The following is a 576,716-nucleotide window of genomic DNA, read 5'->3' as shown; positions in this document are numbered from 1 at the left end:
AAGAAAAGCAAGAGTGGATATCAGACCACCGGAAATTTTAAGCTGTAGAGGTAGTAATGGGGACAAAGAAATGGCAGAAATGGGAAGCTGAAAGATATGAAGGTAGGTATGTCACCTGGAGCAGATGGACTACACCCACTGTTCTGAAAGAGGTAACTGAAGAGATTGAAAGGGCATTGGCAATGATCTTTCAAGAATCACTAGATTCTGGAATGGTTCCCAAGGAATGCAAAAATGCAAATGTCACTCCAATCTTTAAGAAGGTTTTCTGTTTCTAAGGAGGCAGAAGAAAGGAAATTATAGGCCAGTTAGCCTGATCGCAGTGGTTAGGAAGATGCTGAAGTCCATTATTAAGGATGAGGTTTCAGGGTAGTTGGATTTCTTTGAGGAAATAGCAAGCAGGATAGACAAAGAGTCAGTGGATGTAGTATACCTTGACTTCAGCCACATATGAGGCAATTGAACAAGATAAGAACCCATGGCATTTCAGGAAAGATACCAGCATGGATAGAAGATTGCCTGATTGGCAGGTGGGAATAAAGAGAGCCTTTTCTGATTGGCTGCTGTGGCTAGTCATGTTCCACAGGGATCGGTGTTGGGACCACTTCTTCTCACGCTTTATTTCAGTGATTTGGATGATGGAATTATGATCAAATTTGTGGACAATGCAAAAATAGGTGCAGTGGCAGGTAGTGTTGAAGAAGCAGGAAGTTTGACAGATTGGGAGAAGGATTTCAACAGATTGGGAGAAGGGACAACAAAGAATCTCAGATGGAATATAGTGTACAGAAGTGTATGATCATGCAGTTTGGTGGAAGGAATAACCATATAACAATTACAGCATGGAAACAGGCCATCTCGGCCCTTCTAGTCCGTGCCGAACTCTTACTCTCTCCTAGTCCCACGAAGACGAAGAATATTTTCTAAATGGCCCATTGAAAAGTTAGAGGTGCAGAGGGATTTAGGAATCCTTGTGCAGGATTCCCTAGTTTAACTTGCAAGTTGAGTCAGGGGTAAGGAAGGCAAGTGCAATGTTAGCATTCATTTTGAGAAGACTAGAATATAAGAGCAAGGATGTAACACTGAAGCTTTATAAGGCACTGGTGATGCCTTTCTTGGACTATTGTGAGCAGTTTTATCTAAGAAAAGATGTGCTGCCACTGGATAGGGTCCAGAGAACAATTCCAGGAATGAAAAGGTTAATGTATGAGGGGCTTTTGATGTCTCCTGGCCTGTTCTTGCTGGAGTTCAGAAGAGGGAGATCTCATTAAATTCTATTGAATATTGAACAACCTTGATGGAATCGATGTGAAGATGTTTCCTGTAGTGGGAGAGTCTAGGACTAGAGGACACAGCCTCAGAATAGAGGAATGAACATTTCAAGCAGAGATCAGGAGGAACTTCGTTAACTGCTGGGTAGTAAATCTGTGGAATTCATTGCCACAGATGACTGTGGAGACAAAGTCATTGAGTAAGTTAAAATAGATTCATGACTACTCAGGGTGTTAAAGGTTACGATGAGAAGGCTGGAGAATGTTGTTTAGAGGGATAATTATAAGCCGTGATGGAATGGCAGAGCAGCCTTGATGGTCTGAATGGCCTAATTCTGCTCCTGTGTCTTATGGAATAGTAAATGGAGTTTAATTTGTTGCAATTTAGGAAGACAAATTGGGGTCCTGGGACGTGCTGTAGAACAAAGGGATCTAATAGTACAAGTACATTGTTCCCTGAAAGTTGAGTCACAGGTACAACAGGGTGGTGAAGATGGCTCTTGGCATGCTGACCTTCATCAGTCAGGACACTGAGTCCTGAAGTTGGGATGTTGCGTTGCAATTTTTATGAGGTGTTTATGAGGTTGCATTTGAAATATTATAGAACATAGAATAGTACAGCACAGTACAGGCCCTTCGGCCCACAATGTTGTGCCGACCCTCAAACCCTGCCTCCCATATAAGCCCCCATCTTAGATTCCCCCGTATACCTGTCTAGTAGTCTCTTAAACTTCACTAGTGTATCTGCCTCCACCACTGACTCAGGCAGTGCATTCCACGCACCAACCACCCTCTGAGTAAAAAACCTTCCTCTAATATCCCCCTGGAACTTCCCACCCCTTACCTTAAAGCCATGTCCTCTTGTATTGAGCAGTGGTGCCCTGGGGAAGAGGCGCTGGCTATCCACTTTATCTATTCCTCTTATTATCTTGTACACCTCTATTATGTCTCCTCTCATCCTCCTTCTCTCCAAAGAGTAAAGCCCTAGCTCCCTTAATCTCTGATCATAATGCACACTTTCTAAACCAGGCAGCATCCTGGTAAATCTCCTCTGTACCCTTTCCAATGCTTGCACATCCTTCCTATAGTGAGGTGACCAGAACTGGACACAGTACTCCAAGTGTGGCCTAACCAGAGTTTTATAGAGCTGCATCATTACATCGCGACTCTTAAACTCTATCCCTCGACTTATGAAAGCTAACACCCGATAAGCTTTCTTAACTACCCTATCCACCTGTGAGGCAATTTTCAGGAATCTGTGGACATGTACCCTGAGATCCCTCTGCTCCTCCACACTACCAAGTATCCTGCCATTTACTTTGTACTCTGCCTTGGAGTTTGTCCTTCCAAAGTGTACCACCTCACACTTCTCCGGGTTGAACTCCATCTGCCACTTCTCAGCCCACTTCTGCATCCTATCAATGTCTCTCTGCAATCTTTGACAATCCTCTACACTAACTATAACACTACCAACCTTTGTGTCGTCTGCAAACTTGCCAACCCACCCTTCTACCCCTACATCCAGGTCGTTAATAAAAATCACAAAAAGTAGAGGTCCCAAAACAGATCCTTGTGGGACACCACTAGTTACAATCCTCCAATCTGAATGTACTCCCTCCACCACCACCCTCTGCCTTCTGCAGGCAAGCCAATTCTGAATCCACCTGGCCAAACTTCCCTGGATCCCATGCCTTCTAACTTTCTGAATAAGCCTACTGTGTGGAACCTTATCAAATGCCTTACTAAAATCCATATAGATCACATCCACTGCACTACTCTCATCTATATGCCTGGTCACCTCCTCAAAGAACTCTATCAGGCTTGTTAGACATGATCTGCCCTTCACAAAGCCATGCTGACTGTCCCTGATCAGACCATGATTCTCTAAGCGCCCATAGATCCTATCTCTATGAATCTTTTCCAACAGCTTTCCCACCACAGACGTAAGGCTCACTGGTCTATAATTACCCGAACTATCCCTACTACCTTTTTTGAACAAGGGAACAACATTCGCCTCCCTCCAATCTTCCAGTACCATTCCCGTGGACAACGAGGACATAAAGATCCTAGCCAGAGGCTCAGCAATCTCTTCTCTCGCCTCGTGGAGCAGCCTGGGGAATATTCCGTGAGGCCCTGGGGACTTATCTGTCCTAATGTATTTTAACAACTCCAACACCTCCTCTCCCTTAATATCAACATGCTCCAGAACATCAACCTCACTCATATTGTCCTCACCATCATCAAGTTCCCTCTCATTGGTGAATACCGAAGAGAGGTATTCATTGAGGACCTCGCTCACTTCCACAGCCTCCAGGCACATCTTCCCACCTTTATCTCTAATCGGTCCTACCTTCACTCCTGTCATCCTTTTTTTCTTCACATAATTGAAGAATGCCTTGGGGTTTTCCTTTACCCTACTCGCCAAGGCCTTCTCATGCACCAATCTTGCTCTTCTCAGCCCCTTCTTAAGCTCCTTTCTTGCATCCCTATATTCCTCAATAGACCCATCTGATCCCTGATTCCTAAACCTCATGTATGCTGCCTTCTTCCACCTGACTAGATTTTCCACCTCACTTGTCACCCATGATTCCTTCACCCTACCATTCTTTATCTTCCTCACCAGGACAAATTTATCCCTTACATCCCGCTAGAGATCTCTAAATATCGACCACATGTCCATGGTACATTTCCCTGCAAAAACATCATCCCAATTCACACCCGCAAGTTCTAGCCTTATAGCCTCATAATTTGCCTTTCCCCAATTAAAAATTTTCCTGTCCTCTTTGATTCTATCCTTTTCCATGATAATTATAAAGGCCAGGGAGCGGTGGTCACTGTCCCCCACATGCTCACCCACTGAGAGATCTGTGACCTGACCCGGTTCATTACCTAGTACTAGATCTAGTATGGCATTCCCCCTGGTCGGCCTGTCCACATACTGTGACAGGAATCCATCCTGGACACACTTAACAAATTCTGCCCCATCTAAACCCTTGGAACTAATCAGGTGCCAATCAATATTATTGCATTCAGTTTTGGTCACCCTGCTATATGAAAGATACCATTAACCTGGGAATGATGTAGAGGAAATTTTAAGAGGATATTGCTGAGGCTTAAAGAGCCAAGTTATGGAGAGAAGTTGAGCAGGTTGGGACTACCTTCACTAGAACATAGGGGAATGAGGAATGATTTGATAGAGGTCTATAAAATCATGAAGGACATAAGTAGCATCAAGCCACATAATGTTTTTCCCATGGTTGTGGAAATTGTGACCTAGAGAACAGGTTTAAGATGAGAAGACCAATTCTTGTTCCCCACCTAGATCGTAGTCAGTGTTTGGAATTCCAGAGGAAATGGCTGTGGCAATTACGTCAATAACATTTAAGAAACTGTCATTGGTCTGAAATAACTTCAGACAGAGAAGGCACAGTCCATCACAGGTAAAGCCTTCTCCATCATTGAGCACATCTACACAGAGCACTGTTGCAGGAAAGCAGCGTCCATCATCAAGGACCCTCTACAATCCAGGCCATGCCCTCTTCTTGCTGCTGCCATCAAGAAAAAGGTGCAGGAGCCTTAGGACTTATACCATCAGGTTCAGGAACAGTTATTACCCTTCAACCTCCAGGCTCTTGAACCAAAGGGGATAACTTCACTCAAAAGGTGCAAAGGTTAATTTTATTGTCAAAGTATGTATGTGCAATACAACTCTGATATTTGTCTTCTCCAGATAGCCATGAATTACAGAAAGATCATGGGAGTTGATGGGGAAAGAAAAGACATTAAGTCCCCCGCAACCACAGCATGAAAAAGAAAAGAAACAAAACTCTCAGATCCCAAAATCCCACATCCCCTTGTCCCATCACTGAACTGTTTCCACAATCTACGGACTCACTTTCAAGCACTCTTATCTCATACTCTTGATATATATTGCTTTTTAAAAATTATTTATTATACCTCTTTTGTATTTGCAATTTGATGCCTTTTGCACATTGATTGTTAGTCTTGGTGTTATGGTTTTTCATTGATTCTATTGTGCTTTTTGGATTTACTCTGTATGCTGACAAGAAAATGAATCTCAGGGTTGTATATGGTGACATATGTACTTTTGATAATAGATTTACTTTGTATTTCATATATGGGCCAAGCACAGGTGAAAGGGATTAACTTGGATAGGAATCGTGGTTGGCATTCACTAGTTGGGCAGAAGGGTCTGGTTTTGTGCTGTATGACTCAGTACTCCAAGTCCCAAGTTTCAGATTGGCTTCCAAATGATCATAAATTAATGCTTGAAATTTAAATATTGTAAGTAATGGAACCTGTTAAAATTATGAAGATTATGGTCATCTTAACAGAACATCACTGTGGATATTGAACATAATCATACTTGTTATTCATATAATTTACACAAAATGCTGGAGGAACTCAGCAAGTCAGGCAACTGCTATGAAAATGAATAAACAGTTGATATATTAGGCTGAGACCTTTGTTCAGGAGGCCTCCATCTTGAGTTCTGAAAAAAAGGTTCTTGGCCCGAAACATGGACTTCTTATGCATTTCCATAGATGTTGCCTGACCTGCTGAGTTCCTCCAGCATTTTGTGTATGGTGCTTTGGATGTCCAACACCTGCAGACTTTCTCGTGTTAACATAATTTAACTTATATTTTACTTTAATTGTTTTGATAGTATTGTTCCAGGCCCCCTTTCTTAATAGATTAAAATAATAACTGTCTCATGGTCTATTTCCAATCCACAATCAATGATCCCCTGTGCCGAGAGATTCCAGCTACCACCAAACCGTGAGTCTCCAATTTCCCTTGTGCTCCGAGATACCACAAGTTTTGCTCAGTAAACATTGCTCTCTCCATATATCAACTAGAAAGGGAAAAAGAAGGTGTGGTAAAATTTGACAAGAAAATTAACTTAAAAGTACAGGATCAGCCGTTATCTTAGGAATAGAGAAAAAGGTCCAAAAGTCTTCTTATCATTTTTATACAAGACTTATTGTCACTCATTTGTAATGTGCCATGTTACATGACATGGGCAATCATGGTCTTTCCATGACCATGTTTGTTTTTGGCAAATTTTTGTACAGAATTAGTTTGTCATTGCCTTCTTCAGGGTAGTGTCTTTACCAGATGGGTGACTCCAGCCATTATCAATACTCTTCAGAGACTGTCCACCTGGTGTCCCTGGTCACATAACCAGGGTCTGTGATATGCATCAGCTGCTCGTATGACCACAGTCCCACATCTTCACATGACCTTGATCAGCGTCTTAGCAGGCTAGCGGAGGGAAGGAGCACCTTACACCTCCATCCCACCACACAAACAAGAACACAATAGGTACAAAACAGAGATCAAGTCAAATCAAGAGCAGTTTATTGTCACTTAACTACATACATGTATATAAAAATGAGACATTTCTCCAAACCAGGGTATAAAGTACGTAACACACGATAACTTATGAAGGCAAGGATAAAAGCTAAAAAATAAATTCTCCAGATGAATCACACATAGATGAATAACAAACCGAAGTGCATTAATATTAAATATTGTAGGGTACGGAACAGATTACGCAGTGACGCTTCGAATACAAAGCGGTGGGGAGTTCAGAAGCCTGGGGTAAGAAACTATTTCTCATTCTGACTGTTTTTGTTTTTATGCTTGTAGTCTTCTGCCTGATGGAAGAAAGTCAAAGAGGATGCTGAATGGATGGATGGGATCCTTAATAATACCAAGGGCCCTGTGTACGCAGCACTCCTGATATATGTCCATGATGGATGGTAGGGAGACCTTTACAATCCTCTCAGCTGTTCTCACAGTCTTTTGTAGGAACTTCTGGTCCGATCTCAACTGCTCCCATATCAGGTGGAGATGCAACTTGTCAGGAAGCTCTCAATGCTGCTCCTCTCAAATACAGTTAAGATGGGGTGGTGGTGGGGTGGGGAAGACTTGCCTGCCTCAATTTCCTTAGGAAGTTGGGGCACTGCTGTGCCTTCTTGTTCAGGGAGATGATATTAAGTGACCGGGGAGGTCATCCGTGATGTGAACTCTCAGGAACCTGATACACAAATTCTCTCTACAGAGGAGCCATGTATTTGCAGAGGGGGGTGGTTCATCTGTATCTTCCTGAAGTCCACAATGACTTGCTTTGTCTTCTCCATATTCAGGTTTAGGCTGTTTTTCCTCACACAAGTCCAAGTAGCTGCTCCACTTCCTCTCTATACTCCATCTCATCATCATTCTTGGTCAGGCCAAACACTGTTGTGTCATCTGCTAACTTGATGAAACGGTTTGAGCTGGATCCTGTGACACAGTCGTGCACCAGCAGTGGGCCAAGCACATAGCCTTTGGGAGCATCAGTGCTTAGCGTAAAGGGGCGAGAGACTGGCTGTGGCCTCATTGGTAAGAAGTCCAGTATCCAATTGCAGAAGGAAGTGTTGAGACCCAGGGAGGACAGTTTTCCCACCAGTTTCTGATGCTGTTGAATGCGGAAATGAAGTGATAAATAGCCATCTGGGATACAAGACCCCGTTTTCCAAGTGGAACAGGACAGAGAAGAGGGCAGAGACTATTGCATTGTCAGTGGATTGATTTTGAGTGATAAGCAAACTGGAAAGGGTCCAATGTAACTTGGAGAAAGACTTTAATGTGCTCCATGACCAGCCGTTGAAAGCATTTCATAACAGTTGATGTTAATGCCACCAGACAATAGTAATTTAGCCAATTTACTGTCGTCGTCTTTGCATAAAAATCAAACTTCAGCAATGAAAATTTTGAAAATATCCAGATTATTCTAATGCTGTTGGAAGAACTGGAGGCTTGTTAAATATCTCTCCATATTGTAAATATGCCTCTTACCAAAACAAAAATGACTTTGGATGCATTGAATAAAATGGGTTAATTATGTAAAAAAAAATCAAAATCTTTTTCTTATCATTGTAGTGTGGGCACGTGGCCAAGTGGTTAAGGCATTGGACTAGCGACCTGAAGGTTGTGAGTTCGAGCCCCTGCCGAGGGAACGTGTTGTGTCCTTGAGCAAGGCACACATTGCTCTGCGATGACACTGGTGCCAAGCTGTATGGGTTCTAATGCCCTTCCCTTGGACAACATTGGTGTCGTGGAGAGGGGAGATTTGCAGCATGGGCATCTGCCGGTCTTCCATACAACCTTGCCCAGGCCTGCGCCCTGGAGAGTGAAGACTTTCCAGACGCAGATCCATGGTCTCGCAAGACTAACGGATGCCTTTACTTTTTACATTGTTGTAAAAAGTTCACATGCTATTAGTATTTCATGGTACAGTGTAGCTCAGTCCAGTTACCTTTTAAAGAAACTCAGCTTCTTGTGCACTATTTAGTCTTTATGTCAATTTATTCATTAAATGAACACAATGCCTCCATCGGTCGGAGTCACCATGGATGTTGTGTCCTAGCTGTCTAGATACGCAAGCCTGGGCAGTACAATATGGAGAGAAAGCTGTTGCCCATGTAGCAAGCTCCCCACCTCAATGCATCTGATGAACCCAAAAGAAAATCAGGGTCAAATACAGCTTGGTACCAGCAGCGTCGCAGGATTTGCCAGTTAGTGTTGAACTCAATGAGGAACTGCCTTAGGGACCCCAGCTCTGGATTTTTCCCTCATAGTTTACTCCAGAATCCTTCCCCATGAGTGCATATAGCTGCAATGCAGCAGAGGTTTGAGATCGGAGCAGTCCTTTTCCTAGATCTCCTTCCTGCTGCTGCCGGTAAGGAGTTTGTATGCTCTCCCCGTGACCATGTGGGTTTGCTCCGAGTGCTCCAGCTTTCCTCCCACAATCCAAAGACATACTAGTTAATTGGTCATTGTAAATTGTTCCATGATTAGGCTCAAATTAAATCGGGGGATTGCTGGATGGCGTGGTTCGAAGGGCCAGTCCATGCTGCATTGCAATAAGTCAATAAGTAAATAAGTGAGCTGCCAGCCACAGCCGACTAGTCCCATCTGCCCTAAGTGACTTGTATTAAGACGACAGTAACCCACATTCGCCCCTTCTCCAGTCTACAGAAGCAGTTCTGCTGGGCATATTAGCTAAGCCACACATGAAGGCCAGAAGCTGGACCTGGTTGAAAGACACTATTAAAGATACCCGCCATTGGGAACATTTAATAGCTTATCTCCATTGCCACCACCGGCTATAACAACCAATAAGGAACCCAATGTATGCATTATCTACATATTATTGGACTATATTTCTTATGTTTCCACACTATTTATTCATTTATTATATTTATATTTTTTACTGAAATATAAATTGTTGGGCGAGGCTGCAACTAGAGTTTGTGGGTTAAGTGTGAAAGGTGAAAAGTTTAAGGGGAACATGAGGGGAAACTTCTTCTCTCAGAGGGTCCTGAGAGTGTGGAACAAGCTGCCCGTGCAAGTGGTGCGTGTGAGCTCGATTTCAACATTTAAGAGAGGTTTGGATAGGTACAAACTTCTACACAGGTGTTTAGAGGGCTATAGTCCTGGTGCAGGTCGATGGGACTAGGCAGTTTAAATGGTTCAGCATGGGCTAGAGTAGAGTACAGAGGAGGTTTACTAAAATGTTGCCTGGGTTTCATCTCTTAAGTTACAGAGAAAGGTTGAACAAGTTAGGTCTTTATTCTTTGGAGCATAGAAGGTTGAGGGGGGACTTGATAGAGGTGTTTAAAATTATGAGGGGGATTAGACAGTAGGTGCAGGAGTAGGCCATTCGGCCCTTCGAGCCAGCACCGCCATTCACTGTGATCATGGCTGATCATCCACGATCAGTATCCAGTTCCTGCCTTATCCCCATAACCTTTGATTCCGTTATCTTTAAGAGCTCTATCCATCTCTTTCTTGAAGGCATCCAGAGACTTGGCCTCCACAGCCTTCTGGGGCAGAGCATTCCATATATCCAACACTCTCTGGGTGAAAAGGTTTTTCCTCAACTCCGTTCTAAATGGCCTACCCCTTATTCTTAAACTGTAATTGATTAGAGTTGACATGGATAGGCTTTTTCCATTGAGAGTGGGGAAGAGTCAAACAAGAGGACATGCGTTAAAGGGCAAAAGTTTAGGGGTAATGTGAGGGGGAACTTCTTTACTCAGAGAGTGGTAGCTGTGTGGAACGAGCTTCCAAAAGAAGTGGTTGAGGCAGGATTGATGTTGTCGTTTAAAGTTAAATTGGATAGATATATGGACAGGAAAGGATTGGAGGGTTATGGGCCGAGTGCAGGTCGGTGGGACTCGGTGAGAGTAAGAGTTCGGCACGGACTAGAAGGGCCGTGATGGCCTGTTTCCGTGCTGTAATTGTTATATGGTTGAAGTGCATGTTTCTGTGCTATATTTCTTTATGACCATCATCCCCTCAAAACTAATCAATTAGCTTAAGACCCTGGCCTCAATACCTCCTTGTGCAATTGGATCCTCAATTTCCTCAGTTGCAGACCCCAGTCAGTTTGGATTGGCAGCAGCTTCTGCTCCATGGTCTCTATCAGCACACGTGCACCACGAGGCTGTGTGCTCATCCCCGTTCTACTCGCTTTATGGTCTGGGTGCAGGTTAATGGGACAAGGCAGTTTTAATGTTTCAGTACAGTCTGGACGGGCCGAAGGGCCTGTTTCTGCGCTGTAGTTTTCTATGACTCTATTCTAACTTGTAGTAATATTTCAGGCCTTGCATTCTACTACAAAGCCACAAATTTCACATCTATCAGTGATAATAATCCTGATTCCGATCCTTCACCTGATTCCATGATCATCTACACTTTACATACAAAGTATAAAAAGAGCTAGAGCCCATTTTTAGCAACAAAGTCATGTGATTGGGCTCTAAGCTATCTACAATGCCGAATAGCTGGGAGCAGAATCAAGACGGATTAAGTGAAAGCTAACCCAAGAACCTTCCACAGAAGAAGAGCAAGTAATCACAAGACATCTTTTTTCTCTCTATGGTATACTCTCAATTTCCTCGCCTGTGATAACATTAACTGATAGGATTAAGCATCACTGTCAAATCCTGGGCTTTTGGAACTCTGCAGAATGCCGCAGAAAATACTCTGTCGTGCTCAGTGATAAATGAAATCATTCCGTTCTCCCAGCTAGCACAAGCATTACTGTGATGTAACGAAAAAATCCAACTTGCTCAAACTACACCCTCTTTTACCTTATTGTTTCTATACAATATGTAACAGAAGCAGATCACAAAGACTGATAAAAATAAAAACAACAGTGATACAATGATTAAAACTCCTTTGAACAGAAAGATTCTAAATATAAAATTATGCACATTTCTCCAGGATTCCAATTGATTTACCGATAAGCTAGAGAATCTACTCAATAATATTTTCTTAAATGTGAAAATATTGTAGTTATATTAAAATAATTGCCTCTCAATATGAATATTAGAATTGAAAAGAATTATCTTTAAACACAAAGTGAGTTCTTGCTTAAAGGATTTATTTGGTCATTCCAAATACAAAGATTGAAGTATGGTCTCTAATCAATCATCTTTAAAGGATGTAGAAAGTGTGATCAACAAGAAAACCAAACTAAAACATACAAAACTAAAAATTTTGAATTTACAACAAAGTAGCAGCAAACCAAATCTACTATATGATCATATGCTGTTTATCCAGAAGAGGGAGTCCACAAGTTCCTATTTTATATGCTGAAGTATATAATTGTTGCACACAAATAAGACACATTTCTACAAGCTAAACATAATTGCAATACATTAACTGTGCTGTTCACACTCCACTGTATAGTACTGAGTAAGCTAGATAATCCTCTTCTGTTTATTGCCCAAATTAAACCTGTGGCATTCTTAATTCTAGTGATTTAAGATGATTAATCTCAAATAAAGACTGATGATAATTAAATCTTCATGTGCAGTTAAAAGCGTTCCTTTTTATGCTTCTCAAAATGAGCACCGCAGCAGTAAAAGTAAATTTACCATTGACCCGCACTATTAGTTCTTCCTGACTTCCAGATTAGCTTGAGGAAGCTTGGTACATCACCAAAGACACACAAATGTCTACAGATGTAGTGTGGAGAGGCTTTCTAACTGGCTGCATCACAGTCTGGTATTGGGGGGGGGGTTGGGGGAAAGAGGGAGGGCACTGCACAGGATTGAAAAAAGTTGCAGACAGTTGTAAACTTAGCCATCTCCATCATGAGCACTATCCTCCCCAGCATCCAATGCACTTTCAATAGGCAGGGCCTCAAATAGACAGCAAGCCTCACTAAGGACCCCCGTCACCCAGGACATGTGCTCTTTGCATTGCTACCATCTAGAAACCCGTACAGGAGCCTGAACACACACATTCAACATTTCAGGAACAGCTTTTTCTCCTCTGGCACAGACTTCTGAACAGACAGTGAAACAATGAACACAACCTCACTATATTTTTCTGTCTTTTCGTACTATTTCAGAATCAGAACTAGAACCAGCTTTAACATCACTGGCATATGTAATGAAATTTGTTGTTATGCGGCAGCAGTACAATGCAAATCATGATAAAAAACTGCAAATTACAGTTAAGTACTTTTTTTTTAAAAGTTAAATTAAATAAGTAGTACAAAAAGAGAGAAAAAGAAAGTAGGAGGTAGTGTTCATGGGATCAATGTCCATTCAGGAATGTACCGGCAGAGGGGCAGAAGCTATGCCTGAATCATTGTATTCAATTTAAATGCAACTGAATTTAATTACAATTTAATTTAAACAATACATGTAATAGTATTTAATTTTTCAAATACACTTATTGTAATTTATAGTTTAAAAATATGTATTGCAACGTACTGCAGCTGCAAAGCAGGAAATTTCACAACATATGCAAATGATATTAAACCTAATTCTGATGCTGTAGGGACAAGGAAGGCAACTGCAAAATCAAGTAATAAAATCAAATGACAGATGAAGAGCATGAATTCTTTTTCTTCAATATAGGGGAATGTATTGACAAAACACAAACTGGCAATTGAGTGTTTGGAGTTCACTAACGGTTTGAAACCTTTATAGTCAATGAAATGTGTAAAACAGAACAAAGGAAAGCATGCTGGAGTTAACACTTGCCCAATCTGCCAGAAGTTCAAAGTCATTTTTGAAAGATATATAAAACTAACCATTAGCAATAAATGAATAGAAACATGACTTTTTGTTAACTTCATTGAAAATAGGAATGCTCACTCAATGTGTTGGTCTTGCTAGATGAAAGAACAACACTTTTCATTCATCAGGGTAACAGAAATACACACCTGAGTTTTTTTCTAAGTATATCTGAGAATCTGAAAGTAACAGTTTACCTGGGACTCCAGTGCTCACGTTGATGTGTCTGTCAGGCCTTCGTTCTCTCTACTCAGTAAAAACAGGCGTGCATGCAGCTTGATTAACATTTCTTAAAGCAACCACAGCAGGCTGCCAAGTCAAAATATACTTCAAAATATGGAGCCAGGAGATGCAAGAGTGACCCCTGCACGGGCGATCCCTGCACCACCGCTCCAGTCATGGTGCTGTACAGCTTTGGGACAGGCCTTTTGGCCCACTGAGTCCTTACTAGCATTCAAATAGATGTGTGGTGGAGAGTATATTGACTGGCTGCATCACAGCCTGGAATGGAAACACCAATGTCCTTGAATGGAAAAGTAGTTGATACAGTCCAGTTCATCATGGATAAAGCCTTCCCCACCATTGAGCACATCTACCTAGAGCGCTGTCACGGGAAAACAGCATCTATTATCGAGGACCTCACCACCTAGGCCATGCTCTCTTCATACTGCCGTCATCAGAAAGGTGGTATTGGAGTTCTCAGGGCTCACACCACTAAGTTCAAAAACAGTTATTACCCCTCAACGATCAGGCCAGGCCCTTGAACCAGCGGGGACAACTTCACTCGACTGCACCCGCCCCATCTTTGAAATGTTCCCACAACTTATGGATTCATTCTCAAGCAATCTTCATCTCATGTTCTCAATAGTTATTCCTTACTTATTTATTATTATTACTTCTTTTTTTCCTCTTTTGTACTTCCGTATTTTGTTGTCCTTAGCACATCGCTTGTTTTTCCACCCTGTCAGTGTGGTCTTCCACTGAGGTCGGGTGGGACTACAACTAGAAGTCATGGGTAAAGGGTGAAAGGTGAAATGGTTCAGGGAAACATGAGAGGAAACTTCTGCACTCAGTGGGCCATGAGAGAGTGGAACGAACTGACAGCACAAGTGGTGCATGTGAGTTTGATTTCAATGCTTCTGTGAAGTTTGCATAGGTGCATGGATGGCAGGGGTTTAGAGGGCTATGAAGTCTATGGGAGTAGGCAGTTTAATCATTCGGAATGCACTAGATGGGCTGAAGGGCCTGTTTCTGTGCTGACTCTATGACTAAGTTGGAAATGATTCTTGAGGATGAAGAACTGGAGGACTTCAGCTATAAAGAGAGGCTAGACAGACTGAAACTGTTTTTCTCTGGAGTGCAGGAGGCTGAAGGCTGACCTTATAGAGGTTTATAAATTCATGAGGACATTGATAAGGTGACGATTACAGTCTTTTTCCCAGAGTAAGGGTGCCTAAAGCTAGAAGGCATAGGTTAAAGGTTAGAGGGAAAGGATTTTAAAGGATTCTGAGCAGCAATCTTTTCACAAAAGGATGTTAGGTGTGTGGAATGAGCTGCCAGAGGAAATGGTAATGGTGGGTAGGCACACAGAAGACAGAGGGTATTGTTTGAAGGGATTTAATCAAGCTGGAGGCCTGTAATTAGTGGAGTTCTGCAGAGGTCTGTTGTTTGTAATGGATATATATAAATGACCAGGAAGAAAATGTAGATGGGTGGGTTAGTAAGTTTGCAGATGATCCCAAGATTGGTGGAGTTGTGGATAGTGTAGAAGACCGGCGAAGAATACAGCACGATATAGATTAGATACAGGTATGGGCAGAGAAATGGCAGATATTTAACCTAGATAAATGTGAGGTGCTGCACCTCAGTAGGCAAAATACAAGGAGACTGTAGACTGTTAAGGGCAAGGTCATTGACAGTGTAGTGTCTGCTTAACAGTGCTGCTGAGCAGAGGGATCCTAGGATCCATGTTCATAGCTCCTTGAAAGTCACTACACAGGTCACCAATATGATTATGAAGGCTTCTGAAATGCTCGCTTTTATTAGTTGAGGCATTGAAGTCAAAAATCAAGAGTTTAAGTTGCAACTTTATAAAATTCTGGTTAGGGTACATCTGGAATATAGCATACAGTTCTGGTCACCCCCACTATAGGAAGGATGTTGAGACTGTGAAGAGATTGCAGAAGAGGTTTACCAGGATGCTGCCTGGTTTAAAGAGCATATGCTATCAAGAGAGTTTGGATAAACTTGGACACGCGAGGAATTCTGCAGATGCTGGAATTTCAAGCAATACACATAAAAATTGCTGGTGAACGCAGCAGGCCAGGCAGCATCTCTAGGAAGGGGTACAGTCAACGTTTCGGGCCAAGACTCTTCATCAGGACTAACTGAAAGAAGAGCTAGTAAGAGATTTGAAAGTGGGAGGGGGAGGAGGAGATCCGAAATGATAGGAGAAGACAGGAGGAGGAGGGATGGAGTCAAGAGCTGGACAGTTGATTGGCAAAAGGGATGTGAGAGGATCATGGGAAGGGAGGCCTAGGGAGAAATAAAGGGGGAGGGGGGAAGCCCAGAGGATGGGCAAGGAGTATAGTGAAAGGGACAGAGGGAGAAAAAGGAGAAAGAGAAATAAATAAATAAATAAATAAATAAATAACAGATAGGGTACGAGGGGGAGGTGGGGCATTAACAGAAGTTAGAGAAGTCAATGTTCATGCCATCAGGTTGGAGGCTACCCAGACGGAATATAAGATGTTGTTCCTCCAACCTGAGTGTGGCTTCATCTTGACAGTAGAGGAGGCAGTGGATAGACATATCAGAATGGGAATGGGATTTGGAATTAAAATGTGTGGCCACTGGGAGATCCTGCTTTCTCTGGTGGACAGAGCGTAGGTGTTCAGGGATAAACCTGGGTTGTTTTCACTGGAGCATCAGTGGGTGAGAGGAGATCTGATAGAGGTTTACAAGATTATGAGAGGCATAGATAGAGTGGACAGAGGGTATCTGTTTCCCAAGGTTGAAATGTCTATACCAGAGGGCATGCCTTGAAAGTGAGAGGGGACAGGTTCAAAGGTGGATGTAAGGGGTAAGTCTTTTACTCAGAGACTAGTGGATGCCTGGAATGTGCTGCCTGGTATGGTGGTAGAGGCAAATACATTGGAGGCTTTTAAGAAATGTTTGGATAGGCACATGGATGTAAGGATGATGGAGGAATATGGACATGATGCAGGTAGGACGAATTTTTGATTCGATTTTTAGCTTCTTAGCACAACATTGTAGGCTGAATGGCCCGTTTCTGTGCTGTACTCTTCAATGTTCTTTGTTCTAAAAGATGCATGGAAGAGAGCAGGATGACGTCTTTGAAATAGAGGTCAGTCATGATCATACTGATGTTGCCTGGATTGGGGAGCATGCCTTATGAAGACAGGTTGAGTGAACTCGGCCTTTTCTCCTTGGAGTGACGGAGGATGAGAGGTGACCTGCTAGAGGTGTATAAGATGATGAGAGGCATTGATCGTGTGGATAGTCAAAGGCTTTTTCCCAGGGCTGAAATGGCTGCCACAAGAGGACACAGGTTTAAGGTGCTTGGGAGTAGGTACGGAGGAGATGTCAGAGGTAAGTTTTTTACGCAGAGAGTGGTGAGTGCGTGGAATGGGCTGCTGGCAACGGTGGTGGAGGCGGATACGATAGGGTCTTTTAACAGACTTTTGGATAGGTACATGGAGCTTAGAAAAACAGAGGGCTATGGGTAACCCTAGTAATTTCTAAGTTAGGGACATGTTCAGCACAACTTTGTGGGCCAAAGGGCTTGTATTGTGCTGTAGGTTTTCTACGTTTCTATACTGAATTCTAGAGTAGGCTATTTTCTAAACTTGTATCACTAACACGAAACTTGATTGGTTTCTACCAACAAATTGTCCAGCCAACCAAGAAATGTCTCTAGTTTTCCAGTCAAAACCCTAGGATTGGATTGTTTATTCGTTATGTGCCATGTCGTATGACGTGGCCGATCATGGTTTTTCCATGAACCTGATTGTTCTTGGCAAATTTTTCTGCAGAAGTCGTTTGCCATTGCCTTCTTCTGGGCAGTGTCTTTAAAAGAAGGGTGACCCCAGCCATTATCACCACTCTTTAGAGATTGTCTGCCTGCTGTCAGTGGTCACATAACTGGGACATGATATACACCAGCTACGACCATCCACCACTACTCCCATGGCTTCATGTGACCCTGAGCAGGGGGCTAAGCAGGTGCTACACCTGCCCAAGGGTGACCTGCAAGCTAGTAGAGGGAAGGAGCACTTTACCTCACCTTTGGTAGAGACATATCTCCACCCACCACCCAATATTGGATAGACCCCGGTTTAGCCACTTTAATGAAGACACCACTAAATGAACGTGTGAACTGACTTCTGGCTCACTGATATTTCAACAGAAACAGCAAAACATTCCAGCATTTCCTGTGATATTACTCATTTCTTGTCATGTCTGTAGCTCGGTTACTATAATAACTTGCCCCGGTGATTGGGAATTGGAGGTTAGCAGAGGGTGGGTGAATAAATTCTGGGAGAGGTTTGAGGGATGGAAGGCTGCGAGAGGGGACTACAGAACAGTCACTGATCATGAGTGGTAGATCAGGGGGTGGGTAATTCGAAGAGAGCAGAGAATGGGAGATGACAGAAGATGAGATGCTGGGGAGAGTAGAGTAGAGATCAGAGGCATGGAAGGTACATAGGGATCAGAGGCTGGTGGAGGGTGGAAATCAGAGTCTTAGATGGATGTGAATACATGGGAGAGAAGTGAACTGGACATTGAAGGCTTACAGTGAAGGGGAAATTGGGAAGTTATGCATGACTTCCATTGGTGCATCAGACTGCTTCATTGTATCATGATGATCAGTCATTGTGCTCTAATGTCTGAAAATAGAATTAAGTCTTTGCAATATCCTCTGAGGATTAAAAAAAAATTAATTAATGCCTTTCAGAATTAGATTTGAAACTGGAGAGGATTTATTATAATCAGCATCTGTAGAAATGCAATTTTTTGTATGAATATTACTTCTCGTACATAAGCTGTTTTTATGTTGTGTTGGGGTCCTGAATTATTCCTATGAACTGTGCTTTTGAAAACAGAGAGAGAGAGAGAGTTATTTAACAATGATATCTTGTTTTGAAAAAAGAGAGAGAAAGAAAGAGAGAGAGAGAGACAAAGACTAACTGTTGGACTGTCACTTTAAGGCACGAGTAACTTTTGGATTTCTGCTGAGTTGGAGGGAGAGCACCGAGCAGCTCGTAAGTTGCTATGGTGACCAAGGGTGGTATTATTTGATGGACAATCGATGTTACGATTTTTCGGCAGCGAGTTTATACTTTCTCTAAGGACATTTGCCTGCTTGTACATTTCTTACACAGAGAAGGGAAGGAGGAGTTATTTGAATGACAGTTGGTACTCAGTATGGTGAGATAAATAGGAGGTCATATGATAGACACATGTTTAGGGACACTGAATGAGCTTTGTTATGCCCTCTGAAAAAGTGGGTTTTTTGGAGGATTGATCAGTGGCTCTTGCAGTGAGAAAAAGGATTGACCGGTGGGGAGTTATCCGTGTGTCCACCCTTGCCTGGGTTGATGATTCCACCACAGAAAAACGGTCCCCTTTGTTGTGGTCACAGTCAGTGACTTCTAAAGGATTTCGGAGGACAACGGGAAGATCGACGGCATCAGCTCAACTGAAGACTCAAATCTCTCCCCCTCTCTGTCTCCATCACTACTCAACTCAACACCATGAACTGAACTGAACTTTACTCATTTGTCGTAAGACTATCTATTTACCCCTAGACTTGAAGAAGCTTGGCTTTTCATATATATTTCCACACTTACTGATATACTTACTTATATATAATCATTGCTAACCTGTTTGATTTACCTGCATTTATATTACTGTATAGTGTAGTTACTAATAAATATTATTAGCTTATAGCAATACTGGACTCCAAAGTGGTTTCCATCTCTGCTGGTTCTTTAACCCATCACGGGGTACGTGACAATATCATTTCCTGTGGGTTAGCTGATTCAATTTGAAGCACACGGCGATAAGACACACATTTCCATCCTCTCTTTATTGTTCTTGAAACAGCAATACCTGTGAGTCTTAAGAGTTTGTTTATATTGCTAAACATTTAGTGGATATACTTTGAAGGAAGCATTGTGTTTATCATCTATCATTATTAATTACATCTGTTTAATTATTTATTGAGATACAGTGTAGAATCGGCCCTTCCGGCACTTTGAGCCACTCTGCCCAGCTGATTCAACAGTAGCCTAATCACGGGACAATTTATAATGACTAATTAAGCTAGCAATTCCTATCAATAACCAATCATGGTTTTGGATGGTGGGAGAAAACTGGAGCACCCAGAGGAAAAACGAACAAACTCCTTACAGGCAACGGTGGGAATTGAACCTGCATCACTGCTACTGTAAAGGGTTGTACTAACCACTACACTATTGTTGTGCCATGAGTTTACTCTTGTTTACATGCCATAATTATGGGGCATTGCATTTGTGTAGTGCTTTAGTTAACACTGATTTTGAGAATAATCGACAGTATTGGTATATTCAAGTGTGCGACGATGCTGTATTGAATTTGATAATATGTTTTGTTTAATAAAATGGATGAGTTGCCGGCGCTAGCCGGGAGTCAGAGAACATTTCAGGAGAGTAATGTTATGTGTTTTACTGAAACGTGGCTGCACGAGGACATACCCAACCAAAACGTTTCCATGGAGGGCTTCCAGACCGTTCGGGCTGACCAGAAGTGCACTGAGAGCGGTAAGCGTAAAGAAGGGGGGCTTGCTGTTCTGGTTAACAACAGATGGTTCAATCCTGGTCATATTATGATCAAGGAACGTGTTTGTAGCCCGGATATTGAACTTTTTGCTGTTGGACTCCAGCCATATTCCACCGAGATACAACACTGGGCGGCATGGGAGGTCGTTCCTGCCTGTGGCCATCGAACTTTGCAGCTCCTCCCGTGGAGGGTCAGACACCCTGAGCCAATAGGCTGGTCCTGGACTTACTTCCATCTGGAATAGTTTGCATATTGTTGTTTGATCATTTGTGGTTTTGTATTGCTAGATTTATGCTCTATTCTTGGTTGGTGCAGCTGTAACAGAACCCATTTTCCCTCAGGATCAATAAAGTATCTCTATCTATCTATCTTCATACTGTTTCACAAGTAAGAGTTTTCATTAAAGACCCCAAAGTTCCATTTTGGGTGAATTTTGAAATCCGTGTAACTCGCTGCATAACAGTGTAGATATGACTACAAGGGCTGTAGAATCAGTGAAAGTGTTAATGCAATCACTATGTGCGATCAGATCATTTTATAGTAACTGAATCATCATAAAAGAAAATAATAATTTATAAACCACTCTAAATTATTATAATGATGCAAAATCATGAATGATCATACTTACTGAAGTTAAGTGCAAGGTTGTAGCTGCAGCACAACTCAACTAGCTGATTTAACCCGCTCTTGTATGCCTCCTTATCACCATTTGTAGGGATAGCAATGTGGGAAGAATAAAATGGGATTAATGTAGATAGGTAATTCTTATGATGTATCACCCCATGAAATAAATTGTTACATCAAAATCCATGTGGTAGAGAGAAAATATGAATGAAAAGATCAAACAAGTGGCCCAAAAGCAACTCATTGAATTTTGCGCTACTTTAAATCAAGTCAAGACCAATTTTCAAGGTAAATTGTTTGAGTATCAATATAAATGATTATCTCACATTCACCAGTTATTTAATTACTTTCAGAACCTTATTTCATAATGTACATCATGAAGAATATAGACAGATATCTGGCTTCATATACCACGGTCCAGGCTGAGGGTAGCAGACACCAACAGAATCAACAAACTCATTCGTAAGGCCAGTGATGTTGTGGGGATGGAACTGGACTCTCTGACGGTGGTGTCTGAAAAGAGGATGCTGTCCAAGTTGCATGCCATCTTGGACAATGTCTCCCATCCACTACATATTGTACTGGGTGGGCACAGGAGTACATTCAGCCAGAGACTCATTCCACCGAGATGCAACACAGAGCGTCATAGGAAGTCATTTCTGCCTGTGGCCATCAAACTTTACAACTCCTCCCTTGGAGGGTCAGACACCCTGAGCCAATAGGCTGGTCCTGGACTTATTTCCTGGCATAATTTACATATTACTATTTAACTATTTATGGTTTTATTGCTATTTATTATTTATAGAGCAACTGTAACGAAAATCCAGTTTCCCCCAGGATCAATAAAGTATGACTATGACTATGACTATTTTTCCAATCAGTTACCCTGTGTTAATTTTGGTCTTATGGCAGTTTGTTGTAATTATATTTTCAGGACAGATACTATTCTTTCCAATCAAATGGTTTCTTACAAGAAGAACAGTTGAAGAGACTCTGCAAGGAGATCAGCAGTGAATGGTTGTTCAATGCTGAGTTATTGGGTTTTGACCTGGTGGTAATGGGGTGTCTTCAATACTCCTGAATCAGGAAAGAGAAAATTGACTAACAATCTCCAACCTGATCAACACTCAATGATCTCAGTTAGAAGAGAGTGATTATGAAAATCCCCAAAGTTCAAAGCAGAGGGACCTGAAAGCCAGGATCAGGGAGGTTAAAGACAGGTACAGGAGGAAGCTTGAGTGGAAACTCCAGCAGAACAACATGAGAGAGGACTGGAGGGGGATGAGGACCATCACTGGGTTCCGGCAAACTAGCAACAGAGGAGCTGAAGGCAGTGTGGACAGGGCCAATGAACTTAACCTGTTCTTTAACAGATTTGACATTGTGGCCCCTGCCCATCCCCCACATGAGCCATCTGTTGTCAGCTCCCAACCAACACATATTCCACTCTCCCCTCCTACCCCTCCTCACAGTCCCCCACCCTGCTCTCATGACTATACCCCTTCCCCACACGAAACCACCACGGTGGGCTTCACAGCTGAACAGGTGAGAAGACAGCTGAAATGTCTCAACCCAAGAAAGGCTGCAGGACCAGATGGTGTCAGTACCAGGGTGCTCAAATCCTGTGCCCCTCAGCTATGTGGAATACTTCACCATGTATTCAACCTGAGCCTGAGGCTCCGGAGGGTTGCTGTGCTGTGGAAGACGTCCTGCCTCGTCCCTGTGCCGAAGACGCCGCGCCCCAGCAGGCCAATGACTACAGACAGGTGGCATTGACCTCCCACATCATGAAGACCCTGGAGAGACTTGTTCTGGAGCTGCTCTGGCCTATGGTCAGACCACACTTAGATCCCCTCCAGTTCGCCTACCGACCCTGACTAGGAATTGAGGATGCCATCGTCTACCTGCTGAACCGTGTCTACACCCACCTGGACAAGCCAGCGAGCACTGTGAGGGTCATGTTTTTTGACATCTCCAGTGCATTCAACACCATCTGCCCTGCTTTGCTGGGGGAGAAGCTGACAGCGATGCAGGTGGATGCTTCCCTGGTATCATGGATTCTTGATTACTTGACTAGCAGACCACAGTACGTGTGCTTGCAACACTGTGTGTCCGACAGAGTGATCAGCAGCACTGGGACTCCACAGGGGACTGTCTTGTCTCCCTTTCTCTTCACCATTTACACCTCGGACTTCAACTACTGCACAGAGTCTTGTCATCTTCAGAAGTTTTCAGATGACTCTGCCATAGTTGGATGCATCAGCAAGGGAGATGAGGCTGAGTACAGGGCTACGGTAGGAAACTTTGTCATATGGTGTGAGCAGAATTATCTGCAGCTTAATGTGAAAAAGACTAAGGAGCTGGTGGTAGACCTGAGGAGAGCTAACGTACCGGTGACCCCTGTTTCCATCCAGGGGGTTAGTGTGGACATGGTGGAAGATTACAAATACCTGGGGATACAAATTGACAATAAACTGGACTGGTCAAAGAACACTGAGGCTGTCTACAAGAAGGGTCAGAGCCGTCTCTATTTCCTGAGGACACTGAGGTCCTTTAACATCTGTCGGACGATGCTGAGGATGTTCTACAAGTCTGAAAAGAGGATGCTGTCCAAGTTGCATGCCATCTTAGTCAAAGTCTCCCATCCATTACATAACGTACTGGGTGGGCACAGGAGTACATTCAGCCAGAGACTCATTCCACCGAGATGCAACACAGAGCGTCATAGGAAGTCATTCCTGCCTGTGGCAATCAAACTTTACAACTCCTCCCTTGGAGGGTCAGACACCCTGAGCCAATAGGCTGGTCCTGGACTTATTTCATAATTTCCTGGCATAAATTACATATTACTTTTTAACTACTTATGGTTCTATTACTATTTATTATTTATGGTGCAACTGTAACAAAAACCAGTTTCCCCCGGGATCAATAAAGTATGACTATGATAATTCATTACAAAGTACATATGTGTCACCATATACAACCCTGAAATTCATTTTTTTCTTGTGCGCATATTCAATAAATCTACATAATAATAGCCATAACAGAATCAATGAAAGACCGCACCAACTTGGGTGTTCAACCAGTGTAGAAAAGACAACACACTGTGCAAATATGAGGAGAAAGAAATAATAATAATAATAAAGAAGGAATAAACATTGAAAACATGAGATGAAGGTTAGGCATTTGACAAGGTTTCACACAGTAGGCTTATTCAGAAAGTTAGAAGGCATGGGATCCAGGGAAGTTTGGCCAGGTGGATTCAGAATTGGCTTGCCTGCAGAAGGCAGAGGGTGGTGGTAGAGGGAGAACATTCAGATTGGAGGATTGTGACTAGTGGTGTCCCACAAGGATCTGTTCTGGGACCTCTACTTTTCGTGATTTTCATTAACGACCTGGATGTGGGGGTAGAAGGGTGGGTTGGCAAGTTTGCAGACGACACAAAGGTTGGCGGTGTTGTAAATAGTGTAGAGGATTGTCAAAGATTGCAGAGACATTGATAGGATGCAGAACTGGGCTGAGAAGTGGCAGATGGAGTTCAAACCGGAGAAGTGTGAGGTGGTACACTTTGGAAGGACAAACTCCAAGGCAGAGTACAAAGTAAATGGCAGGATACTTGGTAGTGTGGAGGAGCAGAGGGATCTGGGGGTATATGTCCACAGATCCCTGAAAGTTGCCTCACAGGTGGATAGGATAGTTAAGAAAGCTTATGGGGTATTAGCTTTCATAAGTCGAGGGATAGAGTTTAAGAGTCGCGAGGTAATGATGCAGCTCTATAAAACTCTGGTTAGGCTACACTTGGAGTATTGTGTCCAGTTCTGGTCACCTCACTATAGGAAGGATGTGGAAGCATTGGAAAGGGTACAGAGGAGATTTACCAGGATGCTGCCTGGTTTAGAGAGTATAGATTATGATCTGAGATTAAGGGAGCTAGGGCTTTACTCTTTGGAAAGAAGGAGAGGAGACATGATAGAGGTGTACAAGATATTAAGAGGAATAGATAGAGTGGATAGCCAGCGCCTTTTCCCCAGGACACCACTGCTCAATACAAGAGGACATGGCTTTAAGGTAAGGGGTGGGAAGTTCAAGGTGGATATTAGAGGAAGGCGTTTTACTCAGAGAGTGTTTGGTGCGTGGAATGCACTGCCTGAGTCAGTGGTGGAGGCAGATACACTAGTGAAGTTTAAGAGACTACTAGACACGTATATGGAGGAAATTAAGGTAGGGGGTTATATGGGAGGCAGGGTTTGAGGCTTGGCACTACATTGTGGGCCGAAGGGCCTGTAATGTGCTGTACTATTCTGTGTTCTATGTTCTATGTTCTAAGAGTCCTTGAAAGTGAATCCATTGGTTGTAGGAACATTTCAGCGAAGGGGCAGGTGAGGTTGAGTGAAGTTATCCACTTTGGTTCAAGAGCCTGATGGTTGAGGGGTTGTCACCATTCCTGAACCTGGTGGGGTGAGTCCTGGACCTCCTGTCCCTTCTTCCTGATGGCAGCAGTGAGAAGAGAGCGTTAAATCAAAGACACTAAAGGTACTGCAGATGCTGGAAATCTAGAGCAATACACACAACGAGCTGTTTATTTGGGACAGCTGATAAGGAACAAAAACTAATCGAGAAGATAGCCAGGATTCCCTTCAATTATTTGGGATTTAATTGCCAAACAGTTTCTAAGTCGTGTCAGTGGTGTGCACTTGCGTGGCTGTTAGACACCACACCATGCTTAGAGTGATCAGTTTTAAAATAGTATCAGCTGCGTATGTTTGTGTTCAAAAAGTGGTGATTTTTGTCACTGATAGTTGGTGAGAAATAAGCAGTGAGAGAATTTGGAGCCCTTTTACCGATCATGGTTTCAAGCATTCAGGCTTTGAGATGCCAGTAATGGCCAGGAGTGAAAATAAAACGTTTCACTACTCCAATGGGTCAGGAATTATGAAGTATCAACAATAATCTTGAATGCTACAAAGAAAATGAAAATTTGGAGGATGCAATAATCTATGAAGACAGTCCATCATCTTCACTAGGTGCCTGTGCTGATTTTGTTCATTTACAGTCAAGCTAAAGAATGAATTTCCACATTGATAATATTTATAATTATTGGAACTAATGCAAAGTTTTATAGTCTGTAGGGGTATTTGTAGTATTCTAATTTGTTCTGTATTTCATTTAAATACATAAATTGTTAAATGGTAATTTGTATTTTTTTATACCTTTTAACGATTTAACTTCAGCTAAATGGGGCTGCCGCTTAGTTGGGCCAAAATGTACTGGTCTCAATGTGTCCCAATTAACATAATCCACAGTATGTTTAAGTTCTTTTTTCAGTTTCGTGTCCAAAGATTTTCCCTCAATCAAGTCTGTATCTTTCCTCATTAAATCTGAGTGATTTTACCATCTGTGATACATGAGGGAGAAGCTGACTTGGATGCCGCATAAATTTCAGCAAAAGCTGGATCACTGCCATATTTGTGCGGTGTAGGCCTCTCTAGACTGCTAGATCTGCACCAACTCCCTTCAGTAGTCTTCCTAATGAAAGCAAGTTCCTGCTTCTGAAGTTTCACAGTATCCTTATTTCAACTGAACCAAAGTTTGTTTTCCCTTTGAAGAAGTTCATCTAAAAGTTTGCCATGATCTTGAGTTAGTTTTCCCAGCTCTAAAATTTGAATACTCAAAATCACCAGAACTGACCTCCTTATGTCATTTCATCTATTCATCCATTTTCCTTTGGAAAACTTTTGTGCAGATGTGATCCCAAATGGCATTCACTTCAAACTGGTGTAGGGAACATAGTTATATAAGACTGGTCATCCAAGCTCATGTACCAAATCCAGTTTAAACATCTGGGATATAGAAACCTTAGCACTATGTAGCCACGTAGCTAAATTTTCTGTAGTATACAGAGGATAACATACTAAGTTATTTAAATTGCTAGGATCTAAACATGAACTCAATAATCAATCATCTCATATTGTTACCATTGGTGATCCAAGCAGGTGGTGTTTGTGTTTGTCAGATCTTGTAGCTTTTCTTTTTGAGTATTGATTAAAGATTCAAAGGTTCAAAGCACAGTTATTATCAGAGTATGTATGCAGTGTACAACCCTGAGATTTGTCTTCACACAGACAGCCATGAAACAAAGAAGTACCTTGGAACCCAGTCAAAGAAAACGTCAAGCACCAAACCTGCAAGAAAATAAGGACTCATGCAAGTGACAAAAAACATATAGAACATAAAACATCAAAACACACAGTCCTTGAAACAGTCTAGGAATGTTCAGTGTGGTTCAGTTCGGTTCAATTTAGAGCCCTGTCATTCATTGTAGGCCGCAGAGCCTGTCCATCCCGATCAAAATCACACTAAATAGCAATTTTAAAAAAGAGTAATCAGAAACCAAAAACAAATGTAACATGAACTGTGGAGTCCAATCGACAAACCGTGTCGGTTAAACTCAATCCGGGACTCTGGCACCACCCTCCGGCAGTACTGAGTGAGAGGGAGAAAGGGAACGGACTGAAGTGGACAGATGGCATTATGTATCTAATAAGGAGTATTCGATTATGGGAACACTCAGTCCTCTTTTTATTGTCATTTAGAAATGCATACATGCATTAAGAAATGATACAATGTTTCTCTAGACTGATATCACAGAAAACAGGACAAACCAAAGACTAACACTGACAGAACCACATAATTATAACATATAGTTACAGCAGTGCAAAGCAATACCATAATTTGATGAAGAACAAACCATGGGCATGGTAAATAAAGTCTCAAAGTCCCCGAGTCGATCAACTCCCGAGTCCCCGATAACAGGTGGCAAAAGGGAGAAATTCTCTGCCATAAACCTCCAGGCACCGTCAACTTGCCGATGCCTTGGAAGCAGCCGACCACAGCCGACACTGAGTCCATACGTCCGAAAACTTCGAGCTTCCGACCAGCCTCTCCAATACAGCCTCCCGAGCGCCATCCTCTGCCGAGCGCCTTCGACCTCTCCCTGGCCGCTGAAACACACAAAGCCGAGGATTTTGGGGCCTTCAGCTCTGCAGATTCCAGTTACCACACAGTAGCAGCGGCAGCGAAGCTGGCATTTCAGAAGTTTTTCAGATATTCCTCCGTGTTCTCATGTCTGTCCCTATTGCTGTATCTACTGTTTCATCAAGCCTAATTCTGAACTGTATGTCACCCAGTTTCATCATTAAATATATGAATGCCATTTTACATTAAACATTTCTTAATTATCATTTTATCATTATTTGTCATATTTATCATGACTTCAGAAGATAATCAAAGTTCAAATTTCAAAGTAAATTTATTATTGAAGTACGTATATGTTATTGTATACTACCTTCAGGTTCATTTACTTGCAGGCATTTACAGGTAAAAAAAGAAATACAAAAGAATATTACAAAGATCTATACATGAACAGAAAAAGGTTGACAAACAACCTGCCAAAACATTCTGATAGTGTCCAAATACGGAAAGAGAGAGAGATGATTGATTTCTGGAAGAGCTGATTGGAGGCATTAGTAATGATCTTTCAAGATTCACTGGATTCTATAATAGTTCTGGAAGACTGGAAAACTGGAGATGTTACCCCATTCTTCCAGAAGGGAGATAGGCAGAAGAAAGGAAACTATAGGCCAGTAAGTTTCACCTCAGAGGTTAGGAAGGCGTTGGAGTTGATTAATAAGGATGAGGTCTCAGGGTACTTGGAGGCAATGTTAGCATTCATTTCAAGAGGACTAGAATATAGAAGTGAGGATGTAACGCTGAGACGTTACAGAGCACTGGTGAGGCCTCACTTGGAGTATTGCGAGCAGGTTTGGGCCCCTTTGGGCCCCGTGCTGAAACTGGATGTTCTTCAAATGATGTTCACAAAAATGATCCAAGGGTTGAATGGCTTGTCATAAGAAGAGCGTTTGATGGTTCTGTCTCACGACCACAGACTCGGCTATGCAGTATATTCAGCAATTGCGCTCGTGAATTCGCATGTGTGAGCTAATTATTTCCTTATGGTGGTCTTTTTGACGTAGCACAAGTCGAGATTTCAGCAAAGCACAGCAACGTTATGCTGCCCGCTTGCATTTGGCCTAGCCTGTAAAAGTGGACTGTCGCTGAAGACTAGCAGTATTTGTTTTACATTTAGATATTCATTTCAGCCACAATGTTGTCATCAAGTTTTCCTTTTGAAAGTTTTAGTTAACAGCTCCGTTTGGCCTAGAATTTATTGTTTTCTTTTTGCTTAAAATACTGTTCACATTAAAGTCTGCGAACTACCAACCTGCTTCAGTGTCTCTCTCGCTCTGCACGTGGGCCATATTCAAACGTACTGACAGCAAGTCTTGACCATGAAAAGATAGACCCATCAGAGTGAGAGCAGCTGACCTTGGCCCTGAGATTCATTGGTCAGGTAGGAGACAAGCTATAGGCAGTTGAATCTGTTCACTGCAGACAACCGGAGTCAGGAAGCTGCAATTACCGCTCAGGGCTCTGTTCACAAACTCACTGTGGGCAGCCTGCGTCAGCTGACCGCAATTAGCGTTCTTGCCAATGCAATTCAGCAGCCTCAGTCCCACGCCCAGCATCTTGCCAGTCCTCCTTTCCTGTTGCCCTGACAACCTCTGCCACTACTGCTCCCACTCCCGTGCCCAGTCCAGAACTCACTCCCACTTTCGGACCATCGCAGACTCCCATGCTCATACAAGAACCGAGTGTTCCACCACTGGGCAGATACTCTGGTGATCCCGAAGGCTGCAGAAAATTTATTACCCAAAGCAAGCTGGTCGTTTCGGTGATGATCTGTGAAAAATGGTGTACATGGTCAATCTTTTAGATGGACCTCCACTCAGTCCGTTCAATGCCTTACGGGAGCAAGGATACCCCACAACCCAGTCATTCTGGCAATTCATTGCAGCATTAAGGAGTGTTTTTGACTTTCTAGTACGCGTCAGGAGGCTGCCCACTGACTCCTGGATCTGCGCCAAGTCCGAGGGATGGTAAAGGCCTATGCAGTTAAATTCCGCAGGCTTGCAGAAGACGGGATGGAATGAGAGATCTCTCATCACAGTGTGGACTGAACGCAGGGGTACGGCATGACTTCACTGTCCGTGACGAGCGGGATAGTCTGGGTGATCTGACTAATCTGGCTATTCGAGTTTACAGCCCAGTAACTGAGTGGCACAGGGAAAGAATGTCTCAAGTTTCCATCACACCATCTAATCACAGTCTAATCACCTCACCCTCTCCCTCACCAACCCAGCACCCAGTCCACAGAGGAGCCTATGCAAGCGGGGCGCATACGCCTGTCTCAGGACGAACAAGAGCAGCACAAGAGAACAGGTTCCTGTCTCTATTGTGACGACCCAGCACATATCCGGGTGGCATGTCCCAAGCATCCAGTAAAAGAAGATACCCATCAGCAGAGAGGGGAGTCCTGATGGGTCGGTTCTCTCTGTAGTCAGCTCCCCTAATTGTGTTAAGGTCGCAGCTTCCTTGTCGTGGGGGTCTTGAACCCATGAACTTAAAGCATTTATTGACTCTGGTGCAGCCGGGAATCTCATGGACATCTCTCTAGCTCAAAGATGGTGAGTTCTGACTCTGGAATTAAAAGCCCTGTATGGTCGATCTCTGGGCCAGATCCACTTTTCCACTGAACCCCTCAAGCGTGTGCTCAAAGGCAACCATAATGAAGGACTCTTCTTCTATCTGGTTGATTTGCCTAAACTGCCCTTAGATGCTTCTTCAAAAATAACCTGTATGCCAAGTCTTAGAAATGTGAATAAAGACTAGGTGTCATTTTTTGGGCTATTTACTTACCCATCCAGTGTTGAAATGGACCCTAGTAAAGTTCAGGCAGTTACGGTACTGGGAAAGTCTACACTGTTCTGCAATTTATTCAGAAATGTTTTCATCTTTTGATTAGTATCTTTCATAAAATCTAAGTCTTTCAGCTATTGCCAGCACTTTAGAGCTCACGTGATCTTGTAACATTCTAACAATTTCATCGAACTTTTTTCTTGCTGGCTTTGCAGGGGTTAGCCAGTTGTGTAAGAGACTGTACGTTCTTGGGCCCGTTAAGCTAAGAAGTGTAAGGTCTTTCATTTGCTCTTCCACATTGTTCACATTACAATACAATTCAACCCCCTCAATATACGACACCCAGCCTTCATTAGCACTATCAAATTTATTGACTTTTCCTACTAACCCGTCGCCACGTTGTTTTCACTTTAAATTCAGCGCGATTTTCACTGTTACTCATGGCTCCTTCGGTTTTCTCGTGCTGTTCAACCCTCTCTGCTTTGTCCCGTAACTGTCAGTGCAGTTCATATTTTCTGACATTCAGATTGAACCTCGTCGCTAATTTGTTGCGTCTGTGCACAACTATATATCAATTAAATAAAAACACTCAAGCAGGAGACGGCTTAAACGGTGTATTCACATCGCAACGAGAGAAAGAAAGAGAGAGAAAACAATGCACATGCTTCGACAGCAGTGCATGCGCAGACAACAGATCAATATGTAGTGCTAAGGGGCGGCAGCCATTGCTCTAAGAGAAACAGATCCATTCATTGACCAGAGGACACAGCCTCAGAATAGAGGGGCATCGTTTTGGAACAGATGTGTTTAGCTGGAGAGCGGTGAATCTGTGGAATACTTTGCCACAGGCAGCTGTTGAGGCCGAGTCTTTATGCATGTTTAGGGCAGAAGTTGATAGATTTTTCAGATTGGTCAGGGCATGAGGGGATACAAGGTGCAACCTGAAACGGCTGTGAATCTTACACCATTGAACTATCACAGAAGGTTTCGGATTGTAGTGGTTCCCCACGAGCTTGACCAGTTCGTCATATGGAATTTCCCCCGGGTTCTGCGGTGCGGCTAAATTCCTTATTAGCTTGTAAATCTTCCCCCCACATGCACTCAGGAAAACAGAGTGCTTCTTAGCCTCCTCAGTAATTCCATTAGCACAGAAAAAGTGTCCCAACCTTTCCTCATACTCCGGCCAGTCCTCCATTCGCTCCACAAATTCAACGATAGTCCCGAACATAGCCATCTGACTGTCAGGCCCCTTATAGGCACTGCTGCTCCTCCTCGAAACGTGCCAACACGTCCACAAAACCAGTTTACCTCGTCACCAAAAATATGTAGTAACTTCTACTTTGAAAAAGGCACACTCAACAACTTCATGCCCAAAGAAACAACCTTATCTCGAAAGTAAAATCAATATGTATATACAGGGGCTTTCACAACCCGTACGGCATGGCAGGAACACTATATACAAAAAGCACCAGAAGTAAAAAGAACAGAAGTAAACACCCCACCCCCACCATTATCCTAATTAGTATTAACTTACTTTTAATAATGCTCACATTACAACAGTGGCTGTGACACAAGCAATATGCAGAAGACAAACTGTGCAAGCAAAAATTATACTGAGATCATGAGTTGTAAAAAGTCCTTGAAAGGAAGTTAGTAAGTCATAGAATCAGTTCAGAGTAGAGGTGATTGAAGTTATCCACACTGGTTCAGGGGTGTTCCTGTACTCTAGAGGTGTGGGACATAAGGCTTCTTTATCTCCTGCCCGATGGTAGAAGCAAGACGAGGGCATGGGCTGGATCATAGTTGTCTAATGATGGATCCCGATACCATTCTACTATTTCTAACATCGTTAACATTATCCAACAATATCCATGGTCAAACCATGCTTTTTATATTCACTTATGTTTAGCTTCTAACTGAATCAAACACCATTCCCACTGTTTGTCTGAAGGATCTGCCTTGAGATAGAATTTCTGCCTTATGGTTCTACCTTAAAAAGTATGACATTTTTAACTGATTTCTTGTATACTTGAAGCAGAATTAATTTACATTGGGATTCCATATCTTACCGAAATCTCAAACAACTGCCATCTCCAGCATTGAATATTCTTTTCACTGTTGCCATCAGGAAATAGTACAGGAGCCTCAGGACTCACACCACCAGGTTGAGGAAAAGTTACTACACCTCAATCATCAGGCTCTTGAAATAACTTCACTCAACTTCACTTGCTCCCCATCATTGAAATATTCCCACAAACAATGGGCATCTCATATTCTCAATATTTATTACTTATTTACATATGGTATTACCATTATTTCTTTCATTTCCTATTTGTACAGTTTGTTACCTTTGGCACAATGGTTGAACACCCGTTGGTTGAAATTTCATTGATTCTATTATGGTTATTATTTTGTAGATTTATTCAGTATGTCTGCAAGAAAATGAATCCCAGGGTTGAATACTGTGACGTACATGTACTTCTTCAGATACCCGCTTCAGAGTACTGAAATGTTACATTTATCCAGTTATGTTACATGGTTCAGAATGTTGGACAATATCTAGTAACATGAGGAAACAAATTGTAGCAGCAGAGCTGTGGTTTTTGAGGAGGATGCAAAGAATATCATGGACGAAATGAATATCTAACGAGGATGTCATGTACAGAGCAAACACAAAAAGAGAAATAATGTATGAGATCTTTGAAAAGGCAATGTAACTTCATTGGACATGTGATTAGGAAAGAGGAGTTAGAATGCATGGTAATTATGGGAAAGATTGAAGGGAAGAAAGCAAGAGGAAGACAAAGACAAATGATAATGGAGACAGCAACAAGAGAACTGGAAATGAATACCGATGAACTAATCCACTTGACCCGAAACAGGAGTGTGTGGGCCATGGCAGTCAAAGCTCAAACTGGGCATCGCACCTGATGATGATGATGATATGCACTTCAATAATAAATATACTTTGAAACTTTGAAGTTACTAACAATAAAATTGTTGTCACTGGTTCCTCTCACAGTTCTAATACCTGGGGTACCTTTATCCTTCGCTTGCCACTTTTGACTGTGACTCCCAGGCATTTATTTGTATTTACACAGTGCACATACGTACTGTCCTGTTGGCTCACTAAAGACTAATGCGCTTTTATGTTTTCTGCAATATTAAAATTTGCATTGTTTTCTCTAAATTCAGGTGCATTTCTGAAAACTATCATTTGCACAACCTTGAATTGCAAGCACAATTCTGTCTCCAAGTATCTCCTCCAGCACAATTGTGTGAAACGCAGAGCCTTCTGTGAGCTTTCACAACACTGTTCTATATTCAACCTCCAATTCACCAGCCTCTTGTCTTCTCTTGTTAAAATTGTATCTCTCAAATGGAATGCTTCTCAACCGTTGGCAGTATTTTGAAAACTTTCCAAATCCAGATACTCAACTTATTTTAATTTTTCTGTTTTCCCCAGTCTACTCCTGTCACTGTAAGAAGTGATGCTACCTGGAGCTATTCCATATTCAGCTCCTTTGAGAGCTTGTGATGGTGATTAGAGCACAACCTGAACTCATCATATGCACAGTTAAATTTTTTGACTAAGGTACAAACAACATCACCAACTCCAAGATTTCCATCAGAACAAGTTGCTTTAGACAACCACGTCCATCACGATCACAATCATATTTTGCTTATTCTATAATTGGCGTTGTGGAGATTTGTTACAAAGAAAAATTACTTCTATTTAAAGTAAAAGAACTTCCTGAAAGTCAAGGAATGAAATAGTTTACAAACTATTGTTTTTGCTCATTTCAGACAATGCTGAGGAACTGCTGGTGGGCAGCTATGGGGTACTGTCTCAAGCTCCATTGACCCAGGTTCAACCTTGACCTTGGGTGCTGTCCATGTGGAACTTGCTTGTTTTCTCTTCAACTGCATGGGCTTCCCCCATTACTCTAGTTTGCTTCTACTTATTTGGAAAAACTTGAGCTGTTTCACTGGAGCAATGGAGGTTGAGGGGAGACATAGTAGCCAGTCTGAAACGTTGATCCCTCTAAGTTGTGTGGGTACACGGCCCTGCAGTAACAGAAATGCTTCCAACCAAATAGCCTTCATTGTCACGCAGGTGGAATAAAGACAGACAAGAAAAAGTTTATGAAATCTGAATGATTTCCTTTGTTGAAGTGTATTTGATTATCCCTTTCAAATAATAAATAAAATCAATTTTCATTCTAAACATTCATAGTATGCATATTACACAAAAAGACATTTAAAGTGCCATGCAGTGTTCAGGCCATGGAAAAACTTCCTGCTTAGAGTAATGGTTGGTCTGAGCAGCTGTAAAAAAAGATTAAAGGGAATGTTGGTCTGAAATGAGGAAAGCCTTTGACTGAGTTTCTCACTTAAAGTCTGCTTTACCACTCCCATAAAGAGACAATAAAACCACCTGACATTGGAGCAGAATTAGGCCATTCGGCCCATTGATTTTGCTCCATCATTCCACCATGGCTGACTTATTATTGCTTTCACCCCATTCATCCCATTCTCCTGTAGCATCTAACACCCTTACTAATCAGATTCCTATCAACCTCTGCTTTAAACATACCCAATGACTTGACCTCCACAGCTACCTGTGGCACCAAATTCCACAGATTCCACATCTCTCCTCTAAAGGGATGTCCTTTGTTTTCTGAGGCTGTGCCCTCTAGTGCTGTGCTCTCCCACTATAAAATGCATCCCGTTCATCTCCACTCTATCTAGGCCTTTCAATATTTGAAAAATCTCAATGAAACCTATGTTCTAAAGCTATCTTCTCATTCTTCTAATTTCCAGTAGGCTCAGGCCCAGAGCCATCGAACGCTCTTGAAACGTTAATGATGAGAGTTCTGCATGCAATAGAGTACTGCAGTTTGAGGCCATTCACACAGCAATGGTTTGACCAAGCTATTTGTATCTATTGCCATTTCTAACATTGGACAGTACATCAATTCCTCAGTGCTGGCCTGAAATGTCAGCCTCGACTTTGCATTCAAACCTGGAGAGGGATTTTAAATGAACAACCTTCCATGTCAAAGACAAGAAGCCTACAAATGAGCCGTGCAAATATGGAAAACTGAGGAGAAATGCTTGAAGAAGCTTCGGGTGTGCATTGTGGGTAAAGTTGACAAGTAGATGGCTAGATCACTGAAATTGGACATAATGTTCACTGGCGAAATAAGAATCGTGAAAAAAAGTATTCCCCCAACAACAGTATGCAAACCAAAATAGAGGAGCAGAGAGATCTGGAGTAGATGTTTCTCTTTGCAGTCTGATTGTAAAAAGAAGGAGTAAAGAGAATATTTCTTCACAAAATTTATATCAGATGTTCATTTCATCACAGTAATTTTTTACCTTTGTATTTTCAATAAAGGAGTATTTTACTTCCAGATGGAAAAAAGCTAAAAGCAAAATCTATCCTGTGGATTATTGGCTGCAAGAGCAGGCAGATCTTTCATCTAGAAAGGCTAATGGGTTTTTGTATCTTAGAAAGACACGCAATGAATACAAAAAAGGGGAAAGGCAAAAACTTGAATTTATGTACTGCAGTGTACATTCTGAAAGCACTCAGAGATGCTTCATAATGAATAACTCCTAAAGACCATAAGACTATAAGATCATAAGACATAGGAGCAGAATTAGGCCATTCAGCCCATTGAGTCTTCTCCATCATTCCATCATTGCTGATCCTGGATCCCACTCAACCCCACACACCATATCCTTCGATGCTCTGCCCAACCAGGAAACTATCAACTTCCACTTTAAATTACCCACGGCTTTGGCCTCCACCACAGTCTGTGGCATGTATATGTGTGTGTGTGTGTGTGTGTGTGTGTGTGTGTGTGTGTGTGTGTGTGTGTGTGTGTCCACAGGCTTAACTCCTGTTGGAGTCGTCGGGGCACTGTCATGACAAGCTTATTTGGTATGCTCATCGTACAGTGTGGCTTGGGCATCTGAAACCCATCCCTCTCCAGGTTTTTTTTTTAACGAGGTCGAGTTGTTAGCTCAACACTCAACCCAGGCACAGATGGAGACCGTGTAAGGGAGTCAGCCGGATTCGAACTCAAGACCTCTCGCCCCAAAGTCCAGCGCTGATGCCACTACGCCAGCAGCCTAGTCTGTGGCATAGCATTCCACAAATTCACTACTCTCTGATAAAAAAAATTCCTCCTTACTTCTGTTCTAAAGGATCACCCCTCAATTTTGAGGTTGTGCCCTCTAGCTCTGGATACCCCCACCATAGGAAACATCCTCTCCACATCCACCTTATCTAGTCCTTGCAACATTCAGTGGGTTTCAATGAGATCCCCCCGCATTCTTCTAAATTTCAGTGGTTACAGGCCCAAAGCTGCCAAATGGTCTTCATATGTTAACCCCTTCATTCCAGGAATGATCCTTGTTAACCTCTTCTGGGCTCTCTCCAATGACAACACATCCTTTCCAAGATATGGGGCCCAAAACTGTTGACAATACTCCAAGTGCAGCCTGGCTAGTGTCTTATAAAGGCTCAACATTATCTCTTTGGTTTTATAAGGGACTGAGGAGAGCAAGAAGGGGGTATGAGAAGGCCTTAGCGAGTTGGATAAAGGAAAAACCTCAAGGCATTCTTCAATTATGTGAAAAACAAAAGGATGACAGGAGTGAAGGTAGGACCGATTAGAGATAAAGGTGTGAAGATGTGCCTGGTGGCTGTGGAAGTGAGTGAGGTCCTCAAGGAATACTTCGCTTTGGTATTCACCAATGAGAGGGAACTTGATGACGGTGAGGACAATATGAGTAAGTTTGATATTCTGGAGCATGTTGATATTAAGGGAGAGGAGGTGTTGGAGTTGTTAAAATACATTAGGACGGATAAGTCCCCGGGACCTTACAGAATATTCCCCAGGCTGCTCCACGAGGCAAGGGAAGAGATTGCTGAGCCTCTGACTAGGATCTTTATGTCCTCGTTGTCCATGGGAATGGTACCGGAAGATTGGAGGGAGGCAAACGTTGTCCGCTTGTTCAAAAAAGGTAGTAGGGATAGTCCGGGTAATTATAGACCAGTGAGCCTTACCTCTGTGGTGGGAAAGCTGTTGGAAAAGATTCTTAGAGATAGGATCTATGGGCACTTAGAGAATCATGGTCTGAACAGGAACAGTCAGCATGGCTTTGTGAAGGGTAGATCATGTCTAACAAGCCTGATAGAGTTCTTTGAGGAGCTGACCAGGGATATAGATGAGGGTAGTGCAGTGGATGTGATCTACATAGACTTTAGTAAGGCATTTGACAAGGTTCCACACTGTAGGCTTATTCAGAAAGTCAGAAGGTATGGGATCCAGGGAAGTTTGGCCAGGTGGATTGAAAATTGGCTTGCCTGCAGAAGGCAGAGGGTCATGGTGGAGGGAGTACATTTGGATTGGAGGGTTGTGACTAGTGGTGTCCCACAAGGATCTGTTCTGGGACCTCTACTTTTCGTGATTTTTATTAACGACCTGGATATGGGGGTAGAAGGGTGGGTTGGCAAGTTTACAGACAACACAAAGGTTGGTGGTGTTGTAGATAGTGTAGAGGATTGTCGAAGATTGCAGAGAGACATTGATAGGATGCAGATCTGGGCTGAGAAGTGGCAGATGGAGTTCAACCCAGAGAAGTGTGAGGTGGTACACTTTGGAAGGGCAAACTCCAAGGCAGAGTACAAAGTAAATGGCAGGATACTTGGAAGTGTGGAGGAGCAGAGGGATCTGGGGGTACATGTCCACAGATCCCTGAAAGTTGCAGCACAAGTAGATAAGTTAGTTAAGAAAGCTTATGGGGTGTGAGCTTTCGTAAGTCGAGGGACAGAGTTTAAGAGTCGTGATGTAATGATGCAGCTCTATAAAACTCTGGTTGGAGTATTCTGTCCATTTCTGGTCGCCTCACTATAGGAAGGATGTGGAAGCATTGGAAAGGGTACAGAGGAGATTTACCAAGATGCTGCCTGGTTTAGAAAGTATGCATTATGATCAGAGATTAAGGGAGCCAGGGCTTTACTCTTTGCAAAGAAGGAGGATGAGAGGAGACATGATAGAGGTGTACAAGATAATAAGAGGAATAGATAGAGTGGATAGCCAGCGCCCCTTCCGCAGGGCACCACTGCTCAATACAAGAGGACATGGCTTTAAAGTAAGGGCTGGGAAGTTCAATGGGGATATTAGAGGAAGGTTTTTTACTCAGAGAGTGGTTGGTGCGTGGACTGCACTGCCTGAGTCAGTGGTGGAGGCAGATACACTAGTGAAATTTAAGAAACTACTAGACAGGTATATGGAGGAATTTAAGGTTATATGGGAGGCAGTGTTTGAGGGTCAGCACAACATTGTGGGCCGAAGGGCCTGTACTGTGCTGTACTATTCTATGTTCTATATTCTATATTCTATTGCCCTTGAAATAAATGGCAACATTGCATTTGCCCTCTTTACCAGAGACTCAACTTGTAAATTAACCTTCTGGGAGTCTTGCACAAGTACTCCTAGTCCCTCTGCACCTCTGATGGTTGAACCTTCTCTTCATTCAGATAATAGTGCACACTATTGTTCCTTTTACCAAAATGCATCATCATGTATTCCATCTGCTACTTTTTCCGTTTTTCCAATTTGTCGAAGTCTTGCTGCAATCACATTGCTTCTTCAGCACTACCTACTCCTCCACCTATCTTCATATTATCTGCAACTTTGCCACAACACCATTGACATTGACAAACAATGTGAAAAGTAACGGTTCCAATACTGACCCCTGAGGAACACCACTCGTCACTGGCAGCCAATCAGAAAAGGCCTCCTTTATTCCCACTCTCTGCTTGCTGCCTGTCAGTCATTCCTCCATTCATGTCAGTATCTTTCCAGTAACATATAAAATTTTATCTTGTTAAGCAGCCTCACATGTGGCACCTTATCACATGACAATCCAAGTAAATGACATCCACTGCGTCTAATTGTGATACACTGAGGAATTTAGCAGAGAAGGGCCAAGGTGATTGACCTCATTGAAATCTATTGAATGGTGAAAGGCCATGATAGAGTGGATGTGGCGAAGACGTTCCCTGTAGTGGGAGAGTCTAAGACCAGAGGGCTCAGCCTCAAAATAGAGAGGTGTCCTTTTAGAATGGAGGTGAGGAGGAATTTCTTTAGCCAGAGAGTGATGAATCCGTGGAATTTGTTTATGTATATTTAAGACAGAGGCTGATAGATTGTTGATTGGTAGGGGCATGAAGGGATATGGGAAGAAGGCAGAAAATTGAGTCCGAGAGGAAAAATAGATCAACCACGATGAAATGGTGGAGCAGACTCGATTGGCCAAATGGTCTAATTCCGTTCCTATAGCTTATGGTACATATGACAAATAAAGGTAATCTTTAAGATATTTATCTTTTGCCCTTCCTCTCCTAGCAGCTTGCCCTGTGTCATAGAATGTCTGCTTAAATTCCAGTTACACTGCACCTACCAATACAACACCAAAGAAACTTCACTCAGTGACTACTTTACAGAATTTGGTACCGACAACTGCAGGTTGCCCCCAGCACATCCTTGTGTGTGTTGGTCATTGAAGCAAATGATGCATTTCACTGTATGCTTTGATGTACAGGTGATAAAAAAATCTGAATCTGAATCTATTGTGTGAGTATTCATATAATTTCAGGTCAAATCAGATTTTACTAAATCCATCCAAACCACTTTGAATTTATTTTACTGGATTAAGGATTGTTTTTGTGAAATGTAATCTATTGTCATTGAAGTATTAAGTCTTTTGCCTGGCATGTTTGGGTTCAGGAGTCATGATACTTTATTCCCAAAATAACTTGTGCTTTTGTCAACATTCTTCCGTTCTAATTGTGACACACTGAGGAATTTAGCAGAGAAGGGCCAAGGTGTTGTGGGGAGGGGAGTGGCCACTATATTCATTATCTCCTGTACTTAATAAAGTGGCCACTGAGTGTATGTCTGTGGTCTTCTGTAGCCTATCCACTTCAAGGTTCGATGTGTTGTGCATTCAGAGATGCTCTTCTGCACACCACTTTTGTAACGTGTGATTGTCTCCTCCCTGTCTGCTTGAACCAGTCTGCACTTTCTCCTCTGACCTCTGTCATTAAAAAGGCATTTTCACCCACAGGTCTGCCACTCACTGGATTTTTTTTTTTTTTGTTTTTAGTACCATTCTCTGTAAAATCTAGAGACTACTCTGCATGAAAATCCCAGGAGATCAGCAGTTTCTCAGATACTCAAACCACCCCATCTGGCACCAACATCATTCCATGGTCAAAGTCACCTAGATCATAGATCTTCCCAATTCTGACATTTGTTCCAAACAACAACCGAACCTCTTTCACAGGTATACATATTTTTATGCATTGAGTTGCTGCCCCTTGATTGGATGGTTAAGATATTTGCATTAACAAACAGGTGTACCTCATAAAGTGGTTACTGAGTGTAATTTGTGCAGAAAGCTTAAAATGTAGGCAGAATACTTTGGCAACTACAGTACCACTCCCTGTAGACTTAATGAAACTCATGATCTGCAAAAAATCACCAACTGTATGGAAAAAGCAACAGCAACACCCAGTGTTAATCCATAAAACAGTAACTTGAGAAGATCCTTCCTGGTGCTGGAAGTTTTATTCAGCTGTACAAGGATCATTCATTCATGATGTTCTATGTCGTATGACATAGGCTATCACAGTCTTTCCATGACCATGATTATTTTTGGCAATTTTTTCTACAGAAGCGTTTGCTTTTGCCATCTTCTGGGCAGTGTCTTTACTATCGGGTGATCCCAGCCATTATCAGTACCGTTCAGAGATTGTCTGCCTGCCATCAGCGGTCATATAACCAGGACCTGTGATATGCACAAGCTGCTCATACCACCATCTTCCTCCTGCTCCCATGGCTTCACGTGACCCTGATCAGGGGCTAAGCAGGTGCTACGTTTTGTCCAAGGGTGATCTGCAGGCTAGCAGAGGGAAGGAGCGCCTTACTCCTCCCTTGGTAGAGACGTATCTGCACTCCCCCCTCCCCACCTAGTGGGAATGCCTCAAGAAGGTGGTCTCCATCTTGAAGGACCATCACCATCAGGGACACCTACAAGGATAAAGGGAAGGAATTAACATTACACATTGAAAGGAACAGGGATCTACCAACTGCATAATGCTGACATGTATTCATAATGAAAATTACTCTCTATTGAACACCAAACATAAATGTAACAGAACCTAGCTTTATTCCCTGATTTCTTTAATATTACAGAAAAGCAAACCGATAATTATTTGACAAAGAAAATATAAACTGTATAAAAAGAATGGACAAGGAATATGCTTGAAAGTGAAGAGCTCTGCATGAACTCTCCATGCCTATAGTTTATATAATGATCAGTGATTTAGTCATTAATATTCCAATACACATTTACCAAGGCATTTTCTTCCTACCAACAGTCTAATCTGAATCTTTAAGGACTCTGACCTTTTTCAGCTTCAGCTTTGACTTATTTTCACATAACCTGATTTCTTAACAACTCATAGCACAGAACTTGACTCTACTGCCTTCATAGTTTTCAGACAGCCTACTCTCGATTTCAAAGGTTCATACAGGGCGGTCAGTACTGGGCCACCATTGCTCACTGTAACCTGAGATATGCATTTACCTATCTTACAGCTCTTGATGCTAACATGCTGCACCCAGCCAGCGACCCCTCAAAGTAGAATACCTTGTGTGACAGCAAGGCATTCTACTCATAACGTTTGATAGTGATATTGGTGAAAACACATTGATGTAATTATGAAGAAGGCACACCAGCAGTTACACTTCATTAGGAGTCTGGGGAGATTTAGTGTGTCACATTTAGTATGCAGAAGTATTGAGGCCATGATCACCCAGTGTCAGCTGCAGTGGCTGGGGCACGTGATAAGGATGCCCCCATGTCGGCTACCCCGCAGAGTGTTATATGGCCAGCTCCATCATGGTCGACGCTCAGCTGGAAGGCTGAAGAAGCGCTATAAGGATCAGATGAAGAATGCTTTAAGAAAGTGCAAGATCAGACCCGAGGATCTGGAGGAGTTTGCTGCTGACCATACCACTTGGCGACAGCTGTGTAGGGATGGGATTCGTATTCTGGAGATGGAAAGAACAACCAGAAGACATCAGAAGAGAGCCAGGAGAAATGCAGCCATGGTTGCGACCACTACCACATATACATGTCCCACCTGCAACAGAGCTTGTGGGTCCAGGATAGGACTGTATAGTCATCAAAGATCTCACCGTTAAAGGAGTGGACATCGTCATCGGATTTCAATGGACAACCGAAGAGAGGAGAAGAAGAAGAGAGTATGTCACCAAATGCTCTAGTGAATTTCTACAGCTGTACAATGGAGAGCATTCTGGCTGGCTGCATCACCATCTGGTATGGAAGTGGGATGAACAGGATCGAAAAAAGTTACAAAGGGTTGTAGGCTCAGCCAGCTCCATTATGGACACAAGTCTGTTTCCTTACTTTTATTGTTTGCACAAATAGTTTTTTTTTCTCTCTGCATATTGGTGTTTGGCTGTCTTCTTTTTTTTTTATTTGGGTTCTTTGCTTTGTGGCTGCCTGTAAGGAGATGAATCTCAAGGTTGAAGAATATATGCATACTTTGATAATAAATGTACTTCGAACTTTGAACTTTGAAGTCTGCCCACCATCAAGGGCATGGCAGTGCTTTCAGAGGTAGCATCCATCTTGAAGGACTTTCACCATCCAGGACATGCCCCTATATATATTTTTATAGTTACAAAACTTCATCTGGGATTGTTTCGTAAAATATAAGATTACCTTTTCTTCCAAATGGAAATTAGAAACATAGAAAACTTACAGCACAGTACAGGCCCTTTGGCCCATGATGCTGTGCTGAACATGTACTTATTTTAGAAATTACATAGGGTTACCCACAGCCCTCTATTTTTCTAAGCTCCATGTACCTATCCAGGAGTCGCTTAAAAGACCCTATCGTATCTGCCTCCACCACCATCGCCGGCAGCCCATTCCACACACTCACCACTCTCTGTGTAAGAAACTTACCCCTGACATCTCCTCTGTATCTCTTCCAAGCACCTTAAAACTGTGCCCCCTCGTGTTAGCCATTACAGCCCTGGGAAAAAGCCCCTGACCATCCACATGATCAAAGCCTCAAATTGTGCAAGTACAGCTTTAAGATAATTTCTATTGGCATGACACATTAATAAAAAGAATATAAGACATTATGTTTTAATGAGACTGCTAATTCTGTGTCTACATATGAGTAAATTTGCATTCTGAATATTGATACTCTATCTTGGACTTTGATAAGACAATCAAAAGAGATGGAATTTCTGTGTTAGTCAAATAAAAGATCAACATCAAGATTTGTGTGAACAGGGTATTCTAAACACTTGTTATTTCTTTATTCAAATGGAGATAGTTGCATCCAGTCCCAAAGTAGATAAATCGGTGAATTTTATTAAATAATCCATTTTAATTGGAAGTTATATTTCATTTGGTTTGTTAATTGTTTGATGTTTCTGGGAAACTCATCTTTTAAACTCACAAGCAGTGTTTGAAACCTTCTTGTCAGAGTAGCCTAACTTTGAAATGTAGAGAGAAAGAATCCATGTATAAATTCTATCACTATCCTGCTCGTGCTAAGCATTACCTTACGCTCTATCTAGTCAAATGCCATAGTAAGAAGCCACACATCAAATAAATGGAAAATATTGACAGCAGTTACAAATTATCCCATCATCTTTTTGTGACATCTATATCAATCTTAAATTACTTATGGATAGCTTAACATAATTTAATTAACACACCGGCAGTACGGAGGCATATTGGTTTGTGTAAAGTTAATACAGCACCAGCGGTGCAGGTTCAATTCCCGCGGCTGTCTGTATGCAGTTTGTATGTTCTCTCCGTGACCTTGTGGGTTTCCTCCTTTTGTTAGCTTCTACTTTCCAAAGACGCACTGAGTAGTGGGTTAATTGGTCACATGGGCATAACTGTGTGCCAGGGGATCATTGGGCTGGAAGGACCTGTTACTGCGCTGTACCTCTAAATAAAATAAAATAAGTAGTTCAAACCTTCATTTACCATTTATGAACAGCTTGGGAATGATTTTGAAGGTATCAAAATACTTGGACTAGGCTTTCTAATATTAACCACTCCTGAACATAAATATATATCACACGGAAGACGGTGAAGTGATATGAAAAGGCAATGAAGAATATGCCAGATAGCAACTCTGTTCTGCTGCACCACCAGTAAGGTTCTGAGTGGGGAGGCATAATTGCATTAATTACATTACTATAGCAAGAAGTAGAGCTTTACACATGTCTGTTTAATCTATGCACTAATCTTTACCAGTTATGAACTAGCAAGACCATTCCTTCCAGTTAGTTAAGATCAAATGAGATAAAGGAATTTTTCTCATTTTAGACATGAGATTCTGCAGATGCTGGGAATCTTGACTGACCCACACAAAATGCTGGAGCAACTCAGCAGGCCAGGCAGCATCAATGGAACAGAGTACAGTCTGGGTAGCCTCAAACCTGATGGCATGAACTTCCAGTAATGCCCCCGCCTTTCTCAAACTTCCAGTAATGCCCCCCCTCATCATTCCCCACTCCCTTTTCCCTCTCCCAGCTTATCTTCTTGCCTGCCTATCACCTCCATCTGGTGCTCCTCCACCCTCTTCTTACTTCCATGGCCTTCTGTCCTCTTCTAACAGACTCTCCCTTCTCCAGCCCTGTATTTCTTTCACCAATCAACCTCCTAGCTCTTTACTTCATCCGTCCCCCTTCAGGTGTCACCTATCACCTCGTGGTTCTCTCCCCCCTCGCCCACTTCTTAAATCTACTCCTCAGCCTTTTTTCTCCAGTCCTGCTGAAGAGTCTCGGCCTGGAACGTCGACTGTACTTTTTTCCTTAGGTGCTGCCTGGCCTTGCTGAGTTCCACCGGCATTTTCTGTGCGTTGCTCGGATTTCCAGCATCAGCAGATTTTCTCTTGTTTGTGACTGGAAAGAAAAGCAACAGGTTAGAATAAGAGGGTGGGGGAAGAGGAAAGGTGTACACTCTGACAAGTGATAGGTGAGACTCGGAGAAGGGAAAGGTGGCGGGTGGGTGATGGTGCATGAAGTGAGAAGCAGAGAACTGATAAGTCGAACTGCTAAAGGGCTGAAGAAGAGGGAATGTAATAGAAGAAGACAATGATGTAAAATGTATTTTATTGTATGTTTCAATGTTTTGATGTACATGTGACTGTAATTAAATAAAACTCAGTTTTAGCTCAGCTTTATTTAGGTATAGTCAGGAAATGTGAAAACATAATTGACAAAGAATGGACTTTAGGCAAATGGTCTGAAAGATTCATGCCTTTGTTTCCTATAAAACTAAATATGGTAATTCATCCCTAATTACAATCAAATGCCATTCACCAATTCTTTTTGTGTACTTAGCTTCTGACCTGACAATGATTCCAGCTTAAAGTTCTATCCCTTGCTTTCAAGTTCCTGTTTGCTCTTTTCCCTCCATATTTCAATAATGTTAACCAGTCTGATAATGTTTCAAAGGTACTAGCTGTGCAGTACGTATATATGTTCCTCAACCTTTGGCATAGAACTGTATTTGCTCACCTAGTCATAGTCATAGTCATACTTTATTGATCCCGGGGGAAATTGGTTTTCGTTACAGTTGCACTATAAATAATTAAATAGTAATAAAACCATAAATAGTTAAATAGTAATATGTGAATTATGCCAGGAAATAAGTCCAGGACCAGCCTATTGGCTCAGGGTGTCTGATCCTCCAAGGGAGGAGTTGTAAAGTTTGATGGCCACAGGCAGGAATGACTTCCTATGACGCTCTGTGCTGCATCTCGGTGGAATGAGTCTCAGGCTGAATGTACTCCTGTGCCCAACCAGTACATTATGTAGTGGATGGGAGACATTGTCCAAAATGGCATGCAACTTGGACAGCATCATCTTTTCAGACACCACCGTCAGAGAGTCCAGTTCCATCCCCACAACATCACTAGCCTTACGAATGAGTTTATTGATTCTGTTGGTATCTGCTACCCTCAGCCTGCTGCCCCAGCACACAACAGCAAACATGATTGCACTGGCCACCACAGACTCGTAGAACATCCTCAGCATCGTCTGGCACACGTTAAAGGACCTCAGTCTCCTCAGGAAATAGAGACGGTTCTGACCCTTCTTGTAGACAGCCTCAGTGTTCTTTGACCAGTCCAGTTTATTGTCAATTCGTATCCCCAGGTATTTGTAATCCTCCACCATGTCCACACTGACCCCCTGGATGGAAACAGGGGTCACCGGTGCCTTAGCTCTCCTCAGGTCTACCACCAGCTCCTTAGTCTTTTTCACATTAAGCTACAGATAATTCTGCTCACACCATGTGACAAAGTTTCCTCATCTCCCTTGCTGATGCATCCAACTATGGCAAAGTCATCAGAAAACTTCTCGGTACCATATTACTCCATTATTGACAGCAGCACCAAGATCCTAAGCTCTTCATTTCAATCTTGATACTGTACCCGCTATCTCTCTTTCATCCTTTAAGATATTCCTTAAAATCTGTTTCACTCCAAGACATGGTTCTATATAAAATTGTGTTTATTAATATTCCTGTGGAGCAATGTGAGCATTTTGTAATGTCAGAAATGTTATGTTGTTCAGTAACACTGATCGCTTTCTTTCTCTCAATGTTTAAATTAACAACATAATTATTAATTTAAAATCAAAAGTTATATTTTGATATTGAACCACACAACCGTGTATCTGTAAATTTAGTTTTTGACTTCTTTGATATGCATTGCTGAAAGTTTTGCTTAAATTGAGCTAAATATGCTTAATTTTACAGATTTAATATCCTTTATACAATGTGCAATTGAATTTAACGCTGCTATAATTACACGAATTACACTAATTAATTATTAACATTACACTAATACAGTTAACTCTCAATCAACATTACATTAGCATTAATTGGTTCTGCCAGTTCTCTAAAAGTTCAGCTCACAACGTCCAATGCCCCAAACCCTGCAACACATTTCCAAAATCCTAGAAACCAGTTTACCTTTGACCTTTCTTCAATTTCCCTTTGAAACATTTTATACCTGCTTCTTTCAATCCATCCTCATTGATCTTGTTGGCCACCAAGTTGCTTGATATTGTGACTTCTCATATATTGATCTCCCTTCCCTTTAAGTTAGGTGGCCTATCACTAGTTCAAGAAAAAAGGCAAACGCACAAACGCTGTTAACTCCTGCTCCATTTCCAACTTCTCTTTTCTCTCCATTGTCCTGGAATATTTTGAAGTGTCTCAAATTCATGTCTATCTCATGCTGAACCCCTTGTTTAAATTACTTTAATTGAGTTTATGCTGCTGGTTCAGTGCTGAATTGTCTCTAAGAGGCCTCAGCTGCTCAACCATAGATGTTGTGTTTTTAGCTCTCTAGGTACACAAGCCTGGGCAGTACAATATGGAGAGCAAGCTGTTACCCATGTGGCAAGCTCCCGCCCTCCATGCCTCTGGTGAACCCAAAGGAATGGCAGGGACCCATACAGTTTGGCACTGGTAGTATCACAGGAGTTGCCAGCCAACGTTGAACTCAACTTAAGGACTCCAGCTCCAGAGTTTTCACTCAGGATTTACTCTAGAAGCCTCCCCTATGAGTGGGTGCAGCTGCAAGGCAGCAGAGGTTTGAGATCAGTTTTCCTTCTCCTTGATGAGTTGTCAACCACGGCTAGTGAGCCACCTCTGACCAAAGCAACTGGCTTTAAGGTGCCAATAACCATAAGACCATAAGACATAGGAGCAGAATTAGGTCATTTGGCCCATTGACTCTGCTCCACCTTTCAATCATGGCTGATCCTCTTTTGCCCTCCTCAGCCCCACTCCTCAGCTATCTCCACATAACCTTTGATGCCATGTCCAATCAAGAACCAATCAAGCTCTGCTTTAAGTGTACCCAACAACCTGGCCTCCACAGCTGCCTGTGGTAACAAATTCCACAAATTCACCACCATCTGGCTAAAAAAATTGATCCACATCTCTATTTTAAATGGACATCACTTTATCCTGAGGCTGTGCCCTCTTGTCCTAGATTCCCCCACCATGGGAAACATCCTTTCCACATCTACCCTGTCAAAGCTTTTCAACATTCAAAAGGTTTCAATGAGATTCCACCCCCCCCCACCATCCTTCTAAATTCCAGTGAGTACAGACTCAGAGCCATCAAACGTTCTTCGTATGATAACCCTTTCATTCCTGGAATCATCCTTGTGAAGCAGCTCTGGACCCTCTCCAATGCCAGCACATCTTTTCTTAGATGAGGAGCCCAAAACTGTTCACAATACTCAAGGTGAGGCCTCACCAGTGCCTTATGAAGCCTCAGCATCACAACCCTGCTCTTGCACTCTAGACCTCTTAAAATGAATGCTAACATTGCATTTGCCTTCTTTACCATTGACTCAACCTGCAAGTTAACCTTTAGGGTGTTCTGCAGAAGGCCTCTCAAGTCCCTTTGCATCTCAGATTATTGGATTTTCTCTCCATTTAGAAAACAGTCTGAACATCTTCTGCAGCTTATCTATTTCCTCAACACTACCTCCCCCTCCACCAATCTTCATATCATCTGCAGACTTGGCAACAAAGCCATCTATTCTATCATCTAAATAATTGATGTACAGCATTAACAGGAGTGGTCCCAACACCATCCCCTGTGGAACACCACTAGTCATGAACAGCCAACCAGAAAAGGATCCTTTTATTCCCACTCACTGCCTCCTTCTAATCAGCCAATGCTCTAATCATGCCAGTAACTTTTTTGTAATGCCATGGGCTCTTAACTTGGTAGGCAGCCCCATGTGTGGCACCTTGTCAAAGGCCTTCTGAAAGTCCAAATGTACAACATCCAGAATAACCCGTCTTTGCCTCTTCTCCTGTCAGCAGAAACGGTTCTGCCAGATTTAGTAGCTAAGCCACACATGAAGGCCAGAAGTTGGATTTCATTGTTACAGGCTATGTGAGGTACAAGCCATTGGGAGATGTAATCGGCATTGGGAGTTTAACCCCATTACCAACCACTGACTATATCTACCTTCAGGAACTTCCCAAGAATATGCAGAAATTGATCTAGCCCTCATAGTTCTCTTCAAGCTGACCGTAGATTCTGATACAAGGAATGTTTTATTCTCCTGTAATGTCTCTCTAACTTATCTGTGGACTACACTAGCCTGGTTCTCTTTTTGACTATACAGTCATACGCAGGGATATGATAGCAATAGGCTTCTTTTCCCATGTGTGCACTATTAATACTGGGGAATACAAGAGATTCTGCAGTACTGGAAATCTGGTGTAACACACACAAAATGATGGAGGAACTCAGCAGGTCAGGCAGAGTATATGGAGGGGAATAAAAAGTCAACATTTTGGGCCGAGTGAATGGTCTCAGCCCGAAATATCAAGTGATTATTACCTTCCATTAATGCTGCCTAACCTGTTGAATACCTCCACTACTTTATGTGCGTTGCCATTAATATTGGTGTCCCATTCTTGACCTCCTGCCTATCATCTTAACGTTGCCCCTCAGCTGCATTTTCTGCAAATACAGCACCATTTTCCACTTGTACGCTGATGACACCCACTTTTACCTCACCACCACCTCTCTCATGCCTTTAACTATCTCTGAGATTTAAGGCTGTCGGACAAGCAGAAATGTCATGGAACTAATAGCTGGGAAGAAAAGCCATCCAGAAATCCAATCCCTGGCCACTGATTCCATGTTGGTTCCTGTCAACTGCCTGAAGCTGAAAATTACTCTTCCAATCATGGTGTCATACTTGTATGATCTATGCATGACAGTACTACAACTACCAGTCTGCACCACCAACCAACTCTGACGCTGACTCAGCTCATCTATTGCTAAAACCAACACCCCTGTTTCAATTAGGCCTGAGCTTGACTATTCCAATGTATTCCTAGTTTGCCTGCCTTTTATAATTTAAGATAGAAGCCATACTTCCAGATGTTAATTCATACTAACCTCCTCTGCAATTGTGTCAAAGCTGCATGGCTGATATTTGACTGGACAAGTAAGAATCAATGGGTCTGGAATCACCTGCAAATTTCTTTTCAACTAATGAGCACACATTTAAAAAATATCTTCATCTGCTGTAGTATAACATGACCTTTCATTTCTGGACTAGTGGTCCATTATGAGCGTAATAATTAGCCTTTCTGCTACCTTGAAGTACTGCAGCATAAAGAATGGAGGATAGTTCAGTTTGAGCAGTAGGCCATATTCTCCTCTGGTAAAGGTCTGGAAGCCTTTGGTACATTACTGTGCAAAAGTCTTAGGTACATGTATATAGCTAGGGTGCCTAATACTTTTCCACTGTAATACTGTAATAATTCTACTTCTGCCACAGAAAAAAAACAGATTCCATGACATATGTAAGTGATGATAACCCTGATTCTGACATGAACTGAATTGACTTTATTATTTCAAGCAACACACATCAAAGTTGCTGGTGAACACAGCAGGCCAGGCAGCATCTCTAGGAAGAGGTACAGTTGACATTTCAGGCTGAGACCCTTCGTCAGGACTAACTGAAGGAAGTTAGTAAGAGATTTGAAAGTGGGAGGGGGAGGGGGAGATCCAAAATGATAGGAGAAGACAGGAGGGGGAGGGATGGAGCCAAGAGCTGGACAGGTGATTGGCAAAGGGGATATGAGAGGATCATGGGACAGGAGGCCCAGGGGAGAAAGACAAGGGGGAGGGGGGAACCCAGAGGATGGGCAAGGGGTATAGTCAGAGGGACAGAGGGAGAAAAAGGAGAGAGAGAGAAAGAATGTGTGTATAAAAATAAATAAATAACAGATGGGGTACGAGGGGGAGGTGGGGCATTAGCAGGTTAGAGAAGTCAATGTTCATGCCATCAGGTTGTTGTTTGTTGTTTGACTTTAGTACTTACATTCCTTACATACATGAAGAGTAAAAATCTTTACGTTACATCTTCATGTGAATATGCAATGTGCAATTTATAGTAATTTGTAATAAATAGTATCAAGGATACGGCCCACCCAGCCAACACACTTTTCGTCCCTCTTACCTCCGGGGGAAGGCTCAGGAGCTTGACCATTGTGGCCGACCACGTAACACTACAGTACCATTTCATGGATGGGAGCAGCTGGAAAAGTTTGCGGTTGGGGTGACTCGGGTCCCCAGTGATGCCTCGGGCCCTTTTTACACACCTGTCTTTGTAAATGTCCTGAATTGTGAGAAGTTCCCATATGCAGCCAGTCAGGATGCGCTCAATTGTGCCCCTGTAGAAAGTCCCTAGGATTTGAGGACCCATACCAAACCTCTTCAGCTGTCTGAGGTGAAAGAGGTGTTGTTGTGCTTTTTTCACCACACAGCCAGTATGTATAGACCATTTGAGATCCTCGGTGATGCATATGCTGTTCATCCTCTCAACCATTGATGGCAATAGGGGCTAGCCTATCTCCATTTCTCCTGGAGTTCACATGTTGGGAAAAGAGGAAGGAAGAAGGACATGAGTGGGAAGCACCAGAGAGACATTCTATAATGATCAATAAACCAATTATTTGGAATCAAATTACCTTGCCTGGTGTCTCAACATTCCCAACATCCTTTGCCCCCACTAGATCTACGATCTCGCTGTCTGCTCCACATTGACAAATGCAGCACTGTGCAAAAGTCTTAGGCACCCTAGCTATATATATGTGCTTAAGACTTTTGCACAGTTTTGTATATATCATTGGAACATGGGAGGAAACAAAAGCACCTGGAGAAAACCCAAAAGGTCACAGAGAGAACTTAAAAACTCCTTACGGACAGCTGTGGAATTAAACCTGGGTCACTGGCACTGAAACTGAATTATGCTAAGATCTATGCACACATTACATTGACATTTTACAAGTTGTGCTCCAGCATTTCCACACCTCACTTCAGATGCCACACGAAGAAAAGACCTTTGAAAAATCAAAATAAAAATTAACATTCAGACTAATAATTACCAGAGATTTAGAACTTAGAATGATTTAAAACACATTTGATTTTCATCAATAAACATGCAATTGACACACAAAGAATAATAACTCCTAATTTCTTAGTGAGAGAACTACAAACATCTCATTCTCATGAAAGAAATGTTGGTTTCTATCCAATTACATATATTGCAATTAACCAAAATAATTAATTTCGCATCAGGCATCAAATCAGAACTAATGCGACAAATGTAACACACAAACATTGGGAAACAAACTGCTGAATATATCTGAAATTTGCGCAGCAAATGGGAACCCTGGAAGATTTAAGATACAAGTTCAAGATTGTTTCATGTTATTCCCAGTACACAAGTTGGTTCCTTAAGGTTCTTATAGCCAAGGGGTGGTAATGGGGACAAGCTCCCACAACCTATTAAATATTCCCAATGGCGTATGACTCAAATAGCCTCTGACAACCAAGTCCAGCTCCTGCCCTTTGCGTGTGGCTTAGCAGAACTATTTCTACTGACAGAAGAAGGGGCAAAGACTTAAAACTTTTAAGGTTACTGGCACCTTAAAACCTGTCGTTTGGACAGATGGGGCTTGTCAGCCATGGTTGGAAGCTCATCTAGGAGAAGGAAAACTCTGATCTCAAACCTCTGCCACCTTGTGACTATACTCACTCGTGGGAAGGCTTCGTAAGTAAACCCAGAGGGGAAACTCCGGAGCTGGAGTCCCGAAGGCAGTCCTACGTTGAGGGCAACACTGATTGGCAACTCCTGCGATGCTGCTCGTGCCAAATCGTATCAGTCTCCACCGATCATTTGAGTTCATCAGATGCGTGGAGAGGAGGAGCTTACTACATGGGCAACAGCTTGCTCTCCATATTGTAATGCCCAGGCTTGCATATTTAGACAGCTAAGACGTAACATCCATGATCACCCCTGACCAACAGAGGCCTCATCAGCACGTAAGTGTAATGGAGATCAAAGTATTTGTTACTCCAGACCCAATGCAGCACGAAAAAACACCGAGATAAAGAACACAATACTAAAAAGCACAATAATTATAAGTACATAAATTAATTCTATGTCCATAAAGTGACACTAGGCAGAGGAACGTCTGTGCATAAAGTATTTCTGACAGGATACAACAAAGCAGTGAAGGTTGGGGGTGTGTGGAGGTGTTAATCAGCCTTATTGCTTGGGGGAAGTAACTGATTGTGAGTCTGGTGGTCCTGGTGTGGAAGCCGCGTAACCTCACACCTGATGCGAATGGGACAAGCAGTCCATGAGGTGGGTGGATGGGATCCTTCATGTTGTTGCTGGGCTTTTTCCAGTACATTTCTCTATTTATCATCTTGGTGTGTAGGCTGGTACTGGTGATGCATTAGGCAGTTTTGTCTACCTGTTGTAGAGCCCTCCTGTCTGCCACAGTGTCGTTTCTGTTAAAAGATATGCTGTTGCTGCAAAAGCGTTAATAAATGTCAGTGGAATAGCAATGTTACAGCTATAAAACGTATTAATAAAGTATACATTCCTCAATCAAAAAGCAATTCAGTTTTAATAACTGAGCAGCAAGAACCAAGTATGAATTATTCTCAGGTTCATGTTTGGAAATTCATGTCATTAATATTGACAACATGGTCTCAAGAGATTCTGCAGGTGCTGGAAATCCAGGGTATCAAACACAAAATGCTGAAAAAACTCAGCAGGTCAGGCAGCATCTATGGAGAAAAATGAACAGTTGACGTTTTGGGCTGAGACCCTTCTTCAGGACTGATTACTCTGAGTCATAGAGCATGGCAGCACAGAAAGGGGCCCTGCAGCCTACCTAATCCTTGCCCGCCTATGTTTCTGCCTCTTTGCATTGGCCTGCACCTAGACCATAGCTCTCTGTATCCCTCCCACCATGTACTTACCCAAACTTTTCTGAAATTTTGAAATCAAACCCACATCCACCACTTCCACTCGCAAATCATTCCACACTCTGCCAACTCTGTGAATGAAGAAGTTCCTGAAGTGTATACAACATTTCAGAAATATTGGAGTCCTATTGCAAATATATTGTTTGATTAAGCATTCTTTGTTACATACTGGCATACATTATTACACCACCATGTCATATATGAGCACCTCACCAAAAAAAACTAAATAGATAAGTGTCCCAGTTCCTTTGTTTTTCTTTCAATCATTTTTTGAAGTTATAAGGCATAAAGTTTCTCTCATATTCCCCTTAAATATTTCACCTTTCACCCTTAGGCTATGACCTATGATTGCATGACCAGCACGAGCAAATTTCTTCCCTAGACCAGCAATATAATATCAAATTGTACCAGTCTCCTTACAGCCTTTTCAGAGTTATTTAGAATTTGATTTTTTGTATTGTTATAAAAAAAAATCACATCATTACACAGCTGTATTACTGATTTTTCTTACGGCAGCTCAAGCATTTAATAAGTCTGCTATTAAAAAATGAAGGTATTTTAGACTTTCTAAAGGTATTTTAGAACTCCTGCAGCATTGTGTGGGTGTTACTCTGGACTTCCAGCATCTGCAGAATCTCTTGTATTTAGAAAAAACCCTTCACTATTCAGTCTCAGTGCATTACTCCCGTACAGTGAAGCTGCACAGTGAGGATCTGGAAATGGACACTGTACCACTTGTGGCTCATCACTAGCTGTCTTTCCTTAATTAAAACTTAGAACAGTACAGCAAGAGAGACTGTAGAAGACCTTTAAGGAGACTGTACTCCATGAGATGCATGGATTTTCTCTAGGTGCTTTGGTTTCCTCCTACAGTCCAAAGATATACTGGTCGGTAGGTTAATTGGTCATTGTAAATTGGCTAGGCTTTAATTGGGGATTGCTGAGCAGTGTAGTTCCAAGGGCCAGAAAGCCTATTCTATGTTGTATCTCCAAATAAAAATAAATAAATAAAAACATTTGCCTCACCCTGAGCTTATGTCATGAATTGACGAGTGAGGTCTGACTTCTGATTTTTTAACAATTTATGAAATTATTTGCTGGGGGCACAAATTCATAACTTCTATCCATGTAACTTAATGTCTGCCAATCTTTTCCTGTGCAGAAAATAAATCAGCAGCATCCTACTACAGCAAAGCAACTGTACAGCTCAAATTCCTCCTTACTGCTTTGAATATCCAAATATATTTGCTAAGAGGTAATTTTCAACATCATTGCTTCAATGGAAACTTGCAGATAAGTTAGCTCAGCCATTACAGAAGGGAAAACCAGACGGATTCTGCCTTACAAAGGTATTGGTCAAGTAGCCAAGTTCAACATTTTGACTAATGTACTGTGCACGCAGCCCTCCGGTGAAAATGATATCGTATCTGTTAAATAGGGGCCGTGGACAATTCTGATTTGATGGAGACAGACATGAAAGCACAGAGGAACATCTGGAGAAATTTCTGAAATGCCAGTTCGCTGCTGTTGTTACTGCGCAATCGAGAAATCTTCCAGAGGGAAGGCCCCAAAATCCCTGGCTTTGCCTGCTACTGGCAACCGAGATTAAGGTTGAATCGTTCGGACAGAGATGGTGCTCGGTACTCGGAGTCGGAGGGCTGATCGGAGGCTCAAAGTTTTCGGACGAATCGAGAGTCGGACTGTGGTCGGGCATGGCAGGGAGAGTTTTCTTCCTTCTCCTGTTTGCGTGAGATGTGGGACATTTGAGAGACTTTGAACTTTTTACTGTGCCATGGACTGTTCTTCATCAAGTTATGGTATTGTTGCACTGTTGTAACTATACGTTATAATTATGTGGTTTTGTTAGTTTTTTCAGTCTTGGTTTGTCCTGTGTTTTGTGATATCACACCGGAGGAAATATTGTATCATTTCTTAATGTATGCATTACTAAATGACAATAAAAGAGGACTGTGTCTCTTCATAATCTAAAAGAAATGGCACTTGAATCCTGATAAATGTGAGGTGATGCATTTAGGGAGTAATAATGAGGCTAAGAGTGGTGGGTTGGAGATACGTTTCTACCAAAGTAGATGTAAAGTGCTCCTTTCCTCCGGTAGCCTACAGATCACCCTTGGGCAAAGTGTAGCACCTGCTTAGACCCCCCGATCAGAGTTATGTGAAGCCATGGGAGCAGGTGGTTGATGGTCATATGCCCAGCTGGTGCATATCACAAGTCCTGGTTATATGAACATTAACCAGTATTGATAATAACTGGGGTCACTCGTCTTGTAAAGACACTGCTCAGAGGAAGGCGATGGCAAACCACTTTTGCAGAAAAAAATCTTGCCAAGACCAATCATGGTCATGGAAAGACCATGATCACCTACAAATGAATGAGACTGGGATATGCACCTTGAGTGTGATAGGATTGAAGGGATAATTGTGCAATTCCAAAGATCCTGTAAAGTGGATAACGTGAGTACATAACACAAGAAAATCTGCAGATGCTGGAAATCTAAGCAACACACACAAAATGCTGGAGGAACTCAGCAGCCCAGGCAGCATCTATAGAAAAGGACTGCCAAAGGGTTTCAGCCCAAAATGTCGACTGTTCACTCTTTTCCATCGATGCTGTCTGGCGTATTGAGTTCCTCCAGCACTTTGTGTGTGTTATTCAGTTCATAACATGGTTAAGATGGAATACTGGCCTTCCTTTGTTTAGACATGGGGTATATTACAGGGAGGAAATGGTTCAACTTCATTAGCCAAACCTCAGCTGAAGGACGAAAGCAAAATTGTGACAAATTGCTGGAGAGGGTATAGAGGTTGATACCTGGAATGAAACATTTCAGTTATGAGGAGAGGCGATGCCTGTTTTCTCTGGAGCAGTGGTTAAGACGGGATATAAAATTATGAGTTGTATAGGCAGGACCAATCAAAAAGCTTTCCCCCTTATGAAACGTGAGTAAAACTAGAAGGCATGGATTTCAGGGAAGGGATAAGAGACTGTGAGCGAACCTGAGGGAGACATTTTTTAACAAGAGAGTGGATGGTGAGAAATGGTGGTGGGCACAGATTCACCGATAGCATTTATTGGTCTGGTATGACAATTTGCAGAAACATAAGAAACACATCCCTCTCTTACCACCAGATGCATCAACAGCAGGTACTCCCTCAAGAAGGAACTATCCATCTTCAAAGAAGCCCACCAAATGGGCCAGACCATCTTCTTACAAATACCATTGGGGAGGGTATACTGAAGCCTAAAACTCCACACTATCAGATTCAAGAACTGCTACTACCCTTCAGATACTTGGTTCTTGAGCCAAGCAACACTACCCAAATCACCAGAGTTTAGCAACACAATGACAACTTTTCAGAATCAGGATCTGGTTTAATATCACTGGCATGTGTTGTGAAATTTGTTTTATGCGGCAGAGGTACATTGCAATACATAATAATAAAAAGCTGTAATTTACAGTAAGTATATACAGTATTATGATAGGATCCAGGAGTGCCCCTATTAACTGTTTGAAGAGAGACAGAGAGAGTCATTTATCATTAATGGTTTGTTTGGAAAAGAAAGAAAGATGAAGATTGACGGTTGGACTGTCACAGGAGTTAACTTTGGAGTTTTACTTTGGAGATAAAAACTGAGCAGCTCTAAGGTTGCTATGGTGACCAACAGGACGTTATTGATGTTATTTCTAAGGACTTGTAGCCTGCTTGCATTCCTTTACAGACAAAGGAAGGAGGGACTCTTTGAATGACAGGTGATGCTCAGCCTGGTGAAATAAATAGGAGGTCAGATGGTACAGACCACAGACACATGATCTGGACACTGAGTGAGCATTGTGCCCGCAGAGAAAGGGGGTTTTGGAGGATAGATCAGGTGGATTGATCCAAGTGCTCTGCCAGTGAAAATTCAAAGGCAAGAGCGGTGGGGAGTTGTCCATGTGTCTGACCCTGGCCTGAGTAGACAGCTCAACCACACTAAAGTATGGTCCCCTTTGCTGTTAAAGTCACAGTCGGTGACTTGTGAAGGATTTCGGAGGACGACGAGGAAAGCTACGGCAACAGCTCACCTGAGGATTCAACTCACTCTCTCTCTCTATCTCTCTCTCTCTCTCTCTCTCCATCACTATTCAACTAAATTCCACAAACTGAACTGAACTGAACTTTGCTCAACATCGTAAGACTGTATCTTTTTACCCCTGGACTTAAAGAAGCTTGGTTTTTCATACATATTTCTCCACACTTACTGATTTACTTATTTATATACATAAGGCTTGCTAACCTGTTTGATTTATCTTCACCTAGTTTACTGTATTGTGTAGTCATTAATAAATATTAGTAGTTATTAGCAATACTAGACTCCAAAGTGGTTTCTATTTCTGCTGGTTTCTTTGTTCCCATCACAGGGTACGTGACAGTATATAGTAAAACAAAGTTAAATTAAATAAATAGCACACAACAAGAGAAAAAAATTAGTGAGGTAGTGTTCATGGATTCAATGTCCATTTAGAAATATGGGGGCAGAGGGGAAGAAGCTGTTCCTGAGTCATTGAGTGTGTGTCTTCAGGCTCCCTGGTGGTAGCAATGAGAAGAGGGCATGGCTTTGGTGATGGGGATCCTTAATGATGCATGCCATCTTTTTGAGGCTCCTTGAAGATGGGGAGGCTAGTGCCCATGATGGAGCTGACTGAGTTCACAACTTTCTGCAGCATATTTCGATCCTGTGCAGTAGCCCCCACAAATAGTGTCTAACTTTTATTTAATTTATTTTTTCTTGTGAATGCTGTTAAGGTGTTACTATGGCCTGTATGAGGGCATACAGGAGTGAGACTGAATTGACTTTATTTCTTACATCCTTCACATACCTGAAGAGTAAAAATCTTGATGTTACATCTCCATCTAAATATGTCATGTGCGATCATAGTAACTTATAATAATTTATAATAAATAGGACAGTCAATGTAATATAGAGTACACTCAAATCAGTGTGAGTTCATCAGTCTGATAGCCTGGTGGAAGAAGTTGTTGGTTCTGGCTTTTCTGCTGTGGTTCCACTTCCCAGATTGTAGCAGCTGGAATAGATTGTAGGTGGGATGGCTTGGGTCCCCAGTGATCCTACGGGCCCTTTTTACATACCTATCCTTGTAAATGTCCTAAATTATGGGAAGTTCACAACTACAGATGCGCTGGGCTGTCCGAACCACCCTCTGCAGAGTCTTGCGATTAAGGGAGGACAGTTCCCATACCAGGCAGTGATGCAGCCAGAGAGGATGCTCTCAATTGTGCCCTTGTAGAAAGTTCTTAGGATTTGGGGGCCCATACCAAACTTCCTCAACTATCTGAGGTGAAGGAGGCACTGTTGTGCCTTTTTCACCACACAGCTGGTGTGCACAGACCTTGTGAGGTTCTTGGTGATGTAGATGCCGAGGAACTTGAAGCTGTTTACCCTCTCAACCCCAGATCCATTGATGTCAAGAGAGGTTAGTGTGGTAAACCATGTATACCTGTCTGGACATGCCTGGACACGCCCCTCTGCTGACTGCTGTGGCTCCTCCCACAGACCCCTGAATAAAGGCAATTGTGTCACTGCTCCTCCCTCAGTCCAGGACAGATACTCAGCATGGACGTTGGTCCATTTACTGTTAATAAAAGCCTTTCAGTATTTACTCTACTTCCAGTCTTTTGGAGTAATTGATAGTGCATCAATTAGCCCATCTCCATTCCAACATTCCACAACTAGCTCCTTTGTTTTTGCAACATTGAGGGAGAGGTTGTTTTCTTGACACCACTGTGTCAGAGATGACTTCTTCCCTGTAGGCCAGCTTGTTACTGTTTGAGATAAAGCCAATCAATGTAGTGTCGTCAGCAAATTTAATTAGCAAATTGGAGCTGTGGGTGGCGATACAGTCGTGGGGATGCAGGGAGTAAAGGAGGGGACTCAGTACTCAGTACGCTGTATTGAGAGTCAGAGGATTGGAGGTGAGGAAGTCCACTCTTACAACCTACTGGCAATCTGAAAAGAATTCCAGGATCCAGCTGCACAAGGCAGGGTCAAGGCCGAGGTCTCTGAGCTTCTTGTCGAGCCTGGATGGAACTACGGTGTTGAATGCTGAACTGTAGTCCAAGAACAGCATTCTCACGTCAACACCCTTCTTCTCCAGATGCATAAGGATGGTATGTAGAGCAGTGGCTATTGCGTCATCTGTTAATTGGTTGTGTCGGTAGGCAAATTGTATGGGGTCCAGTTTGGGTGGTAGCAAGCTGCAGATGTAATCCTCGACCAGCCTCTCAAAGCATTTGCTTGTTACTGAGGTGAGTGCAACAGGACACCAGTCGTTCAGGCATGTTACCTTGGTCTTTTTTAGTACAGGGACCATGGTGGATAATTTGAAGCAGGAGGGCACTCTACACTGGCAGAGGGAGAGATTAAAAATATCAGTAAACACACCTGCCAGTTGTGTTGCCAACTAGTGGAGTGGTGCCGCAGCAACAAACTGGCACTCAACATCAGTAAAACGAAGGAGCCAACTGTGGACTTCAGGAAGGGTAAGACGAAGAAACACATCCCAATCTTCATAGAGGGATCAGAAGTGGAGAGAGTGAGCAGCTTCAAGTTCCTGGGTGTCAAGATCTCTGAGGACCTAACCTGGTCCCAACATATCGATGTAGTTATAAAGAAGGCAAGACAGTGGCTATACTTTATTAGGAGTTTGAAGAGATTTCGCATGTCAACAAATACACTCAAAAACTTCTATAGTTGTACCGTGGAGAGCATTCTGACAGGCTGCATCACTGTCTGGTATGGAGGGGCTACTGCACAGGACCGAAAGAAGCTGCAGAAGGCTGTAAATCTAGTCAGCTCCATCTTGCCTACAAAGTACACAGGACATCTTCAGGGAGCAGTGTCTCAAAAAGGCAACATCCATTATTAAGGACCTCCAGCACCCAGGGCATGCCCTTTTCTCACTGTTACCATCAGGCAGGAGATACAGAAGCCTGAAGACAGACACTCAGTGATTCAGGAACAGCTTCTTCCCCTCTGCCATCCGATTCCTAAATAGACATTGAATCTTTGGACACTACCTCACTTCTTTATAATATGCAGTATTTCTGTTTCTGCACGTTTTGAAAAATCTATTCAATATACGTATACCATAATTGATTTACTTATTAATTATTATTTTTTATATTTATTAATATTGTTTTCTCTGCTAGATTATGTATTGCATTGAACTAAGTTAACAAATTTCACATCACATGCTGGTGATAATAAACCTGATTCAGATGTATCTGTGATGCTGTTTCATCATGACACTTGTGCCTATAACAATCAACTTGACTCACTTTGTCTTGAGAAGTATCTATGTTTTACACAGTGCTGAGCCCTTATTTTTGAAGTAAAGGTCTCTGTTGGATATCATGCGATTTAACAGTCTGATCATAGCAACTGTAAACTCTGCAGAGCTTTTGGATTTTATCACACGCATTCTTCTGATCTGAAGTCCCGAGATTCATGGCAATCATGACTTGCTGTAATGATTGCATTATATATCTTCCAGGATATAGTAGAGTCTTCACAGATCTTAAACACATCTCCTGAATCATGCTGTGACCAACCAGAGTGAAAATCACCAATGTTATAAAAGAAAAAATGCGCTTTGATTTCATTTTCTTTGAAGATTTCTGCTTAAAACTTACCAAAAAAACCCATTAAGGTTGTGAATGAAAGGGTAGAAACTGAGCACTCTCCATTCAGCTAATAAAGACATGGTTTTTCATCTGGAGTGTTCTCTGAGGATGGGCACGTGGACGATCAATTGTGAGAGTGTTGGGTATTGGGGGTGTGCGGATGGTTCTGTGGACAGTAATGGGGCAAGAGGTATTTGTACGTGAAACCTCCTAGAACATAATGTATAAAGCACTCTAGCATGTGGTGAAAACTGCCCAGCAGATTATCGGCACCCAGTTGCCAACCATTGACAGCATCTACCATAAACGCTGCCTAGGCAGGGCGAAAAGCATTATCAAGGATTCATCTCATTCTAACCATGGACTTTTTACTCTCCTCCCATCTGGTAGGCGCTACAGGAGCCTCTGCTCCCGCGCCAGCCGGCACAGGAAGAGCTTCTTCCCTGAGGCTGTGACCCTGCTGATCCTCTCATCACAGCGCTAAGCAGTATTGCATCCATATTGTACTGTCTCAGTACTTTTATATTTGTGTACTGTAGCACTTACTTTTTATTTGCAGTTATTTTGTAAATAACACTATTCTTTGCATTTCTGTTCAGATGCCAACTGCATTTCATTGGCTTTGTATCTGTACTTGGCACAATGACGATGAAGTTGATTCTAATGTAATACACAAGGAGAAATTTTAACAAAATTTTCACAGCCTTCTGATGCCTCAGGATGAAAGCAAGCAAGTTCAATTTTCAGTCATGTCATAGACAGAGCAGAAAGGGGATTTGTGCTGTACCTCCAAAGGATAGTAGTGGCTCTAACATCCCTGTCAATGTTATCTGCACCATTTGTAATGTTATATGTCAAATTTTATTTTTGAGGAAGCTGCTCTGTACCTATATGATTTTCTTCTCTACAAAGATTCTCATTTAGGACTATCCAGTGGTATTCATTTTAAAATAAAAAAGCAATGCCATAAATTTAAATAATTTTAAGTGATATTTGTTACAATTCCCATTTACTTTATATCTCAGTGCCCTCTGCATTCAACATGATCTATTGTAGCACCTCCATTTCGGCTTGCCAATTTTAACAGTTCATTGGAGAGGCAAACTAGAGATTAGTTAGAAATAAATATTCACATTTTATATTGTATGTAGAATGGTAAATTACCTCACCATGAAGAAGTTTGCATCAACTTCATTATTTTGTGTAATTCAAGTTTAATGCCACCTTTTAATCATCCAAAAAATGCATGATATTATCGACCATATTTTTATTGTAATTGATTTTTCTTGAATGACAGAATTTAAATCTCTTCCTTGCCCATGAAATATTTAACTGAACATTCCCACAAGAATCTCACTATACAAATCAACAAGAAGTTCTGGAACTACCAGCATTTAAATTGCTACATTGCACTTGAAACCACTTCGTGAATAATGTGAACTGGAAATCAATGAACTCTGCCTAGTTGCCAAAGTTCACATTCAATAGTGAGCACAGAACGAGAGAAGCGAAACTCACCCAGAGTAGTGCACGGCAAGTGACACGCCTCCACAAAGCAGACATACCTGGCTCAAGATTATCAGCTGTTGGGAATGCTCAGTTTTAACCCGCTATTGATTGCCAACGTGGTGATGTTGAGATGCAAGTGAAAATATTTAGCAAAGGTTTTGTGAAATTGTATAAAGACAGTCATGGTTTAAATTGTGCATGTTATGGGAAGCTACAATAGTATACATTTCACAACTAGTACCTGAGTGGGTTCTCCAGTTTCCTCTCAAGTTCCAAAGACATGCTGGTTAATAAATTAATTAGCCATTTGTCAATTGTCCTGTGATTAGGCTAGTGTTAAGCTGCTGGGCTGCTGGGTGGTGTGCCTCGTTGGACTGGGAAGGTCTGTTCTGTGCTGTATCTCCAAATAAATAAAAATTTATGGGGTCGACCATGGATGTTGTGTCCCAGCTTATGATATGCAAACCAGAGTGGTACGATATGGAGAGCAAGCTGTTGCCTGTCTGCTGACTTCCCCTCTCCATGCAGCTGATGAATCCAAAAGAACGGCAGAGATCGACGCTGTTTGACACGAGAGGCACCACAGGAGTTTTTAGTTTGTGTAGAACTCAATGTAGGACTGCCTTAGGGACCTCAGCTCTGGATTTTTTCCCTCAGAATTTACTCCCAAAGCCTTCCCCATGAGTGGGTACAGCTGCCAGGTGGAGGAGATTTGAGATCAGAGTTTTCCTTCTCTTAGACAAGCTGCCAACCACGGCTGACAACCCCATCTGCCCAAGGTGACTGGTTTTAAAGCCCCAGTAACTCACATTTGCCCCTTCTACTGTCATTAGAAATAGTTCCAGCAACACACATCAAAGTTGCTGGTGAACGCAGCAGGCCAGGCAGCATCTGTAGGAAGAGGTGCAGTCGACATTTCAGGCCGAGACCCTTCGTCAGGACTAACTGAAGGAAGAGCGAGTAAGGGATTTGAAAGTTGGAGGGGGAGGGGGAGATGCAAAATGATAGGAGAAGACAGGAGGGGGAGGGATGGAGCCAAGAGCTGGACAGGTGATAGGCAAAAGGGGATACGAGAGGATCATGGGACAGGAGGTCCGGGAAGAAAGACAAGTTGGGGGGGGGACCCAGAGGATGGGCAAGAGGTATATTCAGAGGGACAGAGGGAGAAAAAGGAGAGTGAGAGAAAGAATGTGTGCATAAAAATAAGTAACAGATGGGGTACGAGGGGGAGGTGGGGCCTTAGCGGAAGTTAGAGAAGTCGATGTTCATGCCATCAGGTTGGAGGCTACCCAGACGGAATATAAGGTGTTGTTCCTCCGACCTGAGTGTGGCTTCATCTTTACAGTAGAGGAGGCCGTGGATAGACATGTCAGAATGGGAATGGGATGTGGAATTAAAATGTGTGGCCACTGGGAGATCCTGCTTTCTCTGGCGGACAGAGCGTAGATGTTCAGCAAAGTGGTCTCCCAGTCTGCGTCAGGTCTCGCCAATATATAAAAGGCCACATCGGGAGCACCGGACGCAGTATATCACCCCAGTCGACTCACAGGTGAAGTGTTGCCTCACCTGGAAGGACTGTTTGGGGCCCTGAATGGTGGTAAGGGAGGAAGTGTAAGGGCATGTGTAGCACTTGTTCCGCTTACACGGATAAGTGCCAGGAGGGAGATCAGTGGGGAGGGATGGGGGGGACGAATGGACAAGGGAGTTGCGTAGGGAGCGATCCCTGCGGAATGCAGAGAGAGGGGGAGAGGGAAAGATGTGCTTAGTGGTGGGATCCCATTGGAGGTGGCGGAAGTTACGGAGAATAATATGTTGGACCCGGAGGCTGGTGGGGTGGTAGGTGAGGACCAGGGGAACCCTATTCCTAGTGGGGTGGCGGGAGGATGGAGTGAGAGCAGATGTACGTGAAATGGGGGAGATGCGTTTAAGAGCAGAGTTGATAGTGGAGGAAGGGAAGCCCCTTTCTTTAAAAAAGGAAGACATCTCCCTCGTCCTAGAATGAAAAGCCTCATCCTGAGAGCAGATGCAGCGGAGACGGAGGAATTGCGAGAAGGGGATGGCGTTTTTGCAAGAGACAGGGTGAGAAGAGGAATAGTCCAGATAGCTGTGAGAGTCAGTAGGCTTATAGTAGACATTAGTGGATAAGCTGTCTCCAGAGACAGAGACAGAAAGATCTAGAAAGGGGAGGGAGGTGTCAGAAATGGACCAGGTAAACTTGAGGGCAGGGTGAAAGTTGGAGGCAAAGTTAATAAAGTCAATGAGTTCTGCATGCGTGCAGGAAGCAGCGCCAATGCAGTCGTCGATGTAGCGAAGGAAAAGTGGGGGACAGATACCAGAATTGGCACGGAACATAGATTGTTCCACAAACCCAACAAAAAGGCAGGCATAGCTAGGACCCATACGGGTGCCCATAGCTACACCTTTCGTTTGGAGGAAGTGGGAGGAGCCAAAGGAGAAAGTATTAAGAGTAAGGACTAATTCCGCTAGACGGAGCAGAGTGGTGGTAGAGGGGAACTGATTGGGTCTGGAATCCAAAAAGAAGCGTAGAGCTTTGAGACCTTCCTGATGGGGGATGGAAGTATATAAGGACTGGACATCCATGGTGAAAATAAAGCGGTGGGGGCCAGGGAACTTAAAATCATCGAAAAGTTTAAGAGCGTGAGAAGTGTCATGAACAGAGGTCGGAAGGGATTGAACAAGGGGTGATAAAACCGTGTCGAGGTATGCAGAAATGAGTTCGGTGGGGCAGGAGCAAGCTGAGACAATAGGTCGGCCAGGACAGGCAGGTTTGTGGATCTTGGGTAGGAGGTAGAAACGGGAAGTGCGGGGTGTGGGAACTATATGGTTGGTAGCAGTGGATGGGAGATCCCCTGAGCGGATAAAGTCGGTGATGGTGTGGGAGACAATGGCCTGGTGCTCCTTAGTGGGGTCACGATCGAGGGGTAAATAAGAGGAGGTATCCGCGAGTTGTCGCTGTGCCTCGGCAAGGTAGAGGTCAGTACGCCAGACTACAACAGCACCCCCCGTTTCGGCGGGTTTAATAATAAGGTTAGGATTAGTGCGGAGGGAGTGGAGAGCAGAGCGTTCCGAAGGAGTGAGGTTGGAATGGGGACAAGGTGCGGTGAAGTCGAGACAGTTGATGTCCCGTCGGCAATTAGCGATAAAGAGATCCAGAGCAGGCAGAAGACCAGAGCGGGGTGTCCATGAAGAAGAGGAGGGTTGAAGACGGGAGAAGGGGTCATCGGTGGGGGTGGAAGAGTCCTTGCCGAAGAAGTAGGCTCAGAGACGGAGACGGCGGAAGAAAAGTTCCGCATCATGGCGAACACAGAACTCGCTGAGGTGTGGGCGAAGGGGGACAAATGTGAGGCCCTTACTGAGAACAGAGCGTTCTGCCTCCGACAGTTGAAGGTCGGAGGGGATGGTGAAGACCCGGCACGGATGAGAGCTGGGATCAGAGGGGGAGGGGGGAGGCTGGGGGTGTCAATGGAGAGGGGAGGGTTGGGGTGAGAGGAAGATGGAGCCTCCGAGGGCCCAGGAAATAGTTCCATCTGCTTCAGTAGCTAAGCCGCACGTGAAGGCCAGGAGCTGGACTTTGTTGTCAGAGACTATTTGAGACACACTCTATTGGGAACATTTAATAGGTAGTGGGAGCTTGTCCCCGTTACCACCCACGGCTAACAACCTTAAGGAATCTAAATAAAAGTAAATAAGTAAATAATACTTCACAGGTCAAGAAGTCTTTAGAAGTACAGATGGGTAGAAAGAAGTTCTTTCCCATATGAAGCAGGTCGGAGCTTCACTATTCATTAATAGTCAAAATAAACACATTACAAAAGAATGAAAATGAAATGGAATAAAAGCTAATTTAATGAAGTATAGATATCTATAGTGTTGCATATCAATGAAAAGCATTGCATAGTTCATGACAGAGCTGGAAACAGCTCTCTATGGGATTCTCCTGTAAACCATAGATATGTATGCACTAATTCATTGAAAAGTGATTAGAATTTTATTAAATATTTAAAATAATATATAATATTGCAATCTGATATTGGTAGATGCTGAAATTTAATGCACAACACTTGTTTTCAGGTAAAATCCAAATGAAATGTTGTAGATATTACTTGAAAATTATGTTAATATTTTTAATATTTTTTTCGACAGTATCTTCATTCAAACTCAGCTATTCCTTTCATTATTGTTCTGCTTTACCTGCGTCGACTCCTTCAGTATTATCATTTCAGAATACCTGTCCTGGGCACAGCACTTGAGTGCGATTACAGAGAAAGCATGGCAGCACCTTAACTTCTTTAGGAGTTTGCAAAGATTAGGGCATGACATCTAAAACTTTGACAAACGTCTGTAGTTATGTGGTGGAGAGCATCACTGGTTGCATCACGGTCTGGTATGGAAACGCCAATGCCCTTGAACAGAAAATTCTACAAAAAGTAGTGGATACAGCCCAGTCCATCCGGGGTAAGGCCCTCCCCACCATTGAGCACATCTACACAGAGCGTTGTCACAGGAAAGCAGCATCCATCATTGGTGACCTCCACCGTCCAGGATAAGCTCTCTTCTCACTGTCGTCATCAGGAAGAAGGTAGAGGGGCCTCAGGACTCACTCCATCAGGTACAGAAACAGTTACTATCCCTCAGCCATCAGGCTGTTGAACCTGAGGGGATAATATCACTCAGCTTTGCTTGAACTGTCCCCACAACCAATGGACTCACTTTAATCTCATGTTCTCAATATTTATTGCTTATTTATTTATTATTATTATTTCTTCTTTTCTTCTGCATGTGCACAGTTTGTTTGCCCTCTGAAGTGCAGCCTTTCATTGATTATTAGATTTAACCATTACGGTTATTGAATTTACTGAATATGCTTGTAGGAAAATGAATCTCAGGGTTGTATAAGGTGACATATATCTACTTTGATAATAAATTTACTTTGAACTTCATATCTTAAGGCTTTCGTGCAAAGCATGTGCAGATAAAATATCTGTACAGAAATTCCAGAGCTATTTACATAACATAATGAGGCTGCATACCTCAGATTACTTTTCCAGTAAATGGCCTCAGCGGTTTAAGGAAGAAAGAAGGCCACAAGATCCAATCTATTTTGAAGATTGCGTGTGGGCCAGGTTTGCAGCTGCGCTTCCCCTCAGGCAAACATGCTTATCTTCCTCTGATCGGACCTCAATGTTTTCATCCCACCATGTTGAACTATAGTTCCCGTTCAAGACGCAATATCCACTCCAAACTGGTCTTTGCTGCCACTCCTTACGAATCCCGCATCTGGTCTCCCACCCTGCCCCTCAAACCGCCCCTCCCCTGCTGATTTCAGATCTCCTTCACACCAGCCTCATCTCTCACATCCCCCCATATCCCTTTCCCTGGGCCTGCTCATTAGATCCCTTACTTTCTCCCTTTCTCCTTCTCCTGTGTTTCTCACTGTGGCAAAGCCACCTCCCTCCAGCCCCCCAGCCGGTAGCCCACCTTTTGATCCGGTTTGTCACAGTTGAAAGATGTAAGTGGTGGACATGGAGTAAATGTCAACATTGAAGAGAAATTTGGATTGATAGATGGATGAGGGGAATGGAGCGCTGTGTCTGGCTGCAGGTCAACAGGACCAGGCGAATTAATGGAATGTCACAAACTAGATGGGCCGAAAGGGCATCTTTCTGTGCTGTAATGCACCATGACTCTATGTCAGGGGTTCCCAATCTGAGTCCACAGACCCTTTAGTTAATCGAAGGGGTCTATGGCATGAAAAGGGTTTGGAACCCCTGCTCTATGTCAGTCCAGTCCTGTGGTTTAATTCAGAATGATGTGCATGACCTGTTGAAAACTTGGGATTCATGAATGAGAAACAATATCCACACCCCACTCCCCTCATCTCCACAATCATTTGCTCAATATCAGGGCTCTAACATTTAGAATTTGTTATTCAGTTATGAAGTAATCCAACACTGCCAAAGCAATATTACAAAGTCTTCTTCTATTTCCTCATTTTTTCCATAATTTAACCAAAATCTACCACCTCCCATATCCGAGCGGGTGCTCCAGTTTCTTCTCAAGTTCTAAAGACAAGATGTTCCTGAATCCCTGAGGGTGGGCCTTTACATTTCTGTACCTCCTTCCTGATGGTATCAATGAGAAGAGGGGCACGTCCTGGGTGGATGGCATCCTTCATGATGGGTGCTGCCTTTTTGAGCCATTGCTCCTTGAAGATGCCCTGGATAATAAGGAGGCTAGAGCCCATGATGGAACTGACTACTTTTACAACTCTCGGCAGCTTGCTTCGATCCTATGCAGTAGCGACCCCCACCCTCCCTCCCCAAACCAGACAATGGTGCAGACAGTTAGAATGCTATCTATAGTACTTCTGTAGAAACAGCTTGCATTTTACAGAACAGTGGAGTGGTGATTGGGAAAGGTAGATGGGGGCACAATCGGATAGGTAGATAGTCAGGGGAAGGTTGATCTGGTGTTGCAGAGCTGTCCTGCAATGTGATAAGATCTTCTTGCAATATATAAAATGTAAACAAAATGCGAGAGTAGATATCGGACCACTGGAAAACAATGCTGGAGAGGTAGCAATGGGGAAAAGCTGTGGAAGGCACAATCAGTATGGTGGAATTTCTAGGTGTCAGGGGTTGTGAAGTGTGTGAAGTTTCCATAACTAGAGAGAAGTCTCTTAGGTGGCTGAAAGGTCTGAAGGTAGACAAGTCATATGGACCAGATGGGCTACGCGTCAGAGTTCTGAAAAAGGTGGCTGAAGAGATCTTAGAGGCATTAGTAATGATCTTTCAAGAATCATGGAATGGTTCTGGAAGACTGGAAAATTTCAAATGTCACTCCACTCTTCAAAAAGGGAGAAGGCAGAAGAAAAAAAAACTATAGGCCAGTGAGTCTGACCTCAATGGTTGGGAAGATGTTGGAATCGATTATTAAGAATGAGGTCCCGGGGTACGTGGAGGCACATGATGAAATAGGCCATAGTCAGCATGGTTTCCTCAAGGGAAAATCTTGCCTGACAAATCTGTTAGAATCCTTTAAAGAAATAACAAGCAGGATAGACGAAGGAGAATCGGCTGATGTTGTATACTTGGATTTTCAGAGGACTTTTGACAAGGTGCCACAGATGAGGCTGCTTAAAAACCTACAAACCCATTGTATTACAGGAAAGATTCTGCCATGGATAAAGCAGCAGCTGATTGGCAGGAGGCAAAGAGAGGTAATAAAAGGAGCCTTTTCTACTTTGCTGCTGGTGACTAGTGGTGTTCTACAGAGGTCTATGTTGGGAATGATTCTTTTTACATTATATGTCAATGATTTGGGTGATGGAACCAATGGCTTTGTTGAAAAGTTTGCAGACAATATGACGATAGAATAGGAGGGGCAAGTAGAGTTGACAATGTACAGAGACTACAGAAGGACTTAGACATTAGGAGAATGGGCAAAGAAATGGCAGATGAAATACAGTATTAGGAATTGTATGGTCATGCACTTTTGTAGAAGAAATGAAAGGGTTGACTATTTTTTAAATGGAGAGAAAATACAAAAAAACTGAGATGCAAAGGAACTTGGGGGTTCCTGTGCAGGATTCCCTAAAGGTTAACTTACAGTTTGAGTCTGTAGTGAGGAAGACAAATGCAATGTTAGCATTCATTTCAAGAGGACTAGAATATTAAAACAAGGATGTAATGTTAAAACTTTATGAAACATTGGTGAGGTCTCACTTGGAGTATTGTGAGCTGGTTTGAGAAAGGTTCTGCTGAAACTGAAGAGGGTTCAAAGGTAGTTCACAAAAATGATTCCAGGATTGAATGGTTTGTCATATAAAGAATGTTCGATGGTTCTGGGCCTGTATTCACTAGAATTCAGAAGAATGAGAGGTAACCTCATATAAACCTATCAAATGGTGAAAAGCCTTAATAGAGTGGATGTGGAGAGGATGTTTTCTGTGGTCTAAGACCAAAGGAGAACCCTCAGAATAGAAGGACATCCTTTTAGAATGGAGATGAGCAGGAATTTCTTTAACAGAAAGTGATGAATCTGTGGAATTCTTTGCCACAGGCAGGTGTAGAGGTAAAGTCTTTTATGCATATTTAAAAATGAGGTTAATAGATTCTTGACTGTTCAGGGCATGAAGGGATACAGGGAGAAGGCAGGAGACTGGGGCTGAGAGGAAAATTAGATCAGCCATGATGAAATGTTGGAGCAGACGTGATGGGCCAAATGGCCTAATTCTGCTCCTATATCTTATGGAGTCTTAAGAGTTTATACTGATGCAAAATTATGAAATATCAAAGTTTTAAACATTTATCCTTTCCCACAATTATACTTCGACTTGCATGAGTTGTCAGTTGCCTAAATCTATTATTTAAATAAAGTGGCCAATCTCTTGAAATGGTCATCTACCAGCATTCTAATCTATAATTAGATCAAAGGAGCTGATGAGATACTTTAAATATAATTGTCACTCTTACGTCAATTCATTGCAACTGTGAAACAAATGTTCAATGAATTATTTTTGGATGGCTGTCATGGTTTAAATTTAGATTTGCACAAATGCTGTTAATTACAATGGCTTCTGAAAAAAACTTGTCTTCTATTCTTTGTGCGTACTTTCAGGAACCATATAAAACTACACTCATTGGCCACGTTATTAGCTACTTCCTGTGATTAATAATGTGGCCACTGAGCATATGTTCATGGTCTTTTGCTCCTGTAGCCTATCCACGTCAAGGTTCGACGTGTTGCACATTCAGATGTACTCTTCTGCAAACCACTGTTCTAATGCATGGTTATTTGAGATACAGTCGCCTTCCTGTCAGCTTGAACCACTTTCGCCATTCTCCTCTAAACTGCCTCATTAACAAGGCATTTGTGCCCACTGAACTACTAATCACTGTACGTTTGTTTGTTTTTGGGGTTTTTTGTACCGTTCTCTGTAAACTCTAGTGACTGTTGTACGTGAAAATCCCAGAAGATCAGCAGTTTCTGAGATATTCACACTACCTTGTCTAGTACCAACAATTATTCCATGATCAAAGTCACTTAGATCACATTTCTTCCCCATTCTGATGTTTGGTCTGAAAAGCAACTGAACCTCTTGACCATGTCTGCATGCTTTTATGCATTGAGTTGCTGCCACATGATTGGCTGATTAGATATTAGTATTAAGAAGCAGATGTACAGGTGTACCTCAAAAAGTTCCTTCTGAATTTATGCAATGAGAGAATTTAACATTGACAATATTTTTTTTATTCCTTAGGATGTGGGCATTCCAAACGAAGCCAACAATTATATTCCAGAGGAAGGTTCATGTACAAGATAATTAGATAGATAGATATTTTATTGATCGCAAAGGAAATTACAGTGTCACAGTAGCATTACAAGTGCATTCATATACAAATATACAAATATTAGAAGAGAAACAAGAAAGAATGAAAACAAGTTATCTCAAGCAGACTAACAAGAGGGGGTCATCACTTCCCTGGCTATAGGTTGACTCATTATGGAGCCTAATGGCCAAGGGTAAGAATGTCCTCATATAGTGCTCTTTGGAGCAGCGGAATTGTCTTTGTCTATTACTAAAAGTGCTCCTCTGTTCAGCCAAGGTGGCATGCAGAGGGTAAGAAACATTGCCCAGAATTGCCAGGATTTTCCGTAGGGTCCTTTGTTCTACTACAGCCTGCAGTGAGTCCAGTTTGACTTCTATAACAGAGCCAGCCTTTCTAATTAGTTTATTGAGCCTTTTGGCATCACCCGTGTTGATGCCATTGCCCCAGCACACCACTGCACAGAAGATTGCACTGATGATAACAGACTGGTAGAACATGTGAAGGAGAGGCCTGCATACTCCAAAGGACCTCAGTCTCCTCAGGAAGTAAAGGCGACTCTGGCCCTTCTTATATACAGCCTCTGTGTAGGTTTTACTCTCAAGTCTGTCATCTAGGTGCATCCACAGATACAGGTAGGTCCTTCTGAGCAACACATTTCAATCTCTTACCATTTATAAAGTATTCCAGGTTTCCATGTTTTTCTACAAGAACATCTTGCCCATTCACTTCACTTATGGAAGCCCTGATACCTCTCTGCATTCTCCTTTGAGCATACACTACCATTTAATTTTGTCATCAGCGAATTTAGATAAATTGCACACCATCCCCTTCTCTGCATCGTGCCCCCACCCTCCCATCCATTTCAAGAGCACCAAATGAAGTAGAAAGAGTAACTCACTGATGGGACAGACATGCAGTACCTATTCTTAATGTTTATCAGGGTCTTGTGATCATGAAAAGGACTTTTAAAAAGGACAATAACATTCTTGGCTGACCCCGTGGAAGCTGCTGTGACTGAAAGCGCTGCCATCTTGATCTATGTTAACATCTTTTCTGAAATGCCATAGGCCCTTGTTTAGCAGCCTCATCTGCGGCACCTTATGAAAGGCCTTCTGAAAAGCAAGGTACACAAGATCCACCAATTCTCCTTTGTCTATCCTGCTTGTTATTTCCTCAAAGAATTCCAACAGATATGTCCAGCAAGATTTCCCTTTGATGAAACCATGCTGACTTTGAGCAATTTTACTATGTGCCTCCAAGTACCCTGAGACTTAATTCTTAACAATCGACTCCAACACCTTCACAACCACTGAGGTCAGACAAACTGGCCTATAATTTCCTTTCTTCTGCCGCTCTCCCTTCCTGGAATGACATTGCAGTTTTCCAACCTTCCGGATACATGCCAAAGTCTAGAGCTTTTTGAAAAACCCTGACCAATGCCTCCACAATTTCCTCAGCCACCACTTTCAGAACCCTGGGGTGTTCTGAACCAGGTCCAGATGATTTATCCACTTTCAGATATTTCAGCTTCCCAAGCACCTTCTCCCTAGTAGTAGCAACTGCACTCACTTCTGCCCCTGACACTGTAGGACTTCTGCAATGCTACTAGTGTCTTTCACAGTAAAGACGAGTACAAAATACTTAGTCAGTCATCTGCCATTTCCTTGTCCCCCATTACTACCTGTCCAGTGTCATTTTCCAGCAGTCTGATATCTACTCTTGCCTCTCTTTTACTCTTTGTATATCTGAAAAATCTTTTGGTATCCTCTTTGAAATCATTGGCTAACTTACTTTCATATTTCATCATTTTCCACCTTGTCGCTTTTTTCTTTGCCTTCTGTTGGTGTTTAAAACCTTCCCAATTCTCTACCTTCCCTCCAATTTTTGCTCTATTATATGCTCTCTCTTTTGTTTTTATTCTGCTTTTGTCTTCCATTGTCAGCCATGTTGCATCATCCTGCCTGTAGAATACTTCAGAATCACAATCAGAATCAGGTTTATTATCACCAGCATGTGACGTGAAATTTGTTAACTTAGCAGCAGCAGTTCAATGTAATACATAATCTAGCAGCAATTTTTTTTAAAATAATAATAATAAACAAGCAAATCAATTACATAAGTTGAATAGATTTTTTAAAAATGTGCAAAAACAGAAATACTATATATTAAAAAAATGGGGGTAGTGTCCAAAGATTCAATATCTATTTAGGAATCGGATGGCAGAGGGGAAGAAGCTGTTCCTGAATTACTGAGTGTGTGTCTTCAGGCTTCTGTATCTCCTACCTGATGGTAACAGTGAGAAAAGGGCATGCCCTGGGTGCTGGAGGTCCTTAATAATGGACGCTGCCTTTCTGAGACACTGCTCCTTGAAGATATCCTGGGTACTTTTGTAGGCTGATACCCAAGATGGAACTGATTAGATTTATAACCTTCTGCAGCCTGTGAGGTAGCCCCTCCATACCAGACAGTGATGCAGCCTGTCAGAATGCTCTCCACGGTACAATGATAGAAGTTTTTGAGTGTATTTGTTGATATGTCAAATTTCTTCAAATTCCTAATGAAGTATAGTCACTGTCTTGCCTTCTTTATGACTATATTGATATGTTGGGACCAGGTTAGATCTCAGAGATCTTGACACTGAGGAACTCGAAGCTGCTCACTCACTCCACTTCTGATCCCTCTATGAAGATTGGTATGTGTTCCTTCGTCTTACCCTTCCTGAAGTCCACAATCAGCTCTTTCGTCTTACTGATGTTGAGTGCCAGGTTGTTGCTGTGGCACCACTCCACTAGTTGGCATATCTCACTCCTGTACCATCTCTGGTCACCACCTGAGATTCTACCAACAATAGTTGTATCGTCAGCAGATTTATAGATGGTATTTGAGCTATGCCTAGCCACACAGTCATGTGTATACAGAGAGTAAAGCAGTGGGCTAAGCACACACTCCTGAGGTGCACCAGTGTTGATCGTCAGCGAGGAGGATATGTTGTCACCAATCTACACAGATTGTGGTCTTCAACTTAGGAAGTCGAGGATCCAATTGCAGAGGGAGGTACAGAGGCTCGGGTTCTGCAACTTCTCAATCAAGATTGTGGGAATGATGGTGTTAAATGATGAGCTGTGGTTGATGAACAGCATCCCGACGTAGGCGTTTGTGTTGTCCAGGTAGTCTAAAGCCGTGTGGAGAGCCATTGAGATTGTGTCTGCCATTGACCTATTGTGGCGATAGGCAAATTGCGATGGGTCCAGGTTCTTGCTGAGGCAGGAGTTCAGTCTAGTCATGACCACCTTCTCAAAGCATTTCATCGCTGTTGATTTGAGTACTACCAGGCGATGGTCATTAAGGCAGCCCACATTATTCTTCTTAGGAACTGGTATAATTGTTGCCTTTTTGAATTAAGTGGGAACTTATGCCCGTGGTAGTGAGAGTTTGAAAATATCCTTGAATATTCCTACTAGTTGGTTGGCACAGGTTTTCAGAGCCTTACCAGGTACTCCATCGTGATCTTCCACCTTGCAAGGGTTCACTCTCTTTATAGACATCTTGAGCTCGGCCTCTGAGACAGAGATCACAGGGTCATCAAGTGCAGCAGGGATCTTCACAGCTGTAGTTGTGTTCTCCTTTTCAAAGCGTGCATAGAAGGCATTGAGTTATTCTGGTCGTGAAGCATCACTGCCATTCTGCTATTGTGTTTCGCTTCGTCTTAGTAGAGCATGTGATGTATTTATACTGCACCCTCCGAATTTTTCCTAAAAATTCCAGCCATTGCTGTCTCCTGTCATCCCAGCTCGTGTCCTCTTCCAATCAACCTTGGCCAGTTCCTTTCTCATGTCTCTATAATTTTCTTTACTCCACTGTAACATTGGCATATCTGACTCGACCTTGTCTCTCTCAAACTGTAGAGTGACGTCTATCATATTTTGATCACTGTTTCTGAAGGATTCCTTTACCTTAATCTCCATAATCAAATCTGGTCCATTACACAATACCCAATCCAGAATAGCTATCCCCCAGTGAGCGCAACAGGAGGCATCTCATAGCTATTCTACTAATTCTCTCTCTTGGGATCCAGCACCAACCGAATTTCTCAATCTACCTGCATCTTGAAATCCCCAGCACTATCGTAACATTGCCCATTTTGACATGCGTTTTCAACCTCGTAGATCACATCTTTACTACTGCTCAGAAGCCTGTATATAACTCCCATCGAAGTTTTTTTTTACCCTTGTAGTTCTTTGGCTCTATCCACAATGATTCAACATCTTCTGATCCTATGCCACCTCCTCCTAATGATTTGATTTCATTTTTTTAGCAATAAAAGCACCCCAGCCCCTCTGCCTACCTGCCTGTCCTTTCAATACAATATGTATCTTTGGATGTTAAGCTCCCGACTATGATCTTCTTTCAGCCATGACTCAGTGATGCCCACAATGTCATATCTGCCAATCTCTAACTGCACTACAAGATCATTTACTGTGTGTATTCAAATATAACACCTTCAGTCCTGTATTCATCGCCCTGTTCAATTTTGACCCTCTTTAAAACTGTAACTCATGCCACAGACTGAAATTTTGCCCTATCATCTTCCTGTATCTCCTGACAGTTTCACTGCAGTTGCATCGATTTGTATACCGACTGCCCTATCCTCAGACTGATCAATCGGAATCCCATACCCCTCCCAAATTTGTTTAAACCCTCCCCAACAACTCTAGCCAACCTGGCCACAAGAATATTGGGCCCCTCAAGTTCAGGTGTAATCTATCCCTTTTGTACACATCACACCTTCCCCAGAAGAGATTCCAATGATCCAGAAATCTGAAGCCCTGCCCCCTACACCAGTTCCTCAGTCACACATTCATCTGCCAAATCATTCTATTCTTACCCTCTCTGGTATGTGCCAAAGGCAGCAATCAAGAAATTACTACCTGGAGTTCCTGCTCGCCAGCTTTCTCCCTAACTCCATAAGTTCTCTCTTCAGATCCTCCTCCCTTTTCCTACCTATGCCATTGATGCCAAAATGTACCAAGACTTCTGGCTACTTAACCTTCCCTCTAGAGTGCCATAGACCCAATCCGAGACATCCCTGAGGCTGGCACCTAAGAGGCAACATACCATCAGGGTGTCTCCTTCAGGTCCACAGAATCTCATGTCTACTCCTCTAACTATGGAATCCCCCATCAATACTGTGAGCCTCTTCTCCCTCCTTCCCTTCTGAGCCACAGCGTCGGACTCAGTGCCAGAGACCTGGTTGCTGTAGCACCTCCCGATAGGTCATACCCCCCAATAGTAACCAAAGTGGTATACTTTGCTGTGTTCAAGAGGAACAGCCACAAGGGTATTCTGCACTGGCTGCCCATTTCTTATCCCTCTCCTGACGGTCACCCACTTACCTGCCTCCTGCAACTCAGGGGTTACTACCTCCCTCTACCTCCTATCTATCACTTCCTCAGTCTCCTGTATGAGATCCTTAACACATTTTTTGCTCGGTGCTCCTGGTGTAGATGTGGTTATCTAGGAGGCTGGAATTCTCCCAGAATTCCCACATCTAACACAAAGAACACAACACAGCCCCTGAAGCCATTTTCACTGCACTAACTATGTTCTAACAGATGATAACCGAAGAAGAAGAAACTTACCTTGCTCAAGCTTGCTGAGCCAAAGCCTTCCCTCTCTAACACTGGTGCACTCCAACAATGGCCTCTCTGCTTGTCCCTTCCTTAGTTATGTTTGCCCTTGCTTATATATCACAATTTTCTTGGGCTGCTGGGAGAAAAAACTTGGATGCCTCTGATGGATCTGAGATATAAAATGTTCCATAGACCTCTGTCCAACACATTAGGCACCAGTGTGGTGATGTGGAGACTGTCTTTTTTGATAAGCCAGGAAACCAAGGCATTATCTCTCTATAAATGGGCAGGCTCAAAGTACTTCAGGGCTTCATTTGAAGAAGTACAGGACTCAAAGGTCGAAGCCTGAGTTTGGTGAGTCCAGGGGAGCCCCTAGGTTGGCAAGTCTGGAGGATGAACACCCGATGACTATGTTTGGAGAGTGGGAGAGGGTTTTCTTTTCCCCTGTCAGTGTTTTGTTGCTGTTGTTTGTTGTATGTTGTCCTGCTGAAAATTGTGGACATGCTCAGTTGTGGCAGAATGTGTGGTGACAATTGTGGGCTGCCCCCCCGCAGCATACCCATAGGTCACAAACAATGCATTTCACTGTATCTTTCAATGTACGTGACAAATAAATCTAATCTAAACTACCATGCCTCCAGTGCTTTGACTAACAACTACTGCTGAAATACTCACTGGAAAATAAACAGCTTGCCTGGTCATTATCAAATTACTGCTTGTGGGAGCCTGTATTATTCTATGTTCCATTCAATGACTACAGCATAAAATGTTCCACTGAATATAAACTATTTACAAATGGCATAAAGTACAGCAAATATATGCAAATCAATTTCTCATTCACCCACAAAGAGGAACAAATCCCAGGCAATTAGCGCATCTCCATACACGGGTGTCCAACAGCCACCTCATAAACAAAAGTTATTTCAGGTGTCAAATAGTTAATCCTGAATCTGTTCTCCTAGTTATTTATTGCCTATATTTTTCTCCTCTTAAATGTGTACTGTATTTCTTGCCCAGGAGAGTTTATCTTTATTAGGAAGTAAATCTGTTCCCTGGGGAGCAATTAGGATTCCATTTTTTTTATATATATACACACACAAGTTGATTAGGAGCTGTGATTTGTTTCTATTGTAAGCAGGAGTTAGGACAGGTGGGCTTCTGAGGCTACAAATGGAGTAACCTAGAGGGAATATTCCCATAAATAACTGCATGGAACAAGGCCTTGCTGAAAAGAGTCCAAATTACTAAGACATCTGCTTTGCTCTTTAACTCAGATTGTGTGTGCTATGAATGTTCCCACAAGCTAAAAATATTGATAAACCAAAAGATACCAGTGATTAAACACATGACTTGCAGACATAAAATCCACTATTATTTACCTCTGGGTGGAGGGATATTTGCAGAGCCTGAAGGGTCATTGGAAACTATTACCATGATGATTAAAGTATTATTCTAAGTATATCAACAATCTTTAAGTGCTTTAGATTGGTATTGTGATTGTTCACATTCAATCTGTTCAGTTTGGCCTTGATGATATGAAACCTGAAATTCCACTGAACTGAAAAATAGACTCTGTTCAACTATATTTCTTCAGTAATTAGAGCAATGAAGCAGATCGACCAGAGTCATTTATTAGTTCAAAGAAGTCAAAATTGTAAAAGACTATACAACATTGAAGGAGCTGAAGAAAGTCCCAGGCCTGATGTTTGCCTTTTGTTCCACCATGGTGGTTACAAATAAAAGGTAGCAAATATTTTGTATAATCAAACTGTTTTCTTAATATCAAGGCCCAGCTGGTTATCTATTCCCAAGTACATTTACTTCTTACTTTCCCCTCAGATGTAGGGAAGGCTCTGCCAATAGGGATAATGTCAACTCTGGGCAGGTTAGGGCCCCTTAACTAAGAAAGGATGTGCAGGCTTTGGAGAGGGTCCAGACGAGGTTTACAAGATTGATCCCAGGAATATTAGAGTTAACTATGAGGTGTGTTTGATGGGTCTGGCCCTGTAATCACTGGAGTTCAGAAGAATAAGAATGGGGGGGGTGGGGGTGATCCTCATTGAAACCTATCAAATATTGAAAGGCCTAGCGAGAGCAGACATGGTGAGGATGTTTCCTGTAGTAGGGGAGTCTAAGAGGGCACGGCCTCTGACCCTTTCAGAACAGAGATGAGGAGAAATTACTTCAGCCAGAGTGGTGAATCTGTGGAATTCACTGTCACAGATGGCTGTGGAGAGGAAGTCATCAGATATACAGTATTCAAAGGGAAGACTGAAAGGTTCATGACTAGTAAGGGCATCAAAGGTTAGGGAGAAAAGGCAGGAGAATGGTAGGTTGAGAGGGATAATAAATCAGCCATGATAGAATGATGACTCGATAGGCTGAATGGCCTAATTCTACTCCTATGTTTTATGGTCTCATAGTCTCCTGAGAAATGAAAGACATAGAGACGAGTTATTTGCTAATCTTATCAGGCAGTGGATTATTTTTTCTTGTTATCTATATTTACCAAAGTGAGATCTATCCGAATTAAAAAATATATATCCTTTATGATCCTGCAAACTGCAAAAAGATGAATATACTGGGAATGGAAACTGTGACAGAGACCTAGGCGAGGATGGTTAGGACCCCAGTGCGAGAGTATCCGAGACTAGAATTGAGACTCAAGACTGAAATGAGGACAGGATTCTAAACTAGACGCTAGATGAGAATCCAAAGTTGACCTGATGATTGAGCACTGAACCTCAGCTCAGGTGCTCTATAAATATTAAAATCCTGGTGCCCAAACATGGCCGCCAATTAGCAGGCTGGGCCTGAATCGTTAAAGCAGCCGTGCCAGTTACCCATTTCCCAAAGGTTCAGAGCATCTAGGCCCCTGAAGGCTGTCGTAACATGATGTAGTGACGATTCTACACCTTGTAGTTCAATTATAATGATCATTGATACATATTAATCAATCTTCCATTGCTCTTCACTGGATCTCTTCACACAAAGTGCTGGACATATGGTTGAGGAACATAGGCACTATGATTCATTGACAGAGCAGATGAAAGCTCAGGGTAATGACAGAGGGACTACCTCCCATACTTGTGTATACAGCTCAGGAGCTGCCTCACGTACACATTATTGATTATTCGCCACAGAAACTGCTGATGTTCTCATATTATGTCATGAAGGATGCAAAATGGAGTATAACAGCAACCCTTCTGAATAGCAGATGCAGACTGTAGAGTCCATCTAGTTCAAGTACATCACATTAATAAATAATTAATTCAGATTCCTTCAATATTATTTCCTGATATTTTTGAGTCTTTGATGAAAGTTCTCGGCCTGAAAAATCGGCTCTTTATTCCTTGCCAAAGATGCGGCCTAGCATGCTGGGTTCCTCCAGCATTTTAGCGTCATAGTGGCAAAGAAAAGTACAGCACAGAAACAGACCCTTCAGCCCATCGAGACCATGCCAAAACAACTTAAACCTCAACAGATCCCCAGCCACCTTGAAAGGATAAAAAGAGACATTAAAGAGAGGAATTAAAGCTGTTTCTGCAGATGACCTCTGTATGCCCACAAGAAAATGAATCTCAGGTTTGTATATGGTGACATATACATACTTTGATAATAACATTTACTTCGAATGTTGAAAATTGAAATTAGTTGTCCCTGCGTCTTAGAATTGATTGTGTAAAGCATTCACAGAAATAAAGAACTATAAATCTATTAAGAGTCATAGAGTCATAGAAAAATACAGCTCTTGTACTTTGGCCCATCGAGTCCATGCCAAAACAATCTAAGCTGCCTACTCCTATCAATGTGCACTGGGACCATAACCCTCTATACCCTTACCATCCACGTACCTATCCAAGCTTCTCTTAAACATTGAAATCAAGTTTATTTGCACCTCTCGTGCTAATGGCTCATTCCATGCTCTCACAAAGCTCCAAGTGAAGAAGTATCTCCTTGTGTTCCCCTTAAACTTTTCATCTTTTAGCATTAACCCATGACCTCTGGTTGTGATCTTACCCAACCTCAGTGGAAAAAGCCTGCTTGCATTTACCCTATCTATACTCCTCATAATCTTATGTATCAAATCTCCGCTCAATCTTTTACATTCAAAGGAATAAAGTCCAAACGTATTCAATCATTCCTTATAACTCGGGCCCTCCAGACCCAGCAACATCCTTGTAAATTTTCTCTGTACTCTCCCAACCTTATTTACATGTTTCCTGTAGGTAGGTGACCAAAACTGCAGACAATACTCTAAATTAGGTCTTACTAACATCTTATACAATTTCAACATAGCATCCCATCTCCTGTACTCAATACTTGGAATTATGGTGACCAATATACCAAAAGTTTTCTTTATGACCCTGTCAACCTGTGACACCACTTTCAATGTATTATGTACCTGTAATCCTAGTTCCCTTTGTTCTACCACACTTCTCAGTGCCCTACCGTTCACTGTGCAAGACCTACCCTGGATGGTCCTACCGATGTGCAACACCTCACACTGTCTGCACTAAATTCCATCTGCCATTTTTCAGCCCATTTTTCCAGCAGGTTCAGATTCCACTACAAGATCTAGTAGTCCTTATCACTGTCCAATCTTGGTGACATTTGAAAATTTGCTGATCCAGTTAACCACATTATCAGCACCAATTCCTGTGGCATTCCACTCAGAGAGGTAACTCCAATCAGAGAGGTAACCATCTACTACCACTCTTTGGCTTCTCCAACAAAACCAATATCTAGTCCAGTTTACTATCTCATCCTGAATGCTGAGCAACTGAAACTTCTTGACTATCTCCCATGAGGGACTTTGACAAGTGTCTTACTAAAATTCATCTCGACAACATCCACTGCCTTGCCTTCATCAACCTTCCAAGTAACTTCCTTGAAAAAATCTATAAGATTGGTTAGACATTACCTATCATGCACAAAGCCATGCAAACTATTCCTAATCCTTCCATTTCTATCAAATACTCATATATCCATTACATAGAATACCTTCCAATAACTTTCCCAGACAACACTTTCCTGATTTATTTTTAGAGGCTTTCTAAAACAGTGGAACAACATTAGCTATCTTCCAATCTTCCAGTACCTCACCTGTCACTAAGGATGATATACAGTAAGTATTGAAGCTAGGGCCCCTGCAATTTCTGAACTTACTTCCCACTGGGTCCCAGGGAAAACCTTGTCAGGCTCTGGGGATTTATCCACCCCGACTTGCCTCAAGACAGCAAACACCTCCTCCTCTGTAGTCTGTATATGGTCCATGAAGTTGATGCTGCTTTGCATCACTTCTATTGACTCTTGTCCATCTATTAAGTAAATACAGATACAAAGAATCCTTTTAAGATCTTCCCCATCTCTTTTAGCTCCATACATGGATTAGCATTCCGACCTTTAAGAGGATGAATTTTGTCCCTTGCAATCTTTTTGCTCTTAACATATCTGTAGAATCCCTTAGGACTCTCCTTAACCTTGTCTGCTAGGCAACCTCAAGCCTTCTCTTAGCCCTCCTGTTTCTGTCTCAAGTGTTCTCTTGCATCTCTTATGCTCCATAAGCACCTCATTTGCTCCTACTTGCCTATACTTGTTATGCATCTCCTTTTCTTTCTTAACCAGGGCCTCAATATTTTTTGGACACAAACGTTTCCTCAAACTGTTATCATTAACTTTTATTCCGACAGGCTTTGTACTCTCAAATTTCACTTTTGAAGGCCTCCCACTTACTAAGTACACCTATGCCAGTAAACAGCCTGCCCCAATACACACTTGCTAGGTCCTTTCTGATTGACCTTTCTCCAATTTAGAATCTCAACCCATGGACCAGATCTATCTTACTTTGAAACTAATGGCGGGAGGAGAAGATGGCAGCGCGACGCGCGTGCGCAGCTCTCTGGTGAAAAATGATATCGTATCTGTTAAATAGGGGCCGTGGACAATCCTGATTTGATGGAGAATGGACGTGAAAGCACAAAGGGACATCTGGAGAAATTTCTGAAATGCCCATTCGCTGCTGTCATTACTATGTGGTCGTGAATCTTTCGGAGGGTAGGCCTCAAAATCCCCGGTCTTGCCTGCTTTTGGCGACTGAGAAGGAGGTCGAATTGTTCGGTCAGAGATGGCACTCAGTACTCGGTGTCGGAGAGCTGATCAGAGCTCGAAGTTTTCGGATGACTCAAAGTCGGATTGTGGTCAGCATGGCAGGGAAAGTTTTCTCCCCTTGCCTCAGTGGAAAAAGCCTGCTTGCATTCACTCTATCTATACCCATCATAATTTTATATACCTCTATCAAATCTCCCCTCATTCTTCTACGCTCCAGGGAATAAAGTCCTAACTTATTCAACCTTTCTCTGTAACTGAGTTTCTCAAGTCCCGGCAACATCCTTGTAAACCTTCTCTGCACTCTTTCAATCTTATTTATATCCTTCCTGTAATTTGGTGACCAAAACTGAACACAATACTCCAGATTCGGCCTCACCAATGCCTTATACAACCTCATCATAATATTCCAGCTCTTATACGCAATACTTCGATTAATAAAGGCCAATGTACCAAAAGCTCTCTTTACGACCCTATCTACCTGTGACGACACTTTTAGAGAATTTTGTATCTGTATTCCCAGATCCCTCTGTTCTACTGCACTCCTCAGTGCCTTACCATTAACCCTGTCTGTTCTACCTTGGTTTGTCCTTCCAACGTGCAATACCTCACACTTGTCAGTATTAAACTCCATCTGCCATTTTTCAGCCCATTTTTCCAGCTGGTCCAAGTCCCTCTGAAGGCTCTGAAAACCTTCCTCACTGTCTACTACAACTCCAATCTTTGTATCATCAGCAAACTTGCTGATCCAATTTACCACATTATCATCCAGATCATTGATATAGATGACAAATAACAATGGACCCAGCACTGATCCCTGTGGCACACCGCTAGTCACAGGCCTCCACTCAGAGAAGCAATTTTCTACCACCACTCTCTGGCTTCTTCCATCGAGCCAATGTCCAATCCAATTTCCCACCTCTCCATGTATACCTAGAGACTGAATTTTCCTAACTAACCTCCCATGCGGGACCTTGTCATGCCAGCTTCCTTAGTAAATACAGACGCAAAAAACCTATTTAAGATCTCCCCCATTTCCTTTGGTTCCGCACAAAGCTGACCACTCTGATCTTCAAGAGGACCAATTTTATCCCTTACAATCCTCTTGCTCTTAATATACTTGTAAAAGCTCTTTGGATTATCCTTCACTTTGACTGCCAAGGCAACCTCATGTCTTCTTTTAGCCCTCCTGATTTCTTCCTTAAGTATTTTCTTGCACTTCTTATACTCCTCAAGCACCTGATTTACCCCCTGTTTCCTATACATTTCATAGAACTCCCTCTTCTTCTTTATCAGAGCTGCAATATCCCTTGAGAACCAAGGTTCCTTATTCCTATTCAATTTGCCTTTAATCCTGACAGGAACATACAAACTCTGCACTCTCAAAATTTCCCCTTTGAAGGCTTCCCACCTACCAATCACATCTTTGCCAGAGAACAACCTGTCCCAATCCACGCTTTTTAGATCCTTTCTCATTTCTTCAAATTTGGCCTTCTTCCAGTTCAGAACCTCAACCCTAAGACCAGATCTATCCTTGTCCATGATCAAATTGAAACTAATGGTGTTATGATCACTGGAACCAAAGTGCTCCCCTACACAGACTTCTGTCACTTGCCCTAATTTGTTACCTAACAGGAGATCCAATATTGCATCCCCTCTAGTTGGTCCCTCTATATATTGATTTAGAAAACTTTCCTGAACACATTTTACAAACTCTAAACCATCTAGACCCCTAACAGTACGGGAGTTCCAATCAATGTATGGAAAAATAAAATCCCCTACCACCACAACTTTATGTTTCCTGCAGTTGCCTGCTATCTCTCTGCAGATTTGCTCTTCCAATTCTCGTTGACTATTGGGTGGTCTGTAATACAATCCCACTAATGTGGCCATACCTTTCCTGTTTCTCAGCTCCACCCATAAGGACTCAGTAGACAAGCCCTCTAATCTGTCCTGCCTGAGCACAGCTGTAATATTTTCCCTAACAAGCAATGCTACTCCCCCACCTTTCATTCCTCTGCCTCGATCACATCTGAAACATCGGATATGGGGAGAAGGCAGGAGATTGGAGCTGAGAGGAAAATTTGATCAGCTATGATGAAATGGTGGAACAGGCTCAATGGGGCAAATGGCCTAATTCTTTCTCTAGTCCTGTCAAAGGGTTTTGGCACAAAACGTCGACTGTACTTTTTTCCATAGATGCTGCCTGGCCTGCTGACTTCCTCCAGCATTTTTTGTGTGTTCCTCGGATTTCCAGCATCTGCAGATTTTCTCTTCTTTGTGGCCAAATTTTATATCTTATGTTCTTCCCACTCTCACCCCACAATAGAGACCCATAGCAGAGTCAGGTTTATTATCACTTACGTATGTCATGAGATTTGTTCTGTTTTTCTTTTGCAACAGCATTACAGTTCAATACATAATATCACTACAGTACTCCCCACCTATGCATAACCCTAAGACTTTTGCACAGAACTGTACTTGTGGATTTCAGCAGAAGATCAATCCTTTTTATCTCCCACCTTGTTTATAAGAGCAGCTAACATCCAGATCAAATGTGAACCAAAGGTGTGGGGAAGAGTCACCCCTATTTATTTAAGATAGAGAAAGAGGTTTGTTTTGAAATATTTAAACAAGGTGAGAGATAAAATGGATCACTCACATTATTTCTAAATGTCCCTTTACTCCAAGTGCTTTGCAAACCCTGGTCTCTGTTGAAAAAAGAAAACCAAAGTTAGCACCGATGAACTGGTACAATAAAACAGCAGATGCTGCAAACATTCAGTAAATCAGGCAGCATCTGTGGAGAGACAAACAGACTTTGCGCTTTAGGTCTGAGACCCTTTGTCACGTAAAGGAACTAGAATCCCTTTCAATTATTGCATGCAGGGAGTTGATATGCAATCTTACAACAAATGCACAAGCAACCAATGGCATTTCTAACCAGACCACAGGGAAGTCAGCAACATTCACCCTGCTTACATTGCCTGTAGCTCTCTGGCAAAAGGAACGGAAATCTAATCAACTCTCTCTGAACTGATTTCTCCCTGTCATACTGAATTCCAAGAGGAATTTGTATCAGTATGCTCTAGCTTGGCAGCAATGAGTTTGTGCACAGACTGACCATCTTGCTGTGGAAATTCCTTTAGTGCCTGCTACAACATCCCTCTAGATTTGTACAGGTAATAATGCTCTTGTTGATATTGCAACAGTTGTGGTTAACATTCCAAGTGCTCATTCAAACATTATTTTTGAAATGAAAAGGCACCCAATATATCTAAATGTTCTATCTTATCTGCTTACATTGAGCACACCATTAAATTTACAACTTCACTCTTTTATCAAGAATGCAAATTTTAATTATCAGCCTTTATCAGACACCAACAGAATCAACAAACACATTCGTAAGGCCAGTGATGCTGTGGGGATGGAAATGGACTCTCTGACGGTGGTGTCTGAAAAGAGGATGCTGTCCAAGTTGCATGCCATCTTGGACAATGTCTCCCATCCACTACATAATGTACTGGTTGGGCACAGGAGTACATTCAGCCAGAGACTCATTCCACCGAGATGCAACACACAGCGTTATAGGAAGTCATTCCTGCCTGTGACCATCAAACTTTACAACTCCTCCCTTGGAGGGTCAGACACCCTGAGCCAATAGGCTGGTCCTGGACTTATTTCCTGGCATACTTTACATATCACTATTTAACTATTTATGGTTTTATTACTATTGAATTATTTATGGTGCAACTGTAACGAAAATCAATTTCCCCGGGATCAAGAAAGTATGACTCTACTCTCAGTGGCCAACGAGTGTATGTTCATGGTCTTCTGCTTTTGTAGCTCCTCCACTTCAAGGTACAACGTTCTGTAATTTCAGAGATGCTCTTCTGCACACCACTGTTGTCATGTGTGGTTATTTGAGTTACAGTCACTTTTCTGTCAAGTTGTAACAATCTGTCCATTCTCTGATCTATTTTCATTAACAAAGCATTTTCACCCACAGAACTGTTGCTCATTGGATTTTTTTTTTGATTTCTAGAGTTTAGCATTCTTTGTAAACTCTAGAAATTGCAATGCATGAGATCAACAGTTTCTCAGACAATCAAAATATATTTATTATCAAAGTATGTATGCAATATACAATCATGAGATCTTTGAATGTTTGAGATACTCAAACCACCCCATCTGGCACCAATAATCTTTCCATGGTCAAAGTCATTTAGATCACATTTCTTCCTCATTTTGATGTTTGATCTGAGCAACAGCTAAACCACTTGACCATGCCTGCATGGTTTTATGTATTGATTTGCTGCCACATGATGGGCTAATTAGATACTTGCCTTATTGAGCAGGTGTACCTAACAGGGTGGCCACCAAGTCTATTCTGCAGCTTTTAACAGCATTGAAAAATGTAGTATTTTATCTACAGCTTAAAAGTAAATGAAAATGCAAAGTTTGGGAGATGTAAAGGCATCCATTAGTCTCGCAAGATCATAGATCTGCGCCTGGAAAGTCTTCACTCTCCAGGGCGCATGCCTGGGCAAGGTTGTATGGAAGGCTGGCAGTTGCCCATGCTGCAAGTCTAGTGACAACAAGTCCAGAGGAGGTTCACGAGGATGATTCCAGGAATGAAAGGGTTAACATTTAGGAGCGTTTGGCAGCTTTGGGCCTGTACTCACTGGAATTTAGAAGAGTGCATGGGGATCTCATTGAAACCTACCAAATGTTGAAAGGACTGGATAGGGTGGATGTGGAGAGGATGTTTCCTATGGTGGGGGTATCCAGAACTAGAGGGCACAACCTCAAAATTGAGGGGTGACTTTTTGGAACAGAGGTAAGGAGAAATTTTTCTAGCCAAAGAGTAGTGAATCTGTGGAATGCACTGCCTCAAACCGTGGTGGAGGCCAAATCTGTGGGTATTTTTAAGGCGGAAGTTGATAGTTTCTTGATCGGTCAGTGCAACAAAGGATATGGCGAGAAGGCAGGTGTATGGGTTTGAATGGGATCTGGGATCAGTCATGATAGAATGGTGGAGCAGACTTGATGGGATGAATGGCCTAAATCTGCTCCTATGTCTTATGGTCTTATGGTCATATAAAGCCTCATCATTACATCATAGCTTGTATATTTTAGTCCTCTTGAATTGAACGCCAACATTGCAGGTATTCCAACTGCAACATGCTACCACGTCTTTAGAAATACAATAGTTTGATGAACGAGTTGCCTGCTTTGTCAGCAGGGCTAAATACCTCCTCCAGTTAATGGGTTATGGCAAGCCAAGGTGTGAACAAATAAAAATATATAAAATCTTAAGATCGTCCAAGAGGAACACAAACTTGTCACAGTTTGGAGGCTTTCATGCCTCAATGACCCCAGAGAGCTATGTTGGCTGGAGTCAGAACTTTATGCTTCGGCTCTTGGTAGGGTCACCCATCCCAAACAGATCAATGTATGGAGGCCAGACGAAGAGTTGTCCACCAGTCCTCCTGGTTCGGGGTGTTCAGCTCAGGGCTAACAACCCTGACTGGTCAAACAAAATTGTTACAGAAACAACAATGAAGAATCGTTCTATATCTGAGTGTGATGGTATTCCTGAGTCTCCACCTGGGACTTGCATAACGGACAGTAGTGAAAACTTAGAGGAAGCTGCTGACGTGATGAAGGAAGCCCTGAACACCACCAGTGATGGAGGACCTTCATTGCTGCCCTAAACACCAGTGGCATAACGGGCAACAAGTAAATTATAAGATGCATGGACAGGGTAGATAAAGATTCTTTTTTCCTTAGGGTGCAGATGTCAAATACTAGAGGGCCTGGTTTAAGGAAAAAGGGGAAAGATTAAAAGAGATTTACAAGGCAAGATTTGTCGCTTCACATAGAGCGTGGAGTATGCCTGGAACATGCTGCCAGGAAAGTGGTATTGGCAGATATGATAGCAATGTTTGAGAGACATTGAAACAGATGCATGAACACGCAGGAATGGAGGGATATTTACTATGTAAGGCCAAGTGTGCAGTTCATATCGGCATCGTGCTTGGCACAGATACTGCAGTCGAAGGGCATGTGCCTTTGCTGCACTGTCCTATATTCCTGTGTTTGAACTCTCTGTCTCTGCCTTAAACTTACCAATGTTCAAAGTCACTCAGCACACAGCTAGGTTACTGTCCCAGATCTTGTTTGGTGTAAAGCTTGAATCTGTCACTTCCGGGTTTAACTTAGAAATTGAATAAAAATGCAAAATAGGCTACAGCAAATTCATTGCCACAGGCGGATGTGGAGGCCAGGTCATTGAGTTTACTTAGGGCAGAGGTTGATAGGTTCTTGATTAGCCAGGGCATAAAGGGATACGGGGTGAAGGCAGGAGACTGGGGCTGAGAGGGATCAGTCATGATGAAACATCGGAGCAGCCTCAATGGGTTAAATGGCCAAATTCTCCTCCTATATCTTATGGTCTTAAAACATAGTGCACTTTACATCTCCCAAACTCTGCACTTTCATAAAACATTTCTAATGCAGTTAGTAGCTGCAGAATACACTCAATGGCCACTTTATTAGGTACACCTGCTTATATTGAAAATATCTAATCAGCCAATCATGCGGCAGCAACTCAGTGTCTAAAAGCATGCAGGCAAGGTCAAGAGGTTCAGTTGTTGATCAGACTAAATATCAGAATGGAGAAGAAATGTGATCTAAGTGGCTTTGACTGCGAAAAGATTGTTGGTGGTCAGATGGGGTGGTTTGATCATTTCAGAATCTGCTGATCTCCTTGGATTTTCATGCACAACAGTCTCTGGAGTTTACAGAGAATTGTGTGATAAACAAAAGAAAGTCAGCGAGCAGCAGTTCTGTGGGCAGAATTGCCTGGTTAATGAGAAAGGTCAGAGGAGAATGTCCAGGCTGATTTAAGCTGACAGGAAGGCGACAGTAACGTAAATATCCACGTGTTACAACAGTGACGTGCAGAAGAACTTCTCTGAATGCACAACATGTTGAATTTTGAAGTGGATGGGCTTCAGTCACAGAAGGCCACAAACTTATACTCAGTGACCACTTTGTTAGGGACAGGAGGTAACTAATCAAGTGGTCACTAAGTGTATATAAAGTTATTGGGCTTCCATTTTATAATGCATCCATGAGGAACTACTCAACCGTTACTGGAGGTGACGACAACCTTAGACATGTCTTAAATTCAATGGAATCGTATTGAGAGGAAAGGAAAAGGAAGCAATGAATATTTGGCAACGATGTGAATGAAAACTGACCTGTTGTATTGGGGTTGTTTTGAATTACACATTCTTACAACATACTTAGTGTTGATTGATTTAACTCTATATCTCAGTCCTTGAAGCACTGTCTGGTTTACAATCTGTTCATCGACAGAGCAGAAAAATAGAAAGTTGTTCACATAATTTGCCTTGTGTGACCATATAGTTTTACTAATAAAATTAGTAGTGAATTAACTTTTAAAACAATTATAATTCAAGCAGCATGTTAAAAATTCAATAATCTATAACAAATCTTGTTTTACCAAGCATTCTAGTTCTATACTCAGAATAAATCACTTACCCGATCATTTCATTCTGAAGATGTTATTAGTTTCTATAGCTATCCATTATTTTGCTCCAGTTTTTCTTCCTAAATTATTAAATTATGATGATTTTTCATGCCTAATTGAACACTAACTGCTTGAGTATGCTACTCTATGTTACGCTACAGGAAAATTAAATTCATTCCAAAATGTTATACATCGGAAAATGGATATTATTGCAATTGTTAGTGGAAATAATATGCTTGAAGTAACTCCAAATTACTAAATTTTGGATTGGTGTTCAGTCAGAATAGTACATGCTCAATAAAGATAAAATTGGTATTAATATGGCTGACCGATATTACGTTATATGCGTAAATCATCTGGAGATTTTATCCTTACTCTCCTAAGTTATTGTGTGTTATATGTACTACTGTGCTTTACACCCTGGCCTGGAGAAATGCTGTCTCATTTGACAGTATAAGTGCATATAACAGTAAAGTTGACGACTTGAGCTATCAAAAGTAAAACCTTATGAGAATTAAAGAGCCATTTTTGCTCTCAATTTAAAGTGTCGTGGGTTTAAAGTCTACTGAGGAATTTGAGCCAACAACCTATTCATAACCTCTGTGTAGGAGAGATGAAATGCTGCGCTATTGGTGATGTCATCTGTCAAATGAAGTCTGAAGACTTGTACTTGTCTTCTCTGAATGATGCATCTAACCTCCTGACACTACTTAAGGAAAAACAGGGGAGTATGTATGGAATATTGGTTAACATTTATCTCTCAGTAGGCATCAACAAAATATAGCAGATATGTCAGGTCATTATCTTACTATTATGCTTAAAATGAAGGCCATGTTTACTCCTACATTATAACACTAATAATGCTTCTGAAGTATTTCATTAGGCACTACATAATTTGGGATATTTTGAGATTGTACATATTGCTATATAAATGCTAATTCATTCCTCGTTTCAGGAACAGAATTGTTGAAAAATTTGTGTGATATGCTAGACAAATAATTCATTAACCTTTTATAAATGTTTCTGTTAGTAACACACCAACTGTGCAAGAAGATAGGAATAAATGTAAAGTCATATTTTTTAAAATATTGCAGGGGATTTAAAATAAAGGCACTGTTTAAAATGGAAAGCAAAACGATTAAAATATGTGCATCAATTCTTAAGCCAAAATTCATTTGACTTTCCAACTAACCTGCAGTTTAATCTGATTTACATCAAATCTTGGCTGATTAATTCTGCTTGTAAGTTTGACTGGGATATTTTTAGTAACTATAATTTTCCTTCATCTCTTTTTCTCCTGAATTGCTCTCGCTTAGCTCAGAATGAATAGGGAATGCTATTATGAATTTTGGCTCTGCTAATACTGATTACATCTAAAATGGAATAGTGAATGCTTACAATTCTATCCTGGACCGATTGAACAGCTGCTCGAAAGGCTGGGCATAAAACTGGAACCCTTTTTATTGTGAATTTCAGATAGAAAATCTATGTTACTTTTGACACTATGAGAAATGAAATTCGGTGTTCAACTGGCATTATAGATAAGTAATTATATTCCACACAATAACATTAATAAATTAAGATATTCCTAGTTAACAGCAATGCCCTCTCAGTGGTTACTTCAATAGGTACAGGCGAGAAACCCGGTGTAGTCTTTTGCTGCTGTAGCCTATCCACTTCGATTCGATATCGGAGGTGCTCTTCTGCAGACCGCTGTTGTAGCATGTGGTTATTTGAGGTACTGTTGCCTTCCTATCAGCTTGAACTGGTTTCTCTCGCCATTCTTTGTAAACTCCAGAGCAGGGGTTCCAAACCTTTTTATGCCATTGACCAATATCATTAAGCAAGAGGTCCATAGACCCCAGGTTGGGAAACCCTACTCTCGAGGCTGCTGTGCATGAAAATTCCATGAGATCAGCAGTTTCTGACCTATCTGGCACCGACAGTCATTCCACTGTCAAAGTCACTTAGATCACATTTCATCCCCATTCTGATTTTTGATCTGAGCAACAACTGAACCTCTAATATAAGATAATAAGATATAGAAGCAGCATTAGGCCATTTGGCCCATCGAGTCTGCTCCATCATTTCATGATGGGTGATCCGATTTTCCTCTCAGCCCCAATCTCCTGCCTTCTCCCCGTATTCCTTCATGCCCTGACCAATCAAGAATTTATCAACCCCTGTCTTAAATATAAGTAAAGACTTGGCCTCCACAGCTGCCTGTGGTAAAAAATTCCATAGATTCACCACTCTCTGGCTAAAAAAAAATTATCATCACCTCTGTTCTAAAAGGACGCCCCTCTATTCTGAGGCTGTGCCATCTGGTCTTAGAGTCTCCCATCATAGGAAACATCCTCTCCACAGCCACACTATCAAGGCCTTTCACCATTTGATAGGTTTCAATGAAGCCTCCTGAATTCTAGTGAGTACAAGCCCAGAGCCATCAAATGCCCTTCATATCACAAGCCATTCAATCCTGGAATCATTCTCGTCAACCTCCTTTGAACCCTCTCCAGTTTCAGCACATCCTTTCTAAGATAAGGCTCACAATGCTCCAAGTGAGACCTCATTAGTGCTTTATAAAGTTTCAACATTACATCCTTGCTTTTATATTCTAATCCTCTTTAAGTGAATTTTAATATTGTATTTACATTCTTCACCACAGACTCAAATTTGGTCGGGTGCTTCCAGGATGCTGCATCGGCAAGTTTGCGGCACTGGAAGCTCATGGCAGGGAGAGTTAATCCCTTCCACTGTCTGCGTGAGATGTTGGGGCTATCGGGACTTTGAGACTTTTTTTTACCGTGCCCATGGTCTGCTCTTATCAAGTTACGGTATTGCTTTCCACTGTTGTAGCTATATGTTATAATTATGTGGTTTTTGTCAGTTTTAGTCTTGGTATGTCTTGTGTTTCTGTGATATCACACTGGAAGAACATTGTATCATTTTTTAATGCATGCATTTCTAAATGACAATAAACGAGGACTGAATGTCCTCATAATCTAAAATTTCAAATTAACCTTTATGGAATCCTGCACAAGGACTCCCAAGTGTCTTTGCACCTCAATTTTTTTTGTATTTTCTCTCCATTTAGAAAATATTCAACCCTTTCACTTCTTCTACCACAGTGCATGACCATGCACTTCCCGACACTGTATACCATCTGCCATTTCTTTGCCCATTCTCCTAATCTGCCCAAGTCCTTCAGTAGTCTCTCTACTTCCTCAAAACTACCTTCCCCTCCGCCTACCTTCATATTGTCTGCAAACTTTGCAACAAAGCCATCAATTCCATCATTAAATCATTGACATATAACATTGAAAGAATTGGTCCCAATTCAGACCCATGTGGAACACTACCAGTCACCGGCAGCCAGCAGAAAATGTTCCCCTTATTCCCATTTTTGTCTCCTGCCAATCAGCCACTGTTTTCTCCCTGCTAGAATCTTTACTGTAATACCATGGGCTTGTAGTTTGTTAAGCAGCCTCATGTGTGGCACCTTGTCAAAAGCCTTCTGAAAATCCAAGTACGTTATATCAAAGATTCTCCTTTGTCTACCCTGTTTGTTACTGCTTCAAAAAATTCCAGACTTGTTGGCAAGAATTTCCGTTGAGGAAACAATGCACATTATAGCCTATTTTAATAATGTGCCTCTAAGTACCCCAAGACCTCAACCTTAATAATCAAATCCAACATTTTCCCAACCACTGTGGGCAGACTAACGGGCCTATAGTTTCCTTTCTTCTGCCTCTCTCTCTTCTTGAAGAGTGGAGAGACATTTGTAATTTTCCAGTCTTCCAGAACCATTCCAGAATCTATTGATTCTTGCAAGATCATTACTAATGCCTCCACAATCTCTTCATCCACCTATTTCTGAACGTTGGGATGTACGCCATCTGGTCCAGGTGACTTATCTGTCTTCAGACCTTTCCGTTTCTCGAGAACCTTCTTTCTAGTATCGTAACTTCACACCCTTCATGCCCCCTGACACCTGGAACTTCCACCATCCTGCTAGTGTCTTCCAGACTGAAGGCTAATGCAAAATACTTATTCAGTTCATCTGACACTTCGTTGTCCCCCATTACTACCTCTCCAGTATTGATTTCCAGTGGTCCAATATCCACTCTCACTTCTCTTATACACTTCATGTATCTGAAGAAACTGTTGGTATCCTCTTGGATATTATCACAGGATCACAAGATCACAAGACAAAGGAGCAGAAGTAGGCTATTCAGCCCATCGAGTCTGCTCTGCAGCTCCCCCATGAGCTAAACTATTCACCCATCTAGTTCCAATTTCCGGCTTATTCCCCATATCCCTTGATACCCTGACTAATTAGATACCTGTCAATCTCCTCCTTAAACACCCTCAATGATTGCACCTCCACAACTGTATGTGGCAACAAATTCCACAAATCCACGACCCTCTGGCTAAAAAAAAATTCTCCTCATCTCTGTTTTAACTGGGTACCCTCTAATTCTAAGACTATGGCCTCTTGTCCTGGACTCACCCACCAAGGGAAACAACCTTTCCACATCTACTCTGTCCAACCCCTTCAACATTCAAAATGTTTCGATGAGATCCCCTCTCATTCTTCTATACTCTAATGAATACAATCCAAGAGCCGACAAACGCTCCTCATATGTTAGCCCCTGCATTCCAGGAATCATCCTCGTAAATCTTCTCTGAACTCCCTCCAACATCAGTATATCCTTTCTAAGATAGGGGGCCCGCCCAAAACTGCACACAGTATTCCAAATGTAGTCTCACTAATGCTCCATAGAGCCTCATCAACACCTCCTTACTCTTATACACTATTCCTCTTGAAATGAATGCCAACATAGCATTCGCTTTCCTTACCGCCAATCCAACTTGGTGGTTAACCTTTAGGGCATCCTGCACGAGGACCCCCAAGTCCCTTTGCACTTCCGATTTTTGAATTTTCTCCCCATCTAAATAATAATCTGCTCGATTATTTCTTCTTCTGAAATGTACAACCGTACATTTCTCAACATTGTATCTCATCTGCCATTTCTTTGCCCACTCTCCTAAACTGACTAAGTCTCTCTGCAACCTTTCCGTTCCTTCAACACTTCCTGCTCCTCCACCTATCTTGGTGTCATCTGCAAACTTAGCCACAAAACCATTTAATCCATAATCCAAATCATCGGTATACATCGTAAAAAGAAGCGGCCCCAACACCGACCCCTGCGGAACACCACTAGTAACCGGCAACCAATCAGAATAGGATCCCTTTATTCCCACCCTTTGCTTTCTGCCTATCAGCCAATGCTCCACCCATTTCAATATCTTTCCTGTAATTCCATGGGCTCTCATCTTATTAAGCAGCCTCATATGCCACACCTTATCGAAGGCCTTTTGAAAATCCAAATACACAACATCCACAGCCTCTCCCTTGTCAATCTTATTCAAGATTACCTCAAAAAATTCCAATAGGATGGTGAGACAGGATCTTCCCTTCATGAAACCGTGCTGGCTTCGGCCTATCTTGTCATGCACCTCCAGGTATTTCATAACCTCGTCCTTGAAGATTGACTCCAATATCTTTCCAACTACCGATGTCAGACTAATAGGTCTGTAATTTTCTTTTTGCTGCCTCCTTCCTTTCTTAAATAACGGAACTACATTTGCGACCTTCCAGTCCTCCGGAACCATGCCAGAGTCTATTGATTCCTGGAAGATCATTTCCAATGCTTCCACAATCTCCAAAGCCACCTCCTTCAGAACCCTTGGGTGCACCTCATCCGGACCGGGAGACTTATCTATTCTTAGTCCACTTAGCTTCCCAAGCATTTTCTCTCTAGTAATCTTGACTGTACCTAATTCTATTCCCTGATACCTCTGGCTATCAGGTATATTGCTCATGTCTTCCACTGTGAAGACTGATGCAAAATACTCATTCAGTTCCTCTGTCATCTCTTTGTTATCCATTATAATTTCTCCAGCATCATTTTCAACCGGTCCCGTATCTACCCTTGTCACTCTTTTACTCTTCATATATTTAAAAAAAACTCTTAGTATCCTTTTTTATGTTAATCTCCAACTTCCTTTCATAATTCATCTTTTCTTTCCTAATGACTTTCTTAGTTTCTTTCTGTAAGTTTTTAAAAGTCTTCCAGTCCTCATTTTTCCCACTAATTTTTTGCTTCCTTGTACGCCGTTTCTTCTGCTTTTATTTTTATCTTAACCTCTCTCGATAGCCACATTTGTGCCATTTTTCCATTCATGATTTTCTTTTTTCTTGGAATATATTTTTCCTGTATTTTCCTTATTTCTTGTAGGAATTTCATCCAATTCTGCTCTGCCGTCCTTCCATTTAGTTTACTTTTCCAATCGACTTGGGCCAGTTCCTCTCTCATACCACTGTAATTTCCCCTGTTCCACTGAATTATCGATACACCTGATACCAGCTTCTCTGTTTCAAATTTGAAACTGAACTCAATCATATTATGATCACTACTTCCAAGGGGTTCCATTACCTCCAGCTCCCTAATCGCCTCAGGTTTGTTACACAGCACCCAATCCAAAACAGCCGGTCCCCTGGTGGGCTTCTGGACAAGCTGCTCCAAAAAGCCATCGTGTAGGCATTCTACAAACTCCCTCTCCTGAGATCCATTACCTTCCTGACTTTCTCAATCCACTTTCATATTAAAATCCCCCATAATTATCTTGACATTTTCCTTCTGACATGCTTTTTCTATTTCTAGCTGCAACTTGTAGTCCACATCCCGGCTGCTGTTTGGAGGCCAGTATATAACTGCTATTAGTGTCTTTTTACCCTTGCCATTTCTTAATTCTACCCATAAGGATTCTACCTCTTCAGATCCTATGTCCCTTCTTTCTTGTGATTTGATATCATTACTTATCATCAGGGCCACGCCACCCCCTTTACCTACCTTCCTATCTTTCCTATACACTGTGTATCCTTGGATATTCAGCTCCCAATCACATCCATCATTTAGCCATGACTCGGTGATGGCCACAATGTCATACCTTTTAACCTGCAGCTGTGCAGCAAGGTCATCCACTTTATTTCTAATGCTGTGTGCATTTAAGTACAGTACATTTAGATCAGTATCTGTCGTCGATTTTGCTATATTTTTATCTTGCAGCTAATTATCCTGTATATTCACCGGCCTGTCCTTCTTGTCATCTTTGCTGCACAGTATTTTTGACTTATTTCTATTTTCCTCTTCCTCGACCCTAACACCTTGGTTTCTTTCCCCTTGCCAACTTAGTTTAAACCCTCCCTAACAGCTATATTAAACAATCCTGCCCGCCCCCCCCAGCTTTCATATCCCCTACTCACTCTTCCTTCAGTTAGTCCTGACGAAGGGTCTTGGCCTGAAACGTCGACTGCACCTCTTCCTATAGATGCTGCTTGGCCTGCTGCGTTCACCAGCAACTTTGATGTGTGTTGCTTGAATTTCCAGCATCTGCAGAATTCCTGTTGTCTGCCAGGATATTAGTACCTTTTGGGATCAGGTGTAATCCATCTTTTTTTTATAAGTCATACCTTCCCCAAAATAGATCCCAATGATTCAAGAATTTGAAGCCCTGCCCCCTGCACCAGTTACTTAGCCACACATTCATTATTGGCTAGCTTACTTTTGTATTCCATTTTTACCTTCTTAATGACTTTTTTATTGCCTTCTGTTGGTTTTTAAAAGCTTCCCAATCCTCTAACTTCCCACTAATTTTTGCTATATTATATGCCCTCTCTTTGGTTTTTATGTTAGCTTTGACTTCTCTTGTTAGCCGTCATTGTGTCATCTTTCCTTTTGAATACTTCTTCCCCTTTTGGATGGATATATACTGTGTCTTCCAAATTCCTTCCAGACATTCCAGCCATTGCTGCTTTTGTCACCCCGCCAGCGTTCTTTTCCAATAAATTCTGTCCTACTCCTCTCTCATGTGTCTGTAATTCCCTCTACTTCACTGTAATACTGATACATCTGACTTTAGCTTCTCCTTTTCAAATTTCAGGGTGACTTCAATCATATTATGTTCATTTTCCCCTAAGGGTTCTTTTACTTTAAGCTCTCTAATCAATTTGGTTCATTGCACAACACCCAATCCAGACTAGCTAAATCCCTAGTGGACTCAACCACCAGCTGCTCTAAAAAGCCATCTCATAGGTACTCCAGAAATTCCACTTGCAGAAATCCAGCACTAACCTAATTTTCTCAATCGACCTGTATATTGAAATTCCCCATGACTATTCGAACATTGCCTTTTTGGCACGCAGTTTCTAACTCCCGTTGTAATTTGTAGGATACATCCTTACTACTATTTGGGGGTCTGTATATAACTCTGAATAAGATCTGTTTACCTTTGCAGTTCCTTAGTGCTATACATAATGATTCAACACCTTTTTTGACCCTATTTCACCTCTTTCTAATGACTTGATTTCATTTTTTACCAACAGAGCAACGCCACCCTCTCTGCCTTAGTGCCTATCCTTTCAATATAATGCGTATCCTTAGACATTAAGCTCCCAGCTATAATCTTTTAGCCCCGATTCAGTGATGCTTACAACATCATACCTGCCAATCTGCAACTGGGCTGCAAGTACATCTACCTTATTCCGTATACTGCACGTATTCCACTACAACACCTTCAGTCCTGCATTCACCCTTTTCAATTTTGTCCACCTTTTACATTGCAATTTATCCTGTTGTAATTTTACCCAATCAACCGTCTCTCCGCACTACACATTGCCTTCGTTTGTAAACCAGCTACCTCATCTTCAGCACTATGATCTGCCTTTCCTATGATTCTTCTTGCATTGAAATAGAGGCAGCTCAGGACACTAGTTGCACCATGTTTAAGCTTTTGACTCCTAACTTTGTCTGAAGTCTTACCAACATCTGCCTCCACAATCTCTCCACTAAATGTTCTGGAACTTTGGTTCTTATCCCCTTGCAACTCTAGTTTAAACCCCACCATGCAACGTTTACAAACCTTCCCACTAGGATATTAGTCCCCCCTCCAGTTCTGGTACAAACAGTCCCTTCTTTACAGGCCCACCTTCCCTGGAAGAAAGCCCAATGATCCAAAAATCGTATGCCCTCCCTCCTACATCAACTCCTCAGCCGTGTATTAAACTGTATAATCTTCCTCGTTCTGGCCTCAGCATGTGGCATGGGTAGGAGTCCTGAGATTACAACCCTGGAGGTCTTGCCCTTTAATTTAGCACCTAACTCCCAGAAATCCCCTTGCACCACGACCATGACCTCTGGCTGTCCCCCCCCCCCACTTAAAAATGCCAAGGACTCGACCTGAGATATCCTGGACCCTAGCATCTGGGAGGCAGCACACCATCTGTGAACCTCGTTCTCACCCACAGAGCCTACTGTCCATACCCCTAACCAACGAATCCCCTATCACCACAGTGTGCCTCTTCTCCTCCCTTTCTCTCTGAGTCACAGAGGCAGACTCAGTGTTAGAGACCCCACCACTGTCACTTTCCTCTGTAGGTCATCTTCCTGACAGTAGAGTGATATACCTGTGATTGAGGTGGATGGCCACAGGGGTGTTTTGTACTGGCTCCTTCACCCCTTTCCCCTTCCTGTCACCCAGTTTCCTGTGTCCTGCATCTTGGGTGTAACCACCTCTCCATATGTCCTATCTATCTTGCCCTCAGCCTCCCAAATGATCTGGAGTTCATCCAGTTCCAGCTCCAACTCCTTAAAGCAGAAGGTTTGAAACTGCAGATGGATGGATTTCTGGCAGTTGTAGCCATCAGGGACACTGGAGGTCTCCCTGCCTTCCCGCATCCTGCAAGAGGAGCAATTCACTATCCCGCCTGTCATCCCTGCTGGCCTAGCTGAGCAGATGTAAAGAAGAGAAGGAAGCCTCCCTTGGCTGAAGCCTTGAAGAGCTAAAGTCTTAAAATCACCTCTCTGACTGTCCACACAGATGATGGCCACTGCACTTGCCCCTGGCTTCCTTTAATTTGCTTTTACTAATCAATCCCAAAAGCTGTTATCTTGACCATGTCTGCAGGCTTTTCTGCATTGAGTTGCTGCCACAGGATTGGGTGATTAGTCATTGGCATTAATAAGCAGGTGTACAGGGGTCCCTAATAAAGTGGCCACTGAGTGTACAGTATATCCCTTTGGAGATGGCGGTGGTAACGGAGGATGATGAACGCTACCACTAAACATACCCTTAGTCACCCCCTCTGCTTTCCATAGGGATCGCTCCCTCCACAATTCCCCTGTCCAACCATCCCTCTCCACTAACCTCCCTCCCACCATTTATCCCTGCATGCGGCTGAAGCTGCCCATACACCTCTTCCCTCATCTCCAATCAGTCCTTCCACGTGAAGCAACACCTCGCCTGTGAATCTGCTAGGGTCGCCTACTGAGTCCGGTGCTCCCGATGTGACCTCTGTAAATCGGGGGACCACTTCATCAAGCACCTCCCACAAGTGGCACTTCCCAGTGGCCAAACATTTTGATTCCGATTCCGATGTGTCGGTCCATGGCCTCCTTTTCTGCCAACATGACGCCACCCTCAGGGTAGAGGAGCAAAACCTTATATTCCATCTGGGTAGCCTCCAATCTGATGGCATGAATATCGGTTTCTCCTTCCAGTAAAAAATTCCCACCCCCCACTCCTTCTTCTGTTCCCCACTCTGACCTTTTACCCCTTCTCATCTCCCTATCACTTTCCCTTCACTCTCCTTTTCCTTCCCTTTCTCCTATGGTCCACTCCTATCAGATTCCTTCTTCTCCAGCCCTTGACCTTTCCCACCCACCCAGCTTCACCTATCACCTTCTAGCTAGTTTCTTTCCCCTCCCCCTCCACTTTTTTATTATGGTATCTTGCCCTTTCCTTCTCAGTCCTGAAGAAGGGTCTCAACTCAAAATGTTGTCTGTTTATTCACTTCCACAGATGCTGCCTGATCTGCTGAGTTTCTCCAGTGCTTTGTGTGTGCAGCAATGTATGAAACCTAATTGCTGAATCATGATCATATCTACTTATTAATTGCTGGAAATTACAGACAACTGCAAGATAATGTGAAAGATAATGATAGTACTATATTTTTTCATTGTTGACTGATTAATTACAAGACAAGAAGCTATGTTGTAATATTATCTTTCATAAAGCATTTATTTGAAAACATCATACAGGCATTACATTGCCACAGCCAGTCCATAAAGAGCATGCAGATATCAAAAAGATAAAGGGCATCTTTCAGTTGAACTGTGCAGTTTTTGGTTTGTTTTCTTGTAGTGGTGCTAAGTTTAACTGTCTCATGTTACTTTTGTATTTAACAGTTGATTTCTACCCATGGGGTACAGTCCATACTTACTGTAACCTAATTATGAAGACTACTATTATTAAAGCAACACAAAGGTACTACACAACGTGTCAAAATGTTAACAGCACAAGTTAGCAAATTCTAAACTATACAATAACCCATTCTAGAATTACACAGGTTCAGAGGTCATATAATGGCGCTTTGAATAGAAAGATAACATCACCCTATAAATGACTTCGTAGATGGCCTTAGCATGAAATCATTCATGTGCAAAAAGATGGGAATGACTTGAAATGAGAAAAAATACAGTGCATATTTAAACTCAGTTAAAATCCCCTTTATTCCCTTACAGTGGTAATGATATATAGACTATATTATAAAAATGCTTTCGATGGCACTTTATAAACCATCAGTTGATTGCAATCCACTTAAAAACTCTTAGTCAGTGAACTGACACATTAAACCCAATTATCTCAAATAACATTTCACTAAATTCTATGATTAGTAAAAAACAAATCTAGAGATTTGGCTTGGTAAAATAAATATTACGATGCAATAAACAAAGACTGGGGAAATGAGGTGATGTAAACAAACAAAAAGAATCTGGAATGCAGAACAAAATCCATCGGAATGCCGGGGAGCAAGCGTTGTGCCTCTTCAAGGAACTCTGACATGAGCCTCCTCTTCAGTCTCCTGTCCCAGGCTGGAATATGTTACTGATGGCTCCAGCTGTCCGCTGGCTGGTATCTCCACTGCGGGACCTGCCGGGTTGCGGAACTGCTTGTATACACGTGGATCTTGGGCCACATACGTGGAAGTGGAAGAGTACAAGATTAATCCAAGAATGATTGTGAAAAATGACAGAAGGTAGAGTCCTGAAAACTGCAAAGAGAAAAAAAAGTTTTTAAAAAAAAATGATTAATGCAAATCCCCTATGAACATCGCAAAAATTCATTTTATAATTTTCTCATCCATAAAATTTAAAATGAATTCCATACTTCCGCACAGAATGAGTTTACTTACTCACATACTTACTTCCTGATAATCTTAAAACTTATTCTATAAAACAGATAATGGAATTTTGAGTGTAGCGGTACAGGCAGTGTCATAATTTGTACCAGCCCATTTTCAGGCTTGATTTCAGATCTATCATTTTGACTTTATTGAATATTAAATTCACTTTTGCTTCCTTTTGAGCGTTTCATCAAGAAGACTGTCAATTTGCCTACCATCATAGCAGCAAGTGCCATTTCATTGGCTCTTCACTCAACCCTGAAACATCTGGACAGTGAAGATTCATACATCAGGATGTTCATCAGTGACTCCAGCTTGGCATTCAGTATTATCATCTCCTCAAAACTAACAAAAAATTCCACAACCCAGGTCTTAATCTTTTGTGACACTGGATTTCCTCATTTGCAGATCTCAGTCAGTTCAGATTGGTAACAGCAACTCCTCCACAATCCCCATCAGCAAACGTGCACCACAGGAATGTGAGCTTAGTCCCCTGCGCGACTCCCTTTATTCATATGACTGTGCGGTTGCCATATTTGAGTTTCCTATTGACACTACTGTGTTGGCCGGATGAAGGGATGCTGAAAATCTGGTTGAGTGGCGCCACAACAACAACCTCCCGATGGCAGCAAGACAAAAGAGCTGATTATTGATTACAGGAGGAGGAAGCTGAAGATCCATGAACCAGTCCACGTCAGGGAAATCAGAAGTGCAGAGTATCAGTAACTTTAAATTCCTCTGTATTATCATCTCAAAGGATCTGCCCTGGGTCCAGCATGCAAGTGTGATTAAAAAGAATGCACAACAGTGCCTCTATTTTCTTAGAAGTTTGCTTTGATTTGGGACGTCATCGAAAACTTTGACAAATTTCTGTAGATGTGCAGTGGAGAGTATATTGACTGGTTGCATCACAGACTGGTATGGAAACACCAATGCCCTTGACCCGAAAAACCTACAAAAAGTCATGGATACAGCCCACTCCATCATGGGTAAACCCCTCCCCACTATTGAGCACATCTACATGGGGCGTTGTTGCACACCGTCCAAGCCATGTTCTCTTCTGTCTGCTGCCATCAGGAAGGAGGTACAGGAGCTTCAGGACTGACAGCACCATATTCAAGAACAGTTATTACCCCTCAACCATCAGTTTCTTGAACCAAAGGGGATAACTTCAATCAATTTCACTCACCCCATCACTGAACTGAAACTAACCTATGGATTCACTATCGAGGACGCTTCATCTCATGTTCTCAATCTTTATTGATTATTATTACTATTTCTCTTTGTACTTGCACAGTTTGTTGTCTTTTGCACATTGCCTTTTTTGTCCGTCTTGCGTGTGGTCTTTCATTGATTCTATTGTGTTTCTTTATACTTGCTGTGTATGTCCACAAGAATATGAATCTCAGCATTGTCCGTGGTGACATATATGTACTGAGATAATAAATTTGCTTTGTATTTTTTGTATGAATTACGTACAGTCTAACAAAACGTAAAGCAAAATATTGCCAAAGCTGAAAATCTAAAATAAAAGCACAGCATTCTGCGGTGTCTAATTAAATTAACAGTGTATAGTGGGGCAACACAATTTTTAATAAAAACATTAAAAGTGCAGTGCTAATAATAAAATATTTGCATGTTTTTTTTTTCTGAATTTAGGATGAATATTGAGAAAGCAATAAATTGCTTTGCTGTTCCAGCCACTCAACTTTGAGCATTTCAAATGCTTTAGATATTTGGATAATGGTTCAAGAACAAATGAAAAACATTACATGGTGTTTTATATTTGCATAATGAATCTGTTCAAATGGTATGCAGCATGTCCTGCAAGTATGCAGGCTCTCCACTCCCACAGAGTACACTTCTCTGATAATTCATCCGCATAATTGAACCTGAATCACTCTGTAGTTAATCTCAATGAACCACAGGCTTCATTATACCTTCAGTTATTCTTTGTACCAAATTGGAATACATTGAACAATATGTGAAATGCAAAATATTACCCTTGGGCCATTTGGAACTGAAATCTGCTTAATCAATCATTATATTGTCACTTTATTTCAATACACTTTCTTACTTTTTCACAAGCACTCATCTGAAAAGGGTCTTCTTCTAATTAGTCCCTGTGCATCACTTTGACCTCTGATTTTTTTTTGGTTTTGTTAAATATCCTGAGAGTAATTCGTTATTTTGCCGAAATGCCTATTCCTTATGTGGGTTTTGAGAAATCAGAGTGTTATTTGTCTAGAGGGAACGCGCAAATTTAATTGGCTTGAGCATAGGCAGAGCCAGCTGGTGCTGCTTCTTCCATTGATCCCACTTCCTACTCATTGCGTCCACACTATAACCTGCTCTGTCAAGCAGGTGGACCGAGGGGCAACAGCAGTAAAAAGGATCACATTTACAGCTTCAGGCAGCACTTGAATTGGGGACCATGGTGACTACAAATCATGCAAAACCAATGGAGGCACGTCTCGTTGTTTAGAAGGCATTCTTGTGAATGAAAATCTCAGACATCACCTCACCTTTTGCTGGTGGGGGAGGGGGGATTGTTGCTCACTGCCGTTTATGCGTGGGAGGGGGGAGTCTTTGGGGTTCTCACGTTTAACTGTCATTCATTCTTTGGAGCACTTCTCTGTTTTCGTGGATGTTTGCAAAGAAAAAGCATTTCAGGATGTATATTATACACATTTCTCTGACATTAAATTTGACCTTTGAACCTTTGAACACTGGCCCTGTTCGTGCGATAGTTATTTTAGATAGCTGCTCTTGTCCTGTCGTCCTCCGGGCAGATGACACCAATGGCCCCAGTTCCAAATAGACAAGAGAAACCAGCATCCACCCGCCCCTCCCAAACCAAGCATTCTCCTGTTCAGTCACCTCACTGCCAACATCTCCTCCCAGCCCCAATGTGGAGAAATCCATTGCATTGCCAGCCCCACGCTTGCACCCCATTCAAAGGCTCCTTGTTCCAATTCCCAAACCTCTCATTAATCACAGCTCCCAGCCATCGACTCGTACTTTTAGCCAGTGGTAGGACTGTCTGCAATAGCAAGGGTTTCAGTCTCTGACAGCTTAAAACTCAGCAGTTCATTCCTGGGCTTAACAGCTTTCATCGTGGCCTCAGAGTCTTTAAGTGCTCTGGATTTCCAGCCTGTGCAGAATCTCTCTGGCATTTTGTAACTCTGTCGCTTTGGATTCCCAACGTCTCTTACAGTATGGCTGTGGCTCTGAACTTCAGAAGTGCTCCAGGACAAAGCATCGGGAGACCTGGTACATTCTCAGATGCATGAACCTTTCAGTTCTTCCACTGAATGCTTGGAATTTAAGACCAAATAACATGAAAAATGGATGGTGATGTTGAGAATGTAGCTCTGCCACATGAGACCTGCCATTCTTATCTTGAAAGGGTTACAAAACACACTGTATATAAGCAATGAGTGTTTCATTTATTAAAGTGCTACAGAAGTTACAGAATCAATTCAATTCTAAGATTAAGTAGATCTACAACTGCGGAACAAAGAATCAGAAGTCAGGATAAATTGTCTCCTTGAGAATCTAGTTCCACATTGCAAAACTGCTGTTCGCTTCCAGGGTTCCCAACTTGGGGTCCACAGACCACTTGCTTAATAGTATTGGTCCATGGCATAAAAAAGGTTGGAACCCCTGGCTTAGACTGGGTATGGCACAACAAGTTTGTGCTTTAGTTGAGGAGCAAATTCATTCAGTTATTAAACAAAGAAAATCTAGCACTAGGTCTGTAAAATTATATTGGCCCTGGTGATAGTGTTCAGAAGTACTAATGTAATGCAAGATATAAACATGAAGATAATTTTAGAAGGTTAGTGATGGTTATAGTTGAAAAGATGGGTTCTCACTCTCAGAACTCAATAAGCAAACCTGGTGTTTCAGGATCTACAGATACGGCCTGGAAGACGTGCACATTTGGCACGCGGCCCCGTAGACAACCGGAGTATTTCTGTTGGTGGTGCCTGGGAGATTGAAACAGCTGGTGGTGTACACAATTGTCAGAAGCCCCTGCACTCAAGCAATCTCTCTCTCTTGATGGTGAGTGAGAGTCTGTAGGTCTTCGAGTCAGGTGGCTCGGACTAGCAACGTGGCAGGCTGGACCATCGGAACAGCGACAGGTTGGTCTCCTCTTTCACTGGGACAGGAGTGAGACAGAGCTTGTCTGAGATGTTGAAGTGTTGGGACGGACAGTTTTTGATGGACTCTGGATCATGGTCTCCGGGGGCTCTTCTATTGTTTGCCTGGTGGGTGGGGGCATGTTTATGCCTTTGCCGCTGCTTGTGCGTGGGAGGGGGAGAGAGGCTTTGGGGTAGTAAAGTTTTCGCTTACTTTCTCTGTTTCGTGGATGTCTGCAAAGAGTAAGAATTTCAGGTTGTATACTGTATGCATTCTCCAATATTAAATGGACCCATTGAAGATTCCAAAACATGCAAATGAGCCTGGGCCAGTTTGTCACTGTGGGCAGAATGGGAATCATTTGCCATACATATGCCAAATTAAAACAACAAAGATTTTAATTCTTACAGTAAAGGGCAGATATCCTCAGTGAGTCTGAAGGAAATGGGGCAAATAAAAGCTATTGTAGTTATGGTTTATTCTCAGAGGAGAAATTTTCACAGCAAAGAGTCACAGTCAGAATATATCCTAAATTGCTATTGCCTGAATTTTCTGTTTTTACTTTAGCTTCCCATCTTCTGTAGATTTTTGGTTTTCATGTTGTACTAAACACATACTTGTTTCACCTCATTATCTGACACCAAATAGTGTGGCTGGAAGTCAGGGTTGTTAAAGAAGCATCAAACATTATAGAGCACTGAAAATTAAAAATGTGACATTGACTATCAAAATTATTGTCAGACTACAAAATGGCACTGAAATAGACTGGCTGAGTTTTTAGTGTGTAGAATATTCAGAATATAATGAGTCCTAATAAATAGTCTTGACCGGCAATGTCGACTCTTTATTCCTACCAAAGATGTTGCCTGAGCTGTTGAGTTCCTCCAGCATTTTGAAGGTGTCATTCTGGATTTCCAGCATCTGCAGAATCTCTTGTGTTTATCAGAATATAATTGTGTTCAGGGCAGCTGTAACTTCACAGGAGTGTGGAAAGGAGCAATTGAGACAAAATGAAATGATTCAATCCAAGAAGAGAATCAACGTAAGCAACAAAGAGTCTGTGTGTTAACACCACCCAGCAAACCTTGTCACTGGGAAACAGGATGTTGGAGTGATAGCTCAAACACGTGGCGCTGTGAGTTATCATGTGAAGATAGGAGATAAAATTAGAACTGTGCACATATAACACCTGATTCTTGCAAAAATACACGAGAATATTGAAAAAATATGTGACCATGAGTGTATTTCAACAGTTGAAAATGTGGAATTGTAGAAGGCGTGACATAAAATTGTATTGAACTGAATTGTGGTGGATGCCTTTCTCATGTACGTTCGAATGCTGTTCATAGATTTCAGTTCAGCATTCAACACAATCATTCCTCAGCACTTGATTGGAAAGCTGAGCCTACTGGGCCTGAACACCTCCCTCTGCAACTGGATTCTAGACTTCCTGACTGGGAGACCTCAGTCAGTCCAGACATCTCCAACACCATCACACTGAGCACGGCAGTCCACTGCTGTTCACTTCGCTGACCCACGACTGTGCTGCAACACACAGCTCGAATTACGTCATCAAAGTCGCCGATGACACGACCGTGGTGGGTCTCATCAGCAAGAACGACGAGTCAGCATACAGAGAGGAGGTGCAGCAGTTAACGGACTGGTGCAGAGCCAACAACCTGTATCTGAATGTGAACAAAACAAAAGAGATGGTTGTTGACTTCGGGAGGACATGGAGCGACCACTCTCCACTGAACATCGATGGTTCCTCCGTAGAGATCATTAAGAGCACCAAATTTCTTGGTGTTCACCTGGTGGAGAATCTCACCTGGTCCCTCAACACCAGCTCCACAGCAAAGAAAGCCCAGCAGCATCTCTACTTTCTGTGAAGGCTGAAAAAAGTCCAATTTCCACCCCTCCCACCCCCATCCTCACCACATTCTACAGAGGATGCATTGAGAGTATCCTGAGCGGCTGCATTACTGCCTGGTTCAGAAATTGCACCGTCTCGGAGGAACTGTAACGAAAACCAATTTCCCCCGGGATCAATAAAGTATGACTATGACTATGGATCGCAAGACCCTGCAGCGGATAGTGAGATCAGCTGAAGGGAGCATCAGGGTCTCTCTTCCCACCATCTCACAAGTGGATAGGGTAGGTAAGAAAGCTTATGGGGGTGTTAGCTTTCATAAGTCGAGGGATAGAGTTTAAGAGTCGCGATGTAATGATGCAGATCTATAAAACTCTGGTTAGACCACACTTGGAGTACTGTGTCCAGTTCTGGTCACCTCCCTATAGGAAGGATGTGGAAGCATTGGAAAGGGTACAGAGGAGATTTACCAGGATGCTGCCTGGTTTAGAGAGTATGCATTATGATCAGAGATTAAAGGAGCTAGGACTTTACTCTTTGGAGAGAAGGAGGATGAGAGGAGACATGATAGAGGTGTACAAGATATTAAGAGGAATAGATAGAGTGGATAGCCAGCGCCTCTTCCCCAGGGCACCACTGCTCAATACAAGAGGACATGGCTTTAAGGTAAGGGGTGGGGAAGTTCCAGGGGGATATTAGAGGAAGGTTTTTTACTCTGTGACGAAAAACCAAGTTATCAGAAGATTGATGCTAATGAGAAAGAGATAAGGGAGACAATGGAGGAACATTCAAAATGTTAATGAGAGAGAAGAGAGAGATAACGGAAAAGAAACACAGTTCAGAATATTGACAGACCGGTTGCTTTGAACCTGAACTGTTTGAAGTTTGATGGACAGGCAATACCCCAGCAGGGGGATAAAAAGAACAGGTTCGCTAAGGCACGACACACACCACGAGATTACGAGATAACGAGACCCTGGAAGAGCGGTGTGCCCCACAAGGTGGTGGGAGTTGGAGGTCTGGTTCGAGGGAACCGACCATAGACTGACAGGGTGAAAAGGGACCATCGACAGGAACCTGGTGTGTGTGTCCGTCCTTGCCTGGGTGCCGGGTTCACCGCGGAAGAACGGTCGTATCCGATACGGAGGGGTCACAGTCGGTGACCACAGAAGACATAAAAGGGTTCGCCCGAAAGCTAACTGCGAAGAACATCAAAGGTCGGTTTGAATCAAAATTTGCATTCTCTCTCTCTCTCTCCAACGGCACAACTGGCAGCGATTACTGCGAACTGTACTAAGCTGAACTGAACTCTGCGTCACTTGAGACTGATCACTTTACCCCTAGACTGCGATGGAGCTTGGTTGATTCCTATTACCTTAGTTCTGAATACATGTGTGTTTTATCATTGCTAACCTGTTGCATTTATATCCTTACGATTAGAGTACTGTGTTACTTATTTCTTTAATAAAACTTTATTAGTTTCTGTTAAACCAGACTCCAACACGTGGACTATTTCTGCTGGTTTGGCAACCCAGTTATGGGGTATGTAACACTCAGAGAGTGGTTGGTGCGTGGAATGCACTGCCTGAGTCAGTGGTGGAGGCAGATACACTAGTGAAGTTTAAGAGACTACTAGACAGGTATATGGAGGAATTTCAGGTGGGGGCTTATATGGGAGGGAGGGTTTGAGGGTCAGCACAACATTGTGGGCCGAAGGGCCTGTACTGTGCTGTACTATTCTATGTAAAAATCACAGACATTTACACCACACACTGCATCCGTAAAGCAAACAGCATTATGAAGGACCCCACACACCCCTCATACAAACTCTTCTCCCTCCTGCCATCTGGCAAAAGGTACCGAAGCATTCGGGCTCTCACGACCAGACTGTGTAACAGTTTCTTCCCCCAAGCCATCAGACTCCTCAATACCCAGAGTCCAGGTCTAGTCTGACACGAACCTACATACACACACACACACAAACACACCCACTCTCAACTGAACACCACTCCACTCCCTTTGCAATTTTTGCTCATTTCTTTCTCAATTCCTGCTGAAACATTGTTTACATTTACATTTACATAATTTATTATTATATTGTAATTTGTCCTTTATTGTGCCTATTGTCTTGTTTATAAATTATTGTACTGTCTTGCACTGTTTTGTGCACTTTATGTAGTCCCATGCAGGTCTGAAGTCTAATGTAGTTTTGTGTTGTTTCAGGTAGTCTGGTGTAGTTTTGCGTTGTTTCATGTAGCACCATGGTCCTGGAGAATTGTTGTTTTGTTTTTACTGTGTACTGTACCAGCAGTTATGGTTGAAATGACAATAAAAGCGATTTGACTTGAATGCAGGACTGAAAGTGCTGTATTTAAATGTATGTAGCCTTCAGAATAACGTGGATGAACTTGTGGCGCAATTAGAGATTGGTCGGTATGACTTTGTGGGCATCACTGAGTCGTGGTTGAAACACGGTCATAGTTGGGAGGTTAACATCAAAGCATATACTTTGTATCAAAAGGACAGGCAGGTGGCATAGGCAGTAGTGTGGCTCTGTTGGTAAGAGATGGAATTACATCTTTAGAAAGAGGTGACATAGGTCCAGATAATGCTAAATTTTTGTGAGTGGAGTTAAGAAACTGCAAGGGTTAAAAAAACAGTATATACAGGCCACCAAATAGAAGCCAAGATGCAGAATTAAGATTGCAAAGGGAGCTGGAAAAGGCATGTAATAAGGTTAAAGCCACAATTGTAATGGGGGACTTCATGCATATGCAAAGGGATTGGGAAAGTCAGGTTGGTGTTGGATCACGAGAGAGGGAGCTTGTTGAATGCCCACGAGATGGCTTTTTAGAGCAGTTTGTGCTTGAGCCTACTCGGGGAAAGGCTATCTTAGAGTAGGTGTTGTGTAATAACCAAGATCGTATTAGGGAAATCAATGTAAAGGAATCCTGAGGAGACAGTGATCATAATATGATTGAATTCATACTGCAATTTGAGAGGGAGAAGCATAAGTCACATGTATCAGTATCACAATGGAATAATGGGAATTACAGCTGCATGAGAGAGGCGCTTGCCCTGGTGGATTGGAGGGAGATTCAAGCGGGGATGGCTGAAGTTTCTGGAAATAGTTTGCAAAGCTCAGGATAGATATGTCCCACAGAAGTTGTTCTCAAACAGCAGGGCTAGGCAACCGTGCCTGACAAAGCAAATTAAGACTGCATAAAAGCCAAGGAAAAGGCATATAAGGTAGCAAACTAACCAATAACATAAAGCAGGATATGGAAAATCTTTTTCAGTTATATAAAGAATAAAAATGAAGTGAGAGCGGATATTAGACCACTGGAAAATAATGCTGGTGAGGTAGTAATGTGGAACAAATAAATAGCAGATGAACATAATAAGTGCTTTGCTTCAGTCTTTACTGTGGAAGACACAAGCAGTGTGCCAGAGGTCCGTGAGTGTCAGGGAGCAGGAGTAAGTACCATTGCTATCACAAAGGAAAACGTGCTGGGCAAGCTCAAAGGTATGAAAGAGGATAAATCACCTGGACCAGATGGACTACATCCCAGAGTCCTGAGAGAGGTTGCTGAAGAGATAATGAATGCATTGGTCATGATCTTTCAAGAATCACTCGATTCTGGCAGTGATAAAGACAAAAAAGAGGAAATTATAGGCCAGTTAGCCTAACTCAGTGGGTGGGAAAGTGTTGGAGTCCATTATTAAGGAAGAGCTTTTGGGGTACTTGGAGTCAAAGTCAGCATGGTTTCTGTAAAGGGAAATCTAGAATTCTTCGAGGAAGTAACAAGCGGGGTGGAGAGGCAATGCATGTCATTTACTTGGATTTTTAGAGAGCATTTGATAAGGTGCCTTACATGAGGCTGCTTAACAAGATAAAATCCTAAGGTGTTACAGGAAAGATAGTGGCATGGACAGAGGAATGGCTGACAGGCAGGAGGCAGTGAGTGGGAATAAAAGGGGCTTTTCTGGTTGGCTGCTGATGACAGTATTGGGACTGCTGCTTTTCACATTGTTTGTCAATGATTTGGATCATGGAACTTATGGCTTTGTGGAAAAGTTTGCGAATGAAATGAAGATAGGTGTTGGGGTAGGTGGTGCTGAGGAAGCAATGTGACTGCAACAGGACTTACACAAATTGGAAGAATGGGCAAGAAAGTGGCAGACGGAATACAGTGTTGGGAAATCTATGATAATGCATTTTGGTAAAAGGAACAATAGTGCGGACTATTATCTAAATGGGAGAAAATTCAAATATCAGGGGTGCAAAGAGACATAGGAGTCCTTGTGCAAAACCTCCAGAAGGTTAATTCACAGGTTGAGTCTGAGGTAAAGAAGAAGAATGCAACATTAGCATTTATTTCAAAGGGAATAGAATACAAAAGCAAGGAGATAACACTGAAGCTTCATAAGACACTAGTCAGGCCGTACATGGAGTATCGTCAAAAGTTTTGCGCCCCTTATCTCAGAAAGGATGTAGAGTCATTGGAGAGAGTCCAAAGGAGGTTTACGAGGATGATTCCAGGAAGGAAGGGGTTAACATGTGAGGAGCATTTTGGCAGCTTTGGGCCTGTACTCATTAGAATTTAGAAGAATGTGTGGGGATCTCATTGAAACTTACCGAATGTTGAAACGACTAGTTAGGATGGATGTGGAGAGGATGTTTCCTATGGTGGGGCTATCCAGAACTAGAGGCACAGCCTCAAAATCGAGGGGTGACCTTTTAAAACAGAAGTAACAAGTAATTTTTTTAGCCAAAGAGTGGTGAATCTGTGGAATGCTCTGCCATAGACCGCAGTGGAATTCAAGTGTCCAAGTCCGTGGGTATATTTAGAGTGGAAGTTGATAGATTTGTGATTGGGGGTTGAAGCATCAAGGGATACAGTGAGAGGGCAGGTGCATGGGGTTGAATGGGATCCAGGATCAGCGATGATTAAATGGCAGAGCAGATGCGATGGGCTGAATGGCCTAATTCTGCCATGTCTTACTTTTTACGTGTTACACTGTAATGCTGCCACAAAACAACAGATTTCATGATGTATGTCAGTGATATTAAACCTGATTCTGATTCTGAGGTTCCAAGCATTCAGTGGAAGAGCTGGAGGGTTGATGCATCTGAGGATGTACCAAGTCTCCCAATGCTTTGTCCTTAAGCACGTTTGAGTATAGCAGCTACTCGAACAAACGACCATACTGTTACAGACCAAGCACCTGCAGATCCAATAATAATTATGTTCAACGTTGAAGAAATGTGTTCAATCCTTTATTAAACAATGAGCAAAGCGAACAATCTTGAAGGGATAAAACTAATGGAACTAAAACTAGCGCTATTAAATGTAAATAAGTGAAATTAAGCAGTTAACAAAAAGATATTGTATCAGTCTCTCTCTAACTCTAACCGAGTTCAACCCCAAAACACTAAAGACAAAGCATGAATACGTAATAAAACTCTTCGGTCCTACCACACCCATACCCACGTGACTAGCTATCATCCTAAACATAGTAAACACACAACACAAAATACAATGCAGATAGAAAATAGATCCATGAAGTTTACAGCCACAAGCACATCCACACAAAACGCTGGAGGAACTCAGTAAGTCAGGCAGCATCTACGGAGAGGAATAAGCTGTTGATATTTCAGGATGAGATCCTTCATCAGGACTGGAAAGGAAGGGTGAAGTAGCCAGAAAATCTTTGAAGGGTTTAAATCTGTATACTCTACATAATTACTTTTCAAAAGAGTGAAAGAAGTGTAAATGTAAGATGTAAATATCTGATGCATGTGCACAAGTACCACAAAACTGGGGAGCAGAAAGAACCAATTGCATTTTTTCAGCAGTTGTCTGTCTCCTTTCTCACTATATATTCTGCACAGCCCAAGTCAGAAGTAAGAGCCATATGTGTGGTATATTTTATTTAAATATGTAAATCTCATTGTTGCATGTGACATAATACATGTTTATTTGCGATGCAACCACAAGTGGTCTTTATAAAGAACGAATCCATGTTCTGAAGCCCCTGATCTCTCCTAGAGTTTATTGAAAGCAGTGGTCATGAAACACATGGAAACAGACAGTGAAATGCATCATTTGCATCAGCAACCAACACATCTAGGGATGTGCTGGGGCAGACTATAAATGTTGTCACATTTTCCAGTGCCAACATAGCGTGCCCACAGAACAGCACAGAAGACAGCAACAGCAAAGCACGTCCTACAAAGAGGTGATCTCACGCAGCAAAACAAGCCCCTTTCCTCCCTCTCACCTACACACACACACAGACACATATGGACAGTCCCCCCTCACTGAGACTGCCAGTGCATTTTACATCAGTGTTGCTGAGATCGCATGAGTTGAAAGCTTCACATTCCTAGGAGTGAACAGCATTAATAGCCTGCCCTGCTCCAACCACATCATGGTCAAGAAAGCTCACCACTATCTTAGCTTTCTCAGCAGGCTGAAGAAATCTGGCATGTCCCCTTTGACCCTCACCAATTTTTATAGATGAACCCTCTATAAAGTGCATCCTGTCTTGAACATCACAGCTTGATATGGCAAACATATGGCCCACAACCACAAAAAAACTGCAGTTCTGAACACTGCCCAACACATTACACAACCCAACCTCCCCTCCATAAACACTTCTTGCTGCCTCAGTAAAGCCCCATCCACTCAGGATATTCTCTCTTCGTCCCTCTCCCATGGGGCAGAAGATAGAAAAGCCTGAAAGCACATACAACCGGGCTCAAGGACAGCTTCTATCGCACATAAGACTATTTGAAAACAGTTCCATCATTTGCTAAAATAAACCCTTGACCTCAATTGCCTTATTATGGGCTTGTCTACCTGCACCTCACTTCATCAAATGCAACATTTTATTCTGTTATTATTTTACCTCAACGACCTGCTGCAGTGAATTGGATTTGTATGAATGGTATGCTTGACAAGTTTTTCCGACTCTATCTCAGTACAACTGAAAATAGTAAACCGGTTTACTAATTTAATTTACCACCTGACTCACTGGGGCTCTCTTTACAGTGTGCCCTTATAAACACAATGGTCAATTTCTGGATCGCTTTGTAACAGCATTGGGACCCTGTTTCTGGAGGTCCTTTCAAGCACAATGGGGCCGGAGTCGTATATTTAATATTTCAATAATATTTGTGTAATCTTGTACATATATTGTTTGATTAGGCACTCTTGTTTGTGTAAATAATTCATTATGGGTTATATGTATAAACATGTGAATTGCATACGGATCACATGACTGAATGATACGTGCACTCCTCGCTTGAAGTAGACACAAAGTTAGATCTGTATTTCCAGACTCCCGTGTCTTCCTTTGAATTAGTTTAATGTTTTGAAGTTACGAAACAACCATTGTCTGTAGCTTCCTTTATACACTCCAGAGCTCGATTTCCCATGCTGTCTTAAGACTCACTGAGGTCCCATTCCCTATGCCTCATTTAAACCTACCATCAACCCACTACTCACATAATTTGCACAGATATATTGTTCTCCTCCACTCACCTCCTCACCACACGTTGCCCCTCCTCTGCCAATTCGTTAGTGTATCATTATTACAATGCAAGAACTGTGACACAAGCACATCATTTTGGGAGTAGAATATTATGGCATCTAAACCCAAATATGTCATGTGGAGGGGTCTCAGCCCAAAACGTCGACTGTACCTCTTCCTATAGATGCTGCCTGGTCTGCTGCGTTCACCAGCAATTTTTGTGTGTGTTGCATGGCATGCGGAAGTCTTCATATCTAAAGTACAATAGATCAAGAGAAAAGCAATCCCTAATCCAGTAAAAGCAATCACCAATACATTCAAAGTGGTTTGAATGGATTTAGTAAAGTCTGATTTGACCTGAAATTATATGAACACTCACACAATAGATTTAGATTCAGATCTATTTATCACATGCACACCAAAATAAACAGTGAAATGCATCACTGTGTTAACAACCGCCAAACCCAAGGATGTGATGGGGTCAGTCTGCAAGTGTCACCCCACATTCCAGCACCAAAATTACATGCCCACCATGGTCGATAGAACAACACAGAACACAACAGATCAGAACATATCACGTGACAAAGCAACAACTGCAAAGCAAGTCGCATTTCCTCCCCCCGCCCCTGTATCAGTGTGGCACAGTGACGGAGTGGTTAGTATGACGCTTTCCAGTACAGACGAGCTGGGTTCATTTCCCGCAGCTGCCCGTAAGGAGTTTGTACATTCTCCCTGTCACTGCATGGGTTTCCTCCGGGTGCTCCGGTTTCCTCCCACAGTCCAAAGATGTACCAGTTGGTCATTGTAAATTGCCCCGTGATTAGGCTGGGGTTAAATAGGAGTTGTTTGAAGGACCAGAAGGGCCCATTCCACGCTGTATCTCAATAACTAAATAAATAAATATAAATAAGCACAGGTACAGTCCTCTAACCCCAGGATAGACCATCTTCGACCTCCAACAGGCCCCTGAATTTGCAGATATTCAGCCTTTGGCATCCCCAGCAGACTTGCAGAGATTCACAGGCTCTTACCATTTCTGCCAAACCTTTCAGACTCTTCTTGCAGTGGTTCAACTATACGGACAGTGCTCTGATATCTTAACGACTACATGCCAAGCAACAAGCTCTGCTTCTCAATATAAAACTGGGTTTAGAACTCAGCTTTGAGTGCAGTGGGAAATAGTGCCTGAGTCAGCTTGATAAACAGGGGTAATTTACTCAGCTGACTTTGATTTGAGATTGTTTTAACAGCACTCATTCAGGATCCCATGACTGAAGTCATCATTTTGTGGCAAATTATTAAAGAGTGAAAGCAACATTGTGTGCTAATCCATTGATTACTACTTGACAGCTTGAATGTGCGAGAGAGTAAAAGGCACATACAGCTTTGACCAGCGACCAGTCCAGACATCGGAAGTTTGGAGAGGAGGGGACTTCAATCAGGTTAACCGCCCGAGGATAAAAGGCAGGAGCTGCTCACGGCAGCGTAATAAAGCTTTGACCAAGCATTGTTTAGGATTAACTCAGAGCGAATTAAAGGAAGGCGGGGCAAGCACTGTGCCCACTATGAGTGGACACAGTCAGAGTGGTGACCTTAAGGCTGTACCTCTTCGTGGCTTCACTCACAGAAAGCAGAAGTAAGAAAAGGTCAGGTTTTTATCCGTTCTCTTCTTTACCTCTGTTCAGCAAGGACAGTAGAGACGTCAGGCAGGATAGTGAAATGCTCCACGTGCGGGATGTGGGAAGGCAGGGAGACCTCCGGTGCCCCAGACGACTACAACTGCAGAAGTGCATCCAGCTGCAGTTTCTAACAAGTCACGTTAAGGAATTAGAGCTGGAACTGGATGAACTCCGAATCATTCAGGAGGCTGAGGGGGTGATAGACAGGACACGTAGAGAGGTAGTTACACCAAAGGTGCAGGACACAGGAAACTGGGTGACAGTCAGGAAGGGGAAAAGGCTTAAGGAGCCAGTGTAGAGTAGCTCTGTGGCCAACCCCCCTCAACAACACGTATATCACTTTGAGTACTGTCGGGGTGGGGGTGGGGAATGTCCTAACATAGGAAAGTCACAGATGTCGGGTCTCTGGCACAGAGTCTGGCTCTGTGACTCAGAGAGAAGGGAGAAGAAGAGGCACGCTGTAGTGATTGGGGAGTCATTAGTTAGAGGAACGGATAGGAGGATCCGTGGGCAAGAACGAAATTCCCGGATGGTATGTTGCCTCCCGGGTGCCGGGGTCCAGGATATCTCGGATTGAGTCCTCAGCATTCTTAAGTGGGAGGGTGAACAGCCAGAAACTGTGGTCCATGTAGGGAACAATGACATAGATAGGATGAGTGATGAGGTTCTGCAAAGGGAGTTCAGTGAGTTAGGTGCTAAATTAAAGGGCAGGAACTCCAGGTTATGTTCTCAGGATTGCTATTCATGCAACGTGCTAGTGAGGTTAGAACCAGGAAGATTATACAGTTTACTATGTGGCTAAGGAGTTGGTGTAGGAGGCAGGGCATAAGAATTTTGGATCATTGGGCTCTCTTCCAGGAAAGGTAGGACCTGTACAGAGGGAACGGTTTGCACCTGAACTGGAGGGGGAACTAATATCCGCACAGGAAGGTTTGTTAATGCTGCACAGTGGGGTTTAAATTAGAGTTGCAGGGGGTTGGGAACCAGAGTGCCTGAACAGTTTGTGTAGAAGTTGTGGAGGCGGATGTTGGTAAGACCTCTGATAAAGTGAGGAATCAAAAGGTTGAATACGGTGCGACAAAATTGAAAAGGGGAATACAGGACTGAAGGTGTTGTATCTAAACGCGCATAGTATACGGAATAAGGTAGATGAACTTGCAGCACAGTTGCAGATTAGCAGGTGTGATGTTGCAAGCATTATGGAATGCTGTAAGACTATAGGTGGGAGCTTAATATCCAGGGATACACATTGTATCGAACGGGTAGGCAAGAAGACAGAGGGGACAGTGTTGCTCTGTTGGTAAAAAATGAAATCAAATCATTACAAAGAGGTGACATAAGGTGTTGAATTATTGTGAATTGAGCTAAGGAAGTGGAAGGGTAAAAAGACCCTGATGAGAGTTGTATACCGACCCCCACACAGTAGTAAGGATGTGGCCTACAAATTATAACAGGAGATAGAAAATGCATGCCAAAAGGACAATGTTACAATAGTGATGGGGATTTCAATATACAGGTGTACAGGAAGATTGCGAATGTCATGTTGGTACTGGATTAGAGGAGGGGGAATTTTGAGAGTGCAGCTTTTTAGAACATCTGATGATTGAACCCACGAGAGGATCAGCTATTCTGGACTGGGTGTTGTGCAATGAACCAGAATTGATTAGAGAGCTTAAGGTAAAAGAACCCTTAGGGGCAAGTGATCTTAATATGGTTGAATTCATCCTGAAATTTGAGAAGGAGAAGCTAAAGTCAGGTGTATCAGTATTACAGTGGAGTAAAGTGAATTACAGGGGCATGAGAGATGAGCTGGCTAGAACTGATTGGAAAAGAACACTGGCAGGGATGATGGCACAGCAGCAATGGCTGGAATTTCTGGAAGCAATTCAAGAGGCACAGGATATATACATCTCAAAGAGGAAGAAATCAGCATGGATTCTTCAAGGAAATATCTTGTCTGACAAATCTATTGGAATTCTTTGAAGAAGTGACAAGCAGGATAGACAAAGGAGAATCGGTCGATGTTGGGTACTTTGATTTTTCAGAAGGCATTTGTCAAGATGCCACACATGAGGCTGCTGAACAAGCTACAAGCCCGTGGTATTACAGGAAAGATTCGAGCATGGATAAAGCAAAGTCTGAATGGTAGGAGGAAAAGTGTGGGAATTTATCATGTCTCTCAACCCCATTCTCCTACCTTCTCCCTATAACCACTGATGCACAGTTTTACTGCAAATAGGTGATTTACTTATATGAAGTACTTACTGTTTAGCTGTTTATTGAGATATAGTGCAGGATAGGCTCTTCGAGCCACACCACCCAGCAATCCTCCGATTCAATCCTAGCCTGATCATGGGACAATTTACAATGACCAATTAACCCACCAACTGGACTGAGGGAGAAAATCAGAGCATCTGGAGGAAAACCATGTGGAGATGGGGAGAAAGTACAAACTGCTTTCAAGCAGTGGTAGGAATTAAATCGTGGTCATCTGTACTGTAAGCCATGTCACCCTTCAGTTGACAAAGAACCAATTTTGGCAAATCATTGTACTGCATAGATTAGATTCTTGCAATTGACAGGTCCTAGGGTTTACATAATGTCACCCTTACAAGATTAACAAGATTAAAGCAGAGTGGCACAGGAGTATAGCGGTTAGCGCAATGTTTTACCAGTGACCTGGGTTCAATTCCCATTGTTGCCGGTAAGGAGTTTGTACGTTCTCCCCATGACTGTGTGGGTTTCCTCCGGGTGCTCCAGATTTCTCCCACAGTCCAAAGACGTACCAGTTGGTAGGTTAATTGGTCATTATGAGTTGCCCCATCATTAGGCTCAGATTAAAATTGGGGGTTCACACATAAGAGAAAATCTGCAGATTCTGGAAATTCAAAGCAACACACAACAAATGTTGGGGGAACTTAGCAGGTCAGGAAGTATCTATGGAAAAGAGTAAACAGTTGCTGTTTCAGGCCGAGACCCTTCCAGACCCCATGAATCCTGATGAAGGGTCTTGGCCCGAAACGTCGACTGTACTCTTTTCCATAAATGCTGCCTGGCCTGCTGAGTTCCTCCAGCATTTTGTTTGTGTTAAATTATGGGTTGCTAAGCAACACGGCTTGAAGATCTGGATGGGCTGCAAGGGCCTATTCCATGCTGCATCTCAGTAAATTAATAGCTTTGTTTGTCACATGCACATCGAAACATGTGGTGAAGTGTATTGTTTGTGTCAAATCATATTAGTGAGTATTATGCTGGGCTGCTCGGAAGTGTCGCCACGCTTCTTGTCCCAACATAATATGCCAAAAACCGCAGTTTCCTCCCCCACTCCATTCACCTTTGGGCTATGGGAGGAAAATCAGAGCACCTGGAGAAAACTCACATTGTCACGAGGAGAACGCAAAATCCTTACAAATGCCTCAAATCGAAACCTGATTTTACCGCTGTAAAGCATGGCACTAACTGCTACATCGCCATGCCACGGTAAGGTATCAGAAGTTACCTAATAAGAACAATCTAATTTTTATCTGTATTTTCAAAATTAGCTTCTAGTGTGCTGAACTGATGAACACTTTGATGGGGAAGTTATCTGTTTTGGATGGATCATCCTCTTGGCAGATCACAACTTTAATTCTTTGTTCAGAATCAGAATTGGAATCAGGTTTAATATCACCGGCAAATGTGCAATTTGTTGTCTTTGTCGCAGCGGTACATAATAATAGAAAATAAACTGAATTATAGTAAGTGTGTGTATTTGTATATATAGTTAAATTAAATAAGTACTGCAAAAATAGAAAAGTGGTGAAGTAGTGTTCATGGGTTCAATGTCCATTGTGAAATCAGATGGCAGAGGGGAAGAAGCCATTCCCGAATCATTAACGTACAACCTGATATCCATCTAGGTGGTCATCAATGATTTCAAAAGTATAATCAAGTTTTGATACTGTAATAACTAATAGCAGCTGGGCATGGCTGAAGTTGCCAGATGTTTCTCAAGAGGTTGACTCATTGATAGAAGATATTGAAGGATGTGACTTTGTGATGTAGGTGTTCACACACTTAATTATTTAGAGACTAATTTCTATTTATCCTTTATAAAAGCTAATATTAGGTTGGATAACTGAGGCATATTCATCATTTGTTTGCCTTCAAAGAACATTGGCTGGCTCTAAACATTAAAAAAAAATCACTTTGCCACAAAAATTGTTTAATCACATGAATAGTACCATAAAACACTTTGTGCAAATGTAACAAGATTATGAGGTTCTTGCAAAGTAAGGGCTTGATATACAAAGTAATTAACGTTATTTGGCCCCGTCCTTACCAGTTCTAATAGGTGAGCGTACAGAAGCTTATAAGATTATGAGGGGCACAGTTGGAGTAGGTAGTCACAGTCTTTGTTCAAAGGTAGAGGTAACAAAACTAGAATGCACAGGTTTAAGAAGAGAATAGAAATATTTAAAGGAAATCAAAGAAGGAAGATTTTCCACACAGAGGATGCTGGGTATATCAGAGATCAAATAAATTGTATTATCAACGTATGCAATCTATACTGCCTTGAAGAGGTGTATTGGTGCCAGGGAGGGGTAGCAACTCTGGTGAAAGGGCTTGTTGTGTCCATCCCGGGGCAGCTCACTCACCTTTGGTCCACACCAGAAACTCAGCTCTCACCTGTGGCTCCAAGTAGCTGTTTGCATGTGACAGCGGCCACACCCCAGTACACTGCTTTGACAGGCGAACTAAACCAGGTGAGGGTAGCCAGTGGCCTCGTACCCCAGTGAGATGGGAACATGCCTGTCCTAGCGTGTGAAGTCAGCTCTGGCCGAATGGGCGGATGAGATCTACAGTGAGATCCAACGGTTAGGAAGGTGGTACTGCAACGCTCCGTGGAGAACGAAGGGCGTTTCAAAGCTCAGAAGACATCATGGTCATCCACTGCAACCAAGGAAGACCGCAGTGCAATGGGTTCTCCGCTTTAAAAACTCTCTCGCACAGGTTTCCTGTCATTGTCAGACACAATGGACAACCACCAGTACTTGCAATTAATTACCTTGCAGGCATTCATGGTAAAAATACAAGAGAATCAGTGAAGAACTACACACACAAAGACTGACAAACAACCAATGAGCAAAAGACAATCTGTGCAAATAAAATGCATGAATAACACATACATAAATAAATAATATTGAGCCAATGAGTTGTCAAATCCTTGACAGTGAGTCCATCGATTGTGGAATCAGTTCACTGCTGAGGTGAGTGAAGTTATCCTCGCTGGTTCAGGTGCCTGATGGTTGCACAGTAATAACTCTTCCTGAACTCGATGGTGTAGGACGGTTTCTGTATCTGAAACAAATCATCAGGTGGTAGAGGCAGACACAATCATAGCACTTAAGAAATATTTGGACAGGTGCAGTGATGGGGGAAAGATTGGGTGACACGAGCCAAATGCAAGAAAATGGGAGTTGCATAAAAGGCATCCTGGCTGTCAAAGTCCAACCCTACATCCCCATTGTGAGAGATGGCCAAAGGTGAAGCTGTACAGGACAATCCCCTGACAGTGGGTGCAATGGGTTGCAGAAGCACTGATGAACTCCAGCCGTACCACTGCATTTAGAGAACGATGGAGACGGGAGGTCATTGATGGCCTACGCTTCACTGGGAGCTAAGGGCCCAAAGTAGGTAAAGACAAAAAGCATCTTGATCAACAGGGCCACGTCAGCTTAAGGACCTGTTTCCATGCTGTATGATCCTATAATCATACAACCTGGTGACCCCATGAATTCTTCCTGCATTATCTGTTTTTGTTTCAGTTTTCCATCACCTGCAGTTTTCTTTTTAAATTTCTGTTCCTGCTAATTTCTCCCCTTCGTTTCCTAACTATGGAACAGTGGTCAGAAGTGAACACAATAACTTGTCCTCCTGAGCAAAGAATGGTGATACCACTGACATCTCCCCACAATATGTGGATTACTGCACATGTGTTGGTATATCTGGATGTCTCAAAGATGCACTCAATGGACTGTGAGGTTGCCCGCTGAAGCCGGTATACAGCTCAAAATGGGCGTCCTTGTGCAGGATTTTCCAAGAGGTTAACTTGTGGGTTGAGTTTGTGGTGAGCATTCATTTCAAGAGGATTAGAATATAAAAGTAAAGATGTAATCTTGATGCCTTATAAAGCACTGGTGAGGCCTCACTTGGAGTATTGTGAGCAGATTTGTGTCCCTTATCTTAGAATGGATGTGCTGAAACTGGAGAGGGGTCAAAGCAGGTTCACAAAAGTGGATTGCCATACGAATAGCATTTGATGGCTGTGGGCCTGAATTCACAAGAATTCGGAAGAATAAAGGATAACCTCATTGAAACCTATCAAATGGTGAAAGGGCTTGATTGAGTGGATGTGGAGTGAATATTTCCTATGGTGGGAGAGACCAGACCAGAGGACATAGCCTCAGAATAGCAGGGAGTCCTTTTAGAATGGCGATGAGGAGGAATTTCTTCAGCTAGAGGGTGATGAATCTGTGGAATTTTTTGCCACAGGCAACTGTGGAGCCTAAGTCTTTATGTATATTTAAGGCAGAGGTTGATAGATTCTTGATTGGTCAGGGCATGAAGGGATATGGGCAGAAGGCAGGAGATTGGGGTCAGCCAAAATGAAATGGCAGAGCAGATTTGATGGGACAAATGGCCTAATTCTGCTCCTATATCTTGTCTTATCTTGATATGAGGACATAATGAGGTGAAGGTTGCTTCTGAGTTTTATGTTCTGCACTTGATTGACAATAAAGTTAGTTGCCACTGTTTCCTTTAAACTTAAAATGCCTCTGCTGTTTTATTTACGAAAACCTACAAAGGTACTAAATAGTACCTTATCATGGGGAAGTACTGAGGTAAGAGTTGTGTTAAACTTTGGAAGGGTATAAAAAGTGGTAATTTCTTTGTGGAAGAGGAGAATCTTCTCATTGGCTGTCATGGCTGGTGCTTGTGCCAGGAGTTGGATAAGGACAGGGAGGTTGAAAGGGTTATGGAAGAGAGAAAAGTTGGTGTGAAAGGTCGTCGGATCTGTGGTTTCCTTTGACATTCTATAGGTCAGATCATTTAGTGGATGATAGTGCCTCAAACAAGAGAAAATCTGCAGATGCTGGAAATCCAAGCAACACACACACACACAAAACGCTGGAGGAACTCAGCAGGCCAGGCAGCATCTATGGAAAAAAGTATGGTCGACGTTTCGGGCCGAGACCCTTCAGCAGGGCTTTTGTTCACCAAAGGATCTCGGCCCAAAACATCAACTGTACTCTTTTCCATGGATGCTGCCTGGCCTGCTGAGTTCCTCCAGTATCTTATGTGTTGCTTGGATGATATTGCCTTCTGTATTATCTCCTCACTAACCAATTGATTTTCTTTCTGCATTGCATGTTTCAGGTAGCTCTAAGAAAGTGAATATATTTGCGAACGCCAGTTTGACGATCAGAAAACAGCACAGAATGAATTTTAAAATAATTTTTGTTACACCCCTGTAATATAACAGCAAAATAAACAACTTGACTATAATGAGGTGAATGACAATGCATGAAAGAATTTGATTTAAGCAACTAGAATTTGGAATTTAAAACAGGAGAAAGTCTGCAGATGCTGGCAATCCAGAGCAACGCACACAAAATGCTCAAAATGAACTCAGCAGGTCAGGCAGCATCTGTGGAAATGAATAAACAGTCGACGTTTTGGGCCAAAACCCGTCTTCAGGACTGGAATATAAATTTACTTTGCTGTAAACTGCAGCATATTCTCCTCAGAGAGCTCTTTAAAACACAGATTATTTCAAAATTGGCAATGAAAAATCTCAGGAGAATTACTTGCCAGTCAGTGTTCTCATCTCCATAGTTTCCTACCTTGCTAAGAATTCGGGGAATGTTATTGACACTGGTTGACATCCAGTGCTGTACTTGGATGAATAATTAGCCAATTAATATGGAGACTAATGAGAATGGGAGTACAGTTTGACATCAAAACCCAGACTGGAGAATACCCTTTGTAATTTGTGAATGCAGTTCTCAATTAAAATAAAGAGTGAGATATTTATTCACATCGTCTATTTATCTGTGCTATATGAGCATTGGACCGGCTGGTGGGGGGTAGTAGCATCAGCACTGGACTTCAAGGCAGATGGTTCTGAGTTCAATCTCAGCCGGGTCCCAACCTGGGCAGCAGCAGTATCTGTGCGGAAGAAAGGCCTGGCGATCTACTTCCAGACTCGACTAAACGACTGAACAAACACAACAATATAAGCATTACAGGTCCTACCACCATAAACAGTGATTTGGCCCATTAATGGCGGTGCTGGCTTGAAGGGCCGAATGGCCTACTCCTGCACCTATTGTCTATTGTAAAGCAAAACCGCTAGACTAACTGGAACATCCACCTGCATATTTATGCATAATTTGCAAATAAAAATAAATGCTAACAGATTCAATTTCTGAAGTTCTATTCTGATATAAACATTTTACTCATACCATTCACTTCATAATTGGCATTCATATTTATTTACCTAAACATTTGCACTTTTTTTTTTACTTTTTTCTGTTTTCTTTAAGGTTATCTTTGTATTGCCCCAGTTATTCGTCACCCTTCCCAATCTGTCAATGTCACTTGCCTGATTCGATTTACCTGAATAACTTTGCAGGGTTGAGTGTTTACATTTGATGTTCTAGTTGGGTGGGACAACTAGAGGTCATGGATTAAGGGTGAAAAGTTTAAGGGGAATATGAGGGGAAACTTCTTCACTCAGACAGCTATGAGAGTATGGAATACTCTCACAAGTGCTGCATGCGAGCTCAGTTTCAATGTTTAAGAGAAGTTTGAATAGATACATGGATGGTAGTGATATGGAGGACAATGGTCCCAGTGCAGGTTGATGGGAGCAAACAGTTTAAATGGTTTTGGCATGGACTAGATGGGCTGAATAGCCTGCTTCTGTACTGAACTTATCTATGACTCTATGATATCTATAACAATAATATCACCATTCGAAGATCGAAGAGATTATCACTACTATCAGCAGTAAAACCAAACAGACATCTTTCAAGTGGAAAACAGTTAATGAGATATTAGAGTATGTTTTATTTCATTCATTGTGTTAAAAGAAAATATAGATGTGAATATAATTATGCCAAAAAGTTCAAAGTAAATTTATTATCAAAATACAAGCAGTACAGTGCAAAAGTCTCAGAAAAATGGCAGATGGAATTTAATACAGACAGGTACGAGGTGTTGCACTTTGGGAGGACGGAGAGCGGTAGAGCACTGAGGAGTGCGGTAGAACATAGCGATCTAGGAATACCGAAACTGGTGTCACAGGTAGATAGGGTTGTAAAGAAGGTTCAGGGTGTGGAACAAACTGCCAGCACTAGTGGTGGACATGGGTTCGATTTCAACATTTAAGAGAAATTTAGATAGGTACTGCATGGGTACTCTGCGGGAATATTAAAGGCGGAAGTTGATAGTTTCCTGATCAGTCAGGGCATCAAAGCATATGGTGAGAAGGCAGGTGTATGGGGTTGAGTGGGATTCAGGATCACCCATGATGGAACGGCAGAGCAGATTTGATGGGCTGAATGGCCTGATTCTGCTCCTATGTCTTATGGACATGGTATATGGCTGGGAGGGTTATGGAGGTCTATGGACTGGGTGCAGGTTGATGGCACTCAGCAGACTAATGGTTGTGATTGCAAGATGATGCAAGTCCATTTCATTGGTTTACTGGCGAACGGCGGAGGGAGCTACGTGGGCCTCGGTTGTAGCAAGGACTAGGCCTCAGGCCTGTTTGCAGCTGCCCAAAGGCAAGCTTTGAAGTACAGTGCTCCACTGGAGTGCCAGAGATGGTGTGGCATGGCATCCAATCCGAACTGGAGTTGCCACTCCCCCCCCCCCCCCCCGTGCTGTGTATGACTGTTAGTACCGCTGTTAATAGTGTATGGCTGTTTCATTTGGCTGTGTTCATGTATGGTTCAATGAAAATTAAACTTCAGAAGGCTCAAAAGTTGAATACCCTTTGTTTGGTCTCATTCACCCAGTGAATTAACATAGCCCTCACTATTGCAGCATTCCAGTCATTTGTGCCCATGGATAACTTTTTTTTTTAATTGGAAGAAATTAGTTAAATAATGTGAATATGAATAATTAAACAATAATAGGAAATTGATATGTACTAATTCAAAGGGGAATCAGATCATGTTGTATATTCCCCACTGCCTGGAATCTCCACCTCTCGTTGCCACTTATCTACTCTTATGTAAGCCCTTCAAAGAATCTAAAAGGTGACTCGACCTCAAGTCATATATCAGAGATGTCACAAAGCTACAAAGCATTTGGCAGGCACTGACAGATGGCAAACCAGATTTTGACAGACGGCAAAACAGATTTTACCAGCAGTCAAAGGCTTTAACGCTTTGTAAATATCATAATAAATGGCAGATTTAAACATGCAGCAATGTGAACTAAAAATGAATACAATCACCTTAGAATAAATAAATTTATCAAAGTAAAGCAAAAAAATTAAAAACACCTAATTATTAGGCCTAGAATCCCCCCAAGAATACTGTTCCAAATCACTCTGATTCCTCAAAGTAACGTCACAGGAGGCCTTCGGGGCTGCATTGCACGACTGAACTGCACGAGGAGTCCAGCCGCAGAACAAACTGACAGATCCAAGCCCCCCTCCCAGTATGCCAGCATAAATCCAGGGCATTCTTCTGTTTGAATGGCAGAAAGTCAGCAGGATTCAGACCTACTTTTACTTCATTCCAAGTGAAGTTGTATTTTATAAGCTGGTTATGGATGGCAAAACCCCAGCAGCGACTGGGAAAACTAAACTGTATGCCATTAATTTCTTAGCTAATAAGATATGCTGGTAATTATTAACCAGCATCTATTTACTTAGATTATTTAGATTATGAGGACACGCAGTCCTCTTTTATTGTCATTTAGTAATGCATGCATTAAGAAATGATACAATGTTCCTCCGGTGTGATATCACAGAAACACAGGACAGACCAAGACTGAAAAACTAACAAAACCACATAATTATAACATATAGTTACAACAGTGCAACAATACCATAACTTGACAAAGAACAGGCCATGGGAACAGTAAAAAAGTTCAAGGTCTCTCGAATGTCCCACATCTCACGCAAACGGGAGAAGGAAGAAAACTCTCCCTGCCATGCCCAACCACAGTCTGACTCTGAGTCGTCCGAAAACTTCGAGCTCTGATCAGCCCTCCGACACCGAGTACCGAGCACCAACTCTGCCGAACGCTTCGACCTCAGCCTTGGTCGGCAGCAGCAGGCACAGCCGGGGATTTTGGGGCCTTCCCTCCGGAGATTCTCAATCGCACAGTAGCAGCGACAGTGACCCGGCATTTCAGAAATTTCTCCAGATGTTCCTCTGTGCCTTCTCACGCCTGTCTCCATCAAATCAGAATTGTGCATGGTACAAATACAATATCATTTCACCGGAGAGCTGTGCACGCTGCGTCGCGCCGCCATCTTCTCCTCCCACCTTATCATAAAAAGCAGCAGATAGTAAAGCTTCTGACTCACAGCTCTTATTCCAATCCTGGTTCTCCAGAGCTGTCTGTGTTACGTTTTTACATTCTCCTCCATTTGTTTGGGTTTCCCACAAGTGTCCTCACATCATCCACATCACAGATAGGTGACTATAAATTGCTCCTAATGTAGGTGATGGCAGAAGCTTGGGAGGTGGGAGGGTTTGAAAGGAGTGTGGGGAGAACAAGACTGGTGGGAGATCAGTGCAAATGGGCAGTTCATGCTCAGCTTGGACACAGTGGGGCCAAAAGGCAGATTACAGTGCTGACTGTAAAAGATAAAGGAACTGAAAGGGCAAGAAAATCACTGATCGCAGTTCAATTCCATAAAGTGACTTCTATTGTGTGAAATAGTGTTTATGTGGCCATTGACAAGGCACACCAAGAGTTTGAAGGAGTATTCTCCATTGCCTAGATGTGTATTGCTCCACTGTCAGTCAAGACAGTCAAATCACCAGCTTAGCCATTAACTTCCCCTGCTTTAGAGTTATAGAGCACTCTAGCACAGACACAGGACCTTCAGCCCATCTAGTCTGTGCCGAACTTCTATTTTGCCTGGTCTCACCAACCTGCAGCTGGACTATAGCCTTCCAAATCCCCCCCATCCATGTAATTATGCAAACTGCTCTTAAATGTTGCAATTAAACCTGCATCCACCACTTGCACTGGCAACTCATTCCACAGATACACCATCTACTCTGAATGAAGAAGCTCCCCCTCAGGTTTCACCTTTAGAATCAGAGTCACAATCAGAATCAGGTTTAATATCATCGGCATATGTCGTGAAATTTTTTAACTTTGTGGCAACAGGTACAAAGTAATACATGATAAATATAGAAAATAGATAAACACATTATATACAGTAAGTATATATATCCATGTTAAATAGTTAAATTAAAAATAGTGCAAAAACAGAAATAATAAAAAAAATGGGGTAGTGTTCATGGGTTCAGCGTCCATTCAGAAATTAGACGGCAGAGTGGAAGAAACTGTTCCTGAACTGTTCCTTCAGGCTTTTGTACCACCTTCCTGACAGTACAATGAGAAGGGGGCATGTCCAGGGCGATGGAGGTCCCTAATGATAGATGCTGCCTTTCTGAGGCACTGTTCCTTGAAGATATCTTTAGTTCTCGTCTCATCCAACCTCAACAAAAAAACACATTGGTCTTTATGCTATCCATATCTCTCATAACGTTGTATACTTCTATCAAATTTTCCCTCATTCTCCTATGCTCCAATCAAATCAACCCTCATTCTCCTATACTCCAATCAAATCAACTCTCATTCTCCTATGCTCCAATCAAATCAGCTCTCATTCTCCTATGCTCCAATCAAATCAACCCTCATTCTACTATACTCCAATCAAATCAACTCTCATTCTCCTATGCTTCAATCCAACCTCTCCTCAGTGGCCTGTACTCTAATCAAATTTCCGCTCACTCTCCTACGATCCAATGCAATCTCTCTTCATTCTGTAACACTCCAATCAAATCTCCCTTCAACCTCTTACACTCCAATTAAATCTCCTCTCACTCTCCAACGCTCCAATCAAATCTCCCCTCACTCTCCCATTCTTCATTCAAATCTCCCATCACTCTCCTATGCTCCAATGAAACCTTCCCCATTCTTCTACGTATTCTAGCGTTATGTCCCTGATTTTTTAACCATCTTGAAAATGCAACACAGTACTTGTCTAGGCTAATCTGAGAGCAACTCCAAAGCCCGACCTTAATCACCAAGAAGGTGTATTGGAATACCACTAGTTAGTGCTTAACATGCCGACACAGGCATACACTCAATGGCCACTTTATTTCGTACCTTCTCTACTCAATAAAGACGCCACTGCGGCTTTTCCTGCAGTAGACCATCCACTTCAAGGTTCAACATGTTGCGGGTTCTGAGATGCTCTTCTGCACACCATTGTTGTAATGCATGGTTATTTGAGTTACTGTCACCTTCCTGTCAGCTTGAACCAGTCTGGCCATTCTCCTCGGACCTCTCTCATTAACAAGGTATTTTCACCTACAGAACTGCTGCCAGGAGATCAGCAGTTTCTGAGATACTCAAACCATCCCACCAGACATCAACAACCATTCCATGGTCAAAGTCACCGAGATCACATTTCTTCTCCATTCTGATGTTTATTTTGAAAAACAACTGAACCCTTGACCATGTCTGCATGCTTTTATGTGTTGCTTTGCTGCCATATGATTGGCTGATTAGATATTTGCATGCACGAGGTTACAGGTGTATCTAATAAAGTGGCCACTGAGTGTGGATTCCATTGGCACTCAGACTCTGACAGTCAGGGCTCAATAATAAATTAACAGATCACTATAATCTACTTTTCATTCGTACATGTATACATGGTGGCATGTTAAATTAGGGTTAGTTAGAGAAGCCTTGTTGGGCATATCATCAAATAGATTTTTGTACTTAATCAACCCTTAACTTCTATATGACAGATGCCACTTAATGTGTAAGCAACAATTTGGAAACTGATTATTTCCGTAATAATCAGATAGCCCTATTTTGAAGTAAATTTCAAACTTCCCCACTGTTCCAATTATACGGTGGATTTGTTATGTTCAGTATTTGATTTTTTATTACTTCTTCTGAAAAGTAAAGATTTAAACATTTCTTAAAGTTCAAAATTCAAAGTAAATTTATTATCAAAATACTTATATATCACATAGAACATACAATTTCTGTTGCGCACAAGCCAATAGCAACGTTGAGGAGAGTAGTTTGCAGACCAAAAGAATGAACCGAGCTATTAGACAAGACCAATACGGTCTGGCCATCAGTGAAAGACATGGTGCAAGTGAACATACAGCAGGCAAGAAAATTCCTGGAAGCATGGTTTTCCATGAACAATTCCGTAAACAAACATGTAGACCTTGATCCCTTTATAAACTGACGCAGGCAAAATTCCAGACCACAGCGCACAAAGTTTGCCACACAGACAATAAGTAATGAGCCTTCCTCTCCAGATCACAACTGAGTTTCCGAAATGACGTCCAATCAGCTGATTGAAAAGTATATAAAGGCCAAGCATTTGAAAGACGGACCACAATCAACAGTGCAGTGATGATGTCTCCTCCTACGGTGACGAAATGTTTGCCGGTAAATTGCCAGGATCAGAGAACAACTCAACCCTGCCACTCTGCGCTGATTAAAGTGTTGAACAAGATTAAAATTGATGAGTACGAGAGTGGAGAATGAACAAGTGGTCAGTGCTCTCTGTCTGTGTTTGACTGGTCTCCCTCTCCCTGCTGCCGGCTGAAGAAGCAGGAGACTTGGGCCTCAAGCTTCCCACCCCTTACCTTAAAGCCACTTCTGCATCCTATCAATGTCTCTCTGCAATCATTGAGTTTAATAGATGCTTTCATTCTTCAGACATTTCAAAGATAATTGCTTCGTTTATCTTGATGCATTTGCTGTAGCAGATACCATTTCCGGATTACAGGTTCAGTAAGAACTTCCAGGCACCAGGACCGCATTCAACAATCAGTGGAATGGGAATGAGAATGCTTGGATCTTTCATACACAACAGAATCTTGTCAGTTCAAATAAGCTTGACTTTCCCAGGAATAAAATTCAAAGTAATTGTTATTATCAAAGTATGCATATGTCACCATATACAACCCTAAGATTTATTTTCTTGTGGGCAAACTCAACAAATCTATAGAATAATAACCATAACAGAATATAATTTAGACTGGTAATAATACTCTCAAGGATCATTATACTAATGATACTCCTGAGGATGGTTCACAATCGGAATGCTGTTATTTGGGAATTCACGTTTATAGACCTCTTGGGCAATAAGTGGACTCTTGACTTCATGATCTACCGCAATATGAATTTGCACGTTACTGTTTACTGCACTGTACTTGTTCCGTAGCTGTAGAATTTATCCTGCACTGTTATTGTCTTACTTTGGCTACCTCAATGCACTGTGTAATGATTTGTTCAGTATAAACAGTACACAAGACAAGCTTTTTACGGTATCTTGGAACATGTAACCAAAAAAAAGCCAATACCAATACCAATTCCACTGATACTCTGCCCTGTCATTGCAAAGCAAAAAGCTACTTATTTGTCAGTACCACAAACAAGAGAAAATCTGCAGATGCTGGAAATCCAAAGCAACACACACAAAATGCTGGAGGAACTCAGCAGGCCAGGCAGCATCTATGGAAAAGAGTAAACAGTTGACGTTTTGGGTTAAGACCTTTCCAAAGGGCTGAATTGCAGGCCTGATGAAGGGTCTCAGCCTAAAACGTCGACTCTTTAATCTTCTCCATGCATGCTGCCTTGCCTGCTGTGTTCCTTCTGCATTTTGTGTGTGTTCATTGTCAGTAGTTGCTTTAAAATCATCCTGCTATTTTTTCTAATTTTCACCAATGGATTCATTTTACTTGAATTTGAGAAAGTGCTTTTTCCAACCAACGTGAATGAATTATTATTTTGGATTTATGACTTAATATGCAGAAACAATAACAATGATCTTGCTTGCAACTTTATATACCTGTTCAGAAAACTTTAATCAATACAATTGGCATTCATGAAAAATCATGGCAATTTTATACAAAATTATGAGAGGTGTAGATCGGGATAATGCCGGCAGGCTTTTTCCACTGTGGTTGGTTGGTACTACATCTAGAGGTCACAGGTTAAGGGTGAAAGGTGAAAAGTCTAAGGTGACCATGAGAGGAAACTTCCTCACCCAATGGGTTGTGAGAGAGTGGAAAGAGCAGCCAGCACAAGTGGTGCATGCGAGCTTGAATTCAATGTTTAAGAGAAATTTGGATAAGTACATATGATGATAGTCGATGGGAACAGGCAGTTTAAATGGTTTGGCGCAGACTAGATGGGCTGAAAGGCCTGTTTCTGTGTTTTGTATGATTAAATTAAAAATGCATTCTAAATACAGGTTCATATTCTGTTCATAAGAATAGTTTTTGGTTCATTTTTGCAAAATAATTCAATTTTCAACAACAGCTAAATAAATTTTTATATAATAGGAGTGGCAGTAACCCATGAATGTTACTGAATTTTGGCTTCAGAATGATGAGGAGATGACAAGTCTCTCATTTATTGAGATAACAAGCAGAGCCCAAAGAAAGTTGCTACCTGTGACAGATTGGAAACAAGCAGAGCACTATGTCAGTTTGCTCCTAAAATTCTATTCCCAGTGGGATTCTTCCAAGAGCTACTTCATTGCCAATAAAATGGAGCAGAATTTTACTCCATTTATAATGGAGTAATGGAAAAGTAATGACTTTTGCTCAGAAAATTACTCTTCAACATTTCACTATAGCAATTCACCTGCAGAAGCTCAAGAGACAGATATTAACTTGCATCCAGCATTTCATTGCAATGTTGGAATTGTGATAGGTCAGGATTTCCACAAACATGGTTGCAACTTGATCAGTCATTTTAATTATTATGCTCTGCAGTTGGTTCTTTGTTTCGTAGCTCTCTTGGGTAGAGATTGGAGAATTATTTATGACTTAAATCTGTACCTGCTCCACCCACAGTAAAAATGTGCACCCACATCAAGATCTCAGCAGTGCTCCCTGCCCACAGCAATGCAGAATGTATCTGTAAGATATACGACGACCATGGGATTATGTGAACCAGAAACTGAAGGATGAGGAGATTTTCTATTCTCAGCAATGTCAATACAAACACATAAAAATATTAAGTATTTTTCAAAGCATCATCTCCCTTTGAAATGAGAGACAGGGGGATGAGAAAAAGGGGGGGGTCAGAGAGGGAGGAATGTGAGGGGGGAGAGAGAGACAGAAGAGAGAGAGAGGATTGAGAGAGAGAGTTTAAGAGGGGGACGTGAGAGAGAGAGTTTAAGAGGGGGGACGTGAGAGAGAGGGATGAGAAAGAGAGAGAGGATGAGAGAGAGGAGGATGAAAGAGAAGGGATGAGAGAGAGGGGAGAGAGGGGATGAGAGAGATGAGAGAAAGAGAGGGGGATGAGAGAGAGAGGGAAGGAAAGAGGGGATAAGAGAGAGAGGGAATGAGAGAGAGAGATGGGGATGAGAGGGGGTTTGAGAGAGAGAGGAAAGAAGAGGGGGGATAAGAAAAAGGGTATGAGAGAGAGGGAAGGAGAGGGGATGAGAGAGAGAAGGGATGAGAGGGGGATGAGAGAGGGGGGAATGAGAGAAAGAGGGGGATGAGAGAGAGAGGATGAGAGGGAAATGAGAGAGAGAAGGGATGAGAGAGAGAGGGATGAGAGAGAGAGGGATGAGAGAGAGATGAGAGAAAGAGAGGGAAGGAGAGAGGGATGAGAGAGAGAGAAGGGATGAGAGGGAGAGGGATGAGAGAGAGATGAGAGAAAGAGAGGGAATGAGAGAGGGGATGAGAGAGAAGGGGATAAGAAAAAGACAGAGATGAGAGAGAGGAGTTGAGAGAGAGAGATGAAAGGAGAGAGGGGATGAGAGAGGAAGGAGAGGGGATGAGAGAGAGGACGGAGAGGGGATGAGAGAGAGGGAGGGGGAGTATGAGAAAGCGAGTGGTGATGAGATAGGGAAAATGAGAGAGAGGGAGTATGAGAGAGTGGAGTTTGAGAAATAGAGGATGTGAGAGATGGAGGAGTTGAGAGATAGAAGGAGGTGAGAGGGAAATGGGGTGATATAGGGGTGGTAAGAGAGGGGTGAGAATAAGGAGGTGGAGAAAGAGAGGTGTGAGAGAATGGGGTATGAAAATGAGGTGTGAGGGTGGAGATGGAGAGGAAAGAGAAATAGGGAGAAAGAGAGAAGAAGAAGAATGTAACAAAGTCATACTACATCCATTGGATCCATTGAGAGAATATTGTGTTAATTGTATTTGCAGTGGGTTAGGTGTATAATAGAGCTGCTGGTTAAACATAGCAATTGATCATTATTCACAATAGGGCCAAAGAAGTGAAGAAATGTGCACATCCTGACACCTACTGCCTATCCTGTTCGAATGTGGCCGTCAGGGTGCTTCTGATGTGGAAACAGAAGGCCATCACTATCGATCCAATCTGCATTGCTGAGGTCCTCACAAATGAGGTATTTCAAATTCCAGAGATAGTGGGAACTTCAGGGATTTTGTTTTGAAAAAGGCAAGTCTTTTTGACTGAGGTGTAACTGATAGATTAATGTATATTTACCCATCCTCAGTTATGCGTAAATAGCCCCACTGCCTCGTGGGCAGCCTTGGGAGAGACAAAGGCTGTGACACTAAACCCAGACAGAAAATCCGGAGAGGAGACCCTAAGGCAGCTTGACCGCATTGAACATCCTTCCGGCAGCTCCTGCAGCCAAGCTGGTGCCAAACATATTGCTCTGCTTTCCTTTGGACTACACCGGTGAGGCAGAGAGAGGAATCTTGATGACTGGGCATCCCAAGATCTCCATACCTTCTGCCCAGGTGTGTGCCCTAGAGAGGTCACTCCCGTGCAGATATCCATTGTCCTTCGAGTTAGATGGCTGATATCACCACCATCAATCCCTGCTGCTGCTGAGCAACCATTTTGACTCTTCTTGGCTTTACAATGTTTCACTTAAATTATTGTTCGCATGCTATGTAACAAATGACTAGATGCCTTTGAGAACTTTTTCCAGTGTTTAACTCAGTAACATGAAGAGAACAGAGATAGAAAACTCAGCAAATCAAGAAGCAGACATGCAGGCAAAAAATATCAGTCAACATGCTGGGTCCAGATCATGCAACAGGACAGAAAGCGAACAGGAAAGGTTTCCAGTATACAGGTGTCCCCACTTTTCCAACGTTCGCTTTACGAAACCTCACTGTTACGAAAGATCTACATTAGTTCCCTGTTTTCACTAACAGAAGGTGTTTTCACTGTTACGAAAAAAGCAGCGCGCACCCCGAGCAGCCGCTCTCCCCCGGATTCAGAACTGCATTCTCACCGGCACTGCTTAAACACCTGCCTGTGAGCAGCCGTTAGCAAGATGAGTTCTAAGGTATCGGAAAAGCCTAAAAGAGCTCGTAAGGGTGTTACACTTAGCATAAAACTAGACATAATTAAGCTTTTCGATCGTGGTGAATGAAGTAAGGACAAAGTGAGTTTGGTTTGTGGAAGTTGACGAAGATGATGTTGAAGAGGTTTTGGCATCCCATGACCAAGATCTGATAGATGAAGAGCTGATGCAATTGGAAGAAAAAAGGATAACAATCGAAACTGAATGAGTAATGATAAAGTACGACTTTAATTTTGAAAGGGAACATCAATTTAGGGCATATTTGCAAGATGGTTTGAGTCCCTACAAAGAACTGTATAATAGAAAAATGCACGAGGCTCAGCAGTCAAGCATACTGTACTGTCGTTTTTCAAGCCTTCTACATCAGCCAGAGCAGACGACAAACCTCAACCTTCGACATTGAGGAAGGCAGAGATAGAAGAAGATGACCTGCCTGCCCTAATGGAAACAGACGACGAGGAGATGACACCCCAGTGTCCCACCACCCCAACCCACAGGCCGCGGCCAGATACCAATTCGCGGAGAATGCAGCGGTAGCCAGGAGGCACACAGCACATCTTTAAGAAAAAAGCCGAAATAAACATGTTAATTAATTAGGTGCCGCCTGGCACGTAATTGTCGGCCCAGATCAGAGGCGACACAATCGGTAATCGCCTCTAATCTAGGCCAACATTTACGTGCCAGGCGGCACCTAATTAATTAGCATGTTTATTTCGGCTTTTTTCTTAAAGATGTGCTGGGTGCCTCCCAGCTACTGCCGTACCCCTGCATGCTTCGCCGATCGGTATCGGGTCGCTGCCTGGAGGGTGGGGGGCCACTGCACCACCTCAACCTTCGACGACTCAGCCTAACACACCATCATCAGTGTGCTCGATGCCTTCCTGATTCTGGTAAGTGATACTACACTGTACATACATTATTTCTACTTTATATAGGCTGTGTATTTTTACGAGTTATTTGGTATGATTTGGCAGCTTCTAGCTTAAAGGTTACCGGAGTGCGCTTGCGCCTTGTTTTTGCTGATGGCACTTGCATGAGATTTTCACTACTGAGAACAGTTCAGGCAATGATTGTGGAAAAGTATTTCTACTTTATATAGGCTGTGTATTTATCATATCATTCCTGCTTTTACTACATGTTACTGTTATTTTAGGTTTTATGTGTTATTTGGCATGATTTGGTAGGTTATTTTTGGGTCTGCGAACGCTCACAAAGTTTTCCCATACAAATAAATGGTAATTGCTTCTTCGCTTTACGACATTCCGGCTTACGAACCGTTTCATAGGAACGCTCTAACTTCCTGTAGAGTAGTATGAAGGGGTGTGGTGGTGGGGGGAGGAGGACAAAGGCTGGTAAGTGATAGGTGGAACCAAATGTACACAAAACAATGGGCAGATAGAGCCAGATGGGGTAGAGTGGCTGTAAGTGCTCTATGACTCTATATTGTTCAGTGCCTATTGAAGTTAGTTTATATGTGGCAGAAAATGGGTGGTGGAGAGGGGAGTAATCATTTATTTAATTGTCCTCATTTTATTAAATGCTTAGATACAAAATGGCCACATGTTTCACATTGCTCTGCATTGAAAGAACTGAAAATACATTTCAGAGTGTGAATGTTTAGAATTACATGCTCCTCAGCTACACCTCATATTCTGCATGGTCGGCTTGTATCACAATGGTGTGAACACTGAATGGTCCAATTTCAGATAACCCACGCTCCTGGTGCTCTCCTCTCACGCAAATGCTCACCAGTCCACCTAGCTTTCCTCTCCTTTTGCTCATCTGTCCCAACCACAAAAGCAAGCCATAGCCCTCCGTACCCCTCCCATCCAAGTATGCATCAATGCTGGCAGCTCGTTCCACACTCTCACCACCCTATGAGTGAAGAAACTCACCTTCGTGCTCCCCTTAACTATTTCACCTTAATGCCCAATTGCTTCGAATGGCAGATTTCACACTGAAATTATTTTGCTTCAATTCTTTTACAATTTTATGGGCTCTGGTGTCACTAATTCTGGCTTGCACAATGCATGAGTAAAGGAGGCACCTTTCCCCTTTGGTTATTAGATTTACATTAATCCGGGCAAGGTCTTTGGCAAAAGCAAATGTTTAAGTGTGAGTAGAGCTGGCAGAAGATACTCCAGAGAACAAACAACATGAACAACCAAAACAAAGTTCTCTTAAAAAGCTCAGCAGACTGTCCTCATCCGTCACCCACATGTAGGTGATTTTCAGCGGATGTCTTAGGAGAGCATTTTGAAGCAGAAGTGTAGTTGATCATGTTAGGCCTCCTTAAACCAAGAATGGTGAGACTAATTGCATTGTTCCTTAGCTAAGCTTGGCTCCTGCAGCATAAATTTGTCACTTGACTCTGAGCAATTCAAATATATAGAGCCAATTACTAAACTCAAGAATGCTGAGCCAAACAGGAATGGCAAGGTATTAATTTAGATTATTACATTTTGTCAACAGCAAAGCAAATTAACTCTCAGACAATGGAATCGTTTGCAATTTCTGGTGACACAGACTTGGCAGAGTACCAACATTTAATTTTGAGCTTTTCATTGTGTTTTCGACTGAGCCATCAGGCAACTCTTCACACTAAGAGTCCAGGTTAACCTGTATGATGTCCCAAAATGTCATTGCTCTACGGCACAATAAAGTTAATTAACTCACCTTGTAGTGGAAAAGGAATAACCCACAAAACAGACTGTAAATGTCTGCTGTTAGTAGGGAGAGGTTGACAGCTGTGGCACTGCTTCGCTTAATGACGACAGGCATGAAGCTGTACAGACCAAACATACAGGCACTGAACCCAACATAGAGCAGTCCTGGAAAAGAGAACAAGAGAGACATCGAGTTACACACAGCTTCTAGTTTCTGCTCCTTTCTTTTCCAGTCCTGATGAAGGGTCTCGGCCCAAAACCTTGGACTGCTTATTCCCTTCGATTTCCAGCAGCTGCATAATCTCATGTTTAACATAGAATACTCTTTATTTATTTATTGGCATACGGTGCAGAATAGATCCTTCGGGCCCTTCGAGCCACCATGACCTGCAATCCCTCAGTTTGATCCTAGCCTATCAAGGGCCAATTTACAATGAGCAATTAGCCTTCCAAATGGTACGTCTTTAGACTGTGGAAGGAAACTGGAGCACCCGCAGAAAACCCACGCAATTACAGGAAGAACTAACAAACTTCTTACAGGTAATGGCAGGAAATGAATCCGGGTCACTGGTACTGTAAAGCGTTGTGCTGACCAAGTCTTTCAGCCATAGAAGTCATAAAGAAGTGCTGCACAGAAACAGGCCCTTTGGCCTATCTAGTCCATGCAAAACCATTTAAACTGCCTACTTCCAACGACCTGCGACGGGACCATAGCCCTCCATTTTCTGACTATCCATGTATCTATCCAAACTTCTCTTAAATGTTGAAATTGAGCTCGCATGGATCACTTCTGCTGGCAGCTTGTTCCACACTCACAACCCTCTGAGTGAAGTTTTCACCCTTAACCCATGATCTCTGTCTCACTCAACCTCAGTGGAAAAAGCCTTGTGTACTTACCTTATCTATACCCCTCATAACATTGTGATGTTGTGCCAACCTTTTAAAGATCTTACTCCACGATCAATCTAACCCTGCTTTTCTACATAGCCATCTGCTTTTCTATCATCCTTGTGTCCACCTAGGAGTTTCTTAGATGTCCCTAATGTATCTACCTTCTCCACAGCCCTCGGCAGAGTGTTCTAACACACCTATCACTCTGTATTTTAAAAACTGCCTCTGACATCCCTCCTTATACTTTCCTCCAATCACCTTAAAATGACGTCCCCTATTATTAGCCATTTCCACCCTGGGAAAAGTCTCTGGCTATCCACTCAATCTATGCCTCTTATCACCTTGTACACCTCATCATGTCACCTCTCATCCTCCTTTGCTCCAGAGAGAAAAGCCCTAGCTCATTCAACCTCTCTATATGAGACATACTTTAAGAAACATATTGAGATTTCTTTTCCCATAATGAAAAAGGAAATACAACTTGTCTGGCATCAAACAAGAACACCCAAGTTGGTGTGGTACTTCATTGACTCTATTGTGGTTATTATTCAATTATGGCTTTATTGAGTATGCCCACAAGAAAATGAATCTCAGGGTTGTTTATGGTGACATAGGTACTTTGATAATAAATTCACTTTGCACTTAGAAAGACAGGATATTAATGTACACTGTATTGTATCACTGCATCCTGATCCCTTGGGTTCATCCATCAGCTCTGATGTTAAGTGTCTAAACTACACATATTTGACAACAGTCAGAGAAGGCAAAGTATTTCATACGTTTTTGCACAAAATAATAAATTCAGTGTCAAACTGAGATGTACTCACATCAATGTGACTCGTAGAATTGATGAAAGCAGCTGTTATGTAAGGATGGCTACTGAGAATTATTTTCTATTAGCTATGGTGTCACTTTGATGATGTGGCAGTCTGGTAGAATCCATTATTCTGCCAACACTAATCATGACCTTATCTTACTGATTTTGCTCAAGGGCACTGATAACACACCAGTTATATGTCATTTCCATATAAGTATAGGAAGAAGGAATTGAAAGTCCTTTTTTCTCTCTCACTACCATTTCAGCATTTTTTTAAAATTACACTACACAGACAACCATCAACATGACTTTGCACAAAGTTAACAATAGGAACTATGCTGGAAGAACATGTCTTATGAAGTTACAGTGTTCAAGCAAGCTAGGGCTTTTCTCTTTGGAGCGAAGGAGGATGAGAGGTGATTTGATAGAGGTGTACAAGATGATAAGAGGTATATTTCAAGAGGATAGTTGGAGATTTTTTTCCCAGGGCTGAAATGGCCGGGGACATCACTGCAAGGTGATTGGAGGAAAGTGCAGGAATGATGTCAGCAGTAATTTCGTTTTTACGCAGAGTTGTGAGTGTGTGGAACATCCTCTCAGGAGTGGTGGTAAAAACAGATTCGTTAGACTCAGTTGGGGGGTGGGGGTGTTCTCGCAGATCACCCAATTTATTTTTCTGCGTGGGGTGGGGCGGGAGGGGGTTGATGCTCCTGTTGCTATTAAACAATTTAATTTGGGAAGACTTGTGGGGGAGTGGTGTTTTTCATTGAATGATTTCCATAGTTTTCTTTGTTTCATGGTTATCTGGAGAAGACAAATCTCGGACTTGTATACTGCATACATACTTTGATAATAAATGAACCTTTGAACATGGATGACAGCAAAATGGAGGGCTATATAGGAGGGAAAGGTTAGATTGATCTAACAGTAGGTTAAAAGGTCGACATGACGTTATGGGCTGAGAGGCCTGTACTGTGCTGTAGTGTTCTACGTTCTATGACATAATGTTTTTGTTGTTTTGGCCAAAGATGATTGCTTATAAATTAGTAATGGAACATCATTTTAGTGAAAGAAAACAGACTTTAAACATACCACAGTTGCAAATGATAAAAATGGAATATGACAGCAGATGTAGTTTTCAAAATTTGCTTCCAAGCACGGGCTTCAGTGACTATATTGTGTGTCTATTGCAAATGACCAAAGGCGGCTGACAAAACATTGCCACTTTTGCAAAGTTAGCAGTTTGAGAGCCAAGTCATCAGTCACGATACAGTGAATTAATTCAACTCTAAACTGATTAAGAATAACTAAATATAAGAAGACATTTAATCTTATTTATTCATAGTTAGACCTTCACTGGGTTTTCAGAATTAGCAATCAGTTAGATTAATTACAAACAGAAGAAGATTCGTCTTACTGACGTTGAGTGCCAGGTTGTTGCTGTGGCACCACTCCACTAGTTGGCATATCTCGCTCCTGTACGCCCTCTCGTCACCACCTGAGATTCTACCAAAATTGGTTGCATCGTCAGCAAATTTATAGATGGTATTTGAGCTATGCCTAGCCACACATTCATGTGTATATTGAGAGTAGAGCAGTGGGCTAAGCACACACTCCTGAGGTGCACCAGTGTTGATCGTCAGCGAGGAGGATATGTTATCACCAATCCGCAGAGATTGTGGTCTTCAATTTAGGAAGTCGAGGATCCAATTGCAGAAGGAGGTACAAAGACCCAGGTTCTGCAACTTCTCAGTCAGGATTGTGGGAATGACTGTATTAATTGCTGAGCTACCTTCGATGAACAGCATCCTGACGTAGGTGTTTGTGTTGTCTAGGTGGCCTAAAGCCATGTGGAGAGCCATTGAGATTGTGTCTGCCATTGATCTATTGTGGCGATAGGCAAATTGCAATGGGTCCAGGTCCTTGCTGAGGCAGGAGATCAGTCTAGTCATGACCAACCTCTCAAAGCATTTCATCACTGTCGATGTGAGTGCTACTGGGTGATATGTCATTAAGGCAGCCCACATTATTCTCCTTAAGCATTGGTATAATTTTTGCCTTTTAGAAGCAAGTGGGAACTTCTGCCTGTAGCAATCAGAGGTTGAAAATGTCCTTGAATACTCCCGCTAGTTGGTTGGCACAGGTTTTCAGAGCCTTACCAGGTACTCCATCGGGACCTTCTGCCTTGCGAAGGTTCACTCTCTTTAAAGACAGCTTAACATCAACCTCTGAAATGGAGATCACAGGGTCATCAGGTGCAGCAGGGATCTTCACAACATAGTTATGTTCTCCCTTTCAAAGCGTGCATAGAGGCGTTGAGCTCATCTGGTAGTGAAGCATCACTACCATTCATAACATTGGGTTTTGATTTGTAGGAAGTAATGTCTTGCAGACCCTGCCAGAGTTGCCGTGCATCCGATGTCACCTCCAACCTCGTTCAAAATTGTCTCTTCGCCCTTGAGATAGCCTTCCACAAACCATACCTGGTTTTCTGGAACAGGCCTGGGTCGCCAGACTTGAATACCACAGATCTAGCCTTCAGCAGACGAGGTACCTCCTCGTTCATCCGTGGCTCTTGGTTTGGGAATGTACAGTAAGTCTTTGTGGGCACACACTAATCCACACAGGTTTTAATGAAGTCGGTTACAACTGCAGCATACTCATCCAGGTTCGAAGATGAATCCCCAAATACAGTCCAGTCCACCGATTCAAAGCAGTCCTGTAGGCGCTCCTGTGTTTTCCTTGTCCATACCTTCTTGGTCCTCACTGCTGGTTCAGCAGTCTTCAGTCTCTGTCTATACTCGGGGAGTAGAAGTACAGCCAGGTGATCAGACTTCCCATAGTGAGGACATGGAATGGCATGGTAGGCATTCTTGATGGTGGTGTAGCAATGGTCTAGTGTGTTGTTTCCTCTGATATTGCAAGTGATCGGTAGATGGTAGTGCTTAGTGATTTTTTTTCAGACTGGCCTGGTTAAAATCTCCCAAAACGATGGTGGATGCGTTAGGGTGCGCTGTTTCATGCTTGTTGATCCCATTGCTCAGATCATCTAAGGCCTGCTTGATATTGGCCTGAGGTGGAATATATACTGCTACCAAAATGACCCCAGAGAACTCCCGGGGTAGGTAAAAAGAACAGCACTTTACTGCTAGATATTCCAGGTCTGGCGAGCAGAATTGGGACAGCACTGATATATTTGTGCACCAAGAAGAGTCGATCATGAGGCATACTCCTCCACCTCTGCTTTTGAGAGACTCTGTAGATCTATCCTGACGGTGTATAGTAAACCCGTTGACCTGGATCGCTGCATCCGGTATGGAAGGGGTTAACCAGGATTCCGTGAAACAAAGGACACACATGGTCCTAATGTCCCTCTGATTCAGCACCCTAGCTCTGAGATCATCAATTTTATTCATCAGATTCTGCAAGTTCGCTGGCAAGATAGTCGGTATAGGGAGTTCAAAACCCTGTTTCTTTAAACAAACTTTTAACCCCGATCTACACTCGCACTTCCTCCGAGGTTGTCCTTCGTGGGCGCTTCTGACTACAATTGGTGTTGTTTCTGTCTGTTTTAAGCAGCGATAGTTCATTTAAACGCATTAAGACATCTTCGTTGACTGTTCTGACCTTGGAAGCAGTTGTGTTTTTTAGCTGTATCAGGCTGAAACAGGAATATATAATCATATCCATTGAGAGTACTGCTGCTACTCGAGTCGTGCCTAGGCGCCCTGGAAGTATGGAATATTGAATTCAGTTTGTGGTTTTGTAAGTGACCACTGTTTCATTTCCATCTTTAATGCCATTATCTTTAATAAAACCTTTACTCATTACAATTGTTCCTTCAGGTAGGAGCGTGATCTTTATTCTCCGATATCTAGAAGGTGCAAATGTGGTAATTTACCTGAGACCCTTCCGCTCAGCTCAATCATTCAGGATTATTGCTCATGTTCCACCACAGCTCCATTCTTTGGTACTATCCCCATTTTCTATGATTCCCTCAAAACCCAAAACTCTACTGATCTCTGTTTAGTAACAGATCAGCGACTGTCTCTCTACAAGTGTATGGTATACAGAATTCCAAGATTTACCTCCAATCTGAGAAGAAATTTCTCTTCTCTGTCTAAGAGGCCTGCTCCTTGCTCTGAGATGACTCTAGGTCAGGGGCTCCCAACCTTTTTTTCTGCCACGGACCAATTCCATGAAGCAAGGGTCTGTGGACCCCAGATTGGGAGCCCCTGCTCTAGGTTCTTCAACCAGCAGAGACTCCTTCCTTGCACCAAGCCTGTTCACCATGTTTAAGACCTTAGCCAGAATGCACGACAACTGAGATCACCTCAAGATAAAATCACATTAAGCTAAGTTGAAAATCAGACTCCCGTGTGCTATTCAAACTGTTCTACTTGACATTTGCCCAGCATTAGGCATGTTATTATTTGCATAATTTTCATCCATTCTGCTATAAACTGGAGTCGAGACCACCATGGGTAAAGCCCTCCCCACCACTGAGCGCATCTGCACGAAGCGTTGTTGCAGGAATGCACCATCCATCATCAGGGGATGCTCTCTTATCACTGCTGTCATCAGGAAGAATGTACGGGAGCCTCAGGACTCACACCACCAGGTTCAGGAACAGCTACTACCCCTCAGCCATCAGGCCCTTTTACCTAAGGGGAAACTTCACTCAACTTCACTTGCCCCATCATTGAAACGTTCCCACAACCTATGGACTCACTTTCAAGGACTCTTGTTCTCGATACTCATTGCTTATTTATTTTTTATTATTATTTCTTTGTGCATTTGCACTATTTGTTGCCTTTTGCACAATAGTTGAACCCCCAAATTGGTGTGGCCTCTCATTGAATCTATGCAGGGGTTCCCAATCTGGGGTTCACGGATCCCTCAGTTAATGGTAGGGATCTTGGCATAAAAAGGGTTGGGAACCCCTGTATTTTGTTGCTATTCTATTATGGATTTATTGAGTATGTCCACAAGACAATGAATCAATGAACCTCAGGTTGATTATGATGACGTATATGTACTTTGATGATAAATTTATTTTGAATATTAAACTTTGAAGTCATGCAACTTTGTGATTATCATGGAACAGCCACAGAGGAACTAGGAGCAGAGTACCTGAATGATTTTCTTTTCCAACTGGACTATGTTGGTACTGGGAGACCTGAACGAGTAGCTTACAAAGTGACCACAGGGTGTTCAAACAGTTTGCAAGAATCAGAATGTGCACATAAAGTAGCAGAGAGCTTTATGAATCATTTAAGAGCTCAGACAAAAGGTCAATAAGAGACTCACCGCTGGTTGTTTTCCATTGCTTTTGCTGATCTTATGTTAACAATAGCTCAGTGTCGAAAAGAGCGAGAGAGCTAGGGGAAGGGACATAATCACCCACAAGGAACTTCTTCACTGGAGGACTTCAGAGATCCTACGTCCAACTTAAATTTCCTCCAATAAGCAATATTTTCCAAGACCATCATCACTGAGAAATGAGTTGATAAAGATCTTCATCCAAGTTTCTGTGCCTGGACTGCCTTTTCCATGGAGAGAAAGAGCATGATGACACTGAACCTTCTTGCCCCAGGAAGCCAAACAGACCTCTGTCATGCCTTCCAATGCACTGCTCACCACAGCACCACAGGGCTTATCCTTGCACTCTACACACAGAGAGATGATTTTTTAGATTTTGGATTTAGATTATGGGGACACTCAGTCCTCGTTTATTGTCATTTAGAAATGCATGCATTAAAAAATGATATGATGTTCCTCCAGAAAGATATCTCAGAAACATAGGACAAACCAAGACTAAAACTGACAAAACCACATAATTATAACATATAGTTACAACAGTGCAAAGCAATACCGTAATTTGATAAAGAGCAGACCATGGGCACGGTAAAAAAAAGTCTCAAGTCCCGATAGCCCCATCATCTCACGCAGACGGAAACGCCGCAAACTTGCCGATGCATTGGAAGCACTCGACCGCAGCCGACTCGGAGTCCGTCCAAAAACTTCGAGCCTCCGACCAGCCCTCCAACACCGAGCACCGAGCACCATCTTTGCCGAGCGCTTCGACCCCGCCCTGGCCACCGAGCAACAAGCAAAGCCAAGGACTCAGGGTCTTCCCCTCTGGAGATTCTGGATCACACAGTAGCAGCAGCAGTGAAACAGGCATTTCAGGAGTTTCACCAGATGTTCCTCCATGCTCTCACGTCTGTCTCCATCAAATCAGGATTGTGCACGGCACCCTACTTGACAGATAACAGGTATCATTCACCGGAGTGGCAGCTGCGAGCTGCATCGTGCCGCCATCTTCTCCTCCCTCCTTCAATGATGAACTACTGACAAATTCTAACGAATGTTACTATTGATGGAACTCAAGGGATTCTGTAGAATTTGGAAATCCAGAGTAGAACATCAGAATAACAAATCCTAAGTAACAGAAAGTTAAACACCTTCACTCCTTCTGCAATAGGCAGGATTTACCAGTGGCCAACCATTTTAATTCCACACCCCATTCCCATTCTGACATCCAATGGCCTCTTCTACTGCCGTGATGAGGTCACTCTCAGATTAGAAGAGCAGCATTTCACACTCCGTCTGGATAGACTCCAACCTGAAGGCATGACCATGAATTTCTCCAGCTTCCAGAACTTTCTCCCCCCTCCTCCCTTCTCTCATTTTCCATTCCACAATCTGGCTCCCCTCTTAATCCTTCTCTTCTCCTCACCTACCTGTCACCTCTGCTGATACCCCTCCTTCTTCCCTTTCTTCCGAAGTCCTCTCTCCTCTCCTGCTCTCCTATTAGATTCCTTTTTCTCCAGCCCTTTACATCTCAGCCCAAAACATCGACTGTTTACTCCTCTCCATAGATGCCGCCTGACCTCCTGAGTTCCTCCAGCATTCTGTGTGTGTGTGTTGATGAAGCTCATGTACCTATAAGCAACCCCCCCCACCCCCGACTTAGAAACCCAGACAATTTTATAAACAGGAGATGTCTCCAATCCCACAATGATCAAATTGTTGTGAATCACAAGAACAATTTCCTGGTGGTGATGGACATGTTTGAGGGAAGCACAATAGACTTGTTAATCCTGAGGAGGATTTGCACTACTGGACATTTATAGAGGTAGCAATGTTCCAAAAGGTAGGCAAGGGCTATCCTTGGTTCGTGTGGCTCCTCACAGCAGTGAGCTCTCAATCACTGCGTCTGAGCACAGATACAATGGCAACAGGCCTGAGGTGAGATTCTCAAGGGGAATCAGTCTGGGAGGGCATTCCAAGTAATAATGGGAAGACCAGGGCCATGAGCTGCATGGTTCACAATTGACAATGAAGACAGCAGCAATTATTAGGCAAAGAACACAGAGCCCCAAAACCTAAGATCCAGGGGCCACCCCCTGGAGGAGCATATGAATACAGTAGCTTGGTCATGTCCTGTTTAGTATCAATAGCTCTGTTCCCTGGTAATGGGGGAGGGAAGCATTGCTTTCTCAGGATGTAATAAAGTCCTAATAGAAAGGCGTTTTTCACAAAATAAAATTTCCAATGCATACTCCGATCCTTATCTCCAACATTGACCACCGATATTCGGCCAGGAGAGACCTCATGTGGCATCAAATCCCCTCACACTCTGCTGTGCAGGGCCTTCTGCACTGAACGTATCTTTGAGTAATTGAATTACTCCTCCAGTCGTGGTCTGCTTCAGTTTAACAGCTTGCTAGAACACAGCTGTATCTCCTAATGGATGACATTTTGGAGAAATATCTCAAGCCACTGTATAAATAAAACATATTCTGTGTGGGACTATGCTCATCAAGTGTGAACAGTAATCTTTAGTTTGACATAGTTTGTGAAATCAATGAACTCTTTTCAATTTGCTTCATTGTATGAAGATTCTCACTCCCAAAAGCACAAACTCCATACAGCAGCGGCAGGAATTGGGTCACTGGTATTCCAATAGCATTTTGTTAGCTGCTACAGTACCATGTCACCCATCTTCTTGGTTTCTCAAACATGATCGTACTGCTCTTTGACTGCACACCTTTTTACATACTGTCTCCATCTCTCGTCCACATTCCATCACTTCAAGGGCAGCTGAGGTAGGGGTTGCCACTACTGTGGATTATGTCTTTAGGAGCTGAGTCCTACACTTAGTGCTGCCCAGCAATGTTTCAGGACAGGCACAAGAGAAGTCACAAGCTATACCTGAAATTGCACCCATCTCTGATTAAAAATGAATTTTGACTTTTCTCCTCTTGTGCCAAGATGGGGCCTCCCTCAGGGTGGAGCAGTAACACCTGGTATTCCATCTGGGTAGCCTCCAACTTGATGAGATAAATATCAATTTCTCCTTCTAGTGAACAAATCTGCCCCCCTTTATTTCCCACGCTGACCTTTAACCTCTTCTCACCTGCCTATTTAAAACCATAAGACATAGGAGCAGAATTGGGCCATTTGGCCCATCGAGTCTGCTCAACCATTCAATTGTGGCTGATCCTTTTGTCCCCAGCTCAGCCCCACTCCCCGGCCTTCTCCCTGTAACCTCTGATTTGTCCAATCAAGAACCTGTCAATCTCTGCCTTAAATACACCCAATGACCTGGCCTCTACAGCTGCCTGTAATAATAACTTCCATAAATTCATCACCCTCTTCCCCCTGGGTCCCCACCTCCTCCTCCCTTTTCTCCTTTGATTGACTCTCTCTCCTATCAGATTTCTTCCTCTCCAGCCCTTGACCTTTAACATCCACCTGGCTTCACCTATCACCTTCCAGCTGGCCACTTTCCCCTCCCCCACCTTATTATCCTGGGATCTTCCCACTTCCTTCTCAGTCCTGAAGTGAGGTCTCAGCTGGAAACGTCAACTGTTTATTCACTTCCATAGATGCTGCCTGACCTGCTGAGTTCCTCCGGCATCTTGTGTGTGTTGTTTTGGCCTATTTTTGTTATAAATCTTTATAAGGATCTGATTGAACATTGGGGCTAAATGCAGCCATTTATAAAATTCAAAAGTAGACTAATTGAATATCCAGACAATTACATTCTTTATTTATTGAGATTCAGTGTGGAATTGGCCTTCATGGCCCATTAAGCCGCAACAATCAGCAGTTACCAGATTTAATTCCAGCCTAATCAAAGGACAATTTACAATGAGCGATTAACTTACCAATCAGTATGTCTTTGGACTGTGGGAGGAAACCGGAGCACCCGGAGGAAATCCACACAGTCATGGGGAAAATGTACAACTCGCTTACAGGCAGCAGTGGGAATTGATCCAAGGTCACCTGTACTATAAAGTGTTGTGCTAACCACTACACAACTGTGCCAATCTAATTGTATCAAAGCCATATTGTGCTATACTGTATCCTGTTAAAAGCTTCTATATATCCATAAGACCATAATAAGACCATAAGATATAGGAGCAGAATTAGGCCATTTGGCCCATCGAGTCTGCTCCTTTTTTGCTCCTCCTCAACCCCACTTACCGGGCTTCTCCCCGTAACCTTTGATGCCATGTCCAATCAAGAACCTATCAGTCTCTGCCTTAAATACACCCAACAACCTGGCCTCCACAGCTGCACGTGGCAACAAAAACCACAAAGTCACTACCCTCTGGCTAAAGAAATTTCTCCGCATCTCTGTTTTGAATGGACACCCCTCTATCCTGAGGCGGTGCCCTCTTGTCCTAGACTCTCCCACCATGGGAAACATCCTTTCCACATCTACTCTGTCTAGCCTTTCAACATTCAAAAGGTTTCAATGAGACTCCCCCCTCATCCTTCTAAATTCCAGCGAGTACGGACCCAGAGGCTTTAAACGTTCCTCGAATGATAACCCTTTCATTCCTGGAATCATCCTTGTGAACCTCCTCTGGACACTCTCCAATGCCAGGCCATCTCTTCTAAGATGAGGAGCCCAAAACTGTTCACAATACTCACCAGTGCCTTATAAAGCCTCAACATCACATCCTTGCTCTTGTATTCTAGACCTCTTGAAATGAATGCTAACATGGCATTTGCCTTCCTCACCACTGAGTCAACCTGCAAGTTAACCTTTAGGGTGTTCTGTACAAGGACTCCCAAGTCCCTCTGCATCTCAGGTTTTTGGATTTTCTTCCCATTTAGAAAATAGAAAGCACATTTATTTCTACTACCAAAATGCATGACCATGCATTTTCCAACATTGTATTTCATTTGCCACGTTCTTGCCTATACTCCTAATCTGTCTAAGTACTTTTGCATCCTACCTGTTACTCCAACGCTACCTGCCCCTCCACCAATCTTGGTATCATCTGCAAACTTGGCAACAAATCCATCTATTCCATCATCTAAATCATTTATATGCAGCATAAAAAGAAGCAGCCCCAACACTGACCCCTGCAGAACACCACAGCAGCCAACCAGAAAAGGAACCTTTTATTCCCACTTGCTGCCTCCTACCAATCAGTCAATACTCTAACCATGTTAGTAACTTTCCTGTAATACTATGGGCTCTTAACTTGGTAAGCAGCCTCATGTGTGGCACCTTGTTAAAGGTTACTTTCTGTCATATAAATTGAGAAGGGGAGAACAGAGACCGATGGTACAGTAATCATATCCTCTGACCTATAAATCATTCTCGACATTTAGCTTTCATGTTTTAAAAGCCTGGTCATCAAAATTGAATGAAAAGAGTATAAAAATAAATTCTCACCTATCTGCCAATCCCATGGTACCTTTAACAGTTCCTTATGTTCTATTATAGCCCTGCAATGAAAATAAAGTTAAAATGATTCATTTCTTTCACACTTCAGTCAACATGATAATTGCCTCATACCTGCCCCTGCAAGTGCAATTCAGATCCATAAACACCCAACAAATAGTTCTGTAAGTGGTACTTAGTTAATTATATTTAAGCATCAATCCACTCGGGCGCTTGTATTAATTAAATACACTTGACATGTTTTTCAACATTTAATAGATGTAGGATTCAAGTGTGTAAATGCAGTAAACAGTAGTTGCATCAGCAAACTTTCTAAAATTAACTTTCTTATATTTGTCTGATATTCTGCCTACCATTTTCTTATAAATTGGACTATAATAAAAGTAATGACCACAAAAAATTGAAGTCACAAAGTATAGTGTATGAAATAATATAAACAGAATAACAGGTTCCTCCAATAGGAACACAACCTTGTCGTGGTTTGGAGGCTTGCGTGCCTTAATGATCCAGAGAGCTATGTTGGCTGGAGTCAGGGATTTATGCTTTGACTCTTGGTAGGGTACCCATGCCAAACAGATCAAAGGGTACAGGCCAGACTAGTTCTCCAGGTTCGGGGGTTCAGCTCAGGGCTAACAACTGACTAGTAAACAAAGTTATTTTGGAAACAGCAATGAAGAATCCTCCTACATCTGAGTGTGATGGTATTCCTGAGTCTCTGCCTGGGACCTCTATGACTGAAACATTGTGAAAACATGATGAAGGAAGCCCTGAACCTTTCCAGAGATGGAGGACCTTCACTGCTGCCCTAAGCGCCAGTGGTGTAACGGGCAGTGACTAAAAACAAATCATAGGTTGTAAATAAAAATACATTTTAACAATTATGGATAACTTCAGTGATTTGGTGGACTGGATTTTGTAGGGAAGTATTGACATTTAGTTGTAGCAATTCTTTGGGCTTATGGTGAGCTACCTAAATTGAAAGTCCTTTTTTAGGTTAGACCTTACATAGAGGCAGCTAATCTACTACTTTCAATGGTGGGACATAAATAACTAGTGCTCATTTAGATTTTTTATTGTTTGAAGGTACTTCAATAAATGCATATTTTGTTAAATTAAAATAATTCACTTTTTAATAGTCTTCATTGGTTTTAATGTGTCCACAGTGCCAACTTGCTGCTTTCAATGCCCACCCACTTGCAGTGACATGGGACTTTCCCTATGCAGGAATCTGCGTCTGATGTGGGGATGGCCACTAACAGTGTCTGGGGTTCAAGTGGTGGGTTTTGAGGCCTTGCCCGAACTTGCTGCTCTCAAAGGCCTTTGTACTGCCTTTGATATTCATGGGAATATTATAATAGTTCAAATAATTAAATAATAGTCATAAAACAAACTATAAAAATAAAAAAAAATTAAATGTATCTTAAGTGTCCAGAAATTATATATAGCTGACATGAAGCTAAGGACTAGTTGTGAGGTGCATCGTGACCCCCAGTTTAGCGTGACAGTCTTCTGCAGTTACACTTTTTCTATGTTTCTGAGTGAATGTTTCTGTATGTTTTAGACAAAGACTTCACATTATCCATGGCTGGCACCATTGGGAAAGTGTAGCTTAGCTGATATCTGCTTTCCTGTTCAGGGATTATTCTGCTTCCCCACCAAACCCATGGAATGCCTGTGACAAGTAACAAACCGTCGCTGAACTACAGGCTCCCATTTGGAGAAAATGACTCCAGACTTTGACTTTTGGGTCAGTGCTAAATGTGGCTAACTTTACCCCTCATTACAAGTTTTGGGCTAATCTGATATCGCAGTATTAAAAATATTGTAAAGTCAATTCCAGATTAAAGCCAACTCTACAATAAGATATTAAAATATTTTATCCATTTTTAATCTCTGTTGTTGAACGCTATTGCATGAGATATTGTTGAACATGTTAATGTGTAAAGTATCTAGCCTTAGTGAAGAAACAAATTTAGCAGAAAATTCTTTACTTAACCATCTGTAAAATTACTATTGACTTTATGCATCGTACATATTGTACAAGAAACTGACACTTGATTAAGATACTTCCTAATACTGAAAAGCAACAATGGATTTATTAAGACAAATCCAAATGGTGTCCACATTTCTTTGGCATTTTTAAGCCCATCACATCATTTTGATTATAATTCACCCTGGAGTAGCTTAACAGACTTACAAAAAAGCATTTTATGTTGATATTTTTGATCTATACACCTTGATATAATCACATACTTAAAAATTTTTATATTAATAAAATGATTGCTTTATACACGCAACTGTTGAACAATATTATAATACTCTAAGGATCAAGGATCAATTTGATTAGGGATTTGCTATGGTGTGTTGGCATGACATACTACAGAAAACACCACCAATCATTAATTATAAAGACTAAAGCATTATATAAAAATAAGTTAGAGGTTAAGAAACAATTAGTTATATTTCTAACGTTGCTTAAAATGGAAGTGACTCTTAGTGCAATCTGATGCTATTCATCCATGACATGAATATCTATATGGAGGTCAGATAAATGGGCCAACAGGATGCAAATGATGAAGATTACACTGTTCATAAGAACATAAGAACATAAGAAATAGAAGCAGGAGTCGGCCATCTGGCCTGTTGAGCCTGCTCCGCCATTCAATAAGATCATGGCTGACCTGACCATGGACTCATCTCGACCTACCTGCCTTTTTCCCATAACCCTTAATTCCCCTACTATGCAAAAATCTATCCAAAACTTGTCTTCATATATTTACTGAGGTAGCCTCCACTGCTCCGCATTGTAAGGGATGGGCATTCCTTCCACAAGTTCCAAAACACATGTAGCAAATAACTAACACAGAAAAAGGTGGAATACAGAGAAATTGTAACGCTATTTTCTGAATTGAATTGTGCTCCGTTTTCTCAATTTTCATTGCAATAATTTTGCACACTGGTTGAAAGCCCAAGGTGATGCAGTCTTTGATTGATTCTATTCTGGTTATTATTCTACTATGGATTTATTGATTATGCCTGGAAGAAAATGAATCTCAGGGTTGGAAATGTACTTTGATAATAATTTATTGTGAACTTTGATGGCAGATGGACATTCCTTTGAGCTTAATGTTAATCAGGGGTTTCAAACCTGAAGTCCACAGACCCCTTTGCTTACTGGTTTTGGTGCAAAGCATAACAAAGGTTGTGGACCCCTAATAGAGCTGAAGGAGGTTAATTGGCTTGATGTTTTCCTGATCTTCTGCTGGAGATCATCTGTTACTTTGTACCAGAAATAATATTTCCAGTTCATTTTAACAGAGGCTACAAAGATCTTAACAGAATGTATGGTTCACAGGCATCGTGTGAACAGCCCATGTTAAGAGGCAAGAGGACCTCACGGCCAACAAATTACACTGAGCTCAAAACTAAATAACAGAAGCAGGACATTTTGCAGGCCTCCCAACTATCGAGGACATCTTCAAACAGTGATACCTCAAAAAGGCAGTCTCCATCATGAAGGATTCCCATCACCCAGGACGTGACTTTTCTCATTAATAACATCAGAGAGAGGTACAGGAGCCTGACTATACACACTCAATGTTTTAAGAACAGCCTCTTCCCCTCTGCCATCAGATTTCTGCACAGACAATGAACATATGAACAGTAACTCATCATTTTTGCTCTCTTTTTGCACTATTTTTAAAGTACATTTCTTATTTTAATTTATAGTAAATTTTATGTATTGCTCTGTACTATTGCCACAAAACAACATATTTCATTACGTATGGCAGTGATAATAAAGCTGATTCAGAAACTGTGCACAAACTGTACGTCCGTTACGTGCCATGACGTAGGATCTGGGTGACAAGGATCCTTCCATAACCATGATAATTCTTGGCAAATTTTTCTAAAGAAGTGGTTTGCCATTGCCCTCTTCTGGGAAGTGTCTTTGCACGATGGGTGACCCCAACCGTTATCAATACTCTTCAGAGGTTGTCCGCCTGGTGTCAGAGGTCACATAACTAGAACATGTGATATGCACCAGCTGCTCATGCGACCATCCATCACCTGCTGCCATGGCCTCACGTGACCCTGATCGGGTGGCTAAGCAGGTACTATAGCTTGCTCAAGGGTGACCTGCAGGCTAGCGGAGCACCTTACACCTCCTTTGGTAGAGATGTATCTCCACCCTGCTACCCCACGTACATATCATGTATGTATAAATCTATTCTCAAAGCATAATTACTTTCTGTTTTAGGTTAATAAAAAACTAATATAAATTTCCTAGTTAAAGAAATAATGGGAAAATGCATCTGCTGCTCCTGAATTCCCTTTGTTCATTGAATGATTGCATAAAGAATGCATTGAAAACGTAATGTTCTTTGAATACACTTTGCAAGGGATTGGTTATCAAAGTCTCAGGAAAAGAGTCATGCAGGTAATTTTCTACAGACTGGCATGAAGGAAAAAAAGACTTGTCAGACTGAGAGCTGCACCAAGCCATTTTGAAATTGTAATTGCAGTCACAAGTTAATCTGATGTCTGTTTGGAAGAAACTAAGCTGTTGTATTTCTCAGCAGTAACCTGAACAGCTTGATTAAGCAGTTAGTTTACTATAGAGGTCATGCTCAGCCTAACTACACATTAATGTGCAAACAGAGATGCAAGCATCAGTACTCTGTTTCTCTATGTTAAAAAGTACATACAGCTCTTTTTGTACAATAGGAAACTTTTGGTATTGGTGAGGAAAGCTTCTGGTATGGTGGCCTTTATAAATCAGAGCATTGAGTATAGGAGTTGGGATGTAATGTTGAAATTGTATAAGGCATTGGTAAGGCCAAATTTGGAGTATTGTGTACAGTTCTGGTCACCGAATTATAGGAAAGATGTCAATAAAATTGAGAGAGTACAGAGAAGGTTTACTAAAATATTGCCTGGGTTTCATCTCCTAAGTTACAGAGAAAAGTTGAACAAGTTAGGTCTTTATTCTTCGGAGCGTAGAAGGTTGACAGGGGACTTGATAGAGGTGTTTAAAATTATGAGGGGGATTGATAGAGTTGACGTGGATAGGCTTTTTCCATTGAGAGTGGGGAAGATTCAAACAAGAGGACATCAGCTGAGAGTTAAAGGGCAAAAGTTTAGGGGTAACATGAGGGGGAACTTCTTTACTCAGAGAGTGGTGGCTGTGTGGAACGAGCTTCCAGCAGAAGTGGTTGAGGCAGGTTCGATGTTGTCATTTAAAGTTAAATTGGATAGATATACGGACAGGAAGGGAATGGAGGGTTATGGATCGAGTGCAGGTCGGTGGGATTAGGTGAGAGTAGGAGTTCGGCACGGACTAGAAGGGCTGAGATGGCCTGTTTCTGTGCTGTAATTGTTATATGGTTATATGGTTACAATACTGCGCAAAAATCTTAAACAAAGGAAAAAAAAATCTGTAAAGCAAAGATACTTTCAAAATAATAAAATGAAAAGCTTCTAAATATCAAAAAGTTTACTATAAAAAGTAGTAATCCGAATAAACATAAATTAAATCAATATTTGCTGTGACTATCCTTTGCATTTAAAACAGCATCAATTCTTTCAGGTACATTTGTCGTGCAATTTTATAAGAAAATCAGCTAGAAGGTTGTTCCTAGCATCTTGGAGAACTTGAGCTCATTAGACCATAAGATATAGGAGCAGAATTAGGTAATTTGGCCCATCGAGTCTGCTCCACCATTTCATTATGGCTGATCCATTTTTTATCTCAGCCCCAATCTCCTGCCTTCTCCCCATATCCCTTCATGCCCTGACCAATCAAGAATATATCAAACTCTGTCTTAAATATACATAAAGACCTGGCCTCCACAGCTGCCTGTGGCAATGAATTCCACAGATTCACCACACCCTGGCTAAAAATATTCCTCTTCATCTCCTTTCTAAAAGGAGGCTGTGCCTCTGGTCCTAGACTCTCCCATCAAAGGAAACATCCTCTCCACATCCACTCTGTCAAGGATTTTCACCATTTGATAGGTTTCAATTAGGTCATTCCTCATTCTTCTGAATTCTAGTGAATACAGGCCCAGAGCCATCAAATGTCCTTCATATGGCAAGCCAGTCAATCCTGGGATCATTTTTGTGAACCCCCTTGGAACCCTCTCCAATGTCAGCACAATCTTTCTAAGAATAGGGGCCACAAACTGCTCACAATACTCCAAGTGAGGCCTCACCAGTGCTTTATAAAGCCTCAACATTACATCCTTGCTTTTATATTCTAGTCCTCTTGAAACAAATGCTAACATTGCATTTGTCTTCCTCACCACAGACTCAACCTGCAAATTAACCATTAGAGAAGCCTACACAAGAACTCCCAAAACCCTTTGCTCCTCAGATTTTTAAAAATTATCTCTCTATTTATTAAAAAAGTCTGGTCTTATATTTGTTCTACAAAAATGCATAACTGTGTTCCAACAGCCACATATTTGCCCATTCTCCAAAACTGACCAAGTCCTTCTGTAGCCTCTGTACTTCCTCAAAACTACCTATATCTCCACCTTTTTGTACTGTCTGCAAGCTTTGCAACAAAGCCATCAATTCCGCCATCCATGTCATTGACATATATTCTAGTAATTCTTGGCAGATCATTGCCGTTGCCTCCACAATCTCTTCAGCCACCTCTTTCAGGCCCTGCGATGCACACCATCTGGTCCAGGTGACATATCTACCTTCAGACCTTTCAGTTTCCCAAGAACTTTCACACATCCGACCCCTGATACTTCCACCATATTGCTAGTGTCTTCTACAGTGAAGACTGATTCCAGTTCATCTGCCATTTTCTTGTCTCCCATTACTACCTCTCCAGCATCGTTTTTCAGCATCCGATATCCACTCTTCCCTTTCTTTTATATTTTATGTATCTGAAGAAAGTTTTGGTATCTTCTTTAATATTATTGGCTAATTTACTTTCGTATTCCATTTTTATCTTCTTAGTGACCTTTTTAGTTGCTTTCTGTTAGTTTGTAAAAGCTTCCCAACCCTCACTAATTTTTTCTCTATTATATGCACTCTCTTTGGCTTTTATGTTGGCTTTGACTTCTCTTGTTAGCCACGATTGTGTCATCTTTCCTTTAAAATACTCTGGCACTGAGACTGGACCCTCAGCTCAGAAAGGAAGGAGGGAAAAGAGGAGAACAGAAGTGACAGGGGATTCGATAGTTAGGGGGACAGATAAGAGGTTCTGTGGGAGAGATCAAGAATCCCGGATGGTCTGTTGTCTCCCTGGTGCCAGGGTCCGCGATATCTCGGATAGAGTTCTCGGTATTCTCAAGAGGGAGGGTGAGCAGCCAGATGTCGAGGTCCATATAGGGACCAATGACGTGGATAGGAAGAAGGAGGACATCCTACAAAGAGAATTTAGGGAGTTAGGTGCAAAGTTGAAGGACAGGACCTCCAGGGTTGCAATCTCAGGATTGCTACCAGTGCCACGTGCTAGTGAGGCTAGAAATAGGAAGATAATGCAGCTAAATACATGGCTAAGGAGTTGGTGCAGGAGGGAGGGCTTCATGTTTCTGGACAATTGGGCCTTGTTCCAGGGAAGATGGGACCTGTTCAAACAGGACGGGTTGGACCTGAACTGGAGGGGGACTAACATCCTTGCGGGAAGGTTTGCTAGTGCTACTCCGGGGGGTTTAAACTAGATTTGCAGGGAGAGGGGAACCAGACTGTTAGAGGAGATAGTGAGGTGGAGGAGGATAAAGGTCATGCAAGAACTGCAAGTATAATGCATGAAGTAAAGCCAGATCTAACGTATAAAGAGGCTTTGAGGAAAGAGAAACAGAATAAAGGGTGTAAAAGTAGTAAGGTAGAAGGGCTAAAGTGCGTGTACTTCAATGCAAGAAGCATCAGGAACAAAGGTGATGAACTGAGAGCTTAGATACATACATGGAATTATGATGTAGTGGCCATTACAGAGACTTGGCTGGCACCAGGGCAGGAATGGATTCTCAATATTCCTGGATTTCAGTGCTTTAAAAGGGATAGCGGGGGGGGGGGGGAGAAGGGGAAGAGGGGTGGCATTACTGGTCAGGGATACTATTATAGCTACAGAAAGGGTGGGTAATGTAGCAGGTTCCTCTTTTGAGTCAGAATGGGTGGAAGAGAGGAACAGGAAGGGAGCAGTTACTCTACTGGGGGTAATCTATAGGCCCCCTGGTAGCAGCAGAGATACAGAGGAGCAGATTGGGAGGCAGATTTTGGAAAGGTGCAAAGGGTTGTTATCATGGGTGACTTTAACTTCCCTAATATTGATTGGCACCTGATTATTTCCAATGGTTTAGACAGGGCAGAGTTTGTTAAGTGTGTCCAGGACGGATTCCTGTCACAGTATGTTGACAGGCCGACTAGGGAGAATGCCATATTAGATCTAGTATAAGGTAACGAACTGGGTCAGGTCACAGATCTGTCAGTGGGTGAGCATCTGGGGGACAGTGACCACTACTCCTTGGCCTTTAACATTATCATGGAAAAGGATAGAATCAGAGAGGACAGGAAAATTTTTAATTGGGGAAGGGCAAATTATGAGGCTATAAGGCTAGAACTTGCGGGTGTGAATTGGGATGATGTTTTTGCAGGGAAATGTACTGTGGACATGTGGTCGATGTTTAGGGATCTCCTGCAGGATGTTAGGAATAAATTTGCCTCATTGAGGAAGATAAAGAACGGTAGGGTGAAGGAACCATGGGTGACAAGTGAGGAGGAAAATCTAGTCAGCTGGAAGAAGGCAAGCATACATGAGGTTTAGGAAGCAAGGATCAGATGGGTCTATTGAGGAATATAGGGAAGCAAGAAAGGTGCTTAAGAAGGGGCTGAGGAGAGCAAGAAGGGGACATGAGAAGGGCTTGGTGAGTAGGGTAAAGGAAGACCCCAAAGCATTCTTCAGTTATGTGAAGAACAAAAGGATGACAGGAGTGAAGATAGGACTGATTAGAGAAAAAGGTGGGAAGGAGTGCCTGGAGGCTGTGGAAGTGAGCGAGGTCCTCAATGGATACTTCTCTTTGGTATTCACCAATGAGAGGGAACTTGATGATGGTGAGGACAATATGAGTGAGGTTGATGCTCTGGAGCATGTTGATACTAAGGGAGAGGAGGTGTTGGAGTTGTTAAAATACATTAGGACAGATAAGTCCCCGGGGCCTGACAGAATATTCCCCAGGCTGCTCCACGAGGCGAGGGAAGAGATTGCTGAGCCTCTGGCTAGGATCTTTATGTCCTCATTGTCTACAGGAATGGTACCAGAGGATTGAAGGGAGGCAAATGTTGTCCCCTTGTTCAAAAAAGGTAGTAGGGATAGTCCGGCTAATTATACACCAGTGAGCCTTATGTCTGTGGTGGGAAAGCTGTTGGTAAAGATTCTTAGAGATAGGATCTATGGGTATTTAGAGAATCATGGTCTGATCAGGGACGGTCAGCATGGCTTTGTGAAGGGCAGATCATGTCTAACAAGCCTGATAGAGTTCTTTGAGGAGGTGACCAGGCATACAGACGAGGGTAGTGCAGTGGATGTGACCTATATAGATTTTAGTAAGGCATTTGACAAGGTTCCACATGGTAGGCTTATTCAGAATTGGCTTGCCTGCAGAAAGCAGAGGGTTGTGGTGGAGGGAGTACATTTGGATTGGAGGGTTGTGACTAGTGGTGTTCCACAAGGATCGGTTCTGGGACCTCTACTTTTCGTGACTTTTATTAACCACCTGCATGTGGGGGTAGAAGGGTGGGTTGGCAAGTTTGCAGACGACACAAAGGTTGCCGGTGTCATAGATAGTGTAGAGGATTGTCGAAGAATGCAGAGAGACATTAATAGGATGCAGAAGTGGGCTGAGAAGTGGCAGATGGAGTTCAACCCGGAGAAGTGTGAGGTGGTACACTTTGGAAGGACAAACTCCAAGGCAGAGTACAAAGTAAATGGCAGGATACTTGGAAGTGTGGAGGAGCAGAGGGATCTGGGGGTACATGTCCACAGATCCCTGAAAGTTGCAGCACAAGTAGATAAGTTAGTTAAGAAAGCTTATGGAGTGTTAGCTTTCATAAGTCAAGGGATAGAGCTTAAGAGTCGCGGGGTAATGATGCAGCTCTATAAAACTCTGGTTAGGCCACACTTGGAGTACTGTGTCCAGTTCTGGTTGCCTCACTACAGGAAGGATGTGGAAGCATTGGAAAGGGTACGGAGGAGGTTTACCAGGATGCTGCCTGGTTTAGAAAGTATGCATTATGATCAGAGAATAAGGGAGCTAGGGCTTTACTCTCTGGAGAGGAGGAGGATGAGAGGAGACATGATAGAGGTGTACAAGATATTAAGAGGAATAAATAAGAGTGGACAGCCAGCGCCTCTTCCCCAGGGCACCACTGCTCAATACAAGAGGGCATGGCTTTAAGGTAAGGGGTGGGAAGTTCAAGGGAGATATTAGAGGAAGGTTTTTTACTCAGAGAGTGGTTGGTGCGTGGATTGCACTGCCTGAGTCAGTGGTGGAGTCAGATACACTAGTGAAATTTTAGAGACTACTAGACAGGTATATGGAGGAATTTAATGTGGGGGATTATATGAGAGGCAGGGTTTAAGGGTCGGCACAATGTTGTGGGCTGAAGGGCCTGTACTGTGCTGTACTGTTCTATCTTCTATGTACTTCTTCTTCTTTGGGATGTATACATCCTGTACCTTCTGAATTGCTTCCAAAAACTCCAGCCATTGCTGCTCTGTTTTTTCCCAATCAATTTTGGCCAGCTCCTCTCATATGCCTCTGTAGCTCCTTTTGCTACACTCTAATACTGATACATCTTACTTTAGCTTCTCCTTCTCAAAATTCAGGGGTGAATTTGATCATATTATGATCACTTCCCCCGAAAGATTCTTTTACCTTAAGCTCTCTGATGAATTCCGATTCATTGCACAACACCTAATCCAGAATTACCAGTCCCCTTGTAGACTCGACCACAAGCTGCTCTAAAAATCCATCTCATCGACATTCTAGAAATTCCTCCTCTTGGGATCCAGCACCAATATGATTTTCTCCAATCTATCTGCATATTGAAATCTCCCATGACTACTGTAACATTGCCCTTTTGGCATGCATTTTCTATCTCAAGTTGTAACTTGTACACCACATCCTTACCACTGTCTGGGGCGGTGGGGGGGGGGGGGTGGTGGTGTATATAACTCCTTTGCAGTTCCTTAGCTCTACCCATAATGATTAAACACCTTATGACCCTATGTCACCTCTTTCTAATGATTGTCGCAGTTCTTCTGCAGACTTTGGCTGTCTTGCTTGCTTCTGTCTCTCCAGGAAATCCCAGACAGCCTCGATGACACTGATATCATGTCACTATGTAGGCCGTACCATCTAGCTCATAAAAAATCTAGGGTGCCCAAGATAATTGCACTATACTGAACATATTCCATCAGCAATCAAATTAATTTTCTTTTTAAAGGTGCTTTGATTTAGCTGGATTTAGATAGAGGTATCAGGATTTTGCCATCCAACACGAGCCATGGTACCTCTGTAGAAGCGTGTTAAAGTATTTAGTGACATACCAAATCTCCTCAAACTCCTAATGAAGCATAGCCACTGATGTGCACTCATTATGATTGATCAATATGTGGCCCCGAGATGTTGGCACTTCGGACCTTGAAAGTGTTCAACCTTTTCACCATTCTCCATTCTCCAATCAATGAAGACTGGAGTGAAGGAACTGAAGCGAGTGGGCACCAAGAGGAAAGCCATTGAATATTTGGAGCCATTCTTGGAGAATGGAAGACAGATGTGATTGTAGTCTGAAAATGTCTTTGACACATATATATAGCTAGGAAGCCTAAGACTTTTGCACAATACTGTAGTAATTTTATGCATTGCACTGTACTGCTGCCACAACCAAAAAAAAGAACAGATTTCATGACATATGTGAGTGATGATAAACCTGATCCTGGCATAAGTCTCTGCTGTGGACTGAGAGTGGGAAGGGGGCAGGGAGAGCAGAATCACTGTTTGGAAAAGGGGAAGGGAGAGGGGAGGGAGCAGGAAGCACCGGAGAGACATTCTGTAATGATCAATAAACCAATTGTTCGGAATCAAATGTCCTTGTCTGGCATCTCAGGGCTGGGTGTGTCTTCACCCACACAAACATCCACCCCGGCACTCCTTCTCTGCCACCTGTCCCACACCCTTCCCACAATGCTCTACCCTCGTCATTCACAAAATCCTTTGTTCCTGCCAATATATATCTGTGCCTTAAGACTTTTGCACAGTACTGTAATTTCAGGTGTGCCTCAGTTCATGTCCTAGGCCCAATCAGTGGACCACAATATATCATTAATAAGTGATGCTCTTTAATGATGTGTTCAGTTCCGTTCTCAGCTCCTCAGTAACTGAAGCCTCACATGGCCACGTGCATCAAGGTCTAACCTATACTGAGCCATACGCTGATATAGCAAGTTACCTCAAATCCACAAAAGCTCCCGGTAGTCTCTCATCACCTACATCCCGGAGATCGGCACTGACCAGAAACACAGTTGGCCCACACACATAGTTTTTTAAAAATGTTTTCAGAAATCAGAGAATCAGAGGAAAATTTGGCATTTATTGCAACACACAGAAAATGCTGGGGAGTACTCAGCGGGTCAGGCAACATAAATGGAAAAGAGTACAGTCGGCATTTCGGGGCATTTATTGCCCACTCCTAATATTATTAATTTAGAGACGCATCACAGAAACAAGCCTTTCCAGCCCAATGAGCCCACTTCGCCCAGTTCCATGTATGTGAACAATTAACCCACTAATCTGTACGTCTTTGAAATGTGGGAGGAAACCGGAGCATCTGGAAGAAACCTACGTGGTCACAGGGAGAACGTACAAACTCCTTACAGACAGTGGCGGCATTGAACCCAGCTGGTGCTGTAATAGCGGTACACGAACTGTTGACACTACTGTGCTGTAACAGTCCTTGAGTGTCCTGCTGGGCTATTTCACAGTGCAGTTGTGTCACTTAACATGGTGTGGGAAAGGCACAAGCCAACCGGACCAAGTGATTTCATCCACTTGTGAAAATTAATTAATCTGCAAAATGAAATATTATTACAATCTGGTGGAGTCTTTTTCATTGTCATCCTTATTATGACTAATTATTTTGTTTTTCCAAACTTCAGATGATTAATTGAATTTGAACTCCACAGCTGTACCAGTGGGACTTGAATTCATGCCTCTGGATAGTTAATCCAGGCCTCTGTGTTTCTGTTTTGGTAATTTGCCTCTCTTAATAAACTGGTGTGGGTTCCATCATGCCCTGGGGACATCCACTTTAATGTTCTTCAAAAGACCCAACACCTTCTCCTACTTGATATCAAAATATCCCAGAGTATCAGCACTTCCCTCCCTGAACTCATTATCTTCCACATCCTTCTCCTTGGTGAATACCAATGTGAAAAACTCATTTAGACCCTCATCCATTTGCTTTTGCTCCAGGCACGAATTCTCTCCTTTGTCATTGACAGATCCTACCCCTTCCCTGGTGACTTGTTTCTAACATACATACATAAAGTGCCTTGGAATTCTCTTTAATCCCACTCACCAAAGGCATTCGTGGCCCCTTTTAGCCCTCTTGATTTCCTCCCCTGCTACCTTTATATTCCTCAGTCTGAATGCAGCTTTTAAAAATCATACATAAGCTTCGCTTTCATTTTTCACCGAGGAGTCCCGGAGTCATTGGCACACGGCTTGAAATTTGTTGTTATGCGGCAACAGTACAATGCAGTACATGTAACAAAAACAGGAATGAGAAGAGGACATGCCCTGGCTGACCGGGTTCATAACCAAAATATCTTTCTCCAGTGTTGGCAGAATGAATCAGAATCAGGTTTACTATCACTGACGTATGTTGTGAAATTTGTTGTTTTACAGCAGCAGTACAGTGCAATACATCATAATAAAAACTATGAATTAAATGTATATAATAAAGAAAATTAACTAAGAAATGCAAAAGGAGAGAGGATAACTACTGAGATAGTGTTCATAGGTTCATTGTCCTTTCAGAAATCAGATGGCAGAGGGGAAGAAGCTGTTCCTGAATCATTGAGTGCATGCCTTCAGGCTCTTGTACCTGAAGGAGAAGAGGGCATGTCCTGGGTGATGGGGGTCCTTAATGATGGATGCCACCTTTTTGAGGCATTGCTCCTGTACAATAATAGAAGTCTGCAGAAATTGTGTCTTATTTTCCTCAACAGCAACAGTGCTCAACAGTGGACTATAAAGTCAAGTATAAAGGTTTAGTCAAGCTAAAAATGTTAACTTGGTGTTTATTTATATGTTGTTGGTCTTGCATTGGGCATCACAAGGAAATCATTATCCACAATCCTCTTCACTGTTTACTGAGACATGAATATCAATAGGTTCCCAAAGGAATCAAGCTACCACCTGATTTATGTAGTGAGTAACTTCCCTAATTCTAAATGTTTTGTCACCTATGGTGTAGGAGACTGAGCACCGGAATTTGAACACCAAGGCATCAACATGAGGGTGGCAAAGTAGCGTGGGGGGATGGCATGTTAGCACAGCTGTTAGCATAATGCTATTACAGCACCAGTTGACACAGGTTCAATTCCAGCATTGTCTTTAAGCATTTTGCACTTTCTCCTCAGAACAGCATGTACTTCCTCCAGCGGTCCAGTTTCTCCTCGCATCCCAAAGACATACGGGTTCAAAGCTCAAAGTAAATTAACTTCATAGGACACATATGTCACCATATATAGCCTGAGATTCATTTTTTTGTGGGCATACACAGTGTATCCAAGTGAAACACTTCTGGTTCCGTCGGCTGCGTGAGTCTAGGGAAGACCATCTCTTCCCCGCCAAACGTGTAAGTCTGAGGGGCGAGCCCACCCCAAAACCCCGTGTGTGTGGATGCTGTGTGATTCATTCCCGTTACAGATCAGTACCACGAAATAACAGCCAGTACACCACATACAATTAAAAGATTTAGCATTATAATTCTTAATTTCACTAAAGGGTGAGTAAACAAAAAACAACAAAAAAAGAAAAGGGCCCATTATAATGAAACAGTCTAATCTGCACAAGTTGGAGCTCACGGTTTCCCCTTCGCCGATCCTCCTTCGATCTCACCCCAGCTTCATCGAATCACGGCCCCGCTCCGGGTCAAACCCTACGACCTCTTCACTCTTCATGTCCTCTCAAACAAAAACCCCAAGCCCAGCCTTAGTATCCCTCACCAGAGAAACCTCCCCTTAATCCAGCCACCCTAATTGGATGGCACACAATTCTCCTATCTCTTATCTTCAACAGGAACCCAAACAAGCAGGGAACACAAGAAACGCAATGAAAGCCACATACAAATGGGCAAAAGACAACAAATTGTGAAAATATAAAAGAAAAAATAATAATGAAAAATAAATAAATAAGCAATAAATATTGAGAACTTGAAATGAAGAGTCCTTGAAAGGGAGCCCATAGGTTGTGGGAACATTTCAGTGATGGGGCAAGTGAAGTTGAGTGAAGTTAGCTTCTCTGGTTCAAGAGTCTGATGGTTGAGGAGTAATAATTGGCTGTGTCAATGCTATTGAGCAGAGTGAACTCATTGGGCCGGAAGGGCCCGGAAACAAGCTGTCATCATCATTACATGTCATGTCATATGATGAGGGTGATCATAGTCTTTGACCATGATTGTTCTTGGCAAACCATATTGTAACTCTACATAAAAAAATAAAGTAACGAAGAGGGCCTTATTCTCTTGAGAGCAGGGAAAGTGTTAATGTTAGTGCAGAATTTTTGCTGGATACAAACTGGGAAATAAATCCAGACTTTTCTATCATTTTTGCAGCCAGTATGACCTGTCTATCAAACATCTACTTAACCTCTATCTACCTGAAGGCACACACTCAGTCATTCAAAAACAGCTTCTTCCCCTCTGCCGTCCGACTCATAAATGGACATTGAACCTTTGGACGCTACCTCACTTTTTAAAAAATATGCAGTATTTCTGTTTTTGCCCGTTTTAAAAAATCTATTCAATATACGTAATTGATTTACTTGTTTATTTATTTTTTAAATTCTATTTATTATTTTTTTCTCTGCTAGATTATGTATTGCATTGAACTGCTGCCGCTAACAAATTTCATGTCACATGCCAGTGATAATAAACCTGATTCTGATTCTGATATTCTATTGCTCTTTCTTTGTACTTTCGTCTAAACTTAGGTAAAACTAATTCATTTTAGAGGGTTAGCTGCTGCTCAATACTGCATATAATTTCTGAAGCAGCTCTCATCCAACTAGCAAAGTACTGGGAGAAGAAATTTAATAGCTTTCAGCCCAAGTTTTCAAGGGATGGCCTAAACATTGTTAAAATATATCCAGCCATTTCAAAGAAATTGATTAAAAATACAATCTGCTCTACCTTTCTGTTTGGTGCAATGTATTAAAAATTAATGAAAATCCATTTTATATGATGTGTTATTACAGAACTTCAACTTAAAGATATCATTCAATCTGTGAAGTCTCTCATCCATCAAAGTCTTGCACAGGGATTTTAAAAAGGAAGGAAAATTGTTTAAAAAATGCTTTGTGAACATAAATTAATTAAAATATTCTTTTGGGGGGCCACATTCCAAATTATCTTGTTCAAAGTATATTTTATTGCTACACTGGAGGTTATTGGACCCTCGGCCACTTCTCTCAGGCCTCACCCAGAGTATTAGTTGTACCACTCCAGGGGAATGCCAAGATCTGCCCGGTTCTGATCACTGCTCCGCGATGCTTACTCATCTCTCCGCTGAACTGAGGCTGTGGCCTGCTTCAGCTGTCTTGTGTCTTTCATTAAACTTCAGTTCTGAATGCTATTTGTTTACTCCTGCTGGTTGTGCGATTTGTTATTTTCTCCCTCTCTTCACGTTTGGTGTTTGACAGTTTTTCTTTTTTCTAAATGGGTTCTTTTGGGTTTATTTGCTTGGTGGCTGCCTGTAAGGAGGCGATAATGTATACATACTTGTGATAATAAATGTGCTTCAAACTTTGAACTTTTGGAGTGCAGCAATCATACGAATCTATCTCCGCCATGGATAGTCCCAACCCCAGCTGAGAAAGCAGGAAGATTGGGCATAGGACTAGCAACCCCATCCCATAAAAAAACAGTGCTACTGAAATGCCAAGAGAAGCTCTAGAGACCTCATCCCTAGGAGAGGAAATATCAAGAGATGGGCTACACCTGGGGACAGTTTGAAAGACTGGCCCAAGACAGAGCACTTTTAGAGTTGCTGTCGGCGACCTATTACCCAGTAGGGGTGATGGGCTTAAGAAGAAGAATCACAGGAATCTACAGAACAAGTAGCGACACTGGGCAGTTTTCCTTTAATACTTTCCTGTTATTCCATTATAGCAAAAGAAAAGAAGAATAATGTAAAATCCCAGCCCAGTCAATGCCCGACAAACAAGAAGTTATAATTTTACAGATCAGAGATGCTCAACAGAAAGTCTTGCAAGTAAACAGGGATAGAAGTTTAGTACTGGTAAACGGTCAGGAATATCACAATTCTATTCTGTTTTAGGTATAGGACAGCATGTTGAAGGCACGCCTGCAGTTAGATTTCATTTGGAGTTTGAGGCAATCTGGTATGTCGCCAAAGACTCACACAAGTTTCTACTGATATACCATGGAGAGTGTTCTGACTTGTGGCATCACTGCCTGGTAGAGTGGGGCCATGGCATCGTCATCATCAGGTGCCATGCCCAGTTTGAGCTTTGACTACCATGGCCCACTCACTACTGTTTCGGGTCAAGTGGATCAATCATTGGTATTCATTTCGTTCTCTGGCTGCTGTCTCCATTATCATTTGTCTTTGCCTTCCTCTTGCTTTCTTCCCTTCAATCTTTCTCATAATTACCGTGCATTCTGACTCCTCTTTCTTAATCACATGTCCAATAAGGTCACGTTGCCTTTTCATGATCTCATACATTATTTCTCTTCTTGTGCTTGCTCTGTTCGTGGCATCCTCATTAGATATTAGTTTTGTCCATGATATTCTTTGCATCCTCCTCATAAACCACATCTCTGTGTGCTTCAATTCGTTTCCTCATGTTACTAGATATTGTCCAACATTCTGAGCCACATAACATAACTGGATAAACGTAACATTTCAGTACTCTGAGGCAGGTTGTCATGCCTAGTTTCGTGTTGGTCAGCATACTCTTCATTCTCATAAAGGTGTCTTTTGCCATCCCTATTCTTCTTTTGATGTCCATGTCGCACCTGCCATCTGATGCCAGCTTCCTAAGTAGCAAAAGTTCTGTACTTGTTTTATGTCTTCCCCATTTATTCTCAGCCTGCAGATAGGATTCTTCTTTTTGGATATCACCATACATTCTGTCTTTTTGCAATTGATAGATAGAACCATTTTTGCACTTTCTTTAACAATTATATCAATTAAGTTTTGTAGTTCTTCCTCCGTACTTGCAATTAACACAGGGTCATCTGTATATCTGAAATCATTGATGTTTTCACTGCCAACTTTGATTCCCAAGATGTCTCTTATTTTTTGTAATATTGTTTTACTGTACACATTAAATAAGTCAGGGGAGAAAACACACCCTTGTCTAACGCCTCTCTTGATTTTCGTAAACTGACTCACTTCTCCATCTATTCTTACAGCGGCAGTTTGTTCCCAGTACAGATTTCTGATTAGGCGGAGGTCTTTTGAATCTAGATCTAGAGTTTTCTGTAATATTTCAAATAACTTATTGTGCTTCACTTTATCAAATGCTTTTGTGTAGTCGATAAAACAAACAAATCATTTTGCACTTGAATAGCTCATTCTGATAGTATCCTTAACATCAATATTGCGTTTCTTGTACCTTTGTCTTTCACAAAACCACATTGTTCTTTGCCTATTTCAGCTTGTATCTTACTTTTAGCTCTTGTCATCAAAATTCTTAGAAGTATCTTGGTGATATGACTCATTAAACTTATGATCCTATGTAATTCACATTCTATTGCTCCAGGTTTCTTAGGAAGAGTGATAAATATTGATTTTTTTCATCTCTTCTGGTATTATTCTGGTAGCACTCTTTCTGATATTACCCAATGTCCAAAAACACTTTTTGCCATGTTTTCATCCATAAGAATTCCTACTCCATTAGTATGGGATGTCCCTCAAGAATAAATTAGTGCTTTATTTCTATTCTGACATGTTCCAGGACCTGTCCAACAAACTTTGCTAATTCCCATGATGTTAATCTTAATCTTTCCATTTCATTTATCACATTATCCAATCTTTCTGCTTGATATAGGGTTCTTACATTCCAAGTGGCAATAATTTTCTTTTGTGTTACTTGAATTTTATGAGCAGTAGCTTGATGATGGTCAGGGATCCCCGGCAGCCCAGAATCAACCATACCAAGCGAAGCATCTTCAGTATTGTCTTGAAGATCCTCTTGACACTGTTGTTGTGTGATACATTTTGTGAGTTTGACCATGGTTTTCTTAGCAAATAGATTCTGGGAAACCTAGTATCTAGCAACGGTAGTTTGCTATTGCCTACCATTGGGCGAACTAAAGAAATTGCCATTTCCCTTCCCAAATGTTCATCCACCATTGACATTTGAGGCCCTAGCTCATCCGCCTTCTCTGTCATAAGTTCAGTTACTGAACCTGCCGGATCTGCCGTTGACTTTCGCTCGTATCCTGAGCAGGAACCCTTGCAGGTGCTACCGTTCCGGGTCAGAGCAGCCTTGGGAGCAATGAATGACTGAGGGGTAACTGCACTTTCCCCAAAGCTCTGGAAGTCCCCAGTCATCACCAGTTGCAGTTTAGAGTCATACCCAGGACAGGGGGCCATGGTATGGGATCAGAAAAAGCTACAGGGGGCTGCAAACACAGCCAGCTCCACTATTGGCACTATCCCCCACACCACTGAGGACATCTTCAAAAGGTGGTGCCTCAGGAGGGCAGCATCCATCACGAAGGACCCTCACCATACAGGATATGCCAGTCAAGGATCAGGTACAGGACTCAAAGATTCAAAGTACATTTATAATCAAAGTATGTATGCAGTATACAACCCTGAGATTCATCTTCCCACAGACAGCCACGAAACAAAGATAGCAACCTATGGAACCCATTCAAAAAAAAAACACCAAACCCCAACTAGAAACAAAAAGAACAAATTTCGCAAATGGGGAAAAAACAATAAGTGAAAAGCACAGAATATAAAACACCAAACCACAAATCATTCAAACAGTCCAGGCATATTCACAAACAACAGGAATTCTGCAGATGCTGGAAATTCAAGCAACATACATCAAAGTTGCTGGTGAACGCAGCAGGCCAGGCAGCATCTATAGGAAGAGGCGCAGTCGACGTTTCAGGCCGAGACCCTTCGTCAGGACTAACTGAAGGAAGAGTGAGTAAGGGATTTGAAAGCTGGAGGGGGAGGGGGAGATGCAAAATGATAGGAGAAGACAGGAGGGGGAGGGATGGAGCCGAGAGCTGGACAGGTGATAGGCAGAAGGGGATACGAGAGGATCATGGGACAGGAGGTCCGGGAAGAAAGACGGGGGGGGGTGACCCAGAGGATGGGCAAGAGGTATATTCAGAGGGACAGAGGGAGAAAAAGGAGAGTGAGAGAAAGAATGTGTGCATTAAAAAGAGTAACAGATGGGGTACGAGGGGGAGGTGGGGCCTAGCGGAAGTTAGAGAAGTCAATGTTCATGCCATCAGGTTGGAGGCTACCCAGACGGAATATAAGGTGTTGTTCCTCCAACCTGAGTGTGGCTTCATCTTTACAGTAGAGGAGGCCGTGGATAGACATGTCAGAATGTGAATGGGATGTGGAATTAAAATGTGTGGCCACTGGGAGATCCTGCTTTCTCTGGCGGACAGAGCGTAGATGTTCAGCAAAGCGGTCTCCCAGTCTGCGTCGGGTCTCACCAATATATAAAAGGCCACATCGGAAGCACCGGACGCAGTATATCACCCCAGTCGACTCACAGGTGAAGTGATGCCTCACCTGGAAGGACTGTTTGGGGCCCTGAATGGTGGTAAGGGAGGAAGTGTAAGGGCATGTGTAGCACTTGTTCCGCTTACACGGATAAGTGCCAGCAGGGAGATCAGTGGGGAGGGATGGGGGGGACGAATGGACAAGGGAGTTGTGTAGGGAGCGATCCCTGCGGAATGCAGAGAGAGGCGGGGAGGGAAAGATATGCTTAGTGGTGGGATCCCGTTGGAGGTGGCGGAAGTTACGGAGAATAATATGTTGGACCCGGAGGCTGGTGGGGTGGTAGGTGAGGACCAGGGGAACCCTATTCCTAGTGGGGTGGTGGGAGGATGGAGTGAGAGCAGATGTACGTGAAATGGGGGAGATGCGTTTAAGAGCAGAGTTGATAGTGGAGGAAGGGTAGCCCCTTTCTTTAAAAAATGAAGACATCTCCCTCGTTCTAGAATGAAAAGCCTCATCCGGAGAGCAGATGCGGCGGAGACGGAGGAATTGCGAGAAGGGGATGGCGTTTTTGCAAGAGACAGGGTGAGAAGAGGAATAGTCCAGATAGTTGTGAGAGTCAGTAGGCTTATAGTAGACATCAGTGGATAAGCTGTCTCCAGAGACAGAGACAGAAAGATCTAGAAAGGGGAGGGAGGTGTCAGAAATGGACCAGGTAAACTTGAGGGCAGGGTGAAAGTTGGAGGCAAAGTTAATAAAGACAACGAGTTCTGCATGCATGCAGGAAGCAGCGCCAATGCAGTCGTCGATGTAGCGAAGGAAAAGTGGGGGACAGATACCAGAATAGGCACGGAACATAGATTGTTCCACAAACCCAACAAAAAGGCAGGCATAGCTAGGACCCATACGGGTGCCCATAGCTACACCTTTAGTTTGGAGGAAATGGGAGGAGCAAAAGGAGAAATTATTAAGAGTAAGGACTAATTCTGCTAGACGGAGCAGAGTGGTGGTAGAGGGGAACTGATTAGGTCTGGAATCCAAAAAGAAGCGTAGAGCTTTGAGACCTTCCTGATGGGGGATGGAAGTATATAGGGACTGGACATCCAAGGTGAAAATAAAGCGGTGGGGGCCAGGGAACTTAAAATCATCGAAAAGTTTAAGAGCGTGAGAAGTGTCACGAACATAGGTCGGAAGGGATTGAACAGGGGGTGATAAAACAGTGTCGAGGTATGCAGAAACGAGTTCGGTGGGGCAGGAGCAAGCTGAGACAATAGGTCGGCCAGGACAGGCAGGTTTGTGGATCTTGGGTAGGAGGTAGAAACGGGAAGTGCAGGGTGTGGGAACTATAAGGTTGGTAGCAGTGGATGGGAGATCCCCTGAGCGGATAAAGTCGTTGATAGTGTGGGAGACAATGGCCTGGTGCTCCTTAGTGGGGTCACGATCGAGGGGTAAATAAGAGGAGGTATCCGCGAGTTGTCGCTGTGCCTCGGCAAGGTAGAGGTCAGTACGCCAGACTACAACAGCACCCCCCTTATCAGCGGGTTTAATAATAATGTTAGGATTAGTGCGGAGGGAGTGGAGAGCAGAGCGTTCCGAAGGAGTGAGGTTGGAATGGGGACAAGGTGCGGTGAAGTCGAGACGGTTGATGTCCCGTCGGCAGTTGGCAATAAAGAGATCCAGAGCAGGCAGAAGACCAGAGCGGGGTGTCCATGAAGAAGAGGAGGGATGAAGACGGGAGAAGGGGTCATCGGTGGGGGTGGAAGAGTCCTTGCCGAAGAAGTAGGCTCGGAGACGGAGACGGCGGAAGAAAAGTTCCGCATCGTGGCGAACACGGAACTCGCTGAGGTGTGGGCGAAGGGGGACAAACGTGAGGCCCTTACTGAGAACAGAGCGTTCTGCCTCCGACAGTTGAAGGTCGGGGGGGATGGTAAAGATCCGGTACGGATGAGAGCTGGGATCAGAGGGGGGAGGGGGGAGGCTGGGGGTGTCAATGGAGAGGGGAGGGTTGGGGTGAGAGGAAGATGGAGCCTCTGAGGGCCCAGGAGCTGACGGTGGGATCTGAGGAAGACGGGGCTGCGGAGTGGTGGTGGGGGAAGGGGAGACGGGAGTCACAACAGCAGCACATAAAGACCCGGCCTGGAGTTCAAGGCTGGAGTCGCAGTTGGTGGTTGTGCGATCGCTTTGTATGTCTCCATGGTCGTTGCTGGAGTCCGGGTTTTGAATATGTCCTGAGGTGTTGGAGCCGCCGAGACCAACGGCAGGGGCCGCAACCGAAAGTCCATGCCTGCTAGCGTCGGGGCCAGCAGGCTCTGGAGTCCGTAGATGTAAGATCTTGCGATCTTTGCCTAACATGACAAAGTCAAAGAAACGGCGATTGCAGGCGTGGATCCAACGGAGGATGAAATAGCGGGTAGGACCATTACAGACGGCGAAGAAAGTGTCCCGAAGGTGTGGAAGGGTCTGGGATAGGGACACCAAGTACCTCCTCATGGCGGAGAGCGTCGCCTTCAGAGCTTGACGGGAGAAGCGGCGAGAGGCAGAGTCAATGAAATGTGAGTACCTGGGATCCTCAGAAGGTCCAAATTGAGAGGCTTGGAAACGAATCCTAAAGCCAACTGGAGTAAGTTGGCGACGGAGGCACGTTCCAAGAAAGGATACATGGCAGTGATAGCGAGTTTGAGTCAAAGTCTGGTCGAAAAGTTGAAGAGCCGAAGAAATCACAGATGGGGAGCAGTGAGAGATGGTTTCACTGAACTCCCGTCGAAGAGAGGATCTAAACTTCTTCGGTGTAGGCATCACCGGAAGAGGCTTCGCAGTAGTGAATTTAAACGCAAACAACAGGAATTCTGCAGATGCTGGAAATTCAAGCAACATACATCAAAGTTGCTGGTGAACGCAGCAGGCCAGGCAGCATCTATAGGAAGAGGCGCAGTCGACGTTTCAGGCCGAGACCCTTCGTCAGGACTAACTGAAGGAAGAGTGAGTAAGGGATTTGAAAGCTGGAGGGGGAGGGGGAGATGCAAAATGATAGGAGAAGACAGGAGGGGGAGGGATGGAGCCGAGAGCTGGACAGGTGATAGGCAGAAGGGGATACGAGAGGATCATGGGACAGGAGGTCCGGGAAGAACGATGGGGGGGGGGGGTGACCCAGAGGATGGGCAAGAGGTATATTCAGAGGGACAGAGGGAGAAAAAGGAGAGTGAGAGAAAGAATGTGTGCATTAAAAAGAGTAACAGATGGGGTACGAGGGGGAGGTGGGGCCTAGCGGAAGTTAGAGAAGTCAATGTTCATGCCATCAGGTTGGAGGCTACCCAGACGGAATATAAGGTGTTGTTCCTCCAACCTGAGTGTGGCTTCATCTTTACAGTAGAGGAGGCCGTGGATAGACATGTCAGAATGGGAATGGGATGTGGAATTAAAATGTGTGGCCACTGGGAGATCCTACTTTCTCTGGCGGACAGAGCGTAGATGTTCAGCAAAGCGGTCTCCCAGTCTGCGTCGGGTCTCACCAATATATAAAAGGCCACATCGGGAGCACCGGACGCAGTATATCACCCCAGTCGACTCACAGGTGAAGTGATGCCTCACCTGGAAGGACTGTTTGGGGCCCTGAATGGTGGTAAGGGAGGAAGTGTAAGGGCATGTGTAGCACTTGTTCCACTTACACGGATAAGTGCCAGCAGGGAGATCAGTGGGGAGGGATGGGGGGGACGAATGGACAAGGGAGTTGTGTAGGGAGCGATCCCTGCGGAATGCAGAGAGAGGCGGGGAGGGAAAGATATGCTTAGTGGTGGGATCCCGTTGGAGGTGGCGGAAGTTACGGAGAATAATATGTTAGACCCGGAGGCTGGTGGGGTGGTAGGTGAGGACCAGGGGAACCCTATTCCTAGTGGGGTGGTGGGAGGATGGAGTGAGAGCAGAGGTACGTGAAATGGGGGAGATGCGTTTAAGAGCAGAGTTGATAGTGGAGGAAGGGAAGCCCCTTTCTTTAAAAAATGAAGACATCTCCCTCGTTCTAGAATGAAAAGCCTCATCCTGAGAGCAGATGCGGCGGAGACGGAGGAATTGCGAGAAGGGGATGGCGTTTTTGCAAGAGACAGGGTGAGAAGAGGAATAGTCCAGATAGTTGTGAGAGTCAGTAGGCTTATAGTAGACATCAGTGGATAAGCTGTCTCCAGAGACAGAGACAGAAAGATCTAGAAAGGGGAGGGAGGTGTCAGAAATGGACCAGGTAAACTTGAGGGCAGGGTGAAAGTTGGAGGCAAAGTTAATAAAGTCAACGAGTTCTGCATGCGTGCAGGAAGCAGCGCCAATGCAGTCGTCGATGTAGCGAAGGAAAAGTGGGGGACAGATACCAGAATAGGCACGGAACATAGATTGTTCCACAAACCCAACAAAAAGGCAGGCATAGCTAGGACCCATACGGGTGCCCATAGCTACACCTTTAGTTTGGAGGAAATGGGAGGAGCAAAAGGAGAAATTATTAAGAGTAAGGACTAATTCTGCTAGACGGAGCAGAGTGGTGGTAGAGGGGAACTGATTAGGTCTGGAATCCAAAAAGAAGCGTAGAGCTTTGAGACCTTCCTGATGGGGGATGGAAGTATATAGGGACTGGACATCCAAGGTGAAAATAAAGCGGTGGGGGCCAGGGAACTTAAAATCATCGAAAAGTTTAAGAGCGTGAGAAGTGTCACGAACATAGGTCGGAAGGGATTGAACAGGGGGTGATAAAACAGTGTCGAGGTATGCAGAAACGAGTTCGGTGGGGCAGGAGCAAGCTGAGACAATAGGTCGGCCAGGACAGGCAGGTTTGTGGATCTTGGGTAGGAGGTAGAAACGGGAAGTGCGGGGTGTGGGAACTATAAGGTTGGTAGCAGTGGATGGGAGATCCCCTGAGCGGATAACATGCCCTTACACTTCCTCCCGTACCACCATTCAGGGCCCCAAACAGTCCTTCCAGGTGAGGCATCACTTCACCTGTGAGTCGACTGGGGTGATATACTGCGTCCGGTGCTCCCGATGTGGCCTTTTATATATTGGTGAGACCCGACGCAGACTGGGAGACCGCTTTGCTGAACATCTACGCTCTGTCCGCCAGAGAAAGCAGGATCTCCCAGTGGCCACACAATTTAATTCCACAAAGATGAAGCCACACTCAGGTTGGAGGAACAACACCTTATATTCCGTCTGGGTAGCCTCCAACCTGATGGCATGAACATTGACTTCTCCAACTTCCGCTAGGCCCCACCTCCCCCTCGTACCCCATCTGTTACTCTTTTTAATGCACACATTCTTTCTCTCACTCTCCTTTTTCTCCCTCTGTCCCTCTGAATATACCTCTTGCCCATCCTCTGGGTCACCCCCCCCCGTCTTTCTTCCCGGACCTCCTGTCCCATGATCCTCTCGTATCCCCTTCTGCCTATCACCTGTCCAGCTCTCGGCTCCATCCCTCCCCCTCCTGTCTTCTCCTATCATTTTGCATCTCCCCCTCCCCCTCCAGCTTTCAAATCCCTTACTCACTCTTCCTTCAGTTAGTCCTGACGAAGGGTCTCGGCCTGAAACGTCGACTGCGCCTCTTCCTATAGATGCTGCCTGGCCTGCTGCGTTCACCAGCAACTTTGATGTATGTTCCAGGCATATTCAGTTCAGTTCAGTTCCATTCAATTGCGTTGTTTGTTAACTTCCGGTCACAGAGCCAGTCTGCCCTGATCAAAGTTGCACAAAAATAGCACAAAAAAAGGAGCGACCAGAAACCGGAAAAGACATCATAGCGTGAACTACAGAGTCCAAACCTCAAACAGTGTTGATTAAAACTTGCCCAAGACTCCGTACTCCTGCCTGAAAACTATTTGCACTACATGTCTATTTTTTATTATAACCTTTAGTAATTTTTTATGTATTGCACTGTAGTGCTGCCACAAACCAGCAAATTATATGACACATATCAGTGATTCTAAATCAAGAATATAAATCTTTAGCATCACTGACTGGTTAAATGCCAGCTCTGAAAAGAATGGTTGATTCTCAGCTGCTTCCTCAGTCCAGAGGCAAATAATGGGATGGGCAATAAATGCTGGAATTGCTGGCAATGTTCATGCCTTCTGAATGAATACTTACAAGTAAATCTTTGTTTTAGATATAGGTTGGCACTGTAGCATAGCAGTCAGCACAATCGCTTTACAGCAGCAGTGATCGCCGATCAGAGTTTGATTCCCTGTGCTGTCTGTGAGGAGTTTGCAAACCTCCCCGTGACCACATGAGTTTCCTCTGGCTGCTCCAATTTCTCCTCACACAGTGAGGGAAAGTGAGTTGTTGTGGGCTTGCTATTTTGCAAAGCAAAATCCACATCCCCACCACAATACTCCGATGGTGTTGGACATTGACACAAAATGATGCATGTTTCAAAGTACATGTGACAAATAAAGTTAATCTTAACTTTTTAAATCTTTAAACAACAATGAATGTTCCAGCAGGTTAAGTTATGGAGGAAAGAGGCAGACCAGTTCGGCTTGCTGCTCTGCAGGGTTTACTCATCTCTGTGCTGGACTGAATGCTGTCACCTGCAACTAGTGGACTTCTGGCTTGGCATCAGTGAATTTCAGTTCTGAACGCTGTTTGCCTAATTTTATTGTTTGCATGATTTGGTTTTCTCTCTCCCTTTCAGCACATTGAGTGTCTGACAGTATTCTTTTGTTTTTAATGGGTTCCTTTGGGTTTCTTTGTTTCAGGGCTGCCTGTAAGGAGATGAATCTCAAGACCGTATAAAGTAAACATACTTTGATAGTAAAATGGACTTTCAACTTGAAGGTTAAATGGCAACAGCACACCTTAAGAGTAGGCTTGTTGAAAAAAGGTGCTTTTTAACTTCATCACATTTTTTTATTTCTTTGCTGTTTGATTTGTAAAGTGTTCTGGCAACACTACCAAGTGACAACTGCTATATCCAACACAATAGAAACTGTGGGCCATCAATTCAATCAGGTGATTTTCAGATTTCTCCATTCCTCAAAGAAACAATAGCACTTTTTCATCGTTTGAAAATAGGCTTGCAAGTATTGAATGCTGCACAGGGTCCCCTAAGTAATTTAGACCGCGAAGAACGTTCAGTTTAGTTATTCCAAATCTTTCCCTGGAGGGTAGTGTAGGAGATTAATATGGCATTCATCACTAGGTACTTCTATTAGAACAAGCTTTAAATTGCCACCAACAACTAAATTAGCATTTGGATTTTTCAAATATATCAAAGCATAGTATGCTTGTGATGACATTTAACCTATCTCAAGATCACTTTAGCCCTTCCCTTCTACATAGCCCTCCATTTTTCTATCAACCGTGTGCCTATCTAAGAGTTTCTTAAATATTCCTAATGTATCTGCCTCTACCACCAACCCTGTGGTTCCATGCACGCATCACTCACTGTATAGAAAACCTATCTCTGATATCCCCTTTCCTCCGATCACCTTAAAATTATGCCTCCTTTGTAAATAGCCATTTCTGCCCTGGGAAAAAATCTCTGGCTGTCCACTTAATCTATGCTTCGTATCCTCTTGTACACTTCTATCAAGTCACTTCTCATCTTCCTTCACTCCAAAGAGAAAAGGCCCAGCTTGCTCACCCTATCCTCATAAAACATGCTGCCTAATCCACCAGGCATCATCCTGGTAAATCTTCTCTGCAGCCTTTCTAAAGCTTCCACATCCATCCTATTGAAACCCCCGGTTTCCTTGGTTGCCTAAGTCTAGGGAAGAAACACTCTGGTCTCGTCAAACCATAAGATTGAGACAGCGCTCCCATTCCAAATTCCAGTTTATGTGGGTGCTGTGTAATTTGCTACCCTGTTACAAATTAGTGCCTTGAAATAACAGACAGTACACTGCATACGATTAAAGGAATTATATTTATGAATCTTAACTAAAGGGTTAGTAAAGAAAAACAAAAAGAAAAGGACTCATTTTAATTAAACAATCAAATGTGCACAAATTGAAGCTCAACACCACTGACATTCACCGATCCTCAGTTGAGCTTGGCACCTAACTCCATCGACTCACGGTCCCGCACCAGATCAAATTCTACGACCTGTTCTCTCCAGCATCTTCTCTCTTCATCTCCCGTCGATCAAAAACCCCAAGAGCAACCTTAGTGTCCCTCACCAAAAACCAGTTCCATCATCCTAATCGGATGGCACACATTCCTCATCATCCCTTATCTTCGAATAGGCTGAAAGCAGCACAAACAGCTCTTACAGAACTGCTAAATGAAATACCTACAGCATAACAGTAAAAATGTGAACCAGGACATTACACTATAATGAGGCAAGCAGAGCTGAACACAATATTTCTCCATGTCTTATACAAGTGCTCAGCTTAATAAACTATACTGCTTAAGTGGTGATTCGTGACTTCAGAGTGCCACATTTACAGCATCCCCCATGTTTCTGCAGCCAAGTAGAAAAGGGACCTGTTACCCTAATATTCTCCCTCTCTTTCCAAGTCCCAAAGATACATTTACTTTACCTTACACTGTATTGTCAGTGATACAAACTATATGTCTAGTTCCATTAGCTGTCACAAATCCTCTGCTCTTCCAGGAGTATTAATGAAAATGATGAACAGAGCATTGAGTGTACAGACCCAATAATTTGAATCCAAAAATGAGTTGCTGAGTAGTTAAAGAACTAAAACACAGAAATATGCCTCTAACTCTGATATCCTTGGTTTAAATGATTAGTGGAGATTAGGGGCGAGGCCCTTCAGTGTTGTGCTTGTATAGGTGGCAGGGTGGAGATACGTCTCTACTAAAGGAGGTCTAAGGCACTCCTGCCCTCCACTAGCCTGCAGGTCACCCTTGGGAAAGGTGTAGCCATTGCTTAGCCCCTGATCAGGGTCACATGAAGCCATGGGAGCAGGTGGTGGATGGTCGTATGAACAACTGAGACATATCACAACTCCTGGTTACGTGACCACTGATGCCAGGCAGACAATCTCTGACGAGTATTGATAATGGCTGGGATCACCCGTCTTGTAAAGACACTGCCCAGAAGAAGGAAATGACACAAACACAAGGAAATCTGCAGATGCTGGAATTTCAAGCAACACATGTGAAAGTTGCTGGTGAACGCAGCAGGCCAGGCAGCATCTCGAGGAAGAGGTACAGTCGACATTTCGGGCCGAGACCCTTCGTCAGGACTAACTGAAAGAAGAGCTAGGAAGAGATTTGAAAGTGGGAGGGGGAGGGGGAGGGGGAGATCGAAATGATAGGAGAAGACAGGAGGGGGAGGGATGGAGCCAAGAGCTGGACAGTTGATTGGCAAAAGGGATATGAGAGGATCATGGGACAGGAGGCCCAGGGAGAAAGAAAGAGGGAGAGGGGAAGCCCAGAGGATGGGCAAGGGGTATATTGAGAGGGACAGAGGGAGAAAAAGGAGAGAGAGAAAAAGAACATGTGTATATAAATAAATAAATAACGGATGGAGTACGAGGGGGAGGTGGGGCATTAGCGGAAGTTTGAGAAGTCAATGTTCATGTCATCAGGTTGGAGGCTACCCAGACGGAATATAAGGAATGCCAGAGAAAGCAGGATCTCCCAGTGGCCACACATTTTAATTCCACGTCCCATTCCCATTCTGATATGTCTATCCACGGCTCTACTGTCAAGATGAAGCCACATTCAGGTTGGAGGAACAACACCTTATATTCGGTGAGGACTGCTATACAGTCACTTCCTACCAGCCATGTTTCAGTACTTCTTAATAGGGTCTCTTGGCAACCCGAATACTAATGAATCCTAACTGCTCCCACCCCCCCACCTCTCCCCTCCATTTCATCCCCATCCTTCTCATCTTCATTCTACTCTGTATCCATAACCAAAGCAAACTCCTTGCCCTGAGCAGTAATTATTGCATCCATTTTAATAGAAAGAGCAACACACACACACACACACACTCACTCACTCACTCACACTGAAAGTACTGCAGCAATGTCCTGCCTTGAATATGTGAGGCTTTAAAAGATTCAGAATTGTTTATTTCATGTACATCAAACATACGGTGAAATGGATCATTTGTGTTAACAAACTATACACCCAAGGATGCACTGGGGGCAGCCTGCAAGGGCTGCCACACATTCCGGCCATCCATGCCTGGCAGAACAACACCAAACACACAAAGAAGCAGAATATACCAAGTGACAAAGCAACATCGGCAAAAAAAAGCCCTGTTCCTCCCTACGTACATACACCATCATCTAACCCCAGGACATGCTAACTTTTGCCTCCAGTGGACTTGTGGATTTGCAGACATTGGGCCTTCGACTTTCCCAGTGGACTCACAGAGATTTGTAGACTCAGGGCTCCAGCCATTGGTCCATGACTTCTGGACTTCTGATTGACCTTCAACCTTCTACCTCATAGTCATAGTCATACTTCATTGATCCCGGGGGAAATTGGAAACTGGACTTCCAATCGACTTGTGAGCTTCAACCTTCGGTATCAAGCCAGGACAGGCCAATGACAACGAATGAGGACCCCTGGATGAGCACCCGAACTGCAGGCCTCAAGCTCCGGACAACCCACGACAGAGCTAGAACTCTAGGACTCTATCTCCGATCTTGCACATCTGTATACCCGCTGACCTGGTGGGGCAGATTAAAGCACCAGCTCTCATCCTTGCTGGTCTACCAGCCCAACCACACCCATGTTGCTGGCCTTCAAACACGGAGCGGAAGCTTAGACTCTGGCCTGTCCACTAATTCCCCCAACATCCCTGCCCCTAAACCCTAACCTGACCCCTAACTCTGTTCCCAAAATCATCCTTGTGAGCCTAAGAAAACCTAAAAACCAACTAAGTCTGAGCCATAATCTTCATGGAGATCGCAGTTTGAGCTTCCCTCCCACAGAGAGAAGGACTAGAAACCTGATGTCTATTATTGAAGGAATGGGTCAGCTGGTATATAGTATTCAACTACTATTCATTGCAAACAGCAATAAAGGAGGGAGGAGAAGATGGCGGAGCGACGCAGCGCGCGCGGCCGTTCCGAATGAATATCGATATGTGTAACTGGGGTGCCGTGCACAATCCGGATTTGATGGGGACAACCGTGAAGAAGCGCAGAGGAACATCTGGAGTAACTTCTGAAATGTCTGCTTCACTGCCGCTGCTACTGCGCGATCGAGAATCTCCAGAGATGAAGGCCCCAAATCCTCAGCTTTGCGTATCGCCTGTTGCCAGGGCCGGGGTCGAAACACTAGGCAGAGACGGTGCTGGGTGCTCGGTGTCGAATAGGTGGTCGGAGGCTCGGAGTTTCTCGGATGGACTCGGAGTTGGACTGTGGTCGGATTTTTCCAGGATACTGCATCGGCAAGTTGGCGGCGCTGGAGGTTTACCGTCTGCGTGAGATGATGGGACTTTCGACAGACTCTGAGACTCTTACTGTGCCATGGTCTGTTCTTATCAAATTATGGTATTGCTTTGAACTGTTGTAACTATATGTTATAATTATGTGTTTTTTGTTAGTTTTTAAGACCGTTTGTCATGTGTTTTCGTGATATCATTCTGGAAAAACATTTTTATCATTAATTAATGCATGCATTACTAAATGACAATAAAAGGGGACTGCGTGTCCTCATAATCATCATAATCATAATTAACAAGACTGATTAAAACTGTTTATATATTTTTGAAAAGCTCTCAATTGAACATCATGGCCAAGCTGCAGGGGCATCACCTCACACAGGTTAGCACCTCTATCTAAAAAGGATCTAATACCCAAGCAGGGATTCTCTGATGTTGTCTTTGAAATAGGTAACAACCACAGTAACACAAATGGTAATTTAGCACCACCTGAGCAGTCAGTTGGTTTAACTTGTCATCTGAAAGACAGCACCTGACAAATGTGACACCGTCGCAGTATTTCACTGCAATAACAGCCTTGATTAGTAGGCAGTGGAGCAGAGCTTAAAGTCGTAATCTTTTGATTCAGAAACACAGGCAGTGAATCAAATACACAGAAGCTGATTTATCCAGTATTAATTCTACCATTTAAAACCGAAAGAACTCAGGTCTGTTTGAGAAATAGATTCAGAATCAAAGTCAGATTTAATATCACCGGCATGTGTTGTGAAATTTGTTAACTTTGCGGCAGCAGTACAATGCAATAAAAACATAGAAACATAGAAAACAGGTGCAGGAGTAGGCCATTCGGCACTTCGAGCCTGCACCACCATTTATTATGATCATGGCTGATCATCCAACTCAGAACCCTGCACCTGCCTTCCCTCCATACCCCCTGACCCCCGTAGCCACAAGGGCCATATCTAACTCCCTCTTAAATACAGCCAATGAACTGGCCTCAACTGTTTCCTGTGGCAGAGAATTCCACAGATTCACCACTCTCTGTGTGAAGAAGTTTCTCCTAATCTCGGTCCTAAAAGGCTTCCCCTTTATTCTCAAACTGTGACCCCTCGTTCTGGACTTCCCCAACATCGGGAACAATCTTCCTGCATCTAGCCTGTCCAATCCCTTTAGGATTTTATACGTTTCAATCAGATCCCCCCTCAATCTTCTAAATTCCAACGAGTATAAGCCTAGTCGATCCAGTCTTTCATCATATGAAAGTCCTGCCATCCCAGGAATCAATCTGGTGAATCTTCTTTGTACTCCCTCTATGGCAAGAATGTCTTTCCTCAGATTAGGGGACCAAAACTGCACACACTACTCCTGGTGTGGTCTCACCAAGGCCGAGTACAACTGCAGTAGTACTTCCCTGCTCCTGTACTCGAATCCTCTTGCTATGAATGCCAGAAAGATAATAATAATGTCAGATACATAACAATAGGGAAAAAAACTGTGACCCCTATTAAATGGTTTAAATATTCAACTATTTTAACTAATTTATCTATTAAATGGTTAAATTAAATAAGTAATGCAAAAAATATAAGTATAAAATGTAGTGAGGCAGTGTTCAATGTCCATTCAGACATCAGATGGCAGAGGGGTAGAAGCTGTTCCTGAATTTTTGAGTGTGTGTCTTCAGGCTTCTGTAGCTCCTTCCTGATGGAAGCAATGAGAAAAAGTCATGAACTGGGTGATGGGGGTCCTTAATGATGGACGCTGCCTTTTTGAGGCATCGCTCCTTGGAGATATCCCGGACACCATGGAGGCTAGTGCCCATGTTGGAGCTGACTGTGTTTCCAACTCTCTGCAGCTTACTTTGAACCTGTGCAGTACCCCGCCCTCCCCCATATCAGATCGTGATGCGGCCAGTTAGACTGCTCTCCATGGTACATCTGCAGAGATTTTTGAATGTCTTTGGAGACACACCAAATCTTCTCAAACTCCTAATGAAATATAGCAGCTGTCATGCACTGTTTGCAGCTGTTGGGTCCAGGTTAGATCCTCAGAGATAAAGCAGTCAGATTGAAAATCACATCAGATGCCAATAGCAGGAATTATGTGGTGCTTGAGAGAACATTGGACGGTAGGCAATCAAAGTTCAAATTATAATAAAATCCATCAACTAGAGTACAAAATTATTGTTAAACTAAAAAGATAACAATTTCTCAATGTCTTGTACAAGAAACATTCATTGCTAGGAGTACACATCAGAAATCCAAGTCTATGGGACACCATGTAGGAAGAAAATTGTTTACTAATATGAATAAAAGCAAACTTTCTGATATGTTTTTCAAACAATGACCTGAATTTATCTAAAATCTCATCACATCCCTAAGCAGCATTTTATTGTAGTTCATACTGTGAATTGCTTTGAAGTGCTTGACAAGTTAATAGGCAAAAAATCTGCAATTACATTTTCATAAATCAATCACATCATGTTGAGAGTTAAATTGATAAACCCATTTTTATGGAATAAGAAAAAGAACTCACAGTTGTATGCCACTGAAGAAAGACCCAAAGAGCCCAATCATTCCTAGAAACTCCACCCGGCTTAAGTTCTTCACAATAAATTCCTCACAAACATTGGAAATTCCATATAATGTGGCTCCTGCCAAAACTAGCAAGTCTCCAAGCAGCTTATTATCACCTGGCCAAAGAAGACAAAAGAGAATCAATTGCAGAGTTAGTTTTGGACATATGATAGAACACTTTCGGAGAAAAAAATCAATCTCTATTTCTTTGACAGGCATAGAAATACATTGGAATATTATTAATATTATAAAAGGAATCATAATGTCCCAGCATATTAATATTTGGTGAAGGAAGTACCTTAACATCATAAACTTTAAAACCAAGTGAAAATGGTTAGAAAGGCACTTTATTCTAGTGGACATTGGTTTGTATACGGAAGTAGCTTGTGATTCTTTCTTCTCAGTCCTTTAATGAAAGCTAACCAACACTAAAACCAAGAAGAGCCGTTGCACCACACCTCTGGAATTCAGCATGCATCCATGCTGAGCAACAGTGAGCATGTCATTGTTGAGTAAGTCCACTTGAAAGCACCCTCAATGACACTATCACTATGCCGATTGGAGGAAGTCTACCAGAGCAGATAGGGTTGGACTTCCCTCCTTTTCCATGGATGGAACATTCTGGTTTACTTGCCAGACTATAAACATGAGGATGGCGTTGCATTGATGCAGAGAAAACCAAACTTGTGGAGAAACATTTCGTTCACAAGTAAAAGAACATTTTCAAAGATGATAGCCCTCAGGGCAACTTCCCTCACACAGGAGCTCGGAAGAGTTTTTTTTTCGGGTTTAACATGGGCACATGGAGAAACATGACAATTGAATGCATCACCTAAGGTAATGCCAGATAAGCAGTTTCAGTGGAGTTTTCAAAAGGGAATTAAAAACATTTGAAAAAGAAGTACTTTACAGAAAATGGGAAATGAGCTGCCTGGCTCTGGGCTGAACTAGGGACTTCTCTCTGTGTATTTCAGTTCAGAACGCTAATTGCTTGCGTTTATTGTTTGCATGATTTGCTTTTTTTCTCTGACGGTCTTTTTTTAATCAGTTCTTTTGGGTTTCTTTGTTTTGTGGCTGCTTATTAGATGAATCGCAAGGATGTATTATATATACATTTTATAATAAATGTACTTTGAACTTTGAAATGCACCTCATAGAAGTTTTATGATGATTATCAGGTGGGACCCCCAGCCAAAAGATATGGGCATTCCATCACTAATGTAGGTGTAGCTGTCTTTGCGATCTGCACAATATTATCAACCACTTTGTACAGTGGCAATTAGACATGATACTGTATGTTGTGAATTCCATGCTGTTTTAATGAAATGAAAATAATTGTGCTGGAAAATATTTTAAAAGAAATAAAACTACAAGGTCATAAGAAAAGAACAGAGAAGAGGGACTAATAGGCAATCCCTTTAAAAGATCTGCCCTTGATATAACAGCTTCTTTCTGTGCTCTGTGATGTACTTACAAACCATCTGGGGGTAGACCTAATTAGCTTCAATCATGTAGCGTGGTAACTTCCTGAGGACAGCCTTGAGTTTAGAGTATTGAAGAAACAAAATAATAAACTGCTTTTATAACAAGTCTTTTTGCAATAGATTTACTTTTTGAATGGATGGCATTGGTTGGGCCAAAGACCCCAGGGTGCATTTGGTGTGTTAATGGAAGTACTGTATAGAATTATACTTTAGTTGCTACTGCAGAAATATACCAACTCCTTGGTTCCCTAATGATTCAAAAATTCAAAGTACATTTAGACAATAGGTGCAGGAGTAGGCCATTCGGCCCTACGAGCCAGCACCGCCATTCACTGTGATCACGGCTGATTTATTATCGAAGTACGTATGCAGTATACATACGCTGAGATTCGTCTCAGTTTGTTTATCTTTAAACTGCACTGGTCAAAGAACACTGAAGCTGTCTACAAGAAGGGTCAGAGCCGTCTCTATTTCCTGAGGAGACTGAGGTCCTTTAACATCTGCCGGACGATGCTGAGGATGTTCTATGAGTCTGTGGTGGCCAGTGCTATCGTGTTTGCTGTTGTGTGCTGGGGCAGCAGGCTGAGGGTAGCAGACACCAACAGAATCAACAAACTCATTCGTAAGGCCAGTGATGTTGTGGGGATGGAACTGGACTCTCTGACGGTGGTGTCTGAAAAGAGGATGCTGTCTAAGTTGCATGCCATCTTGGACAATGTCTCCCATCTACTACATAATGTACTGGTTGAGCACAGGAGTACATTCAGCCAGAGACTCATTCCACCGAGATGCAACACAGAGCGTCATAGGAAGTCATTCCTGTCTGTGGCCATCAAACTTTACAACTCTTCCCTTGGAGGGTCAGACACCCTGAGCCAATAGGCTGGTCCTGGACTTATTTCATAATTTACTGGCATAATTTACATATTACTATTTAACTATTTATGGTTTTATTACTATTTATTATTTATGGTGCAACTATAACGAAAGCCAGTTTCCCCCGGGATCAATAAAGTATGATTATGACTATCACTATATGCTTTCGGATTTTTAGCTCCCCCTATTCACCTACCTAGAGGAAAGAGAGCAGCGAAAATTTACCGGATACTGCTGGGACTTGAGGATCTGAGTTTCTGGAAAAGGTGGAATAGGTTAGGGCTTCATTTCCTGGAGCGCAGGAGAATAAGGGGAGATCTTATAGAGGTACACAAAATTTTGAGGGGTGTAGATAGCATGAGTTTTATACACGCTTTGTTCCCCTCAGGTTGATTGAGACGAGAGCTAGAGGTTTAGGATGAAAGGTAAAATCTTTAAGGGAACACACACAAAATGCTGGAGGAACTCAGCAGGACAGACAGCATCTATGGAAAAGAGTACAGTCGACGTTTCAGGCCATGACTGAGAAGGAAGGGGGAAGATGCTGGAATAAAAGAAGTGGGGCTGGGGGGGGGAGTGGGGAAGAGGCTAGCTAGAAGGTGATAGGTGAAGCCAGGTGGGTGGGAAGAATCAAGGGCTGGAATGGAAGGAATCTGATAGGAGAGGAAAGTGGAAATAGGAGGAGCAGGGATACCGGAAGTAATAGGCAGGTAAGAAAAAATGAAAGGTTAAAGTGGGAATGGGGGGGGGGGCAAGATCTGTTCACTGGAAGGAGAAATCAATATTCATGTCATCCAGTTTCTGAAAGAGAACTTCACTCAGAGGAATGAGCTAACAGTGGAAGTGGTAGATGCGAGTTCAATGCGAGATGTTAGAGCACAAGACCATAAGTCACGGAAGCAGAATTAGGCCATTCATCCCACTGAGTCTGTTCCACCATCCCATCATGGCTGATCCTGGATCCCACTTAATTCCATACACCTGCCTTCTCGCCATATCATTTGTTGCCCTGACCGATCAGGAAACGATAAACTTCCGCCTTAAATATACGCATGGACTTGGCCTCCACCACAATCTGTGGCACAGCATTCCACAGATTTACTACTCTCTGGCTAAAGGAATTCCTCCTTACCTCTGTTCTAAAGGATCACCCCTCAATCTTGAGGCTGTGCCCTTGAGTTCTGCATAATCCCACCATAGGACATTTCCTCTCCACATCCACCCTCCCTGGTCCCTTCAACATTCAGTAAACTTCACTGAGCTCCAACCCCAGCATTCCTCTCAATTCCAGCGAGTACAGGCCCAAAGCTGCCAAAACGCTCCTCGCATGTTAACCCCTTCACTCCCAGAATCATCCTTGTGAACTTCCTCTGGGCTCTCTCTAATGACAACACATCCTTTCAGAGATATGGGACCCAAAACTGTTGTCAATACTCCAAGTGCGGCCTGACTAGTGGCTCAGCATTATCTCCTTGCTTTTATATTCTACTCGCCCTTGAAATAATGACAACTTTGCATTTGCCTTCTTTACCACGGACTCAACCTGTAAATTAACCTTCTGAGAGTCTTGCATGAGGACTCCTAGGTCCCTCTGCACCTCTGATGTTTGAACCTTCTCCCCATTTAGAAAATAGTCTGCACTATTGTTCATTTTACCAAAATGCACCATCATACATTTCCCAACACTGTATTTCATCTGCCACGTTTTTGCCCATTCTTCCATTCTTTGTTTTTGCATTGCTTCCTCAGGCCCTACTTACCCCTCCACCTATCTATGCACCATCCGCAAACTTTGCCACAAAGCTATCAATTCCATTATCTAAATCACTGGCAAACAATGTGAAAAGTTGCAGTCCCAACACTGACCCCTGTGGAACACCACTAGTCACCGGCAGTCAATCAGAAAGGGTTTCTTTTATTTCCACTCACTGCCTCCTGCCTGTCAGCCATTCTACTATCCATGCCAGTAACTTTTCTGTAACACCATAGTATTTTATCTTGTTAAGCAGCCTCATGTGTGGCATCTTATCAAACGCCTTCTGAAAATCCTAGTAAAAGACATCTACTGCCTCTCCTTTGTCCACCTTGCTTGTTACTTCCTCGATGAACTCTAATACATTTGTCAGGCAAGATTCCCCTTCACAGAAACCGTGCTGACTTTGACTTATTTTATCATTAGTCTCCAAGTAACTTGGAACCTCGTCCTTAATAATAGACTCCAACACTTTCCCAACCACTGAGGTTAGACTAACTGACCAATAATTTCCTTCCTTTTGCCTTCCTCCCTTTTTAAAGAGTGAAGTGACATTTGCAATTTTCCAGTTCTCCAGGACCAAGCAGAATCAAGTGATTCTTGAAAGAATCCCTTATCTCCTCAGCAACCTCTCTCACAACGCTGGGCTATAGTCCATCTGGACCAGATGAGTTATCCACCTTATCACCTGTAAGTTTCCCTTGCACTTTTTCCTTTGTAATAACAATGGCACTCACTCCTGCTCTCTGACACCCACAGACCTCTGGCACACCTCTAGTGTCTTCCACAGTGAAAACTGATGCAAAGTACCCATTGGGTTCATCTGCCCTTTCTTTGTCCCACATTACTACCCCACCACCATCATTTTCCAGTGGTCTAATATCAACTCTTACCTCTTTCTACTCTTTATATAACTTTAAAAAGTTTTTGGTATCTTGCTTTTTATTATTGGCTAGTCTGTCCTCACATTTCATCTTTTCCCTTCTTACAGCTTTCTTAGTTGCCTTTTGTTGGATTTTAAAAGCTTCTCAATCATCCAACTTCCTACCCAGTGTTGTTACCTTAGATGCCCTTTCCTTGGTTTTTATGCAGTCCTTAACTTCTTTTGTCGGTCACAGTTGCCTATCCCTGCCGCTTGAGAACTTCCTCCTCTGAGGGACATATCTATCCTGAGCCTTGTGAACTATTCCCGGAAACTTCATCCGTCTCTGCTCTGCTGTCATCCCGCCAGTATCCTCCTCCAATCCACCTAGGCAAGCTCCTCTCTCGTGCCTCTGTAATTCCCTTTATTCCATTGCGATACTGATACATGTGAGTAATGCTTTTCCTTGTTGGGATAGGTACATTGATGAGAGGGGTATGCAGGCCTAGTTGCATCTACCTATGGGTGAAGGTAGGTGGTATTAGGTTGAAAACCATACCAGCATGGACTAGATGTGTTGAAAGACCTGTTTTTCTACTGTAATGCTCTAACCTTATACACCAAATCTTACTTGTGCCTAGAAAAACTATGTAAATCAAACCTTACTAATGGCCCAAAAGTGTTTGGAATAACGCACTTTCTCAATTGTGAAAAGCACCTAAAAGCTTGAAGTTAATAAAGAAAACATGCTTTGTGGTTTGTACATAATGTTACAAGATGGTTCATTACATCTTCAGCTGGCAGAAGTAATGAGTAACTCACCAGCTCCTTGATGCCTTCCGACAAGAACATCCGCTCCCACCATGCATCCCATCCCTAGCAGACACACACCGACTCCAATGAAGTGAAGAGCCTTGTATCTCACCAGCAGGAAGAACCAGGACAACAGGAGGACCACTGGAATAACAAAACAATCTAAGAGCTGCAACACAAAGAAAAGGGCAAAGTCAAACATTGTTGGCATAGAAAAGTTTGACAACAAATGAGCAATGGCTTTGATTCCATATGGCTGTAGACACACAGAGTTCACAATTCCTTTCCTGGATGTCTCAGATATTCATCCGTTCATTATGTGCCATGCCATATAATGTGAGTGATCATGATCTACCGATCACCATGATTGTTTTTGGCAATTTTTTTTTCTATAGAAGCGATCTGTCATTGTCTTCTTCTGGGCAGTGTCTTTACAAGATGGGTGATCTCAACCATTATCAATACTGCTCAGAGTTTGTCTGCCTGACGTCAGTGATTGCATAACCAGGACCTGTGATATGCACCAGCTGCTCATATGACCATCCACCACCTGCCCTCATGGCTTCACATGACCCTGATCAGGGGCTAAGCAGGTACTGCACCTCGCCCAAGGGTGACCTGCAGGCTAGCGGAGGGAAGAAGTACCCTTCACCTCCTTGGTACAGCCGCATCTCCACCCTGCCATCCTAATGACCTTTGAAATATACATTATTCCATCCAATTATTTTTATATCCTGATGTGTGACTTTTAAGCCCACTTGAAGATAAACGGATGTTCCAGGGCTACTGAAAGTAATCATACCAAAACATACCGTAGTTCTGGAAATCAGGTAACAAATGATTTTCCATGTTAGTATGTCCTTGCTATGATAGGAAATCACTCTGCGTCCCAAGAAAATTACAATATACTCAAGAATGCAAGTAGAAAAATTAAAAATACTCAGTAAGTTCTACAATTAAGTGGCGAGAAGACGATCCATCCAATGTGGAGGCTAGTGAGCTGCAACAAGATGGCAGGAGGAATCCTGTGCTTTGGGAGTGGGGTGGTGATGGGGGAGAGGGGGTGAAAATAGATGGTGTGGCAAGCAAAACAAATACAAGTGGGAGCTCTGTCAACTGGCAAACCACAATACAAGCCTTTCCGCTTGTTGGCCTTTGCATATTGTGTGTTGATTGCCTTTTGCAACGTGCTACCAAATCAGCTTCATTTACCTGTTCAGGCAGCGATCATGACAAATTGGTGTGTAGAAAAGTTGACCATAAATCCACCAGCCGCTGGTTCAAGTTAGCAAGTTGAATTGTTATACAGCTCTACTCATGTATACAGCCAAATGAGACAGTGTTCCTCCAAAGTTCAAAGTAAATTTACTATCAAAGTACATATATGTCACCATATACAGCCCTGAGATTTGTTTTCTTGTGGGAAAACACAGTAGTTCCATGAAATACAATAGAATCTATGAAAAACTGCACTCAAAAGAAAGGACAAGCAACCAATATGCAAAAGATAACATACTGTGCAAATACAAAAGAGTAAGAAGTAATCATAAATAACTAAGCAACAAACACTGAGAACATGAGATGAAGAATATTTGAAAGTGAGTCCATTGGTTGTGGGAACAGTTCAGTGATGGGCCGAGTGAAGTTATCTGCTCTGGTTGAAGAGCCTGATGGTTGAGGGATAATAACTGTTCCTAACAGTTATTGATATCGTGCATTACTAAATTACAATAAAAGAGGTCTGTATTTCTTCATAATCTAACCCTGATGGTGTGAGTCCTGAGGCCCCTGTACCTACTGCCTGGGTGGAGGTCCCTGATGATGGATGCTGCTTTCCTGCAATGGCATTCCATGTGGATATCCTCAGTGGTAGGCAGGACTAAAGTGCGATACACAGTATGTACAGTCACACACAGTACACAGCATCTATAGTTACAGTAGCACATACAATCACAAAATAGTATTAGCACATGTTGTTGAGTGCTATGGCCTGAGCACTGATGAGGTATGGGGTGTTATCCTGGAGCCACGTTTCTGCAAGGACAAGTACACAGCAGTTCCTCATCTCGTGCTGGGTCAGCCACAGGTGAAGGCAATCCAGCTCGTCTTCTAGGGAGCGAATACTGGACAGCAGCACCAATGGAAGAGCTGGCCTGCAGTGACCACCTCCCAACCCAGCACAGCTTCCAATGTGCTTCTGTTTTCTCCCACACCACCCCCGGCACCTCCTCCCCTGGATAGCCTGTAACAGGTGACGCTGCAGCATGAGGGTCTGGACTGTGCAACGTTTGTAGCCACACAGCTCCCCTGCTATCGGTCTCGCCAATGAACCAGACTTGCAGTACTTTGTATTATCAATGTCCAATATTGTTTGTCTTGTTGAGATGGTTATAAGGGTTTGTCCTGTCTCCTTTGATATACGAGACCAGGGGTCCCCAACCTTTTTTGCACTGCGGACCAGTTTAATATTGACAATATTCTTGTGGACCGGCCGACTGAGGGGGGTGGGGGGAGGAGTGTTCAAGTAGGGTTAAACTCACCTCAACATGTCTTTTAAGTTAGGGTTGCCAACTTTCTCACTCCCACATAAGGGACAAAAGTAGCAGTCAAATCCCGGGACACTTTACCCCAGGAAAGACTACCATGACCATGAAGCCTTGCACGGGCACCTGTGTGCGCATGTGTGACGTGCGCATCCGTGATGTGCGCATGCGCGTACGTGCAGATTTTTTCCCCCACAAATCGGTTTTGCCTTCATCTTCCCAACTAGACTGTACATACATTATTTCTACTTTATATAGGCTGTATATTTATTATATCATTCCTGCTTTTACTATATGTTAGTGTTATTTATTTTCGGTTTTATGTGTTATTTGGTATGATTTGTTAGGTTATTTTTCGGGTCTGGGAACGCTCAAAAATTTTTCCCATATAAATTAGTGGTAATTGCTTCTTCCCTTAATGCCATTTCGGCACAAACAGTTTCATAGGAATGCTCTACCTTAGCGGGGGAAATACGGAACAATGGCGGTCCCGTATGGAACAAAGCAATTTAGCCCAATATACGGGATGTCCCGGCAAATACGGGACAGTTGGAAACCCTATGTTCAAGTTCAACAGTGCGTGACAGGGAATGAGGAAAGGTGCAGCTGACTCATATCGTTTCCTCACGGCCCAGTAGCACATGCTTTGTGGCCCGGTGGTTGGGGACCACTGTACTAGACAGTACTAATAGCAGTCCAGGTAAACATGAAGTAGACCAGGGGAAAAGGTGAAGTTAAGTCTTACATCTTTGGATCAACCTTTCTTGAACCTAGGTGAACTTTCATGAACTGACTGCACAATTACCACCTGAATTTCGAAACAATTGCCCCAGAACCCAGCATTTACCAGCTAAAGTCATCCCGGTGCATGAGAAGGAGGGATCTTTGTCCAATGAATCAACATTGGATCATCATCCGGGTTAGTGGGCTAGTAAGACAACTTGTATTTTGATGCTCTTCCTGCATTATACAATACAAATAAAAAACACCTTAAATTATTCTGACTCTGAAGTAACTCAGTAAAGATTCAAGAATAATTACATCAGGAATTTATATGAATTGAGTGACAGATAAGATAATTGATTCTTACCATAAAATTCTCACAACACTTTTGATCTTTCAAATAACCTTTACCCTTTCTTTTAAAGATTTTGAAAGCCATGAGTTTTCCTTAAGTAAATAATATATGTATATGCTGAATTCTGAAGTATTGATGTTTCCCCAGATGTCAGAGGAAAACTCGAATCAAACTGAAAAGATCAAATAGGGTTCCACTTCGACAATATCAAGGGACCTTGCTGGTCTCAACCACTAAACCTATGAAGGTATAAATAATTTATCCCACCACATCCATAACCTGCAATCCAGAGATGAATCACATATTGATCTTGTACTGTGGCTGGAATTTAACTTTTGTTGCAGAAGTAATATCTTTGGAGTAATTTACTTATTTTTTAAAAAATTATTCGGACACGGCACGGTCTAGGTCCTTGCAGTCCTTTGAGCTGCACTGTTCAGCAACCTCAACTTAATCCTAGACTAATCACGGGACAATTTATAATGACCAATTAACCTACCAATCGTTATATCTTTGGACTGGCATTTTGAATAATTGACTTTGGAAGGCAGAGTAAAGGGAATAATATTAATACTCTGCTAGTCATAAATCATCGCACTCAATTTTAATTTTTATTGACGTCAAAATTATTCCCCCTCATTGTAGGATTTTGCCTGAAGGCAGACTTGCTCTTTATTTCATCATGTGGTTAAGCCATGATGTAAACGAGAAAGTGCCTTAATGAATTTCATTCCAGTTAAGTAAGATAGAGTTTATTCATCTTGTACAGCAAAATTTCATCCCAATTATGAGAATGCGAACTTAGCCTTTTTACTAAAATGCAAGTCTAACTTCCATAAATGCTGGTACTTCATATGAGTGAAAACAATGCATTTATTTATTCAGATACAGCACAGAATATGTCCTTCCGGCTCTTTTGAGCTGCACCGTCCAGCAATGCCCTGATTTAATCCTAGCCTAATCACAAGACAATTTACAAAGACAAATTAACCTACCAACTGCAGCACCGAGGAAACCCACACAGTCAGGGGAAAACGTACAAACTCCTTACAGATAGCGCAGGAATTGAACCTGGGTCGCCTGTACTGTAAAGTGTTGTACTAACCACTACGCTACCGTACAATTAAAGATCTAAGCCTATTGATGTCTACATTAAAAGGCTTTCTAAAGTTTATCATGATGAATAAAAATTAAAAATTTATTCAAATTAAATGCAGTTCACTGCTAATTGGTAAAATTTCTATCACAATTTTGCCAGAACAATGCAACTTGATGTCACTTTTATTTGATAATGTTTAGCACTTATTTTCTTTATGGTGTACAGAAAGTGGTGACATAGGTAGACAGAACGATGAAGTAGGCATTTGGGATGCTTGCCTTCACAGCTGAGGCATGAGGCGGGGGGGGGTTGACATTCTCGTTGGCTTTTGCACAATTTGTTATTGTGCGCATGGGGCGTGTTAATGTTCTTGTTACTGTTTATGTGATCTGTATCGTTTTTGTGAGTGGAGAGGTGTGTTTGATGTTTTTCTTTCAACGGCCTCCATGGTTTTTTTTGTTTCTTGGCTGTCTGGAGAAGACCAGTCTCCGAGCTGCATATTGCATACATAGTTTGATAACAATTGCATCCCTTGACCCTTGCACCTTGAATATAGGAATTGGAATTCATGTTGCAGTTATGTTTGGAATATCAGGTATCATTCTGTTTCTCTCACTACAGGAAGGATGTGATTAAGCTAGAGAAGGTGCAGAGAAGAGTCACAGCAATGTTGTTTGGACTGGAAGGCATGAAACCGTAAGAAGTTGGAGCACAATTGGGCCATTCAGCCCATCGAGTCTGCTCCACCATTTTATCATGGCTGATTTATTATCCACTTCAACATTCTTCTGCCTTCTCCCTATAATCTTTAACTCCCTTGCTAATCAAAAATCTATCAACCTCCACTTGAAACATACCTAATGACTTGGTAGACAGCTGTGGATTCCACAGATTCACGTTCCTCTAGGTAAAGAAGTTCCTCCTCAGCTTTAAAAGGGTGGCCTTGTATTCTGAGGCATTACTTCTCTTCTATATATATTCCATTATCTCAAAATGAATACGAACATTGTATTTGCATCTAACTACCAAGTCAATCACTGAATTTTCTTCCCATTGAGAAAAGTATCTATTCTTTACTCCTTCTACCAAAGTGCATGACCATACGCTTCCCTAAACTGTACACCATCTGCCAGAGATTGGATAGGCTGGAACTATTTTCCCTGGAGCAAAGCAGGGCGGGGGGGGGGGAGGGGGAATCTTGTGGAGGTTTATAAAATAATGAGTGGCCTAGATAGGGCAAATAGTCACAGTGTTTTCTTTTCTAGGGTAGGGGAGTCTAAAGCATATCCCTTGCTTCCAGTAAGATGCTAGCATATTTGGAAGCAGCGGCTTGTCGGGGGCCAACCAAAAGTGCTTTTGTCTTTTTTATGATTGTAAGACAATGTTGGATGATAAGAAAAAGCATGGTAGATCTACCCCATCAGTGAGCTGCTCACTGGCGGAGGAGCCAGAGGACCATGTAACTGCCTGCTACAGAATGGCATCAGAGTTGGTGTGTGGTCTGCAGTCTAACAGCAAGTGACTGTCTTGGATGCTTCTCTTACAAGTGCAAGACACTGTCAGACATTGGTAATGTAAAATGCTGCAAGCCCATTTCCCTTGTTTATGGGGAGCCAGACAGTGGGGGAGCTGCATGGCCTTGGCTGTAGTGAGGACGAGGACTCAAGCCGCGGGCTTGCCTGTTGCAGCAGTCCGGGACAGGAGACGCCGCAGGCAGTGTAGCGTGGTGGCAATGCTGAGTTGGAGGCTGCCCTCTCCCACTGGTGCTGCCATCCAGTGTTTGATCCATGGAAGAACAAGCTGGGCTGTGTGCATATCTGTGTACGTTCGTCTGCTGGCTGCTAAGATCTGTTTGTCCTTGCACCAGCAGTTTACTGGACACGTCACTCAAGGACGTGGGCATATATTTTTTAGAGTGACTGTATACTTTACTGTTATTATATATGTGCTATATGTTCCTTGTGATGTGTATGACTTTTAGTGCTGTGTTTTGCACCTTGGCCACTGAGGAACACTGTTTCATTTGGCTGAATTCATGGGTATTCAGGTATGCTTGAATGATAATTAAAATTGAAGATGATTTATTTCAGGAATGAAGAAAGATAATGATTATTGCTTGGTTCAAAGGCATTGACTTGAAATCTTACTCGCTTCTTTTCCTATGTGACCTGCTGAATTTTTCCCCATATTCCCGATTCCATAACGCAACACAGGGCAGCAACCTGATAATAAACCTGATTCTGATATGGGTCTCTAATGTGGACTAGAAGTGGGAAGGGGGCAGGGCAGGGAATGGGAAATCAAGGTCGGGAAAAGGGGAAGGGAAAGAGGAGGGAGCATAAAGCACCAGAGAGACATTCATGACTATTGCAGATTTCCTCATGTTCATGACTATTCATGTTTGGTAAAATGATAATTACACTGCTTCGAATATAAGGTGAAAGGTGACCTGAGGGGCACTTTATTCGTCTTTTGCGCATTGATTTTGAAACATGGCAATTTTTTGCCCTGGTGCTACAAAACAACAAATTTTATGACATATGGCAGTGATAATAAACCTCATTCTGATTTCTTTCCACAGAGAGGGCCATAGATACAGATAACATGCTGCCAGAGGTGGTGGTAAAGTCAGGTACAATTACAACATTTAAAGAACATTTGGACAGGTGCATGGATCGGAACAGTTTAGAGAGATACAGAATACGCAGGTAAATGCTTTCAGAACAAACAGACATCCAGGTCAACTTAGACAAGTTGAGAAGAAGGACCTGTGTCTATCCCATCTATGAGTATGAATCTATCAAGATAATTCCTCTTGAACTAACAAAAGGATAAAATAAATTATTTACAATAGCTGCCAAAAAATGATGAGCCAAATATCACTCCCACTGTCCATTTTTATGCAGGTAAACACAAGACTGTACATAAAGTTTACAAAATGCCACAAAATTGAAGAAATGCCTAAATGTTGGAGATACATTAACATGATGGAGGTGAAATTAGTGTGAACACTGGCAGCAAATGGGCTCATAGTAAATTGTAAATACACACAGAATGCTGGAGGAACTCAGCAGGTCAGGTAGCATCTATGGAAGAATATAATGAGTCAAACTGACAGCCTTTTTTGCCTACAGGGTTCTTTTGCTTTTCAATGGAAAAGAACAACTTCGTTGTGCGATATTTCTCCACCTGAGATATGGAGTATGACAAAAAAGGAGTGACAATATATTTTAAACCTATTTCATGACACACCTAATGGATTCTAAACAAATGGGTGTTGCTACAGAAAATAAATAATATCTAATCAGTAATCGAAACAGAGTTAAATAACAAACACAAAATGCTGGAGGAACTTCAGCTCCTAGAGAAGGTGTCAGCCCAGAACATTGAGTGTTCATTCATCTCCACAAACATTGCCTGAACTGCTGAGTTCTCCTGGGTTTAGAGTCCTAGAGTCATACAAAAATGCAGTGCAAAAAAAGGCCCTTTGGTCCATTTTGTGTGTGCGGAACCATTTAAACTGCCTACTCCCATCAACCTGCACTAGGTCCATAGCCCTCCATACCTCTACCATCCATGTACCCACCAAACTTCTCTTAAACGTTGAAATCCAGTTCACATGCACCACTTGCACTGGCAACTCTCTCCACATTCTTACAATCCTCTGAGTGAAGAAGTTTCCCCTCATGATCCACTTAATCTTTTCACCTTTCACCCTTAACCGATGACCTCTAGTTGTAGTTGTGGTAAACCATATATATACATGTGTTGTAACTGGGTTACCTGTCTGGACACGCCCCTCTGCTGACTGCTCCTGTGGCTCCTTCACAGACCCCTGAATAAAGGCGATTGCACCATTGCTCCTCCTCCTTAGTCCAGGGGCTGATACTCAGCATGGTCGAGGTCACTTTTACTGCTAATAAAAGCCTTTCAGTATTTACTCTACTTCCAGTCTTTGGGAGTAATTGATAGTGCATCAGTAGTCCCGCCCAAACTCAGTGGAAAAAGTCTGCTTGAAAGAACCCTGTCTATACCCCTTCATAATTTTGTATACCTCTGTCAAATCTCCCATCAATCTTCTACATTCCAAGGAATAAAGTCCTAACCCGGGGGTCCCCAACCTTTTTTGCACTGCGGACCGGTTTAATATTGACAATAGTCTTGCGCACCGGCTGACCGGGGTGGGGGTGAAGGGTTGCCAACGGACAAGAGTAGCAGTCAAATACGTTGTGTTTACCCCGAGAAAGACTACAATGACCATGAAGCCTTGCGCGGGCACCAGTGCGCATGCGTGCGCCTGCCGATTTTTCTCCCATTGCAAATCGATTTTGGCGATTCTGTTCCAGGGTGGGGTATTAATCGCGACCGGAATATCGGTGATAAGTGGCTAATACACTCAGTTTCATTTCTAAAAGAGTTTATCTAACGAATTTAATATGAAACACACAGCGCACATTTTCCTTGCATGAGTACAGTGATAAGTCAATTATCAGGGGAGGACAGGGGAGCATGAAGTAAGTGTTGAATGAACTTCCAGTAAAAGTGGCAGAAACAGGTTCGATATTATTATTTAAAGAAAAATTGAATAGGTATATGGAAAGGAATGGAGGGTTGTGGGCTGAGTGCAGGTCGGTGGGATTAGGTGAGAGAAGCGTTTGGCACGGACTAGAAGGGCAGAGATCGCCTGTTTCTGTTTGTTATATGGTTATATAAGTAAGTCAATAGCATCATAACATTTTAAGTAACGTTTGGATATTAAACACACAGCGCATATTTTCCCCGTATGAACATATAAAATCATTGCAACACACCAATATCGCTGCATCAGTGGGATACCTGGGCCTGTTTCCCTGCAACAAGACAGTCCTATCGAGGGGTGATGGGAGACAGTGATACTCGAAGGGGATTCCTTAAGTCCAGTCTATTCCGCAATTTAGTTTTCGTTGCATTCATTGCAGAAAACTCCGCTTCACAGAAATATGTTGGAAGCAACGTTTTCAGTGCTTTTGTGGCTATCTCAGGATACTTAGCCTTGACTTTGACCCAGAATGCCGGCAGAGATGTTATGTCAAACATACTTTTCAGCCCGCCGTCATTTGCAAGCTCGAGGAGTTGATCTCCTTCCCGCGCTGACATGGATGACGCGCGGATAATAACCTCGCGTGCGTAATGGCTCTACAGTGGGCGTGACAGGGAATGAGGAAAGGTGCAGCTGACTCATATGGCCAAATCATATCATTTCCTCACGGCCTGGTAGCGCACGCTTTGCGGGCCGGTACTGGTCCACGGCCCAGTGGTTGGGGACCGCTGTCCTAACCTATTCATTCTTTCCTTATAACTCAATGCTCTCCAGTCCCAGCAACATCCTTGTAAATTTTATCTGCACTCTTTCAACATTTACAGCTTTCCTGTAGGTAGGTGAGCAAAACTGTACATTTTGTGGGATTTACTCAGGATTTCCAGCACCTGCAGATTCTCTTTTGTTTTTGTCGTGTTGAATGACCAAAATCTGGAAAAAAATTGAACTTAATGCATGTTCTTCCATTGGCTATGAACAAGACATGAAATTCAAAAAATGTATGCTTCTTTTCACTCCCACCTTATATTGACTGATTATTTTACTATCCTTATATAGTAACCCAACATTTAAAAAAGGATAAACCATAGTAGCAAGGCATGGGAAGGTAAAGCAAGCTATTACTAATAATTCACAAGGGATTACATATCTTCACTTTCTATAATACTCACATTTGAAACCAAATGCAGCAGTGAAGATTTTTCTAGCTCCCATTGTAATTTGTAGCCCCAGATGTGGCTACAAATAGAAATTGCTTGTCAAAAGGGCAATGTTGCAACAGTCGTGGGGGATTTCAATATGCAGAAAATTAGGTTGGTGCAGATTTTGGATCCCAAGAGAGATCATTTGTAGAATACCTATGAGATGTTTTTTTAGAACAGCTTGTGGTTGAGCCCACTAGGGGACCAGCTATTCTAGATCAGGTTTTACGCAATGAAATGGATTTGATTAGGGAGCTTAAGGTAAAGGAACCTTTAGGAAGCAGTGGTCATAATATGATAGAATTCACCCTGCCATTTGAGAGGGAGAAGCTAAAGTTAAAAGTATCAAAAAGGATCTTGTGCTTTCCCAGCATACATGATGAATAAACTCTTCCTGGGCTTCATGAACATGGTGGAGTTTGTCAATTATAATCGATACCTGTACCCAACTGGAAGCCCAAGCAGAGTTTATTCATTAAATGTTTCAATATTTCAGTGGAGTAAAGGGAGTTACAAAGGCATAAGAGCTGGCCAAAGTTGATTGGAAGGGCATACTAGCAGAGATGGCAGCAGGGCAGCAATGGTTGGCTTTCTGGGAGTAATTTGGAAGGCACAGGATAGATACATCCCAAGGATGAAGAAGTATTCTAAATGGAGGATGACACAACTGTGGATGGCATGGAAGGTCAAAGACAGTATAACAGCAAAAGTGAGGGCATATAATAGAGCAAAAATTTGTGGGAAGTTAAAGAATTGGAAACCATTTAAAATCTAACAGAATGTAACTAAAAAACCATAAGGAGGGAAAAGATGAAATATGCCAGGGTCCGGGATATTTCTGATCGTGTCCAAGATATCCTGAAGTGGGAGGGTGAAGAGCCAGAGGTCCTGGTACATATAGGTACCAATGACATAGGTAGGAAAAGGGATGAGGTCCTGAAAGAAGAATATAGGGAGCTAGGAAGGGAGTTGAGAAAAAGGACCGCAAAGGTAGTAATCTCGGGATTACTGCCTGTGCCACGCGACAGTGAGAGTAGGAATGCGATGAGGTGGAGGATAAATGCGTGGCTGAGGGATTGGAGCAGGGGGCAGGGATTCAAGTTTTTGGATCATTGGGACCTCTTTTGGCGCAGGTGTGACCTGTACAAAAAGGACGGGTTACACTTAAATCCTAGGGGGACCAATATCCTGGCAGGGAGATTAGCGGGGGCTACTGAGGTGACTTTAAACTAGAATGGTTGGGGGGTGGGAATCAAATTAAAGCGGCTAGGTGTGAGGAGGTTAGTTCACAACAGAGGGATGGGAACCAGTGCAGAGAGACAGAGGGGTGTAAAGTGAGCGTAGATGCAAAAAGTACAAAGGGGAAAAGTAAAAGTGGCAGGCCGACAAATCCAGGGCAAGCATTAAAAAGGGCTAAGAGAGTTGTAAAAGAGCGCCTGAAGGCTTTATGTGTCAATGCAAGGAGCATTCGTAATAAGGTGGATGAATTGAAAGTGCAGATTGTTATTAATGATTATGATATAGTTGGGATCACAGAGACATGGCTCCAGGGTGACCAGGGATGGGAGCTCAACGTTCAGGGATATTCAATATTCAGGAGGGATAGACACGAAGGAAGGGGAGGTGGGGTGGCGTTGCTGGTTAAAAAAGAGATTAACGCAATAGAAAGGAAGGACATAAGCCGGGAAGATGTGGAATCGATATGGGTAGAGCTGCGTAACACTAAGGGGCAGAAGACGCTGGTGGGAGTTGTGTACAGGCCACCTAACAGTAGTAGTGAGGTCGGAGATGGTATTAAACAGGAAATTAGAAATGTGTGCAATAAAGGAACAGCAGTTATAATGGGTGACTTCAATCTACATGTAGACTGGGTGAACCAAATTGGTAAAGGTGCTGAGGAAGAGGATTTCTTGGAATGTATGCGGGATGGTTTTTTGAACCAACATGTCGAGGAACCAACTAGAGAGCAGGCTATTCTGGACTGGGTTTTGAGCAATGAGGAAGGGTTAATTAGCGATCTTGTCGTGAGAGGCCCCTTGGGTAAGAGTGACCATAATATGGTGGAATTCTTCATTAACATGGAGAGTGACGTAGTTAATTCAGAAACAAAGGTTCTGAACTTAAAGAGGGGTAACTTTGAAGGTATGAGACATGAATTAGCTAAGATAGACTGGCAAATGACACTTCAAGGATTGACGGTGGATATGCAATGGCAGGCATTTAAAGGTTGCATGGATGAACTACAACAATTGTTCATCCCACTTTGGCAAAAGAATAAATCAAGGAAGGTAGTGCACCCGTGGCTGACAAGAGAAATTAGGGATAGTATCAATTCCAAAGAAGAAACATACAAATTAGCCAGAGAAAGTGGCTCACCTGAGGACTGGGAGAAATTCAGAGTTCAGCAGAGGAGGACAAAGGGCTTAATTAGGAAGGGGAGAAAAGATTATGAGAGAAAACTGGCAGAGAACATAAAAACGGACTGTAAAAGCTTTTATAGATATGTAAAAAGGAAAAGACTGATAAAGACAAATGTAGGTCCCCTGCAAACAGAAACAGGTGAATTGATTATGGGGAGCAAGGACATGGCAGACCAATTGAATAATTACTTTGGTTCTGTCTTCACTAAGGAGGACATAAATAATCTTCCAGAAATAGTAAGGGACAGAGGGTCCAGTGAGATGGAGGAACTGAGCGAAATACATGTTAGTAGGGAAGTGGTGTTAGGTAAATTGAAGGGATTGAAGGCAGATAAATCCCCAGGGCCAGATGGTCTGCATCCTAGAGTGCTTAAGGAAGTAGCCCAAGAAATAGTGGATGCATTAGTGATAATTTTTCAAAACTCGTTAGATTCTGGACTATTTCCTGAGGATTGGAGGGTGGCTAATGTAACCCCACTTTTTAAAAAAGGAGGGAGAGAGAAACCGGGGAATTATAGGCCGGTTAGCCTAACGTCGGTGGTGGGGAAACTGCTGGAGTCAGTTATCAAGGATGTGATAACAGCACATTTGGAAAGCGGTGAAATGATCGGACAAAGTCAGCATGGATTTGTGAAAGGAAAATCATGTCTGACGAATCTCATAGAATTTTTTGAGGATGTAACTAGTAGAGTGGATAGGGGTGAACCAGTGGATGTGGTATATTTGGATTTTCAAAAGGCTTTTGACAAGGTCCCACACAGGAGATTAGTGTGCAAACTTAAAGCACACGGTATTGGGGGTAAGGTATTGGTGTGGGTGGAGAATTGGTTAGCAGACAGGAAGCAAAGAGTGGGAATAAACGGGACCTTTTCAGAATGGCAGGCGGTGACTAGTGGGGTACCGCAAGGCTCAGTGCTGGGACCCCAGTTGTTTACAATATATATTAATGACTTGGATGAGGGAATTAAATGCAGCATCTCCAAGTTTGCGGATGACACAAAGCTGGGTGGCAGTGTTAGCAGTGAGGAGGATGCTAAGAGGATGCAGGGTGACTTGGATAGGTTGGGTGAGTGGGCAAACTCATGGCAGATGCAATTTAATGTGGATAAATGTGAAGTTATCCACTTTGGTGGCAAAAATAGGAAAACAGATTATTATCTGAATGGTGGCCGATTAGGAAAAGGGGAGGTGCAACGAGACCTGGGTGTCATTATACACCAGTCATTGAAAGTGGGCATGCAGGTACAGCAGGCGGTGAAAAAGGCGAACGGTATGCTGGCATTTATAGCGAGAGGATTCGAGTACAGGAGCAGGGAGGTACTACTGCAGTTGTACAAGGCCTTGGTGAGACCACACCTGGAGTATTGTGTGCAGTTTTGGTCCCCTAATCTGAGGAAAGACATCTTTGCCATAGAGGGAGTACAAAGAAGGTTCACCAGATTGATTCCTGGGATGGCAGGTCTTTCATATGAAGAAAGACTGGATGAACTGGGCTTGTACTCGTTGGAATTTAGAAGATTGAGGGGGGATCTGATTGAAACGTATAAGATCCTAAAGGGATTGGACAGGCTAGATGCGGGAAGATTGTTCCCGATGTTGGGGAGGTCTAGAACGAGGGGTCACAGTTTGAGGATAGAGGGGAAGCCTTTTAGGACCGAGGTTAGGAAAAACTTCTTCACACAGAGAGTGGTGAATCTGTGGAATTCTCTGCCACAGCAAACTGTTGAGGCCAGTTCATTAGCTATGTTTAAAAGGAAGTTAGATATGGCCCTTGTGGCTACAGGGGTCAGGGGGTATGGAGGGAAGGCTGGGTTCTGAGTTGGATGATCAGCCATGATCATAATAAATGGCGGTGCAGGCTCGAAGGGCCGAATGGCCTACTCCTGCACCTATTTTCTATGTTTCTATGAAGGTAAGCTAGCCAATAATATCAAAGAGCATACCAAAAGATTTTTCAGATATATAAGGAGTAAAAGAGAGGCAAGGGTAGATATCGGACTGCTGGAAAATGGCACTGGAGAGGTAGTAATGGGGGACAAGGAAATGGCGGACGAACTGAATAAGTATTTTGCATCAGCCTTCACTACAGAAGACAGTAGCAGTATGCCAGATGTTCGAGAGCACCAGGGGGCAGAAGTGAGCGCAGTTGCTATTACTAGGTAAAGGTTACTTGGGAAGCTGAAAGATATGAAGGTAAATAAGTTACCTGGACCAGATGGACTACAGCCCAGGGTTCTGAAAGAGGTGGCTGAGGAAATTGTGGAGGCATTAGTAATGATCTTTTATGAATCAGTAGGTTTCTGTTATGGTTCCAGAGGACTGGGAAATTGCAAATCTTCAAGAAGGGAGGGGGACAGAAGAAAGGAAATTATAGGCCAGTTAGCCTGACCTCAGTGGTTGAGAATATGTTGGAGTCAATTGCTAAGGATGACATTTCGGTTTCCTGGAGGTACATGATAAAATAGGCCAAAGTCAGCATGGTCTCCTTCATGGAAAATCGTGCCTGACAAATTTGATGGAATTCTTTGAGGAAATATCAAGCAGGATAGACAAGAGAGAATTGGTGGTTGTTGTATACTTGGATTTTCAGAAGGCCTTTGATAAGGGGTCGCTCATGAGGCTGGTTAGCAAGATAAGAGCCCATAATATTATATGAGATATACTACCGTGGATAAAGCAGTGGCTGATTAGCAGGAAGCTTCTTTTTATGTTGTATGTCAATGATTTGGATAACGGTATTAATGGCTTTGTGGTCAAGTTTGTGGATGATACAAAGATAGGTGGAGGGGCAAGTAGTGCTGAGGATGCAGGGTGGCTGCAGAAGGTCTTAGACAGATTAGAAGAATGGGCAAAAATGCGGCAGATTTTGAATACAGTGTCGGGAAGTGTATGTTTGTGTACTTTGGTAGAAGGAATAAAAACGTAAACTATTTTCTGAACAGGGAGAAAATTTAAAAATCCAAGGTGTAAAGGACTTGACAGTCCTTGTGCAGGATTCCCGAAAGGTTAACTTGTAGGTTGAGTTGATGGTAAGGAAGGTAAATGCAATGTTAGCTCTCATTTTGAGAATATAAAAACAGGGATGTAATGCTGAGGCTTTATAAGGCACTTGTGAGGCCTCACTTGAAGTATTGTGAGCAGTGTTGGGCCAATTATCTAAGAAAGGATGTGCTGACATTGGAGAGGGTTCAAAGGGGGCTCACAGAAATGATTTCTGGAATGAAAGGCTTCTCATATGAGGAGCATTTGACGGCTCTGGGCCTGTACTCACTGGAATTTAGAAGAATTGGGGGGATCTCATTGAAACCTATCAAAAGTTGAAAGGCTTAGATAGAGTGGATATGGAGAGGATGTTTCCTATGACTGGGGTGTCTAAGACCAGATGACAGCCTCAAAATAGGGGGGCATCCATATAGGGTGGAGATGAAGACAAATTTCTTCAGCTAGAGGCTATGCGGCTGTGGAGGCCAAGTCAGTGGGTGTATTTAAGCTGGAGGTTCATAGATTCTTGATAAGTCAGGGCACAAAAAGTTACTGGGAGAAGGCAAGAGAAGGGGGTTGAGAGGGAAATGAATCAGCCATGATCAACTGGTGGAGGGGACTTGATGGGCCGAGTGGCCTAACTCTGCTCCTCTGTCCTATGGTCTTATGAAGTAAAAAAACCTCACAGCTTCCGTATTCATTCTTTAGAAACTACTGTACCTTTGCTCCATATTCAAAAAATAATAAAAAGTATAATTTTGACTAAGTATGCCAATCCTGCATAAAAAGAAAATATCCAAGAATCTCTGTTCTCAACAGGATTCCGAATATATACAAGATTACACTGTAAGTTTATGATTGGTTTCTTCACACTTTTCACATTACTGATATTTCACTTATTTCTGATATTCATGCCCAGTGTATTAATAATTTAATACTAAATTGTTCAAAGCGTAGGATCTGTTTAACAGCTGAGAGGTGAAAAGCTCTTTGCTTTATTAAGAAAAATGTTTTTGTCCTACCAGCTTCTTATTGTGCTGCAAAATATCCGATTCCACTTGTTTTAATTTTGCACTTGGTAGGGAGCTAACCTGCAACAGCTTCTTCTAACAAACTTCATGATTGTGATTATCTGCAAGGCTGCGCGTCCAAACGCTGAAATAATGTGAAGACTTCTGCCTACTGGGAGCACAAAGCCAGTCTCCATCTCTCCATGCTGTTCTGTCAATAATAAATGGAATATCATGGAGTGAGTACAGTGATGTGAGCTCGGCAGGTGAGAGCAAGTATTTGGGAATTGATCCACTGAGAAAATACATGTGAATTCCTATTTCTTGACTTAAAACTGTGGAAAATTGAAGGGGGAAACTAGGGGAAAGCTGCAATTTCCCCACATGATCAAGTGTGGCCTCACCGGTACTCTGCACAATTGCAGTAACACTTCCTTATTTCCAAAGCCCAACCTCTTGCAACAATGACAAATAAGCTATTTGCCTTCCATACCTGTCAGATTATGATGTGCACAAGAAAAAAAAGATCCCTCTGTATTTAAAAATGCAAACATGAGGAAATCTGCAGATGCTGGAAGTTCAAGCAACACACACAAAATGCTGGTGGAACGCAGCAGGCCAGGCAGTATCTATAGGAAGAGGTACAGTCGACGTTTCGGGCCGAGACCCTTCATCAGGACTGACAAAAGGTCTCGGCCCGAAACGTCGATTGTACCTCTTCCTATAGATGCTGCCTGACCTGCTGCGTTCCACCAGCATTTTGTGTGTGTCCCTCTGTATTTCCCATCTTTCTCCACTTTAATAAAAGTGCAGAGGAACTCAGTGAGTCAAGCTTTCTCGAGCTGTTTGCTTTAGGTTCCAGCACCTGTATTCTCTTGTGTTTCTAGACCAGGGGATAGAAACATAGAAAATAGGTGCAGGAGTAGGCCATTCGGCCCTTCGAGCCTGCACCGCCATTTATTATGATCATGGCTGATCATCCAACTCAGAACCCCGCCCCAGCCTTCCCTCCATACCCCCTGATCGCCGTAGCCACAAGGGCCATATCTAACTCCCTCTTAAATATAGCCAATGAACTGGCCTCAACTGTTTCCTGTGGCAGAGAATTCCACAGATTCACCACTCTCTGTGTGAAGAAGTTTTTCCTAATCTCGGTCCTAAAAGGCTTCCCCTTTATCCTCAAACTGTGACCCCTTGTTCTGGACTTCCCCAACATTGGGAACAATCTTCCTGCATCTAGCCTGTCCAATCCCTTTAGGATCTTATACGTTTCAATCAGATCCCCCCTCAATCTTCTAAATTCCAACGAGTACAAGCCCAGTTCATCCAGTCTTTCTTCATATGAAAGTCCTGCCATCCCAGGAATCAATCTGGTGAACCTTCTTTGTACTCCCTCTATGGCAAGGATGTCTTTCCTCAGATTAGGGGACCAAAACTGCACACAATACTCCAGGTGTGGTCTCACCAAGGCCTTGTACAACTGCAGTAGTACCTCCCTGCTCCTGTACTCGAATCCTCTCGCTATAAATGCCAGCATACCATTTGCCTTTTTCACCACCTGCTGTACCTGCATGCCCACTTTCAATGACTGGTGTATAATGACACCCAGGTCTCGTTGCACCTCCCCTTTTCCTAATCGGCCACCATTCAGATAATAATCTGTTTTCCTATTTTTGCCACCAAAGTGGATAACTTCACATTTATCCACATTAAATTGCATCTGCCATGAATTTGCCCACTCACCCAACCTATCCAAGTCACTCTGCATCCTCTTAGCATCCTCCTCACAGCTAACACTGCCACCCAGCTTCGTGTCATCCGCAAACTTGGAGATGCTGCATTTAATTCCCTCATCCAAGTCATTAATATATATTGTAAACAACTGGGGTCCCAGCACTGAGCCTTGCGGTACCCCACTAGTCACCGCCTGCCATTCTGAAAAGGTCCCGTTTATTCCCACTCTTTGCTTCCTGTCTGCTAACCAATTCTCCATCCACATCAATACCTTACCCCCAATACTGTGTGCTTTAAGTTTGCACACTAATCTCCTGTGTGTGACCTTGTCAAAAGCCTTTTGAAAATCCAAATATACCACATCCACTGGTTCTCCCCTATCCACTCTACTAGTTACATCCTCAAAAAATTCTATGAGATTTGTCAGACATGATTTTCCTTTCACAAATCCATGCTGACTTTGTCCGATGATTTCACCGCTTTCCAAATGTGCTGTTATCACATCTTTGATAACTGACTCCAGCAGTTTCCCCACCACCGACATTAGGCTAACCGGTCTATAATTCCTCGCTTTCTCTCTCCCTCCTTTTTTAAAAAGTGGGGTTACATTAGCCACCCTCCAACCCTCAGGAACTAGTCCAACCTTTTCTACGCCATGGACCCCTACCATTAACCGAGGGGTCCACGGACCCCAGGTTGGGAACCCCTGCTTGAGATAATAATCTGCCTTCATGATTCATCCTAGCAAAACTCTAAACAAACTTTCGCGCATTGAACAGAATGCTCTTATTAAGTGAAATTTGGTATTATTTGCATCTTCCAAATAAAGATGTCTGTCTAAATAGCTCAAACACGAGGAAATCTGCAGATGTTGGAAATTCTAGCAACATATATCAAAGTTGCTGGTGAATGCAGTAGGCCAGGCAGCATCTATAGGAAGGGGTACAGTCAACGTTTCGGGCCGAGACCCTTCGTCAGGACTAACTAAAAGAAGAGCATGTTTTTAAACTTTGTAGTTTAATTTACCGAAATTACTTTTTTAAGCCTTCTTTGAGTGATCCAATTTTTCTACTTTGGAAAAATAAAGGTATTAATTCTTTTTTGGATTTATTTAAAGAAGATAGATTAATGACCTTTGAACAATTAATTGATAAATATTCTCTTTCATACTCACACTTTCTGCAATACCTTCAAGTTAAGACATTTTTTACAAAAATATTTAAGTAATTTCCCTTACATATTGGAGGCTGACCTGTTAGATACTATTATGAGTATGAATCCTTTGATTAAGGGTTCTATTGGAAGAATTTATAATTTACTATTACAATGGGATAAGTGTCTTTTGTCTAAGATTAAACAGGATTGGGAAAAGGAACTTAATTTGACTTTTATGACGGAGGATTGGATGCGCATATTGAAGTTGGTTAACTCTTCTTCAATTTGTGCTAGCCATTCATTGATTCAACTTAAAATTGTACATCGTTATCATTTGACAAAGGAGAGACTTTCTGAAATCTTTCCAAATGTTGATAGTCATTGTGATAGATCTAAAACTGAGATAGCTACAACTGACACATATGTTTTGGTCTTGTTCTATATTGGAACAGTTCTGGAAGTCGGTTTTCCCAACAATTTCTAAAGCATTTAAAATTAATCTACAACCTAATAAATTAACTGTGCTCTTTGGAATAGTTCCTCGAAATATTAATGGTATTTCTGTGTCTGACCAACATGTTATTGCATTTGTTACATTGATAGCTAGGAGGGCCATTTTGTTGAAGCGGAAGGATACATCAGCTCCCATTTTTCACAATGGTTCTCTCAAGTGATGCTATGTCTTAGTTTGGAGAAAATCAGAAGTCGAACCTTTGAACCTTTATTTGATTTTGAGAAAAGATGGGGTTCATTTGCTCGTTATTATCATTTGAGTTAATTGATATAATTTTTCCACGATCTAATTGTAAATTCTTTTAGTATATTTTCTTTTCTTGCTGGCGGTTTGATGTTTATTTTTAGAAGCTTTTTGTATGACGCATGACTCCGGGGTTGTACACCTGATGGGTTCTCTTTTTCTTCTCACTTTTCTGCTCAGTAGGTTTTTTTTGTTATCACAAAATTTTATTTTCAATCTTTAAGCTGATGGTTTTGTTTTTTTGAGGCATTGTAAGTGTTGTTACTTCGATGTACTCATGTTATTTTTCCTATATATACAATAAAGAGATTTGAAAGAAAGAAGAGCAAGTAGGAAATTTGAAAGTGGGAGGGGGAGGGGGAGATCCAAAATGATAGGAGAAGACAGGAGGGGGAGGGATGGAGCCAAGAGCTGGACAGTTGATTGGCAAAAGGGATATGAGAGGATCACGGGATGGGAGGCCTAGGGAGAAAGAAAAGAGGGAGGGGGGAAAAAAACCAAAGGATGGGCAAGGGGTATAGTCAGAGGGGCAGAGGGAGAAAAAGGAGAGAGAGAAAAAGAATGTGTGTATATAAATAAATAATGGATGGGGTATGAGGGGGAGGTGAGGCATTAGCGGAAGTTTGAGAAGTCAGTGTTCATGCCATCAGGTTGGAGTCTACCCAGACGGAATATAAGGTGTTGTTCCTCCAACCTGAGTGTGGCTTCATCTTTACAGTAGAGGAGGCTGTGGATAGACATATCAGAATGGGAATGGGACGTGGAATTAAAATGTGTGGCCACTGGGAGATCCTGCTTTCTCTGGCGGACAGAGCGTTGGTGTTCAGTGAAATGATTTCCCAGTCTGCGTCAGGTCTCGCCAATATACAGAAGGCCACATCGGGAGCACCGGACGCAGTATATCACCCCAGCCGACTCACAGGTGAAGTGTCGCCTCACCTGGAAGGACTGTCTGGGGCCTTGAATGGTGGTAAGGGAGGAAGTGTAACAGCATGTGTAGCACTTGTTCCGCTTACAAGGATAAGTGCCAGGAGGGAGATCGGTGGGGAGGGATGGCGGGGGATGAATGGACAAGGGAGTCGCATAGGGAGCGACCACTGTGGAAAGCAGAGGGGGGGGAGGGAAAGATGCGCTTAGTGGTGGGATACCATTGGATGTGGCGGAAGTTACGGAGAATAATATGTTGGACCCGGAGGCTGGTGGAGTGGTAGGTGAGGACAAGGGGAACCCTATTCCTAGTGGGGTGGCAGGAAGATGGAGTGAGAGCAGATGTACGTGAAATTGGAGAGATGCGTTTGAGAGCAGAGTTGATGGTGGAAGAAGGGAAGCCACTTTCTTTATAACAAGAGGACATCTCTCTCGTCCTGGAATGAAAAGCCTCATCCTGACAGCAGATGCGGCGGAGACGGAGGAATTGCGAGAAGGGGATGGCATTTTTGCAAGGGACAGGGTGAGAAGAGGAATAGTCCAGATAGCTGTGAGAGTCAGTAGGTTTATAGCTTCCTGATTATTAACTGTTACCCTAAGTTGTATGCCATAATTCCACTCATGACATCTCTTGGAAAACAAAATCAGAGTTCTGCAAAATGAACTTCAGGATGTCCTAAAGTCCAAAGGTCACAATTACAAATACATTGCTATGTAATCAACAAGACACTTAAGAACATGGCCCAGTGAATAACTAGTTTATAGCTGAGAAAGAAACATACTGAGCAAATACTCAAAGTTTATATTGCAACTTTATAAAACTGGTTAAGCCACATCTGCAGTATTGTGCACAGTGCTGGTCACCCTACCATAGGAAGGATGTTGAGTCTGTGGAGAGGGTGCAGAAGAGGTTAGCCAGGATGCTGCTTGGTTTAGAGGACGAGTGCTATAACAAGAGGCTGGGTAAACTTGGGTTGTTTTCTCTGGAACGCCAGGGGCTGAGAGGAGATCTGATAGAGGTTTAAAGGACTATGAGAGGCATAGATAGAGTGGACAGACAGTATCTGTTTCCCAGGGCTGTTATGTCTAACACCGGAGGGCATGCCCTGAAGGTGAAAGGGTGTAGGTTCAAAGGGGATGTGAGGGGTATGTTTTTTTCACTCAGAGAGTCGTGAATGCCTGGAATGCACTGTCTGGTATGGTGGTAGAGACAAATACATTAGAGGCTTTTAAGAGACATCTAGATAGGCACATGGATGTAAGGAAGATGGAGGGATATGGACAGGGTGTAGGTAGGAGGGATTAGTGTTTGGGTGTTTCTGATTTGCTTTTCAGCAGGTTCGGTACAATATTGTGGGCCAAATGGACTGGCCCCATGTTGTACTCTTTTACATTCTACATTCTATGTTGAAAGTTCAAAGCACATTTATTATCAAAGTATGCATACAGTATACAACCTTGAGATTCATCTTCTTGCAGACAGCCAAAAAACAAAGGAACACTAAAGAACCAAGACTATCAAAGCTGTGAAAAAAAGAATATATCATGCAAACAACAAAACGTGAACAAATAACACATGGAACATTAAAACATCAAACTGCAGAGACGCCAAAAGTGTGTGCACAGCCATGAGACGGCAAGGGTAGTGGAATTGGTGCAGAAGCTAATGGCCGCAGCCACAGCCACTGAGTCAGTCAGTTCAGTGCTGTGTTGATGGCCCTGCGCAGATCCAGTTCCATACCAATGCGCCTCGATCAAATTGTGCAAATAGTAAAGCACAATTACTCAAAATGCAATTACAATGAAATCTTAAGCAAAAAGGAAGGTCGCAAATCTTGAAATTCATCTTATCACCATCGTCGTCCCCATCATCATCATTATGTGCTATGGGGTATGACACAGGTGATCATGATTGCTTTGGCAAATTTTTCTATAGAAGTGGTTTGCCATTGCCTTCTTCTGTGCAGACAAGTGACCCCAGCCGTTATCGATACTCTTCAGGGATTGTCTGCCTGGTGTCTGTGTCACTTAACCAGAACCTGTAATATCTGACTATCCAGCACCTGTTCCCATGGCTTTCCATGACCCTGACTGGGGGTTAACCAGGTGCTACACCTTGCCCAAAGGTGACCGGCAGGCTAGTGGCAGGAAGGAGCGCCCTACACTGCCTTTGGTACAGACGTACCTCCACCCTGCCCGCCCACACCTTCAAATCCCTTTCATAAGCTTTCAAGCAGAGATCTGGTGGAAGCGGGTGCTCTACAGTGGTCTGGATACATGCAGTTCCAATACCATTCAAGAAGTTCAACAGCATCAGGCAAGAAGCCCCACTGAGCTAACACCCCGTTGATAATCTCAAACATTTGCTAATTCCACAGCAGGTACTTTGAGATGCCAAACTTGCAATCTTAAAACTGCTCATTGTAAGAAAATCATAGAAGGAATCAGGAACTTGTCATTTTGCATGCTACTTGACTGGCAGGTTCTGCAGCTAGTGACTGATCATGGCATTAGTGCTATTCAATGGCAAGGCCAACGAAAAGGGCATCATGAAACAATTAGGTAATGGCGTTGATGCAGAACTGGTTGGCTGTATGGCCTGTTTCTATAGTTTATCACTATACACTGGGAAATGAAGAAACATAAATGACTCTAACTTAAATAATGACATAAACAATTTCCTACAGAACAGAGTTACACAATTTCCTAAGTAACTGAGTAAAAAATCTTATCTTGGAGATTAAAAAGGCACTTCCTGGTAATTACAATATTGCTGCTGGGTGTGAATATCGGTAACAGATTTAGCAGCAATCTGCAGTATTTTTAATTGATATTGTTGTTAAAAACGAAAATCCGTTTTGGCTGCAGTGGGTGATAACAATCCTTTCTTAAAGTTATCCCATCAGGAACAAGATGAGGCATGCACAAACACTAATATTCTAAAAATTAGCCTCAGTGCCACATTATGAAAATTAATAACTGCTAAAGTCTCTTTGCAAAGAACAAGACCTGACCTGTGGTTTTGGAAATTAAAATGAAAGCTAAAAATGCTAGAGATTGGGTGAATCTGGCCTGCAAAAATATGAACAAACTGGAAGTCCAGAATAAAATGTTATATGATTACTCAAATTCTTCTTGGCATTCTTTATCTGCATCGTTTATGTAGTCAGATAATACAATGAATAGACTCATTCACAAACAAGGGAAGATCTGCAGATGCTGGAAATCCAAGCAACACACACAAAATTCCAATGCAAAAGTCTTAGGCATATATATATATATATAGCTAGGGTGCATTAGACTTCTGCACAGTACCGTAGCAATTATACATATTGCACTGTACTGTTCCACAACAAAAAAAACAAATTTCATAACATACAGTATACGAGTAATGATAAAACCAGAATCTGATATGGGTATCTATTGTGGATTGAGAGTGGGAAGAGGGCAGCGAGAGAGATTCATGGTTGGGTAAAGGGAAAGGGAGGGGAAGGGAAAGGAAGGGAGTGGGAAGGACCAGGGAGTCACTCTGTAATGATCTTTAAACCAATTGTTTGGAACCGAATGACCTTGCCTGGTGTCTCAGACCTAGGTGTGTCTTCCCCTGCCCAGGTACTCCTTCTCTGCCACTTGTCCTACACCCCTCCACCATTGCTATTCCCAACATCCTTTGCTCCCGCCAGATTTACAAACGCGCTCTCCACTCCACATTGACAAAAGCCATAAATACAGTGCCTATAAAAAGTATTCACCCCCCTGGGATTCACCAAAACAATTTATTATGGAATAAATTTTAACTCATTGAAATGGTAAATGCAATGTTGAAATAGATTAACAAATAGACAAAAAAGTGTTAAGAAATCTACACTCAGTGGCCACTTTATTAGGTACACCTGCTCATCAATGCAAATATCTAATCAGCCAATCATATGTTAGCAACTCAAGGTATAAAACCAGGCAGACATGGTCAACAGGTTCAGTTGTTGTTCAGACCAAGTATCAGAATAGGGAAGAAATGTGATCTGAAAGACTTTTACCGTGGAATGATTGCTGGTTCTAGACAGGGTGGTTTGAGTATGTCAGGAACAGCTGATCACCTGGGATTTTCACACACAACAGTCTTTTACAGAGAATGGTGTGAAGAACAAAAAAAAAATCCAGTGAGTGGCAGTTTGGTGAGTGAAAATGACTCATTAATGAGGAAGGCCAGACTGCTTCAAGCTGACAAGAAGGCAACAGCAACTCAAATAACCACGCGTTACAACAGTAGTGTGGAAAAGAGGATCTCTGAATACACAAAATGTCAAACCTTGAGGTGGATGGGCTACAGCAGCAGAAGCCCACAAGTGGCCACGTTATTAGGTACAGGGGTGCTTAATAATGTGACCACACAGTGTATAATAAATGTATAACTTGAAATCACCCCAGAAAAGATAGTAGAATAGTGGCAAATGCCACCTCCTAAGTTCTAAAACATTCTACGAACTCAGTTCTAAAACATTCTACGAACTCTCTGATACACCATTCTTTGATTCTTGGTGATACCTCATACTTTCTCATAGTGCTTCTGTTAAGCTTTTAGGGAAAGTATTAACTCTACTTTAACAAAAATTCTGCATTTTTGTTCACATCGACAGTGATGAAATGCTTTGAGAGGTTGGTTATGACTAGACTGAACTCCTGCCTCAGCAAGGACCTGGACCCATTGCATTTTGCTTATTATCACAATAGTTCATCGGCAGACGCAATCTCCATGGCTCTCCACACGGCTTTAGACCACTTAGACAACACAAACACCTACGTCAGGATGCTGTTTATCGACTATAGCTCAGCATTTAATACGTAAACACGTGGAATTCTGCAGATTCTGCAACTTTGATGTGTGTTGCTCAGCATTTAATACCATCATTCCCACAATTCTAATTGAGAAGTTGCAGAACCTGAGCCTCTGTACCTCCCTCTGTAAGTGAATCCTCGACTTCCTAACCAGAAAACCACAGTCTGTGCGGATTGGTGATAACATACCCTCCTCGTCTACTCTCTGTATAAATATGACTGTGTGGCTAGGCATAGCTCAAACACCATCTACAAATCTGCTGACGATACAACCATTGTTGGTAGAATCTCAGGTGGTGATGACAGGGCGTACAGGAGTGAGATATGCCAACTAGTGGAATGGTGCCACAGCAACAACCTGGCACTCAACATCAGTAACACGAAAGAGCTGATTGTGAACTTCAGGAAGGGTAAGGTGAAGGAACATGTACCAATCCTCATAGAAGGATCAGAAGTGGAGAAAGTGAGCAGCTTCAAGTTCCTGGGTGTCAAGATCTCTGAGGATCTAACCTGGTCCCAGCAGATTGACGTAGTCATAAAGAAGGCAAGACAGTGGCTATACTTTATTAGGAGTTTGAAGTGATTTGGCATGTCAACAAATACGCTCAAAAACTTCTATAGTTGCACCATGGAGAGCATTCTGACAGGCTGCATCACTGTCTGGTATGGAGGTCCTCTGCACAGGACCGAAAGAAGCTGCAAAAGGTTGTAAATCTAGTCAGCTCCATCTTGAGTACTAGCCTACAAAGTACCCAGGACATCTTTAGGGAGCAGTGTCTCAGAAAGGCAGTGTCCATTATTAAGGACCTCCAGCACCCAGGGCATGCCCTTTTCTCACTGTTACCATCAGGCAGGAGATACAGAAGCCTGAAGGCACACACTCTGTGTTTCAGGAACAGCTTCTTCCCCTCTGCCATCTGAGTCCTCAATGGACTTTGAAGCTTTGGACACTACCTCACTTTTTTAATATACAGTATTTCTGTTTTTGCACATTAAAAAAAGTAATCTATTCAATATGCATAATTGATTTACTTGTTTATTTATTAGTTTTTATTTTTTTCTCTCTCTCTCTGCTAGATTATGTATTGCATTGAACTGCTGCCGCTAAGTTAACATATTTCATGTCACATGTCGGTGATAATAAACCTGATTCTGATTCATTTACTACAACCAACACAAAGAAATGTTTCAATTAAAAACTTCCGTACTGCCAAAGGACGAGATGGGATCGAGTTTGTGTTCAGGAAAATTTCCTTCATCAGTGCGTAGAAGTCCCAATGAAAGGTCTGTTGCTAGGGAATGAGACAGGGCAGAGGAAAGAAGTTTGTGTAGGGGAACTCTGCATCTAGTATCGCAATGCCCATTAGTTTCAAAGTAAATATGCAAAAAGATAGGTCTAGTCTGCGGGTTGAGACTTTAAATTGGAGAAACACCAATTTTGATGGTATCAGAAAGCATCTGGCAAGTGTGGACTGGGTCAGGCTGTTTTCTGGTAAAGGTGTATTTAGTAAGTGGGAGGCCTTCAAAAGTGAAATTTTGAGAGCACAAAGCTTGTCTGTAACTGTCAGAATAAAAGGTAAAGATAACAGATGTAGGGAACTTTGTTTTCAAGAGATATTGAGGTCCTGGTTGAGAATAAAAAGGAGGCAGGTAAGAACAAATAGGGTGCTTATTGAGTATAAGATATTCAAAGGAACACTGAAGAGAAAAATCAGGAGGGCTAAAAGAAGGTATGAGGTTGCCCTAGCAGACAAGGTGAAAGAGAATCCCACAGATAAGGTACTCATGAGACCACACTTGGAGTATTGTGTGTAGTTTTGGGCTCCTTATTTTAGAAAGGATATGCTGACATTGAAGAGGATTCAGAGAAGATTCACAAGAAAGATCCCAGGAATGAAAGGGTCATCATATAAGGAACGTCTGGCAGCTCTTGGACTGTATTCCATGGAGTTCAGGAGAACGAAGGGGGATCTCATAGAAACATTCAGTATGTTAAAAGGCCTAAACAGATTAGATATGGCAAAGTTACTTCCCGTGGAAGGGGATTCTCAGACAAGAGGGCATAACTTCAGGACTGAAGGATGTCCTTTTAGAACTGAGATGCAGAGCAACTACTTTAGTCAGAGGGTGGTAAATCTGTGGAATTTGTTGCCACAAGCAGCTGTGGAGGCCACGTCATTGGGTGTATTTAAAGCAGAGATAGATAGGTATCTGAGTAGTCAGGCATCACAAAGGGTACAGGGTGAAAGCAGGGGAGTGGGGATGACTGGAAGAATTGGATCAGCCCATGATTGAATGGCGGAGCAGACTTGATGGGACGAATGGCCTACTTCTGCTCCTATATCTTATGGTCTTATAGATATGGTAAGAGCAAAAGAATTGCAGGGGACAAAACTGGTCCTCTGGAAGATCAGAATGGTAATCCACGTGTGGAGCCAAAAGAGATGGGGGAGAACTTAAATGATTTTTTTGCATTTGCATTTAATCAGGTGATGCATACAGAGTCTATAGAATTGAGGCAAAGTGGCATCAACTTCATAGATTGTGTACAGATTACAGAGGAGGAGGTGTTTGCTGTTTTGAGGCAAATTAGGGTGGATAAATCCCCAGGGTTTAACTGGGTGGCCCCTCGGACACTGCAGGAGGCAAGTGCAGAAATTGCCAGGGTTCTAGCAGAGATATTTAAATCATCTTTAGTGACAGGTGAGTTACCACGGGATTAGAGGACAGACAATGTTGTTTGGCTGTTCAAGAAAGGCCCTAAAAGTAAACCAGAAAACTATAGGCCAGTGAGCCTGACATCGATGATGTGAAAGTTATTGAAAGGTACTCTGAGGAACCTTATATTTAAGTATTTGGATAGACATGGACTGATTAAGGATAGTCAGTATGGCTTCATACAAGGTAGGTCACACCTAATCAATCTTACAGGGTTTTCAAAGAAGTTACCAGAAAAGTTGATGAAGACAAGGCAGTGGATGTTTTCTACATGGTCCTTAGCAAGGCATTTGAAAAGATCCCACGTCTGAGGCTGATCAAAAAGATTCAGTTGCACGGCTTTCAAGATGAGATGGTAAATTGGATTAGACATTTGCCTGGTGGGAGAAGCCAGAGAGTGGTAGTAGGTGGTTGTCTGTCTGACTGGAGGCCTGGGGCTAGTGGTGTGCTGCAGGAATCAGTGCTCGGTCCATGGTTGTTTGTCATCTATATCAATTATCTGGATAGCAATGTAGTTCACTAGAAGATCAAATTTGTGGATGATACCAAGATTGGGGGCGTAGTGGACAGCAAAGAAAGCTATCATGGCTTGCAGCAGGTTCTGGATCAGCTGGAAAAATGGGCTGAAAAATGGCAGATGGAACTTAACGCAGACAAATGCGAAATGTTGTATTCATAAATTAAAGTATTGAGTACATGGGATGGGATGTTGTTTTAAAGTTGTATAAGACATTTGTGAGGCTTAATTTGGAGTATCGTGTGCAGTTTTGTTCACCTATCTACAGGGAAGATGTAAGTAAGGTTGAAAGAGAACAGAAAAAAATTACAAGGACACTACTGGGTTGGAGATTTAAGTTATAAGGAAAGATTGACAAGGTTCAGACTTTGTTACAAAATTATGAGGGGTATAGATAGGATAAATACAAACAGGATTTTTCTACTGTGGCTGCATGGGACTACAACCAGAGGTCACGGGTTAAAGGTGAATGGTGAAAAGTTTAAGGGGAACATGAGGGGAAACTTCTTCACTCAGAGGGTCATGAGAGCTTGGAACGAGCTGCCAGCCCAGGCGGTGAATACAAACTTGATTTCAATGTTTAAGAGAAGCTTGGATAGGTACATGGAAGCTAGGGGTATGAAGGGCAGGTCGATGGCAGGAGGCAGCTTAAATGGTTCAGCACAGACTGGATGGGCCAAAGGGGCTGTTTCTGAGCTATACTTTTCTATGAATATTACTTCAAAAACCAAAATACATCCGTGTACTAGAATTAACAAAGTGAATACAAGGGAAACAAGTGGTGACTATAGCTGAAGAACGATGTGCAATTCTGGTCACCATGTGATAGGAAGGATAAAGGATATGCTAATATGAGGGGCACAACTTTAAGGTGATTCGAAGAAAGTAGAGGTGTGATGTCAGAGGTAAATTTATAAAAAGAGAGTGGCAGATGCGTGGAGCGTGCTGCCGGAGCTCTCCATCTCGTGATGGAGAGAGATATATGCGGGACTTGCACTCCAAAGATCCACAATGCTTCAAAGGTTTTACACCAACAACATATTTCAGCTTTTCCAGAATAAATATCTGGTTCAGAACTACATGTAAAAGAGTTGCAACTCAAAAATAATTTGTTTGCTTTCTTTCCAAGTTCTAATGATGGTTGCAATGCCCTGCTCAGAACCAGGTTTAATAACATCATCATATGTCGTAAAATTTGTTAATTTTACCACAGTAATACAATGAAATGCATGAAAAATAAATATAGGGAAAAAACTGAATTACAATAAGTGTGTATGTGTGTGTATTATATATATACTAAATAGTTAAAATAAGTAGTACAAAATAACAGAAATAAAAAAGTCATGAGGTAGTGTTCATGGGTTCAATGTCCATTTAAATATAGAATGGCAGAGGGGAAGAAACTGTTCCTTAATCACTGTGTGTGTGCCTTCAGGCTCCTGTACGTCCTTCCTGACGGTAACATTGTGAAGTGGCCATGATGCTGCCTGATCTGCTGAGTATTTCCAGCATTTACTGGTTTAATGTTCGGCGGGAGGAGAAGATGGTGGCGCAACGCAGCTTGCAGGGGCCACTCCGGTGGTGATGTCTGTTATTTGTCAAGTAGGGTGCCGTGCACAATCCTGATTTGATGGAGACAGACGTGAGAGCACAGGGGAACATCTGGTGAAACTTCTGAAATGCCTGCTTCGCTGCTGCTGCTACTGTGTGGTCCAGAATCTCCAGAGGGGAAGGCCCCGAGTCCTCAGCTTTGCTTGTTGCTCGGCGGCTGGGGACGGGGTCTAAGCGCTCGGCAAAGGATGGTGCTTGGAGAGGCTCTATCAGAGGGACTGGTTGGATGCTCAAAGTTTTTGGACGGACTCAGAGTCTGCTGCGGTCGGGTGCTTCCAATGCATCGGCAAGTTTGCGGCGCTTGGAGGTTCATGGCGGGGTGAGTTCCTCCCTTCCGCCACCTGCGTGAGATGATGAGTCTATCGGGACTTAGAGACTTTTTTTTTTACCGTGCCCATGGTCTGCTCTTTATGAAATTACGGTATTGCTTTGCACTGTTGTAACTATATGTTATAATTATGTGGTTTTGTCCGTTTTAGTCTTGGTTTGTCCTGTGATTTCTTGTGATATCATTCTGGAGGAACGTTGTATCATTTTTTAATGCACACATTTCTATATGACAATAAACGAGGACTGAATGTCCTCATAATCTAATCTAATCTAATCTAATCTAATCCAAGTATACACACAGCCCATCATGGGGAAAGCCCTCCTCACTAGTGAGCACCTCCACGTGCAGCAGTGTCACAGGAAAGCAGCATCAATCTTCAAAGACCCCCATTATCCAGGCCATGCTGTCTTCTTGCTTCTGCCAGAAAGGGTAAGACGAGGTCACACACACCAATCCTCATTGACGGATCAGTCATGGAAAGGATGAGCAATTTCAAGTTCCTGGGTGCCAACATCTCCGAGGATCTATCCTGGGCATGGCATATCAACGCAGTTACAAAGAAGGTACAACAGCAGCCATATTTTATTAGGAATTTGACGACATTTGATCTGTTACCAAAAGACACTCGCAAATTTCTACAGGTGGACCATGGACAGCATTCTAACTGGCTGCATCACCATCTAGTATGGGGGGGGGGCACTGCACAGGATCAAAATAAGCTGCAGAAAATAGTGAACTTAGTCAGATCCATCATGAGCACTAGTATCTAGGACATCTTCAAGGATCGATGCTTCAAACAAGATGGCATCCATCATTAAGGATCCCCATCGCCCAGGACATGCCCTCTTCTCATTGCTACCATCAGGAAGCAATGCCACTGCATTTGCACAGCTTGTTTTCATTTCAACATTGGTTGTATTTGCAAAGTCTGTCCTGTTGGGTGTAGTTTTTCAGTAATTCTATTACGTTTCTTGTGTAACGTGCTGTAATGGCTTCTCTGTAACGTTCACTGCTGAGGTAACTGTTTCTCTGTAGCAGCAATGTTTTGGTTATGGCTGGAGATAACAGGACTTTGGTATGCATGTTAGTCAATCAGGATTTTGTTGCCCTGTCTTGTGAATCTGGAAGGAGATTATTTCGCGGGCTTTTGCCAGAGACGCGAATGGAGAGATCTGGTAGACCGCCGGACTCGGAGCAAGGGTCCGAAGGGCAGCGATGATCGGAAGAGGTCGATGGTGAACCACTGGCTTATCAGTGAGCTCCAACTTTGTGCACAGACTGTTGAATAAGATTGGGCCCTTTTTGTTCCTTTTATTTCATTTCTCTACTAACCATATAGTCAAAGTAAGAGTTATAAAGCTTAATCATTTAATCGCATATTGTGTACTGTTTGTTATTTTGGGGTACTGATTTGTAACAGGGGACACATCGTGCAGCATCCACCCAAACGAGATTCCTTAAGTTTGGCCGGGCCGGCGGTTATCACCCCCATGACTGCGGTTATCACCCCCATTAAGCCGCTAGACGAAGCAAGAGTTACACTTGGATTTACTATGTACGCCCACATGAAAATGAATCTCAGCATTGTATATGGTGATATATACATATTCATTTTGATAATAAATTTACTTTAAACTTTGAAGTGAGTTTTACAAGTCTCATTTGTGCCTTTTGATCGCTGGTAGAACCGCTCTCCTATGGAGAGGGAGAGACTGCCTTTATATCGCTGGCGGATTGCTCTGCTACGGAGAGGGAAGGGCCTGGCACTGTACCCGGAGATTGTTACCCAGGTCTTCTGCGTTTTGGATATGGACATGTACTACAGGTTTTTTTTCAGACATAGTTTTTAATACTCTCTATTTTTCACCGATCTTTCTCGGTCTTTTGTGTGTGGGGGAGGGGGATTTGGAAGTCGATGGGCCTATACTGTTTTTCTTTATTTTTTGTGCGGGGGGGTGGGACTTGGGGGTTGATGATTGTGTTGCCATTCTTTTCTTTCTTGGTTTTGTGGCTATCTGGAGAAGAAGAATTTCAGAGTTGTATACTTTGATAATAGATGAACCTTTGAACCTTAAATCACCCTGTAAAATCACCTGGTAACCTTCAGTTGCTGACATGGGTGAGAGATTAACAAGCAATGAGTATCATTTCATATCCTAATCGTATCATTTTCCCAATGTCATTTTCTTCGAAACAGGTGACATAAAAGGATTCCCATTTAGGAACCCATTCTGAGCCGTTGACTATGTTGTGGAAGAAAGAAAATCTGAAGAAATGCTTTTGATTCTTATGGTAACAAAGCTGGGTATCCAATGCAGAAATGCAATTGGCACCAAGTGATAACTTGAAATAGAGCTGTTAACATTACGTGAAAACCGTAATTTTGTAATTTTCGCAACATTATGTTATGGGGCTCCCACCTACTTACGGAATTATATGTCGTTATCCCTTGTTCTTGGGCTATTGTGGCACACAATCAAATGCACAGTGGGTACTAAGATCATGAAAATCAGCCCAGTAAAGCTTTGTTGGTAGAAATACATTTGTGTCAATGCTTTCTTTAATATCTTTCATTTTAGATGCTATAAACTAAAGAAAAGGGATTTTTTCTCTTGATAAAACTAAATTCTGCTTGGTTCTATAAAGGGCAAGTAATTTATTTATTTATTATTTATTTATTGAGATACTGTGTGGAATAGGTTTTTCAAGCCCTTTGACCTGCACTGTCCAGTGATCTCCTGATTTAATCCTAGCCTAATCATGGGACAATTTACAATGACCAGTTACCACCCCACCCCCGCCAAATCGGTACATCTTTGGACTGTGGGAGGACAGTCATGGGAAGAATGTACATAACCCTTACAAACAGTTGCGGGAGTTCAACCCAGGTCACTTGTACTGCAAAGTTTTGTGCTAACCATACGCTACCATGCTGCCTCGCCACATTCCAGAATAGACACTGAGCTCAAAATTCAATCCCATTCTAAGCAAACACAAACAAGACCAGTAAATAATCATTCGGTGCTGATTTATCAGTTAACATTTGACAAAAAGTCTAGATTTCAGCCGAAGTATTACTGACAGTAAACTTTTATGCACATACCTGTACGCTAGTCAGGGTTGTATACTGGTACGCCTTTATTACAAGATAGTTGGCTTCTATATCTATTACTCCCAAGATCATGTATTTCCACCATCTTCGTTTTAGTATTGCCAACAGATTTTCCTCTCCTGTGCAAAGGAAAAAGACAACAGGTTACAAACTCAACAAGGCAAATGAAAAAATAAGTTAAAACTATTGAGCTGAAAAGTAAGAATGTGTTGAATCTCTAAAATATGTAGGGGAAATTTTCTTTTCTGGATATTGACAATTACAGCAACAAAAAAGTAGGCGTGAATACAGTCATATGTTTGTCATTCTCTTGCCGACGTTTGTAAGCATCCAATGCTTGTTCATTCTCTCCTTTGGCTATCATATTTTGCATTCAATTATGTGGAAGAAAATCAATGCATTAAATTGAATATATATACAATGGATTCTCGTTAATTAGGACATACCAGGACCCATACATTTTGGCCCAATTAAGTGGGTGCCCCCATCAGCCAAAATTTCATGGAAATAGTTAAAAAGCTAAGACAAACTACCATTTAACTGAATAACAAATTATGTATTTAAAATAAATACAGAATAAAATTAGAACACTACCAATACTACTACAGTACTACAAAATTGTGCATTAGTTCCTAATAGTTATCGATGGAGGAATTCATCCAGTGTATGTTGCTGTGTTCTTTTGATTGTAAATGACAAAATCAGTGCAGACACCTAGTGCAAATAATAGACTACCTTTTGACAATTGCATCTTCCAAACCCTCATTTTCATTGTAACATTCAAGATGATTGTCAATACCTTCAATTTCTTCATAGTTCCTAAATTGTTGAAGTAGTGAAATAATTTATATTTTACTTTATACTTTATTGTCACCAAACAATTGATACTAGAACGTACAATCATCACAGTGATATTTGATTCTGCGCTTCCCGCTCCCTGGATTACAAATCGATAATAAATATTAAAAATTTAAATTATAAATCATAAATAGAAAACAGAAAAATAGAAGGTAAGGTAGTGCAAAAAAACCGAGAGGCAGGTCCGGATATTTGGAGGGTACGGCCCAGATCCGGGTCGGGATCCGTTCAGCAGTCTTATCACAGTTGGAAAGAAGCTGTTCCCAAATCTCATTTCATTCTCACTTCTGGTCATTTCCAGCATCCTTAAGTCTAAATGCTTGAAATCGCAATGAGCAAAACAATTCTGAGTTGCCTAACTGCTTATTTCTAACCAAATATCAGAAACAAAAATCACTACTTTTTCAACACAAACACATGCAACTGATGCTATTTAAAAACAAGTGCAAGTGACGGATGCTAGTTAGAAACTGTTCAGCAACAATCTCCTCTCCCAATTAAGTGGCATAGCGTCCCAAACAAATGACAGGAATCCTAGCTGGTTTCTCGATTAGTTTTTGTTCTTTTAAGAGTTGTCCCAAATAAGCGGCTGGCCTGAAAAAGCAATGGCCCAACCACTCTCTGTAACATTTGAGCATCCGTGGTCCTCTGCAATATCAAAACTTGTTTGATGCCTAATTTTGTTATGTTTTTGTCCTTGTTTGAGAATATGCAAATCACCACAAGGACTACAAGGATTTAAAATAAATACAACTGTAACTGATACAGAAATCCTAAACACAACTGTTTTTATATTTTTCTGTAAAGAATTAAATATGATTCCTCCTTGATACATACCTAAATGGAAGTTTAAAGATTAAAGGGTGTTACTTTGAAATATGGTGACAGTCTGGATATGTGCTTAAATTCACACCCCTGAGATTAGATAACAGTACAGAATGTTTTCCTCCTTACAGACATGTTGTCTCTGTTTTCCTTTATTATGTGTCTAGGCTGAAGGTCGTAAGAGATAAAGAGGTGCAGCTGGTACCTCTAATGGATGCAAAAGTACTGGGGTAATAATTATATTACGGTTTTGAAGGAATCTTCGAGGGCATAAAAATGGGCACTTCCTTTGTACAAAGAGGATAGAGATTCCTAAACACAAAATGCTCTGTAGATGCTGGGGTCAAAGCAACACTCACAACACGCCGGAGGAACTCAGCAGCTCGGGCAGCATCCGTGGAAACGATCGGTCAACGTTTCAGGCTGGAACTCTTCGTCAGGACTGAAGAGGGAGGGGGCAGAGGCCCTATAAAGAAGGTGGGGGGAGGGCGGGAAGGAGAAGGCTGGTAGGTTCCAGGTGAAAAACCAGTAAAGGGAAAGATAAAGGGGTGGGGGAGGGGAATCAGGGAGTCCAGGTGAAAAATCAGTAAGGGGAAAGATAAAGGGGTGGGGGAGTCTCACCCCACCCTCTCCCCCCCTTCTTTATAGGGCCTCTGCCCGTTCCCTCGTCAGTCCTGACGAAAGGTTCCGGCCCGAAACGTTGACTGATCGTTTCCACAGATGCTGCCCAACCTGCTGAGTTCCTCCAGCGTGTTGTGTTATGTCCATACATGGCCTCCCCTACTGCCATGATGAGGCTAAACACAAGTTGGATGAGCTCATATACCGTCTAGGTAGTCTCCAGCACCTTGGTATGAACATAGGATTCTCCAACTTCTGGTAATTCCCTCCCCCTCTCTTCCTCTGTCCCTATGTCACTCTGCCCCCTCCCCCAGCTGCCTATCACCTCCCTCATGGTTCCGCCTCCTTCTACTACCCATTGTGTTTTCCCCTATTCCTTCTTCACCTTTCATGCTTATCCCCCCCCGCCTCCCCTCCCCCACCCCTTGATCTTTCCCCTTACTGGTTTTTCACCTGGAACCTACCAGCCTTCTCCTTCCCACCCTTCCCCACCTTCTTCATAGGACCTCTGCCCCTTCCCTCTTCAGTCCTGACGAAGGGTTCCGGCCCAAAACGTTGACTGATCGTTTCCATGGATGCTGCCCAACCTGCTGAGTTCCTCCAGCGTGTTGTGAGTGGACAGAGATTTCTCTTAGTCTGGGTCACAACTAGTGCTAAGATTTGGAGAAGATAGGGACAGGTATGACAAGAGCGGGTGGTGAAGAGAGGAGGTTGCATGGAAGGTTGTCAGATGTGTGGTTCCCTCTGATATTGTGTAGATCAGCTGACTACATGGATAAGTGTTGTTTTGTCTCCTGTACTACTACAGTAATCATTCAATTTTTTTTCTTTCTGTATTTTATTTGTGCTTCCAATAAAGTGGCAATGCCTCCCTTTGCTTGCAAATACATATACGAATGCCCTGAGCTGAATCAGAAAAGAACACGGAATGAACTCTAAAATAATTTTCATTACCTTTTCAAAGACTGAGTTCTATCTGAAAATATATTTTTTCACATGTAGCTACACTATTTAGATAGGTAATTAAGGTAAATCATGTCAGTCTGCTCTAGTGGTACTATCTACAACTTGTGCTTCTATTAAGCCCGTTTGCATCAGATGTTCGAATTAACATAGAATAGTACAGCACAGTACAGGCCCTTCGGCCCACAATGTTGTGCCGACCCTCAAACCCTGCCTCCCATATAAGCCCCCATCTTAGATTCCTCCATATACCTGTCTAGTAGTCTCTTAAACTTCACTAGTGTATCTGCCTCCACCACTGACTCAGGCAGTGCATTCCACGCACCAACCACTCTCTGAGTAAAAAACCTTCCTCTAATATACCCCTGGAACTTCCCACCCCTTACCTTAAAGCCATGTCCTCTTGTATTGAGCAGTGGTGCCCTGGGGAAGAGGCGCTGGCTATCCACTCTATCTATTCCTCTTATTATCTTGTACACCTCTATCATGTCTCCTCTCATCCTCCTTCTCTCCAAAGAGTAAAGCCCTAGCTTCCTTAATCTCTGATCATAATGCATACTTTCTAAACCAGGCAGCATCATGGCAAATCTCCTCTGTACCCTTTCCAATGCTTCCACATCCTTCCTATAGTGAGGTGACCAGAACTGGACACAATACTCCAAGTGTGGCCTAACCAGAGTTTTATAGAGCTGCATCATTGCATCGCGACTCTTAAACTCTATCCCTCGACTTATGAAAGCTAACACCCCATAAGCTTTCTTAACTATCCTATCCACCTGTGAGGCAACTTTCAAGGATCTGTGGACATGTACCCTGAGATCCCTCTGCTCCTCCAGACTACCAAGTATCCTGCCATTTACTTTGTACTCTGCCTTGGAGTTTGTGCTTCCAAAGTGTACCACCTCACACTTCTCCGGGTTGAACTCCATCTGCCACTTCTCAGCCCACTTCTGCATCTTATCAATGTCTCTCTGCAATCTTTGACAATCCTCTACACTATCCACACTACCAACCTTTGTGTCGTCTGCAAACTTGCCAACCCACCCTTCTACCCCGACATCCAGGTCGTTAATAAAAATCACAAGAAGTAGAGGTCCCAGAACAGATCCTTGTGGGACACCACTAGTCACAATCCTCCAATCTGAATGTACTCCCTCCACCACCACCCTCTGCCTTCTGCAGGCAAGCCAATTCTGAATCCACCTGGCCAAACTTCCCTGGATCCCATGCCTTCTAACTTTCTGAATAAGCCTACCGTGTGGAACCTTGTCAAATGCCTTACTAAAATCCATATAGATCACATCCACTGCACTACCCTCATCTATATGCCTGGTCACCTCCTCAAAGAACTCTATCAGGCTTGTTAGACACAATCTGCCCTTCACAAAGCCATGCTGACTGTCCCTGATCAGACCATGATTCTCTAAATGCCTATAGATCCTATCTCTAAGAATCTTTTCCAACAGCTTTCCCACCACAGGCGTAAGGCTCACTGGTCTATAATTACCCGGACTATCCCTACTACCTTTTTTGAACAAGGGAACAACATTCGCCTCCCTCCAATCCTCCGGTACCATTCCCGTGGACAATGAGGACATAAAGATCCTAGCCAGAGGCTCAACAAATCTCTTCTCTCGCCTCGTGGAGCAGCCTGGGGAATATTCCGTTAGGCCCCGGGGACTTATCTGTCCTAATGTATTTTAACAAGTCCAACAGCTCCTCTCCCTTAATATCAGCATGCTCCAGAACATCAACCTCACTCATATTGTCCTCACCATCATCAAGTTCCTTCTCATTGGTGAATACCGAAGAGAAGTATTCATTGAGGACCTCGCTCACTTCTACAGCCTCTAGGCACATCTTCCCACCTTTATCTCTAATCGGTCCTACCTTCACTCCTGTCATCCTTTTTTTCTTCACATAATTGAAGAATGCCTTGGGGTTTTCCTTTACCCTACTCGCCAAGGCCTTCTCATGCCCCCTTCTTGCTCTTCTCAGCCCCTTCTTAAGCTCCTTTCTTGCTTCCCTATATTCCTCAATAGACCCATCTGATCCTTGCTTCCTAAACCTCATGTATGCTGCCTTCTTCCTCCTGACTAGATTTTCCATCTCACTTGTCACCCATGGTTCCTTCACCCTACCATTCTTTATCTTCCTGACCAGGACAAATTTATCCCTTACATCCCGCAAGAGATCTCTAAACATCGCCCACATGTCCATAGTACATTTCCCTGCAAAAACATCATCCCAATTCACAACCGCAAGTTCTAGCCTCATAATTTGCCTTTCCCCAATTAAAAATTTTCCTGTCCTCTTTGATTCTATCCTTTTCCATGATAATTATAAAGGCCAGGGAGCGGTGGTCACTGTCCCCCAGATGCTCACCCACTGAGAGATCTGTGACCTGACCCGGTTCATTACCTAGTACTAGATCTAGTATGGCATTCCCCCTGGTCGGCCTGTCCACATACTGTGACAGGAATCCATCCTGGACACACTTAACAAATTCTGCCCCATCTAAACCCTTGGAACTAATCAGGTGCCAATCAATATTAGGGAAGTTAAAGTCACCCATGATAACAACCCTGTTATTTTTGCACCTTTCCAAAATCTGCCTCCCAATCTGCTCCTCTGTATCTCAGGGGCCTATAGAATACCCCCAGTAGAGTAACTGCCCCCTTCCTGTTCCTAACTTCCACCCATATTGACTCAAAAGAGGATCCTGCTACATTACCCACCCTTTCTGTAGCTGTAATAGTATCCCTGACCAGTAATGCCACCCCTCCTCCCCTTTTTCCACCCTCTCTATCCCTTTTAAAGCACTGAAATCCAGGAATATTGAGAATCCATTCCTGCCCTGGTGCCAGCCAAGTCTCTGTAATGGCCACTACATTATAATTCCATGTATGTATCCAAGCTCTCAGTTCATCACCTTTGTTCTGATGCTTCTTGCATTGAGGTACACACATTTCAGCCCTTCTACCTTACTGTCTTTACACTGTTTATTCTGCTTGTCTTTCCTCAAAGCCTCTCTGTATGTTAGATCTGGCTTTACTCCATGCACTTCTTTCACTGCTCTATCGCTCTGGGTCCCATCCCCCTCGCAAATTAGCTTAAACCCTCCCGAACCATGCTAGCAAACCTACCTGCAAGGATATTGCTCCCCCTCGAGTTCAGGTGCAACCCATCCAATCTGTACAGGTCCCACCTTCCCCAGAAGAGATCCCAATGATCTAAAAATCTAAAATCCTGCTCCCTGCACCAACTCCTCAGCCACGCATTCAACTGCCATCTCCTCCAATTCTTACCATCTCTGTCACGTAGCACTGGCAGCAATCCTGAGAACGTCACTCTTGAGGTCCTGTTCTTCAGCCTCCTGCCTAATTCCCGAAACTCACACTTCAGGACCTCATTCCTCTTCCTGTCTATGTCGTTGGTTCCAACATGTATCACGACTTCTGGTTGCTTTCCCTCTCGTACCAGGATGTCGTGCACCCGGTCAGAGACATCCCGGACCCTGGCACCCGGGAGGCAACAAACCAGGCGGGTGTCCTCCTCACGTCCACAAAATCTCCTGTCTGCTCCCCTGACTATAGAGTCTCCAATGACAACAGCTGTCCTCTTCTCCGTCCCACCCTTCTGCGCCACAGGGTGAGACTCAGTGCCGGAGGCCCTGCCACCGTGGCTCACACCTGGTCGGTCGTCCCCGCCAACAGTATCCAGGACGGTAAACTTATTATTCAGGGGAATGGCTACAGGGGTGCTCTGCACTACCTGTCTGCTCACCTTCGCTTTCCCCCCCTCTGACTGTCACCCAACGACCTGCTTCCGACAGCCTAGGTGTGACTACCTCCCCGTAGCTCTCATCTATGACTGCCTCATTCTCCCTTATGAGTCGAAGGTCATCCAGCTGCTGCTCCAGATTCCTTACATGGTCTTCCAGATCGCCCAGCCGTATGCACTTCTGGCAGATGTGACTCTGCGGGAGAGGGGCGTTCCCCCAAGACTGCCACATCTCACATGAGAGGCACATCACCGTCTCAGGGGACATTGTAAAAACTAACTGTGAGCTAGCTTGTTCTCCGCCTCTTCTTGTTGAAGCCTCTCGAGTCAAAGCCTCAAAGCTCCATTCCTTCACTGGCCCACTCACGCTCTGGCCGATTTTAATTTAATCTTTGTATTTCTTTTCTTTTAGATCCCCCATTAATCAATGTAATTTGTCAGCACTTTACTTTTTTCCAAGCCTTCCTGATACTGAATTTATGAAATCATTTTATTTATTTGTTCAGCGATTATAGCACAACGCAGAGTAGCCCTTCCAGCCTTTCAAGCCACGCTGCCCCAGCAACCTCCGACAAACCTGATTAAACCTAACCTACATAAAAGTTGCTGGTGAACGCAGCAGGCCAGGCAGCATCTCTAGGAAGAGGTACAGTCGACATTTCGGGCCAAGACCCTTCGTCAGGACTAACTGAAAGAAGAGCTAGTAAGAGATTTGAAGGTGGGAGGGGGAGGAGGAGATCCGAAATGATAGAAGACAGGAGAGGGAACATTGACTTCTCTAACTTATGTTAATACCCCACCTCCCCCTCGTACCCCATCTGTTATTTATTTATATACACACATTCTTTTTCTCTCTCTCTCTCCTTTTTCTCCCTCTGTCCCTCTCACTATACCCCTTGCCCATTCTCTGGGCTTCCCCCCTCCCCCTTTTCTTTCTCCCTAGGCCTCCTGTCCCATGATCCTCTCATACCCCTTTTGCCAATCACCTGTCCAGCTCTTGGCTCCATCCCTCCCCCTCCTGTCTTCTCCTATCATTTCTGATCTCCTCCTCCCCCTCCCACTTTCAAATCTCTTACTAGCTCTTCTTTCAGTTCGTCCTGACGAAGGGTCTCGGCCCGAAACGTCGACTGTACCTCTTCCTAGAGATGCTGCCTGGCCTGCTGCATTCACCAGCATTTTGTGCGTGTTGCTTGAAATTCCAGCATCTGAAGATTTCCTCGTGTTTGCGTTTTTAAACCTAACCTAATCATGGGACAATTTACAATGACCAATTAACCTATCCGGGATGTCTTTGTACTGTGGGAGGAAATCAAGAGTACCCCGGGGAAATCCCACACATTCCAAGGGGAGGACGTATAAACTCCTTACAGAATTGAACTGGAATTCAACTCCGACCTCCGGAATGCCCTGGGTGGTAAAAGCATCGCGCTAACTGCTATGCTGACATGGTGCCCTGAAACGAAATTGAACGATCCAGCCAAGACCTGTGCGTCAAAGAAATGACCTGAAAATACGTCCTTTCCATTAAAAGAAAACATTTAAATTAAATTTAGATAATCTTCCAAATAAAATGGGAAGGAAGTAGCTGTATGAGCAATAGTAAAATGAAAGAAACATTAAATATTTTCTTCACTGTAAAATAACTTTGTGATAAAAAATTCCAGTTATGTGCAGTACTGTGCAAAAGTCTTAGACATCCGAGACATTTCATGTGGTTTCAGATGGTATGGTCTCCACAGAGCCCTGATCTCAACATCACCGAGGCTGTCTGAGATTAACCGGAGAGATAGAGACAAGCAAGGCAATCAAAGTCTGCAGAAGAACCGTGGCAAGTTCTCCAAGACTTTCAACTACATACCAGTCAATTTCTTATAAAACTGCACGACAGTGCACATAAGATAACTGATGCAATTTTAATGGCCACACAAAATATTGATTTGATTAAGTTTTTTACTGTGTACTGCTTTTATAGCATTTTTTTGGATATCAGGAAACTATTCATCTCATTATTTTTGGAAGCATCTTCATTTTATGATTTTTTTTACATGTGCCTAAGACTTTTGCACAGTACTGTATACTAATAATGAAGGATTTTTTGAGAGGAAGTGGCTGGGCTGAACTAGCAAGAGAAAATTCACTATTCAAGAATTGCACTCCTATTATAGTATGTGAGAACATGTTTGGCAATTTTCACTTTAGGCACTGAAGGACAACTGCTGATTGTGATTCACCAGCTCATTATACAGAGTGACACATACAAAATGCTGGAGGAACTAAGCAGGTCAGGCAGCATCTATGGACAGGAATAAGGAGCTGATGTTATAGGCTGAAGCCCTTCTTCAAGACTGGAATAAAGAGTGAGGAAGCCTGGATAAGAAGGTGGGAGGAAGGGAAGGAGTACAAGCTAGGAGATAGATGAGGAGGAAGAAAGGAGGGTGGGGGGGTGGGGAAATGTCAACTCTTTATTCCTCTCTACTGGTGGTGTGTTGCTTCCAAAGATGAAATGGACACCCTGTAATAAATGTATCCATATTAATTTTAAATAAAACCTGTTCTACCAGCTGATTTATAATATAAAAACTAATTGAAATTAGGATTGTGGACCGATAATCTATCAGAATACCACAGAATATACAGAACTGAAAATACCTAGCAGACATGCAGCATCTGTAGGGAGAAACACTAGTTTGGGTCAATGAAAGTTTATTGGTCTGAAACTTCAGCTTTGCTTTTCTCACTTTGCAGATGCTGCCTGACATGCTGAATATTGCCTGAACATCTTGCACCTAACTGTACTTTCAACCCGCCAAATGTTCTATTATCAGATTCTTCCTTCTTTACCTCTTTACTTCTTCAATTTATTACCTCCATGATTCTTACCTCATCCCCCTTCCTCCACCCACCCACATTTCCCCTCACCTGGTTTCACCTATCACCTACCAGCCTGTACTCCTTCCCCTCTGCCTACCTTCTTCTTCCCCCTTCCTTTCCAGTCCTGAAGAAGGGTCTCAGCCAGAAAAGTCGACTGTTTATTCCCTCCATAGATGCTGACTGGTCTCCTGAGTTCCTCCAGCATGCATTGTTCTGGCAACTGGTTATAGTACAATTCTACATATCAAGTACTGCCCCAAGATTTGGAGTTTCCCCCTAAACCTCTCCAACTTTATAAGAACATAAGCCACAGGAGCAAAGTTAGGCCATTCAGCCCATTGAGTCCATTTCGCTATTCCATCATGGCTGATGCCAGATCCCACTCAACCCCTTACGCCTGCCTTCTCGCCATACCCTTTGATGCCCTGACTGATCAGGAAACTATCAACTTCCGCCTTAGATATACCCACAAACTTAGCCTCCACCTCAATCTGTGGCAGAGTATTCCACAGATTCACCACTCTCTGGCTCTCACGGATTTCCCCTCAGTTTTTAGGCTAACTACCATAGGAAACATCCTCTCTACATCCACCTTATCTAGTTTTTTTCAATATTCGGGAGGTTTCAATGAGATCCCTCCACATTCTTCCAAGTTCCAGCAAGTACAGCCCTGAAGCTGACAAACACTCCTCATATGTTAACCCCTTCTTTCCAAGATCATGAACCTCCTCTGGACTTTCTCCAATGACTATACTCATTTTGTTTCAGACATGCCTTCAAGCCTGTCTCTTTCACCAGGCTTTTGATCACCTGTCAAAAAAGGGAGCAGCTATAGGTGGCGCCAGAGGTACTTGTGGACCTGGGCCAGTTCATCCGTAAGAGTTTAAATCTCCTGTTCTCGTGTCTCTGTTTTCCTTTTCAAGGTGGCAGGGGTTCTGTCGGAGTGCATGATCTACGGCTGCACTCAAACGTTCTTCACGGGCACTGGGTTCTCATTTTCAAAACTCGCCAAGTGGCCTGAGTTTCAGGATCTCCAGGGGCAGCTTGGAAGATGTGCGCCTTCAGTGTGTGGCCTGGTAGGGGATGACTGATTGCTCACAGACGTCGGTGACTGAAGCGTTGCGGGAGATCGAAACATCGAGACAGTGAGGGCATCTGTTGGATGATTAGTGAGAGAGAGAGCATGTTTGAGACGCTCAAGTGTTGGGATGGACAGTGGTTTTTGATGGACTCTAGATCATGGTCTCTGGGGCTTCCTATTGCTTTCATGGTGGGTGGGGGCGGGTCCGATGCTGTTGATGGAGCAAGTAGGGGGAGGGGAAGGGGTGAGGGTTGATGCATTTGTTGCTGCTTGTTCGTGGGAGGGAGAGGGAAAGCTTTGGCGTGCTACTGTTTTTCTGTCACTCATTCTTTGGGGATTATTTCTCTGTTTCACGGATATCTGCATAGAGTAAGGATTTCAGGTTGTACACTGTATACATTCACTGATATTAAATTGAACCATTGAACTGGTCCTAATCAAGTTCAATTTTTTAATGTTAATTTTTCCTGTGCTGTTTCTGCTGCTACCAACATTTAACAAAAGTAGGGCTTCTCTTGATGACACAAAGAGATTCAAAGCTTTTAAGGTTCATTTTATTACCAAACTATGTACACAGAATACAACTCTGAGATTCTTTTCCAGATAGCCACAAATGGAAGTCAGAGGCCCCCCCCCCGCATGAAAAAGAAACAAAACTTGCAAACTCAACCCCCTAACCTCTCCCACGCACAAAAACAAGCACCCAAGCACAGGAGCTAAAACATCAAACCCCAACCTCTGTCACACACAAAAACTAGCACCCAGACACAGCAGCTAAAACATTAAACCCCCAACCCCAAGCTCCTCTCACACAATATAACAGTGACCAGAACACCTAACCCCTCCCTCAGCCATAAAAAGTGACATATTGCCCATCTGCCAACTGGCAACAAGAAAGAAAACACAGGAAAACTGAAGGCGAACAATATAAACTATAGTCCACGCCGGTAATCGTGTAGGTCTCGGAATTTCAAAAATGTCCGCTGTCAGTATCAAGGAGAGCGACAGCCCAAACTCAGTCCTTCCGTGGGGTCTTTATCTGCCGAGAAGTGACCTCCTGACCCGAGTCAGCCTCCTGTATGGAGCGACCTCTGGCCCGACACGGCCTCCCCTGGGGAGCGACCTCCAACCCGATGCAGCCTCTCGACCCTCAGCCTGACCTGTTAAAAGCGACTGCCAACCCGGACTTCTCCACTTTCACCTCAATGATTCAATCTTCCTCGACGCTTCGATCGACGAGAAATGCGGTCAGTCGTGGCCCCGCGCCCTGTCTCTGGTCTCCTGTTCAGGACAGCTGGCACACCTGGTCCTCTCCTGGAAATTTCTTGGGAACAGCAGAGTGCTAGGTCACTCGATTGAATGCCAAACTGCAAGTCACAGGCTCCAACAGTTTCCGAAACACAATTAAGAGAAAAGGAATGAGTGAACAGCGTAGAAAAGGTGAAATAATTGACTATCTGGAAGATGTCGCCTGCGGAATTGTTTTCACTGGCACCATCTTGACTGCAATAAATGTATTCAGATTCACAATTTTTAGAAAGTTATTCAGATTCACAATTTTAAAAAAATAGTCCCACCATCAGCAGAGATGGCTGCTTTTGGTAAATGATGGAACAAATGGAATCTGTATTGGAAACTGCTTCCCCATGAGAAATGTCAAAATAGGTCACAATTAATAAGCGCAGTTTAGCATGTTCTCATACCCAAATGTACTTAAGGCTGATTGAAATAGCATCCATTTTCCCACAAAGCTCATTTCATACATTAAGTAGAAAGATAGACAAGCTGGAGTCACTTTCCTTTTAGAAGGAGAAGCTATGAATTTTCCTGGCTTATGAATAGACATGCTTACACAAGACTTTGACACAAAACAAATGAGTTGCAAACAACGGGTTAGCCTTTTCTCTCAAAGCCTCATTAAAGTGTGTTTAAATGTACCAGTAACTGCAAGGAAGACAGAAACATAGCAGCTTAGAGCATAGATGATTTAAGTTTGCAAGTGAACTTGGCAAGACTGCAAACAGCCATCATTAACCATCCAGAGGTGCTTGCAGCTACTTTAGAGGGCAGAATGAACACACAGAAGCAAACAGTCCTTCCAGGTGAGGCAACACTTCACCTGTGAGTCGGCTGGGGTGATATACTGTGTCCGGTGCTCCCGATGTGGCCTTTTATATATTGGCGAGACCCAATGCGGACTGGGAGACCGCTTTGCTGAACACCTACGCTCTGTCTGCCAGAGAAAGCAGGATCTCCCAGTGGCCACACATTCTAATTCCACATCCCATTCCCATTCTGATATGTCTATCCACGGCCTCCTCTACTGTAAAGATGAAGCCACACTCAGGTTGGAGGAACAACACCTTATATTCCGTCTGGGTAGCCTCCAACCTGATGGCATGAACATCGACATCTCTAACTTCCGCTAATGCCCCACCTCCCCCTCGTACCCCATCTGTTATTTATTATTATACACACATTCTTTCTCTCATTCTCCTTTTTCTCCCTCTGTCCCTCTGAATATACCCCTTGCCCATCCCCTGGATTCCCCCCCGCCCTGTCTTTCTCCCCGGGCCTCCTGTCCCATGATCCTCTCATATCCCCTTTGCCAATCACCTGTCCAGCTCTTGGCTCCATCCCTCCCCCTCCTGTCTTCTCCTATCATTTTGGATCTCCCTCTCCCCCTCCCACTTTCAAATCTCTTACTAACTCTTCCTTCAGTTAGTCCTGACGAAGGGTCTCGGCCTGAAAAGTCGACTGCACCTCTTCCTAGAGATGCTGCCTGGCCTGCTGCATTCACTAGCAACTTTGATGTGTGTTATACAGAAGCTATCAGGTTGTTGTTCTAGTACAGGGGATCCACAGACACCTTGCTTAATGGTATCAGTCCATGGCAAATAAAAGGCTGGGAACTCCTGTTCTTGAACTAGCCTACTCTCTGGACTATGAAAGGGTCATATTTTTAACCAATGCAACTCACAGTTAATTACACCATAGTAAACATTCTACCTAAGGCAGCAGACTGTGATTTCATAATTCTAAAGCTTAATTTATTCAGGTATGATGAGTAGGAAGACTTTTCTAATCACCCTGTTCCACAAATACTTACAGCAATGCTCCATCGGAACCTTTTATAACATGCCATGTGCCTCATTTCCATTTGCGTTATGACTCATTAGCTCTACAAATACCAATATATTCTCAAAATGACATGCCAGGAAGGAACTTAAGCATAACACAGATCACATGAGCTGAAGATGCTGTATTTAAATGCGCATAGCATTTGGAATAATGTGGACGAACTCGTGGCGCAATTAGAGATCCGTTGGATGATGTTGTGGACATCACTAAGTCATGGTTGAAAGAAGATCATAGTTGGAAGCTTAATATCAAAGAATATACTATTTTATCAAAAGGACAGGCAGGAAGGTATAGGTGGTGGTGTGGCTTTGTTGGGGTAAGAGATGGAATTACATCTTTAGAAAGAGATGGCATAGGGTCAGAAAATATTGAATCTTTGTGGGTGGAGTTAGGAAAATGCAAGGGTGAAAAAAAAACATTATGGGAATCATATACAGGTCACCAAATAGTAGTCAAGATGTGGGGTTGAAATTGCAAAGGGATCTAGAAAAGACATGTAATAAGGGTAATGTCACAATTGTAATGGGGATTTCAATATGCAAGGGGATTGAGAAAATCAGATTGGTGTCAAATCACAAGAGAGGGAATTTATTGAATGCCTGTGAGATGGCTTTTCAGAGCAGTTTGTGCTTGAGCCCACTCAGGGAAAGGCCGCCTGAGATTGGGTGTTGTGTAATAACCCAGATCTTATTAGGGAGCTTGATGCAAAGGACCCTTAGGAGACAGTGATCAAAACGTGATTGAATTCATACTGCAATTTGAGAGGGAGAAGCAGAAGTCAAAATTATCAGTATCACAATAAAGGGAATAACAGAGGCATGAGAAGGAGCTTGCCCAGATGGATTGGGGGAGGTAACTGGTGGAGATGACAGTAGATCAGAGATGGCTGAAGTTTATGGGAATAGTTCACAAAGTGGAAGTTCAGGACTACATAAAAGCCAAGGAAAGGGCATATAAGGTAGCAAAAATGAGTGGGAAGTTGGATGATTGGGAAACTTAAAATCCAACAAAAGGCAACTAAAAAAGCAATAAGGGAAAAGATGAAATATGAGGGGCAACTAGCCAATAATATAAAGTAGGATAAGGTAATATAATGTTTTTTTTTCAGTTATATAAAGAGTAAAAGGGAGGTGGGAGTTGATTTTGGACCAGTGAGAAAGTGATGGGGGACAAAGAAAGGACAGACGAACTAAATGGGTACTTTGCATTAACCTTCACTGTGGAAGATGCTAGCAGTGTGCCAAACGTCCATGAGTGTCAGGGAACAGCAGTGTGTGCCATTGCTATTACAAAGGAAGACGTGCTGGGCAAAATCAAAGGTCTTCAGGTCACCTGGACCAGGTGGACTACATCCCAGAGCATTGTGAGAGGTTGCTGAAGAGATAATGGATGCATCAGTCGTGATCTTTCAATAATCACTTGATTTTGGCATGGTCCCAGAGGACTAGAAGATTGCAAATGTCATTCCACTCTGAGAATGAAGTGATTGGGAAAGTGTTGGAGTCTATTATTAAGGATTATCATCAGGACACATAATCAGGGCTTGTGATATGCATCAACTACTCATACAACTATCCACTACCTGCTCCCATGTCATCACGTGATCGGCGGGGGGGGGCGGGGTAAGTGGTGGGGGCTAAACAGGTGCTACACTTTGCCCAAGGGCAACCTGCAGGCTACTGGAGGGAAAGAGTGCCTTACACCTCCTTTGGCAGAAACGTATCTCCACCCTGCCACCCAACAAATACAACACAATAAATACAAAAGCATAATACAAAACACAAGCAATGACAAGGTACCAGCATCATGATACGACAGACGACTCGGATCTGGGCACCTACAAGGCACCATGGGCCAACAGGAGTAGAAATGCATTCTATGACAATCAGTATCCTCAAAGTCCCGAGTATCCTTCTGTGTATCAGTGTTTCCACTGTAGCAGCCAAGATGATGCAGCACACTGATGGAATGAGGAAATCAGAAGCATGTGCCAGAAGCTGCTCCAATCCTACCAAAACATAAGGTCTAAATCTGATGAAGCTACAGCAACATACCGCCTATCAACAGCAAAAGCATCATACTGTAAACAGTATCCACACAATCAATGGATCAGAACAAAGCACTTCATCCTGCCATATCTAGTCATAACTAGTCATGGATCATCACACATATAACAGAAGGAGCTCCCAAGAATATCCTGAGATGTAAAGAGCAACATACACACGCAAAATGCCAGAGAACTCAGCAAGTCAGGCAGCACCTATGGAGGGAAGTACACGGTCGATTGTTTGGGTCGTGAGATGTCATCATGACTGGCAAGGAAGGGGACAGAAGCCAGAATAAGATGATGGTGGTGGGGCGGGGGGGGGGGTGGAATCTCTTAATCTCTTATGCCTCTTAGACACAAAGAAGTGGGATCAAGCACAAACAAACGGCAAAAAAAAAGCATTCAAACCAAATTCCGCCAGGACTGCGAAATAGATGACCCATCTTGTATTCTCCTTATATCCCCCACTAGCATGGAAGCCCGTCTTTAGCCAGATTCCTTTGTATTGCTGAAGACCAGCTTCTGTGATGGTGGAGATCTCAGGAGGAAAGGAATATCAAAAAGCAAGGGGAAGCACTGGAACCCACCTGACAATGTGGAAAATTGTTCAAACTGCCTCCAGTGTTCAGCTCAAGAACTGAATTGTGGAAGAGATGAGAGAGTAATTGTCTTTACAAAGCAGCAAAAGGGAAACAGAAACAACAGGAATTCTGCAGATGCTGGAAATTCAAGCTACACACATCAAAGTTGCTGGTGAATGCAGCAGGCCAGGCAGCATCTCTAGGAAGAGGTACAGTCGACGTTGCAGGCTGAGAAGAGTTAGTAAAGAAGAGTTAGTAAAGAAGAGTTAGTAAGAGATTTAGTAAAGAGAGTTAGTAAAGGGAAACAGACCATTCAGCCCAACTGATCGTTGCCAGCAAGACACTCATTTCTCATTTCCTCACTTGCGGACCCCCGTCAGTTCTTCCGCGATCTCCATTAGCACAGATGCACCACAGGGCTGCTCTACTGCTTCACACCTATGACTGTGTGGCTAAGCACAGCTCCACACCATATTCAAGTTTGCTGATGATACCAGCTGAATCAAAGGTGGTGATGAATCAGCCTGCAGGAGGGAGAATAAAAAGTTGGCTGAGTGGTGTCATAACGACAACCTCTCACTCAATAGCAGCAAGATCAAGGAACTGATTGCAGATTTCAGGAGAGGGAAAGCAGAGGTCTATGAGCCAGGCCTCACTGGAGGATCAGAGGTGGAGAGGGTCAGTAACTTTAAATTCCTGAGTATTACTATCTCAAATGTTGCGTACCCCGTAACTGGGTTGCCAAATCAGCAGAAATGGACCACTTAGTTGGAGTCTGGATTACTGGAACTAAGAAAGTTTTATTAAAGAAATAAGTAACACAGTACTCTAAACGTAAGGATATAAATGCAACAGGTTAGCAATGATAAAATACACATGTACACAGAACTAGGATAATAGGATCAATCAAGCTCTATTGCAGTCTAGGGGTAAAATGATCAGTCTCAAGTGACACAGAGTTCAGTTCAGTTTAGTTCAGTTCGCAGTAATCGCTGCTGTGCCGTTGGGGAAAGAGAGAGAGAGAGAGAGCGAATGATGATATTCAAATCGGATTCAACAGACCTTTGATATTCCTCGCAGTTAGCTTTCCGGCGAGCCCTTTATAATGTCTTCTGAGGTCACCGACTGTGACCCCTCCGTTCCGGATACGATCGTTCTTCTGCGGTGAACCCGGCACCCAGGCAAGGGCGGACACACACACCAGGTTCCCGCCGATCATACCTTTCCACCCTGTGCGTCTATGGTCAGTCCTGCGACCAGACCTCCAAACCTCTCACCAACTTGTGGGGGCACACCGCTTTTCCAGGGTCTCGTTATCTCGTAGTGTCGTGGTGTGTGTTGCCTTAGCGAACCTGTTCCTTTTATCCCCCTGCTGGGGTATCGCCTGTCCAACAAACTTCAAACAGTTCAGGTTCAAAGCAACCGGTCTCTGACAATACTCGGAACTGTGTCTCCTTTCATTAATCTCTCTCGTCTCCCACTAACATTTCTGAATGTTCCCCCATTGTCTTTCTTATCGGCCTCAATCTTCTGATAACCTGGTACTTTGTCACACAGAAAGCCTATCCTGGACCCATCATATAAATGTAATTGCAAAGAAAGCACAATAGTGCCTCTACTTCCTTAGAAGTCTATAGAAATTCGGCATGACATCAAAAACTTTGACGAACTTCTATAGATGTGCAGTGGAGAGTGTATTGACTGGCTGCATCATAGGCTGGTATGGGAACATCAAGCCTTTGAATGGAAAATCCTATAAAAGTTAGTGGATTCTTCCCAGTACATCATAGGAAAAGCCCTCCTAACCATTGAACACATAAGAACATAAGAAATAGGAGCAGGGTCAAGAGGTTCAGTTGTCGTTCAAAACAAACATCAGAATGGGGATGAAAAATGATCTGAGTGACTTTGATTGTTGGTGCAGGAGGGTAGGTTTGAGTATCTCAGAAACTGCTGATCTCCTGGAGTTTTAATGCACAACAGTCTTTACAGTTTACAGTTTACAGAGAATGGTACAAAAACCATCCAGTGAGTGGAAGTTCTGTGGATGGAAAAACCTTGTTAATGAGAGAGGTCAGAGGAGAATGGCCAGACTTGTTTGAGCTGACAGGAAGGCGACAGTAATTCAAATAAACACACGTGACAACAGTGTTGTGCAGAATTACATCTCTAAACGCAATGAATCTTGAAGAGCATCATCGAACCTTAAAGTGGATAGGCTACAGCAGCAGAAGACTACAAACACACACTCAGTGACCACTGTATTGGGTGAAGAAGGTATCTAATAAAGTGGCCACTGAGAGTATATTACAGAAAATCAACAATAGAGACCAATACAAATGGGTTGGAAAATGGCAGGTGGAATTTAATGCAGGCAAGCGTGAGGTTGAGGTGTTGCACTTTGGAGGACATATGTACCAGGGTAGGACTTACTCAGTGAGTGATAGGGCACTGAGGAGTGTGGTAGAACAGAGGGATCTGGGAATACAGATCTATAATGGCTTGAAAGTGGCGTCACAGGTCGATAGGGTCGTAAAGAAAGCTTTTGACACAAAGGATTTCATAAATCAATGTGTTGAGTACAGGAATCAGGATGTTATGTTGAAGTTGTATGAGATGCTGGTGAGGCCCAATCTGGAGTATTGTGTGCATTTCCTGCCATTTTTCTATGGGAAGGACTTCAATAAGATTGGAAGAGTACAGAGAAAAATTATGGTCCAGGTGCCGATCGATGGTTACAACGGGACATTGATAGGATGAAAAACTGGGCTGAGAAGTGGCAGATAGACTTCATCCTAGATAAGTGTGAGATGATTCATTTGGAAGGTCAAATATTTTGGCAGAATACAGTATTAATGGTAAGACTCTTGGCAGTGTGGAGGATCAAGAGGGATCTTGGGTTCTGAGTCCATAGGACATTCAAAGCTGCTACGCAGGTTGGGGGGAGGGAGCGTTGACTCAGACCACGAGAAGCCTGCATCGGGCATTTTCATGCCTTACAAGGCGCAGATTGGAAGTCTGTGTGGGGCACCACTCCTCATACAGACTAGAGCAATGTGTGATTAAGTGCCTTGCTCAAGGGCACAAACATGCTGCCACAGCTGAGGCTCAAACTAGCGACCTTGAGATAACTAGACGAATGCCTTAATCAGTTGGCCACGTGCTTAACACGCAGGTTGACTCTGTGGTTAAGGAGGCATACGGTGCATTGGCCTTCATCAATCGTGGGATTGAGTTTAAGAGCCGAGAGGTAATGTTGCAGCTATATAGGATCCTGGTCAGACCCCACTTGGAGTACTGTGCTCAGTTCTGGTCGCCTCACTATAGGAAGGACGTGAAAACCATATAAAGGGTGCAGAGGAGATTTACAAGGATGTTGCCTGGATTGGGCAGCATGCTGTATGAGAATAGGTTGAGCGAACTCAGCCTTTTCTCTTTGGAGCGATGGACGATGAGAGGTGTATAAGATGATGAGAGGCATTGATCGTGTGGATAGTCAGAGGCTTTTTCCCAGGGCTGAAATGGTTGCCACAAGAGGACACAGGTTTAAGGTGCTGGGGAGTAGGTACGGAGGAGATGTCAGGGGTAAGTTTTTTTACGCAGAGAGTGGTGAGTGCGTGGAATGGGCTGCTGGCAACGGTGGTGGAGGCAGATACGATAGGGTCTTTTAAGAGACTTCTGGATAGGTACATGGAGCTGAGAAAAATAGAGGGCTATGAGTAAGCCTAGTAATTTCAACAGTAGGGACTTTGGGGGCCGAAGGGCCTGTATTGTGCTGTAGGTTTTCTATGTTTCTACAGGCGATCCAGGTTCACTTCCCGCCTCTGCTTGTAAGGCATTTGTACGTTCCCCCTTTGACTGCCTGGGTTTCATCTGGGTGTTCCGGTTTCCGATTTCCACAGTCTAAAGATGTAATGCTTGGTAGGTTAATTGGTCATTATACATTGTTGTGTGATTAAACTAGGGTTAAATAGAGAGTTGCTGGGTGGCGTGGCTATTCTGCTGTATCTCAACAGACATAGTGTTGTAAACACTGTTGGTTTCATCACAAAGTACTTGATGCCTTTTATTCTAAGTAATAGAGAATAATTTTTACTTTCAGTTAAGGGACCTTCAATATAAAAAACATTCTTTACAAAAATGAGCAGCGATAAAGTTGTATTTCAGCATTTTTTCCCAGTTTGTTTTACTCCACTTCTCATAGTCCTGACAAATGCTGGAGCGCTGGCCTGAGAAACGGCAGCTTCCTAAAGTCATCCAATTTTAATAAGATCATAAAATATAGGAGCAGAATTCGGCCATTTAGCCCATCAAGTCTGCTCCGCCATTTCATTATGGCTGATCCTGGATCCGACTCAACCCCAAACACCTGCCCTCTCACCATATCACTTGATGCCCCAACTAATCAGGAATCTATCAACCTGCTTTAAATATACCCATGGACCTGGCCTCCACAGCAGTCTCTGACAGAACATTCCATGGATTCACTACTCTTTGGCTAAAAAAATTCCTCCTTACCTCTGGTCTAAGAGGTTGCCCCTCACACCCCATCTAAACGCCTTGCTCTAGGGAGATGCCAATCGATATTTGGGAAATTAAAATCTCCTATCACGACAACTTTGTTATTATTACACCTTTCCAGGATCTGTTTCCCTATCTGCTCCTCAATATCCTTGTTACTACTGGGCAGCCTATAAAAAACACCCAGTAAAGGTATTGATCTCTTCCTGTTCCTAACCTCTACTCACAGAGACTCCGTAGACAATCCCTCCATAGCGTCCACCTTTTCTGCAGCTGTGACACTATCTCTGATCAACAATGCCACGCCCCCACCTATTTTGCCTCCCTCCTTGTCCTTTCTGAAACATCTAAAACACGGCACTTGAGGTAACCATTCCTGTCCCTGAGCCATCCAAGTCTCTGTAATGGCCACCACATCATAGCTCCAAGTACTGATCCACGCTCTAAGCTCATCCGCTTTGTTCACAATAATCCTCGCGTTAAAATAGACACATCTCAAACCGTCCATCTGAGCGCGTCCCTTCTCTCTCACCTGCCTATCCTCCCTCACACACTGTCTCCAAGCTTTCTCTATTTGTGAGCCAACCGGCTCTTTCCCAGTCTCTTCAGTTCAGTTCCCAAACCCCAACAATTCTAGTTTAAGCTCTCCTCAATAGCCTTAGCCAACCTCCCTAAAAGGATATTGCCCCCCCTGGGATTCAAGTGCAACCCTTCCTTTTTGTACAGGTCACACCTGCCCCAAAAGGGGTCCCAATGATCCAGAAATCTGAATCCCTGCCCCTGCTCCAATCCCTCAGCCACTCATTTATCCTCCACCTCATTCTATTCCTATACTCGCTGTCACGTGGCACAGGCAGTAATCCTGAGATGACTACCTTTGCAGTCCTGCTTCTCAACTTCCTTCCTAACTCCCTGTAGTCCTTTTTCAGGACCTCCTCCCTTTTCCTACCCACGTCGTTGGTACCAATATGTACCACGACCTCTGGCTGTTCTTCCTCCCACTGCAGGATATCTTGGATGCAATCTGAAACATCCCGGACACTGGCACCTGGGAGGCAAACTACCATCTGAGTTTCTTTCCTGCATCCACAGTATTGCCTGTACTAACCATTATGCTACCGTTGCACCCTCCAAAAGCTAAATTGTATATCTTGCTTTGAGAAACATCATATAGGAAACATTTATAGGAAAACATCAGATTCAAAAGATTCGAAGTACATTTGTTTTGAAGTATGTATGCAGTAAACAACCTTGAGATTTGTCTCCTGACAGACGGCCACAAAGCGAAAAAGCCTTGGAACTCATTCAAAGAGAAACATCAACACCCCACAGCCCCATGTGCACAAAACAAACCGCGCGAACGGCAACAAAAAAGAATGAGCGAAAGCACAGTATATAAAACACGGAAACAAAAGTCTCCCTATTCATTTCCGCTTGTGCTCATTGTCTGCAGGCCGTCCCGATTCAAAGGTGCCCAAAATAGCAAAAGGAGGAGGAGCGACCATAAACCAGAAAACACATCAGGATGTGAATTACAGTCCAATCCACGGACTGCATTGATTAAACGTCATTGGTAATCGCAAGACAAGGGTCCATCTGACTGACCTTTTGCCATCCTGAGATCTGCATTGCAAAGTCATAATGAGTTGTTGATTTAAACATAAAAATCAATCTCAGTCAATTTGTGTCTAATGCACACACAAATGTGTGTGTGTGTGTATGTATGTATGGGGGGGTAGGGGGGAAGGGAGGGAAGGGGGGGAAGGGGGGGGATTGGGGCTGTCAGCACACACTTGTGCAGAAATGCTCTGTCATCTCCAGCTCCAGCTCCAAATTATTGTGCAACACCAAACAAATTCCAGAGGAGCTGAACAGGTCAGGCAGCAACTATGGATCTTGCTGAGTTCCGCCAGCATTTCGCGTGTGTCGATCAAGACTCTCAGCATCCGCAGTTTCTAAAAAAATGTGATTTCCTGAAAATTAAATTGTAATTTGCATTTAAATGATTCAACATTATAAGCTTCAGTCGTTTGCCCGAGTACGCTGTACTGGTGATTTACCGCCTACTCCGTGATGGTTGAGGTGAATTGTTCACTCCCACCTCTGGCAGATGGAAGAATTTTAACCTTACTTTTTGCACAAAGATCTTCTCCATTTTCTGGATGGCGGAGTCCTGGGCGGTAGCAATTGGATTGAATTGAATTGAATTGACTTTATTACTTACATCCTTCGTATACGTGAGGAGTAAAAATCTTTACATTACGTCTCCGTCTAAATGTGCAATGTCCAATTTATAGTAACTTATAATAAATAGTGTATACAACAGGACAGTCGATATAACACAGAAATACAGTTGTGTCAGCATGAATTAATCAGTTTGATGGCCTGGTGGAAGAAGCTGTCCTGGAGCCTGTTGGTCCTCGTTTTTATGCTGTGGTACGCTTCCCGTATGGTAGCAGCTGGAACAGTTTGTGGTTGGGGTGACTCAGGTCCCCAGTGATCCTTCAGACCTTTTTTACACAGCTGTCTTTGTAAATGTCCTGAATAGTGGGAAGTACGCGTCTACAGATGTGCAGAGCTGTCTGCACCACTCTCTGCAGAGTCCTGCGATTGAGGGAAGTACAGTTCCCATACCGGGCAGTGATGCAGCCAGTCAAAATGCTCTCAATTGTGCCCTAGTAGGAAGTTCTTAGGATTTGAGGGCCCATCACAAACTTCTTCAACCGTCTTGAGGTAAAAGACGTGTTGTTGTGCCTTTTCCACCACACAACCGTTGTGTACAAACCTCCTGAGATCCTCAGTGATGTTTATGCTGAGGAACTTAAAGCTGTTCAGTGTTCACCCTCTCAACTCCAGATCTGTTGATGTCAATAGGCTTTAGCCTGTCTCCATTCCTCCTGGAGTCCACAACCAGCTCCTTTGTTATTGCGACATTGAGGGAGAGGTTGTTTTCTTGACACCACTGTGTCAAGATGATGACTTCTTCTCTGTAGGCTGCCTCATTATTATTTCAGATAAGTAGTATCATCAGCAAATTTAATTAACAGATTGGAGCTGTGGGTGGCGACACAGTCATGGACATACAGAGAGTAAAAGGGGGGGAGCAGGACACAGCTCTGAGGGGCACCTGTGTTAAGGGTCAGAGAGGCAGAGGTGAGGCAGCCTGTTGTTACCACCTGCTGGCAATCTGACAGGATCCAGCTGCACAAGGCAGGGTGAAGGCCGAGGTCTCTGAGCCTTGGGCAGCCGCTACAACCCTGAACACGAAACTGCTAAATAAACAATTGACAGCCGGCAATTCTGTGCTCACAGGCTTTGCCAGCAGTCAAATTTTATCAGAGATTTCAGTATGCTCCTGAATGCCCCCATCCTCAGGAAGAAACTAGTATCAAATCAAAATGCTAAAAAATAACAAAGATGTAAATTATTTGGATAAAAAATATATTAAATTAAGCAATTACATTTATCCTTCATATTTCTCCAATGTCTGGTACTTTCTCCGCTGTCCCTCTATCTCTCTTGTCTCATTTCCCATTCTGGTTACCCCCTCAGCCATTCTCGTCTCCTCACATGCCCATCATCTCCCTCTGGTTCACCTCCTCCTTCCCTTTCTTCCATGGTCCACTCTCCTCTCCTATCAGATTCCTTCTTCATTAGCCCTGTACCTCTTTCACCTATCCCCTCCCAGCTTCTTACTTCATTCCACCTCCCCATCCACCCACCTTCCTGCTCACCTGGTCTTGCCGTCACCTGCCAGCTTGCACTCCTTCCCCCCTCCCCACCTTCTTTTTCTGGCATCTTCCCCCTTCCTTTTCGGTTCTGATGAAGGGTTTTGGCCTGAAATGTTTATTCTTTTCCACAGATGCTGCCTGACCTGCCGAGTTCCTCCAGCATTTTGTGTGTGTGTTGCTTTACATTTCCAGCATCTGCAGACCTTCTTGTGTTTATGATTAGCAGCTCCACTGCAAAGACCCTTTGAGGGATGGTTACCCAGAAGAAGTTTAAATCTTCTCCTCGACAGGAGATCAGTGAGACTCTCTCTCACTGTTCCCTCTCTGTAATTTCTGCTGGCCTCTGACTCTTCGATCATATTCTCACCCAGACTCGTTACCACAGCAACGTATCCTTCCTGAGATCTCGTCCTGATGGAGGGTTTGCAGCCCAAAATGTCAACTGTTTATTCCTTTCCATAGATACTGCCTGACCTCCTGAGTTCCTCCAGCATTTTGTGTGTGTGTTGCTTGGATTTCCAGCATCTGCAGACTTTCTCGTGTTGTTGTTTTAATTATAATCAGAATCAGGAGGGAGGGAGGAGAAGATGGCGGGGCGGCCTCTCCGGTGAATGATATTGTATTTGTAAGTAGAATGCCATGCACAATTCTGATTTGATGGAGACAGACGTGAGAAGCACAGAGGAACATCTGGAGAAACTTCTGAAATGCCCGGTTCGCTGCCGCTGCTACTGTGTGATCGAGAATCTCCAGAGGGGAAGGCCCCAAATCCTCGGCTTTGCCTGCTGCTGGCGGCCAGGGCTGGGGTCGAAGCGCACGGCAGAGATGGTGCTCGGTGATCAGTGTCGGAGGGCTAGTCGGAGGCACGATGTTTTCAGACGGTCAGACTGTGGTCAGGTGCTTCCAGGATGCTGCATCAGCAAGTTTGCGGTGCTGGAAGCTCATGGCAGGGAGAGTTTTCTTCCTTCTACCAACTGCGTGAGATGTTGGGACTTCCGAGAGACCTTGAGACTGTTTTTTACCGTGCCCATGGTCTGTTCTTCATCAAATTACAGTATTGCTTGCACTGTTGTAACTATATGTTATAATTATGTGGTTTTTGTTAGTTTTTCAGTCTTGGTCTGTCTTGTGTTTCTGTGATATGACACTGGAGAAACATTGTATCATTTCTTACTGCATGCATTACCAAATGACAATAAAAGAGGACTGCGTGTCCTCATGATCTAATCTAATCAGGTTTATTATCACTTACATTATACGTCATGAAATTTAGCAGGCCAGGCAGCATCTGTGGAAAAGAGTACAGTCAACGTTTCAGGCTGAGACCCTTCATCTGCAGATTTGCTCTTGGTTGTCATGAAGTTTGTTGTTTTTGCAGCAGCAGTACAATCCAAAAACATAAAAGTTACTATAAATTACAAAACTGAAAAATAGTGCAAAAAAAAACAAAGTAATGTTCTTGGACCTAAAATATTTGAACTATGGAGAAAATGAAGTGGCCATGCTTGTAACTGCCAAACAAGTAGTATATGGGTTACTGGGTTGAGTGGTTGCAGCAGGACATAATCGGGCGAGTTGTTTGGTACTCAACATCAATAGTGACTCACACTGTTCCAACACAAAGTCTAACCTGGCAGCTATCACGGTCCAATAATACAAGCTATTAAGGTCCCATGCACTGCAGATATACCGTGACAAAACTTAATGGGCCACATACAAAGAAGACAACTGCTATATATGAAAGCATCCTCAATGACTCCTTTAAGGAATATACTCTAGATGCGCCTTCACAGGGGTTTTATCTGCAGACATTGATCTGGTTCGCTCAGCTGTAATAATAGCTGTGATCAATAGCAACCCAACGGATGGCTCAAGCAACATCTGTGGGAGGAAAAGAACTGTCAAATTTTCAAGACAGAAACCTTCATCAGGATTGCAACCCTGATGCAGGGTTTCGACGCGAAACCTATAGTTCAAATTTTTTTATTTGCACGGATACCTACCTGGATAAACTCAAAGCTAGGGATTCAATGAAACTTCTCTGGAACGTTTAAATTGCCCACCTCTATGATGAACAGGGACTTGGACAGGAAAAGTTGAGGAGTCGGAATGCCAGAAGTTCATTTCTGACTCTACTGCTAATCAGAGACAAGTTGCCAGCAACTATCTTACACGTCCCAGTGGTCAGATGCCTTATGCCTTATGCCATATAATCTTTACTCTGAGCATATGAGGTGCTAAGGCCCATCATTCATTCCCATGTTAAGAAAGCCTTCTCTTACATAAACTCCCATGTTGTGCCTGTGTAAATACCTAAAGCACTGCTAGACTGGAACCTTCACCTAACCCACCCATTGGGTGGACGAAGTGATATGGTACAAGAGATTCCGCAGATGCTGGAACTCCAGGCCAACGCACACAAAATGCTGGAGGAACTCAGCAAGTCAGGCAGCATCTATGGTTTCAGGCCAAGACCCTTCATTCTGATTTTATACCACCATCATCATCATTATGTGTCACTTTGCATGACGTTGATGATCATGGTCTTGACCATGAATTTCTTGGCAAATTTTCCTGGAGAAGTGTCTTGCCGTTGCTTTCTTCTGGGCAGTGTCTTTACAAGACGGGTGACCCCAGCCATTATCGGTACTCTTCAGAGGTTGTCTGCCTGGTGTCAGTGGTCGCATAACCAGGACTTGTGATATGCACCAGCTGCTCATACGACCATCCACCACCCGCTCCCATGGCTTCACCTGACCCTGATCGAGGGGCTAAGCAGGTGCTATACCTTGCCCAAGGGTGACCTGCAGGCTAGCAGAGGGAAGGAGCACCTTGCTCCTCCTTTGGGAGAGACGTATCTCCACTCCGTCACCCAACCACTGATTCTAATTTACTGCACTACTGATTGTAATTTCATGCGTGCGGTTTTGTGTGTGTTTATGTGTTTGGTCTGTCTGTTTGCTCTATCTACATGTCTCTTCGTCTACATTTTTGAGATGGTTGGTGGGGGGGATATAAAACTGGAAATCCATCTGATCCCATTAGTTTCACTGTAGCTCGTTAAGGTAGGGTGCCAAGACAACATAACGGTTAGTGCAACTCTGTTACAGCATGGGGTGTCGGACTTTGGACTTCAAATTTGGTGTCATCTGTAAAGATAGATAGATAGTTTATTGATCCCAAAGGCAATTACAGTGTCACAGTAGCATTTCAAGTGCTGAGATATAAATATTAGAAGAGAAGTAGAAAGAACAAAAAAATAAGTTACCTCAAACAGTCTAATGGGGGGGGGGGGGGTCATCATTGCTCTGGCTATAATAAATAAATAAATAGGCATCCGTTAGTCTCATGAGACCATGGATTTGCTCCTTGGAAGGTTTCCAGGGTGCAGGCCTGGGCAAGGTTGTATGAAGGACCGGCAGTTGCCCATGCTGCAAGTCTCCCCTCTCCACGCCACCGATGTTGTCCAAGGGAAGGGCACTCAGGCCGATACAGCCTGGCACCGGTGTCATCACAGAGCAATGTGTGGTTAAGTGCCTTGCTCAAGGACACAACACGCTGCCTCAGCTGAGGCTCGAACTAGCGACCTTCAGATCACTAGACCAACGCCTTAACCACTTGGCCACGCGCCAACAGCGTCCCTGGCTATAGGTTGACTCATTATAGAGCCTAATGTCTGAGGATAAGAATGACCTTATATAGCGCTCTTTGGAGCTGCACAGTTTTCTGAGTCAAAGGGGCTATATGTCCTCCCCATGGAATGCGTGGATTTTCCCCAGGTGCTCTGGTTTCCTCCCACAGTCCAAAGGTGTACCGAGTAGGTTAACTGGACAATGTAAATTGTCCAATGATTAGATTGAGGTTGTCGGGGGTTGTGGGGCGGTGCAGCTGGAAGGGCCCAAATGCCCTACTCTGCGCTGTATCTCGAAACAAAATTAAAAAAAATAGATAATGTCACTCATAAAGGACAAGGTCTGCTTTTAAGTGTGGTCTTTTTCAGCTGACTGCCTGCTGAATTCTCTGAGCTTGTTTGACATTAACACTTACTGAATCAAGAAATGCATTGCAAAGCAGCTTGGGGAATTTATTGTGGGACCTCTTCGCACCAACTTAAATAATTTTGGCGTGTGTAATAGGCTCAGCAAGCATACTGACAGAGGCTGAAAAAAGACTGAAATGCTGCTTCCAGAGGATTGAGCATTGGATGTCAAGTTGAAATCATTTTGATTCCACAAGCCTTGACATTGTCACTGAATGACTGATCCCAGAGCACCACTGCAGGGAATTGGTCCTTGTACCTCATAGATGCAAACAAATGTAACCACTGGCTTTGAGCCAATAAGTAGACAGACATCAGCACTGATTAAATGGAGATGATAGTACTTTATAAGATAACCAAATGTCTACAGATACTAATGAAATAAAGTGGCAACTTCAGTCAATTCAGACCAATTGAAAGTACTGTGTTAGAGCCTGAGGAAACAATTATGTCTTTATACAATGGAAATGGAAAGTTGGTCTTGAAACAATGGTAATTTTCCCCAAGAGAACTAAAAAATAGGCCTCAAGTATTACTTAATTTATTTAGCAATACAGGCCCCTCCAGACCTTCAAGCTCCGAAGCCCCAGCAATCCCACAACCCCAATTAACCCTTACCCAATCATGGGATAATTTACAATGACCAATTAATCTACCTGGTATGCCTTTGAACTGTGGGAGTTCACAGAGCACCCAGGGAAACACACGCATTCCAATAATTAGGGCACACAGAATCCTTAGAGAACAGCACTGGAATTGAGTTCCAAACATCAGAATGCCCCAGGATGTAATAATGTTATGGTAACTGCTATACTCCATGGTACATCTGTGGAAGTTTGTGAGTGCCTTTGGTGGCATACCAAATCTCCACAAACTCCTAATGAAATAAAGCTTCTGTCATGCGTTCTTTGTATCTGTATCAATATGTTGGGTCCAGGATAGATCCTCAGAGACGTTGACACCCAGGAACTTGAAATTGCTCACTCTTTCCACTTCTGGTCGCTCAATGAAGACTGGTGTATTTCCCTCGTCTTATCCTTTCTGAAGTCAACAATCATTTCTTTGGTCTTACTGACATTGAGTGCAAGGTTATTGCTATGACACCACTCAACCAGCTGATCTATCTCACTCCTGTATGCCTTCTTGTCACCATCTGAAATTCTGCCAACAATAGTTGTGTTGTACAAAGGGAATAGCTGTGGTACAAATTCCCTTTATTCCAGCTAACTCCCTCCTGTTTTGTTGTTATTTGACCATAAGATCAGAAGACCATAAGACATAGAAGCAGAATTAGGCCATTCGGACCATCAAGTCTGCTCTGCCATTCCATTATAGCTGATTTATTACCCACTCAACCCCATTCTCCCTGTAACCACTGGCACCTTGATTAATCAAAAACCTATCAACCTCCACTTTAAATACACCCAATGAACTAGCCTGCACAGCTGTCTGTGGCAAGGACTTCCACAGATTCATCACCTTCTGGCTAATGAAATGTTTCTACATCCTTGTCTAAATGGATGCTTCTCACTTCTGAGACTCTGCCCTCTAGTCCTAGACTCACTCCCCTACTACAGGAAACATCCTCTCCACATCCACTTTGTCTAGGCCTTTCAATGTCCGATAGGTTTCAGTAGATCCCCGCTCATTCTTCTAAACTCCAGAACGTACATGCCCAATGCCATCAATTGTTCCTCATATGTTAACCCCTTCATTCCTGGGATCATTCTCATGAATCTCCTCTGCACACTCACCACTGCTAACACATCTTTTCTTAGATAAGGGGCCCAAAACCGCTTGCAATACGTCAAGTTCCAACTGACCAATGCCTTAAAAGCCTCAGCATTACATCCTTGCTTCCTTTATAGTCTAGTCGACCCTTAATGAATGCTAACATTACATTTGCCTTCCATACCACCAACTCAACCTGCAATTTAACCTTTAGGAAATCCTGCCTGAGAACTCCCAAGTCCTTTTGCACCTCTGAATTTCAAATTTTCTTCTCAATTTAGAAAATAGTCTTACCTTTATCCCTTCTGCCAAAGTGCATGACCATATACTTCCCTACATTGTACTCCATCTGCCACTTCTTTGCCTAGCCCCCAATCTGGCTAAGTTCTTCCACAGACACCTCATTTCCTCAACACTGCCGTTCTACCTACCCTCACAACATCCACAAACTTGGCCACAAAGCCATCCATTCCTTCATCCAAATGATTGCATATAATGTGAAAGGAAACGGTCCAACACTGGTCCCTGTGACACACCACTAGTTACCGGCAGCCAACCTTAAAAGGCTCCCTTCATTGCCACCCTTTGCCTCCTGCCAATCAGCCAATCTTCTATCCATGCTTGCATCTTTCCTGTAATACCATGGGCTCCTATCTTGTTAAGCAGCCTCATGTGTGGCACCTGGTCAAAGGCCTTTTGAAAATCCGAATAAACAACATCCACCAATTCTCCTTTGTCTATTCTGCCTGCTATTTCCTCAAAAAATTCCAACAGATTTGTCAAGCAAGATTTTCTCTTAAAGAAACTATGGTGACTTTGGCCTATTTTATCATATGCTTCCAAGTACCCTGAATCCTCATCTTTAATAATAGACTCCAACATCTTTCCAACCACTGAAGTCAGGCTATGTTGTTCTTTTTCACACCTTGTTGTGCAAGGGCAATATTTGTGACCGTTTCCTTAGCATTTGCGTTTTTTTTTAACGAGGACGAGTTGCTAGCTCAATGCTCAACCCAGCACGGATGTAAAGCTTACAAGGAGCCGGCTGGATTTGAACCCTACCCTACTGGCCTCAAAGTCCGGTGCTGATGCCACTACACCACTGGCTGGCCAAGTAAGGATAACTTGCCTATAATTTCCTTTCTTCTGCCTTCTTCTCTTCTTAAACAGTGGAGTGACATTTGCAATTTTCCAGTCCTCCAGAACCATTCCAGAATCTAGTGATTCTTGAAAGATCATTACAAATGCTTCCACAATTTCCTTAGCTACCTCTTGGAACCGTGGGTGTATTCCATCTAGTCCAGGTCCCTTATCCACCTTCAGACTTTTCATCTTCCCGATCACCCTTCTCCTTAGTGATAGCAACGACACTCACTTTTGTCGCCTAACACTCTGGTATTCAGCTAGTGTATTCCACAGTGAAGACGGACACAAAATACTTACTTATTCCATCAGCCTTTTCTTTGTCCCCCATTAATTACATCATTTTCTAGTGGTCCAAAATCCACTTTTGTCTCCTTTACTCTTTATATATTTGAAAAAGCATTTTGTATCCTCTTTTACATTATCGGCCAGCTTACCTTCATATTTCATCATCTCTCTTTATAACTCTTCAGTTGCCTTCTGTTGATTTTCAAAAGCTTCCCAATCTTTGACCTTCCCAATAATTTTTGCTCCATTATATGGCCTCCCTTTTGTTTTAATGCTGTTTTTGACTTCCCTTGTCAACTGTGATCACCTCATCCTCCCTTTAGAATACTTCCTCATCTTTGGGATGTATCTTTTCTAACCCTTCTGATTTTCCTCAAGATTCCTCAAGGGGATAGCCTCAAGATTCAGGGGAGTAGATTTAGGACAGAAATGACAAAAGAATTGCTTTTTGCAGAGGGTGGTGAATCTGTGGAATTCTCTGCCCAATGAAGCAGTGGAGGCTACCTCAGTAAATATATTTAAGACAAGGTTGGATAGATTCTTGCACAGGAGGTGAATTAAGGGTTATGGGTAAAAGGCAGGTAGGTGGAGATCAGTCCTTGGCCAGATCAACTACGATCTTATTGAATGGCAGAGTAGGCTTGACGGGCCAGATGGCCGACTCCTGCCCTTATTTCTTACGTTCTTATGTTCCCACAAAAATATCAGCCATTTCTGTTCTGCTACTGCCCCTTCCCATCAAATTTAGCCAGCTCCTCTCTCATGCCTCTGTAATTCCCTTTACTCCATTGTAATACTGATACATCAATTTTACCTTCTCCTTCTCAAACTGCAGGTTGAATTCTATCATATTATGATCACTGTCTGAAGGGTTTCTTTACCTTAAGCACCCTAATCAAATCTAGTTCATCACATAACACCCAATCCAGAATTGCCACTCCCCTAGTGGGCTCAACTACAAGCTTATCAACTGTCGAATACAACTTGAATACATATATCTTTAATTTGATTATGGAATTCACAAGCAGTTGAAATAAGAAATCAGGAAAATTATATAACAAGTAAAAGGCTATTCCACTTGGCATATCTGCTTCATTTCCAGAATCAAATGCCTTGAGAAAATGACCACAGTTAAATGCCATTAAATAATTAATGTAAGAGACCACAGTTCAAAACCATTAAATAATTAACGATTTACGTAAAATAGCTGGCAGGATTGGAAACTACAAAACTATTCTCACTATCCTGTCAAACAATAGCAAAAGCAATTATTATGACCCTGCAATGAAGATAATTATGCTGTATTCATGCAGCCTTACTGTATAATTATCATGCCTTATTTTCCCAAGGGTATATTCACTTCCTGGAAAGTTTTGAAAATAAGGAAGAAAACTCTCGCATATTGAAATTCCTTAAGTCCATAGAAATGCTATTTGATCATAAGAACAAGTTTAATCATATTCAACGCACCTTTGACTGTAATTACAGCTCCAGTCAAATCAAAGGTCCCTTTTCAAGCAAATATTTTCCCAATTCAATAAATATTGCCGTTTGTAAAGAAAATAGTCTGCACATGGACCTAATTTCCCTGCAAAATAATCACTCCCAATAACCAAGATACATGCATCACCTAGTCAAATCATGTGGTAGTGAACCTTTTTGGAAAATAAATTAATTATGAAGGTAGGACCATTAGATCTAGGAGCAGATTTGGCCCATCAAGTCTACACCACCATTTCATCATGGCTGATTCATTTCCCTCTCAGCCCCAATCTTATACCTTCTTCAGGTATCCCTTCATGCCCTGACTAATCAAGAATCTATCAACCTCTGCCTTAAATATACCCAATGACGTGGCCTTCACAGCTGATGTGGCAACGAATTCCACAGATTCACCATTCTGTGGCAAAATAAATTCCTCCTAATCTCTGTTCTCTATTCTGAGGCTGTAGCCTCTGGTCATTGACTCTTCCACCACAGAAAATATCCACTCCACATCCACTCTATTGAGGCCTTTCAACATTTCGATATGTTTCAATGAGATTACCCTCATTCTTCTTAATTGCAGTGAATACAGACCCAAAGCTATCAATCTCTCTTCATAGGACAAGTCTCTCAAACCTGGAATCATTTTTGTGAACCTCCTTTGAACCTTTCCAATGGCAGCACAACCTTTCTTCAATAAGAGGCCCAAAACTGCTCTCAAAGCTCCAAGTGAGGCCTCACCAGTGCCTTATACTACTTCTTTGATTTTATATTCTAATCCTCTATAAATGAGTGCTAATATTGCATTTGCCTTTCCCACCACCAACTCAACCTGCAAATTAACCTTTAGGGAATCCTACACAAGAACTCCCAAGTCCCATTGCACCTCAGATTTTTGAATGTTCTCTGCATGTAGAAAATAGCCTACTCTACGCCTTTATTTCTTCTACCAAAGTGCATGACCATACATTTCCCGATACTGTATTCCATCTGCTACTTCTTTGCCCATTCTCCTAATCTGTCTAAGTCCTTCTGCAGCCTCTCTACTTCCTCAAAACTTCCTGCACCTCTACCTACCTTCGTATCGTCTACAAACTTGGCCACAAAGCCACCAATTCCATCATCCAAATCAAAGGAATCAATCCCAACACAGACCCCTGTGGAGCACCACTAGTCACCAGCAGTAAAGGAGAAAAGGCTCCCTTTATTCCCATTGTTTACTTCCTGCCGATCAGCCAATGCTTTATCCATGCTAATACATTTTCTGTAATACTATGGGCTCTTCACTTACTAAACAGCCTCAAATGTGGCACCTTGTCAAAGGCCTTCTGAAAATCCAAGTATAGAACATCAACTGATTCTTCTTTGTCTATCCTCCTTGTTATTTCCTCAAAGAATTCCAACAGATTTGTCAGGCAAGATTTTCCTTAAAGAAACCTTGCTAACTTTGGCCTATTTTATCATGTGCCTCCCAGTACCACGAAACCACATCCTGAACAATTGAGTTCAACATCTTCCCAACCACTGAGGTCAGGCTAACCGGCCTATAATTTCCTTTCTTGAAGGGCAGAGTGACATTTGCGATTTTTCCAGTCTAGTGATTCTTGAAAGATCATTATGAATGACTCAGCAACCTCTTCATCCACCTCTTTCAGAACCCCAGGGTGTAGACCAACTGGTCCAGGTGACTTATCTACATTCAGACCTTTCAGTTTCCCAAGATCATTCTCCCTAGTAATGACAACTTCACTCACTTAATCCAGCACATTGCTAGTGTCTTCCACAGTGAAGACTGATGCAAAATACTTAGTTAGTTCCAGTTGTGCAGTGCTAGCCCGAGTGCACTGGCGCGTGTCCAGCACATCTTTAAGAAAAAAGCCGAAATAAACAAGCTAATTAATTAGGTGCCACCCAGGGTGATTTGAGGATCTCAGAAACCGCTGATCTCCTGGGATTTTTTTATGCACAACAGACTCTGGAGTTTACAAAGAATGATGCAAAAAACAAAAAAAACATCCAGCCAGTGGCTGTTCTGTGAGCAAAAACATCTTGTTAAATCCACTCGCTGGATGTTTTTTTTTGTTTTTGGCACCATTCTTTGTAAACTCCAGAGTCTGTTATGTGTAAAAATCCCAGGAGATCAGCAGTTTCTGAGATACTCAAATCACCCTGGGCGGCACCTAATTAATTAGCTTGTTTATTTCGGCTTTTTACTTAAAGATGTGCTGGACGCGCTCCGGCTAGCACTGCACCACTGGCTAGTTCATCTGCCACTTGCTTGTCCCCCAGTACTATCTCTCCAGCATCATTTTCCTGTGGAGCAATATCTAATCTCGCCTCTCTTCTACACTTCATGTATCTGAAGAAATATGCATTCAGGATAGGTTTAGGGATACCAAGGAAGGCAAAGCCAAGGAGAAGATAAGTAATCAGAAAGTGCAAAGCTGTGCAAGTAGCATGACTTGACTGTTGAAAACAATTTCATATGCTTTGACTTATAATCTTACAGAGTTCTTTGCACTATGGGCAAAAGAACATTATAATTGTCAACACATTTCAATGATCTTGGGATTGGGGACATTGAACTTTACTTGTCACAGTTTTGGTCACATGATTTGCTTACAAATACCCCAGTTAGAGAAGAGCCTTCTAAGGATGCTTCTTCAGCTCTCTCCTCTCACCCTCGTCCTCGATTCCCCCCCCCCCATACTCTCCACCTGCTCCCTGTGTGGTAAAGGCTGAGTGTTGAGATGATTGATTCATGCAGCTTGCCAGAAATATTGATATACTGCTCTATCCTACGTTTATTTGTAACAAAGAAAATTAATACAATCATTATTAAAAAGGTAAAAATAAAAAATTCTCTCCCCCTCCCCTCTTCTTCTGTTCCCCCCTCTGGCTTTTTACCTCTTCTCACCTGTCTATCACCCCCCCCCCCCAAGTCCCCTCTTACTTCTCTTATTCCTATGATCCACTCTTCTCTCCCATCCGATGATCCGGTGCCTTCCACTCCAGCTCTTCACCTTTCCTACCCACCTAACACCTTCCAGCTATCTTCCCTCCCCTCCTCCCATCTTTTCATTCTGGCATCTTCCCCCTTCCTTTCCAGCCGTGAAGAAGACTCTCGGCCCAAAACATTGACTGTTTATTCATTACCATAGAAGCTGCCTGGCCTGCTGAGTTCCTCCAGCAACTTGTGTGTGTGTTGCTTTGCATTTCCAGCATCTGTAGACTTTCACATGATTATTAAAAAGTTCCTTGTACTGAAGTGAGAACCATCCTGGGACCTATCTTTAGATTTTTCTTTCTAACCTTAAGTCAACTTAGTTTGCATTAATCATGTTTAATTTCATTTCTTCACAAATCACAGAACAGTTTTTCTACTTCATGTTTGAAGCTCTTACAAAATTCAGCCCTTGCCGACAGATCATCAGCCTGTTACATTAACTGCTTTTCTCTCTCCACAGATATTGCCCAACCTGCTCAGATTTTCAAGCAACACACATAAAAGTTGCTGGGGGAATGCAGCAGGCCAGACAGCATCTCTAGGAAGAGGTACAGTCGATGTTTCAGGCCCTTCGTCAGGACTAACTGAAAGAAGAGATAGTAAGAGATTTGAAAGTGTGAGGGGGAGGGGGCGATACAAAATGACAGGAGAAGACAGGAGGGGGAGGGATGGAGCCAAGAGCTGGACAGTTGATTGGCAAAAGGGATATGAGAGGATCATGGGACAGGAGGTCTAGGGAGAAAGAAAGGGGGAGGGGGGAAGCCCAGAGGATGGGCAAGGGGTATATTGAGAGGGACAGAGGTACCAGCAACTTTTATGTGTGTTGCTTTAAATTCCAGCATCTGCAGATTTCCTCGTGTTTGCTGCTCAGATTTTCAGTGTTTTATTTTAATATAATATTCAGACATCTATTAATGTTTATCCTTAAAGTGACCATGGCAGCCAGCAACACAGGTATCCTGCCTCCTTTCTATCCTTTCAATCATTCTGTGTTTTCAGGGAAATACATGGTAGTTTATCCATTTTCAGGGGAAGTCACATTGTGCCTTAGTGCCACCAGAAATTCCTTCAGCTTTGTAGTAGGGGATAGGGTGGCAGGGTAGCATAGTGGTTAGCACAACGCTTTTCAGTGCAGGCGACCCGGGTTCAATTCCCGCTGCTGCCTGTAAGGAGTTTGTACATTCCTGCCGTGACCACGTGGGTCTCCTCCGGGTGCTCCAGTTTTCTCCCACAGTCCAAAGATGTACTGGTTGGTAGGTTACTTGGTCATTGTAAATTGTCCCGTGATTGGGCTAGGATTAAATCGGAGGGATTGCTGGAGAGTGTGGCTCAAAGGGCCAGGGAGCCTATTCCAAATAAATTCCCAGAGGTTCTGTAACAGAGATGGGGAAATGAGCAAGTAGCAGTGAGACAGAAGTTATGCCTACAGAGTTGGTACCAGGCACAATGAAGGTCTGTATCAGGCTCAACTGGCCCGAGTGACAAATTGTAGGCTGAAGTGAACGATAGTGAACTCATGCTTGGCTGCTAGCCTAGCAACAGCTTCATAAAACTCTGCGTGGATGCTTGCCATTGCACGTATGAAATAAAAGCGGAACTGCACGCAGCTCACATCAAACATGCTCCTGAAACACCTCACCCTATGTGTACACCGTGTATGTGAGGCAGAGTTAATGGGGAAAAGTCGATGGGAAGTATTACAGGAATAATGAAAACTTTGGAACGGGGGAGCATTCGTTCTTGGAAGAAGACTCCAATGTTGATGTCACCTTGGGGCAGCATGGCAGCGAGGTGGTTAGCAAACGCTTTACAGTACCGGCAAGCCGGGTTCAGTTCCCGCTGCTGCCTGTACATTTTCTCCAAGACAGCATGGGTTTCCTCTGGATGCTCCGGATTCCTTGCGGTGTCCAGTTTTCTAGGTTAATCGGTCATTGTCAACTTTCCCATGATTAGGCTAGGATTACATCGGCGTACTTCTGAGCGACTTGGCTCGAAGGGCCAACTGGGCCTATTCCATGCTGTATCTCGATAAATCAATGAATTAATTAATTAAGCAAGTAACAAAGAGAAAGTTTGTTCTGAAGGTAAGCTCCAGACTCAGCATGAATCCTTTCCATCTGAAAGCTCCTACTATACGCACCAATGTAGACTTCAGCAATTTAAAAGGAAAATCTAACCAGCACCAGATCCACAGGACATTATTGCAGCCATTGCAACCAACCTGTAAATTCTCCCCATGACAGCATGAGTCTCCTCTGGGTATTCTGCTTTCCCTGCACAGTAATTGACGATTGAACTAATTATTATTGGTTGTGGTGGACTGGGAGTGAGCTGTACGTTGTCCGAACAGTTGGCAACTGTGTGAATTTAAGAGGGTGTGAGCAGGAGCGGAGGACTCCAATCTGGCGATACCATTGCCTAATCAGCATTCAGCATTGATTGGTGTGAAGGTTTTAATGCACTGCATACTTCCTGAGGGCGTCAGCTGCTGACACGCCGACATATTAATCAACTCACTGACGTGAGATGTAAACACAAGAGATTCTGCAGATCCAAAATACAAGAGAGTCTACAATTCTGCAGATGCTGGAAATCGGAAGGAACGCACACAAAATGCTGGAGCAGCTCAGCAGGCTAGACAGCCATTATGGAAATGAATAACCAGTCGACATTCCAGGCTGAGACCCTTCTTCAGCACTGAAAAGGAAGAGGGAAGGCACCAGAATCAAAAGGTGGGGGGTGGGGAGAGGAGGAGGTGATAGGCAAAGATGACGGTGATAGGTAGAAGGTGATAGGTGAAGCCAGGTGGGTAGGAAAGGTAAAGGGCTGGAAAAGAAGGAATCTGAAAGGAGAGGAGACTGGACCAGAGAAGAGAAAGGAGGAGGAGACCTAGAGGGAAATGACGTGCAGGTAAGAGGCGGGAGTGGAGAAGAGGAGGGACATTTTTTACTGGAAGGAGAAATCGATATCTATGCCATCAGGTTGGAGGCTGCCCAAACAGAATATAAGGTGCTGATCCACCAACCTGAGGGTTGCCTCATCTTGTCACAAGAGGAGGCCATGGAGCAACATATTTGAATGAGAATGGGAATCAGAATTGAAATGTTTGCCCACCGGGAATATCCACTTTTGGCAGAGGTACTCAATGAAGTAGTCCTCCAAATTTACAATGGGTCTCACCAATGCAGAGGAGGCCGCATCGGGAGCACCAGACACAAGGTGCTGGAGGAACTTAGCAAGTCAGGCAGCATCTATGAAGAGAAATGAACAGTTGACTTTTCAGGCCGAGACCCTTCTTAGGCCCCTTCATCTTATGAAGGTCTCGGGTCGAAGTTTCGACTGTTCATTTCCCTCCATTGATGGGGCCTGACCTGCTGAGTTCCTCCAGCATTCTATGCGTGTTGATCAACAAATTGGAACTGATAATATGCACACGGTATTGTTGAAGCCAGACAATTACATGTTTTCTTTAAATAACCATTGCCTAGAAATTCATTTGCATTAAACTCTCTTTTCCCCCAACAGTATGTAGTTGTGAATTAAATTATCCCCCCAAAAGTATGCAGTTATAAATTGAATTTTTCTCGAGCGACCACAATCACAACTGTCTTTTTTTTTGTTGCTCTGGAAATTTGACTGGGCATTTCCAGGCATGAGTCACCGATACATACTAAAGGATTTTAACATCAAGGGATCTTAGACCATGTTGTTATGGGAACAGCTGTGATTGAGCATTCCAAGCAAGGCAAGATCTTCTTTAGGCAGTGCGAGATGGAGAAATTCATAAAGGGTCTCAGCCAGAAATGTTGACAGTTTACTCCTCTCCATAGGTGCGGCCTGACCTTCTGAGTTCCTCGAGCACATTGTGTGGCTTGCTCAAGATTTCCGGCACCTGCACAATTTCTTGTATTTGTGGAGAAGTTCCTTCTTCCTTCACACACATCCTCCCACACTATACTGACCCTCTTCACCTTTAATATTTTCCAGTACCACATCCAGGCAGGCCTCATCAATAGGCTTTGAACTTTTGACTTTTGTTCAGCCACTCAGCTGAAACTGAAGGATGAAAACAGTCTGGATGTCAGAGCACACAAATAATAAAGGTAGTATTGTACAGGTGAAAGAAGCAAATTGAAAGGCCAAGGAATGTCGGTTTCAACAAAGACAAGGACATGTTGTTTTGGCTGAACCCTTGGCCAAACTCCATCTGAATCTTGAACCACTCATCAGGAAGGCCTGGAGCGGGAGCAATTCGAAGAACATTTATTATCAAAGTATGTCTGCAGTATACAACCCTGAGATTTGTCTTCCCACAGACAGCCATGAAACAAAGAGACACATTGGAACCTATTCAAAGAAAACATCAAACACCCAAACCCCAATAAAGAAACAAAGCGTGCAAACACACAGAGTTGCAGACTCCTTGGAATCATATAGGAATGTTCTGTTTGGTTCAGTCCAATTCTATTCAGCACCCACCCCCCCAAATCAAAATCAAACAAAGTAGCAAAAAAAAGCGTCACCAGAAACACATGTAACATGAACTGGAGTCCTCTAAAACCAACTCCAATCCACAAGCCATGCCAATCAAACCTTGCCCAAGACCTTGCTCCGGAGGCAGTGAGTGAAAGGGAGAGGCAGACTGTTCCAATGCAGGTAATCAGTGCTAAACACCCACTCACCTTCTAGTCGTATCCTCCTTGATTTCAATCCTGCTTTATGCTTTAATCGGTGAGAACGGCAAGTAATGGATCCAATTACGGGTGTGCGCTCTAGAGTATTGTGTGCAGTTTTGGTCTCCAAATTTGAAGAAGGACATTCTTGCTATTGAGGGAGTGCAGTGTAGTTCACAAGGTTAATTCCTGGGATGGCGGGACTGTCATATGTTGACAGATTGGAACGACTGGGCTTGTATACACTGGAATGTAGAAGGATGAGAGGGGATCTGATTGAAACATATAAAATTATTAAGGGATTGAACACGCTGGAGGCAGGAAGCATGTTCCCGCTGATCACATGATCTCAGTGAATGGCGGTGCTGGCTTGAAGGGCCGAAGGGCCGAATGGCCTACTCCTGCGCCTATTGTCTATTGTCTGCCATTAGGCCACACACAGTCTCAACCACGTCAAATTCCCTCAGAGACAGCAAATGCACCAGATCGCTCAGTCAGCCCAAAAGCAGATTATGAAAGCACAAGAGAGTCTTGTCATCTTCAGAAGTTTTCTGATGACTCTGCCATAGTTGGATGCATCAGCAAGGAAGATGAGGCTGAGTACAAGGCTATGGTAGGAAACTTTGTCACATGGTGTGAGCAAAATTATCTGCAGCTTAATGTGAAAAAGACTAAGGAGCTGGTGGTAAACCGGTGGAGAGCTAAGGTACCGGTGACCCCTGTTTCCATCCAGGGGGTCAGTGTGGACATGGTGGAGGAGTACAAATACCTGGGGATACGAATTGACAATAAACTGGACTGGTCAAAGAACACTGAGGCTGTCTACAAGAAGGGTCAGAGCCGTCTCTATTCCCTGAGGAGAATGAGGTCCTTTAACATCTGCCGGACGATGCTGAGGATGTTCTACGAGTTTGTGGTGGCCAGTGCTATCATGTTTGCTGTTGTGTGCTGGGGCAGCAGGCTGAGGGTAGCAGACACCAACAGAATCAACAAACTCATTCGTAAGGCCAGTGATGTAGTGGGGATGGAAATGGACTCTCTGACGGTGGTGTCTGAAAAGAGGATGCTGTCCAAGTTGCATGCCATCTTGGACAATGTCTCCCATCCACTACATAACGTACTGGGTGGGCACAGGAGTACATTCAGCCAGAGACTCATTCCTCTGAGATGCAACACAGAGCGTCATAGGAAGTCATTCCTGCCTGTGGACATCAAACTTTACAACTCCTCCCTTAGAGGGTCAGACACCCTGAGCCAATAGGCTGGTCCTGGACTTATTTCCTGGCACAATTTACATATTACTATTTAACTATTTATGGTTTTATTACTATTTATTAATTATGGAGCAACTGTAATGAAAACCAATTTCCCCCGGGATCAATAAAGTATGACTATGACTATCAAAATGTAAATTACAGGCTCCAATCGCACGCGGATTAGTAGCAGAGGTATATTTAAAAGAAGAAGAAGAAGAAGTAGCAGTTTTGCAAACTGTCTGCAGGACATCACCGTTGGTCAGGGCGCCATCTTGCCATGTAAATTGTCCTGGGGTAAAAAGGACAGGCCTCATAAACCTGCAGAGTATTTCCTTGGATCCAGCAGATTGAGAGATAATTTTTTTTAAAAGTAAAAACAAATGAACCAATGACTCTAATGAAGGAATCCAGAGTGAAATGAAAATCTCTTAAAATCAGAACCATAAAATCCAGAATGAGGTCAGGAAGCACACAAATAACGAAGATAGCACAAAGAAGATAGTCTCCCCAAAAAAGGCTGCTGATATTAGTCCAATTGCCAGTTCAAGGCTGATATCAATATGTTTTAAAAACACAAGGGATTCTGCAGATACTAGAAATCTTGATGAATGCGCACAAAGTGCTGGAGGAACTCATTAGGTCAGGCATCATCGATGGAGACTATCTATGAAACAGTTGACGTTTCAAACTGAGACCCTTCATCAGGATTGGAATGGAAGTAGGGAGAAGCTAGAAGAAGAAAATCAGGGAAGAGAATCAGGAAATGAGGATCAATGAAGGATAAACTGATTTGATCTTTAGACCAGCTATTTTTCACTTGAATAGCAAAGGCATCTTGTAAGGCCAAATGAGCTGCTTCTGTGCTTATGTTTCAGGTATAACTAGGGTATCACTTGCCTCATTTCCCATTTTAACCCTCGCATTTTCAATCTTTATACCCCAAACTTGTATTTTAATTTGGGGAGATTTGGTATGTCACAAATTTCTACAGATGTACCATGCAGAGCATCCAAACTGGCTGCATCGCCGACTGGTAAGGGGGCGGGGGTTCTACTGCACAGGATCAAATCGAGCTGCAGAGAGTTGTAAAATTAGTCAGCTCCATGACATCTTCAAGGAGTGGTGCCTCAGAAAGGAGGTGTTCACGATTAAGGACCCTCACCACCCTAGACACGCCCTCGTTCTCATTGCTACCATCAAGGAGGAGGCACAGAAGCTGGAAGGCACAACTGCAACAATTCTTCTCCTCTGCCATCTGACTTCTGAATGGGCATTGAACCTGTGAACACCACCCCCCTTCTTTTCTATCTCCTGTTTTTGTACTAATTCAACTATTCTATACACATAATATACTTACTGTAATTCACTCTTTTTCACTGCTGCAGCAAAGACAACAAACTTCACAACATATGCCAATGATATTAAACCTGATTCTGATTAAACAGTCACTCAGTACATTTTCTCATCTTTGTTCAGCAATAGATGCAAATATAAAAACACAAGATAACAGTGAAAAACAATTGCAGATAAGCAAGGAACCTGTCTATTTCTTTCTAGAGAATGCATTTCTTTACTCTTGTCTCTTTCTATTACAATGAAAAATATAGTTTGAAGAAAAAGCACAGATTGACCAGACATATGAGCGAACATTTTTTACAATGACAGTATACATTTCAGCAGGGGCTTTGTTGCCTGGTCTAATCCAGTGAACATGAGTGTTTCCTCTTCTTATGTAGATGAGCTTCCAAATCTGGAAGGAACACACAGTTTGAAAATCAAAAATAAATCCTGGTTATGGAAATCTGAAATAAAAATGCTGGAAATGCTTGTAAAAAACCAAAGGTCATAGAAATAAAAGCTAATGCTTCATCCAGAAGACATTTCATCAGAACTGGGAAAATGGGAAAGCAAGTTAGTTTGAAGTTGCAGAGAGGGATGAGAAGGATAAATAGGACAAAGAAAATCTTTCTGACCAGAATCAGAATTACGCTATTGCCAGTATGTGAAACATAGCAGAATTAATTGCGGTTCAGTGCCAAGGACTATACCATAACAAACAACACAATAGCAACCAACAACTTACAAGACAATAGTTTAAACAGCCATGAGCAATCAACAATTAGCAGAACGGCAATTAGCAGGGCTGCCCCAAAAAAAAGATTCAAAGACAATCTGAAATCGTATATCAAATGGGCAGACCTCCAGCCTCGGCAACTTGAGGAGACCGCAGCCGACAGAGCTGTGTATGCACCTGTTCTAACAACCGCCATTCCATGTCCAACGTGCAACCGCATGTGTGCTTCGGCCTTCAAAGCCACATGCATGTCCACAGATGTCTGTACAACGTTTAGTCTTCCTCGGACCCCAAGAGATAACCACCACCATACCACCATATGCCAATGATGTTAAACATGATTCCGATTCTGATCCTGAACCTTCTCATGCACAAATGTCAATAATCAAACTTAAATAAATGTGAACATATGAACAGGCTCAATAATTATCAACAGAACAAGAAGAGCAGGAAAGACCATTTAACAGATGATATGCAGAGACAGTTTAAAAACGCCGACCCGAGGAAATCTGCAGATGCTGGAAATTCAAGCAACACACACAAAAAATGTTGGTGAATGTAGCAGGCCAGGCAGCATCTATCGGAAGAGGTACAGTCAACGTTTTGGGCCGGGGCCCTTCGTCAGGACTAACTGAAAGAAGAGATAGTAAGAGATTTGAAAGTGGGAGGGGGAGGGGGAGATCCGAAATGATAGGAGAAGACAGGAGGGGAAGGGATGGAGCCAAGAGCTGGACAGGTGATTGGCAAAAGGGATACCAGGCTGGAGAAGGGAGAGGATTATGGGACAGGAAGCCTGGGGGGAAAGAGAAGGGGGGAGGGAAGCCCGGAGGGTGGACAGCAGGCAAGGAATTATAATGAGAGGGACAGAGGGAGAAAAAAGAGAGAAAAAAGGGGGAAAAAATAAAAAATATATAAAAATATATATTAAATAAATAAAGTATGGGGTGTGAAGGGGAGGAGGGGCATTAACGGAAGTTAGAAAAGTCAGTGTTCATGCCATCAGGTTGGAGGCTACAGAGACGGAATATAAGATGTTGTTCCTCCAACCTGAGTGTGGCTTCATCTTGACAGTAGAGGAGGCCATGGATAGACATATCAGAATGGGAATGGGACATGGAATACCATGGATAGAGAATGCAAGATCTCCCAGTGGCCACATATTTTAATTCCACGGGCTCCCCTCCACCCTGTTCTTTCTCCCAAGGCCTCCTATCCCATGATCCTCTCCCTTCTCCAGCCTCATATCCCTTTTGCCGATCAACTTTCCAGCTCTTAGATCCACCCCTCCCTTCCTGTCTTCTCCTATCATTTCGGATCTCCCCCTCCCCCTCCCCTTCCCATTTTCAAATCTCTTACTATCTCTTCTTTCAGTTAGTCCTGACGAAGGGTCTCGGCCCAAAACATTGGCTGTACCTCTTCGTATAGATGCTGCCTGGCCTGCTGCGTTCACCAGCATTTTTTATGTATGTTGCAGAGACAGTTAGGAGTTTTGTTGAGAAACTGGATAGCTACAGCAAATAAACTTCAGAGATGACCCATAGTCCTGGTATTGATGGACTTGAAGCATCTCCCTGATGGCAATTTAATGAAAAGTTGACTGCTAAGGTGGGTGGAGTCAGCAGTAATTAATTGCTGCTGGATTGCTGGATGAGGCCAGGGAGATTCAATGTTTATGGAACAATCTAGTTGACAGATTAATGAGAGCTGGTACAGGGAAAAACAAAGGTTTGAGTAAAAGCTTTGAAATCCAGGTCAGAGTTCATCTTCAGAGCTGAAAACAAGAGGATGCCACATGAATGAATGCTGGAGTCTCAATTTTTTTTTATTGATGACTGGATTCAAGGCATCAAGTGCACTGTTGCCAAGAATCCTGATGATACAAAGATTGTAAGCTGCTGTGAAGCAGACACAACGGACCTGCAAAAGGACATAGGCAGGTTGAGTGAATGGGAAATTTCAATAACAGCTTTAGAAAAAGTGAATTCAGCCATTTTATGAGTTAAAATGGAGTTTAAATGGAATGAGACTAGAAAATGAACGAGGTTCTTTATTCTAAGCTACAAATTCACCATTCAATAAACACAAAGGAATCTGCAGGTGCTGGTAATCTAGAGCAACACACACACACAAAATGCTGGAGGAACTCAACAGGTCAGACAGCATCTACGGAAGAGATTAAGCAGCTGAGGTTTAGGGCCAAGACCAAAGCATGTTCAGATCTGGAAAGGAACGTGTCAGAAGCCAGAATAAGAAATTAAGTGGGGGCGGGGGGGGGGGGAGGAAGAGGGAGAGGAAAACGTTCAAGGTGGCTGGTGATAGGTGAGAGGGAAGGTAGGTGGGTGGGGGAGGGGGGGATAGAGTAAGGTGTTGGGAGCTGATAGGTGCAAGCATTAAAGGGCTGAAGAAGAAGGAATATAATTGGAGGGGGCAGTGGAGCAAGGAAGGAAGGCAAGGAGGAGGGGAACCAGAGGGAGGTAATGGAAAAGTGAGGAGAAGAGTCGAATCAGAAGGGATCCACAATGAGAAATGGAAAAATGAGAGAAGGGAGAGGGAATTATCAAAATCAAAGAGAGAAACTCATGTTCATTCCACCAGATACAACATGAGGTATTGGTCCTCCAAAGTTCAAAGCAAATTTGATTATCAAGGTACTTGTATGTCACCAAATACAACACTGACATTCATTTTCTTGTGGGCATACTCAATAAATCTATAGAAAAATAGCCTTAACTAAATCAATGAAAAACTGCCCAACTAGGGAGTTCAACGAGTGTGCACAAGGCAACAAACTGTGCAAATACAAGAAGAAAGAAATAATAATATAAATAAGTAAACAATAAATATCGATAACATGAGATGAACAGTCATTGAGAGTGAGCCCATGGGTTGCGGACATTTCAGCGATGGGGCAAATGAAGTTGAGTGAAGTATAATGAAGGCTGTCATGTAGCCAGTCAATATACTCTGCACATTTGTCAAAGTTTTAGATGTCATGCTGAATCTTCAGAAACTCCTAAGGAAGTACAGGAATAGCCGTGCATTTGATGTAATTGCACTCACGTGTTGGGCACAGGACAGGTCCTCTGAAATAATCAAACCTTGGAATTCAAAGTTGCTGACCCTCTCCTGATCCTCTGTTGAGGATTGACTCATTGACCTCTGGTTCCCTTCTCCTGAAGTGGTTAATCAACTCCTTGGTCTTGCGGACATTGAGTAAGAGGTTGTCGTTGAGGCACCACTCAGCCAGATTCTCAAACTCCCTCTTATGTGCTGACTCATCACCACCTTATTTTCGGCCTATGACAGTGGTATCATCAGCAAACTTCAACAAGACATTGGAGCAGTGCTTAACCTCACAGTCATAAGTGTAAAGTGAGTAGAGCAGAGGTCTAAGGCACAACTTGGTGGTGCACCTGTGCTGACGGAGATTGTGGAGGGGATGTAGTTGCCAATCTGAACTGAGTGGAATCGCCAAGTGTGGAAATCCAGAATCCAATTGCACAAGGAGGTATTGAGGCCAGGGGCTTGGAGCTTACTGATTAATTCTGAGGGGATCTTGCTGTTGAATGCTGAGCATATATCTTTGCGGTCCAGATGTTCCAGGGTTGAGTGAAGAGCCAATGAAATCTGCTCTGGACCTGTTGCTCCAGTAGTTAGACCCCATCCACCCACCTTCCCCCGCATCAATCTCACCTACCATCTGCCAGCTTGTTCACCTTCCTTCCCCCCCTACCTTCTTATTCTGGCTTCTGCACCATTCCTTTCAAGTTTTGATGGATGGTCTTGGCCTAAAATATTGACTATTTACTCCCCTCCAAAGATGCTGCCTGACCTGCTGAGTTCCTCCAGCATTTTGTACATTATGTGTAACTCACTATACAATATTTTTTTTATCAGAGCGTTGTTTTCCTTAACTAACACGGTATCTCTTGATGATATGAAGTCTCCACACATCTAAAGTCCCTGTAACATTTATTTATCATTACGTAGGAAAGGCATCCTCCACCAAGAAGCAACACACATAAAATGCTGGAGGAACTCAGCAGGTCAGGGAGCATCTACAGATATTCATAAACAGTCAACGTTTCAGGCCAAGATCCAGTCAATGTTTCAGGCCAAGATCCTTCTTCAGGGCTGAAAGAGAAGAGGGAAGACACCAGACTCCAACAAGAAATTTTGGAATATTTATGGATAAAACTTGCAATATACCTTTGCTGCACAGTGCATTGTGGTTATGGGCGACTCGGGATCAATTCTCAGGTTTGTACGTTCTCCCTGTGACCCCACGGCTCCAGTTTCTTCCCACAGTCCAAAGATGTACCAGTTAGTAGGTTAATTGGTCATTGTAAATTGTCCCGTGATTAGGCTAGGATTAAGTTGGGGATTGCTGGGTGGAGTGGCTCTAAGTACAATACCGGAAGGGCCTGTTCCATGCTGTATGTCAATAAAAAAAATTTAAAATATGCCATCTGCCTATACAATATTTTGTCCTTGCTTGAACTGTGAAAAAGCTTTTATCTTTTCAATGAATTCAAAGTAAACGTTGCCTTTTTACTGTTGGCTTTGAAGCACCGAGAAGCCACATTTTAAACGTCCTCTGCAGCAGCATAAGCAGCTCGAGAATCTGACTTGTAATTTTTTTTCTCTTTTATTGGCAGAATAGTCTTTAATTTACATACAAATCTAGACCGACAATTCTCTCTTCAAGCTGCTTAGCAGATCAAAATGATTTTTTACCCCTGCTTACCTGTGTCCAACAAATCACTGAATCATGAATGGCAGAGGTAGAGGAGAAAGCTATTTAACTCATCGTACATATATTCTGACAGTACAAAGAACTTTCAAGCCTTATCCCACTCTTCAACTCATGAGATTACAGCAGTTCAAGTAACTGTAGAAATACAGTAAAATATCTTGAAGGTTTATTATTGTACACCACTCCTAAACACTGTTTTGCAGGTGGAAACTGTAATTCAGCATCATCATTATGTGCCTTGTTGTATGATGTGGGGGATCATGGTTTCATGACCATGATTGCTCTTCACAAATCTTTCTACTAAAGCGGTTTGCCATTGCCTTCTTCTGGGCAGTGGCTTTATGAGACGGGTGACCCCAGCCATTATCAATACTATCCCATTACCCACAGAATGCAAAGGAATCTCATCTCCCTGTTAATTCTGTTATCAATTACTTTAGATCTATGTTCCACTAGTTCTTCACTTAACTGGTGATGGAACTGGTTACTCCCTCTCAACTCTCCCTCATAAGCCTCTCATGTTTTATGCACTTAGGCTCCTCTGTGCGAGGAAAACAATTTCAGCTCTTGAATATATTCAGCCTTAGCTCCCACAGCTCTTTAGATAGATAAATTGATAGATAGATAGATACTTTATTGATCCCAAAGGAAATTACAGTGCCACAGTAGGGGAGATTTGGCGTAGTGGTAACTACCACTGGATCAGTAATCCAGAGATCCAATTATATACTGGGGACATGAGTTTGAACGCCACCATGGCAGATGGTGGATTTGAATTCAATAAAAATATCTGATAACCATGAAACCATGTTGATTGGCGTGAAAGCCCATCTGGTTCATTTAGGGGAGGCATCCTGCCGTCCTTACCTGGTCTATATGTGACTCCCTCTGAAACGGTCGAGCAAGCCATTCAGTTGTATCCAACTGCTAAGAAGAAAATAATAAGGAAAGAACCCGAACAGACAACCTGGCATTGAGCTAGGCACTGGAACGAAAATGGCAAAACCAGCCCTGTTGACCCTGCAAAGTCCTCCTTACTGACATCTGGGGTCTTGTGCCAAAGTTGGGAGTGTGATCTCACAGACTGGTCAAGTAACAGCCTGACATTGTTGTATTGACAGACTCAGACCTTACAGTTAACATTCTGGACTCCACCATCACCTTTCCTGGGTAGGTACTGTCTCACCAGCAGGGCAGACCCAGCAGAGATGGTGGCACAGTGGTATACAGTAGAGAGGGAGTTGCCCTGGCAACTCTCAACATCGACTTTGGACCATGGCACCATGTTAAACATAGGCAAGAAAACCTCCTGCTGATCACCACGTACTGTCCTCCCTCAGCTGATGAATCAGTACTTCTCCACGTTGAGCAGCGCTTGGAGGAGGCTTTGAGGGCGGCAAGGGTACAGAATATACTCTGGGTGGGGTCCGAGCTGGTCGGGTCCTACTGGACACAGCTACTAGACTGGGACTACAGCAGGTGGTGAGGGAACCAACAAGAGGGAAAAGTACACTTGACCTCATCCTCACTAACCTTCCTGCTGTGGAAGCATCTGTCCATGACAGCATTGGTAGAAATGACCACCACACAGTATTTGAGGAGACTAACACACTGGTGCGTGGAATGCACTGCCTGAGTCAGTGGTGGAGGCAGATACACTAGTGAAATTTAAGAGACTACTAGACAGGTATATGGAGGAATTTAAGATGGGGGGTTATATGGGAGGCAGGATTTGAGGGTCGGCACAACATTGTGGGCTGAACAGCCTGTAATGTGCTGTATTGTTCTATGTTCTATGTTCTAAATCCCATCTCCACATTGAAGAAACCATCCACTGCATTGTGTGAAAATGGGATAGACTATGAACAGATATAGCAGCCCAAGGCTGGGCAGCTATGAGGCACTGTGGGCCATCAACAGCAGCAGAATTGTAACCTCAAAGACCGGCATATGCCCCACTGTAACCTTACCACCAGGCCAGGGGATCAATCCTGGTTCAATGAAGAGTGCGGGTTCAACACCAGAAGCAACAAGTATGAGACAGAGCTAAGTGGTCCCACGACCAACGGATCAGATCTAAGCTCTGTAGTCCTACCACATCCAGCCGTGAATGGTGGTGGACAATCTAACACCTCACAGGAGGAGGAGGCTCCACAAATATCCCCATCCTCAATGATAGAGGAGACCAGCACACCTGTGCAAAAGGTAAGGCTGAGGGATTTGCAACAATCTTCAGTCAGAAGTGCTGAGTAGATGATCCAGCTCTGCCTTCTCCAGAAGTCTCCAGCATCTCAGATGTCAGGATGCAGCCAATCTGATTCACTCCAGGAGATCGACTGAAAACTCTGGATTCTGAGAAGGCCATGGGCCCAGACAAAATCCCAGCAATAGTCCTGAAGACTCGTGCTCCAGAACTTTCCGTGCCACTAACGAAGCTGTTCCAGTGCAGCTACAACACCGGCATCTACCAAGCAATGTGGAAAATTGCCCAGGTGTGTCCTGTACACAAGAAACAGGACAAGTCCAACCCAGCCAGTTACCACCCTATCAGCCTACTCTGCATCATCAGAAAAATAATGGAAGGGGTCATCAACAGTGCCATCATGCAGCACCTACTCGGCAAAAACCTGCTTATGGATGCCCAGTTTGGGTTCCAACAAGGCCACTCAGCTCCAGACATCTTTTGTCCAAACAAGGACCAAAGAGCTAAATACCAGAGATGATGTGAGAGTGATAGCCCTTGACATCAAAGCAGCATTTGACCGAGTATGGCATCAAGGTGCCCTAGCTAAAACAGAGTCAATGGGAATTAGGGCGAAAACCCTCTACTGGTTGGAATCATACCTGACACAAAGGAAGATGGTTGTGGTGGTTGGAGGTCAATCATCTCATCCTCAGGACATCCTGCAGGAGTTCCTCAGAGAAGTGTCTTGGACCAACCATCTTCAGCAGCTTCATCAATGACCTTCCTTCTGACATAAGGTCAGAAGTGGAGATGTTCACAGATGACTACACAAAATGTTCAGCACCGTTCGTGACTCCTCAGATAGTGAAGCAGTTCATACCCAAATACAGCAGGACCTGGACAATATCCAGGCTTGGGCTGACAAGTGGCAAGTAACATTCGAGCCACGCAAGTGCCAGGCAATGACCATCTCCAACAGAGAGGCTCTAACCATTGTCCCTTGACATTCAGTGGCATCACCATCACTGCATCCCCTACTATCTGCATCCTGGGTGTTAGCACCGATAGAAAACTGAACCAGTCTAGCCATATAAACACCGTGGCTACCAGAGCAGGTCAAAGGCTAGGAATTCTGCAGTGAGTGTAATGGAATACTTGCCCCTTGCCTGGATGAGACCAGCTCCATCAACACTCAAGAAGCTTGACTCCATCCAGTACGAGGCAGCCCACGTTGCTGGTACCTTTTCCACAAGCATCCAATCCCTCCACCATCAATGAACAGATGCATCAGTGTGTACTATCTACAAGATGCACTGCAACATCACACCAAAGTTCCTAAGGCAGCACGTTCCAGACCCACGACCACTACCATCTAGAAGGACGAGAACAGCAGATACCTGGGAACACCACCACATGGAAATCTCCCTCCAGGTCACTTACCATCCTGACTTGGAAACGTATCGCTGTTTCTTCAGTGTTGCTGGGTCAAAATCATGGAATTCCCTCGCTAACAGCACAGTGGGTGCACCTACACCTCAGGGACTGCAGCGATTCAAGAAAGCAGCTCAGCACTACCTTCTCAAGGGAAACTCAAGATGGGCAATAAATGCTGTCTTAGCTGGCAATGCCCACATCCCATAAACGAATAAATTTTTAAAAAGTAGCATTACAAGTAGCACAGATATACAAACATGCAAATATAAGAAGAGTAGTAAGAAAGAATAAAAATAAATTATCTCAAACCGTCTAATAGGAGGGGGTCATCACTTCCCCAGCTATAGGTTGACTCATAGAGCCTACTGGCCAAGGGTAAGAATAACCTCATATAGCACTCTTTGGAGCAGCAGAATTGTCTTTGTCTATTGCTAAAAGTGCTCCTCTGTTCAACCAAGGTGGCATGCAGAGGGCAAGAAACATTGTCCAGAATTGCCAGAATTTTCTGTACGGTCCTTTGCTCTATCACAGCCTCCAGTATGACCAGTTTGACTCTTATAACAGAATTAGCCTTTCTAATCAGTTCACTGAGCCTGCTGGCATCACCTGTGTTGATGCCATTGCCCCAGCACACCACCGCATAGAAGATTGTACTGGTGACAACAGACTGGTAAAACATGTGGAGGAGAGGCCTAAATACTCTAAAGGACCTCAGTCTCCTCAGGAGGTAGAGGAGACTATACATAGCCTCTGTGTTGGTGGTCCATTCAAGTCTGTCATCCAGGTGCATTGCCAGGTACTTGTAGGTCCTCACCACCAATTGTAACAGCGAGCAGTGCAGGCTTAGTTTTCCAAAAGTCTATCACCATCTCCTTTAACTTACTAATTGTCTTAGCCAATGTTATTAATTACTGTATTAAAATGCTCAGCGATATCTATCCATTTCTGTTTTCTCTACATGGGTCAGTAAATGAAGGTAATCCATATTCCATCGAAACCACCTTATCTACTTGTCCTACCAATTACAAGGATTAGGCACCCTGAGATTTCTCTGATAATAAGCTCTGAGGAATGACCCCAGACTCAAAGCATTAACTGGATTCTCTCTCCACAGGTGTGGATGAGTGGCAGACTTCTTCCAGCATATTTCATTAGGAATTTGAGAACATTTGGTATGTCACCAAAGAGACTCACAAATTTCTACAGATGGACCGTGGAGAGCATTCCAACTGGCTGTATCATCATCATCTGGTATGGGGTTTGGGGGGGGGGCGCAACTGCACAGGACCAAAATAAGCTGCAGAAAGTTGTAAACTCAATCAGCTCCATCATGGGCATAAGCCTCCCCAACATCCTAGACATCTTCAAGAAGCGATGGCACAAAAAGGCGGCACACATCATTTAGGACCCCCATCACCCAGGACATGCCATGTTCTCATTGCTACCATCAGGGAGGAGGTACAGGAGCCTGAAGGCACACACTCAGTGATTCAGGAACAGCTTCTTCCCCTCTGCCATCAGATTTCTGAATGAACATTACCTCACTTTTTTCTTCTCTTTTTGCACTACTTATTTAATTTAACTTTTCAATATATATACTTCTTACTGTAATTCATAAATGCTATTATGTCTTGCAATACACTGCTGCATAACAACACATTTCACGACATATGCCAGTGATATTAAACCTGATTCTGATTCATATTTTTGCTTCAGATTCCAGATTCTGCAACTTTGCTTTCCTTCGCAATTTACCATGTGTTTCCTTTTCTCTTTGCAACCCCACTGTGAAAACTATTTCATATTTCTCGAGTTCAATTTCAATTATCACTTTTCATGCCACCTGACCGCGCACCAGCATGTCCAGAAGTCTACATTATTTCCTTCACCATAAGCCACACAATCAATCATTATATTAAATAATGTTAAGGTGTACAAATCCTCAGGGCCTGTTGGGACATATCTCAGGTTATCGAGAGAGACAAGAGATCAGGTTACTGAGGCCTCGGCCAAGATCTTTGAGTCCCCTCTAGCCATTAACCTGCTCTCAGAGGACTGTTCTCTTGTCTAAGAAGGGAAAAAGGTATAATTGAAGAAACTATAGACCGGTGAGCCTCATGTAGATAGATAGATAGATAGACATACTTCATTGATCCCGAGGGAAATTGGGTTACGTTACAGTTGCACCAACCTGGGTGGTGTCCAACCTGATGCCATGAATATCAATATTTCCTTCCAGTAAAAATGTTTTCCTTTCCCCTCCTCTCTTCCTCTATTCCCCACTCAGGCTTCTTGCCTCTTCTCCTCACCCGTCTATTACCCCTCCCCCAGGTCCCCCTCCTTCCCTTTCCCCTATGGTCCACTCTCCTCTCCCATCGGATTCGCTCCTCTGCAGTCCTTTATCTTTCCACCCACCTGGCTTCAACTATCACCTTCTCGCTATCCTCCTTCCCCTCCCCACCTTTCTTTTTCTGGTGTCTTTGCCCCTTCCTTTCTAGTCCTGAAGAAGGGTCTCAGCCCGAAACTTTGATTGTTTATTCATATCCATAGAGGCTGCCTGACCGTAGCATTTTGTGTACGTGGCAAAACACTTCATATGTCTGCTTGCCTTTAAAAATTCATAAAGATAAACCTTGAATTATTTTTGTCTTTTTAAAATGATGATTACTACTTGTGTGCCTTAACAATTTCCAATGATATTCTCATTCCTATAGTTAGGCTACCCAGCCTGTCTCTGCACTGTTTATCCCTTCTTCAGCGTTTTAAGCAACACCACAATGTTAGACATTCTCCTTCACAATGTCTGCACATGAGATAATTTTTTATTGATGGTTAGGGTCTCTACGATTTCTTTCCCTGGTTCCTACAAGAGCATTCCACACATTTCTGGAAGACCACAGAGATAGGAGCAGAATTAGGATCCACTATCTGATCATGGCTGATTTATTTTCCCTCTCAACCCCACTCTCTTACCTTCTCCCCATAACATTTGAAGCCCTTATTGATCAGGAACCTATCAGCCTCTGCTTTAAATATACCCAATGACTCAGCCTCCACAGCTGTCTATGGCGACAAATTCCACTGATTTACCCCCTTCTGGCTGGAGTAAATCCTCCTCATTTCTGTTCTAAAGCAACATCTTTCTATTCTGATGTTGTCACCTCTTCTCATAGGCTCTTCCACTAATGAAAGCATCCTCTCCATACCTACTCAATCTAGCACTTTCAATATTTGGTTGATTTCAATGAGCCCTGTTCTCATTCTTCTGAACTCCAGCGAGTGCAGGCCTGACCTATCAAATGCTCCTCATACATTAATTCTTTCATTGTCTGGATCATTCTTGTGAACCTCCTCTGGACCCTCTCCAATGCCAGCACAACGTTTCTTAGATATATGGGCCAAAACTGGTCACAATACTCCAAACATGGTCTTACCAATGCCTTATAAAGCCTCAGCATTAAATCCTTGTTTTTATATTCTATTACTCTCAAAATAAATGCGAACTTTGCATTTGCCTTCCTTACTACTGACTCAACCTGCAAGTTAACAATACTTCAATTTGACTCCCAAGTCCTTTTGCACCACCAATTTCGGAATTTGCTTCCCATACAGAAAACAGACTATGCCTCTACTTCTTCTCCCAAAATTTATGACCACACACTTCCTTACACTGTATTTCACCTGCCACTTCTTTGTCCAATCTAACTTGACCAAGAACTCCTGCAGACTCCCTGCTTCCTTAACACTGCCTGCCCTTCTGCCTATCTTTAAATCATCGTTAAGCTTGGCAACAAAGCCATCAGTTCTGTTCACATCATCCACATCTTCCAATTCCATCCATTTCATCCACATCTTTCCAATCATTGTTTCTCTTTCCTTCCTAACCTGCTGTTTTCAGCAGTCGCTGTTTTCATTCCCAGTTATCAACATCCACGGTGCTTACCCATCTACGTTTCTTCTCACACAATGTTTAATCCATCTAGTATTTCCTATGATGTCTGTCAGTCACATTTTGCTTTGAACACTGACAAAACGTATTTATTAAAGACAATCCACAATCCCAGACTGGGCTATTTCCAGGCATGGATTAATGTTTTAGTTGCTAATAATCCCTACTTCTCCTCTTGCACTTTATGCAGCTTTTCTTGGATTAATTTTTCATTACATCCTGGTTTTCTTTTGACATTCACTTTATGAAGTTCTCATTACCCCAGCTTCCCTTTATACCCAGTCTCTGTGTACATTCGACTTTATGGAACCATACAGTCAGTGGCCACTTTATTAGGTACACCTGTTTGTTAATGCAAATACCTAATCAACCAATCATCTGGCAGCAACTCAATGTATAAAAGCATGCTGGCATGGTCAAGAGGTTCAGTTGCTTTCCAGATCAAACATCATAATGAGAAAAAATGAATTTGTGACTTTGACCACGGAATGATTATTGGTGAAAGATGGAGTGGTCTGAATATCTCAGGAACTGCTGATCTCCTGGGATTTTCAAGCAGAGCAGTCTCTGGAGAAGGGCTTCCCAACCTGGGCTTCATGAACCCCTTGCTTAATAGAACTGGTCCATGGCACAAAAAAAAAGGTTGGGAACCCCTGCTCTAGAGTTTACAGAGAATTGAGCAAGAAACAAAAAACATCCAGTACGTGGCAGCTGCGGTGAAAATGCCTTCTTAATGAGAGAGGTCAGAGGGCAATAGCCTTAGGGTTCAAGCTGACAGGGAAGGCAACAATATCTCAAATAACCATGTGTTACAAGAGTGGTGTGCAGACGAGCATCTCTGAATGCACGTGTTGAACCTTGAAGTGGATGGGCTACAGCAGCAGAAGACCATGAACATACACACAGTGGCCACATTGCAGGAGGTACCTAATAAAGTGGCCACAGTATGCAGATTTGGAAGCCTCATCAATTTTCCTTTCGAGAATCATAATACTTCTGAAAAAATATATCATTTTTCCAACTGTTAAGTACTTAATTATCAATTCCTGACTCAAATAATCAAACATTGAACATTTTCCAGAAAACAGAAGTGATGGCAGATGTCTAAGTAATATCAGATATGCATACTGATGATGTGTGAAGGTACATAATGAAGCTCCATTTCTGTATGAGTGGAAGTGTTTTATTTCCATGCAGACTCAAACAGCCTGGCAGACAAAGTATGCCTGAAGGTGTTGTGGTGAGTGACGGCAAGCATTTATCTCCATATTTCCGATAAATTGCACTCTAACAATTCTAATTCACATTCAGCCTCATGACTCTTTTAGAGTTATAGAGAAGTACAGCACAGAAACAGGCTCTTTGGCCCATCTAGTCCATGCCGAACCATTTAAACTGCCTACTCCCTTCGACCTGCACTGGAACCATAGGCCTCCATACCCCTTCCATTCACATACCTAACCAAACTTCCCCTTAAACATTGAAATTGAGCTCGCATGCACCACTTATGTTGGCATCTCGTTCCACACTCTCACGGCCCTCTGAGTGAAGAACTTTCCCCTCATGTTTCCTTAAACTTTTCATCTTTCACCTACTGTCCATGACCTCAATTTGTAGTCCCACCCAACCGCAGTGGAAAAAGCCTACTTGCATTTACCCTCATAATTTTGTATACTTCTATCAAATCTCCTCTCAATCTTTTACATTCTAAGGAATAAAGTCCTAACCTATTCAATCTTTCCTTATAACTCAAGTCCTCCAGACCCAGCAGCATCTTTGTAAATTTTCTCTGTACTCTTTCTATCTTGTTTACTGTAGGTAGGTGACTAAAACTACACACAATATTCCAAATTAGGCCTCACCAACGTCTTATACAACTTCAATAAAACATCCCATCTACCATATTTAATACATTGATTTATGAAGGCCAATGTACCAAAAGCTTTCTTACAAACCTATCGACCTGTGATCCACTTTCAATGAACTATGGACCACTATTCCCAGATCACTTTGTTCTACTCCACTCCTCAGTGTCCTACCTCTCACTGCGTGAGACTTACCCTGGTTGGTCCTACTAAAGTACAAAACCACGCACTACCTGCATTAAATTCCAGCAGCCGCTTTTCAGCCCACTTTTCCAGCTGATGCAGGTCCCTCTGCGAGCCTTGGTAGCCTTCCTCACTGTTCAGAAAGTTTTGCAGAAACTTGAAACCCACTTTGTTGGTTTTGGAAGTAAAATACAGTTCAAGCCCCAATTTAAATAAAATGATACCAATTGCTAGTTGCTTATGTAGCTGGCATCATTAAATCTCATGTGCGGGCAGAATCTGTGGCAATCTCTGCCCAATGAAGCAGTGGAGGCTACCTCAGTAAATATAATTAAGACAAGGTTGGATAGGTTTTTGCATAGTAGGGAAATGTAGGGTAATGGGGAAAAGGCAGGCAGATAGAGATGAGTCCATGGTCAGATTAGTCATGATCTTATTGAATGGCAGAGCAGACTCGACAGGCCAGATGGTGTACTCCTGCTCCCATTTCTTAAGTTCTTAAACCCTGTTTGGATAAAAGTTTGGTTGACTGGCAGGAGGCAAGGAGTGGGAATAAAGGGGGCCTTTGCTGGTTGTCTGCTAGAGGCTAGTGGTGTTCTGCAAGGGTCGGTGTTGGGACCGTTCCTTTTCACGTTATGTGCCGGCAGTTTGGATGACAGAATTGATGGATTTGCGGATGATACAAAGATTGGAGGAAAGCCAGGTAGTATTGAGGAAGCAGGGATTCTGTAGAAAGATTTAGACAGTTTGGGAGAGTGGAAAAGTAAGTGGCAGATAGAATACGGTGTAGGGAAGTGTATGGTCGATCTTTTTGGTAGAAGGAATATACTACTTTCTAAACAGGGAAAAAAAATCAGAAATCACAGATGCAAAGGGACTTGGGAGTCCTATTACAGGATTCCCTAAAGTTTAACTTGTAGGCTGAGTCAGTAGTAAGGAAGGCAAATGCAATAATAGCATTTATTTTGAGAGGACTAGAATATAAAACCAAGGATGTAACACTAAGGGTTTATAAGCCATTGGTCAGGCAACACTTGGAATATGATGAGCAGTTTTGGGCCCCTTATCTAAAAAGGGATGTGCTGGAATTGCAGAGGCTCCAGAGAAGGTTCATGAGAATGGGCTCTTGATTAGTAAGGGTGACAAATGTTACAGGGAGAAGGTAGGGGAATGGGGTTGAGGGGGATAATAATTCAGCCATGATAGAATGGTGGAGCAGACCTGATGGGCCGAATGGCGTAAGTCTGCTCCCTTGTCTTATGGCACAGCACATCATCATGCCAGTCTGTACAATCTGCAAATCTGAGGGAAGAATGATGTATTTGCCCATGATGTGTTTCCTAATACCATATACAGTGCTTTGTCATATCGAATAATTTATTTATATGGTTATCCCCTTTGCTCAGATTTCTTGTCTCCGCTCCTTAAGGCAGTGGCATGAAATCCTTCCAGACAGCAAAGCAAGACCAGCAATGGCAAATCAGCAGCTTGGCTGCACTGTCAGATTTTTGTTTTTCCTCAGGAAAGTCAGTAATCAAGTGAGGTATAAAACAGCCTGCTGATACATTATCTCACATTCTGCACTGTCACCTACACTGAGTGTTATCTATCTGTCTCCTGAGTTGCAACAGCTGCTTTCCCACCAGCCTGTAGACACACTCAGCTGCTATCTGCAGTGAAGCATTAGAACGATGAAAGCATTCAGCCTGATTAATCTCTGACAAAATTAGCCTCGATGACAAACTACATTTCTAATCACTTTGGTCCTCATGGGCTTATTCATATTCAAGCCCTGTTTCTTTCACCTGTCAATTCAATCTAATTGTGAACGTTGATTTAGTTCGAGACTCAGCCCAAATCCCAAAAATGAACCTCATGTCCTCAAAACTGTGGGTAAGGCGCAAGAAACAAGAGCAGGCGAACAGTCAGGATGGGAAACTATTTCTTCCCTCAGGCCATTCGGCTTCTGAACTCCCTGCCACATCACATTTGAAGTGTCACTGGTTAACTTGTTGCGTATCTTACAATATTTAATTCACGCACTTTATGCACGATTCAACTGGAGATTTTATCCTTACTTTCATAAGTTATTTTGTGTAATGTGTGGTACCTGTAACTACTGTGGTTCGGAAAAACACAATCTCATTCCGATATACATTCTCTGTTTATATATGTTATATACATGTATATAGTTAAATGACGATAAACTTGACCTGACTTGACTCAAACCACTTTGTCTTTAAACCTAGTCTGCCAGTAAGTAACATCATGACCATCAAATCCACGTTCCTGTTTTTCTTCCCTGTATTATTTTAAAGGATGTTAATGCATTGGAAACATTTCAGAAAATGTTTACTGGAACAATATTGAGAACCGATGTGTTGTCTTATTGGGAAAAGCTAAATAGCATAGGCTTACATTCTGACAAGTGAAAAGGGACCAGACTGAAAAATAATTCCTGCACGATCTTTATTGCGTGGGTGAGGAGAGGTTAGTTCCACTTTTCGGAGAGTCTATGTAGGACCAGGGATCACTGTTTAAAAAGTACAACATTGTGTTTTAGAAAAGATCAGACAGAATAGATTTCTTTGCATCGTGAGTCTTCAGAACTCTTATTTTCCAACGGATCTTGGAAACAGAGCCTTTGAACATTTTAAGGAAGAACTGATTGATTCTTTTTCATGCAAGTGGGTGAACAGGTACAGTGCCGGCAGGAATGTGGCTTTGAGGTTACAACTAAATCAGACACATTCTGAGAAATGGTACAAGAGGAATTCAGAGCAGTAAGATCTATTCCTGCACCCATTTTGTATATAAGTACTGAAACCTCCCATATCCTTTGATTCCCTTGATGGCTAAATATCTGATAATTTCAGAAGCCTTGAATAACACTCCATAACTTAGCACTGATAGCCCTCTGAGGTGCACGTTTCACGCTATCTGGAAGAAGATGGCACCAGTGAACAATGTGGCCATGGGTAACATTCTTCACATGGTCCATGAAATGAAACTGTTTCTTTCATTTCTTTTAGACCTTCTTTTTCTCTTAGAAGTGTTTCGCGTACCGCTGGAGCTTGTGACCTACAGTTTGACGGCATGTTTTCGGGTCGACTGAGCGCCCTGGCACTTGGCTGTTTATGAGAAGGTTCCTGGAGGCAAGCGGCCTCCAGGCCAAGAAGCCCATGATTGGCACTCGAACTCACCAATGAAAGCATTGAGGCTGGTGCAGAAGGGGAGTGAGTGTTCAGTGCCGCTACCAGCTACCAGCCTCTTGCTTGGTACTGCCGGAGGAAGGTGTTTCTCTCTGTCCCTATTTCTCACTGCTCCCGAGGGAAGTCCCCTGCGTTCTGGTGGGGGGTGGGGGGGTGAGGGAGTCTCTCTCTCTCTCTCTCCTTCCTCCCTCTCCCTCTCTCCCGTCAGAGGATGGTACCGAAGTTCTGGGTCTATGGTTTGTGGATTAGACCACAGCTCCTGGTCACTCCCTTCTCAGCTGCTATTTTGCTACGTTGGGCCACTTTGAATCAGAGATGCCTACAGATGACGAACACTGTGCTGAATTGAATATGGACTCGTAGAAACATAGATAGAAAACCTATAGCACAATATAGCCCTTCGGGCCACAGTGCTGTGCCGAACACGTACTTGTTTTAGAAATTACCTCATCATCATCATGTGCCATACTCTGCCAGAGCCCCGGCGACCACTTTCTTCCACTGCAATCTGTCGGCAGTCAAACCTCTTGCATCTCTGGCGGTGAGGCTGGTCTACTTCTTGACGTTGTTGGTCCAGGTTGCCCTCTGTCTGCCTCGGGAGTGGCTTCCTTCCACTCTGCCTTCAATTACCTAGGGTTACCCATAGCCCTCTATTTTTCTAAGCTCCATGTCTTTCAATTTTGTGTTTTACCTTTTGTGCTTTCACTCGTTCTTTCCTGTTGCCATTGGTGCGATTCGCTTTTTGCGTGGTGGGTTGTTATTCTCGTTGCCATTTGCATGATTTGTTTTTTTTATCTTGGGGGAGAGCGTTGACGTTTATTTTCTTCGAACGGGTTCCATGGTTTTGTTTCGAGGCTGTCTGTGGAGTAAACAAATCTCCAAGCTGTGTGCTGCGTGCATACTTTGAAGATAAATGTACTTCAAATCTTTTGAATCCTTTGAATCTAAGTTTCCTTTATCTTGGAACCACCTATCTGGGTATCACACATTTGTCCTGGCAAGCTTCGTGGCTCTTGTAACTCACAGGACAGAAGATAACTTGCAAACAGAGATTTCAATCCCACCTCATGACACACCACAAAGGAGATCAGGATTACCACATTGTTACAGTTCCTCATAAACATCACCAAACAGCCAGTGCACAAATTCCTCCAACCAACCAATTCAATGCCCAGCTCACAAAACTAGAAGAGCTATATACAGGAGTAGCATAGAAATGCAACATTCAGCATGCAAGCCAAGCACAGGTTCTGAAACCCAACTTGTGGACATCCATACATACCAATGAGGTCGAATAATATCATTACATTCAAAACTCTGATAGATAGACAAATATTTGATCCTACAAATGGCAGAACTAGCTTCCTCTTTCTCCTGCATTTTTAATAACTGCTCATTCTTACCAGTCTTATGTGCTATTGAGTCCACTCATTACAATAATTTGAAGCTATAGTTACCATATTGAATAATTTTTGTGTATGTTCCAACTTAGGGACAAAATTGACTTCTAGACTCCTATAAAACCGGAACCTGTTCATTGTCCAGGGATGGCCTGTACAGCACTCTGCACTTAGGAAATAATGTATTCACATTGTCAACAGCAGGCAAATTTATAACAAGCCGGCTAGAAAATAGAAGATGTCCATCTTGAAAATTTACAAGCCATAAAGAAACTGTTTCTGCTTTAGTGCGTTGTTTTTAAATTCCAGTTGAACCACAGGCACAATAGCTTAACAGTTAGCGCAATGCTTTACACCACGAGCAATTAGTGATCAGGGTTCAATTCCCTTCGCTGTCTGAAGGAACTTCGTACGTTCACCCTGCGTACACATGGATTTCCTCCGGGTGCTCCAGACTCCCCTCACATTTCAAAGGCATACCTGTTAGGGTTAGTCTGTTGTGCGAATGCAATGTTGTCACCGGAAACAAGGCGACACTTGCAGGCTGCCCCCAGCACATTCTTGGCCTGTGTTGGGCCTCAACACTAACAACATACTTCACTGCATGTTTCGATGCACACATGACAAATAAAGCTAATCTTTAGTCTTTATCTTTCGATTGCTACTGATTGAACCATTCTTCACAGCTCACAGACCAAAATGAAGATAATGCTAAAATATAAAAAAATGTAGCCATAACCGAAATCTGCAAAAATGGGTATGAAAACATTAAATAATCAGTATTGATGCCTTGAAAATTTCCCAAATAAAAATTATTATTTTTGCTGAAATGATTGAAGTAGTCTTTGAAGTGGTCACTGAAACAACCACCATTAAGCAGTAAACTTGAATAAGTAACAAAGCATTTTGTCAGGTAATACTGCAAAAAACGTATCATCAGTCACCAAAACCATGGCTAGTTTACACTTGCTTCTCAGTTCATTTCAGTCTTGCTTCCTATTTCCAATTGTACACACTTTACTTATTTGACTTTCATCAATGCCTTGTGTCAGATTGCACAATCAATCCAATTTCATGCAAGTCTCAGGATTTCACATTTTGACATATTCAGCGAAAATCATCATGATAACTTCAGGATTAATTTCTGAAAACAACCCCATATTCTCCGACACTTCTTTCCTGTAGATATCCAGCCTCTCAACAAAACTCTCTCTGGTGTAATCCTCCAAATGCCCCTGCATAACATCTGATAAATGGTCTTTCTAGCTCTCCTTGTTCTGTTGACAATATTGAGTCTGTTCACACGTCCACATTTATTTAAGTTTGATTATTGACATTTGTGCATGTGAGCGTTGCATTAATTGTTGATTGCTCCTGGCTGTTTGTGCCATTGTCCTGTTAAATTGTTGGTTGCTATTGTGTGGTCTGTTATGGTATTGTCCTGTGTTTTATGCTTGGCATCAAACCACAATCAGTTCTGGTATGTTTGTTTGATTCTGAATTTGTTTTTGCTGGTGGTTTATAAACAGCAGACGCAATGCAAATCTATACAATTCCAGAGTTACTCTGTGGTGCAAACATGCAAGGCATACTGGAGACATGAGAGACTGCGGATGCTAAAGCATACTGCCTCACTAATCCGCTAAAGGTTTCACAGCATCTTATTTTTCAATCAATCAAATCTCCTTTCTCATCAGAATGGCTTCAGGATTTGGCCTCAATACTTCCTCGATTTCCTCACTTGCAGATCCCAGTCAGTTCGATTGGCAACAACATCTCCTTCACAATACCCATCAGCACAGGCTGCACTGTTCCCACAACTTATAGACTCACTTTCAAGGACTCTTCATCTCATGTTCTCAATAGATATTGCTGAATTTATTTATTATTCTTATTTCTTTTGTTTTTTTGTATTGCAGTTTTGAAGCACCTTCAATAACTCCAAAAGACTGAAGTAGGGTAAATACTGAAAGGCTTTTATTCGCAGTAAAATATGACTTCCATGCTGAGTGTCTGCCCCTGGACTGAGGGGGAAGAGCAGGGCGAAATCACCTTTATTCAGGGTTGTGTGGGAGGAGCCACAGGGGCAGTCAGCAGAGGGGCGTGTCCAGACAGTTAACCCAGTTACAACATACATATATGGTTTACCACAAGTTTGTTGTCTTTTGCACTACGGTTGTTTGCCTGCCGTGTTGGGTACAGTCTTTAATTGATTCTATTCTGGTTCTTGGATTTATTGTGTTTCCCACAGGAAAATAAATCACTGGGTTCTATATGGTGATATATATGTACTTTGATAGTAAATTTACTTTGAAATTTGAACCTACACTATTTAACTTTTTCCAATAAGACAACGTAACTGTTTTAGATATTAGTTGACCTTTTCATTGTATTAGCATCCTTTAAAATAATACAGGGGAAAAACAGGAAGATGCGGTTGCTGTAAATTTGACATGGATTTGGCACATGGATGATAAGAAAGTGGAGGGCCATGTGGGAGGGAAGGTTAGATAGATCTTAAATTAGATTAAAAGGTCAGCACAACATTGTGGGTCGGAAGGCCTGTACCGTACTGTGCTGTGCTGTAATGTTCTATATAAAGGTTCAGCCATGATGTTACTCATACACAGACTAGATTCAAAGGCCCAGTAGTTACACCTGCTCTTGCTCCTTATGCCTTACACAGAGCTGTGAGGAGGTAAGGTTCACTTTTGGGATCTGTGCTGAATCTACAACTAAATCAGCATTAAAGCTTAGATTAATTAGACAAGCAAGAGAAAAAGGACGGGGGGGGGGGCAGGTTATCCGAAACTGGAGAGTACAAACTGGAAATAATGGGCAGAATGGCCTTTTTATGTTTTAGTTTTTTATGGTTCAAAAGTCTAAATCTGGCATTGCCTGATAGTCATGCTATTTGTAAGACAGATAAGACAAGGAGCAAACTGAGCCATTTGCAGTCATTCCACCTCTCCCAGAAGTTCCGGGAGTCTCCCGCATATTAATAGTGGCTCCCTGATGCCTGCAAATTACATACAATATCCCAGAAATTAATTTCTTTGAGAGTGAGTGCGCGCGAGAGAGAGAGCAAGAGAGAGCGAGTGCGAGAGCAAGAGAGAACGCACGCGCGCCATTGCAGAGTGTTCCAGAAAAAGAAAATATAAAACATACATCACCCCAGACTACACTAAAGTGTACCCCTGCCTAATAGAGGTCAAAAATAATGACAGTGTTGCTCGCTGCACTGTTTGCAACAGTGACTTTTCTACTGCCCATAGTGGGTTAAGACTGTAAAAGACATGTTGAGGTGAGTTTAACGGGTGTCATTCATTCATTAGCATAGCTAACATTATTTAAACTAGCTGGCTAGCTGCTAAGGAGCTACTCTATTGCAGACATCCCACCTCTCAAGTTCCGGGAGTCTCCCGCAAATTGATGATGCTACCTCCCTGAAATGAGTTTTTGCAGGGTGGGATGTCTGCATTTGGCCCATCAAGTCTGCTCCACCATTTCATCCTGGCTGATCCATTTTCCTCTCAATGCCATTTTCCTGCCATCTCCCCATAACATTTCATGCCCTAACTATCATGAACCTATCAACCTCCACCTTAAATACACCCAATGACCTGGCCTCCACAGCTGCCTGTAGCAACCAATTCCACAGATTTACCACACCCTGGCTAAAGAAATTCATCCTCATCTCTGTTCTAAATAGATGTTCCTGTATTCTGAAGCTGCGTCCTCTGGTCCTAGACTTCCCCCACTATAGGAAACAACCCCTCTACATCCACTCTATCTAGGCCTTTCAACATTCAATAGCCATCAAATGAGATCCCCTTCACCTCATTTTTTTTTCTAAATTCCAGTGAATAGAGGCCCAGAGCCATCAAATGCTCCTCATATGATAAGCCTTTCAATCATGGAATCATTCTTGTGAACCTTCTTAGAACCCTCTCCAATGTCAGCACATCCTTTCTTAAAATATTATGTCTTAAATAATATTATGAATGCATTTTAATAATGACACAATGGAAACAATATATTGTGTCTTATTATTCATAACGGTTATCATCATCTCCAAAGAAAAGATTCAGTCAGGAGTACTATGTTTGTTTTAATGGAAGATTTAAGATTCTTGTGATTTTCCATTTAAATCTTGGCCTCGATCGCGTTTCATCTAATATTCTGAGAGAAACAAGTCTGCACAATTCACAGGGGAAATTGTGGGTGTTGGCACTGAAGTGCAATGCAACATATGTGCTACCATACAATAGTTTGATGTTTCTATGCACACAAAGAACAATCTGGCAAGTTATCAGATGTCAACAGTTCTTAATCTTTTTTTCCACTGACACAATACTATCTCTTTTATTGAAGGGAAGAAAGAGTAGAGGTGTTTGTTTAAACTTCCATTCAATGAAGCAGAGTTCAAATTATACTGGGCATCCTGGCAAGTAAGCACTGTCTCTTTTTCTAACTCGTACTGAAGAATAGTAGCAGAGTATCTTGGATAGTGGCGGCCAAAAACAGTCAGTGTTCTCATCTGTACACCTAACCTGAAGAATGCTAAGTTCAAGGCCAAAGTAACGGCCATCATACTTTCTCACTTTCATATCATTGCACCCTCCAAGAGGACCACAACCTTGCCGTGCTTTGGAGGTTTGCGTGCCTCAATGACCCAGACAGCTTTGTTGGTGGAGTTAGGGCTTTATGCTTTGGCTCTTGGTGGGGTCACCCATGACAAGCAGGTCAAAGGTAGGGTCCACTGGTCGTCCAGGTTCGGGGGGGTTCAGCTCAGGGCTAAGAACCATATCTGGTAAAAGAAAATTGTTATGGAAACAGCAGTGAAGAATCCTTCTACACCGGAGTGGCAGAGGACAGAGATGGAGGACCTTCATTGCTGCCATAACCACCGGCAGCAAGTATATCAATGCAAGACAAAAAATTGAAAATAGTTCAACGGATACAGCAAAGCCAGAAGCAGAATTGCACGACAAGCCAATAAATCTTCAGTTATTTTCTAAATTCTTAGGCATACCATGTTTTACATGGGAAATTTTTACTGTTGCCAGCATTACAGAATTTTTCTGATTCATATAATGCTTCAAGAGATAAATTCTGAAGACAATGCTTGTATCAGACATTAAACACCACAGCAAGTAAATGTTTATCAGGATACAAATCAGAACCAGCTCTATTATCACTGACTTATCTTGTGAAATTTTTAGTTTTGTGACAGCAAGACATTCAAGTGACCAGAAGTAAACAAAGAAATAGTGCAGAAAAGGAATAGCAAGGTGCTGTGCGTGGACAATTGAGGAATCTGATGGTGGAGGGAAGAAACTGTTACTACTATAACATTGAGTTGTTGGTGTTTCTTTTTGTACCTCGTGGCGCATCGGGCGGCATTTCCTTAGCAATTGTCTGTTGTTTACGAGGCCGAGTTGCTAGCTCGACGCTCAGCCCAGCACGGATGGATATCGTGCAAGGAGCCGGCCAGACTCACACCCGGGACCACTCACCTCGAGGTCCGGTGTGGATGCCAATACACCACCAACCAGCTTATAACATTGAGTGTGGGCCTCCAACTCCTCCTCCCAGATGGTAATAATGAGAACAGGTCCTGTCCTAGATGGTGAGAGCCCTTAATCGTAGATGCCGCTTTCTTGAGGGACTATCTTTTGAAGATATCCTCAATGGATAGTGTACATAGAATATAGAACAGCACAGTACAGGCCCTTCGGCCCACAATGTTGTGCTGACCCTTTAACCAACTCCAAGATCAACCTCACCCTTCCCTCCTACATAGCCCTCCACATGTTCTCTCATATTCTCCATTCCTATATATTACCCTTGTAACTCTGGTGAACCTGTAAATGTAGCATTTTATAGAAGTCTGGAGGCTGAGTCATTTTATTTATAATAAAAGACTGAGAGGATGTGGAGAGGATGTTTCCTTTGGTGGGAGAGTCAAAGACCAGAGGACACAGCCTCAGAATAGATGTCCTTTTAGAATGGAGATGAAGAAGGATTCCCTTAGCCAGAGAGTGGCGAATCTGTGGAATTTGTTGCCACAGGTGGCTGTAGAGGCCAAGTCATTGGGTATACTTAAGCCAGAGGTTAATCGATTCTTGATTGGTCAGGACATGAAGGGATACAGGGAGAAGGCAGGAGACTGGGGCTGAGAGGAAAATGGATCCGCCATGACGAAATGGTGGAGCGGACTCGATGGCCAAGTGGCTTCATTCTGCTCCTATATCTGATGGTCTTCAGCTGGAAAATGCAAATACTCTAGTTTACTTACATTTAAATACAAGTTTGTAAATAATTAAAAGAGCTAACTGGACTATGGAAATGAAGCAATAAGCAAGACATAGTTGCTTCACTTTTACAGGAAGATTCATAGAAACAGAAGAAAGTTATTCAGTACTCAAGCATCAGATGATCTGTACCTGAAATGCATTTAGCAAACTTTGATCCACGTTCATTGATGCAAATATAAATCTGTGACTGAAGCCTTCAGAGCTCCTCTTAAGATAATATCTATGGTGTCTTGAAAAAGTATTCAGCCCCGCGCAACTATTTTCACATTTTACTGTCTCATTTTCTAAATTTAAAATATATTAAAGTTGGATTTCTGAGCTAATCTACAAAACATTGTGCATCACGTCAAATGAAAAGAAAAATTCCAAAACCTGTTAATCATTTACAAAATATTTAAAACCAAAGTTGTGAGGGTGGAAATGTATTCATCCCCTTCGTAATTACTCCGCTAACTTTTCTCAGGTGCAATACTGTATATTACCTTATCAACTCATCCAATTTACTGATATAGAAAATTGGAAGTTCGCCTGTTTTCAGTGAATTCATAAGAATAAATACCCCCTCTCTCTGTACGGTCCAACATTATGGTAGATTCTCAACAGACCAAACCAAAATGAAGACAAAAGAGCATTCAAGGGAAATGAAAATAGAGAAGCACAAATCTGGGGAAGGGTACAAGGCCATCTCAAAGACACTGAACATACCTCAGAGCTCATTCCAGTCCATCATAAAAATGTGGAAACCACAGCCATACTGCCTGGGCCAAGCTGCCCCTCTGAACTTATTCGCTGGAGAAGAATGGCACTTGTAAGAGAGACTACTGAGACACCAACAGTCATTCTGAGTGAGCTGCAGAAGTCAGTGCTGCAACTGGAGATGAAGCTCATCGTTCCACAATCTCTAAGACCTTGCTCAAAAAGGGTATTTATGGAAGAGTAGCAAGGAAGAAACCTTAGCTGGAGAAAGCATATCCTGGCCGTAAAGATTCTGCAAAGTGTCGCTCAAAGGATACTGTAAAGATATGGAAGAAGGTCTTGTGGTCAGATAGGAATGAAGTGGAACATTTTGGCTTCTACTCTAAGTGGGTCGTGAGGTGTAAATTTCATACTATGCATTAGCCAGGTAACACCATCCCTATTGTAAAGTATGTTGGAGGTAGTAGTATCATGCTAAAAGGATACTTTTCAGTAGCAGGGACTAGAAATCTGGTCAGGATTGATGGTAAGATGAATGCTGCTAAATAAGGAGAGATCCTGGATAAAAATCTGCTGGCCTTGGCCAGAAAGGTTAAACTTTGAGGAAGTTTGCCTTTCAGCAAAACAACAACTCAAAGCACACTGCCAGCGCAACAGTGGAGTGGCTTCAAATGAAGAAAATTGATGTGCTTGAGTGGCCCAGTCAGAGGCTTGACCTCAACCCAATCAAACATCTCTGGCAAGACCGCAAGATTGCTGCCCATCACTGCTCCCCAACTAACCTGTCGTAGCTTTAGCAATTTTGCAAGGATAAATGGGCAAATCTTGCTCCATCACATTGTGCAAAGCTAACAGAGACTTGTCCAAAAAGACTGCAGATGGCAGCAAATTCAATCACAGCAGCTTCTATGGAGTCAACCAAAAGTGTTATTGACCTTTATAAGTCTTATTTTTCAGACCTGCTGGACAATAAGAACTTAAAGTACTGTGGGTCTACCCCATCTGTGAGTTGCTCATTGGCTGAGAAACTGGAGGAGCAGGTCTTGGTGTGGATCTTGGACAGAGGCATTGGAGTCAGTGCACTCAACCAGAGGCAGGGTAGTGCGGTGTCCAAACTGGAGTGGGTGCTCCCCCCAGTGTTCGCTGGACAGAGAACAAGCAGTATTCGGGTTGACTGCAGATTTCTGCGACACTCATAGACTCAGAGTCTTGGGATATATCTTTTGTGTGACTGAATGTTACTGGAATGCTTATGTGTGCTGCTGGTACTGTGTTTTACACCATGGCCCCGGAATAATGCTTTTCATTCAGCTGTATTCGTGGTTGAATGACAATTAAACTTGAATTTAATAGCGTGGTCATAGCAAGGCAGAGAATTTGAGGAGGGTGCAAGAATTGATTTTGGACCCCACATCTAAGAAAAAATATGCTGGTATTCGAGAGGGTAAAGAGGAGGCTCAGGAAAATTATTCTGGAATGAAAGGTTCCAGAGGTATGAGAAGCATTTGATGGCTCTGGGCCTGGACTCACTGGAGTTTAGAAGAATGAGGGGGGATTTCATTGAAACCTATAGGATGTTGTAAGGCCTAGATAAAGTGGCTGTGGAGCAGATGTTTCCAATATCCGGTCTAAGACCAGAGGGTACAGCCTCAGGATACAAGGGTGTCCCTTCAGAACAGGAATGAGGAGGAATTTCTTTAGCCAGAGGGAGGTAAATCTGTGGAATTAACTGCACAGACAGCTGTGGAGGTCAAGCCTTTGGGTATATTTAAGTGGAAGTCGACAGGTTTCGGGGAGAAAGCAGCATGGAATCAGCCAAGATGGAATGGCAGAGTTGACTCAATGGGCCGAATGGCCTAATTCTGCTGCAATGCCTCATGGTCATAAAATAAAAAGCTGAATAAAGGTACAGAGAAGATAAGTGGTTCCCTCCACTGAAGCGAGTGCAGTGATCAGTGTACAGGTACCAAATAAAAAGCAATATGCACAGTACTGAGTTAAAGCCTGAAGCACATATATACAGACAGGGTGTCTAAGACTTTTGTGCAGTACTGTAGTAATAGTATGTATTGCACTATACTGCTGCTGCAAACAAAAACAAGTTTCATGACACATGTGAGTGATGATAAACCTGATTCTGATACGGGTCGCTATCGTGGACTGAGATGAGAAGGGGTCAGGGAGAGGGGAAGGGGCAGGAGGTACCAAGAGGCCTTCTGTACTGATCAATGAACCAGTTGTTTGGAATCAAATGACCTTGCCTGGTATCTCAGAGCTGGGTGTGTCCTCACACGCACCACCCCCAGTCCCTGGCACCCCTTCTCTGCCACTGTACCACACCCTGCCCACAGCCCTCCCTCGCCATTCCCAACATCCTTTGCTGCCGCCAGATTTACAAACTCTAGCTAAATCTATATGTGCCTAACAGCTTTTGCACAGTTCTATTTATAGATCTCTGTAAAGAATTAGTTCACTGTTAAATTTTACATATGTTTTCAAATTTTCCATTTGGTAATCAAATTTTGTCCCCATTACATAAAGCAGTGCCAATCTCCAGTTCTGGACGTTAAAAATTTTAATTTCATTTTCTTTCCAGAGACAAAGTCACACACAAACTCAGCAAACTGGCTGATTGCTGTGCCATTATCACAGCTGCACAGGCATGCTTGGGACAGGTAGATATGTGTTTTGATTGTTCATTTCTTCTCTTGAAGATTTATTTTTCAAGTGATTTCATACTATAAGTATAGTATATAATTAGCAAATTGGCAAGGCAAAAAGATACAAAAGCTTCAATTACCCTGAGTATTACTGTGTATTTACACTGATTATGAAACCTGCAAGTTGCAATCAGTGATGAATTCTTCGGAGAAATTTTACAGTTAGGTAAACGTTACGCAACTTTCTTATTGTCTTTAAAAAGGCAAAGTACCTCATGATTGTAGAACCAAAGATAATTTCAAACTCATGTTCAAAGACAATATAAGGCATCATCACCTAACACTAACTAAATGAGCAATAAGTTTGAAGTTGAAGTTGTATAAGATATTGGTGAGGACTAATTTGGAGTATTGTGTGCAGTTTTCATCACCTTCCTACAGGAAAGACGTAAATAAGTTTGAAAGAATACAGAGAAAATTTACAAAATTTACAAGGTTGTTGCCGGATCTGTATGTATGGAAAGATGGAATAGACTAGGGCTTTATTCCTTCGAATGTAAAAGGTTGGGAGGAGATCTGATAGATGTATACAAGATTATGTGGGGTATAGATAGGGTAAATGCAAGCAAGCTTTTTCCAATGAGGATGTGTGGGACTATAATCAGAGGTCATGGGTTAAGGGTTAAAGGTAAAATGTTTAAGAGGAACATGAGGGGAAACTTCTTCACTCAGAGGGTTGTGAGAGTGTTGAATGAGCTGCTGGCGCAGGAAGTGCACGCGAGCTTGATTTCAACACTTAAGAGAAGTTTGGATAGGTACATGTTTGATAGGGGCACGGAGGGCTATGGTTCCAGTGCAGGTTGTTACGAGAATACACATAAAATTAAGATGTTTGCTGGCCTGGGCTAGCATCAGTGGCATCAGCAGTTGGTCTGCCACCTGCCCTCAGGGGAAGGAGAGATAAGGAACAATGGAGCAGCGTCTGGAGATGTGTAATGAAGGGATGTGGGGGGGAGAGCTGTCTGGAGCGGCTCCCCCCTTTGAACCCTGAACTGTTTGAAGTGATGGACAGGCGATACCCCAGCAGGGGGATAAGAAGGGACAGGTTCGCTAAGACAGACACACACGCCACCCGAGGTAACGAGACCCTGGAAGCGGTGCGCTTCTCACGAGTGGGTGAGAAGTACCAGACAACGACAAGGGTGGAAAGGTACGATCAGCGGGAACCCGGTGTGTGTCCGCCCTTGCCTGGGTGCCGGGTTCACTGCAGAGGATCGACCGCATCTGGAGGAGGGGTCACAGTCGGTGACCTCAGGTGACATCACCAAGGACCTGCCCAAAAGCTGTTTGTGAGCCATCTCGCTGGTCTGTGAGCCATCCCGCTGGTCTGTGAGCCATCCCGCTGGTCTGTGAGTGAAGCAGTGTTCTGAATGATCAGTTGTTCCTATTCTGTCTCTCTTCCCCCACCTTGTCCATCGCCATGGCAACGATTACTGCGAACTGAACTACAAACTGGACTGAACTTTGAGTCATTTTGAAATTGGTCATTTAACCCCTAGACAACGATAGAGCTTGATTGATGCTGTTATCTTAATTCTGTGCACATGTGTGGTTATCATTGTTGAATTGTTGCATTTATTATCCTTTCGATTACCGTGTTGCTTGTTTCTTTAATAAAACTTTCTTAGTTCTAGTACTCCAGACTCCAACTGAGTGATCCATTTCTGCTGGTTTGGCAACCCAGTTACGGGGTACGTAACAAGGTCAATGGGAGAAGGCAGTTTAAGTGGCTTGGCATGGACTAGATGGGCCAAAGGGCCTGTTTCTGTCCTGTAATTTTTTTCTGTGACCCTACGACTTTAAATTTAATTCTTTTCTGAACTTTTCTCTGAATTTTAATTGTTCCGAGTGATGTTTTATACACTACTTAAACCGACTTCAAGCAATATTTTAAAAATATTTGGTCAGGAAATGTGACAATGTTAAAAAAGTATATTAATAGGAGCAAGGGAAAATCTGCAGATGCTGGAAATCCAAGTAACACACACAAAATGCTGGATGAACTCAGCAGGCCAGGCAGTCGACATTTCGGGCCGAGACCCTCCAAGCAGGACTGGAGAAAAAAAGATGAGGAGTAGAGTTAAAAGGTGGGGGGAGGGGAGGAAGAAATACAAGGTGATGGGTGAAACCTTGAGGAGTTTAAGAAATGCAAGCAACCACTTAAGAAAGAAATCGGACGGGCTATAGAGCATGATCTTGCTCTGGCAGACAAGCTGAATGAAGATTCTAAGGGCTTCTACAGATATAATAAGAACGAAAGGATAGCAAGGGCCAAAAATATTCCTCTATAAGATGGGTAAGACTGTCTAATTTCAGATGTCACTACTGGCAAAATAACACACAAAATGCTGGAGGCTCTCGGCAGATCAAGCAGCATCTATGGAGAGGAATACCTAAAAAGACCAAAGTAACATGTCTAAACAACTGGCATCCTGCTGCACTCACCTCAATAATAAGCAAATACTTTGAGAGGCTGGTCAACGACTACACCTGCAGCTTGCTACCACCCACACCACTTACCGGCACAACCAACCGATAGATGATGCAATAGCCACAGCTCTACACACCGTCCTTACACATCTAGAGGAGAGGGATACTGATGTGAGAATGCTGTTCTTGGACTACAGTTCAGCATTCAACACCATAATTCCATCCAGGCTCGACAAGAAGCTCAGAGACCTCAGCCTTCACCCTGCCTTGTGGAGCCAGATCCCGGACTTCCTCTCAGATCACCGGCAGGTTGTAAGCATGGCCTCCCTCACCTCTGCCCCTCTGACCTTCAACACAGGTGCCCCTCAGGGCTGTGTACTAAGCCCCCTACTTCATGACAAGCTTGGTTTTACCATAAAACCAGGGCAAACCAAAAGGGTCAGACCAGTTACACTCACAGATCTCGATTTTGCAGATGACACAGTCCTGCTCCCTGACCAGATGGAGGAAGCACAGCAGCTACTGACAAAAGTGGAAATTGAATGCAATAAAGTTGGACTTCACCTAAACACTAAAAAGACAGAGTACATGGCGTTTAACTGCGATGAAGGTACTCTCAAGACCGTACAGAATGATACCATTAAGAAAGTCTTTGACTACAAGTACCTCGGGTCAAGAATGATGAGGTTGGAGAAGGACATAAAGATACGGAAGGCGCTGGTGTGGAGGGCTATGAACGACATGAAGGAAATCTGGAAGTCGAACCTGACCAGAGGGCTTAAAAAGAGGATTTTCATAGCAGCAATAGAGTCCATTCTCACGTACAGATGCGAGACGTGGACACTCACCAAGACGATGCGAAAGTCTCTGGATGGTTGCTATACACGAATGCTCCGGATGGCTCTTGACGTGAGTTGGCAACAGCACATGACGAACGTTGAGCTCTATGACAACCTACCGATGCTCACCACTAAAATTGAGGCGAGAAGACTGCAACTAGCGGGGCACTGTCTACGCCACCCCGAGCTACCTGCCAGCCTAGTCATCATATGGGAACCCAAGCGTGGGAGGATGAACCCTGGGCTATGGTCAACACGCTCCTAGAAGACAGCGGTGCGGCTAATGTAGATGAACTGAACACACTGATGCGGGAGGGGGAGAAGAGGAAAGTCCGTCATCGTGCCCGATGCCAGCCCCCTCGGCCTGAGTTGACGTAGTAGTAGTAGTACTTTACTCTCTGTATACTGATGACTGTGTCGCCACCCACAGCTCCAATCTGCTAATAAAATTTGCTGATGACACTGCACTGATTGGCCTAATCTCAAATAATAATGAGGCAGCCTACAGAGAGGAAGTCATCACCCTGACACAACCTCTCCCTCAGTGTTACAAGAAAAAAGGAGCTGGTTGTGGACTACAGGAGGAATGGAGACAGGCTAACCCCTATAGACATCAATGGACCTGCTGTTGAGAGGGCGAACAGCTTTAAGTTCCGAGACATAAACATCACCAAGGACCTCACATGGTCTGTACTTACCGGGTGTGTGGTGTAAAAAGCACAGCAGTGCCTCTTTCACTTCAGACGGTTGAAGAAGTTTGGTATGGCCCCCAAAATTCGAAGAACTTTCTACAAGGGCACAATTGAGAACATCCTCACTGGCTGCATCACTGCCTGCTATGGGAACTGTACTTCCCTCAATCACAGGACTCGGCAGAGAGTGGTGCAGACAGCCCAGCACATCTGTAGATGTGAACTTCCCACTATTCAGGACATTAACAAGGACAGGTGTGTAAAAAGGGCCCGAAGGATCACTGGGGACCCGAGTCACCCCAACCACAAACTGTTCCAGCTGCTACCATCCAGGAAACTGTACCACAGCATAAAAGCCAGGACCAACAGTTTCTTCCACCAGGCTGTCAGACTGCTTAATTCATGCTGATGCAACTGTATTTCTATGTTATATTGACTATCCTGTTGTACATAGTATTTATTATAAATTACTACAAATGCAGATTTGAACGGAGACATAATGTAAAGATTTTTACTCCTCATGTATATAAAGGATGTAAGTAATAAAGTCAATACAATTCCAGTATACAGTCAACGTTTCAGCCGAGTCCTCATGAAGGGTCTGGTCCTAACTGTTTATTCCTCCCCATAAATAGTGCCTGACTTGCTGAGTTCCCCCACCATTTTGTGTGTGTTACTCAGGATTTCCAAAGTCTGCAGAACTTCTTGTAGTTAGGAACTACTGGCATAGATATTCCTTTCCACCTATCAGCCAATACCTTAATGTTGTCCTGGCCTTGCTGCACGCTGGCATGGACTGCTCCACTTCCTGAGAAGATGCAAATTAAATTGAACATTGTGCAGTCATCTACACTTTTAGCAGTATGGTTCAAGGAAGGTCATTGATGAATTATTTGAAAGTGTTAGGCCCCAGGTTATTGCATTGAGGAAAGCTGCAGCAATGCCAGGGCATCAAAGGGTATGGAGAGAAGGCACGGGAGTGGGGATGACTGGAAGAAATGGATCAGTCCATGATCAAATGGCAGAGCAGACTCAATGGGCCAAATGGCCTGCTTCTGCTCTGATATTTTATGGTTTTATGGTCCTAGGGCTTCAATTCAGATGGTATCAATTTTGATCATTCATCTTCATTGGGTGTCAATTACAGACTCATGGAGAGATGTAGCAAGGAGAGGTGTGCTTTGGTCCACTGAGCCTGCAGCAACCATCAACCATCCATGTCCACAAATCCTCATCCGTTCCATTTTTGTTCCCTCCACAATTCTCATTAACTCTCTCCACTTCTTTCCACTCAACTCCATGAGCGGGAATTTACAGCAGCCAATTGACTTGACCAAATTGCGCATTCAAATGGTTCAATTTAATATCAGAGAATGGATACAGTGTGCAATCTGAAATTCTTACTCTTCACAGACATCCACAAAACAAGAAACCCCACAGAATGACTGATAGGAACATCAGAATCCAAAGCCCCCCGCCCCCTCCCACACACAAGCAGCAGCAGAAGCTTCGCCTCTCCCCCCTCCCCATTTGCACCAGCAGCACCAACCCCCACCCCCCCATTATGCAAGCAATAACAAAAACCCCCAAAAGAGACCTTGATCTAGAGAACATGAAAAACTACAGTCCATAACCAGCACTTCGGTATCTCAGCCAGGCTCTCTTCCCCACCCATCGAGACAGAGCAAAATCACCCCTGCAGCCCAGAGACCAACAACTTGCTGCTGCAATGTTACAATCTTCCATGTGGCTTCTCCAAGTCCCCCCAACCTTGAGGACCAACTGTTAGAGAGATTTTTGGGTTTAGGTCATTTACATTTAGCGAATGGCTTTGACTACCAGTCTTCTGTTCCTTGACAATGTATCGTGGATTTAATTTGGAACACTGCATTTCCTAAAATCTGTGAATCCTAGTCCACAGACGATGCTGGCGTCTATGGGATGATGTGAACCAGAAGGTGTGGAGTTTGCATGTAGTTTCAAAGAAAGCATTGTCTATACTTTGTAAATATGGATTTGTCCTTTGTGTTTAGCAAATAAATATCGAGCCCCACGTAGGGCCAGCAGACCTTTCCACCGAAAGCATCTCCATATGATGCCTGCTGTACCTTGTCTTGTTGGATGAAGAAGCTGCTTTGTATCTTTCAGTAACTCTCTCCACTGATTTCATTCACACAACAACACCGACAGACCCTCACTCTTCACCAGAAGTGAGAGACAAAGAGAGAGAGGGATCACTCAAGTACAGAGGACTTCCTCTGACAGCAACACACACCGCCTGCTGTTTCGATGTTTCAGTCTCCCACGATGCTACAAGTCAGTGAAATCAGCAAGAAACTGGGTCATCTATGGGGCAGCTCCCCAAAGGCGCACATCCTCAAGCCAGTCCTGGAGATAGCCAAGCGCCAGGCTGCACGGCCAGTCCAAAGGCCCACCTCTTGCGAAGAGCCATTGTTTGAACTGTTTCGGAATGTGGGAGGAACCCACACAGTAACAGGGTGATTGTGCAAACTCCAAACAAACAGCACCCTCGAATAAAACAGAACCCGGGTCTCTGGAACTGCAAGGCAGCAACTTCAGTGGCTTCGCCACTATATTACCCGTTTGCTTCTTCAGACATTCCTCACTTTTCTTGGTGCAAGACAATGCCTTCATGATGAAGGGCAACACAGATAAAATGCTGGAGAAACTCATGTGAGAGGACTGTACAGTCATCAAAGATCTCACCGTTAAAGGAGTGGACATCGCCATCGGATTTCAATGGACAACCGAAAAGAGAAGAGAGATTGAGAGGAGTAAACAGTCAATATTTTGGGCTGAGACCCTAAACAGGACTGGACAGGAAGGGGGATGAAGCCAGAATAAGAAGTTGGGGGGGTGGGGAGTAGGGGGCGTGGAGGAGTACGAGCTGCGAAGAGTCGGAAAGCAGCACAGACCACAGAAGGGGAGCAGTGAGAGATTTAAACTTCTTTAGGGTAGCCATACCTTGAAGGGGACATACTGCAACTTGAATCAGTCAAGAAAATGTTGATATAAAGGGCACCACGGTAACGTAGTGGTTCGTGTGTCGCCATTACAGCTTGGGGCCTTCTGGAGTTCAGAGTTCATTCCGGCAACGTCTGTATGGCGTCCCCATGGAATGCATGGGATCTCCCTGGGCGCTCCAGTTTCCTCCAGCTTCGGGCTAATCAGTTTTTTGGGGGATTGCTGAGGCGGCGTGGTTCAAAAGGCCAGAAGGGCCTACTCGGCACTGGATCGCTAAATATATAAATAACTGACTCAGACTGGCAGAACTAACAATGGGTAAAAGGATTTGGACAACATCAGCAAGCTGTCTTCTGTGAACCAGCCTAGGAATAAAAGCTTCTATCCTTTGTCTATGACACAAAGCAACTATCGAAAATGATACTGACCGTACAATGAAAGTCTATTAGCTAGGATTTATTGGCAGCTCCACTGATCTCAGAAAATGTTGAAAAGGCTAACACTATTAAGGTGGAGGGGCGGCTGTAGAACAGTAGTACAACTGAGAACTTAATATAACCGAATTGTACCCATTATCAGCAGTGTTAAAAAAACAGTGATGCATGGGGGACCTGCTATGTTACACAAAGGCAAGTATCTTAAACAGATTACCAGCATTTTGAGGATTTCTTAGGGAATATTTTCTTTGAGTAATCATATTTGAATAAAAACATTCATTAATGTGAATTTTGGTTATTCCAGGTCCTAGGGATTTCAGTAATAGAGAGAAAGTTACAAATAAAATGCATATATATCATTCATTATAAGAAATAGAAACTTCCAGTAAAACTCTATCTGCTAAAATGGATTCATCCGCTTTCAGATTAGTTTTCAATTGCGTTTGTATTGGTAATAGAAAGCTACGGATTTTCCATTTGTGACAAATGAGACAGTGAAAGATGAAAATTAACAGAATTTGAATATTCATTTTGAAGCATATCAAAAATTTTAAAATTTATTTTTAATTTGCTGAATAAATTTTGTGAAAAGGCTTCATATATATATATAGCCTAGCCTCTCTCACAGAACTAATGCTCATGGGATGTTTTATTGTTTCTTGCACCATTCTCTATAAACTCTGGAACTTGTGTGAAAGGAGTTAAGCAGTTTTTGAGATACCTCAAACTACCGTGTCTGGCACCAGCAATCATTCCACAGTCAAAACCACATAGATCGCATATCTTCTCAATTCTGATGTTTGGTCTGAACACACACACACACTATTCAAATCATATTTCTTATCATTTTAATTGCCAGTTGAACTATAGCTACTTTCGTCTAGCAACCCCTTAAATTTTACTCACTTCTGACAAAGAGGGTAGCCATCTTAACCAATACAGGAATGGCACCAAGAATAGAAATTTGACTAATCTATGTACCCAGAATGCAGTCCAACATGGTTTCTAATTATTTGGTAGATACTTAGAGTGTTATACATCTCAAGTGTTGGTGCGTGGCCAAGTGGTTAAGACGTTGGTCAAGTGATCTGAAGGTCGTTAGTTCGAGCCTCAGCTGAGGCAGCGTGTTGTGTCCTTGATCAAGGCACTTAACCACACACTGCTCTGCGACGACACCGGTGCCAGGCTGTATCGGCCCGAGTGCTCTTCCCTTGGACAACATTGGTGGCGTGGAGAGGGGAGACTTGCAGCATGGGCAACTGCCGGTCCTTCATACAACCTTGCCCAGGCCTGCGCCCTGGAAACCTCACGAGACTAACGGATGCCTATATATACATCTCAAGCAATTTCCAAATAAGCAATCACCTGTATATTCCAGTTCTGAAAATCTATATCTAAACCTATTATTAATGAATGGATGAGAAAATAGATTTGCAGGTTTAAAGCTATTTTTGGACCCAAAATGTATAAACTGATGGAAGTCCAAGTCCAAAAGACCATAGACATTGGAGCAGAATTAGCACATTTAGCCTATCGAGTCTGCTCTGCCATCCATTGTCTGATTTATTACCCCTCTCAACCCCATTCTCCAGCCTTCTCCCCGTAACCTTTGATGCCCTGATTAATCAAGAACCTATCAACCTCTGCTTTAAATATACCCAATAACAGCCTCCACAGCCACCCGTGGCATTGAATTACTCAGATTCAACACCCTCTGGCTAAAAACTAATCCCCTCAAAACTCATCAACAAGTTTCAAGACCTAGGCTTCAATACCTCTTTGTGCAACTAGATCCTCAATTTCCTCTCTTGAAGACCCCAGTCAATTTGGGTTGTCAACCACATCTTCTCCAAGATCTCCATCAGCACAGGTACACCACAAGGCCACATGCTCTGCTCTACTCACTTTACACCTGTAACTGCTTGGCTAAGTATAGCTCCAACGCCATAACAACACACACAAAATGCTGGAGGAACTCAGTAGGCCAGGCAGCATCTCTGGAAAAAAGTACAGTCGATGTCTCAGCCAAAACCCTTCAGTGGAACTGAAGAAAAAAGGCTGAGGAATAGATTGAAAAGGTGGGGGAGAGGAGAGAGAACCACCAGGTGACAGGTGAAATCTGTGGGGGCGGGGGTGTGGGGATGAGGCAAAGAGCTAGGAAGTTGATTGTTGAGATGAGGTGAGAGAGGGAAAAGGAGAAGGAGGGGTATGGGGGGGGGGGTGAGGGATATTGCCAGAAGTTTGAGAAATCGATGTTCATACCATCAGGTTGGAGGTATCCAAATGGAATATAAAGTTTTGTTCTTCCAGCCTGTGGCTTCATCATGATAGTGAAGGAGGCCATGGATGGACATATCGGAATGGGAATGGGAAGTGGAATTAAAATGGGTGGACATTGGAAAATCCTGCTTGTTCTCGAGGACGGAGCATAGATGTTTGGCGAAGCAGTCTTCCAATCTACGTTGGCTCTCACCGATGTACAGGAAGCCACACTGGGAACACCAAACACAGTAAATGATGCCAACAGACCCACAGGTGACCTCACCTGGAATGACGGTTTAGGCAGGACATGTAGGGGCAGGTGTAACACTTGTTCCACTTGCAAGAATAAGTGCCAGGAGGGAGATCAGTGGGGAGGGACGAATGGACAAGGGAGTCGCATAGGGGGCAATCCTTGCAGAAGACAGAAAGTGGGGGGGAAGGGAAAGATGTGCTTGGTGGTGGGATCCTATTGGAGGTGGTGGAAGTTTTGGAGAATTACGCGAAGGCTGGTGGAGTGGTAGGTGAGGACAAGAGGAACCCTATCTCTGGTAGGGTGATGGGAGGTTGGGGTAAGAGCAGGCGTGCATGAAATGAAAGAGGTGCAATTCAAAGCAGCATTGATGGTGGAGGAAGGGAAGTCTCTTTCTTTGGAAAAAGAGGACATTTCCTTCATTCTAGAATGAAAACCCACAGAACAAAAATCCTGAGAGCAGATGTGGCGGAGACAGAGGAATTGAGAAAAGGGGATGGCATTTTTACAAGCGGTAGGATGGAATGAGGTGTCGTCTAAGTAGCTGTGAGAGTTGGTGGGTTTGTAATAGACATCGGTGGATAAGCTGTCTCTGGAGATAGAGAAAGTGAGATCAAGAAAGGGAGGGGAAGTGTCGGAAATGAACCAGGTGAATTTGAGGGCCAGCTAGAAGTTGGAGGCAAAGTAGGTGAAGTCGACCAGTTGAGCATGGGTGCAGGAAGCAATACCGATGCAGTCGTCAATGTGGCATAGCAAAAGTGCAGGATGGTCACCAGTGTAGGCTTGGAACACAGACTGTTCCACGTAGTCGACAAACAGGCTGGGACCCATGGAAGTGCCCATGGCTACCTCTTTTGTTTGAAGGAAGTGGGAGGGCCCAAAGGAGAAATATTGACAGTGAGAATGAGTTCTGCTAGATGGAGGAGAGTAGTGGTGGAGGAAAACTGGTTGGGTCTGGTGTCCAGAAAAAAACGGAGAGCTTTGAGGCCTTCCTGGTGGGGCATGGAGGTGTATGGAGACTGGACATCCGGGAAACGGTATCACAGCATAAAAGCCAGGACCAGCAGGCTCCGGGACAGCTTCTTCCACCAGGCCATCAGATTGCTTAGCTCATGCTGATTTGAGTGTATTTCTCTGTTACACTGACTGTTCTATTTATTATAAGTTTAATAAATTACTATGATTACACATTGCACATCTAGACAGGGATGTAATGTAAAGATTTTCACTCCTCATATATGTGAAGGATGTAAGAAATAAAAGTCAATTCAATTCAACATCCATAGTAAAAATGAGATGGTGGGGGTCAGGGAACTTGAAATCCTTGAAAAGATCAAGAGCATGTGAGGTGTCACAGATGTAGGTAGGAAGGGACTGAACTGGGAAGATAAAACAGTCAAGGTAAGCTGATATGAGTTCAGTGGGGCAGGATCAAGCTGAAGCAATGGGTCTACCTGGACGAGCGCGTTTGTCGATCTTGACACCACTGTCATAGGCTGAATCAAAAGTGGTGATGAATCAACATATAGAACGGAGTTTGAAAATCTGGCTGAGTGGTGTCCTAACAGCCACTTGCTCAATGTCAGCAAGATCAAGGAGGTTATTATTGACTTCAGGAGAAGGAAACCAGAGGTCCATGAGCCAGCCTCATCAGGGGATCAGTGTTGGAGAGGGTCAGTAACTTAAAATTCCTTGGTCATGTTGGAATGGTTCTGCTGGTCCCGGCCCAGAATTGCCTGATAAAGGAATTTGCCAGAGCATCACAGAGTAGCTGCAGGAACCTAGTGTGTCAGATGTTTAGATTCAAAACCCTTCATCAGGACTGGAAAGAAAGAAGGGAGACAGCCAGTAAGAAAGGGTAGTGAGGATTGGGTGGAGCAAGAGCTGGTGGATCCAGGTGAGGTAGAGAGATAGGCAGGTGGAGGAGATGGAATGAACTAAGAAGCTGGGAGGTGATTGGTGGAAGTGACAAAGGACTGAAGAAGATAGAATCTAATAGGAGAAGACAATGGAACATGGAATAAAGGGAAGATGATGAAGAGGGGAACCAGACAGAGAAATGTGTGGGTGATGGGAAAGAGATGGGGTAATGGAAGATGGTGGAATATAGTGGGAAAAGGAAGACAGAGGGGAGGGGTGTGCTTTCCAGAAGTTGTAGAAATCAATGTTCATGCTGTCAGACTGGAGACCAACAAATTAGAACTTGAGTTGCTATTCTCAGATCCGCATCTAGCCTCAACTTGACAGTCGAGGAGGCTGTGGAAAGACATGCCGGTATGGGAAGTGGAATTAAAATGCTGGCCACTGGCAGATCCTGGATGGTACAGCAGATGGAGTGAAGGTGAACATCAAAGGAATTTACCATCACAGATCTGCCACCTTTATATCCTCACCTCCATCCTCCATAGGTGACCTTTTATTCAGAAACAATGCCCCCGGATTTTAGATTCTCACATGTGGGGAAACATCTTCTCATCCATCCACTCAATCTACCTCACAATCTTGCATGTACTAATAACAGCATCTTTCATTATTCTAATTTCCAATTTGTATGGGCCCAGCCAGTTCAAAATTTCCCCAATAAAGAAATAAAGCTATTGAACAGTAATCAATCCCAATGAATAAGGAGAACAAAAAAAACTGTAGGTAATATTTAAGGTATTGTTTCATTAACACCTTGCAAGTAAGTGTTTAGTCTTCCCTACATTTATAGTATGTATGAAGAAGAGATCACACATTGAGACATATCAGCTTTTAAAACTAAGGTCTGATTTCAGATGTTGAGATGTGTTTCTTGTCTCCTTGGGGCAGCAATGGTCAATACATCTTGATGCTTTGCGACACGCTTATGTGCTTGGTGGAGGGTGCAGATGCTTTTTTTGTTGGTGGGGGAGGGGGGATTGTTGCTTTGCTGCTGCTTATGCGTGGGAGGGGGAGTTGGGGGGGCTTTGGGGTTCTAAAATGCAACTGTCATTCATTCTTTGGAGCACTCCTCTGTTTTTGTGGATGTTGCAAAGAAAAAGAATTTCAGGATGTATATTGTATACATTTCTCTGACATTAAATGTACCTTTGAAACACCTGTTTAAGGTGAGTTTTCGGACAGTTTAGGGGATATGTCAGAGGTAGATTTTTATGCAAAGAGTGGAGGATGCCTGCACTGCCAGCCATTGTGGGATAGTTAAGACCTAATATGAGATATAGGAGCAAAATTAGGCCTTTTGGTCATCGAGCCTGTCCTGCCATTTCATCACACTGATCCATTTTCCCTCTCAGCCCCATTCTCCTGCCTTCTCGCCATATCCTTTCATGCCCTGACTAATCAGAAAATTTAATACAGTGGAGACTCTTAAGATATAATAGGGATATTAGAGACTCTTGGATAGGCACAAGGATGTAAGAAAAATGGAGGGTTATGGGTTGTGTAAGTGGGAAGGGTTAGTTTGATCGTGGAGCAAGCTTATACTGGCTGGTACAACATTGTAGGCCGAAGAGCATGAGTACAATCCATGACTTGAGATTAAAATTCCCCATGTCTCCAAAGCTGACATCTCTCTGGATCTCAGACTTCACAACTGCATCATTTGAAAAGAACTGGTTCACCTTTCAAGACAGAGAGTTTTTTTTTTTGTTTGCTTGCTTTCTGGGAGGCTGGAGTCTTTCTGAAAAAGGCAAGGTAAGCAGGGTCTTAAATCTTATTAAGGCTGAGGTAGATTAGCTCTTGATAAACAGTGCAGGGAATTTGGCAGGAATACCATTTGAGATTGCAACCACATCTGTCATGATTGTATTAAATGGCAGGGCAAGTCTGGTGGGGGGTGGGAGACTGAGTGGCCTATTCTTCCTCCAAATTTGTGTACTTCTCTCAACTGTGCGGATAATTCCGCTTCCCCGTTATCATTTACTCTTACCGTCCAGATTACAAATATCTTCATCACTGTAACAATCTACACTGAGGTGGATTTTTAAATCCTATATGATGTCCTAAACCTAAAATATATGAAGGCGTAAGTATAATCAATCCATCACGTCAGTTTTTAGAAATTAGAGTATCTTTATTTGTCACATGTACATCAGACATCAAAACACGCAGTGAAGTTCACCATTTTGGGTCAATAACCTAAAGCCAGTCCAAGGACATGTTGGGTGTAGCCCACAACTATCAAAACGCTTCTGGCACCAATAGAGCAAGCCCATGACTTACTAACCATGAGGCGTAAATCTTTGGAATGTAGGAGGGAACTGGAGCACCCAGAGGAGATCCCCACGGTCATGGGGAGAGCATACAAACTCCTTACAGACCGTGGCAGGAACTGAACCCCGAATGGAGATTGCTGGCACTCTGAAGTATTGTGCTAACCCTGCTGCCAACATAAATGTACAAAATCCAGCCTGAGCTTTGCTCAGGTCATCTCATCTCAAGAGAAATTTTCCCCTTTCCACTGGCGCATTGTATTAATAATTATCTACTTGCAATCCAAATGGCCATTGTTGCTCCAAGCATGCCTAACTATTGACAAGCAGGCTTGGCAAGAGCTGATAGCTGCAAAGGTTTCCTTGCCTCTATCATTAATTGAAGCAAAACTCTGCACTACTAGCATCTTATTTTACTAACCTGCAGCCAAGTAATGTGAGCAGGAAAGTGAAAAACAAGTACTTAAAAGCAGAGGCCCACTACAACATTGGAATAAAAATTGCTGTAAAAATAAATAACTACAGCACATGCACCAGAAGATTCAGACATCATGAAAGTGTTGAAACAGAATTAATTGATGCATCAGTAGTAAAAGGAATCTTAAATTATTGCTTAATCTGTGGGTGGTCAGCCATAACTAAAAAGGCTGATGTCCAGGAGGAATCCTTGGTTTCTACAAAAAGCAAGGGCATTTGATCAAATAGTCATGGACAGTTCAGAAGAGCCACTGCAGTGTATTACAAAAAATACATGGCTTTAAGGGATAAACTGATAAGGCACACAGTATAATGGATCAGTGCTGCATTATTTATGGTTACTTATGGCAAGATAAGGCATGCCAAAAATAACTTAGAAGACCATGGAAGGAATTACCACCTTGATTTCAAACTGTGCTTCTAAAGCTGGTGAACAGGTTTCAACATTTATATGCAAGATTGATCTGGAAATGGGAAAAGATCCAAAAACCTGAGGAATTCAGAGGTCCTGATAAATTTAACATTGCATGTTGTTGGCATTTCCAACTTCCTTGCTAATTAGGACCATAAGATATAGGAGCAGAATTTGGCCATTTGGCCCATCAAGTGTGCTCTGCCATTTCATCATGACTGATGACTGTCTATTTCCCCCTCAGTCCCAATCTGCTGCCCTCTCTCTGTATCCCTTCATGCCCTGACTAATCAAGAATCTATCAACATTTGTGCTAAATGTACTCAATGACTTGGCCTCCACAGCTGACTGTAGCAATGAATTCTACAGATTCACCACTCTCTAGCTAAAAAAATTCCTCATCTCCAGTCTAAAAGAACACCCCACTATTCTGATGCTGTGTCACAAGATCACAAGACAAAGGAGCAGAAGTAGGCCATTCGGTCCATCGAGTCTGCTCCGCAGCTCCCCCATGAGCTATTCACCCATCTAGTTCCAATTTCCGGCTTTTTCCCCATATCCCTTGATAGCCTGACTAATTAGATACCTGTCAATCTCCTCCTTAAACACCCTCAATAATCGGGCCTCCACAGCTGTATGTGGCAACGAGTTCCACAAATCCACGACCCTCTGGCTAAAAAAATTTCTCCTCATCTCTGTCTTAACTGGGTACCCTCTAATTCTAAGACTGCGGCCTCTTGTCCTGGACTCACCCACCAAGGGAAACAACCTTTCCACATCTACTCTGTCCAACCCTTTCAACATTTGAAATGTTTCTATGAGATCCCCTCTCATTCTTCTATATTCTTATGAATACAGTCCTCTGGTCTTAGACTCTCCCACCATAAAAAACATCCTCTCCACATCCACACTATCAAGACCATTCAACATTCGATGGCTTTCAATTGAGTCATCCCTCATTCTTCTGAATTTCAGTGAGTACAGGCCTGGAGCCATCAAATGCTCCTCATATGATAAGCATTTCAATCACAGAATAATTTTAGTGAACCCCCTTTGAACCCTCTACAATGTCAGTACATTCTTTACTAGATAAGGGGCCCATAACTACTCACAATACTCCAAGTGAGCCTTCCCAGTGCTTTACATTAAGAGCTAGATTGATATGCCCCAAGGAGGGAAGTGCAGGGAACACTGGTACTGCAAGACATAGGTTTTAAAACCGGACTTGGCAAAGACCATGATGAAGTAGGTGGGAAAGGAGAGAAGGGTGAAGGAAAAAAAGAGGAAGAAATGAGAGGAGAGAATGAAAGAGAGAGTGAGGGAGAGGAAAGGAGAGATGGGAAAGAGCCATGTACCAACCATGAATCATCCACCTACACCAGGGGTCCCCAACCGTTTTTATGCCATGGACCCCTACCATTAATCAAGGGGTCACAGGTTGGGAATGCCTGATCTGCACTAATCCTATTTAATCTCCCGAAATTTGATGTAGAAAAGTTGTTGCTGGTACTAGTTGCAATGTTTTGTTTTAATACATTACAAGGTATGGACTTGATTGTACAGAAAATTTCTAAATTTGCAGGTAACACATGGAAAGCATTTTTACTACTGCTATCAATGTTTATTCTTACGCCTCTTCTATAGTGCAATACTCCTTCACTTGGTATGTCAAGAAAAACACTCAAAAACTTCTATAGAGCTTTCTGACAGGCTGCATCACTGTCTGGCATGGAGGGGCTACTGCATAGGACCGAAAGAAGTGCAGATGGTTGTAAATTTAGTCAGCTCCATCTTGGGCACCAGTCTACAAAAGTACCCAGGACATCTTCAACTACCTCAGTTTTTTAAATAAACAGTACTGTATTTCTGTTTTTTGCACGATTTTTAATCTATTTAATATATGTATACTGTAAATGATTTACTTATTTATTAAGTCCTGACGAAGGGTCTCGGCCTGAAACGTCGACTGCGCCTCTTCCTATAGATGCTGCTTGGCCTGCTGCGTTCACCAGCAACTTTGATGTATGTTACTTATTTATTATTTTTCTTTTTCCTCTATATTATGTATCGCATTGAACTGCTGCTGCCAAGTTAACAAATTTCACGACACATGCCGGTGATAATAAACCTGTTTCTGATTCACTTCGCCTGTCAGCGACTTATGGTTTGGTTTCAAGTAGTCACTACATTTTGTCAAAGAATCTGAACAATAAGGATGGTGATGGACTTCACATAGATATAGGCAGGCTGATAGAATAGATGCACGGATGGCAGATGAAATTAAATGTTACTAAATGTTGAGTGCTACGTTTTGATTGGGAAAAATGAAGAGGCAACATAAACCAAAAGTCACAATCTAATCTAAACTGGGTACATGAACAGAGAGATCTATGAGATTGTGAACATTGTTTGTTAGAAGTGAAAGCGTGGTTGAAAACAGTCAAAAATCCTGTAGGATTCTGGGCCTTATAAACAGAACCAAGAAAGCCACAGTGAACTTTCATAAAACATCGGTTGGGCCCCATCTAGGATATTGTGTGCAGTTTTGGACTGGACTTTAGGAAAGATAAGAAGGCTTCGGAAAAATGCATTAAAAGGGATTGAAATGATTCCAGATTTTTGGGTACAGTACAATGAAACAAAGAACAGTACAGCACAGTATAGACCCTTTAGCCCACTATCCTGTGCCAAAATTTTAACCTACTCTAAGATCAATCATAAAGTATTGGGAAATGAAATGAAATCCTGAAACAAGTTCACAACTTCAAGTACCTTGGATCATGGGTAACATCTGATGGCAAATGCGAGACAGACATAAAAGCAATGGTAAGAACAGCATTTACAGAAACAAGAAACACCCTAATGAACAAGAAAATAGCAATTGACATCCGCCTTAGAACTCTCAGCCGCTACGTTCTTCCTATATTGATGTATGGCTGCGAGTCATGGACCATCACAAATGCAATGGGAAAAAGAATCAATGCAGCAGAGATGCGGTTCCTCAGAAGAATGCTACGTATATCATATGCGGACAGGATAACCAACAAAGAAGTTCTACAGAGAATGAAAACAAAACGTACATTACTTTAAAAAAAATCAGAAAACAGCAATCAAAACTCTTTGGACACATCATGCGAAGAGAGACATTAGAACATTTGGTTACAACTGGAAAGCTGGAAGGATAAAAAAGCAGAGGCAGGCAGAGAATGAAAATGATAGATGGAATAACATCATGGTTAGAAGCAGGGAAGGCAACAACTACAACTCGGAGGGTCAGGGACAGTGGTGACATGATCGCCCCTGCCGAACGGCAAGGCACCTGAATGATGATGAAAATCAATCGAATCCTCCTCTCCTACATAGCCCTCCATTTTCCTATCATCCATGTACCTATCTAAGAGTCTCATGGGTATTTTTACTACTGCTGTCAATGTTTATTCTTACGCCCCTTAGTAACAGTTCTAAACAGCTACCTGATATATGTATAGCTTATTTCAAGCTGAGATGCATTGGACCTGCCTGCAACCTAATTTTAACAGACTTCTTTTGTAATGTGGGTTCCGAGACACAATTTTGAAACAGTTAATTTAATTTGTCCACATGTTTTAGTACTACATAAACACAAATGTTCCCAGCAGATACACTTTTCAGAACATGGTATGAATTATTAAGTAAAATGCTGTTTTCTACACATTGTGCCTCTGACGAACACAGACCTTTTCATGTTCCAATAATAGTGAGCTGCATGAGGAGTTATTGTGATAAGATACAAAGCAGTGACTTTCTCGCAGAAGAAACCTTCCAATATTGGTTTAATTCCTTCTCCAGTTAAATATTTATTTATGGCATTCTAGTTCATTATAATCAATTTATAAGAAAATAATTTGAGAAAACTGCATGTAAGTACTTTGCCTCTGGCTGTGCACCACACTTACTGTACAAATCTCCATTCATTTTCATTAGGAAGTCAATTGGATGCACTTGCATATCTTGCTCTGCTAATTTTTCCAGTACACCAGAGTGGAGTTTAAATTCACATGAGATTGAGTTAATATGGGCAATCTTTCTTCAATTTATTATTACCCTTGATAATAGTATGGAATATCTTTCCTGTCGTGTTTCTAAACACAAACGCATCAATCTGAGCATTTCCTTAATCAGTTGACAGAATCAGCTGAAAATTGGACACATTCCTAATCCAAAAGCAGATCACGATGCATGCTCGAAATCTGAGGTAAAATTATGAAAATAGAACATCTGTTTGTGCTTCTGATGTTTAATTTCATTACCGTGATAAAAGCCAGAGCTCAGGCATATTTGTCACACAATGGAAAAACTGAATTAGACTTTAGAACATTTTGTTTTTTCCATTTATTATATCAGCCAAGCACAGCACAACAGGATCGATTAATGATCCCAGCTACTAGAATTGCACTGTTATATCCCATGAATATCACCTTTGGTGTTTCAAGGTATGCCGTTCCCATTTATCAAATTCAAATACCCTCCGTATGAAAGTACCTTATGTTCAGTAAAGCTTGGGATTATTTTGGTGACAACAGCCATTCTCCGTGATGAAAGGCCTCGATCCAAAATGATGACTGTTTATTCCCCTTCAAGGATTCCTCCAGCATTTTGTATGTGTTGCTCCAAACCTTACACCTTCTTTGAATAGATACTAAATTAATTTGTTTTACCTGATCATGACTTTTGCTCTTTACCAATTTTATTAGAGTATGGACAGTGCAGCACGGGAGGAAGGGAAAGAGGAGGGGCACCAGAGGTGGTGATGGGCAGGTGAGAAGAAAAGGAGTGAAAGGGGAACCAGAATAGGGAATAGAAATAGGAGAAATTACTGTAAGTTAGAGAAATCAAAGCTCATGCTATCGGGTTGGAGACTACCCAGAAACAATTCTGAGCAATTTTGGAGGCAACACTGGCAGAGTTTGCAGGACATTGCTTCCTACAAAGTGAAACCCAATAGCATGAATGGCAGCGATGCTTCACTACCCAATGAGCTCAATGCCTTTTACGCCCACTTTGAAAGGGAGGATATAACTACAGCTGTGAAGATCCCTTCTGCACCCGGTGACCCTGTGATCTCCGTCTCCAAGGCCAATGTCAGACTGCATTTCAGAAGGGTGAACCTACGTAAGGCGACAGGCCCCAATGGAGTAACTGGTAGGCTCTGAAAACTTGTGTCAACCAACTGGCAGGTGTATTCAAGGGCATTTTCAACCTCTCGTTGCTATGGTCGGAAGTTCCCACCTGTTTCAAAAGGGCAACAATTATACCAGTGCCCAAGTGTGAGCTGCCTTTATGACTAACGTCCAGTAGCACTCACATCTATGGTGATGAAATGCTTTGAGAGGTTGGTCATGGCCAAAATCAATTCCACCCTTGGCAAGAATGGAGACACCTCTTTTTCCCTTATTAGGGAGACAGAGAGACCCTGTGGTATGTCGAATTACCAGGTGAATGAGTAGTCTTCGGGGTACTGCAAGTCTGTGTCTTTATTGATGCTTTGCCTCATGCTTAAGTGGTTGGTGGGGGGTGCCGATGCTTTTTCGCTGGTGGAGGGTGGTCTGTTTGCTGCTGCTTATGTGTAAGAGGGGAGAATTAGGGGAGGCTTTGGGGTTCTAACTGTTTTCATGGATGTTTGAGAAGAAAAAAAATTTCAGGGCGTATATTGTATACATTTCTGACATTAAATGTACCTCTTGAAACCTATTGAAACCTGGACCCACTGCAATTTGCCTATCACCACAATACGTTTTCAGCAGACGCAATCTCAATGGTTCTTCACACTGCCTTAGATCAGCTGGATAATACAAACACCTATGTCACGATGCTGTTCGTTGACTATAGCTCAGCATTTAACATCATCATTCCTGATTAATAAGCAAAGGAACCTGAATCTCTCTACCTTCCTCTGCAATTGGATCCTTGACTTCCTAACTGGAAGACCACAATCTGTGCGGATGGGAATTAATAACTCATCCTTGCTCATGATCAACACTGCGCACTTCAGGAGTGTGTGCTTCGCGCTCTGCTCTACCCTCTCTATATCCATGACTGTGGCTAGGTATAGCTCAAATGCCATCTAGAAATCTGCTGATGTTGCAACCATTGTTGGCAGAATGTCAGACAGAGACGAGAGGGCGTACAGAAGTGAGATATACCAGCTAGTTGAGTGGTGTCTCAGTAACAACCTTGCACTCAACATCAGTAAGATGAAAGAGCTGATTGTGGACTTCTAAAAGGGCAGGATGAGGGAACACAAACCAATCCTCATAGAGAGATCAGAAGTGAAGATCATGAGTAATTTCAACTTCTTGGGTGTCAAGTTCTCTGAAGATCTAACTGGGTCCCAATATATCGATGCAGCTGTAAAGAAGGCAAGACAGCAGCTATATTTCATTAAGAGTGTAAGGAGATTTGGTCTGTTACCTAAGATACTTGAAAACTTCTACAGATGTACCGTGGAGAGCATTCTGACAGGCTACACCATCGTCTGCTATGGGAGGAGGCTATTGCACAGGATCGAAAGAAGGTACAGGAAGTTGTAAAATTAGTCAGCTCCATCTTGAGTACTAGCCTCCGTAGTATCCAAGGCATCTTCAAGGAGCCGTGTCTCAGAAAGTTGGTGTTCATCAGTAAGGATCCCCAACATCCAGGACATGCCCCCTTTTCATTGTTAGCATCAGACAGGAGGTACAAGAGCCTGAAGGCACACACTCAGCAACTCAAGAACAGTTTCTTCCCCTCTGCCATCTGATTCCTAAATGGACATTGAACCCATGAACACTACCTCAGTTTTATTATTTCTGTTTTTGCACTATTTTTAATGTAACTATTTAATACATACATATATACTTACTGTAATTGATTTTTTCCCTATATTATCATGTATTGCATTGTAATGCTGGCGTTAAGTTAACAAATTTCATGATGTATACTGGTGATATTAAACCTGATTCTGATTCAGATAGAATATGAGGTGTTGCTCCTCCAACTTGAGTGTGAACTTTGGATATTTATAACCAAAAACCCTTTCAACTTGTCAGTGACTTCCAATTCACATATCAAAGGCTTCATATTACTTAGAGCAATCACATCAACGAATCATAGAAAAGTACAGCACAAAAACAGGCCCATCTAGTCCATACCAAACCAAACCATTTAAACTACCTATTCCGTCGACCGCAACCATAGCCCTCCATATCCCTACCATCCCCGTACCTATCAAAACTTCTCGTAAACGTTGAAATCCATCCCGCACGCACCACTTGCTGCAGCTGGTTCCACACTCTCACCACCATCTGAATGAAGAGGTTTCCTCTCATGTTCCACTGAAACTTTTCACATTTCACCCATAACCCAATGAATTTTAGCTGTACGCGACTCCCTTGTCCATTCGTCCCTCCCATCCCTCCCCACCGATCTCCCTCCTGGCACTTATCCTTGTAAGCGGAACAAGTGCTACACATGCCCTTACACTTCCTCCCTTACCACCATTCAGGGCCCCAGACATTCCTTCCAGGTGAGGCGACACTTCACCTGTGAGTCGGCTGGGGTGATATACTGCGTCCAGTGCTCCCGATGTGGCCTTCTATATATTGGCGAGACCCGACGCAGACTGGGAGATCGTTTCGCTGAACACCTACGCTCTGTCTGCCAGAGAAAGCAGCATCTCCCAGTGGCCACACATTTTAATTCCACATCCCATTCTGATATGTCTATCCATGGCCTCCTCTACTGTAAAGATAAAGCCACACTCAGGTTGGAGGAACAACACCTTATATTCCATCTGGGTAGCCTCCAAACTGATGGCATGAACATCGACTTCTCTAACTTCCGCTAATGCCCCACCTGCCCCTCGTATCCCATCCGTTATTTATATACACACACATTCTTTTTCTCTCTCTCCTTTTTCTCCCTCTGTCCCTCTCACTATACCCCTTGCCCATCCTCTAGGCTTTTCTCCCCTCTCTCTTTTCTTTCTCCCTGGCCTCCTGTCCCATGATCCTTTTGCCAATCACCTGTCCAGCTCTTGGCTCCATCCCTCCCCCTCCTGTCTTCTCCTATCATTTTGTATCTCCCCCTCCCCCTCCCACTCTCAAATCTCTTACTACTCATTTTTCAGTTAGTCCTGATGAAGGGTCTTGGCCCGAAACGTTGACTGAACTTCTCTGGCGATTACTAGGGGAAAGTATTGCAGTACCTTAGTTTTAGATGAAAACACATCTTAGTTTTCAGTTCAGCTAAGAAAGACAATAAACCATGTACTGAAGATACACACACTCAGCATGAAAACAATGCCAAACTCAGATGGGAGATTTCCCATGTCAAGATTCGCTTATAATACATCACCACTCACCGTAGCATGGAGCTTCCTGGCATTTACCGACTGAAAAAAAACATATTCATTCAATGTAGAACTATCATAAATCCAATCAGGTTTCTGGCACAAAATTAAATAAAGATTAATATGAAAGATAATTACTGTGTGATAGAACACCTTGTAGCTTATGTAGGAAAGGGTCTAAGGCCAACTCTCCTGCTTGTGGTCCAAGAAGCTGTCAATGTGATCATTCTCCTTCTGGCTGAGGTGCATTATTTGACTACGGTATTAATGGATGTGTGGCTAAATATGCCGATGATATAAAGACAGGTGGAGGAGGGGGTAGTGTTGAGGAAACAGAGAACCTACGGCACACAAATCTAAAAGTACTGAGACAGTACAATATGGATGCAATACTGCTTAGCGCTGTGATGTGAGGTTCAGCAGGGTCACAGCCTCAGGGAAGAAGCTCTTCCTGTGCCTGCTGGTGCGGGAGCGGAGGCTCCTGTAGCACCTACCGGATGGGAGGAGAGTAAAAAGTCCATGGTTAGGGTGAGATGCATCCTTGATAATGCTTTTCGCCCTGCCCAGGCAGCGTTTATGGTAGATGTTCTCAACGGTGGGCAACTTTCAGGTTGAGTCATTTGTGAAGAAGGCGAATGCAATGTTGGCATTCATTTCTGGAGGTACAGAATATAAGAACAGGGATGTGTTGTTGAGGCTCTATAGGGTACTCATGAGACCACACAGAGTATTGTGTGCAGTTTTTGGCTCCTTATTTTAAAAAGGATATACTGACGTTGGAGAGGGTTCAGAGAAGATTCACAAAAATGATTCCAGGAATGAAAGGGTTACCGTATGAAGAATGTCTGGCAGCTGTTGGGCCATATTCCCTGGAGTTCAGGAGAATGAGGGGGGAATCTCATAGAAACATTCCGAATGTTAAAGGCCTGAACAGATTAGATATGGAAAAGTTGTTTCCCATGGTAGGGACAGGAGAGCACGACTTCAGGATTTAAGGGCGTCCATTTAAAACTGAGATGCGGAGAAATTACTTTAGTCAGAGGGTGGTAAATCTGTGGAATTTGTTGCCACAAGCAGCTGTGGAGGCCAAGTCATTGGGTACATTTAAGGCAGAGATAGATAGGTTCTTGATTAGCCAGGGCATCAAAGGGTATGGAGTGAAGGCAGGGGAGTGGGGATGACCGGATCGGCCCATGACTGAATGGTGGAGCAGACTTGATGGGCCGAATGGCCTACTTCTGCTCCTATATCTTATGGTCCTATTATTCAAAGATTCGAAGTATGTATGCCGTACACAACCCTGAGATTCATCTTCCAACAGACAGTCACGAAACAAAGAAAACCATCGAACCCCTTCAAAGAAAAACATGAAACCCCCAACTCGTAAAAAAAATTGCACAACTGGAAAAAAAAAAGTGAAAAACACAGTTTGGAGCTCTTATGCCACACACACAAAGTGTTGGAGGAACTCGGCAGGTCAGGCAGCATCCAGGAAAATGAATAAACATTTCACATTTCAGGCCGAGACCCTTCTTCAGGACGGGAAAGGAAGGAGGAAGACACCAGAATAAAAAGGTGTGGGGGGGGGGGTGGAAATGCGGATAGCTAGAAGATGACAAGTGAAGCCATTTGGGTACGAAAGGTGAAGGGCTGAGAGGAAGGAATCTGAGAAGAGAGGATTTGGACCATAGGAGAAAGAGAAAGAGGAGGGGCACCAGGAGGAGGTAATAGGCAGGTGAGAAGAGTTAAGAGGCCAGTGTGATAGAAGACTGTTGTGGGAGGGATTTTCTTTTACTGGAAGGAGAAATTGATATTCATGCCATCAAGTTGGAGGGTACCCAGTTGGAATACAAGGAGTTTCTCCTCCACCACAAGGGCGACCTCATCATGATACAAGAGACAGCCATCGACCGACATGTCACAACCAGAATGGGAATTGGAATTAAAATGTTTGGCCACTGTGAAGTTCCACTTTTAGGGGGCCACCAGGAATTTCTGCTTTTGGTGTGGCTACCTGGACGTTCTGCTTTTGGCAGACCACTGAAAGTTGCATGTTTGGTATGGCCTTATGTTGGAGATACGACCACCACCTAATTCTCTATATCTTTACAAAATGCATCTTTAAGTCTCTTGTTTAATTATTTTTGAATGCTTTGCTATATATATTTTGCTTATTTTGGTCATTCGGATTCATACTAAAAATGCATGCATTCAGTAGCCATTTTTCTAGGTTCCTCCTATATCTAATAATGTGGCCACTGAGTATATGTTCATGACCTGCTGCTGTTCCCCAGCCACTTCAATATTCAACATCTTGTGCATTCAAGGATACTTTTCTGCACATCACTGTTATAACATGTGGTTATTTGAGTTACTGTCACCTTCTTGTCAGCTTAAACCAGTCTGGCCATTCTCCTCTGACCTCTCTCATTAAAAAGGCGTTTCCACCCACAGAACTGGCATTCACTAGATGTTTTTTGTTTATCATATCTTTCTCTGTAAACTCTAGTATAGGAGTTCCCAAACTGGGGTCCACGGACCCCTCGGTTAATGGTATAAAAAAGGTTGCGAACCCCTACTCTGGAGAGAGCTGTGTGTGAAAATCCAGGGAGATCAGCTGCTTCTGAGGTATTCACACCGAATATTGGGTTTCCTCTGGGTGCTTTGGTTTCCTCCCAAAGATGTAAGGCTCAGGGTTAGTAAGTTGTGGGCATGCTATGTTGGTGCTGATCGTGCGGCAACACTTGCAGGCTGCCCCCAGCACATCCTTGGACTGTGTTGGTCATTGGTACAAATGATATACTTCAGTGTACCTTTCAATGTACATGGGACATACAAAACCCATCTCTCATTCAAAACTGAAATTAATGGATTTTTCGATATTAGTAGAGGTAAAGAATATTTGGATAGGGTAGGAAGATGGTATGAAGGTAGATCAGCCATGGCCTAGCTGAAGGACAAAGCAACTTCAAGAGCTCAGATCATTTTTATAGCAACACACACAAAATGCTGGAGGAACTCAGCAGGTCAGGCAACATCGATGGAAATGAATAGCTTCGGGCTGAGGCCCTTCTTTAGGACTGAGAAGGAAGGGGGAAGACGCCAAAATAAAACTATGAGGAGAGAGGAAGGAGGCAAGATGGAAGGTGATAGGTGAAGCCAGGTGGGTGGGAAACGAATCTGATATGAGAGGATAGTGGAAGATAGGAGAAAGGGAAGGAGGGAGGAACCCAGGGAAAAGTAAGAGGCAGGTGAGAAGAAGTGAAAGGTCAGAGTGGGGAATAAAGGGTGGGAGTGGAATTGTTTACCAGACAGAGAAATCGATACTCGTGCCATTAGGTTGGAAGGTACCAATATGGAATATGAAGTGTTGCTCCTCCACCCTAAGGAAGGCCACATCTTGGCACAAGAGGCCATGCACCAACACGTCAGAATGGGGGTGGGAATTGGAATTAAAATGTTCGGCCACCGGGAAATCCCGCTTGTGGCAGACAGCGCGGAGGTACACATGAAGTGGTCCCTCAATTTACAACAGGTCTCACCAATATAGAGGAGGCCACATTGGGTGCACCAGACCCCAGCAGATTCGCAGGTAAAGTGTTCGGATAATTTTTATCTCTTATTTAATAACACTGATACCTTTCCCTTCAAATATCCAAAATAAACAAAATATAAATAACAAAGCATTCAAAAAAATCATTAATATTGCTGTTGGAAAGATATACAGAATTAGCTGACAGTTTGTATCCCCAACATTACAGCTCTAAACTATTTCATAGACATTCACAAGGGCCAATAGTTAGCCATAAATGTACACCTTTCCTTTGGAACTCTCAGCCCGTGAAATGAACAAATTAAAAAAAAACATGGAGTTTTGTGCTCAGTGTTCTTTTTATTTATTGCAATACTTTTTGCAAAATGGGTGGGGAAGGTTGATGCTTGCAGGGGTTGGGGGTAAGAGGGGTGTTTGGGGTTCTAATGTTTTTCTGGCATTTATTCTTTGGAGGTTCTTCTGTTTATCATGGGTGTCTGCAAAGAGTAAGAATTTCAGGTAGTATATTGTATACATTCTCTGATAACAAATGGAACCATTGAACAGCGTGGAATAGGCCCTTCTGGCCTCCTGAGCTATGCTGCCCAGCAATCCCTTGACTTAATCCCAGCCTAATCACGGGACAATTTACAATGACCAATTAACCTACCAACCAGTATCTCTTTGGACTGTGGGAGGAAACCGGAGCGCCCCATGGAAACCTACATAGTCTCGGGAATAACATACAAACTCCTTACAGGCAGCGACCGGAACTGAACCCTGGTCACTGGTACTGTAAAGCTAACCACTACACTACCGTGCCTCCCCATTTAATTCTATTTGATATCACAACACAAAATGGTGCTTGCACAGTAATGTAAGTAAAAATTAGTTATCAGTCACATCTGCAAAAGATGTGATGTAAGAGTATCATTGTTAAACTCTGCTTTCAAGTTTCAGTTTATTTCAATACAACCAAATGCTTGTAGCAGAAGGCAATACCAATCTGCTACTAAAATCCAGCACAAGGACAAGTGGGGGGAGGGAGGGAACGTCGACTCAGACCATGAGAGGCCTGCGTCGAGCATTTTCATGCCTTACAAGGCACAGATTGGAAATCTGTATGGGGCACCACTCCTCTCACAGACACCAGAGCAATGTGTGGTTAAGTGCCTTGCTCAAGGACACAAACACACTGCCACAGCTGAGGCTCGAACTAGCGACCTTCAGATCACTAGACGAACACCTTAACCACTTGACCCCGTGCCCAGAACAAGTGACTGAAAATGAATTTCCTTGATATTTCGTCAGGGTTGTTTTGAAATATAGAATAATAATGGAAATAGCATAAGTATCACAAGCATTCAATACTTCCTTTGGGGTGAAAACATTTTGACCATTTGACCGGTCTGCCTCTCGCTCTTGCTCACTGCTCTTGGAGGAAGGTGGCTGTGTTTGGCCGGTCTTTCTCTCCCTCTCTCTCGCTGCTGCTGGAGAGTGGTGCCAGAGTCTTGGGTCCTGGGCAAAGATTAATCGATGCGTTTTGTGGATTGGACACTGCAGTTCATGTTATATGTATTTCTGGTTCCTGATACTTGTTTTTTTACTGCTATTTTGTGCGATTCTGGTCGGGTTGGACAGGCCCTGCGGCCAATGAATGACACAGTGCTAAACTGAACTGAACAGAACATTCCTGGACAGGTCAATGCCCCTGTGGTTTAACACTTTACACTCTGTGTTTTTCACTTGTTTTTTGACATTTGCGCACTTTTGTTCTTTTTTTGCGTGTTACGTGTTTGATGTTTTCTATGAATGCATTCCATGGGGTTTCTTTGTTTCGTAGCTCTCTGTGGGAAGATGAATCTCAGGGTTGTATAGCATACATACTTTGAATCCTGGAAAACATAAAATTTCAATGTCACCAGATATGCAAATTAGGAGCCGAGTAAGCCACTCAGTCCCTCAGGCCTAAACCTCCAGTTAAAAAGATCATGGCTGACCTGAATCCATTCTCAACTCCATTCCCCCTTCTACCTTATAACATTTTTCTGTCTTTGCTTATCAAGTACCTGTCATTGCTTTAAGAACTTTCAAATGACTCTGCTTCCAGTACCCTTTAAAGGAAGGCTCCAAGGATTCATAATGCTCAAGGAAAAGTGAAGTTACCTCATCCCTGTCTCAAACAGGTAACATCTTATTTATAACAATGCCCCCCTAGTTTGAGATTCTCCTACAAGGCAATACATCTTCTCCATATCCATCCTGTCAAGTTCACCCAGGTTACTGCATGTTTCAGTCAAGTCCCCTCACTCTACAGCATTGTTCACCTCACTCTCTTTTTGCACTATATATTTTTACATTTTGGATAGATTTGTATTGTAATTTACAGTAATTTTTTTTGTATTGCTCTGTATTGCTGCTGCAAAACAACGAATTCCACAATGTAAGTCAGTGATAATAAACCTGATTCTGACTCAGTATAGAAAAGCCTCACTTGTCTAACCTTTCACCTTAACACAAACAAAGCATGCCAAATATTGGTCCAGTAAATTTGCTCTGAAATGCTTGAGCAGGCATAATAGTCTGAATGGCCTAATTCTGCTCCTGTGTCTTATGGTTTTATGACATTGATATCCCAGTACTATAATCTGCAGCTCCAATAAGATAACAACACAGCCTCATAGAACAGTAACAATAGCTGTCATAATCTCTATACCTCTCCATTCCATTTTTTCTGATGTGACGAGAATACACATAAAATTAAGATGTTTGCTGGCCTGGGTTAGCATCAGTGACATCAGCAAGTGGTCTGCCACCTGCCCTCAGGGGAAGGAGAGATAAGGAACAATGGAGCAGCGTCTGGAGATGTGTAATGAAGGGACGTGGGAGAGAGAGCTGTCTGGAGCGGCTCCCCCTTTGAACCCTGAACTGTTTGAAGTGATGGACAGGCGATACCCCAGCAGGGGGATAAAAAGTAAAAAGGGACCAGTTCGCTAAGGCAGGTCACACACACGCCACCCGAGGTAACGAGACCCTGGAAGCGGTACGCTTCTCACGAGTCGGTGAGAGGTACCAGACAACGGCCAGGGTGGAAAGGTACGATCAGCGGGAACCCGGTGTGTGTCCGCCCTTGCCTGGGTGCCGGGTTCACTGCAGAGGATCGACCACATCTGGAGGAGGGGTCACAGTCGGTGACCTCAGGTAACATCACCAAGGACCCGCCCAAAAAGTTGCTTGTGAGCCATATCGCCGGTCTGTGAGTGAAGCCGTTCTGAATGATGAGTTGTTCCTGTTCTCTCTCTCTCTCCCCCCACGTTGTCCATCGCCATGGCAACGATTACTGCGAACTGAACTACTAAACTGGACTGAACTTTGAGTCACTTTGAAATTTGGTCATTTACCCCTAGACAACGATAGAGCTTGATTGATGCTCTTATCTTAATTCTGTGCACATGTGTGTTTATCATCGCTGAACTGTTGCATTTATTATCCTTTCGATTACTGTGTTGCTTGTTTCTTTAATAAAACTTTCTTAGTTCTAGTACTCCAGACTCCAACTGAGTGATCCATTTCTGCTGGTTTGGCAACCCAGTTACGGGGTACGTAACACTGAGCAATAAGTAATAATATTCTGGCAGCTTTCCTAACTACTTGCAGTCTTTTGTAAGTCAAGTACTAAATCATGCAGGCCCTTCTGTTGTTCAGACCTTTGCATTCTCTCACCTCATTTAGAAAATATGCTATTTTCTTTTACTTATGTAGTTCCATACAGATTATTTAGCAAGATGAGACAATAGACCAGGGGTTTCCAACCCTTTTTATACCATGGACCCCTACCATTAACTGAGAGGTCTGGGAACCCCTGCTATGGACCACAAGGCATACAGAAGGGAGCAGAATTGGGCCATTCAGCACATCGACTCTGTTTATTAGTGCAGAGGAACAGACATCTGAGGAAATATTTCTGTAACCCTGATTTGAAGAATACATCTCACGATGCTCTGAATACATCATCAGTAATGTAACCTGGGGGTCATCGGGTGTTTTGGGTCTTTCAACATCAGACACCCTCACCCAGGCGACCCAGCCATGCTTGACAAATCCACGACTTGTGTTCAGGTAGCATGTGCTGCAGATCCCCATGGACTCATTCTCTTCATTCAGAGCCATCTTGAGGCTCTCTCTGCTGCCTCAATTATGTTACCAGTGGCTCTCTGCCTCCTTGTACCAGCAATGCCCAATGCACTGAGGGCTGTGTGAAGAGACTATCCAGCGAAGCCTCCACAGCCCAGCAGCCCATTTCTCCTAGCAATAAATAATAATATTCTGGTAGTTTTCCTCATTACTTGCTGTGACTGCAGAATAGTCTTTATGAATTCATGACTTTTGTAAAATATAATGTGACAAAATGGAACCTGTATGATCACAGAGTGCTTTGTTCATTTGGATGGAGGTTTGTAGATGTCTGTGCATGTGTGTTCTATCAAGATGTGTGTTTAATGGTGGGGGTTGTTTTGACAACAGAGGAAAACAGGCCACAGATGTCATGGGGGAGTAAGCCTCTAAAGACAAATAGGCTGATTGAAGAATAAATGGCAGGAACTAGAGGCATTCGTAGATAATGGAGGAATGTTATGGAATGGAACAACCTAATTACCACGCTCTGTAAAAAGCAAAAAAGTGGTCTGTTTGAGCTACAAGATTGATGCTATCTTCTAGCAGATTTCCCTTGCAACTAAACAATAAAACGTGCCTACAATTTACTGTATATTAGAAGATCCAGCTGAATGGTACATGACACATCATAGAACATAGAATATCCCTTCTGCCTACATGATGTCCATATGTAGGCAGAACGGAGACAAGAGAGACTGCAACAATTACCGTGGCATCTCTCTTCTGTCAGTTGTGGGAAAATGCCTCAAAAATCATCCTTAGACGCTTGGTGTCCAACATCAGTGACAACATCCTTCCAGAAAGCCAGTGTGGTTTTTGAACAGGCTGCAGTACAGAGGACATGATCTTTTCACTGAGGCAGCCCCAAGGGAAATATGTTGAGCAGCAGAGAAGTCTCTAAGTCACACTTGTTGATCTAACCAAAGCATTTGACACTGTTGGTAGAGATGGCCTGTGGAAGCTCCTACCAAAATTCGGTTGCTGCCCCCCACCCCCCACACCTAACCAACATCATCCATCAGTTCCACGAAGGCATGGAAGGCCACATCAACGTGTGTGGTGAGTTGTCAGATCCATTTTCCATCAGCAACGGCGTAAAACAGGGTTGTGTTTTGGCTCCTACTCTGTTTGGACTATTCTTCGCTGCTGTTCCTCAGGATGCCACATCAGACCTGAAGTTAGGGGTCTTCCTACAAATGAAGGCTGGTGGCGGGCTCCTCAACCTCACAAGATTGAGAGCAAAAACAAAAGTCAGGGATATTGTGGCGCAAGAGCTACAGTTTGCTGATGACTGTGCACTGGTTGCCCACTCTCTCGAAGACTTACAGGAGATCACCAGTCACTTTGCCAGTGCAGCCAAAAGCTTTGGACTCACAATCAGCCTGAAAAAGATGGAAGTTTTGTACCAACCGGCTCCTGGCTCAAGCTACGAAGAACTAACTGTCCTCATTGATGACACTCGTCTCAATGCTGTCAACAAGTTTTGCTACCTGGGCAGCATAATAACATCCTCAGCTTCTCTGGATGTAGAGATTGAGTCAAGAACCAGAAAAGCCTGCTTTGCCTTTGGTCAGCTGAAAGATCGAGTGTGGTCACAGAACATCAGGTTGGCCACCAAGTGCAAGGTATACAGGGCCATTGTCATATCAATCTTGTTATACGGATGTGAGACATGGTGCCCATATTAGAGACACTTACGCCAGCTTGACCAACTGCAGTAGCGTCACCTACGTCTTCGATGAAGATCACCTGGCGAGACAAGGTCTCCAATACCGAGGTCCTCTCTGAGCCGGAATGCCAGCAGCTTCAACCTTGGTGATGTCAGCCCAACTGTGCTGGGCAGGACATGTTGTCAGAATGCCTGACGGAAGACTGCCCAAGGACATCTTGTACGGTCAACTGTCCAGTGGTACCCAAAAACGAGGAGGTCAGTGACTACGGTCCAAGGATGTTCTGCACAGGAGCCTCAAGAAAGCTGACATTTCCCCATCAACATGGGAGGACCTGGCTCGATCGCTCACAGTGGAGGGACGCCATCAGAAAAGGTGTGGACGCTGCTGAGAACAAGCTCAACAAGGCAACAGAGGAAAGGCACAGGAAGTGCCACAACAGAGCTTCTTGCCCCTGCTGCCCCTCCAGCCCCTCCAGGCCTCACCTGCCAAGTACGTGGCAAGCAGTGTCTGTCAAGGATCGGCCTGTACAGCCACTCCAGGACGCACATATCAAACCCCACTAAATGACTGAAAGGAACCATCATCATCCTATTGGATGGTAGCCAGAGATCCTTCCATTTTCCTCACATTCATGTGCTTATCTAAGTGTCTCTTAAAAATCCCTGATGTATCTTCCTCTGCCACCTCCTCAGGCACTGCATTCCAGGCATCCACCACTGTGTAAAAAAACTTGCAGCTCACATCACCCAGTTAAAAGTTGTCTTGTTCTCTAAAGAGGCATTGGTGCAAATGGAGCCCCCTGCTATCTACAGTTTCTGGCTTTTAGGCACTCGTAAGCATTTCAAAAGGAATATGATGAAGTATCCACGCCTGAAAGGAAGCTTATCTTAGTCAATTAAAGTGTTGTTCTGTTTGTAGAAAAAAATGGCCTAATTTATTAGCACAGACCCTGAGAGACAGTAAACCCATTGATTGGATTACAACTTGAAAATGATCAGAATTAACTCCCGTAGCAATCATCTTAAATAATATAAAAATCAATATTTTACATTTCTGTCAAGAAATCGTTAAAAACAGGATTGAAACAAGGAACATCCCAGTAAAGCACAATCTTCTCTGAATGTTTAACCATGAGTTTTAAAAATAGAGAAAAAAATGTGCTCTTTTTTTCAACAAGCACTCATCTACATGATGAAAACAGGACCTGTCAAAGCAGTAGAGTGATGCCAATCAATAAGCTTTATGTTTATATGTGAGGTGTCGGTGAAGAGAAGATCTTCATGAAGCCTTTTATAACAAGGTTTTTTCTCACATTGAGATGTCTGCCATATGCAAAAAGGCATCCTCTACAGTGATCCGGCTTCAGGCAAGAGAACCACTGGCCAGCCACAACTGCATAACAAAGATGTCTGCATGTGGAACATGGAGGCCCTGGACATAATGCATTGAGTCCTGGAAGGAACTTGCTGCCAACCGCGCCAGATGGAAAAGCACCCTGAAACAACACCTTAAGACAGGCGGAAAACAAACATCGAAAGGAATGCTGCACCTCCAGTAGAGCTGACAACATGTATGGATGCGACATTTGTAACAGAGACTGCCTCTTTTGCATTGGTCTGATCTGCACAGACAGCACTGCACCAACAACCGAGATAAGTAGGATGCTGCATCCATGGTCGAATGCAACCAGAGGGTAAAAGATGCAAAGCATTTTAAGAAAATTCTCTGCTCATAGCAAGAATATTTACTGAGCTGCACACCAGAAGCAAGTCAACAGTAAACATTTTCAGATTATAGCATCAAGCTTCCAACTAATATTGGTGATAAGGACTAATGCATGGTTATACGTTCAGGTGCAAATGATGTACCCACCTACAACTCACACCTTGTTTTTAGTTCATTCTGTCAGCATGTGGGGGTGCATGGTAATTATTTCTCTACTAAACACAGGATTAACTTTTGCCAGTGTAAGCACTCACTAAAAAAATGGGTTCCACGTTAATGCAGTCTGCCTATAGTCTGGTAAAGCTTTTCAAAAATTTGAAATAATAGAGCACTCAATGGGATAAGACAATCTAATACTTTAAAATGTCAGCAAAACATTAAAGGGCATTAAAAATCCAGTGTATAAAAAAGAACAGAATGGATCAGTGCATCAAAAATTTATGTCTACAAGACTGAACAATAATATCACCAGAATAGTGGGTGCCTCATGTTGCCAAGTTCATTGTCTGTTAAAAGATGGATTTTATCTCAAGATTTGGGGTAGAATACATAGTGAGCTCATCTGGAATGAAATGCTGTTTCCTCTAATAGCTTCAAATTTTCACTTAACATTAACTTTGTTTGACATACTTGTTGGAATTCAGAAGAATGAGAAGAGATCGTATAGAAATGTATAAATTATGAAAGGGATAGATAAGATAGAGGCAGGAAAGTTGTTTCCACTGGTAGGTGAGACTAGAGCCAAGTGACATAGCCTCAAGATTCGGGAGCGTAGATAGGACAGAGATGAGGAGGAACTGCTTTTCCCAGAGGGTGTTGTATCTGTGGAATTCTCTGCCCAATGAAGCAGTGGAGGCTACCTCTGTGAATATATTTAAGACAAGGTTGGATGAATTTTTGCATAGTAAGGGAATTAAGGGTTATGGGGGAAAGGCAGTAGGTGGAGATGAGTCCATGGCCAGATCAACCATGATCTTATTGAATGGCGGAGCAGGCTCAATGGGCCAGATGGACTACTCCTGCTCCTGTTTCTTATGGTCTTACGAAGAGTCCTTGACAGTAAGTCCATAGGTTATGGGAACCTTTCAATGATGCTGCAAGTGAAGTTGAGTGAAGTTATCCCCTTTGGTTCAGGAGCCTTATGGTTGACGTATAATAACTGTTTCTGGTGATGTGAGTCCTGAGGCTCCAGTACCTTGTTCCTGATGGCAGCAGCGAGAAGAAAGCATGTCCTGGGTGGTGAGGATGCGGTTTCCTGCGACAGCGTTTCATGTAGATGTTCTCATTGGTGAGTTGGAGGGAACTATCACCATGATGGACCAGGCTGTATACACTACTTTTTGAAGGATATTCCGTTCAAGGGCATTGATTTTTCCATACCAGGCATAACATTTTAAAAGAATCAGGTGGTGTTCAGGGTTGTGGCCCTTTAACCATTGCAGCTAAGGTTCACATCCTTCTCATAATGATAGAAAGGAAATATATAGACGCAATTGGCTGTTACAGAAATGGATGAGTAGCTTCAATACATTCTGTTGTGCTGGAAATTGCACTTAGTAACATTAGTGGGGCAAATTATGCAAATATGCATGATTTACAATTAATATCAGCTTAAAGAAAGCAGGTAGATCATGATGTGGCTAATATACCGATATACACCCACAGTGGCCACTTTATTAGGTACAGGAGTGGAACCTGCTGTTGTCTTCTTCAATTGTCGCCCATCCATTTCGAGGTTTGACATGTTTTGAGTTCAGAAATGTCCTTCTGCATGGTACCAACAATTATTCCATATTCAAAGGCACTTACAAGAAATGTGTAAAAGTCTTAGGCACATATACAGTGCCTATAAAAAGTATTCACCTCCCTTGGAAGTTTTCATGTTCTATTGTTATACAACATTGAATCACAATGAACAACACAAACCTGGTCCTTCCAGGTGAGGCAACACTTCACCTGTGAGTCGGCTGGGGTGATATACTGCATCCGGTGCTCCCGATGTGGCCTTTTATATATTGGCGAGACCCGACGCAGACTGAGAGACCGCTTTGCTGAACACCTACGCTCTGTCCGCCAGAGAAAGCAGGACCTCCCAGTGGCCACACATTTTAATTCCACATCCCATTCCCATTCTGATATGTCTATCCACGGCCTCCTCTACTGTAAAGATGAAGCCACACTCAGGTTGGAGGAACAACACCTTATATTCCGTCTGGGTAGCCTCCAACCTGATGGCATGAACATCGACTTCTCTAACTTCCGCTAATGCCCCACTTCCCCCTCGTACCCCACCTGTTACTTATTTTTATACACACATTCTTTCTCTCACTCTCCTTTTTCTCCCTCTGTCCCTCTGAATATACCCCTTGCCCATCCTCTGGGTCGTCCCCCCGCCTTGTCTTTCTTCCCGGACCTCTTGTCCCATGATCCTCTCATATCCCCTTTGCCAATCACCTGTCCAGCTCTTGGCTCCATCCCTCCCCCTCCTGTCTTCTCCTATCATTTTGGATCTCCCCCTCCCCCTCCAACTTTCAAATCCCTTATGCACTCTTCCTTCAGTTAGTCCTGACGAAGGGTCTCAGCCTGAAACATCGACTGCACCTCTTCCTAGAGATGCTGCCTGGCCTGCTGCGTTCACCAGCAACTTTAATGTGTGTTGCTTGAATCACAATGAATTTAATTTGTTTTTTGACAACGATCAACAGAAAAAGACACTTTTGTGTCAAAGTGAAAAAAGATCTCTACAAAGTAATCTAAATTAAATCCACTGTGATTCAATGCTCTAAAACAATAAAAATGAAAACTTCCAAGGGGGGGTGAATACTTTTTATAGGCACTGCATATAGCTAGTGTGCCTAAGACATTTGCACATTAGTGTAGTAATTTTATGCATTGCACTGTTTTGCTGCTGCGACAAAGAAAACAAATTTTATGACGTATGTGAATGATGATAAACCTGATGTTGATATGGGTCTCTATTGTAGACTGTGGGAAGAGGGCAGGGAGGAGAATCTCGGTAGGGAAAAGGGGAAGGGAGAGAGGAAGGAGCGGGAAGCACCCGAGAGATATTCTGTAATGATCAATAAGTCAATTGTTTGGAATCAAGTGACCTTGGCTGGTGTCTCAGGGCTGGGTGTTTCTTCCTCCATGCCACCACCCTCCTCCGGCACTCCTTCTCTGCCACCAGTCCCACGTCCCACATCCCTTCACCCCCACTATACAGAATCAGAATTGTTATCACCAGCACGTGATGTGAAATTTGTTAACTTAGCAGCAACAGTGCAATGCATACATAATCCAGTAGAGAGAAAAAATAATAATAATAAATAAATAAACAAGTAAATCAATTACGTATATTGAATAGATTTTTTAAAAACATGCAAAAACAGAAATTTGAAAGCATCCGTTAGTCTTGCGAGACCATGGATCTGCGCCTGGAAAGTCTTCACTCTCCAGGACGCAGGCCTGGGCAAGGTTGTATGGAAGACTAGCAGTTGCTCATGCTGCAAGTCTCTCCTCTCCACGACACCAATGTTGTCTAAGGGAAGGGCATTAGGACCCATACAGCTTGGCACTGGTGTCATCGCAGAGCAAGGTGTGATAAACAGAAATACTGTATATTAAAAAGTGAGGTAGTGTCCCAAGATTCAATGTCCATTTAGGAATCAGATGGCAGAGAGGAAGAAGCTGTTCCTGAATCACTGAGTGTTTGCCTTCAGGCTTCTGTACCTTCTATCTGATGGTAACAGTGAGAAAAGGGCATGCCCTGGGTGCTAGAGGTCCTTAATAATGGACACTGCCTTCCTGAGACACCGCTCCCTGAAGATGTCCTGGGTACTTTCTAGGCTAGTACCCAAGATGGAACTTACGAGATTTACAACCTTCTGCAGCTTCTTTCGGTCCGGTGCAGTAGCCCCTCCATACCAGACAATGATGCAGCCTGTCAGAATGCTCTCCATTGTACAACCATAGAAGTTTTTGAGTGCATTTGTTGACATGCCAAATCTCTTCAAACACCACTGTCTTGTCTTCTTTATAACTACATCTATATATTGGGACCAGGTTAGATCCTCAGAGATCTTGACACTCAGGAACTTGAAGCTGCTCACTCTCTCCGCTTCTAATCTCTCTATGAGGATTGGTGTGTGTTCCTCCGTCTTACCCTTCCTGAAGTCCACAATCAGCTCCCTCGTCTTACTGACGTTGAGTGCCAGGGTGCTATTCCCAACATCCTTTGCTCCTGGCCAGATTTACAAAATTGCTGTCCACTGCATGTTGACAAATACAGTACTAAGCAGAAGTCTTAGGCACCCTAGCTATGTACGTATATGTACCTAAGACTAATGCACATGGGTATAAGTTTTTATTTATTTATTGAGACAGAGCGCTGAGTAGGCCCTACCACCCCTTCACGCCGAGCCAGCCTCCACTTTAACCCTGGCCTAATCACGGGACAATTTACAATGACCAATTAGCCTGCTAACAGATACTCGTTTGGACTGTGGGAGGAAACCGGAGCACCCGGAGGAAACCCACTCGGTCACAGGGAGAACGTACAAGCTCCTTACAGAAAGCAGTGGAAACTGAAACCAGATCGACGTTACTGTAAAGCATTGGGCTAACCACTAGGCTACCATGCTGCCCCAACTGGACAACATGAGTTCAATGGGCCAGAAGGACCTGTTACCTTGCTGCATCTCTATGTAAATTCTGTTGCCAATAGGTTAAGAATACGGCAGCATTGATATAAAATTAAAATTAGCTTCAAGGGCCAAGAATTTCCTTTTCAACATACCAATAAGCTGAGGCTGCTTTGTTGGACATCAGCAAAACAGCTCTACAAGGCACTCTCATAAACACAAGTGATTTTGTTGATGATGGAAATCCATCGCAACACAACACAAAATACTGGAGCAACTCAGCAGGTCAGTCAGCATCTAAGGAGAGAAATGAATAGTCAACATTTCGGGCAAAGACCCTTCCTTAGGACTACAGGGCACTGGCAAGACCATAACTGGTGTACTCCTGTATGGATTTTGTCTCCATATTGAAGAAGGGATACATTTACATTTGAAGCAGTACAGAAAGGTTCAATCATTCCAAATTGGGACGAAAAGATTGACATGAAAAAGGACTGAGTAAATTAGGCCTCTACTTATTGAAGTATAGAAGAATTAGAGGTGATTTTATTGAAATATGCAAGGTGCTCAGGTGAATGCTGTGCTGTTATTTTGTGCTGCGATATACACTACTGTGCAAAATTCAAAATCAGGTTTATCATCAGATGGCGGCACGCGCAGCCGCTCTGGAATGACATCTGTATTTGTTAAGTAGGGTACCGTGCACAATTCTGATTCGACGGAGGCACATCTGGAGAAACTTCTGAAGTGCCCGCTTCGCTGACACTGCTACTATGCAATCGAGAATCTCCAGAGGACTAGGCCTCTGAGTCCTCGGCTTTGCTTGTTTTGGCGGCCAGGACGAGGTCGAAGGCGCTCGGCAGAGGATGGCACTCGGGAGGCTGTATCAGAGGGGCTGGTCGGAGGCTCGAAGTTTTCAGACGGACTCAGTCAGCTGTGGTCGGGTGCTTCCAATGCATCGGCAGTTGGCAGTTGTCGGTGCCTGGAGGTTTATGGCAGGGGAGTTTCTCCCTTTTTGCCACCTGCTATCAGGGACTATCGGAGTCGATCGGGACTTGAGACTTTTTTTTTACCATGCCCATGGTCTGTTCTTTATCAAATTATGGTATTGTTTTGCACTGCTGTAACTATATGTTATAATTATGTGGTTTTGTCAGTGTAAGTCTTTGGTTTGGCCTGTTTTTGTGTGATATCACTCTGTGTGATATCATTCTGGAGGAACATTGTATCATTTCTTAATGCATGCATGCATTTCTAATTGACAATAAACGAGGACTGTGTGACCTCATAATCTAATCTAATCATCACTCACATATGTCACATTTTTGTTCCAACAGCGGTACAGTATAATACATAAAATTACTACAGTACCATGCAAAATTCTTAGGCACCCTACATATATGTACATATGTATCTACATGACTTTTGCACAGTACTGTGCATCACAAAAGCATAGGTTCAGAGTAAGGCGTCACCTTTGTCACAATAAAATGAAAAGGAATTTTTTATCTCGGAGAGCTGCGGCTCTGTTGGAATTCTGTACCTTGGAGGGCAATGGAGGCACAGTTGTTGGATATATTTTCGAGGAATAAATTGATACATATTTCAGTTACAGTGGTGTCAAGGGAACAGGGAGAGTGGGGAAATGGTAGAGCAGAGAATGGCTCCGTCATGACCTTATTCATTGTGGAACAGACTCAGAGGGCGAATTCCCTGTCTCCAGCTTTTACGTTCCTAAATCAGTATTGAGAACCCTGTCGCTTTAATGAAATTCAAAGCAGCAACTACTTCAAAGTAAGGCTATTATCAACGTATGTACAGTATATGTCACCGCATACTATCATGAGATTCATTTTCTTGCAGGCATTTACAGGAAAATAAGGAAACACAATAGAATTTATGGAAAACTTTCACAACCAAAGACTGAGAAACAGGTGACAAATTATGCAAATAACAAACAAAAGGTCCGAGAACATGAGTTGTACAGTACTTGAAACAGCCTGTGTGCTGTGGAATCAGTTCAATGTTGAACTAAGTGAGGTTATGCATTCCAGTACAAAAGTCTGATTTTTGTAGGATAATAACTATTCCTGAACCTGGCAGTGTGGGACCTAAGGCTTCTGTACCTCTCTGGGGATACAGACTTGAATGGACTGAAGGCTTGAAAGAGAAACATACCTGCTGCGAGATTATTACTTTTTTTTTACTGAGTCAGTGTTTGTGATCTGGGCATCACTGGCAGAGCCATCATATAGTTCCTCACCCTGGCTGCCCGTGACAAAGTGGCAGTGAACCATGGCTGAGCTGCTGTTGATGAAGGTGGTTTCACAGGACTGCTCAGCAGAGTTTCTGGAGACAGACCCAGCCACATTGCATCTATAGATCAGAATGCTACTCAAGTCAGGGGAGAACCTGTGGCGGCGGGCGTGTTATGTACCGAGCTGATTTTATACTCCTGCTGCACATTCCAAACTGTAATTGCGACCGCAGGTTGCCAGCGAGACAACACCTTTTCTGCAAAATCAGTAAATACTGCATGTTTCAATCGCTCAATGCCGTGAGCATTCCAACTTCACAATACGATTCTGTCTTCAATACATATGATCTCAAACTTGTCTTATCGTTATCTCAGATTCAAGGTTCAAGATTATTTAATGTAATTTCCAGTACAGAAGTGTAACAGAGAATGAAATAATTGTTACTCCAGATTCGATGCAGCACAAAAAATACAATAAGATAAAGAACACAATAATAAAAAAACAACAAATAAAAGACATAAGATAGCTCATCTACATTACTGTGAAAAAGTCCTAGGCACATATAAATAGCTAGGGTACCTAAGACTTTTGCACAGTACTGCTGCTGCAAACACAAAAATAATTTTATGACATATGTGAGTGATGATAAACCTGATTCTGATATGGGTCTCCATTGTGGACTGAGAGTGGGAAGTGGGCAGAGAGAGGGGAATCATGGTTGGAAAAAGGAGAAGGGAGGGGGGAGGGAGCAGGAAGCACCAGAGAGACATTCTGTAATGATCAACAAACCAATTGTTTAGAATCAAGTGACCTTGCCTGGTGTCTCAGGGCTGGATGTGTCTGCACCTACATCAATATTTACCCCTGGCACTCCTTCTCTGCCACCTGTTTCACGTCTCTCTCGCAGCGCTCCACCCTCACCATTCCCAACATCCTTTGCTCCTGGCAGATTTACAAACTCGTTCTCCACTCCAAGTTGGCAAACACAGTCCTGTGAAAAACGCTTAAGCACCTTAGCTATATATACAGTGTGCACCTAAGACTTCTGCACGGTACTGCACATAGATTGATTGTATGTCCATAAAATGAAACTAGGCACAGCAGTTTTTGCACATAAGGTGACTGCCAGGAAATGATAAAGTAGTGGTGGTGGGGCAAGGAGGGGTGGGGTAGTGGGTGGACGAAATGATCAGCCTTACTGTTTGGGGAACCAGAAAAAGAAAAGGGATCAGAGACATGGATCACAGCCACAAAAACTATAAGTGATCTGAACCTACAAAACAGGCTTTAGGTATACAATTAAATGTTGCTGTAACTAAATGTAACAAACCCCTGCAAAGGTATTTAAGCATTAATGACATGTCATTCAACATAAACATCTCAAGGTTGGGAAGGCAGCAAATTGGTGGTTGGTATTTCCGACAAAGCTGTGATGAATTGTTCTTCAATTAAATTCTTCAACGGGAGACCCAGCTCGATTTCCTGTTCCAGGCAGGGAATTCCTCCCCAGCTGAGAATGCATCTCGAAAACTCAGGCACATGCTGCACACAATTTTACAATCAAATTGGAAAAGAATGCACCATACATACTATAAGTTATGATATTTGCTCGAGATGTGCACAGCTCCCTGCAGGGAATGTTAAGTAAGCGGATTGCCCTTTCTTTAATATTTCTTTTAATTTACATGTTTACAGTCTAAGAACATTCACAAGATTCCTGATGAAAAACACTGTTCTCATTGTTCAAATCATCTATATTATTGGATCTGCTTCCATTAGATGACTCTTGACTGTCATTTGGTTTCCTATAACATGGATGGAATGACAGAGTAATTATTACAAGTTCCTTGATAATTAAATTTTACTTTTGAGATACTAACCTGGGTGTTCTATGATCTCATCACTTAAAGGGATAAGATGTACATGCATTTGGAAAGACAAAGGTTGATTAGGGAGAATCAACATGGCGTTACACGGGAGATCTTGACTCACACATTTGACGAGCTTTTTGACCAAATAATCAAGAAGGTTAATCAGGGCAGGGTTGTAGATGTAATCCCTATGGACTTCCTTAAGGCCTTTGATAAGGTTCCACATGGCATGGTAAGTTAAATGGACACATAAATAGATTGATGGTAGAAAGTGAAGGGAGATTATGTAAGCATGATTTTTGAAGTTAGGTGACAGGGTGGAGATACGTCTCTACCAAAGAAGCTGTACAGCGTTCCTTCCCTCTGCTAGCCTGCAGGTCAGCCTTGGACAAGGTGTAGTAGTTGCTTAGCAACCCCACCCGGCCCTGGATCGGGGTCACATGAAGCCACAGGAGCAGGTGGTGGATGGTCATCTGAGCAGCTGATGCATATCACAAGTCCCGGTTATGCGACCACTGACGCCAGGCAGACAATCTCCAAAGAGTATGAACAATAGCTGGGATCACTCATTTTGTAAAGACACTGCCCAGAAGGCAGCAATGGCTAAGTACTTCAGTAGAAAAATTTGCCAGGAACAATCATGGTCATGGAAAGACCATGATTGCCCACATTATACGACATAGCACATAATGAACAAACAAATTTTGAAATGCAAGCCCATGACTCGTGGCGTTCCCCGGGACTTAAATGACAATATAGATGGCCTCAGTGACAGTGACGATGGTCAAGAAACAGCAATTGGAGTCTAATTCGGTTAAGTGCGAGGTGTTGAATTTTGTGAAGAGAGATCAAAGTATAACTTTCACAGGTCATGGTGGGGCCGTGGAGAGTGTTGACCTCAGAAGGACCTCGGAATACAAGTGCATGGTTCTCTGAAAACTATATCACAGGTAAGCAAGTTGGTGTAGAAGGCTTTTAGCACGCTGGCTTTCACCAGTCAGGCCACTGAGAAAAGTTGTTGCAACACTTTGTTACAGTTGTACAAAAGATTGGTGAGGCCACACTTGAAATATTGTGTTTTGGTTTGGTCATTCTAATAGTCAATGTTTTGGTTCAAGACCCTTCTTCCCAACTGGGAAGGGGGAAGACAGCAGAATAAAAAGTTGGAGGGAAGCTAGCTAGAAGGTGATAGGTGAAGCCAAGTGGGTGGAAAGGTAAAGGGCTGGAGAAGAAGCTGTGAGGAGAGGAGAGCTGACTGTAGGAGAAAGGAAGGGAGGAGGGGACACGGGGGGAGTAATAGGATGTTGTCAGGACTAAAGAGACTGAGTTATGAAGAGAGAACCAGAATCAGGTCTATTATCATTTGTAGTTTTTTTTTGCCTGAAGTACAAATCAAGAAAGAAAAATGACTGAGCAACAGACACAAAATGTTAGGAGCAAACACGAGCAAGTCTGCAAATGCTGGAAATCCAAAGCAGCACATACTCAGCGCTGGAGGAACTCAGCAGGACAGGCAGCATCAATGGAAAAGAGTAAGCAGCTGATGTTTCAAGCCAAGACCCTTTTTCTAAAATGTTAGAGGAGTGACGAAGGGACTTGGCACGAAACATAGACTGCATTCCCCTTCATTCCTGACGAATCTCATAGAATTTTTTGAGGATGTAACTAGTAGAGTGGATAGGGGAGAACCAGTGGATGTGGTATATTTGGATTTTCAAAAGGCTTTTGACAAGGTCCCACATAGGAGATTAGTGTGCAAACTTAAAGCACACGGTATTGGGGGTAAGGTATTGGTGTGGGTGGAGAATTGGTTAGCAGACAGGAAGCAAAGAGTGGGAATAAACGGGACCTTTTCAGAATGGCAGGCGGTGACTAGTGGGGTACCGCAAGGCTCAGTGCTGGGACCCCAGTTGTTTACAATATATATTAATGACTTGGATGAGGGAATTAAATGCAGCATCTCCAAGTTTGCGGATGACACGAAGCTGGGTGGCAGTGTTAGCAGTGAGGAGGATGCTAAGAGGATGCAGGGTGACTTGGATAGGTTGGGTGAGTGGGCAAACTCATGGCAGATGCAATTTAATGTGGATAAATGTGAAGTTATCCACTTTGGTGGCAAAAATAGGAAAACAGATTATTATCTGAATGGTGGCCGATTAGGAAAAGGGGAGGTGCAACGAGACCTGGGTGTCATTATACACCAGTCATTGAAAGTGGGCATGCAGGTACAGCAGGCGGTGAAAAAGGCGAACGGTATGCTGGCATTTATAGCGAGAGGATTCGAGTACAGGAGCAGGGAGGTACTACTGCAGTTGTACAAGGCCTTGGTGAGACCACACCTGGAGTATTGTGTGCAGTTTTGGTCCCCTAATCTGAGGAAAGACATCTTTGCCATAGAGGGAGTACAAAGAAGGTTCACCAGATTGATTCCTGGGATGGCAGGTCTTTCATATGAAGAAAGACTGGATGAACTGGGCTTGTACTCGTTGGAATTTAGAAGATTGAGGGGGGATCTGATTGAAACGTATAAGATCCTAAAGGGATTGGACAGGCTAGATGCAGGAAGATTGTTCCCGATGTTGGGGAGGTCTAGAACGAGGGGTCACAGTTTGAGGATAGAGGGGAAGCCTTTTAGGACCGAGGTTAGGAAAAACTTCTTCACACAGAGAGTGGTGAATCTGTGGAATTCTCTGCCACAGCAAACTGTTGAGGCCAGTTCATTAGCTATGTTTAAAAGGAAGTTAGATATGGCCCTTGTGGCTTCAGGGGTCAGGGGGTATGGAGGGAAGGCTGGGTTCTGAGTTGGATGATCAGCCATGATCATAATAAATGGCGGTGCAGGCTCGAAGGGCCGAATGGCCTACTCCTGCACCTATTTTCTATGTTTCTATGTTTCTATGTATTCTGTATGCTTTGTTCATATCTACAGAATTTTTGTGTCTATATAAAAAATGACTACAAGTTATAATGGATAGATACATAGACAGACAGACAGATAAAAAAAAGGAATAAAGAGGTGGTGCCCATGGACCATTCAGAAATCTGGTGGTGGAGCACAAAAGTTTTTCCTACACATTAGGTGCAGATATTCAGGCTCCTGTACCTTCTTCCTGATCATAGTAATCAGTAGAGGTTGGGTAGGTTTGGATTTTTTTCACTGGAGCACCGGATTTTTTTCAAAGATGCATAAAATTATGGTGTGGGGGGGGGGTGCGCACAGGTAGAGTCAATGTTCCAGGATTTGGGAAATCAAGAACTAGAGGGTATAGGTTTAAAGTGAGAGGGAAAAATTTAATCAGAACTTGAGGGACAACTTTTTCACCCACAATTCCATATCCCTATTCCTGCCACAGGAAGTTGAGGCAGGTGCAATAACAATATTTAAAAGACACTTGGACAGATACATGAATAAGAAAGATTTAGAGCAGGGGATCCCAACCTGGGATCCGCAGGCCATTCGGTCAATAGTAGGGGTCCATGGCTTTAACAAGGTTGGGAACCCCAAATGATGGCGGCGTCCATCAGTAAGGACCCCCATGTCCCTAGGCATCAGTAAGGACCCCCATGTCCCTAACATCAGGAAGGAGGTACAGAAGACTGAAGACACACACTCAATGATTCAGGAACAGTTTCATCCCTCCTGCTATCCAATTTCTAAATAGACATTGAACCCATGAACACTACCTCACTATTTTTTATTTCTTTTTTTTTTGCATTACTTATTTTAACTTCACTATTTAATAGATGTGTGCGTGTGTGTGTGTGTGTGTGTGTGTGTGTGTGTGTGTATATATATTTAATGTAACTCTTTTTTCCCCTCAATATTTGTTATTTATCATGTACTGCTGCTATAATGTTAACAAATGTCACGACATATGCCGGTGATATTAAACATGATTCTAGTTCTGATTTAGAACCAAACATAGACAAATAGGACTAGCTTCAATGGGAATCTTAGTTAGCATTGTCCATTCGGGCTGAATGGCCTGTTTATGTGCCTTTATGATTCGAGGACTCTATGACTGTATACCATTAGGTTCAACTCCCTACTTCATTGCTTAAATCTCAATCCAAGGCACATCATGATATGGCTGAAATGCGTGCGTGTTGAAAGGAAAATCTACATATACTTATTTTAATAATGATAAGATGTTGTTTCTACTGCTGATGAAAATTCCTCTGATATTCCAAAAATCCCTCCACTTTCTTATGTAAAAGATAGGATTTGCATGAAACTCCAGCAAAAAGCAATACCTTCAATTTTGTCTCAGACAAAAATGGATTGAAAACTTGCTTTGTTCCTGATTTAGTTCAGAATCTGTAATAGGCAACATTGATACAATGCTAGGCTTAATGTGTCTATTGTTAAAGCATACTGACTACATGGGATGAAAATCTAAGCAGCATCCAACCTTGAAAAGATAAATGCAACAGGGTTTTAAAATTCCAGCAAATCGAATGTGATTGAACAATGCACAATCACATAATCACAATTCCAAGAGCACTGCCAAGCACTTCTGTCAAAGCTATTTCAGAAAAATTTCTTTTTCTCCAACCAAAACTACTTCTACTTGGGGGAAAAATGTTCCGAATCCCCTGTTCTCTGCCTTCCCACAATATTTTTTATCCTCCACTGGCTCATCCTCCACTCCCGCCTCTTCTTGATATCCTCATTTCCTCTGCGACCTCAGGTTACCTCGTGGTTTCCTTCAATCTAATTATGTTGCTTCTTTCCTTTCTCCCCATCCCTCCTCCCCTCCCTCTCACCGCCCTGAATTCTCCACCTTCCCACAACACCTCTGAACAAATATGTCTCATAACCACGTTCAAATATAACTAGCAACAAGCAATCTCATTTTATGAATCTGGAAACAATGTCTTATTCCGTCAGGCCAATTCCTTGCAATCCCCGATGATATTAGGAACTCAAGGTTTTAAGTCTCTGGATTAATATCTGAAAAACATGGGAAACAGCACAAGTCTATGCAGAAAGATCACAGACGATGGGGTCCAGAGCCAAAAACAACTGCTGGAGAAACTCAGCGGATCAGGGTGTATCTGGGGAGGGAAATGGACAACTAGCATTTCATGTCAAGATCCTTCATCTAGACTGAAGTATAAAGTTCAAAGTAATTTTATTTTCAAATTTCATATATGTCACCATATACAACTCTGAGTTTCATTTTCTTGCGGGCATACTCAATAAATCTAGAGAATAGCCATAACAGAATCAACAAAAGACCACCCAGCTAGAGCGTTCAACCAGAGTGCAGAAGACAACAAACTGCAAGTACAAAAATAAATAAATAATAGTAATAAATAAATAAGAAACAAATATTGAGAACATGAGATGAAGAGTCCTTGAAAGTGAATCGACTGATTGTGGGAACAGTTCAATAATGGGGCAAGTGAAGTTGAGTGAAGTTATCCCCTTTAGTTCGGGGGTCTGATGGTTGAGGGGTAATAACTGTTCCTGAACCTGATGGTGTGGGTCCTGAGGCTCCTGTACCTTCTTCCTGCTGGCAGCAGCGTGAAGAGAGCATGCCCGAGATAGTGGGGGTCCCTGATGATAGATGCCAGTAGTAAGAAATGAAAGGAGGGGAGCATGTAAGTAGTGACAGAGGCAAGGAGGTGATAGGGAGAGGCAAGATTGTGCTGCAAATGATGGAATCAGATAGGAAAGGAATAAACTGATTATGGTGATGAACGAATGACTAAAGGTGTAGTGAGTAAAAGTAGTTCCAGCTGTAGGATATTGTAGTCCTAAAACAAGTGAAAGAGTAATACAAAAATAGTGCATTAGGCACTGCCGATAAAGGGAAAACTACGTCATTTTATCAGGAGAGAGAAAACAAATCATCAAGGTCATAAGAACATATGACGAGGGAGCAGAATAAGGCCATTCAGCCCATTGAGTCTGCTCCCCCATTCCATCATGGCTGATCCCGGATCCCACTTAACCTCATACACCTGCCTTCTCGCCATATCCTTTGATGCCCTGACTGATCAGGAAACTATCAACTTCCAGCTAACAATACCTACAGACTTGGCCTCCACCGCAGTTTGTGGCAAAGCATTCCACAGATTCTCCACTCTTTGGCTAAAAAAAAATCCTCCTTACCTCTGTTCTAAGAGGTTGCTCCTCAATTTTGAGACTGTGCCCTCTAGTTCTGGATACCCCCACCATAGGAAACATCCACTCCACATCCACCCTTCTAGTCCTTTCAACATTTGGTAGGTTTCAGTGAGATCCACGCCCCCCAACCCCCCCCCCAGTGTTCTTCTAAATTCCAGTGAATACAGGCCCAAAGCTGCCAAATGCTCCTCATATGTTAACCCCTTCATTCCTGGAAACATCCTCAAGAATCTCCTCTGAACTCTCTCCAATGACATCACATCCTTTCTGAGATATGGGGCCCAAAATATTGACAATACTCCTGACTAGTGTCTTATAAAGCATCTGCATTATCTCCTTACTTTTATATTCTATTCCCCTTGAAATGCCAACATTGCATTTGCCTTCTTTACCACAGACTCAAACTGTAAATTAACCTTCTGGAAGTCTTGCAAGAGAACTCCGAAGTCCTTCTGCACATCTGATGTTTGAACTGTCTCTCCATTTAGATAATAGTCTATACTATTGTCCCTTTTACCAAAATGCATTATCATACATTTCCCAACACTGTATTCCATCTGCCACTTTTCTTTCAATTTTCCATTCCTTCAATTTCCCATTCTTTCAATTTGTCTAAGTCCTGCTGCAATCACATTGCTTCCTCAGCACTACCTACCCCTCCATCTATCTTCATATCATCCCAGAAAGCCATCAATTCCATTATCCAAATCACTGACAAACAATGTGAAAAGTACTGAACCCTGAGGAACACCACTAAGTCACTGGCAGCCAACCGGAAAAGGCCCCTTTTATTCCACTCGCTGCCTCCTGCCTGTCAAACCATTCCTCCATCCATACCAGTAACTCATAGGATTTTTTTTTTAATTTTATTTTTATTTGGATAAGGAATTCACAAATATCATGTACTTTTTTCACACATATAACCTTTTCCATTTTTTTATATGTATAAAACTATAATTATTTATACATTCTTAAGTACACATTGAGATGATATAAAAGGAAATTAGACACTTAAAAAGATAATTATGTACCGTGGTAATTCTAATCTATTAGGCTAAGTAATGGTATTAGTTGTTAAGAAAAATGGTAATAATAGTTTCCATATAACTCTTCTGGACCATTTCCACTGGTCCAAAATGTTGTATATAAGCCTATGTAACAACCATTGTAGGTGTTTATATCCTAATTTGTTCATGCTTGCTCCTGCCCGCAGACATAATTATCCAATCCCTATGTACTTATTTACTTAATTTTTTCATTTTTTATCCCTTTCCCAAATCTTTCCCTTTACTTGTGTTAATTCTCTATTTTCCAAAAGAAAACAAACAAAAAAAAAAGACATTTAGACTAGGGGTGCTTACGTTAGCAATATTACTGTGTTGATGAGAAGAGGAGTATAAATCATTAGGAGAGTCATCTAAAGTCTGCTCGCATTGGGGTTATATATTCAATCCATTTATTCCAGATTTGATAACATTTTTCTTTTTGAATTCTCAGGGAGTAAGTCAACTTTTCCATTTTAAATATTTCCAAGATAATTTCATGCCAATCTTCTAATGTAGGTGGTATTGGATTTAGCCACTTCCTAGTGATTGATTTCTTACTTGCCGCTAAGAGGGCCTGCAGCAACTTTATATCTTCCTTCTGTTCAAGAAACAATACATGCCCCAAATAGAGCGTCTCAAAGTTCAGAGGTATCTGGGACCTAAGTACCTTAACTAATGTTCTATGAATACCTTCCCAATATATACTTAATTTAGGGCAATCCCAGAAAATATGAAAATGATTTGCCTCCTTGGAGCTGCACCTTCTCCAACACTTCACGTTTGTATCTTTATATTTTTCCTGATATGGGGTCTTGAAGTATCTTATAATGTTTTTCCAACAATGTTCTCTCCAAGTCAAAGAATTAGTCGAGGACCATTGAAAGCTGCAGAAAATCCAAGTAAATGACATCCACTGCCTCTCTTTTGTCCACCCTGCTTGTGACTGCCTCAAAAATCTCTAACAGATTTGTCAGGCAAGATTTCCTTTCACAGAAACCATGCTGCCTTTGACATTTTATCATTCATCTCCAAGTACCCCAGAACTTCGTCCTTAATAATAGACTCCAACACTTTCCCAACCACTGGTTTAGGGAAACTGGCCTATAATTTCCTTACTTTTGCGTTCCTCCCTTCTTAAAGAGTGGGGTGACATTTGCAATTTTCTAGTCCTCTGGGAATGTGCCAGAATCAAGTGATTCTTGAAAGATCATGGCCAATGCATCCGTTATCTCTTCAGCAACCTCTCTCAGGACTCTGGAATGTAGTCCATCTAGTCCAGGTGACTTATCCACCTCAAGACCTTTGAATTTGCCTTGCACTTTTTCCTTTGTAATGGCAACGGCACCCACTCCTGCTCCCTGACACTCAAGGACCTGGATCCAGCACACTGCTAGCGTCTTCCACAGTGAAGACTGGTGCAAAGTACCCGCTAAAATTATCTGCCATTTCTTCGTCCCCCATAACTACCTCACCAGCATCGTTTTCCAGTGGTCTAATATCAATTCTCACCTCCCTTTTACTCTTCATATAACTGAAAAACATTTAGTATCCTGCTATTTTTGGCTAGTTTCCCCTCATATTTCATTTTTTCTCTTCTTACAGCTTTTTATGTTGCATTTTTGTTGGATTTTAAAAGCTTCCCAATCATCCCATAATGGTGTTTTTACCCTTGCAGTTTCTTAACCACATATCAAATTAGAACAAGTGATACATTTGAAACCCCTGCTTACTGGGCATCTCTTGAAATGCAGCTCATTACCGCTTCGCCACTGGACTCCACAGCAAGAAACCCACCTTTCTCAGGCTTCGTACATCTTAGGTGTATATGACTTTTGCCCCACGAAATCCATGATGTTGGGATGTCACACTCACCTAAAGCCCAGTTTGTGTGAATACTCTGTGATGTACAGCCCCTGGCAATCACCCGTGGGCAAGAAATAGCAGATCGTACTCTGCGTACAATTATAAAGTATATTTAAGAATGTTAACTCAAGTAAACAGTTATTAAAGGAAAGAAAGAAAATAAAAACAAAAGGCTCATTATAATTGAACAGTTACATGTGCACGATGGAGCTCATTTTTTCTAGAAGCCATTGTGTTCGATGTACGCACTACACCAACTGTTATTTACCGCTTCCAGGTAAAAGATCCCTTTTTCAGCTCCATTGGATTGCACAGCTCCGCCGGATCGAATTCTACAGCCATTTCTCTCGAGCTCCTTCACTCTCCATCTCCCACTGGAAAAAAACCTCAACCCACCTCAATGTTCGTCACAAAAACTTCTCCCCCACTGTCCTCCAGAACCTTATCCTAGTTCCACCCTCCTGATTGGATGACACACATTCCTAAGCATCCCTTATCGTTAATGGTAACCCAAACACTGCCTGCAGAACACACTGCTTCTACAGAAAGACCATTACATGAAATAGCCTGTAACATTAGCCAGGGTGTTACACATTATACAAAGGTCGTAGAAATAAATGAGGCAATTTTGGGCCAAATACCCAAGAATTTTATTTCATCCTCTTATGTGGCGCTACAGTATATTTGGACAAATGTCCACTCGGGTTTTTCCTTTAACATATCATGAAACTGGTCAGAAAAATACATCTGTAACAGTACTAAAGTGGTTGACACCCAGAAAGCTGCCCATCAGGGCTATTGCAGTTTCCAACATGATCTCACTAAGCTGAAAGTAGATTTTTTTTATTTGTTCAAAGGATTCAAAGTATATTTATTATCTAAGTGTTTGCAGTATACAACCCTAAAATTCATGTTCTCCACAGACAGCCAAAAAAACAAACACCATAGAACCAGTTTGAAGAAAAACATCAACTCGCGCCCCCCCCCCACGTGCAAAAAACAAAGTGGACAAATGGCAATAGAAAAGAATAAGTAAAAACACAGAACATAAAATACAAAAACCAAAGTCCATATTCAGTTCAGCTCAGCGTTCACTGTCTGCAGACTGTCCCAATTCAAAGCTGCCCAAAAATAGCAAAAAAGGAGCATCCAGAAACCAGAAATTGTGCCATAATGTTCATAATAAATACAGTAAATATAATTGGTCCATGGCTTTTCCTACATTCAATATACCATCAATCAATACATTTCTTTACAAAACATCAGCCAAAAGCAGCTGCCCACAATTTATTACTTGCCTGACTGAAGACATCCATTCCTGAAAGCATACTGCACACTCCATGATGGCTAGACAGTAGTAATATACATTACTGATGCCAAGGGTGAGGCACAGGAAAGAGAGAAACATCGGTAGAGGCCAGAGCTGAAACTGGCCAGAGGCAAAATTGCAATGTTCTACAATCTATGTTGAGCTGCAATCAGTCACCGTATTTATAAATAGCAGAAGGTGGGACAAAACATTGCATATTGATTTACCAATGACACAAGTCTGGGAGACACTTGAAGCAGTGTAGATCCAAGCATGAAATGTAAAAAGACTTTAATAATGTGAATAAGCAAATGTGGAATTTGGATCTAAAATAACAAGGTACCTTCTAGGTGAAGGAAGTTTAGAGTCCTTAGAGATCCAAAAGAGTGTTGGAGTCCACGTTCATAGAACATAAAATGTCGTCAAGACAGTCTCAAATAATCCAAAGGACCAATGGATCTTTATATCCAGATGTCTGATGGGGGGTAAGGTTGGGGGGGGGGTATATGTTATGTCAGATCCGTACACAGGCCACGGTACCCCATACCTAGAAAATTGTAAGCAGTTCTGGGCGCCAAAGTTTGGAAGAGATAAGTTGACTTAAAATTCAGGCCGATATTTGGAGAATTACAGAGATAGGACTGCTTTATTTCTTTAAAACTTGATGAAAATGTGCCAAAGTTTTCAGGATGTTTAGTGGAACCAGTTGGGAAGATAAAGTAAAAAAGGTGTCCTGCCAACTGGAAAATAGCCTGAAAACTAGGAGAAAATGTCAAAGCTAATGCAGGGCATCACTTCTTCACACAGACAATTGTAAAAATCTGCAACCCTTTACCCCAAATCTCTGTTGGAAAATAAAGGGCTAAAAATCACCAGCTAGAATTTTGTTAGGAGAGGGCAACAAGGAACTCGGAGCAGAGACGTGTACATAAAACTTAGGCACAAATCATCCATTATTCAACTGAATGAGTGAATGGATTCCACTTCAGAAACATTGTCTCATTCTGACAATTACACGTGGTAACTTTGCAACCTGATCTCTCAGCTGCTTGATTGCAAGACCCGATCAATCTCAAGCTTCCCAGTAAATCAAGCCACACTTTTGGATGGTCAACATGCTTGGTTGGGACCCTGACCCACTGAATTGTTCCTTGCTCCTTGCGTCAGATTACAGCATATGCAGTCTTGTGTCTCCATTTTGCTGCAGCTGTGCCTTTAAAGTTATTTACTATTTAGAGAGACAGCACAGCCCAATGAGCCGCACCCTTCAACAGACTGCCCAATCACGGGACAATTTACAATGACCATTAACCTACTAACTGGCACGTCACTGGACTGTGGCAGGAAACCTGAGTACCTGGAGGAAGCCCACGCAGTCATGGGAAAAACGTACAAACTCCTTACAAATTGTGTCACTACCACCGGTGAGCTGTAGAGGGAGATGGAGAATCGGCAGTGGGGATTGGGGAACAGGAATTGGATGGATTAATATCGTGCTGGGAGAATTGGCAATGGGGATTGGGGAACAGGAATTGGACAGATTAATATTGTGCTGGGAGAATCGGCAGTGGGAAGTGGGAAGCAGTAACTGGATGGATTAATATTGTGCTGGGAGAATTGACAGTAGGGAATGAGGAGCAGGAATTGGATGGATTAATACTGTGAAGAGAATCAGCATTGGGGAAGGAGCAGGAATTGGATGGATTAGTTATGTGCTGGATATTGGCAGTGCAGAATGGTGAGTAGGAATTGGATGTTATTTGTTCAGCTTTTTTTTTGCTGTTCATTTTGCAGCGGTACTGGAGACGCAAAAGACTACTGATGCTGGAAATCTGCAGAAGCATCCAAAGCAACTGGACGAACTCAGTGGTTCAGGTAGAATCTGTGGAGGTAAATGGACAGCTGGCATTCCATCAGGACCGGAAAAAACAAGCGGAGACGACCAGTATAAAAGTTTCTTGGGAAGGGGTGGAGCAAGAGCTGGCAGGTGATGGGTGGATCCAGGTGAGGCAGGGAGGGATTGATAGCAGGGCAAGGGAGTGGAAGGGTGGGAACAACATAAGATGCTAGAAGTCACAATGGGCTGAAGAACATAGAATCTGACATGAGAGGGCAATGGATCATGGAAAGGGGTGGGAAAGGGGAGAGAAAGGGAATCAATAGGAGGAATGTGTAAGTGAAGGGTAGTTTACAAGGGTGGGATAGGGGAAAAGAAGGGGTAATGGGGCTAGTGGGATAAGGACAAAAATAAGCACAAAGCGGAGTGGTTGCTGAGAGTTGGAGAAATGGACACTAGTGCTCCTTTAGGTCACCATCTAGTGTGCTCAGTAGCAGATCAGGACAATCAATCAGGTGAGAAAAGAATAGTGCTCATCTCTTTCATTTTACTTGCAATAGTTTCATTTAATGCCCAAGTATTTTAAAACATACTTATCAACAACTCTCTTCGAGTCACTGGCTAAAAGTGTGGCTCACCGTCCATATATTATTCCTTCTATCCTGCTTGTTATGGCATATTCTGGATTAAGCAATTACTAATTTCAGCTACCAATCTTTAGACCTGAACATGGATTGTAAATTAAAGTTAAAATGTAGCCCCGGACAATGGACACCTGCTAATTGAAAACTAGACAATGCTGATAAATATTAATTTTGGGTGTCTGAAGGAGGTATGAAAATTATATGTAATTGAAAGGAAGCATTGTAGAGACATTGTAATTATAGAACTGTCCTTTGATCTTTAGCATACCTGTATAAAATGTGATGTAATATTGGATCAAACAGGCCTCTTCCTCAGAGAGGGTCTCATTTAGATGAATAAAACACTTCTGTATCCACTAGCTTCAGTGTCTCTCCAGTGACTTTGCTCACCTTACAATACTGCTTACCATTTCAAGAGGGAAAAACACTTTACTTTATCAAAGTGTTTATCAAAGAAAGATATCTGAATTACACTATGTCCAATAATGATATGGTAACTGATCCCCAGAGGCAATCTGATAAAAGAATATTGTTAGCAGTTAACAAACATTACAGTTCAGGCTAACACAGTGAGTAGTTACAGTGTTTTCATGAAGATATATCCTTAACATAGAAACATAGAAACATAGAAAATAGGTGCAGGAGTAGGCCATTCGGCCCTTCGAGCCTGCACCGCCATTTATTATGATCATGGCTGATCATCCAACTCAGAACCCAGCCTTCCCTCCATACCCCCTGACCCCTGTAGCCACAAGGGCCATATCTAACTTCCTTTTAAACATAGCTAATGAACTGGCCTCAACAGTTTGCTGTGGCAGAGAATTCCACAGATTCACCACTCTCTGTGTGAAGAAGTTTTTCCTAACCTCGGTCCTAAAAGGCTTCCCCTCTATCCTCAAACTGTGACCCCTCGTTCTAGACCTCCCCAACATCGGGAACAATCTTCCTGCATCTAGCCTGTCCAATCCCTTTAGGATCTTATACGTTTCAATCAGATCCCCCCTCAATCTTCTAAATTCCAACGAGTACAAGCCCAGTTCATCCAGTCTTTCTTCATATGAAAGACCTGCCATCCCAGGAATCAATCTGGTGAACCTTCTTTGTACTCCCTCTATGGCAAAGATGTCTTTCCTCAGATTAGGGGACCAAAACTGCACACAATACTCCAGGTGTGGTCTCACCAAGGCCTTGTACAACTGCAGTAGTACCTCCCTGCTCCTGTACTCGAATCCTCTCGCTATAAATGCCAGCATACCGTTCGCCTTTTTCACCGCCCGCTGTACCTGCATGCCCACTTTCAATGACTGGTGTATAATGACACCCAGGTCTCGTTGCACCTCCCCTTTTCCTAATCGGCCACCATTCAGATAATAATCTGTTTTCCTATTTTTGCCACCAAAGTGGATAACTTCACATTTATCCACATTAAATTGCATCTGCCATGAGTTTGCCCACTCACCCAACCTATCCAAGTCACCCTGCATCCTCTTAGCATCCTCCTCACTGCTAACACTGCCACCCAGCTTCGTGTCATCCGCAAACTTGGAGATGCTGCATTTAATTCCCTCATCCAAGTCATTAATATATATTGTAAACAACTGGGGTCCCAGCACTGAGCCTTGCGGTACCCCACTAGTCACCGCCTGCCATTCTGAAAAGGTCCCGTTTATTCCCACTCTTTGCTTCCTGTCTGCTAACCAATTCTCCACCCACACCAATACCTTACCCCCAATACCGTGTGCTTTAAGTTTGCACACTAATCTCCTATGTGGGACCTTGTCAAAAGCCTTTTGAAAATCCAAATATACCACATTCACTGGTTCTCCCCTATCCACTCTACTAGTTACATCCTCAAAAAATTCTATGAGATTCGTCAGACATGATTTTCCTTTCACAAATCCATGCTGACTTTGTCCGATCATTTCACCGCTTTCCAAATGTGCTGTTATCACATCCTTGATAACTGACTCCAGCAGTTTCCCCACCACCGACGTTAGGCTAACCGGCCTATAATTCCCCGGTTTCTCTCTCCCTCCTTTTTTAAAAAGTGGGGTTACATTAGCCACCCTCCAATCCTCAGGAACTAGTCCAGAATCTAACGAGTTTTGAAAAATTATCACTAATGCATCCACTATTTCTTGGGCCACTTCCTTAAGCACTCTGGGATGCAGACCATCTGGCCCTGGGGATTTATCTGCCTTCAATCCCTTCAATTTACCTAACACCACTTCCCTACTAACATGTATTTCCCTCAGTTCCTCCATCTCACTGGACCCTCTGTCCCTTACTATTTCTGGAAGATTATTTATGTCCTCCTTAGTGAAGACAGAACCAAAGTAATTATTCAATTGGTCTGCCATGTCCTTGCTCCCCATAATCAATTCACCTGTTTCTGTCTGCAGGGGACCTACATTTGTCTTTATCAGTCTTTTCCTTTTTACATATCTATAAAAGCTTTTACAGTCCGTTTTTATGTTCTCTGCCAGTTTTCTCTCATAATCTTTTTTCCCCTTCCTAATTAAGCCCTTTGTCCTCCTCTGCTGAACTCTGAATTTCTCCCAGTCCTCAGGTGAGCCACTTTCTCTGGCTAATTTGTATGCTACTTCTTTGGAATTGATACTATCCCTAATTTCTCTTGTCAGCCACGGGTGCACTACCTTCCTTGATTTATTCTTTTGCCAAACTGGGATGAACAATTGTTGTAGTTCATCCATGCAACCTTTAAATGCCTGCCATTGCATATCCACCGTCAATCCTTGAAGTGTCATTTGCCAGTCTATCTTAGCTAATTCATGTCTCATACCTTCAAAGTTACCCCTCTTTAAGTTCAGAACCTTTGTTTCTGAATTAACTACGTCACTCTCCATGTTAATGAAGAATTCCACCATATTATGGTCACTCTTACCCAAGGGGCCTCTCACGACAAGATCGCTAATTAACCCTTCCTCATTGCTCAAAACCCAGTCCAGAATAGCCTGCTCTCTAGTCGGTTCCTCGACATGTTGGTTCAAAAAACCATCCCGCATACATTCCAAGAAATCCTCTTCCTCAGCACCTTTACCAATTTGGTTCACCCAGTCTACATGTAGATTGAAGTCACCCATTATAACTGCTGTTCCTTTATTGCACACATTTCTAATTTCCTGTTTAATACCATCTCCGACCTCACTACTACTGTTAGGTGGCCTGTACACAACTCCCACCAGCGTCTTCTGCCCCTTAGTGTTACGCAGCTCTACCCATATCGATTCCACATCTTCCCGGCTTATGTCCTTCCTTTCTATTGCGTTAATCTCTTTTTTAACCAGCAACGCCACCCCACCTCCCCTTCCTTCGTGTCTATCCCTCCTGAATATTGAATATCCCTGAACGTTGAGCTCCCATCCCTGGTCACCCTGGAGCCATGTCTCTGTGATCCCAACTATATCATAATCATTAATAACAATCTGCACTTTCAATTCATCCACCTTATTACGAATGCTCCTTGCATTGACACATAAAGCCTTCAGGCACTCTTTTACAACTCTCTTAGCCCTTTTTAATGCTTGCCCTGGATTTGTCGGCCTGCCACTTTTACTTTTCCCCTTTGTACTTTTTGCTTCTACGCTCACTTTACACCCCTCTGTCTCTCTGCACTGGTTCCCATCCCTCTGTTGTGAACTAACCTCCTCACACCTAGCCGCTTTAATTTGATTCCCACCCCCCAACCATTCTAGTTTAAAGTCACCTCAGTAGCCCCCGCTAATCTCCCTGCCAGGATATTGGTCCCCCGAGGATTTAAGTGTAACCCGTCCTTTTTGTACAGGTCACACCTGCGCCAAAAGAGGTCCCAATGATCCAAAAACTTGAATCCCTGCCCCCTGCTCCAATCCCTCAGCCACGCATTTATCCTCCACCTCATCGCATTCCTACTCTCACTGTCGCGTGGCACAGGCAGTAATCCCGAGATTACTACCTTTGCGGTCCTTTTTCTCAACTCCCTTCCTAGCTCCCTATATTCTTCTTTCAGGACCTCATCCCTTTTCCTACCTATGTCATTGGTACCTATATGTACCAGGACCTCTGGCTCTTCACCCTCCCACTTCAGGATATCTTGGACACGATCAGAAATATCCCGGACCCTGGCACCAGGGAGGCAAACTACCATCCGAGTCTCTGGACTGCGTCCACAGAATCGCCTATCTGACCCCCTTACTATCGAGTCCCCTATCACAACTGCCCTCCTCTTCCTTGCCCTACCCTTCTGAGCTACAGGGCCAGACTCTGTGCCGGAGGCAGGGCCACTGTCGCTTCCCCCGGGTAAGCTGTCCCCCCCAACAGTACTCAAACAGGAGTACCTGTTGTTAAGGGGCACAGCCGCCGGGGTACTCCCCATCACCTTCCTGCATTGAATTACTATTCTTCATACTTCGCCCCAAGCTATCTTGTCATCAGTAACACTAAACAGAGCTTTGTCAATTAACTCAAAACAACAAGAATTGAATAGTAGCAGATGTGAGAACACAATCACAAAATTGCTCTGAACTGATAAGTCAGCTAGAGAGTGCATTTTTACATTTACGTTTGATACAGAAAAAAATCAGCAAATGCACGACAACCCGCTGAATGAATTCTTTCTTTCCACACATTACAGTTAAAAGAGGAAAAGGTCTTGTGAAGTTAAGTGCAGCCTACCTTGTCGTACTGCCAACGTGGTTGTGTAAACCAGGAACAGGAGGATGTAGTTGAGAAAACTCTGAAACACTGGCGTGTTGGCATGGAAGTCCTCGACCAAGTACTTGCTAGTCAGGCCTATACCACAGATCAACAATGATAGCACCTGGCCCAGTGCCAGCGACACCAGCAGCTCTCTAAAGGAACAAGTGATCTGCGTATTAGGGCAATGTTAATGACCGGTGACAAATTCTACAACGGATTGAGAAGCGACACAGACAGGGCCCAGAGGGAGCCATTTTTACAATTAAGTAGGATGTAAAACTGAAAAGATTTCCAAGCTTCTGCAACAGTAACTATTCAAAAACTAATCTCATTTTTTGCCATGTTCAGGGTCTTTGGGTAAGCATATCTGAAAGAGTGAACAGTCAGCCGTCAGAAAGACTGCTTTCACAGCCTGAGTTCCATGGGTAAATTAAAATGAACTGTGCTTTCAGTCAAATGTTATTACATCACCCTTCTGAATGTAACTATTGAATAGGAAGTTCTTGACCTGCAGTGATGACTTAACTCATGGTTGATGCTCCGCCTTCAAAGAGAGGAGGCCATAAATTGAATGTCCAACATTGAAACTTGCTTGAGGACTTCAAATAACAAATAAAAATAATACACACATTTATTTATTGAGATGCAGAACAGAACAGGCCCTTTCTTCCTTTCGAGCCGCGCCACCCAGCAGTCCTCCTGATTTAACCCTAGCCTAATCTCAAGACAATTTACAGTGACCATAGAAACATTGAAACATAGAAACAAAGAAAACCTACAGCACAATACAGGCCCTTCGGCCCACAAAGTTGTGCCGAACATGTCCCTACCTTAGAAATTACTAGGCTTACCCATAGCCCTCTATTTTTCTAAGCTCCATGTACCTATCCAAAAGTCTCTTAAAAGACCCTGTCGTACCTGCCTCCACCACTGTTGCCGGCAGCTCATTCCACGTACTCACCACTCTCTGTGTAAAAAACTTACCTACTCCCCAGCACCTTAAACCTGTGCTCTCTTGTGGCAACCATTTCAGCCCTGGGAAAAAGCCTCTGACTAATGACTATCCACACGATCAATGCCTCTCACCATCTTATACACCTCTATCAGGTCACCACTCATCCTCCTTCGCTCCAAGGAGAAAAGGCCGAGTTCACTTAACCTGTTTTCATAAGGCATGCTCCCCAATCCAGGCAACATCCTTGTACTGAATTCTAGGCCTGGTTCACCATTATACCATGGACAATACATGGGCATTGTCTTTTCTTCATGGCCAACATGACGGAATCTGTCATAGTCTAAACATGAAGATGCAAAGGATATTATCATTCAGGACATAATAATAATAATAATTGATTGCTGACTGCTGGCCTAGAATGAATCAGCCATGACGGAACAGCAGAGCAGACTAGATGGGTTAATCTGCTAGATGAACTTCAGCTCTTTGTCAAACTTTCCCTCTCACCCTTCCCCACTGGCTCCCCTCTTACCTCTTTTCTTCTCACCTTCTTGGCATCCCTCCTCCTTCCCTTTCTCCCATGGTCCACTCTCCTCTCCTCTCAGATTCCTTCTTCTTCAGCCCTTTACCTTTTCCACCTATCACCTCCCAATGTCTCACTTTATCCCACCTCTCCCACCTACCTGCCTTCCCCCTCACCTGGGTTCACCTATCACCTTTTAGCTTGTGCTTCTTCATCTTCCCCCACTTCCTTATTCTGCCTTCTTCCCCCTTCCTTTCCAGTCCTGACAAAGCCCGAAAAGTTGACTGTTTTCTCCCCTCCATAGGTGCATCTTGACTTGCTGAGTTCCTCCAGCATTTTGTATGTATTACTGCATGTGGGAAGGTTTGCAGGGGACATGGTAATTCCATGCATCATTCAATCATAAGAGAATCAAAATCCACTGCGTGGTTAAACCAACTAATGTGTCCTCCTCAAATGCCTGGCAGATATTTGCATTTATCCCTACTACGGGTTGACTATGCAGATATTGTTTCATGCTGCCCAATCGTGAACATCATTCAAATTCTGCCAGCCTGCATTAATGATGTGATCATCTGGGTGCAAGTGCTCTGGAAGCTGACCAAACCTAACAGAACAGTACAATCCCCTAGGCTGAATGTGGAGTAATTCCTAATTCCGATCATGGCTACCGGGAGCAGCTGAAAAGTATGAGATTTCTTGGAAACCCTCCAGTAACACTGGGTCAGATGGATTGTGATCCTCAAGACATCCATATCCAGCCATTTTCCACAGAGCATCAGGAAAATCTGCACCGACTCCTTGTTCAAAAAAATGAATCAAATCTTTTAACATGTTACCACATTTCCCAGCTTCTTTCAGTAAACTCCCAAGCCCATGAATTTGTGCCATCCTGCCTCCTCGGTCCTTGAAATATGAACTTGCTCTAAATTTCCCAGGTAACTGTGAACATCAACGTTTCTTCTATTCACATTTAGCTAATCTGTTCATACACAGGAAACACCTGGCTGTTTATACAAGAAATATGAGAATCTGTAACCGAACCAATGTCATGGCTGAACCTCAAAGGCTTCTCAGACCACTAGATGGAGCACTTGAGTCAAGGAATGACGAAAATGAAAGAGGGGTAAGTACCCCTTTACTCAGATGCAGATGGTGATATTATTGTTTGGAAGTGATTGATGCAGTGAGAGATGCTATGTATTCCCAGGACCCAGGGAGGAGGGACATAGAGAAATGAATACAAAAACAGATATTCTTAGAACCAGGCTGCAACAAAATAAATAATCAAATTCAAGTTTAATTATCATTAAACATACATGAATACAGCCAAACCAAATAGAGTCCAAGTCCCGGAGCAACATGTCCCACAAATTGATGGTATGGTTCCTGGCAGTGCGTAGGTGCATGCAATCCAGCCTGTCATTCCACCAATTGAACACTGGAGAGCAGCACCAATGGGACAGGCCAGCCCCCAACCAAGCACAGATGCCAGACAACACTGCCTCCGGCGACTCCACTCCTGGACTGCAGCAGCAGGCAAGCCCACGGCTTGAGGCCTAGTTCTAGCTGCAACCGAGGCCATGCAGCTCTCTCATCATCTGCTGTGCCACCAAACAACTGAAACAGGCCTGTGATATCAAACAATATCAATGTCCAACAGGGTCGTGCAATCGCAAGAGGAATGTCCAAGACAATCACCCACAGTTACACAGCACACTGCCTTCACACACCAACTCCAATGCTTTCGATGCCTTCCTGTAGCAGGCAGCAACATGTCCATCATCTCTGCCAATGAGTAGCTCACTGATGGGGTAGGCCTGTAGTACTCAAAGTTCCTGGTCTCCAGCATTGTCCTGCCATCATAAGTGGACAATGTAATTGAACAATATTTTCTACCCACAAATGTAAATCCGTAGCTACATGTCAATACACCAACATTCAGTGCACATGTCCCGCAACTTGTACATACTTACTGAAATACACTGACACGTTGCCAGAAACACAACATGCTTTCCCCTCCCTCATGCAGGAGGTACTAGTAAGCACCTGCACTTTATAATTATTTCATAAAGATTAAAGATGAAGATTAACTTTATTTATCACATGTACATCAAAATATATAGTGAAATGCATCATTTCAGTCTATAAACAACACAGTCCAAGGACATGTTGGGGGCAGCCCACAAGTGTCAACAGACTTCTGGTGCCAAGCATAGCATGCCTACAACTTATTAACCAGAATCTCATTGGACTGTGGGAGGAAACAGGAGCACCTGGAGGAAACCCATGTGGTCATGGGGAGAATGTACAAAATAAGTACCTATCAACCTCTCCCTTAAATATACATAAAGACTTGGCCTCCACAGCTGCCAATGGCAACGAATTCCACGGATTCAACACTCTCTGACTAAAGAAATTCCTCCTCATCTCTGTTCTAAAAGGACGTCCCTCTATTCTGAGTCAGTGTCCTCTGGTCCTAGACTCTTCCACCATAAGAAACATGTTCTCCACATCCACTCTACTGAGGCCTTTCAACATTCGATAGGTTTCAACTTGGTTACCCCTCATTCTTCTCAGTTCTAGTGAATACAGGCCCAGGGCCATCAAACACTCTTCATATGTAAAGCTGTCAATCCTGAAATCATTTTCTTGAACCTCCTTTGAACCCTCTCCAGTGTCAGCACAACCTTTCTAAGAAAAGGGGTCCAAAACTACCGACAATACTCCAGGTGAGGCTTCACTAGTGCTTGATAAAGTTTTAACATTACATCCTTTTCTTTATATTACATTACAACGTGCACTTTATGGTTTTGTATGTTTGAAGCCTCATGTCACTGAAGATTAATTTTCTGTGTTCCCATTTAGACTTCCTCACAGCAAATCTTGGTACTGTCACTGGTGCGCACGGTGAAAGGATTCACCAGGACATTGCAGTCATGGACAAATAGTATCAGGGCAACAGGAATCCATCAAAGCTGGCTGATTATCGTTGGACACTTGTCATTGTCAAGAGTTATAGTTCTTTTCTCTTATGTCAGAGGTTCCCAACCTTTATTATGCCATGGATCCCTACCATTAACCAAGGAGTCCATGGACCCCCTATCTTATATCAACCTCATTCCCACATCCCACTATATTTATTGGTTTGTAACAACTGACTGATTCAAGGATATGCCGGTTCCATTACACCACAGCCCTGAGTCCCATTCCCCTGTTCCTTCCCCACAGCCCTGAGTCCTGTTTCCCTGTTCCTTCCCCACAGCCTTGAGTACCATTTCCCTGACTCCTTCCCCACAGCCCTGAGTCCCATTCCCCTGTTCCTTCCCCACAGCCCTGAGTCCCGTTCCCCTGTTCCTTCCCCACAGCCTTGAGTCCCGTTTCCCTGATTCCTTCCCCACAGCCCTGAGTCCCATTCCCCTGTTCCTTCCCCACAGCCCTGAGTCCCGTTCCCCTGTTCCTTCCCCACAGCCTTGAGTCCCATTCCCCTGTTCCTTCCCCACAGCCCTGAGTCCCATTCCCCTGTTCCTTCCCCACAGCCCTGAGTCCCATTCCCCTGTTCCTGCCCTACAGCCTTGAGTCCCGTTTCCCTGACTCCTTCCCCACAGCCCTGAGTCCCATTCCCCTGTTCCTTCCCCACAGCCCTGAGTCCCATTCCCCTGTTCCTGCCCTACAGCCTTGAGTCCCGTTTCCCTGACTCCTTCCCCACAGCCCTGAGTCCCATTCCCCTGTTCCTTCCCCACAGCCCTGAGTCCCATTCCCCTGTTCCTTTCCTACAGCCTTGAGTCCCGTTTCCCTGACTCCTTCCCCACAGCCCTGAGTCCCATTCCCCTGTTCCTTCCCCACAGCCCTGAGTCCCATTCTCCTGTTCCTTCCCCACAGCCCTGAGTCCCATTCCCCTGTTCCTTCCCCACAGCCGAGTCCCATTCTCCTGTTCCTTCCCCACAGCCTTGAGTCCCGTTTCCCTGACTCCTTCCCCACAGACTTGAGTCCCGTTTCCCTGACTCCTTCCCCACAGCCCTGAGTCCCATTCCCCTGTTCCTTCCCCACAGCCCTGAGTCCCGTTCCCCTGTTCCTTCCCCACAGCCCTGAGTCCCATTCCCCTGTTCCTTCTCCATAGCTTTTAGGCCCATTTCTTTGTTCTTTCTCCATAGCTATCCATTTTTTTATCGATTCCTGCTATTCAAGCCCTTCCTTTAAGCATTCTCCCCAGTTTTTGAGTTTCCCTTGGAGAGTGTAGTAACATAATCCCCAGGAGACTTAGGGTGGGTAATGTAGCAGTTAGTACAATTCTTTACTAGCAAGCATCGATTGGGCTTCAATTTCCACCGCTATCTGTAAGGCATTTGTATGTTGTCCTCGTGACCGTGAAGGGCTCCGCTTTCTTCCCACATTCCCAAGACATACAGGTTAGGGCTCGTAGTTGGGGGCACACTATGCTGGTGTAGAAAGCTTGGTGAAGCTTGCAGGCTCCTACTAGCACATCTTTAGGCTGCGGTGGTCACTGACACAAACAACATTGCCACAGACGGCTGTGGAGGCCAAATAATTGGGTAAGGCGGTGGTTGATAGGTTCTTAATGAGGTTACAGTTAGAAAGCTCGAGAATGGGATTGAGAGGGCTAATAAATCCGCTGTGATGAATGGCCTAATTCTGCCTCTGTTTTATGGCCGTATTTCATTGTATGCCTCAATGTTTGATTGTACATGTGACAAATGAATCTTAAATCTTATCTGGAGGTGATAGAGACTTTTTTCTGCTGGTGTTAATGGATTGAAACTGTTCTCTTACCAGTCCAGAGATGAAATCACCAAGTCAGATCCAAATGAGGAGACATTTGAATTTCCTGGAGTGACTGAACTGCACCCTACCACATCGAACCACCAAACCCTGCGGCACCTCTCGGATGAAGTGACTGTCGCAAGTTTATTAGCAGTTCTCAAGGGTGCAATTTATGCTTTTTATGCTTTTGATAATTGATGTCCCCTGAGATCAATTACTTCTACTTAAAGGGCCAGGAATTTCAGGGTCCAATGGTTTATAGTAAGCCAGCTATCACTTTAGTGTTGAAACTTGAGAGATGCAGGGAAATTGTCATCTCAAGCTTTGCATTATTTAAATACCATTCTGTGCATACACCGGCTCTGGGCATCAGAGTCGAACACAGAGTTTACTGGGACTGCCCCCATGGAAACGGTGCTTGAGTCATCGTCCAGATAAACACCGAAGATATTTCAACGGCACACACAACATGCTGGAGGAACTCAGCAGGTCAGGCAGCAGCTATGGAGGGAATTGAACAGTCGATGTCTCAGCCCAAGACCCTTCATCTGGACTGGAAAGGAACTGGGCAGAAGCCAGAAAAAAGGCGAGCTGGAGGGGAGGAGGATGGGCACAAGCTGGCAGGTGATGGGCTACACCAGGTGAGATGTGTCAAGAGTACTTTGTGCTGCTCTTACTGTGTCAGGGGTGTGTAGTGTGGTTTAAATTCCACTGTGTGTTCTTCATGCCGGATGTTGGAGTCCTGGGAGATTCAGTCTTCCAGGGAATTACATCTGCATGAAGTGCATCCGTCTGGAGCTCCTTGCTAGGGATCTGGAGCAGCAGCTGGATGACCTTCAGCTTGTACGGGAGAGTGAGGAGATCATTGATCGGAGTCACAGGGAAGTAGTCACCTCGAAGTTGCAGGAGGCAGGTAGCTGGGTGACTGTCAGGATAAGGAATGGGAAGGTGAATAGGCAGTTAGTGCTGAGCACCCCAGTGGCCATTCCCCTCGATAATAAATACACCGTTTTGGACACTGGTGTGGGAGGGTGACCTCCCAGGGGAATGCCACAGAGACCAGGCTACCGAGCATGGGTCCGTGGTGTAGAGGGAACGAGGGAGAAGAGGAGAGCAGTGCAGATAGGGGACCCAATAGTCAGAGGAACAGACAGGAGGTTCTGTGGATGTGAACGGGACACCTGAGTGGTACGTTGCCTCCCAGCTGCTGGGGTCAGGGATGTCTCGGGTCAGCATTTTGGAGAGGGAGGGAGAGCAGCCAGATGTCTGGGTACATATTGGCACCAATGACACAGGAAGGAAAAGCAGAGAGGTCCTGAAAAGAGAATTTAGAGGACTCGGTAGAAGCTGAGAAGCAGGATCTCCCGGACAGCAATTTCTGGATTACCGCCTGTGCCACACACCAGTGACGGTAGAAACAGGATGGTTTGCAAATGAATGCATGGCTGAGGAGCTGGTGCGGGGGCCAGGGCTTCAGGTTCCCTGGATCATTGGGATTTTTTCTGGGGAGGTATGACCCGTTCAAAAGAGACAGGTTGCACCTGAACCTGAGGGGAACCAATGTTCTCGCTGGCAGGTTTGTTTGAGCTTTTGAAACTAATTTGGCAGGGGGGTGGAAACTGGAGTGAAGAGACTCAGGATAGGATGGAGAGTTAAAAATATAAAGATAGCATGCAGTCAAACTATCAGGAAGGGCAGGCTTATAATACGACATAATTGCAGTCAGCAGGATGAGTATCAGTGCATTAGGGATGCAAAATCAAAAAGGGTAGCAAATACAGAACTCAAAATGTGTTGTATCTCAATGCACGGAGTATAAGAAATAAGGTGGATGATCTCGTTGCACTATTACAGATTGTCAGGTATGATGTTGTGGCCATCACTGAATCGTGGCTGAAGGATGGTTGTAGTTGGGAGCTGAATGTCCAAGGTTACACATTATATTCGAGGCATAGGAAAATAGGCTAAAGAGAGGGCATACAACAAAGCAAAAATTAGCTGGGAAGATGGAGCATTGGGAAGCTTTTAAAAACCTACAAAAAGCAACTAAAAGAATCATTAGGAGGGAAAAGCTGAAATATGAAGGCAAGCTAGCAAACAATATCAAGGTTGGTTAAAAAGCTTTCTTCAAATATATATAAAAAAAAACAAGAGATGGGAGTGGATATAGGACCACTAAAAAATGAGGCCGGAGAAATAATAGCAGGGGAAGAGGAGATGGCATATGAACTAAATTATTATTTTGCATCAGTCTTCACTGTGGAAGACACTGTGATGAAGGGGTGAGGAAAGAGAAATGAATGCAGTCACTATTACAAGGGAGAAGGTGCTCAAAAAGCTGAAAGACCTAAAGGTTCATAAGTCACTCAGACCAGATGAACTGCACCTTAGGGTTCTGAAAGAGGTAGCGGTAGAGATTGTGGAGGCGTTAGTAATGATCTTTCAAGAATTATTGGACTCTGGCATGGTTCTGGAGGACTGGAAAGTTGCAAATGTCACTCCACTCCATTGTGTGGAGCCCATGGTATTACAGGAAGGTTATTAGCATGGTGAGAGCATGGGCTGATTGGTAGGAGACAGTGACCAGCAGCGTTCTGCAGAGGTGCTTCTTTTTATGCTCTATATAAATGATTTAGATGATGGAATAGATGGCTTTGTTGTCAAGTTTGCAGATGATACAAAGATTGGTGGAGGGGCAGGTAGTGTTGAGGAAAAAGGAAGGCTGCAGAAGGACTTAGACAGATTAGGAGAATGGGCAAGAAAGGACAAATGAATACGTTGGTAAAATGCATGGTCATGCACTTTGTAGAAGAAATAAATGTGTAGACTATTTTCTAAACGGGGAGAAAATACAAAAATCTGAGATGTGAAGGGACTTGGGAGTCCTTGTGCAGAACACCCTAAAGTTTAACCTTCAGGTTGAGTCAGTGCTGAGGAAGGCAAATGCCAAGTTAGCATTCATTTCAAGAGTTCTAGAATACAAGGGCAGGAATGTGATGCTGAGGCTTTATAAGGCACTGGTGAGGCCTCACCTTAAGTATTGTGAACAGTTTTGGGCTCCTTATCTGAAAGATGTGCTGGCATTGGACAGGGTCCAAAGGAGGATCACAAGCATGATTTTGGGAATTAAAGGGATATCCAATCAGGAACATTTGATGGCTTTGGGTCTGTACTCACTGGAAATTAAAAGGATGAGGGGGGATCTCATTGAAACCTTTCGAACGTTGAAAGGACTGGACAGAGTAAATGTGGAAAGTAATTTTCCCAGAGTGGGGAAGTCTAGGACAAGAGGGCTCAGCCTCATGATAGAGGGGCGCCCTTTCAAAACAGAGATGCGGAGAAATTTCTTTAACCAAAGGGTGGTGAACTTGTGGAATTTGCTACCACATGCATCTGTGGAGGCCAGGTTGTTGGGTGTATTTAAGGCAGAGATTGATAGGTTCTCGACTGGACGTGGCATCAAAGGTTACAGCGAGAAGGCTGGGGAGTGGGGCCGAGGAGGGGTAAAAAGGATCAGCCATGACTGGATGGTGAAGAACTAATGGGCCAAATGGCTTAATTCTGCTCCTACGTCTTATGGTCTTATGTGAGAAGCTGGGATGTGAAAGGAGGAAGAGGTAAAGTGCTAAAGAAGAAATTTGATAGGAGAGGACAGTGGACCATAGGAGAAAGGGAAGGACATACTGATCCAGAGGGAGGTAATGGTCAGGTCATGAGGGTAACCAAACTGCGGGGAAAAGCGGGGAGGGCGGGGGCGGGATAGACAGAAGTGTCTACTGTAAGTTAAAGAAATCAATTACAGAACTGCCACCAGGAGATCCTGGCTGTTGCAAGAGATGGAGCGAAGGTGCTTGCCAAAGTGGTCTCCATCTGCATCGGCTTTCACTGACACAGAGGAGACCGCACTGAGAGCACTAGATACAATAAATGACCCCGACAGACTCACAGGTGAAGCACTGCCTCACCTGGAAGGACTGTTTAGGGCCCTGATTGGTGGTGAGGGAGGAGATATGGAGGCAAGTGTATCATTTAGCAGCATTGCAGGAATAAGTGCCAGGAGGGAGATCGGTGGGGAAGTTTACCTGCCTTGTAGATGCATAGAGAATTCTTATAATTTAGTATCAACAATAACAGGAATGCAGATGTATTTTTCAGAATGTGTGCATCTTGGAGGGGATTTGCAGAAGACACTATCTTCATATGCCCTGTCCTTCTCTTTGTAGTTAAGTATGTTTTATAATGCCTTCAAAACATTTTGCATTACTCTCCCTGGGAATTCATGAGGTATTAAGCCCCCCCCCCATAAGTACTGATTTTATGCAGAGACAAAGCTGAAGACTAGAGCAGGCAAGGTGCTGGATGAGGCAAACGTATATCCTGTGTTCAACGGGTTGTCAGAGACAGAAACAACGGCTTCATTAGTTGATTTGACAGGAACTTCAATCTGCCACTTCTGACCCATGGAGACTGAGGAAAATGAGGGAGCAGATGAACAGCCATTGGCAAGGTGACAGAAGTCAGAGCAGGGCAGGTATGCTTGTTTGCTGAGACATCTGCTGCTGGTCCATAAGAAATCAAAATAAAATCAACATCTCAGCCCGCCGTTAGCTAGGATCTAGGAAAGCATTGGTTCTGATTTACTGCTGTCTGTTTTATATAACTGCATTCAGTCAAAATCCATCTCTTGCAACACACACACACACCAAAAGCTGGAGGGACTCCGCAGGCAACAACCATTGAAAGGAAGAAACCGTCAACTTTTCAGTCCAAGACCCTTCATCAGGACTGGAAAGGAAGGGGGAAGAAGCTAGAATAAGAGGGTTTTAAGGAGGGGAAGGTGGAGGAACTGGCAGGTGATAGGTGAGACAAGGTGAAAGGGTGTGCATGGGAGGGGGAGATGAAGTAAGAAGCTGGGAGGTGCTAGGTGAAGCAGGTAAAGGGCCAAAGAAAAAGAAATCTAATGGGAGGCGATAATGGACCATGAAAAGCAAGGCACCAGAGGGAGATGGTGGGCAGGTGAAGTGAAGAGAAGGGGTAACAGAGGAGCCAGAATGGGGAATGGAAAGAGAAGGGAAAGGGGTGGGGGGGAGGAGAGGAATTGCCAGAAGTTAGAGGAATTGATGTTCCAATCCTGTTGAAAGGTCTCGGCCAAAAAAACGACAAAGGTTTATACCTCTCCACAGATGCTGCCTGATCTGTTGAGTTCCTCCAGCATTTTGTGTGTGTTGTTCTGGATTTCCAGCACCTGCACAATCTCATGTTTAAATTCTTGCTCTCTACTTCCTGACTCAAATTCAATGAGGAGAGGGTATGATGCATTATTTACCCTCTGCAGTTATCTAAAACAGACTTCTCAAGAGTGAACACCAGGAATTCTGCAGATGCTGGAATTTCAAGCAACACACATAAAAGTTGCTGGTGAGCGCAGCAGGCCAGGCAGTATCTATAGGAAGAGGTACAGTCGACGTTTCAGGCCGAGACATTGACTGTACCTCTTCCTAGAGATGCTGCTTGGCCTGCTGCGTTCAGCAGCAACTTTTATGTGTGTTTCTCAAGAGTGATGCCTGTTATCAAAATTCATAACTCTCAACGTAATTGAGTGTTATTCTTTAGAATCAAGTTATCAATTGAAACAAAGACGGCAATTCCTTGGTACTTTGCTCATGATTCCTTGCACAAAATCTGTGCTTTGAAAGGAGATTTTGAACTGCTGAAAAGAAACATCTTTCCCCCCCAGCCTCAACAAGCACCAGAATAAATCTTACTCCATTTCAAGGCTTTCTGAGCAACAGCGTGGCAGCTTTGAGAGCCTGCCCGCATCTACAAGTGAGACAAGTGTAAAGACTGTAATAAATGAAATTAGTAAACTGGAAATTAGAAATAGCTTTCTTCAACAGTACAGTTCATTACAGACCAGGCTAGTTGTTCATCCATGAATTGCATCACAACTCCCCACTCAATTTTCTTAGTCCTTCGGGTACTTGCCTAAATGATACATTCCGTTGGATCAGACTCAAGACAATTCCCCAGTACTTGGACAGCATAATTCGTATCCTCTAGAAAACTTTCTATCACTGTCCAAGTAGTCGTACAAAATAGATTACATCAAAATATAGCAGGGCAGGTTTTATGAAATTAAACTCAAAAACTTTGCTCGTGACTCACCAAATAATTTCTCGCTTACTCTGATAATTTGAGATGTCATAGGGCCATAGAATAGCACAGCACAGAAACAGCCCCTTTGGCCTATTATTCTGCTTTATCCCATTGACCTGCACTCAGACCATTTCCATAAGACCGTAAGATATAGGAACAGGATTGCGCCATTTGGCCCATCGAGTCTGCTCTGCCATTTCATCATGGCTAATCCAATTTTCCTCTCAGCCCCTCCCTTCTCCTGCCTTCTCCCCATATCCCTTCATGCCCTGACCAATCAAGAATCTATTAACCTCTGCCTTAAATATGCATGAAGACATGTATAATTCCAAAGATTCACCACCCTCTGGCCATGTACTTATCCAAATTTCACTTAAATGTTGACATCAAACCCGCGTCCACCACTTGCACTGCCAACTAGATCCACACTCACAGCACCCTCTGAGTGAAGAAGCTCCCCCTTCATGTTGCCCTTAACCCATGACCTCTAATTCTTGCCTCATCCAACCTCAGTGGAGAAAACCTGTTTGCATTTACCCTATTTATACACCTCATAATTTTGCTTCTCTCTGTGAGAATGGCTGAGAGAATCATAAGGGTCTCCCTCCCATCCACCAGGGACATTTATCAGGAGTGCTGCATTTGCAAGGATCCCACCCATCCATCCAGCATCCTCTTTGACCTTCTATCATCGGACAGGAGACTCTGATGCATAAAAACAAGCACAGACTGGATGGGAAACAGTTTCTTCCCTCAGACCATTAGGCTTCTGAACACCCTGCCACGTCGAATTCGAAGTGTCACCGGTTAATCTGTCCTGTGTCTTACAATTTTTAATTTATGCACTTTAGTTTGTTTATTTATGTGTAATCCATCTGTAGATTTCATCCTTACTTTCACAAGTTAGAATGTGTTAAGTATGTTATGTGTACTACTGTGCTTTATACTCTGGCTCGGAGAAACTTTGCCTCATTTGATGGCATACATGTGTATAGTTAAATGACAATATAGTTAACTTGACTCTATCAAATCTCCACTCATCTCCGTTCTGTGGACCCAAGTAATGTTTACATGAGTTAGAACACTCTGCTACTATCAATATTCCAGAGCTACTGTGTTTCTTTTAAGCAGGCAGACACACACACACACACACACACACACACACACACAACTAGTCAATGGCAGGTGGTGTTACACAGGTGGAATCCAAGGTTAATCTCTTATTTCCATTAAGCAAGCTAGGATTTGGTCAGATGTTTGGAACCAGGGTGAAGGCAGGATGCAGTCCAGGGTAATGTACGTGGTTGAAACAACTTGGAAGACAGAGGGAAACAGAAACAGAGCAGACAGGAAAGAATAAGTTCAAGTTTATTGTAATTTGGCTGTACATATATGCAACCATACAAAACAATGTTCCTCTAGACCACGCTGGACCGACAATGCATATATCACAAAAAGGGCAGTAAATAAAATATTACCACAAATAAATTAATAAAATATAATGCAAAATGTATGTGAAGTACAGGTACACAGTAAGCGCTAGAGTAAACAGCAAACAGCTTGCTGTCCTAGTGACGAGGCCTCAGTGGTGACAGGGTATTCATTAATTTCACAGCCTGGGCAAAGAAGCTGTTACCCTCTCTGGCAGTCCCAGTCCTGATGCTCCTGTATCTACTTCCTGACGATAGTGGGTCAAATAGATTGTGGGATGGGCGGTGGGGATCCTCAACATTGTTTCGGGCCTATACAGAAAGCAAGAGAATATGGGGGTGGCAAAAACCATCTGCTTAATGGCGAGAGGTGAAGGGAGTGCAGGTCTTCCTCTTACTTCCTGTGATTTCAGACGATCAGTTATCCTTCGAAAAGCAGCTTTAATAGGGATGATGTCCAATCGAATGTTTGAGCAAATCTCCTTCCTATTTCTTCAGGACTGCCCCAGCAGATTACTTGACCATTGATACAAATGACACAATTCAGTGTATGTTTCGATGTACACATGACATATAAAGCTAATCTTTAACTCTTAATATAAAGCAACTTTTTATTGTTACCAGTCAACTGCTTGTAATTGTTTTGATATATGATTTAAAGTAGGCCACTGGGTGGGACAAAAAAAGTGCCAGACAGTAGGAGACTCAAGCACTGCTCCTTGATAATTTAGTGAAGTTGGACAAATTGGGAGGCAGACTTACTTAGGGCAACACTTGTATCTGAGAAGATTCCACAAGACAATCAGCCTTGAGGCCAATAAGCTTAGAGATGGAACACAAGGCCATGATCGACTCCATTTCTCACCAATTAAAGTGTCAAGAAAGATAAAAAACATCAAGGTGAGGGCAGAAGGCGAGCGAGTGTTCAGCACCGTCTACCAGCCTCTTACTCGCTGCTGCCAGAGGAATGTGTCTGCCTGTGATGGTCTCTCTCCCTCTTGCTGCTCCCGAGGGAAGGTCCCTGCATTCGAGTGGTCTCTCTCTCCCTCGATGCTGTCAGAGGATGGTACCAAAGTCCTGGGTCTGCCATTTGTGGATTGGACCATAGTTCCTGGTCACTCCTCCTTCTGTTGCTATCTTGGGCCTCTTCGAATCTGGGTGGTCTGCAGATAATGAACACTGAGCTGAACTGAATATGGACTCCTTGATTTTGTGTTTTATATTCTGTGTTTCTGCTCAATCCTTCTTGTTCTCATTTGCTCGATTTGTGCATGGGGGGAGGGTTGATGGGTTTTTTCTTTGAATGGGTTTCATGGTTTTCTTTGTTCCGTGGCTGTCTGTGGGGAAGATGAACCTCAGGTTTGTATACGTACTTTGATAACAAATGTACTTTAAATCCTTCGTTCCCCTGTATATTCAGCACCCTCATTTCCCAGAAGCCGAGCCTGATGATGCAGAAACCACCCACCCACGTATGGGTTAAAGTCCACAAAATAAACTGCTTTCGTGTTGCAAGGGATGTAACTCACAGATTTCCCGTCAAATCCTAGCAAATATCATTCAGATGTTGCCGAAAAGCAAAACTGTGATGGATGGTAATATCGTGGAGTTGTATAAGCGAGTTCCCACCATTGACTGCATAAACCTGTTCATTACTATGTTAATGACCCATGCCCAAGATAAAGCTGGGCAAGGAGATAAAAGGAAGCTCCATGATTGGATGATAATGGGTCCAATCAAATATCAGTGGAAAATCCTTGCAATCTGGGACTGATCCATTTTAAAAGCAATGGAAAAGATGCATAGGTTTGTTATAACTGCTGAATCCCAGTTATAAAGGAAGATATGAAACAATAAAGCTGAAAAATTATTGGGCATATCACCTCAGAAATATGATTCACACTATGATCACATTTCCAGGAACTTTTGAAATAATATCAAAAGACCAACACTGAACTTTTATTTTTATGACTGGTTTAATAGGATTGCTAAATAAATTATCTGCGCTGAGCATAGTGGTAAAGTCAAATTTTCTGTCACAAGCCATAAAATATAAAACAGCCTATAAAGAGAAATTCCAAGGAATAAAGGGAGGAACTGGATGAGCAGCTGGAGGAGGAAGTGAAAATGCAGGCACGAACCGAATGGCTACAAAAGCTGGAAAGACACAGTAGCACGCTGTGAATCTCTGATTAACGCTGAAAGTCTAATCAGCATTCAGATGCTAGTGAAAGAAAGCCTGTGCACGCAGGAAATCACAGAGTGATGCAAAGCGAGCAGCACATTTCAATGCTGCCCCTTACATCAGCAAAGCCCGGAACACTCCAATGCTGTTTTTAAGGTTTAGTGGCAGCCAGCAAGTGGTTCTGACATTGCATTCCTCAACTTAAAGTACAGACTCCTCAATATTTACATTGATCTAGTCTTTTTTATACAGTTTATGCTTGATGTAGAGATGTTACTGCCTTGCATAAGAAGAGTGTAGTTGTGGACTCAGCAGCCCATGTTCTATGTGTTATTTGCTTACTTTCTTTTACTATTTGCACAATTTGTCCTCTTTTGCACAACGATGTTTGTTTGTTATGTGGGGGTTTTTGTGGATTCTATTGTGTTTCTTTGTTTTGGGACTGCCTGCAAGAAAATGATTCTCAAGGCTGTATCTGGTATTCATAGGTCGATAATAAATGTGAACTGTGAACTTTGTTTAAAGGGTTATTCCAACACCACAGTTTCAGACAAAGAATTGCCAATCCAAAGCAAGGCCAAGTTATGATAGACTAATGAGCAGAAAATATAGGATATAAAGAGAAAGTCTAAAGTTGGTGACTACTTGTACCCAAAGGAAATCGATAGCGAGCACTGTAAAATTCTTGAAGTTCACATTGTACCTTACCAGACTGAAATGATTGCAGTATTGAGCAGCCCTGTAAATCAACATACCTAATGCTAACGTGTTAGGATTTTTGAGGCCATGAACATTATGTATGGGCAAACAGTAGCATTCTCCAAAGGAGATTGATTTCGATTCATCTGGGACTTTCATCTGACTTAGCGTCAAAGGTATTTTGCCCTCATCAGGCCGACTAACCGAGGTCCCTCTTGCAGCTATGCTACAAGCAGATTGATTGAAGCTCTGAGAGGATCCGGGAACCTCTCGCATCCTTTGTCAAGTTGTGCCTGACTAAGTGGAAGCAGTTTGTTTTAATCAAAATATGAAGCTCTCTCTTCTCCATCTATTCCTACATTTATGGCCAACTTACACTCAATGGTACCTCCTGTACCTAATAAAGTGGCCACTGAGTGTATCTTTATCGTCTCCTGCTGTTATAGCCCAACCACTTCAAGGTTCAAGATGTGTTGTGCATTCAGAGATGCTCTTCTGCACACCACTGTTAATGCATGGTCAGCTGAGATACTGTTGCCTTCCTGCCAGCTTCAGTTTGACCATTCGCCTTGGATCTCTTTCACTAATAAGGCATTTTTGTCCACACAACTGCTGCTCACTGGATTCTTTTTGTTTTTTTTTGTGTTCTGCATCATTCTCTATAATCTCCAAAGACTGCTGTGTGAAAAATCCCTAGAGATCAGTAGTTTCTAAGATACTCAAAGCACCCCATCTGGCTCCAATAATCATTCCATGGTCAAAGTCACTTAGATCACATTTCTTTCCCATTCTGATATTGATCTCAGCAACAACTGAACCTTTTGACCATGTCTGCTTGTTCTTATGCATTGAGGTGCTGCCACATGATTGGCTGATTAGATATTTGCATTAATGACCATATGTACAGGTGTACCTAATAGTGTCCACTGAGTGAAAATCAATGAAACAAGTGAATATAACTGTAGGAATGTTGAAATTAATGATATACAAAGAACTTATTATGTATTTCTTTACTTAGATAACATGATGACAAAACTAAAGTTAATATATAACTTCTTTCACAAGTTTTCAGATTATTGTTTTGAATCACCATGATTTGCTGCTGTTCCTTCATGAATATTTGAATGCTGACTAAGCTTTCATTATTAATTTACAGAATCTGAATTTAAAGAAAAAAGCCTTGTTGACTTACACATACATATCTTTCCCGGGAGTGCTAATGAAAACAATTTGATATGAAAAAAATTAATTATAGTCCACTTAGTGCATCTGTAATACCTGAATAATCATTTCCACTTCATCTCCCCTGAAGTTATTTCATCATTTTAGTGTTCTTTAGTTATTAAACAAATAAGGTCAAGCGTTTGTGAAATGTTTTGATTCCATGGAAGCTGGTTGTCACATCATTGGGTTTTGGTAAGGGCCATGTGCTCTTATGAAGGTGTGGACTTTAAAAATCAGACAGCAGGCCACAATAACACCTCCAGTGCAAAAGGTGTTTATTGTGTGCCAGAGCTGGAAATCTTTTAGGAAAAGTGTAAAAATATTTACAGTGCAAAAAAAAATGGCAAAATAACAAAAGTGACAAAAGAGAAAGTGCAGCTATATACTATCGGACCTTTAGATCTACAGCTCGAAAACATTAGCCTGTGATAATACGCTCATCTTACCACACCTTACCACACCCTCTCTCCCTCTTCGCTGACACCAAAATGAGCATTTAAGTAAGGATCTCCTTCCTCTAGGAGAAAGGGGGTAGTCCATTCTTTGGAATGTGGGGGAAATTGTTAGCATGAGCCTGAACAATTACACAAAAACCAAACACACGATTTCACATCCTTCTTCCCAATCACAAGTGTCCACAAATACATTATTCACAATAAAGTAATGATGACATTGCACAACAAAATCAATCAACAATCCAGGACTGGACACCATCTATTCCAGCAGACTCAGGAGGAAAGCAATCAGCATAACCAGAGACACCACACACTCCAACCACTCCCTGTTTGACCCGCTGCCGTCCAGCAAAAGGTTCAGGACACTAAAAGTCAGAACAAATAGACTGAGGAACAGCTTCTGTCCCAGAGCTGTGGCCTCCATCACATCACTCCCACAGAACAATGAATGAAACTGTGAGCACACACAAGCACTCAAATACTTGCACTGATGGCACTTTGTGCATTACTGTGATATTCTGACGCTGCTGCAACTTATTTTCTGTTACTTATCTATTTATTACTGTTTTTCTATTACTGTCTTATTTTTATCTTCCACTTTATTTAATTGCCTGAGAGGAAGCCAAACAGAGTTTCATTGTACCCATGTATAATGACAATAAAGATCATCCAATTCATCTTCTGGAGCCAGCACTCTTCCCTATCACCTAAAATGAGCTCTTCCACAGAGCCAACGCAGAGCATGTCCCTCCACAAACCAGCACCTTTTTTAAGACACCCGACCCATCAGTCAGGTCCCTTCCCTGATCCTGGAAGCAAGAACAAACAGGACACGTCAAAGAATGCCACTGAATTTGTGTTCCACCTCAGCCTTTCCCTTTCAGATCCAAAGGAAGTAGAGGCTGAAGGAGACAGTTGGAATGATCTCATTGGTTGGTCAGTAGGAACCCCAAAATCCATGGAAAGTCAATGCTCTGTTGAGCCGAGTTGGTGGAATTGCTTTATTTCTGCTCAGGAATGAGCCAGATTGATAAAAGTTAAGCATTGGCGGGACAAGGAAAGAAAGGAGTGGAGAGATGAAATCAGACTGGCAGTTGGCAAAGAATGGAGAAGCAGGGTGATGTTATGAAGCAGATGGGCAGCTGGATCATGGGAAAACTGTTAAATGTGGCTGCAGCAAACACAAAATGCTGGAGGAACTAAGCAGGTCGAGCAGCAGCATCTCGGGTCCTGACGGTCATGGCCCGAAATGTTGACTGTTTTTCTTCATTCCTTTCTTAGATGTTGCCTGACTTGCTGAGTTCCTCCAGCATTGTGTGTGTGTGGGTGTGTGTGTGTGTGTGTTGCTAAAGATATCCAGCATCTGCAGAAGCTCTCATGTCTCAGATGTGGCTGCTGCACTCCATTTCTCTGCCAAGTTCAAGACCTCCGCTGGCCAGTAGTAATTTAAATCAAACTCCTAATTTGTGCAAGTAGGCCTGATTTAAATATTCAAATGAAGAGGGAACATATTCAGAGGAAGGCACTGAGACTGTAAAACTGAAAGCTGTGATAACCTGCATGAAGAGCTCACATAACCACAAAAAGCTTGAATTTACAAAAAACAACCAATAATTTCTCTCCTTTTCAGCGGAACTGTTAATGGTTGCTCCTGTGCCAGAAGATTCCATAGATAAAAGGGAAAGTGCTTCATTCACAAGTTGGACAAATTCTTGCCTGTCCTAGCTCGAATGCTTCCTTTGTGAAGTAAGCCTGCCTGAAAAACTGATGTATTCCGTGAAGTTAAAGGAATCTATCAAAGTGAAAACGGCTAAAGAATCATAAGAAATAACCTTGAGCAAAGATTATTAATAAAATGACCAAGGTAGCCGTAACTGTTATTATAATATAATCATTTGCTGCTTTTCAGATTTTTATAACAAAATAAAAATTTCCTTTTATTGATTTTATTTATTTATTGAGATACAGTGGCGATTAGGCCTTTCTGACTCTTCAAGACATATTGCACAACAACACACCAACTTAACCCCAGCCTAATCACAGGACATTTTACAACGACCAATTAACCTACCGATCAGTATATCATTAAAACGTGGGAGTAATCTGGAGCACCCGGAAGAAACCCACATAGTCAAGGGGAGAACATACAAACTCCTTACAGGCAGCATCAGGAATTGAACCGGGGTCGCCTGTTCTATAAAGGGTTATACTAATCACCACATTACCATGCCGTGCTTTTAATGTGGTTATCCAGGATGACAGGATTGAGATACTGTACGTCTACCAAAGGAGGTGTAAGGTGCTCCTTCCCTCCACTAGCCTGCGGGTCGCCCTTGGGCAAGGTGTAGCACCTGCTTAGCGCCAGGTGAAACCATGGGAGCAGGTGGTGGATGGTCGTATGAACAGCTGGTGTATATCAGAAGTCCTGGTGATGCAACCACTGACGCCAGGCAGACAATCTCTGAAGTGTTGATAATGGCTGGGATCGCCCGTCTTGTAGAGACTCTGCCCAGAAGAAGGCAATGGCAAACGACTTCGGTGGAAAAATTTGCCAAGAACAACTATGGTCACGGAAAGACCATGATCACCTACATCATACAACACAGCACGTAGCAAATGAATGAATGTAGTTAACAAGCATAATCAAACAATATTGATTCTGAGCTGCAGATGGCATTACTGATAAGGACAGCTTAGTGAGAGTAGCACTTAGTGTAACACTCTTACAGCATTACCAATAGGGTTCAATTCCTGCTGTTGTCAACAAGAAATTTGTACCTTCTTCCCATGAATATACAAGTTTCCTCACACATTCTAAAGACATATAACCTCCACGAAGACAAAGGCTTCGTAAGTTGTGAGCATGCTGTGTTGATGCCCGAAGTGTGGCAACACTTGGGGGTTGCACAGTTTAATCCTCACATCTTTGATTTGATGCAAACGATGCATTTCACTGTATGTTTCAATGTACATGTGAGAAATAAAGCTAATCTTTACCTCTTTAGTAGCCAAAACCTCAGTCAAAAATGTTGCAGACCCACTGCCACCCCACTCAATATGATCATGGCTGATCTACTCTAGGCCTCAATTATGTCTGAGTTTCCCAAAGTCCTCAATTCCCTGATCCTCCAAAAAATCATTTACTTCCTCTTTAACTAGCCACACTGATCTAGTCTCCACAATGTTCCAGAATAGAAATTCATCACCTTCTTGGTGAAGATGTTCCCTTGCACCTCAGTTTTAATTGACCGATCCCTAGTCAGGTAACTTCCTTCCCTTTGATCATAACTCTCCCCCTAATGGAAACATCTCAGTATCTACATTGTAATACCCCTTCAGGATCATGAGCAATTCAATAATCTCAACCTTCATACATCTGATCTAATTCCTTTAGCAACTCATGGTAGAACAACCCTCTCACTCCGCAAACCAGAGAGAGTTTCATTTCCAGAATTGAGAGTTTAGCTGGTTGAAGGCATGGCTGTCAATGGTAGGTCAAGGGAGGTGAAATATACCCAAGGTACATAGCACCAAGTGTGGCGAGGCGAAGATACATCTCTACCAAAGAACATAGAACATAGAATAGTACAGCACAGTACAGGCCCTTCGGCCCACAATATTGTGCCGACCCTCAGACCCTGCCTCCCATATAACCCCCCACCTTAAATTCTTCCATATACCTGTCTAGTAATCTCTTAAACTTCACTAGTGTATCTGCCTCCACCACTGACTCAGGCAGTGCATTCCAGGCACCAACCACTCTCTGAGTAAAAAACCTTCCTCTAATATCCCCCTTGAACTTCCCACCCCTTACCTTAAAGCCATGTCCTCTTGTATTGAGCAGTGGTACCCTGGGGAAGAGGCGCTAGATACTCCTCTTAATATCTTGTACACCTCTATCATGTCTCCTATCATCCTCCTTCTCGCCAAAGAGTAAAGCCCTAGCTCACTTAATCTCTGACCAAGGGAGGTATACAGCCTTCTTCCCTCCACTAGCCAGCAGGTCACCCTTGGGCAAGGTGTAGCACCTGCTTTGCTCCCCGATCAGGGTTATGTGAAGCCTATGGGAGCAGGTAGTGGATATTCGTAGGATCACGTAGGTGGGTTGCTAGGCAGCATGGCTTGGTGGGCCACAAGCATCTCTTCCGCGCTTCATCTCTAAGTAAAAAATTAAAATTAAAAAAATGATGCCAGTAAATAAAAACATTGTTGATGGGACTGGGCAAAATTGTGGCACAGAGAGTAGACCTTGGATGCTATCTGTGTGGAGTTTACAAATGCTTTCTCTGACCACGTAGGTTTGCTCTGGGTACTTCCCAACCATGATTCCCCTCTCCCTGCCCCTTTCCCACTCTCAGTCCAGAATAGAAACCCATATCAGAATCAGGTTTATCATCACTCACATATATCATGATTTTTTTTTGCGGCAGCAGTACAGCGCAATACATAAAATTACTTCAGTACTGTGCAAAACTCTTCGGCACTCCAGCTAGATAAATGTGCCAAAGTCTTTTGCACAGTATTGTATCTTCATTCTAGCCAAATGAGTGGATTTTTTTCCTGCTTCATTCCCACTCCAGTATTTCAGGTAAGTGTAGAATGCATTTTGTAGTTGCTATCAGTCCATAATTTTTTTTGTAAATGCATGAGAACATATAGTAATAGAATAAGATTGAATTTTATAAACAAAAATTGCTTGTACTGAGAATAGCATTTGTCTAACTTTTAACCAGCACGTTTATTCAATATATGCTGATAGCCTCATTTCAAAATCTAATGGAGCTGTTAGTATGGGTTTGTTCGGCAACAGTGATAAATTAGATCCACAATTCTTGAGTTTTCTGAATAGATAGAATTTACTGTGGCTGGGGAAAATCATCCACTGAAACGCTGAGATACATTCCCGCTTATTACTGCCACAGCAGCCATTTTCACTCCCCTCTCCACGCTCACCACCAAGTAGATTTGGCTCGGGTGCTGTCACTTCTGAAATGAGGCAGTCACAAATATTTTCTTGCAGTCCGGGTGCCGGGAATTGATACTTTAAAACAAATGTCAAGTCGATGAAGGAAAAGCAGATAAAAAGGCGTGAGTTAAAAGGTGTGGGTCTACATGCCAACCAATTACCAAGATCCTGAGGGGGGAAAATTGAAGAGGTTTTATCAATACCTCAAGCCAATTACACAGCAGCTGCGAGGCCTGTAAATAATGGCACTCCCAGCAAAAGTAAATTTTATTTATTTTTCAAAACATTCACTAAGACAGACTGTGTTTACTTAGAAATCGTTAGCTTCTCAAAGGCACAATAGTTTGTTTGCTCACATATGGCTTGTTCAAGTCCCAGTCAATGGAAAATTCAGAATCGGAATTACATTATTACCAGTATGTGGAACATACCAGAACAGATTGTGGTTCGGTGCCAAGCATAAAGCACAGGACAATACCATAACAGACAACACAATCACAACCAACAATTTGCAAGACAATAGTGCAAACAGCCATGAGCAATCAATAATTAGCAGAATGTCAATAATCAAACTTAAATAAATGGGAACTTGGGTGGCGGGGTAGAGATACATCTCTACCAAAGGAGGTATAAGGCACTATTTCCCTCTGCTAGCCTGCAGGTCACCCTTGGGCAAGGCATACCACCTGTTTAGTCAGGGTCACAAGAAGCCATGGGAGTCAGTGGTGGATGGTCATAAGAGCATATCACAAGTCTTGGCAATGGGACCAGTGATGCCAGGCAATCTCTGAAGAGTATTGGTAATGGCTGGGCTCTCCCATCTTGTAAAGTCACTGCCCAGAAGGCACCAATGGCAAACTACTTCTGCAGAAAAACTTGCCAAGAACAATCCTGGTCCTGGAAAGACCATGATCGCGCACATCAATACCATGTGCACATGATGAAGATGATGATTTACTTTATTTCTTATTTATATAATTAGGTGTAATTTTTCATGTATTGCACTGTAAGCTGCCACAAAACAACAAATTTCATGACATATGTCAGGGATAATAAACCTGTTTCTGATAGACTTTCCCATGTTTAAATACTCATTTTCACTTCCACAGGAGTCCAACCTGGTGTACATTAAATGTTAAAGTGAAATGGACAAGGAAAAGACTGAGGAAACTGTCCAAATACCATTGATCCAATAGTTATCCCCTCTCATCAGAAAAATTACCAGGTGAAGGAGCCATGCGTCTGTCCCGAATCTGCATTGTATTGTGTTGCATGTTTATAATGTCTGTTATGGTAACTAGTCACAAGGGTGGGGGTGTGGGAATAAGTCACGTATTCGTGCTTTGTTTGTAGCTTGGGACCAGTGGATGTCGTACCTTTTGCTGACCACTCAATAGCACTCAGTTACACTTAGCTCACACTGGGGCATACATCAATTTCATCACTTCAAGATTGCATGTTTGTTAATTGTTAATAAAGGATCAAATACATATTCTCAACTTTTGGAGCAATCACTACAGGAGTGAGGGCGCGTCATGTAAGTATTACAAATCCGTAGGGTCGCCGACAGCAGATATTCTGTTAGCTTTGGTTTACTTTTGCCACTATACCAGTGTCTGTCCATCATCTGAGCTGAAACAGCCATCATAGAAACTTTGTGATAATTGATAAAATATTCAGAAGGATAGAGAAATTATTTAACTTAACAAAGCAAGGAGTGCACGATTGTCATTGTTATGCTTTAGCATTACATTACCTTACCACAAATATACTATAGGTTGAGGTTCAGAATTCTGATCATGCCCACCACTTGTCTGTATAATGAAGGGAATAATCATTGTTCTACATGTCTTTGCCTAATGAATCACATTTCAAGATCTTAGAGGTCAGAATCGAGAGCAGGGGTTCCCATCCTTTTTTATGCCATGGACCCCTACCATCAACCAACGGGTCCATGGACTCCAGCTTGCAAACCCCTGATCTTGAGGTCAACAGTCTCCAGATCTCAGCGCAGATTGGTTCTCACATGGAGGAAACAGATGAATCCCAGGGGGTGAACTGAGACTGATTGCCCTTGATATCAAGAGAGTAATTCACTGAATGTGGCAGCAAAGAGTCTTGGCAGAATGTGGGGGGGGGGGGCACAGGGGGTAGAGCTCAACGGAAATCAAGGAGTAAACACTTCTCTGTTCTGTATCAAGGGAAATGGCCATGGTTGTTATTGGACAACACTTCATGTCAAACATATCACTACAGGGGTCCTGGAGGCCATTTGACCTCAGTCCAACTGTCTTCAGTTGCTGTGTTTTCGTTGCATCGTAAGCTCAGTGGTGGGTACACAGCATTTGATTCCATTCAGAAATTGGGGCGGCACAGTAGTGCAGTGGTTAGCACAACACTTTACAGTACAAGCAAAAGGGGTTCAATTCCCTCTGCTGCCTGTAAAGGGTTTCTCCTCATGACTGTGTGGGTTTCCTCCTGGTGCTACAGTTTCTTCCCACAGTCCAAAGAATAATTGACAATGAACTGGTCCCTGTAAATTAGACCATAAGACATAGGAGCAGAATTAGGTCATCTGGCCCATCGAGTCTGCTCCACCATTCAACCATGGCTGATCCCTTTTTCTACCTCCTCCTCAACCCCATTTCCTGGCCTTCTCCCTATAACCTTTGATGTCCCATGTCCAATCAAGAATCTATCAATCTCTGCATTAAATACACCCTCCACCTGGCCTCTATAGCTTCATGTGGCAACAAATTGCACAAATTCACCACCCTTTGGCAAAAGAAATTTCTCCACATCTCTGTTTTGAAAGGGCACCCCTCCATCCTGAGGCTGTGCCCTCTTGCCCCAGACTCTCCCACCATGGGAAACATCCTTATCACATCTACTCTGTCCAGGCCTTTCAATATTCAAAAGGTTTTAATGAGATCGCCCCTCATCCTTCTGAAATCGTCCCATGATTAGGCTAGGATTAAATCGGGGGATTGCTGGGCAGCAAGGCTCAAAAAGTCAGAAGGGCCTATTCTGAGCTGCATCTCAATAAAATAAAAAGTAATTAAAAATAAATGAAATGGATGCTTGTCAGCATCACAAACCTCAGGCATAGCCATTGGCCAGAAGCTTATTGGACCAAGCTTAGATTCAGATGATTACAAGCCTAATATATCCAGCTTTCCCCCTTATTGAATAAGTTTAACCCCATTATCATTTAAATGAACCAATTCCACCTTTGAATGTACTTTCCCAGGTCTGTTGAAAGCAGAATTTTGCACAATTGTGGTTCTTTCCTGTATTAATGCTATCCACCACAGTTTTGTCCTTTTCACCCCCTCCCACACCCTCGCCTTTGTTTTTCCCCTTTCTGGTGACCCTCTCAGCCCTTCTTCTGCCTCACAAACCACCCCCCCCCCCACCCTCGGTTCCCACCTCTATCTTTCTTACATGGCCCACTGTCCTCTCCTATCAGATTCCTTCTTCTTTAACCCTTTATCTCTACCACCTATCATCTCCCAGCTTCTTATTTCATCCACCCATCTTCCCCTTCACCTGGTTTCTCCTATCACTTCTCCTCCTCCCCTCATTATCTTATTCTGGCTTTTGCCCCTTCCTTTCCAATCCTGATGAAGGGTCTCACCCCAAAATGTTGACTGTTCGTTCCCCTCCATAATTGCTGCCTGACTTGCTGAGTTCCTCCAGCATTTCCTGCACGTTGCTCAAGACTTCCAGCATCTGCAGAATATATTGTGTCTATCAATGGCAGTTGGTGAATTTCTGCTCCTATAGCATGTTGCTACATTACCAGCAAGCTCTGATATCCTTTCATTCAGTCTTTTCCAAAGGTGAATGTAGGAGCCATGTACCTATTTTCTGTCCGTCTGTACTGTATTTTGTGTTGCAAGTTTACTGTGGGTAATTTGTCACGTGGGTTGGGGCGTGGTAGAAGTGAAGAGTATAGTCACGTATTCACGCTTGTTCTTTAGTCAATATTAGTCTGGTTAGAGCAGGGGGTAGGTCAACGGAACAGCAGCTTTTTGTTGACAGTTTAATGATTAAGTATATTTGAATACTCTTAGATTGCTTATTTCATTATATTGCTAGTTTTAGTTTCATTTTGTTCTTTATTATTACAAGATTGTTCATCTTTGGTGGCTTCTTAATAAAGGATCCAACATGCTTTCTTCGACTTTCTACATTATTTGTGGAGCGTGTCATACAGTATCAGCTTAGTCTTTGAGCAGTTTTGGTTTGTTTTACCGTTATCTCTACAGTAAATAAAAATGTCACCCAACCATAATAAAAATACTTAGAAAATACTAGGTCACATTCTGAAAGTATGCATACAGATCAACTATCCCCGTCTTCTGTTTCCAGCCTGAATATTCAAGTTAATAAATTGTTTCCAATTCAATGTACTGCCTTTTTTTTAAAAAAAGCTTCTTTTGTAGAGCCTTGTCCAAATCCTTCTGTAAGTATATACAAGTAACATTCATAAAGGATGGTTGCAGATGGGAGCTGAATGTCCAAGGTTACACGTTATATCGGAGGGATAGGAAGGTACGCAGAGGAGATAGTGTGGCTCTACTGGTAAAGAATGGCATCAAATCAGTAGAAAGATGTGACACAGGATCGAAAGATGTTGAATCCTTGTGGGTTGAGTTAAGAAACTGCAAGGGTAAAAGAACGTTGATGGCAGTTATATACAGGCCTCCCAACAGTGGCTGGGAGGTGGACCACAGGTTACAACAGGAAATAGAAAAGGCGAGTCAAAAGAGCAATCTTATGGTAGTCATGTGAGATTTTAACATGCAAATCAACTGGGAAAATCAGGTTGGTAATGAATCTCAAGAGAGTGAGAATTTTGAATGCCTAAGAGATAGCTTTTTAGAGCAGTTTGTCGTTGAGCCTACTAATGGATCAGCTATACTGGATTGGATGTTATGTAATGAACCGGAGGTCTTTAGGGAGCATAAGGAAAAAGAACCCTTAGGAACCAGTGGTCACAATATGATTGAGTTCAAATTGAAATTTGATAGGGAGAAAATAAAGCCTAATGTAGCAATATTTCAGTGGAGTATGGGAAATTATAGTGATATGAGAGAGGAGTTGGCCAAAATAAATTGGAAGGAGCTGCTGGCAGTGATGTCAGCAGAGCAGAAATGGCATACATTTCTGGGAAAAATAAAGAAGGTGCAGGACACACATATTCCAAAAATGAAGAAATACTCAAATGGTAAAATAGTACAATCATGGCTGACAGGGGAAGTCAAAGCCATTGTAAAAGCAAAAAAGGGCATACAACAAAGCAAAAATTAGTAGTAAGATACAGGATTCAGAAGCTTTTAAAAACCTATACAGAGCAATTTTAAAAAATCATTAGAAGGGAAAAGATGAAATATGAAAGCAAGCTAGCAAATAATATCAAAGTGGATAGTAAAAAATTTTTTTAAGTATGTTAAAAATAAAAGAAAAATGAGAGTGGATCTAGGCCCTCTAGTAAATGAGGCAGGAGAAATAATAACAGGGGACAAGGAGATGGCTGATGAACTAACTGAGTATTTTACGTTAGACTTCACTGTGGAAGACACTAGCAGTATGCCTGATGTTGTAGTGTATGAAGGAAGAGAAGTGGGTGCAGTTACTAGTACAAGAGAAAAGGTCAAAAAGCTGAAAGACTTAAAAGTACATATGTCACCCGGACCAGATGAACTGCATCCTAGGGTTCTGAAAGAGGTTGCATTAGAAATTGTGGTGGCATTAGATATGATCTTTCAGAAATCATTGGACTCCGGCATGGTGCCAGAAGACGAGAAAATTACAAATGTCACGGAAGGCAGCAGAAAGGAAATTATAGACCAGTTAACCTGACCTCAGTGGTTGGGAAGATGTTAAGAGTCAATTGTTAAGGATGAGGTGATGGAGTACTTGGTGACACAGGACAAGATAGTACAAAGTCAGCATGGTTTCATTCAGGAAAAATCTTGCCTAACAAACCTGTTGGAATTCTTCGAGGAGATTACAAGATAAAGAGGATGCAATGGATGTTGTATATTTGGGCTTTCAGAAGGCCTTTGACAAGGTGCCACACATGAGGCTGCTTACCAAGTTAAGAGCCCATGGTATTACAGGAAAGTTACTGGCATGGTTAGAGCATTGGCTGATTGGTAGGAGGCAGTAACTGGAAATGAAAGGATCCTTGTCTGGTTGGCTGCCAGTGACTCATGGTGTTCTGCAGGGGTCAGTGTTGGGACTACTTCTTTTTATGCGGTATATAAATAATTTAGATGATGAAATAGATGGCTTTGTTGGCACGTTTGCAGATATACCAAGATTGGTGGAGGGGCAGGTAACGTTGAGGAAACAGGTAGGATGCAGAAGGACTTAGACAGATTAGGAGAATGAGCAAGAAAGTGGCAAATGAAGTACAATGTTGGAAAATACATGGTCATGCACCTTGCTAGTAGAAATAAATGTGTGGACTATTTTCTAAACGGGGAGATAATCCAGGAATCTGAGATGCAGAGGAACTTGGGAGTCCTTCTGCAAAACACCCTGAAGGTTAACTTGCAGATTGAGTTGGTGGGGAGGAAGGCAAATGCCATGTTAGCATTCATTTCAAGAGGTCTAGAATACAAGAGCAAGGATGTGATGCTGAGGCTTTATAAGGCACTAGTGAGGCCTCACCTTGAGTATTGTGAACAGTTTTGGGCCCCTCATCTTAGAAAAGATGTGCTGGCATTGGAGAGGATCCAGAGGAGGTTCACAAGGATGATTCCAGGAATGAAAGGGTTACTATACGAGGAATGTTTGATAGTTCTGGGTCTGTACTCACTGGAATTCGGAAGGATGAGGGGGGATCTCATTGAAACTACCATGTGCGTAGACAGAGGCTTTTTCCCAGGGCTGAAATGGCTGCCACAAGAGGGCACAGGTTCAAGGTGCTGGGGAGTAGGTACAGAGGAGATGTCAGGGGTAAGTTTTTTTTTTACGCAGAGAGTGGTGAGTGCATGGAATGGGCTGCCAGCAACAGTGGTGGAGGCGGATACAATAGGGTCTTTTAAGATACTTTTCGATAGGTACATGGAGCTTAGAAAAATAGAGGGCTATGGGTAACACTAGTAATTTCTAAGGTAGGGACATGTTCAGCACAACTTTGTGGGCCGAAGGCCCTGTATTGTGCTGTAGGTTTTCTATGTTTCTATTAAACCTTTCAAATTTTAAAAGGCCTAGACAGAGTAGATGTGGTAAGGATGTTCCCATGGTGGGAGAGTATAGGACCAGAAGGCACAGCTTCAGGATAGAGGAGCGCCCTTTCAAAACAGAGATGCAGAGAAATTTCTTCAGCCAAAGGGTGGTGAATTTGTGGAATTTATTGCCACATGCAGCTGTAGAGGCCAGGTTGTTGGGTGCATTTAAGGCAGAGATTGATAGGTTCTTGACTGGACATGGCATTAAAGGTTACAGAGAGAAGGTCAGGAACTAGAGTAGAGGAGGAGAAAAAAATAGGATCAGCCATGATTGAATGGCGGATGGACCAGTTGGCCTAATTCTGCTCCTATGTCTTATGGTCTTATAAACCCAAATGATCATTGTCTATCTTTCAGTTGTTTGGTGGTTGTTACTCAGTCACTGGTTGTGTATAGTTTTTTTGTAATTTCTATAGTGTTTGTTTATTCTCCTGTAAAAGCCACAAGAAAAATAATCGCAAGGTATATGGTAACATATATGTGTGTTGATACTAAATTGTACTTTGACTTTAACTTTGATATTAGTTACCTCATAAAAATACTCATAGTTTTGTTAGACATAACTCAACCTTTTCTTCTGCAGTATATTTTTATTTGTAATATATATAATGAATATATAATCAGAATGTCATTTTCTATATTCATTGTACTGGTAATTCAATACATTCCTCCAATACATCAATGCCATTAATGCTTCAGACTCAGCAAAGCTAGAAACATCTTCAGATCAACGAGCAACAAATGGAGATCAACCAAGTATAGCATCCACACCAAGGTGAAGCTGTACCAGAGCTGTGTTCTGTCCACACCGTTATATAGGTCAGAATGCTGGCGCAAGGCAGAGAACGACCGTGCCAAGCTGTCGTCATGCCACACCATGAGCTACTGAAAGATCCTCCGTATTTTCTGACCAAGAAAGATCTCCAGCCATGGTGTCCAGAGATGGTAGGACCTTAGAACGCACTTCTTCCCACTGAGCCTTTGCAGTTAATGCACCAGGCATCATTGCACCCCTCGGGATACGTTCTTGCACTTTGCAATGTCCAGCCTGTTGTATTCGCTTGTAAGCTCCTCCTGACACTGGAAGGCCAACAAGGTCTAAACAGAACACAATGTGCCTTTCGCAACACACACAGAATATTGGGTGCCACGGCAGCGTGGTGGTTAGCACGATGCTATTACAGCTTGGAGTGTCAAAGTTCAGAGTTCAGTACCAGCGGTATCTGTAAGGAGTCTCTGCACATCTTCCCCCCCCCCCCCCCGGAACGCGTGACTTTCCCCCAAGTACTCCCGTTTCCTCCCTCAGTCCAAAGACATAGCGGTCAGGTTAACTGGTCATTGTAAATTGCCCCATAACTAAGTCAGGGTTAAATCAGGATTGTCAGGGGTTGCAGGGCGGTGTGGCTCAAAGGGCCAGAAGGGCCTTTTCCACGCTGTGTCGCTAAATAAACAAACTCAGCAAGTCAGGCAGCATCTATGGAGGGGAATAAACGATCAGGAGTCCTAACGAAGGGTTCCAGCCCAAAATGCTGACTGCTTATTCCCTCCAGAGGTGCTGCCCGACTTGCTGAGTTTCTCCAGTCTGTGTTGCTCAAGATTTCCAGCATCAGCAGAATCTCTGGCATTTAAAAGGTGTCTTGAACTGAGCTGATGAATTTGATTTTGTCTACCTCATCCATGTTTGCTGTCTCTGATCAACTGAAAGTACTCAAACACACTGGCCCAAAACTGCTCCAAATATAACAACCTCCTCAGTGGTGATACAATTTTGAGTCAAAAAAAACACCTTCTATTCCTCACCTTCTGATCTATGAACATGGGAATGATTTAGAAGTGACGACTATGGGTGGCTCGCTTCAGAAATTAATCTGGATTATACCAGATTAATTCCATGAAGAACTAAACTGGATTAGACAGGGAGTGGTAGTAGATGGTTGTCTCTCTGGCTGGAGGCCTGTGAATAGTGGAGTGCCGCAGGAACCAGTGCTGGGTCCTTTGTTGTTTGTCACATCTATCAACAGTCTGGATTATAACGTTTTTTTAAATGGATCAGAAAATTTTTGGATGACACCAAGATTGGGAGCATAGTGGACAACAAGGACGACTATCAAACCTTGCAGAGGGATCTGGACCAGCTGGAAAAAATGGGCTTAAAAATGCCAGATGGAATTTAATGCATACAAGTGTGAGGTGTTGCACTTCGGAAGAACTAAACAGACATACACAGTGAACGGTAGAGCTCTGAGGTGCTTGGGCCAAATTTTGAGTGTTTGTGTGCTGCTCTGGTTATCTACCTACAGGAAAGGTATCAACAAGATTGAAAGAGTATAGAGAAAATTTATAAGGATGTTGCTGGGAGTTGATGGGAAAGATTGAATGTTAGGACCTCATTCCCTAGAATACGGGAGAATGATTTTATGGGGTTTGCAGAACAATGAGAGGTATAGATAGAGTTTTTTCCCCACTAAGATAGCAAGTGACTAGAACTAAAGGTCATAGGTTAAGGGCGAAAGATCGAAAGATGAAATATTTAAATGAAACTTCTTCACTCAGAGGGTGGTGCGAGTGTTGGATGAGCTTTCAGTGGAAATGGTGGATATGGGTTTGATTGCAACATTTAAAAGAAGTTTCGATAAGTACATGGATAGGAGGGGTATGGAGGGCTATGATCCAAGTGCAGGTCAGTGGGACTAGGCCGAGAAATAATTTGGCATGGACTAGATGGGTTGAAGGGCCTAATTTCATGCTGTAATGTTCTCTGACTCTATGATCTACCAGCATGTTTACTATTTTGAAACAATCGTCATAAGTATTAAGCAGCACTTTTGGAAAGTTTATTTCAGATAAATAGCTTTTTTTTAATTGAGATACACACGGAGATTTCAATATTGAGATCCAGCCCTCCAAGACATACCACCCAGCAATCCTGCAATTTAATCCTAGCCCAATCATAGAACAATATACAATGCCCAATTAACCTACAACTGGTAGGTGTTTGGACCTTGGGTGGAAACGGATCACCCAGAGGAAACCCACGCAGTCATGGGGATAACACACAAACTCCTTACAGGCAGTAGCGGGTGAAAAATTTCAGTGAAGAATTTACTCATTAACTAAACAGTAAAAGGACCTCACTGCAACTGGAGTTACAAAGACTTCTCTTTACTTTCTTAGGCTATCACAAAGATGTGGGCTGATTTCCTTACCGTTTTGGGCAAGTTAGCTAATTGCACAGGCAAGCATTGTTTATGTAGCTCATTATGAGATAAACATAATATATTTCGCCAAGATATGGAAAAGATTGCAGGGATCAAGGCAGAAACTAGGGGAGTGGATATAGCTCTTCAAAGGAGAAGACACTCAATATATGATACTGTCTCATTATACCCTGAAAAATAGACCATAAGCTGTAGGAGCAAAATTATTCTATGATATGCATAAAATAACATTAATCCCATCCAAGACAAAACTAATACAGTAAATCATTAAGATCACATATTTCCAAATCTTCTTGGTCGAAACAAAGATGAAATATTAGTAAATATCCTGGAAAATCAGATTCATCATAACTTAATGGAATTGAATTTACTTTGTCAATAACAAATCAGTGACCTTTTAGCTCCATGCTAATTTTTTCACATGTACAGGGATATTTTTATTCTTGGTTTGGAACCCAATTAAGGGATATAAAAAGATAAAAGAAAGAATCTAAGCCTGATATGTTTTTCCCCCTTCTTGCAACTGATTAGCCTCTTGGTTCAAGATATCCATCCAAGTCTATTTTTCACTCTGTCTGCCTTGCACTTGACCTTTTCCCATTAAGTCTGTCTCTGCTGCGGAATCCCAGTTAATTATCCTCTGTAAATCTTTCACACTGCGTTAGGAGAACTATGATCTATAGACAAAAAGCAATCAGAATACATTCAGACTGGCGTCGTCCATGTGTCATTTGCACACACATATGAAGTTCATTCTATTCCCGAATGATTGTAGTTTGCCTCATTAATCTATAAATCTCTGATGCTGAAATGGAATTAATTAGAATAAAACGAATTAGCTTTACATTATTTTTGTCTATTTGAAATGCAGAGACAATAAATTTTCTTCACCTACAAAACCAATAGGACTACACACCCTGAGGAACGTCAGCATGCAGCGAGCAGGGTTACATATAATCACTTTGATTACTTAAAGTCTACTTAAGTGCACAACTTGAAATAGCTGCACATATTCGATGATGAACGTATATGACTTGAGCAATATTCACAATTACCTGCTTTGGTCGGATTTTAGAAAACCAACATTCTATCCTATTCCAATGTCACTCCTTCCAAATCTCCTGTTCCAATCTCACTCCTTCCGAGTCTCCTAATCCAATCTCACTCGTTCGAACGTTCGGCTCTCCTCTCCCTCCGCACTAATCCTAACCTCACATCAAACCTGCAGATAAGGGAGGTGCTGTAGCAGTCTGGCGAACTGAGCAGTGCCAACTCTCAGGCACCACTCCTTACTTACCCCTCAAACAGGACCCCACGAAGAAACACCAAGCCATTGTCTCCCACACCATCACCAATGTTATTGACTGTGGGGATCTCCCATCCACTGCCACCAACCTCATAGTTCCTGCACCCCACTCCTCCTGTTTCTACCTGCTGCCCAAAATCCACAATCCTGCTTGTCCAGGTAGACCCATTTTTCAGCTTGTTCCTGCCCCAATGAACTCATATCTGCATACCTCAACTCTGTTTTATACCCCCTGGTTCAGTCCCTTCCCACCTACATCCGTGACACCGAACACACCTTTGATCTTTTCAAGGATTTCAGGTTCCCTGGCCCCCATCAGCTTATTTTTACTATGGATGTCCAGTCCCTGTACACCTCCATCCCCCACCAGGAAGGCCTCAAAGCTCTCCATTTCTTTCTAGACACCAGGTCCAACCAGTTCCCCTTCACCGCCACTCTCCTCCACCTAACGGAACTTGTTCTCATTCTAAATAATTTCTCCTTTGGGTCCTCCCACTTCCTTCAAACAAAATGGGTAGTCATGGGTACTCAAGTGGGTCCCAGCTCTGCCTGCCTGTTTGTCGGCTACATGGAACAGTCTACGTTGCAAGCCTACACTGGTGACCGTCCTGCACTTCTCCTATTCTACATCGACAACTGCTTCCTGTACTTGTGCTGAACTTTTTGATTTCATCCGCTTTGCCTCCAACTTCCACCCAGCCCTCAAATTCACCTGGTCCATTTCCAACACTTCCCTTCCCTTTCTTGATCTCATTGCCTCTGTCCCCGGAGACAGCTTATCCACCGATGTCTATTACAAACCAATGGACTCTCACAGCTACCTGGAGTATACCTCGCCCCACCCTGCTACTTGTAAAAAATGTCACCTCTTTCTCTCAGTTCCTCCATCTCCAACACATCTGCTCTCAGAATGAGCCTTCCATTCTAGAACGAACATGTCCTCCTTTTTCAAAGAAAGGGGCTTCCCTTCCTCTACCATTAATGCTGCTCTCAACCGCATCTCTCCCATTTCACGCACATCTGCTCTTACCCCATCTCCCCACCATGCTACCAGGGATAAGGGTTCATTTTGTCCTCATCTACCACCCCACCAGCCTCCACGTCCAGCACATAATTCTCTGAAACTTCTGCCACCTCTAACTGAATCCCACTACCAAACACATCTTTCACTCCACCCCCCCCCCCCCAATTTCAGCTTTCCACAAGGATCGCTCCCTACACGACTCCTTTATCCATTCGTCCCTCCCCACTGTTCTCCTTCCTGGCACTTATCCTTGCAAGTGGAACAAATGCTTCACCTGTCCCTACACCTCCTTCCTCATTACCATTCAGGGCCCCAAACATTCCTTCCAGGTGAGGCGACACTTCACCTATGAGTCTGTTGGGGTCATATACTGCGTTCGGTACTCCCAGTGTGGCCTCCTGCATATCAGTGAGACCCAGCGTAGATTGGGAGACCGTTTTGCTGAGCATCTACGCTCCATCCGCCAGAACAAGCGTGATCTCCCAGTGGCCACCCATTTTAATTCCACTTCCCATTCCCATATGTCCATCCACGGCCTCATCCACTGTCAGGATAAGGTCACACTCAGGTTGGAGGAACATTTGGGTAGCCTCCAAACTGATGACATGAACATCAATTTCTCAAACTTCCAGTAATGCCTCCCCTCCTCCCTTCACCATTTTCCATCCCCTTGTCCGTCTCTCATGTTATCTCCTTACCCACCTATCGCCTCCCTCTGGTGCTCCTTCCCCCCACCCCTTTTCTTCTTTCTTCCATGGCCTTCTATCTCTTTCACCAATCAACTTCTCAGCTCTTTGCTTCATCTGTCCCCCTTGCAGTTTCACCTATCGCCTGGCGTTTCTCTCTCCCCTTCCCGCACCTTTCAAATCTACTCTTCAGCTTTTTTTCTCCAGTCCTGCCGAACGGTTTCAGCCCAAAATGTCAACTGTATTTTTTTTCCACAGATGCTGCCTGGCCTGCCAAGCTCCTCCAACATTTTCTGTGTATTGCTCGGATTTCCAGCAACTGCAAATTTTCCCTTATTTGTGATTCTATATTGAGAAATCACAGCCTATGGACTCACTTTCAAGGACTCTACAATTTATGTTCTGAGTATTATTTATTTACTTCATTATTATTATTTATGTTTTCCTTGTATTTGCTCAGTACATTTTCTTTTGTATAGTGGTTGTCAGTTTTATTTTTGTGTAGGGTTTCACTGATTCTATTGTGTTTTATAGAGGATATGCCAACTGTACTGCTTCACATTCCTTTGGACCACATCCGCGAGGCCGAGAGGGGGATCTTGGTGTCTGGGCAGCCCAGGATCTCCATACTTATCGCCCAGGTCTGCGCCCCGGAACGGGTGCATCCATTGTCTACTTAGACAGACGGAGCCATTATTGATGAGTGATTGATTATGTAGAGGTATAAAAAATATAAGGGGTATAGATAGGATAAATGCAAGCAGGCTTTTGTCCCCCCATTGAGGTTGGGTGAGACTACGACCAGCGGTCATGGATTACGAATGAAAGGTAAAAAGTTTAAGGGGATCATGAGGGGAAATTTCTTCACTCAGAGGTCCACGAGAGTGTGGAATGAGCTGCCAGTGCAAGTGGCGCATGCAAGCTCAATTTCAACGTTCAAGAGAAGTTTGGATAGGTACTTGGAAGGCAGGGGTATGGAGGGCAATGTTCCTGGTGCGGGTCGATGGGAGTAGGCAGTTTAAATGGTTTCAGCACGGACTAGATGGGCCGAATGGCCTGTTTATGTGCTGTACTTTTCCATGACTTAACGACACTATTTCTTTGTTCTCCTGTGAATGGCTGCAAGAAAATGAATCTCAGTGTAGTTTATGGTGACGTATATGTACTTTGATAATAAATTTAATTTTGACTTTGAACTTGTATATCCAGATTTCCCACCACTTTTATTAGCAAATCCATTAGCTTTAAAACCACAACAGCGCACACATCACCAAACTCAGAGTCGCATACTAATGAAAACAGGCCCATTAGTTTTGTTCTTGGCATAATTCATGTTTCATTCTAATTTTATTCTGATTCAGTTTCTGCAGAGTTTCATACATAACTGATGTAAAATCACTGTACAGGGTTAGAGACAGTGAAGGATGGAGAGAGGCAGGCACTAATTTCTGTAGATTCCCTCCAAGACCACTTTCTGCTTTTTCTAAAGCACAAGAGATTCTGCAGATGCTGGTAATGAAGAGCAAGACGCACAAAATTCTGGACGAACTCAGCAGCATCTACGGAGGTTAATAAACAGTCAACGTTTCAGGCCAAGGACCGTTCACCATGTTCTCACCCAAAATGCTGACTGTCTATTCCTCTCCATAGATGCTGCCCAACTTGCTGAGCTCCTCCTGTATTTCATTTGGGTGCGTTCATGTTTTCTTGCTGTCCTGGTATGCAGAAGATCAGTATGACTCACCAACTCCTGCAGCATCCTTTGCCTGTCAATCGTTACTTTAAATTTCTATGTGTTTCAATGGTGTACTTCCTGTTCTTCCCCTGAAATTGAGGTTTGCTTTGGGTAGATAAACATCATCATTGTCTGAATCAATTAAAAAATTATGATAAAATTTACTGACAGTCGACTGCTGCTGCTTTATTAAATGGTGGATATATAATTAGACATAAAAATCCAGCTGCTACTTTCCCAGAAGAACCATCCTCCATTCACTGCATTGATTCAACATTTTGCCATCTCCCATTAAAATGCAGTAAAAGGCACGAAGAGCCTGTATTAGCACAGCAGATGTGAAGTAAAGATTAGGTTTCAATATTGACATTTTGTCCAGGTGCACTCCTAACAGTGTTCAAAGTTCAAAAAGTTCTAAATAAATTTATTATCTAAGCACATACCCATTCGTTACGTGCCGTGTCGTATGACATAGGCGGTCATCATCTCATGACCATGATTGTACTTGGCAAACTGTTCTGCAGAAATGGTTTGCCATTGCCTTCTTCTGGGCAGTGTCTTTACAAGATGGGTGACCCGAGCCATTATCAATACTCTTTAGAAATTGTCTGCCTAGTGTCAGTGATCACATAACCAGGATTTGTGATATCCATCAGCTGCTCATATGACCATCCATTACCTGCTCTCATAGCTTCACATGACCCTGATCAGGGGCTGAGCAGATGCTACACCTTGCCCAAGGGTGACCTACAGGCTAGAGGAGGTAAGGAGCAGCTCACACCTCCATTGGTAAAGACCGTCACCCACAAAGTATATGTATATATGACACCATATACGACCCTAAAATTCACTTTCTTATTCTTATCTTAACTACTTCTAAATGACCAGACTGACACTGAAAATAACCCTATAAGCACTGAATCGATTCAGTTTTAAATTGTACCTTTGGGCAGGAGGTGCAGGAGCTGGAGGTCTTACACCTCCAGGTTCAGGAACAGTTATTATCCTTCACCCATCAGGTTCCTGAGCCAGTGTGGATAACTTCACTCACCTCAACTCTGAACTGATTCCACAACCTATAGACTCACTTTCAGGGATTCTACAACTTATGTTCTCAGTAGCTATTTTTTTTACTATTTGTAGATTTACCCTACTTTGCACATTGGTTTATGCAGCGTGAGGGTGTGGCTTATTTGCCAGTCAAAAGCCACATCCACCGCGTCGGCCGTTGATTGGTGCATTTGAAATCTGTAACAGCTCTTCCCGCCACCCAATCCTCCCGCCACCACAACAGGGACAGGGTTCCCCTTGTCCTCACCTACCACCCCACCAGCCTCCGGATCCAGCACATTATCCTCCGCAACTTCCGCCACCTTCAACAGGACCTCACCACTAAGCACACCTTTCCCTCTCCACTTTCCGCAGGGATCGGTCCCTCCCAACGGATCTCCCACCCGGCACTTATCCCTGTAAGCACAAGTGCTACATCTGTCCCTACACCTCCTCTCTTGCCACCATTCAGGGCCCCAAACAGTCCTTCCAAGTGGGGCAACACTTCACTTGTGAGTCTGTTGGGGTCATCTATTGCATCCGGTGCTCCTGGTGTGGCCTCCTCTACATCGGTGATACCCGACGCAGATTGGGGGACCGCTTCGTCGAGCACCTCCGCTCCGTCCGCCAAAACAGACAGGATCTCCCAGTAGCCACCCACTTCAACTCTGCTTCCCACTCCCATTCAGATATGTCTATACGTGGCCTCCTCTACTGCCATGATGAGGCTAAACTCAGGTTGGAGGAGCAACACCTCATATACTGTCTAGGTAGTCTCCAGCCCCTTGGTATGAACGTAGAATTCTCCAACTTCCGGTAATTCCCTCCCCCTCCCTTCCTCTATTCCTATTTCACTTTGCCCCCTCCCCCAGCTGCCTATCACCTCCCTCTTTGTTCCGCCTCCTTCTACTACCCATTGTGTTTTCCCCTATTCCTTCTCCACCTTTCCTGCCTATCACCTCCCTACTTCCCCTCCCCCACCCCTTTATCTTTCCCCTCACTGGTTTTTCACCTGGAACCTACCAGCCTTCTCCTTCCCACCCTCCCCCCACCTTCTTTATAGGGCCTCTGCCCCTTCCCCCTACAGTCCTGACGAAGGGTTCCGGCCCGAAATGTCGACCGATCTTTTCCACGGATGCTGCCCGACCTGCTGAGTTCCTCCAGTGTGTTGTGAGTGTTGCTTTGATCCCAGCATCTGCAGAGTATTTTGTCTTTAGCCCTTCCCATTGGTTGCCTTGTGTACCATAGCTCTGGTGTCTGGTTTCAAACACCTCGGGTATAAAGAATAGCACATGCGAGAGTTATTCTCAAGGTAGTATACGGTGGTGTAAACCTATTTTGAACATCACTATGCCTCTCAAAGTCCAAACCTACGTCCCCGTCACGAGAGGGACCAGTTAAGTTTGAGTCGTAGAGCGAAATGGTACAGAAACAAGCCCTTCAACCCAATGTGCAGATATTGTCTGACTGAGCAAGTCCCATGTGCTCATATTCATAGAGTCTAGACCTTTTCTATCCACGTAACTGTCCAAATACCTTTTCAAATTTGTAATTGTATCCGACTGTACCACTTCCTCCGGCAGCTATTTCCATACAGCATCCACAACTATGTTTTAAAAGTAACCCCTCTGCTGCCTTTTAATTCTATCCTCTCTTACTTTAGGTCTAAACCTTCTAGTTCTGGACTCCACTACCCTGGAGAAAATGCTTTAGCTACTCAGCTTATCTACGCTCCTCGAGATTTTATAAACCTCTGTACAGCCAGCCCTGATCCTCCTCCCGCCAGAAAAGAAAGGCTAACCAGACTCTCCAACCCTACGTCCCTGTCATGAGAGGTGGACATGGGCAAGGTCGGCGAACAGGGCTCTGGTGAAGCCGTAAAGACCAATCCCCTGGACAGTGCACGCAACGGATTGCACAACTGTTGATAAACTCCAACCATACCATCAACTTCATAGGATGATGGAAATGGGAGGTCATCAATGGCCTAAGCTTCACTTAGAAGCTGAGGGCTCAAGAAGATGAATTACTATGTTGCTGATGGCACTATTCATTAAGTCAACCAATCCCACTGTTTCTACCAAAGGATTCTTGAGTTTGCTAAACATACGTAAGAAAATTATGGCTATTGGTCACATAATATATTTTTCTCCCCAGTTCTCTTAATCTAAGCATTGTTCCTCTCCTCCTTTTCACTTCTGCAGCTGATTTGGCATTGAATTAGACAACATAACTGAATTGCTTTCAAGTTTCTGAGCTTGAAGAGATTTGGTATGTCACTAAAAGGCTTGAGCAAAATTCTGTAGATGTATCATAGAGAACATTCTGACTGGTTGCTCCAATGCACAGGATCAAAGGCGGCTGCAAGAGGGTTGTAGACTTAGCCAGCTCCACCACAGCAGAATCCTCCCCACTATTCAGGACATCTTCAAAAGGTGATGCTTCAAGTTTGCAGCATCCATCTCCAAGGAGCCTCACCAGCTGGGAAATACTCGCTTCTCATTACTACCATCAAAGAGGAGATACAGGAGCCTAAAGACCCACTCTCAACGTTTTAGGAACAGCTTCTTCCCCTCCACCATCAGATTTCTGAAAGGTCCATGACTTCTATCTCATTATTCCTTTTTGACGCTATGTTGTATTTTATTATTGTAAATTAGAGTATTTTTGTGCCTTGCTGCCAGAAAACAACAAATTTCATGATACATATCACTGATGATAAACCCAACTCTGACAGACTTCCCTGGTGTGTAAACCTGCCATCAAATTTATGAAGAGCCCGTGAACCCATGAACCCTACCTTGTTATTGATCTTCTGACTTAGTCAGATTGAGAACTATTCAGTGTAATTCTTCAAACTGATTGGTTAAGGTGCAGAACGGCGCTTGGCCTCTAGAGGGGGCCACACCATTCAAATTTAACATGGCAAATTACATTGCAAAAATCCACTTCTCCATCACTCGGGAAGGGATCTATCTCCACACCCACAAATTTCCTGTTGTCCCCCAATGACAACAAAATGGAACACAGTTTCTTTGGCCAGTGTATGGGAATGAACATATTCTGGAGTTGAAAACAAGAATGCTAATTAAAACTCCAAGCAAAAGCACTATGTCCTCCTGAAGGATCTCAGCCCGAAATTTCGACAGTTCACTCTTTTCCATAGATGCTGCCTGGCCTGCTGAGTTCCTCCAGCATTCTGTGTGCGTTGCTTGCATTTCCAGTATCTGCAGATTTTCTCTTGATTATATCCATGTCCCTTCGTCCAGCACTTAATCACTGCAGCCTTCAGTAGGTAATTCAATGTACATTTAAGAAATCTGTTGCACATTGAAATAGAAGAAATAAGGAATGAAGTTCACAAACATCAGGGCTATGTGTGATTGTGATGTGTTCTCCTGCCAATTGCATTAATTAATATGAATAAATTCATACTCTAATTGATTTTTTAAAACATATCAACTGATATAACTTAATCTAACACCCTTAGGTGCTGACAACAGGAATTCTGCAGATGCTGGAAATTCAAGCAACACACATCAAAGTTGCTGGTGAACGCAGCAGGCCAGGCAGCATCTCTAGGAAGAGGTGCAGTCGACGTTTCAGGCCGAGACCCTTCGTCAGGACTCTTAGGTGCTGTGTTATTTAATGTGCTGATGTTTCAAAAACTAGTTGCACAATGGAAGAGAAGTTTTACTGCTCAAAACATGGTAGCATTCTGTGTCGAAGTCAGCACAGATACAAGTTCAGTGGGGCAGGAACAAATAGAAGCAATCGGCAGATACAAGTTCGGTGGGGCAGCGTGTAGTGCTGTGCAAAAGTCCAAGGCACAATACATATAGCTAGCAACATACATCAAAGTTGCTGGTGAACGCAGCAGGCCAAGCAGCATCTATAGGAAGAGGCACAGTCGACGTTTCAGGCTGAGACCCTTCGTCAGGACTAACTGAAGGAAGAGTGAGTAAGGGATTTGAAAGCTGGAGGGGGAGGGGGAGATGCAAAATGATAGGAGAAGACAGGAGGGGGAGAGATGGAGCCAAGAGCTGGACAGGTGATAGGCAAAAGGGGATATGAGAGGATCATGGGACAGGAGGTCCGGGAAGAAAGACAAGGGGGGGTGAATCCAGAGGATGGGCAAGAGGTATATTCAGAGGGACAGAGGGAGAAAAAGGAGAGTGAGAGAAAGAATGTGTGCATAAAAATGAGTAACAGATGGGGTACGAGGGGGAGGTGGGGCCTTAGCGGAAGTTAGAGAAGTCGATGTTCATGCCTTCAGGTTGGAGGCTAGCCAGACGGAATATAAGGTGTTGTTCCTCCAACCTGAGTGTGGCTTCATCTTTACAGTAGAGGAGGCCGTGGATAGACATGTCAGAATGGGAATGGGATGTGGAATTAAAATGTGTGGCCACTGGGAGATCCTGCTTTTTCTGGCGGACAGAGCGTAGATGTTCAGCAAAGCGGTCTCCCAGTCTGCGTCGGGTCATTTTTATGCACACATTCTTTCTCTCACTCTCCTTTTTCTCCCTCTGTCCCTCTGAATATACCTCTTGCCCATCCTCTGGGTCACCCCCCCCCCCGTCTTTCTTCCCGGACCTCCTGTCCCATGATCCTCTCGTATCCCCTTTTGCCTATCACCTGTCCAGCTCTCGGCTCTATCCCTCCCCCTCCTGTCTTCTCCTATCATTTTGCATCTCCCCCTCCCCCTCCAGCTTTCAAATCCCTTACTCACTCTTCCTTCAGTTAGTCCTGACGAAGGGTCTCGGCCTGAAACGTCGACTGCGCCTCTTCCTATAGATGCTGCTTGGCCTGCTGCGTTCACCAGCAACTTTGATGTATGTTGCTTGAATTTCCAGCATCTGCAGAATTCCTGTTGTATACATATAGCTAGGGTGCCTAAGATTACAGTATTTTATGTACTGTCACAAAAAACCCCACAGATTTCATGACATATGCGAGCGATGATAAACCTGACCCTGATCTGGGTCTCTTTTGTGGACTGAGAGTGGGAAGGGGCCAATGTTCCCTCCAAGGTGTGCACGTGCACGCGCGTGTGCAGACATCTTTTGCTACAAGCACACAAAGAAAGTTAAACTACGCTCAAAAGGTTGTCATCCTCTGCTCCGTTGGCATGTTAAGTATATTTCACAATCGTACACAATCACATTTGCTTTTCCGGTTTCTGATGCTGACAATGTTGAAAACGTGGAGTTTGCAATGATTTGTCTGCAGATATTACAACTGTCTTATTTATACTATTTTACTGAAGAAATTATTCAGTGCGCACATGTTGTCGTCACTGGGCAAAAAATTACACAGCACAAGATTTTTGCACACACTGGTCATTGCAAATTAGAGGGAACACTGCAGGAGGCAGGGAGAAATCATGGTTAGGAAAAGGGGAAGGGAGAGGGAAGGGAGTGGGAAGCACTGGAGAGACATTCTGTAATGATCAATAAACCAATTGTTTGGAATCAAATAACCTTGCCTGGTGTCTCAGGGCTGGGTGTGTCTGCACTCATACCACCACCACACCACCCCGGCACTCCCTCTCTGCCACCTATCCAACACCCCATCCATGGCACTTCACCCTCACCATTCCCAACATCCTTTGCTCCCGCCAGATTTACAAACTCGCTCTCCACTCCACATTGACAAATACAGTACTGTGCACAAGTCTTAGGCACCCTAGCTATATCTGTCTGCCCAAGACAGAATACAGAAAGTATTAATTAACATCATATTTTCCAATGCCAGTGACCAGGGTTCAATTCCTGCTGCTGTCTTAGGAGTTTGTATGCTCTCCCCGTGGCTCTGTAGGTTTTTTCCGGATGCGCTGGTTTGCTCCAGCCTTCCAAAGGCATACAGGTCAGTACGTTAATTGATCACATGAGTGAAATTGGGCAGTGCAGCCTCGTTAGGCCGGAAGGGGTTGTTATTGTGCTGTCTCTCGAAATCAGGGGGATACCAGGCTGGGGTGCAAGGCCCGCTCAGTTAATGGTAGGGGTCCATGGCACATAAAGAGATTGGGAGTCCCTGCTCTAAACGAATAAGAAATAAATAAATAAAACCATGTACATCTACAGAAATGTCAGTTTTGTTCAGAATAATTGGTTTAATTGCAACAGGATCCGAATCTAATCAGATCATAAATTCTATTTGATTACTCTGCCAAATAACCACAATTCAGGAATTTATTTTGTTCAGTTTCTCTCTAAGTTGATATTTATGAGGGTAGCATTTTCCTTCCTGTCTCCAATTATTCTTTCAGCAATATTATTTGTCAGTGCAAATTATAAATACACTACTATTTTTGATTTCTGTTCTGGTACTTGGACAAATGATGAGTAGCAGAGAAAGGACCATTATTGATACATTTATGCTGCACCAGGCAATTTATTTTGCACAAATACTTACTCCCAAACATGAAATTGCAGAGTAAGTTCTTTTTGTAATGGTTTTATCACTATATATTTGCTGAGACAGTTCGATACAAATGTGCAACATCAGAAAATGCATATAAATCGGGAAAAAGTACTTCCACAACATAGAACATACACTCAGTGGCCACATTATTAGGTACACCTGTACACCGGCTCATTAATGCAAATATCTAAACAGCCAATCATCTGGCAGCAACTCAATGTATAAAGGCATGCAGATATGGTCAAGAGGTTCAGTTGTTGTTCAGACCAGTCATCAGAATAGGGAAGTAATGTGATCTAAGTGATTATGACCATGAAATGATTGTTGGTGCCAGATGGGGTGGTTTGAGTATCTCAGAAACTGCTGATTTCCTGGGATTTTCACGTGCAACAGCCTCCAGAGTTTACAGGGAATGGTGAGAAAATCGTCCAATGAGCAGCAGATCTGTGGGTGAAAACATCTTATCATGAGAGAGGTTGGAGGAGAATGGCCAGACTGCTTGAAACTGACAGGAAGGTGACAGTAACTCAAATAACCACACGCTACAATAGTGGTGTGCAGAAGAGCATCTCTGAACGCACAAAACATCGAACCTTGAAGTGGATGGGCTACAGCAGCAGAAGATCATGAACATACATTCAGGGGCCACTTTATTAGGTATCTCAGTGCAGAACAGTGTCACGCAAGAGAGGCGCTTTGGCCCATGATGTTGTGCTGACCCTCTAAACTACTCTAAGATCAATCTAACCCTTCCCTCCCACATAGCCCTCCATTTTCCTTTCATCCCTATGGCTATCTAAGAGTTTCTTAAATGTCCCTAATGTTTCTGCCTCTACAACCACCCCCAGCAAGGTGTTCCATGCACTCACCACTCTGCAGGTAAAAATAAGCTGCCTCTGCCATACCCCACTGTACTTTCCTCCAAACACATAAAATTATACCATCTCCTATTAGCTATTTTCACCCTGGAAAAAAGGTGATTTAAAAAAAAACAGAATCTGATTCTGAGTTGCTATGTCAGGTTCATTCGAAGGAGCCGTCATTTTAATGACCGACGGATGTTGTGGACACAGCTTTCACTTAGTGGGGAAGCCGCAGAAAGATGGCGCTTGACCTTCCATCAAAACCGGAACATTCTCCCAGTGATGACGTGGGTTTCCTCTGGGAACTCTGGTGTTCTCCCACTTCCCAAAGACATGTGGGTTGGTGTTAATACCTTGTGGGCGAGCTATGTTGGCACCAGAAGCATGGATGCTTGCAAGCTGCTCCCAAGCACATCCTCAGAAAGTCTTAGACCAGGGGTTCCCAACCTGGGGTTCATGGACCCCTTGCTTAATGGTTTTGGTCCATTGTATAATAAAGGTTGGGAACCCCTGCCTTGGAACAAAAGACCATAAGACATAAGAGCAGAATTAGGCCATTCAGCCCATCAAGTCTACTCCACCAATTCATTTCCTTCTCAACCCCAATCTCCTACCTTCTCCCCATAACCTTTGACCCCTTCTGGCACTTACACCATCTTGTTCTTTATTTCTCAGACTGATTATCCACCCAATCTACCTGTTGCCCACGATTCAATAAAATAATAAAAGGTTAATATACGAGGAGCTTTTAACAGCTCAGGGTCTGCACCCACTGAAGTTTTGAAGATTGAGGGGGATCTCATTGAAATTTGAAAGGCCTAGATAGAGTGGATGCACACAGAATGTTTCCCATAGTGGGGGAGTCTAGTCCTAGAGGGCACTACCTCAGAAACACATCCCTTAAGAACAGAGATGAGGAGGAATTTCTTTAGCTTAGAGGGTGTTCAATCTGTACAAACCATTGCCAGAGACAGCGGTGGAGGCCAAGTTTGTAGATTCTATTTAAAGTAGAGGTTGACAGGTTCTTGATTAGTAAGGATGTCAAAAGTCTCGGGTAGAAGATGAGAATGAGGTTGAGAGGGGTAATAAATCAGCCATGATGGACTGGCGAAACGGACTCGATGGGCCAAATGGCCTAATTCTGCTCTTATGTCTTATGACCAAACAGTATACGTCAATACCATTTATTCCTTGATATATTTTTAATCTTTTGGGCAGCAAGAGCAGCTTCCTTCTTTTTTTACATGCTCTGCTCCTTATAAAGATGACTCATGACAGCTCTCTACAAACCATTTCCGTGTTACTCTGTGGTAAATATTACCACTTCTTGTGTTATTGCTGTAAACACCTCTGAATTCCAATTTCTTGTCTGCTTCATCGAATTACCTTACAAATATGATTGCAATAAAATGTTATAAAAATTACTATTAAGGTGATCACAGAAAAATAGCTGTTATTAGTTCATTTTGGGTGACACAGCGTGTGAGTTTCTAGGAGAGACATGCGTTTGGCTGATGATTAATTTTTGCAATGCTATCATTCAGATTATTTAGCAAACGTCTGTGTCGAAACATGTGAGGAAAATGTCACAGCAGGAACTTGATTCAATTCGACAAGGCTGACTGGATAATGAAGCATCAGTGAACCACAGTCACTCCTGGGACAGCGATGGTATATCACGATGGGTATCACACACTCTGTTTATCATACAGCAGGAGCAAGGCCACCACTTCCAATTCGCCTGTTTCCCAGCACCCCTGCAACCTATTCTCTCCCTCGTGCCTATAAACTCATACAACCCAATGGCCTCTTTAAACTACACTTTAGTGTAGATACAGCACTTCCCAGCTTCTCACTTTATTCCCCATACCCACCCTCCCACTCACCGGGCTTCACCTACCACCTTCCAGTTTGTACTCTGTCCACTCCCCCCCCCCCCACCTCCTAGTTCTGACTTTATCTTCCTTGCCAGCCCTGATGAAGGGTCTCAGCCTGAGACCCAAAACACTGTCATTTTAGTCCCTTCCATAGATGCCGCCTGGCCTGCTGAGTTCCCCCAGCATTTTGTGTGTGTTAATCCACTGACAGGATTTCAGAAAACCAGAACATCAAGCAAAAATCCACACAGTCCTCAGAGAGCATGCAAACTACACAGACAGCACTCGAGGTGCCCAGTGTGGCAGCAGCACAGCACAATTTCTCTGCCTTCAAAATGCAACACCCCCTAAGCATTTCTATCTTTGCGCTGACAGCTCTCCAGTTACAAATACCAACAATAATTTTTGCCTTGCATACATAGTCAAGGGTTTGAATATTTTATAGTGGAATTACTATTAGCAAAATGACTGGGGTATATTCCATTCGACACAAGTGGTGTCACTGCACAATCAACTGTATTTCTGAGCATGCTGCTCCCAACTTGGAAACAAGCTTCAAAGTCAAGGTCAAGTGCATGTGACAATAAACAAGTACTCGCTTGCACGAGTGCAATGCAAAACTTAACTGCAGCAGCATTGCAGGTACAGTACTGAGCAAAAGACTTCGGCAAATATACAGTATATATCTAGGGAGCCTAAGACTTTCGCACAGTACTTTAGTAATTTTATGTATTGCTCTGTACTCCTGCTGCAGAATAAAAAGCAAATTTCATGAAATATTTGAGTGATGATAAACCCGATTCTGATATGGGTCTCTGTTGTGATCTGAGAGTGGGAAGGGGGCAGGATGAGGGGAATCATGGTTGGGGAAAGGGGAAGGGAAAGTGGAGGGAGCGGGAGGGACCGAAGAGATATTCTATAATGATCAGATAACCAATCATTTAGAATCAAATGATCTTGCCTCATGTCTCAGGACTGGGTGCATCTGCAACATTCCCCGCCCCAGCACTCCTCCTCTGCCACCTGTCCCACAATTCCCCAGCAGTCCTCATCCATTCCCAACATCCTTCGCTCCCGCCAGATTTACAAACTTGCTCTCCGCTCCATGTTGACAAATACGGTACTGTGCAGGAGTCTGAGGCAAAAGTATGGAGGGGGGAAGCAGAATCTTGGAGGATCTTGGAGTAGGTTTAAAGATCAGCACAAAACTGTGGACTGAAGGGCCCGGACTCAAGGGGATAACTTCACTCACCCTATCATAGAAATATTCCCACAGCCTATTGTCTCACTCCCAAGGACTCATCTCATGTTATTGCTCATTTATTTATTATTTATTTTTGTATTTGCACAGTTTGTTGTCTTTTGCGCACTAGTTGAATGGGCAAATGGGCTTTCATTAATCCTGTTAGGGTTATTATTCGATTATGGATTTATTGAGCATGCCTGCAAGAAAATGAATCTCAGGGTTGTGTATGGACACATGTATGTACCTGATAATAAATTTACTTTGAACTTCATGGTGTACTGTATTCTACTTTCTGTTTTACGTAAGAGTCAAAGAGTTAGATCATTCCAGAGAATGCCATATATCAGCTTGTGTGAAAGTGACTATTTTCAACACTACATTGTGTCTTTGGTTAAGCAAATAGATAGCTGAAAGACACTACTCATAAATTCAACAAGGTTAGTGCGTCATTTCAAAACTTCCATTAAAGCAACAGCAGAACCGTTTAATTTAACCCATAGACACCTTTTGCACAAACAATTTGGGCTGCCAGTACAGGCCAGCAGAATCATGGAACACTAACTCAGAGTTGCAGTCTTGAGTCATTTACCCTGAATTGCTTGATTCAAGAATCTTGAATCTAGAATACGAGGGGTGATTGATAAGTTCGTGGCTGAGGGTAGGAGGAGTCAATTTTAGAAAACCTAGCACGTTTATTTTTCCTACATTTACACACTTAGTCCAGCGGTCGTGGAGCATACGGATCCCTCCTTTGTAGAAGTCGGCGTCTTGAACCTCCAGAAGTGGTCCACAGCAGGGGTGATTGATAAGTTTGTGGCCAAAGGTAAAAGGAGATGAGTTATTAACTTCAAACTTTCTGAATTTCCACTCAAAGAGTTGAACTGCATGTGCATGTAACAAGAGCTGTATAACTCATCCCCTTCTACCCAAGGCCACAAACTTATCAATCACCCTGCTGTGGACCACCTGGAGGTCCAAGATGCTCTTGTTACATGCATGTACAGTTCAACTCTTTGAGTGAAAATGCAGGCAGTTTGAGGTTAATAACTTACCTTCAGCCACGAACTTATCAATCACCCCTGCTGTGGACCACTTCTACAAGGAAGGGATCCGTATGCTCCACGACCGCTGGACTAAGTGTGTACATGTAGGAGGGGACTATGTTGAAAAATAAATGTGCTAGGTTTTCTAAAATTGATTCCTTCTATCTTAGCCCACGAACTTATCAATCACCCCTCATACGCTGCCTGGTATGGTGATAGAAGCAAATACATTAGACGCTTTTAAGAGATGTTTAGATAGGCACATGAATATGAGGCAGATGGAGGGATATGGATATTGTATAGGTAGAAGGGATCAGTGTTTGTAGATTTTTTGATTTACTTTTTTAACTCGTTTGCCACAACATTGTTCCTGTTCCTATAATGTACTTTCTATACTTAATGTGATTTCTAGTACACAAGTACAAAGATGCTTTCAAGAAGGAGCTGGATAGGTATCTTATGGATAGGGGAATCAAGGGTTATGGGACAAGGCAGGAACCGGGTATTGTTGGTAGATGTTCAGCCATGATCTCAGAATGGCGGTGCAGGTTCAAAGGGCCGAATGGTCTACTTCTGCACCTATGGTCTATTGTCTATAAAGAGAATGAGATAATTGTTACTCTGCATCCGATACAGCACAAAAAAATACCAAAAAGAACGTAATAATAATAATAAGCACAATAAATATAAATATGTAAGATAACTTATATACTTAAGATTATTTGTTTGTCCATAAAGTGATGCTAGGCACAGGAGTGTCTGTACATTAGGTGATTGACAGGAAATACTACTTTATTATTTAAGTAATGGTGATTTGGAGCATGGTCAGGAGGGTCCGTGGGTGGAGGTGTTCGTCAGCCTTACTGCTTTTTGAAAATAACTGTTTTTGAGTCTGGTGGTCCTGGTGTGGTTGCTACGTAACCTCCTCCTCCTCCCTGACTGGAGTGGGACAAACAGTGCATGATTAGGGTGGATGGGATACTTCATGGTGTTACTTGCCCATTGCTGGCAAACAGTCAGACTGCAACCAACGATCCTCTCATGGACAAGGAACCATGCTGGCAGGACATTGTGATTTTGAGGGGCCAGTATGTATTCTGCCTGCTCTATTACACACTGAAGTACTCTGGGGATATTTAGGAAGCATTCCAACAAGACTCAAATACTACGTGCAAAGCAACACACACAAAAAGTGCTACAGGAACTCAGCAGTTCATGCAGTATCCGTCTAAAGGAATAAACAGTTGATGTTTCATGCCAAGACCCTTCATCAGGATCAGGTCATGACCTGAAATGTTGACTGTTTATTTTCCTCCATAGATGCTGCTTGACCTGTTGAGTTCTTTCCAGCAGCTTGTGTGTGTTACTCTGGATTTCCAGAATTTCCAGTGTTTATGCCATGTGTAAAGATGCCTTTGCACTGAGTTTTCAATGATGCACAGAAAAATGTCAACCAACTTCATGGGATTAGCCTTGTCAGAAGATCCTTCTGTTTTTTTTTAATGAAAGTTTTGAAATAGTACACTAACTTTGTTGAACTTATTGGTAAAATTCCTTCAGTTATGTATTCACATTAAATCTCTGTGTATATAACTGAAAATTGAACACAATGATGAAAACAATTACATTCATGCAAGCTTACAAGATAACAGCTGATGTGATCTTGAACCTTGTATAATGAAATATTATTCAATTTACCTCAAAGACACAAGTTTAATAACATGTCACGTGCATTATATTATTCCAATATGAAAATGAAACTTGTTAGAGATATAGATCAAGAATTAAAGGAATGTATTTTGAACAAAAACATCATTTACACAAAGTTCTTTCTTCATATTTCTAATATTGACCACTGCAGCCATGTCTATTTTCCACTGAGATTGGGTGGGACTACAACCAGAGGTCATGGGTTAAGGGCGAAAGGTGAAAATTTTAAGGGGAACACGAGGGGAAACTTTTTCACTCAGAGGGTCGTGAGAGCGTGGAATGAGCTGCCAGCATAAGCGGCGCTTGCAAGCTTGATTTCAACATTTAAGAGAAGTTTGGATAGGTACATGGATGGTAGGGGTCTGGAGTACTAATGTCCCAGTGAAGGTCGATGGGAGTAGGCAGTTTAAATGGTTTCAGCATGGACTAGATAGGCCAAAAAGCCTGTTTCTGTGCTGTACTTTTCTATGACTCTGTACAAGAGTTATTAATAAGTTACTTTGATGCCAGCTGTATGTTGCTTACATTTATGACTTTATCACTCCAAGTGGAGACTCGGTTCTAATTTCACTGACACCAGATAACAATGTTTTCTGTACAACTTCAAGACCATAAGGCGTCAGATTGAGATAATTGTGTACAGCCAGAAACTTTGAGAGGAAGGGTGAGAATTGGTGCAAAGTGCAGACAAGACTGTGTGAAATTATACATTACACTGTTCAATGATTAAATAAAATAATGAAATATTGATCTCAGTCTGGAAAAGGGAAATGAGGAGAGAGATTAGATAAGGTTGTGTTTAACCTGTTTGATGTGTATTATATATCTTTTGTAGTCTCAGTGATCGTTAGATTATATTTCTTCCCATACCAATGTTCTGTTCAGGAACAGTTATTACCCTTCACTCATCAGACTCCTGAACCAGCATGGATAACTTCACTCACCTCAACTCTGAACTGATTAATTCCATAATCTAAGGACTCTACAGTGTAGGCTAATGTAATGGGGGGGGAAGCATATGCATAATTTCCAACCACCGACATTGTGTTGGAATTCGCTTTAAGAGGCTGGTCTGATGTGATGATGTAATTATGTGAAGATTTTCTACTGCGTTTCGTTGCTATGGTTTCCCTTAAAATGCCTCTGCTGTTTTATTTACAAAAACCTACACTAGTATTATTTATTTACTCTTTTTTTTTGTATTTGCGCAGTTCAGTGAAGAATGGCACTGCGACCTGCATTGGCTAGTGGCACAACACTGAACTGAACTAAACTGAATACCATTGCCTTGATGTTTGATATTCTGTACTGTTCACTCGCTTTTTGCCATCTGCACAATTTGATCCTTTTTTCAGCATGGTGGGCGTTTAATGTTCTTTTGACCAGGTTCCATGGTGTTTCGTTGTTTCAGGAGGACAAATCTCAGTTCTATTCTGCATACGTATTTTGGATAATAAATGCACTTTGAATCCTTTGTTGTCTTTTGCACATCACGTGTTTCTCAGTCTTTTCTTGTGTGTTGTTTTTCCATTGATTCTATAGTAATTCTGTTCTACTTTATATGCCTGCTCAAAAATGAATCTCAAGGCAGTGTATGGTGACATATACGTGCTTTAATAATAAATTTTCTTTGAACTTTAATCTTTGTTTTTGACTGTGTAATCAGAAATTCCCACTTAACATGCATCATTTGCCTTACTACAAATCTGTACATCATAATCCTACATTTCTAAAAATTGATAAAGTTTAATAATCAAATAACAGAACCTAGATTAACAAATGCTTGAGAACCTGAAATTCCAATTGTGCTCTGATTGAAAGTCTTATCCTACAAAAGAAGTGAACAGTGGTGTGAAATGATTTTGATAATATTCCATCAGTTATTAGGGTTATTATATTAGTCAACTATAACTGAAGAAGATATGTCTACGGTACTGAAAGAGCTCCAATTTCATTCTTAGTAACGATTGAGCTCATGAAAAGTCCCTTTCAATATACAGATAGGCTTGTAACTTACTCAAGGGAAGTACAAAATATCAATTACAAACTTCTAACCCTCCTAAGATTATCTTCGAGTCTTCCAGAATATTAAGATTAACCATCAGGACAAGCAATTCAGAATAAAACAGTCAAACAAACAATTAAAAATTGTTTGATTTTCTTACTATGAAAATAGAGGACAGTTGGGTCTCTGCCCAAAGCATTGACTGTTTATTCCTCTCCACAGATGCTGGCAAACCTGCTGAGATCTTCCATCATTTTGTGTGTGGTCCTCTGGATTTCCAGCATCTGCAGAATCTCTTTGTTTAGGACAGAAGCAAAGGTTGTTTGCCCTTTACTCTGGAGAAAAATCTCACTGCACTGCCTTCAGTTTAGTGTGGGAATGTGGTGGGATTCATGGAGTATCTGACTCATTCATCGTATGACTTCATTCACCAACCACTCTGCTCCCATGTTCCCACCTGGTTGTACTCCTGTCAACACTGAGAAGATGCTGCACTATTGGAGGTTCTACCTGTTAGGTAAGGTGTTAAACTAACAGCAAAGAAACATCACCATTCTCAATTGCCTGCCATATTCAATCTGCCATGCCAAATACTTAAGCTAGTAACATTTGGCATCCACTGATTATGCAGTAATATATGGAACAAATTTATGATGGCATGCTGCTATCTGGAACATTGCCCATGGTCTACAAACTTTCCTTAATGCACCACAAATTACAGAAATACTAAGAGGCATGAGATCCAAGATAATTTACTTTTTTCTGCAACACAGACAAAAATATATTGATGGAAGTTCTGAACTAAAGAGTAGATAGACAAACATGACAATTATAATTGATGAGCTATTGTTTTGCATTGCATAGATAAATCAATCTTATAGAAAAGATCTAATGAACCTAATGGCCCAAGGCAAAATTAAAAAGCCAATTTGTGAATAGTTAAATTACATAGCTAATAGCTCCTTCAAAGAGCCTCAGAACTCACACCACCCCTCATTCACCAGGCTCTGAAATAAAAGGGGATAACTACACTCACTTGCCCCATCATTTCCCAGAACCAATGATCCCGCTTTAAGGATTCTCTATCTCATTATCTCATGTTCTCGTTATTTATTGCTATTTATTTATATTTGCATTCGCATAGTTTTGTCTTCTGCACTAGGGTTGATCTTTCTTTAATCTTGTTATAGTTCATGCCCTGACCAATCAAGAATCTATCAATATACATAAAGACTTAGCCTCCACAGCTGCCTGTGGCAAAGAATTCCACAGATTCACCATTCCCAGACTAAAGAAATTCCTCTTCACCTCCATTCTAAAAGGACACCCTTCTATTCTGAAGTTGTACCCTCTGGTCTTAGACTCTCCCAACACAGGAAAAATCCTATCTACATCCACACTATCAAGGCCTTTCACCATTCGATAGGTTTCAACTGGGTCACTGCTCATTCTTCTGAATTCTAGTGATTACAGGCCCAGAGCCATCAAACGCCCTTCATTAGAAATGCCATTCAACCCTGGAATCATTTTTGTGAACCTCCTTTGAACCTTCTCCAGGTTCAGCACATCCTTTCTAAGATAAGGGGCCCAAAACTGCTCACAATACTCCAGTGCTTTATATGTACTTTGATAATACGATTTGTGACCACATAACCTTTGACACCCTTACTAATCAAGAACCTATCAAATTCCACTTTAAGTATAATCAATGACTTGCCTCCACATCTGTCTGTAACAATGTATTACACAGATTCATCACCCTCTGGCTAAAGAAATTCCTCCTCATCTCTGTTCTAAAGAGATGTCCTTGTATTTTGAGGCTGTACCCTCAGATCTGAGACTCCCTTACTATAGAAAACATCCTCTCCACATCAAGCTGAGCCAGGGAGAGGCTTGCTGGGTTTACTCAGAAATGGCTTGCACAGGTAGGAGCTGCCTGAACAGCTGGTGTCAGCTTCCTGGAGAAAGGTTACACCAGAAAGGTGGCTTCAGCAGACCCTGACCAGTACACTCCCTAGACATGGAGGATCCAAACATTTCAATGGATAAACTGAAACCTTACTCCAACTCAGCTGTACAAATCTGAAAGCAAAACACTGCAGAAGCTGGAAATAAAACCTGAGAGCACTAAAATATATTAGCTCTGTCTGGTTCTTTTGTACGATGAATAGACTGCTTGTAAACAAAAACGGACTGCATGAGCTTCTACAGATATTCAAAAAGGAAAAGGCAATATTTAATATGGGTCTGGGGGGTAAATCTGAATGAGAGTCAATGGGAATAGGTAGAGCAGTAGTTCGGTTTGGACCAGATGGTCCAAAGGGCCTGTTTCAGTCCGATAGTGCTCTGTAGTTATATGGCTCTAAAAGAATGAGATGGAGGAATTTACTGGAGAGTGTTGAAGTGGCAGTGAGATTAAAATGTGTTATATCAGCTTTGTCAAAGAGCAAAAACTTCTGGAGATTCAGGAAGAGTCTAGGTCTATAATGAACAAAGCATCCTAGGAAATATTCAAGATTGCTTATTAACATTTTTCAGTATATGACTGTGACTCCACAAAGCATAAAAAAACAATTAATATAAATATAAAGCAAAGGAAAAGTATGTCGCATCCGGAGTTTCTCCAGTTAGCGGACGATTTCCCTCCACGCCTCTCTGACATATTGGGGAACCGCGTACGAGGCAAGTCACAGCAGTGGTTTGCCATTGCCTTCTGCGGGGTGAGTTTCCAAAGAGATCACCAGCTCGTAACCCAGCACGGATGGAAAGCGTGCAGGGGAGCCGGCTGGATTCGAACTCGGGACCTTCCGTCCTGAAGTCCGGCACTGACACCACCAGCCAGGTCATAAATATAAAAACAATCATATAAAACATACATATAAATGTGCATGTACGTGTGTGTATATGTATGTGTGTATATACATACACACACACACACATACATATACACACACACAAAATAAGATTATATACACTGCTGTATAAAAGTCTTAGGCACACATGTACAAGGGGTGATTGATAAGTTCGTGGCCTACGGTAGAAGGAAATGAGTTATACAGCTCTTGTTACATGACGTGCAGTTCAACTCTGAGTGAAAATGCAGAAAGTTTGAAGTTTCTCCTCATCTCCTTCTACTTTAGGTCACGAACTTATCAATCACCCCTGCTGTGGACCACTCCTGGAGGTCCAAGACGCCGACTTCTACAAAGGAGGGATCCGTATGCTCCACGACTGCTGGACTAAGTGTGTAAATGTAGGAAAATAAATGTGCTAGGTTTTCTAAATTTGACTCCTTCTACCTTAGGCCACGAACTTACCCCTCGAAACTACCCCTTGTTTTCCATAGTACTGTAGTAGTTTTATGTATTGCACCGTACTGTTGCCGCAGAATAAAAAACAAATTTCATGACATGTGTGTGATGATAATCCTGATTCTGATATGGTGGACGGAGAGTGGGAAAAGGGGCAGGGAGCGGGGAATCATGGTGGTAAAATAGGAAAGGGAGAGGGGAGGGAGTGGGAGGCACCAGAGAGACATTCTGTAATGATTAATAAACCAATTGTTTAGAATCAAATGACGTCGCCTGGTGTCTCAGGAATGGGTGTGTCTGAACCCGGGCCAATCCCTCCCACAGCACTCAACCCTCGACCATCCCAACATCCTTTGCTCCCACCGGGTTTACAAACTTGCTCTCCACTCCACATTGATAAAAGCAGTACTGTGCAAAAGTCTCAGGCAGCCTGGCTATATATATATGTACCCAAGACTTTTGCATAGTACTGTACATGGACTGATTGTATGTGCGTAAAGTGTGACATAGCGTGGTGGTGGGGTGGGTGGGTGAGTTGATGTATGGAAGTGTTGATCAGCCTAGTGGCTTGGGCGAAGTAACCGTTTATGAGTCAAAGGGTCCGGGCATGGATCGCTGATGTGAGCTGGACAAACAGTCCATAAAGCAGTGTGGGTGGGATCCTTTATGATATTGCTGGCCTTTTTCTGGCGCCTTTCAGATAGACTGCTGTTAGTGGTGTGTAGGGCAGTTTCACTACCCATTGTAGAGACTTCCTGCCCAGTAGTGGAGAAATTAATAGGATTGGAAGGTAATTGATTACTAGGGCCTGATAAGTTGCATCCTCGGGCTTTGTAGGAGGTGTTGTGGAGTGAGTGGATGAACTGGCTGGCACCTTCCAGAATGGTTCCAAAGATGGTAGCAAATACAACTCACTGATTCCGAAAGGAGGAAGAGAAAACAAAACACCAGTATAGACCTGATAGCAGCAATAGGGAAAACGCCGGAAACCATCGTTAAGGAACTAGTCGCAGGGGACCTGGCAAGTAATGATAGGACTGTGGCAGACAGAACAAAGAGAAAAGGAAATCATCTCTGATAACTCCGTGGGAACTTCTTGTGGTTAGAACTGCTGAATAAATAAAGGCGAAGCATTTCAAAAGCCCTCGATATTAGAGATTATTGAAGCACGTGGTACTGGAGATAATGTACTGGCATGGACTTACATAACCAAAGTAGAAAGACAGAGCATCTTTTTTTTAAAAAAAATAGTTAGATTCAGGCTCCTAAACCACTGTGGATAACTTCAATTCTGAACTGTTTCCACAAACTATAGACTCATTTTCAAGCACTTGACGACTCATACTTTCAATATTATTTAATATATTTTTGCACAATGTCTTCTTTTGAACATTAGTTGTTTGTCTACGTATATGTATAGATTTTCAAAAATTCTGTTGTTTTTCTTTATTTTTCCTGTAAATGCCTGCAAAAGAATGAATCTCAAGGAGGCATATGATGATATATATGGACTTTGGTAAAATATTTACTTTTGGTATGTATATACTCTGGGTTATATTTGCATAAAAACAAGAACGATCAGGATGGGAAACAGTTTCTTCCCTCAGACTATTATACTTCTGAACTCCCTGCCACATCGCATTCGAAGTGTCACCGGTTAACCTGTTCCTTACCTTACAATAATTAATTTATGCACTTTAGTTTGTTATTTATGTGTGATTCATCCGTAGATTTTATCCTTACCTTCATAAGTTAGTGCATTGACTGTACTACTGTGCTTTACACCCTGGACTAGAGAAATATTGACTCATTTCTATATACATTTTAGATCATATACATTATATTTGTTAAATGACAATAAACTTGACTTGACTTTGAATTTATTTTGACAATGACAGAAAGATTCATTCTGCGGGAGCTGGGTGCCCTTGAATCACTGAAAACTAACATGTGAATTCCAACATATTAAAATAACTTATGATTTGCCGGCAATTATTACATGAATTTACCCAGAAGAGCGAGGACAATCTGTTCCAACTAAATGGAATCCTGGTTAGATGGTAATTTGAATACTTCACTATGAACAGTTCTAGTCTCCCTAAGGATTGGTAGACTGTGAGGGTTTGTCACCTTGATTCCTGGAATGGCAGATTTGTCAAACAATGAGAGAATAATCAGACTGAGCCTGTATTCTGAACACCAGACCATCACCCCCCAGAGAACCTCCTACTTCATTTCTTTGGGACATCTCCCTCTCAGGTGACCGGGTGGAGATACATCTCTACCAAAGAAGATTGAAGGTGCTCCTTCCCTCCACTAACCTACAGGTCACCCTTGGACAAGGTTTAACACCTGCTCAGCACCCCCCCCACCCCCATTCAGGGTCACATGTAGCCACGGGAGCAGGTGGTGGATGGTCGTACAAGCAGCTGGTTCATATGACAAGTCCTAGTTATGTGACCACTGACACCAGGCAGATAATCTCTGAATAGTATTAATAATGGCTGGGATTATCCATCTTGTAAAGACACGGCTCAGAAGAAGGCAATGGCCACAATCGCCTATGTCATATGGCATGGCACATAATGATGATGATCCCTTCACAGCCTCCATTTTCATTGGCTCAAACCCACCACAGCACAATACTACCTCCTGCCTGAGATCTACAAGCAGGATTGTTCGAACAGACTCAATGTTCTAGCCAGTTCCAGCCCCACAGAATTCATTTCTTCAGACTTGACTATTCTTTCACCCTTGGTTCAGTCCCTTCCTCACATACACCTGTGACACCGCTGATGCCTTCTACCATTTGTGAGCTTCCGACTCCACTTAACCAGTTCCATAAACACAGACACTACAAGAGCAGTTCAGGTGGGTATTGTGTAGCGAGAAGCTTAGATCTCGATACCACCAAAGCCATTTCGTTATCCACAAGGCACATCAGGAACACTATGGAATGCTGCCCCCTCCCTGGATGGGTGCAACACCAGCAGCTCAGAAGCTCAATGCCATCCAGGGAAAGCGGAGGCAGGGAGGGAGAAAAGCCTCCACAAGGCTCTTCACCGCCCAGCGAACACTATCCCACAGTCATAATGAAATAAAACGTGCTTCCTTCCACATGACGATGACGTACGGATCAGCGGATTAATTGATCTCGTGGGTGTAATTGGGTGCACAGGCTCATTGGGCTGGAAGGGCCTGTCAGCTTGCTGGATCTCTAATTAAAATAAAATACTCCTAAGGACGAGGTGATTCTACACTTTCCGCAGGTAAACAGTCTAGAGAAGATGGGGCTGTTCTGCTTGGAATCTAATTGAGATATTGAAACTAACGCTGAGTAGGGTGCTCACCCAGACCAGCTACCACAAGTCATGTGTCCTTCCTGGGAGCTTGACTCCACTCCTCCCTTGTGCTATCTGGCATCCAGATCCACTTTCAGACCTCTCGGTTCAGGATCCCAGGTACCACCTTTCACTTCTTCTCACCTGCCTATTACTTCCTCCTGGGTTCCACTCCTCCTTCCCTTATTGTCTATTGTCCACTCCTGTCAGATTCTTTCTTCTCCAGCCCTTGACCTTTCCCACTCCCCCCACCTTTTTATTCTGGCATCTTCCCCCCCTCCTCCTCAGCCCTGCAGGGTCTAGGCTCCAAACGTCGGCTGTTTACTCTTTTCCGTGGATGCTGCCCGACCTGCTGAGCTCCTGCAGCATTTTGTGTGAGTTGCTCTGGATTTCCAGCATCTGCAGACTTTCTTGTGCACTGAAGAGAAGTCAAAAGCTAGGGAACATAAAGTAAAGGGAGCCAGAAAAGGACCTGACAACAAAAATTTTGCAAGGCTATGGGGCAAGAGTGAAGGAGTGGACTTACATACAGCTCCAGCCAAAATTCGAAGTACATTTTATTATCAAAGTATGTATAAATTATACAACCTTGAGAGTTGTCTACTTACAGGCAGCCACAAAGCAAGAAATCCAAAAGAACTCAATTTAAAAAAAAAGACCAACCCCCAATGTACAGTGAAAGAGAAAAAAAACACAAATCATGTAAACAATAGAAGCAAGCAATAGCATTCTGAACCAAATTGCAACACTGTCTCTTCATTGTTTACAGTGATAGCATATCACAACTTACCTTATAAAAAATGTTCTAACCATGTTTTTAAGTCACATTTCTTGCCTTCTGATTTACCAGTCAGCTGTTGCCAAACTTCAGTAGTGCCATCTTAAACCGGACAATCATGGGATAGTATGACATATTGGACCAAACAAGCTCCTATGATTCTGCAAACCAGTTTTCAGAACAACATAGCAGCAACAACTCATTCTGTTTGGCAGAGAGGACTAATATTGTCCTGCATTTTCACATCAAGGAAGAATAAATTTACACCCCTTCACGATATTGCCTGTTTGTTGTTTTATGCATGAAAGCAATTCAAATCCACTCAAGGTAACTTTGCCCATAATGAGATAATCACAGGCTATTCCCAGGGTTCTGTCCCTGAAAACCGTTCGAAACCGGAATTGTTTAAGTCAGAAATGAACAGAAACCGTATTTGGGAAAGGATCACAGAAACAGCCGTGATGGGAGAGTCAGCTACAACGGGATGCGCGGTTGCGAGGCGATGTCACTGACACACCAACTAAGTGAGCCAGTCTGCCTGCTACTCCCAGCTCTGCTCAGCTTGACACAGTCCCCAACATTGTGCAATTCAGGGTTGGTGTGGGGGTGGCGGGGGGGGGGGGAGATGTGGGATGAATGCTCATGAAAATGCCCCATTCTGACAAGGCAGGAGATGCTGAGAGCTCTGCGTCAACCGGTCATTCTATCTCACCAGTCACTTTGTGCTTGTTCATACACAAGGGCTGACAGGCTGCCCACAAGTTGGACACTTACATCCCGAGAGGACCTGAATGGAAGATTCTTTTTTGAACAAAAAACAGAAATAGTTGGAGACTTGTTGAAGCACTGCTGGGATCAGCATGTACCTCGCATCTAAACAGAATGTCTCAAAAGTGAGACGCAAAGTTAATAATGATGTTAGCACTTCCTTTTTAAGACCCTTACATCATTGAACTGGTCCCTGAATCACTTGCCTTATTTACAACATGAATCTAGATGTGATGTGCATGTATTCCAATAGAACAGTAATCAACACCATTCAGTTAATTCATTTCTCTCGCCAGAACCCCACAAACAGTTTCCATTCTGCTTATACACACAGGCGCCATTTTTCAATACTGTTCACAGTCTGCTTTCAAATGGGCACAAATCTATTCCAATAGTATCCCATCAATAAAGAGACCGCACTGGAAATACCACTATAGGAGGCAGGGCTTCAAACTGTGCCAACAATGTAGCCCATGGAAAGAAAACTTTGTCACCAGCCTAGAAGGAATATCATCATTAACCCAGCCACGTAGGCTGCTCAGATCATCATTGGGAGAGAGAATAGATTTTGCCCGACTTCAGTTCACTGTGGTGGAAGATCAGGTCCCTTTTTTCCTGTCTCTCCCAAATGGTGTACAATTCTACAAAAAGGTTGTCTAGCAAGAAATCAATCTTAAGCAGGCAGCAATAATTGTCCCATGTACCAACATACAGAGAAAGGTTTGCCTCGCATAATGTTTTATACAGATCAAATCGATACACAGTGCACTGCGCTAGATTAGGTAAATCAATAACAATACAGAATAAAAGTGTAAAAGCTACCGAAAAATTGCAGTGCAGATAAGCGAGAAATTGTAAGATCATAACAAGGTTGTTTGAGAGACCAATCCTCCAGACTTGTATAAAAGAGCTTAAAATCAGAGGCAAAGTGGGCCCATTCATCAAGCACCAGATGAGGAATTTTAAATAACACTGAAGTAAATCAGTAATCAGTCCCACAATCAGTAAGATAGGCGGCAACATCTCCGACACAATTATTCTGAACACTGAAGCTCCAGAAGGCCGCGTCCTCAGCCCTTCTCGCTACTCCCTGTACACTCGTGACCGCACAGCTAGATTTTGTTCGAATTCCATCTACAAGTTTGTAGGTGATACCACCTTAACAGGTCGTATTTCAAATAATTCATTTCTTTCTCTAGAACTGCACAAGCGGTTTCTGTTCTGGTTATATACGTAAGCACCATTTTTCAATAATGTCCTCAGTGTGCTCTTTAAATTGGGCACAAATGCACTCCAATTATATTCCACCAATAGAGAGACTCTGCTCTTTTTTTTTTGGCGTGTGTATGCGCGTCTGTGTGCATGCGTCCATATGGCCGTGTGTGTTTGCGTAGAGAGAGAGAGAGAGACAGAGAGAGACAGAGATGGACACTGACTGACTGACTGACTGACATTTCGCAGAATTTTTCCCTTTATTTTACGAGGTCGAGTTGCGATCTCAACACTCAACCCAGCACGGATGGAAAGCGTACTCGGGAGCGGACCCAGCTAGGTTCGAACCTGGGAACCTCCGTTCCAGAGTCCGGCACTGATGTCATTGCGCCACCAGCGAGCCAGAGAGCGACTCTGCTCTTAATTCCATCTGCATGTTTGTAGGTGATACCACCATAATGGGTTGGAGTACAGGAATGAGATAGAGAGGTTAGTTACACCATGTCATGGCAACATTCCCTCAATGTCAGAAAAACAAAAGAGCTGGTCATTGACTTCAGGAAGGAGGGTAGCGCACATGCTCCTGTCTACATAATGGTGTTAAGGATGAGAGCTTCAGGTTGCTAGAAGAGAACACCACAAGCAGCCTGCCCTGGTCCAACCGTGTAGGTGTCACTGCCAAGAAAGCTCACAAGCATAGCTACTGCCTCAGGAAGCTAAAGAAATTCTGTATGTCCCCATCGACCTTGACCAATTTTTAATCGATGCATCATACAAAATATTCTATCTGGATGCATAACATGGCAGCAGGAAACTGCAGAGAGTTAAGGATAGCACACAGCACTTCAAAGAAACCAGCCTCCCCTCCATGGACTCTGCCTCTGCTCCCACTGCCTCAGTAAAGCAGCCAGCAAAATCAAAGACTTCACTAACCCAGATATTCTCTCTTCTCCCCCTTCAATCAGGCAGAAGGTTCAGAAGCCTGAAAGCACATATTACCAGTCTCAAGGACAGCTTCTACCTCTCTGTTGTAAGAGTATTGAATGGGTTGTTAGTATGTTGGGCTCCTGACCTCACAATCTACCTCGCTATGATCTTGCATGTTATTGTTTACCTGCACTGTGCCATCTCTGTAGAGGTTCCACGTTATTCTGCATTCGGTTATTGTTTTACCCTGCTCTACCTTGATTACTGTATTGATCTGACTGTATGAACAAACCGACTTTTTACTGTATGCTGGTACAAGAAACAATAATGAACCAATACCAATTCCACTGATGCTGCGCCCTGTCATTGCAAAACATAAAGCTACGTAATTGTCAATTGTTGTTTCTTTTCATGCCTCGTGGCATATTGGGCAGCAATCTTGCCATTGCTTTAGCATTTCACTGTTTGTTTTTTTACGAGGCCGAGTTGCTAGCTAGATGTTCAACACGTGTAAGGAGCCAGCCGGATTCGAACCTAGGATCACTTGCCTTGGAGTCTGGTGCAGATGCCACTACACCACTAGCCGGCTTTCATTGCAAATCCCGTACTCACTCTTCCTTCAATTAGTCCTGACGAAGGGTCTCGGCCTGAAACGTCGACTGCACCTCTTCCTAGAGATGCTGCCTGGCCTGCTGCGTTCACCAGCAACTTTGATGTGTGTTCATTGCAAGCAGTTGTTTTAACATCATATTTTTTCCTCAACTGCCCCAGTGTATTCTAATGGATCCATTTTAATTCCATTTGAAAATCTGCATCCCCCCCCCCATTATGATTGAATTGATTGAATTAGTATTTAGGATTTATGACAAATAATAATACTGTAATGCAGTTGCTTGCAACTTTATGTATCTATTCCAATGTACAATAAAGCAACTGAACAATAAACCAATTCCCGTTCAATAAAATCAATCTCCTCAGACTGCAATCTTTCTAAACACTAAAGCCTGATTTACACTTCTGCGTCAACGCAACACCGTAAGTACTGCGTCGCCGCAAACCCTACACAAAGCCAACACGGATCCCCATGCCAGAGCCTGCGTTGCTGCGACGCGCACCTTTCCCAAAGTGTAACCGCGCGTCGCAGCAATGCAGAATGCAACAGCTGTGATTGGTCCGCTTGGTAGCATCGCATTTCCTCCTACGCTGCAATAGCTTCCCATTGGGCGACTGAAGGGCGGCGAAGGAACTCTGGCTGCAATGCCTTCCATAAAGCTTTACAGACCTCCGAAATTATGGAGGACACACTTCGCTTTTACGAAAAAAAGACGCTCGCTTCTTGTTTACCCCGAGATGAAGCCTTGCACGAGCAAGTGTGTGCACATGCGTGACGTGCGTGAATTGCAGAGCGATGCAGACACACCAACACACAAGTATAAATGCTCTCAACGCGCGTAAGTCACTTGCGTAGGTTACAGCGTCGAGCTAACGCAGAAGTATAAATCAGGCTTAAGGAAGATTTCAGTGGTTGTCAGAGGTCAATTAGCTACACATGTCCTCAGGGTCCTATCCAGAGCTCTGTCACCTTCAGCTGCTGTGTCAATGTGACCTTCCCGCACCCCCCTGCCATGTATGATCAAAAGTGAGGATATGAATTGGTGCAATATTCAGTGCACCAAATGAACCAGCCCTTACCTGCAAGCAGCCATATCTGGAGACATCTACACATGTGCTGCATTGATTAGATGCACCATTAACGCTACATACGTAACAGGTAACAACCATTTCCAACCAATCAGAACCCAGAACGCCTGCTTTGAGATTCAACTGCTTAATTATTGCCCAAGTTCCCCATTGTCAACTCGGGGTCACCTTCCACGAGTTAATTCAGTCACATATACACAATGGCTACAAGAACTAGTTAGGAACTGTTTATCCTGAGGCGAGTAACTCCCATTTTATCCCCCCTCACCACTGATACATTGTGGCGGCTGCATATCCTTACATGGCATCAAATCACAGCAGCTTCCCAAAAGCTTCTTCCGTTGTTTAGGAAGAACAGATGAAACCAAACGCAAGATCCAATAAATCAAATGCCAGCCTGCACCTTGAAAACTTAATGGAATACTTAATAGTCACTGGTCAGATTCTCAGAACTCGCTGCCCAACTACAAGGCAGAAGCACCTTCTCCACAGTGAAAGCTCTCTTACAGGAGCCTGACCTACAACCACTTCCCCAACGGCAGTTCAGGATGGACAACAATCCTGGTCTCATCAGCAAAGGCCTGCATCCCGTGGAAGCATAAACAAATAGAAACCATAGAAAAACTACAGCACAGAAACAGGGCTTTTGGCCCTTCTTTGCTGTGCCGAACCATTTTCTGCCTAGTCCCATTGATCTGCACATGGACCATATCCCTCCATACACCTCCCATCCATGTATCTGTCCAATTTATTCTTAAATGTTAAAAAAGAACCCGCATTTACCACCTCGTCTGGCAGCTCCCACCACTCTCTGTGTGAAGAAGCCCCTCCTAATGTTCCCTTTAAACTTTTCCCCCCTCACCCTTAACCCATATCCTCTGGTTTGTTTCTCCCCTTGCCTCAGTGGAAAAAGCCTGTTTGTATCTATACCCATCATAATTTTATATACTCTATCAAATCTCCCCTCATTCTTCTACGCTCCAGGGAATAAAGTCCTAACCAATTCAACCTTTCTCTGTAACTGAGTTCCTCAAGTCCTGGCAACATCCTTGTAAACCTTCTCTGCACTCTTTCAACCTTATTTATATCCTTCCTGTAATTTGGTGACCAAAACTGAACACAATACTCCAGATTCGGCCTCACCAATGCCTTATACAACCTCATCATGACATTCCAGCTCTTATACTCAATACTTTGATTAATGAAGGCCAATGTACCAAAAGCTCTCTTTACAACCCTATCTACCTGTAACGCCACTTTTAGGGAATTTTGTATCTGTATTCCCAGATCCCTCTGTTCTACTGCACTCCTCAGTGCCTTACCATTTACCCTGTATGTTCTACCTTGGTTTGTCCTTCCAACATGCAATACCTCACACTTGTCTGAATTAAACTCCATCTGCCATCTTTCAGCCCAATTTTCCAGCTGGTCCAAGTCCCTTCCTCACTGTTCACTACACCTCCAATCTTTGTATCATCAGCAAATTTGCTGATCCAATTTACCACATTATCATCCAGATCATTGATATAGATGACAAATAACAATGGACCCAGCACTGATCCCTGTGGCATGCCACTAGTCACAGGCCTCCACTCTGAGAAGCAATTCTCTACTACCACTCTTTGGCTTCTTCCATTGAGCCAATGTCTAATCCAATTTACCACCTCTCCATGTATACCTAGCGAGTGAATTTTCCTAACTAACCTCCCATGTGGGGCCTTGTCAAAGGCCTTACTGAAGTCCATGTAGACAACATCCACCGCCTTCCCTTCATGCACTTTCCTGGTAACCTCCTCGAAAAACTCTAATAGATTGGTCAAACATGACCTACCACGCACAAAGCCATGTTGACTCTCCCTAATAAGTCCCTGTCCATCCAAATGCTTGTAGATTCTGTCTCTTAGTACTCTCTCTAATAACTTACCTACTACTGATGTTAAACTTACTGGCCTATAATTTCCCGGATTACTTTTCGATCTTTTTTTAAACAACGGAACAACATGAGCCACTCTCCAATCCTCCGGCACCTCACCCGTAGATACCGACATTTTAAATATATCTGCCAGGGCCCCTGCAATTTCAACACTAGTCTCCTTCAAGGTCTGAGGGAATACCCTGTCAGGTCCTGGGGATTTATCTTCTTTAATTTGCCTCAAGATAGCAAGCACCTCCTCCTTTTCAATCTGTACAGTTCCCATGATCTCACTACTTGTTTCCCTTAATTCCATAGACTTCATGCCAGTTTCCTTAGTAAATACAGACGCAAAAAACCCATTTAAGATCTCCCCCATTTCCTTTGGTTCCGCACAAAGCCAACCACTCTGATCTTCAAAAGGACCAATTTTATCCCTTACAATCCTTTTGCTCTTAACATACCTGTAAAAGCTCTTTGGATTATCCTTCACTTTGACTGCCAAGGCAACCTCATGTCTTCTTTTAGCCCTCCTGATTTCTTAAGTATTTTCTTGCACTTCTTATACTCCTCAAGCACCTGATTTACTCCGTTTCCTATACGTGTCATACAACGCTCTCTTATCAGAGTTGCAATATCCCTTGAGAACCCAGGTTCTTTATTCCTATTCACTTTGCCTTTAATACTGCAACAAAGATTGTACATCATTTTAAAGAATATTACTTCACTGGAACTGGAAAGATTTACAATATGTTATAAAACATAACTATTATGTTGCATAGTAATATTATGCAACATAATGTTGTAATGATAATCACTATTATTATTTATAAGAACATAATTTCTAGTATTATTACTAGAAGTAATGATACTGATTATTATTGCAACATAAACATTTCCTATTTTATTTATTTATGTATTTATTGTGACACAGGGCAGAATAGGCCCTTCTGGCCCTTCAAGCAGCACAGCCCAGCAATTCACCAGACAATTTACAATGATGTTGTGGGGATGGAACTGGACTCTCTGACGGTGGTGTCTGAAAAGAGGATGCTGTCCAAGTTGCATGCCATCTTGGACAATGTCTCCCATCCACTACATAATGTACCGGTTGGGCACAGGAGTACAGTCAGCCAGAGACTCATTCCATCGAGATGCAACACTGAGCGTCATAGGAAGTCATTCCTGCCTGTGGCCATCAAACTTTACAACTCCTCCCTTGGAGGGTCAGACACCCTGAGCCAATAGGCTGGTCCTGGACTTATTTCCTGGCATCATTTACATATTACTATTTAATTATTTATGGTTTTATATTGCTATATTTATACTCTATTCTTGGTTTGTGCAACTGTAACGAAAATCAATTTCCCCCGGGATCAATAAAGTATGTCTATGAATATGACAATTTACAATGACAAATTAACCTACCAATGGTACATCTTTGGACTGTGGGAGGAAACCAGAGCATTGAGTCACAGGGAGAATATACAAACTCCTTACAGACAGTGGTGGGAATTGAACCCGGATCACTGGTACTGTAAACCGTTGTGCTGACTACTACACTACTGTGCCACCCTTGCTAGTGTACCGTGCGTGTTAGTTGTCACGTCAGCTCATCTGTCTGGACAATTTCTAAGGAAGGAGAAATAGGTAAGAAAGTGAGTCAAGACCTCATTTGGGTTGCTTGTAAACTCCAAAAGGAGCATCGGATGGAAGATTAGCTGGTTGGCAACAGGCAAAGAGTGGCAATAAAGGGAGCCTATCCTGGTTGGCTGCTGGTGACTAGTGGTATTCCACAGGGATCAATGTTGGGTCCTCTTCTTTTCATTTTATATGTCAACGATCTGGATAATGGAGTTGATGAATTTATGGCCAAGTTTGCAGACATTATAAGTCCACAAAAATTGGCCTTTAATTCCAGGAAATCAAATTGGCTTATAATTCCAGGAACCAACAAAATTAGTAATCAAATGGTTACCTAAGCCAATCCCTTTCACCTACACAACGTCCGAATCCTTCCACTTCTCCCTCACGCTCATGAGCCTATCTAAGTGTCTGTTAAAAATCCCTCATGTATCTGCCTCTACCACCTCCCCAGAAAGTGCGTTCCAAGTATCCACCACTGCCTCTCACATCTTCTTTGAACTTAACCCCTCTCACCTTAAATGCCTATGGTCTGCTATGAGACATTTCAACCCTGGGAAAAAGATACTATCTGTCTGCTCGGTCTATGCCTCTCACAATCTTATGAACCTCTGTCAGATCTCTCTGCAGCTTCTGCTGCTTCAGAGAAAACAACCCGTTTATCCAACCTCTAGTTAAAGTACATGTATTTGTGCAAGAATTCCACTTCCTGTTCCCTTCACTCTATTCCCACCTAACTGCTGGGCTTCCCTTTCTATTACTAGCGTGTGGGCACGTGGCCAAGTGGTTAAGGCATTCAACTAGTGATCTGAAGGTCGTGAGTTCAAACCCCAGCCGAGGCAGCGTGTTGTGTCCTTGAGCAAGGCACTGCAACGACACTGGTGCCAAGCTGTATGGGTCCTAATGCCCTTCCCTTGGACAACATCGGTCTCGTGGAGAGGGGAGACTTGCAGCATGGGCAACTGCCGGTCTTCCATACAACCTTGCCCAGGCCTGCACCCTGGAGAGTGAAGACCTTCCAGGCGCAGATCCATGATCTCGCAAGACCAATGGATGCCTTTAAGTAGCGTCATAAATTCCCTCTCCTTGGTTAAGCTTTCCTCATCACTTAACTCTGCTCTCTTCAGTCTTTTCCATCTTCCCAAAATCCTTCATACCTCAAAACATTCCAAAATACCACCCACTCCTCTGCTATATCTTTAAATATTATATATATATAAAATAAAACAGTATTCTGGGGAATATGATGCCAGTCAAGCAGCATCAGTTGAGGGAGAAAGTTTATATTTGGTGGAACACTTCATCAGTACTGAAAATGATTGGGAAAACTTGGAGAATAAATGCAAGCACCAAAAGGATGGGATGAATGGACTATTTGAGTGTTGTAACATCATATTTGCAGACTGGGTCCACAACATCAGAATTTCCCATATTCATTTTTGGGAAAACAGGCACATTCCAAAGCAGCAGCTAAGTTATTTCTTCCACTGAACCAGCAATGCAGAGCTATGTTATTTCTTGTCTAATCTCAAGGCCAAAACATAGACAAAAACGCAGCCGCGAACTTCTGTCTTACAAAAGTCTTCCCCCCCCACCCCCGAAATTAAAAGAAATGCTACTATTTAAAGAATAAAATTTTACATCCATTCAAGTCAGGCAAAATAGCAGTCATGAAAAACAAAATGTGGTAGATTCAAATAAAGAGCCTTATGTTATTTTGACATTTTCCAAACCTCGTCAGAATGCTCCAGCGACCAGACTGGCGTTTATTCATTGAATTAAATGGAAGTGGAGTAACAGTTTAATAGAACATAATGAAGACCACCCTTGCAAGTTCCCAGCACACCAGCTGGGTGGTGAAGGTCACTCACCTCTGTTCTGGACACTTAGGGTCACAAGTGAATAAGCTCTGTATGGTTAAGTGATCATGGGACCTCTGCCTTAAACTATTTAAAATTCGACAGTGTTAACTGTGCAAGATCGGAGCTGAATGAGAATGCCCTGTTGTATAGTGCAGTGATGAAAAGTCCCAAATCTATTACCAAGATCTGGCCTCTTCTTTTCTTTAGTCATTTGCTGTGGAAGATCCTTATCTTTGTGGCAAACTGCATCAAGTAATCAAAATTCGATATTTTTCAGTAAAAATTCATGGTTAGCCTGAGACAATTTTTTACTACAAAGGTTTATAAGCAAGCTTTAACTGCACAGGATTAAAGGGATGGGGGCAACGTGAATACTAACTGACTAAGGGATATTTCCTGGTGACTCTGCTTATGGAATGTGACAGTGAAATGGCCAAAAGGGCAGATGAGATTTGGCATGGAAGAGTGTGTGAGGCAGTATGTAAATTAAACATTACTATCCTAAAGCAGCTCAGGGACAAAGAGACACTGGAGGGACAAAGAGACACCGGGGGTACAAGTGCATATCTTTAAAGCTGGCCAGACCAAATGGAAAAGCCAATGAAAAAGGCTTATCAGACCTTGGAACAATAACAGAAATTTGTCATGTATTTAGGATGTCTGAGCAACAAATATTTTGGCTTTCATGAAAGGTCAGTGACCTGAAATGTTAACAGTCTTTCTCTCTCCACAGATCAGTGAGAGGGGACGTCACTGAAACTTTGAAACTCTTAACTAAAGTGGACAGACTGGACGTTGTAAAAATGTTTTCAGTGGCAGGGCAGTCCAGAGGCAGACGTCAGAGCCCAAGGGAGCCCAAGGCATGACTTAAGGGTTGAAGGGCGCCCATTCAGAACAGAAATGCAAAGAAATTTTTTTAGTCAGAGGGTGGTGAATCTACGGAATTTGTTGCCACAGGCAGCAATGGAGGCCAAATCATTGGGTGTATTTAAGGCAGAGATAGATAGGTATCTGAGTAGCCAGGGTATCAAAGGTTATGGTGAGAAGGCGGGGGAGTGGGACTAAATGGGAGAATGGATCAGCTCATGATAAAATGGTGGAGCAGACTCGATGGGCCGAATGGCTGACTTCTGCTCCTTTGTCTTATGGTCTTATGGAAATCTGCAGATGCTGTAATTTCAAGCAACACACATAAAAGTTGCTGGTGAACGCAGCAGGCCAGGCAGCATCACTTCGTCCTGACGAAAGGTCTCGGCCCGAAACGTCGACTGTACCTCTTCCTTGAGATGCTGCCTGGCCTGCTGCATTCACCAGCAACTTTTATAAATCCCGCATTGTGTGTGAATGGTTATACTGGGCCCATTCAGAGGACCATTAAAGTCAACTGAGTGTGTAAAGCTGGTAGACTTCTTTCCCTGAAGAACTCCCTTAAAAAAAAGATTGTTTGTATCAGAAGCATCATAACTGTTGCTAATATCAAATTTAATTCTCCTTAAAGTAGTTCAGTAGCAGTAAAAAAAATTGTGGGGAGTGTAATCCAACCTGGTAACTCATTGTCCAGCCACAGCCAGGGCATTTCTACCCCAATGCAGGTGGATACATGTTTGGGGCAAATTCAACAGGGCACCCTTGAAGCCTCTGCTTTGGACAGACGCACACACCCTTGACAAAGTTGCACTAGGGGAACACTGGAATGCCGGAGTATTTTCAGGGTTCATAAGATTACATTTCAGAATCAGGTTTAATATCACTGGCATATGTCGTGAAATGTGTTGCTATGTGGTCGCAGCACATTGCACTGCATAATAATAAAAGCTATAAATACAGCAAGAAATTGCCAGGAAGGGTGGCACAATAGTGCAGAGGTTAGCACAACTCTTTACAGTACCAGCGACCTGGGTTCAATTCCGATGCTGCCTGTAAGGAGTTTGTACATTCTCCCTGTGACCATGTGGGCTTCAGTTTCTTCCAACAGTCCAAATACATACCAGTTGGTAGGTTAATTGGTCAGTGTAAATTGTCCCATGATTATGTAAGGGGTTTCTTCTTTTATGTTACTGCTAAGGCTAATAAAATGGCTTCTTTGTTATGTTATAATAAAATGGCTTCTCTGTAATGTTAACTGCTGAGTTAACGGTAGCAGCTTGTTTGGATTGTAATTACTGATAACGAGAATTGTATCCATTTGCTAACCAACTGGGATAGATGTTATTCTTTCTTGAGTGTCTGTCAGCTATTGTTTTCGCGGGCTTTGGGCAGAAGGCGCAATGAGGGAAGAGACAGAGGAGATGCGATGCTGTAAGCTGGGCGACGGGACGGACCCCGAGTGGGAGTCTGAGGCCCAGGGTTTTCGGCGAGGAGAGGAGACGAAGACAGACTCGTGTGGAGTGTTTGGTCGACCACCGAGGGTGGTCCCATTCAAGGGTCGGCAGAGTTCGGAGGACATCAACTGGAGGAAAGGAAGACCCGGTTCTGTAAGAGCTCCAACGAATTATTTGTGCACAGAACTGATAGAGTTACTGACTTGGCGCCTTTACTGTATTTGTTTCTACTAACCCATCACCAAGAAATACTTATAAAATGTAATAATTTAATCGCATATGGTGTATTGTCTGTAATTTGGGCGGGGTGGGGTACATCACACAGCATCTACACAAGCTTGATTACCCAGTTTGGTGGGGCTGAAGGCTGCTCCCCCCAGACGAAAGCGAGCTGAGCGAGCCTGAGGATACCAGGAGGCTACAATTAGACCAGGTTAAATCGGGGGTTGCTGGGTGGCATGGCTCAAAGGGCCAGAAGGGCCTGTTTTGTATCTCAATAAATAGATAGATAATTTCAATCCTGTGCAGTGCTCCCCACCCCTGTACCAGACGGCGATGCGCCCAGTTAGAATACTCTCCAAAGGACATCAGTAAAAACTTGTCAGCATGTAACTGGCGAAAATATGGGGGTTCCCATCACAATGGTTGGAGAATTTAAGTGATCAATCACCAGGAAAACATTGTTTATTACTTAATTTTGTAAGTTTACTATGAATCTCTTTTGAATATGACTCTTGTCATTGCCAGCTAGCATCTAAAAGAAAAAAAATATGCATCATTGAATTCCATTTGAATTATTCTAATTGCCTGTACACCTCTGGCAGAAAATCATCAGAAAGCCTGGGAAAAGACCATAAAGTGCATTCACATTTTTCAGAATTAGAATCAGATTAGAAGAATCCTTGCAATAAAGCCAAAACTTTCATCTTCCAATGTAGGCATTTGTTCCAGTTGATGAGTAAACAAGCTTTTTGGAAGTTTAAAGCACTCAGTTAAAACTATCAGCTACACTAGAAAGAAGCCCATCACAGTAAATCAAATCTTCCTGTTGTTATTCTGTGAGACCCACAAATAGTTTTAATTCAAATTTTATTTAACAACTTGATTACACATTAAAAATGTTTGGTCCGTCCTCAGAAGCCTATTTTTGTGGCCGAGGCATCATTCACAAAAAGAAGGGAGAAGAGCTGCAAGGTTAGGCAAAATATTACCTGTTGATATTTTTAACCCCAAACCAGTATTAAATACAATACAGCAAGAATCAGGGAAATAAACAGATGGAAACGCCACTGCAGTTGTAGCATACTTCCCAACAGCAGATCCGCGTGCTCTTTCTTTAAGCAGTTAAGAGCCAGTCACATGAAGCTGAAAACTGGTAAAACTCAAAAATGTTTTCACTGAAATAAGTTATTGAACCAGTTAGATTTTTTTCCCCCTGACAATCCAGACGTTTCTCAGTCACCATTGCTTTTCACTATTTGTTACATCAGGTTGGATTATGGTTCGTCAAACACACTGACTGCACTTGGCTTCCATGCTAATCCTACCTATGTAGCACGTTGGAGGCCTCGCAGTAAGTTTTTTGGCAAAGCTTAGACAAGCATAAAGAGGCCAAAGCCATTCCCTCACACCCTTTGACAAGTTAGGGCTGTCAAAAGCTTCTTCCACTGTTATAAACACCTCCAAAAATCAGAAATATTTCAACTTGATTAAAAAGTTTGGTCCAAAATACATTTATTATCAAAGTATGTATACTTTATACAACCTTGAGATTTGTCTCCCTGCAAGCAGCCCCAGAACAAAAAAGCCCAATAGAACCAAAAACAAGAGACCAAACAGAGAAAAAAAATGCAAAAAATAAAAGCAAATAATGAATGTAAATATCATTTAAATGCATTATGTTCATTAAAAATCCAAGTGCATATTGAAGACAAATAAACAAAATTCAGCTAACATATTTTTAATGAGCCTTACCTCATACACTAGCCTTGGTTAGTATTAAACGGGAAAATTCACTCAGCGGCCACTTTATTAGGTACATCTGCTCGTTAATGCAAATATCTAATCACCCAGTCATGTGGCAGTAACTCAGTGCAAAAAGCATGCAGACATGGTCAAGGCGTTCTGTTTTTTGTCAAACCAAACATCAGAATGAGACTGGAAGAGCCTGTTCCACACTGTACTCTAAACAAATAAATGCGAACTGACAGACTTTGACCGTGGAATGATTGTTGGTGCCAAACAGGGTGGTTTGATTATCTGAGAAACTGCTGACCTCCTGAGATTTTCACATACTCAAACTCCAGAGGCATGTAGGGAGACAAGTCTCTAGAGTTCACAGAGAACAATGCGGAAAACAAAAAAACATCCAGTGAGCAGCAGTTCTGAGGGTGAGGGAGGTCAGAGGAGAACGCCCAGACTTGTTCAAGTTGACGGGAAGGCGACAGTAACTCAAATATTCACACGTTACAATGTTTATGTGCAGAAGAGCATCACTGAACACGCATGTCGAGCCTTGAAGTGGATGGACTAGAGCAGCAGAAGGCCACAAACACACATTCAGTGGCCACAGGAGCCATCTGATAAAATGGCCACGGAGTGTACATACGCTCTCTCAACTCAGTGGTGAATCCAACAGCTGAACAGGAGGTCAGATGCACCTGCATAATCCAGCCCAAAAAACAGGCCTATATTTTTGTTGTTTTGGAATACTTTAAGATAGGGAACTTGGTGTACGAAAGGATTCATTGGGATGCTGCCTGGGGTAGAGTGGTTTATTTATGAGGAGAAACTGGTTCTGTTTTCACTGGAGCGGAGGAGGTGAAGAGGAGACATGTTTGAGGTATGCAAAATTATGAGGGGTAGAGTAAGTCTGTAAACCTTTCCCTTATCAAAGGTCGTTAAAATTGGACAACATACATTTTGAACAACGGGCAAGAAATTTTAAGGGGATCCTTTTTCAGACAGAGTATTGCCCACCTGGAATACATAGCCAAACTGAGTGGTGGGCACAGTCACTAAAAACATTTAAGTATCTAGAAATGCACTTGAATTGCCTCAGTATAGATAACAACAGGCCAAGTGCTGGCAGATGCGATCAATACAGATGGACACCCACTGGTTGGTGAAGACGAGGTGGGCTGACTATCTGTTTTCATCTCTCCTTCGGAAATCATATCCCTACCTGATCAGGTTATCTATATTTTAGGGAATTGCAGGACCCAACATTAATGTTATTGTGCTTCGAAGGTACTTTACTTTGAAGAGATATTCAAACAGTACTGGTTGTTAACTACAATTTTAAGCTTGCCGAGTACAGAGTACCGTGTCTCTGATATTTGCTTAAGGAATTAATTCAAATAATCAAAGTAATTCCAGTTATTACTGCAACTATTACTTAAAACAATTACGTTCCCTCATTCCCAACAGAAACTCAAAGTTTAGAAAGGTTAACCATGATGAAGGAGCCTTTCCACATTAAGCACAATGAGACCTGACTATATATATCAAACTATCCTTTGAGGGTTCAATTAAATAAACTTTCCATGCTTCTTTCTCTCCACACCCCAACCCACTCTGGAGAAAGCTTCAAATTGGATTGCAGACCTCATTAGAAAGGATGTGCTGACATTGGAGAGGGTCCAAAGGAGATCCACAAAACTGATTCTTGGATTGAAAGGCTTATGATACGAGGAGCGTTTGACGGCTCTGGGCCTGTACTCCCTGGAATTCAGAAGAAAGAGGGATGACCTCATTGAAACCTATCAAATGTTGAAAGGCCTTGATAGAATGGTTGTGAAGAGGATGTTTCCTATGGTGGGGGAAGTCTAAGACTAGAGGTCGCAGCCTCAGAATAGAGGGGTGTCCTTTTAGAACAGAGATGAGGAGGAATTTCTTTAGCTAGAGTGGTGAATCTGTGGAATTCATTGTCACAGGCGGCTGCGGAGGCTAAGTAATTGGGTACATTTAAGACGGAGCTTGGTAGATTCTTGATTAGTCAGGGCAAGAAGGGATACGGGGAGAAGGCAGGAGATTGGGGCTGAGCAGGAAATGGATCAGACACAATGAAATGGTGGAGCAGACTCAATGGGACAAATGGCCTATTTATGCTCGATATCAGATGGACTTAAGTTTCCAGGACAATTGCAACAAACCATACATGCCCTTGTTCAGAGACATTTCAAGTGTCCTCTGCCAGTAATGTCCCAACAGACAATATTTAGAATATCTACTGGATAAAGTTTCAATAGCATATTTGGGAAACAAAAAGATACCATTTTTAGTGACTTTTAGACCATCGCAGATTACTCTACAGTCCCCAAGAGTGCAGCACCATGTCAGAGACATTTTAGGTTTAGACATCAAACACTTATTATGTAAACAGGCAAGAAGTCTAGCAAGCTTTTGTATAGCAGTAGCAGGTTTATTAATAGGAGCCAGACTTTAAAAACAAGACCCAAACTTCAATTATCCTGCTGATTATATCCAGGGTCAAAGTGTGATTATCATATTTAAATACATTCAGTGGATGCCCAGACTTGTCGAGAGTCATAGAGCACCACAGCTGAAAAAACAGGCCCTTCGGCCCATCAAGTCAAGGCAAGTCATTTACTGTCATTTTACTATATACACATATGCCGCCAAACAAGACAACATTTCTCCGGAGCAGGGTGTACAGCGCAGTTGTACACATAACACACAATAACCTAGGCAAGTAAGAATTTAAGCTATAAATGAATCATGCATAAATTAAATATTGTAGGGTACAGGACAAGTTATCCAGTGACATTTCAAATGCAATGCGGCAGGGAGTTCAGAAGTGTAATGGCCTGGGGGAAGAAACTGTTTCCCATCCTGACTGTTCTTCTCTTTATGTACTGGTGTCCCCTGCCTGAAGGGAGAAAGTCAAAGAGGGTGCTGGATGGATGGATGGATCGATGGGATTGTTGATAATACTGATAGCCCTGCTTATGCAGCGATGCTGATAAATGTCTCCGATGGACGGTAGGGAGACCCCGGTAATTCTCTCGGCTGTTCACACGGTCCTCTGTAAGCACGACTGGTCTGATGCTCAGCTGCTCCCATACCAGATGGAGATGAAACTTGTCAGGATGCTCTCAATGTTGCTCCTATAAAATGCAGTTAAAATGGGGGAGTGGGGGCACAGTGAGTCTCCCTTTCGTCAATCTCTTACGTAGGGAATTCTGCTCCGATGCTCAGCTGCTCCTATACCAGATGGGGAAGCAGCTGGAGAATGGGTGTTTACTATTACTCGGCCTAATCCCATCAATTTGCATCCAGACCATAGCCCTCCATTCCCTTCCCATCCATGAACTTGTCCAAATTCTTCTTAAATGTTGAAATTAAATTGCATCCACTACATCCACGAGCAGAGAGTACGCACACTCTCACCACCCTCTGAGTAAAGAATTTCCCCCACATGTTCACCCCTCAAGCATTTCGCCGTTACCTGATGACCCCTCGCTCTTCTCTTAGCCAATTTCAGTGTTGTAAGGGTGCAGTGTGAAAAAGGCAATGCTGACAATCCCTTTGATAAACCAGTTACTGTCACACGCCCCGGACTTACTTCTAATGCTGCCAGGTAGCCTTGTCCAGAAGAGGGGGCAATACCAGCAGTGCGGAGCCAAGGACGGACACCTGTCACACAACACCTCTGTCCTTATAGCAACTTGGATTTCAATTCCATCACCAATCAGAATGAAACTTGGAGCCAGAAAAATTATACCAGGAGACTATTCCCACTTCCTCGCCATGTGATTGTAAATATCCTAGGAATACGTTGGCGGCTGGTGAAGATGATGATGAGACCCGTCTACTTCAGATGCTCCCCCTCTACAAAGGATTTACCAAGAACAATTTTGCAAAGATATACTTTTTAATTCTGTACAGATGATCTTTATGTTTAATGCCAAGAATTAAACAACTAAGTAATTAAATTTGGTGTAGAGGTCAAATCATTCATTTCTTTAATAATGTTTTGAATATAATATCATACATAAACTGTGCTGTGCAAAAGTCAGGCACATATGTACAGCTAGACTTGTGTACTAGACTGTAATTTCAATTTACTGTTTAAAATTTACAATTTACATTAAAAACTGAAGACTGGTTCCTGTTGGAATTAATATCTGCTACATTCACATAACTCCAGAATGCTCCCTAACAGCGAGCACAAAACGCACGCAGCTCATCAGCGAGCGCACCTCATTGCCACTTACAGTACTGTGCAAACGTCTCAGGCAATTACATTCCCTCATTTCTGACTTTGAATTTGTACCCCATCAATTTGTGGCACTGCATGTACTTTCAAATTGTGTTTTGATTCTGTGCAATTGGATATCAGGAATCCATAATCAGTAACCTTCAAAAAAATATTTCCCTTCAGTGCTGAATGAAGATCTCCTCAATAAATACAATGTGTCTTGCAGAGAATTTAAGCTTTTGTTTTTGTTTCTTAGTTACCTCAGTTATTTCCTTTTTATGTACATCCAAGAACTGCATCTCCTTAATCACCAGAATAGCTTTTTTTTATTGTTAGTAAAATGGTGCCAATGTTAAAAAACAAACCCTGCTGTTGGTGATTAGAATACGTAGAGCTGGAATAATCAGCCAACATATGGTTGTTGCATAGAATGATTCCCACTGAAAACAGCAAACTAGACCATCTGCGCTCTGCAGATTACCCACGAGCAGCCCTTATCTCTTAGATATTTGTGTTTCTATTGGAAAATGGTCAGGAGAATCCAGGCAAAATACATAAAACATTCATTCTGGAGCTTCGGAAAGAACCTAAGATCTGGCACCTTTCATCTTCCCACCCACACTAAGCCTTTCTTGGAGTAAAGTTTGCACAAGAAAAGTTCAGTGTGGGAGGAAAATTGAAAGAAAGAAGATCCTAGTGTGTGAATTGGTGAAATGTCATAGAACACAGAATAGTACAGCACAGAACAGGCCATTCGGCCCACAATGTTCTGCCAACCCTTAAACCCTGCCTCCCATATAACTCCCCCACCTTAAATTCCTCCATATACCTGTCTAGTAGTCGCTTAAACTTCGCTAGTGTATCTGCCTCCACCACTGACTCAGGTAGTGCATTCCACGCACTAACCACTCTCTGAGTAAAAAACCTTCCTCCAATATCCCCCTTGAACTTCCCACCCCTTACCTTAAAGCCATGTCCCCTTGTATTGAGCAGTGGTGCCCTGGGGAAGAGGTGCTGGCTGTCCACTCTAACTATTCCTCTTAATATCTTATATACCTCTATCATGTCTCCTCTCATCCTCCTTCTCTCCAAAGAGTAAAGCCCTAGCTCTCTTAATCTCTGATCATAATCCATACTCTCTAAACCAGGTAGCATCCTGGTAAATCTCCTCTGTACCCTTTCCAATGCTTCCATATCCTTCCTATAGTGAGGTGACCAGAACTGGACACAGTACTTCAAGCGTGGCCTAACCAGAGTTTTATAGAGCTGCATCATTACCTGGAGACTCTTAAACTCTATCCCTCGACTTATGAAAGCCAACACCCCATAAACTTTCTTAACTACCCTATCCACCTGTGAGGCAACTTTCAAGGATCTGTGGACATGCACCCCGAGATCCCTCTGCTCCTCCACACTACTAAGTACCCTGCCATTTACTTTGTACTCTGCCTTGGAGTTTGTCCTTCCGAAGTGTACCACCTCACACTTCTCCGGGTTGAACTCCATCTGCCACTTCTCAGCCCACTTCTGCATCCTATCAATGTCTCTCTGCAACCTTTGACAATCCTCTACACTATCCACAACACCACCAACCTTTGTGTCATCTGCAAACTTGCCAACCCACCCTTCTACCCCGACATCCAGGTCATTAACAAAAATCACGAAAAGTAGAAGTCCCAGAACCAATCCTTGTGGGACACCACTAGTCACAACCCTCCAATCCAAATGTATTCCCTCCACCACGAACCTCTGCTTTCTGCAGGCAAGCCAATTCTGAATCCACCTGGCCAAACTTCCCTGGATCCCATGCCTTCTGACTTTCTGAATAAGCCTACCATGTGGAACCTTGTCAAATGCCTTACTAAAATCCATATAGATCACATCCACTGCACTACCCTCATCTATATGCCTGGTCACCTCCTCAAAGAACTCTATCAGGCTTGTTAGACATGATCTGCCCTTCACAAAGCCATGCTGATTGTCCCTGATCAGACCATGATTCTCTAAATGCCCATAGATCCTATCTCCAAGAACCTTTTCGAACAGCTTTCCCACCACAGACGCAAGGCTCACTGGTCTATAATCACCCGGACTATCCCCACTACCTTTTTTGAACATTCTCCTCCCTTCAATCCTCCAGTACCATTTCTCTGGACAACGAGGACATAAAGTTCCTAGCCAGAGGCTCAGCAATCTCTTCTCTCGCCTCCTGGAGCAGCCTGGGAAATATTCCATCAGGCCCCAGGGTCTTATCCGTCCTAATGTATTTTAACAACTCAAACACCCCCTCTCTCTTGATAATCAACATGCTCCAGAACATCAACCTCACTCATTTTGTCCTCACCGTCATCAAGCTCCCGCTCATTGGTGAATACTGAAGAGAAGTATTCACTGAGGACCTCGCTCACTTCCACAGCCTCTAGGCACATCTTCCCACCTTTATCTCTAATCAGTCGTACTCCTGTCATCCTTTTGTTCTTCACATAATTGAAGAATGCCTTGGGGTTTTCCTTTACCCTACTCGCCAAGGCCTTCTCATATCCCCTTCTTCCTCTTCTCAGCCCCTTCTTAAACTCCTTTCTTGCTACCTTATATTCCTCAATAGACCCATCTGATCCTTGCTTCCTAAACCTCATGTATGCTGCCTTCTTCCACCTGACTAGATTTTCCACCTCACTTGTCACCCATGGTTCCTTCACCCTACCATTCTTTATCTTCCTCACCGGGACAAATTTATCCCTAACATCCTGCAAGATATCCCTAAACATCGACCACATGTCCATAGTACATTTCCCTGCAAAAAACATCAACCCAATTCACACCTGCAAGTTCTAGCCTTATAACCTCATAATTTGCCCTTCCCCAATTAAAAATTTTCCTGTCCTCTCTGATTCTATCCTTTTCCATGATAATGCTAAAGGCCAGAAAGCGGTGGTCACTGTCCCCCAGATGCTCACCCACTGAGAGATCTATGACCTGACCCGGTTCATTACCTAGTACTAGATCTAGTATGGCACTCCCCCTAGTCGGCCTGTCCACATACTGTGACAGGAATCTGTCCTGGTCACACTTAACAAACTCTGCCCCATCTAAACCCTTGGAACTAATTAAGTGCAATCAATATTAGGGAAGTTAAAGTCACCCATGATAACAACCCTGTTATTTTTGCACCTTTCCAAAATCTGCCTCCCAATCTGCTCCTCTGTATCTCTGCTGCTACCAGGGGGCCTATAGAATACCCCCAATAGAGCAACTGCTCCCTTCCTGTTCCTGACTTCCACCCATACTGACTCAAAAGAGGATCCTGCTACATTACCCATCCCTTCTGTAGCTGTAATAGTATCCCTGACCAGTAATGCCACCCCTCCTCCCCTTCCCCCACCCCCCTCTATCCCTTTTAAAACACTGAATCCAAGAATATTGAGAATCCATTCCTGCCCTGGTGCCAGCCGTCTCTGTAATGGCCACTACATCATAATTCCCTGTATGTATCCAAGCTCTCAGTTCATCACCTTTGTTCCTGATGCTTCTTGCATTGAAGTACACACACTTTAGCCCTTCTATCTTACTACCTTTACACCCTTTATTCTGCTTCCCTGTCCTCAAAGCCTCTTTATATGTTAGATCTGGCTTTACTCCATGCACTATACTTGCAGTTTTCGCATGACCTTTATCCTCCTCCACCTCACTATCTGCTCTAACACTCTGGTTCCCCTCCCCCTGCAAATCTAGTTTAAACCCCCCGGAGCAGCACTAGCAAACCTTCCCACAAGGATGTTAGTCCCCCTCCAGTTCAGGTGCAACCCGTCCCGTCAGAACAGGTCCCACCTTCCCTGGAACAAGGCCCAATTGTCCAGAAACATGAAGCCCTCCCTCCTGCACCAACTCCTCAGCCGCGTATTTAGCTGCATTATCTTCCTATTTCTAGCCTCGCTAGCATGTGGCATGGGTAGCAGTCCTGAGATTGCAACCCTGGAGGTCCTGTCCTTCAACTTTGCACCTAACTCCCTAAACTCTCTTTGCAGGACCTCCTCCTCGAACATATTCATTTGTTGATTATGTGCTGCGTTGTATGACGTGAGCAGTTATGGTCTTTTCATGACCATGATTATTCTTGGCAATTTTTTCTACAGGAGTGGTTTGCCATTGCCTTCTTCTGGGCAGTGTCTTTGCAAGGCAGGTGACTCCAGCCATTGTCAATACTCTTCGGAGATTGTCTGCCTGGCGTCAGTGGGTCAGATAACCAGGACTTGTGATATGCACCAGCTGCTCATACAACCATCCACCACTTGCTCCCGTGGCTTCACATGACCCTGATCGGGAGGCTAAGCAGGTGCTACACCTTGCCCAAGGGTGACCTGCAGGCTAGCAGAAGGAGGGAGTGCCCTACACCTCCTTTGGTAGAGACGTATCTCCACCCCCCCTAGTGAGAAATGTCTACAAATTTCAAAATCAATTCTCTTATTTATTTCATAGAATTGCTTTGATATCCAGAGAATGAAATCAATAAAAAGAGGATATTTTGTCATTTTTGCTATTCATTTTTACTCAAGGACTATTTTCTTTAAAAATATTAAATTTAACTGGCTGTGTGTAATGGCTTTTCTTTCTCTGTCAGCCAACTTCACCCACTCCAGTCTTTGTCAAGCTATGTTGAAAAGAAGCCAGCATTAGGTGAAGGCATGAACTGATGGGTGGAAAGACAAAGGCAAAGGACACAGGCTTTTCAGTTTCCACAGTGTCGTAACTATAAACTCAGATCGCTGCACCATTACCCTTAGCTGTTAGCAAGTCAATTTCTCAGAGCTGTTCTCACTCAGACAGAACACAGAACAGTACAGTAATACAAGAGATTCAGCAGATGCTAGAAATCTTGAGCATCACACACAAAATGCTGGAGGAACTCAGTCGGTCAGGTAGCATCCAGTATAAATAGTCGAAATTTTGGGCCAAGACCCTTCATCAGGACTGGAAAGCATGGACCAGTAGAGCACAAGAACATCTCTTCAGACCATTGTGTCTCTATTGAACACATCCCCAAATTAAACCAAATCTCTTCAGCCTGTATAACATCTATATTCCTCCACTCTTTACGTATTTAGATGCAGATTTATCACTTGTACACTCAAACACACAGTAAAATGCATCATTTGCGTTCACATCCAGCACACCCAAGGACGTGCTGGGGCAGCCTGTAAGTGCCGCCACATATTCAGGAGCCAATATATCATGTTCACAATGTTCAGCAGAACATATTCATGCTTCTATCTAAAAGCCTTTTCAAAGCCACTATCATTTCTGCTTCCACCACTATGCCTGGCAGTCCAGTCCATTCACCTGTATAAAAAAATATTGCCACACTTATCGCTAGTCTTACCTTCTCTTTAAATGCAGGCCCTCTAGTACTTAACGTTTCTACTCTGGGAAAATTATTCTGACTGTCCACCTTACCTGCTTCACATAATTTTGTATGTACAAACTCATTCGTATGCCCAGTGATGTTGTGGGGATGGAACTGGACTCTCTGACGGTGGTATCTGAAAAGAGGATGCTGTCCAAGTTGCATGCCATCTTGGACAATGTCTCCCATCCACTACATAATGTACTGGGTGGGCACAGGAGTACATTCAGCCTGAGACTTATTCCACTGAGATGCAGCACAGAGCGTCATAGGAAGTCATTCCTGCCTGTGGCCATCAAACTTTACAACTCCTCCCTTGGAGGGTCAGACACCCTGAGCCAATAGGCTGGTGCTGGACTTATTTCCTGGCATGATTTACATACTACTATTTAATTATTTATGGTGCAACTGTAACGAAAACCAATTTCCGTCGGGATCAATAAAGTATGACTATGACTATGTTATACCGCTTCACCAGAAATGAGACCAAATCCTGAGGACGGAAGGCTTCCACCAAAGAAAATAACAGTGATAGAACAATTGAGTGACAAGGACTGCATTATGGCTCAGATCGATACTGAATCAAACCAGAAAACCAGTAAACAATGACCAATAGCCTAAAAAAAAATGGTGCTAACTTCAAAATGTTATGGAAGAACTTGTGTTAAACCTGACACGTATGAACACAGTTGGCTCCAAAGTTGGAGATTCGGCTAACATTCCTTCATTGCAAGAAGAAATCGGAACTTATTTTAAGTCCTAAGCTTTATGGTTAGCATAACGCTTTACAGTACTAGCGATTGGGGTTCAGTACCTGCCCTGTCTGTAGAGAGTTTGCATGTTCTCCTCGTGACCATGTGGGTTTCCTCCAGGTGCTCCAATTTCCTCTCACAGTCCAAACACTCGTGTATTAGGAAGGGTTAGCAAACTGTGGGCAGGCTATGTTGGAAGCACGGTAATACTTGCAGACCACACTCAGCATGTATTCGGACTGTGCCCGTTGTTGTTGCAAAACAACGTATCTCTCGGTATGCTTCGATGTCTTGACATATGTACGACACATAAAGTTGACCTTTCTTGTTTAATGTTGAAAGGCATGGACAGAGTGGATGTGGCAAAGTTGTTTCCCATGATGGGGGAGTCTAGTACGAGAGGGCATGACTTAAGGATTGAAGAGCGCCCATTCAGAACAGAAATGCGAAGAATTTTTTTTAGTCAGAGGGTGGCAAATCTATGGAATTTGTTGCCACGGGCAGCAGTGGAGGCCAAGTCATTGGGTGTATTTAAGGCAGAGGTTGATAGGTATCTGAGTAGCCAGGGCATCAAAGGTTATGGTGAGAAGGCGGGGGAGTGGGACTAAATGGGAGAATGGATCAACTCATGATAAAATGGCAGAGCAGACTCAATGGGCCGAATGGCCGACTTCTGCTCCTTTGTCTTATGGTCTTTCTTTCAAGAAAGCATGCTTAAAGCAAACAGTTCGCCAAAATGACTGTGGTATCAGGAGGGCACTGAGCAATTTGACTAGCCAGGCTTCATCAGAACGCCATTTCCTGGCTTCAGTGCAAGGATGTCATTTGGCCAGTTAAAACCATGTGGGAGGATATTGCATCTGTTGCTGAACCTAGGAGGGGGAGGATTTTCTTATAGGGTTTGGAGAGTGCTAATGCTTCTCTTGGCTCACAAGGAAAGCAGAAATAGAACTTAACACTTAGACAGCTGAGCCTCTTGACTGCCTGGTTTCCATTCCTGTTGACAGAGATCATGATGGAAACAGGCTGTTAGGCCCACCACATCCATGCCAACCAGTGACCACCTACTGCATCTTTCCAGCACTTAGGCCATTAGCTTTCTACGCCAAGGTAATTCAAAGGCTTGTTATTCCAGGTACTCTTCACTGTGGGCAAGTAGGTTCCCCCTCAGACCTCCGAAATATCTGACCCCTTACCCTAAATCTATATCTTCTTGATTGGTCTCCCTGTGTTTTGAGGAATAGTTTCAAAAGTCTATCCTATTTATACCTCTTATAATTTTATATCCTTCAGTCATGTTCTGTCTTTATCTCCTCCATTCCAAAGAAAACAGACACAAAAATCCTAGTTCTCCTCAAAATTCAAGTACATTTATTATCAAAGAATGTATAAATTATACAACCTTGAGATCTGTTTGCTCACAGGTAGCCGCAGAGCAAGGAACCCCAAAGAAACCAATTTTTTTTAAAAAGGAATAAAAATAAAAGACCAACACACGGTGCTCAAAGGGGAAATAAAACATTAACCATGCAAACATTCCGATCCAAAAACTGAGTCCTCAGATCCAAACCCCGGACCTGCCCAGAGTAGGCCCAAAGCCTTACTTACCAGTTCATCATATTCGCAGGTATGGAGCACATCCCAGCAGCCAAGATCCTGATAGATCTCATTAGCACCCTCTCCCAACACTAGCACATCATTTATCTTTGGGTTATAATGGCAAATGGAGTCTTTATCATATGATCAAACTATTAGCTGCATTTTTAAAAGGCACTATGATAACTTCTTGCTGTCTGCAACTTAGTAGTTAGCAACAAAGTAATGGAGAAGCTTCGCATTATATTATCCGAATCCAGGTTTCCACTAGCTAAGATGAGGTCAAATTAATCTTGAGAATCTATGAAAGACCAAAACAAAGGAACAGAATTTGGCCCATTGAATCTGCTCTGCCATTGGATCATTGCTGATTTATTTTCCCTCTCAACCCCAACCACCTGCTTTCTCTGCACAACCTTTGACACCCCTTCTAACCAGTAACCCGTCAACTTTCACTTTAGATATACCCAATGACTTGGCTTCCACGGCTGTCTGTGCAATGAATTCCAAAGATTTACCGCACTCTGGTTAAAGAAATTCTTCCACATCTCTGTTCAAAAGTGATGTCCTTCTATTCTGAGACTGTGCCTTCTGGAGTCCTTGACTCTCTCACAATTGGAAACATTCTGTATCTAAGCCAGCAGTTCCCAACTTGGGGTCCAGAGACCCCTCAGTTAATGATAGAGGTCCAGGTCATAAAAAGGTCAGGAACCTCTGAACTAGGACTTTCAAGACCAGAAGAGAAATCTAAATACTGATGGCCCAAAATTGGTGGCATGGTTTCAGAGCTTCTAGGGAAAGTCAATATGCATTTTGCATTATGATACAATGAAAATGCAAATGAGATTTCAAGCAGTATTGGAAGTAAAAAAAAGTAAATTCATTATGGTTTTAAACATTACATAGAATCTTAGGAAAGTGCAGCACAGAAACAGGCAGCTTGGCCCATCTAGTCCATGCTGAAACATTTAAACAGCCTACTTTTATTGATCTACACCAGGACCATAACCGCCCATACCCCAATCGTCCATGTACCTACCCAAACTTCTTTGAAACATTGAAATTGAGCTTGCATGTACCACTTGTGCTGACAGCTCCATTGCATCAAAGGATCATATTTATGTTTTTCTTCTGACTTTGTCCTTGCACAGGGCTCTTCTGAACACAATCTCCAATAATCTCTAACTCAGAGGTTCCCAACCTGGGGTCTATGGACTCCTCAGTTAATAGTAGGGGTCCATGACATTAAAAAGTTTAAGAACTCCCTGCTCTAACCAAACACAATAAAGTAGTTCTGATAAAGGGTCCTGGAACTAAAACATTAATTCTGATTCTCCCTCCACAGACGCTGTCCGATCGACTGAGTACCTCCAACATTTCCACGTTGTTTTTTTTAAAGGGGTCTCCTGACCCTAGAAAATGGTCCAATACGAATGACAGTGAGTTAAAACAAGTTGATGAAACGTAGGAACTTAGGAAAGGAATTTTGAGAAGTTTTGGGCTCCTTATCTAAGAAAAGATGTGCTAGCATTAGAGAGGATCCAGAAGAGGTTCATGAGAATGATCCCGGGAATGAAAGGGTTAACATATGAGGCTCATTTGATGGCTCTGGGCCTGTACTTTCTGGAGTTTAGAAGAATGAGGGGGGATTTCATTGAAATCTATCGAATATTGAAAGTTCTGGATAGAGTGGATATGGAGAAGACATTTCCAAGAGTTGGGAGTCCAGGACCAGAGGGCACAGCTTCAGAATTGAGGGACATTTAGAACAAATATGAGGAAAAATTTATTTAGCCAGAGGTTGGCGAATCTGCGGAATTCATTACCACAGACGGCTGGGGAGGAAAAGTTATTGGGTACATTTAAGTCAGAAGTTGAGTGATTCTTGATTAGTCAGGGAGTTAAAGGTTATGAGGAGAAGGCAGGAGAATGGGGTTGAGAGGCGTTATAAATCAGACAAGCTGGATAATAAATCAGCCAGGATGGAATGGTGCAGCAGTGTCTGTCGGCCAAATAGTTTAATTCTGCTCCTATGTCTTATGGTCTTCATCTATCTCACTTTCTCATCCACTTCCTCAGGATCAGGGACCCCTGAGCCCTTGGTTAATGGTAGAGGTCCATGGCATTAAAAAAGTTGGGAATCCTTGCCCTAGAATCCACCACTCAGCTACACACTAGGGACAATTTACTGTAAACAGTTAGCGTACAATGCGGGAGGAAATCACAGCACCTGGTGAAACCCACAGGGTAGACAGGGTCAAAAGGTTCAGTTGTTGTTCAGATCAAATATCGGAATGGGGAAGAAACGTGATCTAAGTGACTTTGACCGTGGAATGAATGTTGGTGCCAGACGGGGTGATTTGAGTATCTCAGCAACTGCTGATCTCTTGGAATTTTCACACACAACAGTCTCTACAGCAGGGATTCCCACCTTGAGGTCCACAGAACCCTTACTTAATGGTATCGGTCCGTGGCATAAATAAGGTTGGGAGCCCCTGCTCTAGAGTTTACAGAGAATGGTGTAAAACACAAAAAGCTAAAAACTCACATCCAGTGAGTGGTAGCTCCGTGGGTGAAACACCTTGCTAATGAGAGAGATCAGAGGAGAATGGCCAGACTGATACAAGCTGACAGGAAGGCGACAGAAACTTAAATAAACACGTGTTACTATGGTGCTGTGTAGATCACATTGAACCTTGAAGTGCATCGGCTAAGACCACATAATAAGCAGCAGAAGACCACAAACATACACTCAGTGACCACTTTACTAGGCACAGGAAGTACCTAATAAAGTGGCCACTGAGTGTATATGATGAGTAACATATGCTAAAAGGACAGTGCTTGCCATTATAAACAACTGTGCTCAAAAGCTCATTTTTTCCATAGAATGAAGCTACTATTCTCTATCAAATGTGCTTGCGATGAAAGAATTTTAGTTTATTCCACCAGTACTTTTAATTTTCATGGACTTATTTACTCCATTGCGAATAAGGAATCAAAACGCTTGCTTACGCTCACCACGGTGTCACGAATAAAATTGCATTATAATTGTGCATCTCTCAATGGAATGTAACAAGCATTACAATTTTTCAAAGGCTTAAAACATGGGTACCCACCCCCCCTCCCCCCGCCGGGACTTCTTCCAGTGCAGAGGTTGGCTGATTTGATGATAAACAAGAAGAATTCAAGAGAGAGTGCAATGAGCATCAAGAAACTGTGAGATCACCACATCATTAGTAAATTCAGCCTTTGTTCTTAGTAGAGACTAGGGTAGTATTTTCAGAGATCATTTGCGCACAATTACAGTCTTTCATTCGCAGAGTAATAGAGAGCACGTCTCTTTTATGGTTGAGCAACCGTAGAATACTACTGTACAATGTGTTCCCAGTTCCAATTTAGCTATGCAAGGTTAAATGCCTTGGGACAAGTATCATACTTACCCTTGTAAATTCCTTGACCACTTTAAGCAAAACAGTAATCACTATTTAGTGACAGGCACATCAATCTCCATTAATCCAGGCAAGAAATTAATGCAGATTTCAATAACATATTGTGAGTTATCGGGAAGTAATGGTCACTTCAAAACTATTTTCATGATAAATGGGATCACTGTTCTGGATTACTTGTAATATAGAGCAAATTATCCTGCCAACACTGGCTGTTTATATGACACTGGATCCACAAACTGAAGAAGCAAATAGCTCAAATATTCTGGATTAAACATGAAGCAAATCAATGTGTCATTCATTCATTATTTAAAGAGACCTTTTTCATGAAAAATCTCAAGGTCACTGTAGACTGATCTGTCTGCACTATACACTCAGTGGCTAGTTTTTAGGTACCTCCTATGCTCATGGTCAACTGCTGCTGTAGAACATCCACTTCAAGTTTGACGTGTTGTGCATTCGGAGATTCTCTTCTGCACACCACTGTTGTAACGCGCGGTTATCTGAGTTGCAGTCGCCTTCCTGACAGCTTGAACCAGTCTGCCCATTCTCCTCTGATCTCTCTCAATAACAAGGTGCTTTGACCCACAGAACTGGATGTAAAACGCAAACACAAGGAATTCTGCAGATGCTGGAAATTCAAGCAACACACATCAAAGTTACTGGTGAATGCAGCAGGCCAGGCAGCATCTCTAGGAAGAGGTACAGTCGACGTTTCGGGCCGAGACCCTTCATCAGGACTAACTAAAGGAAGAGCTAGTAAGAGATTTGAAAGTGGGAGGGGGAGGGGGAGATCCAAAATGATAGGAGAAGACAGGAGGGGGAGGGATGGAGCCAAGAGCTGGACAGTTGATTGACAAAAGGGATATGAGAGGATCATGGGACAGGAGGCCCAGGGAGAAGGAAAGGGGGGGGGGAAGCCCAGAGGATGGGCAAGGGGTATAGTGAGAGGGACAGAGGGAGAAAAAGGAGAGTGAGAGAAAGAATGTGTGTATAAAAATAAATAACGGATGGGGTACGAGTGGGAGGTGGGGCACTAGCAGAAGTTAGAGAAGTCAATGTTCATGCCATCAGGTTGGAGGCTACCCAGACGGAGTATAAGGTGTTGTTCCTCCAACCTGATGTTTTTTTTTAATGTGTTTTTCACACCATTCTCTGTAAACTCCAGAGACTGTTGTTGTTGTTATTCCTCTCCGTGCCTTGTGGTGCAATCTTGCTGCTTCTTTTCCATTTGTCCGCTCCACGCTCAACCCAGCACACACAGAAACCATGCAAGGAGCCAGCTGGATTTGAACCCGGGGCCACTCGTCTCGACGTCCGGTGGGGACACCACTACACCACTGGCTGCCTTTGTTACATGTGCAAAATCCCTGGAAATCAGCAGCTAATGAGACAATGAAACCATCCTGCCGGGCTCCAACAATCATTCCACGATCAAAGTCAGTTAGATGTCATTCTCCCCCATTCTGATATTTAGAACAACTGAACCACTTGACCATGTGTGCACGCTCCTATGCATTGAATTGCTGCCATGTGATTGTCTAATTATATACCTGTATTAACAAGCAGACATACAGGTGCAAAGTGGCCACTGAGCATATTGCCCACACTTCATCATAAACAACTTAAAGTACGGCTTATTTAAAAGAAACCTATCATTCATGCTATTGCAAATATCCTTCCCCTTTCCCCCACTTTTGTCTGGCTTCTTCACCCCTCATTTCCAGTCCAGTCCCGATGAAGGGCCTCGGCCTGAAACTTTACTCCTCTCCAGAGATGCTGGCTCACTTACTAAGCTCTCCCAGCACTGTGTATGTGCTCATGTGCATTACTCTTACAGAATATTCAATTGGTTCTTGGTTTGCAATTATTCATGTCCAATTAATCTGTGTTGCAACTATAAGTCACTTATATGTTCAACCATCAGGCTCTTGAACAAAGGGGGATAACTACACTTATTTAAGGACTCTTGTCTTGTTATTTCATTCTCATTATTTATTGCTATTTATTTATTATCTGCAGTTACACTTTCTTTAGTTTACAGTTCCTGATGTTTACTGTTATATAATTGAATTGAATTGACTTTATTTCTTACATCCTTCACAAACACGAGGAGTAAAAGTCTTTATGTTACATCTCTGACTAAATGTGTAATGCGTAATTTATAATAAATAGTATGTACAACAGGACATACAAATGCAATTGGAAATGTGATTGTACCAGCATGAATTAATCAGTCTGATGGCCTGGTGGAAGAAGCTGTCCCGGAGCCTGTTGGTCCCCGGTTTTTATGCTGCGGTACCACTTCCTGAATGGTAGCAGCTGGAACAGTTTGCGGTTGGGTTGACTCAGGTCCCCAATGATCCTTTGGGCCCTTTCTTACACCTGGTTTTGTAAGTGTCCTAAATAGTGGGAAGTTCACATCTACAAATGCGTTGGACTGTCCACACCACTCTCTGCAGAGTCCTACGATTCCCATACCAGGCAGTGATGCAGCCAGTCAGGAATCTCTCAATTGTGCCCCTGTAGAAATCCTTAGGATTTGGGAGCTCATGCCAAACTACTTTAACCGCCTGAGGTGAAAGAGGCACTGTTGTGCTTTTTCCACCACACAGCTGGTATGTACAGACCACGCGAGATCCTCAGTGATGTGTATGCCGAGGAACTTAAAGCTGTTCACCCTCTCAACCCCAGATCCATTGAGATCAATAGGGGTTAGCCTGTCTCCATTCCTCCTGTAGTCCACAAACAGCTCCTTTGTGCAACAAAAATAGATTTGCTTAGTAAGCTCGCAGAAATCCCGTGATGGTATTTGGTGAAATGTATGTACCCTGATAATAAATTTTACTTTGAAATTTAACATACATGGGCTTTTGGATCCTTTTGCTCTGCTACCCCCTTACAATTTTATTTCTGAAGTTATATGTAAACGTTTTATTCTTCTTGACAAAGCCAAGTACTTTCCCTTCATCTGTATTGAAATTCATTTACCAATTATATCCCCATTCTCCAGAAGAACCAGTAACTCTTTTCACTGAGATACAATACATCTCTACTGCAGATAGTGGAATAAACCTGCTTGCATTTACCCTGAGGCTGGGTGAGACTACAACTGAAGGGCACAAGTTAAGATGAAATGTTGAAGGGGAACATGAACGGGGACTTCTTCACTCAGAGGATGGTGAGAATTGAAATGAGAGGCCGATGGAAGTGGTGAATGTGGATTCGACTGCAAATTTCCCAAGTTTCCCTTGGATAAGTACATGGACAGCTATGGTCAGAGTGCAGGTTGATGGGACGAGACAGTATAATAGTTTGGCACGGACTAGATGGGCCAAAGGGCCTGTAGTGTTCTAAACCTGTATAAAAGTTCAACTCCATCTGGACCACAGGAGAAAGGCCAAAAATTTTGGAAAGCCAGTCAGTCAATTGGGAAATCTCTCAAATTGATGAAGTTTTTGCTCAGGCTGACGCAGGTGTAGTAGGCTGAACACTGAACTGTACACTTCTTCACTCTCTGTAATCTTAAGAAATTGTAGAATTTTTAATTCCTACAGAGAGAAATTTAAAAAAATATATTTTCCAATGATAAGCAATGAAAAGAAACAGAAAACTATTTTGTGTCCTTCAAAAGTTATTTACAAAAGTATTAATATAGATTTTACAAGTACAAGATTATTATGGTAAAAGTCAATGGAAGATTGCCTATGAGAGTAAATACAACTACATAAAATTTTAGTTAGATATTAAAGTACTGCAATTTACAGTTTTATGTTCAAATGAAATCAGAACTTGAACATGACCACCCAGGCCATGCCCTCTCCTCACTGCTGCCACCAGGTAAAAGGTGCAAGAGCCTCAGGATTTGCACCACCAGAGTCAAGATCACCTACTACCCCTCAATCATCAGGCTCTTGAATGAAAAGGGAAAAACATCACCCAACTTGGCTTGCCACAACCAATGATCTCTCTTTCAAGGACTCCATCTCATTATCTCATCTTCTCATTATTTATTGCTATTTACTTATATTTGTATTTTCATAGTTCATTGTCTTCTGCACTCAGGCTGATCTTTCGTTGATCTTTAGTATTCTATAGATCTGCTGAGTATGCCCGCAAGAAAATGAATCTCAGGGTTGTACATCATGACATATATGTACGATGATAATAAAATTTATTTTGAACTTTGAACTTCTAGAAGTCTAAATTGAGATTTTCCAGAGATGTTCCATAAATCCAGGAAAACAGGGATTGCTATCCTTATTCTGAACACAAGTCCTTCAATAATTTAAATCGATGCTATAAGGTTTCCAGAACTTGTGTGCATACAAGAATAAAACAGCAATTTTTAAAATATTATTTACTAAAAGGCTCCATTTTTGGTTCTTCCCCTCTCCAATCCAGACGAAGGACCTAGGCCAAAAATGTCAACTCTTTAATCCTCTCCATAGATGCCGCCTGGCCTGTTGAGTTCCTCCACCATTTTGCGTGCGTTGCTCTGGATTTCTAGCATCTGCAGAATCTTGTATTTATTATTTACTGAAAGGATTCGGAATAATTAATGGAAGTCCCAATCCAATGGCCAAGAAGTAGTTGCTGATGGCTGGCGAGAACATCTGGGGATTAAATAGTAAATCATTTCTAGGGGACAGAGGTGACCACAGGAACACTGAGCTGGAAGGGATTGTTGAAGTAAGAATGAAAGAAGAGACATTGCTAGGGACATGAAGGGAACTACTAGATATGAAAATAAAAGAGAACATTTTCAAGCAAGTGATATGAAATGCAAAATTCATCATAGGATATAATGTAAATGTAGAGGAGTCTGAATGGTCTCTATTTGTGGACAAGATACATGTATAGTTATCCCTAATGACAATATGACAAGAGCTACGTCAAGATGAATGAAATTAATTGGGCGGCACAGTGGCATAGCAGTTAGCACAGCACTTTTTAAACACAAGCGATCAATTCCCACTGCAGTCTATGAGGACTTAATACATCCTCCCCAGGACCACGTGGGTTTTCTCAGATGCTCCAGTTTCCTCCCACATTGCAAAGACAAACGGGTCAGGCTTAGTGAGACATGGGCATGCTATGTTGGCGCAGGATGGGGGACATCACACGTGGGCCCCCCCCCAGCACGGTCCTCAGACTGCGTCGGTCATTGACGCAAACAATGCACTTCACTGCCTGCTTGACAAATAAAGCTCAACTCATCTCTTTGAGTGGTCAAGATATTAAAATAGATTCCGTCATTTTTAAGCTCTTTTGAAATCAGATTATTGAACATGAACATTAGAGCAGAGAAACAGACCCTTGTCTCCAATGACCATGATGCTACTTTACAGTAACTCATCTCACCTGCCTGCATGTGGTCCATACCCCTCCATTCCCTGCCTGTTCATCTGTCTGTCAAAACGGCTGTCAGACATTGCTTTCATGTCTAGTTCAATCACCTCCCTTGGCACCTACTGCCCCCTGTGTAAAAAGTTGCCTCACAATTCAATTCAGGTTTAGTTGTCATTTAACCATACATGAATATTCATGAATACAGTCAAATGAGACAGCATTACTACAGGTCAAGGTGCAAAGACACGTGACTAACAGTCACACACAGATCATAATCATGTAATGAGAATCTCCACCAACCACCCCACCACCCACCCGCGACACCATGGTTTGATGCACAGTCCTTGCACATACAAGTTAATAAACCCATACAGTTAAATACGTCAACGTGGAATATGCATGTATATAGTCCAGACACCCCAACCCACTGACATCATCTGTCGACCAGCCCCAACGATCGCTAGGCGACATTGTCCCATTGCCCGATTCCAGCCAGGTGATACCACAGTTTGAGGCCCAGTTCTCGCACATATAGAATATTAGTGAAAACACAAACACAGAAATATAAACGTACATACAAGTGGATGGGTTAGTAAATTTGCAGATGATATGAAGATTGGTGGTGTTGAGGAGAGCATAGATAGTTAAAACAAATACAGCGGGATATAGATCAGTTGCCAATATGGGCGGAGAAACAGAAGATGGAGTTTAATCCAGACAAGTGCTAAATTTGTTGCAGCCTTGGTAAGCGAAACATAAAGAGACAGTACATTGTTAAGGCCAAGACCTTTGATGAGCAAGTTCATAACTCTCTAAGAAATGCTGACACAGGTTGAAGGGGTGGTTAAGGCAGCATACGGCAAGCTTACTTATATTAGTCAAAGCATTGAGTTCAAAAGGCAGGGAGTTATGTTGCAGTTTATAAAACCCTAGTTAGGCCACATCTGAAGAAATGCATACAGTTCTGGTTACCACATTATAGGAAGGATGTCAAAGGTTTGGAGAGAGTGCAGAAGAGGTTTATCAGGATGCAGTCTAGATTAGAGTGCATGCTCTAGAATGAGAGGTTGGACAAATTTAGGTTGTTTTCTCTGGAGGGGCAGAGGCTAAAAGGAGATTCTGATAGGGTGAGTTAAGTTTTAAGAGGCCTTGATGGAGTACAGAGACAGTGTCTTTTTCCCCAGGGTTGAAATGTCTAATACTAGAGCGCATGCATTTAAAGCCAGATGAGGTAATTTCAAAGAAGATGTGAGGGGAAATTCTTCTTTTTTTTAAACACAGAGTGGTGGATGCCTGGAATGCACTACCTCAGGTGGTGGCAGAGACAGATACATTAGAGACTTTTAAGAGACATTCAGATAGGCACATGAATAAGGAAAATGGAAGGATGTGGACATTGTGTAGCAAAATGAATTAGTTTAGTTGACCATTTGATTACTAATTTAATTGGTTCTGCACAACATAGTGGGCCAAAAGGCCTGTTCCTGTCCATATTCTATCACAAGCAAAAGAAAAATCTGCAGATGCTGGAAATCCAAGCAACGCACACAAAATGCTGAAGGAACTCAGGCCAGGCAGTATCCACGGAAAAGGGTAAACAGTCAACGTTTTCGGGCCGAGACTCCTCATCAGGACGTTTCATTCGTCTTGATGAAGGGTTCTGGCCCGAAACATCGACAATACTCTTTTCCACAGAAGTTGCCTGGCCTGCTGAGTTCCTCCAGCACTTTGTGTGTGATGTTTGGTCCATGTTCTATCTAGGCTCCCAGTTTAAAGTTATGCCCGTTATTATTTGATTTTTTTCATGCTACGGACAAAGGAATCTGGCAATTTACACTAACTATGCCTCTCTACTTTAAGTAACACACATAAAAATTGCTGGTGAATGCAGCAGGCCAGGCAACATCTCTAGAAAGAGGTACAGTCGACGTTTCAGGCCAAGACCCTTCGTCAGGACTAACTGAAGGAAGAGCTAGTAAGAGATTTGAAAGTGGGAGGGGGAGGGGGAAGATCCAAAGTGATAGGAGAAGACAGGAGGGGGAGGGATGGAGCCAAGAGCTGGACAGGTGATTGGCAAAAGGGATATGAGAGGATCATGGGACAGGAGGCCTAGGGAGAAAGGAAAGGGGGAGGGGGGAAAAACCCAGAGGATGGGCAAGGGCTGTAGTGAGAGGGACCGAGGGAGAAAAAGGAGAGACAGAAAAAGAATGTGTGTATATAACTAAATAACGGATGGGGTACGAGGGAGAGGTGGGGCATTAGTGGAAGTTTGCCTCTCTACTTTATACACTTTTATATGGACTTCAAGTTTATCAAAAGCAATGGAGCATAATGTAGGAATGTCAATGAGTAACAGAGTTTGCAGTGAAACTTTTGCCCTTTTAACATGTACTGACCTTAATACAAGAAAAGCTTGTCTACTAATCTGTGCCAGTTAATGGGGAAGCTGTGCTGAAAAAGCTGCAGCTTGCCATTAAAGGACAGGATGTGATGCTGGCAGAAGAGTGGGATAATTGTTCAGAGCGACAAAGCAGACACGAGAACAAAAATGCTAGCTTTGATAGTGAAAAACTGAAAGGCCAAGAGAGGAGGCCAATTTGGAGACAAATTGCCAAACTGATTGCTAATCAAGTGCACCCTGGCGCAAGGCCAACAGGTTCAACCTCGGGAGATGAATCTTGTGCACGCAAAGCGGTTGAGAAAAGATGCTTCAAGCATTTTTGGAATAACATTTGTGTGTCCATTTTCATCTGCTGTGTCATAAACCTGGCAGATCCACAATGGACCACAGTGGCCAAAGTGTTGGAGACAAGCAAATGTTTGCTTTAACAGCCATCCGTTGTAGTTTCTCCTTAAATATAAAGATTAAAGATTAGATTTAATTGTCAAAATATACATCAAAACAGAGTGAAATGCATTGGTTTGCATCAAATGAAATTGTTGGGCAGCCCTTAAGTATTGGCACAGTTCCAGCGCCAATATAGCATGCCCACAGCTCACTAATCCCAAACCGTGCATCTTCGCTATGTGGGAGGAAACCAAGCAACTGGACGAATCCCAGAGTCACAGGGAGAACATACAAACCCCTTACAGACAGTGCAACTCCACCACTACTTTATTATTTCCCTTCAGTCACCATATGTACAGTCTAGTGTCACATTATGGACATACAATCAATGTATATAAACCATCTTATGTATTTACTGTATATTGATGGTGCATTTTTTAATCATTTTTTTTTATCTTTTGCCTGTTTTTTTTTCTCCTTACACTTGTGTACAGGAAATGACATCAAGCAATCTTGAATTGAACCCTGGACACTAATGCTGTATTAGCTGTATGCAAACCGCGAGACTACCATGTCGCCCTCGCCATGCTACCACATATACCATGGCATAATTAAAATTTAAAGAAAACCTGCATGATTCACAGTCTAAATACTTCAAAATTGTCCTGGTTAACCTGTGTATTTAGAAATGTGGAAGATTTTTTCCCCCACATGGAGGTAAACAACATTTTCCCTTATTAACCGTGCATAGCACAGTTTGAGGATTAAATTTTATATACTTTGCTTACAGGAGTAATCTAGCCCAATTATACGTTGGTATTAGTAAACTTCAAGATTACCTGGGGAAATTCACCTACAAACTCAAATGTATCAGCTCGTAATTTGTAGCTTAAAATGGTCATTCCCAACTCAAGTCAAAATCCAGAAAACGCAACTGGTGGATGCTTTGTACTGTTCAAAGTAAATTTATAATCAAATTACATACTTGGCACCATGCACAGCCCTGCAATTCATTTTCTTCCAGGCCATCAAAGTAAATACAAGAAATCCAAAGGAATTAATGGAAGACTGTATCCGACAGGACAGTCAACAACCAATGTGCAAAAATAACAAACTGTGCAAACAGAAGAAAGAAAGAGAAAAAGAGAAACTGCAGGATAGACAGAGGAGAATCAGTTGATGTTGTGTACTTGGATTTCCACAAGGCCTTTGACAAGCTACAAGCCCATAGCATTACAGGAAAGATTCTAGCATGGATAGAGAAGTGGCTGTTTGGCAGGAGGCAAAGACTGGGAATAACACGGGAGTCTTTACTGGTTGGCTGCCGGTGACTAGTGGTGTTCCACAGAGGTCTGGGTTGGGGCCGATTCTTTTTACATTATATGTCAATGATTTAGATGATGGAATTGATGGCTTTGTGGCAAGGTTTGCAGACGATATGAAGAAAGGTGGAAGGGCAGGTAGTTTTGAGGAAATAGGCTTCAGAAGGACTTAGACAAATTAGGTGAATGGGCAAAGAAGTGGCAGATGGAACAGAGTGTCAGAAAGTGTATGGTCATGGACTTTGGTAGAAGAAAAGAAAGAGTTGACTATTTTCTAAATGGAGAGAAAAAACAAAATATTGAGGTGCAAAGGGATTTGCGAGTCCTTGTGTAGGATTCCCAAAATGTTAATTTGCAGGTTGAGTCTGTGGTGAGGTTTGCATTCATTTCAAGAGGACTAGAACATAAAAGTAAGGATGTAATGTTGAGGACTCACTTGGAGCACTGTGAGCATTTTTGGGCCACTTGGAAAGGATGTGCTGAAACTGTAGAGGGTTCAAAGGAGGCTCACAAAAATGATTCCAGCATTAAACGGCTTGTCATATGAAACACGTTGGATGGCTCTGGGTCTGCATTCACCGGAATTCAGAAGGGAGACCTAAATGATACCTATGGACCGGTGAAAGGCCTCGATAGAGTGGATGTGGAGAGGATGCTTCCCACAGTGGGAGTGTCTAGGACCAAAGGACACAGCCTCAGATTAGAGGGGCATCATTTTAGAATGGAGATGAAGAGGAATTACCTTAGCCAGAGAGTAGTGAATCTGTGGAATTTCTTGCCACAGGCAGCTGTGGCTGCCAAGTCTTCATGTATATTTAAGACAGAGGTTGGTTGATTCTTGATTAGTCAAGGAATGAAGGGACATGGGGGGGGGGGGGGTGAAGGCTCGAGAGGAAAAATAAATCAGCTGTGATAAAATGGTAGAGCAGACTTGATGGGCCAAATGCCAAATGGCCCAATTCTGCTCCTATATCTTATGGCAATAATAATAATTAATTAACAACATAAACAATATCAAGAACATGAGATGAAGAGTCCGTGAAAGTGAGTCTATTGGTTATGGTAACACTTCAATAATGGGACAAGTAAAGTTGAATGAAGTTATCCCCTCTGGTTTAAGAGCTTGATAGTTGAGGGGTAAAAACTGTTCCTGAACCTGGTGGTGAGAGTCCTGAGGCTCCTGCATATTCTTCTTGATGGCGTGTGGTGAGAAGAGAACATGTCCTGAGTTGAAAGCAAGGCAAAACTTCTGTACGACAATCCACTATCGAAATGGAGTGAACAGACGTACAACTTGAGCAAATGTTTCAGGAACCTTTTGTATACTTCTTCACTCAGAGGGTGGTGAGAGTGTAGAGTGAGCTTCCAGCACAAGTGGTGGATGCGATTTTGATTGCAACGTTTAAGAGAAGTTTGGATAGGTACATGGATGGTAGGGGTCTGGAGGGCTATGGTGCAGTGCAACTCAGTGGAAATAGGCAGTTTAAATGGTTCAGCATGGACTAGACGGGCCAAAGGGCCTGCTTCTGTCCTGTACTTTTCTATGATTATATGATCTTTTTAAAAAAACGTGGTCCAGAAATTCATTCCCACTTAAACATGCAAAAGAATGAGTTTCCATCAGGAACCTGGGCCAGTCTGTCATGGTGATACAGGGGGAAAGACTTCTTTCTGCCTGGGCATAGTTTGCTCATATGCAGCCCCACATATAGAGACACGCAGATTATTCATGCATATCTTGGAGTGTTGTGCAATATACATTAAATAAACTTTATGCAGTGTGATGTTTGATCTTATAAAGTGGTAATACAACTTATTTCTCTGATAAAGAGAGTGTTGGTAGAGGTGGGTACCTGGAAAGTGGACTGAAGTACTTTGGCAAGAAACCCCCAGAAAGTTAGTAGGCCTCACCCATGTTTGAAAGGGAGAGCAGATTCATCATTGCAACTCAGCTAACCGCGCTACAGACTGTGGCACAGGTCGAGGACTGAAGTACTGCCAGATCAGGTCTGATACCTTCATAATCCAAAGTGGCAACAGCTGCATGGAGAATGTACCTCACACCAAGCAGTTCTCAGGTTTGCCAGAGCACATCAAGCACACATAGCTATACAATCTAATAATCCAAAGCTACACAATTCAGGATACATGATCTCAATTACATTTAGCAATTGATTTTCACCATAATTAAATCATACTACTGTATAAATACATGTGTTGTCTGATTCAATTCCTAGGCCCTGGCCTCCCAGAGGAACTGGTAATTGGTGATTGTATTTTCATGCTTTTACTATGATTCAATATTGTGGACATCATCAACCATTTAAAGTAATAACTAGCCTCAGCATGCCTATTTTAAAAAAGGAGGGAGAGAGAAACCGGGGAATTATAGGCCGGTTAGCCTAACGTCGGTGGTGGGGAAACTGCTGGAGTCAGTTATCAAAGATGTGATAACAGCACATTTGGAAAGCGGTGAAATCATCGGACAAAGTCAGCATGGATTTGTGAAAGGAAAATCATGTCTGACGAATCTCACAGAATTTTTTGAGGATGTAACTAGTAGAGTGGATAGGGGAGAACCAGTGGATGTGGTATATTTGGATTTTCAAAAGGCTTTTGACAAGGTCCCACACAGGAGATTAGTGTGCAAACTTAAAGCACATGGTATTGGGGGTAAGGTATTGGTGTGGGTGGAGAATTGGTTAGCAGACAGGAAGCAAAGAGTGGGAATAAACGGGACCTTTTCAGAATGGCAGGCGGTGACTAGTGGGGTACCGCAAGGCTCAGTGCTGGGACCCCAGTTGTTTACAATATATATTAATGACTTGGATGAGGGAATTAAATGCAGCATCTCCAAGTTTGCGGATGACACGAAGCTGGGCAGCAGTGTTAGCTGTGAGGAGGATGCTAAGAGGATGCAGGGTGACTTGGATAGGTTGGGTGAGTGGGCAAATTCATGGCAGATGCAATTTAATGTGGATAAATGTGAAGTTATCCACTTTGGTGGCAAAAATAGGAAAACAGATTATTATCTGAATGGTGGCCGATTAGGAAAAGGGGAGGTGCAACGAGACCTGGATGTCATTATACACCAGTCATTGAAAGTGGGCATGCAGGTACAGCAGGCAGTGAAAAAGGCGAATGGTATGCTGGCATTTACAGCGAGAGGATTCGAGTACAGGAGCAGGGAGGTACTACTGCAGCTGTACAAGGCCTTGGTGAGACCACACCTGAAGTATTGTGTGCAGTTTTGGTCCCCTAATCTGAGGGAGTACAAAGAAGGTTCACCAGATTGATTCCTGGGATGGCAGGACTTTCATATGAAGAAAGACTGGATGAACTAGGCTTGTACTCGTTGGAATTTAGAAGATTGAGGGGGGATCTGATTGAAACGTATAAAATCCTAAAGGGATTGGACAGGCTAGATTAAGGGGGATTGTTCCCGATGTTGGGGAAGTCCAGAACGAGGGGTCACAGTTTGAGGATAGAGGGGAAGCCTTTTAGGACTGAGATTAGGAAAAACTTCTTCACACAGAGAGTGGTGAATCTGTGGAATTCTCTGCCACAGGAAACAGTTGAGGCCAGTTCATTGGCTATATTTAAGAGGGAGTTAGATATGGCCCTTGTGGCTACGGGGATCAGGGGGTATGGAGGGAAGGCTGGTGCAGGGTTCTGAGTTGGATGATCAGCCATGATCATAATAAATGGCCGTGCAGGCTCGAAGGGCCGAATGGCCTACTCCTGCACCTATTTTCTATGTTTCTATTGTCCTCAATAAACAGCAAAGATGGTCAAACGCACTGACAACTTAGCAATAGTTCTGCCTCCTTGATTTAAGCAGACCTGCCACATCTTTTCCTATAAACCTGACAAAAGCAAGCAAACGAACTTTCACTGACTTCATTGTCAAAATTAAAGTATGGAGTTAGGTATCTGCACATGGTGTGAATATTGCACCTCTCTAACCACCAAAAGACAACAATCTTTCTTATTTCTGTAAATATTGCATTCTATGACCACTGTCCCCTCTAACCCTGCGTGGGTGCATGGTCACACTTTAACAGAAACGCTCCCGTAAGCATTGCCGTTGTTGCCGCACAGTAGGGATTCGATGCAGCTAGAAAAAGTAAAATAGTTTCTTTGTTGTTCTGTATTTCATTATACCCTTCAATTGATAAATACAAAAGTATGTGATTCTTCAATTTTCATTTTGAATATTCATAGAAAGCATATTACTAAAAAGAACAATTAAAGTGCTGCACAGTTTTCAGGCCATGTAAAGATTTCACGCTCAGAGCAATGGTTGGTCTAAGCAGCTGTATAAAAATTACTTTGTTCCCCTCTGATATCCTACGTGTCTGGCAAATAGAAGAATTTAGACACAGCAGCCACGTTCTTACCTGTACCTAATAAGGTCGCCAGTGAGTGTATGCTCGTGATGTTCTGCTGGTTCGATAAGTTACGCATTCAGGGATACTCTTCTGCACACCACTATTGTAATGCGTGGTTATTTGAGTTACTGTTGCCTCCCTACTAGACTAGCCATTCTCCTCCGATCTCACTCATTAACAAGGCATTTCTGACCACAGAACATCTGCTCACTAGATGTTTTACTCTGTAAACTCTAGAGACTGCCATGCGTGAGAATCCCAGGAGATCAGCAATTTCTGAGATACTCAAACCACCCCATCTGGCACAAACAATCATTCCATGGTCAAAATCACTTATATCACATTTCTTCCCCATTCTTGTATTTGGTCTGAACTACAACTGAACCTCTGGGCCCTGTCTGCATACTTTTATGCATTAAGTTGATGCCACATGATTGGCTGATTAGATATTTGCATTAATGAGCAGCTGCAGAGGTGTACCTAATAAAGTGACCACTGAGTGCATCTGCCTAATAAAACACAAACTTCAGCATGTTTTTTTAACAGCTAACTTTAGCCCTGGTTAACTCCCCCACAGCCACTCCTTCTTCCCTTCCTCGGATGATCCACTCTCCTCTCCTATCAGATTCCTTCTTCTCCAGCCCTTTACCTTTGCCGCCCACTGAGCATTTTGTGTAAGTTGCTTTGGATTTCAGCAACTGCAGAATAGCTTGTGTTTCTGGTCAACTATACAGCTGGTTCATTTGAGAAATGGCTTCAAAATATCCTAAACAAATTTCATTCAACACTATTAAATCCAAGAGAAAAGCTTCTCTACCCTTAATCAGATTACATTCAAGTCCAGACCACAAAGAGGAAAGGAAAACAAAGCAATACTCTCATTTCCTCAACATTAGTGTTACCCTATATACCACATATAATAGCTCATGATAATGTTTCCTCAACTTTAGTCTCACCCCATATACTAGTCAGCTATAATGTTTGCAGAGCAAATGCTAAATTTACATGCCTATATGTTGGCATGATAAACCAATCTCCAACAAACTTGCCCTGCTTCAGCTTGCTTCCAGATTGGTTAAGTGCATGTATTTTTCTAAGGTGTTATTTTGTCATTTGCACATTCAGCTTCTGACTAAGCAGTAATTCTGCAAGAGTGTGCTTCTTTACAATGAAGAATAAGAATAGTCCAGAAAAACTAATATTGCTAAATTATTGGTAACTTTGTCCATTCATTATGTGCTGTGTAGGCGATCATAGTCTCACGAAAATGATGGCTCTTGGCAAATTTTTCGACTAAAGTGGTTTGCCATTGCCTTCTTCTGGGCTGTGTCTTTACAAGATGGGTGACCCTGGCCATTATCAATACTCTTCAGAGATTGTCTGGCATCAGTAGTCACGTAACCAGGACTTGTGATATGCACCAGCTGCTCATCATACCATCCACCACCTGTTCCCATGGCTTCACGTGACCCTGTCTTGAGGGCTAAGCAGGTGCTACACCTTGCCCAAGGGAGACCTGCCGGCTAGCAGAGGGAAGGTGCCTCTTACACCTCCATTGGTAGGACGCATCTCTACTCCGCCACCTCATTGGTAATTTACTGTTTGGATTTAGGGAAGGAGATTCAATTTCACATTTGACTCACATATCAGAATCAATTGATAGAACTCAGTGCAGGCCCTTCAGTTCATAATATTGTGCTGACCTTTTAAGCTCCTCTAAAAATCAATCCAGCCCTTTCCTCCTACATAGCCCACCCACTTTTCTGTCATGTAACAAATAATTTGCTAGCTTCTGTGATATCTCATGAATCTGGCAAGCATATTAATTAGAATGACCCATGAAAGAAATACCTCAAATACTTCATTAAATCTCCAGGAGGACCACAACCTTTTCGTAGGGTTTGGAAGCTTGCATACCTTAATGGCCCAGAAAGTTACGTTGGCTGGAGCCAGGGCCTGTGCTTTGAGTCTTGATAGGGTCACCCATGCCAAACAGATTGAAAGGTTAGATTAGATTAGATTATGAGGACACGCAGTTCTCGTTTATTGTCATTTAGTAATGCATGCATTAAGAAATGATACAATGTTCCTCCACGATAATATCACAGAAACACAAGACAGACCAAGACTGAAAAAACTGACAAAAACCACATAATTATAACATATAGTTACAACAGTGCAAAGCAATACCGTAATTTGATAAAGAACAGACCATGGGCACGGTAAAAAAAAGTCTCAAAGTCTCGAAAGTCTCATCATCTCACGCAGACGGTAGATGGGAGAAATTCTCCCTGCCATGAACCTCCAGCGCCGCAAACTTGCCGATGCAGCACCCGACCACAGCCGACTCTTGAGTCCGTCCGAAAACTTCGAGCCTCCGACCAGCCCTCCGACACTGAGCACCGAGCACCACTTCTGCTGAGCGCTTCGACCCCGGGCCCGGCTGCCAAGCCACAGGTAAAGCCAAGGATTCGGGGCCTTCCCCTCCGGAGATTCTGGATCACACAGTAGCAGCGGCAGCGAAGCGGGCATTTCAGAAGTTTCTCCAGATGTTCCTCCGTGCTTCTCACGTCTGTCTCCATCAAATCAGGATTGTGCATGGCATCCTACTTGATAAATACAGATATCATTCACCGGAGAGGCCGCGCATGCTGCATCATGCCACCATCTTCTCCTCCCCTTGGAGGTAGAGACCAGACCAAGCGTAGTCCACTGGTCCTCCAGGTTCAAAGGCTCATCTCAGGGCTAACACCCTGACAGGTAAAACAAAATTGTTACGGAAACAGCAATGAAGAGTCCTTCTACATCTGAGTGAGGCAGTATTCCTGAGTCTCCACACGGAACTTGTATGACTACTTGCAGTAGTGAAAACTGAGAGGAAGCTACTGATATGATAGAAGCCTGATACTGAAAAAACTGACAGTAGTGAAGACCGAGAGAAACCCACTGACATGATAATAGACAATAGACAATAGGTGCAGGAGTAGGCCATTCAGCCCTTCGAGCCAGCACCGCCATTCACCGTGATCATGGCTGATCATCCACAATCAGTATCCAGTTCCTGCCTTATCCCCATAACCTTTGATTCCGCTATCTTTAAGAGCTCTATCCATCTCTTTCTTGACAGCATCCAGCGATGAAGGAAGCAAGAGGACCACAACCTTGTTGTAGGGTTTGGAGGCTTGTGTGCCTCAAAGACTCGGAGAGCTCTGTTGGCGGAGTCAGGGCCTTGTGACTTGGCTCTTGCGAGGGTCACCCATGCCAAATAGGTCAAAGGGTAGAGGCCAGACTAAGAGTGGTAAATCAGTCTTCCAGGATCGGGGCTTCAGCTCAAGGCTAACAACCCCGACTGGTCAAGAAGCAACTGTTGCCAGAAACAGCAATGAAGAATTCTTCTATATCTGTGTGTGACTGAGGACCCTGAACCACATCTGGGGCACAACAGAGAAGGTGGCCAAAGCCAGACAGAGACAGAAGACCTTCACTGCTGCCCTAAACACCAGCGGCGTAACAGGCAGGTGTCCGTGTTTAGACGATCAGTGACATGCACGATCATATAACCTACAATCTTCATTGCATTACATGGCCAAGCAGCTTGATCAGGTTTGGAGATGTATTCATGTAGATTATTTTCAAGGTCATTTACCTGCAAAAAGTTTACCAGAGTGGAAAAGGATATATTGTAGCTGTCAACGCAAAATGAATGAATGTAAAACATGTAGAAGACACTAAGTCATCTTAAAAGATAAAAATATTAAAATTGATTTTCTGAAAGTCTTCCTTGTAATGAAGAGAATTTTGTGTTAATCATCATTAATATTGAAACATGGACAATGGGTATGGATTAAATACAGGTTACAGTAAATCTATTTCAATACATTTCCATTAAGATCCTCTGCAAAAGAGATTACAATTCGGCGTCTCACCGAATTGACTGGGGGAAAATATCAACTGGGTTCCATTCTGGACACCCAGGCATAGGAACAAGAGAATCTACTACTTGCAGTTTCGAGATAGCAATCATAGTTATCCAAAAGAGCAAAGTTGACAAAAAAAACATTTCACTCCAAAAAATTTTCTGCAAAGAGAAATATATTATTTTTACTATTTAAACATATTTAAAAGTTGAGGTACCTTGAAGTGTACCAGTTAATTCCTGCACGTAAATTTCCTTCTAGGTAAAGTCAAAGGCAAAAAAAAAATCATTATTTACTCCCTTGCAACCTGCCTGCACCACATGCAGCCCCAACCCAACCTCAGATCCTCATCACAACACTCAGCTGCAATTTGATTGAACTCCAGAGATTTGACTGAACAAGCCAGGACCACTAGACTCAAATACAGTTACTTTCCCCGAGCAGTCAGGCTGATCAACACTAACCCATCCTACCACTACTACTTTATCATTTCCTGCCTGTCACCTTATGTTCAGACACTCCTGTACTTATCGTTACTTCATGTACGTGAAACCAATGTACAGTTCATGAGCTATCTTATTTATATTTATTGTGTTTTTATTATTATTGTGTTCTTAATCTTATAGTGTTTTTCATGCTGCATTGGATCCAGATTAATAATTATTTTGTTCTCCTTTATACTTGTGTACTGGAAATGACATTAAACAATCTTGAGTCTTGTATTCTACATTTCATGGAGATCTTGAGCAATGCACAGAGAATACTGGAGGAAATCAACAAGCCAGGCAGTAACTATGGAGTTCACACAAAATGCCACTCAGGCCTCCATCACCATTCAAGGCCTAGCAATCATTCCAGGTGAAGCATCACTTCATCTGAGAGTCTGCCTGGGTCATCTATTGAATACGATGCGGCCTCCTCGACATCAGTTAAGACATGATGTAAACTGGAGGACTGCTTCGTCAAGCCCCTTTCCTCCGTCTGTTGCCAAAGGTGAGATTTCCCAGAGGCCACCCATTTCAATTCAACTCCCCACTCCCTTCTGACCATGGTCATGGCCTCCTCCACTGCCACAATAAGTCCAGACTCAGGTTGGAGGAAACACACCTTATATTCTGCCTCGATAGCCTCCAACCTGATGTCATGAAAATTGTTTTCTCTAATTTTCAGTAACCTCCACCCTCTCTTTTTCCATTCCTCATTCTGTTTTCCTTCTCTTCTCACTGCCCATTACTTCCCTTTGGTGCCCCTCCTCCTTCCCTTTCTTCCATGGCCCAATGTCCTGTCCCATCAGATTCCTTCTTCTTCAACCCTTTACCTCTTCCATCCATCACCTCCCAGCTTCTTACATCACCCCTCCCCCACACACCCACTTTTTCTCTCACCTGGTCTCACTCATCACCTGCCGGCTGGTATTCCATCTCCCCCCAGCTTCTCATTCTGGCTTCTTTCCCCTTCCTTTCCAGTTCTGATGAAGGATCTCAGCCTAAAATACAACTGTTTATTCCACTCCATAGATGCTGTTTGACGTGTTGAGTTTTTCCAGCACTCTATGTTTTGCAATTTAATTGAGCTACTTTTTCCAATGTCTACCAGATGATTCTAAACATTATGCTTCTTTTAGGGTTGAAGCCATTTTGTAAATATATTTACAAATCTGTATAAAATCAATTCAAGGTAAATGGATTCATCCTTTTCCCCCTAAATGTTAACCCAAGAATTTATTACAAACTCAGAGCATTTTTCTTTTCAAATGTTGTATTCACTAACCTAAATTTTATTTGGTCATAATTTCTTATTTCACTTTTCATCACGGACAAAGCCCTTCCCACCACTGAGCACATCTACAGGAAACGACGTCATAGGAAAGCAGCATCCATCATCAGGGACCCCCAGCACCCGGGACAAGCTCTCTTCTCACTGCTAGTATCAGGAAGGTGGTACGGGAGCCTCAGGTCTCACACCACCAGGTTCAGAAACAGCTACTACTCCTCAACCTTCAGGCCCTTGAAGCAAAGGGGATAACTTCACCCGACACATCACTGAACTGGTCCCACAACCAGCGGACTTACTTCCAACGACTCTTCATCTCATGTTCTTGATATTTATTGCCTACATATTTATAATTATTATTTCTCTTTTTGTATTTGCATAGCTTAGTGTCTTTTGCACACTGGTTAAAGGCCCAAGTTGGTGCAGTCTTTCGTTGAGTCTGTTTTGGTTACTATCCTGTGGATTCATTGAACGTGCCCACAAGACAATGAATCTCAGTGTTGTATGTGGGGATATATGTACTTTGATAATAAACTTACTTTGAACTTTGAAGTACTTTGGACTAAACTTACCTGAATCAATTTGCAATTTTCTAGACCACGGAGTTCCCTAGTGTTAAGTTGGTAGCTAATCCTCCATAGCATGATTGTCATAAGTTGGTCTGATGTGTACTGTGCAAAGCATTAAGAGGACTTTTGTGCATCTTACTTCCATTATCCAATGTTTTATTGGTTTCAATGTAATAGTTTTGCCAAATTCTCTGTATTTTACTCCTACTACTACATCTACTACATCATTTTCATGGATGCTGCCCAACCTGCTGAGTTCCTCCAGCGTGTTGTGAGTGTTGCTTTGATCCCAGCATCTGCAGATTATTTTGTGTTTACTCATCTTGTGCTTATTTCACTTCATCATAGCAGTTGTACAGCAAACACTCAAGTCAAGTTCTCCAAAGGGGTTGTCTATTGCTGGGTCCTCGGGTGGCTGTCGAGACCAGTCGACATAGGACCACAAGACATGGCAGCAGAATAAGGCCATTTGGCCCATCAAGTCTGTTCTGCCATTCAATCATGGGCTTATTCATTATCCTTCTCAACTCCATTTTCCTACCTTCTCCCTTTAACCTTTGATACGCTGACTAATCAAGAACTCATAAACCTCCACTTTAAACATACCCAACAGCTTGGCCTCCACAGCCATCTGTGGCAATGAATTCCAGAATTTCACCATCCTCCAGCTAAAGAAATTCCTCCTCATCTCCCTTCTAAAGTGACGTCCTCCTATTCTGAAGCTGTGCCCTCTGGTCCTAGACTCCCCCATTATAAGCAACCACCTCTCTATCTGGGCCTATCAATATTTGATAGGGTTCAACGAGATCGCCACCATTCTTCTAAACACCAGTGAGTAAAGGCCCAGAGCAGGGATGTTAACGTGGATTCACTTAATGGAGAATGCCTGTCCGAGACTTGTTTAACGTGGGGAAGCTGATGTGTAGGCAGCCACCACACAGTCCTTGACAAGTACGAATCAGGGTTGAGTGCAAGACGACTTAAGAGCCTTCAGCACTGCAGTCTTCCTCCAGCCTCACTGCTGTTGTGATGTGTCATCACCTTCCATCAGCTCCACCACTGAGACGTTGGTGGGATCGCACTTTGTCTGGAACCCTCTCCTTGACTTTACTGCCATGGGTGACCCTACCAGGAACTGAATATCAGATGGCTAAACTCCAGACAGCATTGCTCTCGGAATCTCAGAAACGCACAAGCCTCTTCACCACGACAAGGTGACAATTCACGTACCGTTACAAGAAATTGTAATGTTACACGTAACCTTTCTCCCTTTTCTTTTGAAGCATTGCATATACAGATCAGATACAGCTGTGGTCCTCACTCAGTCTTATACCCAGTCTGCTTCTTATAATTTGACAAGTTTCTTCGCCAGTGCTCATCCTGAATTGTTGCGAACACAACTTGCTTTTCCCCCATTGCAATGCATTAATAGTGTCAGTGCTCATTAAAAACCTTATCAAAACCCAACATGGTCACATGCGTGTTTTTAGGTTTTGTCAACCTCCCCTTCACGAGCCCAATGGATCTGAGCTCAACTGACCCAGCTGAGAGCAAGAAATTATTCCAGCTAAAGAGTGGATTTGACACTACTTGGATCTGAAGGTTATAGATTTGACCCCCTCACAAAATGAGGAATTGTTAATTATACTTACTGTCCAGTGCAAAAGAATTCATTCATCAAATAAGTCAATAAACCTGTTGGTCTCTTAGTTTGGTTCAGATGGAATTTAAGATTTCTATTATGTCATTCAGCTGGGAAGCTTCCCCAATGTCCAGCCAAGATTTAACTCTTAAATAAATCAAAAAACAAGTTGACTGGTTGTTTGCCCATCTGTCTGTGGAACATGGCTGGTACAAAATGCTGTTTGTATTTCTCCAAATAGCGACTGTCAGACTTTAAAAAGATACACTCAGTGGCCACTTTCTTAGGTACCTCCTGTACCTAATGAAGTGGTCACTGAGTGCATATTCATGGTCTTCTGCTGCTGTAGTCAATCTACTTCAAGGTTCGACACGTTGTGCATTCAGACACCACTGTTGTAACACATGGTCATCTGAAGTACTGCCCCGTCAGCATGAACCAGTCCGGCCATTTCCATCTGACCTCTCTCATTAACAAGGTATTTCTGCACACAGAAATACTATTCACTCGATTTTTTTCTTTTTTTTCTCATTTTTCGCACCATTCTCTGCAAACTTTAGACTGTTGTGCATGAAAATCTCAGGAATTTCTGCAATTCTCGAATCACCCCATCTGGCACCAACAATCGTACCATGATCAAAGTTACTTAGATCACAGTTCTTCCCCATTCTGATGTTTGGTCTGAACAACAACTAAATTACTTAATCCTGTTTGCATGATTTTATGTATTGAGTTGCTGCCACATGATTGGCTGATTAGATACTGAAAGATTCAAAGTACATTATCAAAGAATGTATGCAGTATGCAACCCTGAGATTTGTTTTCCCAAAAACAGCCACGAAACAAAGAAACACCATCAAACTTGTTCAAAGAAAAACATCAACCCCCCCCTCCCCAATGCAAAAAAATACAAATTGTGCAAGTGGCAAAAAAATTAGCAAATAAACACAAAATATTAAAAAAAACTGAGATACTTTCATTAATGTGCAGGTGTATCTAATAAAATGATGACCTGGAAGTAATTTATTATTTTAAATCGTATCAGAGAAAATATCTTAAAGTCCTATTTTATCATAAAAATCCTGTATAAGTTCAAATTGTTGTTGCCGTTATTTCATTATAGTAATATACAATGCAAATGTATCAATTATGATCTTTCTTCGGTTTCAAATTATTGGTCTCTATAGCTTAATTGATAAACCAAGCGACAATGTCCAAATCCAGCATAATATAAGACAGAAAAATCCATGCTCTGTTTCCTCATTGACACTAACTTCTTCTTTTCACCTTCTATACAATAGCTAACTCATTTCAAGTGTCACAGAGACCTTTACCCAAATTATTCCCACATGCAAACACCTCTTATTCCATTGTGCTCCTATCAAGCTCTCAACTCCTATGGTTAGATTTCAGTTCATCCAAAGCTCCATTTCACAAGTCTTCAGCAACACACACACACACAAAATGCTGGAGGTTCTTAGCAAGTCGGCAGCATCTATGGAGGGGAATGAATAATCAATATTTTGACTGAGACTCTTCATCAGCTGTTTTGTCCCCATCCATAGACTTGCTGAGTTCCTCCTGCATTTTGTGTGTATTGCTCTAGACTCCAACAGTTATTTATTGGCATGCAGCATGGAATTGGCCCTTCCAGCCTTTCGAGCAATCCTCTGATTTAATTGGCAATTTTCATGGCCAATTAACCTACCAACCAAAACTGGAGCACCCAGAGGAAACTCACAGAGGGGTACAGGGGTTTTTTATAGAATATGACGAATAAACAGGAATAGGATACTAGGATGGTCAAAGATGGGAGGGTGAAGTGTAGGTTTGTGTGTATATATATATGTATATATGTGTGTGTGTGTGTGTGTGTGTGTGTGTGTGTGTGTGTGTATGCGCGCGTGCAATTGGGTGAAGGGATTTAGAATGTGTGTCTAGTGCACATTCTGGAGCAGAGGGTGGCGGTAATGCACCATTAAGCTGGATGCCAACCGCCGTGAAACAAGATACAGACAGACAAACAGAAACCCACACAGTTATAGGGAGAACTCCTTACGAGCAGAAGTGGGAATTGAACTCAGGTTGTCTATGTTGTAAAACATTGTGCTAACTGCTATCCTACTGTGCCATCCCTGTAGAATTTCCTAAATCTTTTCCCACATTGAATAGCCTTATCTCCCAATACATCAAGCACTCTAAAATTCACACCTTGTTTTTAAACCCTTTTTAGGTCTGCCCTTCCCAATCTCTGGAACCTCAGCCTGGCCTAGAGCACCTCACTAGAAATGAAAGAGCAAAATCATACAGATGTAGGAAATCTGAAACAAAAACAGAATAGGTCAGAAATATTCAAAATAAATCAGGACTGATGAAGGGTCTCGGCCCAAAACATCAACTGTTTATTCCTTTCCATATATGCTGCCTGACCTGCTGAGTTCCTCCAGCATTTTGTGTGTGTTCTGTTGGGTTGGGCGTGCGACTAGCAACCCCGTCCTGTAAAAACCCAGAAACATCACAGAAGCTCCAAAGACGTCATCACTAGGAGAGGAAGGATCTTGGAAAAGTGGGCTACATCTGGGGTGGCCTTGAAAGAGTGACCCTGGAAGAAGACCCTGGGGAGCTGCTGTCTGCAGCATGTGCCCCAGTAGGGATGAGGGGCTTAAGCTTTGAAATCCATCCCTCTTTGACCAAACTCTAGGTCACATCTCTTGGTATCTGCTTTCCTCTGGTTATCTCGTTCCAGTTGCAGGCACTACACAAAAGTCATGGTTTCTGTGGGGATATCCAATGCCAATTTCAATGTTCAAAATTGAACTTTGAACTTGTTGTTAAGTAAAATAAAAATAATGGGAAATTTTCTTACAGGTTTCTTCACTCTTTTCATCCCCAACGCAGAAAGAGAATCTTATTCCAAAAACTGAAATAAATTTGCCTCCACCACATCCGTTCCCAGGTTACGCTGTATCTTTCCAAGACACCAAAGATACCCTTCTTCACAGGACAGGGTTTCCTTTCCTCCACCAATGATACTGCCTCTCTCAAGTCTCCTGTTTTCCTGGACATCCACACTCACCCCATCTTCCCGCCACCTCATCAGGGATAGAGTTACTCACCTACCACCCCATGTACCTCCAAATCATTCTCACAATTTTCGCCATCTTCAATGGGATCCAAGCACCAAACACAACTTTACCTCCCCAACACACATCAAAATTGCTGGTAAACGCAGCAGGCCAGGCAGCATCTCTAGGAGGAAGTACAGTCGACGTTTCAGGCTGAGACCCTTCGTCAGGACTAACTGAAGGAAGAGTTAGTAAGAGATTTGAAAGTGGGAGGGGGAGGGGGAGATCCAAAATGATAGGAGAAGACAGGAGGGGGAGGGATGGAGCCAAGAGCTGGACAGGTGATTGGCAAAGGGGATATGAGAGGATCATGGGACAGGAGGTCCGGGGAGAAAGACGGGGGGGGTGGGGAACCAGAGGATGGGCAAGGGGTATAGTCAGAGGGGCAGAGGGAGAAAAAGGAGAGTGAGAGAAAGAATGTGTGTATAAAAATAAATAACGGATGGGGTACGAGGGGGAGGCGGGGCATTAGCGGAAGTTAGAGAAGTCAATGTTCATTTTCTCCCTGGGCCTCCTGTCCCATGAACCTCTCGTATCCCCTTTGCCAATCACCTATCCAGCTCTTGGCTCCATCCCTCCCCCTCCTGTCTTCTCCTATCATTTTGGATCTCCCCCTCCCCCTCCCACTTTCAAATCTCTTACTAACTCTTCCTTCAGTTAGTCCTGACAAAGGGACTCGGCCCGAAACGTCGACTGTACCTCCTCCTAGAGATGCTGCCTGGCCTGCTGCGTTTACCAGCAATTTTGATGTGTGTTGCTTGAATTTCCAGCATCTGCAGAATTCCTGTTGTTTACCCCCCCAACTCTTTGCTATCCGCAGAGATCGCTCCCTCCATGATTCCCTTGTCCATTCGTCCCTCCCCAATAATATCCCTCCTGGTGTATATCTGCTCAAACCACAGAAGTGCTACACCTGCCCAATCATCTCTTCCCTCACCTCCATTCAGGGCCTCAAAGAGTCCTTCAAGGTGAGGAAACACTTCAGATGCAAATCTGCTGGGGTTATTTATTACATCCAATGCTCCCGATGCAGCCTCCACTACATTACTAAGATTTGATGTAAATTGAGGGACCGCTTTGTTGAGAGCCACTGCCCCATCAGCAGAATTTCCCAATAGCAAACCATTTTAATTCCTATTCCCATTCCAACATGTCAGTCCATGATCTCCTCTTGTGCCATGATGAGGCCACTCTCTGGGTGGAGGAACAACACCTCATATTTCATCCATCCTGATGGCATGGACATTGATTTCTCCTTCTGGTCATTTTTATTCCTACCTTCCCCCCTCTTATTTTCCACACTGTGGCCTCTTACTTCTCCTTACCTGCCTATCACCTCCCTCTGGTGTCCCTCCTTCTTCCTTTTCTCCCATGGTCCACTCTCCTGTCCTATCAGATTCCTTCTTCTCCAGCCCTTTATCTTTCCCATCCACCTGGGTTGCCCTATCACCTTCTAGCTTAGGGGTTCCCAACCTTTTTTATGCTATGGACCAAAACCATTAAGTAAGAGGTCCATGGACCCAGATTGGGAATCCCCTGTTCTAGCAAGACCTCCTTACCCTTCCATCCCATCCCCATCTTTTCATTCTGACATCCTCCCCCTTCCTTTCCAGTCCTGAAGAAGGATCTCTGCCAGAAGCATTGACTGTTTATTAATTTCCATAGATGCTGCCTGACCTGCTGAGTTCCTCCAGCATTTTGTGTGTGTTGCTCTAGATTTCCAGCATCTGCAGAATCTCTTGCATAATTCAAAACAGGTCTGAGGGTTTTTTTTTTAAAACCTAGTACAACATAATCCAGAATATCTTTTATATGCTACCATGCAAAATTGATAATTATGTGAAATAGAACATCTATCACAATTTTTACCATAATTATTATATATAGGGGAATTCCAGAAGCTATGACAGTAACTAAATGAATGGAGAAGATAGCATCCCTATAGTAGCAGAAAGAACGGAAAATCATAATACCCTGACGCTTTTCTTATCATAACAGTTATTAAATGACCTCAAGCTTAACACAATATTTAATGATCACCCATCACAGCGTGACACCTCTTGGTGTTTATTTCAGGATACCATCAGATTTGAACGAATCATTCATTTTTCGCCGTGGGAAACACAATGAGAACGTTTTTTTGATGGGAAAAGTGATCAAAGTGACTGTGTCACGAACTGCGTGCACTCCTGCGATACCACGGGAAGCAAATTAAAATTTGGTGAAAATATCTGCTGAAAATTGCAGGGCACCGTTCCAGGCAACCCTTGGATAAGTCGGCGTGAAAAGGGTCGTGCCACTCTAGGTCTAGTTTTTTTAATGAATGGGAACATCCCGAGCATTGTTTCCCCGTTGCTTGGCAAAGCTGTTCTTCAGAATTAAATTAAGTTTTTCGACAAAATAAAAAGGACAGAATATGAGGCTTACTTGAACTGTATATCGGAGGAGTCTTAGACCAGAGGGCACAGCCTCAGAACACAAGGACAAGCCTTTACAACAGAGATTAGGAGGAATTTAGTTTGCCAGAAGGTGGTGAATCTGTGGAACTCATTGCCACAGACGGTTGTGGAGGCCGAGTAATTCGGTATACTTACTTAAAGCAGAGGTTGATAGGTTCTTGATTAGTCAGGGTCAAAGGTTACGGGCAGAAGGAGAATGAATCAGCCGTGATGGAAAGGGAGTGCAGACCCAGTGGGCCGAATGGCCTAATCTGCTCCTATCTCTTTTGGTCCTAAGTGAAAGACCGATTGAGTTGCAATTTACATTAATCTGTTCGCCCTCTTTAAATTGTTGGAACGGTACAGCGTCTTAAACGGGAGGCTATCTCGGTGAAAGAGATCACGCCAATGGGGAGAAAAGAGGAGGACCAACGCCTGTAACTTTCTCCTGAAGAAGTTCCTCTCCCTCCCCTTCCAACTTCCACAACAAAAGGCAGAACGGTTTGTCCCCACTGAGCGGCAGGGGTTGCATTTGGATGCGGGTCACATCTCCGGAGCCATTGTTCCGGGCGGAAAAAAAGGTCCATTCATTGCGAGCGCAGCAGATGGCTCCGCAACCGGCAGAAAGCAGCATGAAACGGGGCGGCCAGCCGGCCGTCGCTGCAGCGGCGTGGCTGTGCCTTTACACCCAGCCGCATTCCACGCCGTTACGGAACAGGGATCCCCGAACAAATCCAAATATGAACGGGGAGGGGAGGTGGCACTTGCTCTTCATCGCATGCTTTGCTAACCAAGAACTGACTCACTCCCCACCATTGTCCCGTGCCGAAACAAAGCAAACTGAACGGTACCTCCCTCACTTCAAAGAACCGAAGTTAAAAATTAATTTCATTGCAATAAATTTGACAGGCTTTTTCGTTACCGACTACTGAACAGTGTTCATCCAGATCATTGAAACGTTCTGTTATACAAGAAAATTGAAAGAGAACATCGATCGATAACCCCCCGTCCAGAAGATCATAAGACACAAGAACAGAATTAGTGCCATTCGGCCCATCGAGGCTGCTGCACTATTCCATCATGGTTGATTTATTATTCCTCTCAACCCCAATCTCCGGCCTTCTCCCCCGTAATCTTTCACGATCTGACTAATCAAGAATCTATCAACCTCCGCTTCAAATGGACGGAATGACCTGGCCTCCACAGCCGCCTGGTGGCACAGATTCGCCACCCTCCGGCTAAAGAAATTCCTCCTCTCCGTTCTAAAGGGGCGCCCTTCTACTGTGAGGCTGTCCCCTCGTGTCCGAGACTCCCCCGCTATAGGAAACAGCCTCTCTACGTCCACACTGTTTCACCGTCGAGGCCTTTCAATATTCGATAGGATTCAATGAGATCCCCCACTCCACCCTAACCACCACTCCAGCGAGCGCAGGCTGTCAAATAACGATACAGATAATCCCTTAAGAGTTCATAAAAACAACGAAACGCTCCCAGCAAAGCTGCTCCGATGTGAAATATGCTGTCTGGTTTTCAGCGCTTAGAAACAGCCAACAGCATAATGCGAGTTTTAACATGGAAGGTACAATAGTTTATAAACAGAATTTAGGACAACAATTTTTCCCACATATTTAGTAGGAACTCGACAGCTTTTCCCAACAGAGTAATCTCTGGTCCTATCCGTGTTGATGTTACCCTGGCTATGGGTAACCCTACACTTTTATTTCGAAATAGCCTCCGCCCTTTACCTCCTAGTTCCCGCCTGCCACAAAGCGAGCGAGAATAAAGAACAGTAGAAGCAGACAATCCACTCGTTACTGATACTGATTCCAGTGCGAGCAATTACACTTCATAAAAATGAGCTGATGGGGGCTGGGGCCAAGCAAGCAAGATTTTTCACAGATTCCGTTTCTCGTCTTTACCTGCGCGCAGAAAATAAGGGTTCGATACATTTTCATTTCTTCAACGGAAGGCAAATGTTTGCCAGACAACTCTTCAATACTGTTTAATATCATTTCCTGTACACACGTATGAAGGCAAACGAAATAATTGTTGCTCCAGATCGGATGCAGCTTAAAAAATATACAATAAGATTAAAAAACATAATAAGTACAAATACATAAGATAACTTATATACAAATATTGATTGTATGTATGTAAAGTGACATTAGGTACCGGAATGTCTGAACATACGGTGACTGACAGGAAATATTAAAGTAGTGGTGGTGGGTTAGTGAGTGGATGTGTTGATCAGCCTTAATGCTTGGGGAAAGTAACTGTTTTAGCGTCTGGTAGTCCTGATATGATGTCAGCTAGCCTCCCCCTCTTGCAACATAGAGGGAACTTGCATCATCCTACCACTTATTTCACGCTCTGTCAAGTTCACTTCACATAATTAAGAATTTTATTTCAGTGTATTATCATTCAGTAACTCCTTTATTCCTTGGAACATAGAAGATTTGGAAGAGATTTATTGGAAGTATACAAAATTATGGGGGGTATAAATAGGGTAAATGAAAGCAAGCTTTTTCCCACCGAGGTTGGGTGGGTCATGGGTTAAGGGTGAAAGGTGAAGAGGTTAAGGGGAGCATGAAGGGAAATCTCTTCACTCGGAGGGTTGTGGAAGTGTGGAATGAGCTGCCAGCACAAGAGAAGTTTGGATAGGTACATGGACAGTCGGGCTGCAGAGGGCTATAATCCTGGGGCAGATCAATGGGAATAGGCAGTTTAAATGACTCAGCACAGACCAGATGGGCCAAAGGGCCTGTTTCTATGCTTTAATTTTCTATATCTCTACTTTAATCCAAGTGGTGACCTCTTCACGCTATGCCTTAAGGTGCAAAGTGTTCAATGACTTTCAGTGGGAGTAGGCAGGTTCAATGGTTTGGCATGCACTAGATGGGCCAAAGGACCTGTTTCTGTACTGTACTTTTATGACTAGGAGTCTATAATGCACATTAACCAATAGCAATGAGGATAACATCAAAAGGATCTGATTCCACCAAAAACAGCACTGATACAATCTCTGAAGTTTTATTGCTTATGGTAGCGGAATGAAGCAAGGTCATTAGGGAACAGACGCGGTGTAATGAAATATTGAGGAAAAACTACAGAGAAACCTTTATGAAATGTTAATGACAGAGTACATCTGCAGTAAATGGAACCATCCACAGACAGCTTGGGGCACACACATGCACACTGCATCACAGGAATTGGTCACCTTACAGTCATCAACCACTACCACATACATTAAAAGTTTCCATCATCCAGAATGTACAACATCATTTAAATTTGACAATAATAAATGAAATGTCACAAACAAATTGGATTTTAAAATCACACTAAAAGTTGTGGGGAAACCTTAATGTTACAGGAATCTCCATACACTGCAAACCCCAATGTGCACGTTATCCAAACAATACTCTGTACTCTCCGATCTTGGCAATTTACTTGCAAATATTTTGTCACCATACGAGGACACATCATCAGTGTGCTTCAGCTGGTTGATGGTTGGGTTGTGCTGTTCTCTGATTTTGGCAATTTACTTGCAAGGGTCATTACCACACGAGGAGACATCTTTAATATGCAACAACTCAACCGCACCATCAACCACCCAAGCTACACACTTTCTGAATTAATTCCAACTCTGTACTCTATTCTCCTCCAAGAGGATCACAGCTTCGTTGGTTATGTGGAGCAGTCTATGCCCCAAACCTATACTGGTACTGTTCCCCAACTTTTCCTTCACTACAACGACACTACATTGGTGCTGCTTCCTGCACCCATGCTGAGCTCGTCAATTTCATTGGCTTTGCTTCTAACTTCCACCCAGCCCTCAAATTTACTTGGTCCATCTCGGACACTTCTCTCCCCTTTCATGATCTCACGGTTTCCATCTCTGGAGACAGACTGTCCACTAACATCTCCTATAAGCCCACTGAGTTTCATAACTACCTCGACTATACCTTTTCCCACCCTGCCACATGCAAAAATGCCATTCCCTATTCCCAGTTCCTCCGTCTCCGCCACATCTGCTCCCAGGACATCTCAAATATCCTCTTTCTTTAAGGATCGTGGTTTCCCTTCTGCCGTCATCAATGATGCCCTCACCCGCATCCCCTCCATTTCCACACTTCGGCCCTCACCCCATCCTCGCGCCACCACAACAGGGACAGAGTTCCCCTTATCCTCACCTACCACCGCACCAGCCTCTGGATCCAGCAACTTCCGCCACCTTCAACAGGACCCCACCACTAAGTACATCTTTCCCTCTCCACCCCTCTCCGCTTTCTGCAGGGATCGGTCCCTCCGCGACTCCCTGGTCCACACGTCCCTCCCCACAGATCTCCCACCCAGCACTTATCCCTGTAAGCGTAAGTGCTACACCTGTCCCTACACCTCCTCTCTCACCACCATTCATCTCCCCAAACAGTCCTTCCAGATGAGGCAACACTTCACTTGTGAGTCTGTTGGGGTTATCTATTGCATCTGGTGCTCCCGGTGCGGCCTCCTCTACATCGGTGAAACCCAACGCAGATTGGGGGACCGTTTCATCGAGCACCTCCGCTCCATCCGCCACACAGAGAGGATCTCCTGGTTGCCACCCACTTCAACTCTGCTTCCCATTCCCATTCAGATATGTCCATACATGGCCTCCTCTACTGCCATGAGGCTAAACTCAGGTTGGAGAAGCAACACTTCATACACCGTCTGGGTAGTCTCCCACCCCTTGGCATGAACATTGAATTCTCCAACTTCCGGTAATTCCCTCCCCCTCCCTTCCCCTATCCCTATGTCACCCTGCCCCCTCCCCCAGCTGCCTATCACCTCCCTCATGGTTCCACCTCCTTCTACTACCCATTGTGCTTTCCTCTATTCCTTCTTCACCTTTCCTGCCTATCACCTCCCTGCTTCCCCTCCCCCACCCCTTTATCTTTCCCCTTACTGGTTTTTCACCTGGAACCTACCAGCCTTCTCCTTCCCACCCCCCTCCCCACCTTCTTATAGGGCCTCTACCCCTTCCCTCTTCAGTCCTGACAAAGAGTCTTGTCCGAAACATTGACTGTTCGTTTACACGGATGCGGCCCGACCTGCTGAGTTCCTCCAGCGTGTTGTGCGTGTTCCTCCAGAGTGTTGTTTGTTTGGAGGCTTGCATACCTCAGTGACCAGGAAAGCCATGTTGGCTGAAGTCAGGGCTTTACGGTTTGGTTCTCGGTAGGGTTACCCATGCCAAATAGGTCAAAGAGTAGAGGCGAGACTAAAAGTGGTCCAGCAGTACTCCAGGTTTTGGGGTTCAGCTCAGGGTTAACAACCCTGACTGGTAAAACAAAATCGTTATGGAAACAGCAATGAAGAATCCTCCTACATCTGAGTGCAATGGTATTCCAGAGTCTCCAGCCAGGACTTGCATGACTACTTACAGTAGTGAAAACTGAGAGGAAGCTACTGATATGATGAAGATAGGCTGAACACCACCAGAGATAGAAGACCTTCATTGTTGCCCTAAATGCCACAGCGTTGCAAGCAGTAAGTACGCCATTCTAACCAGAAGCAGAAAGAAATGACTTGACTTTTTTAATGCCTAAACCTGCGACTTCAAAACTTTTCTAATGGATCTAAAATTTTGAATGACAGCTAAAGCATACCAACTTATACTGACAAGATTGCCAGGCAATAACTAGCACAGAGAAGGCAATTAAATTCTATAACTAGTGTTGAGTAAACTAGGGATCCAACGGTGGCTTTAAAAGTGGCCAGTAATGGCATTTTTGTCAGCTGCACAGTAATCTAATAGAAAGTGCTTCAATCACAAAAATATTAAGAACTTATGTTGGGAGGTACCAATGCATCTAAAAAGACACAAAGCAGTTAAACTTACTAATAGGAGTCCCATTTCTCTATAGTGTGCTTCTTTACCAAAAACATTGTATTGACACTGAAAACATTTGCAGTCATTGACCAGTGTACTTTCAGAGAAAAATTAATTTAGAATATACAACAGTACAACACAGAAACAGGCCCTTCCGGCCATCAATGTCGTGCTGAACCAATTAAATTAGTAGTCAAGTGGCCAACTAAATTAATCTCTTCTGCTTCCACAATGTCCATATCCTTCCATTTTTCTCACATCTGTGTGCTCATGTAAACTTCTATTAAAAGTTCCTAAAGTTTCTGCCTCCACCACTCCAGGCAGCACATTCCAGGCACTCAGCATTCTCTGTTAAAAATTTACCCCTCACATCTCCTTTCAAATTACTCCCTTCGGCCTTAAATGCATGCCCTTTGGTATTAGACACTTCAACCCTTGGAAAAAGATATTGCCTGTCCACTATTTATGTCTCTCAAAATAAACAGAATTTTAGGATAAACTGCACAGGAACCCCAAACTGGTTACTGGTGTCAAAGTTGACATATTGTACGTCTTTCTAATCAAGAGTTGAAATTGCATCAATAAATACCAAAAAACTACTCTTCGACAAAACAACTAAGGCATAGAAGGCTGTCAATCAACTAATAGCAAATGGGATTAATACAGATAGGTACTCGATGGTCATCTAAAGGGCCTACTGGATATAAATATCTGTACTCTATATAACATGGCAGGTGACAGGGTGCAAAATTCGTCTCTACCAAAGGAGGTATAAAGTGCTCCTTCCATCCACCAGCCTGTAGGTCACCCCTGGACAAGTTGTAGCAGCTGCTTAACATCCCCAACCCCCAAATCAGGATCACATGAAGTCATGGGAACAGGTTGTATGTACGAGCAGCCAGTGCATATCACAAGTCCTGGTTATGCGACCACTGACACTAGACAAACAATCCCTTAAGATCATTTGAATAACTGGGGTCACCCGTCTTGTGAAGACACTGCCCAGAAGGCAGCAATGGAAAACCACTTCAGTAGAAATATTTGCCAGCAACAATTGTAGCCATGATCAGCCATGTCAAACGACATAGTTCATAATGATGATGATAACAATAATATAAGCATGCTTTTTATGTTTCTTAGGATGAACAATCTGTTGCTATATAAACATAATTTTGCAGATGCTGGAAATCCAAAGCATCACACACATAAAGCTGAAGGAACTCAGCAGGTCAGTCAGCCTTCATGAGTGAGACCCCTCTTCAAGATTAGAAAGGAAGGAGGGAAAATGCCAAAAATAAAAAGGTGGAGGAGGAGAAGGAGGATAGCTAGAACGTGATAGGTGAAGCCAGGTAGGTGGGAAAGGTAGAGGGGTGGAGATAAATGAATCTGATAGGAGAGGAGAGTGAACCATGGGAGAAAGAGAAGGAGGAGGGGCACCACAGGAAGGAAGGTGATAGGCAGCTGAGGAGAGGAAAGAGACCAGAGTGGGGAACAGAAGAAGAGGAGAGGGGGGAAGGGAATGTTTTAAACCTGAAGGAGAAATCAATATTCATGCCATCAGGTTGGAGGCTACCCAGACAGAATACAAAGTGTTGCTCCTCCACTATGAGGGTGGCCTCCACTATGAGGGTGGCCTCCTCATGGCACAACATGTCAGAATGGGAATGGGAATTATAATATTTAGCCATCTCTAAGTTACTCTTTTGGCAGATGGAGCGGAGGTACTCAATGAAGCAGTCCCCCAAGTTACGAAGGGTCTTCCCAATGTAGAGGCCGCATTGTGAGCATTGGACACAAAAGATGCCCCCCCCCCCAGCAGATTCAACGGTGAAGTATTGCCTCACCTGAAAGGACTGTTTGGGGCCCTAAACATGGGAGATGGAGGACTGAATGGGCAGGTGTACATTTCGGCCTCTTGCAGGATTAAGTCCCATGAGGGAGATTAGTGGGGAGGGCCAAATGGAGAAAGGAATTGCATTGTGGGAAGCGGAGAGTAGGGCGATGGGGGGGGGAGGGAAGAGGTAAGGATGTGCCTGGTGGTAGGGTCCCTTTGGAGATGGCGGAAGCTACAGGGAATGATGTGTTGGATGCAGAGGCTCATCAGGTGTTAGGTAAGGAGAAGAGCAACTCTATCACAGGAAGATGGGTGAGCGCAGATATCCATGAAATAGAGGAGATGTGGGTGAGGGCAACATCTGTTCCATTACTCGTAACAGATCTGAACTTACAAAAACCTAATCATGTTTCCAAATGTACACATTATTTAGTCACTACCAGAAAGCCAGATATCATAATATGAAAATTTAATTTGCATTCCCATTAATACATCTGGGACCATATGAAAAAAAAATACTGACTTTGAAGATATTTTCCTCACTATTAAAGAACTACCCACTTCAGTGTGAATCCATATTCATGCAGTTTACTTCTGCACTGCCAAATTACCTCAGTTTTTCACACGTTGCCTCAATGACCTAATGCTAATAAACTCTACTTGATTTAGTAACTTAATAAACACATTTCTGCTGTTGCCCTTTTCACATACGTCAGCGATTCCACAAATATGACTTCTCAGCTTTTTGAAGAATTGTATACTATTTGTCTGTTCAGACTTGGATTTTTCCTAGCCATAAAAAAAAATGAAAGACCATAAGATATAGGAACAGATTTAGCCATTTGGCCCACTGGGTCTACTCTGCCATTTCTTGATGGCTGATCCATTTTTCCTCTCAGCCACAATCTCCTGCCTTCTGCCCTTATCCCTTCATGCCCTGACTGATCAAGAATCTATCAACTTTTGCCTTAAATATCCATGAGACTTGGCCTCCACAGCTGCCTGTGGCAACAAAGTACCACAGATTCACCACTCTCTGGCTAAAGAAATTCTTCTTCATCTCCATTCTATAAACACGCCCCTCTATTCTCAGGCTGTGTCCTCTGATTTTAGACTCATCCACCACAGGAAACATCCTTTCCACATCCACTCTATCAAGGCCTTTCACCATTCGATAGGTTTCAATGAGGTCACTCTCATTCTTCTGAACTCTAATGAGTGTAGACCCAGAGCCATCAAACACTCTTCATATGACAAGCCATTCAATCCTGGAATCATTTTCATGAACCCTCTTTGAACCCTCTCCAGTTTCAGCACATCCTTTCTAAGATAATAGGCCCAGAACTGCTCATAATACTCCAAATGAGCCTACACCAGAGTTTTATAAAGTCTCAACATTACATCCTTGCTTTTGTTTTCTAGTCCTCTTGAAATGAAAACTAACATCGCATTTGCCTTCCTCACCACAGACACAGAAAGCAAATTTTCCTATATGGACGGTAATAAACAGTCAACATTATGGGTCAAGATCCCAAGATTCTTAGCCAGAAGCATTGACAGTTTATTTCCTTTCATAGATGCTGTCTGAATGCTGAGTACCTCCAGCATGTTGCTCCCGATTTTCAGCATCTGCAGAATCGCTTGTGCCTATGGAATTTCCTAATTTACATAAGAAATGAAAAATGCATAAATATGGGGGGATCTGATTGAAACGTATAAGATCCTAAAGGGATTGGACAGGCTAGATGCAGGAAGATTGTTCCCAATGTTGGGGAAGTCCAGAACGAGGGGTCACAGTTTGAGGATAGAGGGGAAGCCTTTTAGGACCCAGATTAGGAAAAACTTCTTCACACAGAGAGTGGTGAATCTGTGGAATTCTCTGCCACAGGAAACAGTTGAGGCCAGTTCATTGGCTATACTTAAGAGGGAGTTAGATATGGTCCTTGTGGCTACGGGGGTCAGGGGGTATGGAGGGAAGGCTGTGGTGGGGTTCTGAGTTGGATGATCAGCCATGATCATAATAAATGGTGGTGCAGGCTCGAAGGGCCAAATGGCCTACTCCTGCACCTATTTTCTATGTTTCTATGTTCACTTCCTAAAGCAAAAATCTAATTACGTGTCATCATCTTCACTGAGGAATACAAATTGTTCCACGGAAGCTGTGAGCCTGTGTATTTACATGCTACAAAACAATATGCCAAGAAATCAAAAAATCTATTGTTCCGTACTTCCTTAGAAGTATTAACAACTGTCTATGGAAATTCCAATCAATTAAGAACAATTCTTGACTAAGAAGCTTGGTTACACCTATTGCTCCCCTTTTAGACTAATAAACTGAGGTCCTGACATGACTAATTTCAACAATCCAATGGTGGTGTAGTGGCACAGCAGTGGACTTCGAGACGAATGGTCCTGGGTTCAAATCCAGCCAGCATGCTTTCTATCTGTGTGAATTGAGCTAGCAATTTGGCCTCATCAAATAATGGAAAAATGCCAAGGAAACAGCAAAAGATGCCGCCCGATGCACCACAAGGCACGAAAAAGAACACTAAGAGTAATACTGTCATGTTTAAAAGCTATTGGTTTATTATTGTAACATATACCAAGATATAGTGAAAGCTTGTCTTGCGTACTGTTCAAATCATTGCATGGTGCATTGAGCTAGAATAAGGTAACGCCATAGGAATGCAGAAGGGAGTGCAAAAGCGACTGAAAAAACAGTGCCGGCAAATAATAAAGGGCAAGGTTGCAATGAGGTTGATTGTGAGGCCAAGAGTCCATCTTATCACACAAGAAGTCATTTCAAGAGTCTGATAACAGTAGGATAGAAGCTGTCCTTGATCTCTTTCAGGCTTTTGTATCTTCTGTCTGATGGGAGAGGGGAGAAGAGAGAAAGTTTGGGTGGGGTCTTTGATTATGCTGGCTGTTTTACTGAGGCAGTGAGTAGCACAGACACAGTCCATAGAGGTGAGGCTGGTTCTTGTGATCTGTTGATTCAGGATAGTCTTTCACACCTAATGCTCTTCTGAAGAAGGCATTAGCATGGTTGTGTGAAGATGACAGTTGAACTGATCACCTCTTATTAGTCACGTCTGCCTCACAGTGATTGGACAAATCTGCAATGAAACACGCAAGCTTATGTGTTTGATGGCAAAAAGAATTTTTCCAACCATAATATATGGAGAACTTTCCAAAATACAAGGGGAAATAGTACATCACAAATAAACTAAAAATCTTTTTTTTTAAATGAAAAGTTCCAAACACTGGTAAGTATCATGAATTCCCATGCAAGAGCACACAAAACATTCCTGATCACTGGATGTGAACTTCAAAGATCACAACACCACATCATCTACAACAGATCTACCCAAATACTGTGCATGGTTTACAATTTTTTTAGCTATACTTCAACAATGCAATGTATTAAACTTAATTTCTTTAAGCTCCATTTGAAACTCAGTTTATCAACCATGATGCACTGACATTCAGAAATCTTGAACAGGACCCATGCGAGCTCGATTTCAATGTTTAAGAGAAGTTTGGATAGGGACATTGGATGGCAGGGATATGTTGGGCTATGGTCCCTGTGCAGGTCGATGGGAGCAGACATTTTAAGTTGTTTGGCCCAGGCTAAATGGGCTGAAGGGCATGTTTCTGTGCTCTACTTTTCTATGAGTCTATGACTGTTGACAACAGCTCTTTCCAAAGGCAACATTGCTGGTGTCAAAATTCTGGAATGATCCAAACTCCTGAAGTAGCCATTGTTTCTGTTTTGAACGGGCTGAAGGCTACGTTTGTCAAACCAGAAGAAAACTTTATTCCTTATGAATGGAAACTCTCACTGCCCATTGATTGAACAAGTTTACTGTTTTTTTTATTACTGCCTGTAATGCCACTGGCATTTAGGGCAGTAATGAAGGTCCTCCATCTCTGGCGGTGTTCAGGGCTTCCTTCATCATGTCAGTAGTTTCCTCTTGGCTTTCACTACTGTCAGTCATGCAAGTCCCAGCTGGAGGCTCAGGAATACCAGAGGTAGAAGGATTCTTCATTGCTGTTTTCATAACAATTTTGTTTTACCATTCAGGGTTGTTAGCCATGGGTAAACAACCAAACCCGGAGGACCAGCTTACCGTTACTGTTCTATTTACCTGTGCTGCACACTTCACAGGCATGTTGAGTTATATTTGATTAACTCATTTGTGGTAATATTTTGTTTAATGTACCCTGTGTGATTATGATTGATTATATATATATATATATATAGTGTGGGTGCACCATGGTGCAGAAAAATGTTTCATTTGGTTGTATAAAATGTACAGTCAGTTGACAACGTAACGTCAGGTTTTTGCTAGACTCTGAGCTTTTGGAAACTTATTTGATGCTAAGCTTTCGCTCATAGCAGTCCATATCCAGTTATGCAAATCAGTGTTTATTTGAAACAGAGACGTTAAAAAATCATGTTGTTTTAGGAAGGAGCATGGAAATTGATCAATATTCTTTACTGTTCCTGCAGGACAGAATTGGATTATTCTCATTTCTTCCCCAGCCCTTTTCTTTATTGTCAAATGTGAAATTCTCCAATAATAAATCAGTTGCAGGAGAGTTTTAATGGGAAAAATAGACGCGTAGATAAACTCTGGGGAAATAACCTATTGACAGTGTAAGGCGTTTCGAATGATGTTTTAATTATCAGTTATTCGTGAGTTATAACTGTACCCTTCAAGGCAATTCCAATACATCAATAACTACACCCGAACAATGGAGTCTATCATACTCGGCACGTTCCCCACATAGCCCATTGGCATGGCCAAAATGGATACTTTTTTAAAAAAAAAATCTGGTTTAGACAAATGCCTCGAAAACATATGACACAAATACGCATGCAAAATAAAATTTAGATTGGGCAGTGTCCACATCATTGCACACGCAAAGAAATACTATTACAGTGCGAAGAAAGGGCTGAGAATATCCCTATCGTGTGTCCGTGTCCGTGCTTTGCTTGTTCTGAAGTAATGTGTCTTTTGTTTTAAGAGCTTCGAACTTACAGGAATAATGCAAGATATACTGACGGACGTTTAGTCGAGTTCGACCAGGGTTTTGTTTTCCCCAGACGGGGAGAACCTCCACCACCTCTCTCGCCTGTCTGACGGGTGCACCCTTCCACAGCCAGCGATGAAAGGGAAATAGACAGCTCACAAAGAGCATTAGTGATCATCGCCGGCTTTCGGCTTCCTACCCACAGTCTCGAAAGGGGCACTTGAACAAAAAAAAATACACTGACGATTCTAACTCAGATAATCTCGCTGTAGTGAAGTCCAAGCTAAATGCACCTCAATGTAACAACATTTTTTTTAAAAAAAGAGCGTATCTTTCCATCAACCGTAAGTCAATTGAAGCACCGCTCAGTATCCACAAACAATTGCCAATCACTGGCATAATAATGAAGTGGGTCGAAGGTATTGAAGGGATGCTGAAGCACAACTCGTCTGTTGAATTTCAACTGAATTCGATGCAACAGGATATTCAAGGAATATAACTAGTGTGAGCGTCTCTTCGCACCGCGGTGACTCTAAATGTGACACAAACTGAGGGGGAGGTAGATGAAGAACGGCTATGTTCATAATTATAAGGAGGCGACAACTTTTTCCCCCCCGGTTGGCGACGGAGCCGGAGGAGCCCGGTACAGCAGCAGCTGAGAGCGAGTGTGACCAGTTACCTGATTCACTGCGGGTCTCTTTGAGAGAGACTTGGTGGAGTGGGAGGTCTTTTGAGGCTGGACGGGACTCTCCCTGAGAGGGGCGGGGGTTGAGGTTGGTTTCTTACCTTGTGAATACTTTTCTTATCCTCTGCAGCAGGGTGGGCGATGCGTTGATGGCCTCGGCTGGGATGTTCTCGATGGTGGCAACATGATTGCGCTGCTCGGGGATCATTGCTGGATTAAAATGCAGGGAACATCCTGCAGCGCCGGGACCGATGGTGGGGAGCCGGTTGCACTGAATGCGCCCTCGCCCTCTTCCCCGCCGAGCCGCCGGCGCTGGGACTCGAGCACCGAACTGAAGCGGAGACGAGGGGCTGAGAGGCTGTTGGCAGAGAATGTGAGGCGGATGAGCCAACACCTGCTCTGGATGAGCTGAGTTTCTCGTTCCCTCCGGCAGGGGGGGAATTCTTCCCTCCATCCGCCTGGTTCACGGACACCTGGGACTTGTAGTCAGCGTCTGCTCGGTTATCTCACTCTTTAAACCACGCCCCGGCCGAGGACGCACACCGCCTCCCCATCCCCATCCTCTTCCCATTCTCAGCCCTAACCTTCCTGGCAATCGTTCAAAATAAGAGCTGACTGGCTTTTAACCATGCTTTTTCCCCCTGACTTATAAACTGTTATGCAGGACACAATTAGCTCAGGTGTGGTTGAGTGTGTGTGTGTGTATGTGTATGTGTGTGTGGGTGTGTGTGTGTGTGTGTGTGTATGTGTGTGTGTGTTCGTTCTGCAAAGCAGTTCTTGAGTTTATGCCGCCGTCTGGAGTCTCACAATTAAAACTAGTTGTGTTGAAAGGCCATTGACCCCAAGTCTTAATTTGATATTTATCGTGCCATCGATGCTGCCTAAACTGCTGAATACTTACAGGATTTACAATATATGTCAATGATCTGGACTACGTTATTAATGGATTTGTGGCTAAATTTGTCGATAATACAAAGATGGGGGGGAGGAGCTATTATTTAGATTATTATTTAGATGGGGAGAGAATTCAAAATGCAGAGATGTAAATGGACTTGGGAGTCCTTGTGCAGGATACCCTAAAGGTTAACCTCCAGGTTGAGTCGGTTGTGAAGAAGGCGAATGCAATGTAGGCATTCATTTCTAGAGGTATAGAATATAAGAGCAGGGATGTTTTGTTGAGGCTCTATAAGGCACTAGTGGGACCACACTTGGAGTACTGTGTGCAGTTTTGGGCTCCTTATTATAGAAAGGATATACTGACATTGGAGAGGGTTCAGAGAAGATTCACGAGAATGATTCCAGGAATGAAAGGGTTCTGTATGAGGAACGTCTGGCAGCTCTTGGGCTGTATTTCCTGGAGTTCAGGAAAATGAGGGGGGATCTCATAGAAACATTCTGAATGTTAAAAGGCCTGAACAGATTAGATATGGCAAACTTATTTCCCACCGTAGGAAATTCTAGCAAAAGGATTGTAAGGGATAAAATTGGTTCTCTTGAAGATCAGAGTGGTCAGCTATGTGCGGAACCAAAGGAAACTGGGGAGATCTTACATAGGTTTTTTGCGTCTGTGTTTACTAAGGAAACTGGCATGAAGTCTATGGAATTAAGGGAAACAAGTAGTGAGATCATGGAAACTGTACAGATCGAAAAGGAGGAGGTCCTTGCTGTCTTGAGGAAAATTAAAGTGGATAAATCCCCGGGACCTGACAGAGTGTTCCCTCAGACCTTGAAGGAGACTGGTGTTGAAATTGCGGGGCCCTGGAAGAAATATTTAAAATGTCGCTGTCTACAAGTGAAGTGCCGGTGGATTGGAGAGTGGCTCATGCTGTTCCGTTGTTTAAAAAAGGATCGAAAAGTAATGCTGGAAATTATAGGCCGGTAAGTTTAACGTCGGTAGTAGGTAAGTTATTGGAGGGAGTACTAAGAGACAGAATCTACAAGCATTTGGATAGACAGGGACTTATTAGGGAGAGTCAACATGGTTTTGTGCTTGGTAGGTCATGTTTGACCAATCTATTGGAGTTTTTCGAGGAGGTTACCAGGAAAGTGGATGAAGGGAAGGCAGTGGATATTGTCTACATGGATTTCAGTAAGGCCTTTGACAAGGTCCCGCATGGTAGTTAGGGAAATTCGGTCGCTAAGTATACATGGAGAGGTGGTAAATTGGATTAGACATTGACTCAATGGAAGAAGCCAAAGAGTGGTAGTAGAAAATTGCTTCTCTGAGTGGAGGCCTGTGACTAGTGGTGTGCCACAGGGATCAGTGCTGGGTCCATTGTTATTTGTCATCTATATCAATGATCTGGATAATAATGTGGTAAATTGGATCAGCAAATTTGCTGATGATACAAAGATTGGAGGTGTAGTAGACAGTGAGGAAGGTTTTCAGAGCCTGCAGAGGGACTTGGACCAGCTGGAAAAATGGGCTGAAAAATGGCAGATGGAGTTTAATACAGACAAGTGTGAGGTATTGCACGTTGGAAGGACAAACCAAGGTAGAACATACAGGGTTAATGGTAAGGCACTGAGGAGTGCAGTAGAACAGAGGGATCTGGGAATACAGATACAAAATTCCCTAAAAGTGTCGTCACAGGTAGATAGGGTCGTAAAGAGAGCTTTTGGTACATTGGCTTTTATTAATCAAAGTACTGAGTATAAGAGCTGGAATTGTTATGATGAGGTTGTATAAGGCATTGGTGAGGCCGAATCTGGAGTATTGTGTTCAGGTTTGGTCACCAAATTACAGGAAGGATATAAATAAGGTTGAAAGAGTGCAGAGAAGGTTTACAAGGATGTTGCCGGGACTTGAGAAACTCAATTACAGAGAAAGGTTGAATAGGTTAGGACCTTATTCCCTGGAGTGTAGAAGAATGAGGAGAGATTTGATAGAGGTATATTAAATTATGATGGGTATAGATAGAGTGAATGCAAACAGACTTTTTCCACTGAGGCAAGGGGAGAAAAAAACCAGAGGACATGGGTTAAGGGTGAGGGGGGAAAAGTTTAAAGGAAACATTAGGGGGTGCTTCTTCACACAGAGAGTGGTGGGAGTATGGAATGAGCTGCCAGATGAGGTGGTAAATGCAGGTTCTTTTTTAACATTTAAGAATAAATTGGACAGATACATGGATGGCAGGTGTATGGAGGGATATGGTCCGTGTGCAGATCAATGGGACTAGGCAGAAAATGGTTTGGCACAGCAAAGAAGGGCCAAAAGGCCTGTTTCTGTGCTGTAGTTTCTATGGTTTCTATGGTTAAGCGGGCACAATTTCAGGATTGAATGACGTCCTTTTAGAACTGAGATGTGAAGAAATTACTTTAGTCAGAGGGTGGTACATCTGTGGAATTTGTTGCCACGAGTGGCTGTGGAGGCCAAGTCATTCGGTGTATTTAACGCAGAGATAGATAGGTCCTTGATTAGCTAGGGTGAAAGCAGGGGAGTGGGGATGACTGGAAGAATTGGCTCAGCCCATCATTTAATGGTGGAACAGACTTGATGGGCCAAATGGCCTACTTCTGCTCTATATCCTATGGTCTTATAGGATTTTTCAGTCTTTTTCCCCCTCTCTATATTCCAGGTTGCTACTTCTATGTGTATCTTTAACGGGGGAACATTCTAAAGAGGAAAAAAAGTCAGGCAGATCTTTGGGAACACAAACTGTGAGAAACAACAGGCCGCACATGCTGGAATCTGAGACAATAGACAATGCTGGAGGATCTCAGCAGGCCGAACAGCATCTCTGGTGGGCTGCGGTCCAGGTGAAGGGACTCAATCTGAAACATGGACAATCCACTCCTTCCAAATATACAAAATTTTGGAGGGTATACCTCGGGTAAATGCAAGCGTGCTTTTTTCCCCATGGAGGTTGGATGGGGCTACAAGAGGTCATGGATTAAGAGTGGAAAGGTAAAAACTTTAAGGGGACCATGAAAGGAAACTTCAGTCAGAGGGTCTGAAGAGTGTGGAATGAGCTGCCAGCGCAAGTGGTGCTTGTGAGCTCGACTTAGATTAGATTTAGATTAGATTCAACTTTATTGTCATTGTGCCGAGTGCAGATACAAAGCCAATGAAATGCTTTTAGCATCTGACCAGAAATGCAAAGAATAGTGTTATTTACAAAATAACTGCGAATAAAAGAAGTGCTACAGCACACAAATGTAAAAGTACTGAGACAGTACAATATGGGTGCAATACTGCTTAGCGCTGTGATGAGAGGTTCAGCAGGGTCACAGCCTCAGAGAAGAAGATCTTCCTGTGCCTGCTGGTGCGGGAATGGAGGCTCCTGGAGCGCCTACCAGATGGGAGGAGAGTAAAAAGTCCATGGTTAGGGTGAGATGCATCCTTGATAATGCTTTTCGCCCTGCCCAGGTAGCGTTTATGGTAGATGTTTTCAATGGTGGGCAATTGGGTGCCGATAATCCACTGGGCAGTTTTCACTACACGCTGGAGTGCTTTGCGGTCCGATACGGGACAATTGCCATACCACACTGAGATACAGTTGGTGAGTATGCTCTCAATGGTACAGCGGTAAAAGTCTGTCAGTACTTCAATGTTTAAGTGAAGTTTGGATGGGAACATGGATAGTAGACGTATGGAGGGCTATGGTCCCAGTGCAGGTCGATGGGAGTAGGCAGTTTAAAAGGTTTTGGCATGGACTAGATGGGCCGAAGGGTCTGCTCCTGTGCATACTCTACTTTTCTATGACTCTTTGACTAGATTCTGCCTGTCCTCAGAGTCCCTCCAGCATTTTGTTTGTTACTTCTTGCTTCAGGTCCTTAGAACAGAAAATATCAGTTGCAGTGCAATGAGGTGGATGTGGAGAACAAAGAGGATGTCTGTGATGGGGGAGACTAAAGGGTTAGATTGGTAACAACTGAGGGAGAGTGAAGATGCCTTGTTAATGGCAACCAATCTGTAGAGAATGAGGGGGGAGAGTCTCATTGAAACCTGCCAAATATTGACATGAAGAGGATGTTTCCTATAGTCCAGGGGTCAAAGGCCGGTGGGAACAGCCTCAGAATGGAGGTATGTCCCTTTAGAACAAAGATGAGGAGGAATTTCTTTAGCCAGAGGGTGGTGAGTTTGTAGAATTCATTGCCATACATGGCTGTGGAGACTGTGCCAAGTCATTTGGTATATTTAAAGTGGAGGTTGGTAAGTTCTTGATTAGTAAGGGTGTCAGAGGTTATAGGAAAAGACAGGAGTGGGATAATAAATCAGCCATAATGGAATGGTGGAGCAGCCTTGATGGCCCGAATGGCCTAATTCTGCGCTGATGTATTATCGCTGCCTGGGCAGGGCGAAAAGCATTATCAGGGATGCATCTCACCCTAGCCATGGACTTTTTGCTCTCCTCCCATCCGGTAGGTGCTACAGGAGCCTCCGCTCTCGCACCAGCAGGCACAGGAAGAGCTTCTTCCCTGAGGCTGTGACACTACTGAACGTCTCATCACAGCGCTAAGCAGTATTGCATTAATATTGTACTGTCTCAGTACTTTTACATTTGTGTGCTGTAGCACTTTTTTTATTCGGAGTTATTTTGTAAATAACACTATTCTTTGCATTTCAGGTCAGATGCTAAGTGCATTTCATTGGCTTTGTATCTGTACTCGGCACAATGACAATAAAGTTGAATCTAATCTAAAGCTAATCTAAATTGAGCTCACAAGCACCACTTGCGCTGGCAGCTCGTTCCACACTCTTCCACACTTCTTATGAAAAAAAAACAATTGCTGGAATTGTCCAGCACAAAACAGTGATGTTGCTTGAAATAAAGGAGAAAGCTAGGATAATTAAGCAGTTGCAAGCAACATCCGCAGATGAACAAAAATACTGAGTTACATTGGGACTCCATAAAGATTAAAAAAGTAAAATTCTGCAGTGCTGGAAATCTGAAATAAAAACTGAAAGTGTGGGGCACTCAGCAAGCCAGGCAGCATCTGCAGAGGAAGAAATAATTGATGCATATTCCAAAACTCATACTCATCCCCCACCGCACCTAGAATAGTCATTGACACAAAATACCAGCCCTGCTCAGCCACACCACCCTCTGACATCTGATCTGTGGAGCATTCCCAGTATTCCCTGCTCTTGTTTCAGCTCAAGCATCTCATTACTTCCAGAATTTCTGGTTTTTATTTCAGATCTACGATATCTGCAGTTGTTTAAAAATTAATGCACTTAAATGTCATTTACTTTTCCTCATACATTTGCAGATTATAGAAGAATGATTGAAATTTTCCTTTAAAAATTTCTGTTCCTTAAAAAATCTCTGTTCATTTTCCTTAAAAAATAATTTAAATTTTTGATATCAACTTGAGTCAAGCACTGCTATTTTTGTTCATAGTTGGTGGCATAGAATCATAGATCAGTACAGCACAGAAACACATCCTTCAGCACATCTGGTCCATGCTGAGCTATTACTCTGCCTAATCTCATCATCCTGCAAACAAGTCATAGCCCTCTATACAGTTCCAATCCATGTACCTATCCAAATTTCTCCTAAATGTTGAAAATGAACACTTCCACTGGCATTTTGTTAAGTTTTGGTACATTTTCCAGAATATGACACTGTCTGGCAACATTATCACCTTCTGCTGCACATCTGGTTTAGGATTGGATGGTTTATTGAATAAGACATAAGCAAATTGCAAAAACCTGTGAATTATGTTAAATGTCACTGCCACTACGTTAGATGCAACCAGTCAGGGCAACTCAGAAATGTATACCTACAAAGATCTATGGGGATATATCATCTAATATCATGGCCAGACTTTTCTTCACTCTATCATTTGCATTGATCCTGATGCTATTCAGGAGTGCCAAGAATTTTTATAGGCATCTGTTAGTCTCGTGAGACCATGGATTTGCACCTTGGAAGGTTTCCAGGGCGCAGGCCTGGGCAAGGTTGTATGGAAGACTGGCAGTCGCCCATGCTGGGGGTCTCCCCTCTCCACGCCAGCAATGTTGTCCAAGGGAAGGGGACTAGGCCCAATACAGCTTGGCACTGGTGTCGTCACAGAGCAATGTGTGATTAAGTGCCTTGTTCAAGGACACAACACGCTGCCTCAGCTGAGGCTTGAACTAGCAACTTTCAGATCACTAGACCGATGCCTTAACCACTTGGCCACACACCAACACAGTGCCAAGAGTAAATCTAGCTTTATCTAAAACAGAAGGACCAACATACAAAGTTGCAACAGAAGACTAAACTCAGTGGACACTTTCTTAGATACCTCCTCTATCTAATGAAGTGGGCACTGGGGAGATGGCTCTGGTCTTCTGCTGTAGCATTCAATATACTTCAAGGTTCAATATGTTGTGCGTTCAGTGATGTTCTACTGAACACCACTTTAGTACGCATGGTTTTTTGAATTACTGTCATAGAGCTGCAGAAAACTACAGTAGAGAAACAGACCCTTCAGCCCATCTAGTCCATGCAGAACCTTTTAAACTGCCTAGACCCACCAAGACCATAGCCCCCAATACCACTCTCAGCCATGTAACTAAACAAACTTCTCTTAAACATTGAAATCAAAATTGCATTTACCTCTTGCGCTGGCAACTCGTTCCACACTCTGAGTGAAGAAGTTTCCCCTCATGCTCTCCTTAAACATTTCACCTTTCAACTTTAACCCATGACCTCTCATTATAGTCCCACCCAACGTCAGTGGGAAAAGCCTGCTTGTAATTACCCAACCTAACCCCTCATAAATTTGTATACCTCTATAAAATCTCCCCTCAAACTTCTATGTTCTACGGAATAAAGTTTTAACCTATTCAATCTTTCCTTATAACTCATGTCCTCCACAGCCAGCAACATCATTGTAAATATTCACTGTACTCTTTCAATTTTATTTGCATCTGTAACACGCTGTAAGGTTTCACTGCCAATGTAATGGCTTCTCTGTAATGTTCCGCTGCTGAGGCAATGGTTTCTCTGTAGCAGCAATGTTTGGGTTACGACTAGAGATAACAGGGTATGTTAGCCAATGAGCAAGATGTTGTTCCTGCTTATGTGTCTGGGAGCCGGGAATTCACAGTCTTTTGCCGGAGAGAGATGAGGAGAGAAGACGCGAAAGGAGAGAGTTTGTAGACCACTGGACAGACTGGGCTTGGGGTGAGGGTCAGAAGGTCAACAACGATCGGAGGAGGTCAATGGTGGACAAACGGCCTTATCAGTGAGCTCTAATGTTGCGCATTAGACTGTTTCGTGAGAATGGGCCCCTTTTCTTTTTTTCCTTTACTAACTATATAGTTAAATTAAGAATTATAAAGCTCAATCGTTTATTCGCATATTATGTACTGTTTGTTATTTTGTGGTACTGATTTGTAATGGGGACACATCGTGTAGCATCCACCCAAACAAATTTTCTTAAATTTGGCCAGGCTGGGAGGGGGGCTATCACCTCCTATATTGAGCCGCTAGCCAAATCGAGAGTTACACATCTTTCCTGTAGGTAGGTGACCCAAACTGCACACAATACTCCAAATTAGGTCTCACAAACGTCTTATACAACTTCAATACTAACATCCCACCTCCTGTGCTCAATACTTTGCTCTATGAAGGCCAATGTGCAAAAAGCTTTCCTGGTACCTCTGTCAACCTGTGATGCCCCTTTCAATAAATTATGGACCTGTATTCCCTGGTCCCTAGTCCCTTTGTTCTATGACATTCCTCAGTGCTCTAATATTCACTATGCAAGACTTACCCTGGTTGGTCCTCCCAAAGCACAACGCCTCATATTTGACTGCATTAAAGATCCACCTGTCACTTTTCAGCCCATTTTTCCAGCTAGTCCAGATCCTGCTGCAAGTTTTGATAGTGTTTCTCGCTTTCCACTACACCCCCAATCTTTTGTCATCCACAAATTTGCTGATCCAGTTAAACACATATCAACCAGGTCATTGATATAGATGATAAACAACAACAGACACAGCACTAATCCCTGTGGCACACTACTAGTCACAGGCCTCCAGTCAGAGAGACAGCCCTCTGCTACCACTCTCTGGCTCCTCCCACAAAGCCAATGTCTAATCCAATTTACTCCCTCATCTTGAATACCAAGCATCTGAACCATCTTGACCAACCTCCAAAAGGCCTTGCTAAAGTCCAGGTAGACAACGTCCACTGCCTTGCCTTCATCAACTTTCCTGGTACCTTCCACAAAAGCACTGTAAGACCTACCTTGCACAATACCATCCTAATCCGTCCCTATCTATCCAAATACTTATCTATCTGGTCACATAACTCTCCCACTACTGATGTCAGGCTCACCGGCCTATAATTTCCTGGTTTATTCTTAGAGCATTTCTTAAGCAGCGGAACAACATTAGCCATCTTCCCTTCGTCCAGTACCTCACCTGTTGTTAAGGATGATTTAAATATCTCTACTAGACCCTCTGGAATTTCCTCCCACAGGGCCCAAGGGAGTACCTTGTCAGGCCCTGGGGATTTGTCCACACTAATTTACCTCAAGGCAGCAAACACTTCATCACCTGTCCCGCTGCTGCTTTGTCTCACTTCTATAGACTCTGTGTCCTTCACCTCCCCCATCTCTTTTGGCTCCACACATTGATTACAATTCTGATCTTCCAGAAGACCAGTTTTGTCCCTTGCAATCCTTTTGCTCCGAACATATCTGCTGAAGCCCTTAGGATTCTGCTAGAGCAGACAAGGTGAAGGAGAATCCTAAGGAGCTTTGACCAGTGACCCATCGGAGGAATCAGAAGCTTGAGAGGACGTAAATCTCTCAGGTTCACTGATCAACCATTAAAGGCAGCCACTTGCAGCACTTTTGGAGCTTTGAGCAGTAGCCAATCAGCATTTGGGATTGATCTAGCGCAAAAAAAATTAAAGTAAGGCAGGGGCAAGTGGAGCGGCCATCATCGCAGTGGCCATCATTGGAGTGGACAGAGTTAGAGTGGAGATTTTGAGGCTTTAGGTCTTCGAGCTTTCAGTGAAGAGAGACTTCAGTCAAAAACAAACAGTGCAGGTAGAGGTTCTCTCCCCCACCTTTACATTTGCTCAGCTAGGACAGTAGAGATGCCAGACAGGATAATGGAATACTCCTCTTGTGGCATGTGGGAAGGCAGGGAGACCTCCAGTGTCCCTGACAACTACACCTCAAGAAGTGCATCCAGCTGTAGCTCCTAACAATCCATGTTAAGGAGTTGGAGCTGGAACTGGATGAACTCCAGATCATTTGGGAGGCTGAGGGCAAGATAGATAAGACATATGGAGAGGTAGTTACACTCAAGGTGCAGGACACAGGAAACTGTGCAACAGTCAGGAAGGGGAAAGGGGTGAAGAAGCCAGTGCAGAGTACCCCCTCAACAACAGGTATATCAGTTTGGATACTGTTAGGGATCATGACCTACCAGAGGAAAGTAACAGGGACTGGGTCTGGTCACTGTGACTCAGAAGGGAAGGAGGAGATGAGGCATGTTGTGATGATGAGGGATTTGTTAGTTAGGGGAACAGACAGGAGGTTCTCTGGGCAAGTACAAAATTCCCATATGGAATGTTACCTCCCAGGTGCCAGGGTCCAAGACATCTTGAATCAAGTCCTCAGCATTCTCAAGTGGGAGAATGAACAGCCAGAAGTCATGGTCCATGTAGGTACTAATGACATGGGTAGGACAAGAAACGAGGTTCTTCAGAGGGAGTTCAGGGAGTTAGATGCAAAGTTAAAGGGCAAGACCTCCACGGTTGTGATCTCAGGATTGCAGCCCATGCTACGTGTTAGTGAGGCCAGAACTAGGAAGATTATACAGTTTAATACACGGCTGAGGAGCTGGTGTATGAGGGAGGGCATAAGATTTTTGGATCATTGGACTCTCTTCCAGGGAAGGTAGAACCTGTACAGAAGAGACGGTTTGCACCTGAACTGGAACAGGATTAGAATCTTAGCAGTAATGTTTGCTAATGCTGCACAGTGAGGCTTAAAATAGACTTGTGGAGGATGGGGATCAGAGTGCCAGAATAGTTAGTGGAGAGGTTGTGGAGGCAGATATTGGTAAGACATCAAAGTTAGGAGTCAAAAGGTTGAGCATGGTGCAACTAGTGTCCTGAGTTGTGTACATTTTAACGCAAGAGGAATTGTAGGAAAGGTAGATAGCTCGGGGCATGGATCAAAACCTGGAATTATGATATTGTAGCCATTAGTTAGACTTGGTTGCAGGAGGGGTAGGACTGGTAACTCAGTATTCTGGGATTCCATTGTTTTAGACGTGACAGTGTGGGATAAATTAAAAGAGGAGGAATGGTGTTACAAGTCAGGGAAAATGTTAAGGCAGACTGGAGAATTCATCTAGTGGAACTGAGAAATAAGGAAGGTATAACCACATTAATGTGGCTATATTACAGACCACTCAACAGTCCAAGGCATTTAGAGGAACAAATTTGTAGAGAGACAGCAGACCATTGAAAGAAACAAACAATTGTTATAGTAGGTGATTTTAACTTTTCATACTGGAACTCCCAAAAGACTAGATGGAATAGAGTTTGACAAATGCGTTCAGGAAAGTTTCCTTAATCAGCGCATAGAGGTCCCAATGATAGTGTGCAATACTGGATCTGCTATTAGTGAATGAAGCAGTGCAGGTGACAGAAGTTTGTGCAGGGGAACTCTTTGCATCTAGTGACCACAATGCCTTTAGTTCAAAGGTTCAAAAGTTCATTCACTATCTAAGTATACAACTCTGAAAGTCTTCTTCTCTGGATAGTCACGAAACCAAGAAATGATCATCAACCCCTAAATTCCTCCACCCCACACAAAAATATGAACAAAAGCAGAACATGCACATCAACCTTCAATTCCTCCTCCCCAGCACACACAAAAAATTAGAAAGATTGGGCAGAAAACACAGAATACTGAAAAAAACATTAGACTGGAAAGAAGTCCACAGTCCAAGTCCACATCCAAAAGGCAGAAAACCTGGGCAACATACTCCCTCTCCGTAGCAGAGCGATCTCACCAGCGATAAAAAAGCAGGCAGCCAGCATTTCAATCTCCCTCGTCATTTTAATCGGGGAACAATAGAAACTTTAATCGGCGAAATAGAGTCCAACATTAGGTCACAGTCTTCTTGCCACAAGGTTCCTACAAGCTGCCTCTGCCTTGCGGAATCCCCTCAGAGTCTGCAGAAGCACCAAAGTGATCTCCAAACTGCAAGTCACAGATTTCAAGTTCTAGAATCACAGACAAAATGATAAACAAACATAAAAGCCATAAAAGTAGTAAAATATTTGGATTCATGATCTATCCAGAAGATGTCAACTAAAGGAGCATTGTACACAGACACCATCTTGACCGGAAGTCAGTTTTAAAGTAAGTATTCAAAAAGATAGGTCTGGTCTATGGGATGAGATTCTATATTGGAGTAAATCCAATTTTTATGGTATCAGAAATTAACTAGCATGTGTGGATTGGGACAGGCTGTTTTCTGGCAAAAGAGTACTTGACAAGTGGGAAGTCTTCAAATGCAAAAATTTGAGAGTACAAAGCTTATACGTGCCTGACAGAATAAAAGGTAAATATAACAAGTGTAGGGAACCTTGGTTTTCAAGAGATATTGAGGCCCTGGTTAAGAGAGAAAAGGAGATGCATAGCAGGTACAAGCAGGTATAAACAAATGAAGTGCTTCTGGAATATAAGAATTGCAAGAGAACACTTAAGAAAGAAATCTGGAGGGCTAAAAGAAGGCATGAAGTTGCTCTAGAAGATAAGGTGAAGGAGAATCCCAAGGGATTCTTCAGATACGTTAAGAGCGAAGGGATTGCAAGGGACAAAACTGGTCCTCTGAAAGATCAGAATGGTAACCCATGTGTGCAGCCTCAACAGATAGGGGAGATCATAACTTTTTTTTGTATCTGTATCTATTCAGGAGATGGACACAGAGTCTATAGTCAAAGTGGCATCAACTTCTTGGACCCAGTAGAGATTACAGAGGAGGAGGTGTTGGCAAATCAAGTGGATAAATCCCCAGGGCCTGACAAGGTATTCCCTTGGACCCTACAGGAGGCAAGTGTAGAAATTGGCGGATCCCTAGCAGAGATATTCAAATCATCCTTAGTGACAGGAGAGGTATCAGAGGATTGGAGGATACAAATGTTGTTCTGCTGTTGAAGAAAGGTTCTATGTATAAACCAGGAAATTATAGGCCGGTGAGTCTGACATCAGTCATGGGAAAGTTATTGGAAGGTATTCTAAAGGACTAGATATATAAGTATTTGGATAGATGTGGACTGATTAAGGATAGTCAGCATGGCTTCATGTGTGGTAGGTCATGTGTAACCAATCCTAGAGCTTTTTGAGGAAGTTACCAGGAACGTTGATGAAGGTTGGGCAGTAGATGTAATCTACATGGACTTTAGCAAGGCATTTGACAACATCCTGCATGGGAGGTTGGTCAAGATGGTTCAATTGCTCGGCATTCAAGATGAGTTAGTAAATTCAATTAGACATTGGCTTTGTGGGAGAAGCCAGAGAGTGGTAGTAGATGGTTGCCTCTCTAACTGGTGGCCTGTGACTGGTGGTGTGCCCAGGGATTGGTGCTACGTCCATTGTTGTTTGTCATCTATATCAATGATCTGGATGATAATGTGGCTAAGTGGATCAGCAAATATAAGGATGACACCAAGACTGGGAGTGTAGTGGAACACGGGGGGAAACTTCTTCACACAGAGTGTGGAAGGAGCTGCCAGCACAAGTGGTACATGTGAGCTTGGTTTCAACATTTAAGTGAAGTTTGGATGGGCACATGAGTGGTAGGGGTATGGAGGGCTATGGTCTTGGTGCAGGTCAATGGGAGTAGACGGTTTAAATGATTTGGCATCTGCCCAACAAAACCCCAAGGTGAGGAAGAATATCTTTAGCCAGATGATGGTGAATCTGTGGAATTCATTGGCGCAGATAGATGTGGATGCCAAGTCAATGGGTACATCTAAGGCAGAGGTTGATAAGTTCTTGATTTTTGGGGGCATCAAGGGTTATGGGGAGGAGGTAGGAGAAGGACATTGAGAAGGATGAGAGATCTGCCATGATACAATCACGAAGCAGACTCAATGGGCCAAATGGCCTAAATTGGCTCCTATGTCTATGGCCTTAGGGTTTAAATGTGTAAACCTCCTCACCACATAGAAGCAAATAATTGCTATCTAGACAGTTACTGTGCTGGGCGTCTACTTTCAACCACAACAAACTGATAGAAGTGCTATCAGGCAGCCCTTTGCTGCTCATTAATAATCAGAATGTATTATATCAGTATCATTCAATTCCAGACTTCATTAAACACTTGGCCCAAACATGAACAAAATTGCTGACTTGTTGAGATTTGAATGTAACTCTCATTGACATCAAGACAGGTTTAACTGAGTTTGGCATCAAGAAACTCTGATAAATTTGAATCAATATCCCATTTCCAGGACAGAGTTTCTCACAGAAAAGTCACAGGCCCAATTATCTTCAGCTATCATGCCAATAACCTGCCCCCATCGTAAGTTCAGGAGTTGGATTGCTTAATAATATTTGTCAATTTTATTCACAACTCATCATTAAATGAAACATGGAATAGTTATACCACTTGATGCCAAGCAATTATCAGATTCAAAAAGAGTTTAATACTTACTCTTTACTTTCAATGGTACTGCCACTGACATCTCCGCCATTTCTAACATCCTGGAGGTTACTCAAAATTCACAATCTTAACACGAGTGCTTTGGCCACCAGATTATGTCAGATCCATTCAGATGAAAGGATATTAACCTGAAAAATTAACTCTGTTTCACTCTCCAGAGAGGCAATTTCTACAGAAGCTGTCTGATCATCTCCAACATTTAGAGCAGAAATTGATTTCACTCAGTTAATGTCAAATGACTATCATCCGGTGGCATTAACATCAGCCATTATGAAATGCTGTGAGTGACTGGTCATGCAGCACATTAAAGCTTTTCTCCTGGCTACATTGGACCCAGTTCGCTTATTGCTCGAATTGATCTTCTGATGATGTAATAGTCTCTGCCCTCCACCCTGTACTGTCCCACTGGAAAATGGGGTCTCATGTTCCAGGCTGCTGCTTATAGAGTTCAGTTCGGCATTTAACACCATCATACCCTAGAGGCTTGTGGGGAAACTGTCCTCGCTAGGTCTCTACATCTCCCACTGAAAGTGGATACTGGACTTCATGACAGAAAGGCCACAGTCAGTCCGTGTAGTCAGCAACATCTTTAGTCCCATTACGCTGAGCACTGGCATTCCCCAGGGCTGTGTGCTCAGCCCGCTGCTGTTCGCATTGCTGATATGTCACTGTGTCGCAGGATCTAGCTCAGACTGTGTCATCCAGTTTGCAGGTGACACAATTGTGGTTGGCCTCATCAACAGCAATGACGAGACAGAGTACAGAGAAGAAATAGAGCGGCTGGTGGATTCGTGTCTGAATGTGGACCAAGGAAATCACTGTTGACTTCAGGATGGTGCAGGTAGAAACAAAGAAGCATAAAAAAACCTACAGCACAATATAGACCCTTTGGCCCACAAAGCTGTGCCGAACATGTCCTTACCTGAGAAATTACCTAGGGTTACTCATAGCTCCCTATTTTTCTAAGCTCCATTTACCTGTCCAGGAGTCTCTTAAAAGACCCTATCGTATCCGCCTCTACCACCATCGCCGGCAGCCCATTCCAAGCTCTCACCACTCTCTGCGTAAAAAACTTACCCCTGACATCTCCTCTGTATCTACTTCCAAGCACCTTAAAACAATGCCCTCTCGTGCTAGCCATTTCAGCCCTGGGAAAAAGCCCCTGACTATTCACACGATCAATGTCTCTCATCATCTTATACACCTCTATCAGGTCACCTCTGATCCTCCATCGCTCCAAGGAGAAAAGGTCAAGTTCACTCAACCTGTTTTCATAAGGCATGCTTCCCAATCCAGGCAACATCCTTGTAAATCTCCTCTGCACCCTTTCTATGGTTTCCACATCCTTCCTATAGTGAGGTGACCAGAACTGAGCACAGTACTCCAAGTGGGGTCTGACCAGGGTCCTATATAGCTGCACCACTACCTTTCGGCTCCTAAACTCAATCCCACGATTGATAAAGGCCAATGCACCGTATGCCTTCTTAACCACAGAATCAACCTGCGCACCAGCTTTGAGTGTCCTATGGTCTCGGACCCTGAGATGAACCATCCCCCTCCGCAAATGCATGCCTCCTCCTTAGAGAGAGTTAAGTGCACCAAGTTCCTGGGAGTTTACATCATGGAAGACCTCACCTGATCCCTTAATATCACCTCCCTGAACAAGAAGGCTCAACAGCGCCCCCACTTCCTAAGGAGATTGGGGCAAGCAAGGCTACCCCCACCCCACCCAACCTTAACCGAATTTTACGGGAGCACCATCGACAGCGTTCCGACAAGCTGCATCTCCATCTGGTATGGGAGCAGCCGAGCTTCCGACCAGAAGTCCCTACAAAGCACTGTGAGAACGGCTGAGAGGATCCTTGTGGTCTCCCTACCATCCATCAGGGACATTTACCAGGAGCGCTGCATACACAGGGCCCTTGGTATTATCAAGGACTCCATCCATCCATCCAGCATCCGCTTTGACTTTCTACCATCAGGAAAGAGACTCTGATGCATAAAAACAAGAATGATCAGGATGGGAAACAATTTCTTCCCTCAGGCCACTAGGCTTCTGAACTCACTGCTCACATTTGTCACTGGTTAATTTGTTCTGTACCTTACTATATTTAATTTACGCACTTTAGTTTGTTGCTTATGCATATTTCATCTGTAGACACTCCCTACTTTCATAAGTTATTGTGTGTTATGTGTACTTCTGTGCTTTACCCCTCCCCTCCCCTGGTTCGGAGAAACATTGTCTCATTTGACAGTGTACATGTATATAGTTAAATGACAATAAACTTGACTTGACTTGTGTGAGTGACTCACCTCGTAGCTCTGCAAAGACACAAGTCAGGTCTGTAATATTCAACATCGTTATGTGCCATGTCATTTGATGTGGGCGGTCATGGTCTCACGACCATTATTGTTCTTGGCAAACTTTTCTACAGAAGTGGTTTGCCATTGCCTTCTTCTGGGCAGTGTCTTTACAAGATGGGTGACCTCAGCCATTATCAATTCTCTTCAGAGACTGTCTATCTGGTGTCAGTGGTCACATTACCAGGACTTGTGATATGCACCAGCTGCTCATACGACCATCCACCACTTGCTCCCATGGCTTCACATGACCAGGAAAGGGCCGGGGGCTGGCGGGGGGAGGGAGTTCTAAGCAGGTGCTACTCCTTGCCCAAAAGTGACCTGCAGGCCATCGGAGGGAAGGAGTGCCTTACACCTCCTTTGGTAGAGATGTATCTCTACCCTGACACCCATTCTAATATTAAACCCTTGATTAGTGTGTCAGTGTGCAACTTCATGTTTGTTTTGTTAGTACTGTACTTCTCAAACTTCTCACTTCAACCATCCGGAAGGACCAAGGTAACAGGTACATTGGAACAAGAGGCTCTCAACTTCACCTGGTCACACATCAGCCTGGCTTCAAAATAATCTTCACCCCCTTATTGTTGTGTGGGACTCCCTACACAACAACACTGTGGAAATACCTTCATCAGATAGTTGATTAAAGCACTTTATTATCCCCTTCTTAAGGCCGGTAAGGGATGAGTAAGAAATAGTAGCTCATGACATTCAAAGGAAGTTTTGAAAACAAAAAAGTAGAACAATTAATGCCATGCTTGATTCTGACTTCTGGCACTGTCTGTGGGGAATTTGCACATTCTCACAGTGACGGTCTGGGTTTCCTGCAGGTTCTCTGGTTTCCTCCCACATTCTAAAGCCTTGCTGGCCATTTGATTAATCAGCCTCTGTATATTGCCCCTCGGGCAGCTGACTGATGGGAGAAACTGCAAGTGTTAATGAGCATATGAGAGAGAATAGGTTACAAGAACACAGCCACCATTGATTGATGGGCTGAATGTCCTCTTTTTCTGTCATAATTAAATCTGAAGGGATGAAATTTCAACTTCCACTTCCAACCTAATTTCAAAGTGTGAAGAATTAAATCTCAAAGTCACCAATGTTCTCAATCACTCTTACGAATTGGGTAATCTTCCTAATGCATGGGTCATTAGCCTTGCCGATGATTTTACTTTTATGAAGTACTTTTATGGAACACTTTTTTCACCCATTAGGCCTCCTAAAAGGCTATTTAAATACAAGTTATTGCCGTCTATATACAATTAAAAGTTTATGCCTTCTTGTCATTCCTCTCTGTCACAAGACCTTGAAGCATTCTAAGTTCTTCAGGCCTGTATGGGGCACCAGAGAGCATTGGGCTCTAAGGTTTTACAGGACCTGAATTGGTTAATTGTTATTTCATGATGATCATTAATCATTTATATTTTCTCAAGTGACTCACTCTTTGTAAGGTGGTCTCCTGGTGCTTTCTGTTAAAGCTTAAGTTTTTTTTGATAGACTCAGGAATTCTGTGTTACTTGTATTATTTAAGTGGATGCCCAATGAGCACTAATCACAGGGTTTTGAGAATGTTACTTCTTGGCTGAGCCATCAATGTTCTTTTTGAATTTTTATGAATAAACTCTCATAGCCATCTCTGTTTTCCCTCTGCACTTGGGTTCCAATATTGCCAGCGCACACCATGACATGAAGACTGCAATCAAATGTAGTCACAAAATTGGAGGTGGATATACTTCCTGGAGCACTGCAGAATGTATAAAGAACTGCAGTTCCCATAATACCCAACAGGTGGACAATGTGCCAAAAGCAGATGCTCCCATAATTCATTGGCCCTTGCTACTTTACATATACTGACTTTCACAGGCATAATCAACAAGCTAACTTTGCTAAGTTACCCAACGTCCCAGGTACACTTCTTGCTCAAGGTACTCAGGAGATGTTAGTACTAGTTACTAGACATTCAGTGCATTCCTCAGATTTGGACTGCAGGGAAAATTGTCCCAGTGCACAAACCAACACTAAACAGAGTATCCAAAACAGAAAGGTAACAGACAGCACAGCGAGAGAGAGGGAGAGGGGATAGGGGGAGAGGGGGGTGAGGGGGGCGAGGGGGAGGGTTACATGTGGGGTGATTCACCGAACAGATTGTGAAAATGTCTGGGTCTTCCCACCAACACACCCAAAATGAGTGTTGATTACTGTGGTCTCCGGGTCCTATTCATGCAGTGGGGCATTGATTGCATTCATGCAAATGCAGACATGTCAGGTCAGTTGGACATATTCTGTTCCAAGCTGCATTTAAGTTTAATCTACAATATATATTCAGACCTAAAGATTGGTTATGCACTAACAGTCAGCACAAAACGTTCTGTGGTCCTGCTGCTGTAGGAAACAATGGATTTTGTGGTGTGGTTCGCCGAACAGATTGTGAAAATAGTTTATTGTTTGATCTCACTAACAACCACCAAAACCTCACTTTGCTGTCAGTAAGATAGGAGCCCCACACCCCCACATCACTGGCCCTCCTTCCAATCAAATTGCACAGAAGGCTTATCCCGAGACTCACTGACCTGGGACAATCCGACATCAGCTGATGTCCTAGATCATCTGTCCAGTATGCTGGCCTTTCAGCATGGATTTGAGGCCTGACTCAGAACTTCCAGATGCTGGAAATTTGAAATAAATATGAAGGATGTTGGAAATACATAGCTGGGTCAGGCAGAATCTGTGGAGATATAAAAATCTCTGATCAATGATCCTTCCTCCTGTTTCTCTCTCCACAGATACTGACTAGGACATCCAGCCTGACTTACTGAGTATTTTCAGCATTCACTATTTTTATTTGAATGTTCTTCAGTTGTGGTCTAGAGATCTTCTGAAGCAGGAAGAGCAAGATTTCAGGGAGTATATTGTACACTCTTGTGTGTTACTACATAAAAATAGCCCAGATGAATCTGTAATGTGTCATGATGTATGTAGCAATGTCATACCCCAAGTGCAGAGAGAAGACAGACTCCAGTGTAGAGACGGCGACCAGACTTTATTCATAGGATTTCCAACAGCCAAGCACCCCATGAGGCATAACATTCTCAAAACCAGGACCCCACAATTAGCACTAATCCAGCATCCACTTAAATAAAACAAGTAACACAGAATCTGTGAGCCTATCAAAATAAACTTAACAAGTTTACACAAAAAGCACCAGGAGACTGCATTACAAAGAGTCAGTTGCTCGAGAAAAACACAAAGGAAGCTGAATGATAATAACTCTCATTAACCTGCAATTAACAAATTCGGGTGCTCTAGAAACCTCGAAGTCAATGCTCTCCAGCTCACCGCACTGACCCGAAGAGCTCATTACAGTAATGTATTTGATTAGGAAAGAGATTCTGGTGCAGCCGGCACACTAGAATTCAAACACAGCTCATTTCGTTCATCATTCATTTGGTATTCATGGCAAATGAATACCCCTCTCTCTGTCTCTCTTGGTGGAGGGTGAGAGACTGTCGGTCCTGAAGTCAAGGGGCTTGGAGAAGCGATGCAGAAGATTGTTAAACTGGGAACAGTGAGTTGCTGGCCTCTCACTTGCGTTGTTCCAGGAGTGACTGCTCTCCCCGTCGCCAGAGAGAGAAAGCCTATCTGAGATCTCCAAGTGCTGGTTATGAACTGTAGATTTGATGGACTCTAAACAAGGGTCTCTTTGGGGGCTTTTGCTATTGCTTGCATGGTGGGGGGAGTGGTGGTGGTGCTTTTGCTGGTACAAGGTTGATGCACTGCTTGTGTGTTGGGGGGCGCTCTAGGGTTCTCATATTACTATCATTCATTCCTTGGGGTTTCTTGTTCCTCTAATATTAGATTGAACTACTTGAAATATTATACTTCATTAACATTAGCATTCTTAATATCATCGGCATGAATCCCCAGACTCAACAGTCCATTCTGAAGATGCACCAGCACAGATAATATGGTTATCAGCTCAAAATCAATTTTGTGCCATTATTGTGATCATGTCCTGGTTGGACAAACTTTGGGCTGATGGTGGCAGACAGAATCTGGAGGAAATTTTCAGGGACTAGTGGAATGGTGCGGTCTTCTAGTGCTGTAAAGGATAGCAGCATTGATTGCAGATATGATTTGCATTGTAGTAACTTCATGCTCCAAATTGTGAGGAGCTGATAAAAGAAAGCCAAAAAATATCAGAAAGCATTAACATGAGGCTTAACTGACTTTGGAGCAGATTCCTGAGGTACTGCGGAGGAGAGATTCCACAAAACACTAGAAGTCTAAGAAAATAATTCAGAATGGCACTTTTTAATTCTTTGAATGCAGTGCCTCTATTCCTGATTATGTCCAAAACTCAATTTGCAGAATTATAATTTCAGAATTGTTTGAGCCTCACTTAGTGTCAGAAGATGTAACTTTTCTAAAGTCGTTAGGCTCATGATGGAGAGGTCTGTGAGCTTGAATTGGTATTTTAATCGGTGTTGATGTTGCATGGAATAATGCTGATGCACCAAGTTAGGAGCCTTTGGCCACTTTCCCAACACTACTGATATCTTCAAAGGCTCAACTTTCTGTAGAACTGTAGTCGGTACCAAAGATTATTACCCTTTAACCGTCAGGCTCCTAAACCAGCGTGAATAACTTCACTCACCACAACCTATGGAATCACTTTCAAGCACTCTACAATCATGTTTTCAGTATTATTTATTTACTTATTTATGTACAATTATAATTATTTTTGGTTTTTTTTTCATAAAGTCATAGAGTCATAGAAAAGTTCAGCATAGAAATTCAGCCAATCTTGTCTATGCCAAACCATTTAAACTGCCTTCTCCCACCCACCTACACCAGGACCATAGCCTTCCATGCCCCTACTGTCAATGTATCTATCCAAACTTCTCTTGAAATTGAGCTTGCATGCACCATTAGTGCTGGCAGCTTGTTCCACACTCTCACAACCCTCTGACTAAGGAAGTTTTCCCTCATGCTCCCTTAAACTTTTCACCTTTCACCCTTAACACATGACCTCTTGTTGTAGTTCCTCACAACCTCAAGGGAAAAAGCCTGCTTGCAGTTTGCTGTATTTGCAGCTTGTCTTATCTTGCATATTGGTTGCTTGTCAGTCTTGGTGCGCAGCTTTTCATTGATTCTATTGGATTTCTTCATTCTACTATGAATGCCGGCAAGAACATGAATCTCAGAGTGGTATATAGTGATACAGTGTGGGCACGTGGCCAAGTGGTTAAGGCATACGACTAGCGATCTGAAGGACGTGAGTTCGAGCCCCAGCCGAGGCAATGTGTTGTGTCCTTGAGCAAGGCACTTAATCACACATTGCTCTGTGACGACACTGGTGCCAAGCTGTATTGGTCCTAATGCCCTTCCCTTGGACAACATCGGTGTCGTGGAGAGGGGAGACTTGCAGCATGGGCAACTGCTGGTCTTCCATACAACCTTGCCCAGGCCTGCACCCTGGAGAGTGAAGACTAACGGATCCCTCAGATATAGTGATATATATGTACTTTGTTAATAAAATTACTTTGAACTCTGAAGTTTAAAATCATGAGGAACTTGTATAAACATGCATTTATTTGATATACTTACACAGCAAAGAAATGAGATTTTTTTCCTAGTGATCCCAGGCTATCTAGTGACACTGTTATCTAAAGAATGCTTACAGTGCGTATGATATCCATGTTCACTCTGCTGCTGAAGTTATTTCCCTAGATAATAGGGAGGAGAGACGGAACCCAGGTCCCAGGGATTCTGAGCGTGACAAAGATGATTGGCATTGGCATTGGTTAATTTTTGTCACATGTACTGAGATACAGTGAAAAGCTTGTCTCGCATACTGTTCATACAGATCAAAGCATTACACGGTGCATTGAGCTAGAATGAGATAAAACAATAACAATGCAGAATGAAGTGTTAAAGCTACCAAAATAGTGAAGCTAATGAAGGGGAAAAAAAGAAAACAAAACTACTCAAGAGATGTGTATAAAAAATTAATAGTGACAACTTCTGGAGGGGTGCAAATTATATGTATCTGCTGATGCAGGATGATTATTTGGGGCTGTGACACATGCCTCTGGCTGTCCGCTCTACCGATGCTCCTCATACACCTTTATCAAGTTACCTCTCATCTCCCTTTGCCCCAAAGAGAAAAGCCCCAGCTCACTCGACTTACCCTGTTAAGACTTGTTCTGTAATTCAGGGAGCAACCTGGTAAAAGTTTGCACCCTTTCTGAAGCTTCCACATTCAATAACTCTTTGAAATGGAAACTGAACACTGGTCAGGTACGTATGTTCAGTGCACTCTAAGATTGTGGCCTCATTGTCATACATTTTTTACCTCAATAAACTCAGTACACATGACATGTGCAATCTCTCCATGCTTTAGATACAATCCAAGAGCGTTACAAAGGCGTACAAGTTCTTAACACTGGAGATTAAAGATTTCAATAATATAATGTGTAGGAGTGCTCAGTTGCCAATACTGACACCCTGGTGCAGCTGCTAATCATTGTATGACTGTCCTCTGGGACTTATAAGTGCTGACCAAATCTCATTTAATTAGGTACAGGTTGAACTGGAATAAGCACCCTCGGTACTTCAGTTGGTGACATTTTACTAATCTAATCCTGCTATAAAAATGGAAGTTTCAGATTTTAGACTTTTTTCAGATTATGAAGACACTCAGTCTCATTTATTGTCATTTAGAAATGCATGCATTAAAAAATGATACAATGTTCCTTCAGTGATATCACAAAAAAAGGACAAACCAAAGACTAACACTGACAAAACCACATAATTATAACATATAACATAAGACCAGTGCAAAACAATACCATAATTTGATGAAGAGCAGACCATGGGCACGGTTAAAAAAAAGTCTCAAGTCCCGATCGACTCCGATAGTTCCCGATAGCAGGCGGCAAAAAGGGAGAAACTCTCCTGCCATAAACCTCCAGGCATTGACAACTGACAACTGCCGATACATTGGAAGCACCCGACAGCCAACTCTGAGTCCATCCGAAAACTTCGAGCCTCCGACCAGCCCTTCCGATACAGCCTCCCGAGTGCCCTCCTCTGCCGAGCGCCTTCGACCTCGTCCCGGCCGCCGAAACAAGCAAAGCCGAGGATTCGGGCCCTTCTCCTTCGAGATTCCGGACCACACAGTAACAGCGGCAGCGAAGCGGGCATTTCAGAAGTTTCTCCAGATGTTCCTCCGTACTCTCACGTCTGTCTCCATCAAATCAGAATTGTGCACAGTACCTACTTAACAAATACCGATATCATTCCTGGAGCGGTCGCGTGTGCTGCGTCGCGCCGCCATCTTCTCCTCCCTCCTCTCCTCTCAAGTTCTTGTTATTGCAACTTACTCTATTTCTTCTCTTGCCTGTGTCTTGATGAAGAGTCTTGGCCCAATACATCAACTGCTCATTGCCGTCCATACATACTGTCTGACTTGCAGAGTTTCTCCAGTATTTTGTGTGTGTTGCTCAAGATTTCCGGTAGCTGCAGAATCTCTTAAGTCTTCTCTTGTTCTGCTATTCTTTCATCCTGTGTTCCCATTGCTAGTATGTCTGAACCCAGTTGCAGAATCCCAAAGCTGGCCATTCCCAATTAAATCTGAATCTCCAGTCAAGATATACTTGCGCAAATATCATTATGTACTGTATATTATGTTCAGAAAATTTTGGCCTTCAGATCCCAAGCACAAGTGTTCAACATACCATTTTCTTTACTGCAGTTATCCACTCCGAAATTTGTAGCTGAGTAAGGGAGAGAGAAAGAAAATATTTGTCAGATGGTGTCAGAGGTGTTTGCAGACCTGGGCGACTTCTTCAAGTTCATCCGTGAAACAGCTTAAATCTCTTGTTTTCATGTCCGTTTACTTCCCTTTCCAGTTGACTGGGGTCTTGTCAGAGTCCATGATCTACAGCCACACTCAAACCACGTTCTTCACAGATGGTGGTTTCTAGCTCTGAGCAGCCCGCATTTTGGGATCTCCAGGAGCAGCTTGGAAGATGTGCGCTTTCAAGGTAAAGCCTCATGTGGCCCTGTGGATGACGTGATTCCTCGCCAATGTCAACGACTGAAGTGTCGCGGAAGATCGGAACACTGAGACATTGGGTGCAGCTGTCAGAGGCCTCTACACGAGCAAGCTCTCTCTCTCTCTCTCACAATGGTGAGAGAGAGTCCGCTGATTCTTGAATCAGGGGATATTGAAATAAGTGACGCTGCAGACTGTAACATTAAAACAGTGAGCTGTGGGCCTCTCTTGCAGCTTAGTGAGAGAGAATGCCTGTGAGATGTCAAGGTGATGGAATGAACAGTAGTGTTTGATGGACTATAGATCATGGTATCTGAAGGCTTGCTAGTGCTTGCATAGTTGTTGGTGGGAGGGCTGATGCTTTCTGCTGCTTGTGCGTGGGGAAGGGGAGAAGAAGGTTTGATGCTTTGCTGCTGCTTGTACGTGGGAGGAGAGGGGGCTTTGGGATTCTAACGTTTTTCTGTCTTTCTTTCTTTAGGGTTTTATTCTGCCTGTTTGGTAGGAGTCGGCAGAGAGTAAGACTTTCAGGTTGCATACTGTGTACATTCTCTGAGATTAAATTGAAACAGTGAGCCATTGAACCTTTAAGTTGTGGTGTTTCAGGGTCAACTACATCAATGTGATTTGAACAGCCTCTCAGGAACCCTCCTCTGGAAATTGTTGTTGCCCAGCATGGTAACGAAGCAGCCCAAGACACTTTAGCCTAGAAATCTCACTCAGCCTGAAACATGTCTTGCTGATGATTTTTAAAAATCTCAGAAGGGATGGTGACATTTGACAGTGCGTTTAAAACGCAGTGTTGTCAGACAGCCTCAGCGTTTCTAGTATTATTGACAAGCTTGAGATAGGTTTGTCAAGGCTCTGGCACTTTGGCAGTTGCAAGCCTGTAAGCCAGCCCTTAAAAGCCACACAAACATATACAACACAACCAGAACGTGCCTAGCTAACAGGGAAGGTGTTGTCTTACATATGGCACCATCTTGGTGAATCCTTAAGGAAAAGATAATATTCTCAGGTTTCCTCAAAGAAGCATTGAGAGGGTGAGGAATCATATTGCTTACTGGAGAGATGTCCTCTGTTCTGGGAGGAATAGAGATTCTCCAGCTTGTCTCTTCTGGCAAAATGTTTTCAATGGAAGGACCCAAGTGCAGATTTTTCCCCTTGCAAACGCTTGCATTGGCAGCAAGTGCCCATCGCTGGTCTGCTTGCCCCTCACAGCTGATGGACAAGCAGATGATGTCCTGTTCTGAGGAGCAGAGAGCATCAGTGACACTTCCTGTGCAGGAATGATCAGTAAACTGGGAAACGCAGCATAAATCAGCAGAGCCGGCCTGGAAGGACCCTGAAGCTGGAACCTGAGATATGGATGATCTTGACTTTGTGTGGGTGAGCATCTACTTGGGTTGCAGAAAGCAAGTGAAGACATGGTTCTCTGATGAGTTTAGATACAATCATGCTTCCTGGGTAGATGAAGTGTTGTGAGGTGAGTTCTTGTTTACCTTCGGAAAAGTGTCCCACTTGTCACTTCCTCGACAAAGAGCTGAGTCAGGGCCTGACAGTCTGGTCTTTGGAAAGCAGATTCAGTGTTTGAATTTGAAAGGATTCAAAAGATTCAAAGTACATTTTTTATCAAAGTATGTATCCAGAATACAGCTCAGAGATTTGTCCTCCCACGGGCAACCAGGAAGCAAAGAAAAACACCATAGAGCCCATTGAAGAAAACATCAAACACCCAATGCACAAAAAAAGAACAAATTGCACAAACAGCAAAAAGCGAATGAACAACCAAACATCAAAGCAGTAGTATTCAGTTCAGTTCAGTTCAGCGCCATGCCAGCAACCAATGCTGGTCGCAGGGCCATTCTTCACTGAAGAGCCCCAGTCCGCATCGATCACCCTGAGCAAACCACTCAAAAACTAGAAAAACGAGCAACCAAAACTCAGGAACACATGCAACATGAACTTCAAAGTCCCTAAGACAAGTCCACAGCCTCGCCAATCAATCCTAACAACGTGGATCCCAAGACTCCAGAACATTCCTCTGACAGCAGCTAGCGAGAGGGAGAAGCGCAGCTGTCAAACACACAGGCAGATGGCACTGAACATCACCCCATCCTCCGCTCTCGTCCTCATCAATTTCAACCTTGCATGACACCTCAATCAGAGAGAAGCAAAGGAGTTGATCATGGGCTCGCATCCTCAATGCCTCAATTGGAGAGAAGCAATGGAGTTGATTATGGGCTCAAACACTGGACACCTCAAGCAGACAGAAGCAATGGAGTCAATCATGGGCTTGGGCTCTCAACACTTCAATCAGAGGGAAGCAATGGAGTCATTCATGGGTTCTTGCTCCATCTCCAGGCTACCAGACCTCCAGGCTGCACCTTCCACTCTAAAACTCATCAAACTCCCTCAGAGACAGCAAAGCACCATATCACTCAAATGGCCCCAAAACACAATCAAAATGTAAATCATAGGTTCCAATTGCACGCAGCTTCGTAGTGGAATCATATTTGAAAGAAGAAGTCAAAGGAGTTGTTCGTGAACTGTCAGCAGGACATTGCGGCTGGTCAGGTTGTTTGCTGGTGCCATCGTGAAGGGAAGAGGCAATCTTCAGTTCCAGCAGGATGCAGAGGAAGCTTTGTCTATGTAGAGTGGTGTGCAGTAAGTCATAAAGTCATACAGCATGAACACAAGCCCTTCAGCCTAACTGGCCCATGCTTACCACAGCATTCTCTCTGCTAGCCCCAGTTGTCTGCATTCAGCCCAATAGCCCTCCAAACCCCTCTGCTCCATGCACCTATCCAAATGCCTCTTAAATATTCCAAATGTACTCACCTCAACCACTTCTTCTGGCAGCTCATGCCAAGTACTCACTACCCTCTGTGTAAAGAAACTATGTCTCAAATTCACCTTTTAAATCTCTCCCTTCTTTTCTTATGCCCTCTAGTTTTGGACTCCCCAGGCACGGGGAAAAGACTATGATCATCTAGTGGCTTGGCTTTGAAGGAAGATTCATTGTGGTTAGGTTGTTAAATGATGTATTTGAGAGCTTTTTAACAGCAAAAACTGGTTCTTCTGCGTGAACTGCAACGGCCATTATTCAAACTATTGTGATTGAAAATCCCAACAATGATGAATTTCGGGTGTTGCATTTCTGTTGTCCTTATTTGGCTGAGTGGTGCTGGAGAAACCAACATAAAAGTCTCACCCAAAATAAGCATATTGGTGAGAAAAAATGTGACATTCAAAATCATGTTACTGTGGTGAGATTTAAGTTTGTGTTTCTGAGCATTTTGAAGCTGGTTTCAAGACACCCAGAAAGACAAAACTGAATCTCACCACATTAACATGATTTTCAATGTTACAACTCTTTTTTTCATATTCTGCAGATAAAAAATTCAGCTATTATGCTTTATGGATGATACTCTCCACAATGCAATCAAGCACAGAGTAAAGTTTCCAGCTGGTTTCCCATTCCCACCGATTTCCCATTTCTTTCCAAGGTTCCTATCCACGTTCAATGCACTATGCCCACAGTTTGGGAAACTGTGTTGAATCTTTGAGGAGATATATTTATCATCCACCATCATTTATAATTAAAAAAGTATCATGGACATGGCAACAGGGCCCAGGGAACTAACAGAGCTGATTCCAGCTGAATTTTTATCTCTTTACGTTGGTTCTAAAATTTCTAAGCTCATCAAATTACCATGAAATAATCCAAATCGATGCTGTGTTTGAGTTCACCATTCATCATAGTTTAAACATACATAATTAAGATTTAGTATTTCGCTTTCAGATTCTTCTAGGGTTATGAAGCAGCATTTCGTAGAATCACAGAAATGTAAAGAACAGAGATGAACTCTTAAGGCCCACCTCATCTGTGCCAACGGCCATGCCATTCTACACAAATCACATTTGTACATATTAATTCCTCTTTCCAATTCAAGTACCAGGCCAAATGCATTGTAAGTGCCATCATATTATTTGCCTGCACTACCTCCTCTGATAGCTTGTTGCAAGTAGTTACCGACCATCAAAATATCTCCTCCAAGGGGACCACAACCTTGTTGTAGGAAGCCCCAAAGACTCTGAGAGCAGTGTTGGGTGGAGTCAGGGCTTTGTGCTTTGACTCTCCCAAGAGGGGGTATAGTAATTTATAATAAATATTATGTACAACAGGATAGTCAATATAGCTTCGAAATACAGTTGCATCAGCATGAATTAATCAGTCTGACGGCCTGGTGGAAGAAGCTGTCCCGGAGCCTGCTGCTCCTGGCTTTAATGCTACATAGAATATAGAACATAGAACGTAGAATAGTACAGCACATTACAGGCCCTTCGGCCCACAAAGTTATGCCGACCCTCAAACCCTGCTTCCCATTTCACCCCCCACCTTAAATTACTCCATATACCTGTCTAGTAGTCTCTTAAACTTCACTAGTGTATCTGCCTCCACCACTGACTCAGGCAGTGCATTCCACACACCAACCACTCTCTGAGTAAAAAACCTTCCTCTAATATCCCCCTTGAACTTCCCACCCCTTACCTTAAAGCCATGTCCCCATGTATTGAGCAGTGGTGCCCTGGGGAAGAGGCGCTGGCTGTCCACTCTATCTGTTCCCCTTAATATCTTGTATACCTCTATCATCTCCTCTCATCCTCCTTCTTTCCAAAGAGTAAAGCCCTAGCTCTCTTAATCTCTGATCATAATGCATACCCTCTAAACCAGGCAGCATCCTGGTAAATCTCCTCTGTACACTATCCAATGCTTCCACATCCTTCCTATAGTGAGGCGACCAGAACTGGACACAATACTCCAAGTGTGGCCTAACCAGAGTTTTATAGAGCTGCATCATTACCTCGCGACTCTTGGACTCTATCCCTCGACTTATGAAAGCTAACACCCCATAAGCTTTCTTAACTACCCTATCTACCTGTACTTTCAGGGATCTGTGGACATGTACCCTCAGATCCCTCTGTTCCTCCACACTACCAAGTATCCTGCCATTTACTTTGTACTCTGCCTTGGAGTTTGTCCTTCCAAAGTGTACCACCTCACACTTCTCCGGGTTGAACTCCATCTGCCACTTCTCAGCCCACTTCTGCATCCTATCAATGTCTCTCTGCAATCTTCAACAATCCTCTACACTATCTACAACACCACCAACCTTTGTGTCATCTGTAAACTTGCCAACCCACCCTTCTACCCCAACATCCAGGTTGTTAATAAAAATCATGAGAAGTAGAGGACCCAGAACTGATCTTTGTAGGACACCACTAGTCACAACCCTCCAATCCGAATGTACTCCCTCCAACACGACCCTCTGCTTTCTGCAGGCAAGTCAATTCTGAATCCACCTGGCCAAACTTCCCTGGATCCCATGCCTTCTGACTTTCTGAATAAGCCTACCGTGTGGAACCTTGTCAACTGCCTTACTAAAATCCATATAGATCACATCCACGGCACTACCCTCATCTATATGCCTGGTCACCTCCTCAAAGAACTCTATCAGGCTTGTTAGACATGATCTGCCCTTCACAAAGCCATGCTGACTGTCCCTGATCAGACCATGATTCTCTAAATGCCCATAGATCCTACCTCTAAGAAATTTTTCCAACAGCTGAGATAGCGTTTCCCAGATGGTAGCAGCTGGAGCAGTTTGTGGTTGGGGTGACTCGGGTCTCCAATGATCCTTCAATCCATTTTTACACACCTGTCTTTGTAAATGTCCTGAATATTGGGAAGTTCACATCTACAGATATGCTGGGCGGTCAGCACCACTCTCTGCAGAGTCCAGCGATTGAGGGAAGTATAGTTTCCATACAGTGTGCAGCCAGTCAGGATGCTCTCAATTGTATCCCTATAAAAAGTTCTTAGAATTTGGAGGCCCATACCAAACTTCCTCAACCCTCTGAGGTGAAAGAGGTGCTGTTGTTCCTTTTTTTCACCACACAACCGGTATGTACAGACCACATGAGATCCCCAGTGATGTTTATGCCAAGGAATGTAAAGCTTTTCACCCTCTCAACCCCAGATTCATTGATGTCTATACGGGTTAGCCTATATCCATTCCTTGTGTAGTCCACAGCCAGCTCCTTTGTTTATGCAACATTGTGGGAGGGGTTGTTTTCTTGACACCACCTTCTCAGGGTGATGACTTCTTCTCTGTAGGCTGCCTCATTATTATTTGAGATCAGGCCAATCAGTGTAGTGTCGTCAGCAAATTTAATAATCAGATTGGAGCTGTGGGTATACAGTAAGTAAAGGAGGGGACTTAGTACACAGCCCTGAGGGGCACCTGTGTTGAGGGTCAGAGGGGCAGAGGTGAGGGAGTCCACTCTTACCACCTGTCGGTGATCTGACAGGATTGGACGTATGATGAGAAGGCAGCCCAACTCCATCATCAGGGCAGCACTGCATAGGACCCCTGAAAGACTGAACAACACTTGGGGCACAATAGAGAAGATGGCGATGGACAGGCAGAAATGAAGGAACAGGCTGTAACTAACCAACTACTATCAAAATATCTCCTTTAAACTTATCCTGTTGCACCTTAAATCTGTGTTCTGTAGATCTAGACACCCCAGAGCTGGGATAAATATTCTGAACACCCATCCTATCTATTGAGTCATAGAGTAACACAACACGGACACAGGAACATTAGCCCAACTGATCCATGCCGACCACAGTATCCACCCTGCTACTCCCAATTGCCTCTGTTCAGCCCATAACTCTCCAAGCTCCCGACTGTCCTGCACTCACCCATACACTTTCTTATAGCTTCAAGTAATTCAGTCAGATTGGTCAGATAGGATCAATTCTTGACCAAGCCTCATGGTCATCTGAGATTAGTTCCTGCCTTCCAAATGATCATTAATCCTCTCGTTCAGAATTTGTTCTTGTCTCTTCCCTATCATTGGTATTAGACTCACAGGTCTATAGTTGCCAAGCTTTTCCCTGCTGCCTTAAATGTTTGTGAAGGCTGCAGTTTATCGCCTGCATCTCTGCATGTCAGCTTTTTGTAGGCTGTGGGCAATTTTTGTGAACTTCCAGTTCCTTGTTTCATATTAAGGTAAGGATGAACTCTGAGATGTTGGACCAGAATGAATCACTGTTACCATTTTGTCATCAATGCTAGTGAAGGATATCTCAGATTCTGAAAAAACTGATTAACTACTGTGACTTCCGTGCTTTACTCAGCTAATAAATTTGCTCATCTTGAAATGTGAATTGAGTTGATCTTTGCAAAGATTGATCTTCCCACTGTATACAGTATGAATAATGTAATAATCTCCACACTAGCCTACTTTTACAAGCACTTGTGTGCAGCTTTGTGAATTATATACATGAATATAACATTAAAGTGGCCTGAGAATCTGACTTAAAAATAACAAAGGAGTGAAAGATATTTGAAATGATTTACATGGAATTCCTTATTTATTATTTACCATTTCAGTTTCTCTTTCTTAGGAGAAAATGGATCTGACTAAAATAGGTTAGCCCCAGAAAATGAACCCATGAATACTAGCTCATTATTTGTCTTTTCCACTATACAATACATTTATTTCACTGTACTGAAGCCACAAAATAACAAATGTCATGATATACACTCTGTGGCCACTTTGTTAGATACACATATGTACCTACACTTTATTGCAAATATCTTATCAGCCAATCAGTTGGCAGAAATTCAATGGATAAAAGCATATAGACATAGTGAAGAAGTTCATTTGTTGTTCAGACCAAATATCAAAATGGGGAAGAAATGTGATCTAAGTGACTTTGACCATGAAATGATTGTTGGTGCCAGATGGGGTGGTTCGAGTATTTCAGAAACTACTGATACCCTGGGATTTTCACACACAACAGTTTCTAGGGTTTACAAAGAGTTGTGTGAGAAAAATGAATCCAGTGAGCGGCAGTTCTGTGGGCAAAAGCACCTTTTTAATGAAGGAGGTCAGAGGAGAATAGCCAGACAAGTTCAAGCCGACAGGAAGACGACATCAACTCAAATAACCACATGGTACAACAGTAGTGTGTGGAGCAGCATCTCTGAACACACAACACATCGAACCTTGAAGTGGGTTGGATGTAGCAGCAGAAGACCACCAACATGCACACAGTGGCCACTTTATTAGGGGCAGGAGATATCTAATAAAATGGCAACTGAATGTCGATCAGTAATATTAGACCTGTTTCTGATTCGGGAATCAATACACACAAAACACTGGAGGAACTTGGCAGGTCTGGCTGCATCTACAGAAAAGAATAAGCAGTTAATGTTTTGGACCAAGACCCTTCATCAGGACTCAAGAAGGATCCTGATGAAGGGTCTTGGCCTGAAACGTCGACTGTACTTTTTTCCATAGATGCCGCCTGGCCTGCTGAGTTCCTCCAGCGTTTTGTGTATGTTACCTCAGGCTCAGAATCACTTTATTGCCAGAATGTGAAACATACCAGAATTGATTGTGATTCGGTGCCAAGTATCAAATACAGGACAATACCACAACAGACAACGCATCGGCAGAATCTGTTATGCTTTTGATTCTGACAGAATGCCTATGCTCAGTTCTCCTTTCCCTGTTCCACTACTGCCTCCTTCTGCAGCATCTGCTGATGTACAGGCTGGAGGCGATGCAAGCATGCATTGACTTCCCACTATCAACAGCATCACCAACCGCCATTCTACTTACAACCCCTGCTGTTAATTGCCATATTTATCATGCTTAATGCACTGTTTCTGCTTCAATGTAGGGGCTCAGTTTGGCAGTACTGCACAGGTTTGATGTCACTAATTGCCTTCTCTGCATATTTCTAGCAAATGATTATGATGCGCACTCTCGAGGAATTCTGCAGATGCTGGAAATTCAAGCAACACACATCAAAGTTGCTGGTGAACGCAGCAGGCCAGGCAGCATCTCTAGCAAGAGGTACAGTCGACGTTTCGGGCCGAGACCCTTCGTCAGGACTAACTGAAAGAAGAGCTAATAAGAGATTTGAAAGTGGGAGGGGGAGGGGGAGATCCAAAATGATAGGAGAAGACAGGAGGGGGAGGGATGGAGCCAAGAGCTGGACAGGTGATTGGCAAAAGGGATATGAGAGGATCATGGGACAGGAGGCCCAAGGAGAAAGAAAAGGGGGAGGGGGGGAAAACCCAGAGGACAGGCAAGGGGTATAGTGAGAGGGACAGAGGGAGAACAAGGAGAGAGAGAAAAAGAATGTGTGTATATAAATAAATAACGGATGGGGTACGAGGGGGAGGTGGGGCATTAGTGGAAGTTAGAGAAGTCAATGTTCATGCCATCAGGTTGGAGGCTACTCAGACGGAATATAAGGTGTTGTTCCTCCAACCTGAGTGTGGCTTCATCTTTACAGTAGAGGAGGCCGTGGATAGACATATCAGAATGGGAGTGGGACGTGGAATTAAAATGTGTGGCCACTGGGAGATCCTGCTTTCTCTGGTGGACGGAGCATAGGTGTTCATCGAAACGATCTCCCAGTCTGCGTCGGGTCTCGCCAATATATAGAAGGCCACATCAGGAGCACCGGACGCAGTATATCACCCCAGCCAACTCACAGGTGAAGTGTCGCCTCACCTGGAAGGACTGTCTGGGGCCCTGAATGGTGGTAAGGGAGGAAGTGTAAGGGCATGTGTAGCACTTGTTCCACTTGCAAGGATAAGTGCCAGGAGGGAGATCGGTGGGGAGGGATGGGGGGGCGTATGGACAAGGGAGTCATGTAGGGAGTGTTACGTACCCCGTAACTGAGTTGCCAAACCAGCAGAAATGGAACACGTGTTGGAGTCTGTGATTACTGGGAACTAATAAAGGTTTATTAAAGAAATAAGTAATACAGTACACTAACCGCAAGGATATAAATGTAACAGGTTAGCAATGATAGTATACACATATACACAGAAATAGGGTAATAGGAATCAACCAAGCTCTATCGCAGTCTAGGGGTAAAATGATCAGCGTTAAGTGAAGCAGAGTTCAGTTCAGTCTAGTGCAGTTCGAAGTAATCGCTATTGTTGTACCATTGGGGGGAGAGAGCGAGAGTGAGAGATGCAGTTGGCTTCAGGCAAACCTTTTTGATGCCTTCTGATCCAGCTGTGGTCACCGACTGTGACCCCTCCGTTCCAAATGCAATCGTTTTTCCATGGTGAACCCAGCACCCAGGCAAGGGCGGACACACACCAGGTTTCCACCGATCGTACCTTTACACCCTGTGAGCCTCTGACCAATTCCCGCGAACCGGTCCTCCAAATTCCCACCACCTTGTGGGGCACACTGCTCTTTCCAGGGTCTCGAGGCGTGTGTATCCCATGCCTTAGCAAACTTGCTATTTTTATCCCCCTGCTGGGGTATCACCTGTCCATCAAACTTCAAACAGTTCAGGTTTAAAGCAAACGGCCTGTCGCAGACGCCAACATTGGAATTGTGTTTCTTTCTCGTTAATCTCTCTCTTCTCTCTTATTAGCATTTTGAATGTTTCTCCATTGTCTTCCATTATCTCTCCCATTAGCATCATCCGCCCTGCAGCTCTGCTTGGCTTCACACATGACAGGAGCGATCCCTGCGGAAAGCAGAGGGGGGGGGCGGGAAAGATGTGCTTAGTGGTGGGATCCCGTTGGAGGTGGCGGAAGTTACGAAGAATAATATGTTGGACCCGGAGGCTGGTGGGGTGGTAGGTGAGGACCAGGGGAACCCTATTCCTAGTGGGGTGGCGGGAGGATGGAGTGAGAGCAGGTGTGCGGGAAATGAGGGAGATGCGTTTGAGAGCAGAGTTGATACGCCAATATATAGAACGTAAAAGGGATATGAGAGGATCATGGAACAGGAGGCCCAGGGAGAAAGAAAAGGGGGAGGGGGGAAAAAACCCAGAGATGGGCAAGGGGTATAGTGAGAAAGACAGAGGGAGAAAAAAGAGAGAGAGAGAAAGAATGTGTGTATACCTCCCCCTCGTACCCCATCCGTTATTTATTTATATAGTCCTTGAAAATGGTCCATATCTTGTGGAATAAGTTCAGAGTTGAAGTCAGTGAAGTTATCCACATTTCCTTTTTATAGTTGCAAGTGACACTATTTTCAAAAATTGTTGGCAAGTTTCCACATGCTGTGGCCAATACTTAACCTTCTAAAATGATCAAGTCTCTGATTTTAAACACAAGAAGTTCTGCAGACGCTGGAAAATCAAAGTTGAAAGTACTCAGCAGGTCAGGCAGTAGCTATAAAAATGAATAAACAGTCAACATTTCAAGTCAAAGACCTTGCTTCAGGACTGGAAAACAAGGGGGAAAAGCAAAATAAGAAGGTCGGTGGAGGGGGAGGCTCACCAGATGGAATATAAGGTATTGCTCCTCAACCCTGAGGGTGGCCTTGTCGTGGAACAAGTGCAGGGCCAACATGTCAAAATAGGAATAGGAATGGGTGTCAGAATTAAAATGCTTGGCCACCAGGAAGTTCTGCTTTCATCGGGCCACTGGGCTTTAGGTGAATGGAGCAGAGGTGCTCAATGAAACAGTTCCCAATTTACAATGGGTCTCACCAAAGTAGAAAGGCCACACCGGGAGCTTCGGATACAATAGGCTCGCAGATGAAGTGTTGCCTCACCTGGACGGACAGTTTGGCTGTAGCCCTTTACCTTTCCCACCCACCTAGCTTTACCTATCACATTCTAGCTTGTCTGCCTTGCACTCACCCCACCTTTTTACTTTAGCATCTTCTCCTTTCTTTCCAGTTCCACAATGACCTCGGCCTGAAACGTCAACTGTTTATTCATTTCCATGGATGCCGATTGACCGACTGGGCTACACTTCAGCAGTACTGGTTGTAATATGCTTTTGAACCAGTGTTATATTTTAAAGGTTTGTCATCAGGGTGACCTTTGCAACTGTTCTTGTAGCATACATTTGCATCGCTTATCACAAACCTTTGTTGAAAAATTTTGCTGGACTTCTGGAGAAATGGCTTTTGAGTTGTCAAAAAATGATGCATTAAAAAAACAACCTTTTCACCTCATAGAGGGATAGATTAAATGAAGTGCTTAGAAATATAGATGCTTTAAAACTTCTGCAACACTGTCTCAGCAGTGCGGTGTAAATCAAAACAAAAAACCTTTTGTGTTGTTCATGTCCCTGACTGTGGCTATACAGGAGAGCTTTTTTATACCCTTACCATCTATCTTTACGTTTAAAAAATGTACTATTTATTGTATTAAAGGTAATTGTTTCTGTAACAAAAAGGTTTACATAACTAGAAACTGCTTTACAACAGTTCTGGCTGTAGACCACAACCATTCCAATGCAATATAGAATCCCTTTGTTACCAAAGATTTGGACAGAAGGCACAATTAATGTAAAAATACTGGGTATATTTCCAACCACTGACATTCTGCAATTGTCCAGCTATCAGATAACAAGCAAATAATTGCAACCTATATTTTTATTTGACTTATTCTTGCCCCATTCACAAAAATTGATCTATGTACTGTTTGTTGGTACTTTATAAAGGAACATCCATTGATTTCCACTGGCAGGTTGCTCACTTGAAAAACATTCATTCTTTAGCAATAACAATGCCAGAAATAAATAATCAAAAATTAAATTTGGGTGGCAGGGTCTCCAGCTTCAGCCTCAAACAAATAACAAGTAAGACGTATCCTCAGTTCATGGTGAAAGCAGTTTCTATTTTCACAGGTTAATCAATAGAAAAGTACAGCACAGAAACAGGCCCTTGGGCCCCAGTCTCTGCTTAACTATTTAAACTGCCTGCCCCAATCTACCTACCCTGCATACCCCCTACCAACCGTGTGCCTATCCGAACTTCTTACAAATGTTGAAATCAAGCTTGCATGCACCACTTGCACCAACAGCTCGTTCCACACTCTCACAAGCCTCATGTAACCCTTAAACTTTTCACCCTTCTCTCTTAACTCATGGCCTCCGGTTGTAGTCCCACCCAATCTCAGTCTGCTTGCATTTACTCTATCTATACGCTTCATAATTTTGTATACCTCTATCTAATCTCCCCTCAGCCCTCTGTGGTCTGAGGAATAAAGTCCGAACCTATGCATCTTTCCATATAACTTAGCTACTCCAGACCTGGCAGTATCCTTGTAAATTTTCTCTGCTCTTTTTCAACCTATTTATATCTTTTCCTGTAGGTAGGTGACCAAAACTGCAAACAATATTCCAAGTTAGGCCTCACCAATGTCTTCAACATAAAATCCCATCTCCTGTACTCAACACTTTGACTTATGAAGACCAATATGCCAAAAGCTTTCTTTACGACCCACGTACCTGTATTCTAGCTGCGTAATGATCAAGTGATGTTCAAAAATGAATTTTCTCTACTGTGATCTTAATGTTTTCCTTTTCTGCCTGATTCAATAGACTCAAATGGACTCAACACTAAGTTAACTCTCATTTATTCATACTACCTCAAGGCTAAAACCTGGGTATTTATTTTCTGCTTAATATCCAGGTAAACATAAATAAGATGATTCAGTGTAGATTTTAGCACACTTTATTTTAAATATTCGTCAGATCTGGGTGTCTCAGGAAAGATCAGTAATTACTGTCAAATATTTGACCATCTATTTCAGATGGTCATATGTAATTCAGTAATGGATGACCTCATTGAAACCTATTGAATGTTGAAAGGCCTCGGTAGAGTGGATGTGAAGAAGAAGTTTCCTATGGTGAGGGACTCTAAGACCAGAGAACACAGCCTCAGAACAGAGTGGCATCCTTTTAGAATGGAGAAGAGGAGGAATTTCTTTAGCCAGAGAGGTGAATCTGTGGAATTCGTTGCCACAGGCAGGTGTTGATACCAAGTCACTGGGTATATTTAAGGCAGAGGTTGATAGATTTTTGATTGGTCAGGGCATGTAGGGATATGGGGAGAAGGTGGAAGTTTGGGGCTGAGAGGGAAAATGACTCGATGGGCCAAATGACCTAATTCAGCTCCTATATCTTATGGTCCCATGGACTTTTTCTGCAGCTCACGGTTTCACTATTATTTGTTTTTTTTAATTAACTGCACAATGTGCCCTCTTTTGCACATTGGTTGTTTCTCGGTCTTTGTTATGTGTGGATTTTCATGGAATCTATTGCACTTCTTTGATTTCCTGTAGGTGCCTGCAAGAAAATGAATCCCAAGGTTGTATACACACAGTACATACATTAATAATACATTTGCTTTGAACTTTGATTCAAGAATCACAGGTAGGCAGAGGACAAATTGTCCCTGGGAATTAGTGGATGTGTTTTTAATGACAATCCGGTGGTGTCATGGTGTTCATCACAGCGGCAAACTTTTAATGCCAGAGTTAATTTATACTGGATTTTGTCTAACTGCTGTGCTGGGATTTGAACTCATCTCTCCATATCAATAGCCTGTGCCTCTTGACAACAATGCAATAAATACCATGCTCATAATATAAACACCATACCCTCCCATATTGCTTCTTACAAAGCCCAGCCTAAAAGGTTGGTAAAAATTTCTGATCAGGCAACATATATATATTGTTTGATGTTCAGTACATATAAAGATAAAAAGAATTTTCAGCAAGTTGGAATATGTCATCCATATTAAGCGGTATCCATGGAGATGTTTGCTCACTGAATATCTATTCCTAGTAATGAAAGTTTTTTATTTCTTACCAAATAACTGAAGAAAACGCGAGGGGATAGAACAAGATCAGACACGGCATTTATTTTTCCCTCTGAAGTTGACAACAAAGAATACAAGTAATGTATTTCTAGACTGCAAATAAAAATCTAACTGGGCATAAAGACATTCACTTAATTTATGCAATTCATCAGGGGATACAGAGATTATAAAGGATCGTGACTGCTATCTGCATGCAACAGGAAAGAAGGTAACTTTGAGGATTCTTGATGAGTGTGAGCTGTCAATAATGGTGAGAGTCTCAGAAAGGCTGTGGACTGGAACCTGGACACTGTGAGGTGATGAGCTTAAATAAATAGACAATCAATAAAGAGCGACTCTTCCTTTCCTTTATCAAAAGTAAATGTTCAAAGTAAATTTTGTTATCAAAGTACATTTGCTGTATGTCACTATTTTCAATCCTGAGACTCGTTTTCTTGCGGGCATACTCAGCCAATCTATAACAGGATCAATAAAAGGTCAACTGGAGTGCAGAAGGCAACAAACTGCAAATGCAAGTTTTAATAAATGACAATAAATAATGAGATGAAGAGTCCTTGAAAGTCTCATGCGCTTCAAAAAAGAACAGAAGTTGGCTGGAAATCGCATCTAAGAGGATCTGCAAACAAAATTATTAATCTTCAGCAATTAAAATAAAAGAAACGCTCTGGATCAAAAGTGCATCCAAAGATCTGAAAAAGCAAAAAGTTTGCCCAACACAGAGCAGACATCAAATGCAATTAATCTAGCTGTCTCAGGAGAGATTGATAGTGGTGATGGTACTTTTAGACCATAAGACCATAAGACAAAGGAGCAGAAGTCGGCCATTCGGCCCATCGAGTCTGCTCTGCCATTTTAACATGAGCTGATCCATTCTCCCATTTAGTCCCACTCCCCCGCCTTCTCACCATAACCTTTGATGCCCTGGCTACTCAGATACCTATCAATCTCTGCCTTAAATACACCCAATGACTTGGCCTCCACTGCTGCCTGTGGCAACAAATTCCATAGATTCACCACCCTCTGACTAAAAAAATTTCTTCGCATTTCTGTTCTGAATGGGCGCCCTTCAATCCTGAAGTCATGCCCTCTCGTACTAGACTCCCCCATCATGGGAAACAACTTTGCCACATCCACTCTGTCCATGCCTTTCAACATTCGAAATGTGTCTATGAGGTCTCCCGTCATTCTTCTAAACTCCAAGGAATACAGTCCAAAAGCGGACAAACGTTCCTCATATGTTAACCCTCTCATTCCTGGAATCATTCTAGTGAATCTTCTCTGTACCCTCTCCAACGTCAGCACATCCTTTCTTAAATAAGGAGACCAAAACTGCCCACAGTACTCCAAGTGAGGTCTCACCAGCACCTTATAAAGCCTCAACATCACATCCCTGCTCCTATACTCTATTCCTCTAGAAATGAATGCCAACATTGCATTCGCCTTCTTCACTACTGACTCAACCTGGAGGTTAACTTTAAGGGTATCCTGTACGAGGACTCCCAAGTCCCGTTGCATCTCCAAACTTTGAATTCTTTCCCCATTTAAATCATAGTCTGCCCATTTATTTTTTCTACCAAAGTGCATAACCATACACTTTCCAACATTGTACTTCATTTGCCATATCCCTGATCATTCTTCCAATCTATCCAAGTCTCTCTGCAGACTCTCCATTTCCTCAGCACTACCGGCCCCTCCACCTATCTTTGTATCATCAGCAAACTTAGCCACAAAGCCATCTATTCCATAATCCAAATCATTGATGTACACTGTAAAAAGAAGCAGCTCCAACACGGACCCCTGTGGAACACCACTGGAAACCGGCAGCCAACCAGAATAAGATCCCTTTATTCCCACTCTGTTTCCTGCCAAACAGCCAACGCTCTATCCACGTATGTAACTTTCCCGAATTCCATGGGCTCTTATCTTGTTAAGTAGCCTCATGTGTGGCACTTTGTCAAATGCCTTCTGAAAATCCAAATATACAACATCCACTGCATCTCTCTTGTCTAGCCTACTGGTAATTTCCTCAAAAAATTGTAATAGGTTTGTCAGGCAGGATTTCCGTTAAGGAATCCATGCTGAGTTCTGCCTATCTTGTCACATGCCTCCAGGTACTCTATAACCCCATCCTTGACAATCGACTCCAACAACTTCCCAACCACCGATGTCAAGCTAACAGGTCTACAATTTCCTTTTTGCTTCCTTGCCCCCTTCTTGAATAGCGGGGTGACATTTGCAATCTTCCAGTCCTCCAGAACCATGCCAGAATCTATCGACTTTTGAAAGATCATCGCTAATGCCTCCGCAATCTCCACAGCTACTTCCTTCAGAACACGTGGGTGCATTCCATCTGGTCCAGGAGATTTATCTACCTTTAGACTATTCAGCTTCCTGAGTACTTTCTCTGTCGTAATTGTGACTGCGCACACTTCTCTTCCCTGCCACCCTTGAGTGTCCGGTATACTGCTGATGACTTCCTCAGTGAAGACTGATGCAAGATACTCGTTCAGTTCCTCTGCCATCTCCTTATCTCCCATTACAATTTCTCCAGCATCATTTTCTATCGGTCCTATACCTACTCTCACCTGTCTTTTACTCTTTATATACTTGAAAAAACTTTTAGTATCCTCTTTGATATTATTTGCTAGCTTCCTTTCATAGTTAATCTTTTCCCTCTTAATGACCTTCTTGGTTTCCTTTTGTAAGGTTTTAAAAACTTCCCAATCCTCTGTCTTCCCACTAATTTTTGCTTCCTTGTATGCCCTCTCCTTTGCTTTAACTTTGGCTTTGACTTCTCTTGTCAACCACGGTTGCATCCTTTTTCCACTCGAAAATTTCTTCTTTTTTGGAATATACCTGTCTTGCACATTCCTCATTTCTCGCATAAGCTCCAGCCACTGCTACTCTGCTGTCTTTCCTGCCAGTGTCCCTTTCCAGTCAACTTTGGCCAGTTCCTCTCTCACGCCACTGTAATTTCCTTTACTCCACTGAAATACCGACACATCAGATTTCGGCTTCTCTTTTTCAAATTTCACAGTGAGCTCAATCATGTTATGATCACTGTCTCCTAAGGGTTCCTTTACCTCAATCTCTCCAATCACCTCCGGTTCATTACACAATACGCAATCCAGTACAGCCGATCCCCTAGTGGACTCAACAATAAGCTGTTCTAAAAAGCCATCTCGCAGACATTCTACAAATTCTCTCTCTTGAGATCCAGTGCTGACCTGATTTTCCCAATCTACTCGCATGTTAAAATCCCCCACGATTATCATAACACTGCCCTTCTGACAAGCCTTTTCTATTTCCAGTTGTAATTTGTAGTCCACATCCCTGCAGCTGTTTGGAGGCCTATAAATAACTGCCATCAGGGTCCTTTTACCCCTGCTATTTCTCAGCTCAACCCATAAAGATTCTGCACCTTTCGATCCTATATCATCTCTTTCTAATGATTTAATATCATTTCTTACCAATAAAGCCACGCCTCCCCCTCTGCCTACCTTCCTATCCTTCTGATACACCGTGTATCCTTGGACGTTCAGCTCCCAGAGACATGCATCCTTTAGCCAGGTCTCAGTGATGGCCACAATATCATACCTGCCAATCTGTAGCTGTACGACAAGATCATCCACCTTATTCCTTATACTGCGTGCATTTAAGTACAACACCTTAAGACCAGTATTTGATACTTTTTGCTTTGATTTCACTGCAACTTTATTGCACTGCAACTCATCCCAATGGCTACAAATTTGCCCCATCGCCTGCCTGTCTTTCCTGACATCTTTACTGCTCACTATCTTAGATTTATTTCCGTTTTCCTCTTTCTCCGCTCTGTCATTCCGGTTCCCATCCCCCTGCCAAATTAGTTTAAACCCTCCCTAACAGCTCTATTAAACTTTCCCGTCTTTTGCAGGTTTGTGGTTGGTAAAGAAAACTAATGGAACAGAGAAGCCCCTATAGATCAGCATCTGCGTCCCTGGGTCACAATAAAATGAATAAAAATCATTTAACTGGAGCAGTCTTCAGTTCAATTTCAAGTACGTTCATTGTCATCTGACTTTGCACCCACAATATATATCAATATCTATATATAGTTACATACTTCATGGATATCTTGTGATTGTCTTATGAGGATGAGGTAATGGTCTTGTGGCGGTCACATGATGTAATTTTCCTGCCAGTGAGGTCACATGATGACCTGTTCTCAACAGGTATATAAAAGGGAGACCCCTGGTGATGAAGTTAGTTTTCGGTTTAGTTTTGTGTTAGATACTCCGTTTTGCTGTGTATTCAGCTTATGACTCAGTTTTGTTCTAAAGTAGAGTTCTACTTTCTATCGTAAGTAGTATTGGAGAGTGAAGACCTTACCAAAGTACAGGAATTCACTGAGTCGAGTAAAGCTGATATCGTTTGGTGGTTTTGGACAGGATCAACCTTTATTGAATCTTCGGTCAAGTAAAAGTGACCTGCAACTGAGATATCCCCTGCTAACGTAGGAAGGATAGTGCAGTGTCGAATCGCCAGAGGAAAAGGTCAGTTCCTTTAAACTGTTTTATTTCCGTCGTCGTGAGTCCTGTGGACAAGGCAGGTTCTGGCTGGGATCAACAGTAACGACACGTCTTCGAGGAATTCTTTACTTCAGGAAAGTCTCTCCTAATTGACTGTATAAATCTCCTGGACTTCCGAATTTACCTTTCCAAGAACTGTGTTCAAATTTACCACTTTAAGAACTGTCTTCGCATTTACCCTTTTAAGAACTGTTCCAGAGTTGCTGTATAGCAGTTAACTTCCAGTTAAAATAGTCGTCTGAACAGCTCTTAAAGCGATAAAGTCAGATATAGTTCTTAAAATGGTAAATTCGAAAGTCCAACAGATCTATACGTTCAATTGGGAGAGACTTCTCTGGAGAAGGATTTCTTCATAGACGCGACTTTCCTGCTGGTTCTGTCCACAGGGTTCACGATGCCAAAAATAAACAATTTAAAACAACTGACCTTAAATTCTTTGAGAGAGAGCAAACCTTTGCATGAACTCTTTGCTCTTTTTGGCAAGAGTTATCTAGATGCAGGTTGCTACTCCTCCAACGAAGACTCAATAAGGTCGATCCTTTGTTAAACTGCCAAACGATGCCGACTCCTCTCGATCCTTCGAGTCCTGTACTTCGGTAAATTCTTCACTCCCCCTTCTACTGTTGGAATTGAGTAAATCAGCACATCTATCCAAAAATTTCCAGTCCAATAATATTGTATCTTGCAATAGAACACAACACTCCGTTTTAAAAATGAAACTGCGTCACAAAAACAAACACGCAACAGAAATGGAGACACAGCATGTTCTACCTGGAAATCTACAAACTAAAAATTAACTGTGTCTTCTGGGGTCGATCCTTATATACCCATGGTGAACATGTCATCACGTGGCCTCACATCGGCGGGAAAATCACATCAGGTGACCTCCAAAAGACCATTACATCATTCTCACAAAAAAAAAACACAGATCTCCTTGAGCATGTAACAGAGGTCATAGGTTTAGGGTGAAAGATGATGTAATTAAGGGGTAGCTTCTTCACTCAGAGGGTGGTGTGAGTGTGGAATGTGTTGCCACATTTAAGAGAAAATTGGATAGATACATGGATGAGAGGGGTGCTGAGGACAATGGTCTGGGTGCAATTATTTGGACTAGGCATGGCTAGATGGGTCAAAGATGTTTCTGTGCTATGAATCTATGACATGGAGACACCCATCACTTGTATGTTCTAGTTTAAGTCACACACTAACCTAATCTTAATAAATCACCCCCCTTCCTTGTCACTGAGTCAGGACCCTGGCACTCCTTTCTTAAAAGCACACGCAGCAATTTGAGAAGACGATCTTTTTGATCGTGTGGATAGTCAGAGGCTTTTGCCCAGGGCTGAAATGGCTAGCACGAGAGGGCACAATTTTAAGGTGCTTGGAAGTAGGCACAGAGGAGATGTCAGGGGTACGTTTTTTATGCAGAGAGTGGTGAGTGCGTGGAATGGGCTGCCGGTGGCAGCAGTGGAGGCAGATACAATAGGGTCTTTTAAGAGACTCCTGGACAGGTACATGGAGTTTAGAGAAACAGAGGGCTATGGGTAACAGTAGGCAATATCTAAGGTAAGGACATATTCGACACAGCATTGTGGGCCGAAGGGCCTGTATTGTGCTGTAGGTTTTTTTTGTTTCTATGTTTCTAGGACAGTTACAGCTGGCACCACTAGTCTTGTCAATTTTGCCCAAGTCAATAAATTAAGGTAAGGAATTAGCCTTCCTATGCCAAGGTGTAACAAAGCTCTGAGTTACTGATCTGTGGTCAGCTAAATCTTAGCCTTTATTGTGATATCATGGTTGAGTTTTTTTGTCAAGTCCATGCGTGCAATGAAACACTAACTTGCAGCATCACTGACACACAGCAGCAGAGACACAACATTCAAAGGTTCAAAGTACAGTTATTATCGAAGTATGCATAAATGATACAACCATTCCTATTCTGATATGTTGATCCATGGCGGTCCTCTACTGTAAAGATGAAGCCACACTCAGGTTGGAGGAACAACACCTTATATCCCGTCTGGGTAGCCTCCAACCTGATGGCATGAGCACTGACTTCTCAAACTTCCGCTAATGCCTCACCTCCCCCTCATACCCCATCCATTATTTATTTATATACACACATTCTTTCTCTCTCTCTCCTTTTTCTCCCTCTGTCCCTCTCACTATACCCCTTGCCCATCCTCTGGGCTTCCCCCCTCCCCCCTTTCTTTCTCCCTGGGCCTCCTGTCCCATGATCCTCTCAAATCCCTTTTGCCAATCAACTGTCCAGCTCTTGGCTCCATCCCTCCCCCTCCTGTCTTCTCCTATCATTTCGGATTTCCCCCTCCCCCTCCCACTTTCAAATCTCTTACTAGTTCTTCTTTCAGTTAGTCCTGACGAAGGGTCTCGGCCTGAAACGTCAACTGTACCTCTTCCTAGAGATGCTGCCTGGCCTGCTGCGTCCACCAGCAACTTTTATGTGTATTGTTTGAAATTTCAGCATCTGCAGATTTCCTCGTGTATGCAACCTTGAGATTTGTCTGTTTACAGGCAACCACAAAGCAAGAAACCCAAAAGAACCCATTAAAAAAAAGACTAGCAAACACCCAATGCACAGAGAGAGGGAAAAAAAACAACAAAGCAAGCATCAACATTCTGAACGAAATTGAGTCTGTGACCCTGAATCCGGGAGCAGCGAGAACAGGTCCACAGCCTCAGCCTCGGTTCATCACACAGCGGGCCATACTGTCAGGAAGCTCGCAGATGTGAAGCCCAGGAGCACAGCATGGCCTCAGCATGAGCGCCAAGGAAAGTGGAGTAAATCGTGGTGGAGCAGAACCAGCCCTGACCCTCGCCTCCGGTCCCGACAAACTGTCTTTTCAGTCCATCTGGCCTGATGTTTAAATTTAACCCGTACCTTAACTTGTGGTATAAGTCCATAACTTATACAGAAATATTTTCATACGACAACGAGCAGAATTTGGCCATTTGTCCCACCAAGTCTGCTCCACCATTCCCTTCTTGTGCCTTCTCCCCGTAATCTTTCGAGAAAGAGTATAATTCAGAATTACAATCAATTTTATTATCACCGGTATGTGTTATGAAATTTGTTAACTTAGCAGCAGCAGATCAAAGCAGTAGATAATATAGCAGGAAAAAAAGGTAAAAATAAATAAATTACAGTATATGCATATTGAATAGATTAGAAATCATGCAAAAACAGAAATAATATATATTTAAAAAGTGAGGTAGTTTTCCTGGGTTCAATGTCCATTTAGGAATCGGATGGCAGAGGGGAAGAAGCTGTTCCTGAATCGCTGAGTGTGTGCCTTCAGGCTTCTGTATCTCCTACCTGACAGTAACAGTGAGAAAAGGGCATGTCCTGGGTGCTGGAGGTCCTTAATAATGGACACTGCCTTTCTGAGACACCGCTTCTTAAAGATGTCCTAGGTACTTCGTAGACTAAATTTATGACCCTCTGCAGCTTCCTTCAGTCCTGTGCAGTAGCCCTCCTATTCCAGACAGTGATGCAGTCTGTCAGAATGCTCTCCACGGTACATCTATAGAAGTTTGTGAGTGCTTTTGTTGACATACCAAATCTCTTCAAATTCCCAATGAAATTTGGCCACTGCCTTGCCTTATAGCTGCATCAATAAGTTGGGAACAGATTAGATCCTCAGAGATCTTGACAGCCAGGAACCTGAAACTTCTCACTCTCTCCACTTCTGATCCCTCTACGAGGGTTGGAATATGTTCCTTCGTCTTATCCTTCCTGAAAGAAGAAGGAACAATTTGAAGAAAGGCAAAGTTCATTGCCATGCAAGGTAGTCAAAGTCGTCATTAGGTTGCTGTACTGAGGTAGTGATTTTTGGTCATGAAAGATTTTGTTCAAGATTCAAATGATTGAAGGGAAGGAGCAGATGTCATGCAGAGTCAGGACGACATCTTAATCCAGAAAGACTCAGCTGCCATATCTATGGGTACACAGTGGTAGACTTTTAATGGTAGGCACAGACCTGAAAGAAAAGGTACAGGGCATCTCCAGGTAATGAAAGGGTTCTGTTTTCACACGGTCTGGAAGATGATTTTGTCCCAAAGTTAGAAAATACAGAAAATCACATGACAAAGTAATGCAATCACTTGAGTCAAGTGAGATGTTCTCCAAAGGGGTTGACAATTGGGGTGTCCTCAGGTGGCAGTAGAGATTGATCTGAGATCCACATAACTGGGATGTGAGGGTAGATTCCCTAATGGAGAACGTCTGTGTGTGATTGCCTGATGCACAGGTCCTTAGCAGATGGGGGTCAGGGTCCAGTGGCATGGAGGGCAAGATGACTGGGGACCCTTCACCCGTGCAGCTTTCCTCCAACTTCACTGCCGTTGTGATGCATCATCATGTTCGGCCACCTCCACTGAGGTCTTGGTTGGATCTCTCTTTGTCTGGAACATTCCCTTGCCACGAGTGACCCTACCAGGACCTAAGCACCAGATGGTTGAACTCCAGACAGCATCATTCTTCGGGCCTCTGGAACACATAAGGCTCTCCATCATGACAAGGTGATGGGTCCTCAGAGAAGATACATGACACAGTAGTCACACCTCCACAGTATTGTAATGAATGGCATCAAAAGTCCATGAGACAGATAAGAAAGAACAATTACTAGAAGTGGAAGAGATAGTAAGTTCTCCTTCCAGTAAACAAATTCCCTTCCCTCCCCCCCAACTATTCCCAACACTGACCTTTTACCTCTTCTCACCTGCCTATTACTTCCCCCTGGGTCCCCTCCTCCTTCCCTTTCCCCTACGGTCCACTCTCCTCTCCTTTCGGATTCTTTCTTCTCCAGCATTTGACCTTTGCCACCCAAAGCTTCACCTATCACCTTCCAGCTAGTTTCTTTCCCCCCACCCCACCTTTTTATTTTGGCATCTGTTCATTTCCATAGATTCTGCCTGACCTGCTGAGTTCCTCCAGCATTTTTTTGTGTGTTGCTTTGGATTTCCAACATCTGCAGAATTTCTCATGTTTATAAGATAGGAAATCAATTCTTCCATTTGTAGTAGCAAACATATTCATATGTATGCACCCCGCCCCCCCCCCCAGTTACTCAAACTCCAAAACGAAATAGTCAACAACGGATACTTAGCTAAGTGTGAGGGACTAGAGCGTACTTTCACAATGGTTCTTCAGCACTGGTCACGACCTCAGTGTGAAGAGCTCCTGGAGACAAAAGGGAAGAGGCCGAGACTTCCGCACATGCTATTCTTATACCCCCAGGGTGCCTGAAACTGACACTGGTGCCGTTAACAAGGCAACCAATGGGAAAGAGCTGCTACATACTTCAAATGGGCCAATCGAAGGCGGGCACGGTGGAAGGTAGAAGTGGCTTTCAACCCTGAAGTAAACTATCCCCCACATGACAATGTTCAACTTCTGAGTTTAACAATATTTTGTGAGCCTTTTCATCTGTAGGAGCATCAATACGCTGTTCGTTGTTAACCCAGACTGCCTGTAATCATATTCAGACCCTTCACAGCAAAATGTTTCTTTACAGGCAACTAAGCAACAAGATTAATATTGTCCACCAGAGTATTTTATTCAATTGTTGGATAGCTTTGTTGATGAAGAACAGAAGTTCTCATTAGCGGCATGAGAACAGGAACAACATTGGGCCCTGGCTTCAGGTTGCAGATTATACTGCTGTCTGACTGGGTGTAACAATTCATCTCACATCAGTCACATCCTTGGCTCTCTCTGATTATCCCCTAAAGGCTGCTCACAGTGAATCTGCAGAGTGCTAACCAGATGAAACAGAGCATACGTACAGCAGACTCTCACTAATTTGGACAACCAGCATCTCAGGGAGATGTGGACAGGGGTTTGCCATTCCCAACCCTGCATTGATCAAAAATCAAGACTCAGGACAAACGTAAGGTTAGGAGCAAGAGTGTGTCATTTAACCCCTTGTGATGCGCCTCCATTCATAAGATCTGTGAACATTCGGTTCCTGAATATCTGGTTTTAGAATCAGTGAGCAATGAATCAGAAGAAGGGTAAGCTTTGATTTTCTATCAGCTCCTCTACCTTCAACATGTTTCTTATTCAAGATGCTTGCACATCAGTAAATGCTGGGGAGCTCAACAGGACAGGCAGCATCTGAGGAGAATAAACAGTCAACTTTCCATATGAAGGGGAATTAAACAGTTGTCATTTCAGGCTGAGACCTCTCTTTGACATTTTGGGCTGAGAGCATTCATCAACATGTGATGAAGGGTCTCAGCCAGAAACATTGACTGTTTATTCCCTCCATAGATACTGCCTGACTTTCTGAGTTCCTCCAGTATTTTATGTGTGTGTTGCTCAAGATTTCCAGCATCTGCAGAATCTCTTGTGTTTATGATTGCACATCAGATTTTCTTTAATGACATAATGGAAAAAATACCCTAATTTATCTGAAGGAATTTTGGAAAAGCAGTGTCTGCAGCATTTATTGTTGAGGTTAAGGTTGTATTTGTCCATAATTTCTAATGTGGAATTGTAATGTGACGGGGTACTGAATTACCCCAATGAACTGTGCTTTTGAAAAGAGAGAGAGAGAGAGAGAGAGGTATTTAACACCACATCTTGTTTTTAAGAGAGAGAGAAAGAAGGAAAGATAGAGAGAGAGAGAGAGAGACGAAGACTGCTTTGAGATGGTGTTATGCACCCCTAAGGTTCATATTTCCTGTGGACGGTCACTTCAAGGCACGAGGAGGAACTGAGACTAACTTTTGGATTTCTGCTGAGTTTAGAGAGAGAGGGCACCGAGCAGCTCGTAAGTCGCTATGGTGACCGAGGGTGGCGTTATTTGATGGGAAATTAATGTTATGGTTTCTCTGGAGCGTGTTTATACTTCCCAAGGACATGGCCTGCTAGTGCATTCTTACACAGACAAAGAAAGGTGGAGTTATTTGAGAGACAGTTGGTACTCAGTACAGTGAGATAAATAGGAGGTCAAATGATAGACCTGCAACACATGTTTTTGGACACTGAATGAGCTTTGTTGTGCCCACAGAAAAAGCGGGTTTTTGGAGGATCGATCAGGCGGATCGATCAGTGGCTCTTGCAATGAGAAAAGTGAGTGACCGGTGGGGAGTTGTCCATGTTGCCAACCCTTGCCTGGGTTGATGATTCCACCACAGAATGGTTCCCTCTGTTGAAGTCACAGTCAGTGACTTTTAAAGGATTTTGGAAGACAACGGGAAGATCGACGGCGTCAGCTCATCTGAAGACTCAAATCGCTCTGTCTCTCTCTCTCTCCATCACTACTCAACTCAATACCACGAATTGAACTGAACTTTACTCATTATCGTAAGACTATCTATTTACCCCTAGACTTGAAGAAGCTCGGTTTTCCTATATATTCCACACTTACTTATATATAATCATTGCTAACCTGTTTGAATTATCTGCATTTATATTACTGTATTGCGTAGTTACTAATATCATTAGTTAATAGCAATACCAGACTCCAAAGTGTTTTCCATATCTGCTGGTTCTTTAACCCGTCAGGGGGTACGTCACAGTAGATGAATACTTAATTAAGATCATGCACAATACTCCTCCAGGCGGAATGGTTGTGCTGGTGCAAAAGAAGTATGCTCAGGTTACATGTTTCAAAGTTCAAAGTTCAGAGTTCAAAGTAAATTTAGTATCAAAGCACATCTACATACATTGCCATATACAATGCTGAGATTCATTTTCTTGTGGGAAATTACAAGAAACACCATAGGATTGATGAAAGACCACACCCAACAAGATGGACAATGAACAATGAGCAAAAAAAACCAATAAATTGTGCAAACACTAAAAGAAAGAGGAAAAAGAAAATAAGATGGGATGTTGAGTTCTTGAAAGTGAGTCCAGTTCAGTGACGAGTGAGTGAAATCATCCCCTCTGTTTCAAAAGCCTAATGGTTGAGGAGAAATAACTGTTCTTGAACCTGGTGTTGCAAGTCCTGAGGCTCCTGTAACTTCTTCCCAATGGCAGCAGGTAGAAGAGAGCTTGGCCAGGATGGTAGGGGTCCTTTTGTTGGATGCTACTTTCATGCAACAGCGATCCGCGTACATGTTCTCAATGGTGGAGAGGGCTTTACCCTAGATGGACTGTGCGTTATCCACTACTTTCTGTGGGCTTTTCCATTCAAGGGCATTGGTGTTCCCATACTAGGCTGTAATGCAGCCAGTCACTATACTCTCCATCACATAATCGATAGAAGTTTGTCAAAGTTTTAGATGCCATACCAAATCTCTCCAAGCTTCCAAGGAAGTAGAGACGCTGTCATGTTTTCTTCGTAATGGCACTTACATGCTGGACCCAGCACAGATCCTCTGAAATGCTAACACTGAGGAATTTAAAGTTCTTGACCCTCCCCAACACTGATCCCCCATGAGGACTGGCTCATGGACCTCCAGTTTCCTCCTCCTGAAGTCAATCATCAGCTCCTCCTTGGTCTTACTAACATTGAGTGGGAAGTTGTTGTTGTGGCACCACTTAACCAGATTTTTAATCTCCTTCCTTTATGCTGATTTGTCACCTTGATTTGGCCAACGACAATGATGTCATCAGCAAACTTCACTGTGGCATTGGAGCTGTGCTTAGCTTCAAAATCATAAATATAAAGCAAGTAGAGCAGGGGGCTAAGCACACAGTCTTGTGGTGCACCTGTGCTGATAGAGATTGAGGAGGAGATGTTGTTGCCAATCTGAACTGACTGGGGTCTGCAAGTGAGGAAATCGAGGATCCAATTGCACAAGGAGTTATTGAGGTCTAGACCTTGAAGCTTATTGGTTAGATTGGAAGGGTTGACAGTATTGAACTGTAATGAAAGAAGAGCAGCCTGATGTATGTATCTTTGCTGTCCAGATATTCCAGGATTGAGTGAATGAAATGGCATCTGCTGTTGACCTTTTTTTTGACAGTAGGCAAATTGGAGTGAATCCAAGTCATTTCTCAGGCAGGAGTTGATATGGTTCATCATCAACCTCTCAAAACACTTCATCACAGTGGATGTAAGTACAAGTAGATGATAGACACTGAGGCAGGTTACATGTCCTTCCTTGGCACCGGTATAATCAAAACCTGCTTGAAGCAGGTGGATACCTTAGACTGCCAAAGTGAGACATTAAAGATATTGGTGAACAGTCCAGCCAGTTGATAAGCACAAGTGTTAAGTACTCAGTCAGGTTCGACGATTGTCTCCTTGGTTTTGGTGACATTAAGCATCAAGTTGTTATCCCTGCATCAGCTCTCTAGGTGTTTGACCTCCTCCCTGTACATAGTTTCATCATTTTTGCTGATGATCCCCACCACTGTGGTATCATCAGCAAATTTAATGATCAGTTTCTCCTTGAATCTGGCTGCACAGTCATGTGTTAGCAGTGTAAACAGCAATGGGCTAAGCACACAGCCTTGTGGGAATCCAGTGCTCAGTGTGATGGAGTCAGAGATGTTCCTGCCAACACGGACTGACTGTGGTCTCTCTGTCAAGAAATCCAGAATCCAGCGACACATGGCAGTGCTAAGTCCAAGCAGCGACAGTTTCTCCACTAGTCTCTGCGGGATGATGGTATTGAACACTGAACTGAAATCAATGTACAGGATTCTGGCATAAGTGTCTTTGTTGTCCAAGTGAGAGAGAACTGTGTGCAGTGTGGTGGATATTGCATCCTCCGTAGAGCGATTTGGACGATAAGCAAACTGTAGAGGATCCGGCGATGAGGGGAGGCTGGCTGTGATATGAGGCTTGACAAGCCGTTCAAAACATTTCATCACTATGGGGGTCAGGGCAACGGGATGGTAATCATTCAGACAGGCTGCTAAGGAAAGAAAGAAAGCAAATAAATAGTTTGTTAATTATACTTTTTTCTGGCAAACAATCATCACAAGTAATAGTCTGTAACCTCCCTTCGGACTTGGAGGCAATTCAATGTGGCAGAACTGAGGCGAGGTGGCAGGCTTGTCGCTGAGAATGTGCAAGTGCGTGAAAGGCCGAATCTAGCTGTGGGGTCCAGGCCCCACAGCGTGTCGATGCTACTGCACACAATGTTCAGGGGGAGATTTACAGGCCGAATCAAGGCAGCGAAGTCCGGTGCATCCAAGCAGCAAGACCATTATTCGAACGGAGGTTTGCGAGCTGAATCAGGCGCTGAAGTCCGGCATTTGCAAGCAGAAGAACCTATCGTTCGGATGGAGAGTTATGTACCAGGCCAGATCGAAAGGGTCTGGGTGTCGGAGTTCAAGGCGAGTTGGAGTCCAGATCAGATTGCTGCTCCACGACACTTATATGGCTCTATGGGGCTCTCTCGTGGATTTCAGTTCAGAAACACTATTTTCTTGTTGTTGCTGTTTGCATGATGTTTTTCGTTCATTGTATGTTGGGTGGTCAATAGACTTCTTTATGGGTTCTTTTTAATGGGCGTGATATGTTTTTTATTCTCTGCACATTGAGTGTTAGACAGTCTATATATATGTATATGGGTCCTTCTTTTGGGCTCCTTTGATTCGTGGCTGCCTATTAGAAGAAGAATCTCAAGGTTGTATAATGTATACATACTTAGAGAATAAATGTGCTTTGAAACTTTGAAACTTCTGTGCTTGCTATTTTATATGCGATATACCTATGTGCTTTGTGCTGTGTATGACTGTTGGTACTGTGTTTTGAACCTTGGCCCCAGGGTAATGCTGCTAGGTTTGGCTGTATTCATGGGTATTCATGTGTGCCTGAATGACGTTGAATATGAATTATCCCATTGAGTTGAAATGCTGAGTCTGGCATGTTGTTGTTTAGCCACATTTCAGTGGAAACCAGAATGCAGAAGTTTCCCATCTCATTCATGTGTTAGTTTTCAGTCTCAGTGAGTTTTAGTTTCTAGCAAGCGGGCGTTGGCCAGGAAAAGTGCCGATACCACCAGTCTGGTCAGGTTAGCTCTCAGCCTAGCTGGAGCCGTAGCTCTCTTGCTGTGTCTCTGCTTCCCCTCACACCACTTGCATCTGCCGTTCCCTCAGCTGAGCCGCCTCGCCAGGTCGTCGTCACCATGTCTGACGTCCGTAGAATCCCTAGTCCGTTGAGCGCCGTTATTAACTCTGCTGCTGGCAGATCAAAAGTAGTTTTATCCTAGAGTTCAGCCGTGCTGTATTCATGGAGCTTTGATTGACTGAAATCCCCATCTAAGAATTTAAAACTTAGATTATTCGGAGCCAGAGAAGCTGCTGTGTCCCAGCGCTCCACCATGTTAACAAATTCCTTAAGGTATATAATTGTTCAATGATGGACGGGAGGTCAGATGATTGGATGGAATATATAAACAAAACCCTAGGAATTCTTGTCCTGATGAAGGGTCTCAACCCAAAATGTCAACTGATTATCTCCTTCCATAGATTCTGCCTAGCCTGCTGAGTTCCTCCAGCATTTGTGTGTGCTGCTTGGATTTCCAGCACTTGCAGAATCATATCTATTTATCTATATATGCTACCTCCATATTTTCCATTTTAAATTCCTGATTCAATTTTGTGAAAACCAACAGTAACTTTGTTACACACACGAAGTGCTGGAGGAACTCGACCGGTCAGGCAGCATCTATGGAAATAAGTAGACAGTCAGCGTTTCGGACCGAGACCCTTCTCCAGGACATAGCTTTCTTTTTCATTTTAAGGTATTTATATAAACTCTTGCAATCTGATTCCATATTTCTGACTAGCTTTACCATATATTCCATCTTTCCCTTTTTAAATATTTATAACCTTCCGCTGCTGGGGTTTTGTTTATATATTCCATCCAATCATCTGACCTGCCGTCCATCATTGAACAATTATATAACTTAAGACTGATATTATCCCTACTTCTTTAAAGTTTAACCGTGGATGGTGGGCCTTCCCCTCGGAAATCTTCTTTCCAATGCTGAGCATTGTTTTCTGAGTTTCTCTTAAATAGCTACTGCTGTCGTTCAGTCAACTGATCCCTGAATCTAATTTACCTGTTCACATGTAAAAAATCAAAATTCTAGTTCTTCTTTCATGTCCTCATAATTACCTTTATTGACGTTTCAAATACTAGCTCTAGATTTATTCTTCCCTTGCTCAGACGGAATGTAAAATTTGTCATATTAGAGGCTTCACTGCTGGTCAATAATTAATCCTATCTCCTGGCACAATTCCAATATCACCATGCCCTTGTTTTCAGAGATTATCTCATAAAAAGCAGACTGAACTCATCATTTAGGCTATCCCTGTCTTTCTCAATTTTCCCTTTCCAAGTGTAGATTAAGAGCACTCATGATTATCAGTGTATCTTTCTGATAAGCTCCCAGTATTTCTTTCCTTATACTCTATCCTGTCAGTTGGTTATTCTGAAAGACCAGGGTACCACCTTTGTAAACCACTTCTTGTCATTATTATTCTGTATCTCAATCCAAACCTTTTCGACAACCTGATTCTCCCTGTTCCTCTTTTTCTCACCCTCTCTCTCTTCTCCTCACTCCCTCTCTCTTCCTCTCTCTCTCTCCCTTCCTCTCCCTCACCCCTCTCCTTCACCCTCTGTCAACTTCTCTCCCCCTCGCTCTATTTCTCTTGCTCCCCTTCTCCCTCCCCCTCTCCCTCTTATTCCCTCTCTCCCTCTCTTTCTTTCTTTCTCCCTCTCCATCCCTCCCTCACCCTTTGCCCCTCTCTCTTAATGATAAGGCTATCATGAAACAACACTTACAACCTCATTACATGATTGGAAACAGCCCATAGAAATTTAGTGGAATTGCATTTGGCAAAGCAACTAATGACTTTTTTTTTGGGATGCAGCTATCACCATCAACTAACAAGAAGAGCCAGTGGATGTAATGTATTTGGATATTTTTAAAAAAGCATTCAATCTGGTGTTATTTCAGAAACGATAGTATAAAACTAAATCTCGTGGGTTTAGCATGGATTGGGGATTGACTTGCAAAGAGAGCTGAAAGCACATGATTTCTTTCTACACTTTAAATAGATTTGATTGTTGATACTTGTGCTGCATAGCAGTATTGTTTGGTTACCTGCTGCACAGGTTGTTTATCTAATTTCTTCTACATTGATTATTAAATTATTCATCAAAATACTTTTCATCAGATCAACTCCACTGTTTCCCTTGTGCCATTAATCAGCAGCTTGGCTGCGCTTCACCGCTGTTCTTCTCAAATTAATTAATATGCTAATATTTCTCATTGGTTACTTCACCGGGGCAGCCATTTTAAAGAACCTGATGATATCAGTAAAATCAGATGATAAACAGTTTATTTCATGAAACCCAAAGTATTAAATTAACACAAATATCCATTGATTTATGCACTGACAACAACATTTGATGCACAAGAGAAATTCCTTTGCATAAATTAAGTGGATTTCCAGATCTGCAGTCTTTTGTTGATGGTGATATGATTTAATAATCTGGACTGTGTACTTAAACTATTAAAAATCTTTGCAAATGAACACCTCCTGAAATACTTATACAGGATGTAATAAAATTTCAAAAATCCGTAAACAGGTGCTGAAAACCTGAAATAATGCATCTAATGCTGGAAACAAACCGCGGGTGGGGGGGGGGGACATCCGTGATAAGAGGATCAGGATTCAGGTTTCAGGTTGATAATTTTTGATCAGAACTAGTGGGTGTGCTGACTGTGGAGTTCTAAACACAAACAAAGAACTCAAGACCTCTCGGGTATAAATAGGCATGAGTACTCTCACTAAAGAATCTTGATCGTCAGGGTATGAAGGGATGCAGGGAGAAGGCATGAGATTAGGCCTGAGAGGGAAATTGGATCTGCCATGATGAAATGGTAGAGCAGACTCAATGGGTCAAATGGCCCAATTCTGCTCCTATATCTTATGGTCTAAAGGGAGGTTATAATGTAATTACTCAATCTTCAAAGACTTGTTCGCTTCCCCGTTTACCCTCCACAGTGAGTATAGCCTAACAATAGCCACTATTCAAGTGGTGGGTCCCCTTTCCCTACCAATGAGAAGCAAATTACAGCTCACAAAGTAGCTTAACACACAGTCCATTTATTTTCAGTGATACACATTTACATCTTAACATTCTCAAAATGATAGAGGATTTCTATCTTAAGCATTTCTAAATTACAAACTACTTTTAAAACATTAAGCATCTCTAAAACACAAAGGAACAAGGATTTCCAAAACACAGGTTAAATTTCTATAAACTTAAAAGACATACCAAACGGTTGCAAATGATCAAACTACCTGTCACAGAAATCAAAGACAGGAGAAGGGATTTTAGTTCACCAGTTTTTCTTCCACGTTTCTTGATGTTCTCTACCTCATTCCCAATAAGTCTGAACTGATCTCTACATTTATATCTTTCTCTGCCACTTGGATAACTTCAGAAGTATATGATATTTCCTTCGATACTCTTTCAACACAACAGTTCTAGAAGCATCTTGGAAACCCAGTTACTAGTGAAGTCCAATTAATGTGAAGCTAACTTCCTTGAGTACATAAAACTCCCAGTATTAATAGATCAATTGCTTGATATGCTAAATGCTATTATCCATCTGCTCTGCAAGCTTCCTTGAACTAAAGCAACTTAGTCATTGCTATCTGCTTTGAAACAACCCAAATTAAATAACCACATTGTCCTACAACGCACACAAGCAGTAATAAACCAGACGTAGTGAGCTAGCAGCCTACTACATGTACAGAGCTTGTTTGCAAATCTGTGTTTTTAATTTCAAGCAGATTACTTCTTGCTACTTACATTTTAAGAACTGGAGACTAACTTCCATTTTCAACCAGAAGTTAAGCAAATCAATATTAGTTGGAAGTTTAGTTACAATCATTTTTGAGCTTACAAATGGCAGCTGCTGTGTTTAGAAAGCAAGTTTTGTAAAAAACCATGGGGCCCACTGGCCATGGAAGGGAATATTCATCACACCAGAAAAAGTTAAACAAGCTTTAAGATGCAAATAAAGGAGCAAGAGAATAACAGAGCAAGTCAGTGATAGAGTAAAGGGCAAGACGGACCAAATGAAGAACTGACTATGTGACTGTCCAATTACTCACATGTGACCAATTAACTTACTAACCACATACATCTTTGGAACGTGGAAGGAAACCTGAGCACTTCTGAGGAAATCTACACAGTCACACGGCAAGCATGCAAGCTCCTTGCAGGCGGGAGCAGGATTAAATCCGTGTCACAAGTACTGTAATCATGTTATGCTAACCGCTGCACAGGAGATTAGATAGAAAGAGGTGAATAAGTATGGATTGCAAATGACAAACAGCAGGACAAAACAAAACAATCATAATTGCTGCAGGTGTGACACATACAGTGGGAGGGAGGGAGGGGGGAAATTGCCTACTAAAACTACAGAATACTATGAGTTGGATTGTGTCACACACCTCTCTTAGTTATCCCCTGCCCCAGTTGCTTTTTGTGGCCACTCATCTCCTAATGACCTCAGACTTTGTCAATATATCTATTTTACAGAGCAGATCTCAAGTAATATGCCGTGAGATCTCACCCACACACCTGAGAGTCATAAAGTCCATGCTGACTATGTTGCGTACCAGAATCTCATTTGTCTGCATTTGGTTCATATCCCCCTCAATCTCTCCTGTCCCTGTACCTGACCAGCTGTCTTCTAAACATTGGAATTATACCATTCTCCTCAGCTAGTAGCTCCTTCCATATTAGCTAGCACCCACTGTGTGAAAAGCTTTTCCCTCTGACCCCCTTTAAATCTTTCTCCTTTCACCTTAAACTTAGTTCCTTTAGTTTTAGAACCCCACCCCCCTCATTACACTGGGGAAAAGACTGACCATTCACTTATCCTGTCAATCATGATTTTATATACATCTGTAAGGTCAGCCCCTCAACCTCCATGCTCCAGGAAGAAAAAGACCACAACCTTTCCTTTCCATCCTTATAACTCAAGCTCTCCAGTCCCAGTAACTCTAATGACAACTCTTTTACAGCTTTTCTAACAGAAGCTCTTTTACAGCTTCCAAATTATAAAAAGGAAATAAAAGTATTAAAATATTAAAGCTCTCCTAACCAATTAAATATAAATACACTATGAAATAAACAAAAGATAGAAAGTTTTAAATAAAGCTTGGCAAACTAAGTCAGATATGGTTTAGATTAATCTGAAGGAACAAATTTGAAATGCATTTTCCCCTCAGTTCAATATATGCGGCATGCTGATGTAACCAATGGTAAACCCAGGGGTGGAACAGTAGGTCAGATTGCGGTTGGTTCTCTGTGCAATTGCCCGCCAGTTGTGGTCTTGGCTCTTGCCCAAAGTTAAGTCCATAGACTGCAAGATGATTAGTCATTAGATGAGACATTGCATTGGGCTTTGTTGGACAAGTGTAGGAGGCCAGACACAGAGAGTGGGAATGGGTTAGAGAGTTAAAGTGGCGTGCAGTGTAAGGCTCAAAGCCAAGCTTGAGGATTGGAATGATGATCAAGTAAAAATGTGTTGGTTTCACAATGATATTTTGTAGAAAATTAGAGAGCCTTGCTGGCAGCCGATGGGGTAACATCTTTTTGAACTTGCTCCTGCATTATCTATCTTTTTGTTTCCTACCAGTTTTTTGAAACCTTATTATAAATCTCAGTATTACTCTGTTATGTCTATGAGAAAGACTAAAGCTTTTGCAAAAGAAAAAGAAGATGCTTCTCCAACCACTTTGAAATCAATTGGAGATTTCCTTAAAATGCAAAGAACAGAACTCTCTGAGGAATTTCAACATTTTAATGTCAAGTTGGACACTATTCAACAAACTCTAATCAAACATGAAAGGCAAATTAAGGAGAATAAAGAAAGTTGGTCGATATTGGAGACGGACTTAGAAGACATGAGTAAGCTCTGCAAAAAATTATCATTATCTAAGGAAAAATTAACAAAGAAGATTACCAACCTGGAGAGCAAAAACAGAAGAAACAATCTACGTATTCTGTGTCTTGAAGAATCAATTGAAGTTGCCCACCCCATGGAGTTCTTTGCAAGCTTTCTGAAGCAGCTATTCCCTGAGTTATTACCATCTGTGCCTAAGTTGGACCGTGCCCACCAGTTGCTGGCCCCCCAAACCAAAGTCAGGGGAGTGACCAAGGTCGGTTATTTTATGTTTTCATGAATTTCGTACTAAGGAGCTTTTAATCTGTCATACCCATTGAGTAGGAATGATTGATTACAATAGGAAGATGATCAGATTCATGGAAGATTATACACCGGTGGTTATGGCTAAAGGTGCTAAGTATAAAGAAGTCATGTTGCTGCTTTATAACAAAGGGTTTAAGCCCTCCCTTCGTTTCCCCACGCGTCTTAGAATTGTTCTGGAAAATGGTGTACAGAAATGGCTGGGATCGGTTGAAAATGCACAGAAGTTTTTGAAAGCAGAAGATTAATTGTGTTATATCTCTTACAAGAGCAATTATCTTTTTAATGTTGGATAGAATAAGGTTTTAATAAACTTATGTTTTGACCGTTTATATATCTTGTTTTTTGATATTTTCTTTGATTTTTTTTACTACTTTTTTGAGGTTTTTCTATATTTTTTGTGAAATTGCTAAAATGAATCCTCTTATGTTTTGGATTTCAGATCTAATTTTTTTTGTCTGTTTTGTCTTGATAGGAACATAATAACCTTCAATGATTAAAGTTTTGCCAGCAGGATTTCTTTGGGAGGGTTGTCTTTAGGGTTTAGCATGCTGACTGTCCTTTGGCTGGCTTTTTGGCTTTGGGAGGAGGAGGGGAGGGGGCGGGGTCTCTTTTTTCTTTTTTCTCTGGAAGCTGGGTTGGGCTACCATCCAATTTTTCTGTTTGAGTACCTCATTTTATGGTTCGTTCTCTGGTTCTATTAATTTATGGTCAGATCTTTTAACTCTTCTGTTAATTAGTATTTAAAATGGATCGAAATATTAATTTACTTAGTTTTAATGTGAAAGGGTTAAATCATCCTGTGAAACGGAATAAGATTTTTGCTTATATTAAAAAGTTAAGAGCCCCCATTATTTTTCTACAAGAAACACATGTACTTAGTTGTGACACATGCCTTTTTAATTGGTGTATGGGTCTACAATTTCATTCTTCATTCAGAGCAATATCTCGAGGGGTTTCGATTTTTATAGACAATACAATTTCTTTTGTTCAACATAAAGTTGTCTCTGACTCTAATGGGCGATTTGTCATAGTGTCAGGGAAACTAGATAATAAATTGTTTGTATTTGCTAATGTGTACGCCCCCAATGTGGATGACCCAGGATTTTTTTGAGTGTTTTTTTCATTCCTGCCAGATTTGAGTCTTTATTCTTTAGTGATGGGAGGAGATTTAAATTGTTGTCTAGAAACATAGAAACATAGAAAATAGGTGCAGGAGTAGGCCATTTGGTCCTTCGAGCCTGCACCGCCATTTATTATGATCATGGCTGATCATCCAACTCAGAACCCCGCCCCAGCCTTCCCTCCATACCCCCTGATCCCCGTAGCCACAAGGGCCATATCTTACTCCCTCTTAAATATAGCCAATGAACTGGCCTCAACTGTTTCCTGTGGCAGAGAATTCCACAGATTCACCACTCACTGTGTGAAGAAGTTTTTCCTAATCTCGGTCCTAAAAGGCTTCCCCTTTATCCTCAAACTGTGACCCCTCGTTCTGGACTTCCCCAACATCGGGAACAATCTTCCTGCATCTAGCCTGTCCAATCCCTTTAGGATCTTATACATTTCAATCAGATCCCCCCTCAATCTTCTAAATTCCAACGAGTACAAGCCCAGTTCATCCAGTCTTCCTTCATATGAAAGTCCTGCCATCCCAGGAATCAATCTGGTGAACCTTCTTTGTACTCCCTCTATGGCAAGGATGTCTTTCCTCAGATTAGGGGACCAAAACTGCACACATACTCCAGGTGTGGTCTCACCAAGGCCTTGTACAACTGCAGTAGTACCTCCCTACTCCTGTACTCGAATCCTCTCGCTATAAATGCCAGCATACCATTTGCCTTTTTCACCGCCTGCTGTACCTGCATGCCCACTTTCATTGACTGGTGTATAATGACACCCAGGTCTCGTTGCACCTCCCCTTTTCCTAATCGGCCACCATTCAGATAATAATCTGTTTTCCTATTTTTGCCACCAAAGTGGATAACTTCACATTTATCCACATTAAATTGCATCTGCCATGAATTTGCCCACTCACCCAACCTATCCAAGTCACTCTGCATCCTCTTAGCGTCCTCCTCACTGCTAACACTGCCACCCAGCTTCCTGTCATCCGCAAACTTGGAGATGCTGCATTTAATTCCCTCATCCAAGTCATTAATATATATTGTAAACAACTGGGGTCCCAGCACTGAGCCTTGCGGTACCCCACTAGTCACTGCCTGCCATTCTGAAAAGGTCCCGTTTATTCCCACTCTTTGCTTCCTGTCTGCTAACCAATTCTCCATCCACATCAATACCTTACCCCCAATACTGTGTGCTTTAAGTTTGTACACTAATCTCCTGTGTGGGACCTTGTCAAAAGCCTTTTGAAAATCCAAATATACCACATCCACTGGTTCTCCCCTATCCACTCTACTAGTTACATCCTCAAAAAATTCTATGAGATTCGTCAGACATGATTTTCCTTTCTCAAATCCATGCTGACTTTGTCCGATGATTTCACCGCTTTCCAAATGTGCTGTTATCACATCTTTGATAACTGACTCCAGCAGTTTCCCCACCACCGACGTTAGGCTAACCGGTCTATAATTCCCCGGTTTCTCGCTCCCTCCTTTTTTAAAAAGTGGGGTTACATTAGCCACCCTCCAATCCTCAGGAACTAGTCCAGAATCTAACGAGTTTTGAAAAATTATCACTAATGCATCCACTATTTCTTGGGCTACTTCCTTAAGCACTCTAGGATGCAGACCATCTGGCCCTGGGGATTTATCTGCCTTCAATCCCTTTAATTTACCTAACACCACTTCCCTACTAACATGTATTTCGCTCAGTTCCTCCATCTCACTGGACCCTCTGTCCCCTACTATTTCTGGAAGATTATTTATGTCCTTCTTAGTGAAGACAGAACCAAAGTAATTATTCAATTGGTCTGCCATGTCCTTGCTCCCCATAATCAATTCACTTGTTTCTGTCTGTAGGGGACCTACATTTGTCTTTACCAGTCTTTTCCTTTTTACATATCTATAAAAGCTTTTACAGTCAGTTTTTATGTTCCCTGCCAGTTTTCTCTCATAATCTTTTTTCCCCTTCCTAATTAAGCCCTTTGTCCTCCTCTGCTGAACTCTGAATTTCTCCCAGTCCTCAGTATTAGATCATTCTTCTCTTAAATCAGCCACACCTAATAAATCAGCTTTATTTATTCAATCCTTTCTAACGAAGTGTGATATTGTTGATGTCTGGCATTTTTTTCACCAAGCAGAAAGGGAGTATTCATTCTTCTCTCATGTCCATCATTCTTATACCAGAATTGATTAATTTTTTATTGATTCAAATGATTCCATTAGTTCGATCCATTGAATATAAAGAAATAGCTGTAGCTGACCATTCTCCTCTATTTCTATCTTTAAATCTTCCTGGTTTCACTCATATGAACAGAACATGGCATTTTAATTTAACATTGTTATCTGATAAGGACTTTCTAAAATTGCTGGAGAATCAAATTACTTTTTTTTTTGAAGAAAATGCATTGGAAGAGACTTCTAGACTTATCATTTGGGATGCTTTTAAGGCATATATTAGAGGACAAATTATCTCCTATACTGCATATATTAAGAAAAAAGCTAATAAAGAGAGAACTGATTTAGTTAATCAATTAAAACAATTAGACCAGAAATATGCCTTGGCACCAGACCCTGAACTGTACAAAAGACATATTGTAATTAAAACTAAATATGATCTTCTTATAACATATCCAATTGAAAGCCAACTTTTAAAAGATAGAAGCCAATTCTATATATACGGAGAAAAAAATGGTAAACTATTGGCTACTCAATTGAAGACCTTTATCGCTAGATGGCAAATTAAAGACATTTGCAAAACCAATGGTGAAAAACTGACCATTTTGAAATAAATGACACTTTTAGAAAATTTTATTCTAAACTGTATAGTTCTGATTTTGCTAACGATAATACTGCAATGAACAATTTTTTAGACCAATTAAATATTCCTGGACTTTCAGTTGATAATCGAAAGCAGTTAGATCAACCTATTTCTCAGGAGGAAATTGCTGAGAGGACCTGATGGATTCTCTAGAGAATTTTATAAGGCTTTTTCTTCATTGCTTATACCTTATTTATGTTCTACCCTTACTGATTCCTTCAAGGTGGGTAGGTTGCCACAGTCCTTTCACAAAGCTTCCATTTTGCTTATCCTTAAAAAGAATAAGAATCCCACTGAATGCCCTTCATATAGACCAATCTCTTTACTCAATGTTGATGCTAAGATCCTACCTAAAGTTTTGGCCCATAGACTCCAAAATATTATACCTTCTATCAGAAGGATTTATTAAAAATCGATATTCCCATTTTAATATACAGAGATTGTTAAATGTTATGCATTCTCCATCCAAAGAAATATTGGAATGTGTGATTTCTCTGGATGCGGAGAAGGCTTTTGACCAAAGTGAATGGAATTACCTATTTTAAACCTTAGAAAAATTTAATTTTGGGCTCAATTTTATACATTGGATTAAATTACTTTACTTATCTCCCTCCACTCGGGTCCTTACTAACTTTCAGAATTCTAAACCAATTAAACTCCAACGTGGAACCAGACAAGGATATCCGTTGAGCCTTTTGCTTTGTGATTTCAGGATATAAATTGAATTTACATAACAGTGAATTGTTTCCTTTAAATAATTTGATACCAACCGATATTAACCTTCCTTTTAAAATTGTAAGAAAACAATTCACATACTTGGGTGTAACAATCACTAAGAATTATAAAGATCTATTCAAAGAAAATTTTCTAACCCTAATAAATCATTTGAAAAAGACACTTTCCAATTGGTCGCCTCTCTCTCTTTATCATTGATTGGTCGAATTAATTCTATTAAAATTAATATTTTACCTAAATTTCTATACCTTTTTCAAGTCATACCTGTTTTCATTCCTTTTTTTGATTCTTTAGATTTGATTCTTCCTTCCTGTACGTGGAAGAACAGAAAACCCCAATTAAATAAAGCCCATCTTCAAAAAAAATTAAAAAGAATGGACGCCTTGTTCTACCCAATTTTATGTTGTATTATTGAGCAATTAACTATGAAATCTTGCATCCTGGTTATATTGTAATAATTGTGAAGATTATCCAATATGGGTCTTTTTGGAAGCCAACTTTGTTACAAAATTTTCTATTATTTCTCCTCTTGGATAATCTCTTCCTTTATCTTTAAATAAATTAACTGACAGTTTGGTGGTTAAACACACTTTGAGGATCTGGCTGCAGTTTAGAAAACATTTCAGTTTATTGTGATTTTCCCTTTCTAGTCCTATTTTTTCTAATTTTTTTAAACCATCTACAACCGATATGTTTCTTAGAGAATGGGATAGACTAGGCATTAAACGATTTCAGGATCTGTTTGTTGGAGGGATCCTTTCTTCTCTTGAGCAGCTGTCAGTGAAATATAACTTATCAAATACCCACTTTTTTCGATATCTACAGCTTATAGATTTTTTAAGATCTAAACTGCATATATTTCCTACCAAAACATAATAGATGTAATTTTTAATTTGAAACATTTTGATAATGGCTCAATATCTTATATTTATGGTCTGTTGTTGGGACTGAGAATGGCTCCTTTAGACAAAATTAAAAAAGATTGGGAAAAGGATTTACAGACTTCATTATCTGATGAGACCTGGAGGGCTATTTTCAAAATGGTTAATTCTTCATCATTATGTGCTTGTCATTCCCTCCTACAATTTAAAGTGGTATATGGAGCTCATATGTCTAAAGAAAAGCTCTCTCAATTTTTTGCGGATATATCTCCTTATTGTGATAGATGTAATAGCGGAGAGGCTCCATTAATTCATATGTTTTGGTCATGTTCGAGCCTTGAAAAATATTGGAAAGATGTATTCCAAACTTTTTCAGTACTTTTTAAAGTGAATTTTAAGCCCAATCCTTTGACTGCCTTATTTGGTATTGTTGAGGAAAGAGCTATAGTTTTGGAGCCTTCTCATTTGGGGGTACTGGCTTTTATTTCTCTCATGGCCAGGCGGGCGACCTTGCTTAAATGGAAGGAGGTTGCCTCCCCCAACACATGCTCAATGGTTATGCCATGTTATGTCATGTTTAAATTTAAAGAAGATTCGTTGTTCAATTTCTGATTCTAATCAAGATTTTCAAACGCTATGGCCTTTCTGAACTGTTTTGAAAATCTTTGAATTGTTATTGTTATTAAAATATAGATCTGGGCTATTATTATAAAACACTATATGGTAAGGTACTCTTTTTTTCCTTTTGTTTTTTTACCAACCAGCTTTGTCTTGGTAGTGGGTGTAGATTTTTTTAATAATATAATTAACCATATTATTGTATTTCATCATTCAATTTATTTATTTGATTGATCATGAAAATGAGATACCGTGATTGTATCAGTGTGATTTTTATATAGTGCATTTTGTGCTACCTTATTTTGATTTATAATAAGTATCCTTATGAATTCTGTATTTGTGTGTATGAAATTTAATAAAATTTAATTAAAATATTGGAAAAAGAAAAGAAAGAAAATTAGTATCAAAATTGAGGTGACTACCACACCATCTTTAGGGAACATGAAAGACCACATGTTTGTGAATTATAATAATCACAAATATTTGTGTACATATAAAATTCAAGGTCTTGATGACTGATTGGTATGGAAAGTTAAGTACGCAGGAACGCAAGAGGCTACAGAGAGTTGTGGACTCGGCCAGTTCCATCAAGGTATTACAGCTACTCCCACCAGCAAGGGCATCTACAAGGATGATGTTTCTGGAAGGTGTTAGCCATCAAACGGTACCCTCACCAACCCAGCCATGCCTTCTTCTCATTGCTGCCAAGCAAGAGGTCACGGGTTTCTGAAGACTCTCACCTCAAGGCTCATCAATAGCTCCTTCCCCACTGCTGTTAAATCCATGAACTCAAAAAGCTGAATTCTACCTTGGACTATATTTTCCTCAACTTTGACTAATTTTGTTATATTTATTTTGTTGTAAAAATAATGCATAATGTGTTTAAGTTTGCGCAATTATGTTTGTCATGTTGTAATGTACTCTGCTGCTACTGCAAAAAGTTAATTTTAATAGCAGCATTTATACCCAAGATATGTATGACCATGATAATAAACTTATACAGTGAACTATTATTTAGTCACGAGACACAAAGTTGACATGAATGATTTCATGAGTGTTACGTAACCGGCAACAATGAATATCAATTGAGACAGGTTATATAAAAACAACCAAACATTTATTAAACACGTATAAATGATAAGGGGAGAAAAACACAAAGGAAAACTTAAACCGGAGGTTAACAGGTACGCAGCCGTTCACCAATTCCACTTGGCTCTGGTTCTTAAAGCGTTAAATGCGAAAACAGTTCTTAAAACGATACAGTCAGATATAGTTCTTAAAGCGATAACTTCGAAAGTCCAACAGATTTACACGTTCAATTGGGAGAGACTTCTCTGGAGAAGGATATCTTCACAGACGCACCTTTATTGCCAGTTCTGTCCACAAGATTCCCGATGCCGAAAATAAACAGTTTAAATCCACTGACCTTAAATTCCTTTAGAGAGAGAGCACCCTTTTGCATGAACTCATTGCCCTTTTTGCAAGAGTTATCTCGATGCAGGTACTCTCCAACGAAGACTCAATAAGGTCAATTCTTTATTAAACTGCCAAATGATACCGACTTCTCTCGATCCTTCGATGAATTCTTCACTCTCCCCTCAACTGTCTGAATTGAGTAAATTGGCACTTCCAGCCACAAATCTCCAGTCCAATAATACAAATCTTGTAAGAGAACGCACCTTCCGTTTTAAAAATGAAACTGCGTCACAAAAACAAACACACAACAGAAGCGGAAGCACAACACGTCCTACCTGGAAATCTACAAACTCAAAACTCCTACTGCGTCACCTGGGTTGACCCTTATATAGTCACGGGGGGCACATCGGCGGGAAAATCACAACAGGTGACCTCCAAAAGACCATTACATCATTCTCACAAAAAAAACAGATCTCCTTGAGCATGTAACATGAGTTAAAACTTCATTAACAAGTGTCATTGTTGATCTTATGGAGGGTGGTGAAAATGCTTGTCACTGAACTTAAAGACAATCGTCGACACAAAACAAATGATTTCCAAGTGTAAATTAACCATTTTCTGATTGGGATGATGTCAGGAGTTAATGCTGGTGAGCATCATCTAAAATTAATATTAACAGACTGAGTAGAAAAGGCAGCAACTCATGGCAGTTTGGAGATTTGAGCAGCGGCCAACCAATGTTCAGGATTGATTGGCAAGAACAAATTAAAGTAAGACAGAGGCACGTGGAGCAGCCATCCTTTGAGTGGTCAGTTAGAGTGGAGGTTCTGAGGCTTTAGGTCTTTGAGACTTCAGCGAGAAGTGCCTTTAGTCAGAGAAGGCACAAAAATACTGTAGGTAAAGTTTTCTTTCTCTCCCCCACAGTTTATTGTCTTTCCTTCTTTATAGCTTCTCAGTTAGGAACAGAAGAGTTAGCAGGCAAGATAGTGAAATGCTTCTCTTCCACAACATGGGAAGACAGGCAGGCTGTTAGTCTCCCTAATGACTACAACTGCAAAAGGTGCATCCAGTTGCGGTTTCTAACACCCTACATAAAGGAGTTGGAGCTGGAACTGGATGAACTCCCGATCATTCGGGAGGGGGTGATAAATAGGACATAGATAGAGGTAGTTACAGCCAAGGTGCAGGACACAGGAAACTGAGTGACAGCCAGGAACAGGGAGGGAGTTAACCAGCCAGTGCAGAAAGTCACAGTGGTCAGGTCTCTGGTACTTTGTCTGACTTGTAGTCATAGTCATAGTCATAGTCATAGTCATACTTTATTGATCCCGAGGGAAATTGGTTTTCATTACAGTTGCACCATAAATAATAAATAGTAATAAAACAATAAATAGTTAAATAGTAATATGTAAATTATGCCAGGAAATAGTGTCCAGGACCAGCCTATTGGCTCAGGGTGTCTGATCCTCCAAGGGAGGAGTTGTAAAGTTTGATGGCCACAGGCAGGAATAACTTCCTATGACGCTCTGTGTTGCATCTCGGTGGAATGAGTCTCTGGCTGAATGTACTCCTGTGCCCAACCAGTACATTATGTAGTGGATGGGAGACATTGTCCAAGATGGCATGCAACTTGGACAGCATCCACTTTTCAAACACCACCGTCAGAGAGTCCAATTCCATCCCCACAACATCACTGGCCTTACGAATGAGTTTGTTGATTCTGTTGATGTCTGCTACCCTCATCCTGCTGCCCCAGCACACGACAGCAAACATGATAGCACTGGCCACCACAGAATCGTAGAACACCCTCTGCATCGTCCGACAGATGTTAAAGGACCTCAGTCTCCTCAGGAAATAGAGACGGCTCTGACCCTTCTTGTAGACAGTCTCAGTGTTCTTTGACCAGTCCAGTTTATTGTCAATTCATATCCCCAGGTATTTGTAATCCTCCACCATGTCCACACTGACCCCCTGGATGGAAACAGGGGTCACCGGTACCTTAGCTCTCCTCAGGTCTACCACCAGCTCCTTAGTCTTTTTCACATTAAGCTGCAGATAATTCTGCTCACAACATGTGACAAAGTTTCCTACCGTAGCCCTGTACTCAGCCTCATCTCCCTTGCTGATGCACCCAACTATGGCAGAGTCATCCAAAAACTTCTAAAGATGACAAGACACTGTGCAGTAGTTGAAGTCTGAGGTGTAAATGGTGAAGAGAAAGGGAGACAAGACAGTCCCCTGTGGAGCCCCAATGCTGCTGATCACTCTGTCGGACACACAGTGTTGCAAGCACATGTACTGTGGTCTGCCAGTCAGGTAATCAAGAATCCATGACACCAGGGAAGCACCCACCTGCATCGCTGTCAGCTTCTCCCCCAGCAGAGCAGGGCGGATGGTGTTGAATGCACTGAAGAAGTCAAAAAACATGACCCTCACAGTGCTCGCTGGCTTGTCCAGGTGGGCGTAGACACGGTTCAGCAGGTAGACGATGGCATCCTCAACTCCTAGTCAGGGCTGGTAGGCAAAATGGAGGGGATGTAAGTGTGGCCTAACCATAGACTTTGCTAGGTGGAGTGGAGGAGAGTTGTGGTGATAGGAGATTCCTCAGTTAGGGGAATAGAAAGGTCATTCTGTGAACGAGAATGAGATTCCCGGATAGTATGTTGCCTCCCAGGTGCCAGGGTCCAGGACATCTCAGATCAAGCCCTTAACATTTTTAAGTGGGAGGGTGAACAGCCTGAGGCCTTGCTCCATGTAAGTATCAATGACATAGGTAGGACGAGTGATGAGGTTCGGCAAAGACAGTTCAGGTGCTAAGTTAGAGGGGAGGACCTCCAGGGTTGTGATCTCAAGATTGCAACCTATGCAGTGTGCTAGTGAAGAGGAGGACTGTACAATTTAACATTTGGCTAGGGAGATGGTATTGGAGGGAGGGCATATGATTTTTGGATCATTGGGGTCTCTTCCAGAGAAGGTGGGACCTGTACAGAAGAGATGTTTTGCATGTGAAATGCAAGGGGGCTAATATTCTAGCGGGAAGGTTTGCTAGTGATGGGGTTTAAACTTAGGTTGGGAACACGAGTGTCAGAACAGACTGTGGAGAAGCTGTGGAGGCAATATTTTTAAGACCTCAGACAAATTCTGGAATCAAAAGGATTCCATAAAAGCATCTGTTAGTCTTGCGAGACCATGGATCTGCGCCTGGAAAGTCTTCACTCTCCAGGGCACAGGCCTGGGCAAGATTGTATGGAAGACCAGCTGCAAGTCTCTCCTCTGCACGACACCAATGTTGTCCAAGGGAAGGGCATTAGGACCCATACAGCTTGGCACCAGTGTCGTCGCAGAGCAATGTGTGATTCAGTGCCTTGCTCAAGGACACAACACGTTTCCTCGGCTGGGGCTCGAACTCACGACCTTCAGATTGCTAGTCGAATGCCTTAACCACTTGGCCACGTGCCCACTGTGACTCCATATATTTCAATGAAAGAAGTATCAAAATAAAATAAAGTATCATACGAAAGACAGATGAGCTCAGGGCATGGATTAACACTTGGAATTATGATATTGTAGCCATTAGTGCTGTACTTTTCTATGACTCTACTACTCTATAACCTCATGACTGAGCTGGTAATAAAAATGGAAAATTCTCACAGGATTTAAACCAAGAGTTAAAAAAGCAATCTTTGCAACTAATATTTTAAACATTTTATGACACATAATAAAGGTTGGAAAATGGTACAAAGTTAAGTAGAAGCTGAAGTTTCTAAAATCTCTAAAAAAGAACTCAACTGTATCCTTGACTTCCTCACTAGGAGACCATAGTCTGTACAGATCAGAAATAATATCCCCACCTTGCTGATTATCAACATTGGTGCACCTCAAGAATGTGTGCTTAGCCCACTGATCTACTCTCTCTCCACATGTGTTTTGTGGCCACACTCAGCTGAAATGCTATCTATGCTGATGACACAACTATTGTTGGCAGGATTTCAGATGGTGACGAGAAGGTACACAGGAGCAAGGTATATCAGCTAGTTGTACGGTGTCACAGTGACAAGGTTACAATCAACATCAGTAATATCAAAGAATTGATTGTGGACTTAAGAAAGGACAATACAAAGGAACACACACTGGTCCTCATCGGGGGATCAGAAGTGGAAAGGATGAGCAATTTCAAGTTCATGGTTGTCAACATCTCTGAGGATCTATCCTGTGCTAAACATACCTCTGCAGTCACAAAGAAAGCATGACAGCAGTATATATTAATTTGGAGTTTGAGGAGATTTGGTATGTCATCTAAAACACTCGGAAATTTGTACAGATGAACTATGCAGAACTTTTTAACTTGCTGCGTCAACATCTGGTATGGGGGGGGCAGGGGTGGAGGTAGGGGGTCACTGCAAAAGATCGAAAAAGGCTGCAGAAAGTTGTAAACTCAGTCAGGTCCATCATGGGAACTAGCCTCCCCAGCATCCAGAACATCTTCAAGGAGCGATGCTTCAAAAAGGTGGCACCTATCATTTAGGACCGCCATCAGCTAACGTATGTCTTGTTTTCTGTGCTGCCATCAGGAAGGTGGTACAGGAGCATGAAGGCACACACTCATAAACTCAGGAATAACTTCTTCCTCTTTGCCATCAGGTTTCTGAATAGACATTGAACCCATGTTACTACTCAGTAGTTTTTACTGTAATTTAGTTTTTATTATTATGGATTGCAATGCACTGCTGCTGCATAACAACAAATTTCACATTTTTCAGTGATATTAAACCCGTTTCTGATGTTGAAAAGTCTTAATCTAAAAGCCACTATGTTGTGATGTACTTATCTGAGGGAATTACTATCCACATGTGCAGAGTTAGTGTAACCCTGAGGTTCAGCCAGTATACGTTTGTCTAGGGCAAGACAGCCTCTGGCCCAGCCAAACAGAGAAATGTCGATTGTGTGGATGCTGTGTGATGTGTTGCCCGGTTACAACTCCAAACGGCAAAATATCAGACAGTACACCATATGCAACTAAATGACTAATCTTTATAAATCTTAATCTAACCATAGGATTCGTTGTTGTCGTTAGGTCTCCTCTGGAATTTGCAGTTGGCAGATGATTTCCCTCCATGCCGCTCTGTCCCGACACTTGTCCACAACATCACTAGTCTTGTCCAGCTTGGTCCAATCCTTGATGTTATCCAGCCACGTTGTTCTTTGCCTTCCTCTCCCTTTTTTCCCTCCACCTTTCCATATAGCAAGTCCGACAATATGTTATCTCTCCGCGTAAGGTGTCCACAATAAGCAACTTTTAACTTCATGACCTTCTCCAGCAGTATCCGTGGTCTATCAACTTCGGTCAAAACCCTCTCATTTGAAACTTCCTCTACCCAGCTAATCTTCATTGATAGTATTAGTAAAGGATTAATAAAGAAAATCAAAAGAAAAAGAGCCCATTTTAATGAAACAGTCTACTGTGCATGTTGAAGCTCACAAATGCATCCAATCCTTCCCCGTCAACCTCCTCCGAGTGTCACTGACCTTCAGACCCTCCCTCCTAGTCCCCTCCATCCGCTGGCCTACCAACTCTCTCCACTCGCATCTTCTCTCTTCATCTCTCACCGACAAAAGACCACGAAATCCCTGCTTCCAGACCTACAAGAGAGAACAACAAGCCTCTCATTGGCTAGCACACATTCCAAAGTCCCCCTTATGTCTAGTCATAACCCAAACATTGCTGCTACAGAGAAACCATTACCTTAGCAGTGAAACATTACAGAGAGGTCATTACATTAGCACTGAAACCTTACAGCGCATTACATTAGCTTTATGTTTAAAGTAGATCTTTAAAATTGTGTCATTTGAAGCTGTCACAAGATCACTATTTTCTGGAAATTATACCGGAGAATGAAGCAATTCTTGAAACATCGGGAGGTTATTGTGTGACACTCTATTGGTTCCTGTCTGTTCCCCAGTCCTCACAGTCTGGGCCATTGTGGCTGGTAGATATTGCAGCAATCTAACACTCAGTAGATGTTTATACTCTATTTTATATAATTGTTTCAGCGTTTACAAACCTTGGATGCCCAGAAATCTATGGCTTGTCTCTTCTCCCATATAACCAATTTAATCAAGGATCTTGTGCGGACAGTCAGAAAAAATCGAAAACAAAGAATTCTGCTTGGAAGTTTCATATATATCATGCAAATGAGGAGGCCACTTGCCCCATCAAATGCCCATCTGCACCAGGGTTCACCCATGTAACTGGAAGAAGAAAGTCCTTAACTTCAAGTGGAGTCATTGGGACGCCGGCGTTTTTTTAGTAGGCATTCTTATTTTTACGAGGCCGAGTTGCTAGCTCAATGCTCAACCCAGCACAGATGGAAAGCATGCAAGGGAGCCGGCTGGATTCGAACTTGGGAGCCTTCACTCCGAGGTGCAGCACTGATGCCACTACGCCACCAGCCAGCGAATGTAACTGGACCCACTGGTTATTACATCATTGTACCAAGATCATGTAACACAGTATTTTGAGATGTGGGAGGAAATCTATGTGGTCACAGAACGACATGCAAACTCCAGCATATCAGGGTCTTCACAGTTGCCAGGCAGCAGCAATACCTGCCACGTCACTGTGCCTCCCAGGTCATTTTAGCCAACCGGAAGATGGCTAAGGTGGTAGCCTGGGTATACATCTCTACCAAAGGAGGTGTACAAATGCTCCTTCCCTTTGCTAGTCTGCAGGTCACCCTTGGGCAAGGTGTAGCAGTTGCTTAGCTCCCTGTTCAGGGTCACGTGAAGCCATGGGAGCAGGTGGTGGATGGTCATATGAGCAGCATATATGTACTTTGATATTAAATTTACTTTGAACTTTGAGCTTTTTGAATTTTTTAGCACTGGAACAGAAATAATCCATTCAATATTTGCCCAGTTGATATGCTTTCATCTTTTCATTTAACAAATGCGTGTAATCTGTTAAAATACCCCAGGTCTGCTACCTGATCATTTAACAAAAAATAAATCCTCTGCTGTTTGATCAGCTGTTCAGCAGTGATTTGGAGTAGCAGCAAATATGCTTGGTATCTTTCTGGTCAAGTCCAATCCCATCATATCAATCAAATCATTTCTCAGTGTTTCAGTATCACAGACGTAAATTGGTGATTATTGGCAGATCATATCACCGCTGTGTTACTTAGAACTAATCCCCAAATTGCATCACCTTGCTCATACCGGGCATGAATAGTTTATGATATAGTTGCTTGATCCACTGATTTTTATTGTATTTTGAGATACTGCTCTTCCAGTCTAATGAACCTGCACCACCCAATTACACCCATATGACCAATTAATCTACAATCATTATGTCTTTGGAATGTACGATTGCCCAGCTGTGTATCAAGCAGATATTTAGTTGTAAAGAATAAGATGATCACGAGCCATGTTGGAATGGGGTCTAAATCAGGGGTTCCCAACCTACAGGCCACGTACCTCTCGGTTAATAAGGCACCATGGCATAAAAAAGGTTGGGAACCTCATGCAAATTGTTATTTTTCTTTTAGTTTGACTTTTATTATGCTTACTACATATTTGTATAAGCACCTATTTGTAAATTTTTCGTGGATTTTCAGTTTGCTAGTATGACTGGTTCAATACGCCTGTAGTTCCCTTATCTGTGAGTCCCATGAGATGTCAAGTTTGTAATCAAGGACAGTCTTGCTGAAAACTGTCCTGGTTCTCTCACGGGCTGTTCTTACCAGAGATCCCCTTGCCTGTCCAGCCTGAACCAGATTTCAGTACAAAGACCACAAAGCAAGTTCGTTTTTTTAGAGTTGGGTATAACAGTAACTTGTTGCTGTGTTAATATAGATCTCGTGAGAAAATGTAACACTGTAATAGTGTAATCAATTACAAAAATTATTTACATTGTTCATCTATCTGCATTGGAACCTGAATTACTTTAATAAGAAACTTGTAAAAACAAATGCTAGAATAGCAATGAAAAACAAAAAAAGCCTACTCAAATCAATTACCAGGATGAATGTTGCATTTGCTAGATGCATGCTACTAATACTTCTAATATAGTAAACTTACAGGTGATGCTGTTCCTCTGCACCTGTTGGTAATGGAATTGGTTTATTATTGTAACGTGTGCTGAGATACAGTGAAAAGCTTGTCTTGCATATTGTTCATTAAGATCAATTCATTACACTGCATTGAGGTAGAATGAAGTAAAACAACAGAATGCAGAACAAAGTGCAACAGCTACGGAGAAAATGCAGTGCAATTAGATAAGGTATATGGTGAGGTCGAGTCCATCCTATTGTCGTAAGGAACCATTCAAGCCTTTTCACAGCAAGAGTAGTTAGTAGCTGCAGTTGCTCTTAATCTTCTGAGTAGCACAAATCGTGCATTTGAAGGCTATTTTCAAAGTAGTCCCTCCAGTAATGCAGCCAATATGATTACCATAGTTTGCAGGCAGTGTATTGAATTTATTTTCATGAGGGTCCCATTGTGCACCAATTAAAACTACACCATTAAAGTGACATGTTGAGACTTGAAAACTACCCAATCAACTTCTGGAAAAAAAAACACCCATCTTAACATTTGGGTATTTGCAAGGCATGGATTTTATTTTACACAGCTAAAGTGATTATATCATTCATGAAACATGAGGAACTGATGATAAACATTAGAAATTCTGGAAACTCAGGGCAACGCACACAAAATGTTGGAGGAACTCAGCAGGTCAGGCAGCACCAATGGAAATTAATAAAGTGTTTTGTGCTGCAAACCTCCAGGATTGAAAAGGAAGGGGGAAGACCCTAGAATAAAAAGGTGAGGGGAGGGAAGGAGGACAGCTAGAAGGTGATGGGTGAAGCCAGATGGGTAGGAAAGGGCTACAGAGGAAGGAGTATAATAGGAGAGGAGAGGGGACCCAGAGGGAGTTGATAGGCAGATGAGAAACAGAGACCAGACTGGAGAATAAAAGGAAGGTAGGTTTTTTTTTACTAAAAGATGAAATTGATATTCTTGTATCAAGTTGCAAGGTACCCAGATGGAATACAAGGAGTTGTTCCTCCACCCCAATGGTGGCCTCATCATGGCACAATGCTGCCACACACTGGCATGACAGAATAAGCATCAAGAGTTAAAATGTTTGGCCACCGATAAGTTCTGCATGTGGCAGATGGAGCCGAGGTGCTCGATGAAGCAGTCCCCTAGTTTATGATGGGTCTCACCAATGCAGAGGCAGCTTTGGGATGACCCCAACAGATATGCTGGTGAAGTGTTGTCTCACCTGAAGAACTGCTTGGGGACCTGAATGGAGGCAAGGGAGGTGGTGAACGGGCAGTGTAGCACTTTAGCCACTAGCAGGGTTAAGTGCCGGGAAAGAGATTAATGGAGAAGGACAAATGGTCAAGGATGCTGCCCTATTTGTTGGCTTAGTATTAAAGCTGATGTCAGCAGATATGCAACCAAGTGAAATTATAGGCTCATGCCAAAAGTAAACTAAGCAGAAAATAACTATTTTACTTAATTTAAATAGGTATAAAATAAGGAAATCCTGATCCTGATCAACTGTTTCCAAAATATTTTCCTTTGAACAGTTATGTCCAATCATAGCAAGGTAACAGGATTTTCTGAAACAAAATGAACAGAGATCCCTAGCAGGCCACTACAACACTAAACTATGATGGTTCAGAGCCAGAAAGTTGCCATCAATAGAAGAAGATATTACAGATTAATTTTGATGGGGAAACTGTAAGATCCAAGGGAGTTAAAGTTCAATCAAATACCCAAATGTTGAGATACTAAGAACTACCAAAATGAAAAACATTTTGTAAGTCCAAGTACATGAAACATTTAAAGCTACCAGGCAGGTATAACAATCAATCAAAAAAAATAACGGAACATTGGCCTTTATTTCAAGGGGTTTGATTACAAAGATGGAGTTGTGCTCCAGTTGCATTGAGAACCCATCTGGAATACCATTCATTAAGCACCATACTTCAGAAAGGATACAATGGCCTTTGTCTAGGTGCAGCACAGATCATTTAGCACCAAAGATCACTTTGAATAAAATCTGTTATCGTGAGACAAAGTCATGCTGGCATCTCTGCATATTGCCTTCAGTGTAATTTTATATCTTTAGTGAAAGAGACCAAATACCAAGATGATATATACATCTTTAGGAAGAAAACTGATATTTTAACTCACAGTAAATAAAGGAGATAAAGGGAAACAGAAGATTTGTTAACAAATTGGCATCACCACCACTAGCTGCCTATTTTCTTGTGCACATGAAACATCTTTGAGAAGAACAAGTAAAACTTGGGTGAAATGTCTAACATTCGAGAGATTTGACCAGCTTTTGGTAAAATGGTGCTGGTAAATTCAATATATATTTTGTGGTCATCTCCTGATTACTTTCATTGATACTGACTCTTCCAGATTATTTAAAACAAATTGAAATTTATCAAATTACATTTGCATTAGAGATGGATTGGTTCAAACTAATGTGTTACCGCAACCATACCCTCAAACACATGGTTGGGAGGGCAGTAACATGGCAGTAATATTGGTTACTTCAGACCTGGTCCCGTTGTATTTACTGTTCAGTAAATGGTGTTGTGATCCACACAAGATTTTTGGCGTCAGTAGTACATATCTTTTTCCTACCCAACACACCTTTACTGTTGTAC

General features: G+C 42.9%; 1 protein-coding gene and 1 long non-coding RNA gene across 2 annotated transcripts; one reads left to right on the top strand and one right to left on the bottom strand.

Moving 5' to 3' along the window:
• Window positions 1-103,644: 103,644 nt before the first annotated feature.
• Window positions 103,645-497,443, bottom strand: slc35f1 (solute carrier family 35 member F1). The gene is made up of 8 exons (XM_063033745.1): window positions 497,058-497,443; window positions 364,191-364,366; window positions 230,014-230,141; window positions 195,424-195,583; window positions 189,586-189,742; window positions 154,733-154,785; window positions 142,330-142,484; window positions 103,645-104,696 (listed from the first exon to the last, which is right to left on the bottom strand). Exons 1-8 carry the CDS (start codon window positions 497,408-497,410, stop codon window positions 104,472-104,474), a joined length of 1,407 nt encoding a protein of 468 aa, XP_062889815.1. The 5' UTR covers window positions 497,411-497,443; the 3' UTR covers window positions 103,645-104,471.
• A 1,313-nt stretch (window positions 497,444-498,756) lies between these two features.
• LOC134358313 (uncharacterized) lies at window positions 498,757-540,668 on the top strand. Its single transcript, XR_010020853.1, has 3 exons — window positions 498,757-498,834; window positions 530,840-530,951; window positions 540,610-540,668. It is a non-coding gene; the product is annotated as an uncharacterized LOC134358313 (long non-coding RNA).
• Window positions 540,669-576,716: the final 36,048 nt, after the last annotated feature.

This window comes from Mobula hypostoma, chromosome 2 (assembly GCF_963921235.1).
Source record: "Mobula hypostoma chromosome 2, sMobHyp1.1, whole genome shotgun sequence".
NCBI classification, from domain to species: Eukaryota; Metazoa; Chordata; class Chondrichthyes; order Myliobatiformes; family Myliobatidae; genus Mobula; species Mobula hypostoma.
This window is presented reverse-complemented; position numbering and strand designations above follow the sequence as displayed.

What these genes read in the sequence shown, in the direction of transcription:
- slc35f1 (XM_063033745.1), bottom strand. Translation starts at nt 497,410, where the DNA reads ATGGAGGGAAGAATTCCCCCCCTGCCGGAGGGAACGAGAAACTCAGCT. An exon ending in CAACCCTGACTAGCGTACAG is followed by an intron (nt 195,584 to 230,013) that starts GTATGTGCATAA and finishes TTTGTGTTGCAG; the next exon opens with CTCTTAGATTGTTTTGTTAT. An exon ending in TTCTTCAGTGGCATACAACT is followed by an intron (nt 154,786 to 189,585) that starts GTGAGTTCTTTT and finishes TTTTCATTGCAG; the next exon opens with GGCTATAATAGAACATAAGG.